Below are 576,716 nucleotides of genomic sequence, written 5' to 3'. Positions count from 1 at the left end.
TCCTTTCTGAGTATGGAGTTACGAATGGGTTGGGAGAGAAAACCTTGAAGGTCATGGTCCTGCAGTGTTATGTTTTGGGGGGCCCAATTTAGGAGGTGGGAAAGGACCGAAGGACAATGGGCAAGTCCAGCAGGTTACCCAGGATCGTCTGACACAGGAGGTCAGGCTGAGGAGGAGGCAGACACCCAGCTGAAGAAAGGTTTTAACATGCCCAAATTCAGTGTTTTTTGAAAGCACCAAGGGAAAGAAAGTTTCTAAGGAAAATACTTGAGCTGTGGTACCTGAGGGGGATTTGCGTAAGTCTGAATAAGTTTGTATAAAGCTGAATTCCCCTGTTTGTCCTGAGCAAACGCTGACAGCGGGTGGAAAACTGTGCTAGCAAGGGCTAGCGGGAATCCAGGAAACAGCTCCGTGTCCTTGAGATGGCACTTGGGGATCTCAGAGCAGTGGAAAGTTTATTTTTGTTCACCAGGCCAGACTATTTTTGGGTAGCAAGGTTTGTATACTATACACGTGTGTTATTGGCGTGCAAGGCAGTACAACCTGTATTGCCAATTTCTGTTCTTCTGGTGGGATGGACAAAGAACGGGGGAAAGAGGTTCTTACACGTATAGGTATTTATTAGCATTTGACAACTATTTCATTGAGTTGTGGCAACCAGCAAAGTCAGCTGATGAAACACTAATGAAAACAGAGTTGAATAATTTGAAGCTATTTCTTCCCGTGTGACGCCAGGGCATTGCGGGACATTTTGTGGCATCATTTTTGAAAGAAAGCCACAGCATTAATTATCTAGAAAAATATTTGGCATCTGCTCAGCAGGGACATATGGGAAACTCAATATAATAAGCTGAGAGTGGGTAACATAGTCTCCCTGCTCCAGGCACAGTTTAAGTCCAATAAGTAAAGGAGAGCAACTTGTGTTTAGCACTACTGGGAACTGAGGTTATTCCTTGATGAGCAGCAGTACAGTGACATTTCTGGATTCACCCAGGATGAGTAAAGGGATTTCAAACCCTTCACTAATTCCTCTCTTGTTGTCTTCATCCTTTCTGTGGCGTTTTTATAATCTTTCAGTGATCCCTTACATACAGGCTCATTCGGATCATTATTTCACCAAGTATTTTTAATCAGGGAGAGAGGAGGGTGGGATAAGAGGAACTAGAAGCATGTTGTCCTTCCGAGCACAGACTGCAAAACATTAGCCTCCATTTTCACCAACTGACAAGAGGAAATACCAGGGAAAAGCAGCTAAAGGTCACAGAATGGCACATTTTTCGTGTAGTTTACCAGAAGTATGTGAAAACAGCTGGAGAGAGAATGGATAAATTATGTTTTAACTTTGGATTGAGCTCAGAATTTTGAACAAAAAAATCTACCTACCCTATTTATAGCTAGCTCTGTCACAATATTGTATGCTATTGCAAATTTATTAGCTGGCAATGGTTTTTAATATATCAGTGTGCAAGGCATCCTTGTAATAAAGAAGTTATAATGAGACACAAAAATGAGACTCAGTTTTTTCTCTTGAGTTCCTTGTCCTTTTTTCCTTGGGACTCTTTATCTCCTGTCCTATTAGGAAATGTCTACATTTATACACCCATATGCTGAGAGAACGAAATACCAACGTGCCAATGGAAAGTTTTTGTTCACATGGACAATGTTACAGTGCTGGCAGCCTCTGCAGAAGATAGGGCCATATTTTTTGACATACAATTGCTCAGCCACCACCAGAACATGAAACAATAAAGAATTTTCACATATTATGTACGGCAAAGCAGCTTTTAGCCAGACACGGACTTAATCACATGAAAATTTAGCTTAGAAGCAGTTTTGCATTCATTCACGTGCCAGTAATACTTGAGAGAAAATGAAAAGTTACTAAGAAGCATTTTAATAGTAAAAGCAATGCATTTGGAATAAAAAGAACTTGGAAATTTACACCCATGCAAATCTGGGTATTCCCTTTTGTGACTATGAATTTCCATTAATATTAAAAGATTTAATAAACATAAACATATGCAGAAAGAAATCACCTTGCTCTTCAATGCAAATATTTGAAGAATGCAAGGCCATGAACAGGCTCATCAGTGAGTTTAACTCCCTTAATTTGAGCTATTTTGCGAAGCCTTACAGCTGCTATTATGAGAATGGGCTCAAAAAAGTGCTCATATTTGAATCCAAAGTCAAATTTCGTTTCATTTTCACATCTATGTATTGCAGTTGCACTTCATTTCTAATAATACGGCCTTCTTTTTTCTCCACTTCTGAATACTATGAAAAATGAGTGTTAAATTTGAACATGCTGCTAGCAAACAAGGGGTACAGACTGTCAGCTAAAATTCATGGTTCAAAAGCCATGCTTTCTTTTGTAGTTTTTGTATCCCTTCTACCAACCTAACTTACATACTTAATTGACATTGACTGTATGTAGAGTTTCACTATCGAATATAGACTATTCATTGTTGGCAAACTACTTATTGAGCAGGCAGCTTCATGAAGAAGTTCAACAAATAATTTCAAATGATGGAAAAAAATTACTCCACCTTTTCACGTAAATCTCTTAGTAGGGAGATATCAATCTTAACAAATGAGTTTTCTCAAATTATTTGCTCAGATACATAGGGGAGATTTCAGATTATTAAAACTGAGTACTATGCTTCCCACTTCAGGTTTCTTATTGCCTTTTTCTGCTTTGATTATCAAGATGACAGAGCTCTCAACCACAAAATATAGAGTGGCTGATGGAGCCCAACAGGACACAGTTGTCTTGTACAAGATGTAAAAGACACCAAGCTTCTCACAGCAGGATCTTGACTTCAGTTCCCAGTCGCTTCAGGAAAAAGGAACTGACTCCAATTCATCAAAGAAATATCAGTATGTTTATTTTATTTCATTTTTTACAGGCTGGCAATTCAACAGAATTTCTCCTGTATATAGAATTGGATCCATTTAACTAGAAATTTATTGCATGCATCAAAGAAAGGCAAGTAACTGAAAGTGCATTAAATTTCAAAGTCATGATTACATGCACTAAGCTCAGATCTTCACCAGCGCAGCTCCACTGATGACAATAGTTGCTTCAGTTTTACAGCCGCCTGGGATCAGAACCAGACCTGGGCTGGTTTAATGCTGCAGCGTGTCATACTGTCCTTAAGTGAGTAACCCTGGGCAAGAGGCGAGTTAGACAGCTAAGGGGGGCCAGGTCAGCTCCTTGGGAAGGTGGGGACGATGAGTGTCTTCAAACGCAATGGTGAAAGGGTTAATGTTTCCCTGCCCGTGTACCATCAACAATTTTATTAAGTTGTTTTCATTCCTTTTTTTTTGGTTTTCATTCCCTTCTAATGCTGTTGTTCATTTTCAGATTCCATTTTTAATATTTTTAATTCAGTTTTAATAACCTCCACAGGAATTTAAAAACAATCTACTCTTTAAAACTTAATTGTAGTGTTTGTTATTCCATAAAAATACATTTTACATTTTCAGATCCAATTTTGTGAAGTAATTGAATAATAAATGAATAATGAGAACAAGACCCTTATTAACTTTTTAGTCATTAAACTGACTTAACATTTTAGAAAGAACAATAACTTTTCCAATAACATTCCAGAATAGTGATTATAATTATAATGCATGAAAACAAATGTATAAAATGATGCTGTCTTTCTTGGATGGTAGGATGGAAATTTGTAATTATTTACATTTTCTCCGAGCAGCATAAATTGCCAGTGTTTTTCTCCAAGAAGGGACTGTGCCCCCTCCCACTGTAAAGAACACAAACAATCATCTAAGCATTAATAAGGACAATCACTCAGCAGTGCTGCCAGTTGCTCCCCCCCACACTGAACCTCCTTCTCCTGACCAAGCAGATCAGGCATCAGTCAGTACTCTGGGTGCCTACTCTGGGTTCAGCCCGGGACACAGCTGGTAAATCCAAATCTCCCACCCATTTCCATGTCTGGGAGAAGGCCCCATAAAAGCTCAGGAGATGCCACCAGCTCATCTGTCAGCAGTGCATCAGCAGCATCCCCATACCAAGTGCAAAAGGCAGCCTTTCCCCAGTTTCCCTGGTGCCAGCCCAGGGCAAGAGGACGATGCTGGAAGTGCTGTTGGGAACCTGCCTTCTCCACCACTCTCCTTCCAATGAAGATCGCGCGTGCAGGTGCTTGGCCTCAGCTGGGGTGAGAGACGTGGCACGGTGCGGCTCCTGGTGCCCAGGGGAGTCCAGCCAGCTGATACTGTGGGACACCTGCGCTCTGTCCCAAACATAGATGTAAGCAGAATGATTCCACACCCTTATGACCTCCCACACCAATTAATACATCTTATCATGATGGGTCCGGTCCTGGCTGGGGCCAGGAGAGCCGCATCTGGTGCAGACCAGAGCAGCCCTGCTCGGGAGTGGCTGACGCCACTTCATGTTCCCACAGAATTATCCACAGGTGGGACCTGGGAACATACTGGTGTGTGATGAATTTTGGCCTTTAATATTGTCCAAAGCACCACTTTGGCACCTCACACCGCTTTACAACTTATTCAAGCCTGTCAGTCCATCATCCCGATCACCTCATGCTCTCTCCTTACATTCAAAAAACCCAGGTGAAACCTGGACGGTGAGAGGCTTCAGCAGCGCAGTGGAGCCCCCCAATTATTTGTAATGCTTTACAACAAAACATAAGTGGGCGCTCTGACGAAGTGTTGACTAAACTTTTCCTGTCGCCTAATCAGCTGGAAATCTATCAGCGCAAAATATCTTCTGGCTGAGTAAGAGCTATTTTTCAGCCCCCTCAAGCAGCCCTAGAGGACTGGGCTTCAGCCTGGTTTCTCATCCCAGTTCTCATCCCTCACGCTGCCAACACAGCTCAAGGAGGAGGCTTTAAATGTGTGCTAACCCCTAATCACGCCAGCAGTCACAGAGGCACTTTGACTATGACTTTGAAGTCACAGAGGACTTCATTTTAAACACTTCTCTCCCACAGTTCTAAAATAGCCACTGATACAATAAACCATGAATGACCACAGGGTTTCTCAAGCAGCACGGCGTACACTGGTTGTGTCTCAGGCAACACAAACTTTGGGGGAGAAGTTTGATTTCAACAGGAGAAAGAGCACAGGACTGACTGCATGGAGCAGGGCTTTGGTTTTTTAACATCAGGAAAATGCAATTTATCTTTTTTTTTTAAAGAAAAAAAAATCAGTTGCCCACAGGCTTTTCTATTCATGCTTAGGTGTAGTAGGTCGAAAACCAAGAGACAAAAAAGGACAGGTGACAACAATCTCGGCCCAGGACTATTGTGTTCGGCCCAGCTCTGCTGCCCCAGCCACAACACTTGGAGGAAGTGCCACACAAACAGAGGAAGCAGGATTCAGGCTGAGAAGGATTTAGTAACCGCATTACTACGCTCTCGGCGCTGATGCCTGCAAAAGATAAAACCTGGGAAAAGACCTCGGGTTCCTACTCTTTATTGTTGCTGCCTGGGATTTAACTTGTATGTCTGAACTATGTACATATTTCACTGATTTAGGTGGGGCGCCATGAACATATTTATACGGGCCGAGACAGTGACAGGGCTGCTGATGTTTACAGTAACAGGTTAGAGAGACTTTGCCAAAGCATTCTTCGTTTTTAAAATGATCGGTCCGACCCAGCCCCCTTCCCCCTCTCCATTGTTATTTTGTCTGCTGGATTTACGGAAGAAGGAAATGGTAAATTACAAGAAAAAAATAGCATTTATCTTGCCAGGACGTGTTGCTTTGAACTTGGATGATATTAACATATCAATCAGATTCAGTGATATGTTACACAAGGCTGTCCCTGGTTTATGGTTCACCGAAGCTGGGAGTTGAACGGCTGGCTTTGTCTGCGTGGTGAGCAGGGAGCTTAACTCCACGAGTTTAAATCCTTCGCGTGGACACAGAGCACCGACACTGAGCGCAGGGTGCCATTTATTTTATCTGAGTTACCTTGACCCAAAATAAAGTCCAGTTTACAATGTAGTTCGGACTGAAAGCTTGCCCAGATGAAGCTATTTCAATACAGTGACGAGGGCTGAAAATCCTTGAAGGAGGAAAGCATAGAACAGGGAATATAAAGACAAACTACAAACACTCTGTTTAGAGTAGTCTTGTAAGAGGAAATATTTTTGGATGACATTTCCAGTTCCCAATCAAAGCTTGGCCAATTAGATGGAAAATTAATTTAGAAAGGAAACATTAATTAGATTTTGATACAGATGCTAATTCCAAACTTCATGAGGCTTCAAAGATTTGCCTGCTCCACTCTGCTATTTCCTGATTATGGAGTATTCATTATTTTACAATAACTCTTCAGGCTGGGGACAGTTTAATTTAACTACATTGCTTCCTTTGGGGACAACTAGGAACTTGTTACTGAAGTGTTAAATGGCAGTACTGAACTGGATAGTGATTTGAACTGGACTGAACTGGATTTACCATACAAGAAGCCCACAATGCACCAACCTACTGGCTATAAGGAAACAAAAAAGAAGAGAGAGAGAGTAAATCGAGTAATTCCCACAGGTAGTAGCTTGGAAAGAAGTCTTACCCTTTTCCTTCTTGACTCTTTTAGGAAATAACACAGAAACCGAAATGAAAAAATGTATAAAAATAATATTTAATCTCACTTGCTTCTGCTTTCAAAATGACACTTTTCCTCCCACGTGTAAGCCAACAGTGAAAAACCAACTAGCTAAATAACTAATATAATAACCAAATAAATAATTTAATAAACAATAGCAATGCCCCAACAGTAAATTAATCCTCAGGGCTTTAAACAAATATAGACAATTTAACTCAAAAGTGTAATTTTTTTTTTCTCAAGGAATTGTAAACGGACAGCTATAGTGAAATCTTGATGTAATCACAACCATAGCATCTACTATAAATAAGTTGCACGTATTATTGTTTGGAAAATCAAATCAGTCCTTGGAAAAGTACTTTTACTTACTATTTTTAAACATAGTGAAACTCTACAGTTAATCATCAGACAGACCTCACAAACACATTTTTAATACTCAGACTTACTATCCACATTTTACGCAATTACATTTTATACTGGTGGGGTATTACAAACTAATAGAAAGGGAGCTACCGTTAAAAAACAAAGATGCTGTAAGTTCAAAGCCCAGGATCACAGCGCAGTAATAATTCTCTGGAAGTGAAGAGAGAGGAAAACCCCAAACATTCTGATTTAAGAAAACAAGTAGCTACAAAAAATGAAGTCCAGTTTCCTGTGGCTTTGTGTCTTGTGGTTGAACTACCCTGTGTCTAATAAGATGCAAACACTGATTTAAACTTTTCCTGTGGTTGAGGCATCTATCAGCTCCTTTTCTCTCCCATGCGGATTTTCCAATGTCCAGTAATAATGTTTTGCTCATACTGAAGTCTTTCCCTCAGCAGAAAAATAAGTCAGGCCCCTCAGCTCTGCTTGGCTACTAATTTTCACTACACACAGAATAAATTAATTTCAAGTTTCCTTCATCAAATAGACTGAAATTAGTCAGCAAATTAAAAAGTTCAGGCACACAGGCAGCATGAGGTTAATATGCATTTCTGGATGAAAGCAGGTTAAAAATGCAAGTATCTTGGGTGCACTTGCTTTTGTCTCAGACCAAGTTTTCCCTCCCTAAAGACCAAGTTTTCCCTCATATGCCAATTTGCATATGAGATGCGTGTAGATAAGGTGTGTGTTCTTTTTATAAGAAAAACTGTAGTAGTAGTGGAGGAAAGGAATCCAGCACAGGCAGGTCAATAGAGGACAGTAAAAGATGTGTGAAACTGCTACGTAGTGCAGGTAATTCTGGTAACGAGGTTAAGCAGACATTTTTTATAAGATATGCTGATGCGCTTTACTGGCAGCAGGAATACAATGCTCTGAGAGGAGCAGAGGCATAGTGGGTTGATGGCTTATGCACAATATGAAAAGCTTTTGTTTTCCCTAAATGAAGACTGAGGCCTATCTCTGAGCCAGGCATCATTACACCAAGTTTCTAGCCTCCTATCCACTGAATATCCTGGGATAACCAACATCAGCAAACATAAGGGCTCGAACAAATAAATCTTAATTCCACACTCTTCAGGGGCTCTCTCGTGCTTTATGGAAAACAAGGTTTCTAGAGCAATGCCAAAAAGGATAAAGGAGGACAGATCCTCTGCTTCTGCCTTTCCTTATGTCTATATTCTAGTAGACAGTCATCACTCCTGCATATCTGTCATGGAAAAAAATTTCTCCTTGCTCAGCCTTTGCCTGAAATGTAGTAACATCCACTATTGAGAAGAGCATGCAAAGAAGACAAACAAACAGCTGTATTTGCTCCTAAAAATGCTTTAATAAAACATCTCTACAGCAGGGGTAAAGGCTGTTCAGCCAAACCTTGCCAGCAGCTCCTCTGCTATTGCAGGGCAGCAGTGGCACTGCCCCTCCTGCTCTCCTCTGCCAGATCACCCCAAGGGTGAATATGAATTTACTGTTGAGTGTGAATGAGGCCTCAAAGACCTTCCAGACAAGACAAAGCAACATCAGGGTCTTATTTGCCTACTCAAGCAATAATTTAGTGGATACTTTAAAAATTAAAGTCATCTGATGAATATAAAGATGTACTTCATCTGGTGAGACAAACTTTTACAATGGGGAAGGATTAGCAAACCTGTAAGAATATCTCTTTGCCACAAGAGTTTCCACAATTAACTGAGTCTAACAGATTTTGGCTATGTTCCCCAGAAAAAGCACTAGACGTCATGCATATTGCAACTATGGTTTACCTCAGCCAGTAAAACCAATTATCCTTCACATACCTCTCTTAATTTTTTCCTAGGGAGACCATTTCTTCTTGAACTGTTGGCTCATGGTATCTGGCTGGGAGCTAGGGATATATTTGAAAGTCCTTAAGATGAATCCTTAAGTCAGAATTATCTTACACAGGGATGCAGAAGTAGCCCAGCAGAAACAAAAAGCTCCCGTTATCAGTTCAACTCCATGGACAACACTTTTCCATGCAGCTTTCTTTGAGAAGAAGGAATCAAATGAGTTACGGAAAGTCTGCCACGACAAGTTTGAAACACAGGGTCCCAAAGCCAAACTCTTTTCCTGAGTATGAGAAGCATTTGCATTTAGGCATGCAAATCCTCTCCCCAGGGAATCTCAGGTGGCACTTGGGTCTCCATTCAGGAATCTCTAAAGACACCCGTTAGGGCATTTGATCCTGTCTGAGGTAACCACGTCTTCTGGTATCTCCAATAGGGAACACCAAATAGGATCTTTTAAACCTACTTAAACCTCCTTGGCCCCACTGGCCCAGAAAGGTCATGAATAAAAATTAAACCTTTCACATAGTTCCCATTGAGGTTTTGAAACCAGTTGTTGGAAATGAGCACCTGAAGGGCTCTGGTCTTCATGTGCTCTCTGCAAAGAACCAGCAAGTACCAGTGACAACCTCCATAGGCTTTGATGGTTCTCATCTGACTGGAAGCCCCTATCTTTTCTCCCCTGCTTGATCCACCTGGACTACCCAGGCCATGAGAGGAATCAGTCAGCACAAATTTTCCATGTAATTTGCCTGAGATTTTAATTACCAGCCAAATCAAACAGCAGAGGGTTCAGGCAACACACTTGGGAATTCACCACCTGCCTGGCTCAAAAAGCATAAGCGAAACCACATTGTTTTATGCATCTCAAAAAGAGAAGGAAGATGAAAAACAGTAAGCACTTGATTGCTTTTGCTTCTAGCATATATTAAGTTTTCTTGTAGCTGGATTTTAACAGAACTACTATAGCAAACTGCAACCTTTCAGTGGCTCAAACTGTAGCTTTGTGTCCATCCTCTGCATTTTCCCAGGGATGAGACTGACAGAAACTTGATTTGTTCCGAGAATACAGCCCATCCTATACAGTTAAGGACCCTGTGGGAAAAAAATAACGTAAATGTCATGGACACAGAAGGAAGAGACAAATTAATGTAACACAGACAACTTATTTATGATATTTTGTTACTTTGTAGTGCTTGACTTGCAACCTAATAATGTAGTTTTTACATATAATTCCGTTAAAGAAAAAAAATGAGGGAAAGAGTGCTGGAAAACTTCATGAGTAGTCATCAGGTCCCAAAAACTTCGATCCACAGCACAGCCTACAATTGCCTTAAACTGCTTGAGCATTTGGTGACACAGTAGAAGACTATTGTCCATGCCCAGCCACAGGAGAGAGATGAGACAGACCTTTACTGAGTACATTTCAAAGCTATTTGTTAGACAGCAAATGAAAGATGAAAGTTGGGAAAGCACAGTTCAATCACAGAAGAAAAATGTATTTTCTTTTTGGAAAACTCTGCTGTTCTTGTTCTCCCTGGCTTCTCTCTCCATCCCCACATCTGTTCCCACTTACTCTGCCCCCATTTTCTCACTGGGAAGCATCAGACAATCTTTACTGCAGGCACAAGTATCCGTTCCAAGTGTTTTCGAGGGAACACATTCTTAGTCATGCTAGTGCTCTACTGGGTGTCCTTGCCTTACATGCAAGTCCGGCTCCACATGTGTCCCAGGCCTCGACACAGCAAAATACTTAAGCGGAGACCTCACTGTATAGAAGTTCTTAAACCCCCAAATCTCTCACATGCATTTAGTTTTGAGAACTCATTCCACTGAAGCTAGCAGAAATGCAATGTTTGACACAACCTTCTCCTAAACTGGGGCCTGAGACCATCATACGGCACTTACCTTTGACATCAACAGTCAAAAAATGTGTATTAACTATAGCAAAAATAGAACCTTTAAAAAAAAAATAAAAAACATAGTGACAAGAAAGACTGTTATTTTCCCCATCTTTTTTCAAGGTGAGCTAATTGGGAATTTTTTTCCTCATTTTGCTATACGCTCAAAATTCAGAGCAAGACATTAGTCAAGCTGGCTTGTGAGAATCCAGCTGGGTCTTTGTGTATCCTTTGAACCAGGGAGAACCAGTGAGCTCCTGGGGCACTCATGTTGCACAGAAAAATCTCTTCCTCACTCCTTCACTGACCTTAACCCCCCCGGGAAGACTCCTTGCCCTCAGCCCTCTAGGTGGCTCAGATGTCCTTTATAGCCAAAGCACACCACAACCACTCTGATGGAGGGGGAAAAAAACACCCCAAAACATGACAATGCCTGTATTTGCCTATTGCTTGTGGGTAAATGATTGTGATCCATGGGAGGAAGAGAGAACTGGCATGGATGGGGGAAAAACATCATAAGACCAACAGGTTGCGACGCAAAATAATGACTTAATATGCAATGCCTGTAAGCATTTGTTGTATTAATTGCAATTAACCTGTTTCAACTACTAGGAAGACTTTCATTCTGTTAGCAATGGCAAGTGTTCAGTGTGCAATGAAGCAGCTAAATGTAGAAAATCATCGCTCAGAAAACCATAGCTCTGCAAGAGAATAGCTCGTCTTTTTCAGGAGAAAAGGAGCTGACATAACAGGACAGGACATTTCCCACTCAGAAAACATGCATGCTCAGGCAAGCTGGAGGAGTGTGTTAAGCAAGCAGCTGTGGAGAGATGAGTAAGTCCCATCCACTCAGAGATAAAACTTTTTTATTTTTTTTTAACATAGGATAGCCTAATGTGGAAACTGCCAGTCCTTGTCCTCTCACTACTTCTTTGATGTTCATTTGCTTTAAAATTTTTCCCCTGTGATGAACAACAGAGATTGCCAGTAAGTATTTGCAAGCTCAGCAGCAAAGATGAAGGAACTGAGCATTTGTTGCTCAAAATGAATGCTTGAAAATGACTGTCTACAGTCATTCCCTTCTATTTGCTTCACTATTATGGGATAAAAGGAAGCAAACAAAGTACAATAGCAATAGCTATAATAATAACTCACTAATGTTTGCAAAACTTCTATTGGAGGTTTGTAAGTGTGCAAAGTATCACTCTGAAACGGATACTGAAGACGACATATTTATTTTCTCCCGGCCAACACCTTTTTCCTTATACTTTTTACTTGAAAGCAATTATTTTTCACAGTAAATTTTAACGCTGTCAAAATTACCATGAGAACAGCCAAAACTGCACCTAAACCAGTCCCCTGTCCGTGAGAGCAGGATGCTTCGAGAGGAGCGCAGGAACAATCAGAATATTACATGACGGTAATATTTCCTCCAGACACACTCCCCATCTCAAGCCAATGCAAATGCTGAGCATGATGAACATAGGCAGCATCACCTGCTCCCTTCAGAAATCAGCCATCCTGGGGGCCCTCCGTGAGTGAGATATTACTTGCCCAAAGTAGGAAGGTGAGTGGCGGCACTAGATGGCACTGGAAGCCCTGCGGTTTAGGCATTTTTATAGTTATTTTGTGCTTTAAGCGCCATCTGGTGGTGTTACCGACTTTTTCTTGAAAAGCCTGGTTACGTGACTGTCACTAGCAACCACATTTTTATCACGTTTTTCAGTAAGTATAGACAACTAGATACCAAAATACAACGCCATCAAGTTTTTCTAAACTAAATAGTATCTACCCTCCTTTCTCATTATACTTTTGTAAAGGAGTTCAATATGCAGTGTATTTACCAATTCAATGTACCAAAACGATTTAATTGGAGAAAGTTTGGCTCAGAGAAAGGCATGCATGTGCTGCCAAATGGAATCCTGCTGCTGGATGTAAGAGCATTTCTCTGTCATTTCCTCCATAGCTCTTCAAGCTTCTCCTTCTTCCTGCCTCCTCCTGAAAACTCAATCGAATAGGTAGGACAAACCAGAGAGACTGCCATGGGAGGCAAGAACACAAAGAAGACAAAGTGAACAAAATCAGGCATCCATATAGTCTTCCAATCTCCCTCTCCCCCTCCCTAAAAAGGACTGGTCCTTTGCAATATTCCCCAGAGTCAGGAAAATACATAATCATCCTTCAAGATGCTGCACAAGAACGCCAACCACTATTATTTGTGTATGTAAAATTCTGGATTCAGCTTTGCCATTTCCTGGACAGCATCCATTGCTGGATTGAAGGCAATGTGTAACAGGTATACACTGAGCTCCCCAAAAGCAGGCATCTGTTTCACATTTTGTAAGACTTTTGCACTAGCGTAAAGGCTGGGGGTGTTTCACGTCTGTCTTGCTCGCATTGAGGCTGACAGACAACATTCCCTTTCACTTCTTTAGGAGCATACGATAGATTTTGTCTTTCGCTTCTGACCTTGTAAACCGATGCTGAAACAAGAAATTGCCAAAGTGGTGTGACAAGGAGGAGCAGCTCTGGCCCTGGGAGCTGGTGGGTAACTGGTGCTGGCGTAGCAGACAGATAAACCACTCCGGATCCTGGCTACAGACTGGTCCACCTTGAAAAGCAGAAAGGCTAACTTGTTCTGCCTGGGATTACAGGCAGTGGCACACAAAAAGCCAAAACTCAGACTACCCTTGTGTAACTTGCCAACAAACCCATCACCTGGGGGCAAGGATGGAGGGGGGTGGCAGGTATACACCAGGACACAGGGTGGGCAGTTCTGCAAACTGCCAGACCAAGTAGGTTAGCCAGGGGAATTCAGAAAGGAGTGCGAAACAGTTGACCTACCTAAAAATGAATCCTCTCGCACATATAATGAAGATAGAATTTGCATTAGAAATCCATACAGCTGTTTGGAAAGGGGAACGTTGCCCTCAGGGACAAATCCACTCCCTAACACCCAGCCTTAGCGTCTCCCTCATGCCTGGCCAAGATCCTCCCCCTCATGAGGAAGAATCCTCCCCCCGAGGCGCCTAAGCAACAGTGGAGCAATCCTGAGGAGGCTGCTTTATTAAATTAAATGTCCTCGTGGGAGGATGCAATTCAGGGGTTTTTTCCTTTTTTTTTTTCTTTTTTTTTTTTTTCCAAATGAAGCTCCCTTCTCAGAGAATAGGAAGGACTGTTGCTTTTGTGTGGCAGAATTCATATTGAACTTCGTCTCTTTGTTCTTTTTTTAAAGTCCAGCATGCATAAAAAGTAACAGATTTCCAAAATCAGGTTGTCTCTTCCTTTCAGATCTGATTACTCACTCCAACTTTTTAGGATACTCATTAGGATAGTGTAACATGGATCCATGTTTTAAGCAGGACTCCCCAGTGAAAACAATGAGTGTCCTGCCTAAATTAATACCACAACATGTCCCTTAGAAAATAAATAAAAGATAAATCAAGCCAAGTCAGTTTCATTTAGGCCAAATGTGGGAGTTTTGCCTTGAAGTAAAAACACAGGAATTTGGTCTTGTTCTGTTCTAAAAGAAATAAATTTAAGAAATATATCCTAAATAATCAAGACAGGCAAATGTTTTTATATAAGTAAGCAGGACTATACCCCTGAAATACAGATGAGGATTCTTCGCAGCTTTAATATCATGTTTTCTATACAAAATCCTCAGCAGAAATTCTCAAATCCGATATTCTTCTTTACTTTTTACAGTCAGCATTTTTTTTACTTTAGTCAGTGTAAGCCCCTTAACAACAGACTCCTTTTGCCTGTACTGTTTTTTGTATGCTGATGATAGCACAACAAATATAAAACATCTTTGTAGAAGCCCCTTAGAAGGTCCGTATTTTTGTAGGCTAAGTGCTTTACTTGGTGGCTCTGCCAATTACTTTAATATTGTTTCTTGGGGGCCTACAAGAAAGCTGGAGAAGGACTTTTTACAAGGGCATAGGATGAGAGGTAATGGCTTCAAACTGTAAGAGGGTAGATTTAGATTACATATCAGGAAGAAATTTTTCACTCTGAGGGTGGCGAGGCAACGGCACAGGTTGCCCAGAGAAGTTGTTGAGGCCCCATCCCTGGAAGCGTTCAAGGTCAGGTCAGATGGGGCCTTTAGCAACCTGGTCTACTGGGAAGTGTCCCTGTCCATGGCAGGAGGTTTGGAACTAGATGATCTTTAAGGTCCCTTCCAACCTAAACCATTCTATGATTCTCTGATTGTTCTGTTTACTGACCAGCTGCAAATGGTATAGTACATTTATGGTCTGAAAAATTACTCTAAAAATAGTAAGATGGGTCTTGGTGTTTATGATCACTTAGTAACTTAATAACAAATATTCTTCATTTAAGCTTCTTTAAAAGCTGTTTTTCTAACCTCCTGTAGTACAAATGCAGGATAGGATATAAAAGCCAGGCTATATTATCACAGTATTTTACTGGTGACACCATAAACAAACAAAAGCAGAGCATTACATCATAATGCCTCTATGTGGCTTCAATAATGGGACTTTGCACTATAGTCTGCATGGGTATGGACACCAGCATGGTTATTTCTAGACTGCATTTCAAGTTTGGGTCCCAGCACATGCTTAAGCTCAAATTCCTTTGATGTCCAAATAATTTGAATACTAACACCCAAAATACAGAAGCTTCAAACAAGCAGGTATTTGGAGCCACACTATTCCTTAGCCCAGATTCAAGCATTTGCCAACCCATAGGCTATGTTCTCATGTCAAATTATTTGCTCTTATCCCGACTGCAGCAAAATTACATGGTTAATACAATGCAGTGAAGTCAGGCTAGGAGCCATCCAGAAATGCTGGTGTCTGCAGCAAGACACAGTAGGACATGTAGGCTGCTGAACTGTACTTTAGGGCCAGAACTGCAGAGACACAAGATGAGAAAGTACCTTTAGTTTCAGGCAGTTTTCTGGCTTATGCTCCACCAAGTAAGGGAGATGCAGCCTATCTGGCCCAGAGTTTCCTGGTTCTTCTTAGAGCAAATGCAATCTCTGCCTCTGTCTTAGGTTACACCTAGAATAAATATACTTCAGTCAGAAAACTGACGAGGAAATGTTCCTGATTGTGGCACTAGGAGCAGATTCTTTAAATAAGTTCCATTTTTACCCAACGGCTAATTCCACCTCCCCATTCTGAGATCATACTTTTTACAAGATAGAAAAGAGAGTCAGGATCTCAGAAGGGTTTTCCAGCCTGCTTTTGTTCATTATTTCTTTGCAGCTCTTGAAGATGCTAAGCAAAATGACAACACTTGTTCTGAGAGAAAGTACATCTACAACAGATAGTGTAAACTCCTCTTCCTACCAATCAGTACTCCCTACCCGTGTTGTACCATCTTGCACTTATATTGTTCAGACATTTCATTGTTACCAAGGGTTTGCAGTTGTTTTCCTCTAATTATCTTCAAGGCTTTCTGTACAGAACAACTTCATATAGAGCAACTTCACGATCCACCCTGTCGGGAGAGGTGTACCGGTAATATTGGCACTGCATGATAGATGGGAAAAATGAATGGAAAGGTTAGAGGTTAGACCTCACCTACTCATACTCTATAGAGCTCTTATTCATGTAGGTTAGGCCACTGATGCAGACTGGGGTTTAAATGACTTGCTAAGATGAAAATTAATATAAGAAATGTAAAAAGAATTACAAAGTTCTTCACTCCCCAGCTTTGCTGAGACTCACAACCTCTTTCTCATGCCCTCCTCCGAACATAAAGGGCACCATAACTTTCTTTGGCATGCCAAAATTCTCATCTGTATGAGACTCCAGTGACTTGCCTCAGTGGCCTTTTAGGGCATAAATACCTTTTCTTAAAAGAAGAAAAAGGTCAGATTCATTAAAGACTTCACAACTCTACTCATGACTACCAGGCTGTTGCAATGTAATGACTCCAGGAGATAGGTCTACAGTCCTAGTGTTAAGGAATGCAATTTGAGCCTTTGCCGGCACAGACATGTCACTGATGCTACTAAAACAAAACTTGAGCTAAAATTTGTTTCAAGTCTTTACTTGCTTGCAATGGAAAGTTTGCTGGCAGCTGTTGTCATCATTAGCCTTGTGGCAATGTTTTTTTCTGAAGTGTCTTGTGTCTTATTGAAGCTTAAAGCTTGTTAAGTTGGGAGGGGACTTTGGGTGATCTGCCAACAGCAGACAATAAAGTGTTCTTTTCTCCTGTTGTAACAGAGTCGTAAGTTTTGGTTTATGGATAATGGCAGCTACACACAGTAAATTAAAACACACACAAAAAAGAGGAAAACATAAGGGCTTTTCTCTAAGTAGTCCATTTAGCCCATTACAGGCTCCCCTAGGGTTTTAAATGCAATTGTAAAAACACCCTAATTTTTCACCATTAACTATTTGATTTTCCTAGTAGGCTAAGAGTGGGCATTTTTATAGCAACATCCCTTTCCAGGGATACCAGCTGTATAAGCTTTGAGCTGGATTCCTACCACCCCACTTTTCTGTGGCTCCCCAGACTAGCAGGGAAAGCTGTGATGTAGAGAACATCCCCTCCTCCCTGCCTGGCTCTCTTGGAAGGAGCTGAAATTCATCACCTGCTTGCACACTGTATTCCGTTTTTTCCTACTCGCTATGGATTGCTGGGATAGATGGTGGTCTAGCTATTAAATAAGCGTCAGATACATCATCTTTATCCTGTAAACTGACAGACAGCTGTATCTCAAAGCATGCCAGGAAGGTCAGAAATGAACCACTGAAGCAAACTGTGCAGCCCAAAGCAGACTCAAGTACACTGGCCCCATGCAATGAATCCTGCACATGTGGCTTGGTGAGCTCTGTCAGGGCAACGGGACCCACCACAGGACAACTGGTAATTCATTGGCATAAAACACCAGAACCACTTAAGTCCACCAACTTCAGTACAGAGGTCCTCTAATGTGTCCTGCAAGCAGATTGGGAGGTACTATATCACCCTACAGAGTCACACAGCAGCCTCAGACTGTTAGGTTTAAGTTTACGTTCATTATCATACAACAGGTCCAATGAAGGTTAATCAGATTAAGATAATTAAAAAGCAACCAGGCACCTTCAGCAGAAAGAAAAAGACGAGAAGTCCAAGCAAGGAGTAGCATGTTTTGCCCTTTGATTGTGGTTTTCCTTGTTTGCTCGAGCTGCCAGAGCCCTTGAAGTTACATGGAGAAAGCACAGCCAGGAACTGGCATTGTTTTAGCAGCACGAGGAAATTAAACTGTAAAAGAAATCTGTAAGTTTTGTGCGATTTAACACAGAGTTCTGTGGGTAGGTCCTGGGATGGAGATGTATATTAAATGGGGGATTCAGTTCCTTACAGTCACTCCAGCTCCTCAGGGCAACCTTGGGCCTGCCACTTCTCTCTGTCTTTTCTCCTCCTCCCTGTAACAGCCATAATGATGATACACCAGTGCCTTACCCTTTTCTGCCTCATCTCCTGGAACGGGAACTCCTCCGGCGGTGAGTTGCTGGCAGCTGCATGTATGTGCACAGCCCAGCACCGCAGGGCTGCCGGCGCAGCTCATCATGGCTCAAACAGCAGCAAGAAGGCGCACGGCACTTCTGTGTCACTGTGCGAGCAAACGCACAGCAAGGTTCACTGCCCCTGCCATGGTGCATGTAGAAAGACAGCAGGCAATAACCACTTTCTGCACGCTTAACAGTTTAAAGGAGATAATTGCCATACATAACTTAAACCCTATGGGTAATTCAGGAAAGTGGAATTAATTAACTATCTTGGCACGTGGCCTTGATTCCACTGCTAGCATGTATTATAAAACATATAAACATCATGGAAGTGTTGTTCTATTTGTCATGCTGTGTAACAGATCAGGGAAAGCACTACAGAATAGGAAGCCAACATCTTCCCTCACGCACGCTCTGCCTTAAGCAATCAGCTCCTCCAGTAGGGATCTGAGGCAACGGCATTTCTGCTTTTAGCTATCTTCCAGTTACAGGGGGACAAGAAGCACAGAAATAAAATTCCACTTGTTGTGCATCTGCCTTTCCTAAGCAGACAGCGCAAGTAACTCGCTCAATTTAACCCTGGAATCTCAGACACAGCCAGAAGCCAGCTCAGCCTCCCCGAGGTCACCCACCTGGTAGTCTTTTGCCAGGTTCTTGGCACTTGCACCTTTTCTTAGCTTTCTTTCATGATGCTTGTATGTCTTTTGATCTTGCTGCATGATTAAACCAGATGACCTAACAAAAGAAAAATAAGAAAAGAAACAGAAAAGACAATTTAGCATTTGGGACAACAATCTTACTGTAGGCTTGTAGTCTGACCTTGCAGAAGCAAACTCCTCAGGCTACCAAAAGAGTCCTTCCACCTGTTATGACACAAACGTTTACATAAAAATGGGCAGGTTTATGTCCCTTTTTTCTCCTAGCATCAAGATTTTTTGAAAAGTATTTCACATATCAATTTGTACTTAGGTATTTAGATGTCTAACCTCCTTGATGGAAGTGCAGAGGACCCAGCTGAGCTGAGTGATCCCTCAAAATAAAGGTAAGGTAAAGTTGCTCAAAATTAGGCAACTGCCATGTTCTCAGGGGCAAAACTTCATAAAAAGACCAGCTTAAATGGCTGTCCCAAGATAGATATTGTGTCCTTTTGCTTTTGAAGTGTCTCTAAAGCTCAGGTTGCTTTCCTCTGGTGCTAGAGCTCTGCAAGCAGCAGTAGTATATGGATTTCAAACATCAGTCACTGCTGAAAGACAATGAACAAAGGGCCATGCAAAAGAGAGGAAAGAACTCGGAGCCAAATTCTCTCGGGTCACATACCAGGTGAGATGACACTAGTTCAGGCTGTTCACTTGTCCGAACGAGGCCCTACTGCCATCTGCCCACATATTTCTGTCTTTCCGGTGTTGTTGTCACAGCAAGTCCTTCATTCTTTTGACAAAAAGCCACCTGAACTATTGTATGTGTATTGATTTGGTTGATTTGCTGCCTGTGTAACTCAGAGCATCATTAATCTGATACAGAGAGCACTGCTTGAAAGGCTTGACTAAGTACAATATCAAGTGTCACCCTGGGCTTTAAAGTACAAAAAGTACAGATAGCACAAACAAAAGGGCCATATTCACCCTGGTTTAACCCTTCCAACCTCCGTAACAATTGCCATAAGGTGATTATTCTGGAGTTGAATCAGAGGAAAATCTGAACCAGAACAGAAACAAGAAAAGCTGCTTGGATAAAGATGTTTTCCTGATTTCTTAGGCATGCTGCTTGATTGATACTACTGAAAACACTGATGACTGGAAACATTCATGTTACAGTCTTTCAGATGTTGGAATTGTCTGGTCTGAGGATTGCAATATGCTTAGTAAAGGTGCTAATCACTTCCTCCACACAAGCAAGATTAATTTCTCTTCAGAAAATCAATATGTAGGTTGCCTCTGACCAGTACTGGTGAACTGCTTCATAAGCAGTTGGGTAACAGTATAAATGCCCCGAGAGTGAGTATATTTAGAGTAAGTAGCAGCAGGCATTTACTTTCAGGAGAAGAAAACTTTGAAACTCAAATACAAATTGTCTGTGTTCTTGTCCAAATTCCTTCCCCCTTCCTGCACCCTGATTCATACTGAAGTTGCTGTGTCAGCTGTCATCACTGCTGTTTCCATGCCCTCCTTCCTATTCACACCCTGAATGTCACCACTGGTGTCAGCTGCTGCTTTCTCCAGCCCTGGCCTCAACTCTTGTCAACAACTACAGCACACGGTGCTGCCGTGCAAGCTGCAGCTCATCAGCCAAGTGCTTTGGAGTGTGCTCTGCGATCCTTCGTGGGATTTTCAGCACTGTCTCTGCGCCCTCTATTCCTACAACACACACATATGCATCCAGAAGTAGAGGTGGACTATTTCGTTAGACCAGCTACAAAAGAGAGGATGCCAAGCCTCCAAGCAGCAGTGCAATAGGGCTGTCATAAGCCTGAAGCAAAAAAAAAAAAAAAAAAAAAAAAAAAAAAAAAGTAGCACCCTGTCCAGCTTTCCTGCCCTTAATCACTCCTGATATCCCTCATCCGCAGGGGCCTTTATGTCATGCCTATGGCAGACAGAAACTCCCACAGTTTCACTGAAGCTAAATATTACTTAAATTCTCAGTTATTCCGGTGTCCCTTAACAGAAACCTTGCAAGGCAATTCAATGCGGTAACTTTTGTCTCACCAATAAACTTCTTTTTATGTTAAAAAGGGTATTTTGATCTAAATGACAGAGGCTGGGCCGGATTCTGCCTAGTTTTTAAGCCAACAAGGTGGTGGGGAGCCAGGGCACACTTGAGCTTTCACTTTCTTTCACTGCCCAATAATGGGACAAACATAGTCTACAAACTTCAAAAAAGGAGAGAGGGGAAAACCAAAGGGACAGTTTTCAGTTTTTAAAACAATTCCAGTACCAGTTGAAATCAACCCAATTGTGCCATGAAATTCACTGAGATCAGAACGTCTTTTTCGCTGTGATTCCTCTGGCCTAGCATTGCAAAATGCAAAAAAGAAAAAAAAAAGATTTTCTGAAGAAAATCCACCTGGTATTGCTGGTTACCCAGCTAGAGTACCTATGACAAAAACCCCACTTCCCTCTGTCGCTGAATTATTGTTTCTCACTGATGTTAAGAAAACAACCTGGAGATTAGCCATTGATAAATGGTTTATATTTCCTCAAAGGTAAGTTTCCCATTTTACGCTGCAATTCAGACAATCGAGTCTATGTCAGATTGTCAGTAACGCGTGACAATAGTTTCCTGTAACAAATAGGCCATGTTCCAGTACGCACATTCCACTTGCATTAATCCTTGTACTGCTTTGTGTTTAAAATATAAGAAGCAGGCACGATTGGAAAAACAACAAAGATATCATCTAAGCAGTAAGTATATAAGTGTGCAGAATTCTTAGAAACCAGCATTGCTGATACTGGGCTGTCCCAGGGTCTTCTCGGCATGTAGGAAAGATTGGATCTTGGCACCCTAAAAAAGAGAATAAAGTAACTCACATGTGCTGACAAAACTCGAGAGCTGAGGATTTAACCCCTCCTGCCTGCAGTGAAGAAAATGGAAGTAGCACATTGCTTCTGCAAGGAGATCTAACCTCTTCCTCCCCCCTGCTCTCACCCCAAAATAGGCAACATACATCTATTTCGTTGGCCTTTTACTGAGGAGCAGCTCGGTACATGGCTGCACAGGGGAAGCAGCAATTTTCTGCGTGGACAACAAGCACTCCCTGTTCCCTCCAGCACAGACATTTAGGCTGCAGGACCCTTGCCAGCCCAGTTTATAAAACAGGGGAACCTATTGCATCCCTTGGTTCTCTGTGCCCCCACGGAATAGGCAGTTCTTTGAAGAATCCTAAAACACAGAACCTAAAGAGCAACAAATCAATGAAAGGAGAAAGCACAACTTGACAAATTCTTCTCTCACCTACACTGAGATCATCCATTTCAGGATAGAAAATAATTTTATGCACTTCGTTAGTCCAATATTTTCACCTTAATATATAATGAGGAAGTCTGCTTAAATGGTAGCAGAGCCTAGATCAATACCTCAGATGTGGTTTAACACCTCATGCTTTTGTTTCGGTACCTTTTAAAGCATAACTCAAATATGAGTCCCTGATATTTGTTCTTAGAACTAATCATATTCCTCTATTTGCTTGAATATGAGCCAGGAATGAACTACAGACATGAGCGTCAGAAAAAAATATGCAACCGGAGGTACATATACACTGTTTGTTCACTATTCCATACATATTTTAAATTGCCTGGAGTGGGGGAAGGTGTTCTCTCAGATTTTCATTTAGCTCACACATCTTCACTTACTGAATTCAAAAGGGATTTGTTAGACAGTACTCTTTGCTGCCTTTCAGTTTCTTATTTGCTGCCATTTTAGAGAGCATACTGTCTGGTCCTGACTGTGTATGAGTCAGCCCAGTTATAAGAAGGTAGGTGGAGAGTCTGTATTTGGGCCAGCTAAGGAGAGTGATGGTTACCTGGTTAGTTTTGGCTAGAAATATGTTGTCAGGTGTGTTTTTTTCCTTATAAATGTGGTTTTGTTAATTCTAGAAGGTGCAGCAGAGTTATTTTTCTCAGTGTTGGGCCAAACAAAGAATGGCTTCACCAGCGTGTTCTGATTTTGCATTTATAGGTGCTTATATAAGAAGAAAACCACATTGTTGATTTGCAAATAGAAACCCTCAAGGCCTCCACACTGTACAAGTAGATCCATTTGTATAACTCTAGATCAAATTCCAATTATTTTACTTTCCAAAAAGCATCTGTTAAAATATGATTTATTTCCTAAAGAAGAAAATACTGGGAGAACTTCCACAAGGGATAGTAGGACAGTCCCTTTTAGATATCTGAATTACATAGCACCCAATTCATTTACACACTTTATCTGTACAAGCATCAGTTTTAGAGGACATGCTCCAGGTCAGGCTTGCTAACGTGGCCAGCAGGAGTAGGGAAGTGATTGTGCCTCTGTACTTGGCACTGGTGAGGCCTCACCTCGAGAGCTGTGTTCAGTTCTGGGCCCCTCTGCACAAGAGGGACATTGAAGTGCTGGAGCGTGTCCAGCTGGAGAGCTGGAGAGCTACCAGGCTGGTGAGGGGTCTGGAGACCAGGTCATATGAGGAGAGGCTGAGGGAGGTGGGCATGTTTAGCTTGGAGAAGAGGAGGCTGAGGGGAGACCTCATTGCCCTCTACAACTACCTGAAAGGAGGTTGTAGAGAGGTGGGTGTTGGCCTCTTCTCCCAGGTGAATAATGACAGGACCAGAGGAAGTGGTCTGAAGTTGCGGCAGGGGAGGTTTAGATTAGATATTAGGAAGAATTACTTTACTGAAAGAGTGATCAGGCACTGGAACAGCCTGCCCAGGGAGGTGGTTGAGTCACCATCCCTAGAGGTGTTTAAGAAACATCTAGATGTGGCACTTCAGGGCATGCTCTAGTGACAGAGATTGTAGGGGGTTTTTTTGTGTGTGTATGGTTGGACTGGATGATCTCGTCCTTTCCAACCATGAAGATTCTATGATTCTATGATTTCTGCCCCCTTTGGGGAGCCATGGAAGAATACAAATGAATCCCACACATGGGATATGAGGAAGTTTCAATAGATTAACTTAGGTCTCATCAATACATGGTAACCACTGCCAAGTGGACTAAGGAATGACATCAGAGCTCACTAGTTAGTCCACTTTGAAAGTATGATATACTTATGCTTATTACAAGCGTTAGTTCAGAAGGGACTAGGGCAAAGTAGCTAGAGCACTGTAATTTCACACCTTAGCTTACTTCTTTCTAACCTTCCTATGTCAGACACACCAATGAAAGGTGAGATTTTAAACTGACTGCACTGAGCAAACCCAAAAAGTTGTCTGGTCACTGAAGTTCACATTCAAACTAGACATCCTGGCTTACTTTAGCTGATTATTGGAAATCAATATAAGTGGTTGCAGATGAATTTGGTCTAGCATAACTGAATGATTTAAAAAGCCCTTCTATGCTGAAATCATAGAATCATAGAATGGTTCAAGTTGGAAGGGACCTTAAAGATCACCTAATTCCAATCCCCCTGCCATGGGCAGGGACACCTCCCACTAGACCAGGTTACTCAAAGCCCCATACAACGTGGCTTTGGACACTTCAAGGAATGGGGCATCCACAACTTCCCTGGGCAACCTGTTCCAGTGTCTCAACACCATCACAGTAAAGAATTTCATACTAATATCTAATCTAGATCTACCCTCTTTCAGTTTAAAACCATTAGCCCTCATCCTATCGCTACACTCCCTGATAAAGAGTCCCTCCCCATCTCTCCTGCAGGTCCCCTTTAGGTACTGGAAGGCTGCTATAAGGTCTCCCTGGATCCTTCTCTTCTCCAGGTGGAGCAACACCAACTCTTTCAGCCTGTCTTCACAGGAGATGTACTCCAGCCCCCTGATCATCTTCCTAGAAATCCTGTAGTATCTGTTTTCTCAGACCGCATGACTCGGCTGGATTCTGGTCTTGTCTTGGGTGGAGGCTCAGATAAAGGCAGCCTGAGCCATCAGTCATGACACAACTGCCTTCTGTCAGGAGCTTATGGAAGCACCAGAAAAAATACATTTTCCTTAAGGCAAATTCCCACTTCCCTCAGAATTTTCAGAAGCTCGTAAGTACTTATGGAAACAACAATACATACATTGTGTCTGTATTGTACTTTCTTTTTTGATCACTAGAGTATTGAAAACACTGTGGTGTTATGCACAGCACAGTAACCACAGTGCAAAAAGAAATTTGACTGGCATCACGTAACGAAAAATCACTTCAAAGTTTAAATCTTTCCTGTACAGGTGAAGAGTTTATGTTTTAGCTATATAGCTTTCCTGAGGGAGGAAAATAAATCTAACACAAAAGACATTGTTAAATCACAATTATCTTTTCTCTGTTTGTTTTTTCAGTTGATCCCGTCTCTTCAGTGATAAACAGGCTGGGAATGAGGAAAATGTATTGTGTCATTTCGAGAATTAGTCCAGTAATGAGCTTACATTGTAGCTGTAAGTCCATTATACAGTTTCCTTATGAAATTAAGGCCTGAACAGCATTCATTATCACTCTTCAGTGATAAACAAGCTGGGAATGAGGAAAATGTATTGTGTCATTTCGAGAATTAGTCCAGTAATGAGCTTACATTGTAGCTGTAAGTCCATTATACAGTTTCCTTATGAAATTAAGGCCTGAACAGCATTCATATCGTATTAAATAAGGTTTTGGTTACTGTGCATGTGCTAATTTCATAAAAGTTTCATCCCTTTCATATATTGAAAACGTCAGATATGCTACCACTGATGGGTTTGTTTTAAAATGAAACATAGGTTTTGTTTAAAAAATAATCCTGTGGGCCCATCACTTTTGCCTCCCCTGCCAAGCTTTGCCAGTACTTCAGCTACCCTAATACAGTGTTTGTGGAATGTGCTGTTATATTAATTTAATAATTTTGGTTTAAAAGTTCCTTTTGATAAAGTACAGAATTTTTTAAGAAGATTATTTCACTGATGCTCTCCACCAAGAAAAACAACAAACACTTTCATTGGCACAACTGTGAGACAACGGCAAACTTGGCTTCTAGGTAAATCAAGAAGGGGTGCGACAGCCTCTTCGCCATTCATGAGAGTCAGGGCTCCAGCTGTGTGTCTCAGAGGAGGGTGGTCAGAAGCTCTGCAGAGAGCTGTGCTGGGCACTACCACACCTTCTCCCATCTCCCGCTGCTCTTCCCCTGCCTCTGCCAGAAGCTACCTCCTCCTAGGATGCTCAGAAGGTAGCTGATCTATATTTTACACAGGATAAGGAAGAAATATTGGATGAGGCATAAAAACAAGCCCCTCTGTTCATCCCATTTCAATAATGCTGCCATAGTAGTGTGAACTTTTTTCTTTTAAAGTCCTGATAGAGCTGGCAACAGGTTAGGCAATGAAGATTTGACTCTGTTGAAGTTGCTGAATATAAACAACCAACCATAGATGACAGAAGCTGAAGAAATGAGAGAGGAAGAGAAGGAGATCAGACAATACAAGTACGACCAATTCATCTCCCCGATAGTTACTTGAATTTTAACAGAAATTAATTTAGTTCAGTGTGATTGAGCCAAGACATAAATAACTGCTCAGACATTTAAGTGGGGACAGTGAATACCTGTTAAGGGGTCACGAAATGGAATTTAATATAAGAAACAATGACAAATAAGACCCAAAAAAAAGGCTTTCAAAAGTTAGCAGTCTTTTTCTCTTCATACAAAGAGCAAATAACAGGAATATGAGAAAAGAACCAGTTTCTTTTTTATTATGGAGATCCATAAGAAACACAGAACATTGTTAAGGAATCAGACATAAGAGCTATATAAACAACAGTTTCCATGGGTTTTCTATAGGTTACTCGATTGTTCTGGGAGTGACTGCTTTTGAAACAACAGCAGTTAACTTCAGATTCAGCATCCCTTCTCATAGCACCTTGTAATTTCAATATGTTGTAGCTTGCAAAGTGGATTAAAAAGCTATTTTGGAGATAGACTGATGAAGCAAGACTGGTCTTATTTCTATGTACTCAAGATACACATTTGTAGCCCTTGACATATTACTGTCATTTAACCTTAGAAGCGCTGTCACTAAGGAAGGGTAAGACCTTAATATGATGAAGTGTGTTTCATTAAAAATGTTCTTATGATTCCTCTTTTCTGACATGCAAGACAGTACCTCAGCCCGTTTCAAGACAAAAGGACATATTTGACACATAGTGTTACTTGACGGGCAAGAGGCATGATGGAAAAACCCTACAATGTAGCTGGGGAATCTGCCAGTTAATGGGTTTAACTAAGCACAAGGCATTACTAAACAGTATGCTTTCCTGCTTATTGCAATGGGATGCTGCTAGACCTCTCCCATAGAATCAAATTCACCAGAGGTAGATGGTCACTGGATTACAGCCCGCTAGCAATCTGCTGGATGATGTGCTGAACTGATACGGGTATACTAACAGTTCAAGTCACAGGCTGAAGGTCAAAGCTGGAGGCTTGATGGGTCTGTGTCTTGATTTGCTGCTTTTATCATGCAAGGCCTGGAAGGGTTTCTCAGGTTACAATAAAGCATGGTCCTGCATTCTGTATACTGACCAGCACCCCAGGGGAAACTCAAGTTTATCTTTTCCCCTTGCTTCAAAAAGCAAGTAGCTCCCTCAACAGCACAAGCCAGACACAGATACTGGAACGGTAATTTTTTCAAAATATTGTTTGATTATTTTATCACACAAGAAAGGTAGCATAAGAGGATTAAAAATCTGGCTTCAGTAAAGTCATTAGCAAAGCTCCTTCTAACTTCCAAAGTCCAGAATTTTACCTGAAAGATATTAATTGCAAAAGTCTGCTTTTCTTTTGGTAAGTTGGAACCTACATTTACTTCCATCTAGTATTTTCCCAATACTCTCCTGCTCTTGCTGTTTCTAAATACAAGAATCATGACAAACCAACAAAGCTTTAAGTATTGGAAGAGAAAATGCTGCGACAAAAAACTGCTGAATGAAGTAACAGAATGTAAAAGTGGTTGGGTTTCTCTTGGTGTTCTGAATTCTGAAGAGGCTTAATAACAAAGTGGTACTTTAAGTTTCTAACAAAAGATGTTTTCTCACTAATATTAAGTTTCAAACCAAAAATATATTTTCTTACTAATACTCAAAGCACCAGAAAGCAACAAATACATACTCTTTTGTTTTAAAAAAATAGACCTAGTGAATAATCTTGGGAAATTTTAGTGAGTCCTTCTTCAGTATTGATTTAAACTATCATTACATTTAGCAACATGAAACACAAAGAGAAATCTAATATGCTAAGGACATTTCAGCAAGCCTCCTGCAATAGAAAACTGTAGCTCCTTACTAAAACTATCTGATATATTAGTAAAACAGCAGATAAATTAGTAGCAGATAATTAACTTGGCTTTTCCAAGGTCTTTGACAAAGGACTGCAGAAGAGGCTGTACGTACAAGCTAAATCGTCATGAGGTGGGAAAGCAGTTCTCATGTTTAAAGAAACTGAAGATGTAGAAGACAAAATGGAGAAATAAAATATCTAATGTCAGCATGTAAAAATATAACTGTGAGGTCCCTGATATCTCATGCTTCCATGTCTTCATATAGGAATCCTGTTGCTTAATACAGTATCATCTGAAAAATAAGACAAATAACAGAAAAATATTTATTATTCAGACCCCCAAACAATTACAGCAATGCCACTTCTGGTTCGTGCTTTATAAGTCTCTTTATAGCAAATACACACTCTTCTGTAAAGATTAATGTCCACAAAAAAGGCAAAGTATTCCTAAATGTCAGTAAGAGGATAAGCTGCAATGCTTCATAATAATAATTCAAATCTGGTCAAATATAGACAATAGACAAGAAGAAAACCCAATGACAAGGGATATTGTTAGTTTAGTCTGTGGCAGTCTTTTCTGAAGTAAGTAATAACCAATCACTCTCTATATAAAAAGAGTGCTGGAAAGGACTATTCATAGGGAGGACTTCCTTGAATTAGACAAAAATGGAGGCTCCAGCCATTCCTGCAATATCATTTCAGAGTAACTCTTCCAGTGTAATGGTCTGAGGTACTTGTGCAACTTTGTATTTTCTTTCTTTCCGTCCTTCTCTCCAAAAGCAGAAGGGAATGTTGGAATTTCCTAGGAATTAATTCTTCTCTTACATTTCCTTACAACATTCCTGTAGCATTACATCCCAATACAAGACCTCTCTACACCCAAAAGTTCACAAAACTGATTTCCCTTCTTGAATTACTGAACTGGACCAACTGTTAAAGACAGTCTTGAGAATTGTGGAGAAAGAGGTAGACTGAAGAATTCAGCGCTTTTCCCTCTCAGAGAAAAATAGCCAAGCTTTTATATCAGGCTTACTCTTGTAGTGAAAATAGTGATAGTTCTCATAATTTTTTTTGATATCTTGCCAGTGCCAAGCCCTGCTGTCTCAGGTGAGGTAAATGAAAAATTGTCGTCATCAGCAAATTAGTTGCAACAAATTATAAACCTGTTCTTGATCAGAAAAACATCAAAAAATGCATTCTTTGGCTCACTTTGAGGCATTTTTCTCTAGCTAGCCTCTAGGTCAGAAACAAACTGTTGCTACCTCTCCAAGGTAGGACTTGGCCTATTTTTCAATATGCCCTTTATGAACCAATAGTCTCCCTGTCCTTACACTGCTACAGAACCAGTCAAGAGGAGAGAGATATTACCTAATGCTGATAGGGGTGTGGGGGCATGTGTGTTATCTGAATTTGTTTGTGAAAGTACTGAGCAGCTTTTGATAGCTACGGGGAGGTATGTTGTAAACTCTCTGTAATGAATACTTGTAGACATGAATGTTTGTGCATACCTTCACTATATGAACAAGTTGAAGCCTGCACCATTTAGATTGTCTTACTTTTCAGAATTGCACCTCTCTGAGCCTCTTCTCCTGAAGAAGATTTTATGTGATCATTGTATAAATTGGAAGAGTTCACAGATGAGCATTATGTGACTCTTCTTGAGCTGGACATGACAACTTATAATTTATTCTCAATTGGAAAAGCATTTAATAATAGGTTTGATTTGAAAGAGCATTCATCTGTAAGATCTCTTTATTGCAAATTCTATTTGAAATAAGAGAGAATTCAGTACTTCAGGTAATTATACTGCCTTCTTTAGGAGGAAAAGCAATGTCTCTCACAGAGAACTCCGAGCAAGTCTGATACTACAATATTTATTTCTGTGTATATGTATTTTTAGAACCGCTATGAGTTACAAGGCTGAGAACAACAGTCAAGTGATGCTTATCCAAGGATGTGTTGGTACATACAATGGGGTTTTTGTTCTATACCTTTGCTTTTTAACTTATGAAAAAATTAATTCCTGTAACTTGTGGAAGTGAATATAAAAGCCCAATTTAAGGTCTCAACCCTGACAGCAACCCTATATGAGAAGTCCCTACTGATGAGAAGCCCCTACTGAATCTGTAAGGTGTGTACATGGTTTTGGTTTGGGGGAGCAAGAGGTTGGAGAGGAGAAAAGGTTTTCAAACTCTTCTTTAAGCTACCAAGTCAAAGGAAGAGATAACAGAAATCCATTTTATCCCTATACTCTTCAGACTCCAGTAAACAGTTAAATGGCAAGCCCAATGTCTTTTAAAGGTCCACCATCAGATTCACTACAAGGATCCAGGCTCAATCTGTAGAAAAGGTTATCAAGAAAGCTGGCATTGATTCTATCTATTTAAAAATGGTCAAAATGTTCTTTCCTCAGCCCTGGTGTTTCCATGATGAGCTCAGGATGGAGGACATAAAATTTCAGAATTTTATGAAATTCTGAATTTTTTCAAATTCAGTACTTTTTATGAAACCAGCTGACATAGCTGGAAAGAGTAGACCAGCTCTGAAGAACACCAGCCCTCCTTAAGTCTATTATGCAAGCAGAACCTTTTCCACATTGTATAGTCTAACAGCTATTTTGGGTGGTAATTTACCTGTGTTAATCAGTTACACAGTTTATCCAATTATGTGACACTCATAAAAACAAATTGTAGGCATTGTTTCCAGCCACAGTACATTCACATTGGACAGGGATTTACAGTTCAAGATGTAGTGCCTGTGGAAAGGGCTTTAGGGTCTTTAAAAACTTCAGTTTTATATGGCACCAAGACTGTGGCACATCCAGGACCAAATGTCTCCATCGCATTTGGCACTAATGCTCAATTATTCAATATAGCCTACTGAATCACCAAAACCACTTCCTGCAGTGGACTTTTTATAAATCTCTTATCCAAGTACTGACCAAGCCCAGCCCTGCTTAACCGTATGAAATCATAGCCTAAGGTGGTGTGACTGCAAGCACAAACAGCATACATCTGTCATTTCAGCTCAGTTAGTAATCCAGTTGCCTTCTTCAGAATTAAGCCTTCCTTTCAAGGCTGTCATAAGATGTAGTCTTACAAGGGTTACTTTCCTGTAGTAAAATAATCTGAGTAGAGTATATTCAAATATGAGCATTTTTTCTTTTAGGTATTCTGGTCAATAATGAGAAAACTGCCCATGTTGCACAACACTGGTTGAATTTAATGGTAACTTCCTGTTGTGGCCACTATTTGTCTAGGAACTATTATTAAAATGGGTAAGTAAGAAAAGAAGATCCAAAAAAGGATAAATGATACCACTGTGGGATCATTTTATGAAAAAACACAGGTTTCTACAGTTACTCAGAGCCTTTGACAACATTCAATAGAAACAATTTTTTCAAGCCTGAGTGTTTAAATTTAGGTGCCTAAATAAAAAATAAAGGAACTTGCCTAAGCATAGGTTTAGCAGACTGATTGTATGTACCCGTGATCACAGTTCCAGAAGCATTAAACTTCTATGACTCCTATTGGTTTTAGTCAACATCTCTGACAATCACAGGAGGAGATCTGAAAATTATGGTCTATATTTGTATTTAAAAAAAAAAATAGTAAGTTTACACAGATGCAGGCTTTTGTTGGGGCATATCCTGATCTCTGCCTACAGCTTGAATAACTATGCTATATGCAGGACTGATGTCTAAGTATTCTTGCCCCCCAGCCATGAACAAGAAGCAGCGCAGCTGCTCCTGCAGCCCATGTGCAATTGTAACAGGGCAGCTGCTGTATCCTTTGGGGAAGGAGGGTGCTGCCTCCCAAGTAGTTCCTCATGGTTATGGAAGCAGGCTCCATACACTCCATGTTCTCTGACCTGTTTCACCTTGAAATATCCTGTGCAGTAATTCAGGGTGAGTTTGCACTGACCTCGGGCTCCACCGAAATAATGAGGTGGATATTACATGTGCAAGCTCCCAGTGTCCTCTCTCCCACATGTAACAAAACTATGCTGAATCCTATACATACAGTATGTATTCTTAAACACTTAAAGCAGGACTGGAAATAAATCTGAATTAGAGCATAATTTGGGGCTTTTTTTAGCTGGTCACACTAAAGATTTGGTGTTATTTGATTATAATAAGTCTGTACAGTTAGTGTTATAAAAAAAAGGTATTTTCTTTCCTGTTTCTCTTTGTACTTATGCTGGGCAAGACCTCTAGCCCAGTGCATCTGCATATAAAATGAAAGAAAATTTATAACAATAAGATCTTGCTACACTTAACAAGGATGTATCACACCCCCACCCCTCAGTAAATTATTTTGCTGGAGGCTACATCATTTTCTCTGAGTAGTATGTTGGGAGTTGACAGAGGCGTGAATAATTCACCGTGTATGAAGCCTCCCGGAGCAGAGCTGAGCTGCAGCATGTTGGGCCAGCCTTTGATGCAGACTGGTTGGGCAGGTTCCTGGGCGCCCCGGGAACCGGTCTGACGGGCCTGTTATGCCAACAAATTCTGGTATGATTCCATGCTCTCCAGAATGCAGAAACCTGCCCAGCCAGTTAAATGAAAGGCATATTAGGTTATCCATTGCACATTGTATATATCTTAGGTGCAGCAGATCTCCTCTCGGCATTCTCTAGTGTGGTCCACAGTGGCTTCCTCATCTTTCTTACACTTGAGGTTTATAGCTGGAGGGGAAGTCAATAGTAAATATTTATCACCCCGATCAAGAACAGAACTTTTCACAATTCAGAAGGGTGAGTTTTGAAAGTCTTTCTTTAAAATTAATTTAAGATAACCTTAAGCAAAAATTTCTCTTATGCTTGAAGTGGTATAATGGCTATCTCCTTAATGTGTCTGAGTACTGACAGTCTCTACGGTGCTTGTTGACAGAATTTTTCTGAGTGCAGCTTTTTGACCCTTCTGTGTGCAGCTCAACATCATCTGCTCTGTCTGCAAGAGTGTTTGCTGGAGAGACAGTTCAATGAACTAAACATGGGAGTGAGAGGTAGAAACTCCACTGCCAATGACTTAGTATTTTGAGCAGGTCACTTAAGTATTGCCTATTGGTCTTCTCTTTTATACAGTGTTTTTATAATTCCTGTCTCATAACAGCACTGTTGTGACAAGGCATATGCCATTACAGTAAGATGTGTGGTTACTAATTCTTGCCAGACTAACTTTTCTAATTGTTCAATTTTATGGATTGAGTTGATTAAACCTAGATTTACATATTCAGAATTGGCTTCACGGTAAGATAAGAAACATACTTGTCATTCTTACTGCTTTCTTTTTATATACTTATTCGAAATGTACCTGTTTAGAACGAGTAACGGTGGTGGCAATGTTAATAAAAAGCAGTCCTAATCTTAAAGGGTAGGCAGACCTGAAAGTTGTACCTGTATCTGCAACTGAATCCATTCACAGGTTCTGTGTCAAATAAGAAAAATTAAACAGTGTGAAAACAAACCTGTGGAATCTGGTAACTGATTAACTACTGGAGCACAGAAGTACTTGCTGAGCTGAATAGAAAGGAATGAAGACAGGTTTTGTCATGCCTGTTAGGACAAAATAACTCTTTAACTTAAGTAAATGTGAATCTTCTTGCCATCTGTGTAACTACATTTTTGAAAACCCTCACATAGCTACTTCCATCTCCCTGGAAATCTTAATTTAGTCTGTCTTTAAGTGAAACAATTACCGTTCTCTTTCATGATGTAAAAATCAGAGTCCCCAGTGGACATAAACCACTAGATAGAAAAATATCTGTACAGGATTATGTAAGACTATAGGGCAGTCACACAACAGGAAGCTTCAATTATGGAGCTGTTTAATGCCAGCTATTTCCAGGTTGATGCAAAAATTAACATTACTATTCTTTTGTAGAGTGCAAATAAAAAGGCCTCCCGAGCAGCTTAAAAACTCAGGGAATAGCAGACTGAAATGACCTTCTCATTAGAGGCATTGTTATCTGCGTGTAAAAATTTTTCTTCAAAGCGTGGGAAAATGGAAAAGAACATAGGGAAAGTTTTGTACTCTCACAGAAGCTAAAAATATTCATCAGGAAAAAACGTTTATAATTTTTATCATCTCTCTTGACTTTGCTATCAAATACAGAAGGAAAACTTGCTAAGGAATAAACCACTTTCAAAAGAAAAAATATAGCTGGCTGAACTGTATGGTTTGCACAGGGACCCTCTGTAGAGCCTATAAAATGCTACATGAGAGCTTTGATTTCTAAAGCCACAGGATTTTAACACAGCACATTTTTTAAATTCAAACCAAATAAATCACTTTTTCAACATACTCCTTGCCATCCTCTCTCTCTCCAGTTTATGTGTGGTTTTATTTGGGTTTTCCTCAGCTGCTTTTTTTTAGGGGGCAGGAGGGGCAGGGGCCATTGTTTGGGGACTTTTTTTCTCGAAAGGTAAGTAAAATATTCTTTCCCATACATTGTTTCTCTTTTGCTTGTTCTCCTCTCCTGAACTCTTGTCATTCACTACAGGAAAAGGTAGGTAGCATGATTTTGTACACAGACCTGTAAACTTTTACTTCAGCTGCCCGAGCCTGAAACAGCCTTCCAATGCTGAGATAAATATGCAATAAACTACTCAGAATATTCATGTTAACCTAGAAACATCAGTAGGAGCAAAACATTTCCGCAAGCAGTTAACACAAATGGGTGCTGCTGCTTAGAGTCGGAGGACCAGGAAGACTGCACTGGGGTCGTGCAACAGCATCCCTAAGGTTGCTTTTTTTTTTCCTCCATCAAAGCTCTCTAAAAGACCTGAGAGTTTCAGTTGAATAAATCCTGTCTGTTTCTGACTATAGATGAGGAGCAGTGAAAGCACTTCAAAGAAGAGGGTTTCTTAAAGTGAACAATGTTACTGGCATCAGGGAATTTGATCTTGGCTCAATCTCAAAAGTGGCTATGCAAGCAGCTTGAGAAGAATCAAATTCAGCTAGTGGGGGTGATGGAGTGGCTCCTCCCTATTTTTCCAGAGAAAGCAACTACCTGTGCCAGACAGTACTGGTGTGCTCTGTGCGCTCTCCCAGCTGTAAGAAATCATACCATTCAGAGGACTGCCAGTTCCTACACTCCCAGTTCAAATCCTGTTTAGGTAGCAGCTGAACTGTGCCACATGTTCTTATTCTCTGCATCTGAAGTTGGGCTCCTTTTATGTCCTTATGGCAACTGCAACATAAAGTTCATTAAATGAACTAGAGTTAAGCAATACATCTATTACACAGATCTGCAAGTCAAGGAGGTTGTGAGCACACTGGCCATGTACGTATATGTGCGATCTATTATATCTCAAGACAATAAATAAGGACTTCACTATGTTATGTATAGATATATATGTGTATATATATATTTATATACACAGGAAAAGATATATTTACCACTGTATTTAAAGCAATTAAAATATTTAAATTGGAGTGTAATTCAAAGTTGGTTTTAATCTTTACATCTAAATTTAAGGTAACAGAAGCAAAAAATGTAAGCTTTCTCCTAACCTCTTTTAACCCTATTCTGTATGCATATGCTAGGTGACCTTCTGCTACCTGAATGGTTAGAAACACTGATGCAGCCTCTGTGCTACTCCCCAAAAAGGGCTGGGGTGGGAATTAAAGGCTATTTTTTATTTTATCTGTGCTGCAACATTGCAGTACTCTTACAAGAGAAATTGAGTCACTAGTTGATTTGCTGGTAAACAGTCCAGTCATCAAGAAGGAAGGCATTACCACTAAAGTGTAATTGAAAATCAACAGCTTCACATACTATTACTAAGATTAAACATTTCAGACCAGCCAGGTCTAAAATGGGCTAGGATTAAATTAGATTCCCTTTTTGCAGAGTTGCTCACGGATAAGTATTCTGTCACCTAGTTTAATGTGCCATATTAAGGGTTATTTTGAAATCTGAACATGAGCCGTGACACCACAGAAAGTTTCGTATCTGTTCAAGTGCAACAATGGTGAAGTATTTTTCCCACAGTTTTATTGTCTAGGTGTGTGTGTTTACTCTTATGGGATGAATGAGATGCAGTTCCAGTTAGACTAGTCAGCTTAACGCATCCAATATAAGTAAATGTGGAACATCAGACTCTTCAGTAGCTTTCTAGTACATTTAATGAGCCAGGGATCTATGCAGTAATTAGTGGCCAAGTATGTGATTATACTGAATACATGAAATCAAATAAATCTGGAAGGGAGATAAAGTTCAACTGTTGGTCTTAATCCGTTATCACTTACTGTTGAGTAGATAACACTGTAGAAGTCAATGGATTTATATTGCTGTAAAGTTCAAAGTGAGAGAATAGGAGAATAAACTGCTCACACAATTTATTGGGAAATAAAATGGATGACAACATCATTATTTTCCAGAGTACTTCCAATAAATAGAAAGAAAGGTCCAGTTTACAGTAAAATACCTGAACAATCAGCGAGAGGGCTATTTTATTGCTACTTATCAGATCTGTGTATATATTTAAGACATCTGTTTCTCTTAACTCCAAGGAAATTGTTACTTTCCAACATCAAAAATTTCTAGATTATATAAGTTTCAAAAGTAGAATAAAAAGCTGCCAACAATTACTTAAAAAGATTGGAGTATCTACTCCAACCTATTATAGCCGTTTTCTTCCATAAGATGTAGCTCATTTTAGTTCTACCATATGCGTACTGATATGATAATGGATCAAGCTTATGATTTAAGTAATCTGCTCCTGAGTTACTGAACATTGGATTAGTTTTATTTTAGTTGAAACACAAGTGGTTATACAATGGTGAGGAATGTGCAGAAAAGTTATCTACAAGATTTTTCACAATACTTCAAAATTCAAGGTACACATTTGATGGGAAACCAAGAGTATTTTCAACAAAGCTGAACAACAGATTTAAAGCCTGCTTAGTCATGAGTCATCTTGTACTCCTGTCTGACAGTATTTCAAAATACTTCAGAAATGTTGAAATAGTATTTCAGATTCAGTTTTATTTACGCTGTAGCTCCATATTTATGATACTTTCTGAAGATCTGAGTAACATAACAAGGATAAGAGGGAGCTGTTACTAACAGTTATTAGAATACCTGAACATCTATCTTTTTTCATACCGCTATTAATAATCTAGAAAGCATGTGGTTTGCAGCACTGGCCCTTGCAAACTTATCACCGTTGTGTCCTCTAATAATGCCACTAAGCTGTCTCTGCAAGCGTTCCTATGCATACCAAAATGGTCCAGCGGAATCATGTCAATGCAGAACGCTGAAAAGCTGTGTTTTGTTTCTCTTTCATTACTAAAGAGAACTACAAACTAAAAATCAAGCGGCTTGTCTCATGGCAGACAGCAGGGTTGGTCCCAATGAATGAAAGAACATTTATCTGCAATTTGGGCAAAAAATTTCCGTTGGTAAAAATCTCAAAAGTGACACAGAAGTTCAGCTACCTTATGCTGTATTAACTATATGAGCCTAGACGTTTTCATACTCACACAAAACATTAAAATACGCTCTAGGCTGTTCTACCGTACGCTAAAATACAAACCCATGGAATCTGTTAAGATCAAGGCGGGGAGGGGATGGAGGGAAGCACTGCAAATACATCTTAACTTCTGTGTGTAAACTCAGCTGTCAGCAGACCACAAATCCTGTGGAAAAGGTAGATTTGGCAGCATAGCCCGAATGCTAGCAAGGCCACAGGAGTTTCAAAGACCCTCTACATCTAAACCAGCAAGACTTTCTTTCAGGTAGGCTCCCCCTCTATGGGCAGCATTTACGTTAATGCACCCTCTTGCACACACCTTGGCTCTTCCATAATGCTTTGCGGCTGCCATGCTTAACCGTGTCACCCAAGGCCAGATTCGCCCATCCCCTCGGCTTTCCTCTGGCTGCTCTCTTTGGAAATCCCAAATGCCAGGCCAGACACACGGCAGAGGACAGGGCTAGGACAACGCCTGACGGAGGCGATGAGGGTTTGAAATGGCGTGGCCCTTGTCACCTGAACGCCGGGCGGAGGAAACCGCCTCAACGGCCGGGTCAGGAGGGCAGCCCCTCACCGCCCCGCTCTCGCGAGAGCCGACAGCAAGCCTCGCGAGAACTACCCGGGCCCCACCTCTCTCCGCAGGGACGGCGCGCGCGGCCGGGGCTTTCCCTTTTCCCGCCGTTTCGCGCGGAGCGGCCGGCAGCCAACCAGGTAACGGCGCGCGCTCGCCTCACCACCGCCGCCGCCGCCGCCTGGGTAACGGCCCCGCCCGCGCGGGGACGGGCCCCGCCGCAGCTCCGCGCCGGCAGCAGGGCCGCCCCCCTCTGTCACCGGCCACACGCGTCCCGTCGCAAACGCTGTCCGTCCGTCCGCCGGGAGTCCCCCGGGGAGGGGGCGGGACGGGAGAGCGATCCGTGTTTGCCCGTTCTCTCGCGTTTCGGATGGTGCGGCCGGTCTTGCTGGGGAGAAGGGGCGGGTGGGAGATGGCCGACCCCTCCTTTGTCGCCCGGGCTGCTGGGCGTGACAGAAGGCTGTCGGGAAGCTGGAGCGGCTGAGGCGGGGGTGGTCGCTCCCCGCCCGGGCATCTCAGGCGATGGCGACGGCGGGATTTCTCAGAGCAGCCCGGCGTGTGTTACGAGTGAGTTTTCTGTATGGTGTTTGGGGAAAGGGAAAGTGAAAGAAAGAAAAAAAAATTAAAAAATCACCGCTGGGAGGTACAGGAGAGCCGAGTTTGTAGGAGCAGCTGGTGCTCAGGTTTTTTGATGTTAGTCAGGGGCTCAGGAAACACAGAGAGGCAACGTGTTCCTGTCAGCGAAATATAAATACAGATAAGCAGTTTCAGTGGTTTATCGGTGGCAGCTGCCAGTGCTGATGGAGGAGTGTGTAGGAAGGCATTCGGCTGTGAAGCTGCGTGAAGTCTTACCGTGCCGGCGGGAGTTGGTGGTTGTAAGAAGAGGAAAATAGAAATGTTTAGGTTGTTCTGTGAAAGGGTCAGTCGGGAGGAGAGGAGCAAAGCCCCGTCCCTGCCTCCATACAGCAGCAGGGCACTGGGGAGAGGGGCTGGCATTGTGCTTCCAGGCTGCTCCTCAGGCAGCTTCCAGTTGTCTCCCTACCTGCAAGTATCTGTACATCCAGCTCTGGCAGTTTTTTTCCCTAAGGACTGGAAAATCCTTTTTTAGGACTGGAGACTTAAGCTAAGAAATTGACATCACTGAGCGTCTTTTTACACCTGTGCAACTGCCCAGACCTGTCAAAGGCACTACTTGAACAGTTGTTGGGGGGCCTCTATTTGAAGGCAGATTGAACACCTGTAGAAAGCAATGTATCATTTTGGGATCTTGAAGCAGATGAAGCTTGGGAAAACCCATTGCTCTTTCTTTCCCCTGTTTGTATTCAGTTGAGGTGCTAATAATTTGCAGAAACTCTGAGCAAGTTTTGTGCATTTTTTTCTTACAGTCATCCTGGGGAGGAGGAGAACCAAAACAAAACCACAGGGGCAGCCTTTACTAATTCTACAGTTAGATGCCCTTTTCTTTAAAATGATTCATCTGACATACTCAACTCTAAGGCAGTAAGGGAGGGCAAGTTTGTTGATTTCAGTGCCCTAGTGCTTGACAGAGAAAAAGATGGTTTCTGAGATATCTGTTGCTGAAGGTAGAAAAGCAAGAGTTTAAAAGACATTCCTAATGTCACTAGGCAATCAGTTCCACAAAGAAGCATTGTAAGATGGCTTAATGTGACTGCACACAAAGTGGAGCATTTCAGCTGCAAAGATGCAACAGATTACTGTTCAACTTCCGCTGAAGAATTGTAGGCATTGCTAATTCGAAAAGGTAATTTTATTTTCTATTAAGGACTTCTCTTAATATCAGAACATTTGCTAACTTGAAACCAGGTACTGAAATGGGCACTGAGTTTTCTATGGACAGAGCATGTTAAAGCAAATATGGAGCTACCTAATGGTTACTGAGGGTTCTGTCAGCTCCATTACTGTAGCGTTTAAGTATCCTTATGCTATAGAAAACATAAAGTTCAAGTGTTCCTGTGTTGTTGAGAATAACGCTTTGTTCCATTTATTCCATTATTTTTATTCCATTTTAAAGAAAGCCAGACTGAAAGAAAAGCGACTTGCTTAAAACTGTGCACAGAGATATGAGAAAGGAGACCGGAACCAAGGCCTCCAGGCCCTACACTAGGTCACTGACCACTGGACTGAACATTTTATCATGTTCAGTCCAGGGGACCTGCTAAACCAGTAGCTACATTCAGATATTCTAAGTTGCTTGAAGGCTCTCAAGATAGGAAATGCAGCTTCTTGACTGATTGTAGACCTCGTGTTGTCTGAACTACAACTATAATTTGTCCCTCCAAAATTTGAAAGCAAATTCCTCCTTTTATTTAGGCAAATTGTGGTTTGTTTGCGTAGGCTGCTGCTTTAGGAACAGTACAAAATATGGTGATATTTTTTTTCATATTGTAATTTATATTACAGGGTAATAGAGATAGCTATGTCCACCTGGTAATGACACAGTCCCTGTTCAAAAGTGTTTGTTTAAAATTGACAACATAAAAATGGGGAGAACTTAGAATGTCCAGTTTCACGTACAGGGAACTGGAGGACAGAGAGTGATTATGTGAGTGTTTCAATATTGGATACCCAGTGCCAGTAGAATTGAGTCTTACCTTGGCTCAGACCCAGATCTGAGTACCATACTTCCCCTGTAGTTTACCCGAGGGCATCATCTGTGCTAAGAAACCCTTCAAAACAAATAAGAATTATGGGTAAGATTGTTCTGCGTTGTGTAGGCAGTCTGGCTTTTAAGACAGAGCTGTCTGACTTTGATAGTTCTCCTCAAATACTAATGTTTTGGGTTATAAATTTCGAGATTGCTCTCTTATTTCCTTTTCATCAGGGAGTGGGAGTCATTTCAATGTTGAATCACCATGACTTCAAGGGGGTATGAGCTTTTCTTTGCAGAAGGATGTCACTTGAATCTATGTTTATACACAAATACATCTCTGATAAAGCTTTTGCTGACAGCCAGATCTTGGAAGCATGGGTTACTTCTGGGAAAATGGGAATTCTGTTTAACTGCAGCTTTACATAGGAAAAAAATAGACTGCTAAGCATCTTAATCTAATTTTAAGTTGATAGCTGTTTAAGGCAGGGGGAAATCTGTCAGTTTATAATTATATGTAGCAAAATACTTAGCATCTTCCGCTTTCAGGGTGAATGTCAGTATGTAAATACAACTCAACAAGGACAGCCAGTAACCTTTGTATTTTACCCATGGCTGCAAGTTATACTCTGATAAATGCAAACTTAAGTGTTGTCGATCTGTCATTACAGGCATACACCTGTCTTCAGAAACAGCTTCATAACTATGTAATTTAAAACTTAAGGTGTGAGAGTGAGCCAGTTCTGCAAATAAGTCAAGTTGGGAGCAGAAAAAAGCAAGATGAATGCATCTGGAGGAAGCTGTGGGAGCCCTAGTTCTGCAGAACCTACAGGAGATTTCTTCAAGGAATTGTGGTCCAAACTGAAAGAATGTCATGATAAAGAAGTACAAGGTAAATTGCTAAAGTTTGTGTCAGCAGAAAGCTGTCTGTTACCACAGAAAAACTTTGAACCAGAGTACCACTCCATCTGCACTGAACTAAATAGATTTTTAATGTCTTATGCAGATAGTTGGACTGGATGATTACAAATGATCCTTACAGGTTGACCTCCTAAGCCTGGTTTAACAGGATTAGATTTAAACTATCAAGTATAAATTATTTGCTAGGTCAGTGAAGAAAAAGTAACACAATGTTACATGGGATCTGTGTGCTTAGGGAATATTGAGATGTAGACATTCAAGGGAATTTTTTGCTTTTTTCTTTTGAATTTGGGTTTAGTTACTTCAGATACATTAAAATGGTTTGCATTGTTTATTTCCCCTAACTTGTGCAAAATACCACTGCAGATTAATATGACTGAAGTGAAAAGTATTTCTTCAGTTTTTAGTGTTCTAATTTTTATCAAGAAAATTTACAGTAAGTTGCTTATTCTTACATTGTATTTTGTGACCTGTGATATCAGTTTTACTATGGATTGACTGTTAGTGTAAGCTCATTCTTCAGTAGTACAGGAAATTAATAACATTCAAAGTAAAGATGAATTATTGCACCTCATATTCTTACTATAATATTGTTTTGCAAGTAGTATTCATAAAATATTTTGCAAAAAATACTTCATAAGAAGTTAAGATTTTGTTCTGCTAATCTTAAATCACACTATCCATTCTTTTGGGTGGAATTAGAACAGTATTTGACTGAATCTTCTAATAGGCATATCCTTATGCATGAAATAGTATTTATATTAGGCTGGAATAAAAGCAGGTGAGTATTTATGACTTAAGAGCTTTAGTCATGCAAGTGGATCTTTGTAGCCAGACCATTCCAGTGGCCTTGGTCATTTCCACCAGCCTCAAAATAGTTCCAGGTCCAGTTATATCATCACTTCTTAATTTCAAGAACAGTGGAGGATTGTTTTATAATCTCTAGATGTTTCATACCTCCCACTGAAAGTCTTGACTCAACAATTTACAGCACTGCACCTTGACGCTTTGTGTTAGTAATTTTTTAAAAAATCAACCAAACAAAAAAACTTCTATCAATTTGGCAACTGAAAGGAAAGATGTACCAGATATTAGCATTTTGTTACATTAAAATAAAGTATGTATAACCATATGAAATACAATTTTATATTGTGTCCCAAAACACACACAAAAAATCTTAATTGTTTTTTATGAGTTCTTTTTTTTTCAATGGTTCTTTTCAGAGTGGGTGTGATGTCAACTGCAGATAAATGCGGAAGTACTGACAGAATGGGATCTGGCAATCTGTGGCATGTCTGAACAACAAAAACTGAACAAACAAAAAACTCTAATGTAGAGGGTAATGTTAAGTGACCCTTTCTCTAGTTTCTTGGGATGTGCAGCACGTGATTCTGAAGTTTTGGTTTTCTTTATGCAAGTGAAGATACTCTTTAGAATGCATGCTGGGTGTGGCCAGATAATTTTGCCACTAGGCAGTCTTTTTCATGCCTAGCCCTTTGTCAGTATGTCCCACACCGTGTTAGGTAAAATTAGGTCTTCTGTGATAACATCAAAGACATGCCTGAAGGATAGTTAATTTTTTCAAAAGGTGGGGATCCTCTTATAGAAAATGGTACTGGAAGATATTTTAGAAACATCAAACACAGGCTTGCCTGGACTTTGCTTGTTGCTGAAGTCTATAAATAAGAATTAAAATTGACTCATGAGTTTCCAATCTAAATGTCAGCAAAAAGTTATTTTAAAGATGGTGGAAGGCTGATTAAGGGAAAGTTAGTTGGAGAAAAAGATTTTTACATGTATAGTGCACGAGGTACTGAACACTGTAATGGTGGAATTCTTATTTATTTATTTATTTTTCTTATTTATTATTACAAATCTATGAAAAGTATGATTTTTGACACGAGCTTGAAATGGTCAGGCATATTATACAAGTTATAATATTTCTATATCTAGAGAATATACATGAGAGAATACTTCAAACTCATAGTTTGAAATTAATTTTATTGAATTTTTATATTGCTGTATTGTAAAAGGTGTGTTTTTCCACCGTGTTAGCTAAACAAACACAGCTTCCTATTCTTCTAAATTGATTGCTTGCAAAAAATTCCCAAATTTGGCCCTCTTCAGACAAAATAGCTATCATTTTCTCTCAAATTCATTATTTAACGACCCAGTTTCCAGAGACATTGGGCATGGTCAATGTCAGTTGACTTCTCATGGAATTCAGAAGTGCTCAGCAACTCAGAATAATGGTCATTAAAACTATACTTACTTTTATTTCCTACCTGTAGAATGTGTGGGATACTTGCACAGTGCTCACAAATTAGAAAGGAATTTAGTAATACTGTTCATAAAGTGAGTAATTTCTGCAGGTATTAATACTTGCAGCTAGCTCAAAATAATTATATGGATGCTTGCTGCATCTGGGTCTTATCAACATGGTTGCAGAGGATGAATTCAGATCTAAACTCTATACTAAAAAGAAACATATTTTGGCATAGAAATGTGAGGAGAGTTTTGTGTAGAAGTAGCCTAGTTTTTTTTCAATTATTCCTTACCTCTGAAAAGCAGAAGATATCAATTGGAAAAAAAACTGTAGTCATAGATGCAGAGAAAATTATGAGGAAAGCAGTCTCCTTGATAGATGGCTGGAAGCTCCTCAAAAGTAAATAATTATAGAAAGCAGAGCTTGAAGGGATCCTAGGAGGTCATCTAGTCCATCTCTATACCCTTAAGGTAGGATTATGTCGGTGTCATTGCTGACAGAAGCTTGTCCAACCTGTTCCAGGAAAACTTTAGCGATAAAGATTCTGCAGTCTTCCCAGGCACTGTCAGTTTTAAGAAAGTGCATTTAATGCATTTGAAAATTCCTCAGAACAGAAATTGTCATAGCCATTAATTGAAATATTACAGATACGTAGTCTAATCAGGTTGCAAGTTTCATAAAAGACTATTGTGCATTTAGCTAATCTGCCTAATAATAGTTTCAAGAAAGTCCCCATCACTTTAACAGGGACAGCGTGTCATTTACTAAAGTACTTAAGAGCTTTAGGTAATGTAGATTTGTACAGTCTACAGCTTGTCTATTCCATAGAAGTGTTGTGTGAAAAATAAAATTGAATCAGGAGTGTTAAATAAGGAAATCTGAAAAAGCAAAGCTCTTTAAATGAGCATGCTTAAAACCTCCCCATGCTCGGTAAAAGCAAAAGGCAGAGATTACACCCGATGTAGAAATTCAATGCTCTTGTATAAATGTAACAAACTATTTTCCTGCCTTCTCATTGCAGTCATTTGAATTAAGAAAAAACGCAGCCTTTAAGTAACTAGTTTGGTTCCTCCTGAATTCAGGTGAGAGGGGAGATAGTGTTACCTGTAGCACAGTACTGGGCCTTTTGAGCGCTGCCTCTTCAATTTGTGGCTCAGGTTGCCAATGTTAGAATCCTAAATACTTGCTGAACAGACTACCTGTTCATACAGGAGATGCATTGTTGTGCAGCTTCATTCCTTCCGATGGGTGTGGAGCAGCATTAAAGCACACTTTATAGGGGTTCTAATTGCAGATGCCTAATTGACTTGATGAATAGCAACTACTTAAAAAAAATAAACCCTCTTTCTGTGCTGATCTGCGTGATAGAACATAACATCTCACAGGTGTTGAAGACTTAGAGATAAAAGAAATCCTGCTATATTTCCTAAGAACTTGGGTTTTTAAGTAGTCTCTGTGCATTTTTATCTCGTTGTCTCACTTCCATCTTGGTAGTCTGTGGCATGGTTTCGCTGAGGCTCTGGCTGGCCTGACTGTTACCTTATAAGTGGCCTGAAGAGTGAACCTTCTCAAGCAAGTAGTTTTCCTCTTTGAGCTGTTCGCAGTTGAGTGTGGCAGGGGAGAGAGGAAAAAAGAAGTCTATTAACTGCCTTGACCTACATTTTCTGGAGTAAGGTGTAGTATTGGGTATTTGACAATTCAAAGTTGTCAGAAGTGTTCTGGTTTCATAAGTTTATCCTGTTATCCTAAATGACTAAGGCTTTTGCAAGAAAACTCACAAGACACCTTGTATTCAGACTGAAGTTGCTCACAACTTTTAATAGTTTGGAGAAAATATGGCGTTAAGAAAAAAGATGTGATGTTACTTTCTGATGTCATACAAAAATCAGTACTGGATTTGTATTTAAGAAAATATTATACCGCTGGAGTCTGATTTCTGACCATTTATTTGGTGTAGGAACGGCCAGCTTGTGTGTGGGTAGTGTCACGTAAATTTCCATGGCACTGCATCCCGCTTGTTAAACTGTGCCCCACTTAAAGCACCTTTATCTGCCTGCCCCTGTGCACATACACACCCCAAAAACCTCGCAAGCTGATTGACTGGACTGCTGGCTAGCCCCTAGGCTGCCAGCTGGCCACTCCTGCCAAGAGCATCAGTTGTATTTGCAAACCTTTTTACGTGTGCACAGAAGAGACGTTTAGGAGCGTGTGGGCCTGACTGGGAGAAGGGTGACATGAAATACTGTTCCTCGGTTCACCTTAAGGTGTTCCAAAGAAGCTTTGGCTGAGAGGGTCTGGTAGCATGCCTCCAATAAAGTATGCTGCTCTTCTGTGCTTTAAAGCTTTGAACTATGTATTTTTAATGTTTCCTTTAGGCGTATACATTGCAATACACTTTTCAGTTCAGTGGTTGGATGCTACATTTCAAGTGTAGTATTACCCATTTATGTGTACACAGTATTTTATGCTACTTACGTAGGCATAGTCAATGAAAATATCTTGACAGTGCTTGGTATTCATGTGTGGTTTTCTACAAAGGTGTTTTTATACCTGTTTAAGTGGGAACCTGCATGTTTATTTAGGAAGTTCCTATTTCCTAGAGATCATAATAGCTATATTTGTTTCCAAGATCTTGTAGAAAATACTCAAGACGTCCAGAAAGAACCATTTTCTTTCCAAATTAGTGACACTTTTTCTCTCTTCTGCGGATGTCATTGGCACAAGGAGAGTTAGTTTATTGTTTTAGTCATTTGTTTGAATCAGAATTCTATAACATGTGTTTTCTTCTTTCTACTTTCAGGCTTACAGCTGAAAATATCTAAGTTGAAAAAGGAAAGATGCTTGTAAGTATTCATCCTAATGGTCTAATTTATTAAAGGAGAGTCTGAGTACCGTTAACGAGCTGCGATTCTTGTAAGATCAGTTGAGGTTTCATGGATTCTTCCTTCAGACGTGTACAAAACTCTGCTCGCTTTAATAATTCAGCTGAAGTCATCTAAAGATATACATAGATCTCTTTATAGGCTGTGTAGCCAGAACAGTAGGTTTGCCTTGCTTGAACAAATAACTTGTAAGGTTTTCTTATCTACGGTATTTCTAGGATGCCTATCAGTATGTTGACATTTCTAATACAAAAGATAATTAGGGAGACATTTTAAAATTGAGGTCAAATCTGTAAAAGAGAAGTAAGTAACAAGACAACAAGCCAAACTGCCTTTAGTATCAGGTGGTGTGCCTTAATTCAGCTTTCAGCTATTCAGTAAAGATTCTGATAATAACTTCATTAATTTTCACTCAGTTCTTATATTTTCAAGACATATGTTAGATCTTTTGCAGTCGTTATTTGCTATTAATTTTTAGTTCCGCTCATAGAAGCAATACGGGGGCAAAATCTGAATTACAAGATTTACATGTGCAGTAGAATCACAATATGTATTTACAGCATAAATCAGCTTTTATTTGCCTTCTGACTAAAACCATATTTAATTAAATGATGAGAGATATTCTAATGTGATTAATATTAATGTAATTAAACCTGAAGTAAAAATTTAAATAATGTTACTATTACATATGACCTGTATTATGAGTTGCACTTTATAAAGTTCTGTGTATGAGGAATAAAAATAAATTACTTGATTTTTTTCACTTTGGAAAACAATATAATTATATTAGATACATTAAAGACACTAAATTTTTCTTAAAATTAGAAAAAATACTCCATATTTGCATTTCCAGTGTTGCCATCTGAAGTCAAAGATATACAATCTTAGGTTTAAAGTGTAGCCGCAGTGCTCTCAAGCATAGTCTGTGCTTTTTCAGAATTAACATTTCTATCATCATCTAGTCAGTCTTCTTCCTCATTCATTCCTGTTAGGTTTTTTAGTTATCTCTTTTTTTGAATTGTATAAGCAGGAAATAATGCTCCTAGAGTCTAGAAAAATGAGGTCATCGCATGCTTTTTTATACAATAGTAACTCAAGCAATTCTCAAGCATTTTTGACAATTATTGTCTAAACTCCCTGCTGTGCCTGTATTTCTGGGTGTGAGGGAAACAAAGGTGTTCTTTCCGTAGAAGTCAATTTTCTCTAGTGCAATCCATCTTTCCTTTTCCTGTAACATGAAGTATGTAAATGCATCTTATAACGATACTGGCTTTTCCAGTATAAAATGATTGTACAACAGTACATACTTAACTTGCTGTCGTCTTTTATTATAATTGTTCTTCTGTAATTATAACTGTCTCACTTCCAGGAAAATTGTTCCTATTTCTTTTCACTAGGCTTTTGGAAGAAATTGCCTTCAGTTATGTTATGCCTGTGTTGCTCTCTTCCCTAGATGTCTTTTTGGATTGTGTTTATCATTTGTAGTGCTCAAACCTGAGCTTTTGTTTTTCTTATTTCAGTTAAATATCCTCTGTCCTCCTGGCATTTTATAATCCACAGTAGCACTTTGAGCCTGTGCAATGTTGCATTTACTAACGCTTCAGCTGCATTCATAACAGATCTCATCTGTGAAAGCTATAGATAATTGCCTATGGTTTTGACTTTTGTCTGCACGGTGTCATTCTAATGCCTGTGAGCAGGTGCAATTCACCAAACCTACAGCAGGGTTTACAATCCCAAGAGTACCTGTGTGGCTAACTCCCTGTTTCCCCACATATGCACCTGCTCCTCGGGATCAAGGATTGTGAGCTTTTGAATGGCATCTTGTTCAATCTCCATCACTAGTAGAACACAGTGTATGCTATTTGCAGCTGCTGTTTAATGGTGCATAAGAGTTCACAAACTATTTTAAAAAAAAAAAAAAAAAAAGTGGCAATAGAGTCCAGTTGCTTATTTGGTCTGTTGGTGAATTTTTAGTCAATTGGCAATATGAATTCATATGAACTTTATCAAGATCGGGTGTTCAGGGTGTCATGGAATGTTGTCAGATCTTTCATTAAAATCCAAACAGCATATGCATTGCTTACATTTTAAAGATAAGCTTTATGAAAATTAAGACTGATATTGCAGTATCACAAGGAATATATTTATGTTAGTAGATGAAATTGTATTAAGTTATTAGATGACTTTCAGTTAGCAAATATTTGGTGTTATGCTTTATACTCAAAGGCTACACTTACTTTCCTGGAAAAAAAAATCAATTAAACATCTTGTTATTTCTTATGTATAATTCATAAATGAAGTAGTTATTTCATTTTTTTATCTAAAAGCGTGAAATTATCTCTTGCTGTTATTGTTAACTTAACCTGGAGTGTTATGAGTTGCTTCCATGTTCTGAAAACTTAAATTGATCAGTTAATTTTCTAGATGATAAATATTAGCAGTGATGTGACTGGACACATACCGAATGGTTTAATTATTTTTTGTTGGAATCTTTCTACAATTACCACATTGTAGATACAATACTCTTACATAGGAGGTCTTGTTCTCCTTGGTGCATCTGAATACCTGAGGTTTAGTATTTCAGACTTGGTAATCATCTGACAATGAGTGCCTTATTTTGTATCCCACTTCACCATTGGAGCTAATGACTTGTAAATGCTAGGTCAGAGATCGTTCATTATGCACAGTGCCTTCATAGCCAAAAACGTCTGTCATGTTTATCAAGTGCATTGGAATTATTGAGGGGAAAAAAAAAAAAGCCTAGTTCTTTCTGTTATTTTACTGTCTTAACATGACATTTTACAGGGTTTAGGTGTAAGGCATGGAGTATTAGTGTATGGGGTTTTTTCTTTTTTTTTTTAAGAATTACATAATGCCCTAGAATGACTTAAAGATAACTTGAGAAAAAATTTTAAAATTTGGTATTGTAGGCCTCCTGTGAGTTGCTTAAACTGAAATAAATGAGATTTTTTTTTTAATGCCATAAACGTCAGAAAAATACGGACTGCTTTTGTCAAACTTCAAATTTTGCCATGGCCTGACTGTACTTAGCTAATGAACTGAGGTAACAGAACTTTAACACTTTGCCATCCCCAAGTAAAAGTACAAGTTTTAAATAGTCCCTCATGCTGTTTGCATGTAGCTGTTTTATATGTTGTATATGCATCTGAAAAGGCTAATATTGGTCTGGATGGTAGTACAGAAAAATAAAATACCTGTTCTTAAATTTCAGAATTAATTTCTTGTATTACTCTTAATACCAGCAATATGAAAATGTGTTTGACTAATGTGTCTTAAAGGGAGAGGGCCAATTTAAAAGTATGTCTCTGTAAAAGAATTGTATCAACAAGTTAGTAAATACGTTTTCAATTTCCTATTGTGTGTGTGCTTAGCAGCCAATGTCATGGCTTCCTCAAATAATCCATCTCGGGGCCACTGAAAGCAAACACCCACTTTTATGGGATACAGAAAGGATTCCACGGTAAAAAGAAGTGCTGGTAATGAATTCTCATGAGTTAGTCATTGTCATTTTATATAGATACAGCTGCTTAGGTTTTACCAAATGTTAATTTCCTTGTAGAAAAAAATTGTGTGCTTGTTGCTCATATGTTGTTTGCATCTTGAAACAGTATTGTGATCTGATAATAAAAGCGAAGGGGAGCTAAAACTGGGAAGTAATGTTACCACTTTTCCTTAGCTCTTTTGAGGAGGAAATGTTCTGTGTTAATTGAATAGTCCTGGCTTTTAGGAAGGTATGTGCCCCAAGATCTTCTATTTCTGAGGTATTGGGGAAGAGAGTTCTCTTCCCCGTATTTGTATTATGGGAATCCATGTTCTGTAGCCTCTGAGAATTACTTCTTAAGGAACTAAACCTCTAATGGATCTAAAGACTTGTCAGAGCCTTTTTACAAAGCCAATGTGGTTTGCCACACTGCAAGAAGCATTCGCTGCTAAGATAAGACCAAAATGACCTGATCATGAAAGCTCCCAGTTAGCTTTCCAACAGCTCAGCAGTTTCCTGGAATTGTTGCTTGAATGCTATTAGCTTTTATGCCCTGACTGTCATCAACTCTAATTTTTGTCCTGAGCAAAAATCAGATTTATCAACAGAAGCTCATCTATAATATGGATTAGAAACTAGCTGCTCCTTTCGTAACTCAGACATTTCTAAATTACCAAAAAACACTTGCTTCATTTATCTTCAACTTAATGTTTGTGCTGATGATAATCATATTTCCCAAGAACATGAAAGAAACATGCCAGAGAGAATTATCTGTTGAAAAACTAATAGCTGTGATGTAAAGCTAGAACTAACTTTTTCTCTGTTTGATTTTAGGGATGCAGAGAGGCTTGAAGAGTTTTACACCAAGAACCAGCAGCTCAGAGAACAGCAAAAAGCACTTCATGACACTATCAAGGTTTTAGAAGACAGGTGAAGTTGTGTCTTTTAGCATTTGGGTTTGTTGTGTTTTGCTCTTACAGAGTAGCTCTGGATACTTTGTTGGTGTTTTTTTGTCAACAAGTCCTTTTCCAGTACAATCCAAATAGTGTGTTTTAAAGAAAAGTGTAGAATTTAGAATCTTGTGATTGAATTAAATTTTTGTTGTTTTCTTATTTTCGAAGTGCTTAGCTTGCTTAGTTCAGTTAAGGTAAATAGAAGTTAAATTGATCAGCTTGGGAGGCAGACAGCCATTTTAAAGCACATTCTTTTCCATCCATTTTTGTAGAGGTAAGGTTGCTATCAGTTGAGATGCAATACTAGTATAAAACCCAAGGGCAAACTATGTAATACACTTTAAAACTCATGAAATAACTCACTAGGAAATCTTTCAGATTTGGGGAGATCTTTTTTACCAGTTGTCTGTTTTACCTAAATTTAATCACAGATTCTGTCTTTTGCCTTCTTTTGGACTTAGACATTATGATCACCTTTTGACCCATCCTGCGTTTCCCTTATTTGTTCCTGTGTAATCCTCTTAATTTAATAATCCTGTATAGCAAAACAAAACCAATAGACATGAAATTACAGTGCATTTTTTTCATCTTTTAAAAACTATACCTGTTTTAGAAAGTGTATGTTAAATTTACCGCTAATAGTCTCTCAGAAGTTTTCTGGGAATAGGAGATCATTACATAGTAAATTATTTTCCCACATTCCTGTGCTAACTCAAATTGTAGAGCTATGATACTCAAGTTTTGCATTCAACTCTGTTCCTCTATGAAAGGCGTTAGGGAGAAACTTGTAACCGTGCAGGTAATAAACTTTCACACCACATAGGTAGAGAGACATCTGCAGAGTGGATTAGAAAAATCCCTTAGCAGATGAAGTTCTCACATTGCAGAAAACAAACAGGCTATTTAAAGTGTTTAATACAAGGAGATGATAATACTGTGTTTATTACACTGTTAGTCAGATATGCTAGTATGAAGAGATGTTCCAGTATTTTACTCTCTTCCTAATTCCACAATTTTAAAATAACCAAGATGGCTTTTGCTTCCGATATTCAACTGTGTAATTGGAAAGTTAGGTGTTTTGTTTTGGGGCTTTTATTTAATGCTTCATGTGCTAGCAGCAGCAATGCAGAACTCTTAACCAATTGGTCTCTTATTTAGCAGGCAAACTAGAGTGTGGTTTTCTACTTTGGTAATACTGTTAGCTTTTAATTGTATACCAGAAGTTAACACACTTCAATTATCACCTGTAAAATGAACACACATTTTATTGGATGAATGAATGTGTCAAGTAAAATGGACTGATCATAAGTCCTCTTCTGATAGCAGATATGCTTTAATCAGTTGATCTAAAACGATAGAGACAGTGGAGGTGATGCTTCACATGGACTTTCAGATCCACTTCTAAGTATTGGTGTCTAGATAAAGGATTTCACATTTGCTTGGTATTTGTTACAGAGCAAACTTAGTATTTGTCCTTTTTATTATATTACTTTGCTTCATTACAGTGATAATAGGAAGGACTTCATCCTTCTTGGATGAAGTAGTAAATGTGTTTACTGAAATTATTTGCTTATTTGTATTTGCTTGAATGAACTTTACTTAAAATTAATGGCAATTTATATCTGACAGTACTCTTAGTAGGACACCTCACAAAGGCTTTCAGTGGCAAGGCATAGCATGCTCCACTTAAATAAAGTAATGCATGTTGCTTTAGAAGTATCCAGTACCTACAGTCATTTATGCAAATGTTAGTACATGTAGTATTGGATTGTTCATAAATCTCAAGATATTGCTGTGTCAATATATAAAACTGCAGTACTCAGTGGTGTTGTGCATAGTTGCCAGAAATTTTCTCATTCTCATTATTCAAAAGGCCAGTTAAGTGTGGATATCTGCTTCATGTTTAGCAATATTTTCTTAACGGAGAGGCTTTTTTCTCTGAATTTCATTGTAGATTAAGAGCAGGATTATGTGATCGCTGTGCTGTAACCGAAGAACATATGAGAAAGAAGCAGCAAGAGTTTGAAAATATCCGGCAGCAGAATCTTAAACTTATCACTGAGCTTAGTGAGTTTTATCTATAGAGTCTGAAGACAAAACATACTATTTTGTAAACTAATTCCTCTTGAATTCCTGTAACTTGATATAATTTATTGTATGGTGTGTTTAGTAAGCCCAATTTCAGTCGCGGGATACTTAATTCTAAGGTCTGAAAAGACGTAACATACCAGTTACTAGTCATTTCACTCACCTTAGATTGAAGTGTTGATACTGACATGGAAAATCTTACAGTGTAAAGTAGCTACTGTAGATAAAATGTGGCTGCTTCTGTTTATTCCTACAGCTAAAGCTGTAGAGTGACTGATTGCCAGTTTTCCAAAGGAAACCATGACTTCAAAAGTCAACTGGTGGTGATCACAAAGTAGCAAGTTCAAACAGAAGTTCCCTGACTCCAGCTTGTGTCCTGTAGTTGGTCTTGGAGTTTGACTGCAGTAACCCATAACCTTCACATAACCCTCTGAAGCCACAAAAGAATTGCTTCATGCCAGGCAGCTTGTAGCCAGCTCATTTTGAACTCAGGAAGTTGTACATATGGGACAGGAAAAAATAAACTGGTCTAGGTGACATGAAGGCAGGACACAACAAAGGTCTTCATAAAGACTGGAAAGATTGGTTGTATGAAGTGCTAAAAAATACAGAACAGGATTTTGAATTGTAATGATATCTTCACCATTATTTAATTATTTTGTGTCATTTAGTTGTTTTGCTTGATTAAGAAAAAGCAGATGTTCAGTGAGATTTTAAATATGGGAAATGCTGGTCACAAAAAGCTACAAAAAGTAGCTTTTGAGTGCTTAAATTATAGAAATATTAGATTCTGTACTAATATAAAATACATCTTTTTTCAAGGACTTTTAATATTTGACATTTATATAAATATATTATGAATTCTTGAGTTTAATGATTAACAACAAACAGGGTACAACCAATCTTTAAATAAATCTCTGAGCCTTAAAAATCAAGGTGGGACCTATTGGGTACAAATCTTCTTGAACACTATCTGACACAAACACTGTCCCTGGGTTTGGGTTGAGACCTATATGACAACTTATGTATTTCCTGCAAGCAGCAAAAAAGTTCAGTCAAGAATAATGCAAAGGTAAAATATACAATGACGAAAATAAGAATAAGATAATAAAAATTGAAGTGAGCAGAAAAGTTGGGAGCTATCACTACATCAGTTTGAGACAGCATGGAAAAAAGGCTGAAGATGACGCAATAAGCTTGTGTGAAGTATGGGCAGAATGAATTTGAAATTAAAAGTAAATAAAAAATTTCTGACAAAATATTTAACTGATTTTTAAGAAATTGGTTTTTTTTTCTGTTCTCTCCAATTAGCCAGTCGCTTCGGTGGCTAAAACCAAATTCTAATTACTTTACACTTCATAGGCTGTCTTCAGCCTAAAGAAGCAATGTTGTCCTTGCAGCTGCGTGAGCAACTCATTCATCTTTACAACAGAATCTCACTTGTATGTACACGGACAAAAGTAGTTAATGGTTGTGTGGGCCTAATATTATGATCCAGTAATTGTGACACCTTTGCCTTTTCTAACACATCATTTACAACTTCTTTAAAGACTAGCTTGAAAATTCATTTTGGTAAGCCATAGAAGGTGTATGATATTACGTTTTAGAATTTGTTGTTTCCTTAAAGGACCTGACAAAATTACATATGATATGATGTTAACATGTGTGCGTTGATTTTCTCGCTTTTTTTTTTTCTATAAATTGCAGTGAATGAAAAAAACAACTTACAGGATGAAAATAAAAAGATAACTGAACAGTTCCAGCAATTACAGAAGGAGTTGGAGTAAGTTTTGAGTTTTTTTGGATATTCTATACACACCCACACACGCACACCCACACACACCTTCCCCACACCCCCCCCACTCCTATTCCTCAGTAGTAATGCCTGGGAATATAAATATCAGCTTTTAAGTCTTTAAAACCTGAGTTTCCTCTTTTATAATAGATTGTGAAAAGATAGTCTACAGCCACTATAACAACATAAAACTAGCATCTTTGTATTGTACAGAATTTTTGCCTTTTTTTAAACTGTGTACATCTTTCTTTTTTAAAACTGAAAGATAAATTTGTCATAGAAATTCTGTTTAACTTCATGATTGTTCACGATTATTCTGGTCACAACACCACATAGCAAGGCCTTACATTTCATTCTTTTATTCGTCTGTTGACTCTTTACCAATTCTTTCCTCCTAGGTTAAGACTTTAGAAAAGTATTTTCTCAGCTAGTCAAAAAGTCCCAGGATCTTGTAGTATTTTTTTTTAAATAAACTTATCATAATTTTACAATTTTAAAAAGGAAAAAAAAAAACATAGTAAATTTCGAAAGAAAACCATAAAAATAATGAGCTACAAATTAACTGTGAAATTGTAATTTGATATGGTAGCAAGAAAGTGCCATATAATGTTGTGGTTAATATGCAAATTTGGTGCACTGTGCAAGGCAGAGGTAGCATTCCTTTCTTGTGTAGTTATGGTCTGACATCATCTGAAACTTATTTCAATTTTCCCTGTCTGTGGACAAGTTGCATATGTGCATGGTGGGAATGGTACAGGATGTGTGAACTTGATACGTAAGGCTTTTTCTGTATGTAATTTTTTTTCCTGTCTTTGTCAGAAAGTAACTTTGGTAGAGGAGTAAAACAACTTAGAATTCCGTTCAAAATGACCGTGGTCCTGTTCCTTTGTATTTCTTGGTTTGTCTCCCATCATTGGCATCTTAATCATCCTTTCTTTCTCTGTATGCATTTCATCTTCTTGGATTAATATATTTCATGACCCTAGGAGTACTCCTTTTTAGTACCAAGTAGGAACAAATTTCTATATGCTTCCCACTGTAGAATGACTTCTCAGCAATGGTTCTCCTATGCAGCTTGACAGCAGTTAGGGAGATAACATTAAAAAAACTGACACCAAACGATTCATCCAGATGTTTTAGTTTGCTCCCAGTCTTGTAATTTAGCTTCCAGTAAAAAATATCTGGCCACTGTAGGAAAGTTGAGAACGAACAATGTAACACTAAGTTACTTGCTTCACATCTTAGGTGGTCATTTAAATGAGTGCAGAGTTGAGTGGATAACCAGGAATTAACAAGGATGGTCCTGCTGTTTCTGATATAGCATTTCGTCATTTTGGTTAAACTATCGTGATGTTACTTTATTTAGAATGAACGATTTAGATCAATATGATGTCATCATGTAGGTGCAAGGTAACATTGTTTCTGGTGCATGACATGAAATTGGATTTTTGCAGTCTTCTGTATTTGTTATCAAGGTTTAATATTTTATGGAAAAAATCTAAGAATCCTTTATAAAGGTGAAATCAGTGAAATTTTAGAACTGTATTATCTGGTCCTTTATCAGATTAGAATTTCATTAGCCATGGATGGAAACAGCAAGGAAATTTCTACAAAAATCTCTTCTGGGGTCTCAGATAAATGTTTCCATGGTTCAGAAATTATTTATTGCGTATTTATGGTATGTAGTATGTATGGCGCCTTCTTCATTTGATAGTTTTTTGTGGTGGTATGTAGGAACTAACCTCTTGGTTTGCATGGAAGTAAGGTACAGAAAAGTATATTTATGGCAGGCTAATTTGTCATAGAAGGCCATGTGTGCCAGTAAATTTAAAGAGTAGTCTAAGACCTAACTTAAATTTGCAAAGTAACTGGATGAATATATTGTTTTACTGTTTGTTTTGATTTGTTTCTTAAGATATTGTTAGTAGATGATATAGTTTTCCAGTTATCCTGCTTTCTTTGTAAATGTGCTAGAAAAGGGGAATTACAAAATCACACAGTAAGATTCATCAAGACTTCAGAGCATCAATGCATCAACGTTTGTCGTTAAGTGTTCAAAGTTGGTCATGGTAAAAAGCCTAACTGCAAGAATGCTTGTTTTCTCAAGCCAGGCAGCTTCCTCCAGTTCTCCATCATGTTATTTACTTATTTTATATTAGATCTTGTGGTTCACTTCAATGCAAGCAGAAATATATCCACATTTCCTCTTTTTCCCTTAGATCAAAACCTTACATCCTTCTCTTTGTAGTTAGGAAATGATCTTTTGGCCCATGTTTTCTCTTGAGAGTCATAAGGAAAAGTGCTACTGCAAAAAGATGACCAAGCAGGCCGAGTTAGATTTCCTTCTGTTTTACGGCCTCTTCCATTTCTCTCTACCACCACCATACGACAGGTAGCAGTGCCCTTATTAAGTACTAAACAAACTATATTTAAGTTAAAGGAACTGTAATTAACACTTTTTTGTTGTTATTTCCTTGCTATGTCTAGATAGAGTTTTTGGAGAGAAAAGACATAGCTATTTGTTACACTAATTTTTATACAGTGACTCAGCAACATGCTGTTAGAGCTGACTAAGAGAGACAATAAACTTCATGCTCATTACTTGTTTTACGTGGTTTACGTTGCTTTTTACACTCCTCTCTGAAGGCCTTCGTGACATGAATAAGAGGTATCATCCAATGGTTTGGAGAGGGACTGTTTTTAATATAGTGCAGTTCATTACCATTTAAAATTGCCCAAAAGCTTTTATTTTGTTTTTAAGACGGTATTCTTGGGGTACGTAGGGACTTCCATAGAGGGAGAGAGACACTAATCCGTCCATTTCGGCATTCTTTCATTCAAGTAGCACATGCTTCAGAGGACAAGCTAGAAACTCCACAGTCCCTATTTTTTTCCAGAGAGAAAGTCTTCCATAGTGCAGTAGTTAAATGTTGACTTCAAATGTGAAGAGCTAGGGTTGTATGCCATTCTTAGGCTTGAAGGAGCAAGAGTGAATTTGTTGTTGGATGTGTCTGAAAACTGGGTTTTAATATTACTTTTTTGCACTGTGATGTTATTGAGATGGCTGTATCTTCTAAATTGTTGCTTTCTTGAACCGCATGATTGTCCTGCTTGTTGAAATGAAAGCACTTCATCTTGCTGACTTGGGGTTTTGTTTGACCACCTAATTTGGTCTTCAGGGAGCGAAAGCAACAAGAAGTAGAGTTAGAAGGAGGAGTCATTCCAGATTCTCCAGTTCTGGCTTCTTCGTTTTCTGTGGTTAATCGTATGAGAAGAAAAAAAGAGAACAGGCATATCCGATACACAGAACATACACACCCAGATGTGGAACTCGCAGAAAGCAACAATGGTAAGAGTAATGTATTATTTTTTTTTTATTATTAATTTTAAAACATCTTTTTAAGGGCTAAAGAAGAAGATTATATATAAATTTGATTGCAAGTGGTGAAAACGAAAAAAAAATGTGTTTTTTCTGGCTTGGCTTTTTTAGACTTACGCTATAATGCATGAGTTGGGGGCAAAATGTATTCAGCAGTAACTGTTATATCAGCGATATGCTGAAAGCTTGTCTCAACCTCCTACTTTTCTTCATCCACATACTCATGAAAATATAACAGTTTTCCAACCCATATCTTTTATGTAACTCCAAACTAATTAAAAAAAATCTGCTAGGGTTTGACTTGTGCATACGGCCACGTCACCACCTAGTGGAGAGTGAAATAAATGTTTTGCCGCATTCAGCAATTATTCTGCAATTAAAGTAATACTGAAACTGGTAAATATGTAATTCTAGCAGCTACATGATCTTTTTTTTTGTGTTAGTGATACACACTGTTTTCATTTGTTTTGTGTCTAAGTCCAGAAATATTGTGAACATTTAATTTCCAAACTTCATTCTGTAATGTCATAGAAATAGCTCTAATGTATTTTAACTGTAAGAAATATTTGGGCTTGTATGTTAATTATACACAGCTTGGGACTTCGGGCTTGTGTTTTAATGATACACAGGAAATACGATAAACAATCGTGCTCTTAATGTGTTAGCTTATCTTGTGGAATAAAAATAATATCTTTAAATAATTTATGATTATATCTAAATATAACTTTTGACTAAAAGCTTCTTTCCAAGAATAAAAATAGCACAACTGTGGGGTGAGGAAGGTGCGTTGGTTATGCACGCCCTTTATTTTGCGTATGCAATTTTAGTGCTGCGAGTAGTTTCTCCTTTCTAAACATACCTACTTCACTCCATTTTCTGAATAAAAAATTGAGCTACTAAATTAAACCAAAGTTAAATATGTAGGAAAAGGTGTAAATACTTGTCGCAGTTAGCAGCTATGAAAAGCTGTTGGTGTCCAGATAGAAAGGACTACATGGCACAAAGTTGGTCATGATTAAAATCTCAGGGTTTTCACCTTTTCATTGCCTTAGCTGATGCAGAAAATTATTCCTTTGGATGGTTTACTCTTAAGTAGTTTTGTTGCCAAATTAACAGGTCAAATATAGATTGAATACATACTTTTTATGTGGTTAGTATAGAAAGTGATGTAATTATGTGTCAGTATTGTTTTGTGGATGAGTGGCTAGGCTCATATTTGTGAGAGAAAGGATTGATATGAAATATTTGTGACTAATTGTCATTGTGGTGCCTCAGAATAAAAATCAGATGGGCTTAGGTTGCTGGATCTACTGACATACCAAAATTCACATTCAAGTGCTTTTAAGATCAGGATCATTGTCTGTATGTAAACAAAAACATCACAACAGGATACCTAATCTCACTGAAATTTTTTCTACATTTTCTCCTAGAGTTTGGAAAAATTCCAATGTATTCCACACAAATGAACAGTCACCACGAAGAAGAGATACTAGTGGCGGATACCTGTGATTCACAACTGTCCCCTGTACCAAGTAAGTGTATTAATAGGTTTAGTTCTAATTCCATTCAAAATAAGGCAAAAATGTTGTAAATTGAGGGTTCTTCAACAACTGAGAGTTCATCTCTTTAAACACAGGAGCCAGAAAAACGGTGTTATGTTGACTCGCAGAATTGCTGCTGAAATGCCCATAGATACATGATCTAGTGGCATAGCATCAGGGCTTACAGTCAAGAAATAAAAAGAAGTTCAGTACAGCTCTTACTGCAGATATCTTATATTTTAGGCAACTTATCCAGTTGTCTTACGTCTGATTTTCCAACTGTACAGGAGGTAGAATATTCTGAGGATTGCATTTGTCTGACATAAGTATGTAACATTTAGAAGTGCTTCTGTTAATTATTCCCTTTTTTGCAATTGTGAATTGGTACAAGTCTTTTAGTCTTGTGTCCTTCTCCATAAACAGTTCTTTGACAAGAACTTTCTGTGTCCGTGACCTTTTTCTGTGAAGTATTTAACTATAAATGAGTACAAGAATCAGCATTTTGGAATTACTTGTGCAGGTTGGAGTTGTAGTGGTTGTAGTTCCTGTACTTTTCCATCATGTTACCTTGCCCCAGTTTAATAACTGAGTAGTGTTAAACCCCTGAAAGAAGGGGAACTCATCTATTTGTTTTCCTAATAAAAACAGGAAAAATAATTCCTACATGACAGTTGTAAATACGCAACACAGGCATTTTACTATAAACATACATTATCACTGTTCTACGTGCTTTTCTCAGACTATTCATGCACTGGACTGGGAGTTTGCAAACAACTTTTACATTGACTTGTTTTTGTATTTTAATTTTGGGGAGCTGTACTCAAGTTGGAAGCATATTTGTCTGTGATGATGCAGCAGTTTCCTCTCATGGAAAACTCTTCTTTTTTTTCCCCCTTCTCCACTTATGACTTCCAGATACTATTTTTATTTGACACAGGTCGAACTATTTCCATAATTACCGATTTTAATTTGTGATATTTTTAGTTCTGTGTTTGTACCATCTGTGTGAGTGGAGTAAGATATTATAATGTCTGTGTAATTTATTGTGAGCTTTTTTCTACTCATAAAGATAAACCAAGGATGGGAGGCTATCCTGTTCCAAAGCCATCTTTTAACTTGGCTGCAGTTGTGGCAGAAACAATTGGACTTTCTGTTCAAGACGAATCTGTAAGTAGTATTCCCAGATTTCTTACATTATGAGCTTTTTATGCCAGCTATTTACAAAAACACTATGTTTCTCTTTTGCATTAAAATTCTGCAAAAGTATTCTGAGTTCCAATAAGCTCACTTTGATTTGCTTTTGCTTACTCATTGCAGAATTGCTCTAGCAAGACGAGATATAACTGTGCTGACCTGTCCAGGCGTGGGGGAGGAGGGTTGGGTTCCTGCTGTGTATACAACTTCTAAGTTTGACTAAAACAGTGGACTAAATCCTTGGGTTTGCCCAACTCCCTTTGTGCAGTAATCGAGTCTAAGGTACTAAAAAAAATGATTTGGTGATGAGACTGTTAGGTGACTCAGGTGAGATTATTTGATGCTTTGGTAACTACGGTGGAAAAGACAGTATGCAGATTCTTTTCTTTTTTTTAATGTACATTGGAATGATGAATTTTTTTTCATTTACATAAGATTTCTTTAAAGTTGTTGGTCAAAATTTCATCTCTCTCATAGTTTTTATTATTCTTCAGAGTTTTGTATGGTTCAATTTGAATGGGTCTTCAAAGTATTTATGTGCAAACCTGGCGTATTTCTGATTTTTAATTCTAGTAGCTTCTCACACTTCCTTTCTTTGTTTTCCTTCACTACTTGCAAGGAGTCCCAGAGTGTACTGAGTCCTCCCTGCACTAATACTGTTATGAGCCAGGCCCCAGAGAGCGTGCAGTCTGAAAACTCAAGAAAACATCCAGCTTCTGAATCAAGAAATGATGACAACAATTTAAGGTGTGTTTCCATTTGGTTATAATAATGTTGTTTTAAATGGGCTTATATGAAGTTCTGGTTTTAGCAGAATTTAAAACCTTACAGCAGCTTGTACTTTAAAGGTACAGACATGGAAATAAATGTTTTCATATTATACGGCTTCTTTCAAGTAAATAACATTAGAAGCAAAGGAACTGATAGAATACAGAACTGTGGACTTCTACTTCATTCTCAAACTTGTTATCTCTTGAGGCCTGTAAACCTGAGGGCAAGTGACCTGGAGCTAGGGTAGGAAAATGATTATGAAACTTTCTGCTGCCTAAATGTCATACCAGTTGACTGTTGCCCTTCCCACTATTCTCAGGATGTTGTGATCTAAACTGAATATTTTTTTTAGCCCCTATTTGTCATCTTAAATGTATATTTTATTGATGACAAGTAAAAAACAGAGTACCTGAAAGAAGCTTGCACGCTTTTCCTTCAGTTGCAGGAGCTTTGTGAATCTGTTATCGTATCTTATAAAAGATCTATACAAGAACCTAGATAAACTGCTATCACAACCTTTCTCACTTTCTTCCGTTTCAGTGCATTGAAAGGTAGGGAGTCCTTTGGTAGAAGAGATTCCTAAGTAGGCCTAATTCTGTCCTTGGTTCTCAGTTGAATGTGGGACAGAACTTCACACTATACTAAAATGAAGGACAAGGTTTGTGTTTTGTTTGCCTTTTGCAGCTCAAAGTGCAACAGTACTTACTCCTATACCAAAAATTTCCCTTTTCTTTTTCCTTCTGTTTTCAGTTAATGCTAGCAGCTCTGACAGCTTTGAAGTAGATCACTGATAGGAAACTTACAATTTTTGTATATCCCTTTTCTCCTCCCAGCTCCCTGTCTACTCCAGAAAAATATCTGATCTCTCATTGTATTCAGTCTTTCAGATCCATCTCAGAATACTCCACCACATGTTGACTGGGATTCTCAGGTAGCCTCTCCTGTTTTTGGAGCTTCTAGCAATATGAAGAACAACTCAAGTACAAGTCATACCTCTTGTATCTTAGATTCAGGATTGAAGCCTCATCTCAAAACCAACCTCTTCAACAATCCTTCCAGTTCCAGGTCTCATAAAAGTAGATCAAAATCTGAAGATGTTGCTTTTGTTGCACCACTGAATCTTGGAACTGAAATCAACTCAGTTATCAGCCAGGCCTCTATGAATAGGCAAATGGTTGTGAAAAAGAATACTAATGAGGCTGTAACCTGTGTTGGAAACACTTGTGCAGCTAAAAATGAGGTGATCAAGAGCGATTTCCTTCTCGTACACCAGAGACAGCTGGAAGGCAGGTGTGCTAAGAGAAAGAAAGCTGAAGATGACCATGCAATAAGCTGTGAAAAAACATCCTTCAACAAAGAGAACTCTATGCCCTTTCAGTCAGACATTCAGCATATTAATGGGGACCATACAGTTGATAAGCCCTTGGATCTGTCTGATCGCTTCTCTGGAGTTCGTTGTCAAGAGAAAAAACAAGGAAGTGAGGAGACCTGTAAAAATAGACTGAAACAGGTGACTCTGCATGACGTTTTTTCACAGCTAGGGAAGCCCATTCCTGAAGGTTCATCATCCATTCAAAAACCCAATAATGAGAGCTGTTTGTTTGGCAGAGATTTACAAGAGGAATCGTATGTACAAGAGGCAATGCTGGGAAAAACATTCCCAGATAAGAAAAGCCAGATCCAAATGAAAGAAGAAGTTCCTCCCTTCAAAATTGTACCACAGCCAAGTTCTGCAGAAACAGAGCAACTTTTTGATGATGTGAAGGTATGCTTTTCTGACTTCTTTTTTTTTTTCTTCTCCTTTGAAATATAATATAGATTTGGGAAATAGTAAAATTGCAATATGTTATTAGGTTGCCAGTGGCCATGTACCAAATAGAAAGAAAACAAGGACAGGACATGGAGAGTCTGAACCAGCATCTGTGCTTCAACCAAATCCTTGTAGACTATCAAAAAATAAAGCACTGCAAAATGAGCAAGGTAATTTGATGAAGATGTTCCTTTTATTGTCCCCTGCTCCTCCAGCCTGTGCTATGGTTGAATAGAATTTTGTGTATCTTATTTTCTCCCACTGTAATCACTTTCTCTGTTCTGCTTCTAACTTAGTCTCATCCCATTCAGGACTTCTGCAGATCACCCCCCACACTTTCAAATTGTGTCTTCCTGGCATTCTTTTGCCACTATATAGTAAATACATCATTGTCATTCAGCTGTAAATTCAACAGGCTAGCAATATTGTTCTTTCTTGTTGATTTAGCATTGTTGTTTAATGCAACATATGAATAACAGATACTGAAATAAAATCTCAGGAACTTTGAGTTTAAACTGTATCAAATGCTTGAAAACTGCACTTAAGTGTAAGGATAAGTCACCTTCTTAACTTTTCATGATTCCTGATGATCTGTTAAAGAAATTTGTATCTTTAATGATACTGAACAGATGCTGCTAAATACTCATCTTGTTGTATCTTCCTTCTTGTTAAGTGGTCCCAGTCTGAAAACTTAGATTTTGAACTGGGATTGTAGAGTCACTGCTTCTGAACTCCTTAGCTGAGCTGTTACACTGCATACTCTATTTAGAAATACTTGCATTTTGAATTTAAAAGAAATGTGTCAGCAGTTGATGTGGCCATGTAGCTTACAATCTAAACCTCTACTTCAAAGATAAATCAAGAGCCATCACTGGAACAATGACCAGACATTTTCGTACTGTTTGTATTCTAAAACTTGACTTTGGTATTCTTATCAATCTTATATCTTCTGTCTGGTGTTAATACTACTGGGTTTACAAAGTACAGAGATTCTACCTGCAAGAGTATTTTATGCATGACATACCTCATACAAGCATAAAGGAGTGGTGTGCTCCCTGAATATGACAAAAAACTTACAGATCTATTTCTTACTCTTCAGACAAAATACAATTTACAAGAAATGTGCATGTTTATTGTTTGAGAAGAAGCAATCCCTAAACCCAAAAATGAATTGATAAAAGGAAAGCTGACATAATTTAGACACTATAGAATGCTGTTGGCAGAATTGGATTCTGATTATTTGTCTTTTTTCTCATATTCTCTGCATCCAGACATGAAAGATAAAGCTTTAGAAAACCTCCAGTGGAGCATAGACCCAGGAGCTGACCTTTCACAGTACAAAATGGACGTTACTGTGATTGATACAAAGGTAAATTTGTGTAACAAGTCTGCGTGTTCTGTGATATCGAAAAAAGCCTACAAAAGTAGAATCATGAACTTTATTCTGGGCAGACCAAATTCAGTTTTTAACAAAAATCTAAGCTCATCTCATTTGATGTTTGTTTGCACTCCTGAAAAGATAATTTATACATAGTACACTACAGTTATCTTAAAATATTTCCACTGTCTAGTTGTATGTGATAAACTCAGCCAGGTGGCTCAGTATGAAACTGATGCATTTGGGGGTGATTTTGGTTTTCTTTTAAGACAAAAAAGTAGTTCAGATCTCATAGTTTTTTCCTGTAAAAATGTTCACTGTGATATCTCTTTATGTTAACTAATAGAAAATGTGCAGATAATGGCTATTATCTTTCTTTGAGTCCTGAAGTCTATTTGTTTTGTCTCATTTAAAGTGTCTCTTAAAAGGTATTAATTTGACCAGTTTTTAATTTCTGTATGTTTCATGGTTACTTTTTATCTTCGTAGAATTTAAATGAAAACTTTTAAGATATTTCTGGCCCATCAAGTAATGTAACCCACCAGATAAATGCTTTATGCATTAATTTCAAAACATGTTACTCTCTTACATAGATTTTACATCTTTATCATACAGACATCACTGCAGAAAAAACATCACAAAGTATCCAAAAAGATGGCAGTAACTGTTGTGAAAGTGTTTCAGATATACAGCAATGACACTGACTATACAATTGCTTCTGAGTGCAATTGTCATGTTTGCTTTTTCTTACTTAGGGTGGTTCTCAGTCAAGAGTCGGAGGGGAAGCTGTTGATATGGATTATACATATGTCAGTCAAAGTGTGCTATCAAAAATTAAAAGCCAAGAGCAAAACCAGGAAAGCAATCCAAGTAAGGCTTTTCTTTTTTTTTCCCCCTCAGGAGAAAAGAGTGAAGGGCATTTTTTCCTCTGTATGAATAGATAGTAGAAAATTGTTTGCAGTAAAACAGCATTGATGTATTTTTGTATGTTACAAAGTTTAGTCTGTTTCCTGGTAGAATCCGTGGTTGTTGTTGAGCTTTTTTTTGACTTAGATGAAGAAAACGATAGGATTTGTGCTGAGATAGAGCTAAATAACCATATAATAATTCTCATCTCACCTGCCCACAATCATTCTTAAAACAAAGCACTTTGAAAGCTTTGAAACTGCTATGTAATCGTATCAGACTTTCTATAGGAAGACTAATTTAATTTTTAATGGCATATAAATAGAACTAGTATACTTAAAATAAATCCAAACGTATTTATATCACATTTAATTTATGGTATGTGGTGAATCATGGCTGCAGGGCAGTGACTTTTAATTGTGTGTGTAATTTTTTTAAGCTGTTGCAACTTGATTGCTTTTCTGTAATTTATCTCCTACACAGAGACGGTATTTCTTTCTGCTTGGATAACTTCATAATTTACAAGAACAAAAACTTCATGTGTCCAGTGTTAAGGTTAAAGTTATATCTAAATGATTTTGTAATTAATCAAATGTTAGAAATTGAATCGAGGTATCTTTATGAAAAATAGATGAGTGTTGTCCGTATTTAAAAGATTGACAGAGAAGTTGCGGAAAGAATAATTGTGTTGCTGGAGTTAAGCAGTGCTGGAGCAGGAAGTAGATGTTAGTTCTTTTGATACACATTCAATTAAAATATGCTTTCTTGACTTAAATTGTTGAGAGACTGATTTGTGTGTTCATTATGCTTTTTATAATAGGAGGAGAAAACAAAAAGAATGATACCTTAACAGAAATGTTTGATCGGACAACCCATGAAGAATATGAATCCTGCCTACCAGAAGATAGTCCTCCTGAACGTGATGAAAAAGAAATTCTTCATGATGAAGAGCAGGATAAGGGAGTAACAGCAGCAAGCAAGAAACTAAAGAGTGGGATATAATTTGTTTTGTCTTTATTAGTCTGGTTGAACTACAAAAGTCGAATTGAAATCGGGCTCTGTTCTCTAGGAGCAAATATTCCAAATAAACCATGAGTTCGTTTTTCATAAATTCATGGGAAAACTTATTCATTGTAAGGACATAACATAAACCAATATGAAAATATTTTTGTAGTTCATTTGTATAGCCATGACACAAATATGGGGTGTGTAATGGAAGTTGGCATAGGAACTGTATAGCAGAGTGACTCTTACAGAAAACACCAGTTTTTTGCTCCAGATTACTTGCTTCCTTTCTTCACCCTATCCTAGGTTCTATCAAAGGCTTCACACTATTTTGTATTTAAGCAACCTTTCCTTTGCTATTCTGTTTATCTTCTTCAATCATCTCGCTGCTGTTTTCCTTCTACTCCAGTAATGCTTTTTGATCACTGGTTCAATCAATTCTATATTATCTTTAGTATTTTGAATCTGTTGTCTCAGACTGAATGTACAGGGCATTTTTGTATTTCTTAATAGCTGGCTGATAATTTCACAGACGTTTCTCCAGGCAGTCTGTTAACCTTATATGACATGTAATTTTTTGCTTTACATGTATATTTACAGAACATGAGGATAAACAAGATAAAACCAAGCAGAAAGCTTTTGTGGAGCCATATTTCAAAAGTGATGAAAGGTAATTTAGTTTGTTCTGTATAGGCATTTTAAGGCTCTTTATATCCTCCCGATAGGGAACTTGTTCTTCCATAAAATATACGTTTGTGTGTAACGTACTAGCAGATAAAGATGCACAGGTAAAAGATCTAGTGAATTACGTAAAAGCCTTAGATAAAAGCTGGGTAGGGGAAAAGAACCAAACACATTGAGATGCCTGTCTGTCACATTTACTGAAGAGAAGGGATTGCCTCTTCAGCTTTCTGTAATTTTTTTTGGAATGCTGTATTTTGTAATCCATGTTGTTTTTTACAGGCACGTGGTCATGCATGAGTTCATGAGCCAAAAGCCTATGAGTTGCTTGTACAAATAAAACCTTTCCTTCTCTGGCATTTTTGCCCCTTCCTCTAGGCAATAAATGAGTAATGTTTAACTGTGCCTCTTAGTGCTTCCTCTATTGCCTTTCTGTATAATCAACATTGGTAGTCTGAATCTTCATTTCATAACGATATCAACCCCTTCAGTTAAATAGTTGTTAGCTTATTTTTTACCCCAGCATATGTTTTCTTTGTAGAGGAAAACTTGTTTAGTGTTCTGTGAGCAGATGAGTTGAATCTGTTAGTTCTTGTACAGAACCCCAACATACGTTCCTTTTGCAGAAAACAATGCAAGCACAACTGTGCCGCAGGCAAAATAAGTATTCTACAGAAGATCTATATTTGAGTCATTTTGATCTAGTAATTACTTTCACACTATGAAAAGCCATAATGAGGAGATGCACATCTCTGGTTATGTGAAAGATCATATTACATTTAAAAAATCCTGAAATGTAGTATAATTGGGTTTTGTAGGCATTTTCTGGTATTTCTTCTTTTCTTGAGACTCTCCTTCATTGTGTTCTAAAGACTGAAAATTTCTAGACATGTAGGAGAAATGAATGTGCTATCGTGTGAAAACATTTTTGTTTTTCAGAAAGAATACTGTGTTAGATTTTCCTCATATTGAGGTTATTCGAAAAAAAGAAGAAAGAAGAAAATTGCCTGGCCATACTTGTAAGGAATGTGAAATAGTAAGTAGTGCTTTAAAATTTGGTCAGTTTTCCATTCTTCTAGCTCTGCTAGTGTCTAAGTGCTAAAGTGCTGTTGAAATTATGAATCTGGTTGCATCACCATCAGTACCTATAGCAGCAGATAAGTAAATGTTTACCAAAGCTGTTTTACCAAGGTCTGGGTTGGTTGGTTTGCTTTTAACTGTAGTAACTGCACATAACTTAGAAAGTATTAACTTCTTGTGTGTATCAGTTTGAGGATAGATTTTTTTTTTTTAATGAAAAATACATTAGCTAGTCAAAGAATGATTACAAGTTTCTAAACTTAGCTCAAAAGCTCTACTGACATTTACAGCTACTGGAATAAGTAAGTTCTATGTCTTGGTGTACCTATATATAGATATATCTCAATTTGGGTTTTTTTTTCCTTGTTTTATGGCATGTCTGTGTCTTCAGATAATTGCACCAGCATAGGTGCGAATGCATATATATATGTGCAAATGCATGCAAAAATGTTTACATTAGCAGATTAAAAAATATGAAATTTTAGAACATACTTTTTTCCTCCTTTTCAAATTACTAAACTGCTTTCAGATACTTGGTATGGAGATAATGTATTGAATTAATTACATGTGTAATAAGGACATACTTCATTTGGTCATTAATAGACTTCCAGGCTGGAGTTAATTAGGTGATGATCTTATACATTATGACTTGCCAGAAGTGTGGATTAATGACTGAATAATGAGGGATTCTCTGGAATCTTTTCACTTAATTTCCACACCTATATAGAACCAATATTTTTCATAGATTCCCCTGCTATTCACTCTGTAGTTGTCACATTTACTTAGCTGAAGAAATTTATTAGAGTATATTTTTCATAAAAAACAAAGTCCTGAAAAAACAGCTTTGGTAAAACTCATTAAATACAAATAATTAAGTTTTACAGTCAACTATAAATACCATTTTCAAAAATAAGTTTGATTTAAAGAATTTGAAAGAAAACAAGATGTTGAGGAAAAAAAAAGAGAAGAAAAAAACCCAAACAACAAAACCCCAAGCTTTCAGTCTATTTCTTGGCCAAGAGACATGTGTTAAATGTTTTCATTTCCTGTCTCTGTAAGTTACAGATCTTCTCCTCTCAGCAAATCCAGTTCTTGTTACTTTCTGGCAAATTAGAGTGGTAACTGCTGTTTGGAAACATTTACAGCTCCAATTTTAAAATAGTAGGTTTCTACATTAAACTTCAGAAGAGTTTGTGTTTTTCTTGTTTTTTGGCATTTTTTTTTAAGTCTACATCATTCAAGGTGAACGTCTTGGAATGTGTGGAATGCCTGGCAGTGTCATTGCACCATAATAAAATTAGCTTTGAATTAAATGCCTATGGAAAAAGGGAGTATTGGACAAAGCATAAATGATGCTTTAAAAAAGTCTTGACTTACTTATCAGTCATAAGGGCTTGAAAAGTCTCCAAAGTCTGAGGAAATACTTAAGGAGGGGGTAGAAATCAGTAAATTGTTTCTGGCCATGTGCTGCATGCAGTATGAGAGTAGGGAAAATTATCTGTCATTTTGAGAAGATGTGAGAGGTTTAATTTCTGCACATGCGTTAGCAGACTGATGTCAAAGTCCTTTATAAGTCCTTATCTTAAAACTTTGTGGAGGCATCTCATTCACTTTACAGTGTAGAGCATTTGATAAGAGGTTTTGGTTTGGTTTGTTATGACTTTGCGATGCGATCAAAGAAAGATTGTATGCAGGAGTTAATGTTTGTTAGTGTGGTTACTAAGCCTTGCCACACTTTAGATAAGGAGAATCAGTCAGATGGCTTTATATATGTTTAGATTACAGAAATTATTCTGTAAGTAACTTAGCGCTAAACTAACGAGAGGAATATTTTAAAGGTTTGTTCTCTTTTTGAGACTGCAAATTGTAGAGTTCTGTAAACAATTCTTTTACAGTGAAGATACTGCAGGATGAGATTTTGCATATCTTTTCGCACGTGGAAAAGCCTAGCTTGAATGTTTTGTGTGAGTTGAAAATCCTGTGGATAGCGAGATCAATCTAGAAAACAGCTGAGAGTTCTTTTTGCTGTTTAGCAGACATATGTTTAACTTTCTCATTCTTTGTCAACGCTGATAGATTTCTAAACAAGCCAAACTAGCAAAAAGTTACTAATTTCTTTTCAATACATACTTAGCTTGATTATTGATAGGTCTCTCTATTTTCTGTTCCTAGAGAGCTGTCCTGCATTTTTCATTGTTTGATCCATAAATATTCCTCACCAATCATAAACATTTTCATTCCAAAAATAAATTCAGCACTGCAAACTTTCAGTAGACTGACTTCTAAAATTCCAGGCTATTTAAAGGACAAACATAAGGTGCACTGCTGATTATCTGTAAATAAGACTCAGCTATTAATCTATTTGATTTACACAAATACTGTAGAATTCTTATAATTAATTTTGTTGATTTAACACCATGTCACTTCTTAAATTTTATCAGCGAAAATTGATGCATACTAGATGATAATTACCTGTTTCTTTTCTTTCATTAGTCTCTAGACCTTTAACTGAGTGACACAGACATTTTTCTAGCGGGGTCTTTGAAGTCTAGCTGCATGAGTGACCCTACGCTATCTGACTCAGTCCCCAACCTACCGATATCCACTTAAGCTCTGGTCTTGGCGTAGGCCTTTTCCTGTTTAAGGGAACATTGTATGAGACAGTGGCAAACATTTTTAAACTGTGTTCGAATTCAGTGATTGAAAGGGGTTTTGCTATCAAGAGTGTGGGAGTATCCTGGGCTTATACATGGTACGTTTTGAAGAACTTTTCACTAGGGGCTTATAACCATTCCTGAATGTTATCTTTGGAACTGGCAGTTTATTCTATCCTGTGTACCAGGACTCTGTAGTAGACAGACCAGTAATCTGAAATTTCAGGTACAACCTGCTAACAACCTGGATCTCTGTTCTTGACCAGGAGACTCACGTGTTGCTAGGTCAGATTCCTGTACAAATAAGGGCTTTGAGAGCAGAACATGTTCTGGTGTCACACTTTGTACAATGGCAAGAAGTCTGAATTGATTTGGGGGTGGAGAAAATATACTTCAGTTTCAGGCACAGTTGTGTTTTTCACAGTCTACAGAATCACAAAATGAAACAAGCCTACTTTTCCTAGTTCATGAAGTTTTGTCGTTGACATTTTCAGAGCTGTGATTACTCTTTTCTATACAATCATCAATATTTAATTTTCATGGGTTTTTTTGGAGGAGGATTTTTATGCCCATTTTATACTTTGTCTGCCATCTACTAGGAGAAAAAAGTTATTAGTGTACTTCATGATTCCAAATACATAGGTTTTCTGAAATCCTACCAGTAGATGGAGACAGGAAGTAATCTCTATTGACAGTGGTATTCTGTTCCTTTCCTTATTTTGCCCAGTCTAGATCACTTTCCAGCTGATTGAATGAGGTTTTATACTTTAGTTTACCTTTTTGAATTATAACGCTGTAACTTCAGTGGAATTGTTCTACCGCTTTTATGAGGGTCAGGTTTCTTGTGCAATCCAGCTGGTGACTGTTGGCTTGCCACTTGAATCAAACAGTGTGTTTGTTTTGAAAATATTTTGGTACTCCATGATATCTAAGTGCCAGATTGGTATTTTTAGGAGATGCCAACTAGAATCACAAACTAAAGTGGTAGAAAACTACTTGAAAAATACTATCTTTCTATGATGCTACTCAGGGGAACACCCAGCAAAAAAGTTTGGAGAGTATATAGTTGTTGCAGCCCCCAGTACAGCTGACAGGGATGAAAGAGTAGCTAGCCAATTTACTATATACTCTAGAGAATGCCCAGCTGGCAGGTATTTTCTGGAGTCCCAGTATCAGTCAGCTAATTAAACTATCTCTTTATTTACTCCTAATTTGAGGGTGTAAGAAGAATCTAAGTATCGTTTTTGCAGAGGAACAACTTGGCCAGTCTGCAATAATGTAGCTAGAGAATGACTAACAACACAAAGGCTGATTAAGAGACGTGCAAGAATACTCATCCCTTAGACAAAGGAGAAACCAGTCTATGCTGGATCGGTAGTTTAATGGGAGCATGAATGTTTAACTGAGACCAGCTACTGTGGGCAATAATACCAAAAAAGGGAGGAAATAAACAGGTGAAGTAAGGGGTTTAGGAGGGGTGGTGATGGGGAGAAGTAAACAGAGGCGGGACAAATGGAAGTAGTTTTAGGTGAATCGGGTAGGCTGTAAACCCTGGAGTACCTAGCAAGTGGGGAAACAGGGGAGGGAAATTTTGGCTGGGGACAGGAAATAAAAAGAAGTTATTTTGGGACCTCAGGTGTGCCTACCTGCTAGGACACTTGTTCTTGCAAGAATGTCTAAATAAAATGTGCTTCGTATCGATCACTGCCTGAGCCGTTGTTATTGGATAAGGAGCATTTCTAACAAGGGTAATAAAGTAGGAAGTATTTTGACTTAAGTTTGCTGTTACTACTGTAAATTTAGACACTGGAAATAATTCTGCAGCATGGATTTTTTTTTTGGTGCGTTTTCACTTTTCTATTTCATTTGTAAAAGTGAGCTGAAACTTAGTATGTTAGAAAATTCCCATCAATTTCAACACCTGGGCTACTTAGCTTTGCAAAATCAGTCAGTAAAACAACATAAGTAATTGTACGCATGCCTAAACCTTGTACCTATGGTATGTTAAAAGATATAAAACTAAGAAACTCGCCACCATACTGTTATACTTAATCTGTAAATTCAGTGAGCTTTTAGGATAATGGCCAAGTGTTTGTCATTTGGATAACAAATCTCTACTCTTGTCTATCCCCACGATTATTTTTAGATAACTGTTAATAAACAGCGATTGACAATATCATTGTGTAAAGCAGTTGCTCTATATGTATGAATTTGTTAACTTAGAATTCTGCTTTCTCCCCTAACACTCAGTATTATGCAGACATTCCAGAAGAAGAGAGAGAAAAGAAACTAGCTGCCTGTTCAAGACACAGATTTCGTTACATTCCTCCAAATACTCCAGAAAATTTCTGGGAGGTTGGATTTCCTTCCACTCAAACTTGTGTGGAAAGAGGTTTGTGCAAAAAAGGCTTACAAAGCATTTTTAAAGCTGTTTGTTTTGGTGTTTTTTTTCTAGAATGGTTCCCTGAAATTATCTCTAGTTCATAAAGCAGCGTTTCTCACCCAGTCTTGTTGAGGTCTGATTACTTATCAGCAGCCATTATTTGGAATATAAGGAAATGTTCTTAGAGCCTAGATAGAGAAGGCAAACAAAATTGGGATCTTCGTACAACTTAAAACCCTGTGTGTCTTTGAACCAAAGCAAGACTTGGGTCAGCATTTTCAAAGGCAAAGGCTGAGAGATTGTACTTACTGAGGAGAGACAGGCAGCACTGTTGATGTCCTTTGCATCTTTAGAGCTCCAGAATACCACGATATTGGAAATGTGGAAGGTAGGGTGTAATTAAATAGTTTTTAATATGCATACCCTGCTTGTTAGTGACACAAAAGCTGTTTTGGTTTCGTTTGTTTTTCTTTTTATTCCTCTTCACACAGAGGATTGTTCTTTCCTAAATAATTCTTCTAACTCCCAGAGCTTGGTATAAAAATGAGTTTTTACTAATAATGTTAAAACATGATGAGTTTGTAGTGTACTGTATGTACATTTCTTCAGAAGTAGTGAAGCTCTGAGGTTAGGAGCCCTGTATGAACTCTCTTTGAGTTACTTATGTCTTTATTTGTGCATATGTTGTTAGCTGTGAAGCATTAATCTTCACTTTTTTTTTTAATCTGTTCTCCTAACAGTTTCTGGTCAGGCATAGGAAAATGTAGCCGGATGTATATGTGTTCTTGTGTGATAGTGTTGCAGTATCATCCTTAATCTTCCAGAACAGGGAACCTTGATTTCTAGGGAATAACATAACTTTTGTACTGCCAATTATAATGCCTAACCAAGATATACTGAGTCGAGTTCATTTAAATTTAAAGCTGTATTTCCAAGAAATATGTATATTTCAAACATGGTGTTCAGAACTTTAAGCCTCCCCCTGTTGTGGGGGACAAGCGTCAAATTTGCTTTTGAAGCCCTATTCAAGTTCCCCCTTCTTAAATATCCACTGCAAAGGCTTAAACTGGTCATAGGATTTGCAGGCTGTTAAGCTTCCTTGGGCTTGGTTAGGCTTCAAGAAAATAGTTCTTTTTTTTTTTTTTTAATCAATTTGTTTCTGGTATAACATAAGGGAAAGTGAATCCCTCAGTCCAGCTAGCCAGTGAGTAGTCTCTTTCCTCTCTTGTGTATCCACTTAGACAGGACTTGTCTGAGGCTAATCCATTCCTCCTTTACCTTAAGTAATGATAGAGGTTGTCTGTTATTACCCATTTGGAATCTGTTTGCAACCTGGTTAAAATTAGCTTCTTGGCTATCTCCTTGTTCTGCTAGAGTAAGAGCTGTTCAGTTGTTAATGGTCCTCGACCTCTCAGAGGCAGACTTTAGATCAGCCCTTTCTTGGTAAAAAGCCGTATTATACAAGAGTGCAGCAAGAAAACCAAATCACCAGAGAGAGTTCCCATGATGAGCAATTGCAGCTGTCACTCAGAAGTACTAGGGTATTTTCTACTTCTTATTGGTGTCTTGAACCAGTTGTGGTCTGTGTTGTTTTTTATAAATTCTGAGTTGCATAGACAACATTTTCCAACTATGAAGTGGGACTCTGCTACTCTCACTTCAGTGGATGTTAGTGCTGATAAACAGTAATCGTTTGACAAAAGCCAGGTGCTGTAACTGATTTGCATAAAATGTCTGCTTACTGTCAGTGTTAGCTAAGTTGAGCATGTTACAGAAATTTTCTATACTCCTCTCTTGTCGGAGAGCTTTCAAGGTGCGTTTTGATCCACAGGTTCATGTTTGGCTTTTTCCAAATGGAGAAGTCTTTAATAAATAAGAATACCCTCAAAACAGAGGGACGTACTGTTTAGACACACGAAGTACACATGCCTGAAGTTTCCTGTGTATGACTAGGAGTTAAATTTATTTTTTTAAAAAGTGATTTTTATTAGTCAACTGGATTTGTAGTATTTGCATACTTTGTTACTCTTACGTAAAATCTTCTGTAGGAAAGACAGTGAAAAGTGCAATTTTGTTTTGAATAGATGACATTCTCTTCTTCAGTATAATCTATCTGCATTGCATTACTATACTGTCATCTACTAGAAGACAGCCGAGTGTTTTCATTAATGATATTGTACCGTGGGATCTCTAACTTTTTGTCAAGTGACAACCAGTTGCCATAAAAGGAAAAAAATGGACAAGTTATTTTTTGAGGGAAAACAAAAAATGAAACTAAAGTTATGCGTGTTTTTATATTGTATTTCTTACCTCAGATTTGTTAATCTTCTTTTAAGGATATATTAAAGAGGATCTTGCTCCCTGTCAACGTCCAAAAAGAAGGCAGCCTTATGCTGTAATGTTTTCTCCAAAAGGCAAAGAGCAGAAGACATAAAGGATGGGGAAATAAGGCACACCACCTTGAAGAGTATCTTTCCTGTTCTTAGATATTTATAGTTAATATAAACTTGAAATAAAGAACTGTGTTTTCCACAATGATAGGTAAATCATTTCATTAAATATGTAAATTTTATAAAATTCATTTGAAAATCTGATGTACCAGGAAACAAAACTATTTAATGTATGTTTGTTTCATATTGTGTTAATACATTTTGTATTAATTTTTGCACCTGTCAGACAATGAGTGACACTTTTTTTTTCTTTGAAGTCAACAGCTAAAATTCCAGCAAATCCTGTCTAACTTTGCCTCAGTGAGTAACTGCTTTGAAGTCACTGAAATCAATTGTTCTTGCAAGGTCTAAATGCCTGTCAATGGGAACAGAAATGCAGATTTTGTAGGGTGCTTTTATTTTGCACTGGATTTTTTTTATATAGCCTTTCTCTTTTGGCAATAATGGTTGTATCTACTTGTAATAAAGCTGTATTAAATATGAAAGGTATCTACTACTAATAGTTCGGAGGTATAAAAACTGTGTAGTCTAAATGCCTGTGTTAAATTTTTCTGTTAAATGTATAGCACCACGTTTTCCTCAGTGTTTAAATTAGAATATGCAAAATTTTTTTTCTTAATTTGGATCTGTTTGTATAGCTATGTCTCATTGATAAGCAGATAAGGATTGTTACTTCTAAATTTTGATGACAGCTGTGCACAGAGTTCTCCTAGGTCATGACCATCGCTGTCCACTAGGTTATGAAGGATTCTCCAGGGGTACTTTAAATTAGTTTTTTTTTTTATAGCAGAGGATACAATTTCATACTTGCATTTGGAGAGTAAAAGCATACAGTATCACAGAGGCAGGGTGATGCTTTTACTTAGGTAGGCAGGCCAAAGATCACTGTAGGATACTTAAGAATAAAATAGCATTCTAGGATAGAATAAAATCTTCAAATAGCATACAATCAGAGTTAGGCTCAACCAGTGAGAATTCTCTTTAAAAAGAGATGATAAAGCAAGCAACGATTTAAATGCCTCAAACCAAAATGAAAGAATAGAAAGTAGAGATGCTTTTATTTTATATGTATATTTACAAAAAAATCTGTACTTTCTGTTGTTGTATTTTATATACGTGTGTGCGTATATATAGTGTGTGTGCATGTGTAAAGATAGGTATTTAAAAACGTGGTGGATAGGACCATTTAATTCCAGGTGTAGTGTTACAGGAGCGGCAGTAGGTTCTGCTGGTACAGAGGCTGGTTAAATTATTCACCGTGTGAGTAGAACTAGAATATAGAACAGAAGGAGGGAATTTGCAAAGCGGAAGGTAAGATTCCAGTTGAAAAGGAGATACAGAGGAAGGGGTGTGATAGATCCCAATAAAGTCATGAAGTGTGGAAATGGTAAGTAGGAGGTGTTGCTCACGAAGGGACATCAGGCAGCAGGTTTAGTTACAAGCAGAAAGGAGCATCTTCCTACATAACCCAGTTGAACCTTGGATTATGCTATGGAACTGCTGCAGAATGTTACGGATACAAAAAGTTTGGGCAGGTTAAAAGGAATGTAAGGTGGACAGAAGTCATCAAGGATGTGTTAAAGATACTACCACTGCCCTTGAAGTTTTTGAAGTCTACATTACAGGAAGCTGGGAGAGTGTCCTAGGGGAAGTATCTGTGTTTCAGTAGTTGTCCCTCAGTCTGGCCATACTTCATGTTTCATACTGCCAAAAGTCCACAGTATATTTACTAGACAGTCTTACTACCTGAGATGATACCATTTTTCCCTTCAAAAGGTGATGTACCTCACCTTTTGGTCTGCCTCTGCCAACTTAGGGATAGCTTAAGTGTTGTGTCACTAAATATATGACGTGTATCCTGTGTCCACAGATCTACAGTTGTAAATGTGCCATTATTTAGACTCTGCCGTTTGATACTAACTTCTGCTTACTTCAGAGTGCATTAGTGTTTCAACTGAAAAATACAAGAGACAATTTGCAGAGATTTTTGGTACAAAAGACTGAACAATGTACAATTGAATATTTTAGCAATACATGCTTTTTTTGAAAGGTGGTTAGTGTCTGTGAGGACAGTACTGCTCCACTAGAGGACAGTAAGGAACTGCTTTTATATGTAAAACAACATAAGAACTACCCTTTTTTCCTCTTTAGTTAGCTGATTTTTTAAGTCTTCAGTTGCCTTTAAAAATTTAGATCTCTTGCCCAGCTGTTCTAATCCCAGGAGAAAATATTTCACTATTGAGAACTAAATTTCATCTTGACAAGTAAGAGATCAATTAAAAAAAAAAAATAAATATAAACAAGAATAGAAACAGAACAGCCAAGAAAGTCTGAGGAAGAGAAATTCCTAAAGAAATAACAAGGCTAAGCAACTTTTGTGTAACAAAAAAAAATGATGGAAATTATGAATTTCAGAAATTCAGTTACAGATTTCTATTTGCAGCAATTCCTAATTGCAATTTCTAATTATGGCGTACCTATATTTTTATCAAACTCTTGCAATAATGTATTTTTTTCCCGGAGAAAATGGAAGGAGAACGAGAGACAGTCAAACCCAGCAACGAAAGTCTGCAAAAAAAATAACCTGAAAGACTGTTACATTCAGTGTTGGCGTTGGCCATCTTTGTACTGACATGTACAACGCATGGCAGCACGCTGCGATTGCGGCCAGCTGTGCTGGCAGGGGAGGGGTCTCTGTTCTTTGAGCTGTTTTTCTCCACATCTGTAAGCCGTGAAGAAGAAAAGGAATTTCAGATAAAAGCCGTAAGCGCCAGTGAGTTAGTGTCTTTGGAGGAGATTAGGAGGAAACTAAAATCAATGTTTATGAGCCAAGTATTTGTATACTTTCTTACTATGAAGCCACTACTTGCAAGTTGAGAGTGGGGGGGGAAATTTCTTCAAGTGTGTTCAGGTGTGAGCATCCAACTGGGAATCTTTCAATAGCGGTGCCTGTTGGGTCGTACCTCCACCATCTGGCGCTCCTGCCAGGACAGTCACAGCTATCTTCTAGTTTCCTTTCCCTGGCTGTGGCAGTGTCTTGGGACTCAGATGTGTCTGCATGCTCCCTCTTCTCATTTTATGAAATAAGGGGAAACGGGGTAATTAACGTTGGGATTTGTGCATCTTTTAATGAATATGTAGATATATGATGCTACCACATTAGCCACGACTAGGAGAATTTGACAGCTTCATGTTCGCATGGCAGCCTGTTTATAAGATTCTGTCATAGTAGCAACCCCCAAAGAGAGTAATATCTACAAGCCCATCCATTTGACATCATCAAAAACGACCCCACCGGAGAGGGTGGAAGTGGTTTCTGAAAGTCAGCTTTTCCTAACTCGCATCCAAGGTAACGCTCAGGAGTTCCAGCAGAGCTTCCTCTGGAGTACCGGGCCACAGAGTCACTCACAGTGATCCCTAGCATATATTCAAGTTTGTGATGTGAAGACACGGGCATGGGACCAGTGACAGTACAGCCTTCAAGTCAGTGGCTTAATGTCATTCCCAAAAACATAAAGATGGCGAGTTGATGGCTTTAGCACATCCAGAGCGCTATCTGTCCAACCCGCAAACAGATCTCGGCCTGAAAAGCAAGCCTTTGATCATAAACCGTTTCTTGGGCTGCTTGGAGCACGGAAGTCAGACAGACTGTTGTTAAAACGTTCACAGGCAGCTGCGTTCCCTGCGCTGCCTGCAAGGCCAGCTTGGTCATTAGTTGCTTTTAATTAGTTGTGCTTTTGAACTTTGCCTTTCTCACGCAGAAAGGATGAATGGCTTGTCCCTAATGAAGCAGGAGGAAGATGATGTCTGCCTGCTGATTAATGGAAACTCCTGTCAAAAAAAAAAAACAAACCAAAAAAAAAAACAACACAAGAGAACACAATTATAGGCAGGGGAAGAGCAGAGGAAGAAGAGGAGGGAGAGGAAGAGAGTGGTGAGGTGCTAGTTGTTGATACATTATGGGGTATATCAGTGGACTCTTTAGACATAACCAACATGAAAATCAGCCTGGCCTTGTTGACCCTGATCCTCAAAGAAAGGGCTTTGCTGTATTTAAATTTAGTTGTGGAAAATTTGGAAGAAAGAAGTAACGATACCTTCGCTTGTGTGTGTTAGTGCAGAAAGACTGCTCGGTCCGAACACATTCACTCTTTGCTTTGTTCCTGCACAGAGTAAGCATAAAATTTCGAGGAGCATTCTGTGTATACAGGTATGAACAGCTACCAGGGGAGGGAGCAAGACAGCGCAGAAATAAGCCCAAAGTTTGACTCAATAGAAGATGGACCAAGCTTGCTTCATGCCCACGTAGAACAGTTTTACTGGATAAAAACTGAAATGGAAAGCGTTTTCCTCAGAATTCCTCTTGCTTCTTTAGTCCATGCTTTGCATGCAGTCTTGGAGGACAATTGGCATTCCTGTCTGCCAGCACATGGACAAATGATGTGCTGTAGACGATATAAACAATGTTGTCATCCGTGAATTATTTTACAGGTTGCAAAGTGGTGGGTCAGCACAGGTTGGGTTGCTGTGTCTTAGAACAAGGACGTGCTATAAAAATACACAATGAGTTTTGACCATCAAGTTTCAAATCATGAGCGGTGCAAATACAGATAAATCTCTTCGCCCCTTGATGGTCACGTTAATATGAGATTTTTTCCTGGATTACAGTTGTGTCTTCTGTCTCCCACTCTTTTTAATCTGCTTCACCTCTTTAGAATGCTTTAAGGATACACGTGGGGCTAGTTAGATATTTGGCATCCCGGGCGCTGCACTTGAGGTGCAGGCACCATCACAGCAGAGCCACATGGCTCCCAGGTGCCTGGGAGTGGGTGTTGCGTCAGGTTCATTGGGAAGAGAGGCACTGGGAGTCTCCAGTCACGGACAGTGGCGTCTGTCTCCCACACTTGGCAGCGGTGGGAGATAACGCTGCCCAGCAGGAACGTCGGTGGAGAAGGACGTTTGAAGACTGCTTGCCCTTAGGTGGTTTTTGTCTGCATTCCAGCTGCAGCCACAAACAAGGCCAGTCAGTCTCATTCATAGCCAAGGCTCCTTTTTAGCAACTTGTTAGGAAAATTAGTTGGAGCTTAAGGTCACCACAGGAGAAAGGTTTTTCATTACAGGCGGGAAAGCTGATTTAAGCTAAAAGCATGTATTTATTGTGAAGGCATCCTCAAACTAGAATATGTTACTGGATCAGAATACTAACATTTAGTACGTGCTTTCTACACCAGTAAGTGGCTACACTTGGAACTAGCCAATGCACGAGCAAAATTTTAAATACAATGTGGTGACGTGTGAGCTATTCAGACAAGAAAAGTGAGGGAAAATATCCCCAGAAATAATGGTAGGAAGAGTCCCATGTCTACCTCTATTCCATACATTTGTTCTCCAAAGATACCACTTGCGTGTGGTGATGACACATATTAATACATTTCAACTACTGTACCAGATTAAATATAATTTTAATGACCATTTGGAAATACAGAAAATCTCCTTTTTTTTTTTTTCTTTTTTTATTTCTGATTAGTTTGCATAGAACATCCTTGATGTTCTTACCTAGGACTTTAAACTGCGGAGTAGAGATCAGTTGGGTCTTTGCTGTTTTGAATTAATTCATTTTTACTTACTTAATACCTTACCTGACGGTGTTTCTATTTAGCCAGCAGTTTCACGTGAAGAAGGCTTTAAAACAACCCTGTCGTGGTAGAAAAGACAAGACCTTTATATGCCCGTACTCCAGAGACAGTAGAACTAGACTGGAGACTGTGCTGTGGATCAGCCACACCTGAAACGAGCGGCAGAGGAGACAAAATTCAGTCATCAGCTCAAATCCATGTGGCGATAAAAGCCACCCAATTCCCTCACAGTCAAAACTGCCAACTAGATGAATCTTTTTAGAACACTTTTAAATAAAGTGAGAATAAAATAAGGCTAGATAAGAAAGAAACGAGGATTTGGGGGCCTTTGGGCATCTGTTACGTGTGCATTACTCGTGCCCTTGGGTAAATCAGTTGTGGGAAAAGATAAAGAGATTAAATACAGTCTTTGAAATGACATTCCTAATGACTCACCATTTCGGAGAGCTTGGGAATTTAAGCTGCAATTGAAAAGAAACATAAAATGAAAAAAGAATGCTAACATGATCTTGGATAATGTGTATCAGATAATGAGTTGATATTCTTCTAACGTTGAACAGATGTCCTAGAATTCTGAGGCAATTATTTTAATTCTGATTTTCTTTTACTTAAGCCAGTTTGCAAAAATACAGGTACTCTATCACACAAGTATAAGCATGAATATAATTAGAACCAAGACACTGATACTTGCAAATCAGAAAAGCTGATTTCCTATTTCTACTCCATGGAAACAGCCAGTGTCTCAAATCGTAGTAGCATTCCACTTTGGAACAAAAAGCCAACATTTTTGACAAAATTAGATCTAAAAGAATCGGGTTTAGACTTCTTGAAGTATTTCACTCTGTCCTAATGCAATTCAGTTTATATCATTACTGTCAAATTAATAGAAGCAGGCAAGAAACTCAAACTCATCATGACAACCCTCTCTGAAAGCACTGTGCTCTTTTATATGCATTTCTTAAGTGTTTTGCTTGCTGGGTATCAACTGAATACTTTTCAGTTTGCTAGCCTGCCAAATACACTCTACTAATTGCTAATGAATTGTTAAATGCATGGCAAATCATTCAGGCAAACCGATGGGACTTTAGAAGTTTAGTCCTAATAATTTGACACCTAAGTGAGGAAGAAGGGAAATATAAAAAGTTATAAAGAATATGTTTTTAGCCATGCTTCCCTCTGCTTCTCTCTTGGTCTATAATAGATAAGCACATCAAATCATTGGAAATATGACTCTGTTCTTCTCTTTCGAGTTAAGTGTTCAAGACGGAGAGGGGTGTCAAAAAGCCCTTCTTATTCCTCAGCCTCTGAGTATTGACACAGAGTATTTTCTTAGTGACTCCTGAAAGCTTTTTTGCATTCCTGAGGAAGGAATTGCGTATATGTCTCATCTGCTCCATCTTCTGCCTTAATTAATGGAGAGCATCGAGCTGAGAGAGAGGGAGAGTCTTGGGTTAGTGGGGCACTTAGTTAACGCTCTTCTCCAAGCTAAGAACGAGCAAAGGAGGCTTTTGTGAAAATTTTGTCAAGACGTTAGATGGCCAAACAGTTCTAACATAGCATTATGGAAATAAAGACTTTGTAAGTCATTAAATGTGATCAATACTTTTTTGAAAAGACAGGTGTGTGCTGTGGAGACTGGTGGTCTTCAGGCTGTGCCAGCTGTTTAAAGTTACTGCATATATGATTTCCTCACAGAAAGGGGTTCCTTTGTAATGGATCTCGTGGGCTTTCTCAGTAGAAAACTTCTGCACAATCTGTTTATCCTGGGACTGAAATGGGAAGGACATGAGAATATGAACACTAAGACTTAAGGCATTCATTACCAAGAGACTACAAATTATTATTCCAAATGGGTATGTAAACTTGACATGCCCTACTCTGGGGACTCTTACCCGTGTCCCCATAACCCGTGGTAGCTCTTTTTACACCAGGCAAAGAAACCCCCAGGCTGTGGTAAGCACCGAGTCATTCTCCTAGAGGGAACTGCCTTCAATGTACACTTACAAGACTCACAGGAGTCTCCCAAAAACAAACACTTCTTCTTTCTGCCACTCTGATTTGCCACCTCGAGGTAGCACCCTGCTTTAATCTGCTCAACTCATCCAAGTCCTAGATGTAGGTACCTTTTCAGGAGGAAAACTGATGCTTGCCTGTCAAAGGCCATCATCTGCATTCCTTGTGGTAAAATATTTTCCTCGGCAATTTCATCTCTCTCTCACAATTCTGGATTCAGGCCTTTGGTTCAGGCTAACTTGAAATGTTTTCCAAAGGGGATCTTGTTTCAAGGGCAAGAGACTCAAGATGCTCTGGAACCCAATGGAGTTCAGCAGTCAGAAAGTGAGGTGCTCTAATTCACATCCCGTTGCAAAGAGCTTGGCTGTAGGTTGGGGCACCGGCAGAGGACAACGCACGTGGAGGGAGTTTTGCGTGAAAATACCCTGTTTCCCCAGGGTTTGAGAAGCATGTTAACATAAAGAGGGCCAAGACCCTTTTCATAAGGATGGCCAAGATCTTGGCCTGTTCTACAGCCACTTAAAAATCACCAGTCTGTATGAACCCCCTACTCTGGTGGCTTTCCGTAAGCCATCATACAATGGCTGTCGAATCAAATATTTAAAATTGATACTTACTGTGTCTTAGTCACCTCTTTTTCTTTATTTTTTTACCACTCAGGCAGAGGGAACTGCATCTTATTATATATGTATTTATGCTATATACTAATCAAGAATAAATCCTGCAAGTGGAAAAATGTCGAGAACAGAGCGTAGAAAAATAAAATAATGTGATTATGTCTGTGGTTGCTGTCCCTGCAGACCTCATGAACAATATCTGCTGCTCTGCACATCTCTCATTCTCTCAAAAGGTACAAAAAACCCTACAACGTACAAGACTCGATGTTCCTTGGCCATGGCTCATGCCAAAGGGGAGAATTTTCCAGGGAGGATTTCCGAACTGCCCACTCACTAACGTATTCAATTTTTTAAAGCTTTGGGATAATAGAGACTCATTTATTGCTCACAAGTGGCCTGCATGTAACTTTATATCAAGGAGGTCTGATGAACTTTCAACACATGAAAATCCACGGTTTTCTTGGCCTACTGACAGTGCTTCTGAGATCTTTCTCTTTTTGCTACTTACGTGTGTGCATTTGCGCATTTCGGTTCTGTTTTCAGACCTTTCCACTTTCCCATTTTCACTGCTGCGATGCTTTTTGAGCGTCGTGATTTCACAGTTGTTGCATTTCTAAAGCCCCAGCCCTTTCAATTTATAAGTATATATGTATAAATTTCTGCTTTTATTTAGGCAAAGCTTTCAAAATAACCTGGCAGGCCGTGAAGTTTTCCATACGTTTATGTTGTTATGTGACAAAAGGCTCACACACACACACCCCGACACACAGAGGAGAGCAGAGGCACAACAGCAGGTGGGAAGACCCCAATAACCTCACTGGGGACACATATCCCTCCCCGTCCCTTGCGGGGCTGTCCCAGGGGAGCCTCAGCCCCACAGGCTGGGGGTGACATCCATCAGGGTGACACAATGGGAGAGGCTCTCCCGCGCACCTCACAAACTGCGGGCGGGAGAGGGAGGCGTATTATGGGACACAGGGGAACAGCATCTTGGGATTGCACAAATTTATAGGATGTTATGGGGAGGAACCAAAAGCAGCAAAAGGGAGGGATCATGGTGGTTTGGGAAATAACGAATGTGGGAAAATAAGGGGATAAAAGAGGCCAGCGCACACCAACAGCGGCTGGTCAGTACGCTTGTCTGTCCATGCCCTCCATCTCATCGCTGCCGTCCATCCTGTCTTCTCATTAAACTCCATTTCTAACTATTTCCCTGGGTAGGGGCGTTCCTGCTCTTGCTGGCAGGCAAGTGGGACAAGTGGCCTGGGAGCCAGTTATCAAAGCGGAGATAAGCCCAGGCCTGCCTGTGAGACCGCTGGAGGAGTTGGCTACTGGCAGGGCCAGGGGTTCCAGCCAATGGTGGGGGACACTGTGGGGTCTGGGGTCCACTCCAAGACCCCTCCGCCGGTTGGGGTGTGTGTCTGTGCAAAGGGAGATGGGAGCATCCAGGGCCAGCCACTGGGTAGGCTGGGTGACCATGACTGGTTACTGGAGGGGTCCATGGGGTGTGTGTGTGTTTTACAAGGGCATGTAGTGACAGGACGAGGGGTAATGGCCTCAAACTGAAAGAGGATTGATTTACATTGGATATCAGGAAGAAATTCTTTACTGTGAGGGTGGTGAGACACTGGAACAGGTTGCCCAGGGAAGCTGCGGATGCCCCATCCCTGGAAGTGTTCAAGGCCAGGCTGGATGGGGCTTTGAGCAGCCTGGTCTAGTGGGAGGTGTCCCTGCCCATGGCAGGGGATTGGAACTAGGTGATCTTTAATGTCCCTTCCAACCCAAACCATTCTATGATTCTGTGTGTACAGGTTTTGTGTGTGTGCCTGTTGGGAATTCGGGGGCAGACTGGCTACAGGCTATCCTCGCCTGTTGGGCTGCTGGATCCAAGAAATAAAGCTTCATGAACCTCAAAACAGAGTCCCCATGTCCAGGGCTCTGCTCTGCCGAAGGCAGTGGGGATGAGTAAGTGACCTAAAGTCTGATATTAAATGCGTTTTAGACTATGGGGGTTTCTAAATGAAGGATTTCCCTTAAACAGGGAAGGCGTACGGACACACGGGGTCCACCCGGTCTCTGTGGGTGGCTGCTCAGACATCTGTACAGGGGGAAGTTCTGCCTGCTGCGCTGGCACCTCTAACTCAGCCCCTGTGCAAAAATATGAGAAAGAACCCACGGAGGGAGAAACTTTGAGCCGCAAGTAGTGCAGAGGCTGTGGCTTCTCCCATCGGATTTCACTAGTGCAGGGCCATGCCTCCAGGGTGCCCGCGCCTGTGGGTTTTGTTCTCTAATGCTGCGAGGGATTACACAGCTTCGAGCACAAGATGATCAGCTACGTGAACTGAGGCTGCAGGTCCCTCCCACTATCCAGTTACTAGGAATTTTCCAGTAAGCGAGACCCCGTAAGGAGGTGTCAGTGATAAAAGCCAACCTAGAGAAGAACCCTCTCAGCGCCAGCGCTGAGCACACTAATAAATCATTTAGCCCAGCGCCTTCTAAATAACAGCCCCAAAGCAGCAATATTTACATAAGTTTCTCCAGCTCGGGCACAGATGGTCTCCTACCGCTTATGCTGCGAGAGCGCTCTCAGCGTGAGCAAGAAGTGCCTGGAATGGGGGAACAGCTCAGGTTATTCCCAGGGACAGTTTGCGTGCTTAGCTTGGGGTACCGAACAGCGCAAAATAAAGCAGGGAGTATTTCCTATGAACCTGGGAATTCTGACCTGTTCCTAAACAAGCATCTTGTTTTCCTCTGAGCATCAAAACCATAAACAAGCACAGGAAAAAACCTTCTTGCCAAAGCAGAGCGACAGAAAGCTTTCGAACCCTTTAAAATTCCCGAGGACCTTTAAAATTCCCTTTAAAATTCCTGAGGCATGGCATCAAGCGGAAACGTCGCCTCAGCGCACGCCAGGATGACTGGCTTGGGTTGGCTGCAACGCTGCTGGGAACAACTGGTCCACTGTCCGACTGAGCAGAGACGGCAAGCTTCACAGGTGATGCCCGTGCCCTCCCACCAGGAAAACAAAAGCCACAGTGGAAGCAGGTCACCCATATTCACTCGTCTGCCTTTTTGGTCCCAAGTGAGCCGGGTTCACTTTGCAAGCATTGCTAAGTGTGAATAGCTGGTCTACGCTTTCCCTTTCTCCAGTGAAGTAGCATTTTTAAGCACCCTTTTTTAAGCCACGCGTTGGTATGAGGCAGTCCTGTCACACAAGATGCACGCACGCCTGGGGCTCCGGCACAGCCCTCTGCTGAAGGCTTCAGTTGCAGCCCTGGGTTGGAAAAAAGGGCGAGAAAAATAAAAAATCCTTCCTGGTTCCTAATGCAGAGGGCTTCTTTGGAGGTGTCCTTGGGGAAAAGCTTGGGTTTACCTTGGTGGTATTTGCAAGCTGGGCAGGCAACATCATTGAGCCTCCTGTTTTACTCTGTACCATGTTTTCCCACTTGCTTCTGTCCAAGTTGTGCTCCTGCAGGTGCTTAGATATGCAGAAAACTCACTCAGCGTCCTGCCTGAGGGATGGGGACATCCTCATCTGCATCACACCATACATCAGCCACCCACGTGCAGGTGTGACCATTGCTACCGCAAAGCAGGAACATGCTCTGCCTCAGAGAGCTGTACCAGCAGCAGTGTGGAGCACACCTCAACGTGACAGTTCCTCAGCAGGGACCACTTTGCAGAGACCACTTTTCAGCCCCCACTGATATTTTCAGCTCCCAGACAGATGCGAGTTAGGATTTAATTCCACCCAACAGCCTCACGATAGGGAAAAGATTAAATCTTGGAGGAGCATACTAATTTAAAAGTCATAACACAAGGATAATGCACCAGCTCCATGGAGTTCAGTACAGAAACATTCCCAGCCCCAAACGATACTGCCAGGTGCCCATACCACCATGTGACTTTCCTTGCAAGTCTTGTGTCCCATTCTGCAGCATGTCACACAGCTTGGCCTGGTCCCCTCTCCCTGCCTTGTGCCTCTGTCCCCACTCTTCTCTTTAAAGCCAGAGCATTTCTACTTTGCATGGTCTCTCTTCTCTGGGAGTGGGGAAAGCAAAAAGACGCATGGTCCCCTGTCTCTCCCCTTGCTAAGACTTGCAGTTCCCTCTCCTCAGGTAAGTTCCTTGACACAGCAGAGCCACCAGGAACATGGGGCCAGTGAGTCTCAGGAGACAGGGGAGGGCAGGGAGTGCTGTACAGAGGCAGACGGGCACATGTGGCTTCCAGGGAGACCAAAGTAGGAGAAAGCACATGAAACCCCTTCTATGCTGCAGCCTCCTCCATCGGGTAAAGTGCAGTGCCCAGCAGGATTAGATTAGTGGGGAAACTAGCGTTAAGAAAGCAGGCACCCCTGTTGCCTAAGAAGCCTTAAAGAAGAGAGGAGACATGAAGGAGCAGCCATTTTTGGTAGTGGTGCAAAAAAATGTACCACTTTGGTAGCGGTGAGCGGGCTCAGAGAGGCATGTAATAAGGATGGCTTAACCCTCAGCCTAAAGGAGGCTGAGCTGGGATTTCAAACTCAATGCTCTAGGAGAAGGAAGACTGATCCCACATCTCAACAGTTCCATGCTCTGTAGAAAAGAAACTCCAAAGTAACTGAAACAGATGGGTGAAGGCAGATGTGCATAGTGTCATCATGCTGAGCTGCAAAACTCTCTGACCGTGCACGTCTTAAGGAAAAGAGCAAGGATGTCTCCAGCCTCCACCGAATATTCAGTCTGCTCACTCAGCAGTTAGACGTTTCTGGAGCAGGGATTTCCAAAGCATGGACCAGGGAAATGAACACCAAAACATGCTGGTCAAAGTGAGCGGTCAATACAGTGACCCAAATGCAAAATAGTCTGGCATGATCTGTTCCACATCAGCGCACCAAGCATTCATGTGTGCTGCATGGACAGTCCTCCTCACTGAGGGCCAGATCCTGATGAAACTCCCCTTTCCCCCATACTGGGATTTTAAAACTGAAAGAAAGCTTCAAGGCTTGGTCCATGTGTCTAAAAGATAGCCATGGAAAGAGCAGCACATCAGCTTGGGGCAGAGGTCCTCTGAACCACAGCTGTGAGTTAAAGAAAGAGTGTAGAAAAAGACATGGGTAAAGTATCGCAAGCTGTCCTTCCCGCGGCACAGCATCCCGGCCTCCAGCAGTTCAGAGATTTCCTGCACCTGAGGTGACATACAGCTTAGTCACACCCTCCATAGAGCAGGGAGGCTTGTTCCCATCTGAAATAAGCAGACATCCCAGTTGAAACAGCAATGAGCAAAACGTCTCTGTGGGAGCGTCCTGCCACACTGCCAAAGTGTCACAGCTCGGAGCCTACTTGCTCATGGCAGGCAAAATCCAGATTTTGGGTGGTATCAAGTCTCTCCTAGGTCTTTCTTTAAGTCCTATCTCCCTCACACAGATCAGCGTGCACAGGAACAGGCTGTACGCCCAGCAGCAACTTGAAGCCAAGGAGAAGCAGCAGGCCAGCAGAAGTTGACGGTGTCCACGTTGACTTGTGACCCACCTGGAGGTCCCAGTATGATCTCAGGAGGTGCAATGGGGTCCAGCAATAGAGAAGAGACGTGCTTTCTCCCTGCAAACTACACTGCCAGCGCTACACTTGGGGCACTGCTGCCTTCCGCTGGCCAAGCTAATGTTAAAAGCATAGACTGTCTCCATGAAAAATCCTCACGGAAAGCGATCTTCTGCCATTTGTGGAGGAGGAGGATGCAATCCCCAGGGAAGCTCTGCTGGCAGCTGAAGTCTGTGCACCAGCCTTTACTGGCCGGGTTAGGCCAGTCAGGGGAGGAAGAGGGCTTCCTACAGCACTTCATCCCCTCAGTTCGGCGTATGCATGGCTTCAGCACAGCCTTGGATCTGTGAAGACTAAGATTTGGTTTTAATCAGGTCTTTAAAAGAATCTAACAAAAAATGTGAGCATATTGGTTTGAGGTATGAATACCTAATGGAGCAAATACCAACCAAAACTGAAAGCTGCTGTAAGTACCCACCATGTAACAGAAATTTTGATTCATCATCACAGTACTTTTTAAGGCAGGGCACTATCTGCATGTATATCATAAGAATATTTTTTAAAAAGGTATTAATCCTAGAACAACTTGATTTGCTTTAGTAACACATTCTGGAAGTCAACTTTCTATTTATTTATCGACACCCAAAATGAAAATATTATGTCTATTTTCATGTGGCAGGCTTCAAAAACAGAAAGCAGTCACAGGAAAAGCATTTGTGATGGAGAGTTACTGTCTGCTCACTGGGACTGCTCAGGCTGTGAGCAGAGAAAGAAAGGGGAAGGCAGGGCTATATATATATATTTGTATGTATGTATGTATGCATTGACAGATCGTGTGTATGTATTTATTTTTTTATATATATATATGTTTATATATAGAAGTAAGAATCATAATCTCAGCAGAAAACAATATGAATATTTTTACTTAACATGAGAAGAAATACTACTGTTTCTTAGGCTAGAAGGGAACAATGTGTGCTCCACCAATGCACACGTCCTGCCGGGAGTTGGAGACCTGGACCTCCAGTTTTAATGAGGGCATGAGTGAAAGACAAATAAATCCAGGCCCTGGCTCCCACCACCGTAGCTCCTAGCCCACATCCCCAGGATGTGGTGGGTGTCTGGGCATGGAGAGGTGTGCGCAGGGGCCCAGGCGCTCCCCTGGCTTTCCCATGGGAAACCTACTGGGGGGCTATGGGCTCTATAGGAGCCTTATACGCTGTGCTCTGCATCTATGAAAAGCAATTATAAGGTCAATTGTAACACTTCTTCTTGCCCTGTAATAATGAGCATCTGTAAGAGAGGGCATCTCATTCAAACTCCTTCACTCTGCTCCTCTTTGCATTTCTCCAGCTTCGGCTGAGCCAGCCCTGGACAAACACAGGTCCTGACCCCCTCCCCTCTCTGTCTGCCCCAGGGTCTCAGCGCCTCTGTAAAAAAAGGTGTCATAGAATCATAGAATGGTTTAGGTTGGAAGGGACCTTTAGATGATCTTTAGATGATCTTTAGATCATCTAGTTCCAAGCCCCCTGCCATGGGCAGGGACACCTCCCACTAGACCAGGCTGCTCAAAGCCCCATCCAGCCTGGCCTTGAACACTTCCAGGGACGGGGCATCCACAACTTCCCTGGGCAACCTGTTCCAGTGTCTCCCCACCCCCACAGTAAAGAATTTCTTCCTAATATCTGATCTAAATCTACATGCTTCCAGTTTGAAGCCATTACCCCTCATCCTATCGCTACATGCCCTTGTAAAAAGTCCCTCCCCATCTTTCCTGTAGGCCCCCTTCAGGTACTGTAAGGCTGTCCTAAGGTCTCCCCGGAGCCTTCTCTTCTCCAGGCTGAACAATCCCAACTCTCTCAGCCTGTCTCCACAGAAGAGGTGCTCCAGCCCTCTGTTCATCTTTGTGGCCCTCTTCTGGATTCGCCCCAACAGGTCCATGTCCTTCTCGTGCTGAGGACTCCAGAGCTGGACGCAGTACTCCAGGTGGGGTCTCACAAGAGCAGAGTAGAGGGGGAGAATCACTTCCCTCAACCTGCTGGCCACACTTGTTTTGATGCAGCCCAGGTTGCGGTTGGCCTTCTGGGCTGCAAGCGCACATTGCTGAATCATGTTGAGCTTCTCATCCACCAACACCCCGTAGCCCTTCTCCTCAGGGCTGCTCTCAACCCACTTTCTGCCCAGCCTGTATTTGTGCTTGGGATTGCCACAACTCAGGTGCAGGACCTTGCATTTGGCCTGGTTGAACTTCATGAGGTTGGCATGGGCCCACCTCTCAAGCCTGTCCAGGTCCCTCTGGATGGCTTCCTTTCTCTCCAGCATGTTGACCATGGCACACAGCTTGGTGTCGTTGTCAAACTTGCTGAGGGTGCACGCAATCCTACGATTGAGTCACCTTGCATAGCAAAAAATCGGCATCTAAAAACATCAGCTGGTGCTTTTATAAATGAAAAGGGAGGTCCATCGGATAAAACCCATCGGAGACCCAGCGGATGCTCAGTGCCTGCGCGTGTGCACGCACACCACGCCGCCCGCCCGGGCGGACGAGCAGCGGGCAGTGAGGCAGACCTCACGTGCAGCGATGCCGGCCGACTTGTGGAGAACAAATCCCTCCACCAACTCTTCCAGAAAAAAAAAAAGCAAAAAAAAAAAAAAGCCTTGAACAAACCAGCCCCAGGCCATTTCAGCCAGCGACAAAGCTAACAAGCAAATCAAACAGAGAAATGTCCCAGCAGACCTCAACTGGCTGAACAAACAAACGGAGAAACTCAGGTTCCAAAGAGCAGGGGAACTGGGTTATGAAACAAGATTTTTGATACAAAAGGAAGCTTACAGCTATCTCTGGTGATTAGACACGGAAGAGAAAGGTCGCTCTGGGTGTCAGACCACACTTCACACACATGGAGGTTATTCAATCAATATTTGTCCTGCAATCACATGCGGCGGAAAAATTTGCAAGAGAATGGTCAGCAGAATTTAATGCTCGTATTCATTCATATTGTGCTCTTGGATGGACATGTGTTTTTAAATCTAGTGCAACCTAAGCTTCAGAATCCAGCAGGTTTTTAACCAAAAATCTTGGAATGAAGCACTATTTGTATACGCCTTTCAATTACATCTTCAGCAGGATGGGGACCCCTCACCTATCATTTTAGAAAGGGATCTGTGGTAGGAGGGAGATTACTTAAAGTTCTGGACTTAATGGGAAAAATAAATTAGTTAAGGCTCCAGGAAGACACCTTTGTCCACAGAAAATCCCCCCCTAAAGCAGAAGGGAGGGATTTATTCCTGCCCTTGCAGTGTTCCCCGATCACGCCATTGCGCCGGCATTAGAGGTTTTATTTAGGGTCACGGCAGTAACAGCAGGAAGATACAATCTTCTGATCAACACACAGCTGTTACCCCCCGCCTTTGTGAAAATGACGATCTCAGGTTGAGGATATTTTTGCCTTGAATCATCATATTTTTTTAATCTCCCCGTGAGTTCACCACAACAGATTGTTTGCTTATGTTCATAAGGTCGTGACTCAGTTTCCCCCCCCCCACTAGCAAGAGTTAAAGGAAATACGACCATAGGGGCCCTAACCATGGACTTTAGAATTTGGCTGCAAATAACGATGACTAAAACACAAACAAAACAAAATAAAAACAGAGAAACGCCAACCCTCTTGCTTAGTGACTTCATGACAAAATATGCGCAGGGCACAGCACAACAGCCAGTTCACTTCAGGTTGCGATATAGCTGATGGGTGGCATTCAGGTAACTATCATCAGAGGAGTCCTTAAAATAGTTGTTTTTGTGTGACTAAAGTGAGGTATTAGCGCGCTCTCAGATTGCGTAGGGGGTAATTTCAGCTGCACAGGGGAAAGCCTGGGAGAGGAGAGCCCCACTCAACTGCACAGAGATTTACAGAAAGAAGGCATACACAGAGGCAGGGTGGCTGCTTCGAGGCAGAAGCTTGTGGGGGGAAGTTTATTTTAATAGCCTAGCTGGAAATTCACTGGAAAAACAGCTCCATCAGCTCTGGTCATGAAGAGTGAGGCCAGAGATTATGTTCCTCTGGCAGTCTGTCCTGCCGAAGCACCCATGCTCCAGCACAAGACAGAGCATTGCCATGCCCTGCGTCAGATGTGCTTTATTCCTCGTGCGGCTAATGTGAAAGAAAAATGCCTCTGAGTCGGTCACGCTGTGTTAAAGATCGCTTTGATGGACTTCAAACAGCTGGCTGAAATCTTCCGCCGTGCACGCAGGGCGGCCCTGCTTCCCAAGGAGATGCTGCAGGAGGGCAGAGGGATGAGCAGGGAGCACCGCCTGGGTCAGGGGCATGTCCATGTCCAAGGGAAAGGCTCTTTGTCCACGTGGCGGGTGGAAAACCAGCAAACCCCACGCCGAGGGGGTTTGCCATGGCGCCATCGTGGCGCATTTACGGGAAAAAAGCAGTCCTGCTTCTCTTGCAAACCATTTCTTTTCAACCTGCAATACCTCCTCCCCTCTAAAACCACCCACCCTCAGGGCCACGCCGACCCACCCCGCTGTTGTTTGGGGGGAAGAAGCTCCCTATTCAAAGCAGGGCACCCTGGCATGAAACAGGGCTTATCTTGCGAAGGATGAAGAACAGGGCTGGCACGTTTCACGCGGGGAGCTGCTCTTTCTAGGTTTCACCCACACAAGGCTATTGCATTCACGTTTCATAACACTTGCAAGGGAATACTCAAAGCGGGGAGAGAAACGAAAGCTCCTCCCTGAACGTGATCTGCCCCTTTCAGAGCTTTGGCCCTGGGTCTGTTTGGCCCCGAGCGCTGCAGCATCCTGCCTCACCGTGCGCTCTCCTCTGGCTCTGAACTGGGGCAAAACTGCGCAGATTCGGGCACAATTAAAATGAGGTTTCATGGGAGTCGCTCTTAATGCTCTGTAATGTATTTCCTTAAATAGCCACATATTTGGCCTAAAATTACTTGGCTTGACACCCTTTAAAAATACCCACTTTGGAAACACTTGCATGCTGAATTTGAGCATTTGAAGTTGTGGGACAAATGACACTATCCACTTTTGTCATCCGCTTGCCTTTATGGGCATCGTCCTCCTGCTTCTCTCTGCAGTCCAGGTGTGCTTCGTACAGAGCAATAAAAGCAACATATCCCTCACCTATCTTGTTCTGGTTGGCAAGCAAGTACTAAAGGCTCAAGACTAGCAGATGGCTAATCAAACAAATTCACGTCTTAATCGAGCCTACAAAGGATTAACACACCCATGTTTTCACCGTGTGGTTCTCCTGTGAGCTATAAGGGTTATTCTAAAGGCAGAAACTGCAAACAGTTGTTTCCAAGGGCACAGAAAGCTTTGTGACATGTTATCAGATATTATATTTGGTCCACTGAAATGCTGATTAGGTGTCAGTCAGTTTAAAATTCCTATACCTTCCTAAGAACAAAAATCAGGAGAGATGACAACATGCCATTGCTGTTCAGAGCAGCACGAAATTTAAACCAGTAAATCTCCTGAGGTAAGAAAGAGGAATTTCAACACTAATTGAAGTTCTGTAATTTTTAAAGCTTTCTCCATAGGCTGTTCCTCTTCACTTCTTTTTCTCACAAACATGCTTTCTCCCCCCAAAAATAAACAGGTGAAACTGTACAGGGAGGTGGGACCTTGTGGCCCCTTGTGAGCTGCTAAGGTGGCCCGTAACACCACTACTGCATAAACCAGCGCAGGCAGCAGATTTCCAAAATGTGCTTCAAGTTTCTCAACATCAAGTATCAATCCTACCATACCACCATCAAGACCTTTTCTTGGAGGTTTTTACCGGTGCCTTAAATCTAAAGGTGTCTTAGGCGCCTTTAGGATTTCTTCTTAGGGCCATCTCACCGTCATCTGCCCTAAGGATGACAGGGGAAATGGCACACACAGATGGTCCCTGTGCCTTTAGCTTGTGGATGTCTCATCCTGGCCACCCTCTGCACCTCAAGCAAGGTGCAAGGGGAATTGTACTGATGTTAGATCATCAGTAAGGGAAGCCACCAGAGACAAGATATAGATGAACCAGCACTGAGAACAGACCTAGTGAAGACATTTGAGCAGTGGTTACAGGAAGGATAAGACCAGGACTGGAAGATACAACTGACATCCCTGTTTCATTTCTTCCCACTAGAAAACTGGTATTTCTGGACTCATAGCACCGGATGGGACATGATGGGACCACACTTGCGGTTTTGTCTACATCTGTGCCCTTGATGTACAGCACGTTTGACTCCATTTGACTGCGTATTTCCCCCAACTTAGCATCTTACCTTGAAATTCGAGTCCCAGCCTCCCCGTAACTTCCAGTCTGTTCATTCGTCAACTGCTGGCAAAGAACTGCAGGTTAAGTTCTGCCTCCTTCATATCACTTACGGGCATAGCGGTTGCTGACAATTTTAACAGCTTGGAGTTAAAAATAAAGCACAGATTCATTTGATCGGTTCAGGGAATGAACACCCAGAATATTGATTGAAAGAAGCATTCAGCTAGCTGCAGCAATTGCTCTGGTCTCCAACCGACTGGTCAAATCAACGCTTTTCTTCCCCAGAATCCCTACTTTTCAAGGCGTATTCGAGAGAGCTTTGAAGTTTCAGGGTTTTCTTCTGTAAGCATTGCTCCTGCTGCAAGTCAGTGTTAAGGCAACATAAAACTCTTACAACATGCAACACAGGACCCTGTTTTTCAGAGGAGATATACATTTGAGGCAAACGTTAATATAAAGCCAGATTTTAATATGCTCCCTTACAAAGAAAAGTGCTTTAATCCAGCAGTGGTCCCATTAAAGTCGGATTACTCCTGTAGTACGGTGCTTTTCAAAAGGGGCATGATTAGGGTGCAGCTCTGGGAAGCAACACCATGGTTGCAAGGAAGGTGCGAACAAGCTTTTACTACTGATCTACTAGTTAGTCCTAATGATGGTTTGAATGTGGCTGATTGCATCTTGCCTCATTGGCAGAGTAGAAAAGAACTCTTCCAATTAGTTTTGAAAATGAGTGAATTTAATCAGACTATTGCCAAATACTTGGTATTTACAGAATATTTAGTTTTGTGCTAAACCCCAAGTTTTTAGCCAGGATTCACCTACTCTCGCTATAGAAGCCTCTGGCTTTGAGGCAGCTTGTTCCCATAGGAACACAGTCACGCTGGCATCATGGAGATGGCTAAAACATTTCCAAAAACAGCCAGCAGAATAATTCTACTGCGTATTTCTTCTACTGCTCTAGTTTGAGCGTAGGTATTATGTCCTATTATATCTAGTTGGAATTACATCCCTGCAGGGCAAAGTGAAATATATACACACACACACACGCACACACACACAGATGTACGCACACACACTCAGACAGAGAGAGAGTGCCAAAATCTTGTTAATTCCCTTTGGTGTTTGAACTATTTCCTTTTTTTTTTTTTTCTCCCGAGGGGCTGGTGTAAAACCCAGCCACCTCCAAAGACATTGCAGTAAATTAGAACTAAACCATTCATTTTTACTTTGGAAGAAGGAATTATCAGTGTGTCAAACTTCCCAACAGAGAGACATGCAGATGCAGCAAATATGTACCAAATGCCACGCTAGGGGAGCCATAGACTCCTGATACATTGCCATTTCTTTCCGTTTGCTTTCTGGCCCCTAACTAAGTTTTATTTTGTAATAAATTTTAGGATGGATCTGACAGATGCTTTCCAGCTTCTTATTTCTTCATAGCTTAATGGATTTATCTTGTCCTTAGGGGTCAAGGAGACTTGAATTTTAGTCTTTTGATTTGAATGCCATCTCTCTTCCCTTAGTTTCTTCTACACTTGAAGGCTTCCTTTATTTAAACAGCCTCATTGATCTCGACATGAAGATTATTACACCAAGGTGCTATTCAGTTTGAGCAGAGACAGCAGAAGACTTTGGATCTGTCTTTACCAGAGGATGGCCTTTCCATTTATGTCATTTCCATTTGCTGCTTACAAAAATTTCTTCAGAGGAGAAATATATCCTGTTTAGACCAATTTTTAGCAGCTTTAATTTCTATCGGATTACGTGAGACGTGTGTGGCAAGTTATGGTTATTTGGGGTAGGGCTGAGCTGCTGGTTCCCCCCCCCAACAATGGCAGAAAGCCAGCCAGCCAGCCAGCCAGCCATCCCTCCACCCATCCGTCCGTCCATCCATCCATCCATCCATCCATCCATCCATCCATCCATCCATCCATCCCCTGCCCTTTAGGCAGCCAGCGCGGAGCTGGGGCACCCCTGGCCATTCCTCTGCCAGTGAATTCACTGTTCCTTGAGCGGGCGGCTGGACTCCCTCCCCTCCCACATGAAGGCAAGCAGGCAGACTTGGGAAGTGCAGGCAGCAGCCCCACCTTAGCACCACAGCGGTGGCCCAGGGCTGCAGTGAAAGACCTTGGGAGGGCTGTGGTGGGAAGCCCATGACCTGATCCAGCTCACGATGAGACCCCCCCCGGCAAGCTGGGCACATGCCAGCATTGGAGGTGTACAGCCTTTGGCAGCTCAGAGGGTTTTGGGGAGAGGAGCTGCCCACCATCCTCCTCCCACACAGTTCGCAGCTGAGGCTGAACCCATATATCCCCCCGCCCCAAGGTCGCCGCCGTTTCATCTTCCTTCTCTGCAGCTCAGTCACTTGTGCCAGTTTTTCGGGCTGCCCAGGGACAGAGGCAGAGCTGACCTGGCTGGCTGTTATTTTGCTGGAAATTTGCCGGTGGCAAATATTTACCCAGGAGTGTTGCTCGGAGGATCCAGGCAGGGCACACGCCCCATCCAGGGAACAAGGAGGAGTGGCTGCAGACCCCCTGGACCCTCATGCAGGTGTCCCGAGGTGACAGGACACAAGGGTGCAGGCGCAGGTTTTATTTCTTCTCTCTGGCTGCCTGCTTTCCACACTGGCCTGTGGTGAGCACTACCCGCTGAGGATCTCCTGAAGTTCAAAGGGCTCTAAAATCTTCCCTGAAATTTTGGAGTGAACCGAGCACATTGCTCACGGGATATCACATTGCATGCAGACCAAAAAATGCCATTGAGCTGAACACAAAACCCCAGCTCCTGCTGCCAAAAAGTTTTCCGTTTGCCTTCTTCATTCCCCTTGGAGTCACACTCCCTGAATTTAATATTTTCAAGAGGAGGAAAAAAAAAAATAAATTCCTTTGAACTTTTTTTTTCTTTTTCTTGGATATTAAACATTTCCAGCCGAGCTGAACTCGTAGGAGCGCCTCTGAAGTGAAACACTCCACCAGCGCGTCCCTTTGGGAACTTCAGATGCTATTTATTTAATATTTTTACTCATTGAAGACTGTGTCTGAGAAGGTGTCAACAGCGTTTTCACTCTCACCCAGCTCCTCGGGTCTGACTGTCCTGTGAACTGGAGTATTTTCCTACCCTAGGCAGCCAGCAAACTGAAGGACTTGATCGCATGAATGTTTCAGAAACCTGCAGCCTGTTTTAAAATTATCCCGAGGCCATTAAAAATTAACAGACACCATGATGAAGGTGGATGTTCTTCCCGGCTTCCCTCTGAAATCTTAATGTCCAGTGAGTCTGTACTTGATTCCAAATTCTCTCAAAATGGTAAAGAATGGGACAAATCACAGCTGTCACTTAATGAAAACCTTAAAAAAGCTCTTTTTAGCAACCAGTCATTCTGTTCTACTGTAGTGAGAAGTTGCTTTTTATTTACGCTGCTGCTTAAGGAGATTTCCAGGCAGACAGGACATTTGCCCGTTCCTTGTTTCAATAAGGACTACTCCATTTTGATCCTCATGCCTATGTTAACTTATTATGATACTGCAAAAAGAAAATAATTCTGATTTCACAGAAGAAAACATCAGCAAGACAAGGTCAAACACAGACAGGGGTTGTTTTCTGTACAAGTCCCCACAGTTTTTGTTTTTCAAGGGAGGGAGGAGCTTTGTGGCCCTGTTCCCATTTAATCACTCCAGTAGGAGCCAGCAGCGAACGGCCACATTCCAGTTGCAGTTGTGACATGGCCACCTTCCTTGTTTTGTCTAGTTGTCCCGCAAACTCACTGAGGCATGGGAGAGCATTTTAGCAGCACCCAGAAAAACAGAGCTCCCGTTTTAGCGTGGGTCTCTAAGGGATCCAATAGCACAGACAGCGAACAAACGACAACAGCAATAAAAAAACCAACAAAACCAACTCAAAGCCAGCTGAAGTTGAACGAGGAACTTTAAAAATTCAAGCGTGCCAAAAAAAAAATAGTAAGGAGGAATTCAGGTTGGGTGTGCAAGCCCTCAGGCCCCCCCCATCGTGTGTACGTGTTTGCACCAGATAGCTGGGGACTGCATGTGCTCAGCCCGTTCCGCAAACACGTAAGGCTGAGGTTTGCTCCGTGAAGATCTATCCTCCCTGGCAGTTTTAGCTGCTAGGTAGGAATAAGTCCCCAGCTAGCATATGCGAACTATGATTCAAAGGCTTAAAATTGGACAGAGGTGGGTGGATTCTGACAGAAAGGGCACCCCCTCCTCCTTCCCTGGCCCCACCGCAGAGACAGAAGCCCACCTCCTGAATTCTTGTCTCGGTACAGGGATGCCGGGGTATTTCAAAGGGAAGGTCACAAGAATTTCTACTGTGGGTGAAGCAATGTGTTTTTCTTGGTCTTGCTCTTAGAGCTGGCATAACCATTTTGACCAAAGTTTTCCAAGAAATGTTTGGCCTGAGTTTGATCTAGCATGGATCTAGCAACGGAAAATGTTAGGTATTCTTAATAAACGGCTGTTGCCACCAGCCCCACCTAAAGGAACTGTAAGTTGGAGTAATGATACCGATTCCAGTTTTGATCACTTAACTGGACTGCCCTAATTTCTCAAAGAGACAAATGACTATCAAAGTGGCCCTACTGCCCACGTGGGTGCTACTAGCCTGCTGAAGAGCCGAGGAACCTTTCAAGGCAAACACAAACACCACGCACGCCGCACCTCTGACATCTAAAATAACTGGCAGGTTGGGTGCCCTGACCACCCACACCTCAGCTGATCCGCAGAGACACCGTTTCACCTTTGCTGAGGGCATCTGCTTCTGCACGTCCTGCCCCGCAGTCACCCACACCGCTCCAGCAACGATGCTCGGCGGTCACAAGTCTCTCTCACTTCCCCACTGCCATATACGAACTTGATTTTACATTAACTGGCTGATGTTGGCACCTACCCTGGAACGATGTAAGCAAACAAAGTTAGGTTCTTCATGAAGAGGCAAGTGCGGGCTCACGCACATTTAAGGAACGATGCTCTTCGAACAAGGTGACACTCACGTTAGTGTCAAGTTTTTTACGTTTCAATTAGCAAAGGCGGCCCTCAACAAGTAAAACACTCAGGATCCTGAAAAATCACCAACGGGAAGCAGAACTACTTAGCATTTCTGAGAATCAGGCTAAATTTACAACAGACTGAAGGTTAGGGCCTGGCACCAAAACAGGCCTTGCTATCCAGATGCAGTATTAGTCTTTTGTAAAGAATTTGTACTGTCTTTATCCAATTTCCATTCTTAACTATGGCTCTCAGTGAAATGTGCTCAAAATCCCTCTAAGTTTTTTTCCTGCCAGACAGTCCTTCTAAGCAGAAGGATTATTAAATTCATATTCCAAGCCTTTTTCCAATGTTACGACTGCTTTCCTCTTTTGAAGTGCAACTCTCTTCTGAAAAGGGACTCTGGGAATGAAAGAAAAAAAGCATTTATAAAGATTGCACATTTCTTGTTTCTCCAAAGTCTTGCACAGCAAGAGTGCTCGCAAGCTAGGGGGAATCTGCCCGACTGTTGGGATCTGATAGCGATGTCCATGACCACCAGTAATAACAATCTCTGTTCTCAACTACGGGAGCGGAGAAGCTCCAGAGCACATCTTTGCTGAGCTTTGCACGACAGCATCACCTGACTCATCCTGACAGTCAGAAAACAAGCCTGTCAAAATTACAAGAGACAATTGCACTTACTTTTTCTTCCCCTAGCTGCCTCGGTCCTGCAGCTCTAACAAGCATCAGTGGCAACAAGAAACTCGGTTTTGTCACTAAAGCAGACGAACACTGGGCTGAGGCCACTCAAGAACTGGCCTGGTGACTCACACTGGTGACTCAGGACCGGTTATTCCTGCAGTTAACCCTCAGTATAATACAAATCTTGCCTCTAACTCAAATTCCAGGTGGGGAAGATATTTTTAAGCTTGACTTGGCAAGCCGCTCAGGAGCCCAGCTTTTAGCTCTGTGGCCCTTCAGAACAGCTGTTCACGTCCTGCTGTCTGCACGCTTGCATTGCAGGAGGACTTCCCTCACACTGGTTAAAGTAAACCCAAGGCAACATGAGGCTTCCACACTTGGATCAACTTTCCTCTGAAGGCAGGTATGCGGAGGCACCATTTCTCCAATCTCACTTCTTGATCTGGACAGGCTGGAGAGTTGGGCAGAGAGGAACTTTATGAAATTCAACAAGGGCAAGTGTAGGGTGCTGCACCTGGGGAGGAATAACCCCATGCACCAGTACAGGTTGGGGGCTGACCTGCTGGAGAGCAGCTCAGCTGAAAGAGACCTGGGAGTCCTGGTGGACAACAGGATGACCATGAGCCAGCAATGTGCCCTTGTGGCCAAAAAGGCCAATGGCATCCTGGGGTGCATCAAGAAGAGTGTAGCCAGCAGGTCGAGGGAGGTCATCCTCCCCCTCTACTCTGCCTTGGTGAGGCTGCATCTGGAGTACTGTGTCCAGTTCTGGGCTCCCCAGTTCAAGAAGGACAGGGAACTGTTGGAGAGGGTGCAGCAAAGGGCTACCAAGATGATTAGGGGACTGGAACACCTCTCTTATGAGGAAAGGCTGAGGGACTTAGGTCTCTTCAGTCTGGAAGAAAGACGGCTGAGGGGGGATCTTATCAACACTTATAAATACTTAAAGGGTGGGTGTCAGGAGGATGGGGCCAGGCTCTTTTCAGTGGTGCCCAGTGACAGGACAAGAGGTAGTGGACACAAACTTGAACATAGGAATTTCCACCTAAACATGAGGAGGAACTTCTTTACTTGGAGGGTGGCAGAGCACTGGAACAGGCTTCCCAGAGCGGTGGTGGAGTCTCCATCTCTGGAGACATTCAAAACCCACCTGGACGCGTTCCTGTGCAACCTGCTCTGGGTGACCCTGCTCTGGCAGGGGGGTTGGACTAGATGATCTCCAGAGGTCCCTTCCAACCTCTACCATTCTGTGAGTCTGTGATTCTCAGAGCAGTAAATTGCTGAGCTTTCATTTTTTGTCCAAACTCCCTCCACCTTCTTCAGCCAGCCTCTCCCCTCACCTGTGTTAATGCCCCTCCCCACCCCCCCAAATTCTATGTTGTCTCCAAACACCCACAACTGATGAATCTCTCTTCCAGCTCTTGGTGCACTGGGTGAAAAAGCCACCATGCTCTACCACTCCTATTACCACTTGTCATCCAACCGCTTACATAAGGCTGTGACCTCTGAAAGAAAAACATTTGCTTGCACTTGGGTAGAGCTGGTTGGTTGGAAGAGAACTCGGAGAGGGAAATGATTGAAAAAACAGTCACAGAAGCGAGCTTCCAGAATATGTCTTTTTTGGTTTTCCTTTCAACTTTGCTATTTCCTCTAGTCAACCACTGCTTCCCCATCAAAGAAAAAAAAGTTTCAACTGGCAAAGTCAATTTGTTTAACATTTTCACATATCCTCCAGCAGACAGGACTACTATAGCACATGTAATCGTCTATAGTTTTGCTAAGTACAGATCAAAAGGACATAAGTAACTGGAAAAAGCCATTAGGTTGTGCACATTCATTTAAATTTGCTACTAAACGTATAAATAGATCCAGAGAACCTGGTATTTCTAACGTGCCAATTATCTCTGTACTGCGGTACCCCACTCGCTATCAAAAATAGCTTCACTTCAGACTGAAAAAGTCATGCTTTTCTTCTTGTCTGTGGCTTTCTCAAACAGGTTTATTCTCACGTGCAGTGGAAGGGATGTTTTAACCCACCTTCAACATGAGTTTTGGAAAAGGCAGTCTGTGCACACACAGTAGCCTCAGAGGCGGCTGTGCACAGTAGATCATGGGCATCAGTTTAGGTCCACTGAGGTAGTTCAGATGGTGAGCGCAGGCATGGACTTTGCAAAGGTTGTGCTGGGTGACAAGGTGAGCTCAGCTGAATGAGCCCTGCCAGGAAAGACTCCTTGTTGTGTTTTTTTGATAGAAGGAGGTTCAATAAGCTCAACCATTCACATGAGCGTTCCCGATCTCAGAGACAGTGTTGTAAAAGTCAGGTGCCAAAATGCATCTGGACACAAGTATGGACAATGGCAGGGGGGAAACGCTTTCCTCTGGGACAGCTGTGGAGGAGCTCTAGAGCAGAGGTCATGGCTCCATTAAAAATAATGCTTACCATAGAGAGTGATTTATCACATCACAAGAGTAATTTTGTGAAAGGAATGCACAATTCTGCACTCATAAAAATTGTCCCAGGTTAGACCAACCTCTGGAACCCCACCTGGTGTTTTGGTGGTGGTTCTCTTTCCCAGACCTATCCCTCGTGAGAAGCTGGATTTGGAAAATACTCTCCAGGACTCAGTTGCCATAGCAAGCTTTTGAGCTCCAGAGAAAAATACACGCTGTGGCTGCTTCCCCTCAGAAATGCAAGAGGAAAAAAAATAAAAATCCCAGTGTATATGTTAGTTACTCTGCTGTAACGTGGGAGGATGGAGTTTCATGACCTAGCTACCATTTAGTAGTAGTCTGTGGACCAGGGCTCAGCATTCAGGGAACATGGTGACCATCAGGCTACAGAACTGACACTTCCCTGTGGCCCAGGAGCCCTCCTCGAAACAGCCCTGAATTCTTTTAAAAGCTGTACTGTCTCAAAAGGAGCACGGAGTTGCCCATGGGAGCCGAGTGCATCGTTGCCCCAACATCAGACAGCCCGCTGGTTCCCATTGAAGAGACAGAGCTGACGGTCAGAAATGGTCGTTGCCTGCCCCATCAATGGAAGGTGGCAGCCCTGCAATTCCTCAGACCTCCTCCCTGAAACAGAAGTTTGAAGGACACTTTGCAACCACAGGGGTACAGAGCATCCTCCCAGCAGGTGGGAGATGCCAGACGGGCTCGTCTCTGGGGAGGTGAGTCTACCACTTAGGCCGATCCACTTCCCATCCAAATGATCCATCCCGGACGTGACACAGGGACAGAAACAGCAGTGCCCTCTCTTAGGAAAGACAAGCATCAGCTTAAACTTCAAGAGAGCAGTCTGAAATGAGAAAGCCCATCTCAAAATAGCACTCACCTCTCTAAGAAGGTGGGATCTGGGAAATATCCCTTTCATCCATCATTTCCCCTTACCTCACTCAGCGCTTCCTGCTCAGGATGCATCACTCTTATGGGAGCCCCCCCCAGGGACTTGGCCCCTGAAAGTTCGAGTTTTGCGGCACTCAGTGTCAGTAAAGGCCAAATTTTCAGAAATCAATCCAAGTCACAGAGCTCGATTCTAAAGTCACTGAATGCTCAAAAGGTCAATTTTGAGAGGAACGTAAACCTGGGTCCATAGCTTCCTCCAACAATAGAATTAGGCTGCCCCTCTCTGACCCAACAATCTTGGTTTTTTTTATCAGATTAGCAAACTTTTGATAAAATCGTAGGGGGCACTACAATATTTGTTACGGTTTGGCATGACTGTAAATCATCCACCAACTATAACTGGAATATAATACTAGTCATTGTAATGCTTTATGAAGAAGGCGCACGTCGCTATCTCGCAACAACCATATGTTCTGCTGTTTGTATGTATCTGTTATCCAACCCTTACATAAGCTGTTGATGAAATTATCATCGCAGGACAAGAACACTTGTAGCACGGTTGAGTTGATCGAAATAAAGTAATGAAGAAACGAAGGAGCTTTATACTGAGGTGGGACTGGCCGTGGGCCCTCCCCAGCTGCAGCTGCAGGAGGAGGGAGCCTGACTGAGCTGTAGCCAGCTGCACAACAGCCATCCCTTCGGAAAAAAGACAGGGAATGCACAAATTCTGGGGCTTGGGCTACGTACGAGAGGGCAAACTAAATACCTGCACTTTCTCTGGTGCAGGGGAAAGGGGGGTTTTGGGGAGGTGGTCGAGGGAAAGGCTGGGGAGGGAGTTGCTTTAGCAGTTCAGGGAACTCGTGAGATGTTAAACACACACACGAAAAGCATCGGGGCAGCCCCCGGGCCGCTTGCCACGGCGTAGCCCGGTGCGGCTCCAGCAGCCGCGGTGACGGTGGGGGGGGGGGGGGGGGGGGGGGACGGGGACAAGCGGGCAGCCCCACGAGGGTCCGGCGCTGCCGGTGCCAGGCTCCGAGGGCCATGTGGCGTGTACTACGGGCGCAGACTCCACCTTTCGCCCGCCCCCACGCATCCAGGAAGGGAAAAAGAGGAGGAGGAGGAGGAGGAGGAGGAGGGAAAGGGGTGAAAGGGGAAAAAAAAAAAAGAGAGAGCGAGAGGTTGAAAGGAGGGAGCTCGCCGAGACCCACCCTTCTCCCTCCTCCTCCTCCTCCTCCGGGCTGCTGGCCGGGCTTTTGTTTTCCTCCAGCTCCCCGTTTCCCACACGTGATTGCCGTGTTATTGCACAGGGCGCTCGGCGGCGCGGCTGCACCTATAAATACGGAGCGGGCGGGCGGCGGGGGCCCGGGGCAGCCGGGCGAAGAGAAGCCCCCCGCCACCCCCATGCACCCCGGTGGACCGACGGCACCCATGCCCCGCCGCCCGCCCGCCTAAGGGGGAGGCAGCCACAGGCAGCGCCCGGCCAGCGGGGAGGGGAGGGGGGAGCCGGCTGACAATGGCGGCGGCCGCCACCGCCGCCAGCCCCGGCAGTCCCGCCGCCGCCGGGCCCCTGCCGCCGCCGGAGCCCTGCCCCAGGAAGGGGCCGCAGTCGCCGCCGCCGGGGCCGCCGCAGCCGCCGCCGGCGCGCAGCGACCCCCGCCGCAGGCAGGCCGCGCTCTCCTTCCTCACCAGCATCTCCCTCGACGGGCGGCCCCCGCCGCCGGGCAACGACGGCCCCGCCGCCAGGCCCCGCCAGGCCCCGCCGCCTCCGCCGCCGCCGCGGCTGGGCAGCCCCCCGGCGGCGCCCGCCGAACCCCCCCGGGCCCCGGAGGAGGAGGAAGAGGAGGAGGAGGAGGACGCCTTCGCCGCGGTGCAGGTGCCGGCCGCCGCCTTCCTGGGCGCCGCGGCGGCGGGCAGCCGCGGCCGCCTCAACTCCTTCACGGCGGGGGTGCTGCCGGCGCCCTTCGGCCGCGCCAGCCCCCAGGGCCCCGCCGGCGGCAGCGGGGAGCTGGGGCAGCCCGGCCCCGCCGCCGCCTTCGAGCTGCAGCGGTCCCGGTAAGCCGCGGCGCGGGGATGATGATGATGATGATGATGGATGCGCGGGATGAGGGATGCGCGGGATGGGGCGGGCGGGCGGTGGGCTCGCCCCCCGGCAAGGGCGGGCACGGCAACCGTGGGGAGGCGGGGGGCAGCCGTGGGGAGCCGCGTTAGCCGCCGGGTGGGAGCGCCGGTGGTGCCGAGCCTCCCTCCCTCCCTCCCTCCGCGGGGCCGGGGCGGTCGGCGGCCGCCCGACCCAGGGGGAGCAGCGGCACGGCGGGGGTGTGGGATCCGCTCCGGTGCCCGTCGTTCTCGCCCCGAGTGGCTGAAAGTTTGGCTCCCTGCTCAGCAGTGCAGGCGTGCGGCTGCTGCGCCCTCACTGCCGCTGTCACCCCCTTTCTCATGGCTGGTGGCCGCTTCAGCCCGCCTTGCTGCCCTTCTTCTAGCCAGCGCTCAGCCAACTAATTCCTCTGGAGCCCACAAAGGGGAAGGAAATCTTTCCATCGATGCCCACGGATTACGGTCTATGCGTATGGTGCAAGCAGCGTCTCGCTACCTCCCTAAATAAGCTCTTTATCTACCAGCACTTCGTGCTCCTCTGGGTTGTTCGTTGCCGCCGGGTACTCTTTTGCCTTTTAACAAGCTCATCTCAAAAGAGTAACCTCACCTGCTTGAAAAGCGGAGACTTTTGGCTAAGAAGGCACAACCATGTCAAAATGTGCAAATGCGTGTGGATTAATTGCTCCACGGGTACAAAATTGTATTCCTTCACCTCTTCAACAACATATTCGGCTATCAAAGGCTGGGGGGGGCGGGGGGGAAGAGCCAGGGAAGAAGCCGGAGGAAATGACTGCGCTCCCCGAGCCCACATCAGTCGCCACTCCCACATTCCCCATTTGCCACACTCCCTTCTTGTTTCTCCCTTGGACAAATAGGTAGACTTTGAGTCACATGCTATTGCAAGGGTTTATAAGGGTAATTGAGCATAGATTGCTGTAGAAAAATCCCCTTCAAAACCAACCAGCTTGGAGAAATTGGAGGTATTCCAGGAGAAAGTTGTCTTAGCTGCGTGCCCCGCTGTCGGTTGTTTTCTTTTCTTCCATCTGGATTGTATTGGTGGCTTTTTTTGAGCCCCTTTTCAGGTGCTGTGCTAGGGAGCCCCACCTTCCCAGGTAAAATGCCTGCTGGTGGGTTACCACCCATCTTCTCCCAGTCATGTGTCTCTCAAAACATTTCCTGCAGTGACAGCTCGCTAATTGCGCCATGGATCACTGGCACAGCAACATGACACACACACCCTTGCGCGTTTTCCTCTGTGGCATGGTTCCGCACACTGCTGTCCGTGGCCTTGTGAGTTAGGAGTGACCTACAGACCATGACTTGGGAATTGCTTTTCTACTCTTGAACGTTTTACTCGTTGGTGATAACGCGCTTGGCAGTACCCTCTTAGTGTTCTAGAGACTTGACTTTCCAGTTAGTGAGTTTACTATTCCTGCAGGATTCCTATGTCATCTTTCTGGATTCCCAAGGATCCTTCTTGGTTTTCCTTGCTTGCACACTTTGATCCTGCTCTCAGTTCTGGGAAGGATGCTCAGATCTCGCCTGTATCATTTCTTCCCTCTGCCCATCATTGTTTCGCCTTGCCCCTGTTTGTCACTCTTACTTTTTCCTTCCACAACTGATTTTTTTTTTTTTCTTACATGAGAGCAGTGTGGAGTTTAAGAGGGAAAGGTAATTACTGTGTTATGTTAAGAACCTAAAAATCCAGCGTTGTGCAAGTTTGGCTGTGCTGCTAGTGTGCAAACGGGCTGAATGGATAGCCCAAGTCCATGGCAAGGGAAATCACCTCAAAAAACCTTCTCTGGGTGCTCCTCCAGTCCTGTAATGGTCCTTCTTTGTGCCGTATGTTTTCTTGTGGTGGAAGATGTAAGGGAAGTGCTGGTCTTCTCATGCTCTTTTGTTTTCTTGAGAGCTAGATTCAGCTGTGGCAGGGACCTAGCATAACTCCAGTGACAAGTGTGCGGCTCTCCATCGTAGCACATGCTTACGGCTGGTGCTCCGCTGGTGCTGGTGCAGGAGAGCTCTGGGTTCTGCCCCCAGCTTTGCTGACTGCTGTCACGCTGCACATGTGCAGCCCGGGGCAGAGTTTGGCCTGCCTTCAACAGATCTGTTTCTGTTCTGGAAAAAGCTCTGTATTTCTAAACATCTGGAATGGACAGCTGCAGACCACGAAGGTTGTATCGAGGGTTTCCTCCTCCATCTCAATGAAAAGACATGGTAGGGGCTCCGATTGCTGGGTTCGCTCTTCACTAAGAGCAGAAGATAAATTGCAGGCGCGCGCAGGGCTGGCACCAGCCCAGGGACGGAGGGTTGGGGCAGACCTTCTGCTGCTCCCTTCCTCTCGAAGGAGCCAAATGCCCAGCACACGGCCTGCCCTCCTCGGAGCGACGGGGTGGGAGTCGCAGCAACTGCCCAGAGACAGGCATCAGCTCACCTGAAGGAGGGTGGGGAGGAGCACAGAGGAAAATCAGAGAGTTGGTGGTGGTTGGTTTGGTTTTTTTTTTGTAGCTCGTGTATGCATGTGCTTTCTCTCGTCCCACCCTTCCGCTCGCCTTGCAGCGGGCTTCAAATTGGGTTTGATGCGCCGTTTGACAGACTAGTCCTCTGTGCTGAGACACGTAAGTTATGTTGTAACGTGAAACCATTTTCTATTACAGTATCAGGCAAGACTGGCTGCCTCATGTTTTTGTTTTTATTTAGTTTTCAGAAACCATTGTGAACATACAATCAGAGTTTCCTGGCGTTTTTGTTTGTGTTAGCAGTTTGGATAATTGTGTAGTAGTTTATATTTAACAAGGTTATCATTAATGTGGTTTGAGTTTGTGCTCTTTGTGTATTCACGAGAAACAAGCAATATAAAAAAAGAACGTGGAGCTTCTAGCTGTTCAGAGGCTAGTATGTAATTACATGTAAATGGAAAAAACCCGCTTGTCCAGAAGTCGGCTTGTTGATGCCAAAGGCTCCTGTCTAGCGCAGAAGGAGTTTGTTTTAGTTTTGCGGTGAATGGGTGGCTGAGGACATGAGGCTGCTGGAAACTAGGGCCGGGTTCTGCCAGGTTTTCCTTCATGTCGAATTATAATTCATTTTACTAGCTTCATCTTAAATAAGCGAGGAGCTCTGTGGAACAAGATTTCAGCAACACGGCTTTAAAATCATTTCAGGTCCTGTAGATTAGATGATGGTCCCAGGTACTTGGTTTTGTGTATACCTAGAATTCTTGTTCTTGTAGTTTTCTTTGGGAAAAATACTGCTGTTTCCATGTGGGAAGTTTCCTTTTCTACATAAGGCCTTTTCCAGTGGGCCGGGTGGTTAGAAACAAGCGCATTCTTTTTTGTGTTGTTGGTTTTGTGGTGGTTTTTTTTTGCTAAGGAAGCAAATCAGTGATTGGATTTGGAGTTTAAACATCGCTTACAGTTGTATTTGGCTGTGTCAGGCTTGAGGCAGATGGGCAGGAGAATTCCTTCTGGGAGCAGCTGGTGCTGGGAAGGAAGCAGAGAGGAGTATCTGCTGAATAATCGCGGCGGGGGGGGAGGTCCACTGGAAAGGCCATTGAAGTTATTGTGGTCCAAATAGATTTATCTTCAGAATTTATTGACCTACAGAACAAATCTCATTTCCTGAGTAATTCTAAAATTAATTTATGATTAGTAAAGCTTGTGAAGATTCAGTTTGTTTCTCCCCATTAGAAAATACAGAACCATGTATGGCCTCGCTATTCGTCATCTGGAGAGATGCAGTGAAGTGGGATGCTGGAATGGTTGACTTGCCTGGCTTTTGTAGGGCTTGCGAAGTGCGATGGGTTGTTAGTACTGGAGGAAGCCTCCAGGATGTTGCTGAGGAGCTGAATCCCACCGTTTAGTTTCATGGTGGAGGGCTGCGAGGTCAGACCCTGGTCCTCCATGGCCTTGGGTGGGCAGGCAGTGCAGGCTCAGCCCACCACAGAAGATGCCTCCAAACACGCTGGAGACAAAAGAAGAGTCTCTCAGAAACAAGTGTTTTACAGGCAGAGTCCTGAAAGAGGTGCAAAACAAAGAGCTGGGGGCACTGTCCACCCTGCAGGGTCATCCCAGCATCAGGAGCGGCCTTGTGAGCCACTGGAAGCACATCAGGCCTTTTGTGTGTGGTGGAGCCTTTGCTATTCACTGAACCTAAAGCCTTTCAGGCAGCCGGAGTTTCAGAATGATGTATACAAGAATAGCGTGAAAACACCAATTTAATGGTCTGAGAAGTGAATGGGAAGTACACACGCTGAACTAAGTCTTTTCATAGGTATGTGACCTTGTATACCACTTATGGTTGCTCTCTCTACAGAAGGGGATGCTTATTGACTTCACCTGTCACTTCAGGAGGCTAAAATGGCATTCCTGTGCTCCCCTGAAGAGGTGATGTTCAACAGCAGGGGTAAGACTCAGGTAATAAGGGCAGTTTCACTAATTGCACCAGCGTCCTGCTGCATCTCTTGGGGCAGGTCCTCATGGCCCATCTTCAGTGCTGCAGGCCCTGCCTAAGTCTTTGACACTGGTCCCAAGGGCTGGCCCCCCAAGAAAGGGCCTGAAGTCCCCATGCACACAGCTTTCAGGCTCCTCCAGAAGTCCCGTGAAGGACACTGAGTGTACCCATGGCCTTTAGCATGAGGACACTGAGAGGCTGGGTGCTCACGGTCACTTTGAGCTGTGCAGGAGCAGTCACTGACTGCCAGTAGGCTTTCTCAGCTGTGCATGGTCCAAGCACGGCCAGCCCCACATCACACTGGCTGTCATCCATCACTGTTGGTCTCTGCCAGCTTTGTTGCTTGTTCAGGGCACAGACTTGCGCCTCCCTCTGTTGCTTCTGTTGAAACTTGTGGAACTGTGGTCATCTTCGAGATGTTAGTTGAAGTTGAGCGGTGGTTCAGAAGTCACTGCAATGCGACGATGCACAGACAGATGGGCAGCATAGATGCATCAGCCTTGTTCCTTTAATACACAAAACTTTTAAGAATAAATCCCACAGAAGTTTGCTCTGCCATATTTTGGGCTCTTACTATACTACTTAGCAAGCATCTCTTGCAGTTATCTGCAAGGTTAATATTCATCAGACAAGGAAAAAACCCCTTTGCTGTCAGTTCTGAAGATGAGCTGGGACAGAATGTAGCTTTCATGACTATGAGGGAATTAATGAGACAGCTTCACAGAAGGACAGACGCTGAGAGGGAGCTGCCTCTGCCGAAACCTTGGGACTCGGCAGGTTTCGAAGTGAGACAGCCTTAGAGCCGAACGGGTGAGAGGGCCCTGCCTGGGTGGGTTCTCATTAATGCCTGTGAGAAAACCTGAGCTGGTAACATGTGAGGAGTCATGTTTGTGTTGGCTGCCTTCACTGGCCACCATTCAAAGCTTTGCAGGTCCAGCTCCACCTCGGGAAGTCCCATGGTCACACCGTGCAGGTGCCTAGCCGGTATGCGGTGACCCCTCCTTAGCTGTCAGGAGGTCGGAGGAGCGAGACGTTTCAGCAAGTTTGCTTATGTGGTCAGTGCATTTCTATTACTCGATCTTTCTTTTCACCCTTTTCTTTACCAACAAAGCTCCTGTGCAGGCAGCCAGACTGGCCCTTTTCCTTAGGAGCCTGCTACACAGTACAATACTGCAAGCAGCTTGAAATGATGAAGATCGGTAGCAACCATGTGAGTTACCAGCCCTCCAGACCATCACAAAAACATAGTTTGATGGTAGATAGATAGGATAATGACAGATCATCATTTGATGACAGCTTTTAGATAGGAAATATGCTTTAATGTGTAGTTATTATGACTTTGAGAACTCTGCTGGTGGAGGATATGGCTTAGCTTGGAATAGTTCAAAACAGCTAAAACACAAATATGAGATTCTCAGGTGTGCTCTCTGGAAGGAAAAAACCCAACCCTCTAGTAATTCTGTGGCTCCCTCGTTTCAAAGAAGCGAATACCAGGTGGGTTGTCCAGAGGCTCTGTAGAGTGTCAAGTGTGATTGGAGGTAAAGGCAAGAAGCAGAACCAAATCCCTATTTTTTTTTTTTTTTTTTTTTTCAAATTCCACCCCCTCCCCCCCAATTTCAGCTGTTCATAGTCTCTCAGGCAAGATCTCCACTACACAAACATAAAGGCTCATCTTCATAATTTAACCTGAAAATGCTGAAGTTTGGGTTTGTATCTTGGGACCTCTGTACATTAAAACTTCGGTAAACACCAAATTATCCCACAATAAACATGGGAAATCAGATTCTACTTGAGCCAGGCAAATATCCACAAAATTCACCTCTGGATATGCACTAATACCTCCGAGGATGTAATCAGTCCTTTCTGACAAATACTGTCTTCTACACCCAGAATTGCTATTGATGGCTGTGGGGCTGCCACCAGATACCAGGCTCAGCAACGCGGTGGGTGCAGCGAGGCACAGAGATGGCTCTTTTCGTTACCCAACTGAGAAACCCCTTGCTGCTTTGCTGCAAGAAGTATTATTCCTAGAAAATGGAAATGACATAATTTGGCATATGGAGAGCATCTCTCTGCCGGCCTGCAGTTTGCAAATAACGCACTTGAGAAATTTACGGAATGGTATTTGATTTCATAAGAAGGGCTTAGCACAAGTTTTATTTGCTGCAAGGGTAAGGTAAAGAGCTTGGCAAATCAGTTAGGAGAAGAAATTTCACTGGTGGTTGGAGAAAACCCGATGTGTCAGTGGGAAACTTTTAGGACTCTCAGGGTTTGCTTTTCAGGCTGCAATATGCAGATTTAGAGGAGTACGTATTTAAGGAATTGTGAGGTTCCTTTACAAGGGCTACCGTGTTATGTTTGTAGCAACTGCTTTCCTGTCATGAATGCTAAATGTATTTTCTGTTCTTGTGATGTATTTCAAAGTCAACACTGCTCTTAGCAGCTACATTTCAGAGTTTTTGCCTAAGGAAGGTTTTCCATTGTGGAAAATTTAGAAGTGAATGAGAAGTGAAGCAAAGGCTACCTTCATTTCTAGAAGAAGTATTTTTTTTTTAAAAGAGCCTTTCACCCTATATGTGAGTATGAAGGACAAGCACATGTTCTTAGCAAGCAGTTGTTACAGATTAGGCAACTGTGTGAAATTGAAGTTTGGGGAAAAAAAGATTCACTCACCACAACTGAAATGTGTTTACCCCTGCTTGTCTTGGATGGCAGAGGAAGGTATGTCCTTTCTGACCCAGGATCCTGCAAAGCTTGAACTGTACATTAACAGATGTATAAAATTACTCAGTTAAATCGAGCACCACTGTATAAAGTTATGCTAGTAAGTAAATCTTAGCAGTAGCAGGGATTTTACTATATAGTATTGGTGTGATTAAAAAATAGAAAGCTAGATAACTTATAATAATTTTTCAGACAACAATGGACTGCATTTTGGTGCTTCTACAGATAAGCATATTACAAAGGTAAATATGATTTAAGTTTTCAAATCTACATGCTGTCAAAGCAAATCAGACATAGGCACATCAGTTTATAGGTAAAGGCATTCAAAAGAAGCATAAATTTTCCTGCAAAGAAAAAAAAAATCCCCTGATTTTGTGTAACAGGAAAAATCTGTAAGGTGACTTTATGCTGACTTCTTTCTGCACTGGAGACTGAGCTGCAGCTGGAACTGAGCCGCATGGAACGAACAGGGATGAAGCTCTTCAGCTTGCTCATCCCTTTCTCTGGGCTTCACGTAGGACGTTGAACACCAAGAAATCAGTAGTGCCAGTTGGTTTGCAGACTCCTTGCAGGTCACTGGTTTGGGGTTTTTTTCAGCTATCTGCGTGCCATCTGCTGTGGGTGGCCTCGCCCATGGCCGTACAGGGCATATCTGCACATATTTTTTGTGTAGACACAAGGGACAGAGAAGTAATAGTGGGATGCAGTGGTGGTGCCAGTGCAGCCTCAGCAGGTACCAACCACTAGGCGCTGTTGCTGTCCTTGGCGTGGAGCTTGTGCCTTCTGCAGCGTGGGAAGGCTGGTGAGGGGTCTCTCTCTGTCCTCTCCCCTCCGTGGGGCATCGTTTCCTTTCCCATTTCAGGATGGAGAAAGACCCACTGCAGGTACAGGGTCGCCAACTCACAGTAAGGAAAGTGGATGGGGAAACGTGTGGCAGGCTCCGGCATTCACAGCATCGTTGTTTCTGGTGGGTCTGCCATGGGGGCAAGTGCTGAGAGAGGTCCCAGCCCTCCAACACAGTGGGATCACACGGAGATTCATATCCCAGAAGGGAAGAGGAGGAGGTGAGACACCCCAAGCTAGGCTGTCTCCCTGTCCAACAGGAGGTGTACGTGCTGGCACAGTGGCATGGATTTTAATTTCATCGCGATGAAAGGATCAGATGCTATTACCATTGGTTTTTACAGAGATAACTCACAGCCCTGGAGCAGCCTGGTCGGCTGGGGCGGCTAGCAGAGGAGCAGATTATAACCCCATGGTGGTAGTGTGCCCTTTGAAGGGTGCAAGCAGCACGGCTCCACCAGCCTACTTCAGAGGGAGATCTGCTGGATTTTAGTTTCCTGGTGCTGGAGGAGGGGAGAGCAGAGCCTCACTGCTGCAAAGACCTAGGATGCCTTCGTCACTCAGGGAGGACCATTGTGTCAGCTGAAGGGATGTCTGGTTTCATCCAATACCCCCAGCACACGTAGGGTTGGAGAAAGGGGAACCAGGAGATGAATGTCACCTAAGGCCCTTTGCCTTCAAGCCTGCTTGGATCACATACATAACATTCGTGTGTACACAAATATGGTCCATACCTACAGTTCGAGAAGCTCTCGTTACTCCTTGTTCACGCTGGCACGGGCTAGGAACCTGCGCTCCCCACACTGCTGTACTCAGCCTGTCTGAAGGATGTGACATAAAGCAGAAGCTAGATGTCAGCTATGGTCTGAAATGTGTCTTGAAAACATTTTTGGTTTTTTTAACTCACCAACTTTGTTCCTTGTGTTTTGTCTGTCATACCCCTCTACAAACAAACCCTTTATTTTCCTGTTGCTTCTGCACTTGAATTAGTACCTACAGATCCAGCAGAAAAGGGGATTAATTTCCTCCTCTTTTGGTCGAGGTTGCAATCAGCTACACCCAGGCAAATGTGCGGTGACAGAAAGATTGCCCACGTGTCCGTGGGGTGCGGTGGACTTGCACAGCAGGGACTGAAGTCCTTGTTAGGTGACAGGGAGCTACATGAAAATGAAGACTCCCATTTTGATACCTTGGATGTGGGCAGAGTTGAGCAGGCTTGGTAAGTTAGGAGCAAACTTTGTAGTTCTGCAGATTTACTTAAGTGAATGATATCGTTTCCGACTGTAAAATACGGAGTGTTTTTTGGGTAATAGGAAGAGAGGAAAACCAGCTTTCAGATGCTGTTTCAGATGCAAAGTATGGTTTAATCGGTTGGGTAGGTGAGTCGCACAGGTGCTGCAGAGGGTATGTGAAAAGGCATGGAAAGCTCACTGTCTGCTATTAGTAGTCTTGGAAGCGTGGTCTTTAAATCACAAAGGCGTCATTACGTTTTCTAGCATGGAGTTCACATAACCTCCCGTCTTTAACCCATTGTGTATCTTAGGAACCCTTTTAATTTTATGAGGCTGTTTTCTTTAATTAAAGCAAAACTGTGTTTGATTTTTAATTGGTGGTGTTTACTGTTTCGTAGGATGCCATCTTATAGCATAACCTAATCTAGAAGAAGTGGCAGCTGAGAGGTGCTTGCTTAAAAAGGCAGAATTATTTACAGCAGAACACAAAGTGCCACTGTCAAGTACCTCCATCATGACCTTTGAGATTTATTTGTAAAATCTGTATTTTTCCCCGTGCATGACTCGCCTCAAGATAAAATGCTTTTCTGTTTTAGAAGCCACTCCAGGTACTGCAGAACTCACGAGCAGCCTCATAGATAGCAAGTGTCTGCACACATTTGTTTTAAGGAACAGACTTTGTTGTCCAAGGTTTTTTGCTTCTGTTTGTTTTAAAGAGATTATTATAAATATTGGTTTCTTGTTTGTCCATTAGTTTCCTTATTGATGTGAGGCTGTTCAAGTCAATGAGAGAGCTAGGGTGTAACAGGGAGCAGAGTTTGAGCAAATGCAAATCGTATGAATTTGCCAGAAACCCTTAAAAAGGCACTTCCCAGACGGTAGTTTCTGTTGCTGTCCTCGTGCAGGTTGAATGGGTGATGTGAACAGAAATGTGTATTTTCTTGCAGTGAGTTTGTGAGCTCGCAAGCTTCCTTCTCCTGGAAGGATGTAACCTTGCAGCAGGAGCGAGGATTTTTTTTTTTTTTTTTTTTTTTGTGGTACCGATGCTGTGCTCAGGGCTGTAGAAAATGCCGTTGCTCCTCCATATCCCTTAGGAGCTGAGCCCCAAGCCCACGAGCTGCTCTGTGCAGGAGGGCACCGCACAAGGCTGTGGGTTGTAACTGGGATTCGCTCCCCTGGGGAGGATGGGGTGGGAGCGAAGAGGCTGGAGCCAAAAAGCCCTCCTGAGCCACTCTGTGCTTGCAGAGGTCGAGGCATCCGAAAACGAACGGCCTCTGAATTAATTGCAGGGTTGCTCAGGTACAAATGAGAACAGGATGAGGCCTGTCTTTTCTATTTTAGGCACGGAGGTAATATTTCCAACCTGTCAAGCAATTGCATATCTCGAATATCTTACTGGATGAATGAATGTGATATTGATGGTTTAGTGTGGCACAGTCTTTCATGTAACTGGCAGTTGTCTTGCAATTGTTGCAGTTCTCACTTTTGTGCGATCTCCAGGAATATTTCAACGTGGCTTTGTCTGAGGTTTTTGTGTGTGTGTGCCATTTACGTATGTTAAAGGAAACGCAGCTTTTGAGAGGCTCTTGACCCTCACATCCACTTTCCCAAGATGTGGGGTTCTGGTAATGAAGACTCGACTTCACTTCTCCAGTGTTTGTTATGAATTAGATGTCTGTCTTGTGTTATTCCAGCTAAAGAAAACAGAGCAGTCAAGCAATTCAAGCTGGGTTTTTTGAAGGAGCCTCTGAACCATGAATTTTGAGGAACTCTCTGAGCTCCTTTGAAAATCTCACTTTGAAAAGACAGCGTGTGCTTTTCCTGTGTGTGTTTTCACAAATTTTGCTTACCACACTGTCCAGACATGCTCCCATTTGTATACTTGTCCTCCCTGGCATTTTTGGGGGAGCGGTTGGCGTTGTTGCAGACTGTAGTAGGGGTTCTGCCTTTATTGAAGTCAGCAGCACAACTCTGATTTAATCAGCGGGTCAGAGAGCTTGCTGTGTGCTGACACATTAATGGAAGTGGACAAAAATTCTCATTATAAAATGTGAAAAGTGGCTTTGGGGGCCACAACACTACTAATCCTTTGCATCTTAGCCCATGGACGGAAGTGGGCCATAAGAAGCAGAAAATTGAGGTGCAGGTGGTGCTTTTCTAACACAATGGGACTGTAGTTTTCTGATTGCTCTTCAAGCTGTTGTTTCCACAAGCTCCAAACGAGAGCAAAATTGGCATAAAAAGACATCTCAAAGGCTTGGTCAGCTCCTCACGTGATGTGCCTGTGCCATTCTGTGGGGCGACAGTCAGTCCCACCAGGCTGCACTCTTGTTTTGTACAAGCTGTTTAAACATCCAGCGCTCTGAAGCAAAGCGAAACAAGAGCCACTGACACTACAAATCATTTAAACCTGGAGCCTTTGCGAGGGAATTGGGCCTTCTCCATCCAGAAGGGCCATGTCTGTGTCAACAAGCAGCATGGCCCAGCAGGAGCAGGTCGGTAGAGCCAGGAGCTTGGTGCTGAGGACCAGATGTCCACGCTACGGACATACAGACCAGGTCTATCCCAGACCTGTGGACCGGACACCCAGCAGTAGTTGGAGGACAAGTGCTGTGTTCCTGCAGTGTGTCACCTGGCTTCCCAACATCAGAGGGAGCATGTCATAAGCAGGCATGGTTGGGAGACTCGCATCAGAAGTGTGCTTCTGAGCCAAAGTCAAACAGGGTGGAGGTAGAGATGGAGTCTCAGTTCCCTGTTTGAGGACAAAGGGATTCATATTGAGCTAATTTAAACTTCTCACACCCTTTCTTCGCCTGGGTTAATACACTTTTTGTTTGACCCTGTGAATTCAGATGCTTTTCCCCTGGTCATTTCCATTGGAAATTATTGACTTCCCTCTTTTCACTGGGGGTTTTAAACAGATTTTATAGGGAAAACTTTTTTTTTTTGCTTGTTGAATCAGCGCACTGGGCATCTGTTTTCTTTTTACTGGTCAGTTGTGGTCTTTCTAAATCTTTGTTTCGTAATGTGGTAAATTCTGTGAAAATGGATTTTTTTTTCTTTTTTTTTTTTATTACGGTTATTCACATTAACAGACATCTTTCCCGTCTGTTTAGTGGAAAAGGTGAAACAGGAAACCCAAAATTTCAAAATTCTGTATCACATGTTGGTGGCAGTTTGTGAGCTTGATTAACAGAGAGGTCTAATGACATACCCAGCACGGTTTTACCCTTGCCCCATGCTGTTTTTAGACACGAACATGCAGCGTCTGAGGAAGTAGTGGTTTCTGTTTGTGAGGTCTGGGGAGGAGGGTTCGGTTGTTTAATTGAAAGAAAGAAAGAAAAAACCCAACACTTCTATACAAAGTTTAGCTAATTTCACTTTTAGTGGAAGTAATAAGGCAAAATTTCGCCTGTGACTTCTATGTAAGTAGCTACCAAAAGAGCCTTTGTGTTGGGTCCCACCCGAGATTTGCAAGGGGGAACCACGCCAGGGTTTCGCACAGAGGTGGTGGGTTGAGCTCCTCCTCCGGCCCCACAGCTCCTCACATCCACCTCTGTGCTTCTCCCCTTGCCCAGCCAGCTGCAGGCAGCGTTTGGCAAGTCCATCTATGCACCTATCTGCCCCGACCCATCCAAGCACAAGGCCATTTCCCTCTCCCCTCTGCATTAGACAGACTCATTACTGTTCAAGTCTGAGGAGGCAAAGGATGACAGAAGCAAAACAATGCAGGTTTTGTATAATTTGGCTTTTTTTTGCTGTTGCGGGGGCCATGCGCCTTGTATAGTGGCATTTAATGTCAAACTTTCTCCTCTGCAGAGACCTGCGGGGAGGAGGGAAGATGCTGCGGGTGCTCGGGCGGTCAGAGAGACAGCAGCAGAAGTGTGGTTTTGGGTTTTTTGCTGTATGGATTCTCTGTAAGGTACTACTGCTTCTAGGGGAAAAATAAAGGCATATAAATCTCCCGTTTTCCAAATACCAGTTAGCAGATCCTGCCCGAGAGAGGAAATCTTCCCAGTTCTCCTTGTAGCTCTGTCACAAGTAACTGCCTGCCGCTGTTAGCGCTTGCATCTCCCATTTGACTTGTTGAACACGTACAGATGGTTTCCCGCTGACGGGATTGAGGATTCGAGCAAGTTTGAGCATCGGCTGCAAAAAACCCTTGGTGCGTTCCCTACCCCATGGCTTCCTTACACCTTCTTGCTCCAGAAGGCTTTGCCGGGACACACGGATTCCTTGGCCATCCCTTCTCTTGGTGACACTGTTCTTGCAGCCTGTTGGAGCATGGGGGGTGGCTGGAGCCATCACTGTGAAGGCTTTAGATGTGCTTCACTTCAAACAATAGCTGTATGTCCACATTATATTTGTCTTTATTAGTACAAGCAAGGATGTTTATTCTGTATTAATAGCTGTATTTATTCTTTGTGAGGTGCAGGGATAAGTTTTTCCAGTTGCTAAAACACAGGGTTTTTTCCAGTCTGCAGCGATTCTATTCCCAAATTTGCTTTTCAGTTTTGGTTTTTTTTTTCCTTAAAAACCTTCAAAGCATGGTATGCTTGTTGTGGTTAGGTGCAAAATTAGTTCAGATATAAAAAAAACCCCAAAAACAAGGGAAGGAATTGGGAAGGGGAAATACTCAGTCCTAGGCCCTCTTTCTCTGTACCCCTTCTGGCTAATGTAAATACAGAGACATTTTAATATGCAAGGAAGTTCAAAAGGATGCTAAACAGTTTGTCTTCATGCATTGTAGTATTGTCGTCAGGATACTATTTCCTGGGTATTGTCATTTGGATACTGTTTTCTGTGTACTACGAACATACCCAGATGCTACTTTTATATATCATTTAAAATCTTTAAGTTACCAAAAATATGCTACAGAAGTGTATGCTTCCTGAGCTCCTACTTAAAGCCAAAAGAAAGAGATGTGTATTTACAGATAATAAAATGTATTGTTTTGGGGAGGAATATTGTTTCTTTAACTGCCTGTCTGATATCTTCCTTGGAAAATTAAGTGGTTTTAGTAGCAGCTTTGTGGTCTATACCCTGTTTGCTTAATATCTGTCATAAAATGATGTAACTGCTACTGGCACAGGTAAAACTTGAGCTTGCGTTCACCTCCCTGGTAGGGTATTGTAAACGGGAAGCTGTTGTGTATACATAATCCCATTAGGCAATATTGTTGTTCAAAATCCTCTTTTTTTTCTCTTTCCCCTCTCACAACAAAGCTCCTAGGTCTGCGGTGAAGTGTTTTGTGACACATTTTTGAATGGGCCTTTTGCCCTGCTTTCAGTTCTTTAATGCAAGAAGCTTTACCAGGAAACAAGAATCTCTTTCTTCTCTGTCCGTGTTTATTCAGCTTGGGGCTGTGATGCTGAATATGCAGACAGACACACAAGTCAGATGATCTAAGATGTGTGATATATTTATAAGGTTAGACTTCTCACATGAAAATTTAAAATCTGTATCAGAGTTGTTACATCTGCATTTCTTGCCTTCTAAATATGTCTTAATTACTGTTTTAAAACATAGGTTTTTGTGTGTTTTCACACCCCCCAAGGCTGCTCTAAAGTAAATATTCTCTTGCGTTGTATTTAATCGCATCTTTTGAGAGAGCCGATTAGTTTGAATCGAGTATTTCTAAATTAGCTTTTGTCATTGGAAAAGGGCTGTATAAAAATAGAGGCTGATCCCGCAAACACTTGGGGACACATTCAGGCTTGCTCTCCCAGGTAACTTGGCCGCCTTCGGCTTGTAAATTCATTGCCTAACACAGTCAAAATGAGCAGTTTTGTAGTTTCATTTTAGCACGAGCCCCATCATCCGAGGCTTCCGCAGAAGTGCATCATTAGTCATGCAGTTAGGACCTTTGTTTAGAGTATTGACCTGCATGAGGTTTTGCAGGACTGGATCAAATTATCGGTATTAGTGACTTTTTTTCCAGTTATTAGTCTGATATATTTTAAAATCTTGGAGAGAATGAGCTTTCAGTGGTCATCTTTGAGATGTTTCTGTAAATTAATGCATGTATTTAGTTCTTGTAATGTTAAAAGCTGAATGTAACTTAGAGCAACCTGGGAGAGTACTGGGCACTGAGGCTTTTTTCAAGGCATTTCACCCTTTATATTCTCCGTTACATGCTTAGTCTTTAAAGGAGATGTGATGAGCTGCTGTCAGAATTTTTTCCAGCTGGTTTTCTCTTTTTTGTTGTGTATCTGATGTTGCTTATAGAGCAAGGACTTCTTTGGCTGGAGGCACCTTTAGGTGATTTGGGGCGATTAAAGGGATTACTGGCCCCAGAGCCGAGGCTGGCCAAAGCAAATGGGCTCACAAGTCCAACATTTTATTCCACAACCCAAAGTATCACCTTAAACTGAATTAGCTGCTGATTTAAGCTAACACACAGGTCTGGCTCTGCTCTTTTACAACCCCACATTTAGGTTTTTCGGCTTTCAGAAATACATAGCTTTTTAGATTGAATGGAGTGGGAGAGCCATATCCACTGCATCTGTTTTCAGAGACTCCAATTTCTTTTCTTTTCTTCCTGCATATGCAAGTGCCTTCAGCAGAACTCAGTGATCATGTTTGAAAGGTAGCATATGCATGCACGTCACACTCCTGGCTTGGGGAAACGGAGGAGCAAATAACAGATAGTGAGACACAGCTTAGCGGTTCTTAAGTTTTTTAGTAGCTGTTTTCAAGATTTTTAGCATGTTTTTTTCACGAGGGTTGGAAGCACTAGCAACATTTCTAAATCACATGATCTGATAAAGGATCCCATGTCTCCTCTCCATCTTTGTTGCAGAGGAACTTACTCCAATATCGCCAACTTCAAAGTTTTGCAATGCATGATAGAGACTTTTTAAAGTTCCTGGACTACTGGCATGAGGTGGAGATGCTCAGCCTAATCTCCTTGTATTCTGTCTTTTTGACAAAGTTACTAACTTTCAAGATCAAAAAAAAGCTTTAAAAAAATGCAGCCTTAAAGACTTACATACCAGAAGGCAAAAATAAGACTCTTTAAGGATTCACAGAAATTCATAAATTTTTAATTTGTTTTAGCTTTGTATTTGTTGTTTAAACAGATAATACAGAGTCACAGGTCTCTCGTGCCTTCTGCTTTCGGAGAATCAGTAATGCGTACTGGAGGCACCATGTGCACATGTGGAGTCCTTGCATATCTTTTTTCAGGGAGATAGGGCTCCCTTAAAAATGCCAAATACCACCATGGAAGCAGTAACAACCATCCCCATCACGACGTTGCTTTTAGGGTCTGCCTTGGAACTGCAGGTCATGGAAAGATGCAACTTCTGAGGCAGATGTGGGTACAGCGCAGATGGCACCTCGGTACCCAGGTGTCCCCCGGGAGTAGGACCGTCTGGTGAATTTCCTCTGCGTTGACATCTCCCATAACAGGAGCCACGGTAAGGTAGATGTGGAAGTGGAAAACCACCTGAAAGGCCGTGATGACCAGCAATGTGGTTCCTGAGTTTACAGGCGGAGGTGTAGAGAAATTCAAGGGGGAACCATGCATCCTTCTGATGGCTGAAGTTTGTTCTCACATCCTCACCCCTCCAGTGGTATTTGTGGGAAGGGTCCCCTTTGTCCTCTTCTCCCAGAAATTTGTGATACTGAACTCAGTCAGGAGGGATTAAAAACTTTAGGGATTTTATTTTTTTTTATTATTAGGGTTTTTTTTTTCTGCAAGGTGATTGCCTCTAGTTTCGAAAATGCCTTTGGCCTGTGGACGTGACCTGGTGGCACCCTTGCCTGTCTCAACAAAACCGGCTGCTCTGGGGCGTTCCAAATCCCTGGCAGGTTGTTAACCTGTCACGAGACGGGGTGTCATCTCCTGCTGGACTGAGATGTTCAAACCCAGCTCGGAGCTTTTCCAAAATTACCTGTTTTGCACAAATAGGGGTTTCGTAATGATGTTTTATGGTCACACTGAGGGCGGTGCCTGCAAGTAGCTCATCGCCGGCTCTTGCCGAAACTAGTCCCAACAGCAGCCACTCTCTTGGGTTACGCTGGCTTTGGGGCCGGCTGCTGCCCGTAATCCTGTCTTTGGGGTATGAAGCCAGCCATGAAATGTCTAATTAAAATACCTGGGTCCAGATGACTTAATGATTTTTGACAATAACAGAATTACTGGCAATAATAAAGGTTCCTTGAAAAACAAGACGTGGCACTGTGAAATTGTCGCAGCGCATAACGTTGGGATGGGACACAGCTGCCCTTTGTATTTGTGACCCTTATTTTTAAGAATTTCTCTCCAGTTGTTGTAGTCTGTCAATTGAAATAACATCACGTCTCCTTCTGAATATTCATGAAATTGGGCAATGCCACGGCCAGCTCCCCAGTCCCTGTGGAACTGGACGGGTTCAGTGGCTGTAGGAGCTCAGGAGGTTGGTATTACTGAGTTTCCTTTCAGTTTGTCGAGGTGTTTTTTTTTATGTATGTATGGTCTGTCAAATCATTTCCCTCTGCAGTCAGAGGTTAGAATGAGCATCTTCCAGAGATCAAGATAAATATTTTCAAAATGAAAGGCCTGGTTCTGTGAAAAGCTTAGTGGGCATTTAGTTACGCTCCGGTGTATTTCACTGGGCATCAAATGGGAATTAAAAATAAGAAACGCTGGGAGTGAAGGTCATCACTGTGCAGGACTCTGCAGCCCAGGGGAAGCTGCTCCTCCGGTGCTCCAGCTTCCCTGTAAACCTGGCAGGGATGGGGTGGGATATTTGCAAGAGTGAAGGAGGGTACGGCTTTTTTGTCTTTCCAGGGCAGAGGAAAAGAAAGTATCTCCTGTTTTTAGTGTATGTGTAAAGGGGAGAGCAAAGCTTTCAGAGGAAGTGCAAGGTTGGGAAGGGAAAGCAGCCGTTGCCTTCTTCCTCCCGCTTTCCTCTTCACTTCCCCGTCCCGCCCCCGTTGCTGGGAGGATCTCCAAAATGCTACGGAGATTTGGGCTCAAGACTTTGTAGTGAGATGCGAATCAGGAGACCGGTTGGACTCCCGGTTGGTTAGGACTTCATGTAATTCTTCTGACGTTGGGGTTAATTACAGAGCTCGAGGCGGCGTTCCCCAGGCCTGCCCTGGCAAGGCAGCCTGTTTGGGGTGTCAGCCTTTGTGTTGCCCCGGGAAACTGCAATTTCGTTGACATAAAAAAGCATCTCTTGACTGTTCTCATTTCAGAATAGGACAGATAAGTTGGCATTCACCATTTCAGAGAGTCGGTGCTCTGAGTTGCTCAGAAAATTGCCATCCTTTAGCATGAAAAGTTGTGGTTTTTGGGGTGTGTGAAGCGATGCGCAGGCTGTCTGCCTGCAAATGAAACCAAGCAGGTTGTTCAAATGCCCGTTAGGTTGGTCTCCTCACTCTTTTTTTCTAATGCTTGCGGCAAATAACCAGGAGAACTAAATTCGAAGCGACTCCTCATGAGAGAGGTAGGACAGCTCAGGAAATACGTGGTAATACGGGATGAATATGTTGTTTTAGTGATGCCTTGGTACAGCATCACACTGTGGCCAGAGGGGCAGGAGGAGAGACACCTCACTGCCTTTAAATGTTTGGACCACTTTGAAAAATACTTCGAAATTAATTTTTTTTCCCTTTTCTGTCCTCCACTGGCTTTCCTAACAGCAGTGGCAGAATACCTCCTGCTCCTCCTGTGGTTACAGCCTGGAAGTAGCTGCTGAGAGAGCTTCTAGAGAATAAAATTGAGGGGTAACAGGGGACAGAGAACAGCATGACCATAATGCCTAACACAGCTTCTTTAATAGAAGAGATTTCTTTTGCTCTGTGCTTGTGTTAGTGGGTCACAAGCCTACAAGCAAAAAAAACCAGGGTAAGTGAATATTAATGAAATCTGTCATTAATTATCACCAGAACAGCCTCTGGGAGAATTGGGTTGCATTTTCAGTGGATTTAAATATAACTTTGGTTATGCAATCCTGTTAAACATTGTTGCAGTATCTCACTGAGAGAGTTCATTATATTTGCTATATAAAGATTACGACTTTGGGGAGGGGGGATTAAGGTTTTAGCGGTGGTTGCCATCTTTCTTGTGGTCACAACAGCGAACTGTTAAATGTGGAGAAGGGGGGAAGCTGTGGGTAAGCCAGATTTTCCGTCTGCCTGGAAACACAACCTTTAATACTGTTAAGCCAACCCAGAGGAAACTCTGTGAGCTTTTTTTTTTGGGGAAGCAAAATTCTTCAGAAAGGGGACATGTTCAAACAGTGGGAAATGTTTTTTTCAGAGTGTGAGTCTTTAAAATCATACATAGAGGTATTATAGAGATTTTTTTATATATATATATGTGTGTGTATATATATAATAAGAAAAAATAATTTCAAGGTGAAGCATTGGCTTCAGGCAAATCAAAATGTTTTGATTTTGCTGAGAATAGTGGCTAAATAGAGAATAGTGGTTTTTTGTAATTGAGTCAAAACCCTGCACCCAATGACTAGCAGTGCCTCTGTCCCCCAGTGTCATAGTCTGTGTTGCTGATTGCTGGAGCTGGTGGGCATTTTCAGCCTGAAAATTTTGCCCTTAGAGCCGTGTCGTGCATTCGTTTTTCTGCTACGAACCCAAGCATGTCCCTTTGGCCTGCTCGTTTCTGTGAGCAAAAGCCTGAGCTCGATGTAAGGGAAGTCAGGTCTGCCTTTGCTCGCAGCGTTGGTGCACCGGGGTATGGCAGAGGGGGTCGACGTTCAGATGCTGTTCTGCAACGTATTTTATTCACACCAAGCAGTGCTGGCTTCAACAAGTCATTTGCTGACCTCAGTTAAAGCAGTGTCTGCAGACTGATAGCTCTAATTGGGCACAAGGCACCTGGTGTATCTGTGATTAAAAAATAAGAAATGTCATGACTAGTTATTGTACAACTGGCTCGAAACCACTGTATAATGATGGTACATTTGCCATCAGATTAGGTCATGAAGCAGCTTTACTGCAGCTTTGAAAATTAGGATCAAAAATAGTCCTCTGATTAAAACTTGAGCTTTTTGAAAGCTCTTCAGAGAAGAAAGATGTGCAAATGCAGATGTATGGGAGAAATTAAGCATTCTGGATGTGCACCGTTCTTGAATTTCAAGAGAATAATTGACTGAACCACAGTGCTAGCTCATTTCTCACAGCCACCCTGTCTTAATAAAATTAAATGAAACATCAGAATGATCTGGGAATAAGTTGCCTAAAATGCAATCCATAGTGGGTCAATGTATTCACGCAGTGAATATAGTAGTTTCTGTGGATGTGCGGTTGTTCTGCATGTACCAGTGTCAGCCTGCAATAGCAGTCATCTCGGGTTAGATTTATGAAGTTTAAAAAAATAATTTCATAGACTTTCATAGACATTTATCAGCAGTAAAATAATTTCTCTCTGAAACAACATTTCCTTTCTGATATCATCGGTAATTGGTCTCCTCCTCCACCACCCTTTGCTGCAGCAACGTGATTCCATCAACCACGGGGAATCCTATGAGTCCCTTGTGTCCTGCCAGACAGTTCTTTAAACACCAGGAGAAAAAAAAAAGAATGTTGGAACCGATAAAGAAAAATGATTAGGTTCTCATTTTGCTGCCGTTGTATTGCTTTCTTTCCTTTGCATCAAGCAGAAAAGCATCAACTGTGCTGGAGTTGTGCTGTCGGATACCTAACGGCTGAATCTGGTTAGTATTGGTCACAGGGCTATTTGGCCTCTGTATCTGTCAAGATTGAAGGAGTGCAGCCTAAACCTGATCCCTGTGGCTGTTTTTGGTGCCCGCTAACTGGCTGAGTTTAAGGTGAGACCTGTAGCTGTGATGGAGAAAGGCTTGGGGGCAGGAGGGAGCTACAGCAGCAGCCGAGAGGGATGCAGGAACAGCAAGTCTGTTGCTGTGCTTTGAGGATTGTTTTGGGCTGATCCTGTTGAGGGCAGCAGGTCTTTTCCTCCCTCACAAAACCCAATAAAAGCTGATCACTAATCGGCCGTTTTTCACTTGTGTGCTTGTTAGCGGGATCGATTCCCGTACTTGGCCAACTGCAGGAGACCTGCTGCTGGCATGATGCAAGAGGTGGGTAGATGGCTGAAGCAACAAGGTGCCTTTTGGTCACAGCATAAACTTATTAGCATAAACGAGGCTGGTTTAAACCAATTATGAAACTGTAGTTTGCAGGAGGTCTATGCGGGGGCTGACCTTTACTTCATTTAATCTTATTTTGGTGTCAGGATGTTCCGTTGGCCTCTGAAGGTTAAGTTGTTCATGACGATGGTTTCTTTGGATATCAAGCCTCCAGCTGTGGACTTTCTGCGTGTAAGGTGTCAGAGTTTGATAAGTCTTAACAGTGTTAACTTGTTAAAACCTCACACCCATCTTAGGCAGAATTCAGTACAGTGTGGGCTGGCATCTGTTTAACTGATGTGTGTTTGCACCTGGCCTGAGCCCATTTTTGTATATTAAAAGTGGTGCCATGTTGAAGTAGGTGTTGCCTGTTGTCTGTGACATGGAGGTGATTTATGGTACTGATAAAGGGTCATGATCACGGTGAATCCGGTTGCCGCCTGCTCCCTCTGCAGCAGCTCCATTAGCCTGGACACCTGCAAGGCACTTGCTCTGTCTGGGAGAGGAGTGAGGAGCAGAGGATTACGGGAGAACATAAAATCAACTAAAGAGACAAACAAGCAGTGTCAAATACGCTGTACCCCAAGCTCAAATACGACATACCCCAAGCTCAGGGGTGAGCATGAGCCTCCTGCCTGTTCAGAAAATTGCCATGGCCTCGGCTGGAAAGCAACAGAACGCTCCTGGCGATGAACACGGTCCCGGCCAGCCGGGGCAATCACATTCCCTTGCCTGTTTATCTGTGTTCCCAAGCTGAAAGGCTGGTAGGAAGTGCTTCCTGATCAGCATGATAAATGGAATTTTGCATGATAATTATGTTTACAGCAGGACAGATGTACTAATAACACATCCCCTAAAGACTTCAAATGAGCAATAAAAGAACCAAATCTCATCTGAAAATGCTGGCAGGAGTAGTATTAATTGTGTAGGTTACAGCTGATAATGGTCTTGTTTCCTTTGAATGAGGCAGTCAGCTATTAATGGGTTGTGCTCCCTCATACCGAAACAGCAGACTGCGCAAAATTTGTCAGTCTGGATAATATAGTTACGTATTAGCAATGCATCCTAATGGACGTACTCCAGTGGCTAGGGAAGGGAAGTGTTACAGTTAATTTCTAATGCTGTTTCATCTTTTATATCAAAATACTTGCTTGTGTGCCTTCAGGAAGAGAACTTATTTTTCTTATCTACAAATTGTTTGATGTAAGACAATGCCTGCGGTAAAAAAACAAGCTCTCTTTGTGGTTATTGAGGATTGAAATGGAGAATGACTAATTAGCTGTCTTGTTCCACTTATCTCTTCCACACTAGTGATATGAATGAAAATCTTACCCCTGTTTTTATGTGTATAAAAGATCCCACTGTTCTGCAAATCTGTTACAGAGAATGCATAAGTGTGCAAGTGCATAGAGATATACATATATGTGATATAGGCGTGACCTGAAAACCTGTTAGAATAAGCTATTAAGCCTAATTTTTAAAATTTTAATTTTTAAAATAGCAATAAAATGAAATCCAAACCGGTGATCATACTAGGTATCGTGCCGGGTTTACAGTTAAATAAGGATCTTGTAGGTAACTAACCAAATGTAAAACCCTGCTGGTCCAAATTGAATTACTTTTTGTGATATCCTAATTCATTTGCATTCCCAAAGCGTGTCTCGTTTCATCTGCCGTAAGTTGAGCTGCAGATAGTCTCCCAGAGGAGCACACTTCTACCAGTCCTAACCCACATCCTTGCTCTGGCTGATTAATCTGTAAATCCTTCAAATTTTCTCTCCCGTGCTGTTACATCAAAGCATCCCCGAGTAAAACATGTGAGCAGAATCTGGAAATGCGTTCCCTTAGCATGAGAAGGACTCTGTGTGTGTTTCATTAGGCAGTACTTTGGGGTGTTTTTATGGGGAAACAAGCAGTTGACTTTCTAAAGAGGGCAAGACGTGTTCATCAGTTAGCAAAAGAGAGCTCATGGCCTGGAAAAACTGCCTGGAGATACTCCATCAAAAATTGTCCTTGGTTCCTTGTAACCTTTCATCAACTTAATTCATTGCTAACAAGCTCCAAGTTCATTGCAATTCATTGCAGAGCTTTAAAATTGCCACGGAGTCAGATGACAAAGTGCCTTGTTTTACGTTATCAAGAAAAATCCCCTCATTGATGGAGGACTAGGCAGTAGTGCAACTCTGAAAAAAGTCTTGGGCCCCTTGTCTCTAAAGGGTGTCGGTGGAAGTGCAGCGATTTTGAGAAGAGGAAGGAAAGGGGAGAGCAGAAAAACAGAAAGTCTTTGTTAGCTTGCATCCGCATAGGTTTTATCCTTATGCCTGCTGCCCCTAGGGAAATGGTAATGTGATTGATTTGTTCCAGGCAGATAGGCAAAGCCTTAAATATCAAATATATCCATTTCTGCTTTGGCTTAGTGGTTTTTTTCTTCCTAAAACTGTCTAAGAAGTGCATGTATGTAAACAAAATGAAACACCAACAAGAAAAACCACCAAATAAATAAGGGTCTCAGCTAAAGAAGAGCTAAATAATTTTTTTTGCATCTATAGTCATGCCATTTGCCATCCAAAGGCCTGTTACTCTGCGTAAGGTTGTAGTTAGCATAGCTGCACTTGTAACCACAACACTACCCCTGACAGACCCTGGAAATCATTCAGACTAGGTCAGGGTACGACACCTCAGCTTTGGGAGGACCGGCCACTGCATCGGCTCAGGTTCCCGTTTTTCAGGTCTGGTGCCATGATTTGCTCCTGTGCTTCCCAAACGTTTGGAGACAGCCACGTTGAGCAGCCAGTTTTGACTGCTGAGAAGATTTGGAAATGTTGAGTGGTGTCTTACACCCTTCTGAATGCTTCGTTAGGAAAGCTTATGGCAATCCCTTTTCACAAGGGAGAGGTCCATCAACAAATGCGGGACTGTGGAAGCCATCCCTGCCTCTTCTGAGCCTTGGAAGCGGAGGAGGGAGATCTGCTACTACAATTCCCCTCATGAGAATTTACTGTCATTTTTATACTTTTTGCTTGCACCTCCTATGTGTATAGGCCCCTCATCTGAAGTAATGTACAGGGTATATAAACTCACCACAGGCAGTGATGAGTGGACCACAGTTAACGTTTGTGTTAACAATTTGTTTGTGATGGGAAGAGCTGGGTAACTCGGATCCTCCAGACTTCCCATAAGGTTAGGGCATGAACCCGTTCTCAGTTAATCATCTCTACCAGAAGATGGGTTGCAACTGTATTATTAACGATTGCTTTATCTATTTGTTTTCTTACACGCACTGTAGATTAGATCGGGTCAAGGGCTCAAGAGACATTTGAAGTGGGTTACTGGGACATTAGGGGTAGATCAGCCAAACCCTTCCCTTTATTGCATAAAATGAATGCAACACATCTTTTGGGTGTGCTGGGGAGAGACTGAACGTCTCGGGAATTACCACTGGAATTACTTGGCACAGCAATCAGTGCGCTTTAAGAGGGCTGCCTGCCCTTGCATCTACCTGAGCTGATGCCTCTGGTTCCTCTGGCACAGCGTGGTTGTGCATGGGGAGTGAATACAGCACTGACATGGGTGAACCAAGGCAGGGGAGCTCGCCAAGTACCTAAATGTGAAATTTGGGTCTTGTGCCACCTTCTAATAATCCTGGTCTTAAAGCAGCCCTCTAAAATTGCACTTTGTTGTCCAGATTTGTCACTATGAGATGCTTTTGATTGCTCTGATAATATAAAATATCAGTGGAGCAGAGTGCTCTGGCAGCTTTCCTCACTTTTGGTGTGCTGATGAATCTGCTTTTAGAATAAAATAAAATACTTCCGTTGGAAAGGACCTGCAACAATTATCTAGTCCAACTGCCTGGCCACTTCAGGGCTGACCAAAAGTTAGAGCATTTATTAATTCATTGGACTTTTTTTTTTTTCTCCCCCCAAACTGGTTGAAAACTGATATCTCAGTATTGGGTATTTTCTGGCCAACCAACTAGTTGGGACACATAAAAAATCAGTCCGCTAATAATTAGGTAATTTACTAGGTAGGAGACTGCTCAGATTACCAGAATAAGCGTTATTTCTGTACATCTGATAACACAGCACTTCGACTGTATGTAGGGAATTTAAGATTATAAAAGGCCATAAATTTGGGACCCTGTCAGGTCTTCACATCCAGCTCTTTCTGGGGTGGTAGTGCAGCGCGTGTTCTTGGTGTCCTTGGAAGAGGCTGCTTGTGGTAGAGAGTAGGGGGAGATGCTTTCTGAGCCTCCAGCCTCTGCTGGTTATGGAGTGTGCTCTCTGGGAAGTATTGATCCTGGGAAAGGCAGTTCCCGTGGATGTAGGCTGCAGTTGCCAAGTCAATGAAAAGTTCATTAGGGTGACAGCGAGGTGCTCCCTGTTGTGAAAACAAGCAGGGAGGCTTCTTGGCAAGCTTCTCTAAATATTGGATGCTACTGTACCACTGTACAGTGGGCAAATGGTACAGCTACACAATCCGCTCTTACCAGTATTATGAGGATCCCCATAATACTTGCTCACTAGGAGTAGGAACAAGTTGAGGGTTCCCCGCAGAGATCCGACCTCTTAAATGTCACCCTCTAAACCATGTATGTATGTGTAAACTTTGTATGCGTACCTGTGGTAAGCTGTTTGGGTCATAGCTGGTCTTTCACTCTGTGGATCATACAAACTAAATGTTCTGAATGGAGTAAACTGGTTTCTGAAAACATCGATATTTTTAATAGAGATCTGTACTAGGCGAGAGGAATCCCAGGCTGGGAATGTGCCAATTACAGTATGCCATGCTGAGCAAGCGACCTCAACAGGGAGAGAAGGAAATGATCTAATCCTCTGCTACCACCTATCAACCCAGCGCCCGGTCACACTGGTAGGGATGGAGGGAAAGCGGAGGTAGTTTTCTTTTCCCAGAGCAATTACGCTGGTTGGTTCCAGGATCTATCCCTAGCGAGAACAGCAGGGAAGAACCGAGCTCTCTCTTCCCCAGGCCCAGAAGCTTGCAGGCATGTTGGAGCGGTTCTGCTGGACAGCAAGGATCTTCCTTTACACTAATAATGGATCTCGTTGTACTGTTTTTGAAACACGTCTTCATTATTGCAAATACGTTTTTAAGTAAAGCGTAAGCAAATGCAGTATTTCAAGCAAAAATGTCTTTTTGTACTCAAACGTCTTTGGCATTAAAGCTGACTGTGCATGAACTAACAGGCAAGACGCCATTAATCCCTGTAATATTTAAAGTTATGTAGTAATATTTATAATTATGGTACTGGCTTGTCTTGCGTTATCACAGCTATCACAAATATCCAAGAGTATACACAGTATTGGATATCTAAGCCATCCAATATTTGACTTCTCTGAACAACAGGTATTGGCTTGGGCCTTAGCAATGCATGGCCAGGGAAAGGAGGGCATTGGCTTCTGGGTATGTAATAGGATGGTGGGAAAAGTGCCTGAACCTGAGGGAATTCATAGTAAATGTGCCCAGAACTAAATCCAAAGTATGCACCAGTAAACACTCTGATCGCCACCACCTATGCCAGCGTTCTTATCTCATGCATGAAATGCTTCATGCTAGCTTTCACTTGTTTGGTTTGGTCTTTATGTCCCGCTGACATAGGTGACTTTCATTTTTCCACCAGAAGAACTTTATCCAGGCAATTCACAGTGTCTAGGATGCATATTTTATTTTTTTTTTAGCAATGAGATTTATTAATGCCTGTTTAGCTCTCCTCTAAGTCTAACATTAAGATGGGGCATTGCAGAATAAGTTTTCCCAGATAGCACGTCTGCATCTGGAGGCAAGACAGGGATATGAGGTAGTGCTGTAGGTAACCTAAGAAATACTGCAAAAGAAATGAAGGAAAACAAACAGGAAAAGGCAGCAGTTTTAATTGCATAGTTATGTATGCAGGCTAGAATTAAAGCCTTTTTTTTTTTCAGATAACTTAGTAGTACATGTATGTTTTTCCATGCGTTATGGTATATACTACATATAGCATTGACTTGCAAATGAGTGTCTTAGTTAATTCCAAAACTTTGGCTGCTCTGAAATACAATATTATGGGATTTGATACTTCAAAAACTGAGTTTGCAGTGTGGCTTACTCAAGTAGTATGCTCAGTTTAAGTGTTGATTCTTCATTTCTTTTCTTAAGAATAGGTATCCTTAGGACGTAACCTTTAAGGAGCAATGTTGCTTGTGGACAGACCTAAATATTCATTGCTTTACAATGTAGAGTTTGTCAGGCAGAAACAATTGACGAAGAATTGGTTAGACTGATGTTGATCAGACAAAAGCTATTATGGTGTGGGTTTTACTGTAGAAAAAAGACATAGAGAATTTGTATGTTCTTTACAGTGCTATAGTATCTGCTTTGGCAAGCATCCTTGTTTTCGTAACGACAGATGATTAATCTTGTTTCCTTCTTTGCTAGTTTTGAGTATCTTTAGTTAAGCTGGTGCCCATTGATGTCTTACCATGATAACGTGTGTTAGGTTATGAGGTAATGGCTGTTCTGAAAAAATATAGCTGTGGCAGTGTTCAGACATATTCAAAATAAATCACTGTGCACAAGCCTTCTGAAAGCTATCACGTTGCTGCCGAGTCAGTAAAGTGAAGACAGTGAATCTGTAAATCATTGGTTACAGATAAGAGAGGATGTAGATTTTAGGCGCTTCAGGATCTGCGAGAGCTCTGCTGTCTATAAATGAGTCTTACTGAATTGCAGCTGTAGCTCCTCATGGCGGCTTGGGTAGAGCCAGCAGTAGGAGGACTGGGTGCAGAGGCAGCTGCCTGCAGAGGGAAGATGGTAGGTTTCAAACAAGATCTGTCTTTGGTGAATTGGGAATCCACCTGGGGAGGGTGAAAATGAAGGGGCCCCTAGAATCGAGAACACGTGGTGATTGCTCTTCCATTCTCCCTAGACTCAACCTTCTTTTCCTTCACTAGAGATTTCATATCAGTGCCTAGTGATGAATGCATTTCCTCCCAGAATGATGCCTTCTAGCAAGACTAATAATTAATACATCAAGTTGAATTGTGCAAGACGCTAAAAAAAAACCCCAAAACCACTTCTACCATACCTTCTGTTTTTCTGCACACATGTATATACACATTCACACTATACAAATGCTTTGTCAGTAAACAGCTTGCTTCTCAGCAGTTCTAGCGTTAAGTCCCCTGTCTCTTCGCAGTGCTGGTACTCCTGATTTTATATTTGATATAACCAAACCCAGGTGATCCCTCTGGGACATCGGGACAATGCCATGCTAGAATTTTATGGGCCATTTGAAGCAACATGTATGTAAAGCTACATAATAATTTGTGAACAGAACGTTATGTTGCATTGCCGCACCATGAACGGTCAGCAGGATACTTCAGTATTGTCATGTTGATTTCCTTCATTCTTTCTTTCTTCTTTCTTTTTGTACTCTTTATTTGACATGAGTATGGTTTGCGCACACGCACACACACGCACACACACACAAAATCCTACCTCTGGGATGGTAACGTATTTATTTTTTATGCTGAGATGTTACGTGCAGACAGGTCAGCAGGCAGCAGTTTGAGTGCCGTGTATTTCAGAACTTCTGTCTTGGGTGTATCGTGGGAGGATGAGGCTTGGAGAAGGATTTGGATGGCAATAGGAGATACTCAGTGCAGGGGGACATCTGGTTTGGGAGGAATATGGCATGGAGGCAAGTTCATGTCATAGCTTTCCCCTTTTCCCCTTCTTTTCTGCCCATCTTCCTGCTTAAGCTGAAAAGTTGATGGAGGCCGAGGAGGCATTTGGCATGGCAGCATCCTCCTAATGATCGCTAGCCTAAGGTTTGAAGGTCTCTCTCTCCTTGCAGTACGTATCCCAAGAGGAGCAGGTTGTTGGGGGTCCTGCGAGCTCAGGATTTCTGAGAAGGGAGACTTTCCCCCACAGCCCTCTGCAGAAGACTGTGGTCTCGAACCGTGTTTGTATCCTGCCTGCGTGTAGGTGACAGCTAAATGGAGGCCTCTTGCTATATTCTGTGTGTGTTTGGGCTGGGCCGCTGAATTAACAAAATAACCCATTTTTAGTCTGCGCCAGATGCTTTTAACTCCCGTTGTGGACAGCCTGGCCAATACACTTAGAAGTCCTAAATGGAGTTTGGTGTTCTTTGCAGACAACGGCTCTGCTGTGTAATTGTGATAGCACACAATTGAATACTGCTTTATATCAATTTGGGTAGCTCCTGGAAACTCTGTTTCCCTTAATAATTTTTAATAGTCTCAGGGTTTGTTTTTCCTGTGTTTTTCTTCCTGTGGTATTGGCAAAAGATAGGAAGAAAATGAGCTGGGACATAGGAATGCCTGTAAAAATTTCAGAGGGGAGGCGAGAGGTGACTCATTAGCAGGTCTTTCATCTGGGTTCGTGCTGGGTCATGGCGTCAGGGGTCAGGAAGTGAATGGGAATTCGTACACAGCTGATGTCTTGTATAATATTTCAGACGACTGTATTAATTGACAGCAGCTTAGCCTGGGAGCTTGGGCAGAGGTATTCAGCAGGCAGGCTGACAGGGAATCAGAGAGAAAATATAAATAGATAATGTATATATTATATATTACAAATATATACATACACACTTATATGTATTTATTTGTAATATATAATATATACATTTACTTTTAATCTTTCTGTTTCCATTCTAGCACTTAGAAGCCTGATCTTAGATCTTGTTGAATACTCTCCTTGTTTCCCTTGTACTGTTCAAGCCATTTTGGTGGTGGAGGGAACAATATGAAGCACAGTGAAAAAACAGCCCTAGGGTTGCTCTTCCCGTAGAGGTCGGATCAAGGCGATGCTCTGCCTGGTTTGACCTATGGGAGCTGCTTGTCTGGAGCATGTTTTGGTAACTCCCCAGGGAGTGTTTGCAAAGGACTAGGTTGGCTTTTGGGCAGCAGTAGGTTGGCTTTTGGGCAAGAGCTCCTCTTTGCATCCAGACCTGGCACCTTTCAGAAGGGTGGATGGATGGCAGAGGTAAACACTCCACTTACAGCTCCAGGCAGGCCCTGGGATATCCTTACAGGTATCCCTGTACATTACGCAGGGATCCCTGAATGAGATTTCAGATCTCATTCCCCATTGCTGCAAGTTTTATAATGGCTTTCCTTCCATTCCCCTTGTGTACATGTCTAGGGTAGTCTTACTGCGCATAGGATACATCTTTTGTGAAGAAGGCACAGTGAAAATAAGGAATTCAACATTTTCATAGAATCATATAATGTGTTGGGTTGGAAAGGACCTTTAAAGGTCATCTAGTCCAACCCCCCTGCAGTAAGCACTTTTCCAAGTGCCAGGCAATTTGGTGCTTTTCTGATGCTTCTAAGCCCCACGGTATTAGAAACACAGTTGTGACTAGAAGGTGATAGCCCTGATGTTTCTGCCCCGTGGCTCTTCACAGAATCACAGAATCGTAAGGGTTGGAAGGGACCTTCGGAGATCATCTAGTCCAACCCCCCTGCCAGAGCAGGGTCACCTAGAGCAGATTGGACAGGAATGCAGCCAGGTGGGTTTTGAATATCTCCAGAGAATGATATGTTCTTGTTCATGCACATTCATTTTTCCTGGCCACCTGAAGGGAGAAGGTGACCCAGCGGGCATGCAGACTACCAACAGTCTTTAGCTGCTGAAACGTCTTTGCTCGCCCAAGTTCTCCCATCAGTGTTAATCCAGTCGGCAGATGTTCAGATGGTTAGCACTCGTGAGTCCTATCATCACTGCATCTCTGAAGGGTTTAGTTGTCCCAGGCAATGTGAAGCTTGTCCTGAGGGATGCTTTTCCTTCTGGGAGCCAGTGGCACCTGCGCTACTGGCTTCAGCATTGTAGGTTTGTAGTCTTAACAGAAGCAGGGGGGATCTACACCCACAACTTTCACAAAAATTAGGCGTATTAAAAATGCAGCTTTTTCTTCCTGGTTTTGTAGCTGTGCTAGAAAGTAATTACACATGGATTTATTTTTCCTTATCTCTTGGATTATCATCGTCTTCCTTCCTTCCTTCCTGGATGAATTTATCCAGTGTTCTGATTGCAGCTCTGTTTTTTTAATCGCCTCCTGTCTATAGGGCTTAAGATTTTGTATGTTTAACATAATTGAGCTGAGTATCCTGCAGCAATTGACAGTGAAGATAACTTTCCACTGATTGATGGGTTGGTTACAGTGAATCTTTTTGCAGTTGACTTAACTTCGGTTATTTGCTGTTTTGGTTACAGGCTGCTTTATTTTATTTGTCTGCTTGCATTTTATTTCATTTTTGCAGCTGAACCACATATTAACGTGACTTTGGAGAGGAGAAATGGAAACAACATTTTATGTTTTAAGAAACTTCCACAGAGATTCAGACAGCTGGTCAAAGATAAATCCAGAATGCAAACAGGGTCATGAATGTCTTAAAGAATGGCCATTTAAAATACCACAGCATCAAATATCTCTTTAGCCTCTTTCTTTGGACAGGGTTTGGAATTTGATTGTAGGGTGTTGGTTATTTCTGGGCTCATGTAACAATTGCACAGAGAACAGGGAGGAAACAGGAAAAAAGAATTTTAGGTAGGTGTTTAAGGGAAAGTGGTATCTCATGATTTTAAAACAAACAAAAAATCCATAAGTTGCATGAGACTGTGTCCTGCAGGGGCTGATCATTAGAACTAGGAGGTCATCATCTTTCCAGAGCTAAACTGCTTTCTTCTGTGTCCATGGGTGTGTGGGGAGAGAGGGGTGAGTCTGGCATACTTAGGATGTGGTAGTTAAACTAGGAGTAATTCTTTTAAGGCTTTCCGTGAAGTAGGAGAAATTAACATTTTTACTGAAATATCTTTAATTTTGTTATTAAGGGCAATTGTATTTTAGTGTGTGAGCTGGCTGACATTTACTCTGCACAAGTTTTAAAGCATTTTATATTGAAAATGTGTCGGCCTAAAGACTTATCCCAAAGCCTGAATCCTGTATGAGTCAGACAGTGCTATTTTGTTTTAGTCTGAGTATAGGTACTCTTTGTTAACAATAGAAGGATTTTCCCCTAATTATTACTGAAACAGGACATTTTTTAATATGAAATAGGTATCAACACAGCTTTACACCAGAATGATGGTGATGTGTGATATAAAACAGTTTGGGTTATTTCAGTGCAAGTGTCTTCAACCAGCCGCTATAGCACATTAATCAATTTTTGAAAAATAGGCCTTTTAGAAGTTGTATAGACAAGCCCTGACTGCTTGCCTGCAGAAAGAAAGATGATAAATTAGTTTAAATATTAAACACCAGTTGAGGTGATTAATTTTTAATGAAGACAATGAAAAACTGGTTTTGCTTGTATTCCCTGGAACACCCTTTCAAAAGCTTTGCTTTTCCAAAATTGTTTTTTTTCCTATGTGTGTGGCACAGGATGTGACTTGGTTCACAGCGGGTGGGTTCATTAGTTGCCATTTCTGGTATAATATCCAGCTGTGGAAAGCTTATAAATATTGGTATTTAGGTCATCTTAATTAGGCCTCGAAATAAAGATTTAAGATAAAGTGGAATAATTGCACATACTTCATTGCGGCTGAGCTTCTTCAGTGAAGAGAAGGTGCGATTCCCGGGCAGCTTGAACTGATTTCAGCAGAGTTGTTGCAAATCCACCTCACCGGTGCTCCTGTGATTGTGCAGGGAGCTGAACCAGTTAAACCCAATGATTTTGGGGAGAGGTGAAAGATGTGGCAGTTCTCAGCGGGGTCGGGTGCTGGAGTCTGGGTGTCCTCGCTCTCACTGCTGCTGATGCCAGCACAGAGGGAGGGATTGGGCTGGGCAGCCCCCATTTATATCACTGGAGGCTTCTGAGTGACCCGTGCTTCTTCATTGCTGGTGATTTAGGGGAGGGGTTTCGTCTGCTTGCTTCCTTCCTTGATGAATTTATCCAGAGTCACGCTTATATTCGCACCAGTTGAGAGGGAGCTCAGGTATCAGTGCACCTCTCCCAAGCTTGGGTGAGCAAAGAGCTTCCCCCCCTGCTTCTTTGTGAAGACTCACTTGCTGTGTTAGGTTCCCAAAACAGTGCAAAATCACTGCCAGCAAAAATCAGTGTGAAATCTTTTGTGCCAAGAGGGGTGGCAGCGATTCCCATCCAGCCTGCGTTGCATTCGAGGTTAGCAAGAAAAAACCAGGAGGCAGCATCCCTGGCGCTGGGTTTAAGAAGCTGCGACCAGCAAGGGGATGCCAGAGGAATTTGAACAGTCTGCTGGCAACTGGATGGCCAGTGTTTAAAGCTGCCCTGGAGCTGATGAAGTGTACATGCGTGTAGTTCTGCCAGCCAATGCATCTGCCTTAATAACAGATGGAAACGTAGGACGTGCAATCTTCAGACCCATCTCTGCCAAGCCATTGGCAATGAGGTGTAGGGTGGTGGGTAACTTCAGCCAAGGAGAGGCTTGGGGGAGGTTGCGGTGGTGGCTCAAATGTGCATTGAGTGTTGTACAAGCACCTTACGGCATCTAACAGGCATCTAGGGGAAATCCTGTGTTACTAGTTTGATAAATTTAATACGAAGAAGGTGTCAAGATTGTACTGTTGTTTTGCTCTCTTGGACTAACAACACGCGAAATATGCTTTTGGTGTTGTAACACCACAAGATGGGAGGGTACCATCATTTAAGTGTGTTATTAAGCTAATGACACATAAAGAGGTATTAAAAAGCAGCAGCTGTCATCTGCTATATCGGTGGTGCTTGTAGTTGAAACTTCCAACTTTTGCTTATGGACCAACGTAACTCAAAATGGAGGGGGAGCTCCTCCTGATCTGGATTTCTCCCTCTGAGAACATGTCTGTGTCCTCTGACTGTGGATGGAGCTGAGGGAGCGCCCATGGGCGCAGAAGGCAGATATTTGGTCTCTTCTTCCTTGGCCGCGCCAGCAAGTTCAGCACACCCTAAAACGCAGACTTCTTTATTTTTTCTTAGCGTTTTAAAGGTGTATCCTATCTCGTACCAGATCTTCTTAAATTCTAGTTTAGACAAAGCCTGAGGGGATTTAGGTTTACATATTTTCCTAAGAGGATTACGCTTCTCACTTAGTTGCTCTATAAATTGTTTGAGGTTTTTTTTATGATTTTCTAACTACACGAAAAGCCGCGTACGTATTCAAACTGTCCTGAAATGTGTTGTCTGGGGGTTAGCGATAGAAATCTGGTGTTTGGACTAGTAGTGAACTGAATCACTGAACCTCAGGATTGTTTTGAACTGAAAAACATTTTGGTAATCAGATTTGCAGCGCGGCTGCAGGAACAGTTGTAGCAGCACAACTGGAGGGGCTAGCAAATTGCAAGAAGGATTAGAAACTGCTTACGCTGGCATCAGAGGAAACAATTTATTGTGAAAATACAGCCCAGGAATAAATTAATGAGCACCCTTCCAAGCGCGGGGGGGTGCTCATAACATACCGAGATTCTGTAAACTCTTTACTTGCAGATCAAGGGGGTAAGGCGGCTCAGTGGGAAGGATATTAAGGTAATTGGGGAAAAAATAGTGGTAGTCTATGCGGACTTTTATCATTTAAGTTCAGACCATAGACGTCAGCAACAGCCCCAAGGAGCAATGGGTGCTGACATTCCCCGGGCTAGCCGCGTGCTGTGGCACAGCACCTTCGCTCAACTGGCTGTCGCAGCTGCTAAACACCCACCGACGGGGTCGTTCTGATGATTGCCAGCTTAGTTTTTCATTATGTGCCTGTGGGTGGGCTGTATCTTTCTTATATACTTATCTTTTGTATTTACAGTGCTTTTTGGAGGGCTGGGTGCAGCTCCTGGTTTTGTGCTGCCATTGGGGTGTTTGGAGGTTGTGCAGCAGCAGCTGCTGCGAAAACCAAGCCCGTGCTGGGGGTTCTTCCCTGCTCACTAGGACAATCAGAAAACTTGAAATGCTAAAGTTTCCTTACTTTATTTCACTGAAGGTGGAGGAGGGATCCGACTCAACCGTAGAAAACAGGTTTAAAACAGGAGTAAACTCATCTGGGCTGAGCTCCCTTTTAAACTGCTGGTTTGTACCTGGGGCTGCTGTCTCCGTCATCCTTCATCTCTCTTCAGTCACTCCTCAGAGGACTGATGAGATGGACATCACTGAGAAACGAGTGGCATTTATTTGATGAAAAGGGCAAGGGGCAGAGAGAAGTGTCCCCTGCAGCAGTGTGAAAGACGGGCAGTCTCTGTAGATCTACGTCTGCATTATTTTAGCAAAGAACTCTACTTGTAGCATCGCAAGCGCCACCACAGCAGATGTGGGGCTGGTGTTAGGTGAGTGTTAAACCCTTGAAGGAAGGAAAACCTGAAAGCACAAACCAAGGAGGAGCTGTTGGGAAGTTTCAGCTTGTGCTTTGCTATAGAATCTTGTACCGAGTATGCTTTGCTTCTGGTTGGGATCAAATTGACTTAGTAAAATAAGCAGAACAGGACAAAATGGAGTAATATCCAAAGTTACAGCTCAGTTAGTGAAAGGCACTTCGTGAGCTTTACTAAATAACATCTCTGAGGACTTTCTTGTGCCTTCTAACCCCCGGTGATCTTTTGTGTTCTGTTTTCTCTGCAGACGTCGTCTGATCTCTCAGCGATCTTCTCTGGAGACTCTGGAGGACATCGAGGAAAATGCCCCACTGCGGAGGTCATTTTATTTACTCTCTCTCTGGTTACTTGTCTGTACGGCATGTGCACGGACAGACTTGCTGTCCCTGCGCCTGTTGGAAAGTAGCTGGGTGTTCACCTTAAGATGTTCTTCACAGTGGGTAGAGTGAAACCTCACGCACCACTGCAAGGTGGTAGGTGACATGAACTACACGTTCCCTGGCTTTAGGTTCTTAAATAAAAAAGTCAGTATTTAAATAAAATCTCAGGAAATAAAAAGTCAGATTTGATTAATAGAGCAGTTTAGTTGTCACTAACAGGAATGACTAGCCTCTGACATAGTACCTTTATAAAGTAAGTACATCTGGCTTAAAGAAGTAAGCGTTTGAAGGCTAGTATTTGTAGTATTCTCATTTTTTATGGATTTTCATAATTTATTCTCTCAGCACAAGCAGTCTTATTTTGGTAACCAGTGTTACTGTCTTTCTGCGTTGGCTGGTAGGTTTGTGACTGCTACCTCACTAATAAATCTGCCCCCATCCTTTTTATATTGTCAGCTTCAGTGTGGTTTTATTTCTGCGTCCAGGAGACCACAGCTTCTCTGGGGACCGCGGTAATTAGTCACTAGGCAATCCTCTGGGGTGATGGAAAATGGAGCAACTGCTTAACAGTTCAGAAAGGAGCTTCTCGGTAATCTGACCGGTGTGCGGTATGCTTCCAGGTCAGCTGTTCAGCAAGGCAGCAGCTTAATTTTGGGCGTCTCTTTATCTTGGGACCTATAATTCAGCTGGTTTATATTGATATTTAGCCTATAGCCTTGTTTATCCACGTGCAGATCGGCTGTCTCTCCCCACCTCGAAGCAAAGACTTAATAGCAGAGGCTGTACCAACTGGCCTATTACCAAGGCTTGATTATTTTTACCAAGCTTATTCTTGAACGCTTACTGGCAGGTTATGAGGCGTTCTTATAAATGATTCAAACGTATAATTGGCAAAAGATATAAACAAAGTATAGTTTGCGAGGCAGTATTTTTACTTGCTGATTTGCACAGTTATTGGTAGAACCTCTCTCTTGGTGGTATTTTCCCGTGAAGAAGCTAACAAGGCTAATTGCAACCACGGGGTGAGAGAATCTCGAGGATTTTACAAACAGGAGTAGGCAGAAATGGCAAAGTGATGGGGTTCCCCCCTGCTCCGCGGTGTGCCCCTGCAGGGTGGTGGCATTTGGGTACAGGCAGTCTCTGGTGGCTTGGGACCAGTGGTCTGTGGTTTCAGTCCAAAAAGAAGGACCTCTTGGGTTTGGGAAGCTGCTGAACTCTGCCTATGGATAAGAAAGGATGGGGAAAATAAGTTATGGAGGCTCAGCACAGAGGGACTGTGCTGATCCTGTGTGCGCCGGCAGAGGATGCTTATCCCTTAGAGCTCCCACAGAGGATGCAGCATCTGTGGTCCAGCAGCCCTGGCCACGCAGCGAGCGCAGGGGTTCTCTGCGGTGCCTGCGCGCCGTGCCTTGCAGGAGAACAGCACTGAGATGAAACAGAGAAAGCTTTCACAGGGGTTGTGGTTTCAGCTGATTAAAAAGAGCAAGGCTGGAAGGGCGGGGATGTTGCTGTTTGTCTCATCTCTCCTCCCTCTGGCAATTTCTTTCTCTAACCGCAATTTAAAAAGTGCGTTCAGATATAAAATAGATTTAAGAATTAATGTTTTGAAGAATGATTTAATTTTTTTTTTCCTGAGGTAATTTATTTTATTTTCGGTTGTTTTGTATGCTGTCGGGAACATGAAAAGTAATATTTAGAGTTGAAAGCAAGTAGGAATTATCCTTGCAAATGAGAGATTTTAAATCTTTCTAAAATTAAAACAAAAAAGAACTTTCCCCAATAGCTCCTTTTCAATAGCTGAGGAGGATATAAAAGTGTGGGTGTTGGTGTGAGGGGGGAAATCACATATTTACCAGGTTTTGTTTTAGTTTAATGTTTTTTTTTTTTCCTCTGAAAGCTTGGGCTAAGCTGTCACGGTAGATTACAGGAAGTTTTATTTTGCTGAGATTTTTTTATGATGTGTTTTTTTGCATGAAGGGAGGGGTGGTGGTGCCTTTTCTTCTTATTATTTTAAATATTTTTTTTTATTTGAGCTGTCGCATTTCCAGACTTATTGTCTTTATTGTTCTTGCTGATTCCTAACACAGGGTGACTTGAATCATTTGTCTTGTCTTTCCTTCCTGCCTTTGTGTAGACTTCTTGGCCATACAGCAGGGAACTGAGTACTTTTATTTTTTTTTTTCTCCCCCCACCCCGCAACTGATTTATTTTTCAGATGTCGGACACTCTCAGGATCACCCAGACCAAAGAACTTTAAGAAGGTTCATTTTATCAAGAACATGCGGCAACACGATACCAGAAACGGCAGGTACTGTGCATCCAAAGGCTGCTTCTGCAAAGGCAATCCGTGGGGCGTGAGGGAAGGGGCAGGGTCAGCATCACCATGCAAGAACACAGCATGCCATTGCCACTTACCACATACATAGTCATGGCCTTTAAAATAGTCTGTGAAGGTGCGGGCTGCACTGCACGCTCCTTCCTCGAGTGAAGTACGAGTCAATGGAAGTGCTAGCCCGTAGATTTTTAAGACCTGAGTCTGAGTCTCCTTAATACAAATAACCTGCGTAAAAGGGAAATCCGTGGTGCTGTCGGAGTAAACTAGGCATAATCGGGTTGCGTTTTCGTCGAGGGTAGTGCCAGGCGCTAAGTGTGAGAGGGGCAGATGGCAGAACCTGCCTGGAAACAAGTTTAGCAACGTCTGAATGCGATTTCAACGTCTGTTAGTGGGCACAAAGTGCTGGTTGGTAAAGGCGCAGCTGGGGGTGGCTGTGGCAAGGTGAGGAGTGGGATGCTTGTTTTCAGGGCAGAGGCAGGCAGAGGGGCTCTCGGCGGTGTGTGAGGGGCGCACACCCCGAGCTGGGATGCACACTGCCCAGAGGGCAGCCACAGGCACCGATGGCACCTGTACAGCAGAGGTCGGATGGGCCTTCCCTTACTGCAAAGGCACGGTGCTGTCGTCGTGTTCCCATCAGCAGAATAGGTTCTTCATTGCAGTATCATCCAGCTCAGAAGTGAAACTAGCTCCTGCCTGCTTATGAAAAAGACACCTGCCCTCTCTGGGTTTTTTTCCCAAGACAATTTCCCCATGATGTTATTTCCAAACCTGAATAGGTTTGAAATAGGACTACCTGAACAGGTTGCATATAGACTAAACCGTCCCACTGAGAGTTGACCCTTGCCCATGCCTGTTCTCATACAACTGCCGTGGGTGAGAACCACGTGTGTCCCTGTGGACCGATTTGTGCACGTATCCTGTGGTTTCCATCAACCATGGGACCAGATCAATAGAATTTCTGACATTGCATTGAACCACAGGTTTTATGAATTGAATTCTGGTAGGTGTTACTTGGCTCAAGCAAAATTTTCCTGGCATTAATCTCACACGTACAATTAAATGCAGTGAAAGGTAGTAATCAACATAAATATTGCAGAAGGTGGCTCTGAGAGACAACGGCTTTTTAGAAACAGCTTTTGTAGCAAACAGCTGCATGCAGAACTGTTGACTTGCCTATTGTCTGACTAGCAGCTGATTATTGTCTTTACAACAAATACATGTGGAATCAAGCGCTGAAAAGCAGCCCTCTAATTTTAGTCTGTTTTGTGCATAAATAGATGTATGCTCTGGGAATTTCTTACAGCAAAAAATACTTATTCATAAGGTATTATGCAAATTCCACAGAGTAATTTCTGAGATCTGTGCATAAAATACATGCATAAACTTGATAGTAACATTACCTGTGAAAAAGGAAATAAATATTTGATTTGTAAACTCTTTTGTTCTTCAAAGAAGTATTTGTAGGATATATGCAGCATTTTATCTTAATTCATAGATCAGTCATTACATCTGATAATATAACTGAATATTTTTCTCGCTAAGAAAACAGTGAGTAAGCTTCTGCTATTCAACTGGCTTCTTATCTTTATCAGCAGACATGGTTTTCCAGAATATTTCCATTATCATAATAGAGATCTCTTTATCTAGAATACAGAGACAATAAGAATAAGATACAGAGTTTTGGAAATGCTTTTCATCCTATGGACAAAGAGCCACAGCGATATTAGCTAAAAATAAAATGCAAAGTCAACAGTTCGTGTCACCCCTAAGGCTGGCTAAGTCTAGCAGTAAGTAATCTGAGCACATACCCTGGTTTTTCAAGGGGTCTGGGTGTTTTTGCAGTCACTGAAGTGAATAGGCATTCTGGATTAAAAGGACCTCGGGAAAGTCAGGTGGATCTGCTTTATGTGCTCATCCTAAAATAATAGTGTTTCTGAGTACCTTAAGACCTTTAAAGCAGGTGTCCTCCCTGGTTCCCTGTGACATGGAGGAGCACGGGTATTGCAATGCATAGAAAACCTTCCTGGGGCTCCTTTCTGTGCCCAGGACCTCATCCCATGTGGCTCATGCCGGGTTGTGCAGGACACAGGCACTGAGCCAGGCTGGAGTCGGGCTCCCTGAGCTCTCTCCAAAACCCCTGACCCTTCTGTCACAGAACGTCAGCCTTCTGCTTAACTTGAGGAACCCATCTTTGAAAACATCTACAGAGAATGTGTTTTTGAGTGGTGAATTAATAGCTGGGCTTTAAATAGGTAATTTCAGCTTTCGGTAATTGTTTCAGTGGTGTGTGACTGTGAGCGTCACAGCAAAGAAAACTGCGGTGTGGATGATAGCTCGGGGCTCCTTTCTCTGGTACCCGCCTTTATTTGTGGCTCTCAACTTGTGAAGTGAGGTGTCCTTGTCCTGCGGCACTGCGAGCCCTTCCCCTCTCAGCCCCGGGGGTGGCACACGCTGAGCAGCAATGCTCTGAGTCCAGCCTTTGGCCGTCCAGTGGCAAGGCAGGACCGGCTGTGGTTAAAGTAAGAGTTCAGCTATCTCAGCCCAGAGAAAAAACAGACCGCAGCTTATCAGCCAGTCCTTGTAAAGCTTCCTGTCGATGGTTCTGTGCACTGGTTAAACCGGTTTCTTCGGATTTGTAGGACGTGGCTTATTAAAGGAGCTGGAAAATTAAGTTTCCTAGGCTTTATTATCCAAGCAGGCTTGTAAAACAGCACAAAACAAATTTTCCCGTTAAAAGACAAAGACAAGTCAACCCTAACATAAAATTAGCACAGGGTGCCACCAGCATGTGGTTTCACCCACTTTACTCAGCAGGTTTATTGGTTCCATAAACCGTGAAGCATAAGATTTCCTATCTGGCAGAAACAGGCCACCAAAACAGCAACCTGAGCCAGCTGAACAAACAATTCGTGGTGAGAATGGGACAGGAACGTTTCTAGAGTCAACCTATATAGCAGATAGAAAAGCAGTGAAACAATGCTGCTCTGCTACCCCCATGCCATTGCTTTCTCAATTTTTTTAGCAGTATACAGATCTAAGGCAAGGCCAAACACCACCCATAGGCTGTGAAAGGTCTCTTTTGCTGCCCTTTTAATTGTGGAAACGCACACACGCACTCCAAGAGGCTGACTATTCGCAGCGTCCTCCCAGTTCATAATTACCCTCGACCACCTTCCAATAGCCTCAGCTTGAACCTGGGAGACTCCAGAATGATGGGTGCTACCCAGACAGCATCCGTGGTTTTGTCTGTTCACCTTTGCGTGCAGGACAGCACAGCCCTGGTAGTCAAACATCACCAGTCAGGTAGGAGAAAAGAGGCTACAGTATTCCGCGTGTATATGGGACATGTGATGTATATCATATTCCCTGACCGCAGCCTTTTTTGGTGCAACACAATCAAACCTAGACAGACACTAAAGAAAACAAACATTCTTCTTCTTCAAGTCAAGCGAATTACTGATTCTGTTGAGAGCCACGTGCTCAGTAAGTTTTTGTAGTTTCATAGCATACACCTCGTTAAAGAAATTGGAAGATTAGCTTTTACAGTCTCAGACAGTTGCGCATTGTCAGAGCTCTCTTGCCAAATAATGGTTGCTCTGAACCATAGTAATTAGTACAACTTCTTGGTGAAATGTGAGAATTAGAGAGTGAAAACCTTTTCATGAAGTAATTTTAAACATGTCTAGGTGGCACAATGGCAATCAGGGCACGTAAACCCACTCTGACTCAAGCTGCTTCTGATGTTGGAAATAGCTCATTCAGAGCTGCGCAGGATCATAGACGCCCTTTGTTGAAGAGTTGAAATCCAGGGAAATCCTTTTCTCCCATAAACAGCAATTCAATTTTCTTGAAGAGCAATGGGCTTCCACCACACCTTCTTCTCCAAAGCATACTTTGTGAGAGGTATCTGGACTTTCTGCTCCAGCAAACCATTGCAGGCCCTCAGAATTTTTTTGTTTTCCATGCATATCGTCAGACCTCTAAAATAAATGACATTTTATCCCTCCATGATGACCTTCTGACCGCTGCCCTCCCTGCTTCTCTTTCATTCCTAAGCTCCTAAGGCTGTTTTGCACCAGCCCCCTCCAGCAGCTCTGCAGATGAGGTTTTGTGGCATCCTGGCAGTGGAGGCCGTGGCTCCTGTCCTGCTCTGCGTGGGAGATCTTTATGTAAAGAGGGTCCCCTGGTTTATGGAAGGAGAGGCAATACTTGGGTCCCAAGGGAAAGAAATCTGAAAAAAAACCCTAGAGACTGGGCTGGTGCTTTTTATTTCCTTTCTGGTCTGATTTTCTTCTGATACACACAGCAAGATTTCTGTGGTAACTTCCCACTGTTGTCTTGGCTTGTGAACATGGAAGCACCAGTTTGTTTTTCTTTCAATATTAAGAATTGGGGTGGTTTTTTAGGGAGGTGTAGGGCGTTGGTAAAAGAGCTGTGTTTCCAGAAGCAACCAGAGGGAGTGGGGGGCATGCGCTTAGTGGGTACCATGGTTCTCCGAATTCAAAGATGCTTTCTGATGTCAGCCTCGAAATCTGTGCCAAGTTTCATACATCAGCAAACAAGGCTTCCAGTGAACAAGCAAGCTGTTGTGAGTAGCAACCATTCAGCAATAAGCAGTGGCAAGCACAAAATTAATCATATGCCAGGTTTTTTTGCTTGCGGATTGCCTTTCTTACATGTGAAAAATGATTCCCCCGTGCTCTGTAACGTACTGCTGCACTATGAGACCATCTTCTAGGATCTGAGATACTTACCGTAGGCAAAGGGTGCTATAGCATTCAGACAAACAATGAGATCATACTTTATCTGCTGCAGGAGAACTTCCTAATGCTGTGTGCATGTTTATTATTAGAAGCCCTCCTTTATTAAAGGTTAAATACTACTTTGCTTTTAAAATGCTTTTAAGGAAGAAAAAAAGGATTGCTGTAACAGAATGATCCAGGAGAACGAAAATTGATCATTCTGCATTTTTCCAAGCATTGCATGCAGGAGCTCTCTTGGGGATCTAAACCTTTTCCAAGAATGATGACTAAGCTTAAGTCCCTTAAGGAAATAGTATTTTAAAAACAGTGTAACTGGTACGAGATTTATAGGTGCATATGGTGTTTTTTTGGACAGTAAAGAGCAAAACAGCTTGCTAGGGTTTGTTGTCCAACTTTGACCAGCGTAGGACAAAAGATGAGAAATTCAGGTGGATCTGTGGCAAGCAATGTCAGAAAAATCAATGTTGGAGAGCACACCAAGGAAGTACAATAGCCCTGAGAACCAACCTAGCAGTAGGTCCTAGCATTTGGACCACGGCTGGAGATTTTTAAAAAGGTAAAAGATCAGTAAATTCTAACACTAATCAGATTAGAAGATGGCACAAATTGCCATCACCATGTCTTAGAGGAATTTGAAGGGATGCAGCCTGTTGGCCAACTTTAGAGGGAAGAAGGGTTTTCGTAGTGTACATTGTACATTTGTACAATTGTCGGTGTCCTGAAGGTAATAAGGAAAGAGGGTATATTTATAAACAGTTATTTATTGGCATTTGATCTTGATCAAGCTTCTTTTGGCTTCTTGCCAATCTGCATCTCCCAAAACTATAATAACGTAGGTGTTGGCAGTCCATGCAGTTTTATGGAAAGTGGGTCTTGACCTCAAGGTGGTTTTGATGTTGCTTAATGCTATGTCAGAGCTTGATGGCTAAAGGTAATAGTGTGGCTGTATAACAGATGGGTTGCTCTAAAGTATTTGGTTTAATGCCACACAGTGACTTTGCAGATGATGCAGAGATTTGGAGACTGGTTAAAAATAAAAGGCTCTTGCTGTAAGAGTGGCCTGGATTCTGAGATAAGCTCTGTGCAGGCAGATAATGTGTGCTTTCATGTAGCCAAATTTTGAGCTTCCTGCCTGTAAGGAATGAAGGCAAGCCATGCTTACAGGAGGGATTCATCCGCGACAATTAGTGACTGAGATAGACATGTCACTGGAGGAGAAGGAGTGAGGAGCTGTGGGGTCAGTCACACCAGAGCGTCAACGCAACATCATAACCAAGAGGGCTGATGTGATTTCTGAGCACAGAGGATGGCGGGTCATCAGGGCTAGACACTGATCTTAAAGGTAAAACTTAAAGATGTGACGTGTATATCTGCCACCTGTGCAAGTCCCGAGGACAGTGATTCTGCCCAGAGACCAAGAAGGGTGATGGGGAAAAACTGGAGAAGACTCAAGGAGGAACCTGGAAAGCAGTGAAAGGACCTGAAAGCTTATGATAATAGCAAACTTTGACTTCATCCATGAATCAGGCTATTTCAGGAACAGAAAGCTGAAAATGAAAGGAGTCCTTTGGTTTAGCAGAGAAAGGTCACGCTGGAAATTCTTGTCCGATAAATGCAGACTCCAGGTCAGCCACAGAGTTGTGGTGTGCTTCACAGGTGGTTGCTGGTGTCTGTCACCTGGTTTGCTGCTGGATTTGTCTGTTTAGTTTCAGCCATAGTGGTGAGTTGCCAGGGTGGCTCCTTCCCTCTCTGGGTGGACTCCTTTCACTAGGACTCCTTTCTCTAGAAAAACATCTATCCTGGATTCCAAGTAACGTATTCAAGATAGTCTTCCTAGAAAGTCTGTAGAGGGGATGGGACTGCACTACTCATTTGCTGTGTAATGTATGGCACAGGCTTCAGCACTTCTGTAAAGACTCAGTAGCGCGATACCCTACCTGTGAGATAAAAAAGAGGAGGGAAAAATCATCCGTGATGGAAGTTTTATGATTACGAATTCCTCAACGGTAACATCTCTTGCTTTGCTTATTGTGGTGGGATTTTTAAATTTTAGTCTTTGATTTCTTTTATTTTCTTTTATATTTTAGAATAGTGCTTATCAGCAGCAGAAGATCCTTCTGTAGCATATTTTCAGTGCTGCCATATCGAGACTGTACCCAAGTCGGGTATGTATATTTATACATGTACTACATAGTCTTTCTGGACCTGCATGTAGACCTGATAACGCACAACAGCATGATGGAGGCTAATGCTTTTACATATCTGCTCTGAGAAGAGATAAATGCACTTAGATATATTTGCCTTGTGGAACATTACCAGGTTAAAACTACAGCTCTCAGTCCCCAGCTTATTTATATGTGTTGTGGTATCTTTGATTATTAAACTGGAGAAGACCACCCCCCTGAAATCAATGTTCTTGAAAAATGCTCTGTTTTTATTGTTTCTTCTGACTTCACTCATCTTTGACAAAACAAGTACTTTAGACAGGACAACTTTTATTTCATAAGCAGTGTTAGCTTTCTCATTCTCCCACGCGAACACGGTGCTACTGTATCTAGATTTCCAGAACTATAGAGAAATATTTGGATTTAAACATAATACCTTTTCATTGTATGTTTATCCATTAGTCAGATCATTCAGTCAGTGAAAACAGATTATTTTGGCCATCATACCATACAGGTTCTTAGCTGATGTAAGCAATGTCCGTGGAGCTGCCTTGCGTCTCGTGACATGCTGAGACACTAGAGCCCTGATAGAAAAGTTTATTCAGATTGAAGCAGTTTGCCAAAGACTGAGAACGCTTCTTGCTCTTCCACCAAAACTGCAGAAGTGGAAGAAACTGGATTTGGCTAGGAGATGTTGGCTGGCGCGCTCTGGGCACAGCTTGCTGGGTGCCTTCAGAGGTGCAGTGCAAGGGTGGGAAGGGCAGGGCTGATCAGCAGAAGGAGCAAAGGGTGGCCACTGTGGCCACTCACTAGAGAGCTGAGAGTTGCCTGTAGTTGGGGTCAGCTCAGCACCTGCAGGGCACAAAATCTGTGGGAAATATTCAGCTGATACACTGAGGTGGGTTTGAAAGACCCAGAAATCGTCCAGAGTCAACTTTATCCAGTGCATAAAGGATGAATTTGGCTCCTGTTTTTCAGCCATCTCTTTCATTCTGGAGAATGATTTGCCACAAACCGCTTGTGCATCAGGAATTCAAAACAAAAGGAGATTATTTTTAATGCACAAAGGAAAGGAGGCACCTTTGTAGGAGAGCTGACTTGCTCTCCTGTCTCTTACAGTAATTTTTTTCCCTTAATTAAACTGGGATGACACATCAGGCAAATTCTTGACAGACTGGCAGCTTTGTTCGTTCTTCTTGGGTACACTGTCATTCATTCATGGTCATTCACTGTGGAAATTGCCTCTTTATTGAAAATTGAATGTATTTTGAAATAGTGATGACTGGTTATACCTTCTAAATTACAGCAGTAATGAGCCCAGCTGCAAACCTAAATATTATTTCAGCATGTAATGTCTTGTACCATGCTTGCGCAGCAAGAAGAGCATGGGATGAGAAGGTAGCAAGTGCCAGTACAAAACAATCCAGCCCTGTTCCTTCCGCTAAAGAGCTGAGATTTTAAAAAAATGCCCTCTGTCTTTCTTCCAGAGCATCAGAGGAAGAGACAAACAATTCAGTGGCACCTCCTTCCAGGAACAGCTGGTGCAAAGAACAGATGAGGCAGTATAGCATAAACTGTAGGCACTCTGTTCAGGCTGCACAGTGCTTGCTTACTTCGTTGCACATTTTGGATGTGTGGTGGGAGCGGGGAGAGACACTGGTGCTCTCTTGAAGTACTGTAGTGACAGCATCCTTTAGCTTTGCTATCTCTGAATCTCTGGATTGCTGATGTTTGTCCCTGGGCAAGATGTCCTACCTGATTTATGTTCTGCAAACATTGCTGAATAGCTTAGGAAAAGAAAGGAATCATTGCAGGGAACCTTGGGTGCATCTGCCATGAGACTGGAGTAAACCCTGGCAGGAGTGGGGTGAACATGGATGCAGGGGGCACTATTCCATGTGAGAGGAGCACGTGGTGGAGCTGCTGCTGCTTCTCCACCTCTGCTCCGGCTCGCGGGCGCTGTGGCCAGTGAGGACACAGCTGTGTTTTGGGGAGGCTGCCAGGCCTCAGTATGTTGTGGGCAGCACAGAAGAGCTCTACTGTATCGATGCTGGCAGCTAAACTGTGCTAACGGAGCCACTTAAAAAAAAATCTGAAAGGCAGTTCCTGCAGATGCAGCTAGGTTCTGCATACTTGGTCAGGGTGGATGGGGCAGCATCGCCCCTTACCAATGGCGTGCAAGCAGTGTACTCTAGGCTGTGGCCCTTGGTTGCCCACCTTCCATACCGAGGTCAGCTACAACAGCAAGAACCCTCCTCAAGCCCCCAAACTGTGTTTTCAAGTGGTTGTACAAATAGAAACGGAGGTGTAGGGGGTGTGGGGAGGAGTGCCATGGAAGTACATGAGAGGGTGAAGTTTGAGCTGTCCCCTGGAATATGTTTCCCAAATCCCCCGTTCCCAGCAGCTGCCAGCTCACCAGAGTGCAGCTGGCAGCAGGCTTTTGGAGGGAAGGGTACTCCAGAGCGGTGCAGAGGCTGCCGGGGATGATGGTAGGTTTTGCTGCCTGCAGTTTCAGAAGGCCGATCTGGTGGTACTTGCTAGGGCTGAGAAGGAAGGACACCATGTGCTGGGAAGATTACTTTCTCTAGTTTTCTCTATTACACTGAAGAGAAGCAAAAACTACAAAGCAGAGTGTGACATGATGGGGAGAAAAAAGTCGTGAAAAGAAGTAATCACTAGAATTTTCTGTCCTCAAAATTTTGTCCATTCCTTGTATTTGATGGAAACCTAATGCTTTAGCTTATAGTGCTTTTGTGCAAGGGAAGAGGGGAGAATTAAAACTAAATTGACAAAGGTTTTGACGTGTGTTTTCTCCTCTTGGAGTCACTCAGAGGCAGGTACTTTTGTGGGTCTGGACCATAAATTCTCTTCTCTGGGTCTGGCTACATTAAGGTTGCCGGCATCTTTGCTGGTGGCGTGAAGATAGGCACGGCTTCACCTGTTTCCATGGCCAAGAGTAGGGTAATGGGCAGGACTGGAGCTTGCTTTTCTTCCCCCATCTAGACCAGCGGAGCATCTGTGAGAGCAGACATAGCCAGGTGAAAGCCATGTAAGGATGGCTATACCGCAAGTCAGGAGCTGAAAGGCACGCTGAGCACCTCTCCTGCTGGCTTCCCTTGGCCCCCAGCATCCTACGATGCCACAGCCCAAAGTCATCAGACCCCATTCAGGGTTTAGTGGTGGCCAAGGGCAGTGATGAGAGGGTTGCCCTGTCCTGAGAGCACTGTAACAGTGTTATTGCCTCTGTTATTAAATTAACAGACACACACGCAAACTCTCGTCATCATTGCAGGCTGATCTGCAGATCTGCAGCACCAACATCATCCAGCAACACTGATAATGTTGTGAAGTACAAAGTCATTGGGTGATACCAAGGTTAGAGGTGAGACAATTCAAGTGCTAGTGCTGGTACTAGAGGATCGGTTGTGCGGTTGTTACTCCTTTTTTCAATGTATTGGAAATCTTCATGGCTAAAGGGTATTCATGATCTGAATTTTTCTGCTGAACAAAATCTTGCTCACCTGTGAAACATGCATGCTGTTACCACATAGAGATTTTGCAGTAAGGTTTACAAACAAAACACATACATGAGGAGATGCAGCAGTGACTACTGAACCTTTTTTACCGTTGTGGAGAGATACCTGTGCTTTATAAAAATTGTTTCTCTCTCCTTTCTCACCACTCACTGATGTTATACTATGGATCACATTGACACCCCAGTATTCTTCAATAATACCTACAAATTTGAAGCATCATATGTAATGTTATGCTAATACTATTCTTCAAGTTCCTGTTCCTCTTTCTTATTTAAATATAATACTCCAAGAGATGGAAGAGCTACTTTGTGAAGGATATCGAGACTGGATTTCTCGCTCAGCATCCACTTTGTATCTTTCTTGCAGGAGATGAGAATCAATCCCCATCTATCTCTGCAGATGGGCAGAAAACGGGAGGTAGTGACGGTGGTGAGAGGTGTGCCTGGTGCAGCCCCTGAGCTGCTGTGGCGCACACCTCCTTTGTCAAAGGTTGTCACAGTGGAAGCTCGCGGCAAGTGGAGTTGGGCCTTGGTGCCGTTCCTCTTCCAGGACAGGAGATGCCTCGAATCACTAGCAAATAGCTGCCCCATCACACACACACTCAGCACGTGCAGGTACACATGCACGCTGCGCTGCTCAGAGAGCCTCAGAGGGGATTCGTGTCATGACAGACCGAAGAGTGGAGGAGACGTTTGCAGATGGATTAGACAAGACTTGAAGGAATTAACTCCATTTGGAGGTGGGCTCCAGACAGTTTGAGATGGATTGGATTTCAGCCCCTTGAGACAGGAGCTGGGGATCAGACACAGCAGATTTAGCCATTAGGCAGGTCATGCTCCGGGTGCTAGGGTCACTGCGCATGTCCCCAGAGAGGAACTGTTATGGCCAGGCTCTCCCTTGCAGTCAGCAGAGGGAACGTGCCGGCAGGTTTCTCCCACCCAGCTCCCCAGCACGGTCAGTGCAAGGACGCTCTGTGTGACCCCACCTGGGATAGAGAAGGACCAGGTTCAGCTCTGCCTCCAGGTACCTACCCTGGAAAAGGCAGATTTCCTGGGCAGGGGAAGAAGGGAACCCATTCTGCATTGCTGACCTGCTCTTGGAGCTTCCCTGCGCACCACTTCTTCTTCAACTTCCAAGGGGACAGTGCAACACTGACAATACTCATGGATGTTGTCGGAGTCACTCCATGTGGTTTGCAGGACATGGTGGCCTGCAGAAAGGCTCTAAGTATGCTTGCAGCCATCTGAGAGCAATCCAGTTCTCGTTGGTATTTTAAGGTGCCAAAGCATTTTCAAAATAGGCGATGGCAATGTATGTATGCCTGTCACTGTTAGAGGTGTCATAAAGGAGGAGGAGGAGGAAGAGGAAGGTACCATATTGTCTTTCCCTCCAGCAAAGTGCAGTCAGCTGGGTTTATAGTTGTGTTGTGTTTTGTTTTTTTTTACTTCAGCATGCATCATTATGATTCATAATTTAAAAACATGTTTTTGAAAAGGGACTTTTTAGGCTTGTTTTTGTTAATGGCAAAAACACTCACAGATTGAAGTCATACCTATTCTGATGATAACTTTATTTTGTGATGTTGTAAGAACCTTTTAAGAGCTCCCAAGTTCCTGCGAAGTCCTGCCCAGAAGACAAATCTAGAGGACACGGGTGAGGAGGAGAGCTGGCGGTGTCGCGTGGATGTAGCACTGCGACACAGCTGGTCTTACATTCGACTCTCAGCCGCTGGGCTGGCAGTGACCGACTGCCACTGGGGCTGGAGGTGATCAGCTACGGGACAGGAAACCCAGAGCATCAGATAGTGCATGGCCTTATAAAACCGGCCGATTCACCTCGTCTTTTATTCTTCATGGCATTGAATTCATTAAGTGCTTAGAAACTTACCTGCAGCAGGCAGGGCTGCTGCATATTGCTGTCTTGACAAGAATATAGGTATTCATCTGACTAAACTTGCCTCCAGTTAAGGGAAATAATGCAATATGGATAATCAAATGGATTGAAGCCCAGGAAACGGACCGTTCTTCTGAAATAAAGCAGGAAGTCGTTAGATAAAATGAATTTGCGTCCTTCTCAGAAAAGCTACAAACCAGCTTCATCCGGTTTCTAAAGATAAATCACTGCTGAATTTAACTTTGAATTTAACTAAATGCTCAATGTTCAGTGATGCTGAGAGCAAGAGGTTTCCAATACAATACCATCACCCCAAATAATATGTAGCCACAACGATCGATGAGTCCATAGAGCAGGCGTTACGAAGGGCCTTCGTTACCGAAACTCTGAAATCTTTGTTCGTCTTCGGTGTTTAAACTTGGTAAGAAAGTCGTTTTCAAAATGAGGCAAAAAGAAGCATTTAGGTGAGGTTGTCTTGCACACCGCACCCCCGCTGTCAGTTATTTGGCAGGTCGAGTAACGAGCATTGCAGTGAGTGTGGAAAACGGGAATATTTGCAGAAATGAGAGCATCTAAATTGGCATAAGGATAGTAGCAGTAAGCACGCAGCAAAGCAGGGTACTCTGTTACATCCCTCGGGTTTGTCACCAGCTTCCTCGCTATTCTTTCCCAACAGATTTTTGTGCACAAGGCAGTTTTGATTAAGTCATCAATCTCGAGTGCTTTTCCTGAGCACTTATCATTCTGTAGGCCTGGGGAATAATAACTATCTGGTTTTAGTCGATAATAGGGAAACTGAAGTATTCCTGCTTTTCTTTACCATTGCCCATTTTCCCTGCTTCTCTCAAATTGAACAGAAAACCAAAAGCAAGCGCGTATTAGCTTTACAGAAAGACACATAAATCTGGGGGCTTTTTTTCCCCACAACAGGACGTTTCAAAACTAAGCATCTCATGTGTGAAATTTCTAGAGCCACCGTTGCTCATTTTTGTGAGTTGCCCTGTTCCCTTAGATTGAAATTAAGTAATGAATCTCCAAAAGCTAATAGGTTTAAATTTTGAACGTTTATTTGGTGTTGGGCAAAACATCAGGACAAGAGCTGACGTGCTCACACCTAAATATGTTTGGAGAGAAAAAAAGGATACTGGCCCATTAGAGTCATCTTTCCAGGAGTTTTTCCACCTTCTCTCCCTGCAAATTGCCTCTGGAGTTGTTGTTCTAGCAACACTAATGGCAATTAGGATCTGAAAGCTCACAATCAATTAAAGCAAGCAGTCTCAGGCAGCGGGAGATCTGCTGGTGGACTGGCTGGCAGCACGTCTTTTCCAAAGTTGTCATTGTTCTTGTCCCTATAAACAGAGACGACGAGTAGAAATTATTTACAGTGATGGATAAGAACAGTATCTTTTCTTGATGCCTCATGAGCCGCCTTTGCTTTTAGAATAAATTTTAACAGTCAGGAATCGCTAAGCGTAAAATATAGACACAAAAGGCTTACATCTCTAAATAACAATTATCAGATTCCTTTTTGCAATAAGCAGAAGGCTTTTTCATGTATCTAGAAATCTATTTAATATTTAATGGACTCCTAAATTATTCACAGGTTAAAGTGTTCAACTGTTGCTGTCATTTAAAGAGCAAGTGCCCAGCAGGAGTCTTGCATGGGGCTTTGTAGATCACGTCAAAGCGTAACATTTGATTCATTAAAGAAATGTTACATCTTCCAGAGGTAATAACATCCAATTTATATTCTGTTAATCCTGGCCTGACTAATAAAAGATAGGGTGAGATTTCCTGTTTTGATTCTTATCTACCTGCTCAGTAAAACTTTTCACTGTCCCACAACAAATTTAGGATCCCAAGTCACCTGGTACTGTTCCAAGAAAATCTGTCAACTCTTTTTAAGTGGAAAAACTGTCGATTTTTTTTTTTCTGCAGTGTTGGATAACTAAAACAATATGCTTAGTTTTGTGTGTAGTTTGTAACACTGCTCAGCTTTGTGGAAATGGCATGCACAAATAGAATATCTAGAGCTTGACATTAGTGTAAATCAGGGTAACTTACCAAACTTCGTCAAAAACTGGGATCTGGTTTTTTGCCTCCTAAAGAAATATTGTCCCTGATCTTCACATTTCCTCAAGCTTTCCCTGCTCAAATAAAGTAAAGGTAGTAAGATTAAGCTCACGTGATTTATTTTTGCTTTTCGCTGTCTGCTCAAATCCCTTGAAAACTTTTTGAAAAAGCACTTTTGGAAAATAAAACAGGAAAATCAAAAATGAGGAAGAGGAGGAAGGAAGTTTTCTTCACTTAAAAGCCTCTTTGGCGAGGACCATGTTTCCTCCTCTGCATTTTGTAAGCACCTTTACTATGGGACATTGGTTTGTGCAGTTCCTCGGTCCCATTGGTAATCTAAATAACTTAAACACAGCGAAGGCTTGATTTATTTCTTTTTATATAAAGTGCCTGTCCTCCATATGCTTCTGCCTGGTGTAGCCCATTGACCGTCGTGCCACAAGAGGACGTGTGTCCTGAAGAACTTGGTGGCAGTGGTTGGTAGCACTGGTGCGGTGGCTGTACCCAGACAACCATCCTGACTGTTCCCCAGGCATGATTTGTTTGCGGAGGGCAAAGCGCAGGCATCCCCCAGGTCTTTCCTAATTGCACTTGGGATTTTAGGGGTGTGGGGAGGAAGAAGCTGTGCTGGGGCTCTCCCAGCAGCAAGGTGGCAGCCCTTGGGCTTGCTGGGGCATTTGTGAACTTATTTGTCTGTAATAGGAGGGAGGGAGGGAAAAATGAAGGATTGTCCTACAAAGACATGACTAGCTTGATGTTGGTTTTAGTAAGAAGAAACTCAAGAAGGATAAGGTAGAGTCACTTAGGGGCTCTAATTTCCTATTAAGTGTTCACTGAGATCTTTTACCAGTGAGAGGAGGATGTGCGTAAGCTAGGATGAGCCTTTCCATTTATACATTAATAAGAAACTGCACGTTGTTTAGTTCAGATTATTTCCCTCTAGAGAGGAAGTTTAGTTCTCTGTTTTGTGAACACATTTCTCTCCAAACAGTAATATTTTATTACTCTCTTTTACAACACAAGCAATCGTGTACTACCTAGAAACACAGAGCATATGTAGAGGAGCAGGAGGCCCTAAGTAACCCTTGCTACTCAGGATGAGGGGTAGTAACTGCGGTGTTTTTCACAGGGTCCTGACGGTAGAGCAGTCTTTAGAAAGATCAGGAAGATGGGGAAAATGGAGACATCAGTGCCCATCGATCTTCAGCTCATGTCCAGGGATCATTCCTGTGTGTGCTCACGCTTGCCAGCTGACTCCGATCCCTGCATCCAGAGCACTGATTTCTTCTCAGTCCCCAGAGCTGCTCTTGTTTTTAAAAGCTGGTGTGCTGACTGTTCAAAGAGTGCCAGATTTTCATTTTATGAATTACAGAGTTGTCTATCCTTGTCTGTTAATTGCATGGAGAAATTTCTCCATGGCTTGTTTTCAAAGTCATCATGGCATTATTCCTTCCTCTGTGTCTGCAAGGTTTTGAGTGGAAGGGAACTAAACTGCTCTTATATTATTTCAGGTAATTCAGATTTTTGTTCTCATTTTTGGGGTTGGGGGCTTCCTGAAATTGTTTGCTTGTTTCTTAGATAAGACCTGCTGAAATGGTTACTATTTGGCATTTATCTCTATGAGAAATAGTTCCTTTAAGCACGTTGTGCACAAGAGCAGAGAGGCTAATCCCATGCTTCTGACAGAGGGTTATTTTTACATAATTATTTGTCCAGCCCCTCAGTAACACGATATCAGGAAACAAGAATAACGATGTGACACTGTGCTAAATGAACCCCAGTCAAGAAACTAAGAGGGCTTTGTTGGGATTAGAAACTTGATACAGTCTTTTCCTTTGTCACAGAAGTATGTTTTCCAGCAGATAGACGTGTTGGATTTTTCCAGCAGTAGGGCACATGATTTATTGGGGACTTGCTGATTGCCATGTTTCAGAGAAGTAACATGAGTGACAGGTTGGAAAGGGAAGACGAGGAAACAGGGTGTGCAGAGACAAAGTCCAGCCCTGCAGTCGGGTGAAGAGCCTGCAGGGCTTCCCCCTGCCTCAGTGTCAGTGTCTCTCCCACACAGATGTTTAAGAACGTACTTGGACCTCAGTGGAAATAATTTTCAACTAGGAAAATATTGTGAGATAAGTGCTCCGGAGTTGTATACAGCTGTTATTTGCGGCGCATAAATTTGCTCTTTTTTTTCTTTTATTTTCACTCATATTTTGATTGTGAGGCTAAAGCATGGGATACAGCCTGCTTCTCTCGGGCATCTCATTTACCTCCAAGTGTAAGATGGCAAACAGGTCAGTCCTCCTAAAGTAGATCCCCGAATTTCCATCCCAAGGCAATGGACAGCTGGGTTTCTCCTGCTCACGTCCAGCAGGAGGGTCGCTGGGCTTTGGACACTCTCCTGCACTTGGAGGAGCAGGAATCCCTCCTGAATTCAGCAGTTTCTGTCCGACGGCGTAGGGGGACGTGCGTATGTTCTGTAGGAGCATTCGTCTGCTGGATACATGGCACTTAAGTGCTCAAGCTACATTGTTGGATCTCACCTGAAGTGTATATGACTTCCAGTTCCTTCCCACTGCCAGGTTCTGTCAGAGGCACCCCATGACGGGGAACCTTGCTCTACACCATAGGTGGGGTATGAGGTGCAACCTGCATTTTAATGTATTTTAGACAACACAAGTGCTGCCCGTAGAAGAAGTTCTCTGATCTGTGCTGTGCATTGGCATGTTTGGATTAATGCTGCTATACCTTATTTCAGCATTGGGTGGTGGAAGGTAAACCAGGTATGTATATTAAGAGCTGTTTCTGCTCTGGTTTCTGTTCCCCAGGGATATGAAGCTGGAAGGTGGACGCCAGTGCCATTCTACCGGAGTGTGTCTCAAAGAGATAATTGGTCTTGAAGGTGTGGAGCTCGGAGCGGATGGGAAGGTGGGGATGCTTCAGTTACTACTACGTTAGATTTTTGTAATAAGGGGAAAAAAATGTGTAACTAGTAACAAGCACAGATAGAAAAATAAATTAAAACGTGCACTGTAACACTATAGTTAAAGCACAGTATGTGCAAACTGGAATTCAGACCAAGCTGTCAATGCAAACAACTCTGTTTCCTTGAAGAAATTTGCCTGCGGCAACATCTGAGTCTGTAAAGAATTGCTGAATCGCGCAGCCTTCCCCTGGCTCTAACAGGAGGTATCACTGCAGAGTATATTGTCAGAGGCCTGAAAATAATTTCTGTTGAGAGTTGTAAGCTGTAATTCTGCTTGCTCTCAATTTTATTTAATAAAATATTTTTTTCTTAACGGTATATTTTCCAAAGAGCAGGAAGACAGAAGTACAAATCTGATGAGTATTTCAAAATCCAGGAGTGTATTCACTTGAATAGAATAAGCAATTACGAATCTGTAGGGAAAGTGATCCGTTTTAAACAAGTATATAGAGGAGAGACAATTTTAATCATAAACTAAAACATTTTTTTCTGAAAGCTTGATTTACTTTTTACAGTTCAGTTTACCCAGTCTGCCGCCATTTATGGATTGAAAGGCGTTAGGTCAATGCTGCTACACATGGTGCGCTCACCTAACCAGGTGTCAGGCCAGACCACAGGCTGTAAATTCCTGAAGACAATCTGTCTGCTTATAAATAAATGAAAGCTCACATGATTTATTTGATACCTGTTCTGACCTCCTCCTAGTAAACCAGTCTGGAGTCTGAGACTCTTTAGACTCTTTTTTTTTTTCTTCAATATAATGTTATTTTTGGAAAATAAACCTGCGAGAAGCAAGGCCAAGGATGAAAGTGGAGAATTGGTACGCTCTAAAAATAATTTTGTCACAAGTTGTTCATTCACACTCAGTCCGTGTTAGGAGGTAGTAAATGATCTCCCACAACCATTGCTGTAAACTGGTAGCTCACTTACAACACCAGTAAGACTCTGCCAGACAAAATCCTAAAGGACAAAAATACCGGAAAAAGTGCTCAAGTTTAGCAACGTTCAAGTGATTTGCCTCTGGCTGCTCTGTGCTGAGGGACCCGTAGGGATGATGCTGTTTCAGTAAAGAAGCACCTGAAACCTGCTACAGAGAAGGCCCACTGAAAAAAAAAAAAAACCAACCCGACCAAATTTACATATTTTTAAATCTGACCCTTGAGTAGGATTTTGTAAATCCAGCATATTAGAGCTTGCGTTTGTGGGTTTGTTTTGTTGAAGAATTAATGCCTTTGCAGAAGTTTTTTTTTCGCATGGATAAAGTGACTGCAGTGAAGCAAATGTGGGTGACTGGTGTTTATTCATCTGTGCCTAACTATTAAATCCAGAAAATCCTCCGCTAATTTGGCTTCTCTTGCTTACAATCAGGATGCGCCAAAGGCATCCCGCTGCGGCTGAGCTGGGCTGATAGTAACTGTCTGTCCGTTCTGACTTTCTTTTTAGACGGTTTCTTATACACAGTTCCTATTTCCCACCAACGCTCTGGGAACTCGGAGGAACACAATAGACTCCACCTCATCCTTCTCCCAATTTCGCAATGCAAGCCATCGTAGCCTTTCTTTGGCAAGAGCTAACAGCACCCAGGGGAGCATTGATGCAGGTAACTTCTCAAGAAGCTTGTTCTAATATCCTTGGGTACCCTGGCGATAGGTAGTTATTGTGAAGGATGGACGGATGTCATGTTTTAGTCCCCCTTTTTGCTTAAATTAAGCAAAATACAGTCTCATGTCATGGGTGAAACAGCTCATTCCATGTTTATTTAGCATAGCTGGCTTGCGGATGATGGGAAGTTAAGTAAACAAGGCTGCTGGTCCTCTCCCCTGCCCCTGATGGCACTCGGCGTGCCTCCTCCTGTCACCAGCATTGTTTGTTCCTCCTGCATCAGGCTCATCGTTACCTTCCTTTGCTATGGAAAATTTACAGTGGCAACACAGTAGTCATACGCTGAAGGTGTAAATCATCCTTGTGACCTTTATTCAGCTGGAAAGGGCTGTGTTTACAAAACCAGGCACAAAACATAAGCCAAAGCACTATATGCTTAAGATAGTTTGGCATGTTTAATGAAACAAATCAAAACATCCACATAAACAGATGAAAACTTGTTGCCGGGAATAAAAGTCATTGTGGCGCTTCATATAATTTTACAGTTCTGTAAGCCCTATATTCCCATTTACCAGGTAATTCATAAGCTGTAGGTCCTCTGTGTCTTTGCAAATTTTATTAGTATTGAAATACTTAGAGTTTTCAAGATTTAGAAAAATCTTTCGACTCTTTCAAAAACCTTGCATGAAGATTGTTTTGTGCGTTGTCTGTGAACTCATTTGCCACTTCTGTTAAGTCCAGAGATTTCTTGATGTAATGAATTCTTTTCTTAAATTTACCATTGTTTTGTAGGTAGTGACCTTGGAGACTTTGTTGAATACGACCCAAATCTTTTAGATGATCCCCAATGGCCGTGTGGAAAACATAAGCGGGTTTTAATATTTCCTTCATATATGGTAAGTGATACGCAAAATTAGGTGTAGCACAGATAAGTTTCGGTAACAGTATTTTGAAGGTTGAGGTTACATTTGGCCATATTTTAGAAAGATTATTTTTTTTTTAAATCTACTAATAACAGCTGTTTGGAAAGCTTTGTTCTACGTGACAGTTACTTACTGGGACCTGTAAAAACAAACTCGTGGAGGTATTAAAAAAGTAAACACGTTTATTACCGCTGTATTTCATAAACGCTTTAGATGAAAGGCTTGTTGGAACAATGCACTCATTCTCTCGCATTCAGAGGAAAATTTATACTTCCTCTAATTGGCATGTATTACAAAATAGGAGGATGCCCATTAGGGTTTTTCCGAAGTCATGAAGCTGCATTGTGTTTTGATGCTTATCATTCACTCCTTAGAACAGCTCTTCGGTGTCTAGTAGAGCCTTTGTTTCCCAGGTATTTATTTCACCATGGGATAGTCCTTCCTTTAATTGCAGCAATTATGAGGAGAGCCAGTGTATTTTTCACTATATCCAAGCCCGTAACAATCCAGACGCATAACTCTTCCTTGATCTGTGCTCTAACTCCGTGTTTTCTCTGCTGAGAGACTCCTGTAGCCTTTTCTCAGTTGCACCAAGTCTGTAGCCTGGTGTGCTATTTTGGCAGGACTCCTGCAAGATGCAGTGCTGTCGTATGTGTGTGAGCACCTATCTGTCTGAATTACACATCCAAAGTAGTAGTAGGCAGCAGGAAAAAGCTGCTTTTTTTTTTTTTTTTTTTGAAGTGGTGTCCTAGTACTCTTACCTATATAGAAATAGGATAGGATTTGAAACCCTGAGGTCTAAAGTGTCGTCCATGCCCTCACTTAACTTGGAACAGAGGTATGATTTAATAAACTACGAACGTGTGTAAATACACCGTCTTTGTAGGTTCTTTTCTGCCCCTTACGCTGGTCTTTATTTCATAACAGGGCTCTTGGGTGCTCCTTCTTCAAAAGAAATGGATTTTACATGTTCCATGTAGACTGAAGCTTAACTCCTTGCTGGCAAGAGTGTTCTGCCTGTTGCACAGAAAGGCTTAATCGAGCTCTGCGTTTGTGCTAAATTTTCAAGTGGGAAGTCCAGTATGTCCTCTGCTTACTTTCAGCCAGTTTTACTTTTAGGGTTGGCAAGTTATTTTTTGGCTGCCAACCCACAAAGTGTCAACCCCTCACGGCAGCTACAACTGGGTGGGAAAAATATTCGTTAGGTTTTGATACGGTTACTGTCACGGATGGGGAACTGTCATCCCTCAAACGGAAAGACGTTGTTAACTGGCGTCCAAAGTGAACATAGCTTTCGCAGCTGCCAATGTGCGCCAGGCCATCTGAGTCCTCTGGGATCACCTGAGGTCTTTGATCCCTTTTCGACTTGGTGTTGAGATGGATGTGGTCAGAAGAGCCAAACTAGGTCAGGGGAGGTCTCCACCCACAGGGACCGGGTGTTCGATGCCCTTCTTTTCCACGTGCTGGTCAACCACAGCATTTTGAGGTGCTTTTATTGCAGTAAGGAGCTGGCTGGGGATTTCCACTGTCACAGAGGTATGATTAGATGCTTTAAAAGTGAAAAATGGACTTCAAGGGCAATTGTTAAAATCAATGTCATTATTTGTCTAGAATATATCTGCGCTGGCTGGGGTCTCCCTGCTTTTTCATTTTCTCTAGGAGTTAATTACTGTTGTGTCTGGAAAAATGCCTTATTTCACATTTTGGGGGTTATTTTTTGCCTGAATTTGCCTTCCAGCCATCACTTCTTCAGCACTGCCCAAGGGTCTGCAGCACTTGCGTCTCCCGCTGTGAAGGCAGCACTAACCTAAGAAAAGGCTGAAGGACATAAAGTGCCGTGTTTCTTTTCTTGGTGGGAATAACCGGCACGTGCCAAGAGCTCTCTTGTCCGAGGTCCGAGGGTTTTGCCGGCCCCCGGTCGAGGCGGCATAGCTGTGATGCCACGCGGGAGCTGCACAGCTTTGCAAGAAACCCAAGAGAGTGGGTGGCTGTTCTTCAGGGCTCGGCCGAGAGATTTCACAAGGGGCTGGTGTTTCCTTCAGGGAGGAAAGATAGTGTCAGAGTGTCCCGGGAACTTGCAGGTTAAATAGGATTTTGCAACACGGGCTGCGGGTAGGGAGGGCTTGTGTGTCGAGCTGGTGAAAATAGGGCCATATTGTCTCCGTAGGAGACTTTACTCGCATCCATATTAGACTTTCCAGACTCAGCTGGCGTTCCCCCTCCCTGCAGTTCGCATCAGCGTGAACAGGAGCATAATAGGCTGTAATTTCGAGTCATTTTCTTCCCCAAATATAAAAAAATCGGCGTATGCTGCAATTAAAGCAAATTGCAGTCTGAGGCCAGCGAGAAACCTGCGTTGTTTTTTTTTTTTCCTGACCGTGCACAGCCATCGCGGTATCGACAGACCTCCGCCAAGTGACCGTGGAGCTGTAGAGCTGCTGCACGCAGATTGAAACCAGTCTCTGGTCCTGAGCGGAATATAGCAGTAATTAAATGCCTCTCGCAAGTGCCGGAGCAGCTGAGAGCCGCTCTGATGTCAGCGCCCAACATTGAGCTGTGTGCGGAGCGCTGCAGCTTGTAATTAAAGTTTTGTTACTTGGCCAGCATTTAGCATTAATGCTTGGCAGCTGCGAGCTTGTAGATATTTCCCCCCACCTCCCCTCATCCCCCCCAGCCCCTTACGGATGTCAGAGCAATTAATGTGGGGAAGGTGTGCGGGAGGAAGGGGAACACATGGCGGTGCGGATGAGCGAGGCTGAGTGCTGGGCTGCGGCGCTGGCTGCGGAACAGGGCTACGCGCGCCCGTATTACTCCTGGGAGCCCAGCTCGTGCTTCGCAGGCCAGGATTTCTCCGATGGTGAAACTCCGTCTGTGTGAGTGCTGCATCAGTAAACACTGCAGGCTTTATCCTGAGGCATGAGGCAGGAAAAACATGTGGTCCTGCTCGGATTTTCCTCTGAAATACGTGCAGTCAGCACTCCAGCCTACGCGACATGTCGTTCCCTCTGTTTTTGCGGAGCCTGAGTTTATCATCACTGACATCGATTTTAACAGTCTTGTAACTTTACCGGGCTGAATTAGTCCTGACCTGCAGAGGATTTTTAGCTGCAAGTCCTCAGCTGTTTTCAAGGAGTAGCTGAGCTTCCTCCTCGAAGATAGCTGTGGGGAAGGAGAAGTGCTTTCGGTTTGGTCTTTCTTTACGTCCACGTTCCTAGCTTGAAAGGGTATGCACGTCCCTGTCACATTTCTAAAAGTAATACCCACAAACAGCCTGTCAGGGGGTGATTCTGAAAAAGCAGCTTCAATACTTTCCCAACACAAACTCTACAGCTTCTGTTAATTGTGTTAGTCGTATCTAAATTCTGGTCTACCCTGGAGAAATTATTTTTGTTTTATGGTGGCTTCGTAGGAGAGTCTACAATCTCTACCGCAATATAAACAGTAAGAGGTAGAAGAATTTCGTGCTTGGGGGTGGGGGGGAGGAGGGAAACATCATGTCACGGTTAACAGATGTCTTCCTGGCTGATACCGCTAAACCAGGAATTCTTGCAGATTCTTAAATCTCTCTAGAATGGGAACCTTTATCTACCAGACAGAGCAGTAATTTCTGTGGTGACCAGGGTACATCCAAACTCGTCGGTGCCTCCCTGGCCTCCCTGCGTTCTTGCCACAGCAGAAACAAACTCCTTCCCTGCAGAAGGAGAAAACTCACCCCACACCGGGCATGCGGCTGGCCCCCGCTGTCCTGCTTTTGTTGGTAACACACAAACACAGGAGCATCTTCAGCGCACTGCCAGAACGTGCAGCAAAAGAAGAAAAGCCCATATTGGCAGCGTCTTGACTTTGAGTGACCCTTCTGTAACAACATCCCTGCCATACTCCATCTATCCGCGCCCAAGGGATGCGCTTGGCAATTGGTTTGGGTACTTAACGACGATTTCAGGGTATTGGTTTAATTATGTCCAAATAAATTGGCATCTCCGCGCCGCTCATAAAAAAAGCGCGTCGCAAAAGCCCGCAGTGCTCTTACAGCGGGGCTGGCCGTCAGCCCGCGTTTGCCAGGTACTGCTGCACTGGTGTCTAGCGCTGCCAGGCTGCGTTATTAAATATTAGTCCGCCGATGGGATTTTAAAATTAGAACTGCTTGCTGCCCTGGCCGTTCAGTCTAACAAAAAGCCCTGCAGGATGATGTAGCGCCTTCGGTCTCTCGCTCCCTGGTTCTGTCTTTCACAAGGAGCGTCAAGGTCAGGAGTACTCCCCTGCAGCCAGCGTCCTTCGGTGCCGTCACCCTCTGCTTCGAGGCGCTTCCGTAGCTGTAAATTAAGCATCTCCAGACTGTTTTTTAATCAGCTTCTGACCTTGTTCCCAAAAGTCTCAGGGAGGAGAGGATCACAGGGGTGGTATATATATTCCTATTTAAGCCCTGTGCTCTATGCATTTGATGCTGTATTTGGCTGAGACTCCAATAAACAACTGTTTTGTAACAATGACACGCTGCATTAATTGAGAATGATTTCAGTGTGTTAACCGTATAAAATAAACTGGCGTCCTTCCATGTACTTCAATTCCAAGAGGCAGTTTTGAGATTATTTGCTTTGTGAAATTTGAAATCTTTCAGCTTAAGACCCTTGAACGTTAGTAACTTTCTAACAACAGAAACATCTTCTTTTAGTCTTCCTTTTCCTTTTTTGTTGTTGTTTGGGTTATTTTCCTTATTTAATTATAGATAAGGAATCACTCCCATTTTCCATCATCAGTTTAAGCCTCTGCTCTATCAGGATTTCCCATATGCATCTTCAGCCGTAAGTGTATGAATTGGGTTACTGACAGTTAATAGCTACATAGCTGGTGACCTACGGTATGCGTTAAGGTAGCCAAGCAGTGCAGTCATTGAGTTCTTTTCAGTTCTTCTGCGGTTGAGAACTTACCGTCAGCCTGCCAAAATTCTGTTAAAGGTATCAGTCTTCTCTCTGCTGTCTGTGAAGTAGATTTATCAGGGGTACACAGTAGTGACAGCTGAAGAGAGCCTATATATATATCTTTCATGTTATTCACCTATTTTATTCTGATTTTATCCTTCTTAAGCGGGAGATAGAGGCATCCAAGGCTAGATCATCTTTTATTGGTAGCGTGCCAAAGTAGGATTTATTTTCAACAATATTTCATCTTGCCCGTCTTTCCAGCCATTTCAGGCATCCTCCCTCCTCCCGTATTTGTGAAACTATATATACAGCTTTCCTATCAGAAAGCAGCTGCTTGAAAACGCGTGTGAATAACACACAAGGCAACCTCCAAGTTCAAAACTGCCAGCCATGCAAAAAGTGTGCAGAGTACAGATTTCGGCCGAAGCATTTATCCTGTTGTCCAGGCATGTGTCAGCGACCATATATCAAGGCTTTCATTCGTCTTGCGCAACTTCCATCGCCAAACTAAAATATACATACACAGCTTTGTATACAGAGAACGTGAACAGGGCTCACGAAGGAGCATTGCTGAAGGCTGAAGTGAAATGTGTTTTGTGCAAATAAGCTGTGAGAAACAAGACAGACGTTTCTGGATGACAGAAGTTACAAACATTCGCGATTAGAGTATGAGAGAGACAGTTTGGTAGTTCCCAGTGCCCTGCTCGTGTGTCTGACAGCTCTGGGAGTGCAGAGAGCCTGCCTGCTAGGGAATGGCATTATGTATGAGAAAGCAGGTTTGGAAAGAAAAAAGCTGTGCTCCTTTTAGCGAAATATTTGCAAACCCTTCATAAAATTTGGGGCATCGGTATTGAACGGTGCGCCTACATGGGCAATACCAGAGTTGTTCCAGGCAGACAAAAATCCACACTGTTTACAGATAGCTGGCTGAATATGAGCCAGCAGTGTGCCCAGGTGGCCAAGAAGGCCAATAGCATCCTGGTGTGTATCTGAAATAGTGTGGACAGCAGGAGTAGGGAAGTGATCGTCCCCCTGTACTGGGCACTGGTGAGGCTGCACCTTGAGTATTGTGTTCAGTTTTGGGCCCCTCAGTACAAAAAAGACATTGAGATTCTGGAGCGTGTCCAGAGAGGGGCAATGAAGCTGGTGAGGGGTCTGGAGCGCAGGTCTTAGGAGGAGCAGCTGAGGGAGCTGGGGTTGTTTATCCTGGAGAAAGGGAGGCTGAGGGGAGACCTTATCGCTCTCTACAACTACCTGAAAGGAGGCTGTAGCGAGGTGGGGGTCGGTCTCTTCTCACAAGTAAGAGGGGATAGGACAAGAGGAAACGGCCTCAAGTTGCGCCAGCGGAGGTTTAGATTGGACGTCAGGAAAAATTTCTTCATTGAAAGGGTTTTCAAGCATTGGAACAGGCTGCCCAGGGAGGTGTTTGAGTCACCATCCCTGGAGGTGATGTGTAGATGCATGGGACCATGCACAGGACATGTTTTAGTGGTGGACTTGGCAATGTTAGGTTGATGGTTGGACTTGATGATCTTAAAGGTCTTTTCCAGGAAAAACAATTCTATGATTCTATGTCTTCTCCTCAATGTGGCAGCTTTGTTTGGGACTTGCAGACAGCTCAAGCGCAATGAAATGGCCTAAAACAGAGAAGAGAAGCGTACACGCTGAGCAGAGAGCAGGCAGCGAAAGATGACGTTAGGTCTGGGCCCTCATGCATCAGATCCCAGCTGGTCCGTGGGGGTCACTGGGCCACCCCAGAGGTTTCCTCCACTCTATCCCTCGTGGGCAGGAGCAGCAGCGGGGGGTGTCTGCTCAGTGCCAAGCCGTTCGTGGGGTACAGGAGGTACCCCAGGCAGGACTGGGATTTCTCTGTAGCTTCGTGGGTGCTGCGCCCCAGCCACAGGGTGAGAGCAAGAGGGGATCCTGGTCAGAAACAGTTAGAAGGGGGTAACTGATCTGATCGCTCAACAGACACTAATTTAGCATTGCTTTTAAATTACCTATCAACGGATGTTCCTTTTCTTTTTTTTTTTTGCTGCCCCTGTGGTGGGCAGGGTCCCACATGGACACATTTCTGTAGGCACCAGCTGGGCAAACAGCATCCCACTGCTCACACAAAGTTGGGCTTCTGCAGCAGCGACAAAAAAAAAAAAAAAAAGAGAAGGGGAAAAAAATAAAGTTGCCCAGTTCCTTTCTTTGAGAATAAGGGCAGTTAGCTGAGCTCTCCGGCATGGCACTGACAAGATGAGACAGCTGCCTTAGAGCCAGTGTGTTCAAACATGCTGCCGTTATCCTGTTACATGAATCAAAACCAGCACACACCAGCTTTCATCTGGATTTCATTATTGTGATTTATATCATAGAGACTGTTGTCTTGCAGGAAGCAGCGGTATACGGAGTTGGGGGTGGGGGGGAGATTCTTATCATCAGGACAAAATTGACAAATCTCTCTGTTTAAAAATAGCCGTACCTCCTTACCATTTTCAGTTTTAAGCAGCCTGCTTATTCTCAAACCTTTTGAGTGCTTTGCTTTAAATAATTTTTTTTTTTTTTTAAAAAGAGCTTTTCTCCTTCTAAAGAGAATTTAGCTGAATTCTGGCAAGTCTCCCGCGGGCTGGAGGAGTCCCAGGTAAAACAGAGGGTGCCTGTGGAGCAGCCGTGGGGAAAGGTGCACCCCAGGAGGGGGCTGCTGCTGCGTGGCAGAGCCTGGGGCTCGCTCCCCCTCTGCACAGTCGCCCCCCGAGCTGGGGTCACGCCAGCACCTACTTGTTAGAGATGAAAGCAACTGGAACTTGCTGTCCAGCATAATTCCTGGGGAGCTGAGGCCGGAGGATGGCCGGGCCCTCCCGCCGCTGCCGTGTGCCCTTTCTGCTGATGAGTGGTCTCTGTCGGGTGGGAGATGTTCGTGCGTGATTGCATCCTCCTCTGGGTGAGTGAAGACGATTACCTGGAGAGAGTCAAATGGCAGGCCTGCCGGAAAAAAACCGTGATCACTTTGAGGGAGATAATTAAGATAAAACTAAGCAGCTCCGTGGTGATGGATAGCAAACAACAGGCAGTTAGGTTCGCAGCGAAGCATGAAATAAGGTGTCGTGTAGGTTCACACAGTAGAACTGAGCTCACTCTTTCTAGGATTGCCTAAGACAACCAAAAAAATGCTGTTAGTGACTAAAATAATCTTTGGATTTAATAGCGGGTAACCTTTATGTGCTCAGTGTCTCTTGACTCTGTAAGTAAGAGCAGCATGGACTGGTGCTTCTGTACTTTGAGTAGCAGATGGCGCTGGTCTGAATTATGTCATGTGGCTTGTTTCAATAGTCCTCTTATAACAGTAATAAGAGGAACCCTCTTAATTACACATAGAACTCCCCGTGTATCTGTATGTTAGAAGCACCCAGCTTGCTGATAATCCTCTGGCAAAAAAACCAAGGAGCAGGCAGGCAGCGACATCCCAGGGAAAGAAAGGAGAGGAGTGATTGGTAAGATCTTCATTCCTCTGCTTCGGAGGGCTGAGCCCTGCCAGGTGAGAAGCAGCACAGGAGAAGCTGTCTGTGGTGAAGAGCCACGGCCGCACGGGTGCGTGCGTACATCCTTCCAACCTCAGCACAATTAAAACCAGGCAGACCCACACATTCAGTTGAAGCCTTTTCCCTCCAAGAAACCTTCCCAAGGTTTCTTCTCCCTGTCTTTTCCTCTCTTCCTTTTATTCAGGGGTGATAGTGCATTGCCTGCTTCAGTGTCAAGACAGAGTATGAATTTTTAACCTTGATGGCAGTGCAGTGTCTCGAGCTCATCCATACGCATGCAGGGCAGCAGGGGTGGCTGAAGAGGGCTGATGTGGCTTTCTATGCTAGGACTGAGTTTCCTTAATAAATTATCCCCTTTACTGAGTAAAGTTTGGACTGGTGCCTAACACGTAACTGTGTTGGAGGGGGCTCACAAGCATTTAGGAAAATGGGCAGGCAACTGTTCTGCGTGACGTTCCCAGCAGAGTTACCTGCCAGGACATAGAGGGGAACAGTTTATCGGGACAGATAAAGCTTCTCACACTGCGAATCAGATAGCAGAATGGCCCACATTTTAAAATGAGTGTATGACTGTAACAACACCCTGTGGCAAGTTGTTGTTATATTCCTATTACAGTAGTTTACCTCAAATACTGCTGTGTGCTATTCAGGGAAACATATGCTCTGTTTTCTTTTAAATTCCTATAATTATCCATTATTTCAGTACCATATCTCCTAAATAAAGTGCAGGAAAAGTTAGGTGTGCGTTACTTCCCTTCATGCTCATTTTGGCTCCAGACTAGAACATGATCGGGTAACAAGAGTTGTCCGATTGCTCTCTAGAGCCATTACACTCTCTCCTCCCCAAGCCCTTCCATATACTGTTTTAATTATTCAAAAAAAATTGCAAGCATATGCAGTCGGTCTTTTTGGGCTGATTTGCATTCCCCTGAGGATATAATACAGCCAGGCTCCATTTTCCATAAAGGCATAACATGCGGCAGGTGTTTTGCCTGTCTCTTTCAACATCTTGTTGTTTAGCATTAACAGCCCTTTGCCATAGCATAGGTTAATCAGAAACAGAAATTAGGAGGGAAAAATGCTTTTGCTGGAAGGAGAATGCACTGCGCTGCAGACTGCTGCTCTCCCACCGCCCGTGCTTGAAGCTGGCCGGGAGCTGCTTGCCTGGGGACCAGGTTGTCCCTTGGCTTGCCCAGGCTGGGGCTCTTTTCTGCTTCTGCCCGAGAGGCCGAACAGCCAAAGTCAGGAAAGGAATTGGCGCATCCCCAAAATGAAGGTTGGTTTGTTGTTCTGCTGATAGATTTTTGGCCAGGTGAGTGGTGACAAAGGATTTGGGTAAAATGCTTCCTGCATGGAGACTGAAGGAACCAGAGAAGTGCTGCACGCCCCTCGGTGCGAGTGCTGGCATTGCAGGAGTGGCCGGGAGGACCCTCTGCTACTTGAGGAAATCCTTTAGGTTGTGGCAAAAGGGAATAGCAAGCTCAGTGTAAAGGAGGTAGACTGTACACTTTGAACGTTGTCCTAACTCGATATTTTTGTCCACTTACTGCCTAACTTCTGACAGCATTACTATCTTGCACTCTACTGAATGACCAGCCATGCAGGTTAATTACCTGTATTTTCAGAAACGTATGCTATGGCAGTCAAGAATTTGTACCAGCAGTTCCTTTGAGGAATCGATTTGAGAGAAACTCACAATGTGTCTCAGAACCGCATGGAGATACGCACACGAAATCTGGGCATCAAATCAGTTCCTGTGATGATTCTTTTTTTTTGTTTAACAAGATTTCTCAGCTAGGTTTTATCCGCCCACATTTAGCTTAAACTTACTTTTAGCGATACTTGGAGGATCCTAATAAGGTCTGCGTTGTTCAGGGCATGTGCTGAACAGTCGTCTCGGATTTCAGGTGACTTGCTCTGACAGAGCAGTCACAGACAAATTGTTGCCTTAATTCAGACTGAATTTTCCCCTCTCCTGAAAGCGTTGGGATTGACTGGCATTTGTTTGGTATTCCTTGCTTTTGGAAATTGAGTGATCTTGTTTGTTACAAACTAAAAGAGCAATTCTCGCTTGACCGTGTGTTACAGACCACAGTCATAGACTACGTGAAGCCATCAGATCTCAAGAAGGACATGAACGAGACCTTTAAGGAGAAGTTCCCTCACATCAAGTTAACGCTCAGTAAAATAAGAAGGTACGTTGCGAAGTGTGGTAAGGCTGCAACGTGATGCAGCTGTCTCCTGTGTCAGCACAACTGCTGCTGCACGCGAGGGGAAGGACAGCACTGATTGATCTTCCAGGAGCAGTGACCGGCAGAGGTGCAGAATAAGTCAGACCATTGCTTTGATTAGTGGGCTGAGTAAACAAGATAGGGGAATGTACAAACACACACCACTCAGGTGTCAAATGTGGCATCTAATGGGATGAGGATGCGAGCTGGGCATGCGCTATGCGAAAATAGCCAGAAAAATAACACAACAGAGTCTCTAAGCTCATGGCACTTAGCTTAAAAAGAGACTGAGAAAAGAAAAATGCTGACTTCTGTGCCTTGTCCAGAGAGAGTGGCCAGAAGGGAAACAAGTGGGCAGCTTCACAGCAAAGTTGTAGTATTTCACCACTCCTTACAGTGTGGCAGGCTAGACATATTGCTTCACTGAAGTACTGATCATTTCATTTGACTGAACTGGCCGGAAGGATACCGAGTCGCGTTGCTCCGTAACCAGACAATACTGCAGTATGTGGAAAGACTGTCAGTTTGGATTTGGCCAACCATAACCGGCAGCAGAGCTGCACATAGAGCACAAGCAATCAAGCTGGTGTTACTAAATAAAGTGTATGCACCTTAAGACCTCTGATGAAATATTGTTACTAAAAATGTCAACGCTTTTCAGTTGCTTTTATAGTTTGATGCAACTATCTGTTGGGGGCAGTGAGGGGGAAGGGTGAGGTCAAAATGTGCCATGAAATGTCCCCAAAACAGAGCAATTAACATAATGTAATTAACGTAAATTACATTTTCTTTTTGCCCTCCATTTGACTAAGCGGGAATCTCTGAAAGGATGGCTCTTAGGGTGAAATGAGAAATGCTTGAAAACGCAGTTCACAGCATACTTGTCTGGTCTCTTTACTCAGCTTGAAGAGAGAAATGCGCAAGCTTGCTCAAGAAGAATGTGGTTTTGAAGAGCCTACAGTGGCCATGGCCTTTGTCTACTTTGAGAAGCTCGCTCTCAAGGGGAAGCTGAACAAGCAGAATAGAAAGCTTTGTGCTGGAGCCTGTGTTCTTTTAGCAGCCAAAATTGGCAGTGACCTCAGAAAACATGAAGTCAAGCATCTTATAGATGTACGTATCCATAGGTTTCCAGTGTTCCTTCTACATGAAGTGCCAGCACGTGGTCTATGCAAGCCTGCTTGTCAGTAGTCACCCTCTCGTCTAGGTTTCCAGCTGTACAGCCAGCTAAATGCCTTTTTTTTTTTGTTATACATTTATGTGGAAGTAGTAGTACTCAATGTCAAGCTCGCTTGATGTGATTGAAGACCCTGGTGTCAGATACTGTGAGGTTTGAGAGGTATCTGACCACCATTCTCTCAATACAAGTCAAAAATTAAACCTCAGGAAATTCATTTTGCTTTTAATTATGTTTTCAAGAGTCACTAAAGACTCTCCTTTGAGAGCTAATTGCAGATACTAATTTCAGAGGGAGTCTAGTAGACTACAGAGTTTGTACTTCTTTCATCAAGTTCAGCTTTTGGTCAAGAAAACCTGAAGAAGTGTTCCCATTAGAACACCTCAGCCCAGCTGTTTTGGTTTTTTTTTGTAGAGTAGAGTGTTTGGGTTTCCACCTACTCCTTATGAAAGAGTTAACAGAAAGGGGTGTTATTCCGTAGTCCATTTGCAAGCACCAAGATACCAATCTGGTTTAACAGCTGCAGAAAGTTAGGGCAGGTAACTGGGTACTTTGGTTACAACCAGCTCACTTAGTTCAAGAGACATGGAAATTTGGTTGGGGGGCAGAACTGCGGAATCATGCCCTTCTGCCACAGCCACAGAGCTGGGTGGACAGTCAGTTTGTTAGAAGGCCCTCCAAATAACCAGGAAAAAAATCAGCCTGGTGGGAGTTGGAAAATCTGGCCTCCCATGCTATTCTGAAACATCGGTCCATCCTTAAGACCTACTGAATTTTTTAGTAGACCCAGTTAGCCGAGGAGTGGACGGGGAGATCATAAGAGGATGGGGGGAGAATATCCCTGAACAGCTGGTTGCCTACTTGTAGCGTCCAAATCCAGTGACAACAGCAGAGCAGATGGGAGGGTTAGTACATTACAGCAGAAAGCAAACTATGAAACCCATCTCATCCCCCTTGAGGACAGGAGTTTCTATTACTCACTATTCTTATGGTTGTTGGAGATTACACCTTCTGCCTCTGAGGTATTAAGATCAAACGTATCTAATTGTAGCAGAAATAATTTCCCCAATAGGGTGTTGTAACACAGTCTAATGCTGAGAGGAAAATTAGCGATTTCAAGCAGCGCAGGAAGTTTGTGCGGAGTTACGAGCCGCATGTGTCCCATTACACCAGCGACTTTGGTGTTTGCTTGAAGCCAGGATTTTCCTCTTCCTGCAGTGGTAATCTCTGTGATCGTTAGAAGATGTATCTGCTGGAGCTGGAATGAGCGACATGACAAACATGTCAGAAATAGCCTGGCTGGCTGAGCTGGCTGAGTTCACCTTCACAGCAAGGAATGGGTACATCCAGTTCATGCTGCTCTTCTTCTCTAAACCTAGAGAGACCCAAGCCAGTCCAGCAGGGCAGAGGTTTAAGGACAGCAGCACGCGTGTTTTGAATAATGTCATCTGTAAGAAAGCACTAGAAAATCAAACCCTCATTCACAAAGACTTTATTTATTTATTTATTTATTTATTTATTTATTTATTTACCCGCCCCCTCGGCTGTCGTTGCAGAAACTGGAAGAGAAGTTCCGGCTGAACAGGCGTGAGCTGATCGCCTTCGAGTTCCCAGTGCTGGTGGCCTTGGAGTTTGCTCTCCACCTTCCCGAGCACGAAGTGATGCCGCACTACAGACGCTTGGTGCAGAACTCCTAGCACTGGCTGCCCTGCGGGGAAGGGGCTCCCGACTGTTCCCACTTCGCTCTCGTGAGCCGCAGTTACTACTGGAAATGCAAAATCAGACTCCTAACACTTCACTCTCTCTCTCTCTCCCCAAAACAGTTTTTCCGGCAACGTATAGGAAACACCGCATCGACGTAAAGACTCTCAGCTTTGACAAATTTACCTATCGTTACTTTCTCAAAGCAGGTGAGGACCGAGCTGTTGGTAAATGGTTAACGTGCTGAAACTGGGTGGCGACTGACCCTACCTGTGGGGACTACAGCTATAAAAGTAGGCAAAAATTTGAAGGGCAGCCTCGTGACCACCCCTCCCTCCATCACACAAACCCTGGAAGCCCACGCGAGTGCATTCTCATAGCGCTTTTTCTACAGACCTGCTGCAACTTCCGAGAGGACTTCTTACCGTGAAAAAGCTTTTAAAGAGGATATCTTCACTGTGTCAAAAACAAAACAAAAAAAAAGAATGTGCCAATCTATTTTTGTATCAGCAATTGAAAGTGCACTTTTTTCCTGTGGGGTGTTTGTGTGTGTAGCCGTGTGTGTGTGCGTGTGCGACACCGAACTGATCTCAGTGCAGGTGGTTGGCTTAGCTGTTTCCGAGCGTATCAGTTACCGATGGCGAAGATCAAGGTGACCTTACGTGTTTACTTCTTGACAAACATAACTACTGGAAAAGTGGTAAACGGGATCATTTTTGGACACTTGGTTTGTTTTTTTTTTTATTCTCTGATCTTTCCAACATTGTACTTTTGAAAGGATTACACTACTACTACTACTACTACTACTACGAGAGAAGGATCAGCAACTGACCTTGAGTTTTCAGTCATGTTTGTGATAAAGATGAAAGCATTCGTATGAGATTTCCATGTCATGTTTTTTAAAAATATCTTGTGTTAAGCCACATGCATATTTTTAACCTTCGCACTTTTCCCACTGTGGAGATGGTTAGACTTGCACTCTGTAGTGTTGTATTTCTGTGCTCTATGTTAGAGTGCGTAATAAGCACATTGATTGTGCTGTATCTTAAAACAGTGTTTTATTAAAAAAAAAAACAAAAACAAAAAAAGAGTAGGGCTCAGCAGTGTAACAGGTGTCTTAAGGCTCCAACGGCAGGGGCATCAGCTATCGTTAAAGTTTTTTGGTCTTTAACTAGAATTGACTGTGCAAAACCTAAAATCAGTGCCCACTGAAGTTAAAGGTCCAGTTCCTTCAGACATTTCAGTACTGGAGTTTTACAGTAAAACTTCTCGCAGCTTCCCTGGTTCTGACTGGACACCCAGAAAGCCAGAGGGTTTCGACCCAAGCTCCCTGATGCTCCATGCACACTACGCTAGCGCCATGCTTACGGACGTCGTCCAGTTGTTGAGATTACACCCCTGTCCAATCTTCTCCTGTGCTGGCTCACTTAACAAGCCTTGCCCTCGACAGGCCCCACACGGATCCAGCAAACTCAAATACTCACAGTTACGGTATTTACTTAAAAAAAAAATAATTAAAATCTCAAGCATGAGATTTTAGCTGAAGCCTTACCTTTCTTAAGTTTGGGAGTGCTTGCTCAGAGCATGGAAAGGGCTTGCGAGCAGAACGTAGAGAAGTGGGACATACCAGAGGATGTAAACACACTAACGCTTATTTTCTTTCGCTCTTACTTTAATCAGTTTTATTATTTCCTTCAGTTAGGCCAGGAAACATCCAGTTTCTTTACCAGCTTCGACTCCTTTAAATTCTAGTATGAAAAACGCCTGCGTATGATTGCTCTGTAGGATCTGGAAAGGTTACACGTGTCAGGACAAAGGGGAACTTGTTTGATGCTGTTGCGCTCCCTCCATTTTAAGAGGGAGGGCGACTGTGCTAGCTTACAGTTGTTATTATTAATACTTATCTAATTACTGATTAGATACATTCCAACGGGATTGGGGAGGAGGGGGTAAAGAGAAAAGCGTGCACTTACCTCCCCGGTGCAACACTCCGTGTCTCTGCAACCCACATGTCACCCGTCCGGCTGCGGGGCGAGGGGAGGGGGGGCCCTCGCCGGCGCTTCTGCTCCCTCCTCCTCCTCCTCCTCCCAGCCCCCACGAAGCCAAGGAACAGAGGAGCCAAGAGCCTGGAGCGCACCTAAGCCTAAGGCTGCCCTCCCGGTTTATTTAACCCCAAACGGCAGCGTGGTGTTGACCTACAAGCCAAAACGGTCTGCAGGTCTGCCAGGTGGGCTTCCATCCTCGGCTGCATCCCTTCCCACCGAAATCTTGTATATACGTTCAAGATTTGCTTCTGATTGCAGAGATCTGTTTCTAATAGCGACCACTCAAGGCTAAGCAGAAGCTTTACCTTTCCGTAAAGGCTTCTACCTTTTGCTTTCGAGTCTGATTTTTTGGGGGTTTTTTTTAGTTTTTTTTAAAGTTGCTTTATAGTATTGCAGGGAAAAAGCAAATTGTGATTGCAAGATGCAGACTAAAGAATGACAGTCTTACAGTAGTCTTTACAGACGCTATTGAATCACGCTGTCACATCTTTTGTCTTCTGTGCTGCTACCCAACCCTGATCTACAGTTTACACAGATTTCTGGGATGAAATCTGATCGCTGGAGACTTTCTGCTTTTCGTTGTTGTTCTCATCATTGTTTTGGGGACGGGAAAGGGTTCCGGGCTGATGTTCAGTTACAGTTTGAATGTGGAATAAACACTTAAGATGGTGATGATGTTGCACTGTTCACTTAGGAACGTATATAAAGCCATATGATGCTAGATCTCAGAGCACAAAGCTTGGTCAGTACAATTATGGTTAGGACAACGGGCAGGATTTGCCCCCCTTTTTCTCCCCAGCCCTGGGAAAATTCAGGCTGAAGTGGTAGAGGAAAATCTGTACCAAACAAAAAAACCATGTTGATTGTTTGCCTTTGTCTTACATGGTAATGAGTGTTGATTTACAAATGATTTTAGCTTCAACTTTGAATAGTTTGGGAAAATAATCCATTCCATATCACTTGTTCTGTTTTGAAATGATATACCGTACACTCTACCATGCAGAGTTTATTCCTTTTCTAAAAAAATAAATAAAAGTTAAAAAAAATTTTGAAAAACCCAGACTCTTTTCCACCAGTGACAGTATGTAAAAATATTCCGTTCTCTCATCTGTTTGTGTCAAACGGTTTTGGTTTTGTCGTCCTCTGGGACATAAAGCTGCTTATTAAGAAGCCAGTGGTGGGATTGCCCGAGAGCCCTCACCATCTCCCAGCATTCATCTCCTTGCAGAGCCCTTGCTTCCAGGATCTTTCCTCCAGCCCAGATCTTTATCTTCTTTTTCCCAGACCATTATTTTGTGTTTGTTTGGTGTTTTTTAAAGCCCTTCACCATCTCCTCCTGGAGCTGCCAGGCCCTGGTTCTCCCAGTCCAAGCCGTCGGTGTGAAGGATGAGGCACTAGCGGGCACCTCAGCATTGCTCTGGAGAATTTGGGGTACGCCACTTTGGTTTAATCCAGGTTGGAGTAAAACTTACAACTGGCCCCCAGACCAGCTGTAGATCACAAGCAGCCGCTTCCACGTGGGAGGCTGAAAGTTCACTTTGGGACATGGATGCACGCACGCACCCAATTATCCACCACCTAGTGACATTCAAGCTGTTTTTTTCCACCTATGACCCCCCACCCCTAAATCCAACACCTATCTAGGTGGTCTCACCAAACAACAGCCATTTATTGTGCATTTTCATTCCACATTACTAAAGTTACGCGAAAGGTTTGGCTCCCTACCTCCATCCACCACCGTCTGGGTTCTCCAGAGACCTGCGGCTGTAGATCATATTTGCGGCTTACGCAAACAGCTGGATTTACACAGACCCCAGAACATACACATGCACAGAAATAGGCTTTGCTAATCATTTTCTAGAACTACTCACTGGCTTCTTTGGGATAGTCTGCGATATCTTTAAGTGATACAACTTCAGCTAATTGCTCCAGCCTCCTAAAATACGGAGCCCACAGCATTAAGCCTTCCCTGGGAGCAGTGAGGAGTAGTTTGTGAGGAGATGGTAACACCTTCCCACGATGCTAAAGGATTTTGGCACCAGGCCCCACATTAAACATTTAAAAAAAAAAAAAAGGTAAAAGTAGTTTAGGGAGGTGAGAGACTGAGCCATCGCAGCAACAATGCCAACATCTCAAGCTGAGACTGAAATCTGTCCCAGGTTGAACCTTTGGGAAGGGAGGGAAGGAGTGTGGGAGGCAGATTGCAGCTTAATTTGTTCGTCTTCCATTTTAAACTTTGTAGTGAAGAGTGGGGGGGGAGGGGGGGAAGAGGAAAAGGAAAACTTCAGGTGCATCCCTTCAAAGGAAGTTGCAGACAAGCAAAAAGGCCTTTCTGAAATCCTGAACCTTGTTCCTTCCCACCAACTTCAGCGTGAGCCCAAACAGCCAGAGACTCCCTGCCACAGCCTGGTCGGGATGAGCTCGGAGGAGGGATTTCAAGTCTCTATAAACAAAAAAGAAAAAAAAAAACAACCCTTGCCCAGAACCCCAACAGCAAATTCCAGGACCGACAGTGAGAGGAGAAGCAATGGTTATCGTGTGCTGCTGGGAAAGAGCAGGAACTGTGATCCTGGAAAAGGGCCTGTATGCCTTCGAAGCAAGGCGGGAGGGACCAAGAAGTTGCTGAAGTTGCTGCTGACTTGAACAGCAAACGCTTCCTTCCCTTAGCGAGAGCTAAATACTGGCTACCATCATAGGTTCATTTGCCCTTTCTAGGCATTCTTCTAGCCTGTCACCCCTTTCCATAATGTTGCTGAGCATCATCTCAAACCAGCTAGGATTCTTGCCTCGGCTACGCCGCTTAGACAGATTCTCCAGGACTTAATTCCTCAAACCAGCAGAAGTTTCTCAGTTTGCCATCAGATTTCACTGGTGACTAATTTATAACATTTTGAACTCGTGTCAGCATTGCATCTAACTTGAAACTGAAATCTTTTCCCTGTGGGAACTCTGGGACGGGGGATCCTCAGCAGCAGTGGATATTTTTAGCAGCATTTAGTTAGACAAGACACTAAAAGGAGAAAGGAGAGGCATGAAAATAATCCTTTTCCAAGAGCTTCCAAGCGCAGTGAAGCGTTGCCTTGGCTAACGTCAGTGGGTATGTCCATCGAGGAAGGAGCTGTGTAAGCCAGGTTTTCAGAACCACTGACACGAGGCCTAAACTTCCCTATTTTTTTTTTATTGGTGGTTTTATTTTTAATTCATCAGCACCCAGAGCTAGCCTTTATATTTGGCTCTCTTTTCCTTCCCAGCACATACAGACACAAGGGGCAAGTTTCCCTCTTCTCCGTTGCTTCCCTCCACCAACAGCTGGAGGGTTTTTACTTCAAGCGTTGACTGGGAGACCAAAAGGATGAAGAGGCAGAAGGGTTTTTTTACAAACCAGTATTAAATCCCCTGCGTTCACTAACAGAGACTGGTTTACCAGGAATGGATTCTGTTCATTGATTTAGAAGAGAGAATATTGGGATTTTTTCTTTCAGTTTTGAGACTAAGCTTTAGACAATCTTTTCTTCAGCACCTGTAGAGGCTGGAGCCTTACAGCAAGGAAAGGTTTGGAGACATCTGGACCACCTCAAGCCACCTGCTTCTCCTCTTTGCCACACCAATAATTTACGTTGCCCGCATGGCTGCGCTGTGCTGTGTTTTTACAAAGGACACAGGCATCGTGTCGCAGCACGAGAATGGCAGTGGCAGCAGCCACTTTCAGTCACTCACACAAGAAGACAAAAGGGTCCCCATACTGGTCCCTGAATTTCTGCCCCATCCGTTCGCCCATCAGGAACCCCTGGGAGTGCACAGGTCTCAGCTCTTTCTCCTTCTCTCACACTCAGCCAGCCATCACACACACAGAAATTAAGATAGAAAAGCAGGTAAGATGGCAAACCTCAACATATTTATAGAAAAAGTAAAAAAAAGAAAAGCAAGTTTAGCAAATGGTAAGCACAAGAGGCGCATTACGTGCCGGTCTGCTCTCCCCTCGCAAGGAGCTCAGGTGGCTGTCCCCGCCTGGTAAAGCCACACACTCGTGATGGCCTCCTCCACCCTTCCACGTTTTGATATTGCCTTGACTAAGCAGCCGCTCTGGATGGGGAGGGGAGGTAACGCACCGGGAATAGACTCAGAAGAATTGCAGAGCTGAACGGCCCGACACGCTGCACGAGGGAGGGGGGAACCGTTCACGAAGTTGTAAATATGCCGAAAGCAATGGGAATCTGTGATTTCCGGTGGTATTTTCTGATGGCAACCGAAGCAGCCCAACTGTATTTCTTTTTTTTTGTTAAAAAAGATAAAAACCTAATGTAGAAACAGAGTAGCTGTAAAAGTTTAAAAAGATGGATAAAAGGCTTTTATTTCTAAGCTGCTGTCATCCCACTCAGGGCAAAAATGCCTGAATTGTTACCATCTGAGCTGGATTAATGGTCTAGATCATGCTATTTTCCATGTCCCTCCCACTTGCTGGCAGCTGGATGTCCCTGCGGAATGATGCACGTATGAACACCCCTAACCAGAGGCCTGAACCCCAGACACCTTCCTCGTGTCCTCCCGCTTCTGTGGGTGGGAGCACAGCCTGCGAGGCAACCGGCTCCTGTTGATTAAACTGCTATGTGCAGTCCTTTTTAATTGGGAAAGTTATTAGCTCTGTCTTCAGCACAGGGCAGGAGCACACAGTGGGCCAGGTACATTGGCTACCTCTTGGTTGCATGTTGTGGTAAGAGCTGGCTGTGCACCCACCCACCACCCACTCGGCTTTCCTTGGAAAGGAAACCTACAGCGCCGGCAAGAAGGGATGCAAGGAGCCAACACCACATTTGTCCACGTGAGCATCCCTAGAGGAAAAGGGGAGACCTCGGGCATGTTAAAGACATACCCACCTAAAGAAAGAATTGAAGCAATGACTACACGCTCATCTTCAACTCTTAAGAAAAAGATCTCTGGAGACATTCAAAACCTGCCTGGACGCATTCCTGTGCAACCTGCTCTGGGTGACCCTGCTCTGGCAGGGGGGTTGGACTAGATGATCTCCAGAGCTCCCTTCCAACCCCTACCATTCTGTGATTCTGTGATCTCTCTTCTGCCACCACCTGTGGGAGGACTAAAAGGATGCTGAACAGCATGGCTGAAACACAATCATTAGCAACCTTCTTTCGGCCTTCAAGGCCAAAAGTGAGATGTTCAAGGAGCACTAGGTCTGTGCTCTGACCTCCCATGATGCAACCCATGAACTAACTGCACTGTAGCTCTTCATGGAGCACAAGCATTTTAATGAAACATCTAAGCATGGATTTAGACATTTCAGAGGGACAAAGTCCAACACATTTCCAAACATCACTAGGTTGTTCCAACCCCAGTCTCTTCTAGTTGTAAGCACTTTCTCTAGACAAAACTAGATCAGCTCAAGCTTATAAGCAATTCCAGGGCATTTAACTATCTTTCAAAAGCACTCTGAGCACTCCCAAAAGCTCAATATTTAATGCCTTCTTCCAGAGCGACATCCTCCCAGCTATCTTGTAACATCCTCCAGTGAGCAGCAGAGACTGGACGCTAGTCAGTATCTCGGGTATTTCCATGGGGCAAAGATTACAACACACAGGCAGCCAACACCAGAACTGCAAAGTGCTCATCTCCCGTGACAGCCCGAGAGGTTCATTAATGTTTTCTGAATCCAAGACTCCACAAGCTGCCATCTGCCCTCCAGGGTGCCCTGTATCTCATTTTGTGTCTGTGCAGATTGGAGTTGAATTAAGACAACGACCTACACAGAAGAAAAAAAAAAATACTTTTTTTTGTCCGGTACCCAGTCATAGAATCATAGAATTGCCTAGGTTGGAAGGGACCTTTCAGATCACCTAGTCCAACCATCGACCTAACACTGACAAAAACCAGCACTAAACCATATCTCTAGGCACTGTGTCTACCCATCTTTTAAATACCTCCAGGGATGGTGCCTCAACCCCTTCCCCAGGCAGCCTGTTCCAATGATTAATAACCCTCTCAGTGTAAAAATTTTTCCTAATATCCAGTCTGAACCTCCCTTGGTGCAACTTGAGGCCATTTCCTCTTGTCCTATTGCCTGTTACTTGGGAGAAGAGACCGACCCCCACCTCTCTACAGCCTCCTTTCAGGTAGTTGTCGAGAGCGATAAGGTCTTTCATTTCCTCTAACCTGAGAAATACCAGGCTGAGTTAGACCTCTCCCAGTCAGTGGAAGACACAAGGCATTCCATTCAGATGCGCTCTCTAAGGAACATTTCAGGTATCACAGTTTACATTATGGATCACATAGATGGATTAAGAACTGTGAGATCCTGTTTCCTCTTTTATTCCTCGTTAGGTGCTTTTCGCTTAACTGCTGCTGTTCAGGTGTTTTGCTGTTGAAGGGTTTTTTTTTGCTTTTGGTTCACCTTTTATTATTTCAATAAAGGCAAAGATGAGCCGAAAGAAGCTGGTGCGGGACTGGGAGTTGGGTCTGGCTGACTCTTTCACACGGCGCATCCGGAGCTGCAGACTCCACCCTCCGTCCGATTTATTTTAAAAGCCTGCTGTGTCCATTAATGGAAAATTGGACTCTGTTCAGGCTGTGATAGTGTCCATGGACAGGAAAATGGAAAATTTCAGATTAAAGCTGCAGGAGATCAGGAAGAAAAATATCTGGTGAATTTAATTGATGGTGGCAGCACAATTATTATGGACAAATATTAAAGAAATGCCAGTCTGTGACCCAAAGCAGTTCGTTAGTTAGAAACATAAAGGAGAGCAGCATGAAAGTCTTCAAGGCCACAGGGCTGAGAAATTGAAATATTCCTCACCAGGAGGAAGTTCAGACACTTGGCAAAATTGATCTTTTGAATGTATAGGAGAGGACATCTATTACTGTGACATTAAATTTGCCAACCATCCAAGTTATTGTCTCCTTAATTTCTTAGAGGTCTGAGACATATCTGATGACACTTGGGCCTCCCCTGCTCACTTTTGTACTCATCACTAGGTTTGAGAAAGTGCTGGGAGTCTCAGGGACATCATTCTGTAGTTTCCTTAAAATAAGCAGCTGAGTAGAGGGAAGAAGTCATGGTAGAAGCCTTCACTGAAGACCTGAACAGACATTGGAGAAGCACATCAGGGCACATGGAGACCCATCTACACCTGGGTTGCTGCTGTCTACAGAGCAGAAGCCAGTAAATCAGTGAATGGCCTTTTCCAAGTGCAACTGAGCTTAGATTCTAGCAATGGCATTCCTATGGGGAAAAAATTATAAATAAAAAGCTGTAAAAACAAGCAGAATTGCTGCTCTTAAACATACTGATTGATTTAATAACAATATTGTTCTCAGATGCTTTTTTTTTTTGCAGTTAACAGTGCAGCAATGAAGTAAAAGAAAAACTTATTTTTAGCATAACTGTAACTATAGTTATGTATATACAACTACTATAGAATGTAGGAGGAGATGAAATCAGTATGATGACATGGAAACTTAATGGATTCTACATCAAAAAAACCCTTCCAAAATGCCAAAACCTTAAAGAATGCTCCAGCTGAAATTTCATGCCATGGGCTTGCTTTATTGTTTGTTTTTAAACTATCACATGGAAAATGATGATATAATTCTATAGCAGGAATATATTTTTGGAGTGGTCAAAAATATTTCAGAATACTTTGTACCTTCCTATTAAGGCAAGATAGCTGAATCTCCAGCCCATGGAAGAATTTGTCAGGAAGTGAGCTCATGGAGTCTCTCAGAGAGACCAACGTGAAAGACATCAGCTCTTTAAGAGTATGGTCACTTCTCTCCTTTCCCTAAAAAACATAAACACTTGCAAAACCCTTCCAGTCTTTACCTTTGGATGAAATGATTGAGTGAACCAGGAGCTGGTGCAACATAATATTCCATTATTTTTCTCCTAGCTCAAGTCATAGAACCATAGAATGGTTCGGGTTGGAAGGGATCTGAAAGATCATCCAGTTCCAAGCCCCCTGCCATGGGCAGGGACACCTCCCACTAGACCAAGTTGCTCAAAGCCCCATCCAGCCTGGCCTTGAACACTTCCAGGGATGGGGCGTCCACAACTTCCCTGGGCAACCTGTTCCAGTGCCTCACCACCCTCACAGTAAAGAATTTCTTCCTGATATCTAACCTAAATCTCCCCTCTTTCAGTTTAAAATCGTTACCCCTTGTCCTATTGCTACACTCCCTGACAAAGAGTCCCTCCCCTTCTTTCCTGTAGAAAACATGGGAGTCACAGCCTAAGACATTCCCATCAGCACAACCATCTGTTCAAGGGAGCTGTATCTAGCCTGAAGCCCATACAAAGTGAATAGAGTATCACGATTTATTGATAAGCAGATTTAATTTGCATCAGGTTAAAAGAAGGTGTGGTTTATTAACCCATAGTGCAGAACACGGTAACAGACCCAAGTTTCTGCTAGAAAACTAGCCTAGAAAACTTTTCCCGTGAGCTGCCGAAGCCCCAGATGCTGGCAGCCGGAGCTTATACCATCATCTCGGCTGTTTTCCACTGCATTTACTCCTTTAAAACTGACTTTCCGTGGTTTCAAAGAGGAGTTTGAACCAGAATGATGCCCTTGGGTCACATTTTCAGAAACAAGAAGAGTAAAAAACACGAGACAGATTTGGAAGGGAAAGGGGAAGTTATTTTCTAGCTTTTACAACAATTTCTTCAGCAGGAGGTTACGGGTTCCTCTGTCAAAATTTTCAGTGGCGCTGCCTTCACAATTCAGCATTTGCTCCGGTGAACTACACTGCTTTTCTCCAAAGATTTCTGAATGACAAAGGGTTTGTTTTATGGGTTTGTTTGTTTGTTTTAAACCAAAAGAAAACAATATAGTTGAGGTTTTTTTCCATCTGAGAGGCTGCGGTAAGCAACTTACCCGCACAACACGGCTATTCACAACAGGAGCCATTCAATTCTTTGCTCAGCAATTTTAATATTCCGCTTTGAGTACAGCTGAGCCACATGAAATTCTGTTGTGTAAGGCTCGCCTTGAAAGTAGAGATTTATTTCCTTTGGTTACAGCTCATGAAGTCTTGAGGCTACAACCATCTGTGTTAATCTCCACACAGTCTGTTCTTATTCATCATCAATAATAAGCCCAAGGAGCACCCATGCTGAAGACAGTATGAGCAGACAAGTATAATAAAGAAATAAAAGCTGCCTCGCTGAAATTTTTAGCTTCTGTGTCGATCCTACATCCTAATTCTCCGAATATAACTGGAGACATTAAATGAGAGAAAACAATTAACTTCGCCACTGAAAGAAAGTTCAGCTCCATTTTCTGAGCCGCCATCGCTGGAGTGATTTGCAGATCTCCGTCTTTGGCCATGGGACAGCCAGAAGCAGGACGGCGAAGAGAAGAACTTGGATGCTGTTTTCTTCTGCCTGCTAAAATGTATTGTGTCTCTTACGCTACAGCTTTTGGGGGGTTCTCCACTAACTGCTGAAGTTTGCTACACAAGCAGACCGGGTCATTCCACTGCTGGCAAGTGAGATCCAGGGCTGTGCCTGCAGAGCCACACACAACTTTACCTCTGGCTTCATCTCCAGTGGCACCGAAATGATGTTTGCACTCCTGTCATTCAGCTTACATGAAGAAACTGGCTGTAAGGCTGATCACCCTGAGAGCTGCTGAGCACCCCTGGGCAACGTGGTGAGGGTCTCAATTAAAAATTTCTTCTGACTGCTCTAATGTGAATGAACTTCACTTGTGAACTTGTGAACCTGTGCAGGTAACTGGCACGGAGGCACAGGGAGCCCTCCCCCTGAGAAGGCAAAGAACAGACTGATTTCCAGTGAGGGAGAGGTGACTCCTTGAGAGAAGTTCTCCGTGCCTTGTTTGAAGCCAGAGCTCGTCTCTCAGTGTTCCAGAAGGTGTCTGACAGATAAACAGCAAAAATCCTTTTTGGTTTCCATCTCCAGCCAGGGCTAGAGGGGACGATTAGCCAGACTGGCTTAGCCTCCGCAGCTTTTAAAGGAAGGTCTGAGAAATATTTGCCTTGTGGTGTTTCCCACCCCAGTCAACCAATGCTTTCTGCTCATGCGATGTGACTGCTAATTGCAGCAGCGTAGTTCTGACAGTGGGCATTCGCAAATCTCCAAAGCATTTCAGCTCAACAACTTCATGCCGGAACCATTAGTCCTCTTAGCAGAAACTTTAACCCTTTTGTTACTCTGTCTGGCGTTAGTGATACTCCTGTGCTTAGGCATGGCAAATGGCGCTCACAGCTCTCCAGCTTTCCTTCCCATCTTTGTTGCCTAATGGTTTAAGGAGCGTAACTCCAAACTAGCGGTTTCTCAATCCGAATATCCATTTCCTCCCAACAGCATCAACCCTTCCCCTTATCAGTTTCCAAGGGGTTGTGCTGGAGGCCTGTTCTATTCAGCCAGCTTGCCGCAGGCAGGCGTTGTTCTTACAAGGTACAGGAAGGCAGCTGGGCACCGGCAACGCCAGCATAAACAAACTTGTTGGTGCACCAGCTTTCCTCATCGGCAAGGGGTGCACAAATCAGAAGTTCCAAGTGTAAACATGGATCAAACTCCTGCAGGAAAATGGGCCTTTCATCTGCTTCCCAAGGTGCGCTGACCCTCAGGTACTTGAACCAAGTCTTAGGGTAGAGCCACCACCTCTTCACCAGCCTCATCTGTAGAAGTGCAAGTTTGCCTCCCTCTTGAGATGACGTTTGTAGGGACTCATGAAAGGTACGGGACCGCTGATGGCCCACGGCAGGAAGAAAAGCTCAAGCATTCTCAGCTCCTGACGTTACGCAGCGTCTCCTACAGTCTGGTCTGCAAGTGCACTTACAGGGTTTCACCCATTGCCAGGCAGGAGCGTTCAGGGAGGCTCGCACCCATTTTACTATATTCTTCTATATACAGGCTTCTCTATCCAGGCAACAAGCTGGCAACTGAACAAGTTCTGAGCCGTATGTTTTCAAATCTTAATGACAAAGTATACTAAGCATGCTCGCAGTCTGGTTTTCAAAGAGATTTTATGTACCATCAAATCAAGAACTTAACACACCAAGTGGCTACCTCTATGTATTCTGGAAGCCAAGACACTTTTTAATAAGTAGAAGAACACTGATTGCTTCCCATCCCAGAGAGTAAGGAGGAGGTACATTCCCCACCTCGGTGATGAAGAAGAGAGAGCACAATTTTTTTAACCACATTCTTTCAAAAAATGGTCAATTTCCTAGCAGAAATCAAGGCTCACACAATGTCACTGTCAAAGCATAGTTAAAAAAGGGTTAAGCTTCTCAAACCAGGCAATTAATATGGAAATGGTTACACAACCTTCATGGGCTCCTCTAATTCCTTTTTGTGACTAAACAGACATGTATTTGTAATAGAACCTAATAATAAAAAAAACCCCAAACCCTATGAATAAGCAACACATTTTTTCAGAAGCAAATCTCTTCCCATTTTACCTCTTGGTACAAAAGTAATTTGGCCTCAATTTTTTTCAGTCCTGCCCCCAATCTCCTTCTCCTCACCCAACGCCTTCTTTTCAAACAAAATGAGCCTGTCCCTGTGTCTATTGTCTGGAACTGGATTAAAGTTTCACACTGAGCCTGTTGCCTGGTTCACAGCAGCAGATGATCTGTTTGAAAGCTGTTCCTTCAGCTTCTGCTCTGGGCAAGACAAACTCACTACGGAGTTTTTCTTCAACCCACCATCTCCTTTAGCTTAGAGGTAAAACAAAGCTGGAAGAAACCTTTCCTCAGCACTCAGCACAGCTCCCAGCAACTAACTTTTCCACAATACTTAATAAAAGCATCTTTTTCAAAACACGTCCTATGTTGACATCGCCTTTCTTGAATTCTTTGGATCTTGTTTGAGGATGAGAAACAAGAACATGAATATGTATACTCTCATCCACCAACTCCGACATAGGTGTTAAAAAGAGTAATAGTAAATCAGAATTCTATCCCTTAGCGCGCGTTTTAATAGGTCCATTGCTTTTCATAGAATCATAGAATCATAGAACCATAGGGTTGGAAGGGCCCTCTGTAGATCATCTAGTCCAACCCCCCTGCCAGAGCAGGGTCACCCAGAGCAGGTTGCACAGGAACGCATCCAGGCGGGTTTTGAATGTCTCCAGGGTTGGAGACTCTCCACCACCTCTCTGGGCAGCCTGTTCCAGTGCTCTGCCACCCTCAAAGTAAAGAAGTTCCTCCTCATGTTTAGATGGAACTTCCCATGCTCAAGTTTGTGCCCGTTACCTCTTGTCCTGTCCCTGGGCACCACTGAAAAGAGCCTGGCCCCATCCTCCTGACACCCACCCATTAAGTATTTATAAGTGTTGATAAGATCCCCCCTCAGCCGTCTTTTTTCCAGACTGAAGAGACCCAAATCCCTCAGTCTTTCTTCATAAGAGAGATGTTCCAGTTCCCTAATCATCTTGGTAGCCCTTTGCTGCACCCTCTCCAGCAGTTCCCTGTCCTTCTTGAACCGGGGAGCCCAGAACTGGACACAGTAAATTTTAAAAAAATAATAATAATAAAAAAAAGCTTTTCCTATCGCTTTTTGCTAAGATCATTTGCTCTCCGAATTTTCAGCTTCGGTATTAAACTGGTACTGAAGGATTGGCATAGGTTCTCTTCCAACACAAAGCCACCAACAGCCACACGGCAATAACCAACAACAGAATCACTTCAGTGGTAAGCATCAGGCTCATTTAATTCCTTTAATAACATTTTCTGCTGAAAGCTAAGTCACAGCCGCCAGATCCAGATTATTTTGAATCGGCATCACGGCTGCCTGCATTTTAGTAACCCACTTGTAGTCAACATCCATCAGTTTTATACAATTTCAGCCGTCTTTCCGTGGCACTTGGCTTTAAGTAGAGCTCTTTATCATGCAGGCCAGCCACACGCGTGAGTCACGTCTCTGCAGCAGATAATACAAGCCTTGCCTCAAACCAATTACTTCAGCAAGAAAGAAATAAAAAAGACAGACATTTGGAAAATAGAAGTGTAAGCAAAATAAGATCAAGAATGTGTTACAGGATTCAGGAAAACCACTCTCAGAGTGGTTTGATCAAAACCAGTAGATGTGAAAACAGGGTGATGGGACAGTGTCTGGGGACCTGCTGTCCCTCAGAAAGACCAGCACACTCCAAATTCTCTCTCTAGTCCCACATGCTGATGGCCCAAGAATTGGGGAACCTTCAGACAGTGAGTTCCTTAAATGATGGATACTGATAAAACCAGAGGTTCTTCCACCAGCTGAGCTAGAGACCATTGCTTCACATTCACGTGTTAATTAGTGTCTTTCCCTCTTCAAACTGCAAAGGAACTCCTCCTTCCTCAGAGCCGTGTGTTTGTCACTCTGTATCTTTGACCAACTGGAAAAAAGGTCAATTAGACATGAATAAATATAAATAAATAAATCCTTTGCATATTTGCTCTCTAAATTACTGAACATAACTGTTCACTAGTCTTGCAAGAGCCATCTTAAGCTTGACCTTCTGAGGCTTCCTGCTTCAAAGACCATTATAACAACGCTGAAGGGTGTTTTTTACCATGCAGTATCCCTCCTTCCCAGGCAGGACTGAATTAAAGATCAGGACGCCGCTTCCCCAAGAAATCACGAGGTTTGCTCTGCCCCATCGCCTCCAGTCACCGGCCTCCGCAATCGCCCAGCACGTGCCTGTCCTCCCCACCTTTCCCCTCTGCTGTGAGGGCCTCCCTGCCTGGGGCTGTTTGCTGCCGGGACCAGGGAGCCCAAACGGCGCCTCTCTGTGTCTCTTCTCCCCTGGGTGCCGCTGGTGGGAATGCACCCCTTCCCAAGAGCAGCGTGGGACAGGAGCCGGGGTCTTCCATACGTGCCCTTCCATGGCTCACCTGTAGATCCGTATCACACGCCTGCTCTGAACTGCCAGCTGAGATGTCATCTTAGGGCTGCAGCTCACCATTTCCAGGTGGACATCCCCACCCCGGCACTCACGCCTCCACAAAGGCACCGCTTGTTCCAACAGCCAGAAGGCCTCCAAAGGGCTCTCTCTCCACAACCTCTTCCCTCCTCCAGCAGGGCCGACCCTCCGACGGCTCGCTGCTGGCAGTGCTTGAGCAGCCCTTTGCTCACAGGCACTGCCACACTGGACCCTGGCTCTGCTGTCACCTCTGCCACGGCCTGAAGAAGAAGGAAGCCAACCCATGCCTTTAGCACCTTGAGACAACACCGAATATGCGAAAGATGGATTTTGAAGGCCCTGGAGCTCCACTTCCACCCAACTTCGAGTCTTCAGCACCACTGATGAGCCTTGTGCTGGTCCACGGGAGTCATCCTCAACTGAAGCAGGTCAAGTCGGTTCAGAGGGAGCCTTTTCTTCCCAGCCGTGTTCGACAGAGGAGCCCAGTTTCCCTGTTAACTCTGCTTCCTTGATTTGCTGATGTGGCAATCAATTTAAACCTGCAGTATTTTACTTAAATCTAGCAGAGTCTTAGAAATGCAAGAACATCGCGCTAAGGCACAAAAATGAAAGCAGAAGCAAACAGCTGAGCATTGCATGAAGTTAGATAAAATATATATACAGGCACAAAGTTATATAAAAAGGTAGTGGACTTACTATGCAGGGAAGTACTAATTCAGCAACTGCCGAGACTGAATTCCCCCAGACAATGTAATGCCTGTTGCAGCCCAACAACCTTCCCACAGCTGCCCCAAATATGCCCTCTGCAACCGAAGTGCTACAGCAACTCCGGCTGCTGATTTGGCCACTGGCTTTCTCCTGAGACCACCGGCAAGAAAGCAAATGGGTGCTGTGGGTTTTGGTATATTGCTATGAACAGCACAGACAACAGAGAGGAAAGGAAAAAAAAAACCGAACCAGACTGCAGCCTACCCTTGAAAGTTATGCAAGCAGTGAGGTACACGATGAGCTTTTCCCACAGCAAAGGTTCCAGCTACGATTGCAAAACCTCAGCTATCACACAGGGACTCTTTCATGAGGTCTCCCAGGGTCACCAGCCACTTCAAAATCAGCAGAAAGCTGGCACAGCAAGGATCCTGCCATCTTGCCACGACTAGCTGGCAGAGCCAGTTGCCCGGGGAAAGCCAGCATGCTGCAGCCATCACGCCCAGCATTGTCTGAATTCACAGACGGGAGGGCCACGACAGTCCATGGCCGGCTTGTGCCTTGGCTCATTGGGCATGAGCATGGGCTCAACGCCCCATGCCATGTGGCTCATGTTGGTTGCAGGACTACGGCTCGTGTTCAAGCACATGTTTCTTTCATGCTTGTCCCTCTCCCTTTCTTCCCAAGCCTGAGTTTTTACCACCTGGCAAGAAAACAGCTCACTCCAAACTCAAGCCAGAGCACATCCCAACATACATGGACAACATGCCAGTACAAACAGACCCTCTGCGATTAATTGAGATAAGCTTAGGTACAATACAGGCCAGAGTACTTCTCTGAATGCTCTTTTTTTTCAACTACAGCATTTTTTTCTGAAAGTCAACTGATCTTTACCCAAAACTCTCCAGCCATAGAAATTGACTGCAGTCCTTTGTAAAATTTACCTTCTTGTTAAACAATGGTGTTTTATTTGAAGTTAAAATGTAGCTATATTTTAAAACCCAGCTAGTAGAATTTGTTAGATTGAAGCAGATATGCCTCCGCTAACTGTAGCCTTCTAAAAGCCATGTGTCTTGTCTAGACTAGTCACCTAGTTTCCATCTACAAAGAGACGAACACTTCCAGAGGGTCTTTCAGCCATATTAGCACAGCAATCTACTCAAGAAGAATCATCTCTCTGAGGGCACCCCTCTCCTTCCGTTGACTATGAAGGAAACTTTGTCAACTTAGATTAAGGGACTACACTTTAGATATCTACTGTCATGTGAGACAAGTCCCTCTCCGCATTGAAGGTTTGTTACCAAGCTCCTTTTACCACGTAGATCTTCCCCACAATATTATCAACTCATCATTTAATATTACTTTCACAAAGATTACTTTCCCAGGCACTAATACATCAAGACTAATTTCTAACAGCCATTAAGCAACGAGAAATGAAATTATTTTAAGAACTCTTCAGATGAATTGCCTTACACTCTTTACGACATTCATTCAAGGTTCATAATCTTTGTTGCCTCTTGCAGTAATTTAAGAGACAAACCACTGCTGGGAACAGTATGTGTCCCTCTACCCCCTCCAGCTGCCAAAAATTTGCAGAGTTCAACAGAAATCTCAGAGAATGGGAGAGGAAAAAAACACACAAAGAGCAATCACTACAGATACTGAGATTTATTGCTGATTTCCCCATTCTGCAAAGCTGTCAACCCACCACAGTTCCAGAAGGGAATTATCTCCAGAAGGCCCATGGCCTCGGTCACCGTGCCAGTTCAGTCGACATGACTACAGACCTGCGTGCAGCAGCTTGCTGCTCACTGAACAGTTGGAGACAAAAATCCATCCTTCCTGATCCTGAATTCGTGGCAGGATCTGGGCTCTCCCATTGTTTGGCGCAACCTGCTGTCAGCTTCCAACAAAAGAACTGGGGGCATCCAGTGGGGAATGCTGCTTTTCCTGAGTTCAGTTCCCTGTGCAAGAAGCTGCTACTGAGAGGTTCTCACACAGAGCCACCAGCGTGAGACAGTGCAGTTTTTCCTTTACCACATCAATCAGAAATAGTTTGTCTTGTGCTTTGAGGCAAAGGCTCCGAACCACCCTGCCAACTATGCTGCGCTCTTACTAGCACTATTAATAGCATAGTTTTTCTTTCTCAATAGAAAAACAATAGGTCTCTTTCCTTGTGTTTGGTTGCACTTCTTCATTTCTGCTGCTGCATTTTATTCATGATAGGGTCTGTAGGCTGCAAGTCAGCTCTTTTCCAGCTGGTGAGATCTGGTTCCTCTTTATGTGCCTGTCCTTTCAGTGTAAACAAGCAAAGCTTCTCCAACTCCACCGATCACAAGGCTGCAAACAAAGTATACCACAAATTTAGCATCAGGCAAGTCCCTCCACTTGATACAATGCCAAACAGCACAACACTAGGAGAAAGGTATTATTTTGTCTAAACACATTTCAACCTAGAGACAGTAACCCAGGTGATTTTTTCATTTGTCTTGCTGAGAAAAGGCTGAAACCAGAAATGTCTTATTTAACTGATCTTATCAGAAACTACCTTTCCTATATTTTAGGGCTGGTGGTATTCACGTGGAAATACACAGACAGAAATCTAGATAAACGAAGGTTGCACTTAGTTACAAGAATAGCTGCACACCCATACACCAGCAAGAATAGGAAAGGAAGGCAAGAGAGTCTGAACCTCCTAAGGTTAATGATTCCCCTTTGCAATTTCTGTTTGTGTTCTGTCACAAAAACTTGCCACTTGACAAAGTCAGGAGGAGATGTAAAGCCTAGGTTTTGGGGACTGAGGAAATCAGTAAAAATGATTTTGCTCTGAGGAAATCCCACTGGCGTAGTGAGGCCGGTAGAAATTCCTGTATTTGCTCCTCTTTGTGAGGAACCTGGTGAAAGCACCTGCCCCAGCCGCAATGGCACACGTGCCCAAGCGCTTCCTTCCTGCGCTGCTCACAGCACAGTGGTGGCACTAACGCTTCTCTCCAAGTCTCGGGCTAGAAGCTGAGTTCCAAATCAGGATGAACGGTTTTACAAACAAAACCATTCACTGAAAGAAGCTATCAACCCACTCAAGCCGTGTAATAGTTAATAATCGCCAAATCTCCTCTGCTATCTATCATAGCTGACTGCAAAATGGTAGGACACCAACTCATCTCCTCTTTTATAACAGTGCAAAGCTAAGTGTACTGACCTTTCATCTTAGCCTCATAGCTTAGTTAGCTTATGAAACAGAAAAGCTCCTTAATGAACTTTATAAACAAAACAAACTTCTGTTAAGTTCATTTGTAAGAGGGCTTTTTTTTTCCTTGGGGAAAGAAAAAAAAAGGCATGTAAAGCTGAAGGCTCTCTGGTCTTTAATAGCATTACAATCGTTTAAATCTTAGCTTTGGTGAGCTGTTTTAAAAATCACATAATTGCCCTTCTTCCCGAGAGGAACAAACATTGTATAACAACAGGACAATATCTTACAATTACCCAGGAAACAGCCCTGGAAAGTAGGTGCTACAGACAGTCTGTGGACAGTCTACTGTGGAGACAAAATACCTTTGGGTGTGGAATTACCAACATGGAGCAAAGGGCTGCGAGGGCTACAAGCCTTTCAGAAAGGTCTAAACCATGTGATTCTGTTCCACTGTAATCACTAACAACCTCCAAGCACTTATCTCTGGAGAGGGTTAACCCTCCTGTCTTGTCTGGATTTCAGCTCCAGTTATAAACATACCCTCTGCATTAATTCCTTCAGAAGCTAAGGTTGGATAATGTATTCTTCCTCTTTACCCTAAGGAAAAAAACCGCACTGAATATAGGAAGAACTAATTCTAACAGAGTCTTAGAAATTACTCAGGTTTTGGTTTTTTTTTTTTCATTCTATAGATGCGTTGTTTTCTACAACATTTTAAATGGAGACTTTCAAAAAGAAACCTCTCTCTGCTGTAGCATTCTAAAAATTAGACTGGCAATTCAGTACAAGAATTAGCAAACTGTACAGCCCTGTTCTGTAAAAAGGTGCCTGTGTCTATAAACTGTTCTTTAATATCTTACGCCCTACATCAGTGAAAAATAATTCCTTTCTGAAGGATTTGAAATCTCAGGTACCCGTGTGCCCATGCAATCTATACTCACCACATTACTAGGCCCATAGAAACCATCATTATAACTTCAAGATGAAGCAGAGCAAAAAACATGGCTAAATGCCAACCCCTGATTTACCTTCAATTTACCATCTGGCAAATCCTCTGACTTCTGTTTATTGTGGGGTGACAGCTAACTGCATTTGCCCATCACTCAGAAATTAACATATGATATTGTCCATGACAACACTGGAGCAACATTAAAAAACTCCGTGATTAATGATCTCACGAGTGCTTTGCAGCTGCTATCATCTAACAAACTATTTCCAGAGCTTTGCTGATAGCCAAGGCACTGCTGGTGCACAAGCAATAACAGAACTCGGATAAATAAATAAATAAATACAATTGTTATATTTTTGTGTTATGATAAATGAAGCTAACAGTGGCCCTAGGGCTAAAGCAAAGTTTCTTTTAAAGATACCGATGTGCTCATCGTTCATATTACTTTCAGTGCATACAGGACACGTAGTATGTGTGCAACTATATGGGCCCATGTGCTCACATTAACAAAGGTACACATGAATTTTTAGTAGACATGTCAGTGAATACATACATATTATAAAAGCCTACCTCTAGCACGCACATGATAGACCTGCACAAACACATGTAAAACATGGTGAGGAATGGCAAGTTAATGGTCTAGACTAGGAGTGGTTTAGGTGCATTGATATTAGTTCAGCCTCTTACACACATAGGCCACATGAATGTATTCCAAGAGCTAAAAAAAATAAATTACACGTTACTTATTTTAGTATTTGAGATTACAAATGCCTAACATACATATGGGGATGCATATTCACACATATGTATATGGGGCCAGTTTAAACTGAGATTCTCCTTCCTGTAACTTCTTTATCACACCTGAAAAAAGAATATGCTAATTCCATTCAGTGCAGAGCTGAATCTTTAAGATGGCAGTCAAACTGTGGGGGGGAAAAAGGAAACTTAAAGCTTTTCAAAAGCAAGCAGATTTTTATTTCCAACAACAAATCTATCTTCACAGACACATGCCTAACCCCGCATTTAGTCATTATTTGCTTGGCTGAAGCATTTAGGAGCATCAGCCATGGGCTGGGATTTCCTTTCCCTGGGTGCTGTACAAACGCAGACCGAAAACATTGTCTTTGACCAAATAAGTTTGCACCCCAATCCTTTATATTTCTACCTAAAAAGTTCAGGTTAGGCAACTCGTAATGTGTGTCTACACATTACAAAATCCAGTTGCAGCTTTGGAAAAAGTTTATTATCATTATTTTTCTACTGTTTTCATTTTATGCATTCATAGTACACACCATGTTAGGGAAACGTGAATGCACTCTGTTGGTTAAAAAGACGCTGTCACCAAACCATGACTCCTGTGTTTTATTTCCAATTCCGCCACTAATTTATAGTGTGACTTTGAATGGGTCATTTATTTGCCTATTGCATCCATTTGTCTAGCTGTAAAACATGCTGAGTGAATTGTGGTGAGGCTTAATGTCCAAAATGTCCATGTTCTCCCACAGAGGCAGAAAACACTCTTCTACTTGTATTACTGTACTGCATCCATCATTGCACACCTGGTTCTCCTTACATGCAAAATATTACTGGCACTAACAGAACTTGACATGTAGAAAGTATTTCCACATGAAGCACTGTGTGGAAATTCGTTTTTACTGTTAAGAAAAAAGCGCATGTAGGCACTTACCAAGAAATTGTTAGTACATTGGCAGTCATGACAAAGAAGAACGGTGATAAGCTAGCAGTGATAACCTGTTAAATTGAAAGGAAAAAAAAAACCACTTTGTGAACTTGCGATATAACAAATGAAAACTGAAATACTTTTCCTGAAATTCAATTTCTGCATGTGCAGTCACATTTTTTTTTCTTTTTCTTTGTTTTGTTAACCATTAGATGCACTACCTAAATTAGGTAGTCAATGGACAGGAGAAACCCAATGAGTCTATGCTACACAGTGAGACATTGCTAAATGTGGATCTTCCACTCCAGCCCAACCTCCCTCCCCTGTGCAAGTACAGAGACTAAATACAGACACCTTTTTCCCTCTCTGGACAGTGGAAGGCAGGCCAGAAACAGCAGAAAAAGACCCAACAGACCGGGACACAAGACCTGTGCAGGCAGCTTGGAGCAAGAACCTGATTGTGGGGTATTCCTGGGAAAGCACATGCAAAATACACTGCTCATTAGGCTGGGAAACCAATGGAGAAAATAGTACAATGGTCATGCATCGCAGTTGAATTTTAACTCTTACAGAAGCTGGAACACAGCAGAGGCAGGGCAGGGAACCAGAGCAGAGGGTCCCTTATCACACATCCCAGCTGGCCTGGCCTGGAAACCTGCTAGCTTTTATTTGCCGACAGCAGACTGGGGAGACCAGTCGGGTCCCAGGCTTGAAAAGCCTTATATTTCTGAGGAGAATGAGAGCTTGAAATGTGTTTGTGGGTGTAGAAAAGCCAAAAAAAAAAAAGAAGGATTAATGTGTGGTGTAAACAAAAACAATACAACTTCAGTAGGTTAATATTACAAATCTCTCATTACACCAAGGTGTCCTGGGCAGAGAAGCTGGGGGCAAATGGCTTTATATTTTCACGGTACTGATCCCAGAAACAGCTAGATCCCGACATACAATGGTTTGTAACGGATCCCTGCCCCAACAGCTACGGAGCTACCACATCTGCAGCCTGCGCGCAGTTTTTGTCATTTTGTTGCCAGATGGATAATGTAAAATGGAAAGAGTTCAGAGAACAGTGACAGAGTCATTAGATGGAGGGATTGATTTTCAGTCAACAGTTAGGATAAGCAATGCCTGTGGGAAAGGAAGACTTGGTAGTGATTTACAAATACTTGGGAAACACAAGCACTGAGGAATGAAAGCACAAAATTGCCCAAGGAAAAAGATGAAATTAAGAAACAAAACATTTAAACAATTATCAGCTAAGATTTCCTAATAGTTGTTTGTCTGGTTGACTCCCAGGGGAGACAGCAGAAACTTCATTCCATGATCTATTACGTGTTAAAACACTACTACACGTGCGGTAGGGAAGCAAATGCCGTTTTAGAGTAGACTCTGTGCACCAGACCTTGTGCTAAGTCTGTTAATCAATACCCACTACATTTGTTACGGCTGCATGGTAAAAGGCAGGGTTCTGAATCTGCCTGGAGCGTAATCGGTGCAGGATCACAAGCAGCAGAGATGAGATGGTTGTACATCACTTCTCCAGCTCCACTCCAAGAGGTAGCCGGAGAGGGGATGATAGATGATCTCTAGAGGTCCCTTCCATTCTGTATCCCTAATCTAAAGCTGGCAGTGAGACCACACAATGGCAGTGAGCACCACAGCAGTGATGCTCGACAGGGACTGTATAGTGAGTGCCTCCTCTGGACTATTTGGGGATGTTCTCTACTTCAGGGAGATACAGGCATGCAGAAGATGTCTTTTTTTTTCCCTAGACATTACCATAAATCACACCCTGACTGTTCTCTATTTGCCTATAGCATAGGCACCTTGCAGCAGGAATGAGGCAGGAGAATGGACTTGATCCATGAAGGATACCATGAGACTGCAGATCCACTCCATTCCTGCACAGTAATCAAATCACTGGTATCCATACAACCACAGACATACAGAACCACAGAATCACAGAAAGACAGGGGTTGGAAGGGACCTCTGGAGATCATCTAGTCCAACCCCCCTGCCAGAGCAGGGTCACCCAGAGCAGGCGGCACAGGAACGCATCCAGGCAGGTTTTGAACGTCTCCAGAGTTGGAGACTCCACCACCTCTCTGGGCAGCCTGTTCCAGTGCTCTGCCACCCTCAAAGTAAAGAAGTTCCTCCTCATGTTGAGATGGAACTTCCTATGCTCAAGTTTGTGCCCACTACCTCTTGTCCTGTCACTGGGCACCACTGAAAAGAGCCTGGCCCCATCCTCCTGACACCCACCCTTTAAGTATTTATAAGCATATACCTCTTGACACGAACTATTCATTCGACTTAAGTTATTTGCACACTGCCTACAACAGTGGCGTATAACATGGGCAATACTCTAAAGCCCAAAGCTAACATAAAAAATGAGCTCCCAGCCCAGGGGAAAATCAAAGATACATAATAGCTCTGCCCCTAGAGCCTTGTCTGTATACATACAAGCAAACATATGACTAAACAGATGCACCCAAAAGAGACTGACAGAGGAGAAGGACAAGTCACAAACTGAGAGTTATTCTTCAAAACTGAAGAAGATGATATTGCAACTGTCTACATTCAGGTCACACGTTCAGGTCTCATAGTCATTTGCTGCCAGAGGGAGCTGACACCTACTCCAAGCAGCGGAAGTTAATCATTCAGCAGCTGAATCTTTCATGCACTTTACCTAAATGCAGCTCCTGGGCTGGATATCCGTCAGTTCAAATGCAGCTCTCTGAAATACATCCATATCTTGTTCTAGCAGACTGGATTCTCCCCTTACACACCTTGCAGCAGCTGCACTGACCTACAAGGAACTATTTCTGATTCACATCAGCATGAATGATTGCAGAATTAACTGCACTGAGCTTATTTTAGGCTAATACTAGTTTTACATAAAAATATACTATATTCATTACCAAGCATGTTAAACAGGAACTACTGAAGGATGGTAGCTGTGGTATCTACAGACCATTCTTTTCTTTAAGCTGTTCTCCTGAAAGAAACTGAAGTGCTGTATTTGAGAAGTGACACAAGTTAAAGTTGTGTCACCCAGTCCCTTGTACAGTCCTGTTTATTAGAAACTTGAGAAGAGGCCAACAGCAGAGAAAAAGGCATTTAAGAACCCTCCAAAAACAAGCCTTATCAAAAACAATACACCATTCTACTGCCATCATCCCAAACCTCTGCAAAAATGCAGGCCGTAGCCTTTTGGACTATTACAGCGGAACACTGCTGTATTTTTGAAAAAATTATGTAAGAGTCTGTCAGTGCCAAACAGAAACAAAATGTGGGTTGGAAGAGCACATGAAGTAAGCGTGTGTAAGGAAAAAAAACGCAAAACAAAACAAAAGGAAAACACATTGCTAAAATGTCCACCTTTGATTGTTTATCTAAAAGAGGAACACATTCAAAAATGAAAAAAACAAGTTTTCAGCGAAGCTAACCATATAATTTGTTCCAAGGGAAGAATCTAAAGTCTAGGGACATAGTTCAGAAGGTAATTTTCCTTCAAGTATATTTCAGCATTTAAAAACCCACCTACACTGATGTTCTGAATGTCCTTTAAAAAAACAAAACCACAATGCACTAAATGCAGTAATCTCTCTTTCTTCTCTTTAAAGGTCACAGTTGTCCTCCTAGGCATTCAGATGCCTTACGAAAAAGAATGAGCTTGCAAGACAAAATAAAGCAATTAAAAGGGCAATCTAAAGTAAATTATTTCCAAATACATTTCGGTGCTGAATCTTTAAAACTAGGAGGTGGAAAAGAAAGTTTTAATTAGCTATAACTAGTGTATTTTGAACAAAGGTCCCCAAGATTCTGACACATGATCACTAATTCCACCGAAAGATGGAGACTGGATGGTTGAACCCCAACAATTTTAGAAACGGGAATAGCTCCATGGACTCTGCCTACTTACTTGCTTAAAGGAACCGTGACTAGGCAGTACTGCAAAAGCTATTTTAAAAAACATTCATACCGTGAACATTTCTACAGAATTCTGACACAGCTTTCAGTGATTAGGAAAAAAATCCAAGTGTAGCATCGTTTAACAAAACATTTCCATGTGAGCTGAAATCATTCCTGAGAAATTATTTCAAATGCTTCCATGCACACACAAAAAAAAATGGGGGGGAAAAAAGATTGTTTCTTAAAATAATCACTCTAAATTTAATGTGTCACTCCATTTTACTGTGGAAACAAGACCCATTTAAAGGAATACTTTATTAACACCTATTTGCCTTGATGTCAACTATTTCTATAGTTCCAGTCACTGAGTTATTTACAAGTACTTTTATAAATAAACAAAAATCTTGGCATTTCAGACTGTGTTTGTTATCTCAATCAAAAACAGTGCTAGCTCTTCACAATATGTATCAGCATTCAAGGAAATAAGTGTATCCTTGAGATGGATACTTACCTGGGATGAGGTCTGTGCATAAGAGGAGAGACAGCTGACCTCCTCCACTTATGCCCACAAGGACACAACTTGCAGAAATTCATCAGCCTGGCCCAACTTGCCCTCGATGAAATGGCTTGTGTGGTATTGCAGATGATAGCCTGTGAGAGCTAGGACTGCAGATCCCATCGGGAAGGAGAAGAAAGAAGATTAAAGCAGCATCACCTCAAGCACAGGGAGAATGCTGCAGGATTGCTGGAACAAAGATTGGGCCTGAATAGTCAGACAATGAAACAGAACAAATGGGACTTCTTTACACAGCTACTCTAGTAGAGGGAATGAACGAGAACCAGGAAAGAAAACAGAGGACAACCCAGCCCCAGTGCCTGGATTGTGCCACAGAGAAGGGTCTTAAAACAGCAGCCCTTTTACAAGTTTGTACCAGAAGTGGGGTTGGACCCACCTAGAAAGCGTGGGACAGCAGAGAAATACAGACTCATTCGTCAGCTTACAACCTGGTCCCTAAAGAGGGAAACAGAGCTTGTGAGATCCCTGTTCCAGTTTCTAAATAGGAGTAACGTATTTCAAGAAGATTTAGTGATAGGAAAGACTTGCTCTTTGTAAACACTGCAAGACAAAGAGCTGAGGCTGAACTCATTGTACCTAATGACCACGGACATGTGAAAGCTCCAGGGTTTGTGCATCAGAGAAAACATGGCCATCAAAGATAACTCATCAGAAGTTGGTAAATCATCAACTATGGTGAAGTTTTAAGGAAGGATCATGAGGAATCACTTAGGAGGAAAAAGGTCTGTGTCTCTTTAGTGGTGAAATACCTGTCTGAAAGGCTGAGCTTGGGGTAGGGCTCCAGAGTATTAATCCACAAGAAGTGGGACAGTCAGAGGCTTCCCAGATTCGGTTCGCCACAAAAAAAAAGGGTGAAAATCTCAGGCATTTCCATTATTCTGGGAACCAAAGACAGGCCCGGATGCCATGCAGCATCCTGCACACTGCTTACATCGTCATTTACATTTAACAAGCTGCTCTGAAGGACAACACAGTGTCCAACTTCAGGATCCAAAGAGAAGAAGGGAGTCGATTCCACGGGTCCAGAGTTTGCTCATTATCAGGCTGAATTACCAGCAACAAGATCAACGATGACATCATTGAAATGCTTGGTAGCAGACTAAGATTCATAAAGCAGAAATATCCTAATGTGCGGAAGAACAAAACAGTAGGAACAAATCCAGCACGTAAAATCATCCTTGCACAGGCAAAAAGGAGGAATAGGAAAGAATGTGCTCTCATGCATCTGCATTTGTAAATCTGCTTTAGTGATTCACAAGTGGAGGGAGGCACCATTACCACTAGTTTTAAAGAGTTCCCAAGGACCTTAGGTAGACAGACTGTTACACAACTCATGACATGAATGATCCCCTCCTTTCTCCTAATCACATTATGGTCAGACAAGAAAAAATGCTCAGAAGAGAAGGCAAAATTTGTTTCATAAAAGTTGTTTTTAAAAAATCAGACAAAAAATAGAAATTAATTTAGAATTAGAAATTAGTTTTATAGATAATGAAGTAAAAAATAAAGACTGGAGAATTCTTTGCTGGAGGACCTTAAGAACAGGCAAGATCACTGCTGAGCCTGCTTCCCTATTAGATCTATTTCTTGACCACATAACATCAGAAAATTCTAGTAAGTCTGACATGTGGCGTGAAGACGGGAGATGGCAGTAGCATTCCTAAGGGTTCCCGGTCCTTGACAAAGCAGAAACTTGGATCCTGGGAGATACAGAAATGTGGGACTCTGCATTCTTTGCAGCCTTGCCTTCTCCCCTGACCAGCTGTGGTTTTGCCGTAGCCTCTGCTGTGCCAGTTCTCGATCACTTCAAACCAGCCAGCACTGGCTGGATAAATGTGTCATTCTTGACCAAGCTATCACTGGTCCCTTCCACCTCTGACTTTGCAATTACTTTAGAGAAACATTTTCAAGCTGCAAGAGCCAGCTGTATATTTTAAGTATCAAGCATTTCTGAGGTGTTCAGGAACATGTTGTTTATACAGCCAAGAACAAGGATGAGGACATTTTCAAAATTTAGATTCCAGTTTAATCTTCCTATCTGGAATGGAAAGATATGGGGGATTTAGTCCAGACATGACCATGATTTGTTAATATTACAATTATACTTGTACATACCATATAAAAAGTATGTTTCCTCCGATTCACTGTTAAACTGCTAGAAAGTTAAATGTCATAGTTCTTGCTGTAAGTGAACACAGAATACTTTACAAAAGTTTTCCTTCGTTTGTGTACACAGAGCCAATCCTTGTAAACTCACTTCCCCAAACTGCCGAAACCTCTGTCCTTACAAAAACGCGTATTTTTTCCAAAGACAGTGTTTTGAAATGGCTCATCAAGTTCACTCACTGTGCAAAATAAATCATTCTATTTATCATCAGGTCATCTTCTCAAAACATCAGGAAAAAGCTTCTGATATACATAACCTTTGTTTTCATTCTGCTGGTGGAATTAAAGCAATGTCAAGCTTTTTATAGACATAATATTTGTTTTGTCCCTCTTCTGCATGTTTTAACCAGCTGCTAAGATAATAATCAAAAATCGTCAGGGAAATGGATCACTGTTGGTGCCACCAAAAGCTGAAATCCAGTACTACCAAAAAGGCAAAAATTACATCAGGCAAACATCAGCAACAACATACACTCTTCTGTTTCTTGAGGGAGAGCCACTGAAATACCTTCCCAAATTTCAGAGTTACATCTCGTTTGTATGTACATCTATTTGACAGTAAGTGTATGTACATGCGTGCACACAAATATAAAATGCTATGTCAGGTATAGAGATCTAGCAAAAATGAAACAAAAAAGCTTAAGAACAGGTTAAAAGGAACAGTTAATATTTTAATGCCATCTTCTGTGTTCATTAATTCACATGAATTTGCTGAGCTGTTAACACTCTCCCTCCTTGTTTACATACGCTTTTCATCTCAGTTGGACTACAAGCCATTTCCATCTAGCTTTCCTCTGCTTTGCTGCATCCAAAGTTAAGGCAACCAAACACTGCCAGATGGGCAACTTCTCTGCACCTTCGCAAGAATACTTTGATTCAGAGAGATCCAGCAGCTACTGAAACAGATGAACAAGGCATTGACTGGGACAGCCAAATACACAGAAGAACACCGAGGGATCTGGATCGCCCCTGTCTAAACCTTGACTGAAGTGGTGCAGCGTGTACTGACAAGCCTTTTTGAAATAACCCAGACTTGAGATCTTCCTACAGCAGGTGCTGACTGTGAAGTTTCACAAAGTCAGCAATGAGCAAGGAGAAGCACCAATGACCACCAGTACGCACACCAATTGTGGAAGGCTGGTACAGGCACTGGAAACCTGCCACAAGTGGGCAGCAAAAATCCCAGCTGAAGATGGCAAACATGGTACACCATCCTTCCTCGCAAGAAAGAGGACTTCGAACTAAAGTCAAGTACAACCGGACTGCTTGTGAATAGGGCAGGAGAAAATGCCCTACTCGAGAAAACATGGAAAAAAATGAATATACTGCTTTCTTTCCACGGTCATCAGTCAAAATAAAGCACCATTAACAGCTGCAGACACTGTGTACAGAAGATATTCCCAGTCCTGCACAGTACCTGAATTAATAGTGCATGCAGAACCAGACCAAAATCAAACAAGCATTAACTGTTTAATTTCAGGTCAGCTTTGGGGATGATCTATCACAGAAATAAAAACTTCCCTGGAAGCTTACAAACATATTGCCTATTGCAATGAAAAGGCTTTCCATGCAATCTGGATCATTTCTAGAAGTTTGAAGGCTCATTTAAACCAACTTTAAAGCGTCAAAGCCAATCTCTGGTTAAAAGAGGTAGAGCAAATGGGGGCAAAAATCCTCCAACTAACCCTCCTGTAGAGCCTCCTTCCCCTAGATATTGATTCAGACGTATTAATCAATACATTAAAAGGACCTGTGAGAGTTTTCAACTTTGTTCTGAGGGTCTGTTGTTACCAATTAAAAGGAAATGCAAAACATACTGCTTAACCTAACAGCTCCAGGTGATAACACAGGCCCCTGAAGGAGCAGACAGAGAAGGATTTTAAGCAGAGACACAGCTTTTTCCGAAGAAAAATAATGAAGCTTTAGGCTTAAACCAACAAAATAATGGCTACTCCCAATGGAAACAGCAATGCTGTGATCCTGCCTGAAAAGCTGAGCAGCCCAAACAAGGGAAAGAAACAATCCAAAGTGAAATACATTGGAGAAAGGGGTAAAGCAAAACAGGGTTTGCTCTCAATTCCGCTCATCAGTTTAAAGCTAACTTGAGCATGTCCACTGCCATCACCCTCACAGCCTGACCAAAGTGCAGACGTGCCCTAAGGGTTTTTGTTTCCTGACAGACTTAACTGGAGACTGTCAGGCTATGAATTCAGTAGACAGCGCAATGAGTTTGTGCTTTACAGCATACTTAGGTGCGCACTGCTCTCAGGTGGACTCTGCTCAGCTCTCCTGAAGGAAGAAAACCCTTTAATCCTCCCCGACACACACCCTTGATCAAGAGGTGCATGGGCCTGGGCAGCGTTGATGCTTAAACAGTAAGTGATGCTGGCACCATGGCAACAGTGGCACCATGGCAACGGTGACAGTCAGTAACTTCATGACCCACACAGCTTTGATCCAGCCACACAGAAGTTTTTACCAGCTGTTGTAAAATTCTTTGAGATCCTTTATTTCTATTTGCCTAAATGCCTGCACAGATCTCCAGCTTCGCTAAAGCACATTTTTCTTGAAGGAGGTTTGGGTCACTTTCTTCTGCCCTTCCCTTATGTTTTATTTCTCTTTACTTTTTTGACGATTATTAAAACAATAATGGTAAATTCCAGGGGGTTCTTTAAGAACACATTTAGTTCTGTGTATTGTGACTCAATAGCAGCCAGTGCTTAAACTTGCCCTGACAGTCAAATGGCTAATGATAACGGTAAAACTTAGTTCTAGTTCAAATGAATCTATCTGGTTTTCATAGCAATTAACTTCTGAGCCAGCTTAAAATCAGCTACTCGCTGGATTTAAAACATAAAACATACTTAAAAAGAGGGGGAGGGTAGACCAAATGACACACACAGTCAACAATCTGCCCTCTAAAATGTTTTCAGAACAGAAGCAGTATAAATGTTTACCTCTAGCAAAATCATCAGGTTTTTTAAATTTTTTGGTTTTGTTTTTGTTTTTTTACCTTAACAATAACCCAAACTATAATCTCTGCATCACAGAGGAGTATTTCTATGTATCAGCTTTTCAGTTGCTATAAGAAAGCAGACTTCTTAATTATCCCTAGTATGCTTTTAAAGGGCAGACAATCCTCTGCATTTCTATGCCTGGATAGTAATATACAGTTCCAGTATTTAGAGAGTTAGGTATCCATCCTCTACTTTCTATTGCATTTAGGAAGATTCTTCTCAGTGCTGTTGTTTGTACATTCTTTTTGTTTCCAGGATGTGATGACCAATGCAACCAAGACACTGATCCTGCAAGTGCAAGATTGAAGCAATAGGTGGTTGTATCAGCTTCCTTGAAGTCATTCAGCACCCTGTTTTATCAGATTAATACATTGTCAAGGACTGATGTATAATCCTTTCAGATTAATGTGCTACAGTAACTATCTTTTAATACTGAGCATCATGTGAATGCCAAAAAGAACTGCTGAATTGTTGTCTAACTTCATTATTCTCTTATTCCTCATAAGACAAAGGGGTGACCAAACTATTGTTCTTGCACCGTATGCGTCTCATTAGCAGTTTGGCTGCAGGAGAAAACGAGCCATTAGGGGATACTGAAGCTGCGGTTACTAGGTCATTCTGGAACCAGCTGTATGCCCAGCCCTGTCCTACAATGCAGAAAGGGTTCAAAAAAGCCCTTCTGGCTCCTGCCTCTGAAACACTTCTAGAGAACCGTCTGCCTTCACCTCTTTAGGGTACACGGTACCTGTCTCACGGCTCTCAGCCATACAAAGATTTAATGTATAGCTACTGGGTAGTCTTTCTGATTCTTGGCAATACCTTAATTTCCTTGGTTCTGCACTGTCTGTTTCTTTCTTTTAAGCCTTACAAGAACCACCTCAGAGAAAGACACAGCAATTCTTCTATGTTGCAGAGACACCTTACAATAGTTAAGTACAGAAAGTAAAGAAGGATATGTGGGTTACTGAGCGTAATTAATAGAATTCATGTAAGAAAATCATGGTCATATTTACAACGATCAGACATGAACAAGACAAGATCTTTCCTTTCAGAAAGGTCTACATCTATCAATGTAAACACATATATCTACATATGCATTCATATATATAAACACATACTGTATATAGCATAGAAATATATAAACATACATCATTGATGAGATAGGACTGACCTATTACAAGCACATCATAACTCATTTTGCTTTCCTACAAAAAGTGAAAGATATTCTGAGACTTTTAAAGAAAATCACAACTCTTTGCCCCTTGTAAAATACTAGGTTGGCTTGAAAATTACACTAGCTATTTCTTTTTGAACATCAGGTAGCCACTCCACCCTGCCTTCACTCAAACACAAACATCAGATTTTCTGTCGTAATAAAGAGAAAGCAAAAACATGAAGCATTTGCCCTCCACTACTGGAGATAACGGACAAAACATACGTTTCCCCTTCTTATGACGAATGAGAGGTAAAGTGCTACCAATCTTCAGCCTATAAAGTGTAGAGTGGTTACAGTACAGAGCTCAATTTTAACAGTGCCTCTGTTCATATTTAAATATTTCTCTTAAACGTGGCCACTGAAAATGTAATCCAGATACCGTAATTACTCTCAGTGTTCCAGTTCCGTTTTAAGGACGCAAAGGGAAAACCCTGCACAATTCATGTACATTCTCCCTGAAGCATGCTTTGCTGATATGGAAACACTATCAATCATGATTCAAACAGGTGTGCATACATGCACCACACTCATAGCATCTGTTCAGGTCAGTTCTGCAAATGAGAGGCACAATCCAGGCAGCTAAAGCTTTGTCAAGCAAGAACAGCAAAAGTCATTTAATGAGGGATACGAGAAGGCTTCTTTAGGCCAAATAACTTTGACTTTATTTGACTCTGGCAAAAAGTGCGTTGTCCATTCTTGCTGTTACAAGATTGACTGTTGATGCACATATAACTGAACAAAAGCTGAATTATATTTGTATTTCCAGGTTATACCAAATGCCCCCTGTTCCCTGTAAATGCTTCATGCATTATAATGCTTAATTGTACTTTTCCTCTGTCATTTCAGCCTGTTGAGGAGTCTCTTTTCCTGATGTGCTGCCCCAATACTGCAAAGGCCTTAAGCTGCTCCTGCCATTTAGTCTCTCCCCTGGAACCTCTGAGCTCAGAAGCTGACAGGGCAATGTGAGTCATCATCTTGTTCTTATTTTATGAATTGTTAAATATTCGTGTAATGGAGTTAAGTATTGGAACAGCAACAACAGCAGTGTTCAACCTATTATGATCATGGGCACCAGTCACTGAAACCTTTTGAGCAGATGTGAACCTGTAAAAAATCTACACCTCTCTATGCTTTTACTCAGTCAGTTCTCTCAGTATTATCTTCTGTTTGATGCCCTGAATTTTACTGGTCAGTAATATGGTATACTGTGTTAAAGAATTATTTTTTCTATTTGATTTGAAAAGCATTGCTTTTCAATTTGGGGAGCAGCCAGCTGTTTTAACACTCTGCTGCTGTAAAATACCACAATAAAATGCACTTCGTCTTATGTTACGTTCAGCAAGAGCTAGCCTTTTGGCATTCCAAGTTATTCTTCACCTCATCTAGCCCTTGTGAGATCATGAAATAGAGATTACCATAAAGAGACACAGAAGGCTGATAACCCGGACAGGATGATGATGCTTTTCATTGTCACACTTAAGCGGTGAATTTAACAGGCAAACTGACAGTTTGCTACATATATCTGGCACAAAAGGAGCTGGCTCCTTGGGAAGGACTGAGCTCAGCATCTGCCTATGTCTATCTTCCTCCAGAGGGCTAGATGCCAGTGGGTGGGCCAGCAGCCAGGTCAGGCAGGGACCGATACTATAACTGCCTTGCAGTATCAGGACCTCTGACGAAAGGTGGGAGAGGAGGCAATTCCAAACTCCACACGGTGGACCATGACCTCCCACAGCAGTGGCTCCGTGCTGGCTCAGCTGGCATCAAGGAGGAAAAAAAAGCTGGTTCCAGCAGGCAGAGTGTAAAGTTCCTGGCAGTTGGGGTCCATGAAGAAAAGGAAAATTGACTTGAGTTTCCTGGAGGCAGAATACACTGGCACTGTGGTGGAAGACAATATTTTTAAGCATAGACCGCTTAGTGGCTGTGATAATTCTGGAGCATTTAGCTACTTTATGTGCACCATTTCATAATTCTCAAAGTCCAAATTAACCAGGCTGATATTTTTAGCCCCTGTCAGTTTTTTCTCTCTCAAAGTGCAAGAGAATATGGTTCAAGGGACCATGACTTCTGGAAGAGAACTTCAACAGTGAGGAGAGTAAGGCAAAAAAAATGGGGCCAAAGGCAGATATGTTATGGGCTACATCAATGTGTTTCCATGCAACACAAGAACTGAATGTCTTTTCCAAAGTCAGCTGGACACTCAGTCCAAAGCCATGTGCTTGGCTGTTGCCCTATACCAGATAATACCTTCACAAAGCAGACCAGAAGACTGACAGAAGAAAATATCCCTTGAGCAACCTGGGAAGCCAACAGCGAACTTTTCCACATAGACATCAGTTAGGCGAACACCTACCCAGCTGTGCATTCCGACGCCACTTCCACAACTGGCTCAAATGACCCAGATGGGGACTGGCCCATTGTGCCAAGACTGATCATATCTGAAGTACCTTACTGTAGAGGGGGGTGCTGGGTAGGGTGCTTCACGCATTCTCAGCGACTGCTCTTTCCATGCTAGATTGCCCGAAGGTCTCAGGCTGAACGCTGCAGGCTGAGGCCATTGTCAGTTCAAGACCTGTGTGGTTTTGTGCTTCTTCAAACCTCTTCTTGCCCACAGTATATCTGCTACAAAAGAACAGATCCTATGCATGCTGCTTTACTTATACATTGAAAGCACAAATGCTGCTGAAAGCATTCAAGGATATTGTCAGAACCAATGAGGACAACTAGCTTAAGGGCAATATTTTAGTGAAAAGTAACATAATGTATTTTTCAACTGTTAAAATCTATAGAAACACCGGAAGTGCTTATATTCCTTGTCAACATTATCAGATGTAAAACATTTTTCTGTCATGACTAACTCAGAACTCAGATATCACTAGTATCAAAAATAGCATAGGAAACTTCGGGATGCGTAATTGAGTATTTTTTAAAAATCCATTAGCAGAAATAGCAAGTTTCCATCGATCTCTCTCCCGCATGACACTTACAGTTTTGGTATTTCTGTGCATGTATAAAGTCCATTTCCTATTGTATTTCCCATCTCACAACTCCTTTGGGAAAACCTAATTCATAAACAAATAATTCCCAGACCAGATAGCTAAATCTCCCTGCTGACCCCTTTCTGTACAACCCAACAATAACAACAGAGACACAGTCTCTGCATTGCCATTCTCTGGTGTGTTTATGCTGTTTTAGTAATGATGTAATGGAAAGAAATCAACATGCTATTATTATTATTATGCTAAGGACTGCAAGGAAGAATTGGTATTCTTTAAGGTTTTATTTTTCCATTCAAAAACAAAAGCCTTTCCAGGGCTTTCTAACCATTCACTGTCACAAAAGGTCAAAATATTCCATCAGAAACCTTAAGAAACGTGATACATGAAAAAATGTTTTTTAAAACATCAACACAGCTAATCCACTTTGAGCAACGCCTTTTATGAGCAATGTCACAAAGTTACACGCTTAGCCCTGTGGGCTCCAGCGGTCCATGTGTGTCCCATGCATGGGAAGACAGTGACAGAAGTGACTATAGCCTTTGGCCTCCCATTCCGTCAGAAAGGGTGGGGAAGACTCTGCAAGAAGACCCATTCCCCTCTGCCCCCTTAGGACAACCATCCATAACAACATGCATGGAGAGAGCTGGACTCTTCCTCTCCATGCTAGCCGTGGATATGATGAGAACAGCTCACTGTCATCTCCCAAAATTGTTTGAAGGCTATGCGATTTCCCTGAGCACCACACACTTCAGGGACGGGACATAAGCCATTCAGTCTGCCTCCCCCAGAGCCCTATGGTTGTTTGCTGACTTTTATCGAAAGTCAAAATCTAATCCTTAAACAGGTGTACAGATGGGATTGAGAAATAAATGCACTTAAGACTTTGCAAAGATTGGTTCTAAGTTGGGAAGGGAGAGGAAGAGAAAGACAGGGAGCCCCATTTCAGACAGCAGCAGCTCACTAACATGGGCAGTTTCTGAAGAAAGCAACCTGGAGTGCGACACCAAGTGCCTATCAGAGAGGTCAATGATCAGGCTCAAGATTTGTGAGGCAGTCATGGGTGACGTGGAAGTTTTTAAGAATCAAAAAAGCAGATAACAATCCTCAAAAGAACAGGGAAGCAGCAAGGGAGGAGAATGTGGCTACATTTGCTCATTTTTGGAAGCCTAGCATTAGCTAACTTTGAAACCTTCCATGTTCGTATGTTATATAGCGCATGGTTCTCCCATATAATTTTGGCATTTACATCAGCACATTAGCAACGGAAACGATTTCCAGAACAGTCCTCATTCTTTTGTTTTCTCTCTGTCACACTTATGATTCATCTCCCAGCCTGAGCTCTACAAATGTAAGTAACTCTGGGAGACCAAATAAAAACATGGAAGACTGCATATCTGTTATGCAGAGGAACCAATGAAGCTGCATCCTCTGCAATTCAACATTCTGTTAGATTTGACACAATCTACTTTTAAATTGTCATTTTCTACTGTCAAGTATATAGAGACGGTTTGTCAAAGTACCTTCCAAAGACACAATCCAAGCCAGCAGTTCTGCAGTTAGCTTTACGTTCAAGAGAATGACAATATCAAATGTAAGTGATGCGCATCATGATGGATAAAAAGAAACAAACTGATTCAGAGCATCTCTTAGGGTTCAATCTATCAATTAATGTCTGCTGAGACTGGATTTATTATATCGAGCACAGATGAAAATTGCGCTGCGATACTACCCCCAAGTTGCAACACAACTTTATGTACTTATTTGTTTGACCATGTTCTGCCCAAACGCTGTGTAGCTGCCATTTTCAGTGGATACAACGCCTCTTAATGTACATATGAAAATTTTCCATTACCTGGAGATTCAAAACCTCCAACAAGTCTCAGCTATTCTTACGAGACAGCTTCCTTAAATTGCATTAGTGCTCCTGGGAGCCTGTGACACTTTGCTTAGTGGTCATGTAGCACACAAAGGAGCTGTTATGGAGACTGATGTCTTCCCAACAATTATATGGTGTAATTAGTGTTGGACGCTACAACGTAACTATCAAGCTGTCGCCATGGAAACTACCCGAAAACCTATACTTTTAAGGTTTCAGCAACTGGACTTTTTTATAGACCCTTAAAATGCAGTTAAGAGCACACTGATTGCCTTATCTGCTTGTTAAGCTCAACAAAGAAACACATTTTCTTTTCCAAGGTATTTGCTTGGTCCCCGTAGTGACTCACAGGAATCAAATAGATGTGTCAAGAATAAATATACATATTTCATACAGTGAGGACCAACCACAAATCAATAAGGATTTTCACCATTTTTAATTATTTTTATGCATATGTGCATGCGAATCCACGTGCATAAGAGTACACAAGGTGCATAGATGGAAGAAGCTGACTTCTACTTTTATGAACTCCTTCTTGGCATACTTGAAAGCTTCAGGATCATGGAATCTCCCTCTCTTAGAGATGCACTTCAAACCACACTGGTGCCATGGAGAGAACATACCAGCAGAGTCTGGCCCGGTCCAGCACACAATTCTCCCTCTCTCCCAGGGCTTTGGCTTGCAGCTGCACAGTTTTTCCAGGTTGGGCAGATCTTGAGACAGCCTTGCAAGCAGTGCAGGATCTTTGCCGAATGAAAATGCACCGCGTTTATGGAACTCTAGTGGGAGTTTATGACATTTTTGCATAAAGCTTTATGAAGTCCAAGCCAAGAAAGCAATGTGATTTTCAGCCAAGAATCTCACTGTCGCTTTTGCCTGAGCACTGCAGCATGCAAAGAAGAGACTAGTTCAGTCTACAATATAACCAAGTGGGCAAGTGCCGGAAAACCAGAAACATTCTTGTTCTAGTTATGATATACATACAAATTTTTTAAACAGATTTTTTAATCCAGAACTCTCTCCCATTAGGGCAGAGATGAACAAGGAGAGCTATTTGCTTCAGAAGGTGCCAGTGGCAGGACTCTCTTTAAGTGGCACCTATTTCTGCCAGTAAACAGCCCTCAGCAGAAGCAAGGAACTGACATTCTGGACCAGAATATTTTATAGCACTTGCATGCTAAGCAGCAGTGAGAGAGGAATTAAGAGTTATACAAATAGAAGCACATGCTTTAGCAAAGGCTTTAAGACTGCAAAAATGTGGAAAAAACATGAATTTATTTTATTTCTCCTGGTTAGTTTGCCCCTGGAATTAAAGCAGATCAAATTCTCACGTGAAACACTATCTGTGAAGAGAGGTGCAGTGAGCATAACCAGGCTAGGAGCCCCAGAAGACTTGCAGTTGTGGCCTTTCCATTTTATGAGAAGGAGGAAAAAGAGAATTTCTGCTTTAATAAAAAACTTCAGTACTTTTCCAGTCTTTAAGAGGGATATCATCCATTTTGTCGCACTGACATGAAGATGGATCTAGTCTATCCATTCTCTTCACGACACCATGGGGACCAAAGCAGCAGATACACAGACACAAAATATAAAACCAAAGACTACAGGAGGCATTCTGAATAGTTGTTATATATTTTGGGTGAGGATTAAAACTGCTGGGGTATAAGTACAGTGGGCTACAGTTAGGTAAATAAGACCTACGGGTAAGATACTCTTTCAGACGTCCCTGCAAAAAGTACTTTCACAACGTCTGGCAGCCAGCATTAAACATAGGGTGACCTCGGGCAAACCCTTCTGAAGTTAACAAACAAGGAACCAAAGCAGCTGTCAGGTGATGCTTTTCTGTATCAGGGAGCCTTCAATGCTATTCAGATATCCTAGAGACTACATAATGGCGCATGGGATGGCCACATAGAAAAGAGCCGCATGCTCCTGACCAGATTAATCTAAATTTTCTTCGAATCAATAAATAAGAAAACCATCATAAAACTCAATGCAACTTGATTTCAGTTATCCAACTTCATTTCTTCAGAGGGGGGAGGAAGAAACAGAGAATCCCAAATCCACTTTCCACTGACCTTCCCATTTATTCTTCCTCTTTATTACAAGCTGCCTCAATAGGTTCCTGTCAGAAACAAGCTGAATTCCCTACTACAAGTTTATTGGGATAACACTAAACATGACACAGGAGTATGAATTCATGAGTAACCAGTATCTTGCTGAAGACATGTTCTGAAATACCATTTTCCCCTTCTATTCATGATTTGAATTATTTCTGCTGCTTAGCTTTTAGAGACAATACCAGGTTTCATCACCAGATATAGATTGGCAGCCTTAATCTAAACAAACTCACTGACAGCACTGTTAGAGTTCATTAGCGTTCTCACCAGATGCTTCTGTCTGTATATATGAGCATCTCCAGTTTTTCTTTCCAGTACATGACCCGTGATACTAGCACAGCTTTCAAATTAAAACAAGAAATCTCAGTATAGCTTCAAATCCTTGCTCTTCTGGGGATCAAATCTGTGCAAGGCTATGAAAAAGCATTGCATATTTCTTAGGCTTCTTAAAAGCATTTTTAGTTGTTTTACAGATCACTTTAGCAATTTTTTGGCATTTCTCACAAATCTACACAGATATGACTAACACACACACCATTTGTTTTCACAGCAAAAGTGCAGAGAGCATTTGTCACTATAAATATCACACAGGGCTATATATACAGATGAAACCTGTGCTTCGTCTGTCTCAGCACAAAGCGACGCTTTGACACGAAAGCTGTCAGAAATCATTACAGGGAAGAATTTAAAAACCTCATACAATGATTAAGTCGCCATAGCCAAAGTAAGTATCATAAAAACAAGTTATAACACAGCGCCAGTTTTTAAGTGAATGAAAAATTAGAGGCCAGGGAGGCCAAATATGTGGGCTTCACAAAGAATGTCTCTTTGAATCTGCAAAGCAGGCCCGATCAGATCTCACGGTTAGTTTATTGGTCTATCGGCACTTAACAAGAAATGAAGTGGTGGCAACAATCTCAGCCCCAGCTCATCAGTCACATAGGTACAAAGCATCCAAACGGAAAACAGATTTTCTGATTCTCTGCACCTCCCTAGAGGCCGGCGCTGCTGTCTGAGGACTACAGCATTCTCCTTTCTTGGCTCATTTGCAAGATAAACATACTCTGGCCTCAAATGCTGCTCCTTTCCAACTGCTGGTGAAAACTCCAGTCAGTCTGAGAGATTAAGAGGATGATCTAGGGCACTACTCCATCCAAGAAAAATGCTCATGTGGGAACGCAAAGCCGCTGTTGTTTTTTTTCCACTGTATCTCATTCTGCAAGTCCAGATTCAAACAGTTTCTATCTTTATTCTTTATCCACATTAACTTCCTTCCTTTTTTTTTTTTTTTTAAAGGGAGTCACACATTTGGATTTAAACAGATTTTTACAGTACTTAGTTAAATAGTGCTTTTCTGCATCTCTGATGACTTGAGATGCGATCGAGACAGTTCTCATACCAGGAAATATTGGGCTGGATCGGTAGGGATCAGTATGCAGCTTTAACGCTTCCAAACACCTGCAGGAAGCAGCATTAGTGATCAGATAGATAACACTCTTCTTAATTACCCCATATGTGAATTTATGGTTCCTAAATTTATAGCTACAAGATACCTTGTGAAATATTTGTAAGAGCTGGTAGATCAGCCCCTACCCTTGTAGGCAAGCTCCAGTTCACGTCCTTGCTTTCTTCCTATCCGTGTCTGTCTCTGCAGTCTCTTTTGATCCCTATTCTAAAACTGATGTATAATGTTTCCAAATTTTGCAAGCATTCACTGACTTTTAACCCCAAATCAGCTGCATTTTACCACTTGGAGCAGCAGTTCCTCCATGCTTCTCATGCTGCCTCAGATGGGTATTACAGAGCCCTAAAAGCATTCTTATATTAAAACACCAGTGAAAGAAATTAGGGAAGCTGCTAGTTTTGATAAAATTATTAGTGCTACAGACGGATCTCATGTCCTTATATACTTATTGCCCTCTTTGAACTCAAGAAAAGACATATAATTTGAGCACTGGATTAGAAGCTACAACAGGAAAAGGACTAATTTGCTCTGTTACAAAAACCTTCCTAAGCAAGTTAGTTAAAACATGCATATTAACAAACACAGACTTTTAAGGCTGAGGAATGGATTAAATTATCATAGTTACACAGGGACAAATCTTTAGTTGCTACAAAGGCACATAATTTCATTGACAACAGTGGCTAGAATAAACTTTGTCTAATTTATGTGTAGAGTTGGCCAAAACCCCACAAATCTAGAAATTCTTGAACTTCAGGAAAGCTTTGATCCGGTCCAGACTTTGTGGCTCTGATCCACTTCAGCTGGGAAGGACCCAAATCCGCTTAAAATATATTTCACAACACATCTTTGCCTGCATTTTTTTCAGATAGGTCATACATACCACATGTAGAACCATTTCTCCTTATTCGCAATACCTACTAGCAGAGCCAGCTATTCCCATCTCCAACCCAGAATGTTAAAAAAGAAGGAAAAAAAAGGGATGCAAGAGCAAGCTTTAGATCAGTTGACTTGCTACCAAGGAGCAGGAAGAAAGCTAAGGTACTGAAATCTGCACAGTCAGAATGTTTGGAAGAAATTCAAACTGGTGAGAAACTCTACGTGACTTGTACAGTGTGGAACAGCTTGCAAAGCACAAAACAAGCCATATCACTCTCTTCTTGTTATCCCCACAAAAACCAAAGACTCATTTGACTACAGTTTCTAAACAAGCATGTTATGCAAGTTTACCTTTTTTTTTTTTAAGGTAACAGCTTCATTCACTGTAGTAGGAAAGCTGTGATCACAAACCACATAGAAAGGTTGTGGTTTTCAGATGACCTAGTTGAGTGTGATGAAACAAAGTAAAATCTAACCAGGGTAAAAAAAGAGTCTGACACGCTCTTCTGACTGCATTTACCACTGATAATTTAACAAATGAGCTGTTAGTAATTTAAATCAAGTACAGCCAGATCCTAGATCTCCAGATTGTAGGATAATTCCATTAGAAATGGACCTCGGGAGGTCAGACTAGGTTGTTTAGCGCTTTGTCCAGTTGAGTCTTGAAAACCTTGGAAGACAGAGACTGCACAGCCCCCCTGGGCAACCTGTGCCCCTGCCTGACTTGCCCTCAGAGTGAAAAAGTTTTTCCTTATACCCAATCTGAACCTCTTATTTCATCTTACGCTTGTTATCTTTCACACACACACCCCATCCCTCCCCATGCACCAGTGTGAAGAGGCTGGATCTGTCTTGAGAATTTCTCCATAGCTACTGGGTGGCTGCTGTTTGTTAGGTGCTCCCAAAGCTGTCGCTCTTACAGGCTGAAGAAGCCTGGTCCAGCAGCCGTTCCTCACAAGGCAAGTGCTCCAGCCCCCCGACTTTCTTGGCAGCCCTCTGCTGAACTCACTCCATTTTATCCAATGTCTTCCTTGTATTGAGGTGCCTAAAACAAGGCTCCCTATTCCAGCTGAGGTCCACCAAGTGCTGAGTAGAGGGGCATGATCACTTCCACGAATTTACCGCCTGTGCTACTGTTAGTACAACCCAGGATACTTTTGGCCTTCCTACCTGCCAGGGCACACTGCTGGCTCATGTTCAGCTTGCCGTCTACCAATATCCTCAGATCCTTTTTATGCAGAGCTGCTTCTAAGCCATCCAGTCCCCCCTGTATTATTGTGAGGGGCTCTTCCTTCCCACCTGCAGGGCATCACATCTCTCCTTGCTGAATTTTCTAAGATTTCTATCAGCCCATTCCTGCAGCCTGTCCAGGTCCCTCTGGAAGGCAACCCTGTCCTTTAGCGTTATGTGAGTGCGCTCCATCACCTCTGATTCTTCAATAAGGATGTTAAACAGGGTGGGTCCCAGGACAGACCCCTGTGCTACTCCAGTTGCCCCAAGCCTCCAGTTAGAGTAGGAATCACTAACCTCTACCTTCTGAGCTTGATCATCCCACCATTTTTCTACCCATCTAATTGTCTGCCCATCTAGACTGTAATAGTCTAATTTGGGTTTAAGAACACTGTTGGAGATACTGTCAAAAGCCTTGTTAATGTCAAGGCAAATGACATCCACCACTCTCCCCTGCAGATAGCAGTGGGAGTTCTGGTACTGAACCTCAGGGAGCTAGTTTTAACTCTTGGCTCTGGGAAGACACACTGGAAACAATGTCTGGTGCACAGACTCTCAGAAGGAGTATTCTCCAAAACACCTTTGGAAAGTATAGATTTGTATTACTGGGATTTAGCAGGCCAAATTCTTAGCTGCAATAATCAGCCCAGCTCCAATAAACTCAGTCTATATACGGTAATTATTAATCTCTGCTAACAATCCTGGCATATTATACACCTGGTATTTGTTGCCTCAACTCTACATGCAGGTTGCACAGACAGGCCCTAGAAGCATCAGTTAGGGAAACCAGAGAGATGCAGAAATTCCTCAGTTCTCCTGGGACAGTCCTGTGTTCCTGTGACAGTATTTCTCTTACCTTTGCAAGGAAACTCCATGCTGCATATTGCCCTGAGGTTGTGCTGCTTTTTAGCTTCACTGTGTGCAACATCAGAAAGAACCCCAACAGTCCACTGCAAGGGATGGGGAAAGTTTGTTAATAAAGTCTCTTAATTTCAACTAAGCAATCTCTTACAGGCATCTTGGTTTTCCTAATGGCAGAACTGAACAGTCACCCTTCAAGCAGCGTTAATCCCATTTGGAGAAAGCAAGCTGTGGACAAAGAGCCTACATTATGTCCAGTACATCTTGGGTTTTGTTCAGTCAGTGACTAGAGTCTGAGTAAGACTTACTTACTCTTATGCCTGGTCTCTAATGCACTTGCATAATTGGAAAAGTAGAGATTATTGGAAACATGAGGTGAAATATTAACTTCAGGCATTGAAATGGCTCCAACTAAAGGCAATGCTAATTTCAACAGGAGCCACACATGTTTGGCAACTAACTCACTTCAACCTCCACAGAGCCTTGAACTGAAAAAATAACCACTGGAAAGTTTCTGCCTGAAGCTTTCAAGCTGTTTAAACTTCACGAAGCCTAAATTCCAATTAGGAAGTCAAATACATCTCTACTGTATAACAAATAGACAGATGACTCAGTAGTGCTGGGAACAGAATACTCCAAAGCTCTCCGCTGACAATTAAGTGAATTTTGATTCTCAAGTCATATAGGACAGTAGTCCCCAGTGCTCCTGTAGCCAAGACTACTCATAAGGAAACTCTGTTCCCCATCTCACTGGACCTCAAAGAGCTTATAAGATTTGGTTCTGGATTTTGTTGCACTTGTGACATAATTACAACCAACTGGTTGTGAACCAGTGAAATAGTGTAAACCAGCAACCAGGGAATAGAAAAGGACTTCAAAATATATAAGGCAAAAAATTACTGTGTGGATGGTTGAGAAGCATGAGAGATTACGAAGTATTGTGGGAAGCTGCGTGGGAAAGGAGACAGGACCAACACAGCACGCAGGCGGTGAGGCAAAAAGTGCCTCGGTGTTCAAAGAAGGTATGCTCTTCTGGATACTGATGCAACGCAGTTGGTGCCCTCTCTGCAATAGCAGGAAGCATGGAAGATTGTGGCTCCCCAGGTCAGGAGTTCCATGCTGGGCTCCAGCACCTCAGCTAAGTGCTGTTCCCTGCTCAGTACATGTGGCAAAGTTGCATCTCAGCCACATGTCAGTACAGGTTGTTTTGACACACCGAACAGTAGGGTAAGATAACTGCCCAGGAGGGTTTCTTACACCGAGCCATAACACGAGAGCCCCAAAGGACTATTTGCTGTGCCTGGAGCCAAGAAAGCAGATGCTGCTTTGATGATAAAAGATAGGCCCAAGCTCAGCTCCCCGTTGCAGAGGATGAAGCGCTGAACAGTAGAGCATTCCGCTCTCAGAAATCAGTGAGTTCATGAAGCAGCATTGCCCAAACTTTTGAAAGTCCAGCAGCTGGCTTAAGTTTGTTCCACATCTTCTGCCTTGCTGCGAAGGGCTTTTAATCAAAGTGATTTGAAGCTGTTTAGTATAATTCAGAGACAAAAACTGAAACAGCTAATTATAATACCTGAAATATCGATGTCACAACTAACACCGATTTATTTCACTAAATAAATGGAGCACTTTGCACCTTACTACCAATGCTTCAGACATTCTGCACAGGTGGTAGATTTAGCTGCATCAATTACCCTTACTTTACATTGTATAGGTTTTCCAAATCCTTCATGTCTACAAAGACACTAGATCACAAGATGTAGGAGAGCAACCGAGATGCTTGTTTCTCCATCTAAACTATTCCTTTCCACTTGCTGTAGTGTACAGTGCTATCTACTATACATGTACCGAAGCTGGGGCAATGGAAACAGAAGTGGGAGGCTACGACAGTGGTAAAATTCGAATGAAGTGAAAGAGAAGAATATCTGGGCTACACAGATATCCACTAGTGCCTGCAGATAGACCTCACCTTCAAGAAGAAATAGATTGCACCTACCTACCGTGAAACAACTTATTCATTAATACCTAATTGCAAGTTACTTGTAGTGTGGATAGTCTACCCTTGAAAAAAGCCACTTTTGTACCAAAAAGCTATATACATAGGGAAATAATTTAACAATCATTTTTAATATCCCCTTTTAATGGAAATTATGGATACAATTAAGAAAATCCATAACAATCAGGAAATATTTTTGCCATCAGTTAGCATGAAAACATTTTTTACCCTCTAAAATGAAAATACTTCCATTTGGCAAAAGACTGGAGGAGAAAGACAGGAATAAAATTTTTTGAGATAATTAAGACCTATAGAAAACATACTTACATTGTCCTGTGAGCATTACAGTATTGGGCAGTGAACTTTTGCTACTCAAAATAAAGGAATGCTTGTTAAAGCTTTTCCCTTTTACCCAAAAAAAGCATTCTGCCAAATAACAGGATGTACAGGCAAATAAATCCATGTACATCCATATACTGCTGAAGACTAATACTTTGTAATCACTGCAAACAGCAAGTTTTACAAGGGCTAATCCGACTTGAGAAGCATTTGAGAGATGCTATTTATCAAAGCTTTGCTACATTAGGTAAAAATTATTTTACTGGTGACTGGGAACTCTCCTGATCAGAACACACTCACTCAAATAAACACATGCACTTCCAGTGTATTTGAATCTCAGGCCTTCAAATGCATATCCACAGATACGTATTCTGTGCAGTTTTGCTGGCTTATGGCAGCAGAAACTAGTATAACTAAGGTTCTGCATGGTCCAAAATTTTTAACTGAGAGTCAAGGTTGGAAGTCAACGGGATCTCTTATTTTGAAAACATTCACATGTCCTATTATAGAGAGGTTACCTGGCGCAGCAGCTGCTATGAAACCTGTAGAAGTACAGAAATGGAAAGTCCAAGGCACTGAAGAGATCACCTGAGGGACAAAGCAATATACTCAGTGGAACACAGGGAAAGAAAATTACCCACTGTTACAAGCAGGGGAACAGCAATTATATGAACATTACTAGTTTAACATCCCTTTGAGCCTTTACAGCTGGCTGACTTTTCATTTATGACGCTTTCCACATTTTTAGTGTGTTTAATGATTTCTCTCTGACCTTGCTTCTAGCCAGTTCCTGCCTTTCATTGAAAAAGGGATACGCAAGAGTATTCTTTGCTAGTATACAGAAGATCCTGCTTAAGCAACAGTTGCCAGTGGATAGACATGCACGTATCCACTTCTTTTATTACAGAGCTCGTGATAGTTCCTACTGAAGCAACAGGAAACACAGACATATGTTGGCTGCTTCCCCCTCTGGCATTTGAACTCTGTCACACAGAGCAAGTTGACAGGTTTAACAAAGTTCTCCCAAATCCAAGCAGAGCTCTCGAGTACTTGCATTTCCAGGAACCTGGGCCCTGGTTGTTCTTGGTAGCAACAATTCCCAGGAGTTCTCTGGCCTTCAGGCTCTACAGATTTGGAGGAAGCTCCATCTTTCACTTTTTGAAATGCAGGACTATTTTGCTTAACATGTCTCTCTATCCTGGTAGGGGAATGCTATATAGACAATATGCACCACCAGGCAAAAGGGGGAATTTATGTTTATTTAAATGCTTCTTCCTTTCTTCTTGTGACTGAGCAAATGTCTAGTGAAAGCAACAGACGATCATTTTTATCCTTCTAACTATTTAAACACCAGTGTGATAGGAATATTAACCACCATCAAATATTAAATTTCTCTATTTTTAGCCTTTGAATTTTTGCTACTTCAAATCCTGCCATCATCTCAAGTGATGGGATACATCTTATGAAAGTAACAAAATGAAATCTCTGCATAGCATTGAGGGCAATGCAGAGAATGAAACAGTTCTATATGGATCGCTGGGACACTGCTCTGAAGGGGATATTCTCCTAGGAAATCCTTATTCTTTACTATGCACCACCTCAAAAGCCGTTCTCTGTTGTCTGTCCTATGCTGCTTCTTTGCAAAGGGCAGGTAAGAAAGGTATTAGTAAATATCATGCAAATTACACAGTGTTATATACCCTCCTCTCTTCTTCCTACATGATATCATATTATTGGTCATATTCCTGTTGAATTCCAGGGCTAAAATCCTACAGGGTTTGGCCTCTAAAAACACGCATGGAAAGGAAAGGCAATATGGAAACCTAAAAAAGGAACAACTCAATCCACTTTACCTGCTGGATGGGATGCAGAGGCCAACAGCACCACACTAAAATATAAAAAAAAAGATTAATTGTATACTACAGAATTTATGACATGGCCTGAACATTATAAATTGACAGCTTTGTCTTTGTTTTTTCATGATTAAACTTATTCCAGTTAAGTAGAATAACTGAGACATAACTATCAATTTAAAAAAAAAAAAAAAGTTGGTTGGGAAGGAATCTCCAGGGTCACCTCATACAAGCTCTTACCTGAAGCAGGACTATCACCAATATTTGAACATGTCCTCTGTGGGTCTGTCTCAAAAAGCCGGGTCCCAAAAACCTCCCAGCATGGAGATTCCACACCTCTCAGAGTAACTTGTCCCACGGCCACCCTACCCTCCAAGTGAAGATTTTCCTGATGTCCTGTCTTTAAACCACCAAAGCTGCAATTTACGGTCGTTGTTCAGCATTATACCATCTGCCGCTCCTTAGAAGAGTTTGGCTCTGTCACCTCTGCAACTCCCTTTCAAGAAGGTGTAGGCAGTTGTTAGGCTGCACCTTGGTCTCCATTTTGCCAATCTCAACAAGATTAGCTCCTTCAAACTCTCCAATGTCTGTAGCCCTCTGCTAGATCTTCAGATTCTCAGTATCTTCCTTGAACTGAAAGGCCCAAAACTGCATAAATATTCCAGCTGCTGCCTCAGCAATGCTCATAATAACTTCTCTCAATCTGACACCCACAATCCTTCTAATGTAGCCCAATACATGGTTTGCCTTAATTTGCCATGAGCACGCACTACTGCCCCATATAGATCTCAGAATTCACTCTTACCCCCAAGTCCTTTTCAACAGACCCGGTGTTGAGCCGGCCGGTGACACCACTGAGACAGAATTTATAGAGAACTGTACTTGTCTCTAGACTTGAGTGTCTCTCTGCCCGAGGACTAATTTAAGCTGTGTGCGTACCATTGTCTGCTTTATAGGGATGTGCATATATTGCATATAAGAGTCAAAATATAGCGTCTTATGCACGTGATTGTGCATGCACTGCACACTCATGCCCAAATTGTGAATCAGAGAAAGGACAAATGCTGCAGTTAAACAAGTTCAAAAAAAATGCATGAAAATAAAACCAAGTACCAGCCCGAATGATGCATGCTTTTCAGAAAGATACAAGGTGAATAAGAAAATCAGCTATGACCAGTTTTTTCCCTGAAGCATCACTTAAGATTTCTGAGGTCCTACAAAGGCTTCTTCCTCTGAGTTTGCGGTATAGCCTGTACAGTATACCTTTTTCAGTGCTATTGAGTCTTCTGGTAAATTTCTGATTTTTTTCCAAATTTTTTCATTTCATGTTGTTTCCAAAGGTTAGAAGGCTACAGAAACATACTCTGGGGCACTGTAAGATGGGAGAAGCATGCATATCTCCAAGGCAGAGCTACAGCTTCCTCCAATTACCAACAACGTATGTCCATGACAAACACAAAGGACAAGACGGAGAAGGAGAAAAGAGCATCTGGAGAAGTTGCTTCTTGATAAGCAGCAAGCGCTGCACTTACACAAGTTAAAAAGACATTCATTAATGTTATGAATGCTAAAGGTAGGCTATTTTCCCTGGCTAATTACCAGCAATTCTTACAGTTCCCAGCGGAGGAATGGAAGCCTACACAATGAAAAGTTATGGTAGAGAAAGAACACACAAGGTTATGGCTAGAAAACTGAACACGCTGTACATGAGCTACCTCCAGTACCTGTAGCAGTACAGCGTCATCAGCGTGGTGCTTATATCAGGCCAACTCCCATTTCCAGGGTTAACACAGCTATCGTGTCCAAGCCTGCTTGCTCTCAGCTGGTCCCAGTTCTCCACGTCAGCCACCAGGCTACTGTACTCGGTGGCCTGCCTGCAGCATGCTTTGGTGAATCCCAGTGTCATTCGCTGGTATTCACTGGTATGTGGAGACACCGGTAGTGAAAGGAACTGCAAAGAGCATGGAAATCCTGTGGACAGGGAAGCCTCGGGGGGAAGCTTATCACTGAAATCAGCCGTGGAAGACAACGGGCTGAAGAAGGATCCATGAGTGACAGGCAGTTGGGTATTTTAGGCTTAACATTTTATACAATGCCTTTGAAAGGCATCAGCTGGTACAGTATGTTCACATTGTCAATATTTATACATGTTTTTTAAAGATGGGGTTGTCACAAAGATATTAAACAAGGCAAAGCAGATCACTTACGGTAGGCAATTCCCCCCCACACCCCTCCTCCACACACACGCGTGCTCTCCCCACATGGGACGCCAAGAGGAATTGACAATAAACAGGCCCAATTCCTCAGTTTCCTGGTAAAGAGAGAAAAGGAAGTGAAGGCCTATTGCTTTTGACTGAATAACAGAGAAAACAGGAGACTGGCAGGGCAAGTGAAACTGTATCAACAGTGATGAGAATTATGACTAAGCCATGTTCCTCCACTTTTGATTTTGCATTATTAATTTTTAAACAAAAAAACAGTGAGATTGGGAAATGCTCAGAAAGAAACTTCCTTCTGCAACCAAGAGGAATTGATAACCCTACCAGACATCCCAGGCCTCAATCCAAAGAAAACACAGAAGGAAAACAAAACCTTGTTTGTGAAGTGTGAGGCAGGTTAAGGCACATGGGTTAGATGGCATTAAAGCTGTACCATAACTCTGCTCTGAACAGAACATCAGTAGAAAAGACACGGTGATGCTATAAAACCAGATTAGGGATTCAGGGGTTTCCAGCAGGACAGCCTGGACATCAGGCTACAGCAAAAACAAAATCCCTGTGCCGGTTTTCTGTGCTCCTCTCTTTTTCTCCTGTACTCAATACTGAGAGCTGGGTCGCCCGTGGTCTTCTTTCTGGCTAAAAAGAGTTTTTTTCAGCAAGAACAGCAATTTATGCCTGCAAAGCTGCCCTACTGTGGAAAATCTACTGCAGCTTTTTTAATTCACAGAAGTGACAGATTAGCAGCTCTTCCTGAAGCTGGATGTAGCTGCATAGACTAGAGCCTTTACCTCACACCTTTGTCAGTGCCATTCATTCACCGTTTGAAACTCTCCCACTACAAGTCTTTGTTTTCTCCTCACCAGTGACTGCTAGGCTATCTGGCATGCCTTTGTGAATGAATATCAGACCGTGACAGATATTGGGATGTGCTGAAACTTTCTTCCAGGCTCTCCACAAGAAGTAACATATGTCTACCTGCCTCAACACAGGAGAAAACCCAAGATGAGCCGTGACCCATTATGTGTAAGACACATTATGTATTATCCCTCAACATGCCGGCTAGACACTACTACCACCACCCCCCTTGCCAGCTAGCTGTGGGGGGAGAAATCTGGCTCCCTCCTTGATGAAAAGTGGGGGACTGGAAAGGAATAAAAAAAAATGTAAGATTACTGGAAAAACCACCATGAAATAGAACACTAACGCCAAAGTCAGAGTGCAGGGAAACACAAGACTGCAGTAAAAAAGGGCGGTGGGAAAAAGACTGAAGGACTAGAGGGACGTTCTTGGAAGTACATTTCCCCTCTTCTCTTCCTCCCCCTCCCTGCCCCACATGCTTAAACACAAGGGAGATGGATGAACAGGATGGGGTTGGGCACTGAGAAGCAACATCACCCCTCCCTGCTCTGCATAGCACGGCTCTGCTTTCCCTCCTACACTTGTTCCTGCTCTGGCTCCTTTTTTAAAAGCCATTGAATAATCATGCTGTAAGTGATGAAGTGAGAAGAACACCACACTTTCAACATCAGCAAATATTTCTTCAGACCTGTTTGGTGTTGGAAAGTTCCTGTTCATGTACATTTGCTTAAGACGTTCTTCCCTCCCAAACTGTTCCAGATTTTAAAACAAGAAACAGTGCATGGCATGTAGGGACAGCATATGTTAGGAGACTTTGCTAATTTCAGTTGCATCTCTGGAAGTGTCCAACAGAGCCAATACAGTTAATGTTTCTTTATAATATAAATATATATTTTTTTAATCTAACATATTGGTACATTCTAACATCCAGTAGCTTGGGGCAGAACTTTTAATCTGTTTTAATCTGTTTTAAACTTTTAATCTCTATCCAGGCAGTCTCTATACTCAGTACAACTGTGCTTTCATACCAAACAGAAACACTTTGAACAGCCTCTGTTGTAACAAACCTACATATTTTCCTGTATTTTCCTATATATTAGGAAAAATTTCTTCACCAAAAACTTATCAAGCACCGGAACAGGCTGCCCAGGGAAGTGGTTGACTTACCACCCCAGGAGGTATTTAAAAAACATGTAAACATGGTACTTAGGGACATGGTTCAGTGGTGGACTTGGCAGTGTTAGGTTTACGGTCAGACTCGATGATCTTAAGGGTCTTTTCCACCCTAATTGATTCTATGATTCTAAACACTATCTAGCTGTGCCCACATAGCTGCTTTCTTTTCCCTGCACAGCCGCATGCCAGCTGTCTGATCTAGGTTAATAATAAGAAGCTATAAAGGCCTATTGATAATAGTGCTAAGAGGAGAAAGTTGCACTCATACCACACTAGCGAGTTCCTTCATAAAGCATAGAATCATGCTTGTAGAGACAAGACCACCGGTACATGTTATACTGTCCTGCTCTGGAGGTGGAAATGGGATCCTGTCACGGCTGACACAGTCCTCAAGAAGCCCAGAGTAGAGGAAGCAGCATATACTTTAATGCCTGCCAAATCACAAACTTTAGTGCTGGGCACTCTCTGACAGAGATAAGCACAGGTTTACAGTAATTCTGACCCAGAACTGCCTGTGAGGAGCTAAGAGTCCATTCAGAGAATGTGCAGAGTAAAATGCCCTCTACTCAGTGCAATTTTAGAATACTTTTGATGGTTTTCTACAGGAATTAAGCTTGTGCAATAAAGCTGTGTGTACATATACATACATAGCTATACATAGCTCTCAAACACGCTGACCCGCTTCATCCAAATTCGGGAAGTGGCAGTCATCTCCAAGATAACTACATGCACAGTGTTCTCACAAAGAGACAGACCTCACCAGCGCCTTCTGCAGCAGAAAGATTTCAGCCCCATTAGGCACTGGAGGACTTCCATGGCAGTGGCACGTCATGGAGGTCACAAGCAAGGAGAGAGCTTCTGCCAAATTTCACAACCTTTCAAACATCATGCACTATTATGACAAAACAAAAATCAGATGTCACTTATCCCATTGCCTATGGCACTGTTTGTTTTCCCTAAACAAGATGAGGTCCAAATGCTATGGACTGCAAGCTTCTCTAACACATAAAACATACATATGTAGATAAATATACATACATACATATATAGATAAACAGACATATAGATATCCACAGACCCAAGCCAACAAATAAGCATGCAGGCTTCTACCTCCTCTAAGCCACCTGTTTTCCAGCAATTGCTTTGCACCATCATCTCACAAGCTACGCTGACCTTTAAGCCCCTTAATGGTGAAAATCCTCACAAGCTTTGATAACACATTTTCGCTTTTAAGCAGATGCTAAAATAGCCATCTTCCAATTTGCACAATTCCATTGTTGTTTTGTTGGGTTTTTTTAAGAAAAAAGAACAGTTTTAAAATATATACCACTGTACCTCACAGTTTCTTAGCGAGAGTTTCTTCCTTTCAAAAGCCTATAAATCAATAATCATACTTTCCATGTAATGTGGAACTCCTGCTCTCTGCTGGACACAGCTTCACAGACTTCAAAGGGTATCATCAACTAATGCAGAAGGAAGCCAGCCCTGACTTTTCAATCAAAGCTGCAAAATTAAGACCTTCAGCCAAAATCTGAATTTAAAGGCTCAGGCCCAGATGCAGATTTCAACTAAAATGACAACTGAGAGTCATAGCGAGGCAGGTGCCAAATGAAAAATCAATTGATTTTACTGCTTGTTACTCCCTTCAACACAGACAAATAGCTACAGCTTAAGACTTCATGGGTTATTTCTGCACAGAGCAGCACATTTGCAAGTTCCACAACTAATTCAAAACACTTTCAATAAACACAACTACCTTCTTTGAGTAAAACTGATTTGCTTTGCACTTCACAGTAGATGGAAAACAGCAACTGACTTAAACAAGAGCCTACTTCAAGCAAACTGATATTCAGATATTGTCAACGCATGGGACTCTGGTGAGCAGACACTACAATCATACAAACGCAAAACCAGAGGCCTGCATTACTTATTTATGGAAATAGGAGATTTGATTGAACTAAGATAGAAGGAGATACACAGTATCACCATATTGATGATGCTCACAAGATAAATGGGAATCTGTGCTACAGTGGCGTCCCCGATGTGTTCCTACCAAGGATCTTTAACGTGGTCAGACAAGAGTACACATCCATCTAATCAAATGGAGAAGCACAACTTCATTTTTGTTATGCTTATTCCTAACTTCTGCTCTCTCTTTCATTCCTTTTAACCATCCTTTCTTAGAACTTTGTATTCGTACTCCGTAGTGTTCCCATACAACATTAGGTACCATTCCAAGAAAAGAGGTCAACATATACAAGATGTGATTATGGATGGAGGAGAATCTAGTAAAGTCTCTATATGACTTCAAATAAAGCCTCACAAAAATCTAGTGGAAGCCATGCACACCGAATGTTCTCACTTTCTTTGAGGAAAGGATTGACTTTTTTTTTTTTTTTTTTAAATAAAAAAATGCAGGGGAGCCTGATCAGTGACTTAGGCTCTTTCACTAACTACAAAATAACAAGCCACTTTTATATCTCCAAATCAGACAGACAATTGAAAGTTTGAATTACTCAATCCCACTAACAGCACTCTGAACAATCAGTTACTGCTCATGTTCTTTGCACACTGTACTTTTGTAATCACTACCTCCCCTTCTGGCAATTTTGTACAATTTTTATTTTCTGAAGTGGGGTATTGCCAAGGAGTTACTCTGTAAATATTATTTCTGGAAATGATAGATCACTTGTGCACATGGTGATTAAAAAATTCATAATTAACACCTCGTTACCTCCCCAGATGTATATTGGCACGTCCATCTATAGCCAGAGCCAAAAAAATTCAGCTGCTAAGCAATTCAGATTAGCACTGTTCTTTCAGTGAACGTCCTGCTAAAGAAATATACATTTAAGTAGTGGTAGCTATAAACTTCCTAAACAAGCCACGGTTGAAAATGAAAACATATACCACATAAAACCAGCTACGGTGTATCAAAGGCTTATTTATTTTACCTGAATACATAGTTGATGTACTGTTGCTCCAGATCACTGGGAGAGGAGGGAAAGAAAAAAAGGTGTTCTTTTAGTAATGGAGTTAATTTGGTATAACAGATCAGTGTATTAAGTAGTGTTATAACACTGTAATATTACATTATATTAATATTATATAATATAGGACACAATGTTATAACTAGGTAACACTAACATTCTATTACAATTATATACTTTATAACCATAATCTATTAATATTATAATATTATCAATATATTAACCAGCATACTAATTTACACATCATTTGCACATTATTTCTGTTGTTACTATGTCAGCGGGAGCCTCATTTAAAGTGATAATAAAGTGAGACTGACTAAAACCCTTTAAACCGAGATGGAAAAAGGTTTTGAAGTAAATAAGCTTATGCATATTCTACACAGGCATGTATATATAATTAAATACATAATATGCAGTGGCAACATATCCATCTCCATCCATACAGACAACTGCAGATTATAGACACTGCGAACACGTCATGCCACCTGCTTTCAAAACAACTATTGTCTGGCTGAAGTTCTAAAATGCACATGGGATTAGTGCAAGGTTTCAAGGTTTTTAAGGTCCTCAGCCATTCCAGTCCTATGGCAAGTCACCAGCTGCTAAACACTTAGGAGACTGTGTCGCAAAAGGAGATACTGATAGATTCAAACCATGCAGCTTTCAAGGCTCACACAAACTAACATTTCCTCTTAATACCTGTGCCATTAATTAGGGGTTCTTCTTCCAGGACTGAGTCATCATCCTTTCATAACACACTATTTAAAACTACTTCAGTGTTCGAGTTCACAGTATAACTACCAATAACTCCATGCAGTTGTTATCAACAGTAAATAAGGCTCCTCTTGCAAGAGAAGCCATTAATGATTAAACAAGTGGCCCCGCTCACACTGATAATGCAGAGCTCCCTACAGTTTACCTGACTGCTACACAGACGTGTCTCTAACCCTCTTTGATAGCAATCTCTTTCTTTTTAAAAGAGTATGAAAACATACCTTAAAGAGCTAGGTTTCCATAACTTGTGAAATACTTTGTAAGCCCCTGTAATTGAAATGACATGTGTAATCGCCATAACATGCAATCATTCTGACAAACAACAGCTTGTTTGGCTGTGCTACCGGCAGACGCAGAACCCCTCTGAATTACAGTTTAGCAACACAGCACAAAGGATGCCTACACCATGAATAAAATGAACCTTTCGCTTCAAATTAATGCTTTTCAAAGTGGTGTCATCTCAGAGTACTATCAAGCTATGTGTTTCTGCTAGTCCTTCTGAAGAAGAGACAATGCCAAGCTCACCGCAACTACAAAGGAGTGTGTGTGTGTGTGTACATGCGTGTGTAAATACATACAGAAAAGTGTCGCAGAATGGGTTCTTCAGTCCACCCCATTTTTTGAGTAACTTCTATGATGTGTTCATCTATGTAGACCCCTACAGCTGTTGGCTCCGAGCCATCTTTCCTGTTTAGAATTCTCTCAGCTGTAGGGTCTCCAGGTTCTTTACGTTCTTGACCTGCCCACCTCTTGGTTAGCTCTCATTTCTATTCTCGGAAAAGCTTTAAGCACTGAAGGAATGAAAAATACAGCTTCAGGCTCTGTTGTTTCAGACCCTTTCTTCAAGGCTTTGTTGTTTGGGTTTTTTTGATTCACAAAGAAAACCAGAACATTAAAAGCAAATCCAGGAGAACACTATGTAATAGATGTCCTCAATTCTGCCTCCATTAGACAAGCTGAAGGGTAGAACACATGTCCTTTCTTTAATGCTCTGTCTTGATTAACTGTGCGATAAGTTAGTTCATCTGTTTGCTCTTCCTCGTAGCATCTTTATTCTGTGTCAGTTGATAGCAAATCTTATTACACAAAAAGACCGCAACAGTCATATCAACAACTTCCTCTCAAAAACAAGAGAAATGGAAAGAAGCTATATTCTGAGCATAAACATTATGTTGGCAATTCCTACACGTTTCGAGCACACAGAAGAGGCTCCTAAAGACTCTCTAAGCAGTTTTCCACCTCCGTGGCAAAGCACTGCTTTACAAATAAGACCTCTTGGCTTTGAGAAAGCAGTAACATCAGTTACAGCAAACAAGTATTTGAAGTGAAAAATCCTTAGCTTTTTGTTTTATCTAAATGAGCATATGTTTACCATATAACATTTCGTAATGGAAAAAAAAATATACTATTTCTTATTTGTATGTTAACAACATTTTAGAATGGGATCTCTAGATCTCCCTAGACACAAATACATATAAACACATTACCTCTGCCCTGAAACTTTTACAGTATGAATAGACAAAATAAAGAAGGAATCATCCCTAATTTGCAGTCAAGACTTAACATATGAATGAGTCACGCACTAAGTCTATAGGACAGCTAAGAAATAAATACAAGTCCCTTATTATCCAGCCTAATGCACCAAAAGACACAAATCTCCTAGTTAAAAATTACTACTCTTCTTTTCTTCAGGTTTTCTGGGTCTGACTGTTTCTAACTTTTCAAGGAAGATTTATGATCTATCCAAATCATTGTTTAGTTTGAAAAAGACAAAAGAAAACCTGACAGGTTATGCAACTCATTGTTAATTTTTTTTTTCTTTTAAATGCATACGATTGCATAAAAACCCGCAACATTTCAACATCCTTCCTTTGGGAGCATATTCCATGATATTTTAGAATACTTTTGTCAGTTTTTTAAGTAAAATCACTGTGTGCAATAAAACTCCAACTACAAGTTATTGCTTGTTTTTTTCATGTTTCTTCTCCCCTCAGAAAGAAGTGTCTCTTAGTAGGCAACCATCAAAAACTCCCAGAAAAGCTTAGTGCTGATTAAAACTGTATGTGCATTTTCTCATCCACTGTTAACAGACTGCAATACCCAGTTTATTCTGTTGTTTTCAATGTAGAAGCTGGAAGAGGAATGCACTTTCTTATATTTACTGAGCTGCTTCATTCTTTCCAAGTGTTTCTTACATCAAGAATGTTAAATATCTGTAATTTCATAACAAAGCTGATTTCTCCACCATATTTGCTCTTCCCAATTATTTTTTTCCAAAAGAAAATTACTTACCAACACAGATCAAGTGAATTACAGCCCATAAATAACCATTTGGATCAAACTGCAATAAAGCACATTTACATAAATAAAAGCACATTCATGTAAACATAGGTACTGTTATTTCCTTGCAGTTAGCTTCACAAAGCAAGTAGAGTGAGTGGGAGCTATGCTACAAAGAAAGAGAAGATGACTAAAGAAGACTAGGAAGACTAAAGTTTTTCCTGTCCTGCTTAGAGACCTGGCATATGCCAGTTTCCCAGGCTCTCGGCTAGTCTTGGCGAGAATAGCTCTGTTTCTTTCAGATATACACACCATTTGAAACAATCTGAGCATATGGATGCCAGTCTGTTTAGTCTTGTATTGACAGTCAGGGAGGGCAAGAGGATCAGAGGAACATCACTAGGGTTTTTGTCTTGTCTCCTTTCCCCTCTCAGCCACTGCAGCAGCTAAGCAGTCTCTCTCCCCAAGGCTCCAATTAACCAGAGAGTATCCAAGAGAGTGCTTTAAACAAACACCTGTCTTTTGGCAAGGTAGGCTCTCTTCACAATCAATGCGCAAAAATAAGCATTTTTGAGAGGAATTCACCTGGAATATTTTAGATGTCTGCTTTCCAGGGAGATCAATCATACACCAGAAGTTCCAGCTGGGCACCACGGACTATGAAGGGAGCTAGCGCAAGTGCTAGCTGTAGCTTCTGATGGCTACATTTGCTCAGATGCACCCGGTCAAGTTCCCAGATTCATCTCCCCTGACTTCAGATGTTAACTAAGGTATCTAAAACAAGGAAGCAGCCTTCCTAAGTCTCCAAAAGAGAAAAGCACCTTCAAAGAAACAGATCTTTGCTGGACTGAGCACTCTCTGGAGGTACCTCATTTCTTTCTCCAGTAGCTACAGAAAGCGTGTAGAGGGATTACAAAGCTAATTCAGGAACCTCCTGAAAGTATGTGCAATTAACACAAACCTAAGTGATTTGCCCTAAGCCCTATGAGAAGTTAAACAGTGGTTTCCTCAGCCATCACCTTCACCGAAGCGTTGCCCGTCCACATTGCGCAGAGGTTTTACCACAATGCAAACACATTAAAACCAGCAAGACTACAACATAGCAATAGGCACCATTTTACAATTCCTTCGCAGGAATCCCACCCTAGCTTACAAGTAAAAGCTGCATCCCTCATATAGGTAACAAGATGTCAAACATCAAGGTCTAACTAAAACTGCTTTACAAAGCAGAGCTCACCTGTGCGTCACATAAAGGAAGGCACACGGCTGCTACCAGGAGGAACAGCACACTGTGGAGAAGAGAAGAAAATACAAGCAAGACCAAAAGCTTGTAACCTGGATTTGTACTCTCAGTGAAGTATACGCAATTCCACTCAATTTCACACTGACATTTCATTTGTTTAATTTTTATTCCATATTTAAGAAGTCATTTCTGCCACCAAAATTAAGCTTAACATCATGCATCCTTCATAACTCTTACACAGCAAAGTTGTACGAGAAGAGAAGTAGCACAAAACATCTCAGCAGTGGTGAAAACAAGCTTTTTGATAGGGAATATTATTCTTCACTTGCCACGTGGCTTCCCTAGGCTGCTTCAGAAAGCCAAAATCAACCAGTTTCTGGATGTGAATGCCTCCCAAAAAGTTCCTTCATTAAAGTGAATGGCCTATTACAACAATTCCGGCAGAGAGGAGACCATTAAAAGTTATGGTGTAACTCCAGAGCACAGAGCAAAAGTGTGAGTCAGTGGTATTACAGCAGAAATGGCTTAAGGACAGCACAAGTCATACCCTAGTCGACTGATTAGAACTAAATAAATTTTTAACCTGTGGCTAAATCAGTATTTATACAGGCTACACTGAATACACTGATGTGTAATTTCTGTGGATTGTTGCTATTAATAATAACAAACATTTGCTTTTGCAGCTTATTTTCCTGCTCTCTAAGGGCATAGGAAAAGACAGAATAAAGATGATAAAAAAGCTGGTATCCCTGACAATAATTCAGTGGTGAATACAAGGCCACAGTAAGTCAGATGATAATGGAAACAACAGGAAGAAATAAGGAAGATGGTGCCTATAAATACACTAAATAATAACCCAACATTATCCACTCTAAGTACAGCTACAAGATTACAGAATGTGGAGAACAGCAAATATGTGTTCTTCAAGGAGATGGGGGGAAAAATAAAACTTTTAACTCGTGACTGGCTGACTTCTGTTTGTCCCTTTCTGTCTGCTTTTTGAAGCCTCAACAACTCGGGCCAATGAGGGTTGGTGGGTTGTGCAGTTTAATAGGAATGATTCTAGCAGAACTGGATATCACTCACCTCTTCTTTCTTAGGAAAGGCATTTTTAGCTATTTTCTATCACATTAATTATCTTTCTCTTACCATTTAAGATTACCCACTGGAACTTCAAACCTGATTTCTGTCTCCTTTCCAAAAAACATACTTACAAGCACTGTTTTGTTGTTCAGGAAGACTGGCCTTCTAGCTTTTTTTATTTTTACAAGGAGAAAAATGTATCTATTTAGGCAATCGTTAAAAAAAACCCCAACATTTAAAAAATATTTAATTACTCCTGTGTTGCAATTCAGGCTCACCGCCCACGGGAATGTGCCTTACATTCTTCATTGTTTTGGTGTGCCATTATCTGAAGCAAATACAGAAGCTGGAGCCAAAACAAGTCCCAATCTGAATCTGAGCAGTTTGAAAAGCTTACCTACAGACTTTCAGATGAGAGGTCTGCTGTGAAAAAGAAAGTATGATTAAAAGAATTAAAATTTAAAAATAAAAATGGTGAAATAGTTCTTTCTCCTTCCAAAAACAGGAAAGTGATGACAGCTGGTCTTACTGCACCAAACACATTAAAAATCCAGTAAGCAACATTCAACAGCCCATTATGTTTGAGCTCTGCTTAGCAAATTTAATTTGTAAAAAAGAATTAGGACTACAGATTAGCCTATTTCAACTTGATTTATATTTTCACATTACTTACCAGCAGTTAAATCTAAAACCACACATGAACTTTATACCTGGTCCTCAAACTTAACTTGAACTATACCAAAACTATGTATTGTATGTACTCAAATATTGAGTATTCTTAACTAATGAGGTACTACCCCAGCCAAATCAGTCTTGGCCTAAACTCATAAGAGTTTCCCAATCCTTTAGTCCAAAATAACTCTCCAGAAGCTTCCCAGCAAGACCCGTGTTTGCATTATCCGTGTCCATAGTGCTTTCGTCCTCCAAGAGAGGAGACACAAACATGTGAGCTAGAAGGAAAATACAAAACACTTCGACAGGGACACTAATCAGAGGACAATGTCACAGGGACATGCCATGGTACGCACTGCTGTGTTGTCCCTTAATCATAACTGTAGTGACCTCTTCAGTTTGTTAGGAGTGGCAAACATGGGCCGTTTATTTGTCTTCTATATACACAACAGAGGTAATGAATGGAAGATCCCTTCCACAGCTAGCCAGAGGCCACCATAGAAACGACTCTGTGATGAATGATTTCCCACTGTTACCTCCCACAGGAGCTCTCTGGTCAATTAGAAAAGCATTTCATGGCCTAAAAAGAAAGATCCCCAATGCAGTTTGTGAGAAACAAACCCAGGTCTTACTAAAGGGAACAGGAATTACTCTCCTGACTTCAGTAGGTCTTGGGAGAGATTCTCAAGCATTCAAAACAAATCCAAGAATGCACTGTTTTTCCTGCATTTCATGTGGCGATGTAATCCATCTATAATCATACAAAACATCAAATACTAATATATTATACTGTTTAGGTCTAAGGACCCAGTCCTCCTCCCTCTCAGCTCAAACGATGAGATTCTTATGTGGGACATGAGAGAGAGGCAATATTAATTTTCAAAAGGAAAAAGCAAGCAGGACCAAGCCGGTCTTAAAAATGCAGATCAAACTGTCAATACACATTTGCAGTGTTTCGTCAACTAAAGGGGAAAAGAAAACATCAATATAGGTACTTGTCAACAGCAAAGCTCTCTCCAGGTCTCATTAATGACTAGCTATCACAGAGAGATGAGAAAAGCACATGGCACTAATGCCTGTATTAAAAGAAATTAGGTGTCTTTTTATAGAGCGATTATATCACAGGAGGTACATCGCATGGATCAATTATTAGACGGATTACCTCTTTCTGCACAAACTTCTGGAACCCACAGGTTATAACTTCTGCCGCGTTGTGCACAGTGAGGAACACCGGGATTGGCTGCCATTGGGAGAGAACAAAAATGCCCAAATCAACCCACAACAGTCACACACATAGAAAGGGGTACTCCTCTTAGGGACAGCTGTACCACATGTTTGTAGTATTGGGGTTTGTTCTGTTTTTTAAACTGTAAACCCACGCCATATCTCCTAAAAGGGATTTAGACCTATTCCAATCGCTATTACATGGCACGGGCCATCTTTAAATGCAGACCCTGCTCGCTGCTTCTCCCACTTTCAAGTGCTCAGTCGATTTGTTTGTACACAACTACCTCAGTAAGATTTGGTCCAGGTTTATGTCTCTAGCTTTGCCTCTCTGTTCAAGTATCTGCAGCTCCACAGTAAACAGTTCTCATTAGTTTTCCCATCTCTGTCTACTGGTACTAAGAATAAAGTGTGACTCCTAGCAACAGAATTATGGGCAAGATGATTTTAGGTGATTGCGTTCAGTTACTGCTAGGAAGAGCTGCCCAAAATTAGGGTAGAAATGTAATAGTTCATACACAAGTGATGTTGAAATTATACCCACTGAGGTATCTGGACACCATCCCAACATGAAATCATTAAGAAACAAATGATAACAATAATGAATCAAACTCATTGCCGCAGGCAAACCCAACCAGAATTAGTGGTTCATAATACTTCCTCCAAATCAGATCCATGGTCTCTCCAACAGCTGAAACAGAAGCAATTCTCTGCTCCAATTAAGATAATCTAAAGACTAAGGCAATGTTAGGAAGCAGTATTTCCCCACTTGTGTATAGTATTTAAATCACACAAGTAGAGATTGAGTTAATTTCTCAGTGATGTCCATGCCTTTTAAGTATCAGGTGATATAAGCAGCAAATATCTCTCAAATTTGACTTTGTATTCAGAACTCTGTATTTTATGGATTTTTCTTTTCATTCCCATAAAGCTAGATAAACATCGCTAATTAAACATTTTAAGTCATAATGATAACTAGGGTAGATTCATAAACATAACAGTGACACCATGGTAACTTTTAACACCTCTAAATTAGCAAGGAATGAAAAACACACAAACACAGCTGGCATGAAGTTGTCAGCCTCAGCTTCACCAATTTTGAAAACCAATTCTCAACCTTGTTGCTGGACAACTGAGAACAAAAAAACAGAAGTATCTAACACAAGCATCCTGAGTCTGACACAGTAATAGGAAATACAAGGAATAACCATACACAAGGAAAGTTGACAGCAGAATTCACATTCTTGCTTTTGGGAAGCCAATTTATTGGGTTTTTCTTTCCTCCCCCCCCTGTTTTTGGCTCTTCCAAATATGTTTTGGAGCCAACAATGGCTCCAGTTTGCCTAGCCCAGTTAACCTTCTCCATATGTCTGCTGTCTTTGATGTGAGTATTTCTTAAATTTGTGAGTGGGCCTAATGCTTATGAAAAGAAAGGTTTACTGGTTGGGCAGGCAGGGTGAATAGACTCTGTACAAACCTCCCCTCGCAGCTCTGCATACTTCTGTTAATGCACCACAGTCCAGAGCTAAGCAGCCCTCCTCCAGTTCCAGCCCTGAACTCCTGGGCAGGGGGGAGTGACAGCACCTCTAGGGAGAGGCACAAACAGAGATTAAGATTGTAGCCCTGCCAGTGCACAGGAGTGTTTGAAAATGGGTCTCCTTGGCTTTGATCAAAAAAGTGCATGTAATTTCTGCTTTAGGAATAAACCCACTCCATTCAAATGCGCTGCTGAGGTGAGCCAATTCAGGTATGAGTTTGGGATAGTCCATTTTCCCTCTCACTGTGTCATAAAATTGTTGCATGCCAAGTTATTTTAAGTAAAGCTTCTATGAAGGACTGAATTTAGCCACAGAATTAGGCTTCTAAATCCCCATCCAAGTACAACAAAAAGCCATTCAGAAATGGGAGATGCTTCTTAAGAAAGGTTTGGGATACAAATCAAAACCATTCACAGCCCCCCTGCCACTCCAGTGCATCTCACTCTTGAATGACCAGAGCCGGGACAGGAGGGAAACAAGGTAATTTACGTGATGACTAGGAAGTAAGAAGAAATAGCAACGAGGATGTGACTCATACCTCCTCCACCTTCCAGGTGAGCAGACAGAAAAGATGATGCTGACAAGGCTTTATTGCTATTTCCAGACAGGGCTCTCCTTGGGGATCTTTGCTCAGTTTACACCAGGGAAGCCCAATGGAACTTGCTTTGACAAGGAACCAAGAGGAAATAAATGCAATCACCCCGAGACAGAGCTAATCTGGAGGCATGGGGCTTCAGAGCACATGCCTGTGCTTTACAAAGATCACTTGGGCGCGAGATGAGGCCCCCAGCCTTGTGGTGAGGACAGAGACCTCCTGTCCTTTTCTGCCCTACCTCTCCACCAGGACATTCAAGGGATCACTACAAGCAGAATCTTGTCAAAAAATCCCTTTTGAGTCTTCTTGGGGTTTAGGAGCTGGCAGGAGCAAGCTGGCTTTGGAGTTAGATAAAGATGCATTGACAGAATGCAGAAGGGAACTAGTGCAGAATCTGGCCTTGCAGACTGCATAACAGCAGTAAAACATTGCTATTTTTAAAAAATTCATGTTATTGCCTTCCTTTTTTTTTGTTAAGAAAGACTATATCATTTAAGTAAAAAGCATTCAACTTTAATGAAAGCAGATTTGAGATCCTCTAAATAGGTTATTGTGATTCAAATGGATCACAAAACTGATTAATCTAACCCTTCCCATAATCTCTTTCCAACTTTCAATTTATTTTTTTCAAATCCTGCACAGCATCAAAAGCCTCTCACTGAAATGGTCTTCAGCCTTTTCCTGGAAGGATTTCACACAGATCCCACAGCCCCGTTCCCCCTTTTGCAAAGTTACAGCTAGTAACTTCTTCAGCTTCTTCCCTACTTGCACAATTCAGACCACTGAGGATCTGTTCGGCAAAATACCGAGTACTCTGGAGAGATGCTGAGTGCTTTGCACTGTCATAGAAGTGCTTTTTGATGCTGCTCTGCAGTTTGTAGGTTTGGATTGCTGCTCTAGCACCATCAACAATGTATGTATTATCTGAACCCCTCCTCCCTTCTTTCTCCCCGACGCAGGAACAGCGTTAAGCACCTTGTATGAAGAGAATGTTCTTTGCTCGTAGAGGTAATAAAGAACTGACTTCTACTTGTGTGTTTCTTACCAATCTAGACAGTGCCCTAGAGCCAGCATAAATAATGCCAACAAACAGTACCGAAGCAGGAAGCCATGACAGGATTTCAGACCTGTGAAAACAATTAAAATCCCATTACTTCACCACATTCTGTTTACATACAATCCACAACAATTGCTTGCAAGGAATATAATAATAACGTATATATGTACGTATTTTCAAAGGTGTGCATATTAAATTCATTGTCCGATTGTTCAATAAAGGAGTCTGAGACAGAAATTAATGACTTCATCTAATCCCAGATAGAAGCTATCTCCAGATACATTTTCTTTCTTTTACTCTTTCCCTGGCTCCTCTCCCTGCAAAAGTGTTTGTTTCATGGCAATTACTCCTATTGCTTTTAAGGGAGAGAAATTTCAACTAATTTCCTTGATGCGTTGTAAAAGGAAGAAAAACTGACAAATGAAGGCATAAAATGGTGTACTTGCACCGACAGCACACATTTTCACTATGTACAAATACACTTGCCCACCCACACATTCATTTCTCAGCCAGATTTACAAAGAGATTCTTCCTAAAGATCAGATTGTCTCTGTGGGAGCCTGTCTCTTGAGATTTCCTAATGATACTCCTTTGACTAAGCCAAACTCCTAGAGGCAGTTTGACAACTAATGGAGGAATGAAGTCATCACAGATTGAGCTGATATTTTTTTTAGCCATGGTTATTGCAGTAGGGTTAGGTTTCAGTTCTGAGAAGGGGCTTCAGAATTTGCACTTTTCCTTTTTTGATCTTGGTACTTAAGGGGAAAAGGGATCAGGTAGCTGGTAAATTTCAGAGAGAATAATGTAAGATTTTCAGCAAGGGAGGAAAAGACCTAAAGTGATCTAAAGGCCTGATCCAAATGCTTCTCAGGACTGAAGACACTGCTGCCTCCATTCACTCTTCCCAAGCTTTGAACTGAAGTCAAGAAAATGTTAGTGAATAATGCTGGTTCTCAAAAGGAAACCAAATTGCTTGTAGTTCCTTATTTTGGATTACACTACCCACTAGCATGTAAGAATCAAAACATAATTATAGCTACCGCTACACTACCATACTTCATGGATCACAAGAAAATAGACCACTAAACATTGACATCAGAACAGTCTGAATGAAGATAAAACATGCCTGAAGATTCATGTAAACACAGACAAGGAAAAAAACCTAAACATCATGTTCCCTTTTTTTTTTTTAATACATAATTTTCTAAAATACTTGACCAAAACCCCAGGGTAACGAAAACAGAGTAATCATTAGATCCTTTCACTGGCATAAATATTTGCTCTGGTTTTGGGAGTATTCACTATCATTTTGTATAAAAACACTGTTCTTTTTAAGGTTATTGACTTCAACCGGAATTTCACCAAGACCAGAATCTAAAACTGTCATACCTCATTACCATCGAGTTCACATCAGACAAGAACAAAAATACCCCCACCCTATTGGAACTGCAACAAATAGAAGAAAGGGGGAGGGAAGAAAAGAAAGGAGGGCTGGGAAGATGAAAGGAAGACACAATGAAAACTGAATGTTCATTTAGAACATAACACTCTTTCATGTTCCCCACCACTAAATTCCAGGAATCCCAAATATATCTTCATGTCCACAGCAATACTGTGAAGTGCAATGGAAAAGGGCTTCAGATGCTTTTTCCATGATGTAAGGGTAAAATTTTATGCTGCCAAGTGGGAATTTCAGGACTGAAAAAGAATGCATGGATGTTTGATGTAACGTGTCAGCACCAACAATCTGTCTTGTATGTAAACCAATTAGTAGCTTCTTATGTTGTCAATACAGTGATGTACACGCAGAACAGGAAAGCTCAGTGGTGAGCTTGCGGTTGTAGGGTTAATTCCAAAGCCCACTAAAGTCAGTGGGTAGCTTCCCCTAAACCACACTTAGAAGCTTTGGCTTAAGCAAGGCTCTGAGCTGCTGCTTAGCTGTGGGGAAAATTCAGCCCTACAAGAAATGCCAACCCGAACACATAGGATTTCTGAGCCTACAAGGGTTAGGCAGGTGCTGGGTGGCAGATCACAGTGCTGGAAGCATTATGCAGATGCTACACATATTCCTGTGCGCTCCACAGAGCCCTCGCCTTGGCTACAAGTTTTGCAGACAGACACCATTCACCCTTTAGAAGCAACAATGATGGTGACAAAGTCCCTTACAGCTGGGAGTACTGGGGCGGGGGGGGAGAAGCAGATGAAAAGCAGGACATTCCCAAAACCTAAGAGAAATTACTCTAAGTAATATGTTTTTATTTGGTCTTTATTGTGAAGCTAGCGTTCCTGACTTAAGACAAAGGGTGATGATCTCTATGCAATAAAATAATTCCGCCGAGCCACTTTGGGATAACCTGAACTGTCTCAGAAAGCATATGAGATCAGTCCACATGACAGAAATACCGAGACTTTGTGGAACTAAACAAACAAATAGGTAGCAGTTTATTATTTGAAGCGTGACAAGACTGGGGACTGGATATGGTTTTCTTAAGTATCCTACACATGCACTAAAAAAATAAAAACCAGGTAGATTCAGAGACCTATATACTGTAAGACAAGGGGGAAATGACCTCACCTTTGGAGGGGGAAGGAGCTTAAGAGGAAGTGGTAGAAGCTTTGAGACATTATGTTTGGTTTTGGGTGAATTTTGGGGGGTTTTGGGGTTTTTTGGGGTTTTTTTGGGTTTTGCTTGTTTGTTTGTTTTGTTTGTTGTTGTTTGGTTGGGTTTTTTATATACAGGAGATATATGCTACAGGTCCAGTCAGGCAAAACATTAAAGCATGTGCATAATTCTTCTGAAGAAAGACAGAATTAAACTCACGCTGAAGTAGTTGGCTGAAGTATAGCCAAAACATTTCAATTAATTCTGGTAATTTCATTGGGTCTATTCTAGAACAGGCATTCTGCTGTATTAGCTAAACTAATGAAGAGGTTTCTCCTCAACAGGTATTTTAATCACTTTTCCTATAGTGTGCTGACATCTAGTGGCCTCAACTCTCCATCGTCAAAACACGAACCAAGTTTTCACCAAAACTTTTCTTCGATAAAAACAACCTCTTCAACAGTAGAAAATGTTTTTTGTCCAGTATTTTCTTTAATGTCTTCCAAGTTTTGAAAAAATGAAAATACCTTTTCCAAGCTGGAAAAAAGATTCAATTTCTTTAATTTCACAATTTAAAGCAAAAGTAACCATCTAGTCACAAAAAGTTGAACTAAAAAGGACTGACGGCTGTATTCCTTTGTCCTTTAGACTGTTCTGTGAAGGAAAAATGTGCATAAGCAATATACATTTTATAATAATATATGGATCAGTAACTGCCACTAAAGCAAGGTTCGGACCTTAGTCCTGCCTCTACCTCTATCACTGACAGCTTTTACACCAATATCCCTGTTTTGCCTATGCTGCAGATAAAAGATAGGAAGTTAAATTCTATTTCCATTCACAACTTCACTTAAGTTTCAGTGGTGATGTAGTCACTTGCATAGACATGAAAACAGAATTTAGATAGTTCTTCTGACATACACGCAGGATTTCATTCCAAATTAGGAGATTCAGTTTTGCAAGCCAGCTGTTTGAAATCCAGTCAGAAAATTCATCAGTTGTCACTTGCTAATACAGAATGACTGAAAAAAAGGTACATTAGAAAGGAACTCTGGCAATCATCTAGTCCAATCTCCCCCAGCTTCAGAGTCAAGTCACATTACTCAGGTCATCGTTCAGTAAAGTTCTGAATATCTCCAGAGATGGAGATTCGCCGGTTGCTGTGGACACACGTCTTCTAAATCATAACATCTTGCAAAATAAAAAAAGATATGGCACATTCCATACCACAGAATGGATCCACCTAAGCAGAGTACAGTATGCTGGATAACTCTACTGAGTCGCCATCATGCTCAGTTCAAGCAGATGATTTTTGTCTACACAGGACCTTTTAATTTGGAGTTGGATTATTATATCAATCCTGTACTGCAATGGCTGCTTTTGCTGAGGGGGGTGAGTGATTCCCATTTATGGGACACACTTAAGAGAAAAAGGCAGATCACATTTGTGGGCTTCGCTGCACTGAGGTTTTGGGAAAGCACGTGTCAATGATCTTAACTAACATTACTAAGGTTTTTCTTATAATACTATAAAATAATCCAGGGAAGAGATGTGAACAGATGGGTTTTAATTTAAGGATAAGTTATCCTTATAGTTTTCACTAATGGCTATGCTTTTTTGATTGTCTTACCAAGGTTGAATTGAATCCACTTCATATTAGTAACCAGTTGAAGTGTGTGTCATTGAACATTCATTAGCCTAAACCACAAGATCTGCCCTACAACTGTGAAGCAGAACAAATACACAGACATACACACTGACTTCTATTTTAGCAAGTTAGTAACTTCCACAACCAACAATGTTGTAACCCAGCTACAGAAAGTAAGTATTCAGCAGATACTGAAAAACCCACAGTACCTTGAACACAAGTTTATCTCCACCCAGCCCAGCTTCCAGGAGACGTGAAGCAGAAGTCCACCCACTAATGTCTGCCACCTAAAATAGAAACAAAACAGCACCTCTGAATTGTTTGTCCTTTTTAACCATGTGGACCATGACCTTAGAATCCACAGAATTTCTCACAGCTTACCCATGACTCTAGTTATCTACTGTTTCTCCAGGTTACCAAGGATGCCACTATTCCCCTTTGAATATAGCATTTTTGTGAGTCTTCATTTCCTCCAAATTTTCTAATACTCTAGTTCTTCCAGCTCCTGTTTCAAATGTTTTGTAAATTACCGTCTACTACAATTACCTTAGTCATGTTACTTAATCCCCATTGTATTATCTCTTCCCACACAAGGTTTACAATAATAATAGAGATGTTACAGCTGTGATGATCTGAAGACGCAAGTGAGGCAAGGTTTGTGACAAGGGGTGAATATCTTTTCATACATAAACTGTTATTTTTAGAACAAATAAACGTGATTTCTGGATTTAAAAACTCACTTCAGCTGAAGTAATAAGCCCTCAGGATGATGTGTGTAGTCCTAGTTGTTTCAGACATTAGCTCTATGACTTCCCGTGGTTATTCATGCTGGGCTTAGATTACAAACTCCCTCGAATTCAGACTCCTTTACCCCCCCCGCCCTTCCCACATCTTGTGTAGCAAGCACCAAGTTAACTGCCATCAACAATAACATCATTATGCTGCATGAGCCTCTGATTCAGAGCCTCTAGAGAAAACATCTTTACAGCCAGATAACCTCGCATATAAAGCACAATACTGCGGTTTTCTCATTGAAAAGGTATATAACAATTACATATATTCTGCATTGACTTATCTATCTAATGACTTACCCTACTATAAAGGTCTTCCTTAGTCTATTATGGAAATAGTATGCGAGACCATAGAAATGCTTGCAGATAACTTAAAATTAGTAGTGATGCACACTGATTTTTTTAAGATTTAAAATAAGTTACTAGCTTCCTTCTTCCTTAAGCTAGTGGTTTTCAGAGACGTGTTTGGATGAAAATCCTTGAACATCTAGCAGAATTCAGAGAGAGAAACTGTACTACAGTGTTAAATCACATTAACATCTGTAATAGGTATAGAGGTGATTTTATTTATTATTCCCATTCATTGCAATGCATTTAAGCAGTTATTTAAAATCTCTCACACATACACAAATAAACAAATATTCACTTTATGTAGTATTAAATACAGTTGGACAGTGTCAGAAAAGAGCAAGTTCACTGTCTACATGGGTATGATGAATACTCAATGCCACTATCACAGCTCATTTCACTTTTTTTAAGTGAGGAGCGTATGAGAGATTAAAAGCCAGGTATCCATGATGTTTGCTGCAGGCTTGACCGTGCTCTGTTCCAAGCCAGTGATGAATTGCCATCAACTTTATTGTGAAGAATTTCCTCTTGTCTCAGGTTTTAAGGACAGAAGTTGAAGTTAGTTAACAGTTCCCAACAAATGATAACAGCACCAACTGAGAATAACACTCTCTTCCTCCTTTGCTCATCCATCATAGCTCTAAAGGAAAGTGCATCTGAACCACTTCGGAATTTTCAAGAAAAGGTCACCTTTAAAAGACAGAACTTACGGAAAAATATTAAGATGCCGAGATGCATTTCCAAATCATAGAAAAAGGAAATAACTGTGATAACACAGATACCATAAGGCAGTTGCTTGACACTGAGATATGCTTTTTTACTATTGATTTACCACACTTTTATTTTACATACATTACCCAAAACCCTTTCCCCATATGATAAAATTCTTGTCCAAGAGACAATCTGTGTGTGTGTGTGAGTCAGAACCGAAGAAAGCATTTGTTGCATATTTAATAGAGCTGAGTACACTCAAAGAAAATAGAGATTCCCAAGGCAATTAGTTGATTGCAGGCCTGGGGCTGCACAGCATGGCTTATATTTTTGTCTGATGTGCAGCAGTAAAGCAGTTAAAGATATCCAGTGTCTGCAGACTTTACTATTCTCTCAAAAGAACAAATGGGGGAAATCTTGACTTTAAGAGGCCAGATTTTCACTAAATGTCTCACAAATTATTAACAGCACTGATGGTATATATGGCTATTTGACAAAACATTGTTTCTCATTACAATCATTAAGATATTATAGTGACTTGTGATGCAGAGTTACAACAATGGCTAAGCATGAAAATAAGCAACATGGTATGCCTAAACATGGGTTTAAGGTTGGTTTTCATTAGCATAGCAAAAGAATACACCACAACTGCACATTATCCATGAGTGCCATTTCCAAAGAAGACAGACTGTACTATAATTGCTACTTTTCTATGATGAAGCATAAGACTTTCAGGAAAATGAGAAATGATGGAGTCTGTATATCTTAATTACATCATCATCATGATGTTTAAAAATTAACCAAGACACATTAATGAATGCTTTACTAAGGCTTCATGAAGTATGTTCTCTAGACAGCAAAAGCCAGTAATGACAAGAGGTACTAAAGTTAGCTTCAGCATGGAACTGCAAGACATTTACTGATTTAAGTAATTTTTCAAACAGTTGTATTCTTAAAACAGTACTTACCCTTGAAAAAGGGTAGGGTAGGTAAATTTCAGGACAGACAGGACATACTGGAAAACAAATACCAAATTAATGGACATCAAACACCTACAGCATTCCAACATTAACAAGCAATCGTGAGAGAAACAAAACACAAAAAGTTTCTACCAAAGTAAAGAAAAATAAAAAGACAAAAAAAAGTTTTCAGTAATTTCTCTTCCCAAGTCAGAACTGATGGATGCTGCCCCAGTCACTGTGGAAGGTAGCAGACACTAAAGTACATGAGGTGTGGAGTGGACACACTGAACAAGGGAGAGAAGGCTACCTTCTCAATTGCTCTTTCACTTTCTGAGCACACTCCATGCATCACACTGAATGGGAAAAGGATTAACAGGAACTAAAAGACATAAGCACTTGTCAATTAAAATCATATCATATCACAGAGGCAATCTTTAGCAGAGTCAAGACCAATAATCTCAACCTAATTGTCTCCTGATGATTAATTCGTCTTACAGACCTAACATTCTGTTCACACACTGTTTTGGGTAAAATATTAAGCAGTCTGTAAAGCCTTTTGTAGGTTTAATACATGGGAGATAAAAGGAAAGCCTCTGTGTCGTTGCTTTAGTATGCTTTGTCAGGGTCTGCGTGTATGGATGCTCGTGTCTTTTCACACTATATACGTATATAAGCAAATATGAGCCAGAAATACATATGCTTTTTTTGATGTGTATATCAGGATCTAACAACGTCCCCTAATGAGGCATATAAATACTATTTCTGCAAAGGAGAAGAATGACTGAAGCTTCCTCAGAGGCAAGGAAAGGTACCTGCCATTCCTTCCAAGTTGTCAATGGCAAAAGGAGAAACTGAAAGCTTTCACGAGAGAGGAAACTGTGCTGAGCACATTGCAAGGTCCAGATTTAGGTGTGGGGGGGTGTTGCTAAGAAGCATCAATACACAGAGACAAAAAGAAGCTGGCATCATGACAAAGCATGTTGATTCACAAAGGGTCGTGTCATACATACATTTGTCTGAACCACCACATGGGTTTTAAATCAGGACAATATACCTGCAGGTGTCCATACCCCCAACTTGCGTTTACATACCACCTGCAACAACTAAAAGGTCTATACTCTGGTTATTTATACACTAAAAACTACATTCAGGTTTGCAAATGGAGGCCCTATGTCAAAGTCCTTCCAACTTCCTCTCCAGTATAGTTAAGCACTTTTTCCAATACTTGACGCAATCTGGCAGCTCTCCTAGCCCCTTTCTGTTTAACTAATCACTGCTCCCAGCAGCCTGTCAAATAAAGTGTATTATCTCTCCCTACAAACTTTGCTTCACATCTCGACTTCAGTCTACTTCTGAGCATTCTTAACGGCAACTGTACCTTGGAGCCAGTGGCCAATGCTAGAAGAGATTCCATTTTCACCTCCAAAATGCTGCTTTACTCTTACTCTCCCTCTGGAAATCCCTACTGCCCTAGTTGCTTCAAAAACATCTTTTCTTTCAGAGATCTGCACCAGAAACACAGACACACTCTCTAATAAATAGGACACCGAGTAGTTACTCTAGTTCCTCCTCGAGGGTGAACAAGCTACTTCAAACTGTGTTTAAACTATACAATTTTATTCACAACATAGACATTTTCAGCCTACTTATCCTTCTGCATAGATATTTCAGCATTATCAACAGGCAATTAAGCTGCACAGTGGAAAACAGACTTCTCGTCCTTAATTTGCCGGTTAATCAAACTGCCAAAGGGTCTGTGGAAGATAATATTTGTTTCACCAGTGCTTTGAATATTTCAGATTTTTCCCTTGGATACTTGGTAATATTGCTCCAGTTCACAGATCTTTTGGAAATGTCTGTGCGTTCAGTGGTTGCTAGATACTCAATAATCAAATACATTCAGCATCTCTGATGCTTTCAAAGTGGCGTAATTTCTGGCTCTACAACTAACATTTTATTCGTTTGAATAATAATGATGTCACCCCTTTAATGTCTTAAATATGCCATTATTGAAACACACACGTCATGGGAAGGCGAAGACATGGCACACTGAGAGACGCCAGACCGGCGGGAGAAGACAGCGATCTCCTCAGTGAGGAGGGCACAGGGGGACGGGCACCGGCGTGATTTTGGGCTGAAATACTTGCGTTTTTTTTCCACTGGTGGGGTAGCCCGGGAGGGGCTGACCCGCCGGCTATCCCTGAGCAGGCCAGGGCAAGGGGAGGCCACCGTCCCTCCTCCTCCTCCTCCTGCTGGGTGCCTGCACGCACCTCGCCCCCTCAGGCGCGTCTCCCCCCCGGCTCCTGCTACGGCGGATCAACCGCCCAACGCCCCCCCCCCCCCCCCCCCCCCCGCCTCTCCCACTGCGGGGCTGGGGTGGCCCCGCGGCCGCCCTCACCTTGTTGGTGAAGCAGGAGGCCAGGTAGAAGAGGCAGAAGGCGAGGCCGCCCGCCGGCCTCTTCAGATACATCTGTCACCGCCGCCTCCCGCCTGCGCGGGCCCGGCCGGCCGCCGCCATGGCAGCGAGACGTGGCGCCGCGGCCGCGCCAATGGGCACCGGGCCCCGCCGCCGGGCGCCGCCTCCTTAAAGGGCCGTGACAGGGCCGTCACCGGGGGGCGACAAGCCGGGAATGGAGCCGGCAACGTGGGCTCGCAGCCCAGAAAGGCAACCGCGTCCTGGGCCGCATCAGAAGAAGCGTGGCCAGCGGGTCGAGGGAGGTGATTCTGCCCCTCTGCTCCGGTCTGGTGAGACCCCACCTGAGTGCTGCATCCAGCTGTGGAGCCCTCAGCACAGGAAGGACATGGACCTGTTGGAGCGGGTCCAGAGGAGGGACACAAAAATGATCAGAGGGCTGGAGCCCCGCTCGTATGAGGAAAGGCTGAGAGAGTTGGGGTTGTTCAGCCTGGAGAAGAGAAGGCTCCAGGGAGACCTTAGAGCAGCCTTCCAGTACCTGAAGGGGGCCTACAGGAAAGATGGGGACAGACTTTTTAGCAGGGCCTGTTGCGACAGGACAAGGGGTAATGGCTTTAAACTAAAAGAGGGTAGATTCAGACTAGATAGGAGGAAGAAATTTTTTACACTGAGGGTGGTGGAACACTGGAACAGGTTGCCCAGGGCGGTGGCAGATGCCCCATCGCTGGAAACATTCAAGGTCAGGTTGGACAGGGCTCTGAGCAACCTGATCTAGTTGAAGATGTCCCTGCTCACTGCAGGGGATTTTGGACTAGATGACCTTTAAAGGTCCCTTCCAACCCAAACCATTCTATGATTCTGTGATTCTGTGATTCATCAGTGATGTGTAAACTATAAATATCCCAGGGAGGTAGAAAAGCAGTGAAAGACGTGCCCCACCTAGTCACGATTACCGGGCATTCTTTTATTATGGCCTAGGTAAGCCTTGTTCTTCCCAGATCTGGTATTAGCAAGGCCCTACCTCTGCAATTCTCACCTTGACTTTGCTTGGGTAATGCAAAGTACAGGGCTGTCTCTGCACACAAACACCCTGTTTTTAGAGGACAGAGCAAAACAGCATAAATAAGGAACTGAATGTGGCCTAAACTGGCGGGAGAGGGGGGCACTAACTGGTAGACCAGAGGCCAAATCCAGCCCACAGTATGAGCCTGTCTAACCTGCTACATTTATCCTCAAAAGACAAAGTCAGCAGACAGAGTGCAACAGCTGAATGGTCTCCACAGCACCAAGACAAATTCAAGCATCCTATCTGGTTTGTAAGGAGGTGGCCCAAAACAGACATTGAATTTCCAGTGCTGAAAGGTTTGGTCCATCCAGGCCTACAGAGACCTCTGACATGCCACAATAACGGACGTGATGGAAATGGCAGGGTAGGTGATAACAGCATTACCATTTTGCAGACCATGTGTTAAAAAGCTCTGAAAATCTGTATGCATGTCAAATATGTCCTTTGCAGACAAAAGTATACTTTACATTACACCACAAATTCAGCATGTAAAGCTTTGAAATAGTGTAAGAAAAAATTTACCAAAGAGCAATGTAAGCATGTAATACGAATACTTTTTACTTTTTACTTTAGTGCAGTATCATTTTCATGCAAAACATTACAGTGATAGATCTCTGTGTTTCTTGCAGTATTTCTCAGTAAAGTGGAAGACTCAGGCAAAGATGATATATCCTCCTACAGCAAAATGCAGAAGCAAATTTGAATTCTTATAAGTTACTTACAGTGAGGGATTAAGAATGAAGATATACATTTCTGACAGTGTTGTTTATCATGAATAACTTGAATTACATATTAAGTAACTGCTATGCAGCTTTGGAATTATTTTGAGTTATATGAAGGGAAGTTTGCTCTATCTATATTTTTAACTATTTTTATTAGGAGATGTGAATGTGTGGCAAATTATTTTGTTTACATGTAATTTTATAGAACATTTCTTCTTAATATAATTCAGTTCAAAGCTTGATCCATTCATATAAGAGGTCGTGGGGTCAAGGCCCAACCAGGTAATATTTAAGAGACTAATACAAAAGACTTATTTCTGAAAATTAAAAACGGAATAAAAAGACATAGGAATATTAAGTCATTGTTAATGTCTTTTTGAATCAAAAACTACCAAAACCAGTTTTCTTAGTTAGTGCTTCTACAGTTGTGCTAAAGTAATGGTTTTCTTGGGGCAGCAGGACATTGCTTTGACATTCTGCTCGTTTATAAAACTGATAAATTTAGCCAAAGAAGATTGAAGCAGGCATGGCAGCAATCTTCATGCCCCAAAAAGTGTCTGTAAAGGGAAAGAAATAATCTCTTTCTGCGAGGGCTAAAGATAAGAACCACACTGGTACCGCATCACCAGATTCGGCTACCCTAATGACTCCGTGGCACAGGCCTGTGTTGTGCCTGTGCTACGTTGTGCACAACACAGGTTGTGTGTTAGGACCTGGGTCCCCACCCTCCTCCAAACATCTGCCCTTTAGCTGGGGACTTTCTGCAGTTATGAATGCTGGAACAGATTGTCTTGGGAGATTGTAATGTCTTACGTCATTGCAGGTTGTTAAGGACAAATTACATGAAATTTGGCTGACAAAGCTGATTCTTTCATGCCTGAGAGTCGATGAAAGCTGCTTTTGCTGGGCCTACCTTGGCAGCGTGGGCTTTGCTAGATGTGTAACTGTTATGGTTTGAGGAACCCACAACAATTTATTGTCGTTTAGACAATTATTCTATCATCTGATGACCCCCTCCCCATCCAGGAAGGGGAATCAGGAAAAATAAAGGAAACCTGGGGGTTGAAATATAAACAGATTTAATAGAATAAGACTAAATAATTAACATTAATAATACTAAAGAACCAATATGGATACTGATACCAACATAAAATATACAAGGATTATACTCATCCAGTTCTATCAGTAGGAAGCTCTGCACTCCCAGCAGTGGACAGCAAATGTCACTGTGAGCGCTGTGGCTGCAGGGGGAAGGGAAGGGCTCAGGGGTCCGGCACCAGGGCAAGAAGTTCTCAGGATTGCAGCCATCAATGGAGAGAAAGCACTATACAGCAAACTTTCTAGTTTATATTGAATGTGACATTCATGGTATGAAATAATCCTGTTGGCCAGCTTGGGTCAAGTGCCCGAGTCTTGCTCTTCCTCATCACTGCACCTGTCAAGGCTCAAAACCACTGAGACCTTGAAACCCACATACCATAGCTGGCTATGAAGTAAATACTTTCACAAATTTCTACACCAGAGTCTTCTAAAAGTGCAGTTTTCCCAAGCATTAGATGGCAACCACCTGAGGAGGTTTCTAGGCTTCCTTCCTGTTGGGAAACTTGCTTGAGCAGATGTTAGATAACGACTGTATTGTAGCAAAACACCATCCAGTTGCCCCTGTCCTGGAAAAAGGGCATTTTAATCACAATACTATTTTCCAGATAAACATTACATGTAAAATTGAGGTGTAACAGGTGTCAGATTGCTGTCTAAAGAACAAAGTTAAAAGTTTATCAAGAAGTTTTCGTTGGGATATGGTTGAGGCATCAAGACGTATACCTAACCTTGAATAGGATGTGGAATGAAACAGTGTGTCTTATGTATTCTTTTGCAGTTACCAACTTAGACATAAGATAGCAAAAAATATAACTTCTGGACCAAATTCAAGCCAAGAGTGTATCCCAAACTAACCTTGGATAACTGTAATGCTAAAATACACACTCCTTTGTGAATAATGAGCATGTTAATCAGGTAGCCTCCCTAAATGTTTTAAACATGAGCTTAGATCTGTGTAGAATCATAGAATCGTCAAGGTTGGAAGGGACCTTTAAGATCATTCAGTCCAATCGTTAACCTAGCACTGCCAAGTCCACCACTAAAACACGTCCATAAGCACCACATCTGCGTATCTTTTAAACACCTCCAGGGATGGTGACTCAAACACTTCCCTGGGAAGCCTGTTCCAATGCTTGACAACCCTTTCAATGAAGAAAATTTTCCTAATATCCAACCTAAACCTCCCCTGGTGCAACTTGAGGCCGTTTCCTCTTGTCCTACGGCCTGTTACTTGGGAGAAGAGACCGACCCCCACCTCTCTACAGCCTCCTTTCAGGTAGCTGTAGAGAGCGATAAGATCTCCCCTGAACCTCCTTTTTCTCCAGGCTAAACAACCCCAGCTCCCTCAGCCGCTCCTCATAAGACTTTGTTCTCCAGACCCCTCACCAGCTTCATTGCCCTTCTCTGGACATGCTCCAGGACCTCAATGTCTTTTTTGTACTGAGGGGCCCAAAACTGTACATAGTACTTGAGGTGGGGCCTCACCAGTGACGAGTACAGGGGGACGATCATTTCCCTGGCCTTGCTGGCCACACTATTCCTGATACAAGCCAGAATGCTATTGGCCTTCTTGGCCACCTGGGCACACTGCTGGCTCATATTCAGCCGGCTGTCGACCAACACCCCCAGGTCCTTTCCTGCTGGCCAGCCCTCCAGCCACTCTTCCCCAAGCCTGTAGCGCTGCATGGGGTTGTTGTGACCCAAGTGCAGGACCCGGCACTTGGCCTTGTTGAACCTCATACCATTGGCCTCGGCCCATATGTATAGTTAGGAGTATAGCATGTGTAGTTAATGAATGAATCATTACTGACCCATCAGCTATATTTTGTCATCAATATCGGGCGGTTTGAAAGGTGAGGTGTGCTACCTGTTGTTAAATGCCCGGGACCTGATTCCACAGAACTGAAATAAAAATACGTATTTCGACTCCGTGTGTTGATTGGCTCCCGCACACGGGGTGAAGAACCCTCATTTAGGGACAAGATGATCACATACGAAGTATTTAATTTTGTATTTACAGTGAGTTATGGGATGGGGATCAAATTCATTTGTTCACTTATGGGGTGGGTTACTCCTCCTCCCCGCCCCCTGCCTTCTCTTGGTTACGTCCTTAGATAAAAGCAAACGTCACCTATCCGACGTCATCCTCTTTGGTTTGCTATCAACACCGCTCCGCGGGCGGGCTGCCATCGCCCTCCCACCAGGCGCTAGCCATTAGCCATGGCGGCGGCTGCGCCTCCTCCCCCAGCGACGCTTCATCCTCCGCCCTACTGACATCACCGGAAAAGGCGGGCGATTCCCCCGGCCGCTAGCCAATGGGGGAGCCTGCCGGCAGGTGACGGTGAGAGAGGGGACGACGGAGGGAGAACCCGGAAGACTCGGCATTCGGAGCGTCGCTGCCCTGAGGGAGAGTCCCCCGTCGCCGCCGCTGTCGCCGCTATCGCCCGCCCTTACATGCGCAGATGGACCCTGTAGGAGTTGCCGCCGCCCCCCCCGAGGCCGGGCCGGGCCCCGCCTGGCGGAGCAAGGTGAGGGCGGGCTGGGCGAGGGGCGTTGGGCCCAGCCGCCGCCGTTAAGGCCCGGCCCGGCGGGCCCGCCGCACCGGGCCGGGCCTTAACGGCGGCGGCTTGGCCTTGCTGCCCTTCTTCCCTCCTTCTGAGGCGGGGGGGCCGGGGGGTGGATGCTGAGGCCGTCGAGCGGTGCCAGCAAAACCAGGGTCACGGTTATTTGGCGAACCGAGCGCTTTTGGCTCTGCTGCCAAGAGCTGGAACGGGGCATTGGCATGGTTCCCAGCTCCCGGAGGTTATCTTCGTGGTAGAGAGAGCTGCTGTTGGAGCCTGATAAATGAGTGGCTTTGCTCCACGCTCTGTTTGTTGGTGAGCAAGGAGTTGGATCTCAGTGAGTTTGGTTATTGGGAGAGTGGGTCACGACTTGGTTGGGATTCATCGTTCCCCAACCTCCGCCCCCCCAGCCAAAGTTGTGTGCCTGCTTCTGCATTTTTGAAGTGGTATTTATGATGGCTGTCCTCTCGGGGCTCTAGAAACCGGGGAGGAAGCTGTGCCTAAGCCATTAATATTGTGTTATTCCAAGAGAAGTTTTACATGGTCTCTGTGTACACTTGTAAGCAAACTTTCTGGGAAGGCTTTGTCTCTGTCTTCAGGAGGTACTGACAAACTGACTCTTCCCCCCTCCCATTAGTAAGTAACCATCAACATCCTTTCAATCACAGTTCTCCCTACTGAGTTTATGGAACTGCTCCTTGAGGTATCTTCTGTGCTTTAGTTCATCATACTTCTCTAAGTATCCATAGAAGACAAGCTCTTATAAGATTACATGAGCTTATTTTAGAGATAGTGATTGCTAATTATCCTGATTATTATGTTGCCACTGCATTTCTCGTTGACATGAATAAAATGCTTATTTACAGTGTCCGTGGGGAGCCCCTAATACAACATCAATATCATGTTCCCTTGCTGATGTAATGAGTGAACAGCTGGCAAAAGAGCTGCAATTGGAAGAAGAAAATGCTGCTTTTCCTGAAGTTGTTGCGTAAGTTTAAATCCTGGATTAGTGACCTTCGTAGTTGTGAAGCCATCTTTTATCTCTTTTGCATTTTCTTACTGTGCGCTTAAGGTGTAGTGGTGTAGGAAGTGCTTTGCCTATTGCCTCTTAACTTTTGCTTCTTCAGGTCTTTTTCCATGAAGATGGCTTCCCCAGTTAAAACTCTTCCTTAGACTTTCTTCTCAGTCACCTTTCCCTCTTTCTTGATATTTTCTTCACATTGTTTTGGGTGCTTAAGCCAGTCTGTAAGCTGTGTTTTGAGAAGCGTTGTCAGAATTTTTTTTTTTCTTTCCTTTTGGAAACTGTTACTAACAATGTTATTTCTAGAACTGTCAGGTGTATCACCTGTATCCTCCTAATACCTGGGAGCTCTAAACGTAGGCCAAGAGCTTACTAGTGCTAAGCTCATACGAACTTTGCCTGTGGTCTTTCCTGTGAAGCAGAGCAAAGCAATGCTGTTTTGTTGGTTTCTGGGGTTTTAAAATGGTTTTTATTTATTTATAAATATGTATATACACACACATACACCTGTATATCTTCTTTTCACTTTCATGAAGGGCATCTTAAAAATAGAGCCTAATGCTTCTTGCAGAATGGTAAACAAGTAAAAGTTTTAATAATGTTTGCATTGTAAAGGAGTAGAAAAGAGAAATTAAGTCATGCTCTATTAATATTTAGTGTTGTCTTGGAGGTGGGGGGCAGACAGTTGAGATCCACTAGTTTCTATGCAGGTGTACGTGAGTTTTTTGTACAGAGTGATGAAATGGTATAAATCTGTTTCAATTACTGTGTTTAATTTTTTACATTTCTGTTTTCATTTTACCTAGTGTTGCTGAAGGACCGTTTATTACAGGAGAAAATGTTGACACTTCTAGTGACCTAATGCTAGCTCAGATGCTGCAGATGGAATTTGACAGGGAGTACGATGCACAGCTTCGGCGTGAAGAGAAGAAGATCAATGGAGATAGCAAAGGTACACTCAGAAGAAATATGGAGATATTCTTGGCGCTCTGCTTAAGTTGACAGAGCTGTGAGGAAGTAGGAAATCCCTGATAATCACAGACCTGCTTATTTGTTTTGTTTCTCAAGTCTCTATATCCTTTGAAAATTATCGGAAGGTGCATCCCTATGACAGTGACAGCTCAGAGGATGAGGTTGATTGGCAAGATACCCGTCATGATCCTTATAGAGCAGGTATGTGGCAGTTTTAAACAATGCAATTTCTTAAGTTAATAGACCTAAGAACGTGACATAGTTAAATCAGGTTTTTTGAATGTCAGGAGACATACCAGTTGTATGCAAAATCAGGTCACCTAAACGGGAGGTGTTATGCAGGAAGTTGGGTGGGTAACTTCAGGCTTCTGTCTGCCAGTATGTTGGCTTTGGTGGCTGAATCTAGTAAAATAACTATTGTACATGGAAAGTATTGTGGGATATGCATATCTGTCATCTACATTTGGTTAGGGGCATCTGCACATAATATTGAATATCCCTGTCTTTAACACACCAAAGTGTGTCTGACACCCCAGAGAAGTAAGTCATAACACAGCAAAAGAAGCTGTCATGTTTAGGGTAAGATCATACAATGAAAATATTTTATTCTGTTTAATAAATAAAATTATGTTAGTCTTGTGGGCATTGTGGAGTCTTTATAAGCATTAGTTATGTCTGCGTAGGTGTAAAGTTAGATTTATTTTTCTCACTACTGGCAGATAAACCTACTACAACACCAAGAAAGGGCTTTATAGGAAAAGGAAAAGATATTACTACTAAACATGATGAAGTGGTATGTGGAAGAAAGAACACTGCTCGCATGGAAAATGTAAGTGAAAACTTACTTATAAAACTGGAATGCTGTAATTCAACCAAAGAACTAATGCTTGTCCATCTGTGCAATGCAGTGTCTGGATTAGTTATTCAAATTGGTAGTCTGAGTTGTGCAGGTTTCTTGTTTAATAATAGCTTGTTAAAGATCATGATTCAAGAATTTACATAGAACTGTTTTGGCAGAACAAAACTATCAGCAAGTTTCATACACAGGCAAATAAAACACCAAGGCTGTTTTTGAAAAGCACAGCTGTCGTGTAACCTACTTCTTTTTTTTTTTTAACTAATTTTGGCTGTTGATCCAAGTAACTCATTTTCAGTCAGTTTTTTGACTTACAGCTTTTCCGTCTGTTTATCCATAGTAGATACCTTCTGTTTTCTTTAATATAGCTGGTACAACTTCTGCAAATAAGGAAATGCTGCAAGTGTTATTTTGACAGGATGTTAGGTAATTTCATATCAATTTGGGCAGAACTTTGAGTTCTGAGTTTAGAGCAATATGTTTTTTAACATAGTGACAACATTATGCAAAGTGGGTTTCACATAGGTCATAATCTACCCTAGGTTTTTTGCAAATCAGAAAAATTCCTGCTTGTGCCAACTCTTGGTGTCTGCTAGTAACAATGCTTAAACTTCAGTTATTTCTACTTGCAGTTTGCACCTGAATTCCAAGTTGGGGATGGAATCGGGATGGACTTAAAGCTGTCAAATCAAGTCTTCAATGCCTTAAAGCAACACGCGTACTCTGAGGAACGTCGAAGTGCAAGGCTCCATGAAAAGAAGGAGCACTCCACTGCTGTATGTTTTTAATAAAATCTCTCTGTATACTTTTTATCTTGTGTAACAGCTGAACACTGTTTTGGTAATGCCTTGAAACATTCTGTTTTTAGTAAAACAGTTAAGCAATATTGTGTTAACATTGCTGAAGGAGATGGTATCAGCCAGCTCCTACTAGAAAAAAGCCTGTCTTTATTTGAGCTGCATTACTGTGAGAGCCATATCAAAATAAGAGCAAGCAGCTTCCATTTTTTTCCTCTTTGTCTTTCTAAACTTGTCTCTTAATCAGCTACAATGAATAAACTGCCTAGAAATTATTTATAGAAACCATCCAGAGGACTAATCCTCTGCAGTTGAACCATGTGGCTCCAAATATCTGTTGTCTGATCAAGTTTCAGGAAGATAATGTGACCAAGTAAAATCTGACTTAATAATTTAGGAAGTCAGTTCATGTGTTTTATGGGTGAGTTTAGAGCAGGAAAATCCTGGTAAATCTGGTAAATCTTGCTGTGGACTTCTTCAGCTTTGTGTGTTTTGCTTTATTGTTACTGATATAAAAGGAGCATAATATTTGGGACATTGTGATTTACGGTTTGTAAAGACTTCTTGAAAACACTATAGAAAGTGCTCTCGGGACACAGTCTGTACTTTATGTGTAATTGATAAAATACTGTGTATGCTATGCAGCTGACAAAGTACCTGAGAGTATTAAATCTTAGTATGACAGTGCTGGAGCAGTTTTGTTTTGATTCATGTGTTTGTTTGGTTTGTGTTGCATTTTTTTTTTCTCTCTACCAGTTGAGAGAATGCTCTTAATACATTATTCTTTCCACCTAGCTGAATGAATACTTGTGGTATATAAATACTCTAAGCTCACTGTAAAGCAAAGAATTATTTTAATGATTCATTTCTTGCCTGTAGGAGAAAGCAGTGGATCCTAAAACGCGTTTACTTCTGTACAAGATGGTCAATTCTGGAATGCTGGAGACCATTACAGGCTGTATCAGCACAGGAAAAGAATCTGTTGTTTTTCATGCGTATGGAGGAAAGTAAGTATATTGTTTGTTACCGACAGTAGCTTTAAGTACCAGAGATTGTTTAAATATTTTTGTGGTTTCTGCTTTTTAAAACCATCTGCACTTTTTTAATTCCCAAGACTTAAAGTTTGTGTTCATACACATGGAGATAATAATAAAATCTGAAAACCAGATGGTACCAATTGTAAAGTAACAAAAAAATCCCCAGTTTCCTCCTTGGAGAGCATTTAATGAACGGGGGGAAATCCACTATAGCTTTCTGTGGAAAAACGTATACTCCTTTTATAAAAAAAGTCTTGAGATTCGGAGGAACTCTTTCCACTGACCTGCCGCGGACTACAGAGCTGTCATGATGAGCTTAGGCTACCTGAAGATTGTCTCTCCATATGGATTGCTATATTATCAGCTCCATCTGTGCAGTTCGGTGGAGGTGCTGTTTATTACTTTTGGTTTACCTTGAGAATAGTGTTGGGATGCTGTTTACTTTGCAAGTCGTGCAAGAGTCCAGTTTTAAAGACTACTGCGCTGTGGAATGACTGTAGTACATTAGTAGTGATTGTAGTGCACTGAAACACCACTAGCTTAAAGTGAGGTAAGAAAGAACTAATAAAGCCCAAATACAGGTAGCCCATTTAGAGATGTCAAGAGAGAGGTAATTTGGGGGTGGGGAGAAAAGATGCTTTTGTTTGTTTTTTTTAATTTACCTTTGCTTGAATGATGTTCAGGAGTGTTCTTTTGCTTAGTATTACTCAGTAGGCAATATCTTTGTGGTGCTTAACAAAACATTGTGATACTACCGTTATTGTTCTACTGCAAGACTTTTCTCACTTGTAATTTCTTGAAGCAAGTACATCCATTAATAGGGCTCTTATTAGCTATGATATTTAAGTAAAATAGTAACAAATTGGGACATGGAACCTATTCGGTAAGCAACATACAATCAAAATGCTAAAACCTGAACTTTCATATATAAGCTTAATCATAGAACTCTTATAAATTTAACTTGAATTGGCTTCCAAATTTGATAGAAAATCAGATCTTTTCCTCCCTTATATTAAAAATTGCTATCTCTTGCAATGTTAACCCCTCCCCAACTAAAACCATGCATTTGCTTGTAAAAATGTGAATAGTTAACTTTGTTATATATTTGACTTTTTCCACGAGAAGTGCAACTGAAGATAAAGTTATACCTCCAGAATGTGCCATCAAAGTGTTTAAAACAACTCTTAATGAATTCAAGAACCGTGACAAATATATTAAGGATGACTACAGATTTAAAGACCGCTTCAGTAAATTGAATCCACGAAAGATTATTCGTATGTGGGCTGAGAAGGAAATGCATAACTTAACAAGGTAAAGGGAAAAAAAAAGGGTAGTTGCCAAATGTCTCTCGGTTTCTTATTCTTCTGTTTAAGAAAGATACACTGTGTCTGGGTAGAAGTTTAGATTTGATTTTTTTAGGCTAAATAATATATAACCTGGCACAGGTTGAGTAAGCATCTGGTTTCGTACAGTTTAATGAATTGTCAGCATCTTCAGGGATTTGGCAGCCGAATTTACAAGCCCATAAAGTTAACAGGGTCTACCTGTAAAAGTAATTGGTTTTCAGTGAGTGTTTTCAGACCTAATTATGACTTTAAGATCTGAATTTTCCTATGTGAAATATGTATTTTCATTCAGTTTTCAATTTAGTCTATTTCAAAGACTTTTTGACTCTAGATCAAGTTTCTCGCACAGCTCTCTAAGACTGGAAATGAGCAAGCAGGAACTGGAGCTGCAGGGTTTTGGGGGTTTTATTTTGTTTTTCTTAATCAGTATCTGTTTTCTGATCCACAGAATGCAAAATGCAGGAATTCCTTGTCCTCAAGTGGTTATCCTTAAGAAACACGTCTTGGTTATGTCTTTCATTGGCCAGGACCAAGTCCCAGCTCCTAAACTAAAGGATGTAACGCTTAGTAGTGAAGATATGAAAAAGGCCTACTATCAGGTTCTTAATGTAAGACAATGTTGATTTCCCCTCTAATTCTGGGTTGTGTTTTCTTTTAGGGGAATAACTTAAAGGAGAAATCAGCATTTATTTACTTTTCAGGGTGCTTGCATCACTTTCAAGATACAGAGTCCAAAGGCTTATTTTGCTGCTGTTTAATGTGTGACTTAAAATAAATAAGAAATTATGCACTAAAAAAAATTAATAAATTTAGTCTGAGTAGAAAATGTGCTGAAACTTGGTGACAAACAGATACTTGGCAGCAGAGGAATTATGAGCAAGTAGTCCTCTTTTTAGAGAAGCAGTATGTGGTTTAGGAAGTTCTCTGAAGTCTTTCTGGGCTTACCAAACAACTTAATTTACGATGCTTAAGCACTCTCCAATGATAAACCCCTCTCCACCCCCCTTTTTAATAAATCTAGAAATCGGAGAATGAATTAGAAGATTGCATGGTGGATACTTTACTTCCGTATTATCAGCTGTAATTGGTTCAAACATGTACCTGCTAACTGTCCACTTGCTATTAGCTTCCTGTAGACATTAAAAAAAACCAACCAACCAACCCAGCAGCTTGATAATATGAATGGTCTGGGCCTGAAATTTTGAGACCAGTAGAGCAACACAACCATGTTTTAAGTGAATATGCATACCAGTTAGGATTCAGTACCTAAAACTGTGAGACTTCTTTCCTGTGTGATAGGAATGACAGGTATATTTAGAGAACGTGTTTACAGATAGTCTCGTGCACTTGGACTGGTTGGCAGAGCTGACATGAGTTTACCAGACTGATTCTTCTGACTTGCCAAAGCTAAGCTCAGTAATAAAAGCTTAGCTTGATGGCAGTTTACCAAAACTGCAATTCCCTGTGTGAAACTTGGTTGACGACTTGGAAAAAATGATGTAAATTGGGTGGGTGACTGGGGAGAGCTTTTTTTGGTGTTATAGTCGTGAAAACGGTATTTATTTGAAGTACAGCATACTTCATTCATTAATTTGGTTCCTTGCAGATGATGCAACAGTTGTATAAGGAGTGCAACCTGGTGCATGCAGATCTGAGTGAATACAACATGCTTTGGCATGATGGGAAGGTGAGCTGCTTATTCATGTGGGGAGAAAAGGTTTCATCTGATGTGAAATGTTAATGCAAAGTGAATTGCTATCTCCCTGTGGATACAGGTCTGGCTTATTGATGTCAGTCAGTCTGTGGAGCCAACCCATCCTCATGGACTTGAATTTTTGTTCAGAGACTGTAGGAATGTGTCACAGGTAGGTCCTCTTCATCTGACAATCCTCTGTTATGCTGAATGTTTTCCAAGATAAAAATAAATTCAGAAGTAACTAAAAATCAACGAATACAACTCTGTTTTTAAAAAAAAAAAAAAAAAGATCACCACCACCTACATATAAGATTACTCTTGTATATTGTCCGTACTGATGGTGTTCTTCTCTGAAAGGGAAAAAAGTCTTGAAGAATAAAATGGTACCGCTAGAACTTAAAACTTCTTTCAGTTATTTTCATTGGTAGGTCAACAAAAGCAAAAATGTCATTTTGACTAAATATTGTAATTGTAACTTGGGGAAGGAAAAGGAGTGTTTTGTTTTGTGTAGAAAAGTGTTTAATGTGTGCTTTTTTTTATTGACTAGTTCTTCCAGAAAGGAGGTGTGGCAGAAGCACTTAATGAGCGTGAACTCTTCAATGCTGTCTCAGGTTTTAATATTACAGCTGACAATGAAGTAGACTTCCAAGAAGAGGTACAGCTTCATCTGTGTCTAACATTTGAATTTGTTAGCTAGGAGCTATTCTATTACCTTAATTTTCTAACTTTAGTTTGTATGACTAGTGTGTGAGTGCAATTTCAGCAATCATTCTGCATCTTTTTTTCTTTTCTTTATGCTCGATAATTTCAACATAGTAAAAATGTTTTCTGAAACTCAGATTGACAGACCTCTCCACCACTTTTCCTGATCTCCCTGCTTTCAAGTATAAAAGGCTTCATGTTGCATATGATTGCTTCTTTCAGTGTTAAGGAAAATATAGTTATCTGTTTTAGTTTAAAAGCTAGCTTTGTTTTCTTTGCTTACATGTATTAAAGGTTGTGCAGAGGAAGGAAGGCTGGGTTAAAAATAATAATTGTTCTACTGCTTATTTATAATTTTTTAGATTTTAACTTAACTTGAATTTAAAGTTTAGTCTAGCGTTACCAATTTTCAAGCCTAAAATAATGCTAATAGAAATATGGACTAGGATTCTTCGATCACCTTTGGTTTTTAATTTTCAAATTTTAGCTGTAACTCCTCAAAGTGTGCATCCTGATACCAGACATTTATAAAAATAAGTTGTCAAATGTCCCATATTTCCCATATTCACTAATTAAAGTAAGGTCTACATGTCAGTTCTAATCAATTCCTAATGACAGCGTAGGCTTATGTTAGCCCAGCATGTAGTAGGTGGGAGCTTGAAATTAGTTAACTCCTGGGACAGCTGCTCAGAGGGAGAGGCATAAAGGGAACACAGTGTCACTGTTCCAAGATCCTTCTGTATCAGTGAAGCAAAAACTAATTCCCTCACTGGCTGTGTTGTTAGTATTGGTGTGGGGGGTCAGTTTTGTTGTTGGTTTACATCATCTTTCTTGCTTAGAAGTTTTATGGGAAAGACTTATGTTGCTGTTTACATCTAGGTGAATTTGAGCAGCCCATCCCTAAACTTCAGATTTTGACTTTAGTCACTGGTAACTAAACCTGTCTCCTCTGGAGTACAATAGGAAGTAATCCAAATATAACAATCTGAAGATAATAAGCTACCTTAGTTGTTACGTTGATTGCACAAAACATTTAAGTATAACTGTCTTCAGCGTATACCATTAAAAGCAATTGCAGTGGATTTGTAATTGTAATATTACTTGGAATTTCTCCAATGCTGATGGATTTGCTGAGTTACAGTAGAGGTGTTCAGAGTTGGAGAAAGGGGTGCTTTTGTACTTCGGGGAATACGGCTGGAGTCATAAGAATCATCCAGTCCTCCTGGCAACTCATGCATTTCAGTTATATAGCATGAAACTACAAAGGAGTGCTACTCCTTTTACTAATTTTCTGAGAACAGAGGTTTCAAACTATATTTCCAAAGTATATTGCCCCATACATGTGACTGAATCATTGAAATAGAAATGATCGGTCATCTGAAGTTACCTTTTAACACTGTTCAGAAACATTCTGGTGTAGTCATGGTTTTATGATTTCAGCATGGATTTATTTTTGGCTTTCTAGATTGAAGCTTTGGAGAAGATGAATGAAGATCACGTGCAGAATCATGGAAAGAAACTCTCAATGTTTTCAAGCGATGGAGACCCACCTATATATGATGAATAGCACTGAGTGCATAGCTGCTAACGAAATGAAACACAAACGTACTGCTTCTGACTATGTTGGTGCAGTGGTAAATGTCAGCTACCAATGTCAAGGGAGAGTGGTTGACTGGGAATACCAAAATGGAAAACACAGTGAGCATACGGTGATGCCTCGGTGGTTTTATTTTTTAACTTAGCCCACACTTCAGGCTGGCACTGTGAGAATGGACTGTCACTACCTCTTCAGATAGTCTGGCAACTTCACCAATTGCCCAGTTACGTTAGACTAATGTAGCTGAGGTGGTCATATTTTGCATGATTCAGAGCTTATTTGTTTTAGTTTTTTAAAAAAATTATTTAAAAATCATTTAGATCATCTAAAGTATTTAGTGGGAAAGCAAACAAGGGGAATCCCTCTCTTTTTCCTATTGCTGCTTGAAAAACTAATTAAAAATTGTATGTGGACGTGATGTCAGCAAACCTTTAATCCTTCTCCACCAAGGGCAAAATGGAAAGCCAAACTATGTGCTGCCATAACATGAAAATGTTAATTTAACAAACCAATGTCTTTATACATGCAAAAGTCTGGACCTTTTCGTTTGAAGTACACAGAATGTGGCTCTACCTCTGTAAATACAATTGGGTTTTACATGAGAAACAGATTTGAATCCAACCAGCAGAGGCCGTCTTTGGTGATGGGCCAGGAACATCTGAGAGCTGCATCCAAGTTGTGTAACAAAGAGTAAGTTCAGTTAGTTTCACTTTTAATACATAAATTGTTCCAAGAACTCAGTGGAAAAAAAAATCTCTATAATAATCCTGTCTCTAACTGGAAATTCTGGGTAAAACATCAAACATTCTTACTGACCCCAAAGATGCTTATAGACTATGAAAGCTAAATATTGGTCATCATTATTTTTCAATGAGCCTTTTTGCATACAAGTGCAAAAAGAATACTCAAATTGGTCTTTTTCTCATGCTTTTATTCTTAATCTCAGTCTCTTTATTTTAGCAAGTTCTAAAAATCTAGGCATGTTTCTCTCCAAAACAACACATTTAAAAATGAACTGATGTATTGGGATGGTTCAGAATTAAGAAATTCTGATCAACTTCTTTTTAATGGATTGCTGTTTCTGATGCTGCTCTTTATCAAGCAGAATATAGTGTTGCTACACATGACATTCTCACAGTGTGCTGTGAAAGTGCTTTTTTTTATTTTTTTTTTTTTGTTGTTGTTGGAAAACTGGTGGTAAAGTAAAAACTCGAGATCTTGTTGTGGTGCTTTTGCGTGGTTCTTCGCATCATACAAGCCTTCATTGATCCTCAGTGCTGCACTAAAGCAGTGCTACGGTAGGACTACGCTAATTCATTAAAACAATAGAAAAATTACAATTTTGGTGGGTACTACATAAACAGTAAACAACCTCAATGTTTTTGCCAGTTTCATCCCAGTACTTGGATCCTCTTCCCTTTTCTAAATTAGACAGTTGTCTTGCATTTACCCCTTACTTTTGAAATAAAGGAACTTAGGTATTTGGGAGACTTAAGTCTATTCCTAATTGCTCAGTGAAATAGTTCCCCAATAATGATATTGGGGAAAGAACAGAGGTACTGAGAGGGAGGCGCTATGGTTACCTAACCCCTTCAGGAAGACTGAAAGCTACATTGTCAAATACAACTGAATCTTCCTCAAAGCATTCAGAGAAGGCTTTTAAAATAAAAGCATAGTCCTGTTCTAGGCTTATTAGAAGTTTCAGTACTCATTTCTTAGAGAAAAAATTAAGGCAGTTGCTAACGCCTTACAAGGTGCTCGTCTAGGAAAGATGTTGATTGTTGTGGATATTTGCATCAAGTGAGGGGAAGAGAGAGCAGAAAAAAGGGGAAGTGAGGGGAGGGTGTTTTTTGAGCTGTCATTGGAAACAGAGTTACCTGCTTGTATCGTGCTTGAATGGAGGCCTCAGTTACTGTCATTTTTAATACCTTTCTAAAAATATATCTAGCACAGATTAAAAAAAACCCACAAACAAGGAAATGAAGCGGTGGTCATCAAGTCCGTGATTTAAAGCTACTAGCCCCAGTTATATTGGCTGAACATCTTTTTCTTTACAGCAGTGAAATTGGTTCAGGAATTTGCTTTGAGATTTTTGACGTCTGGGCGTGTTGTCAAGTAGTTGAAAATAAGAAGTTGCTAAAATAAGCATTTTTCTGGATTCCTTTGAAATAAAAGGTTCTAGGATTATTATTAAGCAAACAGAATCTTAGAAGTAAATCTAGACCTTTCATTGTTAAGCCACTAACTTTCCTGACATTATGGCTATTCTAATGGCTGTTTCTAAAACTATCACAATAGTTTCAAGTTGTGTTATGTACTTGTCTGCTGATTCCCCCCCTTGGTTTCCACTATCTTAATATTCCTATTGCAATTGTAGAAAAGTGCTTGCTCTCCTGTAGGGAAGTAGAAGGTTTCTTAAGTTTTGACCTAGGATTAACCAAACTTTTGGCTAACGTGCAATAAATTTTTTATTTTGTAAAAAAAGATAAACTTTAAGGTAGTTTAAACGCTCTGGAAATACTTGTGCGCCCTCTCTAGTCAACGTGGAATTGCTTGATGAGGCAGGAGGGTTCTGCAGAACGAATAAACTTGCTGTCATTCCTAGCCGTGACTTCAGTTTCTCGAGTCTGATGTGAAATTGCCACAATCGGACTAAGGGGGTCACAAGTCAGCGAGCAGCTGTTTGCATGATACCGTGTTAATATCCCGTGCTTAAATTCGTATTTCTCCTGTACTAAGTTGCGCCACTCCCATCTAATCTGGAAACTTTTAAATTGGTGTGATCTCAGTTTTTTGGTTTTTTGTTTTTTTTTTTTCTTTCCTCCCCCTCTGTTTTTTATTTCTCTTACTACACCAATAAGCAAATATGTAATTGATGTTCTCACACCATTTCTAAATTATACTGTAGGTTTTGCAACTGGGGAACTAAGGTGCATCAAGCAGAAAAACCCACTGCTGGTTTATTGTCCAAACTAAAATACAAACAAGCGTAAATGCTGAGAAACAATCTGGACTTTAACTTCGATAATGCTTTATTAATATTGTTCCTGAAATAGGGACTGTTTTCAGAGGATAATTTCCCTTTCTCATCTATTTTACACCTAGCCACTGAAGAGCAGTTTCATGCCCAAAACCAGTATAAATCGCGACAATGCAGCAAAGCGTGGGCAAATACTGAAGCACTTGGTTCCTTCTTCCTCCCACCTAAAAGTTTTGGTTTTTTGTTTTTTTTTTTTTGAAAAAGCTCTATAAAAGGTTGGGCGAAGTGTTTTTACCTGCTGCGCGACACGTGCCGGCTCTGGCCGTTCCCACCTGTGCGTCCTGCGCCTTTAAGGCGGGCCGGTCCCGCGTCACGTGTGAGGGGAGTGTAAACAGGAAGCGCCCGGCCGGCCGGGAGGGGGAGTTCGTTGAAGGGACCGTTTTTGCGGCGGGTGACTTCGCGAGCCGCCGCCGCCATGAGCCGCGAGCCGCCGCCGCCAGGGGAGGAAGAGGCGCCGGGAGGAGGAGGAGAAGAAGAAGGAGGAGAAGAAGAAGGGAGAGCGGGAGCTGGGGATGGCGGCTGCTACCTGGCGCTGTGCGCGCGGCCCGTGCACTTCGAGAAGGCCAACCCCGTCAACTGCGTCTTCTTCGACGAGGCCAACAAGCAGGTGGGGGTGGCGGCGAGGGGCCCTCCTCGCGGGGGCGGCGGGGAGATGCGTTCCCCCCGGCTCCTTGCCACCCCGTCCGTCCTGACAGGCCGCCGGGCGGTGTCTGTCGGATGGTCGCCTCAGGAGCTGGGCCCGCTTGCCGGCTGCGGGAGGGAGAGCCGCCGCCTTGCGTCGGTGCCCAGCTCCCAGCCTGCCGCGGCGGGCAGATGGAGCGGCCGGCGGGTGCTGGGCACCCCCACCGTGCCTCACACGGGTGGGGTGGTGGCGGCTTCGGGCCTGTTACCTCAGCCTGCCCCGCCGGCTCCCCGAGAAGAGGGGTCTGGAGGCTCTCACGCCCGTCTTTGGTCTCCTCCCCATCCCCTTCTGTGGAACCGCTGCGGTGCGAGGTCTCGCTGCTGGGTGGCTGGCTCGGAACCTGTCATCTTGCTAGAGGCGGTAGAAATCTGTTTTTTCAAACGTACCAACGTAAATTTATTAGGTTGAATTTCACCTGCCTTTACTCTCACTGCCCGAAGGTCCTTCTGGGATTCTTCAGAGTCAGCACTTTTTCCTTTCTGTTCCAGACCTCCCAACATTACTGGCAAACTTTGTCACTTCACTGCTAACTGCATTTCTCTGATTTCCCCCCCCCCCCGCCTTTTCAATTGGTAAAGTTCAGTATATTCGTAAAAATTAATTTGTAGCTTTACTTGTGGCTCGGACCTGACTTGACACTTTGCTTTTAATTTCTTGACTTTGGTTCTTTTAAGCGTGTTTTCCTTAATATCCTTATGAGCTTCTGAGTATTCAGTTCAGTATAGCTAAAAGTTCCACAGTCTGTCGTGAGACTTATATAGATATGGATACAGTCTGCTGTCTAATTCCTGTAACTGTTCTGTGACCTCAGCATTCACAGAATTGAAACGTTCAAGCTTTCTTCTCCATATAAATGGCATGGTTTGCCGTGTGTGGTGTGGACATGATCGGTGGCATGTTTGGAGAGGGAGGAGCATTTCTGGGATGTGCTTCTTGCAGTTACACTCTGCTCAGAATTATTGGTGTCCTTTCTAAGTCATAATCCTTTACTCACATTTTGAGGGCCAATTGAAATAAGATTACAGGCCTGTTGTGAGACACTATATCATAGCGTGGATGTGATATAACTGCACAGAAACTGGTTGTTAAGAGCTCACTTGAAAGAAACTTGTTTTCAACTGTAAATTTAATTCTCTGTGTTTTCTTGCTATTCTAAAATTGTTTAATTTCCAGAGTGTCTCCAAATCATTTATAACCAGCATTTCAATGACAGTTTCCCATGTGAATGGCCTTCCGAGAGATCTTTCCTTGCTATCTTTTGATCTCACAAAGATTAAGAGAGTATTGTCTTCGTTTTCTATTACATCAATATTAAAAGTAGTTAAACTAATTATTTGTCATTATAGTAAGGCTTGCTTGCAGTTTATCGTCTTGACACCTGTATTCCTGCATGAGCATACTACACCAGTAGCATGGCTAGTTTCACAAACAATATATCTGTTATTCTGAGACCTGATCTGTTTGTCTAGTGCTTCTGCACATAAAACAAGTACAAATAAGGCATCTGCCTGATTTTCTTTTTCTAAGCCAGTTAAAGTTTTTAACGGCATGACTTTTTTTAATGTTCTCTTATTCCAGCTCAATAAGTGGTATAGCTGTAGCAGGTTTTATACGTATATATGTGCAGTTGTGCTAAAGGAATTCTTTAAGTTCTTAGTTCAAGTTGGCTGAAGCTTCTCAGGTACATGCAAAACAGCAGATTACTATTAAACTATTCCTATCTAATAACATGTTCTGACAAGATCAAGAGTCTGGGTCATTGTGTTGTATCTCTTCGTGATCCCCAAGGGTTTTTTTTGTTTTAAACAATGCCCTGATGTCTCAGATACTTCTACTAGTACCTGGCTTAGGAAAATATGAATATTAAAAAAAAAAAAAGAGAGAGAAAACCTTACACAGAGTTTTACTGTTTTAACTTGCTCAGTAGTTCAGCATATGCCTACAAGACTGTTACAGTACCACTGGAAACCTGTACAGTACCATTGGAACTCCAGAGGAAAGAATTAATTATTTACTGAATCTCAGTGTGAACTGGCAGATCTGTGTAAGAACAAAAATTGCGTCTAGTAAAAAAAATTAAAAGTATGGCTTATAGAAAAGGCAGCATGTTAAGTTTATGATTTTGAATAAGCTACAAATGTTTTTCAAAACTTTTTTTATAGGTTTTTGCTGTTCGATCTGGTGGAGCTACAGGAGTTGTTGTTAAAGGTTTAGAGGACAGAAATCCCATTTCCTTCAGGTAAGGCACCTTCATCTTTATTGTCTTGGGGTAGAATTCTGCATACTTAAAATTATGTGGTATTTAGCCGTGATCTACTGTAGTTCAGGCATAAGACTTAGAAATAGTTATGATCATCTTTTAATTTTGTTCTTATGTATAATCTTGCAATTAAGATGGTATGCTTTGACCTCATGAATTTATAGTTTTCTGGGGGGCAAAAAAAGGTATTAGTCTGTGGCTTTTTTTTTTTTTTTTTTAATTAAAGCATTTTATAAGGAATATGTGGAATCATAGAATGGTTTGGGTTGGAGGGCACCTTTAAAGTTCATCTAGTCCAAAATCCCCTGCAGTGACCAGGGACATCTTCAACTAGATCAGGTTGCTCAGAGCCATGTCCAGCCTGACCTTGAATGTTTCCAGGGATGAGGCATCTGCCACTTCTCTGGGCAACCTGAGCCAGGGTTTCACCACCTTCATTGTAAAAAAAAAAAAAAAAAAAATTCTTCCTTCTATCTAGTCTGAATCTACCCTCTTTTAGTTTAAAGCCATTGCCCCTTGTCCTATCACAACAGGCCCTGCTAAAAAGTCTGTCCCCATCTTTCCTGTAGGCCCCCTTCAGGTACTGGAAGGCTGCTCTAAGGTCTCCCCGAAGCCTTCTCTTCTCCATGCTGAACAATCCCAGCTCTCTCAGCCTGTCCTCATAGGAGAGATGTTCCATCCCTCTAGTCATTTTTGTGTCCCTCCTCTGGACTTGCTCCAGTAGGTCTATGTCTTTCTCTTGCTGAGGGCTCCAGAGCTCTCCAGGTGAGGTCTCATAAGAGTGGAGACTGGTCCCAATACAGACTGCTGAGGGATGCCACAGATCACTGATCTCCATTTGGACGTTGAGCTGTCGATCACTACCCTCTGTATGTAACCATCCAACCAATTCCTTATCTACCAAACAGTCTACCCACCAAATCCATATTTCCCCAGTTTAGAGAGAAAGGGGTTGTGGGGGCACCATGTCAAAAGCCTTACAGAAGTCTAGATAGACAACATCTGTATTTCTTACCTTGTCCACTGATGTAGTCACTCCATCATAGAAGGCCACTAGGTCGGTCAGGCAGGACTTGCCCTTGGTGAAGCCATGCTGGCTGTTTTGAATCACCTCCCTGTCCTTCATGTGCCTTAGCTTATTAGCATAGCTTCTAGGAATATATATATCTTTATGTATAATATGTATTCTATAAGCAACTGTGAGAAGTGTCACAATAGCTAGCCCTTGTTCTCTTGGGGGACTTCAACTTACTAGATGTCTGCTGGAAATGCAATACAGCAGGGAGGAAACAGTCTAGGAAGTTCCTGGAGTGTGTGGAAGATAACTTCCTGACACAGCTGGTGAGGGAGCCATCTAGGGAAGGCACCCCGCTGGACCTGTTGTTTGTGAACAGAGAGGGACGGGTGGGTAATGTGATGGTTGGAGGCTGTCTTGGGCATAGCAGTCACAAAATGATACGAGTTTTCAGTTCTCAGAGAAGTAAGGAGGGGAGTCAGCAGAACTGCTACCTTGGACTTCTGGAGGGCAGACTTTGGCCTGTTTAGGAGACTGGTTGAGAGAGTCCCTTGGGAGGCAGTCCTGAAGGGCAAGGTAGTTCAGGAAGGCCGGACATTTTTTAGGAAGGAAATCTTAAAGGCGCAGGACCAGCCTGTCCCCGTAAGCCGAAAGACGAGCCAGCAGGAAAGAACACCGGCCTGGCTAAACAGCGAGCTTTGGCTGAAACTCGAGTTTGTGACCTTTTGAAGAAGGGGCAGGCAAATCAGGAAGGCTATAAAGATGTGGTGAGGTTATGCAGGGAGGAAACTAGAAGGGCCAAAGCCCAACTAGAAATTAATCTGGCTACTGCCATAAAAGACAATAAAAAATGTTTCTGTAAATACATTAGCAACAAAAGGAGGGCTAAGGAGAATCTCCATCCTTTATTGAATGCGAGAGGAAATGTGGTGACAAAGGATGAGGAAAAGGCCGAGGTACTTAATGCCTTCTTTGCCTCGGTCTTTAATATTAAGGCCAGTTGTTCTCAGGGTACCCAGCCCCCTGAGCTGGAAGACAGGGAGCAAAATGAAGCTCTCATAACCCAAGGGGAAATTCTTAGAGACCTGCTATACCACTCTGACACGCACAAGTCTATGGTGTAGGATAGGATCCACCCAACACTACTGAGGGAGCTGGCGGTAGTGCTCACCAAGCCACTTTCCATCATTTATCAGCTGTTATGGAAAACGGGAGAGGTCACACTTGACTGGAAGTTAGTAAATGTGGCGCCCATCTACAAGAACGGCTGGAAGAAGCATCTGGGGAACTACAGGCCTGTCAGTCTGACCTTGGTGCCAGGGAAGGTTATGGAGCAGATCGTTTTGGGTGCCATCACGTGGAATGTACAGGACAACCAGGTGATCAGGCACAGTCAGCATGGGTTTATGAATGGCAGGTCCTGCTTGACTAACCTGATCTCCTTCTATGACAAGGTGACCTGCCTAGTGGATGAGGGAAAGGCTATGGATGTTGTCTGCCTAGACTTTAATAAAGTCTTTGATGCCATTTCCTACAGCATTCTCCTGGAGAAACTGGCAGCTTATGGCTTGGATGGGCGTACTGTTCGCTAAGGGGAAAAACTGTCTGGATGGCCGGGCCCAAAGAGTGGTGGTGAATGGAGTTAAATCCAGTTGGTGTCCAGTCACAAGTGGTGTTCCCCAGGGCTCGGTATTAAGACCAGTTCTCTTTAATATCTTTATCAATGATCTGGATGAGGATATCAAGTGCACCCTCAGTATGTTTGCAGATGATGCCAAGTTGGGTGGGAGTGTTGATCTGTTTGAAGGTAGGAAGGCTTTACAGAGGGATCTGGACATGCTGGATTGATGGTCTGAGGTCAATGGTATGAGGTTCAACAAGGCCAAGTGCCGGGTCCTGCACTTGGGTCACAACAACCCCATGCAGCGCTACAGGCTTGGGGAAGAGTGGCTGGAGAGCTGCCTGGCAGAAAAGGACCTGGGGGTGTTGGTTGACAGCCGGCTGAATATGAGCCAGCAGTGTGCCCAGGTGGCCAGTAGCATCCTGGCCTGTATCAGGAATAGTGTGGACAGCAGTGATCATCCCCCTGTACTCAGCACTGGTGAAGCCACACCTTGAACGGTGTTCAGTTTTGGGCCCCTCAGTACAAAAAAGACATTGAGGTCCTGGAGCGTGTCCAGAGAAGGGCAACGAAGCTGGTGAAGGGTCTGGAGAACAAGTCTTATGAGGAGCGGCTGAGGGAGCTGGGGTTGTTTATCCTGGAGAAAAGGAGGCTGAGGGGAGACCTTATCGCTCTCTACAACTACCTGAAAGGAGGTTGTAGAGAGGTGGGGGTCAGTCTCTTTTCCCGAGTAAGAGGGAATAGGACAAGAGGAAATGGCCTCAAGTTGCACCAGGGGAGGTTTAGATCGGATGTTAGCAAAAATTTCTTCATTGAAAGGGTTGTCAAGCATTGGAACAGGCTGCCCAGGGAAGTGTTTGAGTTGCCATCCCTGGAGGTGTTTAAAAGATACGCAGATGTGGTGCTTATGGACGTGTTTTAGTGGTGGACTTGGCAGTGCTAGGTTAACGATTGGACTTGATGATATTAAATGTCTAACTGAAGCGATTCTGTGATTCTGTATGTGAGAGAGTGTGGGGATTCAAACTTGTGATTGCTACAGCAGCAGTGACTTATTCTAGGATGCAGTTTAGCAAGTTAAACAAAATGAAATAAACATAAATTAGTAGAGAACCATAATTTCTGAATTTCATGCCTGTGATTCAAACAGTGTTTCCTACATGTAGATTTCTTGCATTCTGTTTCTTGTTTAGTCTAAATTAGCTTCTTCTATGGCTTCCATTTCTTGTGGAAATATTTTTTTCAGAATCAGAGAACGGTACTTTCAATGAAACTACTTTGTCTTTAAAAAATTATTTTATATATGCCTCTGTTAAGAGTGATGGCTTTTTGAATTCTGCTGTCTGTATGTAAGAAGTATTCTTTTACTTGAAGTTTGCTTTGATCCATCTATGGATGAACCAGTTTGTAGTCAAGTTGTGTTTACTGTGACCTGTCAGGTATTGCCTGTCCTGAAAGTTGCTATTTTCATTTGACTTTTTTATTTGACTACCTTTGTCACAAATCCTGAGGGAGCTGAAAATACACAGTGAACTTCAGGAGGTTCCACAATTTTCCTGCTTGACTATCTATCTAGTGCTCTGTTTTTCTGGAGTTAATAACGCATACTGGAAGTAGAACTACCTTATTCATGCCAGTTGTACTGATGCTTCTTTGTTAAGAATACAGTTTTGTTGTTTTGGGTTTTTTTTAAATGGTATGAAAACAGCCTCACTCTCCCTTTAACATCAGAAATTCTTCTAGAGGATGTGTCCTAATGGGGAAGCGAGTCAGCTTGTGTCAAGTAGCAGTAGTTGTGGTAAAGGAGCTGACTGCAGGATGTTGTTGGGTGTCACAGAACTCCAGACTCACTGGGGCATAACTGAGAATGCAGGTTTGGATACTCCCACTGTCTTCCAATTCCACATCATAGGCCAACAGAGCTGAATATTTGGAGTAACTTCATGTGCTAATTTGTCTGACCTTAGCCATGTTTCTCTAACAGATGTGTTCTGGACGTCTGAAGAGTGAACTGCCATTATCTTCCAGTCTGAATTTTGAATCCTGTACTTGTTAGGCAACATTCATAAGTTGTATTCAGAAGCATTTGCATTACACTTTTTTTTTCTTATTTAATTGTCTTTTTGAGGGTATATTACAGAGTTCTGTAAGAAACTTTTAGATATTTCCATAACTTCTTTTTCTTTCTGTATAGGATGGAAGACAAAGGAGAAGTGAAGTGCATCAAGTTTTCCTTAGGCAACAAGATACTGGCTGTGCAGAGAACTTTGAAGAGTGTGGTAAGAAACCTACACCCTGCAGATAGGAATTGTATCTGGAAATCTTCTACTTACAGTACCAGAGTAGAAGCCCCTGAGACAAATGTTCAAGAGGTCTGGTGGCTAACAACAGCTGTAGTGAAAATTTCTCTATCATCCTGAGAGGCTGAACAGGCAACGTGGTTGTCCTGCTAGTGTCATCATTTAAGAAAAAGTGTGGGGGGAGCCAACTTCTATAAAGAATTCCCTGGCAGGGGTGAAGTGGAATATAGTAAGTCAGCTTTTCTTCTTTATATCTCATCCAAAATAATTTGATAAACTAATATCTCTTCTCTTGTATCTAGATATTTATCTTGTCTGTTCTTCATAATTGCTAATACACTTCATGGGCGTTTTTGCAGGATTTTTTGAATTTTATTCCAGATAGTCCTCAGCTAGAATATACGCAGGAATGTAAGGTAAGTTAAATCTCCCAAGCTTATATGCTTAAGTGAAACTCTAATGTTAGCTGATGCTGGTGGCCTCTACTCTACAAGAGAACTAATTGAGATACCTTCCAAAACACTAACATGAAGTAAATAAGGTATGTAGTCACTACTGCCTGCCTGAATTGAGGTAAATGAGCAGGTGTTAACAATACCATAAAGAACTTCCTGGTCCAGTCACCTTAATCCTTTCCTAGAAAGGACTGGAAATGCTGTTGAGGCAACAAATGTCAGGGTTTGGGAAGCACAAGAGACAAAGTGCTGATCATACAGAAGCAGTAGATGGTAATTATGCTAATGTCAGATATGTTAATGTGGATGTTTTACCCTAATTTCACTGATGAGTGATAGTTAGCTATTACTAGTTTGCATACTATGTTTGGTATTTTTAAACAACCCTTCTAATTATTTTTTAATTATTATTTTACCAGGAAAAAAGTACCATTGTCATTATTTGGTACTTTCCAACTTTTTAACTAAGATAAATTAAATTTTGGGGTAATAGAATGCTGAAGTAAATTTTTAAACATCTGATTTGTGTGGATCTCTTTATTCCTGTAGACTTTAAAGCTGAAGCACTTTTCTGCTTTATTATTTAGGATTATGTATTTGAGTAAACCATTCTAGCAAACCACCTATGATAGTGTTCTGAGTGAAGTCATGGCAAATACTTCCACGTAGTTCTCAATTCCTGTCAGCAGAAGAACCTGCTTTTCATGTCAGGAATTGGTTGAATTGGCAGTATGATTTGAACTAGAACAACTTGGTTGTATTTAGGGCAAAAAGAAAATTTGACTGTGTAATAAACTTGTAAATCTTACATTCTACCAAAAATTCAGGTCGTACAGTAGTTGTGTTCGTACATAGTTTTGGAAGTCTTTACAGAAGTAGCTGATGTGTGCTGGGTGTCTAGTTGGCAAAAAGTATTAACTCCAGTGACTGGATAACTAAATTGCCTTTGGTTTTGAGTTCTTCATTTAGTAATATTAGCTTATCTGAATAGTTAATTTTTCCAAGTAAAAAAGTGTTTGTTTGCTTGTTTGTTAAAAGACAAAGAATGCCAATATTCTAGGATTCTGCTGGACAAGTTCTACAGAAATCGTGTTCATCACAGATCAAGGAATTGAATTCTATCAGGTAATACAAATAACTCCTGTAGGATAGAGGTTTGAAAATGTAAATTTGTGTCTGTATCTTTGAATTCCTTTCTTTTAGTTCTGTGAGAAAGCACTGCTCAAAAAAGAAATTCTGCTGTTTGGTTTGCAGACTATGAGTATTTTTCTTTGAGGGGAATACTTTTTGGGGCAGGGGGAACTTAACACTAACAGGTTATTTAGCACAGCTAACAAAGGCTCTGTATAAAGGAGGACTGAATTAATGCTTAGAGAACTCTAGATTAATGCTCTTGGCTTTTATATAAATGAGTATCTAAATCTAATGTGAAATACTACTTCGTGCAAAAAGAAAATAATCAGCATTTGGGAAGATATGTGCATGCTTAAAATGCAGCACAGAACAAATAATTGACTAAGACAGTGATATCTTTCTGCAAATTGGCAGCTTCCTCCTATGTTGATCTCATTGTCTGAGTTCTTCTGTGTTTAGGTATAATTACCTTTGCATATGTTTTTGGAGAAATCTAATGAATAAATAGCCCTCTGTGACATCCATCACAAGGAATATTATAAACTTTCTCTGAAGTTGTGCACTTCCCAATAGTTCCAGTCCTGGAGCTAAGAGACGGTGTTTCACATAATTACTAGTACTAGTAATTGGTACTAAGCTAGTACTAAAGAAAGTAACTGAAAAAGCAGCATTATTTCCTGCTGATTCAGGGAGAAAAAAATATTTGGCACCTAAAAGGATTATGAATGTCAACCCTGCAGGTAAAAGGACCAAATGAAGTGTGTTTTTTGAAGAGAAGTTATTTAAGCCCTTAAAATAAAGAGAATCAATTTATATACTGTCTTAGTTCTTAAAGACTAAGGAAGCTGGGGAATGAAAGCAGCAAAGATATTGTAATAACTTCTTAATAAAACTTCACTAGTTATGTCAATGTTTTCTCCATTATGGACAGAACTTATACCTAGACTTGGATGAGGGGAAGAGCCAGCACCTTTCAGCTCATTAGAATTTGATGAGTATTTGATGTGCATTTCCTTAGCTACAGTAAATTGGGGCCTAAGCTGTAATTGTCAGGTTTCTGATTTTTTTTTTTTTTTAAATTCTAGCACTTAACACTTAAATGCTTCTCACTTAACGTTTCTAGCTACTGTGTAGTACCACCTATGCTTTTGGAATCCTGATGGTAATATAATACTAATATCCTGTGTTTCCAGGTATTACCAGAGAAACGAAGTTTAAAACTTCTGAAGAATCAGAGTATTAATGTCAACTGGTACATGTATTGTCCAGAGAGCTCTGTTATTCTTCTGTCAACTACTGTCCTTGGCAACGTCCTGCAGCCATTCTATTTCAAGGTAAAGGAATATGTTCCAAACTTTTCATTTTTGTGTGCTTCCGTTTTTTTTCTTTTTAAGCTGCTTTTCCTGGATTTCTTCCAAGAGGCACATGTGTTCGCATCCTTATATGACAATAAGCAAAGGGCAAAGCAAAAATCTGTAAGGTAGTTCTTAGGTGATGGCTTAAAATTAACTAATTTGCTCTTTATTATGTCCTCTTTGGAAAGAGGTGTATCCTGCTAATGTTAGACAGTCGACCTTGAGAAAGGGGGGGGGTGTGTGTAAAAAATCAGTGACCCAATATTTGACAACAATCTTTCAAGAATTTTTTTTTCACTTAAGTAAGTGTAGGTAGTATTTAATTTTACTATGGGCATTTGCACTCTGTAGCACAGTAATAAAGAAAAATTAAGGGCCTTTCACTTGTAATTATAACTACAACCTTCCAAAGGTGAGTGGATGAATTTGAAAAATAAATAAAAAAGGTAGTGCTTAAGAAACAACTATTGTCCCAAGCATGAGAGAGTTTTGTTTACAGTATTTATTTCTTTTAGTGTTCTTCCCTGCGGACAACACTTAAGGTTAATGGGAAAATATTTTTCCTTTGAGCTTGGAAAAAGTGTGTAGCAAAAACTAGAACCTGTTTTAAGTTAATCATGCAGTAAGACGATTTAAAAAATGAGAAAAAGAACTGAAGAGTTCATTTTGCTTCTTTCAAAGGATTAGGAGGATTTCTCTGATAGTCTAAGGGAAGAGATTAAAAAGAAGCTTATTCAAATGGGTTTCCTGGTTTGATCTGGTGTAGGATCTGTACTGGATCCTGACATTACATTCTCTTAGGTGGCTAGGCAGAACTTACTAGCCTCTCACAGCTTTCTTTTTAAGGACTTAGGTCATGCTTCCCCCTCCTTAACATTTTGTGTCAAGTTGTAGCTTGAAGCTAAATATTTTTTATTTTGTCTTCAGAAGGTAATCTTTAAAGATTTCCTGAGAAAGGTACTGTACTAAAATAGTCTTTGAAAATAGAGCTCTAGCAAAGGATATATTTCTGTCATGTTCACACTTCACGGAATCACGGAATCACGGAATCTTCAGAGTTGGAAGGGACCTCTAGAGATCATCTAGTCCAACTCCCCTGCTAGAGCAGGGTTGCCTAAAGCACATCCCTCAGGGCTGCATCCAGGCGGGTCTTGAAAATCTCCAGAGAAGGGGACTCCACCACCTGCCTGGGCAGCCTGTTCCAGTGCTCTGTCACCCTCACTGTAAAGAAGTTTTTCCGTGTATTTGAACGGAACTTCCTATGTTCTAGCTTGTGCCCATTGCCCCTTGTCCTGTCGCTGGGAACCATTGAAAAGAGCCTGGCTCCGTCCTCCTTAAACCCACCCTTTAGATACTTGTAAACATTAATCAGGTCCCCCCTCAACCTTCTCTTCTCCAGGCTAAAGAGTCCCAGCTCTTTCAGCCTTTCCTCATAAGGGAGGTGCTCCAGTCCCACAATCATCTTGGTTGCCCTTCGCTGGACTCGCTCCAGTAGTTCCCTGTCCCTCTTGAACTGGGGAGCCCAGAACTGGACACAGTACTCCAGTTGTGGCCTCACCAGTGCAGAGTAGAGGGGGAGAATGACCTCCCTCGACCTACTGGCCACAGTCTTCCCTATGCAGCCCAGGATGCCATTGGCCTTCTTGGCGACAAGGGCACACTGCTGGCTCATGGACACTTCACACTCAGGAATGAGTTAATGAGAATGGGAAGTGAATTTCAGTAGAAGCTTTGGAAACTCTGAAAACTTGCTTAAATATAAATTAGTTAGGAAAAGAGGAAGAGGAGAGAGGAAACCGTGGGCAGGAGCAGGAGTATGCTCTCATCATAAGGCAGATTCTGGAGTTAGCAGGAACAAAAGGAGACAGTGACTGGTAGGAGGTACTGATATTTTCCCCTTCCCAGTATTTAAAAGTCGGAGCGTGTGACTTGCTGGAAGAGAGAAAAGGTTAAGAGAACTGCTGTTTGAGATCTCCAGACCAATTGTAAATGGGATCTGCATACGAATTTGTATTAATTAAAATTGAAACGTTTTGCTAGCTGAAGCTAATGTTATAAAATCAACATGATAAAGCTGCAAAAATTATAGTACCAGAAGTATTTTATATATTTTTTTAAATATATATATATTTATATCTCACCAGAAGTGTTTAGGAACACAGTAGGGGGGGAATAAAAAGTGTCAAACCTTTTTCCTTTTTGGCTATCACCATTCTTCACCTCATGGGGGTGCTATTGGTGCAGCGTTTGATTAAAGGTTACTTATGACCTTTCCGTTTCAAGTCTTTAACAATGGATTTCTTTGGGGTTTTTTTCTGTTTAACAGAGTGGAACAATGTCAAAACTATCAAAATTTGAAATCGAGTTACCTGCAGCACCCAAGTCCTCCAAGCTCAGCCTTTCTGAAAGAGATATTGCTATGGCTACAATGTATGTATCTAACTAATCAAGCCTTTCCTGGGAAAGTATGATAGTTTGGGGATGCTGAGAAAAGACAACGTTAACGTGGTTGCACTTGTTTTAGCAGTGCTACTGCTTTAAAGTGCTTCAGTTACTGCCTTGAAAAAAGCATCTAAACAACTCTCTTGGGGCAAGGCAGGAAGGGGAAGCAACTGCAAAGTCTTGCATGAAATTACTCTTGATTGGTACAGAAATGTTGAGAATTCTTCACTTTTTGAACTGATGTGTTGGTGGAGTTGTTCTTAGATGCCTAACTTGCATGAATATAGGCTGTGCATTGTGATTTATCAAGTGCTGTTTTAGTCTTTTAATTAATTGATTGCTTAATTTAGGTAATCTCACATCTGTTCTTCTAGGGTAAAATGCATGGCTTTAACAGACTGGTAGACCTCTTATTTGAAAGTAATGCTTTAATCCTGTTGTCTCATTAGATATGGGCAGCTTTATGTTCTCTATTTGAGGCATCACTCAAGGACTTCCAATAGTACAGGAGCAGAGGTAGTCCTCTATCACTTACCAAGGTAAGAGCAGAATGAAGAACGTTAGTGGCAATTAACATGTGTGTAAGAGACATCTGCTTTTCTAGTTTCAACAGGCTTATTGACCAGCTCTTCTCATCCCTGTTTCTGTAGAGAGGGCTCCTGTAAGAAGACGCACATTTTAAAGCTGAACAGAACTGGAAAGTTTGCACTGAATGTTGTGGATAACTTGGTGGTAGTACATCATCAGGATACTGAGGTGCAATTTATTTATATTATGTCGTGCCTTTTAAAAGTTATGGGCAGATTTTAATAATGATGCCTATTAGCTCTGGCAAATATTTTTGCATGTGCTTAGCTTTTCCAAAAGCCAGAGTGTGCAAACACAAAACCATAAGGGTATGAGAGATTCAAAATTATCCTTTCACCTTGTTGTGCTAACATTTAATCAGGGCTGTTGTTAATACCTGTTTTTCATACTTTTTTTTTTTTCTTCTTGTTAGTTTCCTATGATACTTTGCTGCTGCACTGTATAGGCTTTTAAGGCATTATACAAAGAGGCAGAGTTAAATTGTGTACTAAATTATGAATCCTGGGGACTTCTCATATTGCATACATTTGAATGATACCTGTGAACATAAATGATCTTATGTGTATGGTAGCGTAGGTAAAACTTGCTTGTCTGTAGTCTCAGTAGCAAGGCTTGATCGGTGGTAAAGCTAAAGTGGTACTTTGCTCTTAACTTGTGGAAAGGCTTTAGCTGCTTGTGTTATCTTCTCTCGAGCAGCTTCAAGAACTGGAGCATGTTATCTCATTAGGATGATTAGATGATCTTTCAGTTATAATTCATGTTAATTCTACACACTAGCATTTAACCCAGAGCACTTACTCTCCAGCATTTTGGTCAAGCTATAAACATGACTATATAAACACACAAAACAAAACCAGACTGAATAGAGTAGATATCAATAATTGAAGTCATGTTTCATTAGCACTGAAAGCAAAGCTAATTTCCACTGTTGTCCATAGTGGGTAGAAGCATTAGTGACCTGAGTTGACAGAACTATGAGGATATCATAGGAAGATGCAGAATTTTCCTCACAGTTTCTAGCATCCATAATTAAGCAGTGAATTTGACATAAGACTCTTATAAGGGGGTGTATAAGACAGACTGAGAGGGACTTTTTACCAGGCGCTGTAGCAACAGTTCAAAGGGCAGTGGTTTTAAACTGAAAGAGGGTACATTTAGATTGCATATAAGAGAAATTTTTTTACAGTGAGGGTGGTGAGACCCTGGAACAGGTTGCCCAGAGAAGTTGTGGATGCCCCATCAGTGGAAGTGTTCAAGGTCAGGTTGGACGGGGCTTTGAGCAACCTGGTCTAGTGAAAGATGTCCCTGCCCCCAGCACATCCCTTCCAACCCAAATCATTCTATGATTCTAACGGAGAACACAAGATGGAAATGTGAAAAGCAGCCTGAGTACATGTAAATGGGTGGTAAATTACATTTCATGAATACTAACGTCCTCTTCTCAATTGCAGACTTCTGTTATATTTGACATCAAGCTAAAAGCAGAATTTGATGGGTCTACTACCATCCATCAATTTGTACTTCCACCTCGATCAATACAACCCTACCAGATACCTGTAGCAGGTAGAACTACTCTATAATAAATATCCTATCACTGTTACCAAGATTATCTAAATGTACAAGAGTGTTTCAGTTTTTAGGATGCTAGTTACTAACACTGTTATTATACATACTTAGGAGAGGTGAGGGAGGAAAGAAGGTAAGAAGGAATTGAGCATAAAATTGTGTTCCAAACTTGTGCCTACTAGAGAAAAGTAAGAGTTACTGTTTAAGGTACATATTTCCCATAGTCCTTTGCTTTTACACTCCAAAGTTGTGGTTATCGTTATTTTTCTGGCTGCAGCTATAAAAGCTTATGTGTGTATGCAAAAGCACTTCATGTTTTTCTGGCTTAAGTGATGACTATTTAACTTTGTAAGTAAGATACATAAAGAGGTGAAAGACAATCCAAGCTTAGAATTAAGTTTCAGACCAGTTTAGAAGCACCGCTAAGATCAGTGTTAGGACTTCAACAAAAGTTGTCGTTTTGGATTATCTTTCTGTTCTCCTGTCCTAGAAGTGTAGCAGATAATTACCCTCAAGCTGGAAGTAGCTAGAAATAGCCTGAGCATATGGTGAAGCAGCATCGGTCTCTTTATAGAAGAGAAAGATGCTTCTATAGGAATGATTGCTCCTTAAAACCTCTTTAACATCTGAATTTTGAGGTCACTAATAGCAAGTACAACTGATGAATCTGAAGGTGGAGGTTTGTATTAAACAAAGGTTAGGATCAGAAACCAGTCTTGCTTTTTAAGAAACTGAAGTGATCACACATAAATACAGAAAATGGAGTCTATGTATTTAGAATTGTAGTCTTAGAGATGGAATATTTCTGCGTGCATGATTGTTTTGGTTTTTCAGCCAAGTGAAATCATGCTTTGAAGAATCTGTTTGCCTTCTCACAGTGTCAGATTTTCTTTGATCTGGCTACACAAAGGGCATATCTTTTTTGCCTGTGTCATGTTACAATCCATACTTGCCTTTTCAGTGTAAGATTGTAGTTTGTATCTTGTTGGTGTAGGAGAGCTGCCAGAGTACTACTATTCTTCACCTTATTTTAATTTTTCTGCAGGTCCAGCCTCTGTGACGAGTCAGTCTCCTGTTCCATGTAAACTCTGTATCCTTTAAATACTGTAAAAGTGCAAAGAGTATTACTAAAGCCTCATTCTATGTACAAAGCATGGAAGAAGCTTGCATTTGTTACATCGACCCATTAAGTCCAGCTTTAGCAGATTATATGTACTTACTTCAAGAGAAAATAGTATGCTTTGTAAGAGACTGTAATGCTTTCATGGTTGTAAATATGGAAATCTGTCAATCTGTAGAAGTCACAATACCACACTTTGTGGTCATTTGAGAGCATGGATGAACTACTGAATAGTACACCATGAAATTGAAGATAAAATTCCAAGAATGTGGTTCAAGACCTTACAAGAAGGGATGATAGTAAATGAAAGTATGTTAATGGGATCTGCTTCAGTACAGTAGCATGAACTTAGTAGCAACAGTTTAGAATCAGTGTTAATATGGATGTTAGAACTTTAACATTTAGATTCTTCATCTTGGATTGTCTTTCAACCTGATATTATCATCAGTGCAAGTGAAGGTAAGTGCTGAGCTGTTTGACTCTACTATATGTGGGGTCAAAGGGGGCTAGTTTATACCTTCAGTGCACAAAGCAACTTAAAGTGACTAAGCAGATGTACGTACTAAGATGACTACTCTTGGTAGTGATAACTGAGGATGACCGTATCTTTACTACAACGTTTCAGGGGTAATGCTGCTCTAAAATATAATGTAATCTATACTCAAACAATTGATGTGTTCTCATTTAAGGTGGAAAAGTGGGATGTCTAGGCTATACTATATAAGGCAATTCACTTTTTATTTTACTCCTTCAAATCAAGGTTACCTCTGGAGTCTTCAAGTGAAACTTGAACCTGTAGTTAACCTCTTGCTAGATAAAGGAAAACTAATGGATTTCCTTCTCCAAAGGAAAGAATGCAAAATGGTTATTCTGTCTGTGTGCTCTCAAAGTAAGTTCATGTGCTTTGTCTGTATCTTGAAAGTACAATACTGCTTATTTATAAATGCTCACACAAGTCAACTGGACTGTTCTTAAACTTGAGACCACTTCTGAAGCTAGCTTAGTCCCGTGAAATGTCATTTGCCTAGACTACCCTCAGGAATGACTTAACAACATGAAAGAATCCAGCTCCCCCCATGTAGTTAAAATACGTCTGACATAACTGAAAGTGCTTCTTTGAAGTTTAGAGATAACCTTTAAAAAAAAAAGGCAACATTAAGCCCCTGGTTATTCCTCCTCACAGTTCTTTTTTCTTCTTATCTTTTCAGTGCTCAGTGAGCCAGAAAGGGGATCACTATCTGTGATTGCAACTGTTTTTGACAAACTGAATCATGAATATAAGAAGTACTTGGAAGCTGAGCAAAGCTATACTCTGGTAAACCACCTTAGCTACAGCAGCTTAAAAAGACAGGATGATGCTGTTTGCATTTCAGGTTGCATCATGATGAAGGCAGAATACTTGCTCTCTTCTGCCTAAGAAATTCAGGCCTACCCCAAGGTCCTGGCTGTCTCAGGCTCACAGCAGAAGGTCTACTGGGCAAGCTGCTCTAAGACCCCCACTTAACACTGTTGTGGCAGATGCTGCATGGCTCATTCTCCAGCATGACAAGTAACATAACCCAGTGCTTGAAAGCAGAAAGAGGGCAGAAGCTCAAAAAGCAACTTGGAATCCATAACTATCAAGAGAGTTTCCAAACCACTGATTTTATGGCACACATTACTACTGCACACTATATGCAGCCCTGATGCATCTGTTAAAATACCCAGTTCAAGCACTAACTCACATATTACAGCCAAATATGAAAAACCCTTCTAAAGCTGAGTGCCTGTATCATCATAGTAAGTTTGATTCATCTCCTGACTTTGAGGCATATAGTAGCATCTATATTTATTTAACTTCATATAAATATATAACTATAAAAGCAGTTTTAAATTTAATACTAAAGCTCACACTGAACAGAATACATCTAGTATATAATATGACCACAAATGTTAATTTGCTCAGTAACAAAACACATTTATAATTATGTTCCCAGTGGAAAACAGTCTCTGTACAGATGAGACTGACTAGAACTGTACCACAACGCTACAGTTCTCTTTTTAAAAGGCTTTCTTCTTGTAGGTGGTAGAAGCAGGCCTGAGTAGAAGTAATCCACTCTTGAAACGTCCGGTCCGCACTCAAGCAGTTATTGACCAGTCTGACATGTACACACATGTTTTATCTGTATTTACAGAGAAGAAGGTAAGTTAATTTTAAGTGCTAGTTTGGCAGCAGTCTCAGAGCAGCAAACTTGACTGCTTGAAGGAGCCTGCCCATTCTTACAGGGTTGCCATTAACTTTTTTGTCATCCAGGAGGCACCTCATAAGTTCACTATAGCGGTCTTGATGGAATACATTCGCTCTCTCAACCAGTTCCAGATTGCAGTTCAGGTGAAGTACTTGCATGCCAAGTATATTACCTCATTCCATGAAATTACATGGAGTTTCAGACCAGCCTTGGTCATGTGTTTAAGTCCTCTACAATACTACCTTCTAGTTTGTAAAAACTGGTACTGAGACGTACCTTTGATGTTTTTCCTGCATTCACAGCACTACTTGTATGAGCTGGTCATCAAAACCCTTGTTCAACACAACTTGTTCTACATGCTCCATCAGTTTCTGCAGTACCATGTGCTCAGTGATTCAAAGCCTTTGGTATGTAAGACAAGTCGCTTCAATAAGCAAGCGATGGAGGTGGGAAGTCTTCAGAATTTTAAAGTTATTTTTACTTTTGCCCTAGGCTTGTCTGTTACTGTCCCTGGAAAGCATTTACCCTCCCGCACATCAGCTCTCTCTGGACATGTTAAAAGTAAGCATTTCAGACTATAGTAACTCCATGTCACACGAGTTAGACTTGTCAAACAGCTTACCTGACCAAGGTTGAAGTGACTAGCTAGCATCTCAGTCATTTGTTAGAAGCATAGTCTTACAGCTGTGATTGACTTCACAGAGACTTTCCACAGCAAATGATGAAATAGTGGAAGTTCTGTTGTCCAAACACCAAGTTTTGGCTGCCTTGAGATTCATCAGGGGTATTGGAGGACATGACAGCATTTCGGCCCGCAAATTCCTTGACGCAGCAAAACAAGCAGAAGATGATATGCTTTTCTATACTATATTCAGATTCTTTGAACAAAGAAATCAGCGGTTACGAGGAAACCCTAGTTTCACACCAGGTAAGCAATAAGGAGTTAGACCAAGATACCCAGCTGTGCAAACAGAACTAAGACTTGTTTTGCTTCCACTCCAGCTAAGTCTATATTACAAGCTAAAACTCTCAGTTCATTCTAGCCTGTATTTTAGACTTACCTTTAGTCATAGTTCCAAAGTTAACTTGCCTTGCTCCTTTGTATACTGCACCCATGAGTAAACAGACTGAACCAAACAGGAACTTGCCCATTAAGGTAACCTGTTTGGCTTGCAGTTGCTTGCACTGCTTATTTTAGTAAAGCCATTGTCTCCAATTAGTGCTTTCTCCTGAAGCCAGGAACTGGGTCAAGAAACCTTTGAGTTCAGTTGCCTGTTTCCACAGATTTTAAAGATTCAAGGCCTGTTCTATACTACACTTACTCTCACTTTAAAAACCATGCTGAACTGCTTGCTCTAGCAACATGTTCTTATCACCAAATAGTCTACAGGCAGAGAATATCACTCCAAGATCTTACATCTTGACAGTGAAGAACTCTCATGGATACAAATCTGCTGGTTAGATAGAGGAACTAGATCAGACGTCTGCTTCACCACAAGAATACTTGTCACAGGACTGACGATACCTCACTATCCCATTGCTTTAAAATCATTAAACTCTTTTACTCAAAGGCATTAAAGATAAGAATTAATATTTAATTGGGGTTAAGTGAAACTACACAACCTTGCTTCTCAGTTTCCAAGTTTTAAAGTTAACATGAACTTTTATTTTGCCCCCCCTTAGGTGAGCACTGTGAAGAACACGTCACCTTCTTCAAACAAGTTTTTGGAGAACAAGCTCTCATGAAGCCCACAACATTCTGAAAGACACTTCCACTGAAATGTATAAACTTAATTTATTGCATTTAAGTAGATTTTTGAACTACAAAATGGCTATTTTATAATAAAGTATATACAAGACATTTTGGCAAATAGTACTAAAAATATTACAACTTGTGATGGCTTCCCCCTAAAAATAGAGACAAAAGTTGCATTGACCTGCATTTAAAATAAGTGTCAGTGGTTTAGCAGTCCATTCTCATACCCATGTCACCTCAGTTTCATTGACAAAAAAACAAAACACTATTCAACTCATGATACAGCTGGTTTAGGTTTCTAGAAGAAAAAGATGCAACCTCTTGAAAACAGAAGTGTTCTAGTAATCCTGTTAACACACCTAGTTTTAGTAATACTGTTACATGAGCCACACAGAGCATTTCCTGAGTTTAAAGCTACGTCCAAAGCTGCAGCTGATATCTTCTAGTTGAACCTGTGCAGGAGTCAAGTCAGTGGTGGTTACAGTGTGATAGTCATAGAATGTTGCTGCGCTTCAGTTCTTAAGAGCTGGGCCTAAGCCACAGTTCATGGAGTCCACTGAACACTGTTAAAAACTAGAAGTAGAGGAGTCTCTCCCGTTCTGTACCTCTGGTCCTCTCTTGTGCAGCACGAGTTTTAGCTTTATTTACCGATGGCCCTGCGTGAGAGAAAAAACACAGTTATTCAAAAGTCTCAACATTACAGCAGATCATTCAGTCATAGAGAAGCACGATCTTAGTTGCCTAGGTCCAGCTTAACATTGACGAGACTTCAGAAACATGCTTCTGGCTCAGCTGTTAATAGCTGAATTCAGCAGTAGGGGAATCACCATCAGTCTTAACCCTCGTAAGTAAAAAGCAGACTTTAACTGAGCCTAAGAACTACACCACAGGCATCAATTTCCAGATTCGAGAGGACAGCGTTTGGATCATCCTTACTGCAAAAAAATGCAGTAACACTGTCCCCCAACAGATTTAATGCTTTCACCCACCATCCTCTCCCCAAGTTTAGAGACATTAATCATGCTGAGCCACACAGGCCTAGGCAGCCCCCTCCATGAAGAGCAGCACAGTGCAACCACACAGGGCAGGCCACAGTTGCTTCAGCTCAGCATGCCCACAACGGTGAGCTTGCACTGCCACCAGTCAATCCTTGCTTTCCAACAGACCAGCTAATTGAATGACAGAGGCACATTCAGGTACTGTTTTTTATCCTTGCAACCCTTCCTATTTAATGGAGAGAAAGTGTCCACAGACAAGACAGCTAACTATTTTTGTTTGAAGTGCATTTTAGAGCAGACCATCACATCTTACCTATGTAACTAAGCAGTACCGGAAGAAATATTAGTCCATGTGTTGCTCCCAGCAGAACCATAGCTAGATACATCCTGAAGTAGAATATCTTGAAGATTTGAGATTTGGAAAAAGCCAGTACTACAATTCCTCCAAATTTGGTCAGTGTGATACCACTGAAAACCTGTCAATAAAAAAGTGGGTTTAAGTGATAAGTAGGGCTTTATGTAACTCATTTGCTTCAAGTATTTAACATTTGCTAAAATTCTTATGTAATTTGAGGCTCTTATAAAAAGGTATACTGCATATCTTAGGTTAGTCCTTAGAACCAAAATCCAAGACCTACTCAGGAGAAGAGTTCCAACTTCTTGGTCACACTAGAACCTGACACCACAGGCCACACTCACCATGATTAAAAATCCACTCTAATCTCACAGCCACCTAGTTTTATTTTTACTTCAGGCAGACACAGATGAAAGCTGTTACTGAAGTAGCTCACATTCCAGTGAAGTTCCTTACCTGGGTCCAGGACATGTATCACCAGAACTGCGTATTCCAACCCCATCCAGCTTGCTTATCTTAGTCTAAATGACACTACAGTACTGCCTAAATGCTGAGCCCTACTTGTATTCCCAAAGTTTCAATTGCATCCCATATTCAGAACAACCTTTCCTACACACCTCTGAGTATTTGGAAAAAAGAAGCACTTAAACTTTAATGGGACAATTCAAGGTTAATCCAAAGTACTAGTTCAGCAGAGGCTTTTAGCTCTGTTCTCTACTATTAGGTAGTAGTAACATCAGACTAAAAACTGATCACCCCTATTACTATAGAAGCCTAGGTTGACCTCTAAGAGTTTTAATCAAGTATTCAAAAAAAATGGCAAGGCTGTCCTTATGGCTCAAGGAAATTGGCATAGTCTGTGAAGTTGTAAGTTGGCTACTCATTCCACCCCCCCATACAGACAGGACTTACTGAACTGCCCATGTGAGACAGAGCTTCTTCTGCACGCTCTACTCTGCTGCCCTTAGTACTAATAGTGAACGCTCTTGTCACATGACTGCAGAATTCCACAGCAATACCACAACTCTAGAGAGAGAAAAAGAAACACACAGAAAAATACCATTACCATCAAAGCAAAATACTGCTTTGATGGTAAAGTGTCTAGTCAGAGCTCTAGACAGGCTAGAAGTTCTAGCATTGTGTTCGGTTCCCAGGGCTAAAGCATCCCTGGAAATTAGAAGCTCAGCATGACTTGGTTACTAGAGACTGTTGCAGGCACTGTGCGGCATTTTAACACCAGACATGACTAATGGACAATTAATCTGATTAAATAGGAATCAGAATATTAGATTGTTTTGGATGACAAAAGTTTCTTCATGTTAAAGAAAGCTGGCTTCAGTACAATGCATGTAGTGAACACTGAACACTAAAATCAGTTTAAGGATATTAGCTGCAATAACATTGCTTTAGAGTAACACTGAATATATGTGCTTACCTGATACCATAAAGATTCAGTTGGGGTTAACGCTTCAGTTTAATCTTAAAACCAAGCTGTTTAAATAGTCATTTATAACACTGACTGAACAGTTGGCAAATCTTATAACTAGGCACATGTTCATGCAAGTCTACCTGCTAGATAAGCCTAACTGGGGCAGCCACTTACTCTCTCACAACTTTCTCAGATCTGCAATAAATCTCTAGAGAGCAAGGTAAGGCAGAGCTCTAGCGCTCAGCTATTAGTTACTAAGTTCTGGAGTGTTTCACCAAGGCACTCTCTGCTCAAGCGGTTTCATCCATTTATGCAGGAACAACACTGGTGCCAGCACATCACAGATCTACTTCATAGAACATAAGTACAGCAGAAGCCTTAGCACTAACCTATGTGTCCTTACCTTGGGCCTGAACATCCTCCGTTGATGTGCAACAGCACCTGGCCTATACCGTAGCAATACAACTGTTGCTGCAGAAGAGTGTACCAGCACCAGATGCAATACAGCAATTGAACTGTAAGCTGTATCTTATCAGTTCTAGCACTACTTGTCAGACCTATTTTCTACACACCATCTAGACATATTAAGATAGTTCCACTACTGTTCAAATGCCTGTCAAAGTTTAGTAGAAAATACTATTTGGCATCATGAATATACACGTAAGACATGCAGAACTGTTCAAGACTTGGAAACAGCAGCAGAGGGATGGCTTGTTAACTTACCATGACAAGATTTACTAATGAAACCGCATTCAAGCTGATGCCCCAGAGCCACATCACTCCGAACATGTTGATGATTATCATAGCAATAGTTATTGAAACTACAACAGCAGCCCATACTTCAAACCCAAGCAGCACAGTTGTCACCAAAAATATTGATCCCAAGGAGATACAGAGGTTAAAGATAGCATCGTGCACAATTGTCAAGTATTGTTCGTAGAAGACATAAAACACACTGCGGAAAGAAGAGAAGTTGCAGTTACCCATCTTCCTTGTTATATACTAATATTAGATTAGCTTCTGTGCTAAGGATAAAGTAGTTCCTTCCTCATAGAAGTCAGCAACAGGACCTGGATTCCCACCATCAGTGGAATGACTCCTATGGAACACTGGCTGTTGTATGACAATTCTCCACTAACACTTCAAATAAAGGTTGTATTTGGAGGTCAGGGCAATTCCCACTCTTCAATATAAGCAGCTGCAGTAATTGCCAGAAGGCTGTGGTATCTGCAGGAACTATCACAGAGGGTCTGAACTGATTCATCATGCAGTGAGACCATAAGGATGGCCAGGATTCTTTGCAGCAGAGATTAGTATTTCTGCTGTACAGATACCAATTCCAACTCAACTTCATTGCGGTACTCTTATACAGAGTCTTTAGTTAATCATACAAGGATTAGACACGTAGTACTTGACATCACTGCTGCCTTTGCTTTAAGTTTAAATAACTTAAGTTTGAAGTCAATACCTTCACATTACAGCTTGCAATGACCCAAGCTGACATATCTGCTTCAGTTAGAACTATTAAACCCTGCTATGAAAGCCAGGAAGTGCCCAAGCTGAAGCCAGAGCTACCTTTGTAGTGAAGGACAGGTTTCTTGAGTTAAGTTGTGGTTTTGTAGTTTTACTAGACATTCCAGAGTCCCTGTATTACCTCCTGTTAGACAAAACTCAAGTCTCTAACATCTTATTAACCAGCACCTTTTCTCAGTTCCTCAAGTTGAATATTTGTCACTAAGGCAAGAAAGATCTAAGCATACCTGTAAGGAAACACCCGGTAGTTCTTCTCTTTGATGCCCATGGTTTCAGTAATGTTATCTGCTATAATCCGAGCTTTCTTCATAGCATCAATAAAATCAGATGATGTTTTCAGTACAGTATGGTAAGTCATAAAATAGGTAGCTCCAACATCAGATTTGTTGTTTATAAAGTTGACAGCAGAGTTATATGCAGCATGTCCTCTATATAAACATAGTAATGTTTTAGATGTCAGTGTGCACCACTCAAAGTTATTAGCTTTTATAACTTATAATCTTGTTTCTAACAGTTTCCCAAAACTGACAAAAGCTTCAGAGCACAATACATTTCAAGATTACACTGGATATACTAGAACAGACTGACTATAGAAATTGTTCCTCTTTGTACAGAGGAAAGTTGCTGTTCCACTTAGTTGACGATGGATTTTTTTTCCAGTTTTGTTTCAGAAAATACTATAGAACAGGTGAGATGTCAATGTTTGTATGCCTTTTAGAAGGACATTAGATATCAGACCTTGTAGACATAAGTCACACTTCCACAGCAAGTATCTTTTACACACTGGTCTAAAAACAAGATATACAGAATATGGCTCTTACCCTTTGCCACATTTAGGATTAGGGTTATCCGATAGGAACATTGGCAAAAATGTCATGAAGTCTTTGCCCTGTGGCCTCTGCTTGCCTTCTTGAGTCAGTGGTCGACAACGAGTGCAGGATGGATCAGTGACTGAAGAAATACAGGAAGAAGGTCAGCTACAAGTTCAAGTATTCTTTGTTGTAACACTAATAACTTCTGACTTGCAATACAATTCCATAAGCTATCTACATTAGGCCCAATAAGAATTATATTAAACTGAAGGATCCAAACAAAAACAGAGCACTAAAGTTTGTGCACACTAGTGAAACTAGCGGAAGGATCAAAAATTTTATAGCAAGTTTTTTTTTTTTAATATTCTAGCATTGGCTGTCTAGGTAGGCTGTCTTCAGCCTCCAGCATTCCAGTAGAATATTGAAGTTCTCTCAGGCAGCAGTTCAAACAAATTAAGAGGGCAACTCAAGAGGTGCCTGCTCACAGTAAGAGCTATTCGCCTGACTCATACCATGATAAAATGTTTTGGCTGTGAAACTTATAAACCAAGCTAATCCCCTAGCAACAAGATGGATGCTAATACCTGAAGCATTGCAAAACTGTCCAGTGGTATTGTAGACTCTGCAACAGGATGACTGTGGCTTCACCCAGTCAAAGTAGTCATCAATCCAGGATGATGGGGCATAGCCTATCCTTGTGCTAATAAAACAACGTAACATATCCATCATCAGTAATGTGTCATTCCACAACACATCCCTTGGTCTCTCCAGTGCTGACTTACACCATGTCAACTCATTCTGGTCCAAGCTACTGAGCTCTTCATATAGTCCTACCTGTGCCCCAGTACCCCATCGAGGAGCCAGTCTTGCTTGTAACACCGCAGCTAGCAAACAGCAAGCAGGAGCTTCTTCCCTGCATTCAAGTTCCACTGCCAAGCTCATCTTTCCATTCCCCTGTCCACTCCATGCCCCATCTTATTCCAGATATTGTTTCCTCAGTTTTCAAGCAAGGCTCCTCCTTCAGTTAGGCTGAAGTAAAACCACTCAACTACAGTGGAAAGCATCAGGAAGAGACTTTCTTCAGATGTTTACTACTGAACTCCAGATATAATTCTTGCTTAGGCTTGCTAGGCTACACAAGTTTAGAAGCTGAGCACGCAAGTCTTTTCTAGGAGAGCTTAACCATACTGAGATATTTTCGTGAGTTTTTCTTCCCAGATGCCTTGAAGGATCAAGCCCCTTTTCCAAACCCAAGAAAATCAATATATCCCACCAGTCCAGACAGGTTTTATCCTCATTCTAGGAGATTCCCACAGCTTTTTCCCTTCCCCTCCCACCCCCAACACAATATAAAGCCAGTACTAGAGTGTCAGCTGTACCATCAACAGCTAAGCCTGAACTAAATTAAAAGGACATACCCGTCAGCTACATCTCTTCCATGTGATTATGCAGAGAAAAGCATGAAAGACTTACTAGCTACCAATTTCTGCAGCATTGAAGACTTGCTGGACAAGTGAATCATTATTACATCCCATTCCACCACACACCATGTTCTGCCCTTCCAAAGAGGTGTAGTTGTGCCCTTCCTCTAGGACAAAGTAGACAGGAGGACCTGCATGCAGGTACTTGCTGAGCTGGATGAAGTAATCCATTACATAGGAGTCCTTAAAGGCAAAGTTTTGAGTTACTATTACATAACATTGAGGTAGCACAACAAGGTATCAAGGTTTCAATTCAGCCACAAATTGCTGAAGAGCGACACACTCTTAAGACTTACATCTGGCATTGAGAGAGACTGATCCAGTCCGATCTCTACATTGTGCATAACTGCTGTACTGAATGACAAGAGACCCACAAACACTGCTATCTGAAAAAAAAAAAAAAAAACAAAAACAACCACCAAAGTCATGGAAGTGAGGACTGGGCAGAAACAACAAACAATAGAAGTAACTTACTAAGTTAATAGGAACCACGCAAAGAGGCTCTAGTTTAAATATGCTACCCAGGCTTAGTACAAACCTAAAGCCTACTTACACAAAGCTCCCTTTGGAGTCATAAGGGAAAATTTATACTTAGAAGGCAGCAGTGAAAGATATGCCAAACACCTTGGGTAAATACGCACAGTAGCCTCAAACCAAATCACAGATTCAGCAACAACAGTCTAGATTAATGCAGCATGGGAGCCAACGTGTGATGATTTCTGACATACACCTAAAGCGATTTGATTGTCAGTAATGCAACTCTTAAATCTGGGCTTCGGACAATCCAAGGTCAAGCCTCTATTTACTAGAAATACTCTTGCAGTTACAAAAGTATTCCAATACTAATGCTGAAAGCAAAAATACCAGAAGCTTCATTTGTTTCACTGTGGTGAAGATTTTTCTTCAGTATTTAGACCTTCAGGCTCACTATACTTTTGCTCAAGTTTAGATGACTGCTTACTTTAGACAGAGTATACATACTACTATTGGTCTCATCCAGTCCTTAAGCAGATACGGAGAATACAGATTTTTGAAGAACAGAAACAAGATACTCTCCGAACGCTGTACTCCACTCATTTCTTCATTGCTTTTGATGCAACACAGAATATCCAGTCTATTCCTCTGAAAATGGATTAAATGCAGATTTAGTATGGTTCTGCAGAAGATGCCATCCCTATTACACTGCAGTTACACATGCATTTACACTCACCTCTTGACGCTTAATATCCAAGCCCAGGAGACTTACAAAGCAAGTGACTTGAAGAATAAAGTCTATGAGCACAGCCATTCCAGCAAAAAGGGAGAATGTGCGAACCGCTGGCATCGTAGACAGTGTCCCTGAAGGAAGTGACCCAGTTTGTTAAGCAAGCTCCCTTCTCTTCAAAACGCACGAGCATTTTCTAGACAGATACCCAATTTAAGTGCTAGCCTTGTAGCATGACAAAGAGTATCTCTCTTCAGAGTAAAGAAAACAGCTGATATAAGCCTGGCTATGACTGATGTCTTTGACCTGTTTGACAGCATTAAGGCTGTGCAAAGCCACAAGATTCAAGACATTTCTTAATTCCAAAGTTACCAGTCTTGTGCAGGCTGCGTAAGAGGGTAGTTAAGGAGTGCTGTCAAGCAAGACCTTGCTTCAATATTAAGCCACTCAATGCCAGTTGAGCCAATGGCAAATTACACTCTGAGCAAATAAGTTCATTATGAAAGAAGGCCAATTTATACTTTAAGGGTAACAACATAAGATATGCCTCCAACACATACTTGTTCTTCACACATAAGAGTGAACCTCAAACAATCTGTCATAGGGGCATTTTTCCAAGTAGCGGGAAGATGACTGAATGCAATACAGGAGTTAGTACACCCTGACACTGGATACTTACTAAGGTCAAATTTAGTCTTGTTAGTCACGACAAATCAGTAAAAAAGCCCAGCCTTTCAAGCTGAAGAGTTACATCTTTTTAACCATGCCAGTTTATATTTTAGTTTTGCATTTATTCTTGCAACATGCAGATATGATAAGGCCCTTATCTTCAAATATTAAAAAGTCTTACCAAGAAAAAATGCCACAGTCTCCGAAAGAGATGAGAGAAACATACTGGGTGCCACATCTCCCAAGACTCTGCCAATCTGTTTATCCAGAGTTTCACCCTGGAGGCGCTCATCTCTCTGTTTTAAGGTAATAATTTATTATAATTAGGAATCGTGCACTTTAAAAAGTGCTTTCACATATAGCTTAAAGAAGCCACCGAATTTTAAGAATTTAAACCTATCTTTTAGCATTTTCACTGCCTTAACATGAGTTAGATAAAAAAGCAGAGATTCTCTAATACAAGAGCAACATGAGCATCCCCTGTTGCCTTGCTTAAAACGTAACTTAAAATACAGTAATAAGTTCAGTGCTTCAGACAAAACCACACACTTGCCAGAGGCAGTGCCAGTTTCAGTGGGTTATTGAACCTGTCAAATTAAAGAGACGATTACCAACTAAAACTTAATGTCAGAAGTCCATAGTCTGAAGCATGTAGTTTATTCCATGATTACTGCTCACAATACACTAAGATTACAAGTGATCAAAATACTGAAGTTCTACAACTACCAGAGAAGGATGTTCAAAGTATTATTCACTAGTATGCGGACTAGAAACTATGTTAAATGAGCCTGATATCAGCCAGCGGTAAGAAAAAGCAGCTGTTTATTTTTTTTGTGGGGGATCAGTGTACATATAATCTTGTCTGTCTTCAAGGTCACTACATATCTTGTGAGAGAGTCCAGAGCTGCTCAGACTGGGCTGAATACTGGAATGCAGAAAACCTTCTGCTTCAAGTTAACAGCCTTCAAAGATAACAGGCACATTTAGGAGAGTCTGTATGAAAGAATACATACCTGAAGTGTCTGGACTATAATGAAAATGTTGTCCACCCCAATAGCCAGCACCAAGAAGGGAATTACTTCTATCACAATTAGTGTCAGTGGGATTCCAAAGTAGCTGAAAATGCCTATAGAACATGCTACCGAGCTCAGTACAATCAGGATTCCTGCAATGCCCAGGGAGATCTTTGAATCCACCTAAAAAAAAGTTGTAATGACTGTCAACCAAACCAGCATCACCACCCAGGACAGCTTATAGCAAAGGTAAAAAAACACCCTTACATTTAGCAAAGCTAGTAGAAAGCTTACTTTTCCAGTTCTTTTGAAGATCCAGATATTGAAAAAAAACCAACTTAAGTCTACAAGTCTTAAAGCTTAAGTTAACGGCACGTTAAGTGAAAATAGACTTAGTTGAGGCTATGAAGCACACAAATTCTCAAGTACGACAAGAAGGACAATGCTTGTCCTAGCTCCTGCTAGGATGAGGGCTCAATGCTTTAAGACAAGATTGAATGTAAGCAGTCTGCAAAAAATACTTCAGTCACTTAAAGCTAAGAAAAACTAGTCAGCAACCTGTAGCAATGAGAACTATACACATACCAGCAGTCTTCTACAGCTCTGGATATGTCCCAAAGCCATGGAGATGTATACAAACATTACAATATAGCTTATCAACACAGTGCCAATATCACTGTCGCTTTCACGATTGATTTCGTCTTCAATACTCCGTTCCGCAGAAAATGATATAGTTAAGTTTGAATTGTTGTAGTTCTTCAAAAAGTTAATAAACCTAAAAGAAAAAAAAAGATCCCATCACACTTTAAAGGATAAAACATCTTGTATTAGCAATACTTGGAAGTCAACTGAAGGTAAATTTAAATCATCTGTGTGGTACAAGAGTGCAATGTGGCCAAGCAGTAGTTTCAGGGACATTCCTCATTTTTAAAAGCAGGATGCTGACTACGCATACCTAGAACTCTACTCCAAGCACTAGAAATACACTGTGCTGAAATACCTTCCATGTTCTCTCCAGAGTTTGAGGACAGCAAGATATCTTGCATAAGCATAAACTATTTCAAAGCACAAGTGCAGTTTTCCCTCAAAGTTAAGCCTCAAAGTGCACACATGAAATATGACTGCAGCTTGCTTACAGTACTCGAACAATTTATTAGCCCTTATTTCAGTTCCCCTAACTGAAGGGAGGTGCTTGTGACACAAGTAGACACTAGTTATACTTGTACTTAGTCTCAGACTTTCTAGTAGTTTTTATCTGAACTGTTAGCCAGAGCAGTTGGCCTGTGTAAGCCAACGTCAGCTCTTCAATATGGTGAAGGGACTGAAAGCTTTAGATCCTCATCTTGAAGGCTTTTGTAAAAATTACAGTTTAAGAGTTACATGTAAATGCTAGACCTTTCCACTGGTGGTAATGGTCCAGTGGATTGGACAGTCTACTTGTGTAATTCTAGCCAAAGTGAAATATATAAAATCCTTTCCAAAGTTACTTATCAGCAAGTGCTACTGGACTAGATGGCCACGAAGAAGACTAGGACCTATCTCCTCAAAGCAAGTGAACTATGTCAGACAAAGTGAAAGTCTTATGACCAGCATAGTCTACCATTAACAAGTTTTGCTGCTTCTCAAAACATCCCTGCAGTTACACTGAGAAACTGTCAGTGCAGCACAGGTGTTTTTCATGTATCTACATTCAAAGGTTGCTCTAAGTAACATATGCATTTCAAAACACAGGAATCCTACTTACTCTTTTTCCCATGCCAAGGCTTTCATTAGCTTTCTTGAGTCATTGTAGTAGTTGTTGACAGGAAGAGTAATAACAAGAGCTGTAGCATTATTATAGTTATCATCTATAAAGTAGGAAAAAAATTATTAACATTCCAGTATAGACAGGTACAATTAAGTTTAAAATTAGCATTGTCCAAAGCAAACCCATCCCCACAACTCCATAAAATGCATTCTGTTTAAGAACACTGAGTCCTCAAAAAAACCTACTGAAATAGTAGACACTACTGAAATAAGAATGGAAGTTGATAAGCATTCCAGATTGCATTCAAAAGTAAACATTCGTTATTTAACACCTTTGTGGCACCCCAACATTAAACTGTTGCACAGTTAGACAACAAGCTACTATATAACCAGTGCTTATGACTTTCCATTTAGTGAGATAACAGGATGTGGTTTCTTAAACACAGTGCTTTTTGCATACTTCGGTTTTACTCAAAGCGAGTATAAAAATCTACAGTTTAATCAAGTGCTTGCATTCAAAGCCAGTACAAAAATCTACAGTTTAATCAAGTGCTTGCCTTCAAAGCCTGTTTTAGTACATTTATGTTTGTTGTATCTATCAAATTATGTTTAATGTGATAAATTGCTTCAACAAAATTCTGTCATCAGAATTATGAAATGGTTTCCCTTGTCAACATTTTAATCTACTCTTAACTGCTTTGTCAGATCAGTAACAAAACTTAATTCTAACTCAAAAGCAAAACATATACATATCCCAACATGTCAACTTGAGATACTTCATATCTTTACCTAGTGTCCAAAAACTAAAGATCCTTTAGCAGGCCTTAAGTAGACTGAACACGTGCATACTTCTCAGTAAGACAAGTATGTTCCAGTAACAGACTACTCTGGAAGCATCAAATACAAGCAGTCTACCTCCAATCTCAGCACTGATCTACTGAAGTCTTTAAAATACCCTTACTTACTAAAAAAGTTTAACAAAACTCCAGTTTCTCTGAAATGCATTTAAATGTGTTGAATGAGAATGCACCTTTGGTGCCTAAGGCAGTACACAAGTACATACTTTCAAGACTCAAACCGCAACACTGTTTTGCCACCTACCATCATATCCTCCCAACACCAGCCATGGAAATACAGGTCCACCAAACGTTCCTAAGCAGGGATCATGAAGCAAGCTTGTGTCATTCAGTGATGCTGGAGCCCTGAAGAGATCACCAGCAATTATTGTTAGCTTCTGCTTGACAACTAAGGGACAGCACCACCGGACAGAAAAGTAAAGCTGTTATGTTATAACTGACTATCAAGAGAGAAATGAGATAAGACTGCCAGCCAGACATTGCCCTTGTGCTATGTTTGCTTTGAATTTAAATACAGTTTTAAAGGTGTCTTTCTTATACCTTCCAAGACAAGGAGTGGCTTCTACCCAACTGAACTATAAACTGAAGTGAAAGCTTAGAAACTGTCTTCTGTTTCAGAATTCTCAGAAGCATCTGAAACATGGTTAAGGTAAACGGAACCAGTGTCTGCACCAAACCATGCTTAACCTGAAAACTGATTAAGATGCAACTCCTGCTGTTCTGCAATTCCACAGCAATCTGCGGTTCCACACAGTATTGAGACTATAAAAAGGAGTAAGAAAAGGTTCAAGGGGGCAGCCAGAACTAGCTAGTTTTGTTTGCCAGCAAGACAAAGACCTAGCTGGCCTAGAGAAACATGTAATCATACTGCTTACCGAACACAGTATAAGAAGTGAGTGTGGTAGTCAGCATAGACAAAGAACTCATCCCCAATAGTGTGATCTAGTACAGAATGACTGTTCTGAAAGTAGTTCAGTACACTTAGTATAGTGCAGTTGTTGTTGTAGGGAGCAAGAGGAGCCAGGCAGATGTCTTTCAGCATTACAGTCTCATTGTCAAAAGAGGCGGTTACGTTGACAATAGCATCCTGCAAATCCAGAACCTTGAAAAAAACATAAATAAATCATAGTTTAAGAGCAGCACAAGAAAGCATTTCCCTTACAAGACACAACTTAAGTGCATGCTATATTCCCGTAAATTTCCAACAGCAGTGGCACATATGAATAGAAGCACATGACTAAATCTCATTATTTCTGTCTTCACACTAAGAATACTTAACTGGGACTTATCTTGCAAGTTTACCTCTAATAGAAGAGGTCAAAAGTTTTCAGCAAAAAGCTTTTATAGTAAGACTAGTATTTTTAATATGTGAATATCTAGCAATTGTTTTGATGGACACATGGCATTACAGATGGAAGCCAACTCCATATGGTTATACCTGTTAGGTATGTTTAGGTCTTTCCTCTTGGGAAGTCCCAATTACCTGATGGAGAATGTCTTTCCTAAGTGGAGGCCCAAAAGGTACATCTGCTCCGGATGGATAGGGTGAATAGGTGTCTGGATGACTGTTTGGCGCTTGAATAATAAGTTGTTCAGTACGAAAGAAAGGCCCAAAGTGTGTGTCAAAGTACTCCTTCTCCTTACGAGCTTGGCTGCTTGGGGCTGACCAGAGATCTACAGGGTTTGTAGTTGCTTTAATGTACACGAAGCCTGAGCAGCACATTGCAATGAAGACCACGGAGAAAAGGATAACAGGACGTGGATTTCTGACACAGAAAGCTCCCCATGATGTGAATGTCATCCTTAGGCCATTCTCAAACCTTTCACCAAGCCTTTCACCACAGGTAACTTTTCCTGTAACAGCAAGAAGTAAACAGTAAGTGTTTGAGAAGTCAGTTAAGCAGCATTCTCCTGAAGTCCATTAGGAAAGATTAAATTTTATTCTAGCTGTGTTTGTAGTAAGCACCAGAAACAACGTCTACACTGACAAGTCAGACCCAGGGACACAATCCCTGATTGAGATCAAGGGGGCAGAAACCAGCTTGTACCTAACACTGCCCCTTCTAATGCAAAATTATCGTTGACAGCAGTGGGCACAGCAAATACAGGCAGGAAGCAGCTAAAAGATACATAAGCATTATAATGAGCTACCTCAGCTGCTACACAAATTAAACTACAGTTCTTTCAGAGCATGCTTTGAATGGATATGTGGATGGCTCAGTAAGTGATCAAATTGATTTTAGCATCATGTTGCCACCTTCATCCCCAGCTACAAAGCACTTCAGAACTTCCTATTAGCATAGATAGGCCCCATAGACTGCGCAACCAGGGCTTTCAGCATCCAGCAGAATATGGTTAAGTACTGCTCTAAGAGAAGAGAGATACCAGCCAAAAAAACTGAAATAAAGCCCTGTAAAAATGGATTACGTGGCCTAACAAAGCTAAAATTCCAGAGCCCATCCACAGGAAGGAGATGCACTTAAGCTGAGTTTCTAATAAATCTATTACTCTTAGCCAAGACATACCATTGTCACGATGGGAATTCACAGAAAAGGCTACATTGCTGTCAATTGGTGTGTACTCTGAGACAAAGTGCCGCCTCCTGCAAGACAAAAAGATATGTTACCCTGCTCCCCTAAAAAGATATCTTTTGGGGTTTGTTCAGTAAGAATACAGTCCAATGCTAGCAATAAATTTGATATCCCCCTACACCTATCCACTCAAGAACAGCAATCTCCAGCTTTATGATTCTTTGGAACAACTTAGAGTCTTGTTGGCTGTCTTAATAAACTTTTCCAGCTTGGATCAAGCAAACATTCTTTACACATATTTAGAAGATCAGTAGCATTAAGAGCCCAGAGAAACTCTTTAAATTGGTCATAACTTAAGTAATAAACATTTGCAAGAGATTTCTATATTAGAAATACTTTACTTCACTAGTCAAACTGCTTAAGTTACACCTACTTAGCCTGAAGAAAGGGTGAAGCCAGAATAAGGAATGTAAGGTACTTTGTTCCTGTCCTGAAGACAAGGAAGTTACAGCACAGAACACTTATGACAGACTTATATTGCTTATACTCATTTCTGATACCTGGAGCAGAAGATAAATTCAGTAGCCTCCTCATGGTAATCTAATCAGACCTCCAATTATGGCAGGATGTTTTGGGCTATGAACCAGACAGATCAAACAACCTCACCAGTTCGTGTAGTTTACTATAAACATTGCCCAGCAAAATAAGGCTGCTGAGCACATTGTAAGTTTGTTGTACCCACTACCCTTTTGAACACAGATTTAATTCTTATTATACAGCAATTTCAGATTCCTGGTCATAATTGAACAATATTAAAGTTGCACTGAAAGGTACCACCATGCTTAAGGATATTAGATAGTGGAAGCCTCTGGAAAATGTTATTAAGAATTACTAATAGGTTTCCACTGCTCCAGATTGCTAGCACACCCACACCAAAGCATTTACAGCTACTTCTGCACTTTACTAGTGAGTATCACATAGCACTGGCTGCCCCTTGCTTTACAAAATGCTATAATTACTAGAAGCTCAGCCTCTGTTTATTTTTTTCAAAATCAGAGACTAAGGAAAAGTATTCATGATTTAATTTGCAATAGGGCAGTGATTGTTTTGTTAGAAGTATTAGTCTGCAGAAAAGCTATGTTACAATTCCACATTGCTGCCAATACTAGATCTTGCTCTCTCCCACTGATGCTGAATTGAGTTCCTACAATCCCACCATCTTTAAGTCAAACTTTTACTGATTCTTTCCCCCTCAGCCACATCTCCTAACGTAAGTATGGTGTGTTATCCATGCAGCAGTGTTTAACAACAGAAGTAACGGAGACTTTGACGAAACACTGCCTGCAGTAAACAGGACTCTCCATCACTGGAATTTTCCAGCGCATTCCAGTTACAACTTAAGGAACAAGTGATTTGAGGAAGAGAACAGGACTGCATTTTTACTTAGTCATATGGGTTCTCCAAGATACTAGTTTGTTAGTGTACTGACCTAGTCTTAAGCATTGTAAGACGCCACAGCTTCCAGAGAAGACTGACATTTGAACATGAAGGTAGTTCATTGGTCCTGGAAGACAGTGCTCTGGTATCTTTATATATACCATCCAGGAACAGACACAGCTAAACTGAGACTTTACTCTTTACCACAGAGGCTTAATGTCAATCAGATGAAGCAGATATATGCATTTCCCCAGACTTTTGTGTACTTTCAAGTCCTTGCTTATGAAAGTTGTAGATTTGCATATTTGATCCTGTAGCTACAGACAATATTAGAGTTGCGCATCAACTAAACCAACTTCTGCACTCAACTTTGTACCATACGGTTTTAAGTGTTAGAACACTCCCTGTAAGTATAAGCATCTGCCCAGAATATGACTTTTGGCTGTGTGAAAGAGTAGAGACATAAGCATTCTGCCCTGGGAAAACAAGTTTTCACAGAAAAGACAACTGACTTTCAGAGCTGAGCATTTTTGAATGCTTTACCTGTAACACCAGACTCCAAAAACTAGTGCAAAAAATATGAGTAGAAATCCCATGTAGGAGATCCACATGATGACATACACAGCATCCAAACCAAACAAAAGCCAAGGAGCAGGTGATGGTGGGGGTTGAGGTTTTGGACCACAAACAATTGAACAGTCCTGACAGCTGCATGGTCCTGTCGAATCATCCATAGACTCATTACAGCCTTTGGTAGCATTGTTCATAGGATTCATTCCATGGACAGGAACATCTATGACAAATCACAAGTTGCAGAGCCAGTTTACTACTGGTAAAAATTCAGGACCTCACAACACAAGCTTTCCATTTAAATGGGTTTACCCTTTCTATGGAAGCCCCTAGCCTCTATGGAGTAACTTTGCTTGGTCTTACAGCTGAAGAAGCCACTGCCTTTTCTACAGCAGGTAACAACTACTTATAGTTGTCTACTAACTAAATGACTGGTCATGTTTCAGAACACTTCAGTCTGTAAAACTAATAAGCACATACTTCTGTCATCCCAGCAATGATGTGTCACCCCCCTCATCTGTTCAGATTGTGAAACATGTAACAATTTCCTTACAAAGAAATCCTCAAGGATCAGAGTACTGCCAAGGAATATAAGGTAACCAGTTGCCTAAGCTCAGTCCATCCCTTAAGGAGTTTTAGATATCTATATAGCAAGAAGCTGCATACAAAGCAAGTGCAAAGTATGACTTCCAAGCAGAAATCCAAAGAGATCATCAGTTTATCCTACCTTGCTTTGAAAGCCTCTGGATGCAGACATTCCTTGCTAGGCAGCTGTTTAACAGCTCAGTATACTAGCTATAGTACACAGCCTTCGACAGAGGCTTCAGAGGCAAGAACTACACAGTTTCTTACCTGAAAAGATAGGAATAATGCTGAAAGGAGTTTGTCCATTGTCTTTACTAAACATGTACTCAATCCAGTTGGTCGCATTGCAGTCCTTGACATCCTTCCCACACAGCAGCCCCAGCGCTTTAACATTACTTGATGGAGCCTCCACATCTTTACAGGCATTATACATTGCTAGGGAGAGTCCATGAAGACAGAAGAGTCATTAAATCAATGTTATTATTTGAGTAAGCATTCCAAGTATTTCCAATAATTAAAGACTCACCAAGTTCAAAGAACGTGCTTATAGCTTTCAAGAAGAAACACTAAGATAGTGAAATAATGCTTTCAGTTGTATTTACAGTATTCAAGGTTGCAATGCTTTGTTACAGCTATCTTATTCTGCATAGGCCACCTTTATTCGCATTATGCAAAAACTACTTTACTGTTTGAGAGGGAAAAATACTTAATATAAAGCTCCTTTCAGGGAAAGTTATGACAAATATTTAAGGTACTTGTGACCTGTAGGCCACATATGACTTTCAAGTGTCTCAATTTGATTAACGGTTGCCACACAAAGTGTACAAAGATTGAATTAATGCTTCAAGCTTGCTATATAACCAAAATACAACCCAAATTTGTTTGTTCTTCAAAAAAACTTTGGATTTGGCAAAGGACTAGAACAGTCCATTTCAAGAGAAGCAAGTGCCTCTTAGAAAGCCACTCTAGTGCACCGTGTACAAACTTTACTACCACACTTGCCAGACAGTTTCAATATTGGGTAGGTTTTAGACATTCAGTATTTGGTAACAACTTAATTTTTCTGAAGTTCAAGTCAGAGGTATCAACTATTAACCACTTGTATAGATGTCCAGTCTCAGCTGAGTCTTCAAAAACACTTGTTAGTAACGGTGTCGGTGCAACATCTCCCACCCAGGCAGAAGTTAGTATTCCAGCAGTTTCCAGGGGGACCTATGGTACCTATTCGATGCCTCAAACTTCAAAAGACAGTCAGAGAGATGTTTCCAGCTCCCAATTCTTCCTGCAAAAGCATTAGTCTTGTTACCTTGACAAAATCCCAGGCAAATTAACACACTGTTCACTCACCATTTGAAAAGCGTTCTCCAATAAAGTACTGCAGCTCTGTAATGCTACTTTTGTTCTCTTTTAAAACTGGATCAGAATACGGTATGGTGCTTGTAACATTCAAAAAGTCAGACTGATAGGGACTGCAAGTCAGTTCACAGAAAAGGTTTATCAAGTTGTAAAAACACGACGGACATCTGGAATAGGAAAGTCAACAACAATCAGATTAAGAGGTAAAGATGCAAGGCATATTTTATCTGACCTACACAGCAAGCATAAACATTCTGCTCAGAGTTACAGAACAAAATATTTAAATTCTGCAAGTTTTCAATTAGCAATACAACATTAGTTGGTGCTTAAAATTGCTTAATATTCATCAGTAGCATCAACATAATTCACTAGCAAAATTGCCTACCTCAAATAGCAGATACAAACAGTTTTACCAGAATTTGAAGGAAAACTTAACTGCTGTCAGCAGGAAGACTTCTGTTAGAACAAGATGACTGAACTATATGTCACTCTCTTCTGAAGGCTTCATTACAAATTACAGTAGCTTGAGACAAATAAAGGTAACGTTTATTCTACCAACTAACTCAGTCTAGACCACAAGTATTGTTTCATGAAATTACAGCCTCCTGATATGGATGAGGAAGTCTCCGAGAGCTTGCTTCAATAAGCTTTTAAATAAGACTAACACCTTTTCTACAGTCTACTTGAACAGCAGAGTCTTAATGTGCTTTCCTATTACGTTACAAAGCTCTAGTTGTTTTGCCATTCATTAGCATACCTGGAGAGAAACTGCAGAGGCAGCTGCAAGTTGTTTTTCAAAGTCTGAAGCTGATGAACATCACAGCAAGTGCTAACATTGCCGAAGAATAAACCTGGACAGAGTTCCTTAAATAAACACAGTATTGAGATCAGGGGGGAGGAAGGAAAAGCATGTTTAAGACTTCAGAACTCATATCATAGGTTCTGCTTCAGCATATTTCAGAAGACAGTGGCTGTTGATGTGGGAGATGCATAGAAAAAAAAATAATCAGTCTAGCCAATAAGATTCTTTAGAGAATGGGAAGAAGAATCACTTCTTTTATTCAAGGCATCACTTCCTTTTAAAAAGCTCCTTCAGATGATCTTTAGTCACCAGGGTCTATATATAGAATGATAACAGTATTCAAGAGTCTACTAGTAAAAGGACAACACATGTTTATCCAAGTTGAAAGTATTCCTGCAGCTTATCCTCTACTATACCTTCTGTATAGTATCAGATCCTAAAGTCTCAGAAAGCAAGACACTAACCACAAAATCATCAATTACCTGGATGAGCTATTTCATGATCAGTTTACAGAAGAGACAAATGCATTTAATACAAGTATAACTGATAGTAACATACAAGAACTGTACATTAAGTCTTCAGAAACAGTACAACACAGTACGTAGCTCTGCTACATATTTAAGTCACTCCTGCCACCAGACAACCATTGTTTAACTCTATAGCTATTTCACACTTTAAAGCTTTGAACTATCATCTGCAAGAAGGCCAGTCTGGCAATATCATCCTATATGGTGCATCAAATTCACAAACTCTATTTGTTGTTTTGTTCACTTTGACAGCTAAAGCCCAGATATGGAAATAAGGCCTCACACCAGGCACAGTTAAGGAGAACTTTGTGCAAATTTGCTCCACTTGAATGAGTGTCAGTTACTGCCTTCCTATTTAAGGAAGATATCAGGAATGATCAGTTGATGGAAAACATAGTTTAGTCTTGACCTTTAGAAATCAGAAGTGCATAACTGCAGAATGTATCACGGTTTGGAATAGTCCAAAAAAAGTCTGACTAAAGAGTGGTTAAACCAGTGAGGGAAATATGCAGGAAAGTGAACCAATCTTATATTTAAGGTTATGTTTGTGAAAGCCTGTAATCACATCTGTCGGAGACGGGGCTACAAGCTATACCTCAAACATCAGAGATAGTCTGTTCACTTTCTCATTGAGAAAGCTTAAGATCATAGTGCAGGTCCCACAGAACTCAGGACAGATTTCTAAAGTGTAGGAGAATTATATTTTAGCAGCAGACTTCCAAAAGAAGCTCACCTGCATTAAGTCATAGCCATCCTCTGGCAGTGGTAGTGGTGGTCCATCATATGCACAGTTGTATCTCTTGTCTCCAGAAGCAACTCCACATTCCCCATACCAGACACACAATTGTGGAAGTACCTAACCAACACGAGATAATTGATTAACTGAAAGGAAGAGGTGCCAAATTCCTCAGCTATTGTAGAGTTTATGTGCTACCATTCCAAAAGTCATTTACAATCCAGATAACTTCCTGCTAATTTAAACATCAGCACATACTGCATAAAACTCCCATTAACAAAAGCACGTGTTTTTGACACACTGCACATCACCACTGATCTCCAGTTCAGTTCCCCACCCTTCCTTGCCTAGTCTAGAAACAGGAAGTGCACTGACTATAGTTAAGGCCAAGTATAAGTGTTACTTAAGAAAAATCTAAATACTTGAAAAGCATCTCCAAATATAAGGCAGTGTACAAAACAATTTGTTCATGCAAGACAAAGCATATGATTAGTGGGTTAAACTGTCACTTTAGAGCACATGAGTCAGTGTACATGGAAAGAAGTGTATTGCTTATATGCAATATTTCAGTTCCTCCTGCCACTTTTTAATCCTTCTTGCAAACTCAGTCACCTACAGTGGCAGACTGAGGAAGTGGCAGCATAAACAGGATTCTGAAGAACATCACAGCTCTGCACTCGCCACAGAATACCATGTATTGTCAATATCAAAGGATTCTCTCCATCACCACTTTCGGGCCTAAGCATGCAACATTCAAATAGACTTACAGTGCTAAGTAAAAAGAAAAAAGCTTCAAGTCTCATTTTAAAGAGGTTTTGACTTAAGGGACTATTGAAAAATTCAGAAATCAGTTCTTTATTACATGCATAAAATAAAGAAAGGAAATTGAAAGAGGACAATGGCACTTTGCCAGCCTTGTACTTTTGTTCAGTGATATTGACACCGAGACATCTGAAGCACTAAAACAGAATATTTATTCTGAAAATTAAGACTTGCAATAGCAAAAGTTATTTTCAGCAAAAGCTTTAAGACAGCTCCAAGGCTTTCCCATGCACCTGGGCTGCAAGTGCAAAGCAGACTGCATAAACATTTTGTACACTTCTACCAGCTCTGATCAGAAGTTTGCATGGTACATTTTGAGAGATAACTGACCTATTTTCATCTCCTGAACAGCCTTGACCTAGCATTTTTAGGAACACCATATGCTTACACTGCAAGGACAGACTGCTGTGCTTTGTGCTTGACCATGAACAATATTGTTTACTGACCAGAGAGGCCCCTGAAAGGCTGTATTCATACTACCCAACAGCTATCCAGAATTACAATGCCTCCGCAACATCCATTTTTGTGCTGAACAACACTGACAGTACTTCTCAAAGTATTATCAGTAATTGGTTTGGTTTTTTTTTTTTTTAAATCAGGGACAATAATCATCACCAATGTATGTGACCCTGTTAAAATTGTTTTTCCTTTAACTTAACTTAGGCAACATAGCCCAATTCAAAGTTACTCACTATAAGCCAGGTCCAAAAGTCACTGTAAATACCACTTACCTAGTTCACTAAGTATCACCATACTCTTACATCCAAGTTGGAAAGCATCCCTTAAGATTGCACATGTGAACATTGGATGTTTATCACCAGCATAAGCCAGAAAGTTAAAATCCTATAACTTGGAGACTGTTTACAGAAACTACATTGTAAATTTGTTCAATGCAACAAATTGATCTGAGAAGTCGATGCTTCTTTGGTGCAAATTTATAAGTCAGTATCTTCACCTCTGCTTTCTCACACCTGTATACCCCAGTTTTAATAGCAAACAATCTACTAGTGAGGAAAGAAGATGGTTTAGTGTTTGTATGTACCAGCATTAGAAGTGAATTAATCATCTCTTCATGAAGAGGCACAGATACATTGCTATTCTTGCAAAAGGGCAAAGAATTTTAAGCTGCTTACTACAGCCCATGAGAACAGGATTAGGTATTCCTTCAGTATCAGGCTGGCTTCCATGTTTAGTCTAGAACGGTTTGTAATCATACTTTCTATGAATGCTTTCTAAGAAAACATTTCCTATGCTTCATTGAGTCTTGCTATCTAACACTTCTTAATTTTTAAACCCCCACAAAATTATCAACCTACTATTTTCAGAAAGACACAGTTTCTTCCAGAGTGGAAAGTGTGGTAAAACTAGTAGTGCAGTTACTAGTTATGAAAAATCCCACCACTTACCAGGGTACTTCTCACATAGAAAATCTTAAAGTAAATTTCAGTTACATCAGGCTGACTGATAGTTCTATTGTTTTAAAAATGCTATCTGTATTTCAAGGTAACACTTCCTTGCTTATAACTACACAAATACAAAATAAAATACAGGCTGTATTATGTCTATAAATTTACCTACAAGGCTTTTTGACATTGTTTTTGAGACAGAAAATAAAGCAACTTACTTGCACATGACACTTGGTCATGCACCAAAAATTATTCAGCTAAACACAAAAGAAAAAGCAAGATGAGGTGTTTCAGACTAGTGTTAGTTTACACTTGTAATTTGAATAAAGAATTTAGAAACATATTGCTTAAGTTCCACATCAATAAAAGCTACAATGGAAAAACCAACATGTTTATTACTCAAACTTTCAGCCTGTTTAGAAGAGCTGAACCAATCAATTACTTTTAACTACTGAAAGAGCACTTAGACCTACAACTGAGAGTTTGAATACTCTATTTCAATATTAACACCAAGAATCCGATTTCAGAGGCAATCTAAGATTAAATATTTATGCCATGACTTAGCAGGATCTCACTAATAGTCTGAATTTGTTTCCTGAATCAGTAAGCTTTGGTGATCCTTGATTCACAATGATTGAACCTTTGTTCAACCCCTGTAAATCAAGGATCACCAAATCACTTGAAGTCAGTGGCCTAAAGTCACCAACACAGCTCTCAGACATTAACAAGTCAGTAGCATGCTCATCGCAGAGTCAGCCACAAAATATGTGAGAGGGCTTGTGTCCTAGGGTTCAGACAGTACTCAGGGATACTACTAGTAACTAAGTAACTACTCTATAACCACTGATAAGATCTAGGTTGAAGTTCTTCCCCCTAGTTCTTCTCTAGTAAAAGCTAGAGTAAGTTGCAAAAAAAGACAAGTACTTTGCTCTTTCCATTCTTTCAGAAGAACATTCCTACACTAGTAGGAAGAGATAGGGATGAGTCAGTGTGGTTGTAAATAAGTCACAGTTAACAAAGCTACTGCTTGCAGAGTCAGACTTTCAAGTCACTTAAGATTTGGGCAAACAATCATCTTTCTTAAATGGGTGAAAGCCCTCCAAGTCCCAAAATTAACAGAGAAATGCTGTATTGAACCCAACTGCCTTCTAAACAAGGTGAGATACTCCATAAGACTAACACAGGGTTGGGCTTTGGTTTTGTTTTTTGTTTGTTTTGTTGTTTTTGTTGATTGTTGGGGCTTTTTTAAATCACATTGCTAAGTGTTCTGTATTTTAAAATGGGACTTTCCCAAGTGCTTTACAAAGCAATAGCAACATAACCTTAGATTAAGGCTGTTCCCTCCTGCCCCCAGCACAGCATAGAAACCACCTAGCAGTATACAAACATTAGCCTTCAGTATGTCCCCCGAGTTCAGAAGAGTGTATTCTGACTTCTCGTAGACATGTTCTATTTGAAGAGAAATCTCACCTCAGGTCAGAGCTCCAGGAACCCTAATAAAGAACTTGCACACAAGCAAGTATGGACATTTCATGACTATTTGCATTCTACAAAGGTTCTGTTACAGTTCTCTGGTTCCCAGGCATTATTGTTTATTTGCAATAAAATTAATGTTCCAACAGATCATAAACACATTTACTTCAGCTGAAGTTCCTTCAACTGCATGTTGAAACAGATCAATAACCTTCAATGCTTCCAGCAACATTAGCCATCACCAACAATGAATATGTAGCTGTTAAGCAAAGAACAATGATGATATTGTACACAGAAACAGCAACTATTTGTAGTCTTGCAAATACCAGATGACAAGTGAACATTGTTTGGCTCTCCAAATTAAGATTACTAATGTATGGAAAAGGCAATAGCATCAGACACAGCTGTTTCCCCTTCCTTCATCTAGGATGGTACATCTGGGATCTTGCAGGGCAAGAAGAAAGATTCCAGGAAACAGCATACTCTTCCCCCTGCCTCCACCTTAATATCTAGTCCACATCACACTGAACAGCTGATATTGCCCACTAGGTCAAGAAACTGAGTTCTAGGGAAAAACAATACCATTTTACCCCTAATAAATGGCAAGACTGGTTTATGGAAATAGGTCGAGTTTGCAGATCTGCCCCAGAAGTTGCACATAACCTCACTGCCCTCCCTATGAGAGGGGGAGGTCCAAGGACTAAAGGAAACTTTACAGGCTTAATTCCTAGTCTTACTTTGTCTCTTTCAGTAACTTGTTCAGAGACAGCCAAATTCAGAGACAACCTTTGTCTGCCAAGCTCCTCTTGCTTCTTTGCTCATAGGTAAGGGACTGTTCCCTTTCAGACAGAAAAATCATTAGCTACTCCTGATCAGGCAAAGCAAGCCCTGGTTCTGGAGCTATCCAAGCACACTTCACAAGTCACAGGGAAGCCTGGGTCAAGTAGGAGGAGAAAGTTGCAATAATGATAATAGCCATCAGTATCTGTGGGAACAAGCTGGTGTTAGCTGACAATGATTAATTGGGAAAATACACACTTACTGCACACATGATCAGAAACCACAGGGCCCCAAACTAGCAGCTGTCTGCAACTAAGGCCATCTGCACCAAAATACCTCTGACACCCTGCAGGGGAATAGCAATAATGCTGCAAAACACTTAGATTGTTTTGTCTACTATCCAGCAAAATACTATTCAGTTCTACCAACCATTCCCTTCAGTCACCTCTCCCCTTCTAAGAAGGCATCCTCACTTTCCACCCAGAAAGACTATGAACAAGTCACTCCTGATTTTCCAGGAAGTAACTTAAGTAAAGTGGTTCCTGTCTTTTTCTGAAGCCATATTGTCATCCCTGCCAAGCAAGTTGCTCCACACAGGCTTTTCAGAACTTCATGCCCAAGGTCAGGTAACATTGCATTGCAGGCCACTTGGCAAGTCTGAAACAGAGCAGCATCCCAGCTGCTACTAGGAAACCTGTGTCTAACCTTGCTTAGCCACTAATTTGACAGCCTGTGCTTTAGTATAATTATATAAGGATAAACTGAAACAGCTGCCATTAAGCACACAAGATGCCACCCAGTACATTGGGATGCTCATAAAAGAACAAGAACAATTTCAAGACTTCATCCTCCTCTAAGTTCACATTCAGAAACGGAACTAAAGGAGCCAAGATTTTCAATGTAGTTCTCAGGTTGTATTAATGGGTAGTTCACTATCAACTAGTAACAGGTTAGCTGGCAAAAGTCATGTATCTTGCACTGTTCAGAGTGAAAGATGCATCCTATACAGGCTGAACACTTCAAGTTCATTGTGAAATTGTATGTAACGGAAGGATTGCAAACTGAAATGCCACTCTAGTCCACCGAATTCTTTAAAAAGAAGAAACATGACACTTTGGTTTATACACACTACAACCAAAAGCACGAGAACGTCACACAAGTATACTTGAGAGAGAGAACAGGTTCACCTTCACAATGCTTCTCTTCTGCAACCATCTAACACTATATAAGCTCAGTTTAACTGAAGGACCAGCTTCTCTTTGAAAGATATCCAGGTCCCCTTTGTGGAGTGTTAGGCTATAAGTAAGAATTAATGGCAAAAAAATTGAATTTTGCCTTCTTACAAAACTGAAGCCTGTACGGTTAAAGTCATTTCACAGCGTTTACTTTTTATGGACCACAAAGCCACATCCTCTGCAAGGATCCCCTAAATCTTAGGGGAACTTGTTTCAAGCTCCTCTAGCCCAGTATCCTTATGTCACCTAAAGGAAAACATCTTGTCATTTTCTTACCAGCCTAGGACACACCTCATTGCTACACAATTGTACCTCCCTCCAAGAACATTACATAAAGGAGTATTGATAAGGTGTGAAGTCCATTACCTACCCACCTGGAGATCATGAGTCATTACTAAACAATCAGCTTCTCCAGTGGTAACAGAAGAATAAATTCCTAGTGTTCTTTAGAGATTGTTTAAAGAGGACAGGATAACCTCAGCACACACACAGAATGACAAACTTGTGAGTTTAAAAAGGATTAAGCATAAAACTGGACCTAGAATGTGTGTTTCCAAATGGGTTAGAGAGGAGGAAAAAAAAAACAAAAACAAAACCAAAACACAAGCCACAAAGGTTTACAACACACTCCCTGTTCCACCGGAGGAACGTAGAGTATCTCACACTTATCTTGGACTACAGTATAAGCAAAAGGTGACTGAGAAAAGAGGAGTGAAGGTTTTGCACTATTTTTTTTTTACTAAAGTATAAGTCCAACTTACTCTAGTCCTTAATTTTATGGAAACACATAGTCTTAGTATTGGCACATCGACAAACAGCAGATCTTGCTACACACAGCCTATTACTCCCAGAAAGCTGTCACCTAGCACAAGAAACGCTCGGAGCAAACCGAACCAGACCGTGAGGACACATGCAAGCCTCCGCACGAGCATGTGACTGGATGGCTACTCACATGCCCAGGCCATTGCATAACCAGGGCACGCCACAGGAACGCGGCACCCCGGCCAGCCGCCGTGCGCCGTAATAGCAGGGGACAGGCACTGGGCACAAGCTGAAGTTTGCTAAAGCCCGAGCACGCCCGCTGTGGCGCCTCAGGTGCTGGCAGGCGGGCCTGCTGTGTCACCGCGCTGTCCCGCCCGGCACCCGCTCACGGAGCGGGGGAGAAGGGAAGGGAGAGCCGCACCGGGGACGAGGAGGGGACGGACAGCCCGGTACCACCCTTCAGCTGCGTGCCGCCCCGAGCCCACCGGCTTAACCCGGGACAGCCGCCTCCCTCAGCCCGCTTCCCCGCCCGGGAGACCCTCCGGCTTCAGGCACCCACCGCAGCTCCCCCCCTCCCCACGAAGCAACACCCGGGGGTGGGGGATGCCGTCGCTCCCTCTCCTCCGACAGTGCCAGAAAGCCCGGCCTCCCCCGGGAGGGACTCACCCGCACAGGCGACAGAAGCAGAAGGAAGAGCACAAGCAGGCCGAGGCCGCCCCGCCCGAGGCTGCCTTGCGGGCTCCCCATGGCGGCGCGGTCAGAGGCGCGGGGGGCCGGCGGGGCTCTCGGCCGCAACACCGAGAGGCGGTGAAGATGAGCCGGGAGGAGGAGGGGGCGGAGGCAGAGGAGAAGGAGGCGGGCGGCCCCGGCCGCGCACGTCCGGAAGGGCCGCTCTCTCCAGGCCCGGCGGTGCTGCCGGCCCCGCCACGGCCGGGCCCTTGGAGAAGCGGCGGGGCGGGAGCAGCGGGGGGAGCCGCGCCCACGCACCGCCCCCAACCGCCAACCGCAGCCAACCGCCAACCGCCGCCGGGCGCCACCTCCCACCGGCGGCGGGCGGGGCCGCGCCTCACGCCACGGGCGGGACGCCCCTCAGGGGGCGGTGGCGGCGGGAGCCGCAGCCGCAGCAGGGGGTTGCCCGGCCGGGGGCGCGGGGGTTCGGCCCGGTGTCAGAGTGAAGCTGTGCCTCTCCCGGTCAGCGGTTGGGTGCGGGCGCGGGAGTGTTGATCCCGTAGTTTAAAAATGCCGAAGTCGCGTTAAAAATCCCGGTTTTGGCGAAAGCGGCTTAATTTTGCTTCGGAGTTACTAATTCATGACTTCCAAGCGTTGGTCTCACAGTGCCGTGTGGCTGCCCTAAATATGAGGGCCCAGCACCGGCCGCCGGCTAGAAAATGGCTGTCCCGGGCCTTTGGGTGCCGGTGGATGCAGCTGGCACCCGGGTGGCCTGTCCGGTGTTGCAATCAGCAGGTTTGGGACGCTGTTTGCACTCTGCCCATCTGTTTGTTTGGGACCTGTTTTCTTGTTTGGGATCTGCTTGTTTGTTTGGGACCAGTTCGTTTGGGACTGGCTTGGGATGTGTCTGGCAGGAGGCACACTGAAACCCGGGGTGCGAGGCATTCCCACTGAAAGCCAGGGTGCGAGGCATTCCCACGCGGCCGCTCTGTGATTTCACTACCACTTTATTGCCTTCGTGGCCAGGAACGTTGTGCCGCCAGAATAAAATATGTAATTTAGCTGATATTGCCATCTGCTGACAAAGATGCAGACTAGTCGAGATGTCATAGCTTTACGGGCTAAAGTGTTGGCCCGGGACCTCTGGAGGGTCAGGCAGTCCAACTTTCCGATCCAGTCAGATAAGGTGGCACGGGGAATTGTCTGGTTGTGCTTTGAATGGATTTCACAGGCTCTTTGGACAAACTGTTCCACTCTTTGACCACATTTACAGTAACATGTTTTTTTTCCTGTATCTAAATTTTCCCATGTTCCAGCTTGAGTCCGCCGCCTCTTGTGCTGTCAGTGTGCCTGCCTGAGAAGAGCGTGGCTCCCCCTTCTCTGCATCCTCCCATTTGTTAGCTGCCAACAGCAGTAAGGTGTCCCCAGAGCCAGCTTTCTGCTAAACAAACACATCTCTCATGCTTCAGCAGACCCAGCTGTCGTGGTGGCAGTAAACTGGACTTGTGCCAGTATGTCAGTGTCTTTTTTTTTTATTATTTTATTTATTCTGGGGAGCCCAAACCTGGGCACAGTACTCCAGATGCGGTCTTACAAGTCTCAAAGACAGAGGAATAACCTTAACGCTTGACCTACTGTCTACCCCCTTGCTGATACAGCCCGCTGACTCATACTCAGCATCTCGCCCAGCCCAAACACCCTGTTCTTGTCTGCAAAATTGCTTCCATCCAGTCACTTCCCACCTTGTACTTTTCCGTGGAGCTATCCCATCCCAGGCATTTGGCAAGTGCTAAACAAAGCTAGAGTAGCTGAAGTTATATTGGGTTTTAATTTTTGAGGTCATAAATAAATAAAGTTATTCAGCACTATACAGTGTGATGCTAAAAGCAGGGGACCAAATTGCCACATTTTCTAGGCATTCTACATAAGCAGAGGATGCAGTGGGCATAGCTTGCATAGCTACAAGTTAAAAAAATGCAAGAACCTTGTTTCAGGGCTTGTGGAAAAGGTGAAGGATAGCAAAACTGACTAAACAGAAATGGCTTTTGCTTTCTGAATGAATTACATGGAGAAGTGATTTAGGAATCACAGGTGAGAGAGAACCAATTTATCATGTTGCAAAACAAGCAAAAGGGAATCTATTGCAGCGACAACTTCCACCATAAACTAATTAAGTCCATAACATCACACTTGTCTACCACGTACAGTATAAACAGAGAGATGAGGTAGTGTTTTAATATTTATCTAAATCTCTGATGGATGTCTGTTTGAGATGGCTGTCTAAATTCATGCTGTTACTCCAGCATGCTGCTGGAATTGCACGCTGCAGTCCCTCAGAGAGTGCTGCCTTTTTTGCACTCACAAGCTGAAGTGATATAGGGGTGCAGACTGACCAACAAACACTAATCAGACTAAGCCTATCTTTGGTGATAGAATCTTTTGAAATTTTGCATAAATGGCAGATGCGGAAACCCAAACGTGTATCTGTTTTTATGTCACCTCTGTACACCGGCAGCCAGCAGACCAGAGCAGGATATTATTCCTTCAGTCCTTCTGCAGCCTTCATTCTTCATCGTGGCTGCGTGACATATTTGGGGGGTGAGGATGCTGAGCTATCCCTAGCAGCTCCCGGGCATTTAAGGGTAGTTGCATGAGTGTTATCAATTATAAAGTTGGCACCGTTGACTGTGTCATCTTAAAGTTACCTCTTTCCTTCCGGGCAGGGAAAAAAGTAGCCCTGAATAGTTAATCCAGATCAATGCTGCCAGCAGCTCATTGCCTTGTCTGTTGTACACATGGCCCAAAAGAGACCATCCCCACTCCCAGCTGCTCTCGTTGAAGGATATTTATCAAGTTATGTCTTACAAGGTTCCCTTTTAAACCCAGGATTATGCATACCTGTTAGGGACTGCCTGCTTGGAAGGCTAATGGGGAATACTTATTCTGGTTCTCGGCAGCATATACAAAACTAAATTTTGCTGCCTGGAAGAGGAGGCTAGTGTTAATTCACAGTGTAAGGTGTCACTTGATGCCTACATCATATCAAAGAAGTCCTTTAATCGTTCATTAGGATCAAATAAGCTCTTTCCCTCACTGGATACCCTGAATGGTGTAAAGGTGCCTGCCGGGAAGCTCGTGTAAAATATCTGCCTGCTTTGTTCTGTTCTGCGTCTGACGGAAAGCCCTGAGCGTTGCTTTCAGAGGTGTGGGCCTCACTCTGTTTCCATCGCTTTGCTCAATGCAGAAATGAAACCTGTGTTGCAGCTTTCACTAGAAACTCAAGCGCCTAGTGCCTTGCAATTTCTAGATGGCAATCTGTCTGAAGAATTACTTGCCGTACAAATGGAAACACAGTACGTGATGGCTTTGCAGCAAAATCAATTAAAATGTCCATCGCTGTTTATTCTCTATAATTTATTATGAGCCTTTATTATTTCTATTGCGATAGCACCCAGAGGCACTTGCAAGAAGTGGGAGCTACGTTAAGCAACACCCTGCACAAGCACATGGGAAAGCGGGATATTTTGCTTGGACATCTTGCAATCTGTGTGAAGACAAGCTGCAACAGCTGGGTGTGGAGTTTCTCCCAGTTTCTCACGCCTCCCTTTTTTTGGTAGAGCCAGCTCAAACCACTATAGCTTGTTCCAAGCCTGTTTTTCCAGCTAAACCAGAATAATACATGTACTAAACAAAGATGGTGTTTCCTATTTGGTGTTGTAAGCAAATCATGTTCTTTTCATCAGCTGTCATTTGTCAGCCTTCCTTACCCATGGCAGCCTGCTCTCCTTTTAATTATACCTGCCTCAATTCACCTGTTACTTTGGTCAGATGCTCTTGGCTTCAGACTTCCCATGTGGGATCAAATCAGACTGAGGGAGCTGACAGCAATCTGCCTGATGCTGCCAGTGTTCGCTTAAAATACGTGTAGTATGTCAGGTGATGCTTAATCAAGTCTTTTTATCTTTTCATCTTTGTATCTGCCCTACTGTATTTTGATGGCTGCTCTACTAACCTGTGCCAATGTGTCCCTTTCTAACCTTAGAAAGTCCTATAGTTACCCTTTAAGATCCCATCCTTTCTGCATTTATCATTGAAGTCATTGAAACTTGTTCATTTTTATTACAATTAGGCGAAGTTATTTATTGCCTAGTAGCAAAAAGCTTGGCACTTGAATTCAAACCATTCAAAGTTTGTTCAATTTTTGCGACAAACTTCCTGTATGATCTGGGCAGGTCCCAACCTCTCCAGTGCAATTTCCTCTTCTGTAAAGTGGTGCCAATGGTATGGTAACATGTGGTCTAAGAACTCCAAAAGCAGGTGTCAGCCAGTGAGCTACAGGAAAATACTGTAGAAATGCAGCCTATTATTGCAGCGGAGTCTGGAGACATGCTGCGCTTGTTGCTGTGAGCAAATAGGTGCGGTGTGTACTTAATGCCAGATACTGTGCATAAGCACTTATTTGATAACAAATTCAAGATTTGACCTATTAATGGCTGCGTATGGCTCCTGGTTTGCATTAACATTGGTTTACTGAGTCCCTGTGAGCACCATGCTGCCACTTGCTGTGTTACTCAGGATTTGCTGTTGAAGTGGAGAATATGGGCAGAATTGTCAGAGGGGAGTCCCTGAGGGCAATGCCCAAATCAGGCTCGGCAGGAGGAGCGGGAGACAGGTTTATGAGCCACAATTCATGTGAGGAACAGGCTGTTTATGGCTGGACCAGAAGACATTTTGTCAAATTTGATAACAGTTTGTCCCAGTGGGTAGGGTCCTATGCAGTAGCGTGGCCAAGGGAGCGCCTGCAGAGACCGTTCTCGGAGTCTTCAGAAAGTGGAATAGTTCTTCTGCCTCTTCATGCAACGTAATCGGGACAAGCAGACCACAAGGTTCTGGTATCCCTTTTCCAAGGTGATTATAGGAACCTATACCCATATGCTGGATACAAAGTCTGTATGCATACATGCATGTGTGTATACCATGCAAGAACACATCTGTGCAGTATATATAAAATTGCAGTCTGCTTCAGGTCTGTGTTGTAGGTTAGTGTCATGCTCCATCTGTGCATCCAAGCCAGCAAAACATTTGCCACAGCAAAAATCCCTTGTTCCTTCCTGACTTAGCTGTGTTCCCCACCGGCGCATCCCAGATTACCCTGCTGATCCCTGCTCCCTGGCAGGACGCAGCACTACACAGCCCTTGTGCCAGCTCTGAACGAACTGACTCAACGCTAAAACCAGAACATTAAAGCATTAGTCCAGTTAAAATGCCTTGTCAACATTGTGAGAGCGAAATGGATTATTTAGAGACATCTTAGGTATGTGTCTCATATTTCATTTTGCCATGTGGCTACAGCTACAGTTGCTAGGCGTATGGTCTAGTTATTGATCTCATGAGAGTTAGCATCTCTTTAAATCAGTGAGGAGATAAACCAAAAATTGTATTGATTCATATATTTTAAGATCAAGGAGACTATTATGATCACATAATGTTCGTTCCTGCATATCACATAATTTCATCCAGTAATTCCTGAATCAAAACCAAAATGTTTCAGGTGAAACATACCTTTCAGAATGAAAAGTAACTGTTTTGTTCTGTTTTTTTTTTCTTTTACTCAAATGATGAAGGAATCATCTCAGCAATTTTTTTTTCAATAGATAATTATCCTCACTTTTGAAAATCCACAGCTTAAAGTTCGAATTTTTCTAGTTTCAGCCTCTTGACACTGTTTTGTTATGCTTTCATGTGCAAAATTAAGGAGCCTTCCATTACCAGAAATCATCCTTTGTACTGATTTAGGCCATGAATAAGTCACAGCACTTTCTGTTGATATTCTCTGAATAGATGGAGGTGCTTTACTGAGTTGTGGCTGTAGGAATTTTTTATGATGATTTAAAATGTAGCTCACTACAATAGGAAAATGTAGGAATGAGGCAAAAAAGCCTGGGATGTCAAACACAAGGTCAAAACCATGGTTTTCAGTGTAGACTCTTTTCCTCTCTTATAATGTTCATAATCCACTGCATACCATAATAAGCATGTCAGGAGGGTATAGACTTCTTTTTAAGGTAGGTCAGATCAGTGTAAGGACCAGTTTTACATTTAGGAATAGTAAAAGAACAACCAAGACATGTTTGACTAACTGAATAAAAGCAAAGTCTTATTCCTTTGGTTCCTAAATTGCTTTTTATAATCTTCCCTTCAGATCTGATCTAATGGATGTTAATGTCAAGAGGAGTCTGTCAGTGATGTCTGGATCTTTGAAACAAACCTTGTTATGTCAAGCTAAATTAAGTTTTCCTGTTTCTCAAGCCAGGGCATTGGCTTTATTTGTTTTGTGAATGCTATCTCATCTGAAAAGACCTGGAAAATAATAAAAGTCTAATCAATCAAGTGGAATAGAACAAAGTGGTCTTTACATAAATAGGAAATTAATTCTGATATTCTACAAAGAGAAAGAGTAGAATACAGAAGCAAGGAAAGAAATACTGAAGCACACAGACAAGATAATCCCAGTAGTATATTAATTTTTATTGAAATGATGGTATGGAAAAATGTGTTCTGGCAAAGCAACATTCCTGTTGCAGACTATTAGTCTTACACGGAGTTATATAAATTTATATAGGTTTTATCAAATGCCTAAAAGGGCGGGTCAAACCAAACTGTGGAATTCAGAAAAGTATGAAACTATTGTGACATTTCCAAGGACCAAATGCAGAGCTGCTGTGAGAAGGCACAACTCCATTTAGTCCCGTGTGTGCAGTACAATATTCTGTTGCTGGAAAAAAGAGCCTCGTGTATAAACTTTGTTTGGACTCATAGCAAACGTTAACATTTTAACGCTGCTGACTCAAGGGTTCCAGACAAAGGCAGTATTTTGTGTCTGTTCAGTGTTCATATTAAGCGAAGCACAAATGGGCTGGGCTTTGTGCTACCTCATTTTCTGTACAATTCTGAAATTTCTGAGACAACACGAGATTTGGTTTACTTATGGATTTCCCAATGGTCACCATGACTGGCTGAATAAAGAGTGTGAATTATTCTTGCAATTAGGCTCTGACTCTGAGGCAAATAACCATCATTGTTAAAGTGCATTAAATATGACCTGCAGGTGTTTGATCTGGTGCTCTTATCCTCTCAGCTCTTCTAAACTAAACAAAGGTGAGTGGATCAATCGTGAGATGGTTTTGCTCCAAGGGAAGAACAGCATGTGCAAGTCAGGAGGTACAACATTGCCTCTTGTATCATTACTGAACAGATGTCCCTGCACACTGCACGGCAGTGATCATCTTAAATGAATTGCTCCATGTAATTGGGACATCTGAGGCTACAACCGCTATCATGTCACTGATGGGATGCCGCTTCTCTCTCTGCCCTGCAGGCCTTTCCTTAAGCCATGCCCATCTTACACTGGCTTGATACTAGTGAAATAAAAGAAAGATGTCGTATACTTTTTCTTGACTCATTAGTGTAGCCTGTTCTCGGTTGCACATCCTTTGTACTCACTTGCAGCTGATGGGAAGTCACCAGGCTGCAGCACCTCCATAAATCCCAGGTGGAGACAACAGCAAGCTGGGCCCCTGGATATGAATGTGCAGAGGCAAAGCTAAAAGCAGTGTACTAGTGCAGCTATTTTTTTGGGGGGTGTAAGATGGATATATATATATATGGCATTCTTGGGGGACAAGAATCCCCAAAACTCAACCCAAAAAGCAATTTGGCCTGTTATCCTGTCCCAGTTCTATTTCATGTCATTGTATGGTACCTACCTTCATCCTGCCGTCTATGAAATGGATTTGGTGCCCCTTAATTTCTAGTCTAAATTTACCCATGTCTGTTGACATGAACTGATGAACAGCTGCTGCATGAAATCATCTATTGTCCTGCCTCCCCCAGCAATGCATTTTGGAACTTACAAAGGTAATAGCATCCACAGAGCACTTTGAAAGCCTTGCACAAAAGGCACAACAACTATGCAAAGAACTACTGTCAATATTAGTGAATCACTTCAGCCAGGAAGGGAAAGCAGGTTTCCCTTTTAGAACAACAAACAAACCACAGCAGTATTTACTGAGCACTTTAAAGATAACAGTAGCTACATAAATACTAAGAATTATTAAGGTTTCTTTGTGAAAAGGTTAATTGCATGGTGAGAAACAGTATTGCAACTTCAGAGCCCATCTACAGGCAGAATAAGCACCGTTTGTTTACAGGGAACGAAAAACTAAAACCAGCTCTCTCTCCGAAGGCTCCGAGATGAAACATGCTCCTAACAGGAAGGCTTCCATGCCTAAATGTCCTGTGTTGGCTGAAGTGTCTTTGCTGAAGCTAGGTTCAACCCTGCCTGAACAGGGCAGAGAAAGACATCACTGCCCGTTCTCCACCATGGAGCTGCGCACACAGAGCCTGTGTGCTCTATCAGCCAGCCCTAATGAGAGCGAGGAGGGAGCTACAAGCCTCTTCCTTCAACCTGTCCTAGCCCCACATTTCAGATTTTGTTTAGAAATAAGAAAAGCCAGTTATAGCCCAATATCGCTCAAAAAAAGAGGACCTGGTAACTGCATCCTCTCAGAAGGTGGTCAGCAGATCTTCTGTACAGGATGCAGCATCCCAGGTGTTCTTTGCTTGTTGCACGAGAGCCCGGGCTGTGGTGGCCAGGAACGGAGGCAGCTGGACACACGACTTGGAAAGTCCTACTCTAAATGGTGGTGGGCAGACATGCGTCTTCCCATGGGCAGGCATAGTTCAAGAAGAAGCTCTTTGCTGAGTAGCTGCCCACTTTGGGGTGAGACCACTCTCACAAGAAAATACACCTGGCAGAAAGGAGAGGCCACCTGCAGATACTGGACACCTGCATGTTGTCTCAGCTTGCTTACTTCAGCTGTCACGGGACCACTGTCGACTTGCTCTGTCCTTTCTCCTATGCTCTGCTATCAGGAAAAAAATAGGAGACCCTCACCACTGCTGGTGAAGGTCCACATTTTTTAGGAAGACTGCTTGATCACTACAGCCTGTCTGATTTCAAGAGTATTTATTGCTCACCCAGCATGACTACTGAAGACCTTCTAATGATTATCCCCTTCCTTTACAACTGTGAAAGGGCTTTTCATCTTAAGAGTGTGGCTGTTCCCAGCTGTTGACCTGAAGAAACTTTAGGGAGAAAGATCAATATTGAGGCCAGGCTGCCTAGAGTCCCTTTAGCGTTCTCCAATACAATATGTTAATCTTCAACCCACTGGGGGCTCCAGATAAACCTGTCCTCTCCAGTGCTGCTTGTTAAAGAAGTTAGAGTCCAGTCCCATGCAATGCTATGCAACTTAAGTTCCCAGTAAGGCTCTTGAGATTTCTGCATGCTCAGTATTTTTTAGTCTTTTGCAGAACTTAACCCTGGATACAATCATCCTCAAAGCATCTTGCATAATTCTTTGGTTCTGTACCAGTTTGTCTGCAAGTTTCTATTAGGCACAACATTATTTTCATTTAAAAATACAGCAGCATGAATTACCTAAACAAATATTTTCCTGGTGTCTTCTTATATTGTTGGCAAACTTAAAGCTTTCCTTTCTAATGCTGAATAGAAAATGAATAACAATTCCGGCTCGCAAGCAAAGGTATGCCCACTTCTGTTCTCTTCACCAGAACCCTGACATCTTACCTAACTTACTCATAAAAAGAATAACCTAACAATTTGGTAACATATATGTCTAATTTGCACTACGTAAACTACATTCATTTGTGCTAGCTTGCTAAAAGATATTTTTTTAACTCACTGAAGCAAAAGTGCAACAATTCAGTTGAATTCTGGGCAGACATTTTTTAAGCAGGGAACATTTTGTTTCCTTACAATCTTCTCTGTCCTCAACTTTTTATGCAATTTTACAGTAATTCATCAAAGTTTGAAGGCAAGTGAAGTGCCTGGATTTATGTACTGAATTAACGCTATACCTCAACTCGCTATAAAATAATTTCTAAAGTCTTTGTGGCTAGCAGGACTTAATATATAGTGTTTATACAGCAAAAATGACTGGGTTTTAATGGGGTGTCTTCCAGCAACATGGCTAAAGCATAGCTCTTCACAAATCATCTACAATCTGCACTGCCCTCCCCACATAGGCACTAGTAGCGTGTCTAAGCATCTCAACCACAACAAAGGTCAAAACTGCTGCTGAGCATTCCTTTTCCATGCCTGCATTAATTAGTGGACCTGTTTGAGTGTGCCTATGTGTAACCCTCTTGCCAGCTGTTGAAACATCTGGACATGTGCCCTTCTCCCTTAACTCCCATCACAGACCTGGGGAACGGGTGCATTGCATAGTAGCTGTGGGTACGAAACCATAGTGTCACATATATGCGTGTGCAGGACATACGTGTATCACTTGTATAGCATCTGTGCCGTTGCGCCCGGCAGCTAAATTTCTCATGAACTTGTGCCAGTGAATGACATGCCCTGCTTGGTTTGCTCAGTAACCGGTCCTCCCCTACCCACAAAAATGCACATACGTAGGCTGTAGGGTTGGGGATGGATCCCCATAGCACTGCATACACATCACAAAATGCTCTGCTGTGTTTCTGCTGCTGGATGGATTGTCGGATGAAGATGCTACAACTGAGGAGGACATATCCTTGCTTATTGTTTGGTCGGTAGCTTTTGGCATAATTTGTAATGCTCTGGATCATTTTTATGGAGCTTCATGTAGCAGAAAAAATGTTACCAAAGCCCTGGGCTGGCAGGAGATGTTGGGATGTTGCAGGTGGGATCTCACCTCTAGCCCCATGCGGCACTTGAAGGTAGAGAGGAATGGTCTGAGCTAGCTCTGCCAGCAAAGGGAGAGCAGCAGCACCATGGAGCTGCTCCAGGACTGACTGCATCCAAACAGCTAGATCTGAGCATCGTTTTGGCACGAGGGCTGGCTGCTCCGAGGCACCCGTTACAGCTCTGCGGCCATGCCAGTATGGGAACGCGTGTCTGAAACGGCGGGAGCACTTGCTTGTGTGGGGATGCGTACGCTGCAGGCACAGAGGAGCAAACACTGGTGCTGGGACCGGTGGGATCCTGGAGTGCAGGCAGGGCTGCAGTGCAAACGCAGCTCCCAGGCCAAATCCTGCTCTCGTCACAGTCCTTCTGCGCTCAGCAATGCCAGGCAGAGGCCCCAGCCCATGGCGATCCCGTGTCAAGGGCCTCATGCGTTCAGGGAGCGTGTACCGGAGAGGCTAATCAGTTCTGCAGACTGTTCCAACAAGCCCTTCTCGGGCAACCTAGGGTTACTGTCATGCTACTGTGGTCAGGGCACATCTCTGTCAAACCCGCATTTACTGCAGGGCTGCATTAGCTTTTCCTTTGCTTTTCCTTCGTGCGGAGGAGTCGGAGAATGCGTTCATTTTTTGTTAGTTCTGACGGCAGTTCGTTTGCCTGGAACAAAAAACCTTCAGGTTAGCAAAAATGAATGAGTGTTTCCAAACTATGGCTTAAAAGCATTATGCTCTACAGAAGATGGTACTAGGCATTATAATGACATGCTTATTCGAGTGTTGTCTCCACCACTGTTGGAAATATCTGAAGAAGTCACCTTTCCACACAGTGTGCAAATCTCACTTAAGTCTTCAAAATAATCCTAGCATGGAATTTGAGCGGCCAGCTCATTTTGTGCTGATTTCCAAGCTGAATGGTATCCCTTGGGATCCCCTCCCTATGCTACTGCCACACAATTAAAAGAGAACATAGCTGCTGATTTTTTGGGGGATATGAGGCAGGTCTTTAAGTACCAAAATCCATAAAAGTCCAAGGAAAGACTTTAATTGCTATGAAATAGTCAGTGCTTTTCTGTAGGATTGATAATAGAACGTCAGTTTGGTGTTCTGTATTTACTGTATACAATTGCAGGGCCTGTTGTGATAGGAGAAGGGGTAGTGTCTTTAAACTAAAAGAGGGAAGATTTAGACTAGATATAAGGAAGGAATTTTTTACACTGAGGGTGGTGAAACAGTGGAACAGGTTGCCCAGGGCGGTGGTAGATGCCTCATCCCTGGAAACATTCAAGGTCAGGCTGGACAGGGCTCTGAGCAACCTGATCTAGTTGAAGATGTCCCTGCTCATTGCAGCTGGTGTTTGGACTAGATGACCTGTAAAGGTCCCTTCCAACCCAAACTATTCCATGAGTCTTTGATTCTATGAATTTTGGTAACATAAAGTATTTATAATGAAGCTACTTGTGCAAATCTGTACTTCTGTCCTGTATAATGTGCTCTCTCGTGCCAAATTGCACGTTGTTTAAGAAAAAGAAAAATAATCGGTAGGAGAGGTTACAGCCACATACTTTTTTATACTGCACACCCTTCTGCTGCAAATGACCATGAGTAGCAGAAAAATCTTGCACATTATTTGGATGATAGCATCAAAACAAAATGCCTATTAACACAAACTACAGTATGTGAGGCATTAACTCTGCTGCCATCAAGTGGAATGATACAGAAATAACAGGCACAGATTTTATAGTACATGACAAACATTTTGAAGGGACATGGTAGATTACTTGTATTACAAACTTTCATTCGCCCAACCATAAACCAGAGGCAAATACCAGACCACCCATTCAGAGCTTAACAAACCCAGCGAGATATCAACTACAAGCAGCAAATAGTTCATAAACAGCTCTGCAGAAGACATTTTCATGGAAATTATCAAACATGTAATGTTAAAACACTTTACAGAATGAAAACAAGACAAGTTTTCTGCAGAAAAGTTGCTGCCGTGAAATTAATATGAAACTATTTCAATAAACTAACAGATTTATAGTAAGATATGGAAAAGAGGCGTGGGATATTTTTTGCATTAGCAATGTGCTGAATCCTAACGAAGTTTTCTTACCCAAAGCACACAGATATATATTTCTCTTGCTACTGAAATATCTTTCTTGCATATTTCTCACAAGACATGAATATAACTTACAACTTATCAAAAGCAGTAACAGACTAATGTTTCCCTAAAATGCAACCTAGCTAGCCCATGACTAGCTATAGTTAATTTAAGCTGTGCTGCGTGGTTTGGTTATTCTCAGATTGATGTAACTTCACAACTACCAGCACCACCCGTGGTACTGCCTAGCACCCTGATAGATGCTTATATACAGAAACAAATGGACTGAACGGTGGTGCTTCAGGAGAGGATCGAGAGGCAACCACGGACCAACAGAGAAACGTGGACTGTCACCACCCACGGGGCACGCACGGCTCCACTGCTTGGTGCTCCCCACCTGCTCTTCACCAAGGACAGCATGGCAGGACATACCTTGTTCCTCAAGCATGGGTCCGCTCCAGCTTCGAGGAGCAGCGCCACTGTCCTCGCGTTGCCACTCAGGACAGCCGCGTGGAGAGCAGAGGTCCCATTCTAGAAAATACCAATGGAAACGTTTGTACTGTGCGTGGGAAGAAATCAAAAGGCAGTGAAACACAAATGTTTGCAAAGAACAAGCCTATGAACAAGAAAGAAATAACATGGAAGAGGGTGGGTCATCAAAGGTATGGGTCTGATTTAGACAGAGCGCTGGCAGGCTAGTGGGCTATGAAGGAGGTGATTTTAAATGCTTTAATAAAAATGGGAGTCAAGTTCACTTTACCACAGCAGTATTTCCTTTTAAAAAGTGTCCTTGTCATTAGATTAGAGGTGAAAGGAACATAGCACTCGCTTCTGCCTGGCAAAAATCAGCCATTAGCAAGTGAAACAGAAGCAGAAGAAGTAACGGAAACCATCTGTGCATTTTATCTTCTTTCTCTCATGATTAATGGTCTCAATGTCAAACAGCTGAATGATGATTTTTTTTATGGCTGGCTTTTCGTTTGTGGCTGCAAACTGACAGTTCAAATAAGCGTGGAAGCTATTTCATACTTGTAATTAACAACAAAGTTAATGTGACCTGGATTTTCAAGTACATCAATATTGCCAATTAGTTGCACGCACAGAGGCTATCAAAGTATGTGATTTAGAGGCACAAAATTAGATAAGCTATTAAACAGCAGTTTCCAAATATCTGTTATTTTTCAAGTCGTTTTTTGAATTCAGAGGAAAACAAAATGAAGTAGAGAATCTGGTCACAACAGGTCTCTTAGGATAATATTTTGCTGACTAAATGCAATAGAAGGCAGGGGATAATGCTACAAACTGCACCGTCGAGAGCAATCCATTTATAGTAGAAATAAAATCAGATGACAAAAAGCGGGAGAATTCTATCCATGACACAATGTGCTTCCTCATTCCAAAAATCAAAGTCACAATTTAATTTGAAAAGATTCATTTGTGTTTAGCGTTAGAGGCTAAATAAGATAAGATAATTTCATTTTTCTCTTGACTTTTTTGGGTTTAAGCTCCATATCGTCTTCCACTGGCAAGCCATAAACATAAGGTCTTTCATCAGACCCTTTGCCTTCTTGAGTTTCTGCCTAAAAATCTATGTGTTTCACTACTAACCTTCAGCAGGCCAAGCGTGGGAGAGAATTTCAGCAACTCTTCAATCACATTGTTGTACCCTTTAATGGCAGCCTTCAGTAAAGCAGTCGTACCGTCCTGTAAAGAGAGAGGAAGGTCAGTTCAGTTGTCACCAATGATGCTTTACCTGCATTCCCCTCGTCTGGAGGGAAACGCCATCTCTCCTCGACATCTCTGAGAGGAGGGTCTCTTCCGCTCATCATCTTTGAGGAGGCACCCCCACATGTGCTGCTGGTTTTAGGACAGCTGGAGGATTGTCTTCTGGCAGGTGAAAACTTCAGTGTAAAATGAATTCATGACACCATATATCGTCTGTGTCTCTCATTTGTATGGACATTTCCATTCCCTTATTCTAGAAGGTCCCTCCAGGAAGCTGTCCCAGACACAATGGGAAAAAGGGAGCCCACAGTGGGAATTTACAACCTGGCAAACAAGACAGCTTCTGGGGACGCCGGGCCTCCATTCAGACAGCCTTGCAGCCTCAAAAAAAGCTCAGAGGCGTTAAGCCGCAGACGGAGTGCAGGAAGAAGTGCTACTCACGTCCCGTGCGGCGTCTCGCTCAGCTCCCCGGAGCAGCATTACTCGCACCACTTCGCTATGACCCATCTGCGATGCAATCCACAAGGGAGCCGTCCCATCCTGCAAACAAAATCAGACTGCTAAAGGTTTCACTTCGAGATTCTGTGCTCCCTGGTATTTTACTGCCCAAGTCTGCCTACTGGACTGGATGTACTTAAACTTCTCAATTAAATCCTGCATCACAGATAGACATATGCAGAGTCGCTCCCAAAGGCACATGGGAGCTTGGTTAGAACCATTCCGGTTATGGAGTAGAGCCACCCTTAGCTGCTTTCTCTTGCATAGATGGCCTGAAACGTGCTTTGCTGTGCTAACAGTTAAAGCCCTCTTTGGCTTACCAGTCGTGCCTAAAATACATCGGGAAGTTTGAAATGTAAAGGCCAAAGGTATCATGTGTGCTTTGAACTCTAGGTGACGTGACAGAAGATACAGGTAAATCTCAGCACGCGTGGACAGATTCCGCACCTGGGTCTCTCCACATACAGAGTGGATGTTGTTTAGAGAAGCTGAGGAGCAATGCAAGATGATCCCCAACTTCCAATGTTAAGTTACGTTATCCACCCTCAGGGAATCTGGTAAAAACATCTTGCCTTACAGTGATGGTAAGCATTTCACAAATTTTATCATCAAGAACTCAGCTAGAAAACAAGGCAATTATCAAGGAATTCAGCATGAAACAATCTGATTTGGTAAAAATTCTCCTATCCAATCATAATTTGAGCAGAAAACCTCAGAAAATAAAATGCACTATAATTCAGTATAATCTAAACTATAATTTCCATCCCAAAGGCAAAGGTGAATTGAAGCACTAGAAGTATTTCTCGCCGCAATGAGAATTTAGTTTTGTGTCTTTTCCTCCTTTTGCTTCTAAATGGCCTGATTCTCCAGACTACAGGAGGACTCCAGCGGTCATGTGGTGCCAAACTGATTCTCGTGGGCCTTTCACAAAAGGCTTTGCCTGTATGGGCTTTAACGTAAAAGTGAGCCCTTACATAGCAGGGTGTCTGCTTCGCCTTAAGTGCTTGCCAGTTCCCCTCGCCACCCTCAGCAGCCTGAAGACTTGGCAGGAAAAAAGAAGACAAAATATACTGGGGCTTCCAAAAGAGCCTTAATGAGAAGTTTCAGAAGAAAACAACTTTTTACTTTAAATAAGATGTTTCCACCTTGATCAAAGAAGCAATCTCTCTGCTCCGTGCCAACTGAAGATTCATATGACTTGCTCATGCAATCCAAACACCTATTGTTGAACCAGTTCTCTGCTTTCTATGGGCTAGTGACTTAATCCTTTGGAAGAAACAGAAAAGTTATTTCTTCCTTTGATATAATATTCTGGGCTTCCCTTTTTTCTGATTCTGAGAAAGAGCACATACACATCGTGAAATCTTCAGTCTTCTCAAATGGTGAGGAACAAGAGCTTTACTCACTCTTGTACTATTTCTCTATAAATTAACTCATTGACATTAGTGACTGACCTCATTCAGTGACTGAACTCATATATCCTGTTAATACAATGAGTGTTCTTTGTGATTCAAAAATAACAAAGGCTGTCTCGTATACAGCCTATGTAATCTTAGCGTGATGGCAAAAACTGTTCCTCTCCAATTTCTAGTGTTTTCCCTACCAGTAAGCTGACACTTCTTTTTTTTTTTTTTTTTCTAATCTCCCCCCACCAGAGGGCTCTAGAAAATAGCAATAGGGGCACTGAAAAAGTCTATAAAACTTGGAAAATACCTGAGAGCAACCTACACAATTTAATCTGCATGAAGTATCAATGCTATACAAATCCACGCTTCTATTTACACAAGAAATGCAAGCACTATCACCACACAGGGAATACAGCAGCTTTCTTTTTTTCACAGTGAAGTTTGTAAGAACAACTCTTATTTTCAGGTATAAATGCAAAGGAGCAGAAAGAAATACAAGTGTTGGGTAACACCGCTGTTACCGTTAACTGTCCTTAATAGTATTGCTGTTAGACTCAGTATCTCAGTTACAGGCTAGAGGCAAAAATACATGGTGAGAAAGTGCGATTGCCCTGGAGGACTTAGCCTGAAGAGAAGAAAGGTGATGAAGTTGATGGTGGGCTCACATTGACTATTATCAACTTCTCTCTCTCAAGCAAACAGCATCTAACATGCAGGTTTATGCAAACCCATATAATATTTATATGGAGTAGATGAGATTTCTGTCCATTTTCTTGTTGGTGTATGGTGCAAAAGAGATATTACATCATACTAACGGGCCACATAAGAATTCCCATGTTAACAGATATTAAAGCTTGGAGGTGTGGCAGGATGAGTGAGAAAAGGAATGGATGCAGTTCAAAAGCTACTTTCCTTTCCTTGTCTCAGCAGACTGGAGACCATTAGATTCCTAGAACAATATTAAATACACCATGTTTTTAAGCTGTGCTTATTTCCGTATTTGATTACAAATATATACAGTATATTTGATTACAAGTACATACAGGCTACCTCTCGTTTTAGCCAGCAGTTGCAATCATACTCTGACTGAAATTTCTGGTGCTCTTTCTCTTACCCATTAACTAATGACTTTGCTTTGCAGCTTTGAATCTCAGTGTTTGCTGGTGGCTTGGAGTTTTAGAAAGGGACAGATTAGGGTGGGAGGTGAAATACCCCTTGAATTCCCAGTAAGGACTTCCAGGGAGAGAGAGCGCCTGCTCTCAGGCTACTCGGTGTCATCTTCGCTGTTCTGCCCATCAGTCCACTCACACCACTACACCAGCTGAATTCTTGCTAATAACTAATTGCTTGCTTGTCTGAAGTCTACACTCTATATAGCTTTACTGGCGTACATGTACGTGTAATTGCATATCATGTGTTAAGAAAAAAACATTAATTTTCAACGTATTTTGAATCTGCTTAGCCAGTCAGACTAAAGCCTGCTGGGACACAGGCTGCCAAAACAGACTGTAAAATTCATTGGCAAATAATCTTCTCTTTTTGTTCTTGAGTTGGAGAAGAAAAGAAACACCTCCCACACCAGGCTTCAGACACTGCCCCCAGCTCTGTCTAGACAAAAAGATGACAAAAGAATTCCTGCCCAGCTCAGAAATATCAGAAAGAAAAGAAGGCGGCTAAAATCCAAGAGAAATGTCATTGCCAGGGAAGAAACTCGCCAGGAATCTTCACTATTCGGTCTTGCGAGAGCTGAGCTGGAAGGCCTGCCCACGGACAGGCAGCACCATCCGAGATGCTCTACAGTGTTAGGAGCATCCCCGTGGGACTGGGAGATGGGGCATGAGACCAAAGGGGAACTGGTATCCACTACAGCAGCAGGAAGAGACATATGAGGCACACGCTCAGCCTCATGAATTAAGCACCCAAATTCACAAGGTAGAGAGGAAAACCTAGACACCATGAGAAAGAAGCATGAACTCACACCCGGCACTCTGCAGCTCTGTATTCAATATTACATTGCTTAGAAAAGTTTCCTATGGCAGTGAGCAACATGTACTTTGTGACTGACAGTTGGAGTCATCTGACATCGCAACTGCCCCATCTAGAGCTACATTCCTCATGACTAACATGCCACCTTCGAACAAAGTACAAATTTGTTTGTTAGTAAGAAAGAGACTGAAGTCCATCCAACCATTACTTTACTAATTAAACAGTAAAAATGTTCCATTTGTTAAGGAAATGTTTCAGATTACAGTGGGCCCAAATACAAATGCCACGGATTTATCCAGGCATAATCTTAGCAGGGATCGGAGGTACCCTGAAGCAAAGCCTGTCCTGCCGGAGATGAGACAGAGCCAGGAGGAACATTCACACAGAGTCAAGTCTTTGCCTCAACTAAGATTTAAAAATGCCTCACGAAACATTGTGTTGTAGAAATTGGATTAGAGAGCTAAAAAAATATTGTCAGAAAGAATTAGCTGGGGCATTATAATTACGGTTAGCAGAATGCAGCTTTTATGGCAAGATGGTGGAGCTAAATCTAAGGCTCCTCAACTTTATTTTGGCCCACTCAAAAGGCATTAATGCATACCTTGGTCTATCCTTCTACACTGATCTTTTAGTCTGCCTTAACTAACAGCTTTTAACAACATTTCTTAATCTTGACCTTGAGACACAGCATGGACGTAGCCTTGGAGCAACTAAAGAATCAGTCCATGCAGTAGCTGCCAGCACAGCTCTGGTGCTGGGGAGGTGGAGGAAGAGGCAGCAGGGAAATTACTTTAGTTTCAGCACATAAAATGCTAATCCAGTTTCCTTACACTACAGGAGTAGCAGGGAGGCTATGCAGACCTACAGATGCAGCAGCAGAAGTCATATAGATCAATCTCTGCTGCCGGGCTATGACTTGTCAGGCTTTTTGGCGTAGATGAAAGGAAATACTACGTCACATGCTACGTTGTCACATGCTACGTTGTCCACTGTTATTAGAGTTTTCACATTCATTTGCTCCTGCCTGCTGACTTTTTTAACTTGCTGCAGTCAGTGATCACAGCCACCTGGCAGCCATACATGACTGATTGCAAGGACGAGACCTTATCCCATCAATTTACGTGAAAACCCAGGACAGATACCGTGCCTGCAGGGTTTCAGCAGACCACAGGGGAGGCTCTCTCAAAGCAGGGATCTCAAAGATTCCTGGGAAGCCCTGTCTCTAAGCAGGCATTTCTAAGGGCCGGGAGTAAAGCTAGCTTCACAACTCCCATATCTGGCTACTCAAAGCAGCATCTAAATGTGCTGTTTAAGCCCTGATCTGAGAACCAAGAAAGAGCTATGCAATAAAGAAATCCTTTTTAGGAAACCAAGAGAGCTTTTATATATATCTGTGTGCATCACTTATTCTTATGTATCCCTCAGTTAGTTTAACACCTAGGAAATCTCTCTAACCCAGTGTTAATTTTTCGTAACTGTAAAATCTAGTAATTAGACCCCAGCTCTTCCTTGAAGTGTCGAGCTTACCTGCCGTGGCTGGTTAACCTTTGCTCCTGAAGAAAGCAGCAGTCGGATGACATCCAGATAGCCTCCTTGTGCTGCCAGGAAAATTGCAGAAGCTCCATCCTAAGAACAAACGCATGCAGCTTACACCGTGTTGAGATTATGCCACTTTTTTCCATACAAAACCAAACCAAACCGAATCAAGTTCTTCTTAAGCCATTATGCAGTGTAAGAGCATCTATGTAGCCAAGCTCAAGAAATAATTACCAAAATCCAAAGTCTAGTTCATGACAAACTATGCTAACATTTTTCATTCAGTATGCACAAGTACTGCTTCCCACCATATACCAAACTGAGCATTAAATCCCAGGTCTGGAATACTAAGTTCAAAGCATTGAACCACATAACAGGAAACCCATTCCTATACAGCAAATTATATTTATTTAGATTCATTTAGCTTTTGTATGTTCATGCAGAAGCGTTCTGCTATGTGGAAACACACGGTGAAAACATGTTCAAGTACTTTGCAGAACTGGAGGCCCCAGCACTGAAGTCTGCCCTTTAGGCTGAAGGAATAAGTACAGTGCCATACTACTGCACCACCCCACCAACAACCGTGGCACTACTCTGGCACATCTCGCAGAAAAGACTTGACCTGTAATAGAGTCATGTAAAGTAGTCCATGCAAGACAGAGTGTCTCATAGCCCTAGCAGAAACCAGCATTTTCCTGCAAAAAGCTTGTGAAAGAAATAAACAAATATGTGATTTTTTTTTTTCCTCAACGTGTCTTTCCTGTGCAGATGTTTTTCAGTGTTTGGCTTTATAGAAGCTTTTCCTTAGGAAAAGAATTTAGAAGTCATATTTCATTAATTTTTATTTGATGAAAAATTTTCAAACAGCATCAGAATCCAGCCAGACAGCTGGAAGTGGAAATCTGCACTGAGGGTGGGAAAGGTGTTTACCCATCCTACATCCACAGCACTCAGCACAGGACATGCTAGGGCAAGTTCTCCTAGGAGGTAAAAGTCTTTTAGTTTAAATAGAGACATGAATGAACCCCCCCACTACATCCCAGATGTACAAGTACACATCTAACCAATTTATGCATATGCTTATCACAAAATACAGTGCATTTTAGTTGAAGCCTGTTGTTGACCTTGGTGGCATATCACTATGTTGGGATGGAATGCTGTTGTCTGCAAAGAGATAACTGGTTAGCTACTCCTCTTCCCGCAAAACTCAGCACCGGCCTAGTGAAGCATGAGCTGAATATAGTGCCCCAGGGACCTGAATTTAAAATGTTTGACCTTGATTTCAAGACAAGTGTCCTGGTAAACAAGAGAGGTGTCTGCTGGCACTACAAAATGCACACCTCTGGGCCCTCTGAGGGCCGGTTTTCTTTGGTTGCTCTGCGAGTACATGAAATAGGGCAATGGTATCAGCTCCTCTGCGGGCTTCCTCCAGAGACAGGTATAGTGAGAACACTTCCATTTAGAAAGTAAACAAGGTTGTGTAATAGTAAAAGAGCTCTTTATTGTAACATCAATCAAGACAGAGAATCTTGGTTTCCCTGTCATCCAACAATTTTAAAAATTAACTATTAGTTTTTTGTACTTGATTTGAATTGATGCTATAATGAGAAAACTGTTTTAAGGCTATAAAGTATTTCTGCAAGAAATACTGTTTAGTCAGGGTGTTCTCTTTTCTTCTCCTCTTTCCCTCGTGGGAGTCAATTTAAGATTAAAACACCTTTTGTTGGTTTCGGGAGGACTACCTAAATGCACGCTTGAAATCCCTCTCATTTGGCTGCCAGCCGGTTACCCCTTTGCAAACGCCGCTTGGCAGTGTCCCACAAAAGGAGCCAGTCTAATGCTCTTTTTCAAGAGGTTGTGTTCTTATTTTATTAAGCAGCTATTTCTGACTGGTTTGGCCCAATGGCTGTGAGCAATAAAAATACACTTCTAAATCCAATTGCAAATATTGCTCATTCCCAGGAGAGACAAGAAGGAAGTGATTTTACTGCCTTCACTTGTAGGTATGTGCCTGCAGGTGTGGCAGCATGGCTATTTTTAAACCCAGTGGTAACCCCTGGGATTACCGTGCAGAGGCGTGAATCACTGCCCTCAGATTAGAAAGGCAATGGCTATTTGCGCAGCAGGGAGGGTGGGACGCCCTTCTTTATAAATGCGGAGTGAGGGAGCCCCTGTGTGACCCATGCACAGCCCCCTAAGCAGGCTGGTGGCTTCTGTAGTCACCAGCCCTTGGTTCCCACCCACGCTTACAGGAGCTGAGTGTGACAGCATCCTGCAGATCCAAACCCCATGGAAATGGCTGAAAAAAAACAATCGCATATCCCTGGGGGACAACTTCCTTTTTGTCAGTCTTGTGTGCCCTGGGGTAGGAAAGAGTGATGGGAATTGGAGGGAAAACCTGCCAGTTATTTCTGTTGAATTCTGAAAAGCTCAACTTATTTGTGTCTCTGTTGAAGTAAATTAAATCCAGTGCTTCACTGTCTCGATCCAGCTTTCTGAAAAGTCAATTCAGTTTAGTCATTTTAACCATTCTTTGCCCAAAGCGCTGACAAGGTAGAGATGCGCAAATACCAGATGACATCATTTTAACTGATATTTTTAAAAAGACAACACAACTTTTACTACTCTTTCTGGCAGAAAACTAACGAACTGATTCTCTAGTACATCAGTGGCTTTATAGCTGTTCACCTGTCTGTCTGCAACGCGAATCATGGTAGAACGTGATTTCATTACCTTCTTCAAAGGTAATGGATAGCACAAATCTGATCCAGGTTTGGTACATATCCTTCATGCAGGTAAAAGACCAAAAGGCAGCCAAATCATCTTTTCTGCTTTTGTGTTACTTCTTCCAGGATCATGAAGAGCAGACAGGTAACAAAATTCACATCTTAGAAGAGTAGAGTACTATAAAACCACAACGTTTGGCAAATACTTCTGTGTGCTGGAGCCAAAGTATCTGCTGTTGTCCAACCAACAGCACATTTGTTCCACCACCAGTGCTGTCAATATAATCTACGTCAAATAACTCACATAAAGTTGATCGTGAATGTTGGCGCCGTGCTTTAACAGAGTGTCCACTACTTTTGCATGCCCGTACTGACAAGCAGCTAGAAGAGCAGTACCTCCATCCTGTGAAAAAGCAAAGAATGGGTACAGTCAGGTGAGAGGGCAGGTGCTGGACTGAACATCGCCATAAAACATAAGCAAATTTTAAGGCTCTTCAGACTTTGGCTCACAGCAGTTCTGTAGTGAATAGCTACTGAATCTTTCATAATTTTAGTAGAGTCTTGCCCCACAAATCTTTAAACTTGGATCTGTCACTATAAACATTTTCTCCTGTGACATTTTTAGCGAGGGACAGGAACGAAGAAAATTCTGCTTTTTGTTCCTCATCTTCTGCCTTCCCACTAGAAGCTTTGTTCACTTCACAACTCCAAGCTCCTCCAAGTCTCTTCCCTTTACAACCAAATCCACCACCCCTGCGAAGTCCTTACACCTACCGAAGGACAGCACACCTTTCCCCTGCCCTAAAGCGTACTGATCATTTACTCTTCTTTGGCCAGAACCTCATGCCCTATCACGTCTTGCCTCTCACCTGTTGATTGTTGGCCTGAAGTAGAGCAGGGAGGATGCATTTTAAAGCATGCTAGCGAACTGCGGAAGCGTGCATCAGACCAAAACCAAGACCACCAGTACTTCTGCTGAAGAAGTGATCCCTGGAGGTAGTAGCAATCCCAGGTGGTTATAGTGACTGCATATCACCACTAAAGGGAGACCTAGACACATGCATCAAGTCCTGCGTGTGGAGACACTCCCTTGGAAGCTGTCTGAGAAAGTAAAAACCTCTGTGTCACTGGCAATCGACTCCACACCAGCTGAAACAACTAAGATAGCAAATGCGGGTCTTGCCAGCTTGGTAAATGCACTGTGCCTCACTCAAAAATTACCGTTATTTCTGACACGGACACAGAGAGGAAGTTTTTATCTTCTCTCTGGGACGGCACCATGCCATCGTGCAAGGATGAGACATACCCCAAGTCACCCACACCAGAGGTCTTCTCTCTCCTTCCCTGCCTTCTCCCAGTCTCAAGCCCCTCCTCCACAAGATAAGCTATCTAAAGTATTTCAGATAAATGGTTTCTAGAACTGTTATTAATGCGGGCAGAAGATTGTGTTTTCCCTCAGCCTTGTCCTCTGAAACAGCTCCAAAGTTTTGTCTGAAATTTTCCACAGGCAGATATCCACAGGAGAAGTTACAGCTCGAATAGCCAAATGGATGTTTTACAATGGGAAGTGCCAATCAAATTTATTAATCTGTGGTGCTATTTCATGCCTATAATAACCTCATGAAAACTCAAGCTCTGACATGACCGAACTAACCCACAGGGACTGTCTATAACTACTCTCAAAACCTCATATTGACTCTTCCTCCCTACGACACTGAAAAGCAAACAAGGTTTGAGTGTCTGCAAAGTCACAGATGTGGAGCTGTTACGTGACAATCTAAGAATTGCATATTAATTCTGGATTATTTGAGTAAATATATTCTGTAATCAGGTCAGTGGAATTAAGTTACTCTATAGCTACAATGAGTCATTAGACTTTCCTGTCAAATTAAGCTACCCAAATGTAATAGGAACTGCTGTAACAAAACACAAAAGCAACCACAATGCTTCCAAGATTAAAAAATACCTTATACACACTTAAAAGACAATGGCAAAAGCTAATAGCTGCGTGAAACCTATTTCCTGTCTCCAACCAGCTGAAAGCCATTTGCTCGATTACTGAGTTATCAGATCAAAGGGCTACAAACAAAAAACAGAGACATTTTTAAAGACTCTTTCCCCGAAGGAAATGGGGAGAGAAAAATTAGTGAAACTGTGCTATCCAGATTGGAGTTACTCTGTGGAGAGACAGCGAAGGATGAGTTTTAGGAAGCTTAAAACTATTGAGGTTCCCTGTATGGTGGGTAATAGACGTACTCAGCTGTATATGAGAATAGTTTATTGCTTTATGGTCTGTTTTTTGTTTTCTAAAATTCTCGTGTTCTTAACAAACTCTGGCTATTTTAAGAAGATTGTTTGGCTATTAACATAAGTTCTGGAGGGAACCAAATGACAGGTCCCAGATCAAAGTCAGGGCCTCAAAGCTACCTGCAGTTAGCACAGTGGAACTGATGCTCAACGTTTGGAGTACAACTGCGTGATCCCACCTTGGGAGATGTCACAGCTTGAGTTTAAGAAGGGAGACACTTCTCATGGGTTATCTCCAAGTGTCTCAAAATGGGGATCCTGATCAAGTGTTTGGTTGAATCCAACGAACAAGTTTAGACAGATATGTTTTTGGAATGAATAGCACATTTCCAAAATACGTGATTTAAATCTTTCAGACTAGAGTGACCAAGTTTCCTAGATCACCCTGGTCCAAGTCTAGGGGTCAGAAAAAAAAACATTTGGTGTTCCCCAGTTCCAGCTGCCCACCCTAAATCAAATATTTACTGGGCCAGAGAGAACTGGAGATTTGGACCCTGATCAGGAAGACAACTGGGCTCTAAGACCTGCTCTACTGTGTCTCCTATGAAGTTGAATATATTCAAAAGAAGACACTGAGATTCATTTGAATGCTCTGATGGAGACAGGTCTTGCTGTAAGAAAAGGGGAGTTGGGACCAGAAATCTTTTTAACTGAAAAGGCCATGCGGTAAGACAGCACTCAATTAAACTGAGGAATTGTCAAACAGTGTGAAGGTCCATGGTTTCTTAGGAAGAGAAAAACTCAGCCATTGAGCTTCCATTTTGCTTTCTCTTACACTTTCTTCCCTTTTTGCCAGCCCAAGAGCCTTTCCTCCAGCATGCTTTCGCTGGAGCCCCCAGTGTTTTACAGGCCATTGAGAAGGCAGGTGAGTTATTAAAAAAAAAAATAAAGAAAAAAGTAAATGACAGAGTTTTAAAATCCCTTTCAGCCATGTGATTCCCTCTTTCCTTTTTGGCGTCAGGTGAGATGAGTGAAAAGTTGAAGCAGCATCTTTGGTACTGGCAAACCTCTTGGAAACTCTGAGGAGGGCAGCAAGTGGGAGCAGGGACGCGTGAGCAACCACAGAGGCCCTTCCAGGGCCATGGCAGTACAGCCCAGAGAGGCACGCTGCCTTGGGTTGATTTCTTGCTCATATCCTGTTTTCCTGACATAATGTAGCTCCTATTAATCCTTGAATGCAAACCCTTCCAGATCAGATAGGAGCCAGTTCTCTCAGCTACCTCTACAATTCTTCCTCTGAAACCATTTTTCTTACCCCTCCGCAGTCTGTCCTCCCTACTGGCGGTACATACAGTAGCTCCAATCTCCCATGGAAGCACTTGGATCAGCAGCATCCAATAAGACGACGCTATCTGGTGTAGACTTCCCTGTCTATTCACCTACCTGTTCCTGCACCTCTGCCATCATGACCAGAAAGTAGCTTAGAATTATATGGTGTTTTATGATCTCTGAAATAATGCTACAAGGTAGAAGTGATCTTCCGCAGTCACTACTTGCTGAAAAATAGCCTGTGACACACGGTTTGACCTGCAGTATTGCTCAGAAAACATGCCCCCATGAAAAGCCTTTTAAGAACCCATATGCTTATAACATGTCTCAGAGTAAGAAAAGAGAACATGTTTCAATTTATGATGCATGCTTCTAGGGATGTCAGACAATGCAGAATAATATTATTGAATAATATGTATTTTATAGTATATATATAAAATAACCTTCAATAGTACTATTTGTTCTCTTTACAACAGCAGAAATTATTGCTAATTACTTCATTACTCTGTTTTGGAACATGTTTGCTTTGCTTGCTGCAGAGAATATCAACTCTAATGATACCAGGTGTGACAAGAATTGAATGCCTATATTAACATAGTTCTCCATCACTCACATCTATGAGTAACAAATGTACACTCACATATATGAGTAACAAATGCAGTAATTACAATTTACAGAGAGGGACATGAAAAAGAACATGTTGGGCTTTGCATTTCCTTGCTTTAAAGTCTCTGTTTCCTAGGATACATTCAATTTGGTTTTTTTATTTCAATCCCACGTCTTCATTTATACTAGAAAGTTCTTTGTAAATTGATTAATTTTGCAGTGCCCTTTAAAAAAAGCCAGGATCAGCCATATCTTTTCCAGTGCCGCCATCGTTTCTGGGGCTTGGGAGGGATGGAGGAGCCTGTTATCTTAGTCGCCTGCTAACGGAACGATGGTTTGATGGAAAAATTCCAAGCTATAGAAGCTATATTATTAAATGAGAGAATGGAGCAGATACAAAAACACACTGGAAGGCCAATGGAAGATGCATACTGTCAATGCAGTGTGCTCTCAATGGTGCCTTCTGCTCAGGTACACACTGCTGCACAAAGTACAAGGTGGTTTCCCATCCAGACTCAGTCTAAAAGTGGGTTACCAAAGCCCAGTCTCAAAGCTGTAAGCATTTGGATCCCTGCACCAGACTCAGGCTCCGCCGTCTGGGCTTTTGGCTATTCCAAGAAGATTTGGAAAAAGGATCCACCTGAACAAAGAAATAGAAGCTCCGAGATGCATTTCATCTTCTTGTCACAGATGAGTAAATGGGAATTTAGGGAGGACTGCGGCTGATATATTCTTACATATCCTATGGTGGATGCAGAGACATCCCAATGTAGACAAAATTTCGGTCTATGCAAGTGAAGGACATACACACCTAAAAATGGATTCTACCTAACATTTACAAAAAGACCCTCTGTTCTTGTATTAGAGGATGACTTAAGGAAAGACTGATATCGCTATCAAGGGACTGATCTTTGATCAACTTATGCCATTAAGTCTAGACAGTAAAAGCTAGTAACCAGCTAGTCTAGACAGTAAAAGCTAGTAACAAGCTAATATTTTCACAATATGTTGCATTACCCATATTAGTCAGAAAACATTCAAGTGAGGAATTCCTTTTATCATCTTCCTGCTGCCATGTCATGTGAGCAGGAAAAACCAGCCTTGATTTTCAGAATGTATCAGCATGCAAAAATAGACCCATCATCTTACTTTATTCTTAAATTCAGTGGAGGCACCAAATTCAAAGAGAAACTTCACTACATCATTGTGGCCTTGCTGTGCAGCAAAGAACAGGGAAGTTGCACCTGACTGTAAGGAAACAAAATGGATTAAAAAAACCCCAAACACGTAACATACTTGACTGAAGTATATACATTTCAAATTGAAAAGTATTGAGCACAATCAGTTGGATATCAGCTGAAAAGACATGGTGATTTTGAGGACTCCAGAGGACACCAGGTATCTTAGGTCAGTTTTCTTCCCATTGCACTGAGAAATCTGTCCAGCATCACACATTTGAGTCAATTCTGAGTTTCACAAGGGGCTTCTTCACAGAGTTTCTAATATAGACCTCGGATTTGCTCACTTCTACCTAGTCACCAGATAGGGAAAGCAATCCCAGAGTGAGGAAAGAACAGTCTTGCACAACAGAGGAACAGCCAATTTGAAACCAGCTCCTATTCCACCTGCCGCTACAACCCGAGACAAATAGGAGCATGGAATGGATTTGGATCATTGTGTGGAAAGACCAGGGAGGCAGTTATTTGGTAAAGCAGAGCTCCACCTGCCGCGACTCTCCACCGACAAAATGGGACTGCTCTTGGTATAAGTCACCCTTGTCTCTTGCAGCAGTAGCTCCCCATCCAGCCAAGCAGCCTTCAAGCAACTATCACCAGCCCTGCAACTCCTGCTTTCCCTTAACCTCACTGAAGAACCGAACCCCCATATTTTACACTAGTTGTATAAAATACTGTCATTAACATGTGAGTAAATCAGGACCAAAAAATGAAGATGTAAGATTTCAGTGAGTGGACAGAAAGAAAGAGGAAGAGAAGGAAAGAGGAAGAGATGGAAGGGAGAAAGGTAGAGAAAGAGAGAAAAAGAGGGAAAGGGAAAGAGAGGGAGGGAGAAAGGAAGGAAGGAAGGAAGGAAGGAAGGAAGGAAGGAAGGAAGGAAGGAAGGAAGGAAGGAAGGAAGGAAGGAAGGAAGGAAGGAAGGAAGGAAGGAAGGAAGGAAGGAAGGAAAAGACAAGCAGGCTTTCCTGACTTGGGCCTCTCTCATCCCATGTAGAAGGTGCAGGAAAGGGGAGCTGCACATGAAATTCACTCCAGTGCCCAAAGCCTTTACCGTGGCACATGACCCCTTGAGACCATTGGAGAGCCCCCTCCTCCAGATGCATTTATGGGCCTCTCACTTCCCCAAGCTTCACAACAACTTCAGAAATACAAGGGCACTGATTTGAGTACGTGGATTTCGTTTCAGAACACTGCTGTTGGTCTTTAGGGCTTAAACGACATCTATTTTGCTTCCTCTCTGCAACAGAGTGATTTTGGAAGATTTCGGTGTTTCTCTTTTTGTTGGCTTGCTGAATCAGTATGGCCTGAGCGATGCTCAAGAGCAGCTCCATAAAACTGTTCTCAACTTTTCCTTTTGTTGCTGCTTTTCAAGCAATGTTTACCTAAGGGAAGGGACATGTTAAATACATGTTTTGCTGGAACAGGACCCCAGTGAAAGACACTGACAATCATGGTTAGAGCAAGTTTAGGCCAGTAAGTGCAACAACACTTATATCATTGAATACGGCATTAACTGACTCAGTAACTTGCAGATGTCAGCATGAGATTAATGCTCTAGTTCCAGGTAACCAAGGAAAGTGAGAAACATTGGCTTGTATTGTTAAAGCAACGAGCACGCTGCTGTCCTGCACTGCCTGCCATCATCCCATGTTACTGCATGCCCTCCCTAAATTGTTTTTCTCTTAGGACCAGTAAAACTGTTGTTGTCCCAGAACAATTCTGCTCTCTGTGTACAGCGCACAGACCAAAGGGGCTGCAGGTACCCCTTACAACCACTTGCGTGGAGTACGAGGGGAAGGCACTTTCCCAAAACTAGCTGCTGACGTCCCTTCCACAAGCAAGCGTGTCATGGTGTGAGAGGTGCCTTGAATGCAAAGCAGAGACGTAGGGATGGGTATGGGTGATTAAGCTCTGTGATTGTTAGAGATGAGTTGGCTCAGACTAAGAGGCAGAAGCTCCAAATCATACAGAGTCAAAGTAATCCCCGGGCTAGCAACAGCATCCACTCTATTTTAATGACCAGAGTTTAAAAATCAAAAGGTAAAGGACTTGTCCTTATCAGTTATCTCATCCAGAAAGCTGTAAACTACTGTGCCAATAAGTAAAATTGCAGATGCATTTATGGTGTAATCCTGGAGGGGTTACATCTCAGATGTAACTGACCCTCACCAACCAGACGTGCTGGAAATGTTTGATGAATTATTTATAAATGTATCCCCGGCATCTCATTTTCCATTATGAACTCCAGACACCTTATTCCTTGATGTTCTCAGTAGAACAGGCCCTGTTTATACATGCAAGCGACAAATAAGCAGTTGGCAAGAAGCAACAGACAACACTTTTATTATTTCTAATAAACCAACAGTCACTTAATCAATCCCTGTTTGAACGCAGAACTTCTCCTACCTCTCTCTGCAGATTGATATCTGCTCCTTGCAACACCAATTCCCGCACGCAATCTATGTGTCCGTAGTAAGATGCTACCATCAGAGCTGTTGTGCCAAGCTGGGAGTAAGGAAAAACAAGTCAGTACCTTTAACAGACACCTCCAGCTGTCTGGAAGAGACAGCACCTCTTCTGAAAGCTGAAGGAAGATTATGATCATTGCAAAACCTGCTACCAGGTTTAAAATTTACTATCAAGAATACTTTGGAAATAAGCAATTAGCAGGTGTTAAAGCAAAAACATTACAGACTTGCCTGCAGTGTTAGGGCCTGACCATTCAAAACCATGCAACATTTGTGTGCAATGACTTCTCCTTGTTGTCCCAAAATAAGTGCAACAAGAAAATAGCAACAATATTTTTGATTTATGCACAGCATTTTATCGGAGAACCTCAAAGATCTTAATAACCTTAGGCAACCTTAGACTCAGGAGCCGAGTGACTTAGCTGAGTCACTTAATTGTGAGTCATAGTCAGGAGTAAGGTCCGGGTGATTTAATTCCCTCTCCAAACAATGACAGCAAACTCACCCTGTGACTCTTCACATTACATGAGAGAACTTTCCATACCAGAGCTGTGTTTTCGGGTTCTCTCAGTACCCCACAAGGTCACCGCTCCAGTGGCCCAAATAAGATTTAGGTTATATTTATGTGGTATACGGACAATATACATGAACCACATGCATAAGGATAAAATTCATCCTTCTAAAACATTCGCACACACTACTTTAATCTAAAGCAGGAATGTGTGACTTTACAAAAAAGTCGCATGCAGCCTTAATCATAGAAAAATGTTTTAGTCTAGAAAATGTGCATGCCTGATATAATTAATAAGTCAGGGTATTTTACAACATATTGTAAAAATTCTTGATCAAGGTTAGCCTTATTTTGAGGAAAAATGAGCATTAGCGGACCTTATTCTTTACACTGATCTGTATCCTGCTTACTTCATGCCCTCATCTGAACACCCTTCCCTCCCTGTCAGACACTCACACCATCAGGTCCAGAAGTACTGCAGGACAAATAGTTGCCCAGAGGGCAAAAATGATATGAAAATTAAAAGTTACGTTAAAGTCAGTGGGCTTGGAAAATCTCTTGCACTTTGAAGGTATTCAAAGTGAGAGGAGCTGCAGCAGGTTCATGTTTCGGGCTGGAAGTGGCACTAATCCTGTACCACACAGGCATGACTCTCGGTAAATCAGTCCCAGCACCAAAGAAACCTGGGAACTTCTCAGCCTTGGTTTTCCCCTGCTCTTTGCCATAGCTTAGTACAATCAAGTATCTCTACATATGTTGTAGGCAGAATAGCAAGACTTGCCCACCATCTGCATTTTCAACCCATTTCTAATCTCAAAACTTATTTCAACCCATGCCAATTACAGTAAGGAAATCCCCCTGAAATCTTTCTGTCACGTGTCTGGGCTCCTCTTTGCTTGGAAATTGTACCGTGCCTTCATGTTGGTGCCAAGTCCAGGAGATACTGGGGCTGGGGGGAGGAAGAAGTCAGGAGGCCAGCAGTTCTTCTGACGGCACCGCCGGCTGTAGGACGCTGTGTGCCACACAGGGTGGGAACGGCTGCACATCAAATGCAAACTTTTACATTGTCTAAATGAAAACTGTGGTCCAGGGTTGGGTTTTTTTTTTTTGAAAACTAATTATGAGGAGCTCTGCTAGCTGACAGAATCATTGCTGCTTGGGCTCGGTTGAGTCGACTCTTCACTGTGATCTATCACTACAATGACATTTCCTTGCAAAGAGAAGCCCGAGGTGCTAGGATCTGTGTTTTTAATGTCAGCGCCACAAATAACTGTGTAAGACACATTTTTGAGCGCTGGCAAATTCCTAACCCCTTGCCACTGATGTAAATCATCACCCTTATTTTATCTTGAGTTTCAAACTTGCTTCCTGACAAGGGAAGGTTTTAAATCATCCCTAAGTGCCATAAGACTCTCAAATGACTCGTGTTAGATCCCTGCCGCGCCCTGGGTGCAGGGGGCTATGGGAAGCGATGTAAAATCAGTGCCGTGGCTGTAGGGGCACTGTGCGCATACGCTGTCTTTGCAGTCCACATCTACTCGCCCACTGTTGAGCAGCAGCTGGAGGAGAGCCAGGTTTCCTTTTCTTGCAGCCCAAAACGCAGCATTGGCGAGTGGTGTTTCTTTCTGGTGGAAAAAAAAAGAAAAAAAAAAGAAAGAAAAAGGAAAAAAGAAAGAAAAAGGAAAAAAAAAGAAAAAAGAAAAAAGGGAAAAAAAGAAGAAAAAAGAAGAAAAAAGAAAAAAAAAGACAAAAGCAGAAATAAGACACTTTGGAAGATGCAAAGATGCATTGGACTAACACACACATGCAAATTCTGCATTCAAGCCAGGCAACTTTCAGCCTAGTGTGCTGTTCTGTCAAAACCAGAGCATGGAAGGAAAAGCTAATTTAATTTCTTTGTGCAATTAAAGACATCAGTCTCCCTGTGCTACCTCGTGTTGTTTCAGGTCCTCCCTGTGTCCATGGCAGCCTATGACTCTTAGCTTGCTCTGTAATGAGAGACAACGGTGCTAGTCCAGATCCACAGGGAAACGTCACACAAAACAACGTGCCAACTGGTACCTGTATTGTCTGCTTCTGTGGTGGGGCTGGGCACAGTCAGAGAGGCTGAATCATCCTGCTGGCATGTCCTGCTACAGGACATCTTCCTGGGTTTCAGGTTAGCTCTCTGGCATCGCCTTCTTTTCTGCACATAAAGTCCCAATACAGGAAAAATATTGTTCATGCACCTCCCATACTGTTTGGTCTGCCTCCTCCCTCAATTAACACCCTGTAACTGTGGGCACATGAGATATCTCCTGGGTGATGCTAGGAAAAAAAAAAAAAGAAAAGGCTAAAATCTTACTGTCTATAGGCTTATAGATCCATTTACTAAGTATGCAAGGCGATACATAAGGCAAAATTAGGAAACTCTGAAATCTAGATAACACAGGCCACTGTTAAACAAATTGGTAGTAATATAATACTCTTTTGAGGCTTTCTTAGTCCTAGAAACAAGGACCACGGTGTGACTTCTCCTGCGTAGGAGCAAATTATCGCTGCCCCAGCATAGGAGGAGGACAGCAGAACGGGTAAGCGCTGTGACGGGTGAAGTGTGGAGGGGAAACACCACTGTGATGGCAACGCTACGTATCCTAGAGCAGGCTCACGCCGCTGGTTTTTTAATAAGGCCCAAAACCACCAACAGTTCAGTAAAACATTGTTTCACTGATGGTCATCTTAGACCGAAACAGCGTCAAAATTACCCGGGGGGCCTTGCTTTCCCGTGAATCCTGCCTTCAGGGCAACTCCAAGAGAGTGCAGAGTGGATGGAAAAGTCAATCATTCTGCTTCAGAAGATCTGATACGCACTTCTCCGTCTCTAAATGTCAATGGGCGCGTGTAATGTGGTAGAGAATCAGGATTGAATGGTTTTATGGTTGATATTTAAAATGCACATATAGAGCAGAGTTTAAATTGCTTCTTTCACTGACACGCAGGTAATAAACCTCCCAGAAACCAGCAGACACAAGACCAATCCTGTGTGAATCTATCCCAGATCCGTCGCCCTGAGCACTTTCCATGGGTTGCATTTTTAATATTCATAGGTTGGAAAATTGGCAGCTGTTTGAGTCGAGAGGAGTTTCAACCATTCAATAAATTATAAGACACTTCCTATAAACTGATAGTGATATTTCTTGTACCAGCACACACAGGGGCAGGAGTCTGGAACATTTAGCAAGCACATTAGTCTAATTTTTGATCTTCCTTTTACAGCTAATACATTTCTCCCGGTGAATCTGTAGATAATGTCGATCAAAGTAGAGCTGGCAGTTTATACCCTCCTTGCTGGCAATGCAGTAGCGTCTTCCTATCTTTACCCTTACAACCACTCAAAATGTTATGTAAAAGCAAACAATTGACCTAAACATTCAGTAGCCCATGATGCCCTTTTTGCTCTGATTTATTAGGCAGATATTTATTTACTTATAGAGCTGGTATGTAGGAATATTGTCTGATTGCCTTTATTATTATGATATTCAGTGGAAAGCTACTGCAAAAGAATGATATTTGGACCTCACAGAATGGGAAATCAAATTCCTTACCTTTTATTTTCTTGCTCTATTCCTTAAAGTTTTAGAAAGCTTTGGGGTATGGCAATATATCCGTATATATATGGCAATATATCCATATATTCAAGATTTATTTCCCCCAGCCCAGTTTTCACTACGAGGGCACAGTAGCAATGTGACTGCATTTTATGGTGCCTACCGTACGACAACGCCTTTATCGATCAGGTAGGCAGGATCCAGAATCAATACTCAGGAACTCTTTACTTGCTTTCATCAGTTTACATGAGGAGAGAAGAGAACTAAGTTGCCAGCGTTACCCTCATCTGCAAGTAAAAGTCCAAAGTCTTTAGCCTTATGAGTCATAAATTCCTACCTCTTTTTTTTTCCCCCTGTAATTCCTACACTAGCTCTCCAGAAAAGTTGTCCTCGTATTTTGGATCAGACCCAAGGAATGGAAGAATTCTCCAGTGCTCCAGGACACAAAATGAGGTTTTTCCCAGTGGTGTTTTTTGACCCAGTTAGGAATGACTGCTGTCAATACTCGCGCCTCCCCTTGTGCCCCCACCTTGCTGGGGATTCCTTGTATAAGAGCAGACAGAACAGTCACACCATCAACCATGGAGTGGTTAGATAAAAAAAAGCAAACACAAATCTGAGCTATTTTACCTGCTAAAATGAATGGAAATTTGCAAAATCATTCAGATGATCTGGGCACCCTACAAGGACAGCCTCAAGGACTACCATCTGGCAATTTCTCTTCTGCTTTCAAACCAAGGATTTATACACCTGTGCTCTTCATTTTCATGTGGTATCAGCAATAGTGACATCACTAGCAGGCAAAATGTAAAATGCTGCTTCGGGATTAATAATCTGATTAATTGAACGATTTTTGGGCAATAAATGGGTTTTAAACTGCAGGATATGACATAAACCTTGACCGTTGCTGTTCAGTTATGAATTCAATTCTGTCTCATCTGATAATTCTTAGGGAGAGGTAATGTGGAATTTCAAGAGCTTACCTGGATGCAATTTTCATGTAATTCTTATTACAAAGCTAGTCTGGTTCTAAAAACTCCTTAAAGCAAACAACTGACCCTCAGCATTGACAGTCTGGGAACAGAATGTAATAAACACTTGAAAATGTGATTAGCTAATAGCTTTGGTGAAAATTACATGTTTCATTATGCCACTTGCTGCAGCATCAGCAACTTTTGGGATACAATTTCCTCCACTTAATCAAGATCTCTAAAGCATTATTTCAAACTCTGGCTGTGCTATTCATTTCGGTTGTTTATATGCTTTTACAAGAGCCCGAAGATGAAAAGCTGGCATTATATTCACGCTGTATTGGCATCAAGCAAAAATGCTTATTCAAAAATGGCCTAGAGGAAAATATATGTTATACATCTGACAAGACCACTTCTGTGCAGGAATATGGAAAAAATTAAATGCGATAATGTATCTGTATGTGTCATCTTAGGAATATTAAGGGGAAAACTATCATTTAAATGCTGCGATGAGCAGCTCCTGCTCCCTGCCCTACCTTTGACTTGGTGTTTGCAGAGAAGAGGCAACTCACAGTGGGGTAACAGCTGAGGAGGAAAAGTGCAGTTCTTGAACTGTGATCTTGAAGATGAAAGAAAAGAGGCAATAGGCAAAGAGAAAAAAAAAAAAAAAAGACAGGAGAAAGAGAACACCAGCCCAGCAGCTTGTGCCTTGTACTGTCAAAAACCAAGAAAATTCCCTTTTCTTTCTCGGTTTCCAAACCAGTCCTAATGGAAAGCAGGAACTGAGTAAAATGTTTTAAGAAGAAGAACTGGAAATCAGGATCAAGCATGATGCATTGAAAAATGTTAGTAGGACTTAGGAGGAAAGAGAGAGGACTTTATTAGATACCAATACATCCTACGTAGAATCATAGAATGGTTTAGGTTGGAAGGGGCCTTAAAGATCATCTTAGTTCCAACCCCCCTGCCATGGGCAGGGACATCAAGGATCCTGATAAAGAAGAAACAAGATACAAATGTAAGTTTAGACAGGCAAAAGCTGGTATAAGAAGAGAGGATATTCACGTGTACATACAGTGAGAAAGAAAGAGAAATGCTACCTCATGGATAAGTAGGCTGATATGATGGGAAACACGAGCAGAGAGCAGCAAACAGAGACAGCAGGAATCCAAAGTAAGTACAGAGTCTTCTGAGAGGAAGAGAAAATGCCAAGTAAAACGACACAGAAAAGAGAGAGAAAGCAGAGGGAGGCAGGGGCTGCAATTCTCCAGAGGGAGAGGGAGCAGGCAGTGAGCTACCTTGAACGGGAGTACTCGTGGGAAGAGCAAGTGAGAAATAGCGCACAGAAAAGGAGCGGAGAGGGATGGAACAGAAAAGAAGACCTGAAGGACAAGGTGAAAAACCAAGGAGGCCAAAAATGCAGAAGGCGGCAAGAAGAAGGGGCAAAGGTACTCTGCTCCCTGCCACACCAGGGCTTTAACTGCAGGTGGAAACCACCTGCTGCACCACCACCATCCAACCGACCCGGTGCCACCGCAGCACCAGCACCCCCTGGGGCGGGGGGAACGCCTTGACAGGAGTGAGAGGCAAGTACGGGGAATAATCCATCAGATAAAGCAATGCAACACGAGCAACATGGCAAAGGACTGGCACAGAGCTGGTGATCAATAAGAGGAGGGCAAGCACACCATCCAGAAAGTGCACAGCTAAGATGCACATCTAGCATAAATATTATCTGTTAGCATCAGCAAATTGCTACTTGCTTCCGTCTTTGGCAATTGACTTTATTAATCCTGTTCTCAGACTAAAAAAAATATTTTAGGTGGTCTTTTGAAAATTACTGCTCTTGCATAGTTTTAGATGGAGGAAGGACAAAAAGTGACAGGAATCATGGACAGAAAAGGGAAGGAACCAGCCTGGCTTCAGCGGCCACCACAGCCTGAAAAGAAAAGCAGGGATGGATGCTGCCTCCGAACTAATCACATCACGAGCAGCACTAGCAGAGATGGTCGGAAAAGTGGAGAGGAGGCTCCTGACTGCACCAAATCCCACAGCGCGGAGCCCGGCCACCCTAAAAAGCTTCATGGAGGCTCGCGGTTTATGTAACGCCAACCACGCAGCCTTCTGGGGATGTCGGCTGCGGGAGAAGCATCCTCTCCATCAGCTGCCACCGCGGCACTCCCGGGGCACCCCGTAGCCCGGGAAAGGCGCTGCTGTTTTCTTTCCTTCCCCCCTAAACCACCCCCGTATTTCCATTAAGAAAAAACATATAAATAAAATAAATCAATCCCCAAATCCAAGAATATGACGGAGCATTTCGCGGGATGCCGGCAGGGCGAGCACCAAACGGGCATTTCCACCACCCACCCCCCCCCCCCCGCCCCCCTCTCCCCGGCGCCCGGGCTCACCTTGAACGACATCCTGCACATCGCAGCGCTCCGCCTCCGCGCCGCTCCGCGCCGAACCGCGCCGATCCGCGCCCCGGGGCTGCGCGGGGCCGGGGCGGGGCGCGGGGCCGGCGCCTCCCTCCCCCGTGGCTTTATGCTCATGAGTTTCTGGCTATTATTGCCCTTTAAAGGCTTGTAGGGCGAGAAGGGGAGGGGGAGGGAGGGATTGCTTATTTTTTTAATTAATAACACTTTATTAAATTATTCTTGCTATTATTCTTGCTATTATTCTTGTTATTGTTATTATTCTTGCTATTCTTCTTCTTATTATTATTATTATTGTTATTATTGTTGTTTATCATTATTATTATCATTATTATTGTTGTTGTTATTATTGTTATTAATCATTGGGCACGGCTGCCCCGCAGCCACCCACATCCCCCAGCTCCAGCAGTAGCATCCCTACAGTGAAGCAAGACCCCACGGGGGGAGCCACATCGCTCGGGATGGTGGTCCCGACCTATAGATCAGACCTCTGCTGCTCAAAAATAGCACTGAAGCGATCTGAAAGCCAGGCACCCCCACCCCAGCCCAGGTGTCCTCATGGAGATAATGCCACCTCCACGGCACTTCTTTTGCGTTTCACTGCCTTTTCCCTTCATATCCAGGAAAAAAAATGTCAAAAGGTGTCGTCGTGAGTACACCCATGCTGCAGCCCCACAAGCACGTGGGGGTGAGCATCCCTCATCTTGCACGTATCCATCTATCACCAACACTATCTCCCATGGGTGATGCCCTCTCTTTAGGAAGACAGTAAGTTCTTAAGGGCTTAATTTTAAGCCTTTAAAAATGAGCAGCCATAAAGCCACTGCATGTCCTGTTTTGCCTGGCTGCCGCAGATTTCATTCAAAGTCTGCGTGATATAAAGTAGGCAAAACAGGGCATGCTCTGGTGAGAGATTCCTGAATTTCTTTGCTATTGTTGGTTTAAGCCGAGCCCTTAGGGATTTTCTTCTTTTGATGTGCACACATAAATCCCGTTCACGAGAAAATTACGCGTGTGCATTGAGAGAAAATACTTGCACTGAGATCCAAATAGTTTATTCTACAAATCTGCAAGTGGAAGATTTTCTGCAGATTTTTTTCCCGAGGCAATATTCATCTGTGCATACAGTAAAACAAACTGTAGGCAAGCAGATGAAAGCTGCTAATAGCAGAAGCTCATCTCAGAATGTACGGCCTGGTGTGAACCTCGCCATAATTACTGAGAAGATCATACGAACATGAATGATCATTCCAATTTTTTCTTAAACTTAAATATCCTGAATAAACTCAGTAGATTGCATAGTTAAGAGTCATCCTTGCTCTGATCCAGTTGCACAGTGATGCTTGCCCACTGATAGAGGAAAATATTACTAATCTGTACACACTCCCTGCCTCACCCCTGGCAAATCCCTGTATTTTTTCAATCTTTTATGAATAACATGCCAACCTGTTCACATTCATCAGCCAAAATGTCAAATTTTCTGACAAAGAAAAAACAAAGAATTCCCTGGACGAACAACAAAAAAAGAGACTAACGAAGTACAGGGTTTTTTTTGGTTTGTACTTATGTTAGGTGTCAAGGGACAAATTTTGAAGTGCCTTTCTTAATTTGCCCACAAAATCTGAAACTGCACCTATTTTCAATTTTACATGGTCTCCTGTGATTTTGCTGTTTTTGTATTCAGGTGCAATAGTTTGTCGGAACTGGTGAATACAGAAATGCATATATAAGGTGTGTCCTTTTTTGGCGACCCTTTGAAGGTTTATCCTGGAAAGCATTTAGAAGCTATCTTTTTTTGATGTATATCTCCGTCAGTTGTTACACTCAAAATCCTGTTTATGGGCAAGCTTGTGTCCCACCTCTTATCATCCCGTGCCCACGCTCAGGTACCCTGCGACGCTTCTCAGTCACACCAGGTCTGCATTTGTCTACACCATGTCGTTATTTTAGAGTCATAAAGCCACAGTGGTAGCACACAAAGGTAAACAAAAGTCGCACGATTACTCGCAGACACTTGGTCAATTAGAAAAGCTGCTGTTGCAGATAAGCCATGTAAAACCAGGTTGAGGGGGAGGTCAAGAAAAGTTTAAAACGAGCAAGTCTGACAAGCTCAGTCCTGAGGCCTTGCAAACTCAGTGCCTGCTACTGGCAGTGGGAATACGGTATTTTAGGGCTCCGTGGTTACACATCTCCCCCATTCTTGATTCTTGGCAGGATACTTTAGATTGCGAGATGTTTGAACTGGTTGGGATTTGTTACCTGGTTGGCACGATTCACCTGCAGGGCAGCAGGCTGCATTCCCACCACCTCGTATTTCATCACCGTGATTATTTCAAATATCCTTAGTCATGTTGTTTTGTACAAATCTGAAGGCTATCTAAAATGAATGGCTGGAACAAATGAAACTATTGCCTTTAAAAGCTGATCCAACCATTCTGTCTAAGTCACAGACAAGCCTCACTTAAGGCAGAACAGTTCAGGCACAGTTACATATGGAGAATTAAAAGAAGCGGCACAAATTCTGGGTTAGCCAAAACATTCATTTGGAGATCTTCAAGTTTTTATGCAAACGCATGCATTCATTTCTATTTGCTTTAAAAAATAGGGGTCAACGAGCAAATACACATTTGGAAATGTCAGTGAAGAGCGATATAAGCTTGCTTGCTGTGTCTGTAAATGGACAAATGTCTTTCAGCAAAGTACGATGGTCAGTGTACGATTTGTAACTTCACTGAGCTCTAACAGGGAATTCTGCCCCCATCTCGAGAACCTATGGCCAAATTTGGCTGCCATCTTCTAGACTCCAGAGCCCTTTACTGCGGGGCTGTTTCTGCGGTAACTTTTCTCATTCCCCACATGGCTGTATGTCCATAGTATGGATGCATTTGCTTCCAATATCACCTGTATAAAGACCACCGATGGGAGCCTGTGACATTTATTCCCTGACTGTAACTTATTTTTTCTAAAATTTTACAGAAGGTGGAGATCTTACTAGAATGTTGTTGATTTCAGCTGTATCTGCATTGTCTGCTTTCCTGGGTCACTTTCTTCCATAAACATTTAAGTATTTAAATATTCAAAAAATGTAAACAGGTTTGTATTCTTTTCCAGAAACAAACTACTTTATCCAGAGATTAAAAAGAAAAGGTAATTTAAAACGTAAATTGGAGCAATCTTCAGCAGTTTCAGTTAAAAAATTTGAAGCCTAATTTTACCCAGACAACAATAGTAATATCCCTGGCTTCTGTGAAGAACAAATTGTATTTCTATTTTACTGAAGGTATAAATCCTCTTTACGACTCTAGTTCTCTCTGCGTAATTTCAAAATCCTGGATTATTGCCTCTTAGAGGACTGTTGTGTGTTTCTGCCTGTGACCTCCTGTGTGGACTTGGAGAAGCCTTTTGTGCCAAAGTCTCCAAAAATGGCCTCTCACTTTGGCTTGCTTACATTCTCTTGCTTTGTAACTCAAAACGCAGACACCCAGGACAAAGCCTACTTTTGAGAGCATCAACCTAAGGTTTTTGCACGTCAGTTTTTGTCAGCAAGATTCGCTATCAGCACGTAATAAGACAGCAGCTCTAAAACTTCTTTCTCTTTCCCTGATCTTTGGACTCTCTATGTTTCTAAAATCACCCTTGTTGTTGGCTCAAGCCTGCCCTGCGCTGGGGAATGAACTGAGTTGGCCAGCTTGGACACCACCAGCAGTTCTGCTGGGCCAGCACGGACGCCTGAGTAGACCAACAAATCCAACTGCTGGGTTAGCTAAATCAGTTCGTGCTGATCTCTCTAGGGATGCCTATATTAATGTTCCAGTCTGGCTATCTAAAATGAATGGCTGGAACAACTGAAACTATTGCCTTTAAAAGCTGATCCAAAGCAAATCTCCCGGTTGTCTCCCTGTGCTGTGCTGTTCTCACTGTGGAGGAATCTTGTGCTATGCAAACTGGACCAATTTTTGAACTAAACTTGAAGAATTTCTCCAGGAGCAGACTTAGCGCACCGCAGCTGCAAATGGTTGTTCATGTCCTGGGACTGAACCACAGCCAGTTTGAATGAAAAAAACCCACACAAACCCAACATGAAATGGGTACAATGTAGAATTCTGGTCCTCAGCACCAACTGTTTGCTCTTCAGATCCACTCTTGCTAGTCTGTACTACTTGCAAATGCAGACAGCCTGAGTTGTCCACAGTAGCTTGCTACTGCTACCATAAGTAGCGTAGATATCTCTACACTAAAATGCAGTCTTTGGTGTAGGAAAAAATACCTTACAATAAGATGGCTGTTTACAGCCATGTTGGCCCACTCTCCTGCCTGAAAAGTAGCCAAAGCCTTGTGCCGCTGATCCTTCCCCTTACCCTGTGTGTGTTCTTTCATCCAGTGAGAATTTGGGAAGTCTCATTATTTGCTCAGGACTTATAGATGTCCTGCAGTACCTACAAATGGGACACAAACCATTTGGAAATCCTAAGCCTGCCCACTGTGATTTACTGTAGACCTCATGTATGTGTGCTCCATCAATCCTCTACACGGACACAGCAAAGTCCACCTTTTCAGTGTGCACTATGCATAGGCAAATTACAGAATCACAGAATGGTTAGAGTTGGAAGGGACCTTAAAGACCATCTAGTTCCAACCCCCCTGCCCTGGGCAGGGACATCTCCCACTAGACCAGGTTGCTCAAAGCCCCATCCAAATTCATGGTACAGAGCATGCACAATAAACGTGATGCTTTCCAAGCATGCTGTATCTGCTAAGCACAGCTCGTGTCACCAGCTCGTACCTGTGCAACAAGAGCGATACACCCTGGAGTGCCTGGGCATGCCCATCCTCTGCCTGGGAGTATTCATCATTCCTAAACCAGCACGCTCTACCACCTGGGAGCATTCTTCTGCCCAAAGGGAATCCTCAGCTGCCTCTCGGTTGCAGTTTTCAATGCCCTTTGGCTCCTTCACAAGCACTTAGGGTGCTTCCTTCTTTAAATGAGAATAGCGCTGCTCATCTCGTGTGAAAGACTTGAACAACCACAGATAAAACCAGCTTCGTGTCCCAAATGGATTATTGCTTAGGTAATTAGCTAACTTTTGTTTGCAAAATGCTGGGACATTATAAGGTGAATGTTAATTTGAGTGCAATATATTATTGCTATTCCAACTGTCTTTCAATATATTTTTAGACAACTACTCTTAAAATAGTGACAGATATGAGACGGGTTTCTAAATTACTTCAAGGAACTGATATTTTTCTTCCAGCATTCACTTTTGTGTGCAAGGAGCCTTAAATCATAAAACCACCATTACGCATCCATCAGCGTGTCCCTGTGAAAATGCACAGGCGCACACACACACATACTGGGTGCCTCACAGTCCTGTTACTGAGGTGGTACGTAATCCCCTGACTTCATCTATTTATGAAGAAAAAAGATGCTGTTCATTTCAAGCCAAAATGTTATTCTTGCTAGCACTCGATGGACAAAGACTTCAAGAACATAACTTCAGGAAGATCTCATACTTGAGATACTGAAATCGGAAAGTCCTACCATACAATGACAAAAAAGGACAGAAATCATAAATGTCCTGCAAATAAATTTTCTTACAACTATGCACTGTTAGTTAATTTAAATTTTTCTTGTTCAAGAAAAATGTATTTGAATCATCAGCAATAACTTTGACAAAGCAGTCTACAAATCAAAGCATTTTCCATCTGGCCTATTATTTACATTAATCTTTCCCTTGCTAAACTGTAGCATAACCAGCTACATGGGTTGTTGCTGGTTTCTACAATATTTACAGAAAGACAGGCCTATTTTACTAAAACTAGTGTATAAAGACTGTACTTCGAGTTGCTCTTTATTTCGGGAGATACTCTTAGGAATGAATAGTGATAATAAGAGAAATAATAAAAATTACTTTAGAAACAAATCCTGCAGACTTCTCGGGAAAACTGTACCAAATATTTATGTATCCCATAAACCTTTGAAAAAATAGAACAGAGAATTTACAAAACCGGACCTGAAAAAGGAAAAGTTTATCTAATAATAGAAATAGTTTACCCAACATGTTCATAACTGTATGCATTCATCCTTCTAGGGAGCTGTTACCTTGAATCTTTCTTTTCACTGCATGGTCCTTTTGCTGAGGCCTCCTATGATACTAAATTTCACATCAAATTTGCTGGTATAAGTTGGTGTAAGGACACTGAGCTGCGAGAGACCACACGAGTGTTACTACCTTCCTTCCCGTGGGCCTTCAAACTGATGCCGGGTCTTGTGACCTCGGAATCAGAGAGAAGTTAGCCTTGTACTTGAGTAAGATGTACAGAACAATGTCCACAGATTGTCATTTTAGTGTTTCAAGAAATTTGCTCTTTTGTTTCCTCTTTTCCATTTGTTCCCAGCAAATTAATGCTTTTAGCCACAGAGATTAAGTGACACGTCAGGAAAGTCATCGAAAGGACTACAATGGCCATCTAAGACCGATTTCCAGTCCAGTATAAACACCAGCATAGCATCTTCACTTAAGTGCAAATGTCTTTCAGCTTTCAAACAGCTGAACTTAAACACCTGTATGTTCGCATCTGTACAGGTACATCATGCTTTAAAATTTTCTATCCTTCCCCTTCCAGTCTTGGAATTTTGCTCTCCTGAAGCTTTATTGCTTTAAGGCAGCGTGTACAGATTGTGACTGTATGTTTTCTTTGTCTATCATTTCCTTTTCCTTTCCCTGCTTATCCTCTGCATATGTTGATTTTTATGACTCAGTCTGAAGTTAGCTGTTTACCTGTTTTCCATCTGCTCAGCCAGGGAGAAGCCGGTGAGCCTCCCTTCAGGTACATCCCACGCATGGCACTTAACTACAGACTGGTACTGCTGCAGACAATGAAAACTGCTGTCTGGGTCCACGGAGAATCTAAACTTGGTGGGCGGTGAAGCTCTCAAAATATACAGGCATATTCAGACAAAATCACATTGCGGTCATTTTCCCCAGGCATTGCTTGTATGTTATAGTATATAACTCCACTGTAGGAGGTGATGTGGGACTGAGAACATACGTATTGCTTGAGTGTGAGAACAACGCATGATGTATCCCATATGCTACGATGGGTAGGGAAAACAACAGATTATCTAGGGTTTGCTATTTTTTTTCCACAGAACAGAATTGACTACTATTCTTGTAAGTGGAAGTTTTGCGTATGTTCGCTAACAAATACAGAAAAAACCCTCAATATAAGAAACTGGGCCAAATTCTAGTTATCCGCCTAAGCCTAGGTAAACAGACTTGTTACAGGGGGACACACCTCATCAGCGCTGCACAAAACCCACAAAACTACTCTATATTTAGCACAGAAGTGTAAGATTCTCGCCGTCTTGTTCACGTGAGACATTCTGAATGGCAGAACCATATGGGTTTGGGTATTTCTTCTCTGTCCCAAAGGCCCTGCTTGAGGACAACAGAAGCCGTGGCAGGGCACAACGATGAAGGTCCAGACACTCTGAGATGGCTCCCTAGGAGTTTACCTGACTCAGTAAAACTCACCTGGTGGGTTGGTTTTATCCTCCCTTGGAGAGTGGAAGCCCTCAAAGGAAGGGGTTGAGGACCTTGGGCTGAGGGTAAGGGTGACGGGACATAAGCAAGTTTGATAGGAGTCATCTCTATACACGCGGGACGGAAACTCCTTATGTAAACAAAATTTATTTGAGTTACTGGCTACAGCTCAGTCCGTTCAATTTCTCTGTCTTCTTATGCTCTGCTGGTCAAAAAATCAGTCAACTAAGTGAAAAGAAAGAACTTGGGTAAGAAACGGAGGGTACAATTGTATGATAAAATTCCCAAACGACAAATAATGTTGCAGCAGTGCTGAGAAGCTAGAACTATCATATCTCCTAATGAAGCATCCAATAATTAACACGGGTGAAACTAATTGTTATTTTAAAAAAATAGAAATTTGTAAGAGTTATAGCTCTTATAAATATAAATCTCTCTTCTATAGAGAATTTTGATAGTGTATTATATCTGTGTTATGGAAATCTATAATTGTGCTTAAGAAAAACACAGCAAAGGTATTCTCTATTGCATTTTCTGCACTTTCACAAGGGATTTGTTCTAAATTTGCTGTCTTTTCCAAGTTCCAAAAAGAAAAATAGGTAAATCTTAATGTTCTTGAACCGCATCTGTTTGAATTCTTGGTTACATTTGTCGCCTGATCCCCAGCTGGAATAAACCGATGTAACACTGGAGTCCCCTCAATTTATGCTGCTGAAGGTGTGGCTTCCTACCACGTTTAAACATAAGGGTCTATTTAAAACTTAAGAACTTGATGAGGCTGTGGTCAGGCTGGAGCTGAGGTTCAAGTAAACCTGAGGCAACGTCTAAGTACCTAAAAATACAAAACCCTTGCTGGAAACAGATCCCAGGAAAAGCACTGCCTTATTGATAGAGATCAGATCATAGAAAATTCTTGCAGAGAAAACTATGAAATTTAGATTCCAATCTAACCTAACCAATGGTTTGAAAGTCTGTTAAGAAGAGCAATTTACGAAGAAGTGGTTTCCCTGAGGAGCTGCTCAGCGTATTGCAGCAGGGGGGCTGTGCATAGATGTTTTCCTCAATTACGGTGGCAAAAGCAGCAATAATAGCACTGATGTCAGGAAATAAAAAAATACAATGTGAAAAATATGAGAAAAGATATTTCATTTTTCCCCATACGTTTGACTGACAAGTCATCAGGTACTGACCAAAAGGAGCACATGCTTCTGCACAAAGAATCAGGCATTATATGACCGACACTCGTTTTCTTATTTTTGAACTTTAAGTCCCTGAGCAACTCTACAAAAAAGTACAGAAAGCTAAGAATAAAAAAGAAATCCATTAAGAAGCAAAACAATAAAGTGGATGGTTTTCACTGTTGTCCATTAGGAAGTTTCTTCAGGTAAAAAAAAAAAAAAAAAAAAAGAAGAAATATCAGGATCTGTAGTCAACATAGTGGAGAATGGTCAAGTGTAGTTTACTTAGACTTGACATCTGTCAAGTAGCAAAGTCTACTGCTTGCAGACAGGAAGAAACAAGGAAAGCAAACCTTATAAAAGCTGAAGGAAAAAGGAGGAAAGGACTCTTACTTTACTGGGAGGAAGAAAGGGCAGGTAGTTAGAGAAGACTCTTTTCTGCAGAGGCCCACTGTCTTATAAATGCTGATTCCTGAGACCTGCCAGCTAATAAATTCTTATCTGTGTTTCCAGAACCTGTAATTACAACAAAAGATGACAAGAGGGGAAGATAAAGGATCATACAATAAATTATTGATACTGACCTTTTTTACAGGATGAAGTTCTACGTTAGATAGGATGGGCTGAAGCTCAATGAAGTCAGTAAGTGGTTTCCTGTGGGTTTCTGCTGGCTTCGAAGAGATTTAAAAAAAAGAGATACAAAGTTTATAAATTTGGAGAGTTGCATTAAAAAAAATAAAATTTCTCACTCCTCTATTCTCCTTACTCTACCCTTCCTTCCTGTGGCCCTAAAGCCCTGCAGGAGCCAGGCTAGACTTGAACACGCACGCGATCATACTGCAGCCTGCACAATGCTGTCGGAACAGGAGGACCAACCTGCTGGACAATTTCCATCTGTCAGTGACAGGCCACCCTGTCATCTCCACATCTACACCCACGGTCACGCTCCTGTCTCCTTCCTCACACATACGATTCACCCCGGCTTTGCATAGATCCAGGGTCTCTGCATAAAATTTGTGGTCACTTAGACTTTTTATAGGAATCAAGATGTTGAGTACTCGTTTTGGGAATGCTGCTAAAAACATTTTTCTTCAAACTGCTTTAAGTCAAAGCCAAAGTTGTCATAAGGTTTTTCCTAAAATCCTCTCTAGGTATCTCTAGAGATTTTTCAAGAAAACTTAAAAGGTGGCATTTTAGTCTCCATTTCTAGAAAACACACTGAATAAAGAAAGCTTGTTTGGCACAAGTGTTTAACAACAGGACAGAAAAATCACCCAGAAGGCCAACAAAATCTTTTTACATCTAGCTATACATTAAGCAAAATGCATATAATTTTATGAGGGAGGGAACAGGAGGCTTTCTTCTTCTCTTTTTCTACCTGATATGCTAATTTTCTGAGTGTTTGCAAAGTCTCATCCCTGTTTTTAACTTTTAGGAAACCAGATCCAAGACCATGTCATTATTTTACTGAAGTATTAGGTTCTTGCTCACGTAAGCTGTGTTTTCTCATGTGATGCTTCCCAATAAATTCACCGATACTCCCTGTTTGAGAAAGGACGGCTCTTGTGAGCAAGGGCTGCCTTTTGTGCTGTGCAACCTACCAGACAACTCACAAGAATCTTCTCCTCAAAGTGAGATTTTAAAGGATCTCCTGAAGGATTCCTTACCTGAACTATCTGTAAAACTGTGCCAGAAAAATGTGTTAGGTATTACTCTACACAAGTGCAGTCAAAGAAAATTCAGAGCGGATTCTAGTAGACACAGGATTTAGCTCTCCATCTCAAGTTCTTACTTTAGACGCTTATTTTCTATGCTTCCACAGTACATTCTGTGATTTTTTTGAAGGTTCATCAAATGTATTTCAATCACCTGATTTATGTTCTGCTTAATCTTATTCTAGGCTTGTGCTTTTCAGAAAACCTTTCCCAAGTGTTTATTGTGGAGACCAGGGACAGAAGTGCAGAAGAAGAGTTCAAACCTCAAAAAGCAGAAGTGCTGCGTACACATGCACAGGCCGGGCTCTGTGCAAGAAGCGTGTTCAAACTAACTAAAGGGTATTTCTTTTGCAGGTATGTGAATTTGGAGCACTCATAGCAAAAGATGCCTTGTCATTAAAATCAGCAATCCCACCACTGGAGTCCAATCTGTAGAAATGCACAGGGTTATTGGAGTAAAATAATTTCCGCAAGTGTTGTGCAAGACAAGAAGTTTCTTTTTGGTTGGGGAGGAGAAAATCTTCCACAGCTTGTTGGGTATATATAGAAGCAACATCTGTCAGAGACTGCAAACTGAATGCCCAGCCTGGAGATAATCTGACTATTCAGGAAGAGATTGTGATGATTTTGTAATCTTCATAATTGTAATCTTCATTGTTTCCTCTTAGTATTGTACTTTATAATGCATTTCTCTTAAAGTACCCAAATGTTTCTTCTCTACCAGGCACATGCTCTGCTCAGCTTTTATTCAATTTTATTTAATTCCTCTAACAACAAAGAGGACAAGGATGCTCAGCAAGTTAATGGATGGCAGGCCCTTGTAAGAGCTTGCTTACTCTGGCCTTAAAGGCCACTTGCATCAGATACTTCCAGATCTCCACTTGTAAAAACTGATATACTCCGAGTGTTTTAGGATTTAACAGGTTTTCAAGAAATATGTTGAAGAGACCAGTGGATATCTTACCTGATAAGGGGCATTTTCTTTAATGGAATGTTTGAAGATGGTGTTGCTTGTTTGTATTCAAACCTCTCATAGTTTTTATGAAGTACAAACTATTGTAGGAAGTGACATGATGGACGCATGCAATAAGGTATTTTCCTTGCACAATGTCACGGCGGGAAAAGGAGAATATTTTTAAGTTGCTCTAGAAATTGAAAGCATTTACGGGTAGAAAAGCCAAATCTGATATATTTGAATTGGCAGCAGGCTACACTCATGAAAGCCAGCTTTTACTATGGAGGACACAGAAATTGTCTCCTACAGATATGCCTCTATGGTGTGCTAAAGCCCTAGTGGCACAAAAACAAGGGTGGTGATATTTTCTTGCAGACAAAATCAATAGCTTGCGGCTGGTGCTTCTTGAAACAGTATACCAGGGATCTCCCTTGCTAGTGCTGTGTGGCATTTAGCAAAGCCCTCATGAAGTTGTGAAATACTTTGCTACTCACATGAATCACTATTAAAATATTAGAGGTATGTGTATCTAGCCATATCTTTGTGCCTGAATCAGGCAAATTTTGTTAAGAGAACTGAGCGCTGGATGTGTGGGTGCGTGTGGGGTTGAAAATGTGAATGAGTATGAAACTTAAGATAGCAATACCATTAAGCAGTGCAATGCCTGATACAGACGACACGGTCCTTAGGCCTCCCCCTCCCTCCCCAACCTCTCCCCACCGCCAGCTTCTGTGTTATCCAAAGCCTGTGCCAAATACCTTAAAAAAGACAGGAGATTCATTGTCTGCCCTGGATGAGCTCGAACACCTACTTCACAAGGAGCTGAGAGCACGAGCTGTGCATTGCAGTGGGGTGGCCTGGGCTGCACGGTTTCAAGCGGCTTCAGAGCACTGAAAATAGCAAAAGGAGTTGTGATTTCTGCAGCACAACTGTGGAGGGTGCCTTCCCAAGGACCTGCAGAGCAACCAGGTCTAGTGGGAGGTGTCCCTGCCCATGGCAGGAGGGTTGGAACTAGATGATCTTTAAGGTCCCTTCTGACCTAAAGCATTCTATCATTCTATGATTCTATACCTTGTGTGGAGATAGCCCTGAGTGAGGAAAAAGCTGGGAAACCTTGATTTTCCTGCCTGTATGTGACATGACAGGTCACAGCTTTCGAGGATGGATGCTCTGAGATTTCTTCACGGTCCGTTAAAAACATTAACCCGCACGCTACGCAAGGGGGGAGGATCAGACAGCTCCAGCTGAGCCGGGGGGTGGCCGTGTGTATGTGTGTCACCTCTCGGCACGCCCGCGGACCTGGGCGTCAGGGCACACACCTGGGGCAACCCCCACCGGCCCGGAGACCCTTCCCCATCCCCATCCCCATCCCTATCCCCATCCCCGTCCCGCTCCGCCCGCCGCCCCGCACCGGGGCTGCCTCTCGCCTCGCCCCGCCCCAGCTGGCGCAGGGCGAGCAGGGAGGTGCGGGCAGGACGCGGGCAGCCCCCCTGCCGCCCCCTTGCCTCTTGCCACCGCCCCCCCCAGCCCGGCCCGCCCGCCCACCGCAGCTATAGGGCCGCCCCGGCGGGGGGGGCGGCGAGGGTAGAGCCCGGCGCAGGATGGCGGCGGCGCCGGGCTCCCCGCTCCTCTGGGCGCTTCTCCCGCCTCTCCTCACCCTCTGCCCGGCGCAGCCCCCCGGCTCCCGGGGGATGGGGCTCAGCCTCCACCCGCCCTACTTCAACCTGGCCGCGGCAGCCAGCATCTCGGCCACGGCCACCTGCGGGGAGGCGGTGGCGAGCGGCGGCGGCGGGCGGCCGGAGCTGTACTGCAAGCTGGTGGGGGGGCCGGCCGCCGCCCCCTTGGGCCGCGCCATCCAGGTAACCGGGGCGCCCTGTGGGGTCGCAGAGGGGTCGGGCGGCGCCGGGACCCCCTTCCCCTGGCAGCCCGCTCCCCGTCCCGCGCCGTCTCCCGGCGCTGCGGAGCGGCGGGGTGGTGTGTGTCTGTGTGTGTGTCTTTTTGGGGCGTCCTGGCCCCTCCGGGGGTGCTGGCGTTACCCTGGGGTGCGTGGTCTCATTACATTGAGGGGTCTCTCCTGGCTGGGCTGCGTGTACCGCAGCGCGTGGACCAGCGGGACCCCACGCAGGGAAGCGCTGGGAGAAGTGGAGGTGGGCAGCGGGGCTTCTGCCCACAGGTGTCTCGGCACCCTCTGGAGGGGGTCCCCTGACACGGGGAGCAGCTGTCCTCCCCCCCTACTCCGTCCCCGGTCACCCCCTTCCACCTCCGTCCCCGCCGTCCCCAGTCGCTCCCGGTGCCCACGGTGCTGCGGCCGCTGCCGGGGATGCGAGACCCGCTGGTGCCGCCGGGCGCCGGGAGGTGGCTTTGGGAGTGGTACCCACCCCGTGGTTTTGTGGCCTCGGCGCTTGGCCCCGTGGTCCGCGGAGAGCAGCCTGATGCTTCTGGGAGTAAAGCAAGTGAGCTTGAGGGGGGTGGATGGGGTCGTACTGTGCTGGTAACCTCCTCACTGGAGAGCGGGCAGCTTTCCAGGGGCGGTGGGACAAGAGGTCTGGTTTTAGTTGTGTGGCTTTGTGGCATTTTACAAGCGCTGAATGTGAGGGTTATCGTCTGTGCCTTGCATGGCTTGTGGGGGGAAACCAGAGATTCCTTGAGGCCCTGACAGGGAGCATAAGCACACAGGGCAGTGAGGAGGATGATGTTCTCTCCTAGCATAGCATGAGGTTATTACACACATTTTGTGCCAGTCACAAGAAATACAACAATAAACGGTAAGGCTCCTGGCAAAGGGTTAATGGAAATGTATTTTTCCTTTGGTGGAAACTTGTATGAACATGTCTGTTAGAGAATAAGGAAGGAGTAACAGATGCACCGAACTCTATGATGTCCTGTGATGGATGTTCAGTATCGGTTTGATCAGAACTTTGTTTGAGGGGGGACTTTCCTAAAGCCTCAGACCTTCCAAACTTATTTTATTTGTATTCTGGCTTGGTGGGAGGAGAAGAGAGCCAGAATGAAACTGCAATTTGAAAGGGATTTCGAAAGCTTTAAGGTCCACTTTCTGACTCCAGGCAATAGAGAAAGAATGCGAGTCAATTTTTAGCATCTTGGAAGAAGGGTTGGTGTTTTGAAGTCTTATGAGGTGTTTGTGTGTTTGAATAGTGAAATAACTCTTAATATCTGGTTTCATAATAGGTTGCAATGGCTAAGAGAATTTTTCTTCTCATTTTTTTGATGGGGACAGATGCTTGAGAGAGGGGGAGAGGACTAAGAGGGTGCAGCGTATACACTCTGTTGTGTGTCAGAAGGGAGCATGCACCATCACGCAGCCTGCCCTCACAGTTCATTGAGCAGCCACGAGCCAGCAGTGTGCTTTGCCCTGAACTTCTCTCTGCCTTACCTGCCTCACCATGGAACCTCAGTTTACCTTACATCTGTGTTGTGCCTTCTGTCACAAAAAGCTCAAAGTGCTTTGGAGATTACAGGCTGAGTAATACACAGTTTTACTAATAGGAAAACCGGATCACGGGTGTAACATGCTTAAACTAAGGTTACAAAAACAGGTTGTCATGATCAGGAAACTGCTTGGTCCTCCGTTTCTAATGTAGCTCTGAAGTTTAGGCATCCATCCCTCCATACTGGACGCAACACCCATGTTTAAAGTTGCCTGAAACCATCAAGCCACCAGGTGAATAGCAAGACCAATAATCTCTCAGCAACATGCTATAGCCTGCTGCTGCAGTGAAATCTCATGCTAACATGCCTTGGAATATAGGAAATCACAGTATAACAAAAATCAGCCAAGGCAAACATCAGATAAACACATCAAGCAAGTGGAACGAAGCCTGTTGTGTGATGCACATTGTCACTGATGGGTTTTGTAATTGTTCCCTTTATATACTAACACTGGAAATGAGGGTTTGCTGCGCGTAGGAAGAGGTTAGAAATGGGGGAGTTCCTCTTGTTAAATGTTTGCCTTACAGGTCCTAGGTTAGAGGGCAGTTATGGTTCACGCCTGATGCAAGTTCCCAGAAGGACTACTGCTAGCTCAGCCCTGGCACAAGGAAGCATGCTGTGCCTCTTACGGCGTTTGTGTAAGCACGGATACAGCAGCATCTCTCTCCAGTTTTAACAAAGCCCCATTGAGATACATAACATGAATGCTTCTGTGGTTTACCAGTAGCTGTTGTGGTTCAAGAAGGGTTGGAAAGTCTTTCAAAAGGCCAGGGAAATCCAGCCACGGAGAGCGCGATAACAGCACAATGTACGTATTATCAAGCCACTCCACCTCGCAAGTTCAGAGACACTGTAAATGAGAGAATCGCTTCTTTCATGGAGAACTTACAGAAGCTGAGCTTACATAGAAGGATTTTAAATCAGCGTAAGCATTCACGTGTTGTTTCTTAAGATTCTGAGGGAAGGTCATGTGGCTTTTACATAAAGTGATAGGTGTAATAGCCACCGTGTCAGGTCAGTTCAAGTTAAAGCAGCGCCGTATGCTTGAGTCACTCACTTCTGGGGTCTCTGCAAGGCTGGATTGCAGCTGTTCCTCTATGAGAATAGGGAAATTGGAACGAAGGTGTGAAGGGTCCCTTCCAACTCTAACCATTCTATGATTCTATGGCCTTCGTTCAGACAAAGGGAGCAGGCAGCTCTGTTGGCAGTGCTATCCCAAGCACTGAAAATAAGGCGAAGAGAAGAGTAACCCCAGCTTCATTTCCTCTGCTCTTCCATTGGCCTCTCTTGTTCAGCTTGTCATTTGGTGATGTGTCTTTTAATGAAGCCTGTAGGACTCAGGAAATCCAGAAAGAGCATCTGGAGATCATTTAAATCCCTTTGGAGAGCTGATCGATGGGGTGGACGGTCCCTTCATGGGCAGCTCAACCGAGGCTTGTAAGGCAGCACTGGACATACACTGTGGAAAGCAGTATGTTTCCTTTAGTTAGCACATTGGCAAGCGGGACAATGACTTAATAAGAACAGTGTTGAGTGAAGAGATGCACTGCGGTGTAATATATTTCAGCGACTGATGGATAAATGGCATGCCTGGCTTTGTCTGCCAGTCTGTTCGCAGTGGTGTGCGGGTGTGAATTAAAGTTTAACTGCATACCTGTCCTGCCCTGGCACTGGGTGCAGAACTGCTAGGCATGAAATAGCGAACAAATCCTTCGTTGTTGTTGCTTTCTATAGCTTACAGGCAAGACATTTTCATCCCTGGGTGTCTCTCTGCTCCACGCTGGCGTATTTCAGCAAACTCCCTCATGCAGTTCCAGTTTCCCCCTTCACTTGGGGGAGCCAGGGGAAAGGAGGGTACCAAGGTCACCAGCAAATGCACACCTGCCTGCCTGGTGAACGGCAGCCAAAATCGAACAAAGTCTTGAGGCCCAGACTCCTGGAATGGAGACAAGTCCTGTGGCAGACAGGCTGAGCGCGGCGTGCCTGAGACACTGCCAGTGGGAAGCAGGGAACGCTGTTCTGTCCAATAATTTATTTTCTTTCTTTCTTTTTTTTTTTTTTTTGTTTTGCTGCCTTGTTGGCAGGGTTGCTGGAATGTACTTTAAATAACTGAAACTCCAGCTGTTGCAATGAAATTCTTTGAATTACGTGCCCCAAAAGAAGAAAAGATGGTATCTTGAGTTCAGATCAAGTGCTCTGGTATACTGAAATCACATAGGTGTGTACAAATGTAACGCTTGCATTTCATACTCCTCATTGTTTTCTATTCATTCAGCTTTTCTTCGAGGCTGGTTCCAGTTCAGAGATGAAACTGCTGTAGCGGCAACTGTTTCCTGTGTATTTCCAGCCTGATCATTGTGAACGTGTATTTAGATCTAACGACAATGTTTCATGCACGTTGTAAAACTATTTAGCGAAGCTTGTACTGTTGTAATGTGTATGTCAGAACTCCAAGTATGCATTTGTCAGGAAAAATCTTAACCGGGAAGATGCTCTGATGTGGTGGTAACTGTAGTCGTCGGGGCACAGATTGATTTCTCAGTGTATTGATTTTGCAGATAGTGACACGATGTTCTTTGTCATCACTGCGGAAACTGGCAACGTTGTCTGTAGCCAGCATGGGCTGATGTGGTGTCTGCTCCAGCAAACTGTCACTAAATCCAGCCGTGTCCTGGCATATTGTAGTTTGTATGAAAAATCAGCCAAATCACCTTCTCTAAAAGAGCTGGAGGAGAATCGTGTTATAACATGACCCCAGACGTAGTTAGCCATCCTGTGTACGTGAGGATTTAGTAAGTCTCAACAACTCTTTGAATTCTCGAGAGTTAACCCTCAGCCAGGTCGATACCTGCAGTGATGAATCAGAACAGCTAAGAGTAGCCATGTCTTCTGTAAACAACATCATATTCTGGGCTTTCTGGAAGAGAAGGATGAGGATGGAACCATTACTAGATGCAGATCATAGACTCATAGCATCTTCATGGTTGGAAAGGACCTTTGAGATCATCGAGTCCAACCATACACACACAAAAAAAACCCCTACAATCTCTGTCACTAGAGCATGCCCTGAAGTGCCACATCTAGATGTTTCTTAAATACCTTTAGGGATGGTGACTCAACCACCTCCCTGGGCAGGCTGTTCCAGTGCCTGACCACTCTTTCAGTAAAGTAATTCTTCCTAATATCTAATCTAAACCTCCCCTGCCGCAACTTCAGACCACTTCCTCTGGTCCTGTCATTATTCACCTGGGAGAAGAGGCTGAAATTATTACTACTGATGCAGAAATACTCAGTGGAGTGGAGTACAAGTCTGTGTCTTGTATTTGAAAGACACAAGATGGTGTATTTGTATCACATGAGAATGATGTAGTAGTTTCCAATCCATTAGTAACTATGGCAGATGTTAAACAAATTCTGCTAGAGATAAACATCTTAAAATCACCAAGCTTGCAAGACTGTACCCAGCAAGAATGTGAGAGCCCTAATGTTATTCCTCTATTAAAAGTGGACAAGTATGATGGCTCCAGTTACTTTACAGTCTGACAGCAGCGACGAACAAAATAATGGCAGTTATATGGGATTCTGTTAATAATTAAAAGGTAGGAATACACTTCGTGCCAGGCAACATGGGTTGTGGAAACAACAAAAGATTTGTCACATCTTTTTGATGAAAATAGGCTTAGTTGATAAAGAGAATGGTGCACGTATTACCTTATTTAAAACATGGGTCCAACACAGTGTCAGGACCTCACCGGCTGAATGGATTAAGCAACTGTCTGACTGAAGTAACCATTAAGTGCTGCCATTCAATGAAAATGTCATTTTTCTTTTGGGGTTCTACAAAGATCTGTGTCTGGCACAAGACACTAAAAAGATCCCTTAAATAACTAATTACAGTGCTTCAGCACTGATCTTAGTAGACTATAAAACGAAGATTCTTGAAGATAAAAATACTGCTGGTGGGGCAAGCCAAGATGCCAAATTAAAAACCAAGTATGTTTCCTGAAGTTTTTTCATCGTTATTGTACAGAAGAATACAAAGAGCTTTAGAGACTATCAAAGACAGATTATCAGGGCATCTACGGAGTGTGGCTTTAATTGTGGCTTTAATTGTGGACTGGAAATTGGGCGGTAACTTCTGCAAATGAAGATACAATGGTATTCTTTAAAGGGAAGCTTAAAAGGAACAGTCCATAGGATCCATTGCATTTTCCATGAGTATGTATCGTTGAGAAGTCTCTGATTCAGAATGTGTTATAATGGCATGAAAAAAATGAAAGCAGTATTATAAAATTGTAACACCAAACTTATAGGCAAGTAACAGAGTATTTTTTATGGATTTATTAATACCAGGCTATGTACATATGTGGATAATTCACGGTCTTTTAGGAGAATTGAGGATAATTTGTGTGTTGGTCTTAATCCAGTTTTCAGAATCTTTGTGTCATTAATGTCCTGCAGATGTAATATAGGTAACTTCACCAAAGTATCAATAAATTAATTAATAAAGAAAGACTTATTGTAGTTTCCTTAAAGATATTTCTGAATGTTTAGTTTGCAACATAGAATTTAGTGTGTTTCAGGGTATAAATGTGTAATTTAATCGCCAGGGGCATCCCTTATACATTAAAAATTACACTATATAAACAAAATTCAACCCCATCTTTAGTCAACACTCTAGTTCAGAGTCTCAGTTAACAACAGCATGTGTCTGCAGTGCATAAGGCTTCAACTGAGACCATCTTTTTCATTTATTGTGTTTCAGGGACAGTTTTGTGATTATTGCAATGCTGCTGATCCCAGTAAAGCTCACCCAATCACCAATGCCATTGATGGCACGGAGCGCTGGTGGCAAAGTCCTCCTCTTTCCATGGGCTTGAAGTACAACGAAGTCAATGTTACTTTAGATCTGGGACAGGTAAGTGGATGAGCCATTGGGTGAGGTTTGATCATTTCTTGCATTTATATATGAGCTTTGCAATTGGGAGGATTTCACCATCCAGCACCATACCTTTTTTTGTCTGGCTTATGTTCTGTATTTTTTTTACCAAGTTAACTTTTATGAAAGTGATTATCTTCCTCAGGAATTTTAATAATGTTTTTTTCCACCAGCATCACAGAGATTGAATGACTTTTTGTTTTCTTGCACAGGTACTGTAACTTGCTAACTTGAGGTTACGAGGCATATTGGTCAGTTGCAACTGGGGCTCTGCCTTCCATTTCATATTCCCCTTTTCCATGGGCCCACAGAGAGAGATATTTCGTGCTCTCTTACCATATGCACATTCTGAGAATAATGTTTGGAGTCTGCTTTTGCCTCGGGGCTCCTTCTGGTTTCTCTGTCATCCAGCAAGATCTTCAAGATAGGCAGTTTCTTAGAACAGAAAAATAATGATAACATGGTCTAAAAGGGAAGGGACAGCAAAACCAGTGTAATATGAATTAGTAATATGACAGTAACATGAACACCTGTATTTCCTCTGCAGGCGATAGGCAAGTAGCTAACAGTAAAGCCTCTCTATCTGTATTTTAAGTTACAGGGATGGATTCTCAGCTGCCATAATTGGGCACTGATCCAGTGAAGTTAGTTACGCTCTGCAAGTTCACACCAGCTGAAAATATATGGCTAACAATCCACGTTGGAGACTGCAAAATACAGATATGCATATATATTTTGGACAGTAGTAACTGTTTATTGACTGATTATATAGGACAGGATTTTTTTAATAGTCTTCCAGTTTAGTTAACAGCAAGAGGAGAAATAACTAAGGAAAAAAGTTTCTCTGTGAGACTTCGCTGCCATCGTGTTGGGGATCCAGGTGCAAACTATTTTACCTTTTCTGTTACATGGCATTTTAATGCTCCTGTCCTTCACATGACCAGAATGGTTCTCATTTTGAGGGTATCTTAATTCAGTGGTTTTGGATCCAGTATGCCAGCAGTGCGGAAATGCTAGACAACTTAAAATGGAGAATATCAATAGCTAAAGTAAACTACTGTGATTTTTGAATTTGCATGTCTATTACTTAAATTAATAACATGCCTGTTTTCTGTTGCGTTTCTCTACTGTACCATGAAAAAAGGGAGAGCTATGTAGAAGCTGATGAATTTTTAGGCCACAGCATCCACATTAGCCTAGCACACAGTGGTCGGACCTGCCTCTGAGTTGTGTTGCTCTTTCTGTTACACTTCACACGTGAGGGGTGTTGCATCCCCTGGTGGCTTGCTTTCCTGTGAAGGGAGTTGCTCAGTCATTCTTTCCCAGCAAACTGTAGGGAAGGGTGTCTTTCAGGCTGGGCATACAGAGCAGGGGCCCTGAATGCAGAGCAGGGTGTTGGGAATAGTCATGGGAAGGTAGTCGCCTCCCAGTTAAAGCAGACCTTACCTTCTGAGCTGCTTGCATCCGCTGTGGTCTCTGCAAGAGGCAGGATTAGGTTGCAGGCTGTAATTTGTCGTGTGGTGTAGTCCAGCATATTTGTGGCCAACGCTTGTGCATCATCATCATCTACTTCCGTAGCACATTGCTCCATCCAAAACTTCCATTCCCACTGTGCATTTGTTAGCTTCCTTGGAGGACCTACTGGCAGACACCTTATCTTCTATGTGTTGAGTAAACTTTTGAGAAACCTCCTTCCTTTAGAGGAAGGATGTGAACTGCGTGCCCTCTTCTTATGGGACTCCTTGGAGACCAACCTCTATATGCTAAAATTCTGGTAGTTACTAAAGGATTTTTCAGCGGGAGGCTGTTTGTTTCTCTTTACTCTGGTACCGCTTGGAAAGGTGACCCTGAACTGGCCTGACTTGGAAACCAGGGAAACCCAAGACAAAGGTCAGAATGACTTCAGGTCTTGTGATCAGGAAGGGATAATTTTAGTCGGTGGATGGATGAGGGTTTAGTAGGATTCATGTGATCTTTTTTATTTTTTTTTTCTTCACTTCACGGCCATTATCTCATATCTGCGTTCAGTCAGTTAAACCTTAATCTCAGGATTTGTTTGAACTTGAGATTCACTTTTGACATTTTGCCTAGTATTCTCACCCCCAAAATTCTTATGCTAGTGCACAATACTAATAACGAAGAAGAAAATTAAATGCCGTGACAGAGTAAGTCTACTTAACCAAACAGGTAAACACTGGGACCGCAATTCACCTTACCTTATTTCAGGGTCCTAAAAATTAAGAGCTTAGTGTATGTGAGTCATGCAGGCTTTCTCAGTAGTTGAGAGAGACGGAAATTTTCGGAGTGCAATTCCCCCTCAAGTGAGCTGAAATTAATGTTTTAGTTTTTAAGGGAAAAAAGTGTTCTTAAAGTAAGATGTGTGCCTAAATACTTGCAAAACCACAGGCTTTAATAATGAAAAGATAGGGATGTGGTTTTCCTCACTGAGTGGTTGCTCTGTTCTTTATTTTGACACGAGGCACCTTTTTCTGCAAACAAAGTATGGAAAGGTTTTTGCGTGTGCAGAACGTGACAAAGAGTAAGGTACATACGCGTGCAGGGCCGCAATGGCTGAGCTGTAAGTTGGTCGTAAAATATTCACAATCAGAGGAAGCAGAACTTAGCACAATGTCAAAAGCTTTTAATTTGCTGCATTCCTGCCATTATATCTTTAAGACTGAGAGCAGAGTCCCAGTGGAGGCTTTTGCCATGGTCTGACGGCAATATTTGGTTGAATAATTGCACCATGGTAGAAGTTTGAGCGCTCACTACTGTGGAGTTGGAACAGAACACCCACCTGCTGCTGTTTCTGTTGCACAAGGGCTGGGGGTAATTTTGAAAGTCAAAATCCCTTCGGGATCTTAAATCTTTCTGCTAGTAAAATGCTCTTTTTGCTGCACTTTGTAATATGAGAAAAAGCAAAAACCTTAAAGCAAAAGCCCTGCTTTACTTCCCTTTCTGACTTTCTGTACTACAGTTACATTTCTAATCAATCACGGTCCTTCTGAATAATAATTATAATGTTGATCCCTGAGGCAGTCTCTGCATCTTGTTACCATACCTGCTTATACGGTGGCTATTCCTGACTTGTTTAAAATATTTGGATCAAATGAAATCTCATTTATTCCTTTAATCGGTCCTGATTTTCCCAATGTAAGTTTTCAACGTATTTTAAACTTCTGAATCCAGCATGTCTGACTGAAGTTCATTGCCCTTCCCCTGACTCTTTGGATTGCCTAATTTTAGCAGGTGTGCCCTCATCCTTGGCTTTCTTAGTGCTCGGCAGGTATTACAGTAATAGTCCCCCAGGTATTTTTCTGAACTCTGTCTTCAGAAGTAGAAGATGAAGGTTCGGGATAACATGATCACATGTGGTGAAAAATAAATGTTACACTTCAAAAAGTCCAGTCCACAAATTTTATTGTGGCTTTTAGTTATGTGTCATTTCTTCACCGTACTTTTGTGGCAATAATACAGTGTTGAAAGACTCAGGCTTGTGCACTATTATGTTGAGTAGTTTTTGTGTAGTGATATTATTAGTCGCTGTTGTAAATTAAAGGCACACAGTGGAATGTAATGTCCAAATTAGTACTTTTATTAGGGAGGGAGGGAAACTCAACCATAAATTTAAGATAAGTGGTATGGCCTGTGGAGGACTCTCTACTTTTATGTTATCTGCCAATGAAGACATGTAAACATTTTGTGAAAGAGCCTCGCAGTTTGGCAAGTCTTCCGAGTTGCTTTTATATGGTAGGTATTTCTCATGGGTTTAATTTTTATGTTTGATAGCAATCATTTATGTCCATAGCTTTACAAACAATATTTGTTGTTGGAAATATTAATCAGCTCTGGCTAATTATTGTGATTAAAACCCGTTGTTGTTAACTTACGAAAGATTGACATAATTTCTTATACTGTGACTGAAGTTAACAGTTAATTTAACTGTCATTCTGTAAAATGTAGTGTCCTGTAGGCCTTTCTTCTGTAGGGAGAAACTGTCAAGGTGGTGGGAGATTTATCATAAGCTGAATTGAACTGGGCTTCCAAAAATAGTCATTGCATTCATTGTGCTTGACTGTTGAAGACTTTATATTACCGCTGATCCTGAAATTAGACCGAGCTCTGGTGTGGAACTGTGTGACCTCTATAATAACACTGAGAAGTCGTACAAATTGAGGCACGAGAACCCCTGCATAAAGCTTCTGCCGTCCTAGAGAGCTGCCCCAGTGAGACAAAGCCTTTCCCCTGGAAGCCCTGCAGAGCTCTGCCTCCACAGCACCACTGACCCCTGCTCTGCTGGTTTACGTCACGCTGGGGAGAAAGGTGGCTTTTAGGTCTGGGGTAGGTACAATATTGTCCCTGCAATATCAAAAAATGGGGATGCTATTGTCACAGAGAATCCTGCATTACTTCGTGTTAGAGAGCTATGGTTCTGAGTTTTTCAGTTCGTGCAGGAAGCCGATTTGGGATCCTGCCACAAAAGACTATGCTTTGAAGTTAGTTGGTTTGGGCTCATAGCACAGTAAGGTGAATCTACTTGTGAACTCTAGATTAACACAACTTCAGCTGGTCAAGTAGCAGCTGTCTGATAAAAGTTTCTGAAGGTTGTATCAGGTAATGGAAGCTCCATTTATTCCTCAGTCAAGCTACAGGCAGCTCATTCTGACCTGAGCTGCCAGCCCTCATCAGGGAAATACCCTAACTAAATCCTTTCTTGCTCATATGCTATCCTTTAAGATCTAGTCAATGTGTTGTGTTTTCATAAAGCTTTAATTAAAGACCTTTTGAATGGCCCAGTAATTTTTTTCTTATGTTTGCAGTAATAGATCTGTGTCATTGGCTTTAAAATGTGATTTGGTATTAATTTGGTATTATTCTCAAACCATAGAGAAAAAACTTTTCAAGTCTTCCTCTCCTTGACTTTCCTGACACTGTCTTCTTCCAGTTCTTCACCATCCCTTTAGGAAGGTTTCTGTTCCCACTCTGATCTGACTTTCCTCGATGCCTGTACTTCCGCTTCTCCCACCTCCCTTCCTATGCCCATTCCTACACGCTACTTCCATTTTGTGATGCGCTGTCCTAAATACCTCACTTTCAACTCAATATAGTAAAAGTAGAACCTCTGCTGATAGCCTCCAGCCCTCCACACTTCCCTGTGTTTCCTTCCAGCACTGACAGTATTACTGTGTTCCTTTTACTTTGGACTGCAGCCCTCATAAGGGGATGTTTATCTCCTGGACAAGTGAAGTCTGAATCGTTCAAATCCTTTCCCATATGAATAGCTTCACTGTTCTGTGAAGAAACAGGCCATATATAAGAAATAATTATGAACATTGAGTTGGTCTTTGTCCAAATCCCAATGGAAAAGTGGCTGCATGAGAAATTTCAGGATAATAACTGACAATCATTGATGTATTTGCCTGCAGCCTTGGCAAAAAGACCAAGGACTGATTGAACCTGGACAATGGACTACCCTTTCATTTCTGGAAGCGTTCCTTCCTTCCAGAATAGTGCCTGTGGAGCATGGAGAGCTTCTCCATTCTGGCCCTGCCCATTGACTGTGAGAGAGAAAAGACTTAGCATCTCCAGACGTGTTCGTGGGGCATATGCACAGGCACTGACTTAAGTAACTAAATATGCTTTATGTGACTAGTTAAATGAAAAAGTGATATGAATACAACATGGACAGCGCTAACTGAACCGTGTTGGAAGTCCTGCACTTATTCCTGGCTTCTGCACCCAAGACTGTGAAGCTGGTGTGCAAGGAGTGACTTCGGCTACAATGAGGGCCTCTCCAGTCACTGTCACTGTTTACACACGGTTAGCATTGCTGTATATATGTGTATGCAGTTGAACTGGATGGAACACATTCAGTGGATCTAATGCTTCTTGGATATTACCCACACGGGATTTTCTCTGCACCTCTGCTATAGCTACTTTTCCAGATACCCAAAAGAGTAGCTGGCAACTGCCAGAAGGGCTGGGTCAACTCTCTCTAGTTGGCCTTTTTTAATATTACAGTTTCATCTGCAAAATATGTTGTTGGGGATTACCAAATACTGACTGTCAGGAGTGTTTTATTAAGTGTCTGGACTTGCAAAGGTGCCTCATTTCCTACTGAGAGGTTAATGAAGAAAGGGGGCGCTGACCTCTTTGCAATCACAAAGAAACCACAAGAAATCAAAGTACACGGGATTTTTATTTCTTTAAATAGGTTGTTGTTTTTATGTCTTGATCTTTGAGAAAAATCAATGCTCAAGACCTTAAGGCTTCATTACATTAATAAACTAATGGACATGCACACACCGACCGTGTGAAATCAGTGGCACTAAGGTGTGTTCTGGAGCGGGTGCTAAGCACAGCCCCCACTTCCTTAGATCCCACTCCTGCATTGGTCTGTGTCTGAGCAGTTTAGTTTAGGTAATGAACAATCAGCAGATTTCTGCCTCTTTCTCACTTTCTTTATTAAAGTATCCAGCAATTAGAGAAAGGTTGCATGTCTGCTAATGTAGGGCATCTTTCGCAGAGGTCCTTCAGTGCAGGGACCTCACTATCTTCTGCGTAATCTGCAACGTCAGCCCCAGTGACTTTATTCGAGGTAATGCCTGAAGCCTAGAAGAACAGTCATATTATGTCCAGGGAAGTTTTGGTGGTGTAGATATAGCTGCTAATACAGTCTGAGGAAATGCTGTCGTGCTGGAAACAGCTGTTCTCCGTACTTATACAATTCAGATTACATGAAGAGAGATTGTTGTTGATATCTCTTTGAAGACATCTCAAGGTACGTAGAATGCCTCAGATAGATGATCTACCTGGCTCTAGTTGTGTTCTTGTTATTACCGCACTCCAGGAATTTTTATTCTTCGTGAGCCAAAAAGGCAGGACAATCCTTTGCTACACGTGGAGCACACAGGTGCGCATTTGTTCAGAACATAGTTTTTTTTTCTTTTGTACTACTTTATGTCCAGCATTTAACTAACAAGTCATTCCAGTATTTTAATATTCTGTACTGAGTCTATGGTGGTAGGAATGGAGGCAAATATACTATACTTTTGTATATGCACATCTTTCTTCCATTTGCGTATGTATTTCAGGATTCAAACAAATCTTGGAAATTCCTCTATTTAAAGAGTTGTTTAAACTTTTAAAGACAAAATAGAGAAAAGATTTTTAATGACTATTTTTGTAATTTTTAGAATTCTCATGAGAATGCAATGGGTTGTAGGAAGTTTTCTCTCTGTTGGGTTAAAATAAGTAGTATGCATGCTTTTAGAGATCATAATATTTTATCATCAGCAATAATGGTACAGTGTGATTCTCATTCAATTTAAATGAGCTCTTTTAAGACAGTCTTAAATTCAACTGTAAGGCTTTCTATAGAATTGTTTCTGTCTTTATAATGTAATATTGGTAATTCCTAACATTGAATTATAATTTCCGTTCTTGGATGAGCAAGACATTTTGATCATTCTACTGGGTGATTTTTTAAAATTCTGTCTGTGTTTCTATAAATCTCCGAGGCCACCGCCTCCAAGAACATTTCAAATCTGAACAAACTTGAGTGAACAGGAAAAGGTCACATCAATATGGAACTGGTTAAATTCCAGCTGTTGACAATCCATCATGTTTGACCCGTGCTGCTAGATTACAGCAGGATATGGTGTTGGGACATTTACAGGAATACATCCTCTTTCGAGCATGCATTTCCAGAGTGGATGGTTTCCATTACTGGAAACAAAATACTGTTTCTACTTTTAAACTCAATTCCTATTCATATAGGAAAACTGTCAGAATTTTGATTAAACTGTATTTCAGATTTTGGGGGAATTTTTTTTTTTTTTACTATTATATAATTGCACCGAAAGAGCAGTTATTTTTAATGCTTATTTACATTTTTAACACTCCTTTTGAAAAATGGTTGTTTCTTTTAAAGAAAGAAAATTTACTTTAAAGCAAGCAAATAAACATTTTTTCAGAAGTGAAGAAACTCACTTCCTTTTTTTCCCAAAACTGAACGACTGAAGACAAGCACTGCTTTGAGTTTATTATGCCATTATTTCAGGGTAGATCTTATTTCTGTCTGTGCAATGGGATCAAGATTTAAATTACTGAAATGCCAGTTTAGAATATGTGATTGAAATTGTTTTTAATGGTTGCTTTTCTATGTCTTTTGTCAGCAAGGTTACTCCTCTATCTTTAGCTAGGATTTATTTGCTAAGCCAAGGAATATTTTTCTTCCGTTGTTGCTTCATCAGATCAGGAGAGAGACCATTTATGAACTTGGTCAGTATTCAACTGTAGTGGCAATTCAGACTTTCAGGTGCTATTCTTCATCCTTGATCCAGATCAGGACCAAATCGTTGGCACATGTATGAAGCCATAAGCAGGACAGATGATAGGGTTGGTGGCTAAGTTTTGGTGATACGTTGTCGTGAAATAACCAACTCTAATTTTTATCAAGACCTATCCCCTTCCTCTTTCCAAATGTGACTGTACAAACCCAAGCAGTATTTCAGACTATGAGATGGAAGGTGAACTGCACGCGAATTGAAGGTCTTCCTATGAGGGAGTTGGGATTGTTCAGTCTGGAGAAAAGGAGGCTCTGAGGAGACCTTATTGTGGCCTACCAGTATCTTAAGGGGGCCTACAAGAAAGCTGGTGAGGGACTTTTTAGGATGTCGGGTAATGGTAGGGCTAGAGGGAATGGATTAAAACTAGAGATGGGTAGATTCAGATTGGACGTTAGGAAGAAGTTCTTCACCATGAGGGTGGTGAGACACTGGAACAGGTTGCCCAGAGAGGTGGTGGAAGCCCCATCCCTAGAAGTTTTTAAGGCCAGGCTGGATGGGGCTCTGAGCAACCTGATCTAGTGGGAGGTGTCCCTGCCCATGGCAGCGGGGTTGGAACTAGATGATCTTTAAGGTCCCTTCCAACCCTGACAATTCTATGATTCTATGATATATGCAACAGTAGGTTGAAGTTGCCATACATTTTTTCTTCCATTTTGTGGTTTGCATGGAAGTTTGCAAAATGAGGCGCTGGGAGGCAGTTCTTGCAATGGCAGACTTGGTAGAGGAGCCTGCTGCGTGATTCCTGATATAGTACACATATTGGACAGTACTTCAACTTCACATGTAATGAGTAGTCATAGGCTTAAGCTAATTCCACAGCTGCATATCGAATGTGGCATACAGGCGTTTGACAGGTGCCACATGCTGATTCAGCTGTTTTACTGGTGTGTGCCTTCATTTTGGCCACTTTATCCTTTAGATGCTTATGAAAGCAGATGCTTATAGCCCATATACTGATGTATAAGTGAGCATGTCTCATATTTCTTCAGCAGAGTGGAAGCACTGTGGAAATGGAATTCACTGCTACTATTTTGCTCACACTTATGAGAAGGTATGATCTGTTACGAGCGATGAGATGAGACTGGCTGTGGCAGCACTTTGAGCAGGATCTGAGTAAAAGAATATAATAACTGTATGACAAGCTGAAGCAGATGTCATCTGCTTTCTTGGAGAGTAGGTAGAAGGTCATTGTTGTAATGATTCCACAACGTGACTACAAGCCATGGGGTCCTGGAGAAGGCAGGGACCTTTTCCGTATACTTCTTTCATTTCCTCTTGTGCTTTCTAAACCATTTGTCTGGGTTAAATCTGTATTGATGAACACACAGAGTATTATCCACATATTTTAACATGCACGTAAGGATGGGACTCCCAAAGACCTTAAAATATAGCGGAAGCAAGAATTTTAATGGATAGGCAGTTGCTTGCCCAGTGCAAAACTGGTTTGAACAGGGCAATGCCCCTTGAGAGATTCAGCTGGCCAAAAGAAAGCACATGAAGCATTTTTTTTTCTTTTTCTTTTTAATTTCAGAGCTATTATGCTTTCCTGGGAGGATACCAGTCTTGGTGCTCAATGACCATACTGGATGACATGTAGCATCCGTATGGCCAATATCCCTACTCTGAAACTTGCCAGTCAAGCAGTGGAAGTTACTTAGGCAAAGAGTATCAGAAACTCACTAAAAGCAAATCTTGCCACAGTCCCCAAAATATTCACTTATTTGTGACAATCGGTGTAGAGGCTGTCCATCGGTAAGTTAAGGGCATCACGCCACCTGTGCAGTCGCTGTGCATAGTTCTGGGGTCTGTCATGGTTCTGTCAACAGAATGGCTGCCACTTACTTTGCTCAATATTGCTGTCTAGGAAGTAATTTTCCATATGTAGATACTGTCTGGTACCCAGTTCAGTATCACAGAAGGTGAAGTTGGTGCTTGTCAGGCTGTGTTAAGTAGGCAGGCTAAATTCCAACACTAACATGAAAGGTGGTGGGTTTTTTTCCCGCAGTTATCTCTCCACTGACCTAGGTCAGCAACATTCAGCAAATCAACAGTTTCTGAAATAGGTTTCAAGGTACGACACCTGCTGCAGCGATGCCTTGGTGTGTGTGTAGAACAGGCAGTTTCCCTGGATAGTTGTTGTACATGCTGCATTAAATGAATGCACAGCAAAAAAGCTTCAGTTTTTTCTTCCGCCATGTGAGGTATTACCATGAGAACATGCTCCATGAAGTCCCTGAATTCCTCCCATTTCCCCAAGTGAAGGTTTTACTTTCTCCCGTGAATGCTTTTGATGTTCAGAAGCTGATGTCTGAAACAGATGTGTGAAGATTGAGGCTGCACGTCGCCATGTGACTGCAATGTGTGTGTCGCCACGGGGTCGGCATGCGCAGTACTGGTTAGGGACAAATATGGGACAAATAGGGACAGATGCTGTTGCCAGTTTGTGGTTGGGAGCTTTTATGCGCTTGGGGCTTGGAGTCTAATAACCTGTGCAGAGTACTAGCTTCAGGGTTGTGACATGTGTGGTGACCGAGCAAAGATAAACTGCATGGGTGTACTTGATGTGAGGGCTCTGGCAGCAGTTACTTGACAGACCGCTGACTGTAACTCCCTGCCTCCCCCAATGAAGTAAGAATCTCCTGCAAGCAGATGATTCGGAATTGAGGTTGTTGAGTGGGAAATGCTGGTGCAGCTTCACTTGAATATTGACTGTACCTCAGTATCGGATCACTTTTATTGACAGCTCATATCCATGTTGTGGTTGTTTAAATTCTAAATGACCCTCGGAATCAATCTATCTTCAGCCTTTTGTGTAGAGGTAATTTTACTGATGTTCTGATTTTTTTGACTGTGGGCTATCTCAAGAAGCTTACAGTAAGATCTCCTTTCTTGTCAAATCCATTTTTGCTCTAGTGTTTGGGAGCTTTCTGTCTCTGGTCTATTGCTGTGCTACACAATGACCACCTAAAGAAGCCAGATGTGACTCTTGGCTTTGGGAACCTTGAGCTGATGAGGCTCTTTGAGCTGTTTCAGACAATGAATGAGCTGCCAGTCATAAGAATCTCTCCTGTGTTATTTGATACTCACAAAACTCTGGGGTGGCTTGCTTCTATTACTTGGAAAAACTGTCAAGTGGCAAAATTATCTAGAAATATTCTTAAAGTGAGGGAACAGGTGGCTTAGATTACTATCAAATGCAACCAAAGGAGGCCCGGTGTAAAGGATGTGTGCAATTTCTCTTACGTCATTGTGATTTTTCCTGACTACAAGCACAATTACACGATTGGAATGCAACGCAGATGTACCAAGATGCTGCAAAAGTGTCTTAGTTCGATGATGTGTTGAGATGCTAACTTTTCAAGATTAAGTATTATACCCTTAACACACCCAAGCAATCAGCCATGTACAAAACAGACCTGTTCCAAAATGTAAGTGGTGGCATTTAACACAGTCCTATGGCAGCTTTCTTAATGTGTTGGAGCACGTTGCCAGGTGAGGTAGCAGCTGAGAATCTGGCCTATTATTTTAATGGGAGTGAAACTGCAGAGGATAACCTTCTCACTGTACACTAAAGAAAAGGTGTTTGTTTATTGGCATTAGTGTTAGTATTGTGGTACTGAGTTCAAAAAGCTCATGATATAATCTATATTCTGTTACCAGCTCTTCCATGTTGCCTATATCCTTATCAAGTTTGCAAATTCTCCTCGTCCAGATCTCTGGATCTTAGAAAGATCAGTGGACTTTGGAAGAACTTACACCCCCTGGCAATATTTTGCTCGTGAGTATCAATCCTTGTGTTACTGCTCTTTTGTGGACAGGTTTCTTTAATCATTCGCCCAGTAGCAGGAAAATCAGACCATGGGGCTCACTGAAGATTTCAGCTGCAGTGAAGACCGTGAACGTCAAATACATTTCTCTTGTCTTAGTTAGCCACAATAAATTAGTGACGAGACCGTAATTAAAAATGAGCCTGATATTTTGAAAGTGTAGCTCAGTACATCAACAGTTTTCGGTCTGTTGGGAATTTTTGTTTGGTTTTGTTTGTCTTGGTTTTTTGGTACATCAGAACTAAAGTGTCCATCATGGGACCATGGTGTTCCTTGCAAAAACCAAAGTGAAATACAAATGCAAAGTCTTGTAGTGTATATATAGCTCTTTTTGTGATGATATGAGAAATATTGTGCCATATCTTGTAAGGCACTGCTGAACTGCTTAGGACGAGAAATTATTTTTTTTAGGAATTTCCATTTTTCTGTGCTGAGCAAAGCAATCACCGTTATTCAATTACAGGGGAGAATTTACCTGAAAGCACAGGGGATACTTCTTCGTTAATTCAAATTAGAACAAGAGCGTTTATTTTCACGTATAAAAATAACTTTGTTTTCACTTGACTAGACTCCAAAGCAGATTGCTTGGAGCGGTTCGGAAAGGAAGCTAATCTTCCCCTGAGGAGGGACAGCGATGTCCTTTGCACCACGGAGTACTCTCGCATTCTGCCTCTTGAAAACGGAGAGGTAAGTGCTTTTCGAAGAGTAATGTGTGTGGCACTGAAAGCAAACAGCATCGGTTTCGGAAGTTTGCTGTTCCAATAAAACCTAGAGCTGGAAGTAATTTTTCAGCTATGACTGCTTGAATCTACATTAATAAGCCCATAACCAAGCACTTAAATACTGGTGAGATTTTTTGGAAGGTGAGCTGGGTCCTCCTAACTTTCACTGGCACCTGTGGGGGTAGGGGCTGCTCAGAGCCACTTCTGTTGATTTTTATTATGATTTAGATGCCTCACTTTAGCCACATGCTAAAGAAGATGTTGACCGCATTTTCTGAATAGTTCCAATGCATGTAGCAGAACTTACTGCCTCAGAATTGCTCATGGGAGTAAAGGCTGTAGAAACAGGTATTTACCATTCAAGAATAAGTGAAAAATATATAAAATGCTACATGTTTATAATATAATACATGCGTTTGGAAAAGTGTTGCTCTGATTTTAGCCATTGTTCCTCATTAGGCAGAACTGTGGCTTGTGTTATTTGAGTGAGTGTTAAAACTCCTGGCTGTGCTGATGGCTCCTGCTGACATTCTCCTTTTACGCCTGGTGTGGTTAGAATCCAGATCTGAACTCCTCCAGAGTTTTGAGCATATGGATCTGGGGTTGTACTTTCATATTAAACTAGAATTTGTTTATTAACATATCTGCAAAATTTCCCTGATAAAATATTGTAGAGAATAATTTCCATAGAAGAACACTGCTGGTGCCATCCCCTGTTACGTGCTGTGTGACTTTTCCTAAAGGAATTGTGCTGCAATCAGAACTGTCCCCATTTCCTTGTTAGATACTTTGGAGTATAGGAGCCGTTTGAAAATAGAAATCTGTTAGCTGGTCAGTTATAAATAAATGAAATTCTCTTACTTGGTTGTGTATGTGCACATCGGATTGTTAATTTAACAGAGATTTGAGATTGCTAGGCTGCTGGCATCTGTTTCTTTAAAAAATAAAAATGTACCGGAGCCCTTGTTTTGAAAGTCAGATAAACCTCCTTTCATGTGAGGGGATTTTCTAAAGCAACACTGTGTACTTTCTTCCAAAAGACCATTAATATGCTCCCAGGCACTGGACCTGGTAACAATAATATTTTCCAGGAACGTTTGTGCCTTAACCCAAAAATAAATGTGCTTTGGGAAAGAGCCAAAACCTGATGGTTTTTACTCAGGCAAAACTCCCATTGACACTATCAACCGTTAACGTAACTATTTGCAACTATTCCTAGTATTTTTTCCTGTTAAGACGTGTACTTTTTGTGTGTTGTACCCACTGTTTTCAAAACGGATAGAGGCACTTTCTTGTTTTTCAATGTGCCGCATAGGTAATGAGAATTCAGGGGGGTCCAAGACTAACACTATTTTCCCCAGTGTCCTGGCCTCAGTATGAAATGTGTAGTTGCTACTGCAAATATGCTCAGAAACATTAGCAAGTTTTTGGATTCTTTTATTAATTTTGCTGTATGCTGCTACTGACACTTGCAGTTGATATGTTTTAACAAAAATGCGCTTACTTCTTTGTTAGATTGTAGTATCTTTGGTAAATGGCCGCCCAGGAGCAAAAAACTTCACTTATTCCCCTAGTCTTCGAGAATTCACAAAAGCAACAAACATCCGCCTTCATTTTCTTAGAACTAATACGCTGCTTGGACACTTGATATCGAAAGCTCAACGAGACCCCACTGTAACCCGTAGAGTAAGTACTGTTTTCACCGAGATATACTCAACAATTGTATTTAGCATGTTAGAGATCAAAAAATGATCTGAATGTTATAAGTTTGCAACACCCCAACAATCTAAATTTATTGTGACCCACCTTTAAATCCTCGTATTTTCTCCAGGTTTGTTTGAGACAAAAAGGTAACTGGGTCAGCACAGATTTATGGAGGAGAAGTAATAATTAATGATTTTGTAACAGACTGTCTTCTTTCCCTGTTTGTGAATATGGAAGGAAGTTGGGTGCATCAAGGGAGCTATAAGGAGCCAAAGCACAAGTCTTCTAAACTGTCTTACACAGAGCTGAGGAACTAAATAACTTCAGCTTTATTTGACACTACTTTCCCTTATTGATTCATAGAAAGATTTTCAGGAAACAGTACCTGAGTTTCTGAAGGAGCAGGAATTGAAGGACGTGCTCAAAAGTTACTATCTTTCCACGAATTGTTTGAGATAGATACCTAGGTGTTTTCAGTGGATTTCGGGCTGTCCAAGAGCTGGAAAGCTGAAGTCCCACTCCCATTCAGTGGGGAGATGTGAGGAAATGCAGCTCCCTCAAGGGAACACTGCATAGAAATTCATATACTTAGAGAGATTGCAAACTTCATATTCTATTGTTATTTTTAACCTTTCAATTTAAAATGAAGATTCGGTAACAATTGGAGGAAACCCTGGGGTGAGGCACTGCACAAATGTGTGTGAGGGTTTCTGCACTGAAAAATATAAAACTATTCCAGTTACTTGATAGCACTCCCGTTAAGTACTTTTATTGTCTTAAGTAAATTTTAAGATGTTGCTTACAGGCAGATGTAAACGCAATATTTAGTTTACTTGGCAAGCAGCACAGCTTTAGCGTAAGAAACTTCTGATGTTATCATAGCCATGGGATGTAAAACAGATGAATAAAATATCGAGTGTTTTATTAAATTGTTAAAAGAGAGCACAAGTTTTCATTGCAGGGACCTTCCAAGTCTAGAAAAGAGTTAATATTATTAAGGAAAATCTTTGTGTTAAACTTATTATAGAAACAGATGAAAACCAGACCAGTTCTGTTCTCCTGTCCAAGTAACTGCCTGGCTTCCCCGGTTAATGGTTTGAGTTCATGACATGTTGAATGATATAGAGTATGTTTTGTGTCTAAAGCGTGGCAGTTCGACCTATTAATTGTGTTGGCCTATTACTAATTTGACTTATTACTAACTAGTGACAGTACAATTACTGTTAGTAGTAAAGTGTAGCTCTGCAAAGCTGTATGAAACTATAGACTGGGTTGTCAAGACTCTTATACCAAAAAACACTACCAAATATGTTGGCAAATCACAGTGATCATTTCTAGCTGTGCTGAAAATACTGAAAGTTTTACTTGGAAGTTTTTACTAGAAAGTTTTACTTACAGTATGAAAATGGTATGCACAATTAGAAATGAATGTGTATATTTCAATAGAGGTGGTTCAGAAGGCAAAAAGTATTTCCTAGTCTGTATATCCCACCTACTGTTCCTCACTTGCCTAGAGCAAAGAGAGCTAGTTGGAAAAGCCCTCTGCCTTGGGGAAGCATCTTGTCTGTGCCCAGCCAGCTCCCCCTACATAAAAGCAGAGAGTGTATATCAACCAAAATGAATCACAGAATCACACAATGGTTGAGGCTGGAAGTGATCTCTGGAGGTCATCTGCTCCAACCCTTCCTGCTCAAGCAGGGCCGCCTAGAGCCAGTTGGCCAGGACCGTGTCCAGTCAGCTTTTGAGTATTTCCAAGGATGGAGACTCCACAACCTCTCTGGGCAATGTGTGCCAGTGCTCGGTCACCCTCACAGTGAAAAAGAGTTTCCTGGTGTTCAGAGGGAACCTCTTGTGTTTCAGTTTGTGCCCACTGTCACTGGTTGTGTTGCTGGGCACCACTGACAAGAGCCTGGCTCTGTCTTCCTCGTGCGCTCTCTTCAGGTATTTACATACATTCCTAAGTTCCCTGCTGAGCCCTTTCTTCTCCAGGTTGAGCAGTCCCAGCTCTCTCAGCCTTTCCTCATAGGAGAGATGCTCCAGTCCCTCATCATCTTCGGTGCCCTTCGTTGGACTCTCTCCAGCATGTCCATTTCTCTGTTGTACTGGGGAGCTCAGAACTGGACACAGCACTCCAGATGTGGCCTCACCAGTGCTGAGCAAAGGGAAAGGATCACCACTGAGAGAGGCTATATACACCACTTACCGGGGCTGTATTGTGAATAGAGTGACCACAGGAGGCATAGCTGTGTAATGCTCTGACCCTTTTTCTCTTCATCCTCCAGTGGCTTTAAATCTGCCCCGTTAACTTTTTCTGGGGGTACATAGAGACCAAGATTTACAACCAGCTCTCTGATCTGCCTGGTGCTCTAAGGAGACAAGGAAATAATTTCTGAGCTACAAAAATGTATGCAGAAGTTGCTATTGATCTGTATGCAGTAATGATATTTTCACTGAGTTGAACCAATTACATTTTTATCTTCTATTGCCTGATACCTGCAAGGCATGAGGATGAGATATAAAGTGTTTCAACTTCAGATCACAATTTCAAATCCAGCTTGAGTCATGAGTGATTTTGACCAAGCTGGTGGTTTCAGTCTGTTTCAATCTCATGTTTAGTGATCGTGTCTGACTGAATGGGGAAACCGCATTGCCCGCACCAGCGTGTCTGCTTTGTTGACCAGACCAAAGTCTCACAAATTAATGCTTTGACAGTACATTACATCTCCATCCTCAAGCTGGCTTTGAACAGGCTTTGGGCTTGGGTACTGGTAGCTGTGTAGCTGCTGGGGAACGGAGAGCTACAGCAATATCCATTTGGTGTCAGCTGCAGAAGCCTGTTGCTATCAGGCACCCCATGGGTATTGACTTTGGTTTGCTGGTACTTGTACTGAGACATAGACGTCAACAGAGGTTTAACCGTCGGCTGCCTGACTTTCGCCTTTTGTAAGGGCATGGCTTTACAATTCTGATAAGATTTAACAATCTGATGTTGATATTTCTGACATAATACAAGTAAGGAAAGATCTATATGTACTTCTTGTGCTTATTCCCTAGTATTACTACAGTATAAAGGACATCAGTATTGGTGGTCGATGTGTTTGCCATGGCCATGCTGAAGTGTGTAATGCAAAGAGCGCTGAAAACCAATACCAGTAAGTAAACTGAGCATAGCATTAACTTAATATGAGAAAAACAAATATGAATGTTATCAAATGACCTTTTTTATTATAGAAGGATATAGTCTTACAGGGATTTTTCATTATATTAAAAAACCTAGAATCTGCTAATGATTGTCAGGAAAACATATCAAGAGCTATTGTATGTGAAATACAATAATAAAAATTCTTCACTTAGATTTTTCTTATTAATTGAAATGAGAGTTTGGCAGATTGAAGCATTTTTTAGAAGTCCTTAGTCCTTTCTGGAAAACATAGGTTGATGTTGCCTTCCAATAGCAGGAATTAGAAAGCCAATTCGAGAACAAAGTTAGTGAACTTCCTGGAAATACTGAACATTATAACTGAGCTCAGCCAAGATCCAATGGCTTTCGGTCATTACTAGAAAAAAATAAAACCAGAAACTGAATGAACTGTTCCCTTTCCCTGTGAAGTTTACATTCTCCATCTTGATTTTACAAGGAATTAGACCAGGCTCCTCATCTCATCTTCTGTTGGGAAATAACTGAATAATCAGGCTATCTAAAACATATTTTAAAAGCTTGGTTTAAACCATGCTCTTACCCATAATGGTATTGAAACAAATTTTTATCAGGACAATGCAATGTTTTCAGTTGTGTTTTAATAAAGAGTAAGTGGGCGGGTGGGTGCCTCTTTTCCAGATGTCTATGCTGGAGAAATTTAAGTACAGAAGGTGTGAAATCTGGAAGATGTGAAATTTACAGGAATAAGATGGTTATATTCGAAAACTACTTTGCCCCTTGGTTATTATACTACACAGATAAAAGATGAACATTGGAAAAGACCTCTCCAGTCTCAAGTCTCTTTGTTCATCCTGGGATTCACTTACTATGCATGATAATAAGACCTAGCCCATAATGAGACCCTGCCCTTTAAGTAGACTACTCAGCTAAATCAAAATAAATATGAACTACATTTCTTGATGAATAGTGTGCACTATTTTAAAAATAGCAAGATGAAGTTATGATCTTGGTTTATTAAAAACACCGATAAAATTATTGTAAACAAAACATAATGAAAAAATGATGAAGGCGTGCATATAAAGGTGATAAATATTTTGATTTACTATAGGTCAACAAGCTTGAGCCTTGGAATGAAGCTAAAATAGCATACATCCTAAACTGTTATATATCATCTTGGTTTAATATTCTAGAATAAAGTTTCATAATCCAGTCTGTTGAATCCAATTATAAATGTTCTCTGTAAGTAATTTATGCTAATAAACTCATAATCCCATGATTAAAATAATCAATCAGGAAGAGTTTCAGGAAAGTTCCAAAATGTTCTAGTATTACTGTTTGACCTCTTTACATGTAAGCTTATGTCCTGTCCTTTTCAGGCTATGCCTAAGTCTTGGACTGCAATAAAATTAAGAAAAAAGAATTTAAATCCAGCTTCAGTAGAATAAGAGGCTTTCATTTCTGTAGGTTTCAGTGTGAATGTCAGCATAACACCTGTGGGGAAACCTGTGATCGCTGCTGCCCTGGATATAATCAGAAACAGTGGCAACCTGCAACAGCTGGGAGCACAAATCCATGTGAACGTGAGTAGCCTAGAAGATGCTAGGTTAAAAGGGACATTGACAAGTGGGTGGGAATTAGCCATAGCACACGTGTTTGTGAAGCATAACTAGCACACACACCTTTTTTCTTCACTGAGAAAATTCTTTCCATACAGTAAGAAGCAACAGATGATGCAGTGAATATTATTTATGTTCTTCTCTCTTATTAAACAATGAAAATTGTCATTTGTGTGAGAATATTACATGAGAAAAGTGGAAGCCTTCTTGTAGTAGATTGAGACAGCATCTCTCCCTGGTCAAACTGTCTGCTGACAGATTGTGGATCCCCACTAGCACAGCAGAGACTATGGGCGTCTTGTACAACTCCAAAATTTGCCTCCCTGTCATCCAGCCTTTTAGTGTTCAGATTGTAGAGAGGTTGCTCAAGGCTGCCACTGCTTACAGGCACTTGAGCTGCCCTGCGTTCTCCTGCTGATGGTCCCCCCTCCCTGACTGTACATAAGTGGGCACAAAGGCATTCCTGGTGGGGAGTCCTGCCAGTTCCACACTTGCACCTCATCCCACGCTTGTTTGGAGTGCGTTAGCCCCACAGACTGCGTAGTCAAGCTGGAGAAGCCCATTGACTTTTCTCCCACCTCCCCTGTGTTTCATTCTTTTGTTAAAGAAAACAACCACACAGACAAGACCCCCTTTTGGTGGAGAGGTACGTACTGTCACATGGGGGTGTTTTGCATCCTTCCGGCCAGAAACCAGTGAGTGTGGCCCAGGCAGGGTTCCCATCTCTGTGCACATCCTATTCTGAGCAAATGTGTTGGCACCCTGGAGTTTCCTTTGTGTTTGGCCTAATTTATTTTCCTCGCCTGCTATTCCTGAGTGTAGCATAGCCAGTGGGTACAAACCGTTAACAGGGGAACCATCTTTGAAAGCCAAAGAGATTTACCTATATAATTAGTTTGAGGAATAAAGAGATGGCTTGTTTAATCAAAACTGCAGTACTAAGACTGAACGTTGGGTCGGGGGGAAGAAGATTAAAGTGTTTGATAGGAGATAGGCATGTTGGGACACAATTTTTGGACAATATTTGAAACCTCATTTAAATTCCCCTCTTTGAAAGGAAAACATATTCTGCCAGGACAGAGGTAGACAAAGAGCATAAATAATGTCATGCTTTTTTAAAGAATGACTTTATAGAAGATCATCTACAAGATTCCGAGCCAAAACAACTTTGTCTCTAACTACCTCTGAAAAAAATACCCTTTTTAGTATGGATTGCTCCTAGCAGTTTGAGGTGATTTGTTGAGAGCATTTGCCAGGTGCAGACCTCTTTTCCTGGCAGCAAGTAGTGAAGGAATTAAAGCAACCTCGTCAAGCTTCCCAGAAGCCTGAGGTCTCTGGAGAGAAACTGACTGAAAGAGGTTGGTGGGAGCTTGTAGGGATAAGCCTAACCTTTTGCTATGAGTTTCCCAGTAGCGTGTGGGTCAGCAAATGGCCCAAAGTGGTAAGAAGATGCTTGGTGAGGTACAATGGGTTTCTACTCCCCCGTGAGAGAAAATGCTATTAGTATAATCAGAGCAAATAATTTCCCATTGCTATTAGAAGACATACTTGTGAGCTGTAGCTTGCAGACCGTCTGGCCCTAGAGGCAAGGAGCTTTTATTTACTTTGTAAATTTTTAAATTTTTTTTTGCATGTTCTCTTCTTTCCTTTTCTGACTTAGTATCTTGAACCAGCATCTCATTTGTGCAATGTTTTATTTTCTGGAAGAATTATATAAATAAAATCCTCAAAGACCTTCACAGGCTATCACAACCTGGCCAGGGAACCCTGTCTCGGCCTGTCTGGTTCCTGTCAGCAGACCGTAAGGGAACTTGATGGTAGGCCGCCACCTCAGCTGTGTTGTTGGTAGTTTCTAGGAAGAGGCTTCCTGGTCCAAAGCTCTTCAGATCTAAAGACACAGCAGAAATATCAAGACACAGTCTTGTCTGTATGATCATGCAATAAGACATGGAGAATCAGTTGTCTCTGAGTTGTGCTCCCAGTTGTGCCAGCTACTTGGAATAGAGTTTGGAAGGATTACTCATCGTGAAGAAAGTAAGTCCAGGGCCTTTAACTTCTGTTTTGAGGTGCTTTCAGGAACTCATTACCTTCCAGAGTATCTTATCCCCTGGTCCAGATGAAGGGAGAATTTCCCTAAACATGAAGTCATAGCTTTATAAAGTCTAAATTTCAGGAATTTCCTGGGAAGGCTTCCCTTAATTGCTGGAAAATCTGTAATGAAAAGCTCACCTAGCACCCAGATGCTGAGGGAACCCCTTTTTGTTTCCTGCATTCCTTCAAAAAATTCCTGTTGTTCCGCTCCAGCAAGGAAAGAAGATCAGATCAGGAAAAAAAGGACATAAGATAAGTTTATGGCAAAACCATGGTCCTACTTTTTGATTTATGCTGTTTGCTTGCTACTATGGTTGGTTCCTACTCAGATTTATATTATAGTTCTGGAAGATGTCAGTGGAGGCAGTCAGAGCTTTACATGATCAACAGGAAGAGATTTATTTTAACTTAGATGGAAAGATTACGAGATACGCATAACTGATCTCTAGGAAATTAGATAAATTATTTTCTGGGTAAATCCATCACCCTTTACTCAAACTTTATTCGCAGTAACTATTCAAAGTGTGGAGTTATTTTTTTCAGGTTAATTCTCTTCTGCAAGCAAGGCACAAACATTGGGCTGATTCTGGGATTTATGTTGCTAGGCCTTTTTGCTAAAGGTAAAACAGCAAAGGCTTTTCAGGATTTAGGTCTCCCACCTTGATGTAAGGAGATCAGTGAAGCCAGCTGGTGGGTGTACAAGGCCACAAGGGGGTATATCGGTGGATGTATCTCAGATATTATCAATATGTGAACTTCCTAGACGGAGGCATGTGTGAGGCTTTTGTGCCTGCAAGCAAAACCCTGCAGGTATCTCTCTCTCAGTCTCTTCTGATCACTGCATTATTAACATCTGTTAGATGGAGTTAAAAGTATAGCAGAATATGTATGTAGATTTTTTTCTACATGGATTCAGAGCCACTGTGGGTTTGGCTGTTACCTTTCTTTGGCTTAACAGAAGGGGAAAATAAAGGAAAAGGGCTAACCACACACCACCCAAAGTAAAGCTTATCACAGCTGAGACTGTAAACAACCATAAACCGGGGAAATGAGTTATCTCAGTCACCTAATTCTATCCTTTTCTAGATAATAATAATACATTATTATTATTGTTGTTAGTATTGTTCTCCATACCATATTTCTTCAAACCGTACTTCTTTTTGAATCCACAATTCTCAGGATTGTGATTCTCTAGAATGAACTTCTAGAATTCTCTAGAATTCTCTAGAATGAACCTCTACTTAAAACATCCATTCAGAAGACAGCAGCTGAGTAAAGGTACAGCTAAATTTGTTGGTATATCTGTACCTATGGCTGAGTATGAGAGTTCCTTGGTGTAGGTCTTTTTATTTTGATGTGTATATCTTATCTATAATTGTTTGTTTTAAATAAAGATTTAGTGTACACAGCTTCAGCCCAGATGTATTTTTAGACATGGAAAAATACAAAAAACATTTGGACATGTTCTTGGTAATTTTTAAAAACTGCTGAGACCATTATTCTGGAGCTTCCTAGTTCTGCAATTTGTGCATAAATATATTGTTTTGAGATAGTACAACTGTTGCCTCCTCTGATAAGCCTAACAGTTCCATGTTTTCCTCACAGCTAGATGATCTTATCATGCTTCTCGTATGAAAATCCAGTTTTTGATAGGTAAATACATGTATTTGAGCATACTTCAACATACCTGACTGTATGTGTACATAAAAAATTCTGAGCTTCTTTTTCACCTCTGCTACATTACTGAATTCCAGCATGATAAAGCAAGCTGATTTGGAATATTACTTTTTCAGCCTGCAATTGCCATGGACATGCCACTGATTGCTACTACGATGCTGATGTTGATCAGCGTCAAGAAAGCTTGAACATCCATGGGCGTTACGAAGGCGGAGGAGTCTGCATTAACTGCCAGGTAAAAAGGTCCTTTTGGTCAGTTTAAAGAAATGACATTTGAAGAAGGGCTACTGAAGTGGGACTGTATCCACACCAATAGTTTGGAGGCTGAGCAGTCTAGATAGCTCCATTTCTCTGGTGGTGTTACTTGTACTCAAAGCAGGGAAAAAGGTATCTGAAAATAATTTACATTGTACAACATTGCTTGTATAAAAGACATACATAAATTGTTATTTATGCTCGGTCCTGTGTGATGCAGCCACACAATGTAACAATTAAATCAACTGCAAAAAATTCCCTTTCCTGTTATTACAAACTGACATTTCCCTGCTTAGCAGAAGGAAGTAAAATTAACCAAATAAAATTCGAGCTCAGGCCAGCTGGTTCCTTACTGCAGCAAAACACAGAGGGCTTTCCCTCATCAGCAGGAGTAAAGGAGGGCATAGGCTTTAACAAGAAAGAAGCTTGTAGGTGTTGAAAAAAGCACAGAATCGTAGAAGGGACCTCTGGAAGTCATCTAGACTGATGCTCCACTCAAACCAAGGCTGGATGCGAAGTTACATCAGGTTGCACCGAGAAACGTCCAGTTGAGTTCTGAAAATTTCTGAGGATGGAGATTGCACAGACTCTGGGTCATCTTTTACGGCACTTCATCACTGTCATAGTAAAGAGATTTTTGTTACTGTTCAGTAGGAATTTCCCCAATTGCAACTTGTGACTGTTGGCTTTTCTCCTTTTACTGTGCATGTCTGAGAAGAGTTGGCTCTGTCTTCTGTGTAAACCCCTCTTAGGCAGTGGAAAACTGCTATTAGATACCCTTACCCACCTTGAACATCTCTTCTCCAAGCCGACCAAAGCCATTCCCTCAGTTTCTCCTTACATGCCACGTGCTCCAGCCCCTTAACCGTCTTAGAGGCTTGGTTGGATTCAGTCAACAAATGTAAACTTGGAGGTCAGAGACTTTACACTGTATCTGTCATTAATGAATAATACATTCTTGGAAAGATAAAGAATGTCTCTCATCCTGAGTAACTTTTGTTCTGCTCTGGCTAATCAGGAAAGATCATACAAGGCTCTGATCAACTTGATCTAGTCTTGGACTTATCTCCGCTTTGAGCGGGATTGAACAAAGAAAGGACAAAATTATTCTAAATGTATGAGTCCTGGTTATATGACTGATATTAATTGTTTGTAATCTGATTTTGGCAAGTTATGGTGGATTAAATGAGTTTACCATAAATCTAATTATAGCTTTTTTCTTTTTTTTTTTTTTCATGGACAAAACACATGGATTTTAATATACTTTTTCTGTTTGTGTCAGGGAAAAAAGTATTAGGAATGGATGCCTGAAGTGACAGAATTGAAATGTTGCATACAAAGATAGATTCCGTTTCTTTAGAGTCTGATAATGAGGGAGCTCTGGAAATCACATAGTCTAACCCTCTGCTCAGAGCAGGTCTAATTAGATCAGGTTGCTCAGGGACTTGTTCAGTCGAACCTTGAACACCTCCGAGGATGGCGATGCCACAACCACTCATGGCAACCTGTTTCAGTGTTTGACCATCTTCATGATAATTTTTTTTTTTTTTCTAATATCTAATTGGAATTTTCCACGTTCCAATCTGTGCCTGTTGCCTATCATCCTGTTGCCGCGCACCTCTGAGAAGAGTCTGGCTCCATCCCCTTTGTATCCTCTGATCAGGTGGTTGTAGATAGCAGTAAGTTGTCCCGTCTCTTCTTCATGATGAAGAGACCCAGCTGTCCCTCACCGTCTTGGTGGCTCTGACAGCATCAGTCATCTTAGCACAGAGAGCAGTGAGGCTGATCAGGCATACTTTGCCCTAAATAAATTTATGTTGAATGCATCCAGTCGCCTTCCTGCCCTTCATATGTTTAGAAATGGCTTCTAAGATGATTCACTGGATCTCCTTCCTCACTGAGCAATGGGCCCATACTCCCATTAGCTTTTCTTTTGCTGCTGATATACTCCTAGAAACCTTTCTTTTTGCACTTCACCTCCCTTGCTAGTTTTAACTCCAGCTAAGTTTTGGCTTTCCTAACTCCACTCCTACATGTGCGGGCAATGTCTTTGTATTGCCACCAAGTAGGCTGTTCCTGGTTCGGCCTTCCGTGTACTCTCCTTTTGAGTTTGAGATCAATCAGGAGCTCTGTACTTATCTGTGTATGGCCTTCTGCCATACTTACTCGACTTTCTGCACATCTGCATAATCAACTAGCTCTCCTGGTCCACTTTCCCCTCCAGGGCAGCTTCACACAGAACCTTGCCAAGCAGATACTTGAACAAGCCAAAATCTGCTTTTCTGAAGCCCAGGACTGTAATCCTGCTATTTGTCTTGCTTACTTGTTTCAGGATCTTAAAATCCACAGTCTCAGGGTCACTAGCCAAAGCTGCCCTCAACCTTCACATGTTCTTCCTTGTTAGAGGGTGTCAGTTTGAACTGAGCATCTCCTCTAACTGGTTCATAAACCTCTACCTCCAGAAATTCTTTGGTACATTTGAAATAACTTCTGGATTATTTGTGTCCAGCTGCGTTGTCTTTCGGCAGATATCGAGGTGGTTAAAGTCATCCACAAGTACCAAGGCTTTCTCTAGCTGCCTGAAGAAGGCGTCATCTGCCTTCTTGTTCAGGTGGTTTGTAACAGACACCTACTACAATATCAGCGGTGCTGCTCTGTCCTCTTACCCACAAGCCCTGCACAGGTTCATCGCCTGCCCCAGCCCCATGGAGAAGCCCCGGCACGCTCTGCAGCCCCAGACCTGGACAGTGGCATCCATCTCCAGGAGCTCTGTCTGGGGTGAGACCTCTGATGTGCCACAGGCGTTAGCACCAGTAGTCTCCAAAGAATGTGCCGTGTGATGTGTTAAGACCATCACTGCACAATCTCCAAGTAGCCCTACACATTTTTGAGATGCTGGGCTCCTCTGTGGTCCTGCCATGCTAAGTGCTGCAATGGACCACTGCGTCTCCATCTGCTGTATGACGTGAACATCGCACTCCCTGATCTAGCACCAGCCTTTCCCAGCAGTAGCTCAGATGTGAAGGTGCTAGAGGAGGCTCCTGTCAAGAGTTGGAAGCAGAACCCAAAACTACTGTGCAAACTGAGAGCGCCAATGGCGAGCAGCAGCCCCAGCAGTGTCCTGGGTGCCCTGCTCATGAACCACCCCACCAGTCCCTCTGTTAAATGCTGGGTCCCTGCTCAGCCCTGAATTGCAACGCTCCCTAAGGAGGAACTAAACAGTGAGCGGGAGCTGGAGGCTCCTGCTTTGATTGCTCCAAGGCAAAGCTTTTCTCCCATCTCCAGTTCCCCATTCACAAGACCCACCAGAACACCTCATCATTGTGATTTACTCAACTGGTGAATGTCGCCCCCACCAGAGGGGTGCTTTGCTGCACGAGTTGAAATACATTCAGGACTCTATTCACAGGAGTTTTATGTATTTTTCCTGCAGTTCAAGTTACTTACAGATTTTTTTCAGTGTGCCTAAACCACATGTTTATAGAGAAGTATGCTTTTCTGATGGAAGATCTGTTTCGTGATGACCTGACTGATCAGGTTTTGGTTTATTTTGATGTTGCTGATGTTGCTGTTATATAGGGTATTAAAAAAAGTAATGTATAGTATGAAGAAAAATTAACGATGCAGTTGCCTGAACAATGTATACGTTATGATAAGAAAGTAGTATAAAAAGAGATAAATATCATGTGATAGTTAAAACAGAAATTTTTTTCCTAGATTTACTTCTTTTTGGTTAAAATAGCTCTTTTTTATCATGCTTTAAAGATAAAATTCAGCTGCTTTATGGAGAATACAGTGATTCAGAAATCTGTAGAGAACAGGTGGTTAAAGAACAGCAAATGATGAATGCAATCTTTATTGCAGTCATATTCCCTTCTTTTCCTGTGCTGATCCTTTTTCAGTTGTACATAGAAACAGTGTAAAGGATGTTATTGTTTCTTAATTCTTCCAAGTTCCCCTTTTTTCTCATATTCTTCTTGTGTTCTATTTTGTATAGCATAACACAGCTGGTATTAACTGTGAGAAGTGTGCAAAAGGTTACTATCGTCCTTATGGTATCCCAGTGAGAGCTCCTGATGGCTGTATACGTGAGTCCTTTTCTATTAAGTATCTTCTCATGGTAGTGGCTTGGGGTTTTTTTGCTATAATGAGGTCATGGGATGCATCTTTTGGGGAAGAAAAATCAAAGAGTGGCCAAAAGATGTTGGAGAACAATTGCAAATGTCTTTCTGTTTTGCTTTAGACCCTTTTAGACCCTTTCTTCTCAACTTATGTGTCATAGGAGCCTAAACTTTCAGTCCATCAGTAGGATAATAGGAGGAAGTACGTCAAAAAAGGCTGCTGAGGAGACAGGATCATGTAAGCCAGGGGTGCTGCTACACACCCCACAGTGAGGTGCCATAGAATCATAGAATTGCCTAGATTGGAAGGGACCTTCCAGATCATCTCGTCCGACCATCAACCTAACTCTGACAAAAACCATCACTAAAGCATATCGCTAAGTACTACGTCTATTCGTCTTTTAAATATCTCCAGGGATGATGATTCCACCACTTCCCTGGGCAGCCTGTTCCAAGACCTCTAGGAAGCCACTCTCATCTCCTACCCTCATGACCTTGCTTCTCTTAGCTCTCTGATGTATATATGAGGTATCCCTTGGCTCTTGATCACTTGAAAATTTTATTCTATAGCTCAAGAGGTCACGAGGATCTCTACTCCTACTTTATGCAGTGCTGAACCTAACATCTAATAAATAATGCAATAGGATAATTACTAATATAACATTTTAAAAAGAACTGAGTATAGGTAAGAGCTGAATTACAAACAGCCTGAAGGAGCGTTGTGACAGGCAGGCAGAAGCTACGGTTTGTTGTATTTGGGTATTGAAATGAATGGGAAGTCAACAGAGCCGTGGGGTGCTGCCAGAATGTTGCACGTGGTGTGTAAGGGAAGGTGGATGGAGCATGGTGCTTACTCTAGGTCATGGAGAGAGATGAACAGAAGCCAAGGAAAAGACAGCTGCTACAGTGCTGTGGAGTAACACGCAGCTCTCTGAATTAAAAAAAAAAATTAAATGCTCTAAGAAAATAATATAAGTCTTACCTCTAAGGGACAGCATAAATATTAATTGGAGATGCAGAATACTTGGAAAATATGGAATTGTATGCAAATGTTAATTCTTTAAATAATGAGTCACTCACAACTTCAAATGAAACACTATTCTAATGCCATTGTGCTCTGCTGTAAAAGGCAAATTAATTCTTTTCCGAAAAGCTGCTAATTGTTGATATTTACTTAGTCTGCAGCTGTAACTCGGAGCATGCAGAGGGCTGTGAGGAAGGGTCTGGCCGCTGCTTCTGCAAGCGGAATTTCCAGGGAGAAAACTGCGAACACTGTGCTGATGGATTCTATGATTATCCATTTTGTGTCCGTAAGTATAAAAATAGCAATGCCTCTTTTCCAGTATTTTAAAAGTGCATTAAAGAATTAGCCGTTTTTATGACGCTTGACTTGGTTAAAACATCTGGCATTTCAGCTTCGCATGTTCACACGTTCTGATAAATCAATTGTCGTAATACTGAAGAGAGTCTGGTTTATTTTACAAAACTATGGCTACTTGACAATCAAAGAGATTGTGCTGCATTCTCACAATTCTGAGTTCATTTAAAACATCTTCATCAAGGCTACAGCCTGGCTCTCGGTAAGTCATGAACTCCAGTCCTAAAGCTCTGCAGAAATTGTCTAAACATGTCTCAGGCTCTGTAGGTATAAAGATGCCTTGGACTGGGAAGTGGAACACAACTTTAGTGAGGGAGAGGGGAGACAATGGTTATGTGCTCTCCTTGACATCCCCTAGGACTTGGAACTTGTATACCTGATAAACAAAGCGTGTGGGCTGTCAGTGGATTAAAAAATAATTAAAAATGATTCTAAAATAGCACCTGGGTAATGCTGGAAAGATCCTCCTGGCAGAGCAGAAGACTCTTAGCCGTGCTCTCTTATTTTTGCTGGACTGTGGGTAGATGCAGATATGTGGGCGAAGGAGTATGTTCCAGTTTGTTTCAGATTTTTGAAGAAGTGGTTGAAGGAAAAGTGTTTGTAAATCCAGAGAAAATAAACATATTAGAAAAAATTACCTGGCACAAATGCTGAGTGCTTCACATTATTGAAAATGGTAACAGAATGCTATCTAATGCTATTGATTAATTGGAAATTAGGTTTTTACATTAAAATAAAGAGATTAAAATTAGGTGTTGGGAATTCAGCAACTTAAATGCTTTTCCCATAAACAGATTAAATATAAAATAACAGAGAAAAAAAATAACATGAGGATTGTGTTTGCTGCATAAAAGCTTGTGATTCCATGATCAGATTCTAAAAACGCATCCCTGCGAGAGGTTGTGCCCTCAGGAGAAGTGTTTCTGACAGCTGATAAAATAGGTTTTGTCCTGGGGCAAGGTGTGAGGTCTGACTAAAACAGAGGTACCATGATAAAAATGGAAAAAGAGGGAAATCAATACAAAACAAAGGAAAAAAAGGCTGTAAACAAATTGCATGGTTTTTGTATTCAATGGCTGGAATAGAATAAATCCTCTCTGTACAGTGGAGTCTAGATTATCACATCTCATTTATCTTCTTGTTTGTAATCCAACATTTTTAAGTAAGTTCAGCTCAGGTGGGCCTTGATCTAAGTCACACTGATGTTTGTAGCACGTCAACTTTGGGTTCCATCTTACTGGAGGAAAGTTTGTTGGGTTGTCTTTCCCATTCCTAAACTGGAGGATTCTCAAATAAAAAGCTCCCAAGATGTAATGTACATGTCATGGATTCTGGCCGTTCAGGTAGCGAGTGGTGATGGCACATGGCAGGAGATGGACCTTCAGCTGGAAGCAGGGAATGTGAAATAAATATGGAGCTCCCTGGGTAGCTCTCATAACACCGTCTAGCATGGGAAAGCTTTCTGTATGAAAGGGTGGGGAGCAGGGGAGCAACCTGGTAGCATTTCCAAATGGTGTCTGGCCTTTCCTGCTTGTTCTTTTGAGAAGGGGTGTTTGTACCTGAATTGGAGAACAAAACTAAAATGTTTCTTTTCCTGTTCCTAACTGAAAGGAAACTGAGCTGAAGTTGGTCACTTGCTAGAGTCATGTCAATATCGCGGTCCCTGTGTTGACAGGAGATGACTTCATGGTTTGTCGTGGTTTTTAGTGAAATAACTGTGTCTGTTTCAAATACGCTTCGTTGTTTCTTTTGTTTTAAAGGTATGCCTGTACATCCTTTTACTTCTCCAAATCCAAGAGATGAAATGGCTGGTGACATAATTGGCAAGTTATTGGTGGTTCTTCTCCCCAAACCCCCCTGCCCCCATTTCACTGTTTCTCCCTGTGTCTGTTTTTCACTGTTTTGGTGGTGCCTGCTCTTTCATGGAGATTTATGTAGTAATTTTGCCACCGTTGGTATTTATCTTTTGGAGAGCCTTTGTTCTTGCCAGAAGTTCATCATATTGTCATGTTCGTATTGAACAGTTTAGTAGGCTAGTTTCAGAAAGAGTTATGGATCGAAATAAGTTTGACCACCCTCCGGCAAACATCTGCAGAAGAGGGTGACCATCTTGTCTGGTGCTCTTATGAACAGATCCATCAAGACTTTCTGACATGTACAACTTGTCAGCTGCTTTGCGCTGTAAATCTCTTTGCGCTAACTGGCCTCTGCTTCTCGACTGTCCTCTTGCACCTGGCAAATTGTACATCGCCCTCGGCAGTGAAGGACTTTGATTTCGAAGAGAGCTACATATTTCTTGTTTAGCCCACTGCAAGGCTGCCTGAAATCCATACAATGATTCCCTCAGTGGCCTTATGTTTTATAGTATATATTATCATACTGCAGAAGGGAGGCATCATCACAACTAGTGCTTAATCACATACATATATGTAATGCACTTTGAGATTAATAGCTTTAAAAAAACTCAAAACCTTCTTCATATCCTATAATCAACATTCTTCCCCTTTATTTCTATCAGCTTTAATAGAACTGGAGTTTATGTTGGCAAATGAAAAAGTGTTTTCTTCTGTGAATGTAACAGGCATTTAGATGTAAGCAGACAGTACAAATCCATATATGTATTTACAAACAAATCCATATATGTATTTAAAAGTCCCAATTGTTTTCTTGAAAATGTCTGCAGTTGCCATTACAGCCCACAAAGCCTCAGTCTCCTGTATCATTTATCTCCTTTGTACAGCATCCAAAATAATCGCGCTGGTGGGCGTCTGGGTATGCTGTGTTGCATATCCCCTTCCCTTCCATATTTTTAAAAGGAAGAAGAAAGAAAACTCCAAAGATAAAATGAAAAATTATAAACAGAGGAAAACAGATCTTGAGCTGTTTACATTTTCAATGAGTAGCATCTGACTCTGAAGGCATACGAAAGGCAACTGCCTCTAAGTGGAAGCTTCTGTGTCTGTAGAAGTTTTAAATTTGTGCTGGCAGACTAAGCGCGATTGAATTTTATTTTTTTTAAAATGATATTTGTGTGTAAGCGTCATGCGAATAGTTTTTTCGGTTCAAGAGTAATAAATGCTAAGCACTGCTCTGTTTTTCTCTGCAAAAGTATGAGGAGCTGCGTGATTTTATGCACTAACTTTGTTCCTTTCTTTCTTTTCCTTTCCTCCTGTAACTAGACGGTGGCTGCAAACCAGGGTATTTTGGCCCCCAGTGTCTGCGTAAGTGCCATAGTTTCTTTGATGCCTGGAGCCTGCGCTCCGGTGTAAATGCCAGCGTTTGGCTTCCAAGTGAAATAGGAACTTTAAGGCCATAACACCGCAAATGTTTTCTTTACAAATGTGCTCTTCAGCGTGCCAGTGCCACGGCGCAGGAGTGCTGGGCGGTGACTGCGATGGAAACACCGGACAGTGCAGATGTCGAACTGGATTTCAGGGGTTTTCCTGTGACACCTGTGCAGCTGGGTATTTTCACTACCCCTTCTGCCAGGGTGAGACAAACACTCCCTTTCGGCAAGCGTATCCAAAATACAGACCCAAGTTTTATACTGAAGGATGAAGTTTGTTTGTCACTGAAATGTGTTCATATGGGGCTCTCCCAAAACTCACAGAAGTCAAAGAAGAAAAAAAAATGTGATGAGGAGAGATTTCTATCTAAAAATGCCCTTATTTCCTTGGTTGCTGCCTACTGTGTGATGCAGCTGTCAGACTCCAGCTTGGGGTTGGATTTAGTAACGTTGATGAAACTTAGAATACCTTTGGGAACATTTCTGTTACTTATCCTTGTTGGTTTTTTTAAAAAAAAATGTGTTTAATTTGAGTTTGCAACCTCACTTTTATGGACCAAGCTGCCCTTTCTAATCAATACTAGAAAACTGACTGTTTTTAAACTTCATTAACCGTACTGTCTTTTTAGGCATTTTATTAACCCCTCCAACCCGAGATCGTAAATCAAAACCATAAATTGTTTCATTTTAGTCTTAAAAAAGGATGGAACTACTTTCAGTAGTTGGCATACCACTTGGCATCGATAAATCCCACTCTGAGTGGGGACAAGCTGCGTGTAGTGCTGCAACCCTGGTACTGAACCCAGTAGTTACTTTGAGCCAGATTCTTTTACTCTTTCTCCCTCTATGCTGATTTATTGCGGATGTGGGCAATGAATAAAAGCTATTATGAATCAAAATAACTCTGATGGGAAGATTTTGGTCCTGTTGAGCACCAGGGAGTTGCTCTTTTTTTAAGTTAAAGACAGATAAAAGAATAGAGCCTGTGCAGAGGCTGCCTCTGAAATGTCTTTTGTGGTTTGCAGTGTGCGAATGTAATTTGGCGGGTACCCAGCCCCAAGTCTGCGATTTTCTCGGGAGGTGTCTTTGTCGCTCCGGCGTAGCTGGACGTCAGTGTGACAGCTGCCAGCCTGGCCACCACTCGTTCCCTGCCTGTCAAGGTAAGGCTGCCGATCACGTGCACAGCATCGAAGAGGCCCCCAAAGAGGCAGACTGGAGGGCTTTTCGGGTAGTGTTTCTGCAGTGGCAGAAGCAATGTTCACAGCAGTAAATGGGCAAGGGACTCTTGCTCTCTGCAGTGAAATCCTCGTACGTTCTCATTCTCCAAGCACTAATTCCAGGCGTGTTTCCATAGTAGGGAAGAATTATATAGTCTGTTTTCTCACAGGCATTTTTTTTTGGCACGGTCAGATGGTTTGATACAGCCTCAGTCAGCACAGCTGTCTTGCTAATAACCAAAGGACCTGAAAGCTGTTTTCACATGGAGACCTGCAGCACCAGAGTATGCTTGATTGCTAAGGAACTGGTGTAGCAGAGCTGTGAAGCATGAATCTACTTCAGCAGAGGGTCTTCGTTTGGTACCTTGTGAAATGTGTGTTCTGTAAATCTCAAAATGGGAAGCTCCCATTTTGCCCTTCACAGGGATTTCTCACTCGTTTTAAGTTCACACGATGGGCACAGAGCCAACCTCTGTTCATGTAATCATGAAACATGAATGATGTCCATCGGGTTTCACCAGTGTACCTGCCACCAAGGACTAGCCTGCCTTTTACAAGAGAGGAAAACTGATCAACGCTGATGAAGTGTAACCGTGAATATCATTATGGTTTTGTGTGTGTATGAGGAATCCATCAAGTCCTACCTGGCCCCTAGGTTTCGTCTGCCTTTGCAATGAGTGAAGGAGAGACCCTTAACCCTGACTGAATTTTACAGTGAGAAAGAATATAGGATATTGATGAATTCTGGTATGTACTGTCCTATACAGCTTAACAAGATTTATGTAGAACGTTACGATTCACTTTCTTCTCTCTCATTATTTTTGGTTGTTTGCAATAGCAGTCCTCTTCCTTTTGGGCTTACGTACTTGTTTATGTCCTATAAATAGACAGCAGAATCCTTTATGCCCTTGCAAAGTTATATTATGTTGTGTTACCAAACACAATGGGTGGAATAGAGAAATACCACATGACTGTGTTTTATGGTCTGGAGTAGATTAACATTTTTTAATGAAAAACATAAAATCAGGATTCTGCGTTGGTACACGCTGTTCAGTGGTTTCAAAAAACTCTAACCATTTTATTTTTCTTCGAACTGAATCAGGTAGCAATCTTAAAGCAAATCAAGCCCATACTGAGTAAGTTTGAACTTTTAACACCAAAAACTGAAAAGAGACATAAAAGCTTAGAAGAGCATGCAAAAACAAGTTGTAAAAGACGGATAAAAATAGTTGAAAACCCCGTCAGTGGGATTACTCAGAACTGCTGCAGTTCACAGCTTGTTCTGATAAAATAAGCTGCCATGGGTTTAACCTCGAACTAATGCAGCATACTGCAAACTGTGGTGGAAAGTGAGCAGCCCAGCCTGCTACTCCTGTTTGGAGCTGTCATCTTCAGAAAGGACGTAGATCTACAACTTTTTGGCTGCTGCAGGTAGAACTGATCTCTCTGGTCTTGCCTTGTTGAACTCAACAGAAGCTCTATTCGATAGGATTGATATCAAAATAAAGCCTTTAAACAAGTCAGTGTTATTAAAATGAGAAGAGAATGTAATATAATGTTTAGCTGGGGCTGGAGTCTAGTGTAAGTGATGTTTTTGGAAGTTTCAGTATTTGTATTTCACTTATACTGACTTCCTACCAAGCCCTGCGCCTTTCCAGGCATCTTTGAAGTAAACACAGCAAAGTCAGATGTCCTTGGCTGCAGCAGAAAGAGGAACTGAAAGGGGGAACCAGGAACACGAACCTGGAACAGAAATACAGTGTTTGTTTTATATTTCTGTCAGTCAGCCATTTCTGTCAGTCATAAAATGCAAGTGATTAACTGCAACACTTTGGCTTGTACCTGGGGCAGCTGGGATTCCCTGGTGGGCTCCCATTCATGTACCCTGTGTAACATCCAGCATTGTTTCAGTAAAATGGCACATCTTATCTGTGATAGAGCTGTTAGCCTAAAATAGTGGTAACTCCAAAAGAAGTTTGTTGGTATAGTCTGACCATAGTTTTTGTTATAGTCTGACAGCGTGCCTTGTGTATTACATGCAGATTCCTGCAATGCACCGCATGCCAGCTTGTAGGATTGAAGATGTCAGCAGTTTTTACCTTGTGCATCATTTATTTGTGCATCGTGAACTTTTGCTTCTGGATCATTACTCATAAGCTTCTTGTTAGCCCTTAGACCTAGGCTAGCTTTGTGGATGCTCTTCCTCGGAGGTTATTTTTTAAAGATTTAAAGTTAAGTACTTCTGTCATGTGACGTTCTTTCCATTGTAAGATGGATTTCTGTCCCTTACGCATGTATTTTGCAAGGCATCGAACTAAATCTCTAAAGTGCACATTATAGAATTGCAGTAAGAACCTGATTATCAATGGTTGAGGAGGCAATTACAGTATAAGCATCTATTTCAGGACATTTATTGTTGGTGGCAAAATTATGGTTAGTCTGGTTTCCTGATGATTGCTTTACATTCAAAGGTAACTTTTTTGGCAAATTCTGGTTCAAATAACTGCTGGTTTAGACATGAATCTGTCAGGATAGTGATTTTTTTGGTTTTTTTTCTCGGTGCAGAATGTAACTGTGATGCTGTTGGCTCAGTGGAGAACACATGTGGTCCTCGGGGTCAGTGTCTGTGCCATAGTAACTACGCTGGACATAGATGTGACCAGTGCGCTCCGGGTTATTACAGCTATCCCAACTGTTTGCGTGAGTAAAAGCCTTTCTTCCTTTTCCTGGAGTTAGCTGTGTCACTATGATAGTTTTGTTCCATCCAAAGCTGGCAGCAACACCACTGAAGATCCAGCCAGTGGCCAGGTGTCCTGGCAGGCACTCACTCTGGTAGCCCTCCCTGGCACATCGTCACTGATCCTGTGCTGGTGGGATTAATGTGACCACGGCAGTGTTTGGCCTTGGCACAGTTGTATCTCTCTTTTAAAATACATAATCTAAAGTTTAGGCTGGGCAGTGGGTATGTACCTTTATGAGTTCTGGCTCAACTTAAAGAAAATAATCTGTGTTTCAACTGGTTTGGGATTCTAATATTTGACACACTGTCCTGTAAATTTTTAAGTGCGTGCATTGGCATGTGCTATTGACCTGTGCCAACATTGCACCCTAAATCCTAGTCTAGAACGGCTTGACTCTGCAGATCTTCCATCTTATCAACAATTTTTCCTGCCCATGTTGGATCAGTTGATCGGGCCCAGAATGTGTGTATAGGTTTTTCACATCAAGCAGAGGGAAGCCTGCAGGCGCTCTCATTAAAATCAGCAAGCTACTTGATCATCGTGAACAAGACTGCTCTTTCCTAGAAATCAAAAGATTATTAGTGCTAAAGAAGGAATGTATCCTCAGAATACTGCTATTACTAATCACGACAGCCAAAGCAAAAAAAAATCTTACAGGTTTGTTCTCTCTCTTTAGGAGACTGGCTACTACTTTAGTAAGATAATTGTCATTAGCCATTTCACCCTGAGACTCTATCTGGGCAAAAATTAGTCCCCTGGGCTGTAGCAGCATTGTTCTTTTTAGTGGCATTATTCTTATTTGTCCTGTGTGTGTAAATCGTTGCACAGCTGAGACCTTATGTGGGAATCTGAAACAATAAGACTGTTGCATGGTCATATTTCAAAGCTTCTGGCCTCCTCTGCCCTCAGATCTAAAGGTGTAATGGGCATACCATTTTATAGTCTATATTTCACCATCATATTTTTAAGTGCAGGTCTAATTACAGAATTTGCACTGTGCTTTCTGTGCCATTAGAAGATCAAGAAAGTGGAAAGCCAAAACAAAGCCTGCTCTGAGGATGGGACAAAAAGGTTGAGGAAGAGGGATTTATTGCGGTTCCAGATAATCCTACTTGTTTCTGTCAAGACCAAAGAAATGTCAAGACAGCAAAGGTCACCTCAAACTCATAGGTTCCAAGTAGGGGTGAGAAACCTGTGAGTTATAGGAGCTATTTATTGGAAAGAAAAATGAAGAACACTCTAGACAAATAGTATTCAAAACCTCTACAGTATTAAAGTTTTGGAAAGTTGTTGCTTGATCCCTACAGAGTGAACCCTCCCAGCCCCTGTCTGTGTTTGTTGTTACGTAGCTTGTCGGTGCTCTCCTGACGGTTCCCGGCACGGCACCTGTGAGCCCGTGTCGGGGCAGTGCCAGTGTCAAACGGGCGTCACGGGGCGACGGTGCGACAGATGCCTTTCTGCAGCCGACAGTTTCCCCTACTGCGAAGGTAACACTTCCGAGGGAAAACCCTCCGTGCTCATTGGGGTTGCCCCCGTTTTTATTGCAGGGTTCTCCAGGGCAGTCTGCTGCCTGCGAAGTTTTATAGAAACCCCCTGAAGCGTAGGGAGGGAGGGATGTGCCAGGAGCACATATTAGATGAGCTTATTTGTCATTCTGTAGGTTATTTCGCGAAGTGAACTATAACATTAAAACCTTTTTGAAATGGTGGCACAGGAACTTTAAGAAAACGTCTCTCAGTTCTCTAGGTTAGTGCTATATTTTTTCCAGGTGACTTACATTGCATACCAAACCAAATAGTCTAATCCAGGCTAAATACACATTTGAAAAATCATTATTAAAGGCTTCTGCTGGTCTTGAAGTTTAAAGTGTTTGAGTTCCTACAAGGTGACCATATTAAAAAGCCCTTTCAACCTCACACCTGCTACATTGTACTTCTGCACTACTACATTCCACAGCTCTTTTTTCAAAAGATCTTTCAATGTGTTTGTTTTTTAATTTCATAAAGGTGTCAACAGTGAATGCGACCCTTTGGGTAGCGTTGATTCTCATTCTGTAAGTATTCTACCATCATAGCTAACAATACCTGTTAATAATTCATGTGCCCTTGCTGAACACATTCCCTTCATTGCTCAAGCCCTGAAGCCTGCTCTTAGACTGTGAAAGAATTGCACGAGTTTATTTGCAGAGTAAGAGTGGAAATGAACTTTGTGTTTTGTTCTTTGATCATACCAGTGCGGTTACCTGTTAAGTATTCTTTTAAAAATCTTTTATATATGGAATATGTATACTGTTATGTCATCTTGGTATGCTAGAACACGAATATATACGTGCAGATGTGCTTATGTACCTATGCATGTCTGGTTCTGGGTTGCAACTGGCTATTTCAGCATCAAATTGTTCTTGAAAAAATTATTACCTCTTTGTAACTGTTGCTATTCCACTATTATTGTTATTAATACACTGATGGTTATTATTAGTAGCATATTACCAGAAATCACAGTCATTGCTAAATGTGTAGCAAAGAAGACCTAGAGGATAAGTCTGACAGATGAAAGAAGTATCTACGTAGGCTCATGTATACAATTATGTGTGTCTTCCACCAATAAAGGAAGGAGTAAATATGAAAATCAATGTTTTTTTTAAAGGTAATTTCGTTTTTAAACTTTTTGCAAAATGGTTAGTACTTTAGAGCAGTTCTAATAAGGCTATAAAAGAACTGGAAAGTACATTTGTTGGGACATTTAGAATAAATTAGATAAGGAAAAAGTACGCAGGGTGGAACAATCCCGTGCTGATAGTATGAGACAGAAAAACGTAAGAAGTCTGAATCAGCCACAGTTTCCATGCATCTATAAATGTCAATAAACTGCCTTAGCTGTTAATAACATTAGGTTTTTCTTAATACTAAAGACCAGTATGTTTTTTATGAAGCAGATGAACCCATATTAGCTCCTTTCTGTCATTAGGGCTATTGTCAATGTCTTCAGCACGTTGAAGGTCCCACCTGTAGTAAATGCAAACCATTGTACTGGAACTTGGCCAAAGAAAACCCTGAGGGATGTACAGGTATGGTGGCTTCATGGCATATTCCTTTGGCTTATGGAATGTGTTAAATTCTTCTGAAAGTCATCTTTATTCGCTGTCTCCATCTTTGGTGCTCGGTGACTTTCACAGCTCTTGTTAGCAGCCTGTTTTTTCATGCTACTTAATTTTAACATCAAATTACCAGTGATACCAGCAGTTACTTTTAGAAATTAGAGCATAATTTCATGAGTGTTTGCTAGTGCTGGAGCAAGATGTGCTCTGACTTAAAATGATGTGTACTCCATACAGCCCTATGGCAGTTTTACTGGAGTGAGACAGGATTTCTGCCTCAACGCTGAAACCAGAATTTGTCTCATTGTTTTGAGAAAAAGGTGCTTTTTCATTTATTATCGTCTCCTAGCTTGTAGAGGAGTGAAAAGCCTTCTTGTGGCCTCAGGGCATGACAAATCTGTTATGGTTTATGTCTATTTAATACATTTGCAATTTTCAATCTTTGCTAACAGCAAGTGTGTGTTTTTCAGGCAAAGAATAATAATTTTAAAGATGAAAAAGGGTAAAGATAAAAAATCTCTAAATTTATTTTTTCCCCAACTATTTCCTTTCCAATAGGTTCCACCACAACAGCCACCTACATAGAATGAGTAGCCTTAGAGCTGATACCAATATCGTTACATCTTTGACTCTAAATCTCTAAGTACTATGCAGTCTAAACATCTCCTCAATGATTAATTACTGCACCTTTCACGTAATTCATCTTCTCTGCCTTCAGTCACAGAGTCAATACTGGGTTTCACCAAACCTCTAGGTCAGCATAGCTCCTTCCTGCAATATTTGCTTCATTTATATTTCATACGGAGAGTTGAACCGGTCCCGAAGTGGCACTGCAGAATAGAAGGGGACAGTCAGGCTGGAAGACACTGTCTGACACAGGCTGCAAAACTGGCTGTTTTGCATCAATTGTCTGAATGTTTCTAAGAAAGAAAACAATTGTAAATCCAGGTTGAAGACTTGTTGTTAAACACAAGTTAGAACCCTTTAAAACACAAGTAAACCCACGTACACGGACGTCCTTATTCTTTCTCCTTTGCTTTTTCTTCTCACCTTGCGTCAGTATCTGTCTGCTATTCTGCACCTTCCTGAGTTAATATTCACCTTGTGGCACTATCACTCAAAATTGCAGATTCAGGGTGGTGGGGTTTTTTTTCCCTGCAAAGTATCTTGGAAAGACAAAATGCAGATTGTCTTTTTTTCATCTGTGCAGCATGCCAGTGTGATGTGAGTGGAACACTAAGTGGAGTCGGAGAATGTCAGCAGGTAAAGTGAAGTTAAAAGAATGACATTAATTACATTGATTTTTATAAAGACAGATTGTTGTAACACTTGGTAAGGTAGACATCTTAGTACTGATTAATGCTTTTGCACATAAAGTGGCTGGTTTTATATAGCAAAGAAGCAATTTTATACCGAAGATTTATACATCCTAGGGATGTGTATATTTTGTACATCCTAGGGATGCATAAAACTGCAAATTTTTCATTGTCTTGAGTTTATGTATTTTCTAGTCTGCTCATTGACAATGATATGTGACAGAAGTTATGTCCAGAAAATATTTTTTGTTGATTAGGATGTTTTTCCTCTTTAGAATTAGGAGGAATTCAAAGTACCAAAAGATTTAAGTTCTGAAAAAAATGCTGAAACATTTTTGATGAAATTGTTTTCTTCACAGGAAAATGGGCATTGTTACTGCAAATCTAATGTTTGTGGAGATTCCTGTGACACTTGTGAAGCTGGTTATTATGCTCTCGAAAACAAGAATTATTTTGGCTGCCGAGGTAAAATGATTAAAGGACATCACTAGGAGCACATTTGCACATCGCATGCAAGTCTTTAGAGTTCCCTAGGTTGTATTTTGAAAATGTGGATGTATTTGTTGAATCACTCATGTGCACAGCATTTTGCCCTACTGCTTGTAATTGCCTTTAACCCAAGTAAATCCTCCTCTGCCTTCCAAAGGGAGAAAGAGCAAGGCAGATGTTATTACTGTGGTTCCCAGCTGTTTGTGACTCCCTCACTTGAGGAAAGGTGTTCCTCTTGGAGTTCCTTGTGCTTCACCTTGTCTTCCCTGGTGCCCCATTTACCACCATTTGCTTGAGGCTTCTCTGTCAAAGCCCACGGTGAGATTGCACGAGGGGATGCTAAAGCTGTTATCTTACCAAATAAGATAACCGAGAATCATTCCTCCTCTCGCTCCTTCTCACAAGTTGTGGGGCGAGGGATGGTTGGTTTTCCTGCAAGCACTACCTGTAAGAGTGGTAACTCTCTGTTCCACTTAGCAGTTTTCTAAGGTCTGCTGCTGCAACGGGAACTTAAAATACTACAACAGATACTATCTTGATTTTTTATTTTTTTTTTGCAGGTATATGCATGCATTGCTTTAGCCCAGGGCTCGATGTGTTTTGAGGCAGAGCCAGATGTATCTGTGATGTGGAGAAAGTGGTCCTTCTTCTGAAGGAGACTTGCTTTGCCCCGTACTTTGAGGGATGTAGGGCTACTTCAACAGTTCCCTTCCCTCCCAGTCCCCCCGCTGTAGATTTAGGTTTGTTAAAATTACTGAAAGCACTTTCACAGACTTCAGTGTGCTTTACACCTGTCCAGGGTTGATGCGAGAGATTTATTTTTAAAGCATCAAAGTTCTTCTTACAATCATTTAATGTGTGCAAAGTTAAAAAAAATGGCTACAGTATCAAACAAAGCTTTCATGCCTAATGTGCAAACCAAGGAGCTAATGAATCATAGAATCACAGAATGATAGGGGTTGGAAGGGCCCTCTGGAGATCATCTAGTCCAACCCCCCTGCCAGAGCAGGGTCACCCAGAGCAGGTTGCACAGGAACGCTTCCAGGCGGGTTTTGAATGTCTCCGGAGTTGGAGACTCCACCACCGCTCTGGGCAGCCTGTGCCAGTGCTCTGCCACCCTCCAAGTAAAGAAGTTCCTCCTCATGTTTAGGTGGAATATGTTTAGGAAAGCGATCTGTTTTCACAAAGCTGTCAAATACTTTAATTATCCTTGATTTTGAGATTACAGGTGCTTAACATGCCTCAGAAAACAGGACACTTTTACACTATGATGTAAATACATGTTTAGGAACTTTCAACCTTTCAAGTCAGCTTGAAATTTTTAGCCTAGACATACTTGTTCTTAGTATGATATATTACACCTTATTACTAGAAGTGTCATTTAGTTTGTGCCACAAGTCCTATCTCCTGTAGAAAGTCATTCAATATTGTCATCCAATATTGGTTAAAAATATGCATATGCTATTGCATAAACACGTCTTCTTGCTGTGTGCAATTTTTATAAGATAAATTAAATGTCGTGGTACCAGATGCTGAAAAATTAACATCTTACACTTTTTTAAGTTAGGTCTTCTTTTTTTTGTTTGTTTCTAAAAAAGTAATTACTCATCCTGATATTGCTGTAGAAATTCTGACTTTGGATTTGAAAACACTTGAATGGCTGTTCTGCAAAACTGTAGTCCAGCATTTAGTAAAGTGGCATGGCTTATTACTTTTGATTTTTTTTATAAAGTGGCTTTTGTCACATTCCAAGGAGAAATAAAGAAAACAACCACAAACGCGGGAAGCCAGAAATAGTTGCAGCTTATGCATGTGTGTTAACATGTGTTTGAAAGAGCCTGAGGGGTGGGGAGTCTGACAGCCTCCGGAAGGAGGAAACGAGTCATTAATGGTGTTTAATTAGCGGAAGCGAGGTGTGTTTTCTGGTAACTTTTATCACTTTTTTTTTTTTTTTTTTTTCTGATGGGATATTTGGCTTCTGCTCTTTGCCTGCCAGGCTGCCAGTGTGATGTTGGAGGATCCCGCAGCCCGATGTGTGCCGAGCCCTCGGGTGGCTGCCAGTGCAGGGCGCACGTCGTGGGGACGACCTGTCGGGAGTGAGTCTGCCTGGAGCTACTGGTAGCTCGTGCTTCAACGTAGTTCTTTCAAAACTGCCCATCAATCCCTTCCTATCCTTTCACAGGCGGTTCTGGATTTGTTGATAAATAAGCTGGTAAAATGTATTAGGTACTGGTATTCATTTTGCTGGGCAGTTTTCTTCTGTTATTTCAATAAGATTTTTTAACTTGTTTCTTTAAATAACGAATACCTTTTTTGCAATAGTATTGCATAAGTATCTATATATCTATCAAGAGTTATATAGGAAAACATACAGCTGTAAAAGCTTCTGGAAGGAGAATTCTCATTACATCCATCTTAGCAGCTGTCTTGTAATTTATTAGCTGCTATCAGGATTCCTCAGTCATCAGTAGGTCACCTCCCATCCACTGCTTTATGCTCTTCTTCGCGGCTTTATGCTCTTAGATGTAGGCCATACAGCAACTGATAATTCTTTGGTTTGCCTTTTTTTTTTCTCCTTGAAAGGCCTGAAAAAAACTATTTTTTCCCTGATCTGCACCACATGAAGTTTGAGATTGAAGACGGTACTACTGTCAAGGGAAGGGAAGTTCGGTTTGGCTATGATCCTCAGGAATTTCCTAGCTTCAGTTGGAGAGGATATGCCCGGATGTCCTCTATACAAGTAAGCCGGTATTTCGCTCAAGGCTTTTGGGTGAAAACATAGGTGTATGGTATGTGTGTCTCTATAGTACTGCTGTGCGTGTGCAAGGTCATGGAGAAACCATAAGAAAGGACAGGATCTCACTGATCCAAACTTTGGCACTGTATTACTGTTTGGGTTAGCGAGTGTTGATATTATTGTAAGCTGGTCGTTGCTACTGCAAATATGTGTTCTTCGGAGATGTTCTTTGAGGTTTTTTTTTGTCAAGAAATATGTGTTTTGCAATAGGTTTAAAGAAAAGAACTAACAGATTTAAAGTCTATAATACTAAGTGCAGAAATTCTTGTCAGGCCAAGGACAGCAAAAACAGAAGACGACTGATACTTGGCTAAATAATGATTCGAATTACGGAATTCAGCAGCAGTCTGTGTCCATAAGATTTTCAGGTACCATCACAGCGCTGTCACTGAAGCCTTGTTACACTTGCAACTTGTATTGAGGGAGGAAGAGAAAGGTGCCGACTTCATTAGGAATGATAGCTTTAGATTTACAGCAAACAGGAAAATGTGTGATTCAGTGAAACAAGCCGTGAGTGGGAGCATATTGGCAGCATTTATTTTATTCTCATGAAAGTCTATAAAGAAACTAAACAACAGCAGAGGGAATAAATAAACCACAAGAAAAAAGTCACCACAATTTAATTGTGCGAGAAGGAAGTGAACCAGGATTTTACAACAGTAGATTCGAGCAATAAATGCTCACTCTTCTTAAAAGTAGTACTCTCTTATCTGTAGTACTCTGGTGCTCATTAGAAATTTTTAGTCCCCAGGTATAGCTGTGTCCAGCCTCTGTAAGTTGTCCAAGGACTAATGGATCACTGTAGACTGAGACATAAGCACGTAACCATTGCACAAGCAGAGCGATTTCCTTTCTGTTCTTCATTTTTCACTCTTTCACCTTTGTTCTTTTGGGTTTTTTTTAACCCAGAGCTCATATTGTTGGATCTTCAGAATTACTCCACATTCACAAATGAAGGCAACTCTCCAGCAGCAGTGATTTCTTTACTTTCTAGCTGCTTTTTGCATTTCATATCCAGTGGCATTTTGTAAAGAGGTAGTGAAAGGGCTTAGTCTCTAATCTTGCTAAAATCGTGCATTATTTTGCTTACCTGGATGAAGCTTTTCACTCCTGTAAGTAATTGCCAGCTCCAGGCCCTCCTTAATTAGATCCTTGCATGGCTGAGATAGGCTCATGTTCTTCATTTTAAGGAACTTTCCTAAATCTGACATAGCGTTTCTGTGTCTTGCAAGACCCTGAAATAATCGTCCTGACGTTTATTTTGTAGAAGACAAATAGTGTTACCATCTCTACCACACAAAAGGCTAATGTAACAATTTTTTTGTGAAAAGAAACTATTTCAATACAATTAAAATTTTTTGAGGTGAAATAAGTAAGCTGTGTGTGACCTCAGTGGAGGTGGTGACTGGTGTCCTGTCAAGCTGCCAACACGGATGTTTCATTACAGATAGAGGAGCTCACAGCTGGGCTCGGATTTTAAAGCACTGGCCAGAGTTGCCCAAGTTTGTGACAGAGCTCAAAGAACAATTTGTCCCCAGTCCCTGCCTTTGCTTGAAGCCAGGGACCGACGTCTCTTCCTCTCTCATTCCTCACATGTCATCTTTCTCACTCTTCAATGTGTCTTCTAGATTTTCCATTAAAGCTGAGAAACCATTTTGATAAATCTCCTGAAGCATGTTTCTTTTGCCTTTTATTTTTTGTTCATATCTATTTTTCAAGTGTTCCTTCAGTGCCTGTCTTATCCATGTAGTATCCTTCAGTAGTCATCCTTCTCCGTTTACTTGGAAATACTTGTAAAACCTTCCCCTACTTGTCTGTATTTTCAGTCCTGGTCCACTGTGCTTCTCCAATCACCTAGATTTTAGCTATCTAGTCTCTGTAGATCTCTCAGCCCTGCCATCTGTTGTGTGTCTATCTTTGCATTCTGCTTTGCACTTCTGGTAAGGAAGTGGAGGTCTCTGGGATGATGATGACAACAGAACTGAGGAATATACATTCAGAGCAGCATATGGGAGCTGCCAATCTTGCATTTATTGTAGCTTTTAGCAATAAGAGAAAATGAGATTCGGTGCTCTGTTCTCAAATGTATGGACCTGAGAAAACCTGTGTGTTTTGGGGGAAGCAGAATGGACCATAGTGGTGGGGAGGTCACCGTACCACAAGCATCTTGGAAGGGGACGTTGCGTGGACTGTGATGGGTGAACTGGGAGTTGGATAACGAGGGGAGCTTTAGGATTTAGGATGGAAAGAAACAAGCCACACCCTTGCAGTTGCACCAATCCTAGTTTTTCCTAATCCACCACCAACCCTTGAACATGTCTCTGCCGATTCTGTTGCTCTGCAAACTGAGTAGTGGGGGCCGTGTGAATGCAGCCTCCTGCGGGCTCGCTGCCCATCCAGGGCCGACAAGTGGCTCCGGAGGTGTCAGTTCAGCCCCAGGGCAAAGAGCGCCATGGCATCACATCTCTAAGAAACTGCGGGATCTGGTGGAGGAGCAGCAGTTTCAGTGACGGTCCGAGATGTCTGCGTGCTGTGGAGCGTTGTGGGTGATCTCAGACTAGGATCAATGGTTCCGGCCTGCTCCTCAGGAAGCCAGGGATATGGACAGCCCTTGACAACATATGTCTCATTTATGGCACAGGAGGGGAGAGTAATGGTAATATACTGTACATGTTTCAAGGTGCAACGTCAACACATATTAGTTCAGCCTTTCTGTGTCTTTCTGAATAAGCTGTTCCTCAACAAGAGTTTTATTTCACAGGAGGTTTTGTTCCGTATTCTTTTGTAAGCTGCCTGAGCCTTTCTTTTCTGTTATGGAGTTTGTCTTTGCCAAATGGTTTTTCTTTCTCTGGGTGCTAGTAACAAATAATATACTTTCCTTTCCTCCTTTTTCCCTTTCTTTTTATTTTTCCCAGCCAGAGGTGGTTGTGCCTGTCACTGTGGCTTCCCCTAAGCTCTTCCACCTAGTCCTCCGCTATGTCAGCCTGGGCTCAAAAAGCTCTAAAGGGAAGATCTCAATTGCTGAGGGAAAACATTTTGGCACTAATTATACTTGTAAGTGAATTAATTTTCTCACTAGGCTTGCCTGTCTTCCTCTGTCATACACCAGCATTGCCATTCCAGAATATACTTGTCTGCATGTGTGTTTTTCTTGTAGGACTTTAGTACGGTGCTTGCATGGCTTCTAACTGTTCCACTGTTCAGCACTTTACGGCTGGTTTTGTTTTATTAACTTCCATTTTTCAGAACGAAGTGAGGATAACTTTGAATGTGGAAAAATCAAACCTCTCCTTATTTCGCATTATCCTGAGATATATTAACCCTGGAGGTGAAACATTATCTGGCCGCATATCTGCTTGTCAATCTCAGCCTGCAACAGGTAGGTGCAACTCAACGGCACAACCCATCAGATGAAGGTTAGATCAGAGGAGCCTTTTCAGGGTGCACCTAAATGAAATTTGTAATGTCGCTTAAAATGCATCACTTTTAACAGTGTCGGTGCTTTTGTGCTTTTCCTAATATGTTTTGCCATGTAATTGATGTGGCTGTGTTTGCATGAAACCCCTGCTTACAGTAGTAATCAACATTTGTTTTTGGAAATGTTTGCCAACCTCAGTGCTTTCAGTTCTTCACTTGGAAGCTGTGAACTGTGTGTTCTATGAAGCTTTTAAAGAAGGGATAACGGCACTTTTTTTGGTTTAGTTGCCTTAAATATTTCAGTTTAAAGGTGACTTCTGCCTTCATTCCATGAATAACATTTATTTAATGATGAATCCAATCTACCAAGTTAGCTCTGATTACAGACCTCAACAGCATGTGATGCCTTTTGGACCCTGGTAAAAGATAAGTACTCCGTGTCCTCTGAATGGTAGAGGCATACCAAGCCTATACACAGAATTATCTCTTATTATGCCTAACCTGAGCATATTGATGGGAGCTAATGGAGTTTAGTCATAGATCCTTTCAGTAATTTGGAAGAAACAAAACTGAAGACTTGGCAGATACCACTCAGCAGTGACAGCAGTTTGTGGTCGGATCTGGCTTGTATCACCTGGGAGGCAGGGAGCCAGCTTTTGTCTGTGTCGAGGGGCTTCAAAGAGGAAACCTTTAATATTCATAACAGTTGATCCTCACGACTTCTTTTGGATAAAGCATACTGCAGCTACGTTTCTGTTGTATATCACCACTGCCCAGAAGTTACCTTCAGTTACTATCCGTAACGAAACATTTTAGATGCTACTGAGACCCTCCAGTATCTAAAATACTTGGCTGAAAGTCACATGAGAACAGGCCTTGTGTCAGCTGAACGTACTGTGAGTCAGTGCCGAGACAGGCGGAATGGAAAATAACAGAAGAGGAAAGTGAAGACGTGAGCAAATCCCAAAACTGGCCATTACAGGGGCAGAGCTCTGCTTTTCTGAACCAATTTGTTCAAGACTAATAAGAACAAAGACAACAACCACTGCAGAGCTCTGTAGCTGCCTGCGCGTGGTTGAATACACTGTTAATACATATTGACAGAAAAGCATTGATGAAATCACCAGTCCAGTGCACTAAGCAAGTACAGACATTTTACACAGTCCCCTATTTTTTTACTTGATTTTTTTTTTCTTTTTTTTTTTTGCTGGCAGGGGCTGCTCAGAGCATAGAGTTTGTCTTCCCACCCAGCAAGGAGCCAGCTTTTGTCACAATCCCAGGAAAAAGCGCCACAGAGCCTTTCTCTCTGGTTCCAGGCACGTGGACTGTCAGTATAATGGCAGAGGAAGTCCTCTTGGTAAGAAAACAATTGAGGAAAACAAGTGCTTGAAGGCTGTCATGATTGTATTGCTCTGGAGTTATTTGCAGGGAAGAACCCCGCAAGCAATTGAAATACAGCACTAGTGAGAAGAGTACCGCAGCAGAATATCATTACGAAAATTTACAGTTCTGCCTCTTATTTAATTTTTCTTCTCTGACTTTCACTTGCTCTAGTTTTTCTTGTGCTTACAGACTTTAAGTCTATCTGGAATCTATACTTTCAAAGGATAAATTAATATTAACATACAGCGCAATTGGTTGAGCATAAATGCTCACAGAAATTCATAATTCTTACGTATCAGATGTTGTATCTAAAGCTTGGCTCAGCCACAGATGGCCATGGCTTTAGTTTCTTGACAAAGATTCTTCAGATAAGTATTGTGAGATGGGCTGCATGACTAGCAGCTCATTTTCTAAATGTTTTTATCCTCCCATCATTACTCTTCTTTCACTCACTGAAAAACTGAAAGAATTTCTGACAGCAGTTCTGAGAAATTGCTATAAAAAGTCAAATTGTTTGAGGTGATCATTTATGAAAAACCTTGAACTTGTATGATCCCAAAGACAGCATACTGAAATTCATATGTATATTGTAGAGGGTTAACGAGTAGCCAGTGTCTTTATTCATTAAGCCTGGGGCTCTGTTAAATTTATGGAATACCACAAAAACTGGTACTAAAGAGCTTGCAAACATATTTCTTGCTGAAAGTGACAGTACTTATTGTGCTTAGGTTTTTTTTTTGCTAATAACTTTGAAAAGGAATTTATTAGTGACCTTAGCCCAGCATGTTCTCACAATTCTAAGTAAGCTCTAATATGTTAAGTAGGCAAGGCAGAGCAGAAAATATACCAGATTTTGAAGCACAGCTTAATGGATTACGTGGGATATTTTTATAAAGTCACCTGGGATACGTGAATCTGCCTCGTGGAGTCACGCATAGTTGAGTTGTGTGCGTGTGGGTTGCACCCATGGGTGAAACCTGCACCCAGCTGGCTGTGTGGTTACAGAGCCTTGCACCTATTCAGTGCTTCAACAGAGCAGTCAGTATATATGCCACGGAATGAACCAGCCTTGAATGATTTTATTATTCTCCTGCTGCACTTGGAAACAATGTTAAGCCGTAGGGAGGCTCCTTCATGAGCACCATCTTGTACAACACATGATAGGAGAGTGGCTTGACACTTTCCCTGCTCACAGGGCAGCTGCCTTCATCCCATCTCTATGAAGGTATAAATAGAGTTAGGGAGACACATTCTGATGTTATTGGCCCATGTACCAACAAAAAAAATCCACGTCTTGCAGATGCCCTCTATAAAACTTGTTTATGTGGTTGGTTTTGTTCGTTGCTACGTTGTGAAAGCCTAGAGATGTTCCTTTTGTAATTTTCTGCGTGGCCTTGCATTTGTTATATTTTTTGCTCATAGGATTATATGGTGCTGTTACCTAGTGATTACTACGAAGCATCCATCTTGCAGATACAAGTTACGGAGCCTTGCACCTATTCGGGACGCGCTTCAACAGAGCAGTCAGTATATAAGATACAGAATAAACCAGCCTTGGATTATTTTATTATTATCCTGCTGCACTTGAAAACAATAATAATCCTGTGTTTTGTTTGGGGTTTTTTTGTGTGTGTAAGCTGCTTGCTCTATCAGCATCTGCCACTGGGCAGATTTTCCTGTGTCCTTGGTTCAGAGGCAGCGTATTTCAGCCATGGGGGCGAATACAGAAGAATACCTGTGCGACAGCCAACTCCTGATCAACCAGTGATGTCCCACATCAGTGGAAGAGAGGTCAGATTCCTGCCTGCTAATTGCACTCCCATCTGCACTGTTGGCTCTAAACCTACCGGACTAAAACGGTTGCAGATTTATAGCTCAGGATCCCTAAAACAGACTCTGTGTTAAGTTCTACATTTTATACAGAACTGTGTAAATGGATCAATGTAGGCAGGTTTATAACTGTGACAAGAGTGGACCTTTAAATCTGACAAAAGTATTTTAGTAAATAAAAATCCCTCTGCTTTCGGCCTTCTGGCTTGTTCAGCACAGTGTTTAATTACAGCAGAAATGGCATAATGGCTTGTCAGCAGAAATGGTGTACATAACGTCATTCTATCTTTTGTTTGTTTGTTTGTTTGTTTCTTAAATAGCTATACTTATGTAAAATATTTGCTTTACTAAAATACAAGCAGAAGCAATTATGCCACTGCTGTAGGTCCATTGAAAGAGGAACACGCTTTGTGAAATTAAAAATTATACTAGAAGAGTGTTTGGTAAAAATAAAGTATTTTATCAAGCACATGATAATTACATTTAAAATGACTATGCCCTCTGTTTCCGTGTTTGGTTATTGCTTTGAAAAGTACCAAGTGCAACAAGAATACTTACATGCCACAGGCCCTGATGCATGTGCAAAACTTACTGGTATGAGTAATTGCAGTGAAGTCAAGAGGGCCGTTGACAGAATTATTTACATGTTTAAGTGTTCGTAGCCTCAGGAAATCTTGAGAAAATTAGTTTAAATTTGAAAAGAATGATATAGCTAACTGTAGCAAAAACCTCTGTAACCACAGTACTGTCCATGCAACTGCTTCAGAGTATTTTCCATCAAATATTATTTTAACCAACTCATGCAGGAAAACTAAAAGAAAAACTTGATGCTTCAGAGAGTGGCATTGCCTATTTGCTGGAGAAGATTAACTTTTTGTAGGGAATCAATATACAGCACTGCTATGGTAGGAATTGTGTTCCTGGAAATGACTTTTTCAGTGGAGCAATAGAGTAAATTTGTATTTGTTATTAAAGATAGCATAGAGATGAAGGTGACAATGTTTTAGTATCATTAAAGTTTCCTCACTGATACTTTCTACTGGGGATGATGATGATAATAATAATAATAATATACTAATTTTGCAGGCTTATCTTACAGCCTTCCTAGAACTATTATAATGGCAGCTGCTTATTGAACTCGGTTGACTATTATGAGTGGACAAAGTGGTATTTATAAGCATTGCTTCTATTCTGCTGAATGTCTCTTGCTGAGACAGTACAGGACTGGCCCTGGACTAATGCAGACCAGTTGTCTTACAGGGCAGGAAAGGGAGTTTCCTGCAAGAAAGGGAGTGAAAAATCTAATGGCTTTTTTCTTTTTCAATGAACTTGACCTAGGTCAATTTGCAGATGACCATAAATGTTCCCCAAGTTGGTCGCTATGTTCTGATTTTTGAATATGCCAATGAAGAGGATCGGTTATACACAGCCGAGGTAATAATACATAGCCCTGGACCTGTCACTGAAGGCAGAGTGAGAATATACAGTTGTAAATACAGGTAAGAAATTCTAAAAGTAATCACTACATGTTTAAATAAGCATTTGGGATTAATTATTTTTTTAATACATAATTTACCATGTAGATTGTTCGAATTTTAGGGTGATTTAAAAGCAAGTACATGATTCTGTGGGTATTGTACAGTTTTTTAATTCTCTCTGTGCAGTCAGCTCATTACATATTGCTACTGCTTCAGTGTACTGTTTTCCTATACAAAGGGTTACTTTTTTGTATGCGTTCATAAATCCTTATAAACTATTAACCTCCATGTCCAGTGGCAGAGCATCACTGTTGGCTGCAGATGCCTGTACTGTTTTTATTTAGTTAAAAGCTTTTATGTCCAAGGGTTTTGGCTATAAAAAATGTAGCGGCCAGTTTTACAAGAGTATTCCGACCGATCCTAACAAGAGCTGCTGAAGCAGAAACATGAAGTGTAGCCACCCTCTGGCTGTGAGGCTGTAGGCAAGATCTTCAGCCGAATGCTTCTTTATCCTTGTTGACTGCTGAGGTTACTGCAGATGTTTCTGCGCAAGAGATTTTTGTCTGTCCTGAGCGAGATTGTCTTTAACACTTGAGCATTTCAGCTTATGACTCAAACTGGGATTGTGGTCCTGCAGATATTTGCACCCTTGAGAGAGCTTACCTGGTGCCAGGGGACTACAGACACGCATCCGTTTTTCCCATGAACCAAGTGTTTGGCAGATTGGAGGCTTAGGGATATTTGGGACGAAATTGCCCAGTAAGACAAATCATTTTCATCAGCATGTTTGTGATACAGAGCAGAGCTTTATGGAGCAGTGACCTTGTCAGGTTATTGCTGGGGAAAGCTCTTATTTTAGCCTGTTACCTAACGCTTTAACCCCCAAACTACTTGCTATAAATCTTCCATTTTATTGCTTTTTTTCCCCAAACACATTTTATAGGCTAATTTTGAACATACGTATTTGTTCATATTATACACTGAGAACTTGCTAGTGAAAATACAAAGAAAGCCTTTGCTACTTTAATGTAACAATGCAGTAAGTCCCTTCTGCGGCCATTCTGCATGAAGCTAATGGTCACGTAGCAAGTAAGTTGCTGTGTCATCTTGCCTAAGCGGGAAGCTGCAAGTCTCTTCTGTTAAAAAATAAATCAAGAAATGACATAATGAGGTACATGCAAATAAGAGTAACTTGTAGAATCGGGAATATATAGTGCCAGGCCTTCTTACAGCTCTGTGAGCTTGATTATTCCCAATAAAACATCGTAAGAGAATAAACACATTGCAAGCTTACAGTGAATCACAAATAAGGGACCTATATTTCTCCAGTCTTAAGTGTCCTTAGCCCTGAGCTGACCTTATTTCTGAGCTGTGCTCTAAACAAGAGTGAAACTTCCACATTCTCTGGTTCGTAGAGGAGAAATAGAGAAGCAGTTGTATGGTGGTCACAGCTCCTCACCCACAACACACTGACTGGCGTAGCTGAGCAGAAGTGTGGAAGAAAGAAAAGAAATTAGAGCCTTAAATGACTTCTCTTTAGCAGAAGGGAACTGCTACGACTTTTGGCAAGTTGCAGAGGTCATGCTACCTGAATGAGGCAGAGTTCAACGGCTTTAGCAAGGCTTTTCTTCTTAGTGTGTATTTGTCTTTACCAAAGATGTGCAGCCAATTGAAGGTAGTCAGTAAGAGGCAAACCATTTTTTCACTTGTTTTGAGGACTATCTCAGCGTACAGAATAGCTTCCTCAAATCAAGACTTGCCCACCTGCCACCGTGTGGGTGAGAGCTGCTGATCCACACCATCAGTGGCGCGTGTCAGTAGTGCAAAGCAGCAGCTGGTGCATGCTGGCACCTCAAGGACCATGGCCCAGGCACCCAGTATTAGTTACACACCATGTTATACAGCTTGGAAACCTCTGCAGGTAGCATGTACGCGTATCTGGCTGTCCACATCCTACTTAAATCAGTACCTCAAATGGAGATCTGAGCTGAAGTCTGGAGGTTTGGCCTCTGGGTTGGTCAACCCAGAAGGGACGAGCAGTATTGTGTACCTGGTACATCCTTTGCCTCACTGGAGAGGGTACTGCATGTTCACCAGTGGCCAAAGGTAGCTGTTACTTATGAGCCAGCCCGACGGCTAGGCACCAGTGGTGAGGCTAGCCAAAAGCTAGGCAGCTGAGCTAGGCCATAGCCTAAACAACATGGCAATGCCAGGCTCAATTTTAATCCCACTTTCTGTCTCAGTTTCCTTTGTCGCAGCGTTGTAGTTGACGACAGGAATCGCATTGCAGCCTATGACCTTCTAGCAGACACGAAGATACATCTTAAGGCATCATCCATTAATTTTCTTCTGGTAAGTTTCCATTTTCTTTTCCCTTTTGTAATACTTGTTCTCTGAGTGGGTAAAGAGAGATACTTTTCTCCCTATGTTCACATGCTGTATGGTCATAATGTGAAAAGATGTATATTAGATGCTTGAGGAAGTTTCTTTATAGATACTCAGAGAATACTGAAGCAAACTTGATCAGTTTCAAAGATAAACAGAAATTTGCCTTTCTTGGCAAGTTGGTTTTTCCAACTCTCTTGTGCTTTATTTCAGTTCCTCTCTCTCCTCTATATGCAAACATGAAAAATCTTCTGGTAGCTTTTATACTTAGTCTTTCTTTTTTTTTTCCCCCTTATCTTTCACTTTGTTTAAATCCTCAAAACCCATGTGGGAGTTTCCTGGGTCTCTTACAAAATTCAGGTAATAAATGCATTCATTTCAGATAATAAATGCATTCATTAATCATATAACTTTTAAATACTTTGAATAAAAAGCCTTCACTGCCCTCTTTTGGCCACACCAGGAATACATTTTTCTGGACACTGAATTTTCTTGTGTCGATTCTGTTTTCCGTTTCAGAAGCACAAGGTGAGTTACACGGTTAAAATGTAGAGTCGAAACACAGCTATAAACATAGATTAGTTTCATGGAACTACTAGGATTAACAACTGCTACATGCTTTCTTCATTTCATGATGCAGTGTTCAGTGTGAACAAATACCTTTTAAATTGTCTGTTAGCTCCCTGCAGCAATTGCTGTGCTAACAAGATCCATATCCAAAAGACGTTGACATTATTAATCATAGAATCATAGAATGTGTTGGGTTGGAAGGGACCTTTAAAGGTCATCTAGTCCAACCCCCCTGCAGTAAGCGGGGACATCTTCAACTAGATCAGGTTGCTCAGAGCCTCATCAAGCCTGGCCTTGAATGTCTCCAGGGATGGGGCCTCCACCACCTCTCTGGGCAACCTGTGCCAGTGTCTCACCACCCTCATTGTAAAGAACTTCTTCCTAATGTGTAATCTAAACCTCCCCTGCTCTAGTTTAAAACCATTGCCATTAGTCTGTATCTCCACGCATGGAAGTCTCTTGTGTTAAGAATCTCTGTATTTTTATTTCGGAATTCTAGTTTTCATTCCCTGAACAGCTTGCTGCAAGATAAATTTCAATGTTCTCCTGAGATACAGGAAGTATTTCCCTGTGTTAAATGTAAAGACTGCACTTAGCAAAAGATAGGAAGAAGGGGGAAAAGAAGAGCTTCTGGTGTATGGCAGCAGCTCTGGAGTTAAAAATCCTTGTGTGACCCCCTGTCATGTAGACCAGAGGGACAAAGGGGAACTGCCCCCAATGCTGGAGTTCAGAAATCTCATCTAAATAAAGGGGAATTGGGGTCCTTGAGGTTGACTTTCAAGAGCGGCTCTTAGAACTTGATAGTCTTTATCTCACGTTGAGGCACACGAGCTGTCTAAACCCAGACCATGTTCTGCACTGACTTTTGAGCCGCTGATAAAGTGCAGTTCAAAGCTTCAGAGTCTACCCTTGTTCTGCCACAATGGGCTGGAGCCCTGTAGGTCATTACATGCGGGACAGGCACAATGTTTGCTTGCCCAGGAAAAGAGACTTGTAGCACTCTGCTTCCTAGCTTATAAAGGGTTTCTAGTCCCTGCTCACTACTGCTGAACCACAAGCCTTAGGACCTGCTTCTAAACTGAATCACTTTGTACATTAATGAATTCTCCCTTTGGAATTTTTATTTATGTTAATACATGATCCTAGTTAGCTTATGCTTATCAGGCATTTTTACCTCCTTTTCAAGCAGTTCACGTACAAGTTCTGTAACCTGCACTTATGTATTTTGTAAGTGCAGGTAATGTACTCTATTAGTGCAAACTTGTGCCTACCCACAAGCTTTCCCTTATGTCCTTACCACCATGGCTACAGAAGGACAACTACAGCTTCATTTGCTCATGTCTAGTTTTACTTAAAAAAACCAAACATATGAGGTCTCGTTGGCTGTTAAAATGAGTTCTTAATCTATTGGGAGAAATCCTGGTGTCACTGAAACTCACTCCTATGGACTTTGCGCGAGCAAGTGTTTGTGCCTGCATTTCAGAAGGTTTCCCAGGGTCCAAAAGTCTCTAACACCACAGATGAGAGCTTTTCCCTCCACCTCTGTACGCTCCTTGCCTAGCTTCTGACCCCATGAGCTGGTCTTCTGTCATTCCCATGGCCATACATATACTTAACGTTTTAATTTATTTTAACTTCTCAACAGCCAACATTCCCCTGAGAAGGACAGAAAAATGCTATTCAACACTCAGGCATTCAGGTGCAAGCAGGTAAAGAGATCCAAAGTCTTGTGGGAAGTCCACAACAGAACATGCTTTGGGTTCAGGTTTCTTCGTGCTGAAATTAGACTTCATCCTTCCCGTTCAGGCCTGGCCCTGTTATTTACGATATTAATTGTTAATTGTGCCTTGTGCTTATTTTTCAGCACAAGGTTTGTATTATATCAGCTGAAGAATTTTCTCCAGAATATGTGGATCCTAAAGTACAGTGCATAGCTGCTTACAGGAGTACCCATGATGGAAGGTAACTTTCTTGGGTTTATCCTTCGTATTTTCTGAAGACCTTGAAAGGCAGACTAAGTGGCATTTTAATTCTTTTGAATAAATCTTTGCTCAGTGACTCACAGGTGATTTGTAGGTCACTTCTGCAAAGTAGTATTTGTAAAAAAAACCTGAAGTATTAATGTTAATCTAGCCAGTTTTTGCACAGGATTTTGTTAATATTAGCCTCTTCCTGGCTTGTCTCAACTACTGACTGCTGATGCATTAGACAACACGCATCTTTCACACATCCTCGAGTATGATAGGTGTCAAAGCTGGAGAAACATTACTACTTTGTTGGCCTGAAATGCTTACCACTCCCTCTGGAGTTTCATTCTGCACATTACTGCTTCAGCTGTTCCAAAATGTCTTCAACTTGTCATTAGGTAGGGGATGTGACTGCCTTTTCAGGCCACCAGCTCAGCTTGGCAGCATCAAACTACTCAACATGTAAACCCCAGCTTCACAAACACACCATTCCCTTGTCCATCTCATGCTGGGGCCTGTATGGTAGGTGTGCCCTCAGCATTCACCCCACACAGCAACACCAGGTGATCCTTCTCCTCCATTACACTTGTATAGGACGAGTAATTAGAGCACTCATATACAGTTTGGTTGACCCAGGTTGATGGCTCTTCTCTTGCTGCAAAGATCTGAACCTGAACTTTGACTTCCCAAGTGGTCAGTTTGGGGTTCTGCAGAGGAATTTCTCCATCCTGTTGAAGGTCTTTCCCTCTCCATATGTTTTATTCTTTGGGACAGAGAGGAACTATCACTGCAGCTTCCAAACTAGGGAGCCCCACAGTTCACTGCACTCCCCAGGATGTCGCTCGTGATGCTACTCCTAAAGCCTTCTTCCTACTGATCTGGTGATGGGAAGGGCCTCAAAGTAAACGTAAATGTCATTTGCAAGACTTCAGAGGCAGAAAGTGTTGGTAATTAGGTCTAATAGGTTTCCAGACAGTAGCTTCTAATATAATGGTTGAATTGAAATAGCAAGCAGAAAAACCTGGATGATAAATTGGATAAAGTCATGTGACTGTACTTGGCTTCCAAGCATGCATAGCATTGAATCACAGCTTTAATTCTCCTGCTCAGAGTATTACAATTGAGAGTAGCTTTCTAAGACTGAAGATACTTGTCCTCGCATCAAAGGTATTTTGCATTACTGCACATTTATATTCTGAGTAAAATGAGGGAAGGAGGCTGGGTGAAAGGCATGATTTAAAATAAAGTTAATGTAGAAATTTGTACCTTTCACTTTGGTTTTGTGCTTTGCTGAAAGCACTTAGTGTTCACCAAGTTTAAAGATACAGAGTCTTGGCTCAGTTTAACGGTATTGTGCAGGATGCTGCATGTGACTTCCCACACAGACCGGGCGAATGGGTCTCAATCCCGGCCCTGAAACACACTTGCCATTCCAGTTCTGGGCCTGTCTAGAGCAAGGATTAATCATTGTCTGTTGAGTACATACAAGAAGTGAACAAATGCTAGCAGGAAACCCCCCAAAACATTTTCTTCTGCAGTCTTGGAAAATACTTCTCTCAATCGAGCTCTTCAGAATTAAATATACCAAGGAAGAAATAATTAAACACAGCAGTAAATGAATCAGGATGCTTTCAAGGAGCACTGTTATTTATTTTGACTCCAATTCTACAAATATTTGAGTATATACTTAACTTCTAAGTACTTAAGTAGTCCCCTTGACTTCAGTGGGAAAACTTGCATGTGTAAAGGATACACCTATATAAATATTTGTAGAACTGAGAATTCAATATTAGTACAGATTCTGGTGAATGTAACTAACTGGATTCACTGAAATCTATTTAACTGGGTTTTTTTTGAACGCTTTTGGTTCCCTTAGGTTTCATCTTCTTTAGTAAACTCTTTCTGTTGACACTCATTATGTTATTGAAATTTTGAGTGAATAAAATCAGTTAATGTACATTTTCCCCCTTTGTAAGTTAAATCCGCACCTCTTGTTTTCATTTACTTTCTGATCATTTACATAGAATACAAAGAGTAACAGTGGTTACCATTGCATTATTAATTGTAGTACATTCTAATATATTAACTTTTGTGAGATGTTTGCTTTTTCTTTGATGATGCCTAAGGGATTCTCCTGGCCCCAAGAGTAATTAATATAATTCTGTGTTTAGTGCAACATGCATTCCCTCAGTGTATGAAACTCCACCGGCGGCTTTGGTTTTGGATGCGTTCAAGGATGGGAAAATTTCTGAAGTACGGAGAAACGTACTTTATGATCCAATCAGTGCCCCTTTACCTTCTGACTCAGTTCATGGAGTCACCTTGACACCATTACAGGTATCTCATATTTTGAAAATATTGTTTCCTTAGTCACAAAGTATGTTCTTAGTAAAGTTGAGTAGATGAAGCACTTTAAGAGAATCAAAACTGAATGATGTGATATGATCAAAAATGTTGCAGACTGAGTAAGCCACCCAGATAATAGACAGAAAGAGAAACAAAAATGCCAGCGTCTTAATAAACTAGGCAATAGTCTCACAGCCTGCAGAAGAGCATTAGATATGCTTGGCATGCAAACAGCCAGGAGCATGCCCTTGTGATGCCATACTCTTTGAAGAGATTGCTAACTTCCCGAGAGATGCTAAGCCCCTTGCAGGTAGGTGGCACAGAGCACAGCTCATAAACCCAAGAATATCTCACGAAACAAATGTAGTATCAGAGCTGTTCTTGTTTCTGCAGAACCAGATTACCTTGAGTGGCAGAGTGCCCCACTTGGGCAGATACGTATTTGTGGTACATTTTTATCAGCCAGCACACCCAGTGTTCACCGTCCAAGTGCGTGTGGATGCGGGACGTGTCTGGTCAGGTAAGCGTCTGAATTTGATCTAACCCCTTTTCTTTCTCAGTGTTTTGGCACACGGAGCACTTTTTGGCACAATTATGTTTTTAATTCTAGGTTCCTTCAATGCTTCATTCTGCCCTCATACCTCTGGCTGTCGGGATCAGGTGATTGCAGAAAACCAAATTGAGCTTGACGTTTCTGAACCTGAGGTCTCTGTTACAGTGGTGATACCTGATGGAAGAATGCTGGTTCTGGTATGTTTATTACATAAATGTACTTGGAAATGCTAGTCTCACTTTCACCATTCATTTAGAGATAGATGCAAAGACAAAAGCCAAAAAGAAAGAATTTGTCTTTTAATTTTGTGTTTCAGATGGTTAGGATTTTGTGCCCTGCTTCTGTTTTATTTTAAATCTTTAAAATACTATCCACTGTTTTTATTGTACACTGCTTGTAGCATCACAACTCTGGGGGGAAGATAAGTCAATTTTTCTATTTTTGTCAGTTAAAATGTTACGGGTTTTGAGAAAATCCAGAATGCATAATGAAGCAACATTTAAGTATATAAATGCCTTAGCTTGTGTTTTTTGCCTTTCTCTGAAATATACAATTTAGCTTTCTTGTTGTTTTAAGGAAAATGTCTTAGCTGTTCCAGCAGACACCTACAGTTACAAAATTCTTGACAAAAAGACAGTGGACAAGTCATTTGATTTTATCAGCCAATGTGGAGGAAACAGTTTTTATATTGAGTAAGCATCACTTTCTAAAAAACTGAATGTTGACAGCAAGCTGGGAATTAATATTACTTTTACTCCATATTAAAGGCATATGTATAAAATCCCCATCATTGTGCTACATTAAAACGCTTTTCATGGCTTAGGCTGGCCCATTAAATTTCCATGAGTCATTTTCCCATGACTTTCTTTTGTAAATTAAATGTAAAGGTAGAGCTTTATTGCTCACAGTACAAAAGAGGGAAATCTACGTCATCTTTCTGTCTTTGGTATTTCCATCTTTGGTATTTGGTATTTTGCTTGGCATGTCTGAACTGATATGACTAATATGCGCACTTTCCTTGAAAAAAATCTCTTACCTGCATGTTCAAAGCTGTTCACCACTAATTTAATTGCATGTGTACTGATGCCATCCTTACGTCAGAGAACAGTTTGAAAGACAGGACCCTAATTGACTGAAGCAAAAAGCACGCTTGTAGCAATTCCCAAGTGCCAGCACTTACATCATTTATATTTCAATTTAAATAGCCCAGAAGCATCACCGGCCTTCTGTAAGGACTCTGTAAGGTCACTAGTGGCTTTCTACAACAACGGAGCCCTGCCATGTAATTGCCATAGCAGTGGTGCCACGAGCCCTACTTGCAGCCCCCTGGGAGGACAGTGTGTTTGCAGACCCCATGTCATCGGTCGTCAGTGCAGTCGATGCCAAACTGGCTACTATGGATTCCCATTCTGCAAGTGTAAGTACATGCTCGGACTTACTCAGCGCCTGACCCAACCTTTTGTTTAGTTCTCTGATTGTACTGCACAGGTACCACAGCCTCGCTTTTTTTTACAGGGCTTGATCCTGTGAGAGGCTGGTTGACCCATCTTAGATTTGGTTTAAGGCAGAAGTAACTCCATTCCCTTAAAGCATACTTAGTTCATGGTGAAGTGTGCCGTCGCATGTGTTGTCTGATCAGGTGTAGTAGGCTTACAGTTAAACTGGTTAAAATCCATATTGCCGCTCTTTCAGTCAAATGGATTTTTCTGCACTGCCTGCTAAATTGTTTCCAAGTGCTTATTGTTGTATCCCAGTTTACACCCTCAAGATTTTCCATAGATAATTGGAGACATGGCATTCTTAATTCCTCATATTCTGAGTTATCTTTAATAACATCAACAGATTTATAGATTACACCAACAGTCCTCAGCTGCCTCCCAGATTTTGTACCTGATGTTTATAAATTTGCTTCGTAAAAGTAGTGCCCTTAATACCAAAACTATTCATCGTTTAATCCTTGGTAGTTTTGGGAAGTGGTTAATAATGCCCATGGTGAAGTTAAGCAGCCAAACTGTGGAAAAGAGAAGGCACCAAAACGACTCTTTGAAGCTATTATTACAGTCACATAGTTGGTTTCCATGACCCTGGGCTTAAAACTAGTGAAAGAGAGAAAATTTTCATGTCCTTTATATATAAAGGTTGTGTGTGTTTGTTTCATACGCAACTTCAATAGGAGTTGGTCACGGTAAGTTGAGATGTGACTGATTCATAGAACATTTTCTTTGACCTAGTATGCAACTGCGGGCAGCGGCTTTGTGATGACATGAGCGGTAAATGCATTTGCCCTCCGCGAACTGTGAAGCCGAAGTGTGAAGTGTGCGAGAAACATCACTTCAGCTACCACCCTCTTGCCGGCTGCGAGAGCTGCAACTGTTCAGAAAGAGGAGTCGTTAATGTGGCAAGCCCAGAATGTGAAAAAAACAACGGGCAATGCAAGTAAGTTTGGGTTACATGCGTTACAAGCAATGCGCGAGTGGTTCGCTTCACCATTCTTTTCAGGTATTTGGAAGGGATGTGGGAAACTTTGATGATGGTGAGTAGGGATTTAAGCAGCGCTTCGCGATGGTGAGGACTCAGCTGTTTCAGGGACACCTGCAATGTTTTAGTGCAGGTAAGTAATCGTGGGTTTTGGGATTCCTGGGTTTGCATTGTTTGACGGTGGTGTGCCATGGCCACTCATGGTAAGTCACCAAATCTCTGTCCAGCTCATATGACATATCCAACGTCAGCAGCAGACCTCAGATTGGAGCTCCTGACTTCTGGACGCGTACATCATTTGTAGTGGCATATGTTATTTCCCAAACTCTTAAAACTTTGCAGTTGACCTTCCACAGTCTGTTGTCTGGTTTTAAGTCTAATGATGTTTCTTGAGTTCTGTAAAGCTTGAATTTCTGCAATGAATTTTGAGAGACTTTGATGATAGGTGCTGTGTGTATGGAAAATATGGTTCAGTTAGAGTCATAGGTGATAATTGACCTTAAAATTATGCCTTCTGGGTGACATATGCATATTTTTCTGTAACTCAGCATGCTGAGATGAGAATAAATGCTTTAGGTTTATTCTGTTATTTACATCCTCTAAAATAGGTGTAGCATACAGCCACAACCGTAGGGAACGATCTTAAATTCAGATGCTGTCATATTAGTATAGTTGAACATTTCTGTTATTTCCTTGGGGAGATCGAGTCCTTAAATAGCAAGTTCAAACACTTGATAACCAGTAGATTGTGTAAGGCCAGGATTGGTCCAGTTTGATTAGTTTGGCTATGTTGGAGTCCTAACAAAGAGAAATGTGTCCTTCCTGCCTTGCCATTAAGTCTGTAAATATGATAAAGAATGCTAATTTTCAGAGAATACTCATATTATTTCCCAAATTTAAATTATTTTCCTAAGTTTGTCCTTTTCATATGAAGTGAATAATTGTCTTATCCCAAAATCAAAACAGGAATCTGTTTTTGTGTTTAGAAGTTGGGGTTCAAGGTTAAAATGTAGCATGTTCTGTATCTCCTGGTGCATTCTCAGTCTGATTAGTCGCTGCTTTTTCCCAATACAATACAAAATAAAATAAAAATAAATACTATGCAAAAATAAATAAAGTAAATAATTCAGTCAAATAGAATCTAATGCTTCAAAGAAAGGGCTTAACACATTTCTACTCAAGTAAAATTGAGGATAATTTTTGCAGAAATAGCCACGTTTTTCTGTTTCAGTGAAAAGCTGCGTTGCCTGATTATAATGGTGATATTTTTCATGTGAAGCCTAATTGGAGATATCAAGGAAATGACAGATTATTGGTAAAAAATTATGATCAAAATTTGACATTTAGCAAATGCTTTTGGACTGACCACTGAAGTATATAGCAAACTAACTACTACATTTGGGTTAATACTTTTCCTTCTGTGGATTACATGAAGTTCAAAGTCCCCATCCAGCTCCAGTTATCTCTGTGTGGGGGTGATGTGTTTAGAGAGACTCTGAGAGACCTCGCCCATTGTTTGGTGAATTGAGTAATTGCTTTCATACATTACATAAAGTGCAGTCTACCTTGTCCGCACACTTTAACTGTTTATTTCCATTAAATTTATAGTGATAGTTCACATATTACTTTGTTGCTGAGAGCCACAGGAGACTCCACCAACTTGCTGAGACTTTTAAAAATTATCTTATCACAACTGAAATGTAAAGATGTGGTTGGTGGTGATGGCAGACATTCTTTACCAGTGGATCCTTACTCTCTTGAAACCTGCTTTGGGCTGGTACGGGCAGTTTACCAGGATAGACAGGAGGAAGAGGGATCATCGGACCTACATTTTCACTAGTTTTATCAGACTGTGCAAGTTTGTTGTGAAGGTAGGATGAAGTAGCTGCTGCCACAGAAAGATGTTCTTATCTCAAGCCTTGTTCATAGTTTGATGTTGGTTTTTGCATTTGCTGTACTTCACCTAAACAAATTCAAGGCATTCAAGCCTTCACTGTGAGCAAAGTGGATTTTATCCTTTGGGAGCAGTTGTAAACTAACCCAAGCCTTATGGCAGGCTCAAGTCCCCATAATTATTCAAATGTCTGGGATTCTCCACCTTTTTGTTAGTGAGTGCCTTGGGTAATGCCCAGTCACATCCTCCAGCTGTAAAACTTCTTCCAGCTCCTCTTACCTGAGTGCAACATCCATGTTTCACACCTTGGTGTACAGAGAGAGTAGTTCTGCACTGCAAGCACTCAATAGCTGCAGAAGTCTAATTCTACCATAAGCATTTATATCCTTCAAAATCAAATCCATTCCTAATCAGTTCCGTGACCATGTAAAACATCTCACCATCCAAATGTGAGAACAATACCAACCTGCTGCTGTTTCTCTGTGGAAGTCATAATGTCGTGTCATTGCCATGCAATCACTTCAAAGATCCACCTGCCTTTTGTTTTGATCTTCCCTTCCTCGCTCCATTCCTGCCTCCCCGGTTGACTCCCTCCTCTGTGTTTGTTTGTTGATAAAGATGCAAACCAGGAATAAAAGGACGGCAGTGTGATCGGTGTGCTCCCGGAACTTACGGTTTCCCAAACTGTGTGCCGTGTAACTGTAACAGAGATGGAACAGAACCAGATGTGTGCGATCCCCAGACAGGAATTTGTCTCTGCAAGGTCAGATAAATCAAATTACTTCTGCATTCACAAGCATCATTTGCACATCACTGCCTATTTCATATTTAATGGGGTGAATGAAATGAGTTTATCATTAGGTTTTCAGTAAGAATTAAACGCAGCTGTACAAAACCACCACACCTTGCAGTATGTGCACAGATGGTCATGGTAGCAGTTAAATGTCATTTTTTACTGAGTTCAATATCTGTCAGTTTTACAGGTGGTTTTAGGCTTTGCAGGATGTTACAGAGCTGCAGAGTAGACGTCTGTTGATTCACTGGAGCAGTCCGTACCCTGCACAGGTCCACTTTATGCATCTGCATCTCAACTTTTGGATGTTAACCAGGTCCCATGACTTTTTTAGCCATATTATGTCAGTTGACGTTACACCAACAGCATTATACCCAGGAAATCTTTTGTTCTGATCTGCATAATTAAATGTGGTAAATGTGAACTTTCACAAGTGACCTTTTATATTGTAGGTTTGGAAAAGCCAGCGGGAGGGTTTTGGCAGGGAAGTTACCAGCTGTCTCTGACTAATATTTATTACTCAGTGGTTCACTTTGTAAACTGTAAAGGCAGCTTGTAACTAAGATAGTCTCCAAGAAGTCAGTTTTATTTGCATGTGGAATATGGTGTATCCAGACATTCACACATTTTCATTCATGTTTCCGTACTTTTAAATAAATATTCTTTCAGAAGATTTGTTTTATGTGCAGGAGGTTTTGGGGGCCTCACCAAGACCAAAAGGAAAGCACTGAGATTTCTTTCAACTATGCCTTAACAGGAGAATGTTGGAGGTGCAGAATGTGATACTTGCCGACCAGGATCCTTTTATCTGGACCCTTCTAATCCCAAGGGATGCACCTCTTGCTTTTGTTTTGGGGCAACCAGCAACTGTCGCAGCACAAATCGTCGTAGAACCAAGGTGTATCCAATAGTTTGTTGTTTTTTTTTTCTTTGCCATCGTGAACCTACATTTATTCCATTAAGGAAATGCCATATTTCTTCCAAAATTGAAAATATATTTTATTAGTTTCTAAAGATGAGAAGTATTCCGTAAGTAATAGTGCAGATTTAGTGCAGCCTTGTTAAGACTTAGGTGTAGTCTGAAAGTGCCTTTCAGCAGAAATGTGCAACAGGTTCTACAGAGATTGTAAAAATTGTCTTTCTTCCCTCCCTGTAAAAAGGACATGACACAAAGTGTGAGAAAAAAGAAGACAGACTTTTAGTAGCATAAACGAGTGGTAAGATGACTAAAGACTGAAAAAAAGCAACAACTGCCTGAAACAACGCAAGAGAAAGAAAAGAGAGAAGCAGCATCCTAGAATGATGGATGAAGAGCTAAGTTTAGGTTTAGGCAATCCAGATTGTGGCACTTTACTGTTTACCAGCAAAGGGTGAAAATCTGGCTTCAGTAAAGTCAGTAGCAAACTTACATTTGCTTTAGGAAAATTTCCTCTAGTGATTACTTGTCCTCACCAAAGACTGTTTTTGAAAACATGTCTATCTTTTAGTTTTATTGGTCTGGCCAGCCAAGGGCAACCCACCACAGAACTGTTTTCATAGAATAGAATCATAGAATCATTTAGGTTGGAAAAGACCCTTGGGATCATCGAGTCCAACCATCAACTCCACTGTACAAAGTTCTCCCTTACACCATATCCCTTAACACCACATCTAAATGAATCTTAAACACATTCAGGGATGGTGACTCCACCACCTCCCTGGGCAGCCTATTCCAGTGTCTAACCACTCTTTCTGTGAAGAATTTTTTCCTAATGTCCAGCCTAAACCTACCCTGCAGCAGCTTGAACCCATTCCCTCTTGTTCTATCGCTAATTACCTGTGAGAAGAGACCAGCACCAACCTCTCTACAATGTCCTTTCAAGTAGTTGTAGAGAGTGATGAGGTCTCCCCTCAGCCTCCTCTTCCTCAAACTAAACAGTCCCAGCTCCTTCAATCGCTCCTCATAAGATTTATTCTCCAGGCCCTTCACCAGCTTCGTTGCCCTCCTCTGCACTCACTCCAGCACCTCGATATCTCTCTTGTATTGAGGTGCCCAGAACTGGACACAATACTCAAGGTGTGGCCTCACCAGTGCTGAGTACAGGGGGACAATCACCTCCCTACCTCTGCTGGTCACACTATTTCTAATACAAGCCAGGATGCCATTGGCCCTCTTGGCCACCTGGGCATACTGCTGGCTCATGTTCAGCCGCTTGTCAATTAGAACCCCCAGGTCCTTTTCTGCCAGGCAGCTCTCCAGCCACACTTCCCCAAGCCTGTAGTGCTGCATGGGGTTGTTGTGGCCCAAGTGCAGGACCCGACACTTGGCCTTGTTGAAGCACATTCCATTAGCATTGGCCCATCGGTCCAATCTATCCAAGTCTCTCTGTAGAGCCTTCCTATCCTCATGTAGATCAACACTCCCGCTTAGCTTCGTGTCATCTGCGAACTTGCTGATGATACACTCTATGTCCTTATCAAGGTCATCAATAGAGATGTTAAACAGAAATGGTCCCAACACTGAGCCCTGCAGAACACCACTTGTGACCGGCCACCACCTGGATTTAACTCCATTGACCACCACTCTTTGGGACCGCCCATCCAGCCAGTGCTTGATCCAGCAGATAGTATGCTCATCCACGCCATGAGCTGCCAGTTTTTCCATGAGAATTCTATGGGGGACAGCGTCAAATGCTTTTCAAAAGTCTAGGTAGACAATGTTCACAGCCTTTCCCTCATCCAATAATCGGGTCATCTTGTCATAGGAGGAGATCAGGTTCGTCAGGTAGGATCTGCCTTTCATAAACCCATGCTGACTAGGCCTGATCCCCTGCTTGTCCATTATATGGCTTGTAATAGCACTCAAGATGATCTGCTCCATGACCTTCCCTGGTACCGAGGTCAGACTGACAGGCCTATAGTTTCCCAGATCCTCCTTTCTGCCTTTTTTGTAGATGGGCACTACATTTGCTACCCTCCAGTCCATTGGGACCTCCCCAGTTAGCCATGACTTCAGATAGATAACGGAAAGTGGCTTGGCGAGCACGTCTGCCAACTCTTTCAGTACTCCTGGATGTAACCCATCCAGTCCCATAGACTTGTGTGCATCCAAGCAGCGTAGCAGGTCACTGATCACTTCCTCTTTAATTGTGATGACCTCATTCAGCTTCCCCTCCCTGTCTCCTAGCTCATGAGGCTGGGTGACCAGGGAACAGCTAGTTCCACTGCTAAAGACTGAGGCAAAGTAGGCGTTGAGCACCTCAACCTTTTCCTCATCCTTTGTGACTATGTTTCCCTCTGCATCCAGTAAGGGAGGGAGATTTTCCCTAATCCTCCTTTTGTTGTTAATGAATTTATAGAAACATTTTTTGTTATCCTTAACAGCTGTAGCTAGGTTGAGCTCTAGCTGTGCTTTGGCTCTCCTAATTTTCTCCCTGCATAGCTTCACTATATCCTTATACTCTTCATGAGAGACCTGCCCCCTCTTCCAGAGGTCATAGACTCTCCTTTTGTTCTTGAGGTCCAGCCAAAGGTCCGTATTTAGCCAGGCCAGTCTCCTTCCCCGCCTACTTGTTTTTCGGCACATGGGGACAGCCTCCTCCTGTGCCTTTAAGACTTCTCTCTTGAAGTATGTCCAGCCTTCCTGGGCTCCTATATCCTTCAGGGCAGCCTCCCAAGGGATTTTGTCAAGCAGTCTTCTGAACAGGTCAAAATTTGCCCTCCGGAAGTCTTAAGGTGACAGTTTTACTAACCCCTCTCCTTGTTTCCCCAAGAATCAGAAATTCAATCAATCATCTCATGATCACTGTGCCCTAGACGGCCTCCAACCTTTACTTCCCCGACAAGTTCTTCCCTCCTCACAAGAAGGAGGTCCAGGAGGGCACCTTCCCTGGTCGGCTTACTTACCAGCTGTGTGAGGAAGTTATCTTCCACACATTCCAGGAACCTCCTGGATTGTTCCCTCTCTGCTGTGTTGTATTCCCAGCAGATACCCAGGAGGTTAAAGTCCCCCACAAGAACAATGGCAAGTGACCGTGAGATTTCCCCCAGCTGCTTATAGAAAGCTTCATCCGCCTAACTGCTTTGGTTGGGAGGTCTATAGCAGACTCTCACAGCGATATCGGCTTTATCGGCCCTTAACCTAATCCAAACACTCTCCACCCCATCATCAGTATACTTGATTTCCGAGCTCTCATAGCATTCTCTAATATACAGGGCCACTCCTCCGCCTCTCCTTTCCTGTCTGTCCCTCCTGAAGAGCTTGTAGCCATCGATTGTGGCACTCCAGTCATGTGAGGCATCCCACCACGTTTCTGTGATAGCCCCTATGCCATAGTTTACCTGGTGCATCATGGCTACAAGCTCCCCCTGTTTGTTGCACATACTGCATGCATTGGTATAGATGCATTTCAGATGTGCCAGTGACTCCAGCACCTTTTTGTGAGTGTGGGCCCCATTTCCCACCAGACCCCTCTCAGGTGCTTCCGTGATTTCTAAACGTCTGTCCCTTCTCTCAAATGAAATGGCAGAGTGAGAGTCCTCGCTAGTCAACCATCCTTCAAGCCCTGGCATGCCTCCCTTGGGTTTATTCCTGACAGGCCCAGTTATCTCCCCTTCCCCCCTCATATCTAGTTTAAAGCCCTGTCAATGAGCCTTGCTAACTCCTGCCCCCAAATTCTTTTCCCCTTCTGGGACAGGTGCGTCCCACCTGCCACCAGCAGGTCAGGTGACTCATATAGCAACCTGTGATCAAAAAACCCAAAGCCCTGCCGATAACACCAGTCCCGGAGCCACGAGTTGACCTGTTGCCTCTTCCTGTTAATTTCCTCATTCATGATTGCCACTGAAGGGATAGAGGAGAATACAACTTGTGTTCCTGATCCCTTAAGCCGCCGCCCCAAGGCTCTAAAATCTCTTTTAATCGATTTTGGGCTCCTTCTACCCACTTCATCACTACCCACCTGAAATACTAAGAGAGGGTAATAGTCAGTGGAGTTTACTAGGGCCGGAAGTTTGTCCAACACATCCCTGACCTGTGCCCCAGGGGCACGGGTACCATTTTGGTACATACACATTATGATTTATTTTCCCCAGCATAATAACAAATAACAGGATGTACGGTCTTTCAGGAAACAACAGCCATGAACATAAAATGTGCGTTAAAGAGCCAAAATATTAGGCTACATTGTCTGCCTCTGCAAAATGTCGTGCTGTGTCCCCTCCCTCCCAGTTAACCTACCACAGCAGGTCCCCACTGTCTTTTAGGTTTGTGTCCTTGGTTTGATTTTGCAATGGACTTAGAAAATGGACTTAAAAAAAGAACCTCCAAATTATATCCTTGGGTTTGTGTACCCAATTCCTAGTCACCTCCAGAAGGATGATGTCTTCACGTGACTGAAAATAGAATTCAGTTTGCGGGTGACAAACCAAATGCCTGCATCCCAAGTCCCGCTTACACTCTCTTTTGAGGTCCTTGCAACATCCATGGCACAAAGACTTCAGGCTGACTCTGGAGGGGTTGAATTTCATGCTAAGGGAATTATAGAGGCTTAACAATTTCTCCTCATGACTTGGTGCTGGTAGTTTAATAAAGGACAAGCTTTTATTTCCTTTATGTATTTTCATTAGTTTGTGGACATGAGGAACTGGCGCTTGGAGGCAGTGGATGAAAATATTGACATTCCAGTCACTTTCAATCCAGTCAGTAATAGCGTAGTGGCTGATGTTCAAGAATTGCCTGCTTCAGTGCATAGTTTGTACTGGAAAGCACCACCATCTTACCTGGGAGAGAAGGTAAATGACATCTAACTCATCTGTTTTAATAACGTATTCATTTTTTGACAGCATCGTTGCTAGAGAGTCTTATTGGTTCTTTTAAATACGTTTCTCTTCTTCCCTCACAAGATTCTTATCTCTCTTGACTGTCATGCCAGGAATCACAACATTCTACTTCTGAGTACAGTGCTAAAATTATAACCAATAACACAGAATTAATCACCTTGCTTGGTGACAGGGAGGTCTTTATGTGAGCAGCATGGTCAGGAGCTATGGTTCAGGTAGCTGCTACCTTCAGATGCTTTTCTGTCACCCAGAACATGTAGAGCCCAAGTATCCTTTAGTACTTGTGCCCAAGTATCCTTTAGACTCCCTAGAGTATCTCCTGGGCAGATTTCCAAAAGAATAAAAGGTGATTACGTGCTTAGTGGCACGCAAAAAAACCCCAAGCTTTTGCTTTCGGTATGTTGCTTGGGAAGAGCAGCACCTGCTTTTCTAACCATTGTGTTCTTTGAACTGCTTGCTGCTCGTTCTACTGATGCACGGGGAGCAGTCTTTTGCTCGCAGTTGATACCTATCAGCATTTCAGAGCAGGGGGACTTGGCTAGTGATGGCTTGCAGGCCCAGAGCCCCAGGTTCTCCCTGTTTGGAACTCCATAGGTATTGATAGTTGCTAGCCCGTTGTAGGACACACAGGCTTTTTAGGCGCAATCCTGCTGTCACCCAAGTGAAAGACAAATGGGCTAGACACATTAAAGATGGTACAATTTTTCAAGTTCCTCTTAATCCTCATTTTAAAGACTAGAGCAGTATTTTTCATCCTGCTCTCCTGTGCTCAGAGGTAAATACCTTTCAGTTGAACAGCATGCTTAGTTATGGTGCTTTTTGTTAATGTTATAGACGTTCTTGTTTCAATGTCTACAAATTATTTTCCAAAGAAGATCATGTTAAAGCGTACGTTGTCTACTATAGTGTTAAACCAAAAGGACTTTTGTTGTTGCCATAACAAAATAACCCTTTTTAAACACAGCTATTAAGAACAGTGCTATGAGCTTTATGTTGCATGTCACAGTATCTAACGAGGCATGCCAGGACTTGCTTTTATTTACAGTGACAACACTGTAAATAAAATAGTTCTATTTTTGGACCTGCTTTTACTGTACACTGTGTGCAAAGTGTATATTTTAGCACAGGCAATACTGCAGTAGTGAAAGTTCCCCCCCAAAATGCTATCTTGCTGCCAGTTTTAAAAGCTCCTAAATTTACCAGTTATTCACGTTATTGTAATCTGAAAATGTCAGGTTTTGGTCTACTTCCAGTGATAGCACCTGTTTCAGAAAATGTGGACAAGATCACTCCAGACATTTTTCAGTATGATGAGGGTATAGATACCGTTTTCCATTATCTTAAACCTTTTAAGTAGTTTCACTGGAACATTAATACTTAGCAGAGTATATTTTCTTTCCTCTCTCCCTTTTGTGTACAAAATTGAAAGGGAATCAAGTGTAAAATCTGTAGCAGTGCAGAAACTAACAGTCATTAAGAAATTCAGATCACATCATCCCCTTTTTCTGCTCTTTTGTACGTTAACATTCTATTTAATAGACCACTCTTAATGTTAGAAAATAAATGTTGTACATATAGAATACAGAGGGTAGTTTATAACACCAATATTTTTCCATTTTAAAAAAAATCCATTTAAAAAGCAGTAACATAACAGCCTGTCATATGGTGCAGTCCTAAAATGTGTGTTAAACAGGAAATAAGCTCTAATTTGAATTTTCTTATCTTTTTGAAAAAAATAAATTATTTATACAGGGGTGTTTTGATTGTGTTGGCAAAATATAGCCAATATTCCAAACGATGCTTTTGAAAATGCAGTTGGCTAAAGATAATAGCATGAATTACAGCCCTGTGATCCAAGGAGCAAATTTAGTACTGAGATGTCTGTGTTTTGTTTGTAATTCATCAAGGGGTAGATCGAAGGCGGGTGCTTTCCTGCAGAACACCAAAACCTGACAAAGCAGTTTTTCCTCTTATGTTAAAACCAAGCATAAACTATTAGGGCAAACAGAAAAGGGTGCAAAAGAAAGTGGTACATCTGTGGCAAAACACCTGATTTCACCTAGTACCCACAAACATTCCTTGTAGGCTCTTCTTGGAACAAAAACTGTCTAGGCTGTGCCTGGAGCTTCCTTTACGCTCAATATGTTTTGAACTGAGTCAGCAGGGAAGCTGTTTGTCAGATGATTCAAACTTACTTGCCCAAGTCTTTGTTCTGGGCAGCAGCGTATGTATTTGGTTGGGTTTGAGGCGGCCTGTGGTCACCCGTAGCTGAGCCAGAAGAAGTGTGGTTTCAGCTCAGCCTACAGCAACAGTCTGCTGAAAACAGAGCTGATACCAGCAGAAGTCCTGTCCTCCAGAAAGTGGAGCAAAGATTTCCTGATTAGATTCGTGTTTGTAGTAAGTTTAGAAAAGGCTGGCCTATGAAAGCCACCTTTAAAGATGCTTAGCCTGACTTCTCCTTTTTATCCATGGCTGTTCACGGGGTTCGTTACCACTTTCGTTGTCAGCCTGACATCTGCTCTTGATGAGCCAAATCTGTTTTGTAGGGCCAGGGGAAGAACATTTTCATGTGAACATGTGATTTCTCCATGACACAGATAGCATGACCCTGGGTATGAAAAAACCCAGCCCAATGCAGGAAACCTTCCAGAGCACAGTAACTGCTCAAAAAGTGATGCCAGATACACAAAGTAAACAAAATAGAAAGTAATTTCTTCCAAGCAACACATATTTTCATATTTTGTCTAGAGAACAAAGAGTAAGTATATTATTCACAGTGCTGGGAGATGGGGTAGACTTGAATACAAAGTTATATTAATATCAGGGAATAGTGCGGTAAAGTATCTCTGGGCTTGTGCATTTCGTTACAGCTTTCTTCGTATGGTGGCTTCCTAAGTTACCAAGTGAAATCTTTCGGCTTACCTAGCGAGGGCATGGTTCTTCTGGATAAGAGACCTGATATACAACTAACAGTAAGTTCTAAAATATTATTTTTTCTTTCAAGCAATACCAATACCATGACTTTTTCTGTTACCTGACAGCTATGGCAAATTTTGCTCCTATAATGTGCTTAACTTTTATAGCAACTTGCTACATTTCTATGTGATTTTACTGCATTTTGCTCAAAGCCATCAACATGCCTATCTCTGTTGCCAAAGTAACATATTATTAAGCATAACTGACTTGAGAGCAAATAAAAAGATAAAACGTGATTTTCTCTGTAAAAGGCACCTGTGGAAAAAATATTAATGAATGCCTTGCACACTTGTCAACAAGTATGGCCTCGACTCTGTAAAATATGCCCTGGATGCCATGCGTAATTAATCTCATTTTCTGTGAGAATTTTCTTCACCATAAAATTAAGTGTAATTGTAAGGCTTCAAGGGACTGAAGTAAAAATGCATTTTAGGTTAACAGTTTTTAATTTAAGCACTTTAGGGCCAAAATTGAAATCTTTTACTGTTTGTTGAAATTCCCGAGGGTGTGGTTTTGTTTCTTCAGACCATCAGAAATACTAATTCAGGATTCTAGGATTCTTACTGGGAAACATGCCTCATAAAGTATCTAGAGTTATTTGTGCACCAGGATGCAAAGGAGAGTGTTTGAAAACGCAAACACATTTTTACTCAAAAGTAATAACTAATTCCTGTGGAAATTGGTCAGGATTAATTAAATTTTCCTGGTGTTTTATTTGACAGCAAGGTTTTTAATAGGCAAAAGCAGTGAAAATCGTGCTGACACTAGAACACAGTGCTTGCTGTGTATTTTTCCTAGTATTACTTAGTTTTTATCCCCCAAAGAACAGGACTGATGTGCTTCACCAAATTTTACTGCATCTGAACACTTTACCATCAAAAGTAATGGAATGGCAATGTTATATCCTCATTCTTACCTAGGGTCAGCAAATGAAAGTTGTTTATATGGATCCCAACAACCCACTGCCTGACCGTCAATATTATGGCCGCGTGCAGCTTGTTGAGGTAAGAAATGAAGATGGAATGGCCTTCCCTTTTCTTCCCCATGGCACACAAAAATTACACAGGTAATATCTGCAGAAATACCAAATACTTGATAATGTTAATGAATATAAGCTTAAATACTGTAGGCTTCAAATATAAACTACTTTTTCTCTCTTTACTGCCACATTGAACCTAGGTTCTCATCCATGACACCTAATTTTAGCAACCTTTAAGTTAGGCATCTTGTCCAATTTAGCCCTTAGCACTCCCTCCAGGGCTGGTGGAGTAATACTGAATCAGGCATCAATGGAAAATGATTCATCACAGGCCCAGACTCTACTTAATAGGGATGGAACGAACTGTTATCTGTTTTCCTTGGTGTCTAGCTACCTAGTTGAGAATGGTTGTCCAACATTCAGGCAGGTGAATTTAGCAGGGATTATTCCTACCTTAAATCTGTCCTCAGAAGGTCAAACTAGGTAAATTACTTTTTTCTCATATATAGGCAAAAAAGATGTTTCTTCAAGTCAGATTCCATTTTCAGTAGTGCTGTGTCTATTAGCAGTAAGAAAGCATGTGAGTGCAGCCCTCAAAGGTTGGATTTCTAGGACTTCGCTTACTCTTAAACATAAAAGCATTTTCCTCCACCCTCTTGTGGTTTGGTGGGTGATATACTCAAAGCAACTTGGATGACTGAAGAAGAATCTATATGCTTCATCACTTTTCGATACCTCAAAGCTGTATGTACCTTGCAAAGTAAAGGGTACATCCCTTTTTATGCTTATTATTCCTTTTTCCACCTATCCTGTGTTTCCATTCATTAAATTTATTTTCCTGACCTCTATTTTGCCCCACAGCAATTGGCACCAGAGGAGTCTGTTCCATGGGGTTTTTCCTCCCTTTTTCTGTCATCCTGTCTTCTTTGCAGACACTCTTTCTTAAGAAGCTGGAGGGCTGCGCTCATTTTGTACCCTCCACGTGCAGGGAAACTTCAGGCATGCCAGCAGCAACGACCCTGTATCCAGGGAAGAACTGATGATGATCCTGTCTAGACTGGAGGGTTTACACATCAGAGGCCTCTACTTCACGGAGACTCAGCGATTAACCCTTGGAGAGGTTGGGCTGGAGGAAGCCACCAGTGCAGGCAGCGGCAGCGTTGCACACAGTGTGGAGACCTGCTCCTGCCCTCCGGAGTACGCGGGTGACTCATGTCAGGTAGGAAGCGATTGCCTCCATGCTGTGCCATTATCTTCTGTCTTGCCTACAGCGATACATACTAGTTTAGTCAGAGGAACAGAGGCTGGTTATTAAAGTAATTAAACGTGCTTCTTGTAAGCATGTGCGCTTTCAGTGCCTCAAATGCTTTCACTGTCTAAGAAGCACCGTAGGGTTATTCGACTCATGATTGCTTTGTCGGAACTGTAAATGTCATTTTACATTTGTATGGCACTATAGTCAGGGATTCTTCTGTGATGCCCTATGAGAGGCTGAATGATCTCGGTTGATACTTACTTTAATGGAGAGAAGGTCAGAGTTGACTTGATCACAGTCTGTGAGACCCTACACGTGGACTAGTTTCCTTATTTTATCAGGGAAATGTGTGATAAGGTCCAAGAGAAGTAACCTGAACCTAGATAATTCTGGTTACTTTCCTATCTTCGTGGAGTGACTAACACTTTTCCTGTTTTTATAGGAAAATATTTGAAAGCCGAAGTTAAAATATTTGAAAAAAAATGCTTGGAGGTATTATTATGAAAGATAATAGAAGCATTGCAAAGTATTACTTTTACCTGAAGAATGGCAAAATCCTAGCCAGGGCTGTGTATCCTGTCCCTGCTGCTGTTCCTGTGGCTGTACTACTTTTGGTTGTCACTTTGCTTAGCTTAGAGCTTGACCGTTCCCATGTGTATGCACCCAAGGCAGCAGTAAGGTGCTGGAGTACTGGAGTATAAAGTGGTGTGGTACTGGAGTATATATATATATATACTGGAGTATATATATAAATAAAGTACTGGAGAGGTAAGTGGTGTGCAAAGTGCACAAAATATGAGGAATTATTCTCTCAGGAAAAGGTCAAGGACTACCATAAAGCAGCAACTGCTGTACTAACCTTGCAAATGTTTTTGAAATGAGAATGAAAGAATAATATCTAGACCAGAGGAGCTGCAGAGAAACTGAATAAAACAACACTTTCGGTTGGCTTATGTCTCATGTGCACATCGACTGCTAAGGGCAGCTCTTCATCATCTGTCAAATGCCATTTTGGAAATATTTCTAGAAACGTATTTTTTCACACATTTGATGTTCTGTGCCACAGGCAGATTGATGAGTGTTGACGGAAATTCCTACCGCCATCCCGTTGCTTTTCACTGTACAGCCTTTATAAACGAAGGTGCTGGGTTTTTTGCTTTTTTTCATATAACCTGGTGGAAATACATAGCCAGAGGAAGTGATCAAGACACTCGCCTGGGTAATTCGTAAGCCCTGTATGTTTATGCAGCATTACTCAGGCAGTGATTTACTGCGCTAATCACCTAGCCCTGTCTGGCTGCCTTAGGTGGGGAGGAGGTGATGCCTGCCACACCCCAACTTAGGTATATATTGAGCTACAGGAACCACGGGGTTACTTGTTAACCTCAGGAGCGGTAATGTGTGCTGTACAACTTGACTCACGTATAAAGTTTAAAGGTGGGGCCCATCACAGCACAGAGCCTCATTAATCTGAGTCAGAAGCCGGAGAAGAAGGGAAGAGTATAAGAGAGCGGGCGAGCGCCAAAAGGATAGCAGCGTATGTTGGCGGTGGAGCTGAAGTGAAATGATGGCCCAAGCGCAGAGGCCGAGGAATGTAGGATGGCTGGTTGTCACGTTAGTAGCCCTGGGGCGTTGTTTAGCGCAAGACATGCAACAGAGGCTATCATATCCTCGCCTTCATGGGGGGAGTCAGCAGCAGCAGCAAGTTCAAAGGGATTTTTACCAGAGACAGGTAATTTGTTCGTTTTCCCTTCCTCGCTTGCTTCCTTCTTTCTCTTTGTTTCCATATGCACTAATTTGATAACGAATTCTACATTACTTAACAGGAAAGTAATAAGGTGGCTAATCTTACGTCTCAAAGTACTTTGCTAACAAAAGCGTACGTGAGAAGTTTTTTTTAAATTGCTGTTTACTTGAAAACAATCAGCCTGAACTCCTGAGCGTTTGGAAGTGCCTGGAGCTTTATCTTCTCATGAAATCAGTTTCTCAGTATCACGAACGCTGCTTTGAAAACAAAGTTCCCACATACTCCAAATGTGCTGTTTTAAAGACCGGATAAATAGAAAAACAAAAAGCTCTATAGATTTTTGCTGAATGCTTTTGGATGTATTTTTGAAATGAGTGATTCATTTTGCTCTTCGAAAAGAGACTCTCAGTAAATAAAATTTATATGCATTAAAGCCTATATTTTACTTAGCCATGCTGTTTAGTGTATTTCAGGCCCTGGTTTATTCAGAAGCTGTGTATATTGGCTCCCTGTTGTTCAGGGAACATATTTACCCTTTTAAAAATGTATCTGAAAGGTTTCAAGTGCCTATTCTAAATTCAGTCCTTGCTCACACTGAAGTCAGTATTAAAAGCTGTTGGTGATATTAGTATTCCGAGTACCTTTTGTATTTTTTTTTTTACATTTATCCAACATGTAAAGAAGGCAAAGGTGCCACTAGCAACTGTTGTTTAAACAGCAATAACTCAATATGCCTTCTGGGATCTGCTTTGGGAGAGGTGAATATTTTTTTTCTCTGGTAGTTACATCGTTGATAAACGATGGTTAATCCTGCCCTTGCATAAATACTTACGCCTCAAAGCACTGGAACATGATTTGAGACATCATCCTGCAAACCCTTTGCTCTTCAGATTAGTCCCATCAGTCTTAGTGGCGCAACTGTCATGAGAAAAGATTTATGGCTTTAAAGTTCAACTGTCGCTTGTTTTCTGAGTGTCATTGGGGTCAGCTTCTAACTGTGAGGTACAGGTGAGGTATAGGCACAGCGCAGAAGTACATTGCTGGAGGCAGGAACCTGGGAGGTGTTGGTTTCGTGGGGAGCACAGCTTTCTCCACACTTCCATCCAGCCTCTGGTCTTCCTTGCACCACAGTAGCTTAGTTACTTGTGAAAAGGAGCTAGGGAATAGAAGGGATAGACTTATGTCCGGTCATTTTTGGTGTGGGTGGTGTGCCAGGAGGATGCTAAGCAGAGAATGTGGGCATGAATATTTGAATTGGTCTGTATACAGAAAGGCTCCATCCCCAGGAAGAATTCCTTGTGCTTTCCCTACCTGTGTCCTTTCCCTTCCCACGCCGAGCAAGAACCTGGTTTTAACATACTAGTTTACTACCTTCTTGGTGTAGGCTAACAAACTTCATGTCTCTTGCTTCGTTCATAATCTTCCTCTGGTTCAGCTCCCTATTTAAACCTGACTTTGATCTGACAGGCCGTGCTTCAGTCCTGTGCCCTCCATAGTGGAACATTCTTCTCATGCTTCCCGGGTCTCTGGGACAAGCCTGTGCTTAGAAATAAGAGTGCTGTGTGTTTTGTAAGATCACCTCGCTCTAAGCGTGGCTTCGTATAGCTCCTGGTAGACTTGGAAGTCATGATGAATTCATGTAAAAGATATCTCATTAGAAGTACTTCCAAGGAATACACTGTAGTTAAATTAATATCAAGATTTCATATAACCACTAGTTAATATGTGAGATTTTCATATGTTGTTCTTTGAGGAGACTGTAGTATGAATCTGTATTGAAATCTTTTTCTGTGGTTTAAAAGTCATATTGTACACCTCTGTACATAGCCACAGGAAATGCGTTTTGCTCAGAGGTTAGAGTCAAAATGATGAAATCCCCACTACCACAAAGTGTAGAGCACAGGGTTCAGATGCTTAGAATGAAACTTCTTCATCTCCATTCTTCAGTGCCATTCACTGCATCAAAACACTTATTATTTAAACAATAATATGGGCTTAGAAGAGCTTGCCAGGAAATGTACACCTCTGCTACAAAATGGCAAACAATTTCAAAATACCCTTCTCATGACCTGTAGAACTTTATTTCCACCAGAATTCACTTTTTTTTTTTTTCTCTGTGCTTACTGTCTAGGAATGTGGCCTTGGATTTTATCGTGAGCATAAAGGATTATTTAGTGGACGCTGTGTCCCCTGCAATTGCAATGGCAATTCCAATAGGTGTCAAGATGGTGATGGAAAATGTATCGTAAGTAAATACTAATGTTCAAGAAATGAATTGGAAAAAAAAAAAACATTTACCTTACTGCAGTATGGAATATACAGTATTGTTAAATTCCAAACAACTAGAAATAATCCTTGCCTGCCTCATTCTTTATATCTTGCATATCTGTTAATGAGTGTAAATTGCAGACACTTACACGTACATTTAACATAACCCTGGGTGATAAAGAATAATTTGTGTCCTTGGTTTTGTTTTCTTCTTTACCCTGTAATTTTTGTTAGCACATGGTACAAAAAGTCACCAAATTAGTGCATATGTAAGTGTTTGCAGTTGTCTATAATAAATATGGGGTCTTATCTTGGTATGTGGAGTCCTTAGTTTTTTACATATATACTGGGGTTTGCCAGTGCTGACAAGCAGCGCATTCAGGCATAGCACAGCCTTTGCAGAATCGCTTGTTTAATCAGCATCAGTAAATGTCCACTAAACTTAATTTACAACTAGATGGATTAAAAAATACCACAGTAAAGAAGATGAGATAAAGGGGGTAGAAGTTAGGAAAATTAGAAAGTTAGAAAATCAGAAAAATTAGACAATTTCAGCTGATACAGCAGATACAGTGGGGCAGATTCTGCTCCCTGGCACACCACAATAGACCCAAAGCAGCCTCCCAGGGGTGGATCAGCCCTCGTAGCAACGCAAGCGTGACATTTGGCCGACTGCACTTCTCCAGCTTATATCCCTGACGCTTCTTTGAACAGTTCGTTCTGAAATATTCCCGCTTAAGAACTTTTCACTAATTTTTCACTTACTGTGTAAACAAGAACCTTGCCAACCTCTTTCACGGTCTGTCTTCTCTGCTATTTCTTCCTTGTTCGTGCTGCATCCGTTCTGCCTGCGGTGCATTCCTGCGTGTTATGTCATTCCCCCACACACACAACCCCGACTTCGTCTCAACCAACCCTCCTGCTTTAATGGAAACTATAAACCAATTCGGCATATTCTGGGGGATGACTTACAGGCTGCTGCTTTGGAGAGGCAGGGCAGGCCATGACAGGAAAGCGCTGCAGCAGAGCTATAAAGATGAGGAAGTTTTACTTTGGATGAAAATTATAAAGGAAAAAAAATTATGCAAAATTCACTTTTACCTCATGAAGGTATGTGATTAGGTTTCCCTTTGTCCCCTCCTTCTCACAGATGGATTAACTTTCAGATAGACAGAGCTAAATCAACACTTGGCCCTGGGACAAAATTTAGGGCAAGCGAAGTCATCCAGGATAATGCAGTGAAAAATGGAAGCCCAGAGGGCCTGTATTTCCATCATGAGCCTCCACCTAATAAGGAGTGAGTTTGTCTCTCTGTAGAGGAGCCGTGGGACAAAGACCTGCAGAGGTGCAGAGAAGGCAAGGAGGCTTCCCAGTGTGGAGTCGTCAAGTTTCATATCCAAAGTGCAAAGATTAGATGCAAGTGCACTTGGCCTCCTTCTTCCTGCTCCTCACCTGGAGCACTGGACCCCAGTGCCTTCACATAACATCATAGTATTGTCTAGGTTGGAAGAGACCTTTAAGATCATTGAGTCCAACCATCAACCTAACGCTGCCAAAACCATGTCCTTAAGCACCACATCTACCCGTCTTTTAAATACCTCTAGGGATGGTGATTCAACCACTTCCCTGGGCAGCCTATTCCAATGCTTGATAACCCTTTTGGTGAAGAATTTTTTTCTAATATCCACCCTAAACCTCTCCTGGTACAACTTGAATCCATTTCCTCTTGTCCTATCACTTGTTACTTGGGAGAAGAGACCAGTGATAGCCTCCAGAGAAGGCTTTGTGAGGATGATCCCAGGCTGACTCTCTCCTCTGTGGCAGCAGTGCAATCCTCCCCAGCTCAGGCAGTAGCTATCCTGCTGCCTGCTGGTGGAAGGAGAGGAGTGCAGTGCTGTGCTGCTGAAACTGGAGAAGAATGGAGTGCAGGAGGAGATGGAGAAGACACAAGAACTGGTTCTCATGTGTAGGGAAAAGCCGTCCCTCTGCCACTAATCAGACTTTGTGTCGTCACGGTCCCTGCCCTTCCTCCTGAAAGGCACATACCCTCAGCAGCAGCATGGTGCTGAGAGTTGCTCATCCCATGACATGTTGTTTCACGTCACATAACGCCACATACCTGGCTGTTTCTGTTGAGGCCGTGACACATTCTACTCTGGCTTCCTTGTACCATGTGTGTGCGAGTTTTCCTTTCAGAGTTTGCATCATCCAGACCTTGGTGGTTTGGAGATGCTCTGACTCCAGGGGTGTGTCTGGCCCTGTGAAACTTGAAGGAAGACCCATGAAGGACTTGCTGCTCTGGCTTCATCCCACCATGCCTTGAGAGGATTACATTCTCTAGTCCTTCTATGCCATGTAGCTAGAGGAACAGCATGGCACATTCATATGTAAAATATCTTAAACTTGCTTCAGCAATTACGGAATTGCTTCATTTTCTATAGACAGAATGAGCAAAATAAAAGCCAGGAGATAAACCTTGGGAGAGAGGGGGGAGGTTGGTCCAAGATGAAACCAATACAAATATTTTTAAATACCTCTCTCTTACACTTTTTGCAGTTCAATTTATTCTTCAGGACTCTTAAAATTTACAATAATTATTCAGAAACAGTCTGAATTTTCTATGAGCTTTTTGCAGGAGTATATGCACCAGCTTTTATAGAGGCTGCTTTTTAAAATGCTTCCTTTTACAAACATAGTGTCTTCATATTACTTTAGCTTCTGCTAGTTAAATGGCCCTGAAGTGAACTGGAGTTTTTCCCGTTCTTTCCCAGAAGCTTTCTCAAGTGAGCTGCAAATTTGGTTCTTTTACCAAAACGAAAACAAAGTAGGGGTTACTACATGCAGAGGCTGAGGGAAGGGCTGTCGATGTGATTGAGGGAATCTGTGTGGGAAGAAATGTGGAGGAGAATGGAATGTAAGAGGAGGTGGGAGTTCCTCATTTGTAGGGATAGGAGAGACAGAACTGTTTCTCATTTGTAGGGAAAAATGCCCCTCTGCTGCAAGACTTGGTAGTAGGGCCTTCAAACATAGCCCTAAGCCATCAAAGTCCATGAAATGGGAGTGCAATCTGCTCAGTGACTGCTTGCAGCCAATTTCCCACTTTCTTTTTCCACCTTTATTATTTAGTACGCCCTCAGCCCTGTGGGACACGGGATCAGTCTGTTGCACATTGAAGAGAACAGTTTTAGAACTTGGGAGCTTTAATGCCTCTTGAGTGTTGGTCACTTGGAATTTTTATGGCTGCTCAAAAATGTATTTGAACAACTTCTATTTTAAATTAGCATCTCTTTAGGTAACGCAAAAGCAACTTGCTCTTCCTCTCCCCATAATGTATAAGTGTAGAATCAAAGAATCACTTGGCTTAGAAAAAGCCTTTCAGATCATCAAGTCCAACCAAACGTGTGTGCCAATTAGACAGCACCAGGAATATGTTTCTAAAATAAGATCTAGTTCCTGACAATTTTATCATGGAAAAAGTGTCTCATTTGTATCAGTTTCAATTGTTTTCCTAGCCTTTGCTTTTCATTATTTATTCCAGTTACCCTAGGTAAATGCAAATTACACATACACTGGAGAAAGTACATGAAATTAAATTCTGATCTGAATCTACTATGAGAAATACTTTTTATATTAATTTCATGGGATTTTTTAAAGAATGTACTTGGGCTCATTTAATTGCATGCTTTTAAATGATATCTGCCTTCTAATTAGTGTTAAAATGCAAAATCTAAAGTTCCATTTAAACATAGTGGTTTTTAATTGAAATATCAAGACAGAGAGAGTGCATTAATAGAATGTTCCTTAACAAACTATGCATCTGATTGAATGACTTTAAAAATATGTTTAATGCTGCCTATTTACCCGTTGCTTTTCCACAATGGTGAGCAAATTGTACTTTCTACAATTAGAGAATGACTGGAATCGACCTATCCTGGTTGTGAGGGTAGTTTGGCAATAAATACTTGATGAAGTGGAAGGGAAAGAACGTGTCCTCTGAGTAAATTAGCTATATTTGTTTTGTAAAGCCATATTGAGTGGCAAAGCACTGTTAACTGTCTTGCTTGTTTCCTTTTGAAGAACTGTCAGTATAATACTGCGGGGGAGAAATGTGAGCGCTGTAAAGATGGTTATTTTGGAGATGCCACTAAAGGTTCCTGCCGGCTGTGTCCTTGCCCCTATACCAACAGGTACAGTAGAAGACCGTAAGAAGTCAAGCAAGGGTGGAGAAAAAGGAAAAAAAAAAAAGAGACAAAACCCCCAAACCCTGCTAGCATAGGAAGATAATGATCTTTTTTTTGTATTCTTATATTGCCCACCATAGTGGGGCATCAAACCCATTTGATGCATATTAGACCAGCAGTAACTCGTTGCTTTGTCTCACGGCATTGCCTTTTTTAATAATCTGAGTATTCCAATTCTCACTCAGTTCCTGAACCACAAAGGCTCGCTGCTCATCACCTGGGGGGGAGCCCCAGGCAGCTGTAATGGGTTTACGTACAAAACCACCAGTAACTCCTTTGTAGTGAGAAATACAGGATGGAGGTCTTTTCCTTTACTGGGCATATCCAGAATCTTTCTTGTTTACTGAAATGCAAGGTGTACATTACCTTTAGTCTGACATTTAACACCATTACTCTGGCTAGGAGATAGGTGAGAACAACGAAACAAGGCTTTTAGATGAATTCAGAAAGTTTATTATGATACAAAAATAATATAAAACCATTAAAGCTCTTAAGCACGTATCAAGATTTCTGAAGAGTATGGTCGCTCATCAGGTGGAAGCTTCATTTGAAGTGCAAATATACTGAGCTAGAAAAAATTAAATTTCCTTGGATTTAATAAGGTTGCCAGGCTTTTAAAATTGGGCGTATATTGCATTTTAAATGCATAGTATGTTTAGCCACATTGTCATCATTGGTCAGTTCTGAAAGGTGAAATGCATTAAATAAAAACAAATATTTTTTAAGAAAAACTAAGCTATAAATTGCTAAAGGCACCACACAGTATTTGCCAGGTGCATTAGCAAATACCAAGTAGCCTTAAGAGGTTCACACTTGCAGACTATAGACAGGTTTTTCATTTATCAGAGAACTCTCTGATAGATCTGTTTTTGACAGCGTTGGCCTCTTCTGCAGGTGCTTGCCTGAGGCTGTCTGAACATATTTTTAGTCTTCTTTTGCTTTAAGAGTGCTGAAATACTGCGGGAGACCATAAACCTGTGCAGTTTCATAGTTGCACATTAGGGTGGTAAATACCATTCCTGACATAGGAAATTCACCCCACCTGGCATTATTGGAGTTGACAATTTTCCACCCAGTCAAATTATACGTTAATTCTTAGTGCAGACATCTGTCTTTGATACACAGACTTGCTTTATCCCACTGTTCATAGATTAAAAAATGGAAATAACAAACATTGCCTACTCCTGCTTCACCTCCTGCCTTCTCCTTCTCAAACATCAGCCAAAATATGTTTTTTTCTCCCAGAGAAATTTGAATCTAGATGAGTCTGCTAGAAAGAGCAGATGAAAATGTTCATTGTGTTAACCAGATACGCTCTAGAGCTCCCCCAAATGGTGCACAACTCTATTCTGCCTTGCTTAAAAAAACCCCAACCAAACAATATTAGTTACATAAAAATATTCTCTTATGTTTCCATCTATAGAAATGAAAAAAAAAAAGCTATCCAAACAGGAGGAAATGTTGTCTAGCACAGGCTATTGATTCTTGCCTAGTAAGATAAAATAGCTACCCAGACTTGGTTTATTTTACATCATCATTATTAAGGTTTATTTTAGGCATTCCTTTGGGTAGTGAACAATTATACTCAGTCCAGAGGGTCAGGAAATGATTATTTTTTTAGTCTAAGGAAAGAATTTAGATGAAAAACATGAAACTTCAAAGAATTAGTCACAGCAATTTATCTAGAGGCAATTAAATTATCTGAGAAGTAATTTGGTGGTATAAAAGCTTTTTAATCTGAAATTCATTTAATTGAGCTTAGCCTCTAGAGTGTAAAACCTATTTGATGATGTGCTCACAATAATATTTTTGCTTCTTCCCAAAGATTTGCAACTGGCTGTGTGGCAAATGGTGAAGAAATTCAGTGTCTCTGCAAAGAAGGCTATACCGGAGTTCGTTGTGAACGGTAAGTGACTTGTTTCTCAAGACCAAGGGTTTTGAGAGACACCATAAAAGGAGGTATGTCTGTATTGGGTAATATATGGACGTATGCGTATGCATCGTATGCACATGCTTAAAGAGAATCTATTTATATGAACAGCTGCTATGGTGTGGTGCTAGAGTGGAATTCTAGACTTAAACCCAGCACTCCCTAAAGAAATGTAAACAGTTCTCCACAGACTATTCAGTGACTACACAGTTTTTACCAAAAAGAGAAGTGTCAGCCTCTTTGCCTGTGCGCCCTGTGCCTTGCCTTGTCCCACACTCTTTCTGGTAACAATGACTCCCACTTCCTTCGTCCCTTTTTGAGTTTAAAACATTTTCCTGTTTCCTACAATGTACCTGATATTGCTTCAGTGTTCTTAGTTACCCAACAGCAACCAGGTAAGGTTTAACACCATTCCCTTCATCCCAAATCATTCTGATGTGCTCCAGCGTACGAATGCAAGGCTGAAGCCATCTCTTTTGCTGGAACATAGCAGCAGTTTGTCAAAGTGCAAAAGGAACATCATGGCATGTTCAGGCAGGCAGAGGAAGCGATTTCACTGAGTTTCAAATCCAGGGAGGATTTAAGCGTAATGGAGTGGTGTTTTCTGGTTGGAAACGTGAGGCCCATAAGTCATGATATCTCACCTGAAGACAGTGCCTCCAGGAGCATATTGTCTTATGCTTCAAGACTGTTACATCTAAACTGTGGGTTATAGACAGATTTTCTCTTCCAGACCTGGCCATACCTCAGCTGCTCATCATGGCCCTTTGATCACGCATTACCACCCCTATAGATCTTACAACAGAGTGACTTCTAGGAATATTAGGTAGCCAGTCTGGACAATATATTTTACCTATAAAATATTTAGAGGTCAGTCACAGAGACTGCTTTGCTGACACATGGCAAGAGAAGGCACCACCGAGCACAAGGGTGATAATGTCATTCAGTGCCGTCATTGTTTGAAATCTCGACATGTGCTTACAGTATGATCCTCCTTAATATGTTTTCTGGTGGGATCACAGACCAGAATGGTGTGGTTTGCTGGGTTAAGCCTTGTCAAATTCTCTATATATGTATGGATCTGTGTGCATTGTATTTTTTCAGATTAAGTGAATTATTCCTATACGAGCATTGTGGGAGTTCTTTTATTTTTAGAAAAAAATTCTGCAGTGCTTGGAAAGATATTTTTAGCATAGTGCAGAGGATACTGTAAACCAAAAATATACCCTTTTTGTCTGTCAAGACATGAAATCAAAAGTTCTTGAAAGTTTCTTTAGGAGAATAACTGTGGGATGTTTTTCAAGGGAAAGTATATTTCACAAAAGTAGCTTCAAATATTTAATAAAAATTTTTTGCATCTCTCTATCTAGCTGTGCTCCAGGATATTTTGGAAATCCACAAAAATATGGAGGCTACTGTCAGAAATGTAATTGTAATAATAATGGACAGCTGGCTAGCTGTGACCGCCTAACTGGAGGTACGTGAGGGCCTATGAACATGGAAGGGAGCGTTGTTTTCTCTCTGGGAAGCAGAGAAGGGAGGTACTTAGATCAATTGAACTGAAGGAAAGGCATAATAATTGAACTGAAGGAAAGAGCAGTCTCAATGTGCCTTTTTAAGATGTATTTGGGACAGTTCAGTGGCATCTTCAAAGTCTGCATCAGGCGCCGCCATCTTAGGTATCCAAGCTGACTGCGTTTACAGGGGAAGTTAGGGCCTGACTCGTGAGGCTGTTTTATAAATCTTGCTGCACACCATTCTGCCATTTAAGACTTTCGTGGTTTTCCCAGTATCAGTCACACAAGTACTGCACAATTAGTGAACTCTTATAAGAATGTTATGCCACCGGGATATGTTTGCTTTATCTGTTATAATTCTGAAGTAAAGGGCCCGAGCCTACATTCCTCAGATTGTCTTTACCTCAATTCACTTCAGTCCCTTGGGATACTCATTTCTTTTCAGAAACACATAGGCCACTGCTCCTGAAAAGGACCTTGATTCTCCCATATTTTCATTCCCCAATAAAATTACGCTTTTCTTTCCCTGTAGGCAGCTTTTCCTCCTCAGATGTTAGTGAAGCGTCAAACTAATAACTCCTAATATTTCCATGCTGTTCATTCCACTGCACTGCATTCAAATGACTGCCAAGGATCACCTTACCTTTCCTTGGTCACAGAAATTAAAAAAATGGCAAGTGAAGTGAACTGCTCTTGGCAGCTGATGCAATTTTTCAATAGCTAGTTCTCATTTCATATTTCATCATTGAAGTAATACATCTTTATTATATTTCTACCTTGTGTGGAACAGATCCAAGCAGCGTTTGATGTTTTGTCATTCCTTTCTTTTTGAAACAAGAGTTTGCTAGGACAAACTAATCCGTAGGGCAAAATTCAACAAGCCAGTTTGTTTTCAGTTTGTCTCCAACTATATATTCTGATCAGCCATTTCTTTCTCCACATTAGGAATAAAACCCTCTGTGCTCATCAGCACAGCATGTTCTAGCAGGTTTCTTGTGCATGATGTTCGGCACTTGGCCAGACTTTTTCATTTCACCATTTCTTGGCTGAAGTTGTTTGTGCACAAGCTGTAATAATAGTTTTATTTAATTGGTACTTCACAGCTGAAATGTGTCTGGTGTTAGCTGAATTACACAACTGCACAACAGCATGGGTATTTGAATTCAGAATAATTTCCTTCATTCTCTTACAAATATATTCTTTGTGACTTGTCTCCTTTTGGCAGCAGCGCTCGCTACCAATACCATTTAACTTCCTGATGACTTAATGTGCAAGTGCCAAAGGAAATGGCACAGCTAGGCAGTTTGTTCTGGGCTGTTGCATGCTGCTGTTAAAGTTCCAGGTCCAATTTTATCACTGTAACCTTTCACAGTTGTAAGCTGTTGTTGACTCTTGACAGCAGCAGCCTGTGCCCTGAGTGCATCCTTTTCCTTCGGAGTCAAAGGCATGCACAGCACTTTTCATTTTCAGGAGGAGATGAGAATTTGGCAGTAGGACCAAGCCTGTGAAAGGGACATCAAGATGGGGAAATTCCTGTCCTACATAATGGCATTTGTAGGAGCCAGTTCCTCTCTTGCCTCCTGAAGTTAGGATCCCAGGATGTTACAATCCCACATGCACCTGGAGAATGTTAAGCTTCTTATAAAGGGGTTTGTAAAACAAACAAACACAACAAAACAACACACTGAACAGGCAGTTACTTGTGCTAGCTTGTTAGAAAGTCTGAGGGCAATGTTTGTTGCATACCACCTGTATCTGTGGCCCACCCTCCGTGCCTTGGGTTACGTGCCGTGTCTGCTTCCATGCATACACCGTGGATTTTTCTCAAACTTGATTAATCCCTTAATCGTGCAAGCTGTGACAGGTGTGAAGGAAGGCTATAAACATTTTTCAGTTCCTTTAAGACATCCTTTGAGGAATCAGAACCTGTAGTTTCAACGTGGATACTAAAGTGGATAAAGGGGTTTGAACCTATGTCCTGGGTAAAATGCTTTAACAATATCGTCTCAGCTCCCATCCCCGTGGTGTTATTCTAGGCAAACTCTAGTGATACCTTCAGCACACTTGATGTGAGAGATCCTCCTGCTGCTACCCAAGTAGCATGTATTGGGGCAGGTTACAGTCCCTTTCCTTTGAGGGATGAAAAAGGTGTTGATCTCAGCAAGGCATAAGTGGGAGCTGAATGTTTTGGCATGTTCAAGCCTTCTGGGTATTTCGGCTCATTCACAGTGGGTATGGGTTTATGAAAAGGCAGCACTGTGTTTTAATGGCTGCCCACCATGAAAAGTGAGAGCAAAAAGGCAATAGCAGTATTTCCATAAGAAAACTTTGGTTACTAATGGCAGTCTTGTGATTTCAGAATGTTTCAATAACGAGCCAAAAGACGTAGATCCCAATGAAGACTGCAACCGTAAGTAATAAAATAGAACTGCACTTAGATTGCTTTCTGCTGCTTCGGATACATCCTTATGACTCTTTTAAGGGTGGCAGAGTTTAAAAAGGACTGGAGGTGTCCTTAGTTAATCTTTTAAAAGCAAATATTCAAACAAACACTTGGAAAAATGATAAAAGAGATGGTCAGTTAGCCAGATTTAAATGGGGCCTCCTCCTTATTTCTAGCTTTGGTCACTCTCCTTAATACTGTGGGCTTTGTTGTTGCCTTTGCTCTTCAGGTGACACCAGCTGACAAGCGTCAAAGTCTTTCCATTGCATCTCATTTATTAATGTGCTCGGCGAAATGCCCTCTGCACCAAATATCAATAATATGTATTGTTTTCCTTTGCTCATGCTCCCTCCAGCTTGCGATAGCTGCGTAATTACACTGCTGAAGGATCTGAGCACAATAGGTGACGAGCTTCAGCTGATTAAGTCTCAGCTGCAAAACGTCCATGCGAATACCCACACACTGGAGCAGATGAGGCGGCTGGAAACACGCATCAAGGACTTAAAGGTAGGCACACATAAACAGAAAAGTGGATTTCAGATGAAGTGGTTAAGAGCTGAACCTAGGAACTTAGGCCATCTTTTTCTCAGCTTGCAAGGAAACATACACCAACTTCTGATTTCAAATACCAGACGCTGACAGCACGTGGCTTCACCTGTTAGAAGACAGCTATTGTTTCCATGTCATGCTCTGAAAGAGGATCAGTATCTCTGCTTTTTCTGGGGCTTGCTCACCTTGAAAGCTATATCTCTGAGGTTTCCCTATAGCTCTGTCTTTTTCCAGCAATTCATGTCTCCATTACTGAAAAACCCCAACGTTCCAATTGCCAATACCCAAATTCATCCTAAAAAAATGTTCTTTAGTTGGAATAGCAGTTGTTATACTCACAGATAAAAAAGCCCAGGTTTTAGGCAGCAGTGGGTCAGCCTTCATGGCAGGAATGCTGCTTTTATTTACCTTGGGTAAAGATGTAAGCCGGTGAATTTTTGCTTTTCGTCTCCTGTGTGTGGGTGATTTATTGGATTTTTTTATTTCTTTCTTTTCAGGTCTTATTGAAAAATTACCGTTCTGTCGTTCATAACCAGGGTTCAAAGGTAGATGAGTTGGAGACAGAATTCATTAATCTAAATCATGATGTAAATGCTCTCCAGGAAAAGGTGACTTATCAAATCAATTTAAAAATACACATCTCTTGCCTACATATTAGCATACTGTATCCAGATATTTTCAATCTAATCAGTTTTTTCCCTTGCTAGGCTGAAATGAACTACAAAGCAGCTGAGATATTATTTAATAATTTTGGCCAAACTCATCAGAAAGGAAAGGATTTGGTTTCACGAATACAAATAGTTGTCAACAATATACAAGGTAAAAATAGTTTCTAAATCCATAACATGTTCTGTTTTATGGAATCATTTCAGTTTATTTGCAATATTCTTAATTAAGCATGAGAGGTTTTCCTAGAAAATGATTTCATAAATGAGAATTCAGACAACGATGTGCAACTCACTCTTCCTATTAGAAATCTAATATATAATGTTAATTTAGGAGCTTGCTTTCCCTATGGAGTGAATAGGGACAGGGAAGCTTTACCACAGGGACATTTAGAGCAACAAATTGACTATCCTGACTTTAGTCTGACCTCAGTCTGGGTTGCTATCATAGGCTCTTTTAAGTTAGAAGCTTAAGATTATTGCTGTGAACTTGATCATTTGGGACAAATTTCAAGCCCGATGCCATCTTACTAGCTCTGTGTGACATAGCGTACTTTTCAACTTAATGAAATTAACACAAAATGGATCTGCGTCATTAAGGAATTCAGGAATAGGCATGCCTTTTCCAGAAAAGAGACCAGCCCTGTCCTTTGCGTCTTTTGCATAGGCTTAAGTGCATCCTCACTTTGAAGACAATTTTTTTCAGTGCTCTTGGAACAAATAGCTGGTACAAATGCAGAAGGCAACAACTTGCCCTTGGGAGATGCTGCCAAAGAACTGGCCGAAGCTCAACGCATGATGACGGAGATGCGAAACCGCAACTTTGGCCAACTTCAAGCAGAGGCGGAGAAGGAGCGAACAGAAGCTCAGCTGCGTAAGGGCTTGTTCTCTCAACTTCTTACTCTCTAGAAAGATCAACCCTAAATCTGAAGCATTATTGATTGTTTGGGATGGAGTGCAGGGAGGGGCATTTTGCAACGTATCCCTGGGATCTGTAGCGGTCGTTAGTCAACAGGAAAGTGGTAGTTCTGGAAGGGATTTACAGGCGTTTTTAGTTTGTTATGGAAGAAACTGAGTTGAGCTGGAGAAGAAACCCAGTAGATCCTTCTTTAATAACTCAATGAATCTCAGTAAAATAAAGACATAGCCATTCATAATATACTTATGCAGTGCTTTGGTGTATGATAATATATAGGCTATGGCACATGCAGCTGTTTTAGAGGAATTACACATGTAATTTAACAACAGATTTTAATAAGTTGCTGGAGTAACCCAAGGGCTAGATCATACAAGGATAAGGAAGTTCAGAAGTTCTAGTTGCACTAGTTGTACTCCCTTTTATGTTCTCTGCATGGGTTGACTGGGACATTCAGAAACCCAATTCCGGACATCAGAGACAGCAAGAACAGCAAAGTCACAGGCTTATCTTCTAACCAGGGGCATAGTTGAGAAATGTGAAAGACCTTACGAGTAACGGTAATTTCGCCTACCTTTGGACTTTGATACCTACCTCTGAGTAATTCTTCTGTATCCTATCTTGTAGGCAGGGCACTCTAAAGAATGATTCATTTGACCTCGTTTATATTTCTAATTTCTTTGAGATGAAATGTGCCTGTATGTCTCCATTGATTACAGAGGAAGCTTTGATGACTAGCGCAGATGTAGATGTCTACATTGTAGATGAAGTTGTGTTAGTTCCATTAAAAAAAAAAGAAAATGATTCATTAATTGCAGATTATCTTCATCCTTACTTAAATTAGAAATAGCCAAGTAAATGTTTATCTCTGCTCTGTGTCTGCAGCAGCAAACTCGGGAGCTGATTTGATCCAGTGACATGCTGAATAGCATCTCTGCTATAGTAACACTGAAATTAGTGCTGCAAAGGACACTCAGTATTTCACACAACCACAGCTTTCTGATCCTAAATGTCAAGCCCTTTTGAAGGAAGTTTGTTCTGGTTCCCTTCTTCTCTGAACAAAACTTTTCTTTCTATTCTTGATACTGCAGTACTGACACGTATTAAGAATGAACTACAAAAGTACCACCAAGAAAATCATGGGCTTATTAAAATTGTGAGAGATTCATTGAATGACTATGAATCCAAAATCACTGACCTTCGTGAAGCTCTGAATGAAGCGACAGGACAAATCAAGCAGGCTGAAAACTTAAACAGAGATAATGGAGTTCTGTTGGAAGACATAAAGGTAATGTCAGGGTTTGGGAGAAAAAAGTTAAACCTCAGGAGATGAGAAGTGCTTTTGATTGCTGCTTTTGACCTTGCAAAGCCAAATAGCACTAATCCTTTAGACTTTCTCCAAGGTGTCTTTCCCTCTTTTGATGTATGTATGGACAGGTATAAATAGAGTCTGTTCCCACTTGTCACCTCTTTATGTGGACAGGACAGTGTGACCAAGACATAGCTCTGATGAGAGAGGGGAAGGAGATTCTCTGCCTAACCCTTCTTTTCAGCTGCCACTAGCCTTTTTCTTTCCTATTCTAGATCAAATTCCTGATGCTGATGTAGTTTTCATAGTAAGTTCCTTCAGATATTTGTCTTTAACAGCCATAAAAGATGGGAGCAATAACGTGTGCAATACTGTTAAATTATTTGGCATTAATATTCTACAGAACCACTTCTGAGTTCTCAACAGAAAGGTGACAAGAAACATCTGTCATTCCTTAGCAGTGCTTGATTTTTAGAACCGGGAAATAGTACAAGAAATAAGGGTGTGCTGCAGGATCCATTAAATTAATGTGGTTTTGCTGAAATATATCACTGTTTTGGCACACTCGTGTCCATCCAGTTTGCTAGCACTGTTTGAACAAAAGAATTTCTACATTCAACTGTCCCTTTCAATATTTAATTGTACCTTTATGTGCATGGACTGTACAATAGGTGTGCCACATAAGTATGCACAGTTGTGTTAAAAGATGGATGCATCTGTACAAGTCATAAATCTCCTGATACACCTCTCTGGTAGAGAGAGAGATTTGACATGTTACAATGATGGAAACCCAGCTGAAGAGAGCTGGTGTGCCATTACCCTGGAGCTGTGCTGTGGATTGTCACAGGGCTGCTCTAGAGCAAGGAGCTTCATTCATTTTCCCCTCAGAGCTTTCAAGAGGAAGAGGTGGGGAGGTTTCACACCTCCTTTCTGATGTCCTCCCCAAATGAAGGGATAGTGTAATCATTTTATTTCTGCCTTTGAGAGAACAGAAAAGATCAGGGTAGTCACCAAGGAGCTGTTTTTAAAGTTTTCAGGTTTGAAGCTTCCAGGTTTGAGAGTCAGACGCTTAGGTGGTCTGTCCTGACAGTTCATCTCAGCTGACCTGTACTGTTTTTACTTTGAGTTCTAACGACTGAGCTGCCCAGCTATGTGCTCTACTACTGCAGACTCCTGAGTTTTCTCACTCTTCTAATGAGTAGGATAGCATCAGTCCCTAAACACTATAGGCATCTGATTGACACAGTGATAGTACCTTTGGTAAATCCTGTTGCAAGCTATGGTTTTCCCTGCCTCTCTTTTTTACCCCAATCACATGTTTTTCAACCTCTTTTTTTTTTTTTCCTCAGAAACAGATTGAGGAGACAAATGTCCAACAGAACAGTGTCTTGGATATTCTGAGCTCTGCCCGATCTTCCCTGACGCAAGCTAACAGTGTACTGGGATTATTGCAGAAGAGTAAAGAGGTATAGTTAACCTTCTTAAGTTAAGGTGAAAAACCCCAATATCTTGCTGTCACTGTAACGGGTAGCGTAGCTTGGTGGCTAGGACACAAGGCTTATCTGAGCCTCCCAAAAAGGGAGGTGTCTCATATCCGATGATGGGTGCAAGAGGAGGCTGCCTGCACAGGTTTCTGTAAGAGAAGCTTGTTGAGGGTTGTGATGCATCTGAGGAAGACACTGAACTGCAGATATCTGAATTTGGGAGAATATCTGTGAGAAATACCATAAATGATTGTATATTCTTGTATTTCTTTCTAGGCAATTGCTTTTAGCCACTGTCAGAGACTGGGCTAGAAGGGCCTTTGGTTTGACTCAGTACAGCAGGATTTGTTTTTACATAATGGGTCTAGAAGCATAACGTAATGACTAGCGGTTGTTTGCAGTAACCTGTAGTGTAAGTTGGAAGGGAACTTGTTTCCTGTTGGTCTCCTCAGGTGCAAGGTGTATGTAACGCTGAAGGAGACGAGGACAAAATCAAACATGTATGAACATAAATAAAATTTCATCTTTATAAACCCGTAGGAATATGAAAGCCTGGCTGCTCAGCTGGATGGAGCAAGGAAGGATATGAATGAAAAGCTGACAAATCACTCCTTATCAGCAAGCAAAGAACCGTTGGTGGTGAGGGCTGAGGAACATGCCAAATCTTTGCAAGACTTGGCAAAACAACTGGAAGAGTATGTTGCTATTCCTGTAAATGAGCAATTTTTGTACATAACATCCATGGTTGCAGTGCTCTGTCTGTAACTTTACTTGCTTTAATGGCCATTTGCAAAGTTAGAAAGAAATTCAGTTTGTCTTTTTCTGCTTCTTCATGATGTACGGATGTTTTCTTTTTACCCCACAAACCAGGTCTTCCTGTGTTTTCCCTGATTTTATTTTTCCCCAGAAGTGGGGACTCCCGTAATATGGCTTTATATTACTGCATTAACACTTCATTAGCTTCTTACTAACAAGAGAAAATCCTCACGTACAGAGTGAGAAGATGTTTAGAATATCCTTTTTGTAGAGCTATTTCCTGTACTCATAGTCAGGGATACCATTATGATATCAGCGAATTGGGACAAATAATTGGAAGAAATATTGTCTTGGCAGAGTCTTCAGACATGCCCGTTTATTATTAGTGAGGAAAAGAATTACTATAGTTTTCTCATCCTTCAAGGAATCTTCTAGACAAGCAAAACCATGAGAAACTTGATATGAATCAAGTGTTTCTCTCTCCATTACTTGTACTTTACCTTGGAATTTTGAGTGAGGTTCTGGAGGCCCTCTATGGTACACCAGAACAAAATGAGAAAAGTGAAACCCTGATTATTTTTTTTCCTGTGCAAATTGTTTGCATTTTGTCATTACACCAACTAGAAACTCTCAAAAATTTTAATTCCAAAATACCTAATTCAGCTGGAAAGCTCTTGATGAAAAAAAAAATTCCTTAAATTTTATTAGTTTTCAGTATGATTTTTTTCAATTAAGAAGATACTGTTCTTACAAATATAAATCTTACAGCTAATATTGGGCAGTTGCATAGTTCATGTGGAGTGAGTACAAGAGATTTTGTCTGTTGTTTCTGATGCCAGAGCTGCTGCGATGGTTCTTGGGGAAGAGCCAAAAGGTCGTGTAGTACCTCCATCTTGTGCTCCATCTGCTGCTCCTGTAGGATGCTGGAGCAGCCAGAGATTATGTGGAAGCTGCAGTTCTCTGAACTGAAATGTATTTGGGGGGCCGTGATGGAGGTGGCTTATTGACCTTGTACCTTAGTGAATTCTCATGGTCTTAATTATTTAAAGACTGCTTTGAAGGCCCACAGTTGTGCTTATCCAAGCATGTGAACTTATCCCATCTTCTGAAGAATCTTTTCATATTGGTCTGCATCTAAGTTTGATATTTTTGCAGAATGAAATTACAGATCTAACCAAAAAACATTTTCTGTATTGGCATTAATTAGAAAATACTGAGTTCAGGTGGATTCAGAATACTTCTCAAAGCCCATAGTCTTTGCAGAAGGCTGCATTTTTCACCCTTTCCCCACAGAATAAAGAACAGTGCCAGGAAGGACGAGTTGGTAGGCTGTGCTGTGGAAGCTTCTACTGCCTATGACAATATTATTAACGCCATCAAAGCGGCAGAGGAAGCAGCCAACAAAGCTGGGAATGCAGCTGACTCAGCTTTATCGGTAAGTACCCGTAAGTGGCCAAATGACAGTAAACTTGTTACAACTAGGTATTTTGTTTTTACTATCAGAGAGGTACCAAAAAAAGACCCATGTGCGTTCGCATGCCTTATTTGTCTATGGTCATTACACGAGCCGCTATTCTGCATGTTCATGCATTAGTCTTGGTTCAACACTGAACAGGCTAGTTATGCCCTTTCTGATGAGTCTGTCCACATGAATGCTAACTGTTCCTTTCAGTGCAAAATAGAGAGATCTGCATAAGGCAAGCCTGGTAATCACTGAAGGTGATTTCAGGTATTCTCTTTTATTTTGCATTAGTAATACCCACAAGCTCTTCAGCAGAGGAGTAGTATCTCACAGCTGTGGGCTAGTCATTTCTTCTGAATGCCCCAAAATCTGTCAGAAGTTTGCTGAAGACCAAGGTTGTGTTATGCTTCAACTAATATTGATAATGGTTATATAAGGTGGTGTTCTTCACATGAAATCTCTGCCCTTGTATGGTTGTTTTTTTAAACTGGATTGGGCTATCTCTTTTACTCTTTAAATTTTAGTATAATTATTAAAGCAGTGTTACTGTACTGTGCTTCTATTACCAGACTGTGAAGAGAGAAGACCTATCAGGAAAAGCTGCAAAGTTAAAAACCGAGAGCACTACACTCTTGAATCAAGCACAGAAGACTGAAAAGACATTGCAAGGTACTGAGAAAGAAAGTGATAGTAGCAATGTTGGCACAGCATGACCAACTTTCACTGAACCATGAATTTTCACAGTTCAGCAAAGCTCTGCAGCACATACTTAACTAGAAGAGGCTAGTTCTATTACAATGGGACGTTTTGTGATCATTATTTCCAATGGCAAAAAGGCAAGAAAGTGAATTTCCTACCTCTCCTATGCTATACGCCTTTACGGTACTCCTGTCCAGCAAATACTTAGCCTTGTGCTTGCTTTGCAGTGCAAATACTCTTTTAATGCTCGCCAGTGACATGAGCTGTGTAAGAGTGTAGACTGGTGCTGCCACACCACCTGCCCAACAGAGAGGTGGTGTTTCTGTTTAAAGTTCATACAGGGCATTCACTGTTTTGCAGCTATTGGTCCAACCCTTGAAGACATAAAGAAAAGACTTGATGTTGCTGATGGGAAGAAGAATACACTGCAAATTGATCTCGTCACTCTTCAAAATAATCTCAATGGGATAAACAGAGGTTAGTTACTTACTAATCATTTCTGTTTTGCCTCTTTCATCTATTAGTATAAGAATCTGCACATGCATTTGTGTGTGTTTCAGATGACATCAACGGCATCATCACCGATGCAAAGAACATGGTAAAAAGTGCTGAGGATGTCACAACTAATGTATTGGATGAACTGCTCCCAATTCAAGTAGATGTGGAAAAAATGAAGAGTACCTATGGTAGCACACAGAGTGCTGGCTTCAGTAAAGCATTGATGGAGGCAAACAATTCAGGTATTGCAGGTGCTCTCTGAGTCCTGCCAAGTCACTTTTAGGTGAACACGGACAGTTTTGCAGCAGAAATTTTAGTCATCCAATAGTTAGGCACCTAGCCTACGCTAGGATTCTGAGCTTCCTTTATTGCAGTGGAAAGGGACAGGTACTGCAGAAGGTGATTCAGGCCATCCTGTGGTGTGTGTTAAAAGCTGATACCATGACTGGTCTCTAAAGACTTGGAGGCCAGTGACTAGCAGGGTACCTCAGCGTTCAGTACTGGGTTCGATCCTGTTTAACATCTTCATTAATGACCTGGATGATGGGGCAAAGTGCACCCTCAGCAAGTTTGCTGATGACACAAAACTGGGAGGAGGAGGGGCTGATACACCAGAAGGTCATGCTGCCATCCAGGCGGACCTCAACAGGCTGCAGAAATGGGCTGACAGGAACCTGATGAAGTTCAACAAGGGGAAGTCCTGCACCTGGGGAGAAACAACCCCATGCACCAGTATATGCTGGTGGGTGGCCAAGCTGGAAAGCAGCTTTGCAGAAAAGGACCTGGGTGTCCTGGTGGGCACCAAATTGAACATGACCCAGCAGTGCGCCCTTGTGGCAAAGGCTTCATGAAACACAGGAGGTTCCACCTGAACATCAGGAAAACACTTTTTTACTGCGAGAGTGACTGAGCACTGGCACAGGTTGCCCAGAGAGGTTGTGGAGTCTCCATCCTTGGAGATACTCAGAAGCTGTCCAGGCACAATTCTGGGCAGCTGGTTCTAGGTGGCCGTGCTTGTGCACAGGAGTTAGACAAGATGACCTCCAGAGGTCCCTTCCAACCCCAGCCACTCTGTGATTCTGTGATTTTCTACTACACTGACTAGAGAATAAGCTTGGGCTGTTAGCTAGATGTCTGTTAGCTGAAATTAAGTGAAATGGGTTGCATAGAGCCTGTGTTGAATACAAAATAAGGGGCAATCGCAATCCCAAACAGCGTCGTTTTTCATCTTTTCAGCAACTTTTTCTGATAAAGTCAAGTGAGAGAAAACCTTTTAAATAAGATAAATACAAGAGCTAGCCCTGCATGTTATTGCAGAGTCGTAAATCATCCCTGCAGTTACAAGACCGGCTTAGAAGTCACATTTAGAAAAATAATAGGTCTGGATTTCTTTTTATTTGTCTTCTGCATCATAAGATTGCAGTCTGCTAATACTTTCAGGCTTTTTTGTTTGGTTTGTTGTTTTTTTTTGCAATGACAGGAGATGAAGAATTGTTTCCTATTTTAATCAAAGTTGAAATTCTCATAGTATCTCCTTTTCTCCTGAAATCAACCTGCCCAGATACTGTAAGGCTCACTAATGAATTGTGACGACTAGCAGCCCTGGCACAAAACATGCCCTACTCGGTCAGGCCAGCAGTCTGCCTACCCCAGTGTTTACTCTCTAACGGCGGCAGCAGGAGATGGTACTCTGGGAATGCACATAAGCCTGGACCCTGTCTGCTGTGCGTTATCCTCATCTTCCCCTAGCATCCACAGTCGCTGGATAATAATGTTAGAGAGCACATCCCTGTCTGTTCTATTTAGTTTTTTTTTCTGGACCTGAATTACAGAATCACAGAATGGTTTGGGTTGGAAAGGACCTTAAAGATCATCTAGTTCCAACCCCCCTGCCATGGGTAGGGACATCTCCCACTAGACCAGGCTGCTCAAAGCCCCATCCAGCCTGGCCTTGAACACTTCCAGGGATGGGGCGTCCACAACTTCCCTGGGCAACCTGTTCCAGTGCCTCACCACCCTCACAGTAAAGAATTTCTTCCTGATATCTAATGTAAATCTACCTTCTTTCAGTTTGAATTAAAGAATTTCTTCCTGATATCTAATCTAAATCTACTCTCTTTCAGTTTGAATTAATCTAATATGGTTTTAGAAGTGCTGATTCTGTCTGCTTCCACAAATACCTTTGGCCACAAATTTCAGGAGTACAATAACTTCTGTATAAGCTGCTAGTTTCAGTGAGGGCTTCCTAATATTGCAGGACTAATGGAAACAGTTCTGTCGTCACCCTACTGACTGCTTTTCTGATAATTGTGTAGTCATATCTTATTTTTGCATCTGTTTTCCACCCCCTTTCTATCATCAATGATTATTTTTTTCTTTCATTGCAGTAAAAAAATTGACAAACAAACTTCCAGATCTGTTCAGCAAGATTGAGAGTATCAACCAACAGCTGATGCCAATAAGCAACATCTCTGAAAACGTAAATCGCATAAGAGAGCTGATTCAGCAGGCAAGAGATGCTGCAAATAAGGTCTGTCCTGAACATTGCAATCATGCTTAACCTCAGTGGTTTGGACACAGCAGTACTTTTGTTCGTTTTTCACTTTCTAAATCATTTTGTTAAAATGGGCGTGAAAAACCAGACATAAATTTAATTCAACAGCACCACCCAGCACTTAAAGTAACTGTGATGATGGGAAGCATAATAATTTGTACATAAAAAAGAATGGATGCAGTGGCATCCTGCTCCATCCTCCTCCTGTTGGGTTTTTCCAGGTCATGTCTAATATTTATTTGTACAATAGCCTCTTTCCTTCCAAGGTACGTTGTGTTGGCTTTCACAGCACGGAGGAGTCGGCACTGCAGCTTAGAGACAGGGCTCTCCACCCACACATGGCCAGTGGAACACTGGCACTTCCAATAAAGTCGTGTAGCCCATACCTTCTAACATACCTTCTATGTTAGAAGTCATCTACTAGCATCTTACTTGACTGCCCTTTCTCCGTTTAAGCAACTGCTGTGGTTGCTCAAGGGATAGCCTAGTCTCAGGTCCCAGAGAAGCATCCCTGAGGTCATCACAAATAACCTGCAATTACAATGAATAAGAGGCATCTGTGACACGGTGTAAATGGCTGTAATAGGACACGTCTTTCTTAATATCAGAGACATGTTATAATTTCCAACGGACAGTCATGTCCAGCTAAGTGAAGCATCAGGATAGGTACGTAGTCATCTAAATAATTCATAGGCTTGCTCTTTAGAGCTGCAGGGCACATCCTTCCCTGTCTGTGTATTGAAGGTAACAGTTACTTGTCAGAATTGCGGTAAGGGTTGATTAATTGATGTCTGGGGTAAAAAAGTGCTGTGTGAAGTGGTAAGTATTGATAATACAGAATACTGTATTATCCAGTCTGCTTCCTAATTACATTGTTTGGTAGAATCAGGGTCCAAATCTGTAGTAATTGATGGCCACAACATGACTAGGATATGTAATAGGTTACTTTGTAATTAAACACAGCAGTGAAATAAGTGGGAGTAGTAGCAATAGATAATTATAACATACTGAACTTTGTTTTTCTTAATAGGTTGCTATTCCTATGAGGTTCAATGGCAGCTCTGGTGTAGAGGTTCGACCTCCAAGCAACCTTGAAGATCTGAAAGGCTATACTTCGCTCTCTTTCTTTCTCCAAAGACCTCAGACAACATTAGACACCCCCCAGAGGGCATCAAATAAGTTTGTACTGTACCTGGGTAATAAAGATGTAGGTGTATTTTGAGATTTAATCTGATTTTTAGAACAGACAGCACGCTTTGAGAAACAGATGGGAGATGTTTTATTTTGACTGAAGTCAATTTCTTTATAATTGCCATTATTTGGTGGCAGAACTGTTTTGTGAAGAATAGTTCATTCCTCCCTCGGCAAAGTAACTTGTTGGGTGACTGACTGCTTTGCCCTTTGGTGCTTTGCTGTTTTGCTCCTTTGGAAATTACTTCTCAGTCATGGATACCATCACGCAGTCTTGTCAGAAGTGTCAGGTTCTGCAGCAGTCAGCACAAACTCAGCCCAGCCGCTGCCTCAGAGCTTTGACTCTTTTCACAGTATAAGTCACAGTGAGTTTCTCTGTTGGTTAAAAAAAAAAGCGATGATTTCAGTTTTAAAATTCAGTCCCTCAGCTCTTAATTTTTTTCTCTTCCGAATATGTGGAATAGTACAGACCTGCTTGTGCATTCAGGCTTGCTTAAGCACCATCAAACATCTTAAAAATTTCCTGCATGCAGTTTCTAACTATGAATTTTTGAATCTTATTATCTGACAGCAGCTGTATCTGTAGTGGGTCTTGTGCATACACAGAAAGCTGTTTAAGGGTAGTTGTTCTACACTGGATTTCACCTTTTTATCCCCTGATATCTGGCCAGGATATCTGTTGACAGTATTTTAATTGTTATTTGTGAAATATGGTATGTTGGAGAAATAAAATGTCAATTGTTTGGGAAAATCACTGTTTCCAGTCACCTCAGTAGGAACCGTTGTCCTTGACTGAGTGTTATTCCAAATATCTTTTTTATTTCACAGCCGTTGAGTCTAATTTTTAGTAAAGGTGTCATGGTTTCATGGTTTTAGCTGGGAGATATTACAAATGTGAAAATTATTTTAGCTACTATTGTTATAAAAATAAAAAGCCACACATGACTCTCTATGACTATATTCACTGAATCAGTGCAACACATTATTCATTGAATCAGTGCAACATATATGATTACAACTTTTTTTTGACAGAACTGATAAACTTAACAATTCTCATCATTAGGTGGGTGGATTTCTTATGACTCATGCACAGTATGATGAGGTCTCTGAGGAAGTCCTGCTGTATTTTACCTTCATTAACATTAATCATTTATTAATGATTATTTGCTTTGCTCTTCTTAGGCTTCCAAGGACTACATCGGTATGGCTGTGAAAGATGGTCACCTCACTTGTGTCTATAACTTGGGAGACGGGGATGTAGAAATAGATGTGCAGCCATTTGTGACTCAAAGCAAAACTGAGGAAGCCGTTATGGATCAAGTTAAGTTTGAAAGGTATGAGATCCACAGTGCACAACAGTCTTTTCCAAAACCTGTTAAGAACATCTTTTATTAGTGTGATGTGACATTTTGCCTGTCTGTTTTGGTTTTAGGATTTACCAGTATGCAAAGCTGAATTACAGCAAGGCAGCGATGCCAACGTCTCTGGAGTATGAAAGCCCTTTGACTGCAGGCAGTGGAGGCAGCGACACTCTCCTAAATCTTGATCCCAGCACTGTTGTCTTTTATGTTGGAGGATACCCACCAGATTTTAGGGTACAAAGAGTTGCTTAGTCTTTCAAAGAGATTTCCATGTTAATCATTCTGTTGTTCTTACAAGTAAAGATTGAAACTACCAGTCTTTCAAAGGCTGTGTAAAAGTTTATCCACGTCAGTAGGAACAGATGGGATGCAAAGAGAGGCTACTACCTACAGAAGGTGCCTGGCTTTTAGTATGCTAGAACTCAAAGAAGGGAGCATGGTGGTATTTCATCTGCCGTGGACAGCATGAAACCTGTCCAGTCCTGCTAAGAACTATTCCCAATTCATCCAGATGACTCTGCTTTAAATTGTGCTGCAGTACTCCTGGGGTGGTATCAGATGGTTTGCATTTTTTATACAAAGATATATTAATTTCATGATATTTAGCATGTCATATTCTGTGTCTTACTAATATTTCAGTAAGTCTTAGCAGTTACATGTCAATGTAAAATCTTGTTAGCTGCTGTTGATGGAATGTTTTTGATGACACTATTTTGCAGCCTCCACGTAAGCTGGACTATCCTCATTATGAAGGCTGCATTGAACTAGACAACCTAAATGAGCATATTATCAGCCTTTACAACTTCAAGAGGACATTTAATCTCAATACCACTGAAGTGCAACCCTGCAGAAGGTATGATATAAACACAGAAGTGTTTCATAGTTCTGTGATTTTGTCATTATGAATCCTTGTCTTTTCACATCCAGAAGAATGGCCACCGTGACTAAACTGGTGATTGTTTTCTAAGTCTTGGTCATGTCTACATTTCTTAGAGAAAATCCTCAGCGTTGGCAAAATTCACATCTGTGTCAATCTCAGTCCACTGGCCAACAATTTACATGTTATAATACCCAGACACAATTCATGGTCTAATGTATTCAACTCCTTTATAAAGTAAATATTACATTAAGTGCAAAAAAGTCAGTCACTAATGATTTCCTCTCTAAAGACCATATGCAAATCCAATAGAAGCCAGTGGAAGGTTTTCTCTTTACTTGTGTTAGATCCGAATTTGTCCCTATTAGTGGCCCTGTACCAAATGCTTTAACTTCAGCTTTTTCAAAATTATGACAGTAAGTCCATGTGGTAATAGTTTTTGCTCTCATTTATTCACATCTGTGACACTGAATTATTACAGGTATAAAGAAGAGACTGACCAAAGCTATTTTGAAGGCACTGGTTATGCCAGTGTCACGCTGAAAGAACCAATTATCCACAGCCAAGTACGCTACGAGCAGACAATTGAGACTACTGCAGATGAAGGCATTGTGTTTTTTGCAGCAAATGAGGTAATTTGTGGAATGCTTCTGTCTGTTTTGTGGTCCAAGAACATTTTTAAAAACTTCGCTTACTCGAGAACGTGTTAGATTTTGTAATAACTGTAAGGAAATTTCTTAAAAGTGTTTGTTCTTTTTGTCTGTGTGGCAGACTTTCAGTACTTAAAGGGGGCCTATAGGAGAGATAGGGAGGGACTCCTTATCAGGGAGTGGAGCAATAGGACGAGGGGTAACGGTTTTAGACTGAAAGAGGGGAAATTTAGATTAGATATTAGGAAGAAACTCTTTACTGTGAGGGTGGTGAGGCACTGGAACAGGTTGCCCAGGGAAGTTGTGGACGCCCCATCCCTGGAAGTGTTCAAGGCCAGGCTGGATGGGGCTTTGAGCAGCCTGGTCTAGTGGGAGATGTCCCTGCCCATGGCAGGGGGGTTGGAACGAGGTGGTCTTTAAGGTCCCTTCCAACCCGAACCATTCTATGATTCTATGGTTAGTAGATTCTGCTAATGTTTAATGTCTTATGGTTTAGTTTTAGGTAGTCTTGCAAGAAGCAGGGAGTTGGACTCGATGATCTTTATGGGTCAACTTGAGATATTCTATGATTCTATAATGGCTGCTGAACACTCACTTTGTCAAGGCTGAGAAAAAATATTATTCCAAGTAGCTCCTCCATTAGACCATGCAGAGAATTCAGAACTGGGGGCAGGCAGGGAGGATGTAAGTTGAATCAAACCAATTTTGAAATACCGAGATCTTCCAAAAGTGGAAGTGCAGTCTACCCAAATCTGGATATGGGTGTCAACAGAGTAAGGAAGAATGTAGAAAGTGATGTGGTGACTTATACCTGTAAAGGTGCTCAAAACAGCAGGGATACTACTTATCTAATAATATTACAGGCATGTTTGCAATCACTGTGACATGTTTTGGGTCTCATTGCTGTAAAAAGTCAGTAGACATCTTGAAATGACAAAAAGTCCTCTAGAGATTTGGAGAATACATCTGGAGCTGATACCAGCTGATACCAGATCTGTTTATAACAGTTTAAAGTAGTTATGGTTGAGTATTATAAGCTTTAGTCCAGTTTGTGTTATCTTCTCCTCCAAAAGCTTTATTGAAGCAACTAGATAGCTTCATTAAAATTATTCACATGACAGTGAAATATATATGAAATGTTGGTAGTTTAATTGTGTTGGTATTTTCTTTTATTGCAGGATCAGTTCATCAGTGTGCTCATTAAAGATGGTCATGCAGTTTTCAGATACAAAGTTGGCTCTGAGCCTCCAAAAGAAATAGAAACCAATGCAACCGTGAATGATGGAACATACAAACAAGTATGTCATTTTAAACAATCAAGGGATTATTATTTGTAAAAATGCACATTAGCTGGCACTAAACATCCTGTTGTAGAGTTTAGTTGTGAAGTTTTCCTTTTGTGTCGAGGAGATCAGGCTGCTGGGGCTTAGTTTGGATACGTGAAAATTAATCTTTCTACTGTCATGCTTTCCTGTGAATATGGATAAGTTCAGTTTTAACAGAAAAACCACCAAAGAAAAAAAACTTTGACAGAGCAATGCTTCATTTAGAGAGAGCTGTGTACATTGCAATTACGATCATTAGCTTAATACTTAGATTAGTGTTTTTACCACCTAAGGATTTATTTCTTCAGGCCAGGCCGATCTTTACAGAGGTTACTCTGTTGTAGTCTTTTTGTTGTTGCTTGTCTACTTAGCTTCAGTCTGGCTGTTTTGTAGCGCTACCAGAGTGAAACTGGAAAGACATTGTTAAAAACCTTTGACTGCCATGTTGAGTCATTCTCCCTTTTCCCCTTATTACATCTTCATCTAAATAGTGTAGGTTGCAGGGTCTGCTGGAAGGAATCTTTATGCCCTACTGGGTCAAGTTACCTCCAGCCAGCTGACTGACCTAGTCTTTGTATCAGGCAGCAGCTCCTGAATCTTCAACTGCAAATAGAAAGCAATATCTGAATGTTAGGTGAGGTGTTTTTTTAGGGCAGTCTTCCTGAGGAAAATAAAACCTTCACCTTGTATTTGGATAGATGTCCTTAGGCCTTTGCTTTGGCTAAATGCCCGAATTTTTCAAATTACCCTTGAACTACGGCAGTTATTCTGGATTTAAGTCCCTAGTAAAAAAGAGAAGGGAAACCCACTCTCCCTCCCCAATATGTCCTGTTCTGTGCTTTCAATCTGCTAAATGATTTTTGTTTCTGCTGAGTGAAGTAATTCTCATTATTCACCTATTTCAGATTCATTTGGTGCTTGCCCGAAATAGGAATACTGTTCACGTCAGTTTTGGTATTGAAGCCAACATAAATGTCTTCCTTTTCACCAAGTACTATCTAGGTGGAATTCCACTTTCTCTACGGGAACGGTGAGTAACTATAAAAAGACTGTAATACACAGGCTTTGTGTGCAAACTCCATCTAAACTCTTTCCTTAGGCAATTTCTTTCACACTCTGCATTGGGTACCTTATGTGATAAGAAAATAACCAGTGTATAATACATTATCGTAATCTGTGACTTTTGGCTAATGGTGGGATCTTTGTTGGAGTGTATCCTGAAGATTGGGTTTGATCAGCATGAAGTATGTGCGTGCAAGAAAGATCGGTCTTGTTCTGTTTTTCTATTTCTTACATTGTCAGCATTTACAGGCTACTGTACTGGTGTGTGCTTTGAAATACCAGGCTACTGAACCCTTTTTCCTTCCACTCCCTGAAACCAGCTTTAATATATCCACACCTCCATTCCGGGGCTGCATGAAGAATGTGAAAAACCCTAACACTGCGTCTGTTATTTTTGACGAGACTGTTGGTGTCAGCAAGAAATGTTCAGGTGACTGGAAGGTAACTAACAAAGTTCCGTAAAAATTTCTGATGGAGTTCACAGAGTCTGGTTTGTTTATAAATCCTGGACTATTATGTTTTACTTAGGTTAAGAATTATTTTTGGTTACCATGTGATGATAATAAAAGAACCTGGGCTTAGTATGAAAATATGGAATAGAAGAGATTCCACCCCTACTGTGATAGCTTGCTCCAGCACATAATCCACCCTCTTAATTAATACTGCGTACAATTAAGAATACATATTTACCATGTAAACTTGGCTTCCAGTTGCTGTTATTGATTAGGCCGGAATACTACTCATGATCTTTCCTCTCACCAAGGTGCTTATGCTTCCTAATTAAATGATCTCTCACCACTTTTTTTGGAAAGAACTAAGCAGACTCTACTTACACCAAAGTCTCTGATTGTAAGGCTATTGATCCACTCATCTGATCGTTTTATGATTATTTTCTGTGCACCCTTGAGTTTTGCCACTTCTTTTTAAAATGGGACAATGTGACATTCCAGTGTTGGCTTAACCAATGGTGCATGGAGAGATGAAAACCACCCTTCTGCTTCTACTTGCTTCTACTTACCTGGTGCATGATCCCATTTGCCCTTTTTACTATGGCACTGTACTGAAACTTTGTGCTCATTTGCTTTCCCTTTGTGGCACCCAAACCTTTCACAGAGCAATTTCTTTGCAGGCCATTTCCCTATGCAGAGGATCTGACCTTCGTTCTCTGTCTGTATCTGTATAACTTCTCATGTATTAAGGCGTGTTTTGTTCAAAAAGGCACAGGTATATTGTGTCCTATGACTCACACGGTTTCAGTTATGTAGCTCAACTGCACAGCTCCGTACTTACGAACCATTCCTCCAGGTGGTCACTTTTGTGTCCCCAAATGTGAAAAGTTTCAAAGCCATCACGTCAACGCAAAGAATAGCTAGAGACGGAACAGCTTGTTATACCAGCAAGCCTCATCTCCCTTTAGAATTTCTCAGATCATAGTTACTGCTGGTGGAACCAGTTCAGTCGGTCTGTTCCATACTGAAATAATTGTACTTGCAGTTTGCCTTGTGCGACTGGAGTCGGTCGCAATTGTGTTGAGTAGGGCAGTTGTTGTCCCATGTTGCCATTTCTTCTGATTAAAAGGAAAATCACTGAAAGCATTATTATCTCTCTTTCAGCTCATCAGATCTGCAGCTTTCTCCAAGAAGGGAACACTGAGCCTGAGTGCGGCGGGTTTCCCATTTCCCAAGGATTTCCAAGTTGGCTTTGGCTTTCAGACCATGGCATCGACTGGAACACTTTTAAATTACAATCTATGGGTATGAAACATGTTCAACTTAGAATATGTGATTGGTTTTGTTTCTGGATCAGCCATGTCTCTTTGTGACTGTCAGTTCGGCGTCAGTTTGTGTCATAAATCTCATGTAAATTCCTGTATTTTAAGGCAAGAAATGGCTATTATAATCATCTTTTGAGCATGGCATCTTGCATGTCATAGGCCAGAGAAACTCATCCTGGCAATTTCCTCACTCAGCCAATAAGTAGTTTGACAAGTAACTGAGCTTTGAACTTGAGCCTTCTGCAGAGTAGCTCATGCATGGGAACACCACCATCCCAGTAAGGTAACTGTTGCCTAATACAGTTGTCTGGAAATTTTCTCAGGAAAAACTGGCATTCTGCCCACACGTAAATGTTACCATGATCAAATATGCAGAGAAAAGGGGTTGATTTTGGCTGTGTTCCCTCGGGAAGCAGGGAGGTTCAAGCAGAACCCCATTCTTGCTGGCTGGAGGAGTTAAGATGTGAGTGCGCACCAGGCATTTGAGATGCGGAGAACTGAATCCTTTGCTTTTTTTGTAAAAATAATTTAAACCAGTATTTTAAATGACTGTTTGGTATTCAGAGTGAAGAGGTATTTAAAAACAGGAACTTATGCTAATTGTGCAGAACTGGGTGTAATATCTGGTACTAGATGACTGAGAAATGCACTTTTAGTGTAAGAAAATTTCTTTCCCACAAGAGACCACTGAGAACTGTATTAATGGCAATATCAAGGAGAACTAAAGGCACTTGCATTTACATGACCATTTTGTGGGATTCTTTTATAGCCTAATATTCTTACCATCTTTCTGAGACCTGGCTTTGTAAGTGCAAAGATGGGAGAGACGGAAATCGAACTGAAAAAGAAATATGAAGATGGGTCAATACATTATGTGACTGTAATAAAAACAGACAACACGTGAGTCCAGTTCTTTATCTGATTCTTTTATGTTGTGGTTGGAGAAAGAAGATTAAAATTTTGTTTGACTTGTTCTTTGTGTACACAGCTAAAAATGGCCTCTGCTAGCAAAGCGTGCTGAAATAATGAAGCAAAAGATTTTTGGTCTATAAACGTGCACATTGGTACCTGTGGTGTGTCAGCTGTACATCACTATGCGTGTCTTTAATAGATTGTGTGAGTTTTGATTGCTTGTCAAGCTGGAGCCTTGGAGCTCTTCCCTGTCCCATAGCCTTTATATATGTCACTGCAAGTTATAAATTGTATCTAACACAGGTGGTTAAAGGCACAGGGAAGAAGCTAATATTGTGTCTGTTTTTTCAGTAATGATCTGTTATGTAGATATCAGAAGAGAAAATTTACTGAAAAGCTCCTAAATCATATTGGTTTGTGTGGAACGCATAAAATGACATAAGTGTTAGTTAAAGTGGAAAGTTTTGAATGATTGGCTGTAGCTTTGGGTAATTATAACTTAATATTATCTGTACTAGCTGTGGCTAACATGTCAAGTGCCCCATTTTGACACAAAGGTTGAAATCCTGTCCCATAGTTGTCAATGAGAGTTTTTTCATTAATTTCAGTTGGACCAGGATTTCGCTGTAGGACTGAAGTACTAGCTTCAACTCGTGCTCAATATCTACTATGGAAAAGCAGAGCAGTTTCATAGCAGTCAATGAGCACATACTGAAAAAATCACAGAAGTAAGCTAATTAAGCTCTAGCATAATTACAATGTAACAAGAAAACACATCTGTCAAAGGGTTCTTTTTTAATATATATATATTTAATTTAGGTTCATAACTAACTCTTTCTTTAGATTTTGTGCTTTTATTCACTTTGTTTCAGACTACATCTGCTGGTTGATGATGACTCAACATCAAACTCAGTTGAGCCTCTAACCGCACGGGCATTAATCGAACCTATAACATTTGGTGGAGATGATTTTGAAGGTTGCATCTCAAACATCTTTATAAAAAGGTATCTGGCTTAGAAAGAATTTTGTTTCATGCATTTTGGCCTGTTTTCCTTCTTTAATCATATTAAAATCACTTTTTGCTAAATTGCTTTTCTTCTACATGTGTGAAGCCTTCACAAATGCATAACTTTGCTGCCCCCAAATATTTTTTCATTCAGGCACGTTATACATGGTATCAAGTTGTAATTAAATCTGCTGTTCAGATGCAATAGAATTTCACTCTTAATCATACCTTTTTAGCATGTTCAGTAGCCTTTTAATCAAAGGATGAACTCAACATAGTGAATTGAAAGTGTCCCAACAGGGCATCCAAAAAGATCTGCTAGGTTGTATCATTATAGCTACACAGGGAGCCAGGTAATGAAATGAGCAAAGCACATTCTGACAGAACCAAAACAGTTACACAAACAAATGAGAGCATATGTATAGAAATCAGGTGCCTGATTTATGTTGTCTCTTTTTTCACATGTGTTTGTCTGGTTATTAGAGACGTCTTACAGGCAAAATTTAGGAGAAAAATTATGCATAAATATGTTGTTTAAAGAAAAGCATTCCTTGAGTCACAAGTGATGTCCCAGTGGGGCTTTGTTTTAGCTAACTTTTGATGATACATGTCTAGAGTTTAAGAAAATAGTGTATTTTGATTTGATTATCATCGAATCACAGAATGGTTTAGGTTGGAAGGACCTTTAAGGATCATCTAGTCCAACCCCCTAGACATATTTACTAGATCAGATTGCTGAAATTATATCTTCATTTAAAGCACTGCAAGACAATGAGGTAACCTGTACATTAACCTCCTGCTTTTAGTACAAAAATAGATGGAGAATTAACATTGTAGCTAGTTCGATCAAGTGAATGGAGAACTGGACCAGATTTGAAGAAGGACAGGTTCTGCTCCCAACTCTACCACTCTCCTCCTAAAAAAAACCCAAAAAACATGGGCGAGGAGCTTCATTACTTTTTCTATCTGTAAAGTGTTTTGTAATTTACTGATTAGCAATGTTGTGTACAACTTACAAAATGATAGTATTACTTTATATGATTCTGTACGCACATAAGAAATTGGTTTTGACAGCCTTTCTGATAATTTCTCTGTAACACTAAAGATAAATATTAAGTTGTGATGGGCTTTACTGCTTGACAAGTCTCATTAGAACATCTTATTTAAGGAGAGAGTGAATCCTTGAGTTAGCAGGACTTGATGTTGCCATTTTTTCTTGATCTGCCACTGGTTATGCATAATTAACCAGCAAAGCCTTGTAGTCTGATCCAGAAATCTTACTCAATCAAGGCTGCTCTCATTTTTTCTCCTTTTTTCAATGGAAATATTTGTTTGGGTTTTTTTTAAATAGATAGCTTTTAGCAAAAAACCACTTTGCTTAGAAGAGATGAGAACAACACATCCCAGGTTTTTCCATAGCCAAAAACAAATAGTCAGGACCACCACAAGTATGAATACTTTTTACGGCATTTTGAACCTACATTTTTCATTGAAAAATAAAAATTGGTACTTTCAACATCAGGTCACTGGGAAATCTATTTTGTACAGAACAGTTTTACAATATGTTGCTGATTACGCTAAAGGAAAGGAATGCTGTGTCACAGCACTTACTGCTTTCATCACTCTAGGGCAGGTCAGCTCCCTGAGGTTCAAAATCTCGTTAATTATACTTCAAAGAATGGTGTGTCCCTTGGAGCTTGCCGCAAATACGAGAACCTTGAACCACTGCTGCTGAAAGAATTTAAAAACCCTCTCAAGTTTAAGATGCTTAAGGTATGCTTGTTTTTACTGTTGTCTTCGCTCCATATTGACGCCAAGGGTTTGTCTGCACAGCCATGGCTTCTAGAACTGAGATTCAGATGTTATTATTTTCCTTCCATCTCATATCTGAAGCAAGTTCTTTCTGTGTTGAACCTCCACACTAAACCCATACCTGTCCAGAACGACAACAGCTTCTCTGTCAGTTGGAGAAGGCTGTTGACTGCCCCAGATGGGAACTCTTAAATGTGTAGATTGAAGTGTTGTTTTTTCATGTTCACGCATAGTAAATGTTTCAATTCGATCTTACAGGTACAGAACGAAAAATACCCTGATTATTTGAAAGCCACTAATGTGCAAAACACAAAAAAACACACTTTGCCAACTCAGTTATATGTCAGCAGTGAAGCATATCTTCTTGGAAACACCCCCAAGAGTTTCATATCTTACACATTTTCTCCACCGTCATCTACAGACAGGTAATACAGATATTTTCTGTTCTCCTCCTAATACTCGAATTGTCAAAACTGCTTGAATCTTTGGGTGCTAAGAGTTAGGATTTTCTTCTTGCTTATGTCTTGGGGCGTAAGACGAGAGTGGTTCTAAAGGTTCATGCATTTTTTTTTCATTGCTAACATTTACCCAAACTGAGTAGGTTGACTTGGATGTAGTGGACAATTACAGTGCATATCATTGCCAAATCCTAAGCCTGAATATGTTGACTTTCATTCACTTTCAGAAATGCAGGCAATGTAGAACACTGCAATTCCACCCAAAAGCTATTCTGCATTTCACAAATGGAGTTTCACTGGCATTTTTCTGGAGAACAGAAAGAATACAACAACTAAGGAAACAGGCCTATATTTCAATATGCTTACTTTCCACTACAGGTTACATTTCTCTGTAGATGTACGGACTCGATCATCAAGAGGATTAATAGTTTTCATGGAGGAAAGGTCTGAGGCTTCTTATATGGCTCTTCATATTTCAAAAGGACGTTTTGTCTTTTCACTTGGCTCTGGAGGAAAACGAACCAAAATCAAAACCAGCACTAAATACAATGATGGGCAATGGCACACTGTAAGTACTATTGGAACAACAACCATGGTGACACCACAGCTAGCATTCAGCAGGCCCAGCCTATTGAATTTTTAATTTATTAGAAATCTGATTTTGGTCATCTGAAGTTAATTCCTATGCCTGAAAGTTCATGTGGTTGACACGCCTCTCTTGTAGGGACTGATGGTCCTAGCATGTTATTTTCAGTTTCAATATTTCAACAATACGGTGTTTAAGTTAAAGAAAAAAAAAATCTCCAGTGGCTTTCCTTGGCTTTGGGATTTCTCATTCTGTTATGTTTGCACCCTGCAAAGGTGGTCTTCAGCACAGATGGGAAGAACGTCCTCCTTGTTGTTGATGGTCTAAGGGCCCAGCATGGAAGATTAACAACAAATTCCGCCATCAGCATTAAGCCACCAATCTACGTAGGAGGGCTGCCATCACTGAAAAGAGAGGTAAATAATTGACGCATCCACCCCCCCACACTCCCCATGCTGCACTAATTACACGTGAAAGTGTTAATATGCAGGATTTCCGTGTTGAAAAGCTTTGGGGGTTTTTCCAAGCACTGACTGAGCACCATCTGTGGTGTTTGCAGTTGTTCATTAAAGACCTTTTTCCTCACCTGTTCACACAGCTCTCAGCTGGGCACATATTTTCAACGTTTGTTGCTGGGACACTGATGACAACCATGTACTGTTTTCCTCTCTATTCTTTAAAAAATAGAAAAGCCCAAAGTCACATTTATAATTCCAGGAATACCCTCTTCCCACAGAATATTTACCTCAGTGGACTAAGCGATAATCTATAGAGAAGCAAAGAAATCCTTCTCATTAAGGAATTATGAATGTAGAAGTGGATTTAATCTGAAATATGTGTGGTTCCTCTTACTTCAAAAATTGGACAATTAATGATGCAGGGCCTTTTATAAAATCAGATTTAAATAAAGAGCCTCTTAGAAGAGAAGGGTGTATTTGAGACTTCACAACTCCTGTTGCATTGTCTTTTTGACACATCATTGGGAAGTTTCTGTTCTGCAAGCAGGAGTTATGTTAACTCAAAATCAACTGTTACTTTCATGTTTTAAGCTCTTTTTTAAAATTCTGGAATACCTTTTCACTGCATCAGAGATGGGTTTTAGGTGACTTTAGTGCCAGTTGGCTTTCTACAGTCCAACAATACAAAAGAACTAATGGGTATTCTTACTAAAAATTGCCATCATGCTTGAGTATTCATATTTTGAAATATGCTTTCAGAATATACCAATGAAAAGTTTCAAGGGTTGCCTGAGGAATTTTAAGATGAATGGAAAAGTCATGAATGCACCTCAGCAAAAAAATGGTGTACTTCCATGTCTGGATGTTCCCATGGAGACGGGGATTTATTTCTTTAACGAAGGAGGATATATCACCATAGGTAAGCTGTGTAGAGATTATAGTATATGGAATTACGTCTTAAATGTGTTTGCGTCTATGTGTAAGGTTTTATTTACTTGATTTACTAAATTAATTATGTGGTTTTCCAATTTTCTCCTCCTTTGATCATTCCTCAACCCACTGTTTAATTCTCCACAGGTAATTTGCTGATGGGCTTGGATTTCTGGATTGTATTTAGCATCCGACCGAGGAGTTCAAGTGGTATACTGCTCCATGCTGGAAGCAAGCAAGACAACTACTTGACTATTTACATGGAAGGAGGAAAGGTAAGTACAGGCTGTGTTTCCATTTCAGCTGCGTTGCCCTCGTACAGCAGGGGGAATTCTGACCTTGAACTCTGGACTTATGTGTTGCAACATTTGTCTACAGGTTAAACAACTTCCTCAGAGTTGTTTAAAACCATCGCATGGAAATTTGAGCATTTAATCTGTCTCTATGCCTACATTAGCAGCTTCCATTGTGTGCACACTAGCTTGCACATGCTTTTTTCACAGTGGTCAGCAGTGGGGCACAGTCTAAATTTTCTCAAGCTTTTGAGCCTTTGCAAAAACCCACTGGGGTTTTGTCCAGAGGCTACAGAACTCCATGGCTTATTCCCGCTCTTAGGTCAGTCATCACGTGGCTGTACTGATGCAGTTCCGTAACCACGTCCGTTACAGAACTTGAGCAGTCTTGCTTTGTGTTAGTTAGCATCTTCTCCTCTAGTTGATGGTGTGTCATGGTGGTGATTATTATCACTGTTGCTTTTTCATAACGTAACAGCTTCAGAACTTGAGTCTTGGACTTTCTACTTCATTTAGAAAGATGTCAGTGGTCCGCAGAACCTGCTGTCTGATGGCACAGTTTAAACCAGCATGAGTCTACCTAACTTCAGAAAGCTCAGCTTTGCTCTTCTCTTCCCAGATTAGGGAACTTGGTTTTATTATTTATCTTTTTGTCGTCAGTTAGATTTCCAGATCACTGATCTGGCTCAAGACACAACTAGCACATGGAAGCAGGGGCCTCAACAGCTGGGGACCCCTTAAGGGCAAGACTGACCACTTCTTTCAGCAGTAACTTAGATTAATGATGGCTGTCAGTGTGGACAGGGTGCCACAGGAAGGAATAAAAGGTGAATGGGACACCATCAATCCACCTGATAGGAAGTGTATCAGCATATCAGTTACCTGACCATTACCAAGTCTGTTGTAACCATCACACCAAAAGAGTTTGAAAGGAAGATGTTGAAAAAAATTAATGCACTCACAAGGAATGAGAAGCAAGATGTGAGAAAGGACAAGCAGGTGCTTGTTCAAAATGTCATTATAAATAATCAGGCTCCAAGCTTCATGAGTGAATTATGAGTAGTCCAAAATTGTGCAAAAGGCCAGAAAAATATATTGCAGAGGTTCTCTCCAGAGATGCCAAGCATGTAGATGACTGCTTTGGGAAAGGAAAGGAAGGCCTAGTAGGAAAGACCTTGTCTCAGAGAGATTACGTCAAAAGAATTAAAATAATTTTGTAAGATTGTGAGGGAGAGACAAAGGTATGTATTTATGCTTGTAAAATCTATTAGGGAAATTTACTTTCCTCTTGGAGAGGGTAATTTCTGAAATATGTATACAATGACTGTGACTCTTAAAACTAGGTGAAACCCAGCCATCACAAGATGAGTAAATTACTTAAAGTACTGTATTTTTCTGTTGGTCTTTTCTTTGCCACAGTAACTTAAAAGATAACTTTTTTACAGGTCATTGCTGCTGGAAATAGTGGTGCTGGAGAATTCCAGACATCAGTCACACCTGAGCAACCTCTGTCTGATGGACAGTGGCACACTATTGCAGGTACGCTGTATCATACCAGTTCTTCTCAAACTCTGAAAGGACAGAGCACTGCAGCTCCAGATTTTTATTAATCATTTCACTTCTGCTTATTCTGAGAATACTCTTTAGAACAATGTAAGTGTCTTGTGTTAATTCAAGGTTTTACATAAGAAGGATTTTGGGGCTCTATTAGCCACAGAGTACTTAGATGTGTCAATCTGACTTTGAATTAAAATAAAATCTATTTTTCCTATGAGTTAAATTTCAAGACAGATGCTATTTAAAAATAGTGCCATATCTAGTTGATTCTTTAATAGGGTTGAGAAGGAGTACTTATTTACCTGCTTCTTCGCAGTCTCTCAGAAGGACAACACGGTGCAGCTAGAGGTGGGCACACAGAGTAACTATACCACTGGACTTCCGCCCTCTCCTCCCAGACAGGTGCATCAGCCACTCTACTTTGGCAAAATTCCAGGTAATATTATTGCTGCTTATTTTTTCATATATCTACGTGGCTTTTTTTCCTTTCCAAAACAAAAGTCCTATTCATGCATGTAGTTTTATATCATTTCCCCTCTTTTGAAAGCCTTGCAGTAATTAATGGTCTTTAAAATCATTCTCTTTTTATTAATTTGATCTTTCTACCTCGTTTTTTTGTAGCAAATTTGGACACACAGTGGCATCCAGTTAAAGACCCATTTTTTGGCTGTCTTCGGAATATTAGCATCAATGACAAACATGTCTCCACCAGGAGAATTTCAGAGGTTCACGGTGTAGTGAGTTTGCACGGGTGCCCGACAAAGTAACTTTGCTGTTACGGTACTTGTACACACAGCAGGTTGGGTCTGCTGAAGTACTGTGTGAATTCATGCAACCTGGGCTCCCCTTTTGCTGATCCCCGTGTCCCTGACATCAGGCTGGTTATTCAGAACAGCTGGCGAGCAGATGCATCCCCTGGGTGTGGACTGCGCCAAAGCAAATTAAAAGTATTCGCTTTGAGAAACCCCCTTTTAAATGTTATTGATTTCCAAGGTAATCCATTGTGCCTTTTGAAATATATGCAGAAAATATAATTGTATATACCTTGCTGGGCCAAATTCTGCTCTCACCCACAACAGCAAAGACTTGAGTAACTCCAGTGTCTTAATTTTGGAAATTTGCCTTAATGCTGGTCATCTTGAGAGCAAATTTGATCCACTAATATAAAGAATTTTATAAAAATATAAATCTCTTTGGACTGATGTTTATACAGAAATGTACATTAATGTTAAAAGTAATAATAATAATATAAATGGAGTTTGAAGCACTTTAAGGAGTGAAACTTTGGGAGTTTGTTACAATGCTAGGAATTCTGGGGCCAAATAAATGCAGTATGTTCTTAAAACCATCCATTTTCTTGTTTGGTTATTTTAACCTGGTGTTTCTTTTATGTGCTTTTTACAGGCTGCTGAATCCTCCTTGCTTTATGCAAATATTTCTGTAGCTTTAAGAAGCTGATTTGCCCGAATAAGCAGGAGTCCATCATCTCTGCTTATTAGAATTTGGTTATATAAAAACCTCAGAAAGAGAGTAATTTTTCTTGTAATCTTCAGAGACAGAAAGTCTCCTCCATAGGCTTTTTTTTTTTCCTTTTTTTGGGGGGGATGAAATTAAGACAAGTTATATTAGGAACAGCAGTTGCACCTGCTACAGTTATGTAGCATGAATTGCAGGACTAAAACAGCAGAACTGTTTTCTTTGACATTCAAGTCTTTACCTGACCATGAGCCACGGTGGAGGTCAGGGGACCTGATTTGCTTTATTCTGCTGAGTACAGGGCGGGACTGAATAGCCCTGGCATGGCTGCTTCTTACACTACCATTCAGAGGCAGCATTTTCTCTTTTTTTTTTTCTTTTTTTTTCAGTTCCCTGATGCCAACCCTCTTTTGCAGAATTAAAACATTTTCTAAGGCTGGTCCTAGGCAGGAGTAGACAGTGGTACAAACAAACCCTCCTTCCCACTTAATGCAATGTTTGCTCCCACCTTCCGCCGCCTTCTTGCTCAAGGTGCAGCAGCGTGTCCTCAGTGTGTTTGGAATGAGGTGCTAGCTGGATTAATAGAAGAAGATGCCAGACCAATAGCCCTTTTGGCTTTGGTCATTAATCCCTTACCAAAATTTTGCAGCTTTGCAGGTCCTTTGCAGCTTTCCAGAGTGGCAGAAGCTGTTCACACCAAATCTTGTGTTGCTTTTTCTTTTATGGCAACTTTGTTCCAGGCAAATGTATGCACATGCAGAGGTTTCTCTGCTATAGAGCTAGTTTTAGAGGGAATGGGATGTGGTAAAAGCATGAGGGGGTTGAGGCTTCTGAAGGAGCGGAGGGTTGGCATGTAGTGGCAGAGCCCTCTCTGGAGATGCTCTGCAGAAACAGCTTCTCCTGCGTGGCTGCCTGCCATGTGGGACAGAAACACCCATCAGCCTAGAGGTGATGGCGTTCCAAAATCATCTTTTCAGACAGCAACAACTGAGCCCTTTCTACGCGTAAAGCCCCCCTGCCTTTGAAGTAGATTGTCAAATATTCAGGTGACCAAAACTGTGGAAATACTCAATTGATTTACTGGCCTTGGTTGGCATTGAAAATTTCCAGAAGGAGAAATGAAGAACAATTAAACTTTATCAAGTAACATTTCATATCTCATGCCCACCAGACTGCTCCCTGAAGCAGATTTTCCCTAGTCACAAAAAACTCTTTTCCTTCTTCCCTTCCCCCCTCAGAAAAAGCAATTATGGCAAAGATTTTTGCATCACAACCTGGAGCCGGTCCTGGATTTCAATTCCCTTCCATCTGATTTTACTTATCAGAAATAGTTTTAATGCTGACAAGAAGAAATGAAAAATGTATAAAGACTTGTGTAAATGTAAGTTATAATGACTAGCAAGTATTAATTCCAGTGCAATCCCAATGCATAACAAAAAAGTAGAAAAGTCTCTCTGGTTTTAAGGTTCTTGGTAGTTGTTTTTTACCCCTCAATTTCTTCAGTTGTATTGCTTCCACGGAGTCAGGATGTCACACATTGTTGGGACAATCAATAATAGCCAACTAGGGTTTCAGGTTTTGTTCTTTAACATAGATAAATCTATACCAGGTTGATGAACAATTAGTAAAAAGTTTTTTGCTCTTGAGGAGCCAGTGGATAATCTTTACATAAAGAAATAAGTTGTCCTGTTTAGATTAGTCTGATGAAGAATTCTTATTATTGAAGAAATCCACATAGTCACTGAACTGTATTTCATGCATTGTTTGTTCTGTGCTTAGAATATTCTGAATTTTCTCACCTGGGAAACAACTTCTGGAAAGCAAGAGCCTGAATTTTCAAGTATTTCAAGTCATGAATGGTAGACACAATTTCAATTGTAAAGATTCCTTCTCTTCAGGTTCACCGGGAAAGATCTTTGTTAAAGTCAAAATAAACAATTCCCCCCAATACATTTTATAGCAGACCAGAAGTGACTAAATCTCGTAGTAAGATGAAATGTTATGAGAATAAATAGCAATGTAAGCCTTGGGTAAACACTGTGTCGTGGGGTTTTTTTTATTCTTATAAGTAGTAGTTCCAAGTCTTTCATCATCTGAGTGTTGCCATTTGACAGTAACTTCCATGGATTATTTACCTTCTTTGGCTATAGCATTTCATGTGGACCCCCAAATCTATCAATTCCTGTGTTAGAAGTAAATAATTCCCACAGGAAAGGGATAATGTAATTTTTTTATTGTCTAGTCATCTTTACTATTTGCTATTTAAGCCTTTAAGTAATACTAATATTTTCAATTATAAAAAACTCTCAATTCCAGTCATCCTTTCGGAGCCTGCATTATTACTTATTGCTCGTGTTGAAGGGTGCAAAGGTATTACAGCTTGCATTTTCCTTCATTGACCTTAAAATTTGAAGTAATAACCAAAGAAATGCATATGTTAATGTCTGCTGGCAAGATTTAGCTATATGGTTTGTACCTCTTAAAATTGAAGCTCCTAAGGAAAGTTTTGGAAAGTTTAATGAAAAAGGATCAAATATAGTGTTCAATACACTGAGAGTGCATGTCTAAAACAACCACGCTCTTTAACAGCATGTTTAGATTGCCATAACAGCTCATTTGAATCCCAAATCAATTACATAAGGAGAGCAGATTTGCTCTCCAGACTAAACCACAAATCTCTCTCTTTGAGTATCCATATAAGTATCAAGGGCAGAAGGTTCTCCTCCAGTTAATTTGGATTAGATTTAATAGGATCATCTTATCTGAGGTGGACGATACCAAGGTCTGTAAGTTCCCATTTATTATAACTACAAAACACAGCCCGATTAATGGGAGATGAAAGACAGTTAGGAAGCTTAACACTGAGAATTGCAGGCAAATAAAATGAAATAGATCACAGGGCACCGCAGAAGGAAATATATATTCACAGTAGAAAAAAGCATATCTATACAAGGAAAACATTATTCCTTCTCACTGCTTATAAATGATACTGTAACTTAAGTTTCTAATAACAAAAGCTTCCAATTAAAACTTCTTAACGGTCTTCTCGTATCTAAGCTTGAAGGTCTGTGCTTTTGTTACGGTGGAGCTTTCACGTAAAACACGGAGCCATTGACCTTTTGCTCCATTGGCAGCAAAATGAATTGGGCGAGTTAACTTTCTCCAGGTTTGTAACCACTTCTTTGGAGTCACCTGTGAGCCATCTCATTTTAGCTCTCCTTTCTGCAAGTAGCTTTGCCTCTTCTGGAGTCCTCTGTGAATTATTTGGGGTTTTTTCTCCCCTCTGCTTCCTTTCTGCCCCTCGTAAAATAGCCTGGAAAATGTGGTCTTACTGAAATGCTACAAATGCATTATGGCTTTGTAACGAACTCTTGCCATGCTTTTTGCCTCTTACCATTCTCTTTGTGGTTTCCTCATTTAAAAAACCTCCTGCATCTTTCTCTAATGATGTAAAAAAATTTAGGGCACAATGGCCCAGTCTTCTGTAAATCTGTCTGTATTTTCTAAAAATACATTAAATGGATGTCCCTGGCAAAAGGAACTACTTTACATTAAAGGGGATAGTGCCATAATACAATGTTATAGCTTCCTGAGGGCATTAAGACTGCAAAGCATAAGCATAAACTTCCTTTGTGCAGCTGGCCCAGACATCTCAAAACTGTAAGAGGCTGGTCATTGCCAGAGCTGCAATGAAGCATTCTCTGAGTATAAAGAATTGCACGCAAAATAACCAATGAGTCTTTATGTTCTCTCTGTCAATTTTGGGGATCCTCTGTAGCAATGAAACCAAACTATGACCTGTTGTTCATACCGTACTGTGTCTCCCGGTTGGCAGCTGATAGCATTCAAAATATATAAGATTTTTTTTAAACACGGTTCTATCATTACTTTGCACCTCAGCCAGTTACTCTGTTTCCTACAGGTTGTTCTGAATGTAAAGCATATGTGAAATGTTCCATGAGATGCATTTGCATTGTTAAGATGTCACCCGCTCATTGATAAAGATTGAGCGCTGCTGCGTTATTACACAGAATAAAAAGACAGATAGTTAACATCATGATCTTTTGTCTCTGTTCAGTTATATTTAAACTGGGAACAGCAACAGATTTCTCTGTTGTGCGGGAGCTCGTGTCTAAGATTCCTGTCACAGGAGGACTATGCACTGGTAAGAATGAATAATCACATTCATAGGAATGTCAGTAATGTATAAATTAATATGGAAAAGACTGTTAGAATTTCAATCCAGAAAGGATCGGTCAGACGTTTTTTGAAGCCTGAAGACATAACAAAGCAAATAATTTTAAAGGATACAGAAATAAATGGCTATGTGTCCAGCTCTTGCAGACACAGTTTTAATTAACAATGTGTTAATAACATAACAAGCTAAAATCTGTCAGCGTGAGATATTACTTAATAGAGGATTTATATTGTTAGGTAACAGCACCTGCCATAAACCTTACTTCTAGATCCTTCTTATTACTTTCTGATTAGAATTACTTTCTGGATGCTACAAACCTGGAGAATCAGTAATACACCCGGATATCAATTCCTCTGGCTAAGGCAAGGGTTTCAACTCATAAAATTTACCTGAGAACAAAGTGTCAAATCAGTAATAAAGTTCTAACTTTCCCTTTGCTGTACTGCGTTAAATCAAAGGTAAATGCCTACCCCTGGGGACAATAACCAAAGTAGCGAAGAAGCTAAAGGTACTCTGGGCAATTCTCCAAGGAAACGCATAGGCGTGATCCAAAGTTCAGTAGCTTAGTGGAAAGATCTAACCACTTCACAGGGCTGGCTCACACACCTTATTAAAACATGCAGAAAATCTTACCTACAGTTTATAAAAAATGCATTCTAAGATATTGCCAAGGTTAATAGCGAATTGTTATTGCAGATTAAATCTGTTTGTTATGTAATACCCTTTTCATACAAATACACATCAATGGAAACTTTACGCAAATGCAAAGGGTATTTGCATCAGCAATAGGGGTGGAAGCAGAGAGACCACGCAGATAAACCGTTCTGCCTGACGAGCGTCAGCAGTGAAGGCAGCGCCGGGGGAGTGGTCTCAGACCACCACCCATGAGCCAGCCAGCCTGAACATCCAACGCGCCCGGCCAGGCTCGGCCCTTGCCCACACTGCTTGAAATCGGAAGTAACTGCAGTCATCCCACTTAAAAAGAAAAAAAAAAAAAAAAGAAAGAAAAGAAAAACCCTTCTGGGAATTTCATCATCCCTGCACGCAGAAAAGTAGGACCAAATTTTGAACTGATAAGTTGTATTTAGTCAGATTCTTGTAACTTGATATTGCCATGCTAAAGGAAGGACATGTTCCCGCTGCTGAGCCACTTAAAGAGGACATGTGATCACTCAATCTATGTATATTGCATTTATCACAAAAGATAAAACGAATCAACATGATGTATATACTCAGAACAAATTTAATTCAAAACAGACACCACAAAGCCACTAATGATCATCAGTGTTATTGAGTTAAAATGGAATGAATAGGTTAAATCTTCCAAAGAGACACTGAATGCCATCAAACAGACTAGAGGCCAGGTGCATGATCGGTATAAACCAACATAGCTCCATTGTTCCTGGATTTGGGCTGACAGGAGAAAAGGATCTAGTTGTGTTTGTGTATCTTAATGTTTTTAAATGTTGGGAACACAATGTATATAGATCTTATGAAAAGGACTTTGCTACAAAGAGTTAAAATGAATGTTTCAATTCACTTCCTGTGAAAAAATACTGGGTTTTTTTATCAGTACAAAAAATTACCTCAAGGACAGATGTGAGCCTAGAAGATGGAGAGAAAGAACAAGACTTTATAGTTGAAGAAGGAAAGGTACCTAAGGAAAAGAAAGCCATAAGACTGCACTGAGAGGATTTACCCCTGCCAAGGGAAATGTCTGCGGGAGAGAAGCTGGTTAGCTTGACTGAACAATTTCAGGCTACGTGGTGGTGTCAAGGAGCCCAGCCACTGCTCCCTTCCGACCCCAGACTCAGAGCTTCTGGGCAGCTCCTGCCTCCTGGCATGGCACGGCATGGCATGGCATCCCGGGCATCCAAACTCTGCCAGCTGCCTGCACCCCTTCCCCGTCATTGCCCCGGGAGGGGAGCTGGGGGAACAGCTTCTGGCTGACCAGATTCTCAGCCTGTGAACTCACAAATCTCTCTCTGCATTGGGGAGTTCAGGAAAATGGTAGGCCAGGCCTAGCATATGACGGAAAGGAAAATAGCACGAAGCTGCCACTCCTGGCCCCTCTTCTTTTGCTCTCCGACCCTTTTCCTTTTGTTTGTTGTACTTAGTATAATGGAAGGGAACATCTGGACTCTAGTGACAGCAAACCAAATTTGCATGCATATAGCAGATAATTAAGCACGTGTCTATCTGCAGCTGCAAACAGCAATTAGTCATGAGACAGCTTTCCACGCCCCTTCCTGCCTATTCTTCTGTTCCCCTCAGAGGGCCCTCTCACACACGCATCTCTGAGAGGCACCGAGCGCTGGCCTCCTTTTTATTTGGGAAGAACAGTTGTACAGCTGAACTTAAACCCTTCCATACAACTTTGACTAGGATGAACATCCTCTGACACATCGATTTCTAGTAGAAACAGCTTTCTGCATAAGACATGATGCAAGTGACCCAAATCCGAACAGCCATGGCTCCATCCCAGCTTAGCTGGGGGCTATAAGCAGGTTTTGTTCTTAGTTCCTCCTCTCAGATGTGAGGAAACTGAGCTCTGGAGATTTGTTTCTGACTGATGATATTTTCTATGGCTGACCCTTGCCTCTCTGAAGTTGCCCAAGGCAAATACTGGCTTCTCTACTCCCTGCAGCCATAAAGAAGTTTACATTTGCCCTACAGTTTCCAACCCAGGCCTATGAAGGGCATATTATAAAACCTTATCATATCAAGTAAAGACATATATCCTATGCCTGCCTTTTCAGTTGTAGAGAGTTCCCTGGCAATGAAGCCATAGGTAGCATTTTGTCACCTAGGATAGGTGTCCTCATTTCTCCTGTAACAGAGTCAAATTTTGTAGACCGGTAAAACAGAAGTTGCTCAGGGCTGCAACCAAGAGACACAGTTTAGAGTTATTTACAAAGCACAACAAATTTCTAGTTTGGTGAAAACCAAAGACTGCGTTGCCTATTCCTAAATTTCAGCCTCTAGCATCGCATCTTTTAATTTATCTGTGTGCTGAAACGGAGTGCAGTAATAGGGCGGGCTTCAGCAAGGGCAGGTGCAAGTTGGAGAAGAAAGGGCTGGAGTGTGATCAAAGGGCCCACCATGCCTCGAGCAGGGATTAGACTCAATGGAACGGCTTCACAATCTGCACAGCAGTGATTACTGCATGTGGCCCTTTGCATTTGCTCATTGTAACCGAGCCGCCTGATCGAGGCTTCTGTTGAGGTAAAAGTTTCATATCTACATAATGATCTCTGCTGGAGAATTCCTGTGCGTGTTTGAAATAGGGTTCTTGGGTATAATGTGCAAAATTTTCATTGGATTTACTTGTATGTGTTAATAGTATGTAGGCATTCCCAGCAATAACAAATTCAAACAAATTGCAGAAAGCCTTTGCATCAAGTAGCTGCTTGCAAATATGACTGCAGCTTTCAGAAACTTACTAAGGCCCAGAGACCTGCTTGGAAACACAAGCTGGCTTTCCATATAGGTAAAATGAAGTCTCCTGTGTTTCAGTGGGGAATACTAATGCAGGTTTTTTGTGAATGTCCTGTAGCAGCAATGCACAAAACAACCCTGGCTGGCACCAACAAGCACTGTAACACCGTCACATGCACCTGCATTTGAGGCATAGCTGTGCTTATGGGAGCACATTCCAGCACCAAATTCTGACAAAAATGTTAAAGCTTTTACTATTAGGGAAGGTGAACTCATTATTTTTCATTTGGGACCCACAGAAAGTTAAAAAATATGTGGACCTACTTGATTTTAAGCAAACAGAATGGCTATACAGGCTTGTGTGCACATGGAACCAGCCAGTAGCACTGGTACTTGCTAGATAACACCTACCTGACTTTAGTAAAACCCACAGCATTTGTGGAGCTGTGTGGTTACTCATCTCACAGCTTCAGTTGTATAAAAACTGGGTGTCTACTCTAGGGTCTCCTTCTATAATCAATGGAGGGGGGTTAGTTATCCCCAAACAAAAACACACCCATACATCATCTTAAACATATGCCATAAGAGGATATGGCAGCAGCCAACTTAGCTTCAGGCTCCAAGCAAGAAACCTAATTCCCTGAAGATGGATGCAGCGCTTGATTACACTTTAGTCCTCTGGAATAATTAGATCGCCTTACAACCTAGCTATAGAAATACCATCGTGCAGTGTTGTCAGCAGGACTCAGCGAAGAAAGGAACAAGCCACAGGGAATTATCTCCTGCCGCCAATTACAGGGAAAAATTGCCATTATAAATGCTTTTGCCACTCGTCCTTTTCAGTATTGAGCTACCCAAACACAGCGTGGTTAGCTCCTGGCATCTCCATGTTACGATGCTGTGACTCATCATGATAATAAGACTCTGCTTGGATCCGTGACGCTGGATTCGCTGGCATTGCTTCACCTTCTTGTTTTTCAGTGTCTTGGTGCCACCACCGGAAGAAATCTCTGTTGAACTCATTGCCAGACACATTGGTGGGCTCACATATTTCTTCTTAGTTTCTGCCTTACACCAAGGAAACTAACATCTATGAACTATTTTGTGGATGCTTTGTATGATTTGAAGGTTGAGAAACAAAGAAGAAAACATAGGCTGAACCCCAAGTGAAAGGCAAATAAAATAAAGAGATGTGAAATAGAATGTGTATTTACATGTGCTTGTGTACTTATAAACCCCCTAAAAATAGGTAAGTGCAAGAGCTATTGAAATGAAAGGAATGGAAGGAAAAAGAGGGGAATGCTTGCTGGATGAATTGCCATAGAAAACAGCATTTGACAAAAATGCTAATGCGATGAAAAATGGGAAAGTGCATTGAGAAAATAAAAGATAGTTTCTCCTTGTGCTCCTTGTGCTACGTCTGGAAGAGGAACTCTGAAAAAATGGCCCGCAGTAAAAGCATAGCTTTTCTCACTGTATTATTCTGGTTATTGCCGTGTGTAACTCATAATGGCTAAAATTACGCAACTCAATTTAAGATGCTTGCCTGGTACATAGCTCTCAGCCTCCCAAAACGCTGTTGGTAGAACAATAAATAGTGAGTCAGTACAGAATAAGTCACCCGATATGTGGTTTTAAAAGGCACTGCGCTGTTTAAGGGCAGGAGTACTTTCAGAATACAAATACACTTTAAAAAAAGAGGAGGGTTATTAGATTTGTTATTCTGCTGTTACTTTAATAAAAATCTTGTTGCATGGTAAGATTTGTAAGTCACCTCTGTAGCTACCATTACATGCACACAGATTCTTTACTTTGCCATCTTCCTTTATCTGCAATGCAGCATTTCACTTGCACAGCAAACGCTGCCACTTCCCATAGTGGGAACTGATTCTGGTAATAACTGCTTGGAGGAATCTTTAATTCTCAAGAGTGTTCCCCAATTCACGTACCTCGATTAACAAGTGCCCAAATAGGAACAGTTTATAAACGACTTTGGACAGAGCATGCCATTTATTCCAAATAAATGGCCTACGTTTCCATAAGTGAGTGGAAGAATGGGAAAACTTAATGATAAGCAAAAAGAGAAATCATTTAATAGTTTAGAGAACAGGAACCTCAGTCAACTACATGCTGCTTATTTCATGAAGTACCAGGAGATAGCACATACATTCCTGGTTTTCCTTAATTTCATTATGTAACTGTCAGCTCAAAATCTAGTTGGTTAAGCACCAGCTTCCAGTCTCTTAAATTCTCTTTTAAATTGCCAGATACAGAAAATAATCTCACCAAATGGCAAACGTATATTTTTCATGTCCGCTTTATAGTTTTACACAACAAAATGCAAAGAATCTTCCATTCATATGAACTGACAGTCCATTCACATAAACTAATGTTTATGACTGTTGAACAAACTAAGGCAAAGAATAGAATGAAGATTACTTAAACACGTGGTTCTATTTAGCTGTTACCTCTAAATAATGCTGTAACCTGAGTGTATACAAATATACATCCTGTCTCAATACACCCTTAATAGAAGATGATCCCTTCACTTTAGTTTTATACAAACAGACACAATGACTTTTCTCACAAATTAAATGGTTGTCTAAATTAAATGGTACAATTATTTTCTTGAGTGAGCAGCAAAAGCGTTCAGACCAAAGCACAAGTTTCACAGATGAAAAGCTAGTATCCAGAAATAAAAACTTTGATATCTGGGGTAGCATCTGTCTCTCAATATGGTTTTTAGGCTTTTTTCTGTCTTATGATATGTGCTGCAGATCACACTGCTTCTTTTAAAAGCCAGTTGCCACGTCTGTGTGTGCAAGCCTCAGAGAAGAGTTTAGTAAAGAACAGAGCACTATGTTCCTGAAGACATGCTTAAACTCCCAAAACATAAGGAACTGAAATAATCAGGGACAAGGATATCAGTAGCTAACACGGTGTGTATGCAAGGGAAGCAGCTCACCATCTTTGTAGGCATATACACTGTTGACAGAGCTGCTCAAATGAACATATTCTGTGGGGTCTATTCCAGTTACACAAAGTCAAGATGCTTTAGTTTGAGGCAGTCGTAGACTACTGCATGCCTTGATGTAGCATAGCCACCAATGTTAATGCACAGAGTTATCGTGCGTTGCAACCCCATCGATAGGTAAGAGAACCAATGCATGGACAATTTAAGTGGCTTGTTGAAAGACACAGGTGAGACAACCTTTGCTCATCTATGAGTGACATACGGCTATCAGGTGGTAATGCTTTCTTAGACCTTGAAGTGGTACTCCCATCTACAGGCCTACACCAACAAGAAAATGTGAAAACAGGACAAAAGGGATATCCGCACAAGAATCCGCTCTTTGCAGTTTTGCTAATATCAGGAAAGGGAAATTCAGAGTTCTGCCACGGCTGCTTCATAACCTCCCTCTGCCTCTCAAGCTGAGCTCTTGGTGGCCCAACCATAAGCCCAACAAGTCTTTCTTTCATGCCTTCCTTTCTGTTTACCTCAACCACTGGTCTTTGCAGTTGTGAATATCTTTCAAAGAGAAGAATGTAAAGCTGGGTCACACAGCCTTGCCCAGTCTCCTCTAGATGATTACCCAGACAATCTGTCTACATAAACTTGTGGCTTGTGTCACAAAACACCTGCTGTCAATGGGGTCTATTGACTTTCTTGTCCCTAGAATTTTTAACAAAATATTCCCTACTATCAGGCTAGGAAAAATAAGGGGACAAGAGGTGCAGATTTCAAAACTGAAAAACAAACATGACGTCTAACATGGCCAAAATAAAACCTCTGTAGCCCAAGAGAGGCCATTCTATTTTTGCAGTGGACTGAGGAATAAGCTAGTGAGAAACGTTAAGATGCTAAATATAAAACATATATAATGCCAAAAGTCCCAAATGGAAGTAGAAAAGTACAAATGTTGCTGACAAGTAATCTTTAAATAATCTCATTTCAAATCGCATTATGCATCAAGCTGCTTGACACCTGTGAGAAAATATTTACTGCTAAATTAGTAAAAGGAAAATAAGCCTTAGCCAGATACTATGTTTGTTACATTCCAAACATTTCAAAATACGTCCTGCAAGGATTTTTGGTTACTTTAAATTACAAGGATTGGGGTGGAGCACTAACACAAAGGGTGTTTATTAAGGCTGATATATTTGCCACAGGTTATCTATGGCCTTGCTGACTACTCAGTTTTCATCATAAGCTTTAAAGTACAAATGCGTATCCCCAGCAACCGGGTAAATAATTTGTTGGTGAATGCTATGCATACAGTTATATATATGTACATGTATATAGAGGACTACATAGAGGAAAATCCTCCACAAATGCATCTGGTCTGTGACATGGCTTCATGCACAATTGAAAACTGCAGGAAAACTGGATGGACCCTCCAAAGCAGATCAGCAAAAATGATGATAGTCTTAAAATTTATGGTCTGCTTGTGAAAGGTCAAAGTGAATAGGTTCTTATTCGTTCTAAAAAGTGAAAACTAATAGGGCACCAATCAAGATCCCATAATGTAGAAACAAGGGTATGGCGTGGAACAAATGTTTATATTTTCCAGGTGAGGCAAGACAGACTACCTCACTCTCCATACACAAAACCATTAAGCTTACCTATTTGAATTTGCTATTACCCCCCTGCTTCTGTAATAAAGGTGCAATCAATTGTTTTCATTGGTGACTGGAGCAAGAAGAGGGAAAATTAATTTGCAGACTCTCCATACTAAAAAGATTTTAAGGACATTTAGACAAAGATGAATTTGTTCTGACTCCCCAGAATGGACTGGGCTAGAACTAGTGGATTTCTGACAGTCACTTTGGGCTCTACATTTCACCCTCTCTAGCAATACAGAGCAGGTATTTTTACAACCAAATGTAGATCTTAACTCTGTAGGAAGTCATTCCTCTGAAAGTAAAACATTTTAAATTGGCTCTTAAAAATTCAAGGAGGATAATTATTTTGTGTGGAAGTTTTTCCAATTAATTTTCATAAAACAGGCTAGCATGTGGCTGCCGCCTGAACAGAGCAGCTGTTAGTATTTAATACTTGTGTATTCCTTTGTTTTCTCTGGAAGTGTGTGCATATGTTTGGCCATTAGCACATTCTGTGAAAAAAAAACCCCAACACTAAAAAGCTCTGTCATTTAGCATTCTTTATATAGCAAAAATTATACACCTTCATATGCTTCAGCAAAAATAACTCTGTGTGCACATGAATTTATACCATTATACGACTATGTATTGGGTCCAGAGCAACAGTAAGTGTGGGTAAAAATAAACATTATAAAATATAATCATAATATGAAAAAACATATTAAATTGCTCTTACTTGCCCTGTCTCATCTTTCACTTTCCTTTTTGCCTTTCCAATAAATTTACCTGCCCTGACTGAGAGAGACTGAGAGATCAATCGCTTTCCATCTGGTATCTCTCCATACATGAAAGGCTTCCTGCGAAAAACAGGCAGGGAAAACAGAAAGCTTGCGAGAGGAAGGAGTAGTTAATTCTGGAGTAAAGTCCACTGCAACAAACGGAGGTTATTCTTCTAATTTTTATTACACTAATGCTCTTTAATCAGAGGAAAGGGTCAAAAGACTCAATGTCAGTATCCTTGGAATACTTTTGATGAAGAGGCTCATTGAGCCTGTTTTGTTTTACCAGGATATGTATGCCTTCTCCTTGTCTATTGACAGAACAAACAAGTAATTTCAGTAGTCGTTTCATGTGTGTCCTGAGGCAGGGTTTAGCCCTTAAAATGACAACGTAGATTAATAGGAAAATGTGGAGAGCCAGCTCTGAAAATTAGCTTGGCTTTGTAGTATTGCTTAGTTGCTGTGCTGGATGGAAAATGCATGATGATAACAGATGTAAAGCTCACCACTCATAAATATTTAAGTGGTAAGACACAATAGGCAGGCACCTTCGTTGCTGCAAAACTCAGAGGCACAGTGTGAGGCACAAAGCCCAAGAACAAGGGCCTTTAGCTACTTAAAAAGTACATTTCCTTAGAAATGTACTTGTGAACTTAATAATTTTTTTTCTTAACAAATACAATATATTCAAAAAGGGAAGATACTCACATTTCTGTATTCACTAGCTGTTACTGGCAGTGACTGACACCCATTAAGACCCCTCTGACAGCTGGTGTGGAAAAGATGGCAGTACCCTGGATTGTAACACCTCTTCATAACCAACAGTGGGACCACACCTGGCATTTAACTAGAATAGCAAATCCTCAAAAGGAATTCAAAACTACAGGAGGATTCTGCAGGTTTGCGTCTGAGATTGAAAAAGTGTGGGAGATGTCTTTATGATTTTAACTAGTATTTTCAACACTTTATACACACACAGAGTCACATTTTCTGCAAGAGAGAGGAAAAAAGTTAATTCCATGCTGAAGGATTTTACTTCTTTCTACTTAAACGAGCAGTGATTTTAACTTAATTGCTGATGATCAAATATTCTAAATCTACTGCTGAAATTTCATCTCCATCTTAAAAACTGTAAATTGTACCAGGCATATTGAGGTGTTCCAGGACAGAGGTTGAGTTTTGGAACAAGACAGGTAAAAAGAAACCCAACAAAATCAGATTTAGGGCACTCTGAGACAGAAGCAAGGGGTTAGACTGCCTCATCCAGACACAGTGGAGAAGGGCCCTGGGACAAGTAGGACCTAATTTACAGAGTATGAAAATGATATTAAAGAAAATATGACTAGACGTCTGTTCTTGTTTTTAACTCTTTTCTCTCTGATGCTTTAGATAAATCAATATACTTTTCTGTAATTTTTTATTCCCTGCTACTTCAACTTTTGCCATCCTCTCCAGCTCATGGAGTTCATAGTAGGGCTAAATTCCAATTAGACTAACAGATGAAAAACAATGAAAAACAGTATTTGACTCAGGGACCAGTATGTGAAGATGATGACTTGCAGGACTTCTCCCTGTCAAAGGGCAGAGCAATTGAATATTCAAAGGTACAGGCCATCCTGTAGTACACCACCAGTGTCCTGCAAAGGGGCTGTAAAGCCACCACAAATCTGTATCTCTTACAGGATGTGGATATTGTAGCCACTTTGCCTTTTATCTAGCTAACAACTTCTGGGAATCCAGAGTAAAGGTCTTGGAAATTTTAGGCCAGTTAATTTATTAAAAATACAATTCTTGCGCACTATCAGTAACTTTATTGTCCTTAAGTAATTCCAAACTAGCTGCCTCAACCTCTTGTCATAAGAGAGAGGCAACGGAGGCCATAGTAGCATGGGTTATTCAATACTGCACTGCAGCCAGCTGTGGGGGCAAGGGGAAAGCTGGCCACTGACTGGCCCCTCTGCTGAAATTACTGTCTGATGACTGCCTATCATGCTAGTAAGCTACCAAGAATTAAAAACCAAAAAAACCCAAAAAAACCCAACAAACAAACAAGAAAGGCGTTTAGAGTGTTGGCAGACTGGGAAGTAAATACAAGCTTTGATTAGCAAGTACAAGTCATCCATGTAGCTCTGTTTGCCATAGTTTCCTCACTCCCCTGGCCGTTTTTAGCAAGCTGAATCAGCAGTACCGTATCCTCCGTGTGAATCAAACTAACTGCAACCCACCACAAGACCTCATCTGCCGCTACACAGCGGCCAGGGAGAATTTTCAAATCCAGTTCTGCAGAAAAATGCGGTTCCAGCGCAGTTGACAACAGCACAGGCGCTATAAAACTGCTGCTGCTCAGCTGTTGAAGTCAAACTGCAGATGTCATGCGGCTTCATTACTGGTGTTCAAATGCATTACTTCTCTCCTCGAGTAGCTGAAATGCAGTTTAATTCTGACATTTTTTTCCATAGGTTTATAGCCCTGTTTCTGGAGAGTTGATTTAGCTATTCACATCTTGAGTTTCAAAATTAATAGCCATATACCAGATAGTTATAAAAGCATTTGTTACAGAGAACAGATTATCAGTTCCTGTCCTAAGCAAGGTCTGGAGCAACCGGGTGCTAAAAAGATCTCAAAAGAATTCTACCTCCATGCACATGGGACCAAAAACCTGCAGAGAGCACGTAGTCCTGCTCTGCTATTATTCAAACCCAGAGGCCAGGAAAGAAGAGTCTAGCTTTGGAGAAATGGCGTAGGTGTTTCACAAAGGACTTGTGTCTTTGCTGCTCCTTGGAAATGGTACTTGGAGGTAGGAGTTAGCCTCCTCTATGATGAGTTCTCAGGGAATCCATAAGACGACTCAGGGCTTCTTGATCCAATTGATTACATATGACTAAGGGAAAGGACATTATAAACCACTCCACCATGAATCCCTACCTACAGAATCCTACATGGGAAATAACCTTAAAAAAGTAATTTTTTTTTTTTAAATCTGGAATGCAGTGTCTATCTTTGCGAGAATAAAGGCAGTGAAACTGCAACCTACAGCTCCCTTTTAGCAAGACTGCTTGAATTTCTGGAGTCCAAATTTCACAGATAACCTGCAAATACATGGGAAAACACGTCATTCCTGATTCATGCTGTGCTGACTTCCTAGAAGCCCTCGAGGATTTCTAGGCTGCGTAGAGCATGCTGTTTTGGAGACGTGCGTTGTAACAGAAGGCATGTTCTCTTTAAACACCCCTCTGAGTACCCAGCTCTGCTCACTAAGACGGAGGGACCGGGAATCAGCCAAAGGGCCCAACTCACACCTGACAGATTTCAGAAGCCTCCCGGCATTAGATAATCCTTGCTTTTCAAAAAGCGTTGTCTCGAGAAGGTTTTGGTACACGCTATTTCCCGAGGCGGTGGTAGAGATTCCCACAAGACACGTACAGAAATATTGCTACTTGATTCACAGGAAGACGGATGTTTTTCTTGACAGGGAAGAGGTGTTGCTAATAAAAGTAGAGCGTGGTCCCATTCTTTTGTATACTGGAGCAGAGTGGGGGGAAGTTTGATCCTTAAATTTTCACAAGAGCAGCTGTAGCACCATCCGAGCTGGCAGGAAGCAAGACCAGGCTGTAGGTAACAGCCTTTGTCTTCACCTAAATTTAAGTGCAGCAAAGAAAACCTCTTCCTGCAAAGGGGATTGAAAACAATGCGAGTGTGTTTTTGGTATCCAGGTACCTGGCCATTTTGGGTTGGAATAGATACATTTATGTAAGTGTACTTCCTCACCCATCCTGTGCTCAGCAACACCTGCCAGACTCACCTGTATTCGAGCCAAACTTGCAAAACACCAATTTTTGCTGTCAGCTTCATGGGCAAGTTCACATTGCTGCTCACAGAGGCAGGTATTGAGTTAAGGAATAAATTCCTTTAAACCCTAGCTCCCCAGACTTGCACGGGGGAGGTCACAAAGTCACCACTGTACAAAAGAGGAACTTAAACCTCTGTGCTAGTGACCTTGGCCACTGACAAAAACACTTCAAAAAAAACCCAAAACAAACAAACAACAAAACACCACCACCAAAAAAAAAAACAAAACCCAAACCCACAAAAACCCAACACTTCTCCGAAAAGGGAAAGCCGCGTTATCAAAGGAGGACTTCATTACTTCACACCTGCCGCCCCAGGTCCCACATCCCACCCGTGAAAATCCCCGAGTGGGTTTTGCGAGAAGCCTCAAGGCTGTGGAAAGCCGAGGCCACCCACCCGTGGCCGTGCGGGGGCAGAGACGCCACACCGAGGGGGAAAAAAAACCTGAAGGGGGAAAAAAAAACCTGAACCGGGGAAAAAAATGAAGCAAGCTCCGCACACCGATTCCCTCCTAACCCGGCCATCGGCACCCGCCTCCCTCCCGCGGGGGCCCGCCGGGCCCTTCCCCGGTGCCAGGGGGATGGCGTCCCCGAGCAGAGGTCGCTCAAGGGCGGCTCAGGGCGGCCGCCTCCTCCTCGGGGAAGGAAACCCAGCGCCACCCCCACACCCCACGGCCACAGAAGCCGCCCCGATACACGCGGCCGTTAACCGCCTCGCCGCCCGCCCCCCCGGCGCATGCGCGGCCCCCTCAGCGCCTGCGCCCTGAGGAGCGAGGCGGGCGCCGCCGCTTTTGGAGGGTTTGCGGGCGGGAGGCGGCTGCCGCGTCGCCGCAGCGCTGGGCGGGCGGGCAAGCGGGGGGAATACGGCCCGGCGGGCGGGTCACCGGGCGCCCGCGGCTCCTCACTGCGGGCACGCCGAGGCAGCACCGGGTAAGGGGCGGCGGGCGGGTAGATTAGATAGACAGATCGATAGATAGGTGGGTAGGGGCGAGCCGGCGGGGTCTTGCTGCCCTCCTCAGCGTTATGGCCGGCTCTGAGCAGCCGCCACCGCGGCGGGAGGACGGGGAAGCGCCGCTGCCCATCGAAGACGCGGAGCTGGCGCTGGCCGGCATCAACATGCTGCTGAACAACGGCTTCCGCGAGTCCGACCAGCTCTTCAAGAAATACAGGTAGCCCACCCACTCCCCGCTCCGCTCCCCGGCCGCCCCTCCGCCGCCGACCGCCTTACCCTAGCCTGGCCCGGCCTCCGCGCACCTGCCCCTGTCACATACCTGCGCGGCCGCGCCGGCACCGCTCTCCCCTCGGGCGGCCCCCCCCGGGGTGGCGGCGGCGCAGGGCCCGGCGCCCTGGGCATGGCGGGGCTTAGGGTGGGTAGCCCGGCCCTGCGCGGCTGCTCGGGGCCGGGAGGATAGGCGCCCCCCGCTTGCCGCCTCAGCCTGCGCTCTGGCGGGGAGGGGGAACGCGTGATTCGCCCTCCTGGCCCTGGGTGTGGATCCTGCGGGGTCTCCGCGGGGCTGGGCCCTGGGGAAGGCGTGGGGAAGGGCCGGGGGGGTGGGGGTCGGCGGGTCCCTCGTAGCGTGGGCTGCGTGTCGCGAACGTGGGTGAGTAAAGACGCGCGTGTGCCCCAAGGCGTTTCCTGGCGGGGGGGTGGTGGATGGGTGGGGGGGTGGGTTTGCTCCGGTGGTCGGATGTGGTCTTGATGCTGGTTTCAGCCTACAAAGGGGATGGCGACGGAAGGTCTTTGAACGTTGCTGCTGTGATTATCTTCAGGCTGAAAGATTATGTTCATAATCCCTGCGTACATCATGTCTGGGTTTGTGCGTTAAGTAGTCATCCGGTAGGAATGGCATTAACACAACTGTGTAAGTCAGTCTTAAAGAAAAGGTTGCCCATACCTGTCCTTGCTTTTTGTCTGAGGAGTAATGCGTTCCACACAAGCTCGAGCTGCTGTAATTGCGCATACGTTCTAAATAATTAATATGCACTATACTGCTGTTGCCTGTATGATGAAAAATAGACTTTGATTGACTTAAAATAGTGCTTTGTAGTGATGGTGTACTTATGTACTTAAATCTTATTTACAGAAAGGATGTTCAGAAGTAGAGTGGGGGGAGTGAGACAAATGAGAAAAACTCCCCTTAGTAATAATGGAATAATAACTTCACTATGTACTTGCCACAGTCTAATATTAAACATGTCGTTCTGTCCTTAGCACATACTGCTCTGTTACATACACAATAGTGTTGTGCAGAACTAACTGGAGTATGGCAGGTGGCAAGTAAGGTCCCAGTTTGCATTCCTCACATGCATTACGTGCAGCTCACGTTCATAAGAATTTGCACCCTATGAGTTACTTATTTCTTGAGTTTGTTGGAGTTGTCAATTGTTCAAGGTATCTAAGGAACTTGTTGGTTTTGGTTGTTTGGTTTTGTGTTGTGTATTTTTTTTTTATGGCGCCAGTTAAGGAACACTTGATGAGGTTTCCTCTCCACTTTTTGTTGTGTTGTGCCATTGGCTTTCTCTCAGTAGTGCAAATCTGGAAGTAGTCTAGGAATTCTAAATGTGGGATGCTTCTTGTATAGTAGTGTTAGGGAGTAAAATTGTTAAGATTCCTATTTTCAAAATGCAGTTTAATTCTCCCTTGAAAAGGGTGAATAATGATACCTTCTTCAAATTGGTCTCTTGATTATCTAGAAGGTTTATCACTAAGGATTTCTTAAATGCAGAAACTTATCTTTTTTTCGAGGTGCGGGCGTTTCTCTGTGTGTTTGATTTTTATCAAGAAGTGCCTTTAAGTTCAGTGTATTGTTTGATCTTGGCCTTTAAACATTACCTGCAAGGAATAAATAGGAATTCCTTCATTAGATTTAGTGGTTTTATGATTCATAAATTGATAATCGGTGTCTTAGTTTTCAAATGACTGTTAAAATCTCCAGCCTCATCTACCTCATCCCAAAATTTGTAGCATGGTTCCTCTTGCTGTGAACTAATAGACCGTTATTGAATTGCAGATCAGCTGTGTGTTGAAACTTTGCATTAGACATAGGAGAGAAGATACAACAAAGTATGCTCAACTTCCTATAAATTTGGATTTTGGAGAAACATACAGTGAGGTCCACTTTTTTCTCCCAACAGTTTTTTGTTCTATACTTGTGTTGGATGTGTTCTTCCTACAAGGACTTAAGTAATGCTATTATATGTTTTTTTGCATACAGCCTTAAATATTTTTGTTGGTGCATGCTTGAAATTATGAAATAGAACTCATCCTAAATGGTAAGCCAAGTGAGCAGCTTTTGGGACCTCTCCATAATTTAATATGGATGTTTGTAATTTGCGGTATTAGAGCTCAAAGACATCTGATGAAATGCAGCTTTTTGAACATGATGCAAGTATGAGTTGTCTGTATTTCAAGTGATGTTTCTTATAGAAAGTATTAATTCTAGGCTTCTGCCTATGCAGGTAGTTTAGCTCTGTTTCAGAAGCTTAGCATGAATCCTAGAAGTGAAGGGAGGAATGGAAATGTTTTTCTTGTGGAGACTGTTTAAGAACCTACAAGACTATTTGAAAACTCAATTGTTCAGTAAAACTTCAGTTGCATTAGCCACATCATTTAAACTAGTTAGACCTGTTTCTTAGAAACTACTGGTTTTGCTTCTACTTTTTATTATTCTAATTTTTTCTTCATTCGCCACCTGAAGGACCTTGTGAAAAATAAATTAATGCTGCTATCTTTATGGGTCAGTAGGCAGCCTTGGTGAGCCTAAAGACAGCTGTCATTCCAAAGCAATCTGGGTCTGTTTCTTTCTTGGCTGTTGCATTTCCGCATCTTCCAGAAAGCAGGCTGGTGATCCCTTAATGAGTTATATTTGAAAGCTGGTCATAATGCAGTTCTTCAGGAAACCAAGGTAGAAATGGCAGCTATGTTTCAGGTGTATAATCGCAACAGTAAAGTCTTCCCTTTGAAAGAGCAGTGGTACTTTGAGGTCATTGGCTATAAAACCATTATTTCTGTGCTGGGAATGGGAGAATATTATTTTGTCTGTTGGTGTTTAGAGCTCATATGTATCTATGACCCAAAGAAGTCAAATTAATGTGTGTGTTGTGTGTCAGATACAACGTGTCATTGGAACTGCATTGACTATCACTGTAAAGCAGTTGACGATTTGTCAGGTGTAGTTTGTGACTCGTTTTAAATTATATTTTAGGGTAGATACCAGGGTTTGAAATACCATCTACAAGTAGCATTGACATCTGCATATGCTTTTTCGTGAGTTGTTTTTTTTTTTTAAGCAGTCCAGGTCCTCCACCTGCTAGCGGTGACAGTGGTCTGAACATGAATCAAATACCAATGGATATAATATTTTCATAAATCTCCAACAGACAGCACCACTGTCTTTAATGCTTGTAGCTGTGTCACGTCCCCACAGTGCTAACTCATATTTGAAACTGCCAGGTATCAATCTTTCTATTCAGCTTGAACAGTGCTGACACCATCCCAGTTCTCATCAGTTTTGAGTACCTGTGAAAACTGCAAGAGACATGGAGGTTAACCAAGGACGTAGGCATTGGAGATGGAGCCCACAGTCAGCCTGTGGCATAGTGTCGTTTTAGTGAACCACCTTGATAATAGCAAGAAAGCCGGAATTGGGATGTTCTTTTTCTCCTTCTAGCTTTGTGGATTCCTAAACATTTAAGAAAAGAAGAAACTGTCAAAAGACCGCTTTTTTTGCTGATTCTTCACTTCTTAAGAGCATTTGCAATTCAAAAATTATTTTAAAACTTCCTTCAGCTAAGAGGAGAGAAGATGGTGTCAAATAAAATCAGGAGCTTTTTAGGTGAATGTTGACTCACAGCATAAACCATAAGACCAGGGATATTATCTTACAAAAAATCCAACAATCTTCCATTTCCTATGAGGGAAACGTTTGACTGTTTGCGTCAATGACTCTTAACTTCTGAGAATGCTCGATAAAGTTTTCAACTTGCATCTGAATGAAAAGAGAAATAATACAAGATGTATAAGTAAAATGTATATAATAAGGTCATCTCCAAAGAAGAAAATGAAGACGATGTAGAGGAAATGTGATTCTAAGACAAAATGTGTGGCGCTGCTTAACATCTTTGCCGGTGACATGGACAGTGGGATTGCCGATGACAGCAAGTTATGTGGCATGGTCAACATTATGGAGGGAAGAGATGCCATCCAGAGGGACCTTGACAGGCTTGAGAGGTGGGCCCATGCCAACCTCATGAGGTTCAACAAGGCCAAGTGCAAGCTCCTGCACCTGGGTTGGGGAAATCCCAATCACAAATACAGGCTGGATGGAGAATGGATTGAGAGCAGCCTTGAGGAGAGGGACTTGTGGGCGTTGGCTGATGAGCAGCTCAACATGACCCAGTACTCACAGCCCAGAAAGCCAACCATATCCTGGGCTGCATCAAAAGAAGCATGGCCAGCAGGTCAAGGGAGGTGATTCTGTCCCCTTACTTTGCTCTGGTGAGACCGCACCTGGAGTACTGTGTCCAACTCTGGGGTCCCCAACAAAAGAAGGACATGGACCTGTTGGAGCGAATCCAGAGCACCTCTCCTATGAAGACAGGCTGAGAGAGCTGGAGTTGTTCAGCGTGGAGAAGAGAAGGCTTGGGGGAGACCTTATTGTGGCCTTCCAGTACTTAAAGGGGGCCTACAGGAAAGATAGGGGGGGACTTTTTATCAGGGAGTGGAGTGATAGGCTTGAGGGGTAATGGCTTCCAACCAAAAGAGGGTAGATTTAGATTAGATATTAGGAAAAAATTATTTACTGTGAGGGTGGTGAGACCCTGGTTGCCCAGAGAAGTTGTGGATGCCCCATCCCTGGAAGTGTTCAAGGCCAGGTTGGATGGAGCTTTGAGCAACAGCTTTGGTCTAGTGGGAGGTGTCCCTGCCCATGGCAGGGGGCTTGGAGCTAGGTGATCTTTAAGGTCCCTTCCAGCTCTAACCATTCTGTGATTTAAAGAACGGGGTCAGTGCAGGAAAACATGCTGTACAACCTGATAGGGGAAAGCAGAACATGGAGAAGAATGGAAAGTTGGCACAAATGGGAAAGTGAGGAAAAAAAGCTTAGTATGGTTACTTTAAAAACTTAAAAGTTTTAAAGTCATGACATGTTACAATATATGTATTAACAGACATACAAACTTCAGCAATGGACTGGAAGTTACATTGTGGGTGGGTGTTTGAATCTAATATCACCGATTTAAAATGGTTTCTGTGGCTCAAAATACTTTTGTCCTACGTACAAGTTGAGACAAGGTGACTTTATGCCAACATTGATCAACAGATAGATTATGGGCAGTCTGAGTGCTGTTGAAATTCTTGTTTATGGAGCTCAGCAAAGGAACCTTAAGAACAAAAATTAAGTGATTTAGTAGATACTTCTGTAGCTTCTGTAAAGATAAGGACAGCAGGGTGGGAACTGACGTAAGTCAGTTGGGAGAAGGATGATGGCATCTTGATTGGCAGTGTGAGAGTAAGTCTTGAGTGCCCCGGTAGCGACCCTGTGTGCTTTAGTTTATTGCAGCACTAGGCAGGCAAGCAACTGCTAGATGGGTGTATAGAAAGGAGAGTGGTGTACAAGGGAAGTGATTTTTAGCAGCAATATTCTAAAAGTGCAATAAATGTGTACCTTAGTGAGGTAAGATTTCATTGTTCAAGGCTAGGCAGAGCAAGTTATAGTAATAGCAATGCATATAAAACCAGCATAAGTTTCCAGTTACATGGGTAGATTAGAAAAATCTTAAGTGTTCTGCAGTTTAAATCTTCAAGATCTGGGTACATAGAGATGATCACGTTGAGTGTGACACATAGTTTTGTGGCCTTCATGACAGAGACAGGTGTTGTTGCCAAAAGAAGGGTAAAAAGGGTAGAAAGAGGTTGAGAGAGCCATTTGTCATACAGAGCAAAATCTGGTGGCTAGAAGTCCAAGGTAAAATGACAGAAAGCTCAACAAAAATCTGAGTTTATAACTCAGAAGTCAGATTTGGTGGAGGTGGCAGAAGAGGTGTGACAGTAAGCAGATATTATTTTAACACTGAAGAAATTAACTCTCTGAAAGTTACAGATATTCTGAAGACTTCTCATGCTTGCTAGTACACCCATTCTTTCTTTGATCCACTATGTATAAATATATTTTTGTTTTGATAGACTTCAGGAGCTCAGAAATGTTAAGTTAAACGGTATCAGTTAAGTTGTCCTGGAAAGTAATCTTGGTCAGGTTAGTTGAACCTACAGTGGAAAAAGATTTTGAAAAAGTCCATAATTCTTGTGTATTAAGAGTGTGCAATTGGTCAGTTAGTACAAATCAGTTGATACAACTAGCTTGTCTCTCAGCTTTGTAACTACTTTTCAAAGTAAAGGTGCAACTTAAAACACTTATTGTAATTCCCAATGTTTTGATATTCTTGTGCATCTAAACTGAACAGCCTGAAGTTAGAACAAAACAATCCCCTCTTAATTTGCGGAAGGACAAAACAGATTGGGCAAAACCTGTATGGGACAGGGACACAGAATTATTCTTTTTATATTCTTGAATTTCTCTTTTTGGTTGTGTATTTCTAGTGACAATAGAAGTGTACGCTAAGAGCTCATTTAACAATTAAAACAAATTTGGGCTGATTATGAAATGTAAACTGAACCTAGATAAGACATTTGCAGTTTTCAATATGCCTTAATACTGTAATGCTTTCATGACACTTATATTGCCTTACCTATTGGATGAGATGTGTACTTGTGTAAAGATCTGTCTTATGTTTGTAGTCTCACAAATAATTTTTAGAATATATTCTAGAATGATCTGTGATGGAATAATGACCAAAGGATTTGTATGTTGTTGCAGTAAATTCCTTACCTTTATATATAGGTTATTCATGTTTCTGCCTGTTTTAAAATATTCAGTAGCTGCTTCTATATTTACCTGTGAACTTACATTAATTCTTAATTTTTCATTGTGCTTTACTTTCACACTTTGGAAGAAAATAATTTGTTTTGTTTCAACTGGAGCATCACTGTCAGTATGATGATTGTAATTCTTAGTGGACTGTAGTTAAAGAAGCAGCGCCTAGAAAAGCGAGAGGAAATATTGGTGGGTTAATTATGTTACTTAAATTTAAACCTGAGCTAGGCTGTAGTAGCTTTAGAAGCTGATATACTATTGTGGAAATGGCTGTAGAAAAAAGAAAATACTGAGGAGTAATTGATTTTTCTTTTGATGTGCTTCAGTTGTGATTTATTTTATTTTTTTTAATAGTAAAATTGGGTGCTATTATTAAACCAAGGCTTAAAACTCCTGCATGTTATCATCATCTGTGAAAATGGGGCATGGTGAACGCCTTTCTTCTGAAAGTGAATTAACATCTTAAAGACATGCTATGAAATGAGATTAATCAGTCAGGGTTCATTGGAAGAAGCAATGTTTCATATAACGCCAGTTTATGTACCTGGAAGAAAGGTCTACTTCAGTGCTCTTAAGTTTAGTTATACATACTATTTTTATTGATATGTACAACCTTTTACTGTGGTATCTTGTAGAAATGGTGTTAATAGCACGGTTTCTTATAATAAAGGTATCTTCTGAGTCCTAGTTTGATAGGTGAGGAGCAAACGGTATTTTAGAAAATATGTCTGGAGACTGAATTTTTCTTCATCTTTGACCTAATTAAAAGTCTTGAGACTAGTAGTGAGGACAATATGGGTAGTGCAGCGTCCCAGTGTTCATTTGTATTCAGTTTCATAACTCCTGTCAACATCAATATGGCCATTGGTTTCCTGTTAGTATTTTCTCAAGTGCTGCCTCATTTTTTTGTGTCTTAACAACTTTTTGGAATCTGTCAAAAGCTGTAAAATGATGTTTGATGCTGAAGGTCACTTAAAAGGAGTTTGAGGCAAGGGTTATTTTCATAGAATTGTGCTCTTCTCAGAAACTTAATGTCATTATTAGTCATGCCTTAGCATTTACTGGGACAGTAGTACTGCACCATTGCAAGCTTTTCTCCTAGGCCTCGAGGAAAAGAACCCTAAACTGCTGAAGAATTTATCAGTCAATGTAGTATTTCACAAAGATTGAGTGCTAAACACGGTTGTTGTTTAAAATGGATTTTAAACACTGAAATTACTGTAACAAACGATCTTCCATAAAGCTGCAACTATACTCTCTACCCAGTGACTATGTAGGAATGTGGTAGAAGTGTTCCTTATTTTGTTTAGTGATGACACAAACTCTGTGTGAGGAGCTCCTGCAGTAAAGTTTTCATGTTTTGATTGCCAAACCCCATGGTATCACCAGAAGTATCTCCCAGACGTAGTATAATATTATGCATCATGTTTTCTTGCTTCAGGGTCCTTATGTGCTACAGCCCATATGTGCTGTAATGACAATGCTTTTTATAGCCTGAGTGACTGGAACTTAAAAAGGACCAATCTGCAACATTTTAACTCGTGTATTACAGCTAGTGATCATCTTGGAGTAGAATGATATGGTTCTTGAGTTTTTGTCTCGTCTTTAATCATGGTGGAAGAATTGTAAACAGTGAGCTGTGAGTGTCAGAGTACAAGTGGGGAAGCAGTTTTGAAAGATGAATATTTATTTGGGGGAAAAAACCTCTCAGTTTTACTTGTACAAATATATGTTAAAATACTTACAGATTTTCATTGCTTGTAGTAAGCGTTTCAATATCTTTGTGATCTTCAAGAGCGGTTGGCTCTCAACTGGAACTAGCTGCTTCATTTTTTAACATAGTATTAAAATTTACCAAAAAGAAATACAAAAGCTTTTAAAATGTATATTTAAATGTCGATACCTTCATGCATATACATGTACACTCTTAAGAACAGGTTCTTAGTCCTGAAGAGAAAAGAAACCCAAATTTTACAAAATGTTCAAATAGTATGCCCAAATTAGTGTATATATTGAACTGCGGAAAGAGCATATATATGCTGTTTGATTCTCAGCTGTGTTCCTGTTTATTCAGTTTTAGTGGTTTCACTCCCAAACATGGCCATTATTCAAGTTGCTCTATGTGAAAATATTGTTAACCATAGACAGGGAATCAGTTTGCCTCAAAAGCTGATGTATTTCTCTTCCTTTTTTTTTTTTTTTTTTAAATCTTCAGTAGCTGTTTCTGCAACATGAGGATCTTTTTTATAAATTCATAGAAAATTTAAAATAGTCTAGAACTTAAAATGTTTTCATATGCAATGCTTTTACTATTTATTCTAAAATTCCACAGTATTTAATTCGTCTTTATGTTTTGCTGATAAAACTCGTATCTTTCCTGGCAATTTGTAAGGAATGCCTGGATCCTACTGAGAGCTAAATGCATAGGTTACTAAGCTTATTTGATTTGCTTATGCATGTTTCAGAGGGGAAAAAAACACTTCAGAATCTTGGTCGTCTTGTGCAAAGTTTCAGTAAGAGTGTAATACTTAATCAGTTTTACAAGTAAATTTTTTACAGCGGTTCAGGTGGTCAAATTTTAGTTATTTCATTGAAATAATTTCTTTGGATCCATTCCTGGTAGTGAAGTAAAATTTTCAGTGTGGATGGAAACTTAATATTCAGGAAGTGTGTTTCAAGAATCTTATTGAAAAATGCAAACCTAATTGACTATATCTTATGTCATGCGTTTCTTTTTTTCTGGTTATATTCAAAGACTGTTGTGGTTGACTTTTTTTAATTCAGTCTGATAAACAATCTTTCTCTGACAATTCTGTGTTCTGAATGTACTTCAGTATGCAAGACTGATTATCTAAAAATGCCTGCCTGCCTTGCCTCCCCAGAACTGCTTTCTCTCTGTGTAGGTAGAGCTAAGAAACCTCAAAAACGAAACATTTGATTTATTTTTCAGCTTTCTTGGAAGTATGATGCAAGTGCAACTTCGTACATAAGGGCATAAATGTAAAAATTCCTTGTGCTGATTTGTTCTGCAGTTTTTGATGCGTTGGGTGTTGATAATGCAGTACGTGTGACCTTGAAACGTATGGTGGAGGTTATGTGCTGTGGAGCAGGGTGATAAGACTGGCTGCCGAATGGGTCCCGCGCGCCTTGGGGGTTGAAAAGTGGATTATGAGAGAGCCATGTGCCCTCTGCAGCAAGAGTTAATGCTGCAAGTGCCAGCTGCAGCAAGTACAGCCCATGTAGCTGATTTCTGCTGCTCTGTGTAAAGCAGCTGTTGGTAGAGAACAGTCCAGGTACCCAATAGCAGAGGCATTTACTGTCAGCTGTTCTTGCTGGCCTGCCAACAAAGGGGAAAATACCTAACCTATTTTTCCTTTTAAAAAAATAGTGATAAAATGTGATAAGTTATGCTGATCTTATGTTTCTGTGTGTATCGAGAGTTGAGAGACATATATAAAACGTGAAGGTTTTTCTGTTCAAACTTGCTTTGCATATCTTCCTTGCTTTTCTTTCTTTTTCTTCTGGTTCATGTCCTTGCTTTTAGATATTTATGCTAAATCAAAAATTGAAAAGGGAGAGGGGGGAATATTGATGACTACCTTTTAAAAAAAAAATATATCTTGTACCATCATACAGTTTTACTATTGGAAATTTGTGTTGTAATAAACAATATACTATTTTCTCCATGTTTTTCAAGTTCTTGTCCTATTTTAAAACTCTACTTTATTATGATGATTGCCGAATTAAGTAGGAAACAGCATAAGTACTGTACTGTAGCAATACACGTACCTATAGCATAAATGTTAACTTCTTTTTAAGTCCGGAAAGTCAGTGTCTCTATATAGTTTTTTCTTCTGGAGTGCTATATATATTTTTATCCTTACTCCAGTAGTGATATTTTTACATGGATTGCTGAACAATGTGGATCAGTGGTATTGCTGAGATCTTGAAATTGTTTTTTTAATTATTATTTTTTTAAATGCTCTGTGTGTGATATTACTGGAGCCTCGTGGTCTGCGTGACTGCAATAGTCCTGAAGCTTGAAACCTGTCCCATACATTACCAAGATTTTGGCTGCCTACTTTTTTTGATCTAGCAATTGATTTCACCCTCTCGGAATATCCCTGTAAACAGAATAGGTGAAACATCTTCAAACTATTCCACATAGTGCAGTAAGATATGTATTCTGATCTTGGAACAAAGCAGCTGTAAAATCATAAACCTTGTAAGAACTTTGTATTTCCAACACCTTATGTTATGCGGCACATGCATTTTTCTGAAATCTGGGTAGATTAACTTAAATTCATAGGAACAAGGAGAAGTGGGAATCTCTTAATAGAATCGGTTAACACTTGTCTGCTAAGTCAAAATTGTAGTGATGGATCATAAAGAGTACAATTACTGGATTTTTAATTTTCTGAAGCTCTTAATTGTTTTTTTTACCTGCACTGAAAGCGTTTTGATGGCAGTGGTTTCTCTTAAAAAATATCTGCAGCTTAATGCTTGAATAAAAAATTTTTAAAAGATATATTCAAGTCCTAGTAAAAATGATGAAGTTTTTGGCTTTCCATTTCTGTTATATCTTGCAGAATGATAGAACGTTTGTTTGTAACTTGATACAAAGCCCCCAAGATTTATTTACAGATGCATAAGTTAAAATCAAGAAATGCAATATTGATTTGCACACAGGAAATATGTGCAAATATAGTAACTACATTTTGTTTTCTTTACAGAAACCATAGCCCACTAATGAGCTTTGGAGCCAGTTTTGTCAGTTTTTTGGTGAGTAGATGGGAGTAGAGAGTATACATCTCTTCTCTCGTGGTTAATATTTGTATGTGCACATGTGTGTTCATAACAGTGGATGCTCTAATTTGTTTCTTTTTATGAGACTTAATTTTTTCAAAGTTTTAGATTAAATGTAGCTAGAAAACAAGTCATGTTATATAAAACTTGTTTACTCATGTGGTTTAAATAGAAAGTAAAGGTTCTGTGATTCAGCTTCTCAAATGTATGAAATATTTACATGTTCCATTAAAAGAGCCATAATAAAACCCTCTCTTAAATGAGCAGTAGAGGTATTATAAAATAATACTCATAAATGCCATTTTCCTAATAGTTTTTGCTCTTAAAAATTTCTTCATACTTCCGGGTGAAAGTTGTTAATTCAATGCGTTCACATTGCTTCCGTTCTGAATATATGAGAACTGAGAATATTGACAGACGAAAGAGTCGTAATGAGAAAGTTAGGTCTGTTAAATGTTTTTCTTCTTCTTTTTTTTTTTTAATGTATTAAAAATGATAATATCCTATATAAAAATTGAGCAGGTGTATTAGAAAATGTTTGGATCTTGTTTTTTAGACTGTCCTTATTGTGACTTTGCTGCTTGATCTTAGATTGCACCAGAATTTATCTATGGTAATACTCTTTTTAAAGACAGTTTATTACAATATGCCAGAAATAGCTAAGTTGTAAATGAAATTAATTTGAATTCTCTCTAGGGTCTGTAGACTATGCAATATGGAAAAATATATTGGTTAGGAAACTTCCTGGGGCATATGCTTGCTTTTAAGTCAATGGAGAGGAGAAAGAAAAGAGGGAGAATCTCTCAGGCTGGCTATTTGAATTGATGCACTGAACCAGTGTAACATCACAGTGCAGCATCAGTGGATCTTGAAAATATCTTGCTTAGCTACTGTTCTAAACATAGCAGCAGCACTTTGTGTGCCTGTGTCATTCAGAGCTTTCGTTTAATAAAGCATCAAGAAGTTACTTGTCCTGAAATTCTTTCTAAATTGGTTCAGCAGTAGTTGGAGGTGGATGCATTTTTTTTCCTCTTCCTACATATGTAGGAATTGTAGTTATTATTTTGAAAAAATCAGTGCTGTTACTTGTTACTGACTTTAGTGGCCTGTTATTTATATGGCTGAATTATACAAAAAGCAGCATCTGCACAGATGCAAATAATGCCTTACATAACAATAATTGAAAATTAATTTATATAAATTTTTCTTCTGCTAATGTAATGTGACAGTGCATTCAGTTTGACTGCCTATGAAGCTTTGTTAAGACGAGGAGATAAGACTTAGTATGTTCCAATTTGATGGTAAAGCACTCTCAAATCTCTAGTTTGATGTTTTGGTGTAGTATGTGTGCTGATCCGTGTGTGTATTGATACAGAATACGATGAAAAAAAGTAAGTTTTATTGTCAAGTTTTTATGAAAACTTTTACTCTCCTGTAGCTTTTGTAGAAATAAAAATATTTGTGATTTTTTTTAATCATTCAAATCTGTTTGTTTTTTGGTAGAATGCCATGATGACATTTGAAGAAGAGAAAATGCAGCTGGCATGTGATGACTTAAAGGCTACAGAAAAACTTTGTGAAAGTGAAGAAGCTGGAGTTATAGAAACGATCAAGAATAAAATTAAAAAGAATGTAAGAACATTATTTATAAAATGTGGAATTGCATATTGAATAAATATTTCTGGAAACTTCCTTTCTGTCCTCTTTGTATTTTGAAAACATTATTTTTGATACGTGAAAAGCAGTTGAAATTAATAATAAATTTAGAAAGTAAGTCAAATATTTTCTTGGTTTTCCTAAGTACCATAAAATTCTCAGAGTCAGGTAATTCATATTCTAAAGCAGCGGGTTGTGCTCATGTTAGTAATTATTTTCTTAGCACCTCAAATCAGTGACCTACTAAAATAATTTCATGGAGCTTGTAGCCTGTCTAATTGAGGCTAACTTAAATTCATACGTGCTCTAGTAATGTTCAAAAGCTGAGAGATCGAGGCTGTGTGGTGCTGTGTGCCAGGCATGTTCCTAGGGAATTTTTCTTCCGTTTTTAGATTTTCTCATTCTAAATAATGAAGGAAGAATAAAGCATGCAGATTGAGAACTAGTTAAAGTAGTAGTATAGAAACATCGAGTGGCCTGCCTAGTGTGATATAGCAGATCTACAGCAGAAAAAGAAGCCATTTCTCTTCAATATTTAGTTTTCTTTATAGAAAGGATTGAACCAGACATTCTTAACTCTCTGCTCTTGAGGCCCTGTATTTTCCTTGCCACTTGTCATATACCTCTTTCTGTGCTCTTCCATCTAACATTTTTTAGTTGCATGTCTGATATATTTAGTAATAATTAAATGAAATTTAACTCTGTTCTGAGCATTTGTAGAATTTTAAGGAAAATAGTCGATGGCATATAGGTAAGGTTTTCCTGTTTACTAAGTAGGAGCTTGCTTGATGAACTGTCAAAGCACTTTTAGCATAGTTTTGCACTTCAAATGCTGAGTTGATTTAGTAGCAATACTACCACCTGTAGTTAATTTTGGATTTTTTATTTGTCGTGTCTAGACCAGTGTTCTGTATTATCTTTGTTAATGTTTTTCTATGCTCTGTGTTTGTATATTCCACACAGGTTGATGGACGAAAATCTACTCTCTCCATGATAGATCGTCTACAAAGACAAATAATTGTAGCAGACTGTCAAGTCTACTTGGCTGTGCTCTCATTTGTAAAGCAAGAGTTATCAGGTGTGCTGTGGCGTTAATATTTAGATATATTTTTGAATGATATCTTTTTAATAAAGCTTGGTCATAAAGCAGCAATATGACCATCAGTAAAGATTATTGTTTTGTAGGAAGGAGCACAGTTCACTTGAAACATTCCAAGATTGGTACGCTTGCAGAGGCATTGTTCTACGTCTGTGTAGGTTGTAGTATCATAAAATTGGATTGCTACAGATTACAGCTTTCTGCTTTTTTCACACCAATAATCATATTGAACTGGTTCTCCTTAGATAGGTTGGAATCCTTTGCATGTTCCCGCAGAGGCATTTGAGGAATTGGTATGAAGATGGTTAGTATCTGTGTGCTTTTTGTGGCCTGAAAGATAAAAGAGGCTATAAATCCAGGCCACTGGGAAAATCCTAGTGTCCCATATGCATATTATGTTCATGACAATTCAGGGAGATGACAAACTGCCAGTGAAAGTAGTTTGAAGTGAAGTGTGTTGAAGATGGAACTGCTGAATCAGTTCTTATTTCCTGGTCACCAAAGTGTGTCCTTGCATGCCAAAGAGGTTATTATCCTGTCATGTTGAATACAGACCTCGTTGTCTCATCTGCAAAGCTGTTTCTAAAGTTCGCTTGCATTCCTGGATCTGTTGCGTAATCTCAAAAAATGCCTTCAACCATGAGTTTATAGAAAATGGTCAAGGTCATATACAAAGTGAGCACATTCCCAGGTTCTTACCAAATCAATGAAGACCAAGAAATGACAGTCACACCAGATTGTCAGTGAAAACCCTGCTGGTCAGCTGAAAGGAATTGGGGAAATAACATTCAGATTATTTAAAATAACACTAAGATCTTCAGTCAAGGACATAATTTTTTCTGTGATATGCAGACTTGTTTGCTTCCAAGCCATGACATCAAGAATGTGTTTGGTTCTAGCTAGCAGAAGTTTAGGGGGTATTTCTGTCTACGTGTGTAATGCTGCAGAAAAGTTTTCTTACTATTTTTGATGCAGTTCTGCATTTTCATTTGTGAGGGTTTTTTTTTCCTCCTTCCGAAGCTTTTTTTCTTATTTCAGTATGTATTCTGCAGCTGCATAACTGGGTTGGATGCTGTAGCTGAGGGTGGTGGTGTCTGTTCCCTTTCCCTCTTGTCTGCTGCTCAGAGAACTGAAGTGGGTAGCAGAGTACTGCAGAACATGCAGTATATTTGGGTTACTCTATTGAGTAAAAAATATACCTAAAATCTTTAGTTAAAATTTCAAGCAGTTAAATGCCACCTCAGTGATTCCTAGTTACTGCCGTTGCTGAACTGTTGGATCCATTATTTCGTTTTTTTTGAGTATGTTATCTTTCTGATTATGAATAAATGTCTTGTTTTTATCATGCTTCTGTACAGAAGTAGCAACCAGATTATTGAAATGAGTGCAACTGAAAAAAGAAAAAAAAGCTTTCTTCAGAGGCAGACAAATATTTCTGATCAGTGGATGGGTGAAAAATTTCTTCTGTTTTCCTTCCTGAGGCAGTTTGACAAGAAGCATATGATGACATGCAAGCTGCTTTCTCAAATGCCTAGCACATTTTAGATTTTCTCTTCCACCCTTGTGGATGTATTACAAATAGTTGCATCATAAAAGTTAGTAACACAGCAACTTACATTAGCTTCCCACAGCAATATTGAACTAACTTTTCTTGATATTTACCACTGCTGTCATGGGTCTGGCTACTTTCAGAAGTTCATGGTGGGAAATCAGCTCAGTGATTGGGCTTGATTTAATTTTTATGTTTAAAAAGTCATAAATTCGTTATTTTAATATGCGAGATTGTTACATCGTAGTATATCAACTCTATTAGGATTGTGCTGAGATTGTGCTGTGTGTCTATTAACAGTAAGTGAACTGTTAATGACAGCACACTGATGGAAGTAAAACCTAAAACTACTTTTTTTTCCACATCATACCCTTTCTATTTGGTGCATGCATCAGAATACAGTAGTTACCTATTAGCAGAAACATTATCTGTAGGACAAGTAAAATGTGGGTTTTTCCTTATTATTTGTCTGCTGCATTGCTATGCGTAGTTCTATGAGCACCCATCTTGTGGTGAACCACATAACTTTCAAAATATACTGTGCAGCCAAAAAGTGACCTAATTGCTTAGAATTGAAGTAATGTTGGTCTTGTAAGGCAGCTGAGTCATGGCAGGGGCTTACATTTTTTATTATAGCACTTTAATATGGAAATCAAGATAGAGGATTAATTTTTTTAATACTTTAAGCGCATTTTGACAGAATGCTTCTGTCACAACTGAGAATACAAATTTTGCAGTCTTTCTCAGTGAGATTTCTTATGACTATCAAATTAGCTTCATCCCTTCTTGGTGGTTTGGTATGAATAGTGTTTTCATTTTCTTTGACACACCCCACCTGTTATGATCTAATTCTGGCATCAGTTAGAACACCAATCTCTGCAAATTTGGTGATGTCTGTTTAGAACACTGTTGCTATAACCATGCTTTTATTTTCTCTCATTTTTAGTTAAATCCTTTGTCACTGCAGTTCCTAACTCTCAGGGCTCCATCACAGACAAAATGCTGATGTCTGCCTTTACAATTAACATGTACAAGTATATTCTGTGCGTTTTGTTTTTTTTTTTCTGTTTACCACTTATCATTATCCAAAGACGTACTGTAACCAAGACAAATGCTGTGTAAGTAGGCAGCAAATTGGACATCTTCATCTTTTGGTGTCATGCATTTCTTTACCCTTCTGTAAAGAGTGTAATGAGACTGAGAATTCTCTCAACTGAGAATGCTCAAGACCAGATTTTTAAGGGAAATTTAGGTACTCAGCTTGCATTTGAAATTGAGAAAGTTAGGCAGCTGAAAAATATTTTGGAACCATAGAACTTATGCTTTTTTTTCTTCCCCCTAGGATTTTTTTTCCCTAATTATAAGGTGCTGTGCTCATATGAGGGGCAGGGAAATGATGGTGTGAAAAATCTTATTCTCTAACCCAAAGGAAGGGGTTTTCTTCGTATTTTCCCATCAGCTGTATTTTAAGATCATTTGGACTTAAGAGGGGTAATCTCTTCTTTGAGTTTTGATTCTCTCTTTTTGCGAGGCAGCCTTTTCAGCTCTTCCACTCTATAGTGGAGCAGAATCCAGCACTGAGTTCTGCAATTTCTCTGTTTCTTTCTGACAGTTGTGTTGCTACATAGCTGAAGGGAAGTCCCTTTGTATTGCATGCTCTTTTAAAAGTCTCTGGTTGAAAAGCACTGAAGTTTTTAGTGCCCAGTGTGAAAGACTTCTTTGAGAGGACAACAGCTATTACAAAATCCTTTATACGAGAAGTTAATGCAGATAGAGAGAGCATCCTAGGATTTGTGAAAATACATTCTCTGCTTACTGTGTTTCACTTCTGAAATATGTCCTTGAAATATGTTTTTCCTTGATTTTTAGCATACATAAAAGGTGGGTGGATACTCCGAAAAGCCTGGAAAATTTACAATAAGTGCTATACGGACATTAATACACTTCAGGAAATATATCAGAAGAAAACAACTCAGGAATCCTTGACTTCTGATGCTGCAAATGATAATCATATTGCTGCAGAAGGTGTAACGGAGGATTCGCTAAACAGACTGAAAGGTGCTGTTAGCTTTGGATATGGACTTTTTCATCTTTGCATATCCATGGTGCCCCCAAACCTGCTCAAAATCATCAACCTGCTGGGTTTTCCTGGAGACCGCCTACAGGGGCTTTCTTCACTGATGTATGCAAGTGAAAGTAAGGACATGAAGGCCCCTTTAGCTACGTGAGTAGCTATATTGAAATGCTTTGGTAGATAACTTAGTACTAAAAGTAAGTAACTGGAAAAAAGTCAAAAGCAAAAAGTCATGTTGCTTTAAAGGAAACAACAGCAGGTAAAATAAACTTGTAGTTTGTTGTTTAACATGCCATGGTTTAGTAAATCATCACTTACTAGTGTATGAGATCTCTCTGCTGTTAGGTATTTACATGTATTTGGGGTTTGTGTCAGTATTTTGCTGTATTCTTCAGTAGCTGCTATTCAAATGTCTAGTAATTTATACGCCATCAGAGTAAATAAAAGCACCCCCTGAAGGCTGAGTAAATTTACCTGAGTTATATTCTCCCCTGTGGAGAGTATACTATTTGCTATGAGTCACTGATCTCACTTAGCTATTTATCTTACTATTAGCCAAAGATCTTTTCCAGTTTATTTTTGATTTTAGCATCTGAGTAAAATGGGATGTTCCCTTACAGTCTTTTTAGAGGAGTATTTTTTGTGTACTCTTTTTTTCCCTAGCCTTCATACTGCATTCAGGTCTTTTTATCGGGTGAAGTGTTAGCCAGACCTAATTTAAACTGCCCTCGTAAATGGGTTTGTTATTCCATTATCTCCAAATTAATACTTCTGTTATTGGACCTACTGCAGGTACTATCAGATGTCACTTTTGAAACATTGGCAGCAGAGCTAAAGTGTCTTCTGCTTGAGGAGAATAATTGTATTTTTGATTGGTTAAGAGAGTTTAAGATTAGATGTTCCTGTTTATTCTTTCTCCTTTCTGGGGAAGAAAAGTGGTATTTTGGGGATGTTTCCTCCTTCAGATGGTCTTCGAAATCTTTGTGCTCTGCCCTTGTTTCTAACAGCGATGTAGGTCATGTACATGTCTGCCCTTCCGAACACCGGATGTATTTGACATTGATTTCAAGTGTGTCTGCTGATGTATGTTTAGTTTTGTTGTTGGTTTTGTTTGTTTTTTCCCCTGTAAAAAACATTTTGTTTTCAAAGTTTTCCTGTGGGTTTTTTCTTTTTTAAAATCTACAGAGTTCTAAAGGCTCAACTGCTTTGATGCTATGAGCTTGATTTGTTACTTTGCCTCTGGGTAGTGTGTATGGAATTGTATGCTCAGGTGCAGTTTAGGAGTACATTCATGTATGGCAGTAGTATTGTGTTAGTTTCAAAGCCAGGTTGTATAAGAAAAGATTCATATCTTTCTTTGTCTTTCAGAATCGTATTAAAAATTTGCCTGTGTAGAACCTTATCCTTAAATTTCTGTTTACGAGCTGTAATCCTTTGTACTCTTATGTTTCTTTCAGATTAGCTCTGTTGTGGTACCACACAGTTGTTCGTCCCTTTTTTGCCCTTGATGGCAGTGATAACAAGGCAGGGTTGAAAGAGGCAAAAGAAATTCTTGCAAAAAAAGAATCTGCCTATCCGAATTCCTCTCTGTTCATGTTCTTCAAGGGAAGGATACAGCGATTAGAGGTACTGCATGTTTTCTTCCTTTTGACTGATTTCTCCCCAACCCCCCCTCCTTCCTTATTTTATGTTTTTCTGATGTGAATGAACTGTGTGAGCTTCAGCAAATTGTGCCTAAAGATATAGGTACATGGAAAGATAAGTAAGAATAAAGGATTAACTCCTTCCTAGTTTCCAGTTCACGTGCCAAACCTGCTCTTCCACTACTTCTATCTGAATTAATGGCACTTTGAAATTCTTTTTCAGCTACTTGATACATTTGGAGCTCTATGCTAAAAGGAAGTGCTTTTGGTCACTCATGAGTTTCTTGTGGTATAAATAGCTATTTCAGTTTTGCTTGTCAAGCTAAAATCTGAGTATTATCTGCTGAGTACATAGCATTTATCTTCCCCTTTTCATTTAATGCATTGTTCACATACAGCTAATTCTCTGCAATAATTTTCCTGAAATAACTGCTTTTGCTTTTAAGAGGTCAGACCAGGATGTTTTCTGTTACCAAGAGTGAGCTGTGACCCAAGCAGAAATGTATTCACCAAAAATGTGTTTGTGAATGCTATTGCAGAGTATTACTCAAACACTGCAGCAGCCTCATGTTTTTTGGCTGAGCTACTCTTCAAGAATCTGTGATAATACAGGATGGTGATGAGTACTTCAAACTGCTCAGCTCTTGGCTGCTGCTCTTATCAGACCAGAGTATTTCCAGAGCAGTTACATTAACAAGAAAACTCAACGCAAAAGCACAAAACCAGAATGTTTAAATCCTTCATCTCAACATGGCAATTACAAGAGCTAATCCAGATCTTAACATTGATGGTCATTTCTTTGCTAGGGTTTCTGCAGTTAACTCTCTCAAATACAACTTAATATTTTGAGGGAGGTAGCAACAGTAGCAGAACAGCGGGGGGCACGCTTCTGTGGCCTGTCAGATTTTACAGACATATTCTTGCATGGGCTTTGAATATTGTTTTTCTTCTTTTGCCGTCTTTCTGAAAATGAAGGTGCATTTGGGGAATTGCACTTTGGCAGTCAAGGTTGGGAAGTCTTTGGGAAGTATTGCTGTTCTCTGAGTGGGAAAGATTTTATTGGTCTTTGTTCAATTATATGAGTCTTCCATTCATGTGGTAAAAACCAAATTTGTTAGGAATAGCTACTAAATGAACACAAGTGCAGTTAAAGAATGTATATATGTTGATTGCCGGAATATGACTGGTATTTGGAACTTTTTTCATGTTTAATGTCATGAGGAAAAAATTCAACTATTACATGAGTATTCTGACTTTCAGGACAAGCTAGGGCAAAATTGGAAACATAGCTGTCAATAAATTGAGTATATGTTTCTATGTGGAAATACAGAGGACAGATTTGGGATGAGTGTCAAATTTTGTATAGTCAGTCTATTCCTGGAGTACTGTTATGTTTCAAAGCGGAGTTCTTTAGCTGTTATCTTGGAGTATTTGTGCATTAAATGATGCTGTATATAGACATTGAAGTTTAGCTCCAAGCAAAATAGTTTGTGCCAGAGACTATGTGGCCTTACTCATGAAGCTAGTTAGCCGAGGCTGGCAGAATGCCGTGCATTAGGCTATGTAGCCATACTCTGATTCAGCAGAAAGCTTATTGGTTGCTAACAGGAATGAAATGTCCCTATTCACGTATTTGCATGAGAGCTTTTCCATTCTGGAACCCCTTTTTTTTGTTTGGTTTGTTTTGTTGGTTGGGGGTTTTTTTTGGGGTTGGTGGGGGGTTTTTTTGGTTGTCGTTTGTTTTTTGTTTTTTTTGTTCCCCTGTCATTCCTTTGTTCTAAGTGGTACTGTAACATTGAGGCTTTGCTGTGGCTAAATGTTTTGGTTAAACGGCTCATGCTCTTTTGTAGACTATGTTAGGAATTTGCAAGTTTAATTTGCTCAAATGTTGTTGACATAATAGTGGAGGTAGATGTGTGACTGGTGGCAATGGCATGGGGAGCTGCGCTGGGTTTCTGCACAATACACTTGTAGTTACACATGTCCCAAATCTGGGCATTGGCCTTATTGAACATTCTGAACCAGAAGTGCACGTACACTCTTAGATTACAAACTAATATGCTGACTAATAATTTCCACCTCATCTCTGAGAGGCCTGAGTCGAGCTCCTGCAAAACCTATGAAGTGCTTGTATGGCCTTCCTTGAAATTGTTAATACGCAGGTAGGTTTAAATTTTTTCTGCCAGGCATGGGAGTATTACTTTGAAATGGCTTACTGAGATTGGTCAGTCTCTGCTTTAACCTGTAAGCACTTAAAGTATACCTTGAGCTGAAGGTTGTATATTTTATAGTCTTTAATATCTGTAATTTTTTATTTAAAATTTTATCGGTGATAAAATTTAATTGTACACAGATGAAAGGCAGCTTATATGTTGTTACACAGAAGGATTTTTTTGTGTTCTGGAACTAAGAATCAATAATGGTCACTGTAGGCTTTGTATTAGAGCCTACTAGCACTCAGTCCATCGGGGGTTTTTTTTATAGCTTTTGATCCTACAGACACATATATTTTGTGTAACTTTCAGCTGATGGTATATTCAGCTTCTATTAGTAAGTGTGTGTATGTATGCAACATATATACACACACATGCAGCTATATCTGCACATGTGTATGTGTGTTTTTTCTTTTCTATGGAAAAAAGAAACAGTAAAGAGCACAATTCAGCCACAGGCACCTGGAAGCGTGGAAGCCGATCTAAAGGCAGAAGCAGTAGTGCAAGACTGGACAGTGAGACACAAATCTGACAAAGGAGAAAACTGCCAAGGAAGGTAGTTGAGGAGGAAGGAAGATTTCACAGGGACAGGGCTGAAGAGCATGTCACTGAATAATGCTTCGTGCTCCAGAAAGCATGTAGGAATACTAGTCAGTAAAAGCCTTAACAGACTTTGGTTTTCTATGAAGTAGCCTTATAGGTACTATAAAGGTGGACCAAATTATCTTTCAACTTTTTTTCCCAGATTCATGTTTTTGAGAAATGAAGTCTGAAAGCGTTTGGAGGCTACTGAAATGAATGAGTTGAGGGAAAGGAGAGGAGGATGATCTGGGAAGGCTGGAATGAAAGTGCACCAGAAAATTAAAGGTTGCGCTGGTAGGCTGTCTCTTTTTCAAAGAGTAGGTTAAGAGTCTGTGTATTAGAAGTAGCATTTTTCCCGACTTTTACATAACTCACATAGGCTGTTTTTATGGGCATAACTATTGTTGTGCTTGACATATGATTGTATGGTATGTATTCCAGCCTCACAAGTATTTCTTTGTGAATGTTCAACTGTGTCTATCTTTGAAATACTTTCCACTAAAGCTGATAATGATGTTTCATGTAAGCTTAAGCTACTAAAACCAAGTGAGAATAACGTTTTATACTTGTGCCTAAAGGGTACTTAAAAATCTAATGAGTATATTAGCTGCTGAAACCCACTAGTCTGAAATACAGAATTTCTGTCTGTACCCTTGGGCCTTTCTTATTACTGTGAAAATAAAAATATTGCCATCCATTTGCTAAATGTCTCTTGTCTAATATTATAATTATGTCAATAAATACCAATTTACTTTTAAAACTGTGACTTAGACTATTCAAGTGTGGTATTGTGGCCAGTAGTGAAAGATGGGCATGGTGGTAGCATGGGAGAGGGCGGAGTAAGAGGTTGTGTTCTGAATCTTAAGTATTTCTGCTTTTTAGCTTTCAATTTTGCTTTCTGGTTGTTTTTTTTCTTTGCCTAATTTGCAACACTTTTCTAAAATCTCCATATGCTTTTTTAAATAGTACAAGTCACCCCACTCAGAAATAGTTAAATAGATCGATAGCTTCATGTGGAGAGCAGTAAGGGAATAAAAGCAAAATTTAGGTGTTTGACAAAATTGTGAACTGGGCAAGGTTGCTTCTCTCGGATTGGGAACAGACTCCTGCTGTGTATATATAAACAACAAGAAATCTCTGGGGCCGGGACAAAAAAACCCTCAGGTTCTGAGGTTCGATCTATAGAGTTCAGTTGGCATAGGTGCATGTTAAAAGTCTGAAAGAAAAAGTACCAAATACTCCGGCTGACAGGAAAAACAGCAGCGGTACCTTCAGGTGTGCTACATTGTGTTTGATGTGCAGGCTAGTGAAAATGTGCAGTGGTATTGTGGGCTTAAATATATTGCTGGCAAGCACTCTTGCTTTTTTAGTTACCTTCTGCAGACATGTCGGTATCAGTGGTATCATTCTTACTTATGGGTGGGAGGCTGTGGCACAGAAAAGTAGACTGAGGGCAAGAGTAATAATAAGCATTGAAAAGTCTTAAATTAATTGTCTGAAATAAAGTCACAATGATGTCTTAAGTAGAGAAATTTTCAGAGCTTGTGTAATATCAATGTTTAGTTTCAGGAATTATGCTGGCCTCTCTGCTTATTTGTTCTGGATTATAAAATACAGAATCCCAGTTTTACTCTATTTTGATTTTGTGGCATGTCTAGGGAAAAATGGGGAGGTGTGAAGGAATAGAAAATACAGGCTTTGAAATTTCCATGTAGTGTCCCCCAGTGTAAGTTGTCCCCTTCAGATATTGTTTGCCGGTTTCCCCTTAATTATGAGCATGACTTCTTAAAAGCTTTACAAATTCATAGTGCTCATCGAGAATAGAGAGGGAAAGTGTATTGAGATTTCAGAACAACTGTTGGGGGAAACGTATCAGCTTGGGAAGCTGCCTTGGCCCAGTAAGCTCTGTAGATTCTTATTGGTGGTTTGGGGTGTTTTTTGTTTTAATCTAAAGTCAAGAAACATAAGTTTATGGTTTTCACATTAGCTTTAATAATCCTCTTTATGGCTATGTATTTCTGCATGTTATATATTTTATGGATTAATCTTTTTTTCTCTTTCTTTGTATTACGTCCAAGAGAAGTATGAGTGATGCCTGTTGAAGGAATTCCAAGTGTGTGTATATAAATATATTAAGTCTCAAGAATATCAATTTCAGGTGTCAGCCATGATGTTATGCTTGCAGACCCTTGGGACTTTATAATTCTTTCTGTTTATTCTCTGAAACAATAAATGGATAGTAATTCATTTATTTTAAGAATTAACACCAAGAGTAGAAATTCATATTCCAGCGTGTTGTCACAATCCCTGGAGATGACTGAAACTTTTAATAATTAAGGAGTGTCTCTGAAACATACTTACTGAGCTTGATGCTTAAGGAAAACTTAGGCAGATGTCAAAACACTTGAGAGATCAGGACAGTTAGAGAAATGGATTATAGAGGATTGAATATTCAACTAACTGGACTTGTGTATTACCAGGTGGTCAGTATTTTGTGTGCTGCCCCTGGCTGGTGTATGGCATTGCAGACAGTAATGTAATTGCCATTGGTCATTGTGTGAAATAACATGCCCTGCAAATAAGTGATTTATATTTTCAAATGTTTAGGTTTTTTACGTTTTTAGAAGATGAAATATCTTCACAGAGGACTAAATATTTAGTTGTGGGTTTTTTTGCATTTTCCTTAGAAGCATTCAAAACATAGATTTACTGAACTTCTAAACTTCTTAGCACAAAAATAAAGTTTTAAGCCTATTTTATTTTTTTTATTTTATTGTATTTTTTCTGTGAGACTACGTGCCTAATACTTATTTTCCAGGAAGTCATGTTGGAGAGATGCAGCATCACTGGAGTAATGTGTAGTGGAGAGAATGTGTTGCTACAAAAGTAAACAAGGGTGTACATTGCTCCGGCTCCCTGGAAACTTTAAGGGCAAATATAACTCACCTGTCTTTCTGTGTAGCGCATTCTTCTGTCATGCCAACGAGCATCTTAGTCTAATCACTGTTTTATTTTCTAGGTGTATGGTGTTTATGTTGGTACAGCTGTGGATCCCTTTGCTGGCAGTTAGTTGTACTGCCTTGATACGATATATATGGCTTACGGTTAGATTGTTCTTTAGCAACTAAAACAGTTTTCCCTGATGAGACAAAAAAGAAAATCTAATAAAATCACTTTAGAGCTCTGTGTATGTGTGTGGTCTTACGATACAACGCTGCAGATTTTTGCAGAAGTTTTTGAATTCTGTTAATGCTTGCGTAGATGACAGGCTTGCTTTTTCAAGGGTTTCTTTCACTTACGTGGTTAGCCAGCAGAGAGTAGCTTAGAGATTCTTCTGTATAAATTACTATAATTGTATGTGAGAATAAATGTAGGAACACTATTAAAGCAGGTATAGGCTATAATGGGATATATAGTGTGTCTGTGTATAAAACTAATAAAATGTTGATTTGCATCCCCCCCTTTATGATTGTTATGGAGAATTCCCATTCTAGATTGGGAAAACTAGAAATTATGGTATTCAGAACTATCGTTCTGGTTCTTACAAAACTGTCAGCCTCTTCTTGCTAAGCAGTTAGTAACTAATGATTTTATCAAAATTTTTTTTTTTTTTTATCTCATAGGCCTCCATGTCATGCAGCATTTACGAATTCTCTATTAACTGTTGCTTGAAGTGGTTACTGAGGGATGTGGAAAAAGGTGAAATAGTTCGAAATAAATAAACATTAAAGATACCCTTATTGTGCAGAAAGCTAAACTTCATGGGCAGTTGCTAAAAATAAATGATTTTTAAAGGTGGAATGACTAATAAGAGTAGAAACGAGATTATTCAAAAACTTAATGCATAAAACCAAGGGATTTCGGACTTAATAGCAAATAGAAGGAATACAGCCACTGATTGTTAAGGTTGAGAGATGATCTGAACTGGCTCTAAGTTACTGGTGATTGTTATTACATTATTAAACTCCTCCTACTATCCCCCTCCATCCTTTTTTAACTCTTCAGTGTCCTACATTTCTCTTTTTATAGACTTTTGGAGTGCAAGTTCCGTACTGTATGTTTTAATATTCACTGTTGCACATGGTGGAACTGATTGTTAGTACCTTGCAAGCAAAATGCTTTGCGTTCTTGTCTAAAGTTTCATTTAAATCTAAATCTTGAGTTGCTCTGTATTAGTGATTCTTACTTGTCTCTTATAACTTGGCTTTTGTATTATGTTTCATATCATGAATATGAAGAAGATGGAAAAATCTGTTCACTATGGAACCTCTTTAAGATGCTCGATTGTCATTGTAAATAAGGGCTTTGTCATAATTTGTCCATACTTCCGTTCAAAAGTGATCAGGTTGATCACTTTGAGAGAGCTGGGAGGAGGGAAGCTGACCAAAGGAATTGCATTGTGGAGCTGGTATATTGAATTAATATTAGCCCTTCTTCAAACTCTTAGGTCTGTAGTAGGTTTTAGCTCATTTAAAATAATCTAGAGTCTGAAATGAATTTTGAGGTTTTCCTGTCAATGGGATATTGTGCCTCTCTCATCTAATCAAACCAGTCAGCAATTTCTAGGACACTTAATTTTGGGTTTTTTTTTGACCATATAGCTATTTTTAAATACCTGTTAACAGAAATCTGAAAGTTTTCTCTATCAAAATCAAATTATCTAACAAATTTTAAATTTCAGACATCTGAATTTTTTCTTCTTCTTTCACTTTTGTTAGTGTCAAATCAATAGTGCCTTGACCTCATTTCATACTGCTTTGGAACTTGCAACAGACCAAAGGGAGATTCAACATGTCTGCTTATACGAAATAGGTAAGTTGGATATGTTTATACTATAAATAGCTCACTTTCAAGTTTAGAATAGTAACTTCAATAAACAAACTGGATTATTTTTATTAGGATTTTAAAAAGGTTTTAGAATACTGGCCTTTGTCTTGGATGGATAATGGTAATAAACCTGTCGTCTTGTTTGGGCAAGTAGAATTCAACGACTTTTCATAATTTTAAAGTTTTGTCCAATTACAAGATGATCCAAATCAGAGAGTAGAATCAAGGGGCAAACTGTTCACCTACAGAATATTATTTTAAGAGAAATGAATTCATTTTGATTTGTCAGTGGAATCACCATTTCTGTGCCAAAACCTAATTGTCCACTGAAGCTTCACAGTTTGCAGGACCTATATTTCATGTTCATTTCCTTCTCTCAGTAGCAATATATGCTATATGTTCTTAATGTGCATACAAGTCTTTAGAGTGGAGAAGATATGTTGCTTCAAGCTTTAAATGTGTCTCGTTAAGGCATCTTGTCACAGTGGGGAAGAATAAGGGAGCAAGTGGCAGCTCTGTAAGTTTCGGCATCTTACAAATTATAGCATTTAAATTTAAAAAAAAAGAGCTTTTGCTGTCTGTGTAGATTTGTTGTTACTCTGAAGTGGATTCATTGTTTTATATGGAACCTTATAATTCAACATTTCCCAGTAAATTTAAACCAGGCTTGGCTTTAAGTGTCTGTCATTGATTCGTTTAGATTTTAACTTTTCCAGTTATTGGTATAATTGTTAAACTAGCTCCAGCTGTCATAACAGACTGTGTGTTTCGGTGACGTTGACACCAAATCGGAATTACTGTGCTTTCTGTGAAGTTAAATTAGTCTTGTTTTTAGGTTGGTGCAGCATGATAGAGATGAATTTCAAAGATGCGTTTGAGTCCTTTGAAAGGCTTAAAAATGAATCCAGGTGGTCGCAGTGCTACTATGCTTATTTAACAGCAGGTGAGTATATTCAGTGTGTTGGATAAGTGATAAATCAGTGATATGATAAGGTTTTGGCACTGTTTTGTTTTGGGAAACTTACTGGTGCACATAGTGCCTTCCACACTGCCCTGCTGCTTACACAGCTTTATGCCAGGCTTGACTTGCATGATTTTCTTTGTTTATATAATGTACACTTGCATGCACGCACATTGCATGAGTACTTTCTCTGCACTCCCCCTTTCCCTCTCCTTCTAGATGTAGATGTTATGATTGTCAGTGAAGTGACAGGTCATATAACAGTGTATTGCAGAGATTTAATAAATAAATCCTTAGAGGTATGAAAAAGAAGTACTGATTTGTTAATGATCACAGAGAGTACTTGGGAGTGTTGGGATATGCATGTTTGTCAAATATCCCCAGTCTAGATCCTTTCAGGAAGTGAGTGTGTTTTCCTATGACTGTATGATATCTAATCTTAATTTTTCCAGTTTTATGTCAATGTAGTAGTGTGAACCCATTTTTGTTTCTGTGTTCTTACAGTGTGTCAAGGAGCCACTGGTGATGTCAATGGTGCTCAGAATGTGTTCAAGGAAGTTCAGAAGCTTTTCAAAAGAAAAAACAATCAGATTGAACAATTTTCAGTGAAAAAGGTTTGGTTTAGCATAGGCTGACTTGTTTCAGTACATTAATTACACTTTGTAATTCTGTTGGATTCGTTACAAGTATTTATTTTTGAAGGATGTATCTGTTTTCTCCTGCGTTGCTTCTGTAGAATTAGTGGGAAGGATTCAGGTGGAAAAACAATAGTGTCACGCATTTTAAGGACCTAGCAAAAGAAACGTGAATTAGCTATTCACTTTACAACGAAAGTAATTATTAAAGATAAAAATACATGATACTGTAGTTGCTTTGGTAATTTTCCTTCTAGCTTTGCTTTTCTTATTCCTTTTTATCTTGTCTTGTTTGTCAAATCCTTAGTTGTTTTTGAAACCTAGGAGTTGTCTAGGAAATACCTCTCAACTGATGATCTTGCAGATGTTACCATTTTAGCATCCAGTCAGTGTGTACTTGGGGATTGTGAAATACAGTAAAACAAATCTGGGCTGCATACAAGGAAGCTTTAATCTTGTTCAATATGTAAGCCCTTAAATTTATTGAAAGATTTTGCTTCTTAGTCTTAAAGTCTTTAAGCTAAGTTACCACCGACTTTAATTTCCATAAAATTGTTGGATGCTTTCATGAAACAGAATTACTGTTTGTGATATATTGTTCGTGAATATTGTGTTTCCTGTAAAAGGCTGGATGGCAGATCTCCCTTTCTTCTTTCTCCCCACTTTGCAGGCAGATAGATTTAGAAAACAAATGCCGACCAGAGAGCTCTGTGTCCTGGCATCCATTGAAGTATTGTACTTATGGAAAGCCCTTCCAAACTGTTCCCTCTCGAACTTACAGCATATGAGCCAAGGTATAATATGTTTCCTTGATTTATTTATTTACTTTTTTCAAATGAGGTGTATAATTTTCTTCTGTTGTATGGAGTAAGCTATTGCTGTATCGTGAAAATTTAAAGGTGTGTGTGTGTGATAGCAAAACAGTTTGAGTAACAATGGATTAATGACCCATTACGATTCAGGTTAATGCTTCATTTTTACAATTTTTTAGGTTTTTGGGAAAGGTTTAACTGCCTTGCTGCATATAGTTTTGTGTTTTTTTAATAAGTTTTATTTGCCCATTGTTTAAAATGAAACAATAGTGTGATAGCTATTCTTCGAAGTCACTAAGAAGAATTTAACTCATTTAAACCTAGCTACAAAATAAAAAAAAATAAAACTACCAATTAATTTCTGCATGTGAGTTTTCTTTTAAGAGGAAATATGTAGCTTCTGAGGTCATCTGTGACACGGTAAGGGTTCTGTTTATTTTGACTGCTGGGGCCATCTTAGGGGTGAAAGGGGCATTTTATGGTTGCCTCTTTCTTAGTCTCCAGATGTCTTTGGACATCTGTCACATGGAGCTTACAGTAACAGTGTTTATCGTGAAGTTTTTAGTACTTCTCCCTCCATCCAGCCATCAGTCTTGTTTGCATTCTGCAAACAGTTTCAAGTTATTACCTGCTCATTTCGAAAATAAAACAAAAAACGTCTGCCACAGAGATACTTCCTTTTTTCTGCAATTGTGACCTTTTGGGGATTGTACATGATTTTTATGTTAAGCGAGAAAACTACCAGTCTTTTAGGTCGAGAGTCAGGACTAGTTTTGGGGTTTTGTTCTGTTTTTGGTTTAAGATAACTTGTCCATTTAAATTGTGTGAAGGCATTGGGTTACATTCAGATCCCAAGTTTTCTAGTCTCAAAGAATAATGACGAAGGCTTTAAAATTAGATTTACTTACATAAAAAATAAATTTCAGGATTTTTTTGTCTGTCATTGGCCTTCAGAACAATCAGCTTTAGAGGTTGTAAAGAGTATATGCTTCTCTCCCGCGCGCTCAGAAGCAGTGTACATCTTCCTCGTATAAGCTTCAAGCTGATGGTGCACGTTTTAATGTGAAACAGCAGTATCAATTAAAACTCTTCTACGCTTCTTGTAAAGTATGACGCTGACAGATGTGTCTGCGTCAGCAATACCTGGTTGAAGCTTTTCTGCATGGTGACAATGTTATTGCTGCGCTTTGTCTCAGAATGATGAGATGATAGGTGATTTATTTTTTATGTGCTTCCTCTTCTCTTGAATAATTGGAGTGTAATTTGCTGGAGTGAGTTTGCAGGCTTTTCCTCAGGGCTAGAAATGGACTTAAAAATAAAGGAATTAATTTGTATTCATTTGTGTCTCTGTAAGTAAAGTGCCAAAGTAACTTGAGACTTGCAATACAGGGGAGAGTTGACAGCCTTGTGTATTGTGTAGTGTCCAAATACTTCACGCAGCCGACTCCTAGTTATTCATAGGTGGATTGTTTGGGTTGTGGATTAACTGTGTCGTGAATGCAGAACTAGTTAAAATCTGTCAGGGTTTATGAGATGAGGCAGAATGTGAAGTTAAAGGAGCTCTACTGCTCCAGGCACAGCAGTTCAGCTCCTTCTGAAGGAATGAAAAGCCTTGCAGGTCTCCCCGTACCTTGGCCTTTCTGGAGGCAACGGTGCAGACAAGTGCAAATGGCTCCTTATGGAACCAGCCCTGATTTAAGAGAGCTGTTGCTAATAAGCCTGATCAAAATGGACCCTGATTCATCTAGAGACATTTATGTGCATCATGATTCAGTTCTTTCTGGGAGGAGAGCACTACTCAGCCGAGGCACGGTCTGTCCCTGGATTGTGGACCAGCTAAGGTCTGGCAAATAAACCTTATTCTCTCATCAGCATTGAGAATTGTGATGCCAAAATACCCTAGTCTGGGTTTTAAGTCCAGTACAGATTTTTCTGCGTCTGTCGCTTCGCTTCAGTTCAGAACAAACCAGCTTTGTCTGAACTGCTTGCCCTGTGCTCTTGTAACTTGGACTATGTATTTTTCTTTCAGTATCTGGGACAACCCAGTTTCTCAGAAAACCAGGAGGGGGTGATTGTTTCTTAACTTTACCTTTTAGTGGATATTCCAAAGACCAGTAGAGAAATGGATTCTCCTCCTCTTCTGAGAAGAATCACCAACTGCCTTTGGCGTCAGCCCACTCATTCCTGTTAGGAATTGTTCTCATGAGTGACAGATTGCTTGATGAGGTTTATACAAAATGGGCTGTATTTAAAAGAAACCAAATTAACTTTGATTTATATTCATGTTACTACTATCTCCTTTTTCTGGTTAAATTTAATCATCAGACTAAAAGTCACCATAGACCACAACTGTTGTCTAAGGAAGGATTTCAATCCATCTTGTTTGTTTACTGGAATTTTTTCATTAAGCTTGTCAGGATGTTGATGATTCATCGGCTGTTGGTTTGAGGAATTTGCTTCTTGGTGCCATACACAAATGCTTAGGAAATTCTGAAGATGCTGTTCAGGTAAGTTGTTAAACGATAATTTACACCATTAATCCTATTTTATCAGCTGTTCCATTACACAGTAAATATTGTTGGGTAAGAGTGTTAAGCAAGCCATTAGTTTTAAGTGCTGTGGATCATACTTGTTAATTCCAATAGAGTGTGCTAGGTTCTTTTCAAATCTTCTGTTCAGCATGTCTTGATTATATTTTGTGTTGTAAAAGTAATAAGCTATGTTGAATGAATGTGGTAGCTAAAGTGGCTTGTAGAAGCAAGAGTTAAGGGGAAGCTGTAAAGAAGAATGAAAACCTTCTTGGCTCCACTGGATTTAACTTTCTTAAAAAAATAACTTGGAAATTGACCTTTCAAAAGCATGGGTTTGCTGCTTTTCCTCCACACCTATTAGACACTGAGAGGTTTGATTATTAGCACATACCAAATAATTTTGCCACTGCTCCAGGCTTTGATGTGTAGGCACAATGTTTTTTTATAGAACGCAGTTCACATAAGCAACAAGGGAGCTCATGCTGGCTTTATATCTTTTTTCTTTTTTTTTCGGCTTCTCTCAAGCGTATCTTAAATAATCCGGGTACTTAATCTCTGATGTTAAAGTTCCTCGTTAGATCTAGTATTTTTTCAATATGAAGTTGGAAAACTCGTGAAACAGTCAATATATTGGTAAAAATCCAAACAAATAGTTTTGTCTTGATACAGTAGTGTCAGTGAAAATCTCTGCATATTTGCTTAAAGAATCTCTGCCAGTGGAAATTTTTAATATATTCTCATTTTATCTTTGAGCTAATTTCTAGTGTTTAAAGTTGAACAGTATCAAATAGTCAATGTCAATGTGTATTGACATCTTTCTTATTTTTTTTTCCTTAATTTTTATAGTTCTTTCAGCGAGCTGCTAAAGATGAATTGTGCCGTCAAAACAACTTATACGTCCAGCCATATGCTTGCTATGAACTTGGCTGTCTTCTGCTAGACAATCCAGAGGTAATAGCGTAACCTATTTTTAATCTCTTAAAATTAGGATGGGGAATCAACATACCACTATACAAACAACGAAACAAAATTTATAGGTGATAATGTAGGTTAAGTTATTAAAATATGTTTTATACCTACTGTATAGAAGAAACTTACTGCTTTGGTTTATTGCAAACCAAGAAATGCAGTGTGTTTTAGGTAACATCATCTTAATTTTTCAATACTGAGAGCTATAAGGACATTTTGAGGAGCTAAATTATCTGCTGATAAAAATGCAATGACTTGCTTTGTTACTGGGTTTTATTTTTACATAAAAAAAACAGAGCCTATGACTCTTTGGTATTATTCTTCTTGTTACATTTCTGACCATTGGTGGTGTCTTTCTCCAGCAGTAAAATGAACATGTCTGTAAACCTACAGTAAGCAGTAAAGCAAGAATTTCAATGAGTGTAGCACCACAGTGTTTTGATTATTATTCGGTACTTTACCTCAAAAAGCACTGCAAGGACTTCACTTTTCACCTCTCTGATCATGCCAGGATGCCCTTTTTTTTTCTTTTTTTTTTTTATTTTCTCTCTCTTCGTATGTGCCTCACAGAAAGAGTATATATCAATACTGGGGTATGGAAATACTTCTGTCACCCCTCAAGACGCAAAGACCTCTCTGCCTCTTCACTTGCCTTAGTGTTCTGGCTGGTGGCAGCAGGGGCCTGGCAAGAATGCCTTGGGTAGGCAGAAACTTACTGTCTGCAGGTAGTATTTAGTGTGGCGAGCGCCTAGGATCCTTTGCTTACATATTTAATTTCCTGTTGGATACTGTTCAAGCTCAAAGATCACCTGTAGTTATCCTCTCTAAATAAGTTTGGTGCCTTCCTAAAATAACTCCATGTTTTTAGGATCAAACTTATATTTGGAACAACATGGGTTTTGTCAAAAGTCTTTTTACTTTGGGATTATTTATGCCCAGTCTTAGGACAGATATCTTCCTTGTCTCACACATTGATTCCTCTTGGAAACCTATGTGGACTGAGGGCACTCAGACTATCGTACTATTTCACTGCAGGGGATGTATAATTAAAGTGATTTCAGTCATTAAATTCTGTTAAAGCTGTATGTGTTGGTATTTTGGAGTGGTGAGGTTTTAGTCTTGTCAGATTTAAACATCTGAGCTGAACCTTCCCCTTAAAGAGGGAAAGAAAGGAAGATCTTTCAGTAAAAGTGATTGTCATGACAAAGGACAAAATTAGGAAATGCTTTTGAAAATAATTGTTCTTTTTTGAGAACCCTGATGTGCTATGAACTGTGCCCTGAAGCCCTGTAGGTAGGCCTGGGTCCAGTAATGTTCCTACTGCCTTTTTTTTCCACATTCATATTTAAATTTGGTCGTGTCAAATGTCTCTTAAAAAAAAAAAAAAAAAAGGTGTGATCAGTAGTGAAGTTATCCAAAGATTTTGCAAATGTGGGAGCAGTCTGTCCTTCCTCCCTGCTTTACATATAGTATGTGCACACAGTAACTGAACGTGCTTCATGTTGAGTGTTTGAGAACTGAAAAAGCCTCAGCTTGTAGCTGTACTGAGAAGCTATGGTAGCGCTTAGTATGTGAAGGACGTGCAGGAAACTCCCTCTCGTGGCACTCAGACAATGAGGAGGTAAATGATGCTCGACTTGAATAAAGTGGGATGAGGTGGGAAAAAGCAAGAGGCAGAATTAGAGGCGAGTGGATGCTACTTATAGAAAATTCCACTTACTACATGAGGTGTCATGTGAGAGAGCTCTGTAATTGTTAAGAAAGAGAAGGGAACAGGATTTTATAAATCATGTTTACCTGAGAGGCTGAGCATATTAAAGACCTGAGCAACAGATGCAGATATGAATATGCATTTTAGTATAAAAAGCATATTAAATTTACTTTGCTTTGAAATTACTCATAATTACGTGTTTGATTTACCATGTCATCTGAATCATCTTTGTTATTTTAAACTTAGTTGTAATCAAGTTCTTTAATATTCTGATATGGTTACGTCAAGAAGTTTACAGATTTTCTTATAGATATCTTAGACACTGAAGGTAATTCAACCATTATGAGTACATATGTTCATATTCAGATGTATTTTGAATAAGAAAACTTAATTTTTCTGTCTCTTATTAGGCAGTTGATTATTTATAAGGCTTAAAATAAAATGTGTGATAAGAAATAAAACATGAGATTTTCAGTAGTAAATACTAATCTGCAAATACATATATTTTTCTGAAGAGCATGAAATTGAGATTTCTGAAACATCTTTTAATGCTAAAAGTCCAGTAACTTGTTTTGTAAACACATGGCTTAAACTTTGGTTAAGAAACAAAAATTACTCTATTGATCAATTAGTCATCTGTCTGTAGCCTCATTTGTTTCCCTGTGCATTGTTGTAGCTCACCGTCATCAGTAGCAATTTGCATTTAAAACTCTAATTTCTCTTTTTCTCTAGAAGACTAGAAATACGTAATACTGCATTTCTTGGGTGCCTCATTAGTATTTCTAATTTCCTAATTTTAGAGGGTTTTGTTTGCTTGGTACCTTGTTTTCAAGATAGAGATGCTATTCCAGACTGTCCAGGCCGTACACTTCAGATATTTTCTGTGACATTTGCAATGCATTTCTAATGCAATGTTTGTCTTTTTGTAGACTGTGCCAAGAGGCAAAACCTTACTTCTCCAAGCCAAGGTAAAAACTAAGACACTTCCAAATTTATCTTTCTGAGATGCGGGCATTTGAGAAGTTGTGGTTTTGGGGGGGTTGGGGCAGAGGGTGTGGATGGTAGGTGTTGGTATCCCTCACCTATAACCTACAGCACTATTATGTAGATATTCATTATCGTATATGGTGCACATTTATGTATGTTATGTAGATACTCATTTCTAGGTCAGTCATAGCACAGAGCCCACATTAGTGACCTCTCCTGGAGTGTTAGGACCTTGCCAAGTTTTTCAACTAAGATTTGGCTACAGAAAGCTTGAAAGTGACAACTCTCTACTGCTTGTCTGTTCGAACTGGTTCCTGCTTTGGACATGTTGGGATTTTCTGGAGCTTTTGGACTTTCAGAACTTTGCACGTGCTGTTCAACTACGTGGGATCTGAACAACGTGTTGGAAATGGAAGCTTTCTGGTCTCTTTACCCAACTTGGAATTTCTGTAATTTTGTTGCTTTGGGTAACGTGGGGATATTGCAACATGGAGTCTCCAGTTCTCCTGACCACCTTTTCTGTGGTCCGTTTTGTAATGTGACTTCTTAAGCGTTAGGAGTAAAATTATCTTCATATCATAAAGTGAAGGAGGCTGATAGTTACATGCTTTTTTTTACTTTTTCCCCCAGGAGGAATTTACTGGCTACGACTTCGAGAACAGATTGCACGTCCGCATACACGCAGCCTTAGCCTCTCTAAGGGAAGTAGTTCCACAGTGACGGACAGGAAGTCATGTTATCCTTTCCCACAGTTTCTGCACTTTAAGATGAAGCAGAAGAAAAAGCTGTTGGGAAGACCAGCTTTTCTTCTGAAAACCACTTGTGCCAGACACATTTTCCTAGTATGGTCAGAGTTGGGATGGCTTAATAAATTATTACAATTTGAACTAAAAGTAAATCAACCAGGAAGAAGGTTAAGTGACCTTGTGTTTTTAACTCTTCAGTTTTTAATTTGTTTAGACCAAGCTGAACATAATTGCTTGTAACTTTGTGGGTGAGCCTAAATAAGCACACATGATTTACTTCAACAATATTACCTTTTAAAATAGATCTAGATCTAAAATGTGTCAAGGGGAGGACTTCTGTTTTGATTAGAAAAATACAATAAAAGTAATTGGTGTAAAAGTTCACGTTGGGAATGGTCACAACACTTTTTCCTTCTTCAGGCAGTAGCCAATACACAGGAGGAAGAAAACTGTTTGGCCACAAAAAGCGGATCGTACTAAATTTTAGTGGCTTATGTCAATGACTTCATGATGACTAATGTGTGAATTTTAAACCTTGCATCCCCTTCCTCTTCTTCATTCCTTCCCTCCCAACCCAGCTCATACTTGTGATGTAAATTATGTCAATATTTAGGATCTCTGCTTCTGGTACATTCCAGCCACATACTTTTTTTGACACGCCGTTACAGTGTGGGCAGTTCTCATTTCTGCTCTTAATGTTCTGCATATTATGTTAGAGTACTTAGGCCAGATACAGTAGTTTTACGTATTTTTCATTCAAGCTGTTGAGTCTTTATAGCAGTGACCTTTAAAGGTATTAAAAAAATTAACCAACCAAAACACAAAACCAAAAACCCATTTCAGTAGTTATACCAATACCACGATATCCTAAGTCTCTGTATGGTATTCCAAACCTGTGATGTTAAGATATTGAAATACCTCAGAGAGATTAAAACTTTTATCATGACCATATAATTTTTAATACTTGGCCATCTGTGTGCTTATCTATAGCTTTTTTTACCATTGTCTGTAATATGTAGTATCTCCTTATGTTTTATATTCAGTTAATATCATGTTCCAGGAAGGTAATTTTTTTTTAATAGAAGTTTATGAATGGAAATCTGACCAGAAAGTTAGTTGAATTATGTTACTTTGCAAAGCTAAGAAAACTGGATATCCTTGGAAATAGTTATCCAAAAGCCTTATCTTTACTTTGGTCAGGTTGCCTTAAACAGTTCCTTAGCTTAAACTTTTTCTTTTTCTTACTTTTTTTGTAGAATACGTTGCCAAAGCTTTAGACCTTGCCCACACCTAACCTTCATTGATTTGCTTTTGAGGTTGTATCTAAAGCAAGACTGATATGGAGGAAAAAGTAAAATCCTATTTGGTAGGTCAAATGAAACGGTTGAGACACTTTTATTTCTCTCTAGAAATACACAGTTCCTGCTATGAAAGGCATTCCTAGAGCAGTTAAACGCTTCTGTTGCAGTTCCTGAAGAAGATGAGAGACTCTTAACTCTTAAAAAAGCAGTTTTATTTTTCTATAATCTAGGTGTGTTACATATTGTACACTGTGGGGTTTTTTTTATTCCACTTTGACAGTAATATTGAGTCATAAACGAGTGTTCAACCTTATTTGGTCAATCCAAATAAGTATTGACTAAAAAAATAATATATTGTATATATAGTGACTACTTAGAATTCAAATAATGATTTTAAAAATGGGCTTTAATGTACTTGAAATCTTATTTTGTCCTATCTGACTTTTAATGTTTTGCAATCAGCAACACAGTCCATTCAGGGTAAATAGCTAGAAACGGTACAGTTACTGACAAAATTTCATTTAAGTACACTGCTTAAATATAATGTGAGACTAGGCTGTTCAGGACACAAAGCACCTGCATGCGATTTGTGTTGGGATATCTAGGGTCTACATACTTGGAGGTAGCTAGCAAATTGTAGTAAATTTACTAAAAGGCCTGTTGTTCTCACCAGGCCAGGAGTGGGTATGGAAAGACACTATATATTCGTATAACAGTTTAACTCTGTGCAAATTGCAGCTTTTCTGTGAATTTAGCGAATCATCACTGAAATAGAACTATCTGTTTCTATATTAATGATTTTTTTTTTTCCTCCCCTCGTAGGAGAGTCTCCTACATTGTAAATGTCAAAATTCTTTTTTATGTTAGATCATGCCTGTGATGAGAAAAATTTCAACTGTATTTTGTGTAAACTGATCAGTTTTTATACTTTGGAACTCGGAGGCATGGTCTAATAGCAATAATGGAATATGCATCTTGCTAGTTAATATGTTAAGACTATCTTTACCGGGTCAGGTATTTTTGTTGATGTTGATGCAGTTTTTATCTCAATATGACTCATTTCAAATAAATAACTAGAATTTTTAGATGTCACAAGGTGGCATATTTATTGTGACGTACTGTAAATGTTGTCAATTTACAGAACTTGCACTTTTATATTTCTGAGTAAAATTAAAAGAAGCGCAAACATGAGTTTTGTTCCCTTGCTCCTCGAATTTGTCTTTTAATTGGTGGCCTCCTGAACAAGATGATAGCAAGTATTGGGAAAACTTCTGGCATGTCAAGTGATTCTGTAACAGAGTTTCCTAGTCAGCAATTACCTCAGCCTTTGTTCTTCCAGTATAATTACGGTCTCCTGGTTTAGAAACCGAGTTACGTGTGTCATGTGATATCAACCGTAGAGTGAACGAGGTTTAAGATGCATTTTTAAGACATCAAATTTACTTGTTCTTCATTAAAGAAAAAGAAACACACACAATTGTATTTGCTGTATTCCTACACCTTTGAAAAAATGTTTCTGATTTACTCTAAAGCAAGCACTTTAATTTCTTCTCTCTCTGACTTTGAATGCTTGTTTCATATTCTAGTTATGCTTTATTCTTAAATAAAATTCCCCAAATGTTGTATTGAATTGCTTTTCAGTTTACAACAATCTGATTGTCTTTCCAACAATTGATCGTACTCGTGTTTAAAAAAATTGCTCTGTAACTGTTTGCAGTTTGAACAGGAGCAAGCGTTAGGTTGGCGTAGGGCTGTATACAAGGGTGCTAATTGAACCTAGCGGTGGCGTGAAAGCAGGGTGGCCTATAAACAACACCCAAATTCCCTTTCCGGTCATCGCTACAAAATACTAACAGTGGTAGCAATCATGAAAATCTCTCTCGTGAAAAATTACGCAGTCCCAAACAAGTGTTTATTAAAGCTTAATGTTAAGAAATAAATTTATACTTAGCTGTCCTTTAAGGCAACGGGGCAGCCAGTGGCATCGGGGCAGCCAGCACTCCTCTGCTTGGATCCGCTGGGGCTCTGCAGGCAGCCTGGAGCACAAACGGCAGGCTCCACTGAAGTTTAGGAGTAAGAAGTACGGGTATATTGACTCTGATCCTTCATCCTGAAGGAACTGTAGGACAAATTGTTTTATATAAATTAGGAATTTAGGAAAAAAAAGACAGGAGAGGGAATTGTTTCTCTGCTAATTACGGTTTGAATAGATGCTTATGCAATATTGTCTTGCATTCGAATATTTTGAGGTGAGCTCGTAAATACTGCTTCAAAAACTGCTTTCATCTGGAAAACTGGACTTTACAAAAGAAGGGAATATACAGACAAGTTCCAGTTCTAGTTCATTTTGACTAAAGAACGATTAAAATATGGTATTCTAGACAGACATTCACAAAGCAAGAGAGCTTGCTGTTTCTACACTGAGTTATCTGTAGCCATATACGATGCCAAAGCAAATTCTTTTATGAAATTAACTAGTGTACAAGATCCACTGTAAAAAAGAAATTGAGTTCTTTTACAAAAGGCCTAACTTTGTCACGATGTTGCAAATCTGTACTTTCCCTGAACTTCAAAACTTTTTCAATTAGACAGTTATAGAAGTGTCCCATTGTTAGTAAATGCCAAAAAGTGATATTCCCACTCCCCAGCCCCACTCCACTTTCTTACAAGAGTAAGAAATTGAGCTTGAGGCAAGCTTTCCAGAGCTAAATACTGAATTATTTCTATTTTTGACCACTTTTTTTTAATGTACATTTGGACCCTAGAACTGGACCCGGCATAGGTTACTGGGGTAGGTGCACGTTAAAGTTGCAGATTGCCTCCCTGCTTCTGCTCAGAATCTCTCTGCTCAATTACCCGAGATTTTCATGACCTATTTAGCCCCTGTGTTTTAACCATGGGGAGTTCGTGTTCAGTTTTCTTACTGTTACCCCTAATTTTTTCATTGCTGCTTTTTCCAAAATGCTGTTTATCTTTTGATGTGACTTTCTTCCAAGATGGTATTCTAAGTAGTCTGCTAAGCGCAGCCTAGGACAGGACGGTCCTCAGTGGTTTTCAGTCATTTTTTGGCAAGCTGTGCTTATCTATAGGAGATGCACAGAAGGGCTCCCAGGGGAAGAGGTTTAGAGAGGAAAAAAACCAAACCAACCAACCTTGTTTGAGCTGAATATTTGAGAGGTGAAGGGAGGGAGAGAGAGATTGTCAGACATTGCCAAGCAAAACCATTTATGTAACAGATGCCTCCCAGCCTTTCACTAAAAGCAGTATGTTTACTGTACTGAAAGAAGATAATTGTGCTGCTGGGACAGATACTTCTCGCTTGTTAGCAAAGGCCCCAACAAAGTGGAAGACAAAGAGAGTCAGAGATGCGCACAAAGATATCTTAAGTAAAAACAGTATTTTATGCCTTTGGTAGGAAAAGCAGGAAGGTTTTCGTGGAGATTTTTGTGTATGAATGCAAACCCCCACTTAGAATTCGACTGCAGTCGCTGGCAGGTAGAAACACAAAGATGGTGCTTGCAAAAAACGCAAGTCCTCCTGCCTGTTCAGCTAAAGCTTTGAAAGAGAATGCAAGTTTAAAAACAAACAAACAAAAAAAAAAACCCCCAAACAGTGTCATTCATTAACCTGTTGTGAACTATCTAGTGAATGACCTGATCCTTTTTTTGATCAAAAAATACAGCTTATAGAATCATAGGATTGCCTAGGTTGGAAGGGACCTTTCCGATCACCGAGACCAACCGTCAGCCTAACTCTGACAAAAACCGTCACTAAACCATGTTGCCAAGCACCACGTCTACCTGTCTTTTAAATACCTCCAGGGATGACGATTCCACCGCTTCCCTGGGCAGCCTGTTCCAATGCTAATAACCCTTTCAGTGTAAAAATTTTTCCTAATATCTAAACCTTATCTGGGACCTTCATTTGCTGAACTTCTGTCCAGTCTCTGTCTTCTAAGACCTTAACATTGTCTGGAAGCTATGACTTCTGCAGATGGGGCAACCTTCAGTTGGGCAAACTGCTCTTAGGCTGACGGGCTCTTCAGTCTGGGGCCAAAGGGCGACAGGTTTTAGCAGAGTAGCTGGTACACTTTGTATGATGGATTTACTCTAAATGGCTTCCAAGAACAGCATTCAAGTTCCAACACGGTGAATTAGTTTCCAGACATGCTTCTTCCTGTCTTAAGTCTCAGACAGACATGCTTTTATGTTAGGGCCTGAAGCCTTTCTAAATATTTAAGGAGGTTTGTGCCTATGTTCTGTTATCTCTGATAATAAATTTTTCTGTGGTTTATGATGTCTGCACTTGTACATATTTGAAACATTTGCTGTGCAGAGCTTTGCAGACCTAGAATTTTGAAAGTTTTCAAAAGAAACAAATTTCCAAGTTACCTTCTGATCTGTATTCATTGAGGATGGCTTCAAAGTAACCACGTGCCCGTCTTTGCACCCAGGTATGTTTAATGCCTCTCTGAAGTCCTGTTGCTTCCGTATGCTCTCCATAAAGAAATCTAGACTTCAGATTACTATTCTGACTCCAGAAATTATGTTTTATAGTCCTTATGTATATTCTTGAAGTATATCCTATTCTTTCTATAGGAAAGCTGTTCTTCCTAATTTCATAAGTCTTAGTATATTCGTATTTTAACTTTTTTAATATTCTAGTCTGTGTTGTCGCTCTCCAGGACTGATGAGCTATTGTGAGAAGTTTTCTTAATGAGAAATTACTTTCTAAGGATTCTTTTATGGCAGAAGCGTTTTGTGGTGAGTTTACCTTTAACACACTTTCCAGTATGTTTCAACAAACTTGGAAGTGGTATAATATTCTGTTAATTTTGAATGACCTATTAAGACTATGTTACTTATTAAGGGAAGCTATTGTAGGTAGTCTAAATGCTTTAGCAGCAATGACACTTGAGTCTTAAATCTTCAGTGCTGCTGGAATTCCCCTCGGGATTTTGTAGAGATGCAGACATCTAGGAATGCAAGAGCGGGTAGGTAGATGATGGTTTTCCAACTTTGATGAAGACTGAGCTGTAGCATTATTGATGGATAAAGGTTTTTATCCCACAGCAGACTCTTGATCATGGCTTGCCCCCATGATCTTCCTGCCTTCGTGATCCTCAGAAACACAGGTAGCGGTAGCCTTGAAAAGACGGCACTGTACAGTTACCTTTTTTGTGCCTGTTTTATTTGAACAGAAAATGATCTTGCATGTACCCACTGAAAACGTGTACTGGAAAGCAAATGCTCTCCCTGGGGCTGCTGAGGTTTGTTTCAAGTTTTGCCCTCGCAGCCATAAGGTTCTGCCGTATGAACAGAGCCATATTAAGGAATATCCTCGTTCCTTTTTGGGTGTAACTGCTGCGGCTGAAGAGGTTACGGTCCCCAGTCGTTTGCTCTGAGCTCCTGCCAGAGGTCACCACAGAACATCGCTTCTCAGGTGCTGTATTTTGCAGTCTGTTGTGTGGATTTAAGTCCCTTGGGTGTTGTATGTCACCTCTCTTAAAAGGCCAGGCAGTGACCCCGGGGGTGGTCAGGGGGCTGGGAGGGATGTGGCTGCCACCGTTCTGCTCTCTGCAGGTTGCAGCCTCAGATCGTGGGAAGTCACCATAGCCCGAGACTGAGCACAAAGTTACACTCTGCCAGGAAGAAACCTCTCTGGTTCGGCTGCCTGCTGCCGGTGAGGAAAACGGGTGTTTTTGGCAAGGGTGAAACACGTCCTCAGAGGGGTTCTGCCTGTGCTGTGGGTTCTGCTGGTTGAAGGCAAGTCAGCGGCGGCAGAAGATGGGAACGGGTTTCACAGCAGCGTTGGGAAGGGAGGACATGCAGCAGCTCATGGGGCGCGGGTGCTGGGCCTTGCCCTCACAGCCCTTGTGCCGCTTGTCCCGAGCAGCGGCAGCCACGACACCGTGCTTGGGTCTCAAAGTATGTTATTAAAAGGATTACAGAGTTGTGCTCAAACGGTCCCGTCCATTAAATGGACTGGTTCTTGTGTGATAATGAGAAGGTGTTCGTTGCAGGAGAAAAGCCCTCCCTGATGGGGCTCTGAGCAGCCTGGCCTAGCAGGAGGTGTCCCAGCCCAGGGCAGGGGCTTGGAACTGGGTGATCTTTAAGGTCCCTTCCAACCCGAACCGTTCTGGGGGTGGCGGCGTCACCCGGCCGCAGACGGCGCTCTGCCGGCTGTCGATTTTAATCGTGTAATTTCGCCTCCCGCTCCTTGCGTTAATGCTTCCCCGCGACGAGCGGTAACGCCGGAGCGCAGCCGCTGCCGGCTCCCAACCTGGGCGCTGCCCTTGCGCGGGCACTGTGACGTCACGCCGCCCCCCCCCCCCCCCCCGCTGGGCGCGGCAGCCCCCGGGTGGCGCGTGGGGGCAGCGGGAGCCGCAGGGGGAGGCCGGGAGCGGGCAGGTGGCGGAGGGGATGGAGGAAGACGGAGGAAGACGTGTCCTGTGAACTCTCTGCTTGAACACGAACGGCTTTTCTGGCGCATCGCGGGGCGCTTTGGTGGGTTTTATCTTTAAAAACGGGGAATTCAGGGCGTGGGTTTGAGTTCACGTGGCGGTTCCACAGTTGGCTGCTCCCCCCCCCACGGCCGTGCCTCCTGCTGCCTAAAGGTGCAGAAGCGGGAATAAAGGATTTGGTCATGGCAAGCGGTAAATAGCCCCCTCTAAGTTACAGGAGCGATCGGAGGCCGGGGGGGGTGTGGGGCGGAGGAGGGTTGGTGGTGGCACGGCAAGGGATGAGCAGTGGCCATCACGCTGCCGGCGATGGACACCTCACACCGGGGCAGGGTAGACACTCACCCGAGGGGTTCTGTTCCTACAGATGAGAAACTGTAAGCCGGCTTGAGTGGGCAAGGATGGAGTCTTCAATGATCAAGCACGTTCCATATGGCCTCCAGATCCTGCTCGAGGGAGTGAGCTGGGCTGTCATGGAAGACAAACCGGATGACATTGCCGACTTTTTTGCTCTCTATTTCCAAGATCTTGTCATCTTTCGAAAAGGTTTGTTCCTGCCGGTGCTTCATCTGAAGAGCTGAGCTATTTGAGAGTGCTGTCCTGCTCAGGCTTGATTTCTGCTTCTGTTTTCAGGGCATCCAGATCTGGATATAACAGAACTGGTTCATAAGTTTGAGGTTGCTCGCGGTAAGATAGTTGCTCTTTGTTCTTTTGACAAATTTTGAGACAATGTTCCAACCCAAATAGTTGTGAGTAGTTTTCACTTTTTATGGGATGCATCCCGTCCATATCTGGTCACGTGGAAGAGGCATGTTGGTGCTAGGCTATTGAAAAGCCAGGCCTCTTCAGAAAGCACTTGCTTCTATTTAACTAGTGATGTGCTTAACGTAAAAGGTTTAGTCTTTTAAACCGTAAGTGTGACAATGTGCGTGGGCAGTAGATAAGAATGTAGCCGTCACTGCAGGATCAGGATCACTGCAGGATCACCACCATCACCTGCTCCTAACTTAATGATTCCTAGGTTTTGAAGTGCTACCAGTGCTCTCGGATTTTCCCAGCCCCTTATTGATAGGCAAGCAGCAACCCCCCCTTAAACCATTCCATCTCTGCAACCCGGGAAGCCTCATAGATGTCCTGTAGAGCCTCTAATTGAGTTGGTGCTGAAATCGCTCTTCATTTTATTTCAACGGAAACAGTTGCTCTTGTATTGCCATTATGTGCCTTTTACCTTGCAGAAAACATGAAGGAGGGACTGGAAGCGAAGACCTCCGAGCCCACAGATCCTTCGTTTTCTGGGGAGCCCAAGCAAAAGGACAAGTGTACGGACACCGAGGAAGACCAGCTCCTTAAAGAACCTGAAATTCAATATAGCTCCAAAGCAACTCAACACCCATCAATTGCCAGTTCCGTGGCAGAAAGCAAATCCCCCCCTGGATCTGCTAGACCTCCATCCCCCGAGGGACCTGAAGTGGTGTACGTCCCCGCTGAGTCTACACAGCTTGCTGCCCATGCGCTAGGTAACACTGACTCTTTTTGTTCTGTGAGGGATGTGGCAACCAGCGTGCAGACTCTTTACGAAGACTCTCAGACCTCAGAGAATGAACTTACACCAGTAGAAGGTGCTGCTGAAGATGTTGCTGCTGTCCCAGCAGCCGAGCCTATCGTAGAGGCCGTTAGGTCACAACCAGCAGTGCAGAGCCCGTCCTCCATAGCTGGAGAACTAGAGCCCTCAGACAGCCAGGCTGATGTTTCAACAGATGATGATGTAAATCAAGCTTCCTCGGCCACCCTGGGGGAAGACCCATCACCATCACCTCTTTCACCACCACCACCACCCCCATCACCTGCTCCTCAAGGTCCATTGCAGGCTGTGCCTTCCTGCAACGACACTGAGGTTACCTCAACCACTGAGGCTGTAACACTGTGGTGGGATGGTGAGCCAGTTATGGGCGCAGAGGTTGCACCTTATGAGGGTGCGGAGGTGGCACCTTATGTAGAGCAGTTTCCACGGAAAATAATCATTCCCTTTGTAGACCAAACAGCTTGTCTGGTAGAGACTGAGCAGCCTCTAAATGCAGGCCAGGGCTCGAGTGCTACAACCTTAGGTCCACGTGCTGATGATTTGCTTCTGTTTAACGTGGGAAGAAGTAGTCCCCTGGGATGCTGTACTTTCTCCTTGAGCAGAGAGGAGAGCCCGGATGCCTCGGGTCATTTTCAGACATTGCAGTGCGATCTACCACCCCCTCAGCGGAATAGTGACTTCCCACTTAGCTGTTCTTTGCAAAGAGCCATTGTATCCCTTTATAGAAAGATGATTTAGTTCTGCGGGATGCCGATTCCCTTGGGAAGTGCTGGGAGCTCTCAGCTGCTCCCCAGGTTTGGCTGTAAGGGCTGGAATACATGATGCCACCTGAAGGTTGTGTGGGAGCAGTGATAAGGGCGCGTTGTCTAGCCCACAGCCTCTTTGTCTCTGCGTCACTGGTTTGGGTCTCCATCATCCGGTTACCGTAAGCATCAGCAGCTTCAAATAGCCCCTTTCTTGAGAAAGGCCACCAAGCTGGGTGCCAAGGAAGCCTGGAACCAGCCAGCGCTTGAGACAGCCTTGGTCTGTAGATTGAGAACTGGACACTAAGGGAGTTACAGCCATGAAGAGAAGCCCCAGCTATGAACAGAAAGTGCTACTGTCTTGTTCCTAGCTTAGGATCTCCTCTAAAATAGTTAACCCCCACTGATTTCAGCACTTAAACAGTTTTCTTGTAAAAATGACTGGTGGACGTTGCAGTGCAACTTAAAGTATCACCGAAGGCTGAATTTTGGTGCGTTCGCAAATGCTGCCTTAACAATACCACACAGCAATTTTTTTGCATCATCATGGAATCACAGAATGATTTGAGTTGGAAGGGACCTTGAAGATTGTGTAGTCCAACCCCCCTGCCCTTGGCAGGAACATCTTTCACTAGACCAGGTTGCTCAAAGCCCCATTCAAGCTGGCCTTGAACAATTCCGGTCATGGGGCCTCAACAGCTACTTTGGGCAACATCTTCCAGGGTCTCACCAGCCTCATTGTAAAAAAACCATTCCTGGTATCTAATCTAGATTTACCCTCTTTCAGTTTAAAACTGTTGCCCCGTGTCCTGTCAATGCAGGCCTCGGTAAAAAGTCTTTCTCTGTCTTTCTTATAAGCCCCCTTTAGGTACTGAAAGGCCGCAATAAGGTCTCCCTGGAGCCTTCTGTTCTCGGGGCTGAACAGCGCTGACTCTCTCAGCCTGTCTTCATAGGAGAGGTGCTCCGGCCCTCAGATCACTTCTGTGGACCCGCTCCAACGAGTCCATGTCTTTCCTGCGCTGAGGGCTCTGGAGCTGGACACAGTACTCCAGGCGGGATCTCACCAGAGCAGAGGGGCAGAATCACCTCCCTCAACCTGCTGGCCACGCTTCTTTTGCTGCAGCCCAGGATGCAGTTGGCCGCCTGGGCTTTGAGCACACATTGCTGTCTCATGTCCAGTTTTTCATCCACCAGTACCTGAAGTCCTTTTCCACAGGGCTGCTCTCAGTCTGCTCTTCCTACAGTCTATACTGGTATTGGGCATTGCCCCAGTCCAGGTGCAAGACCTTGCGTTTAGCCTGGTTGAACTTCCTGAGGTTCACGTGGGCCCACTCCTCAAGCCTGTCAAGGTGCCTCTGGCTGGCATCCCGTCCCTCTAGCGAATCAACCGCACCACTCAGCGTGGTGTCACCCGCAAACTTGCTGAGAGTGCACTCAATTCAACTCTCTGTCATTGATGAAGCTATTAAATAGTATTGGTCCCAGCACAGACCCTTGAGGGATACCACTCATTACTGGTTTCCACTTGCACATTGAGCTGTTGACTGTAAGTCTTTGGATGCAGCCATCCATCCAATTCCTGATCCATCAGATAGTCCATACATTAAACCCATCTCTCTCCAATTCAGGAAGCAGAATGTTGTGGTGGAGTGTATCAAAGGCCTTACAGAAGTCCAGGTAGATGGTATCTGTAGCTCTTCTTGTGTCCACTGATGCTGTCGCTCCATTGTAGAAGGCCACTAGATTAGTCAGGCACAATTTGCCCTTGCTGAAGCCGTGCTGGCAGTCTTTAATCACCTCTCTGTCTTCCGTCTGTTTTGACGTATCTTCCAGGAGGATCTGTACCATGATCTTACCAGGCACAGAGGTGAGGCTGACTGGTGGGTAGTTCCCAGAGTCCTCCTTATTATCTTTGTTAAAAATGGGCGCGATATTCCCTTTTCTCCAGTCACTGGGGACTTTGCTTGACTGCCATGACTTTCAAATACGATGGAGAGTGGCTGCATAATGCGGAAACTTTCTGCCTGAGTGCCCATCGGTGGTCTGCTTACGTGATTGTGAACTGACCCCTGCGTGTTCACCAAGCTCCAGTGCAGGTCCCTCTTGTAGCCCTCTCCTTCTGTGTCATCCATCCCCTACTATGTGGTCACATAACTGTCTTATGAAAGGGGATGATCAGAGAGGAATTCCTTAGCAAGCCTGAGCAAGGTTTCCTCTGGAGTCTCCCGCCCACAGTGCCAGCATGGGTTTTGGGACCGGTTGTGCACCAGTAGGTAGGCAGCTGGCTTGTGTGGCTGCAAGGGAGCCTTTCTTTTCCGTGGCGTTGCCTGATACTGACACTGGATTATAAATGGGTCGGTGTGGGATGGCGTCCCACCCCATGGGCTTGGGATGGCAGTCAGAATAATGTTTTTTCAGAGAGGATTTAGCTCTGTTATCCTTCGAGTGGTGTTTCTCTCGTAATTTCTGATCTCATCTGTTCATGACTTCAGAAAACAGCTCAGTGCTCAGCTGTGATGGTCTGTTAAACACTCACCTTCTCTTCTGCTGCTGTGCTGGTTTTACAATATTGGCCAACGCTTGCTAATCATGACAGAGACCAGACCTCTTGGTTTGTTGGGTTTTTTTCCAATGCTGAGGGATTTGTTAACCATGTGGTGGAACACTGTTTTAATCCCATGAGTACTCTTTTGTGTTCCTCCCTTTATAACTAATCTAGAAGCCATTTTTCGCTCTGTATCTAAAACTTATTCATGTCTTACCCTGTGCTTCGCTTCGATACCTGTTAGTTCCACTAATCAAGATTCTTGAGGAAGCTAAAATGTCACCATCTATGCACCTAAAACACCTTGTATGGATCCAAAGAGCTCTGATGTGCTGCAAAGAAGATCCGTGGTCTTCTAACTAGTGATGTGCTTAATGTAAAAGGTTTAATCTTTTAACCCGTCAGTGTGCGTGGGCAGTAGATAAGAATGTAGCCGTCACTGCAGGATCAGGAATACAGTTAAGGCTTCCGAGGTTTTGAAGTGCTACCAGTGCTCTCGGAATTTCCCAGCCCCTTATTGATAGGCAAGCAGCAACCCCCCCTTAAACCATTCCATCTCTGCAACCCGGGAAGCCTCATAGATGCCCTGTAGAGCCTCTAATCGAGTTGGTGCTGAAATCGCTCTTCATTTTATTTCAACGGAAACAGTTGCTCTTGTATTGCCATTATGTGCCTTTTACCTTGCAGAAAACATGAAGGAGGGACTGGAAGCGAAGACCTCCGAGCCCACAGATCCTTCGTTTTCTGGGGAGCCCAAGCAAAAGGACAAGTGTACGGACACCGAGGAAGACCAGCTCCTTAAAGAACCTGAAATTCAATATAGCTCCAAAGCAACTCAACACCCATCAATTGCCAGTTCCGTGGCAGAAAGCAAATCCCCCCCTGGATCTGCTAGACCTCCATCCCCTGAGGGACCTGAAGTGGTGTACGTCCCCGCTGAGTCTACACAGCTTGCTGCCCATGCGCTAGGTAACACTGACTCTTTTTGTTCTGTGAGGGATGTGGCAACCAGCGTGCAGACTCTTTACGAAGACTCTCAGACCTCAGAGAATGAACTTACACCAGTAGAAGGTGCTGCTGAAGATGTTGCTGCTGTCCCAGCAGCCGAGCCTATCGTAGAGGCCGTTAGGTCACAACCAGCAGTGCAGAGCCCGTCCTCCATAGCTGGAGAACTAGGGCCCTCAGACAGCCAGGCTGATGTTTCAACAGATGATGATGTAAATCAAGCTTCCTCGGCCACCCTGGGGGAAGACCCATCACCTCTTTCACCACCACCACCCCCATCACCTGCTCCTCAAGGTCCATTGCAGGCTGTGCCTTCCTGCAACGACGCTGAGGTTACCTCAACCACTGAGGCTGTAACACTGTGGTGGGATGGTGAGCCAGTTATGGGCGCAGAGGTTGCACCTTATGAGGGTGCGGAGGTGGCACCTTATGTAGAGCAGTTTCCACGGAAAATAATCATTCCCTTTGTAGACCAAACAGCTTGTCTGGTAGAGACTGAGCAGCCTCTAAATGCAGGCCAGGGCTCGAGTGCTACAACCTTAGGTCCACGTGCTGATGATTTGCTTCTGTTTAACGTGGGAAGAAGTAGTCCCCTGGGATGCTGTACTTTCTCCTTGAGCAGAGAGGAGAGCCCGGATGCCTCGGGTCATTTTCAGACATTGCAGTGCGATCTACCACCCCCTCAGCGGAATAGTGACTTCCCACTTAGCTGTTCTTTGCAAAGAGCCATTGTATCCCTTTATAGAAAGATGATTTAGTTCTGCGGGATGCCGATTCCCTTGGGAAGTGCTGGGAGCTCTCAGCTGCTCCCCAGGTTTGGCTGTAAGGGCTGGAATACATGATGCCACCTGAAGGTTGTGTGGGAGCAGTGATAAGGGCGCGTTGTCTAGCCCACAGCCTCTTTGTCTCTGCGTCACTGGTTTGGGTCTCCATCATCCGGTTACCGTAAGCATCAGCAGCTTCAAATAGCCCCTTTCTTGAGAAAGGCCACCAAGCTGGGTGCCAAGGAAGCCTGGAACCAGCCAGCGCTTGAGACAGCCTTGGTCTGTAGATTGAGAACTGGACACTAAGGGAGTTACAGCCATGAAGAGAAGCCCCAGCTATGAACAGAAAGTGCTACTGTCTTGTTCCTAGCTTAGGATCTCCTCTAAAATAGTTAACCCCCACTGATTTCAGCACTTAAACAGTTTTCTTGTAAAAATGACTGGTGGACGTTGCAGTGCAACTTAAAGTATCACCGAAGGCTGAATTTTGGTGCGTTCGCAAATGCTGCCTTAACAATACCACACAGCAATTTTTTTGCATCATCATGGAATCACAGAATGATTTGAGTTGGAAGGGACCTTGAAGATTGTGTAGTCCAACCCCCCTGCCCTTGGCAGGAACATCTTTCACTAGACCAGGTTGCTCAAAGCCCCATTCAAGCTGGCCTTGAACAATTCCGGTCATGGGGCCTCAACAGCTACTTTGGGCAACATCTTCCAGGGTCTCACCAGCCTCATTGTAAAAAAACCATTCCTGGTATCTAATCTAGATTTACCCTCTTTCAGTTTAAAACTGTTGCCCCGTGTCCTGTCAATGCAGGCCTCGGTAAAAAGTCTTTCTCTGTCTTTCTTATAAGCCCCCTTTAGGTACTGAAAGGCCGCAATAAGGTCTCCCTGGAGCCTTCTGTTCTCGGGGCTGAACAGCGCTGACTCTCTCAGCCTGTCTTCATAGGAGAGGTGCTCCGGCCCTCAGATCACTTCTGTGGACCCGCTCCAACGAGTCCATGTCTTTCCTGCGCTGAGGGCTCTGGAGCTGGACACAGTACTCCAGGCGGGATCTCACCAGAGCAGAGGGGCAGAATCACCTCCCTCAACCTGCTGGCCACGCTTCTTTTGCTGCAGCCCAGGATGCAGTTGGCCGCCTGGGCTTTGAGCACACATTGCTGTCTCATGTCCAGTTTTTCATCCACCAGTACCTGAAGTCCTTTTCCACAGGGCTGCTCTCAGTCTGCTCTTCCTACAGTCTATACTGGTATTGGGCATTGCCCCAGTCCAGGTGCAAGACCTTGCGTTTAGCCTGGTTGAACTTCCTGAGGTTCACGTGGGCCCACTCCTCAAGCCTGTCAAGGTGCCTCTGGCTGGCATCCCGTCCCTCTAGCGAATCAACCGCACCACTCAGCGTGGTGTCACCCGCAAACTTGCTGAGAGTGCACTCAATTCAACTCTCTGTCATTGATGAAGCTATTAAATAGTATTGGTCCCAGCACAGACCCTTGAGGGATACCACTCATTACTGGTTTCCACTTGCACATTGAGCTGTTGACTGTAAGTCTTTGGATGCAGCCATCCATCCAATTCCTGATCCATCAGATAGTCCATACATTAAACCCATCTCTCTCCAATTCAGGAAGCAGAATGTTGTGGTGGAGTGTATCAAAGGCCTTACAGAAGTCCAGGTAGATGGTATCTGTAGCTCTTCTTGTGTCCACTGATGCTGTCGCTCCATTGTAGAAGGCCACTAGATTAGTCAGGCACAATTTGCCCTTGCTGAAGCCGTGCTGGCAGTCTTTAATCACCTCTCTGTCTTCCGTCTGTTTTGACGTATCTTCCAGGAGGATCTGTACCATGATCTTACCAGGCACAGAGGTGAGGCTGACTGGTGGGTAGTTCCCAGAGTCCTCCTTATTATCTTTGTTAAAAATGGGCGCGATATTCCCTTTTCTCCAGTCACTGGGGACTTTGCTTGACTGCCATGACTTTCAAATACGATGGAGAGTGGCTGCATAATGCGGAAACTTTCTGCCTGAGTGCCCATCGGTGGTCTGCTTACGTGATTGTGAACTGACCCCTGCGTGTTCACCAAGCTCCAGTGCAGGTCCCTCTTGTAGCCCTCTCCTTCTGTGTCATCCATCCCCTACTATGTGGTCACATAACTGTCTTATGAAAGGGGATGATCAGAGAGGAATTCCTTAGCAAGCCTGAGCAAGGTTTCCTCTGGAGTCTCCCGCCCACAGTGCCAGCATGGGTTTTGGGACCGGTTGTGCACCAGTAGGTAGGCAGCTGGCTTGTGTGGCTGCAAGGGAGCCTTTCTTTTCCGTGGCGTTGCCTGATACTGACACTGGATTATAAATGGGTCGGTGTGGGATGGCGTCCCACCCCATGGGCTTGGGATGGCAGTCAGAATAATGTTTTTTCAGAGAGGATTTAGCTCTGTTATCCTTCGAGTGGTGTTTCTCTCGTAATTTCTGATCTCATCTGTTCATGACTTCAGAAAACAGCTCAGTGCTCAGCTGTGATGGTCTGTTAAACACTCACCTTCTCTTCTGCTGCTGTGCTGGTTTTACAATATTGGCCAACGCTTGCTAATCATGACAGAGACCAGACCTCTTGGTTTGTTGGGTTTTTTTCCAATGCTGAGGGATTTGTTAACCATGTGGTGGAACACTGTTTTAATCCCATGAGTACTCTTTTGTGTTCCTCCCTTTATAACTAATCTAGAAGCCATTTTTCGCTCTGTATCTAAAACTTATTCATGTCTTACCCTGTGCTTCGCTTCGATACCTGTTAGTTCCACTAATCAAGATTCTTGAGGAAGCTAAAATGTCACCATCTATGCACCTAAAACACCTTGTATGGATCCAAAGAGCTCTGATGTGCTGCAAAGAAGATCCGTGGTCTTCTAACTAGTGATGTGCTTAATGTAAAAGGTTTAATCTTTTAACCCGTCAGTGTGCGTGGGCAGTAGATAAGAATGTAGCCGTCACTGCAGGATCAGGAATACAGTTAAGGCTTCCGAGGTTTTGAAGTGCTACCAGTGCTCTCGGAATTTCCCAGCCCCTTATTGATAGGCAAGCAGCAACCCCCCCTTAAACCATTCCATCTCTGCAACCCGGGAAGCCTCATAGATGCCCTGTAGAGCCTCTAATCGAGTTGGTGCTGAAATCGCTCTTCATTTTATTTCAACGGAAACAGTTGCTCTTGTATTGCCATTATGTGCCTTTTACCTTGCAGAAAACATGAAGGAGGGACTGGAAGCGAAGACCTCCGAGCACACAGATCCTTCGTTTTCTGGGGAGCCCAAGCAAAAGGACAAGTGTACGGACACCGAGGAAGACCAGCTCCTTAAAGAACCTGAAATTCAATATAGCTCCAAAGCAACTCAACACCCATCAATTGCCAGTTCCGTGGCAGAAAGCAAATCCCCCCCTGGATCTGCTAGACCTCCATCCCCCGAGGGACCTGAAGTGGTGTACGTCCCCACTGAGTCTACACAGCTTGCTGCCCATGCGCTAGGTAACACTGACTCTTTTTGTTCTGTGAGGGATGTGGCAACCAGCGTGCAGACTCTTTACGAAGACTCTCAGACCTCAGAGAATGAACTTACACCAGTAGAAGGTGCTGCTGAAGATGTTGCTGCTGTCCCAGCAGCCGAGCCTACCGTAGAGGCCGTTAGGTCACAACCAGCAGTGCAGAGCCCGTCCTCCATAGCTGGAGAACTAGGGCCCTCAGACAGCCAGGCTGATGTTTCAACAGATGATGATGTAAATCAAGCTTCCTCGGCCACCCTGGGGGAAGACCCATCACCATCACCTCTTTCACCACCACCACCCCCATCACCTGCTCCTCAAGGTCCATTGCAGGCTGTGCCTTCCTGCAACGACGCTGAGGTTACCTCAACCACTGAGGCTGTAACACTGTGGTGGGATGGTGAGCCAGTTATGGGCGCAGAGGTTGCACCTTATGAGGGTGTGGAGGTGGCACCTTATGTAGAGCAGTTTCCACGGAAAATAATCATTCCCTTTGTAGACCAAACAGCTTGTCTGGTAGAGACTGAGCAGCCTCTAAATGCAGGCCAGGGCTCGAGTGCTACAACCTTAGGTCCACGTGCTGATGATTTGCTTCTGTTTAACGTGGGAAGAAGTAGTCCCCTGGGATGCTGTACTTTCTCCTTGAGCAGAGAGGAGAGCCCGGATGCCTCGGGTCATTTTCAGACATTGCAGTGCGATCTACCACCCCCTCAGCGGAATAGTGACTTCCCACTTAGCTGTTCTTTGCAAAGAGCCATTGTATCCCTTTATAGAAAGATGATTTAGTTCTGCGGGATGCCGATTCCCTTGGGAAGTGCTGGGAGCTCTCAGCTGCTCCCCAGGTTTGGCTGTAAGGGCTGGAATACATGATGCCCCCTGAAGGTTGTGTGGGAGCAGTGATAAGGGCGCGTTGTCTAGCCCACAGCCTCTTTGTCTCTGCGTCACTGGTTTGGGTCTCCATCATCCGGTTACCGTAAGCATCAGCAGCTTCAAATAGCCCCTTTCTTGAGAAAGGCCACCAAGCTGGGTGCCAAGGAAGCCTGGAACCAGCCAGCGCTTGAGACAGCCTTGGTCTGTAGATTGAGAGCTGCACACTAAGGGAGTTACAGCCATGAAGAGAAGCCCCAGCAGCCCCTGCAGGATCAGGAATACAGTTAAGGCTTCCGAGGTTTTGAAGTGCTACCAGTGCTCTCGGAATTTCCCAGCCCCTTATTGATAGGCAACCAGCAACCCCCCCTTAAACCATTCCATCTCTGCAACCCAGGAAGCCTCATAGATGCCCTGTAGAGCCTCTAATTGAGTTGGTGCTGAAATCGCTCTTCATTTTATTTCAACGGAAACAGTTGCTCTTGTATTGCCATTATGTGCCTTTTACCTTGCAGAAAACATGAAGGAGGGACTGGAAGCGAAGACCTCAGAGCACACAGATCCTTCATTTTCTGGGGAGCCCAAGGAAAAGGACAAGTGTATGGACACCGAGGAAGACCAGCTCCTTAAAGAACCTGAAATTCAATATAGCTCCGAAGTAACTCAACACCCATCAGTTGCCAGTTCCGTGGCAGAAAGCAAATCCCCCCCTGGATCTGCTAGACCTCCATCCCCCGAGGGACCTGAACTGGTGTACGTCCCCACTGAGTCTACACAGCTTGCTGCCCATGCGCTAGGTAACACTGACTCTTTTTGTTCTGTGAGGGATGTGGCAACCAGCGTGCAGACTCTTTACGAAGACTCTCAGACCTCAGAGAATGAACTTACACCAGTAGAAGGTGCTGCTGAAGATGTTGCTGCTGTCCCAGCAGCCGAGCCTATCGTAGAGGCCGTTAGGTCACAACCAGCAGTGCAGAGCCCGTCCTCCATAGCTGGAGAACTAGGGCCCTCAGACAGCCAGGCTGATGTTTCAACAGATGATGATGTAAATCAAGCTTCCTCGGCCACCCTGGGGGAAGACCCATCACCATCACCTCTTTCACCACCACCACCCCCATCACCTGCTCCTCAAGGTCCATTGCAGGCTGTGCCTTCCTGCAACGATGCTGAGGTTACCTCAACCACTGAGGCTGTAACACTGTGGTGGGATGGTGAGCCAGTTATGGGTGCAGAGGTTGCACCTTATGAGGGTGTGGAGGTGGCACCTTATGTAGAGCAGTTTCCACGGAAAATAATCATTCCCTTTGTAGACCAAACAGCTTGTCTGGTAGAGACTGAGCAGCCTCTAAATGCAGGCCAGGGCTCGAGTGCTACAACCTTAGGTCCACGTGCTGATGATTTAGCATACCATCCTGAGAGAACAGAATCTACAGCACAAGTGGAATCAGCTGAGCAAGTTTATGTCTTGTCAGGTAAGAAAGTCTGGGTCTGTGTGTCATCTTCCTGTTTCAGTTTCCAGCTCTACAGCTTCATCGGTGGTCATTAAATGGAAAAGCACCTATGTCAGTGCAACACAGGGACAGAGATGATTTCTAAGCAACTACTGTAGCAACACCATCTGCTTGGCCCCAGTGCACACGTGTTAGATCTCCCTGCCGTCTGTTCCAAGAGATGTGGCTGGCTTTGGGCAAGACTGCCGTGGGCAAATATGCAGCCAAGAGCGCATATTGCATCTGTGGGAAGGTGCCCATTGATGCCAAATGGTCTTGCTCAAAACAAGCCATATTTTCTGAAGCAGGTGTTAGGGACCTAAGATGTCACACACGTGCCCTGTGGCTGAAGAGAGGTGACCAGTTGGAGCCCTAGTTTTGACTCTCCTTCTCTGAAAGATCTTATATTCCAGCACTGACCTAGGAGATTTTCCAAATAGGAAAAAGAAAAATAAATGGTGGTGGTTGCCTGTGCTGTCTTGAGCTTGGCGAGTTTCTGCAGCTGGGCTGAGTGGGCTAAGCACTGGTCATCAGTTTGACAAGCAGTAAGAGAGCTGGCGTTCCGTCTTTCTTGCCCACCAGCACCTCGTCCCTGTGGTGACATGCGCCCAGCTCCTCCCAGGCCCAGCTGGACAAACCCTCCAGGGTGGCGGTCCCTGCCACTGCAGCATCTGTTCAAGCCCTGTCCCAGGCCCCAGAAGTAGTACAGCTGTGAGGTCTCAGCAAAGCATTTTGTAGAGGAGAGCTGAGCGTAGGCAGACTTGTAAATTAAGATTGGCTCTTTAAAAAAAAAACAACCATCCTTCAGAAATACCAGGCAAATGGTTACCTAGAAAAGCCTGGCCACAAATAGAGCCAGAGCTCTGACCATAAACAGTTTAACTTTTTCTAGGCTGCACGTGTTTGTCAGCCACATACCAAACAGTGTTTGCTATCCCAGCTCCCTTCTCTAACATGCTTGCTTTCTCCAAGTGTAGCTACCTTTGGTTTAGACATAAGGATTTACAATGTGACTGGAATGCACTGCTCCTGATACCAGCACTCTCACTTTTATCTTTGTAGCCATGGCATCAAGTGAAGCAGGACAGCCACCACCACCTTCTAATGTGTGGACCCTCTATTGCCTAACTGACTTGAGACAAGGTCAAAAACCACCACCATCCCTTCCTGCTGGAACTGCTATTTCTTATTCCCAGGCAACCCTCCGGCTTTCCAGGGGGGAAAATCAACAATGCAGTCAGCCGTCACAAGCATCTGCTCCCATTTATGTGATGCAAGAAGACAGCAAGAGGGGAAACGCTCCACCTTTCATTTTAGTGGGCTCTAATGTTCAGAAGGCACAGGACTGGAAACCTATTCCTGGCCATGCTGCCTTTGAACAGCAAGACGTAGGGGCTGGGAGATTTGTTACGGTGCCAGTCCCAGCAGCCAGGCCAGCTGATGAGGAAACAGATACGGCAGGCCCCAATTTTAATTCTGCAGGGAAAACAGGGCTGAGCCCCCCCCTACCCAGTGTTTGCTTGGTTGCCATCCCTCTGGATGATGTGATGTCCGCCAAGACAAAGCTCACCAGCTGGTGATAAGCACACAGGTATAAATGCTCTTGCAGAAAGTTCGGGTACTGCGGGATAGATAACCATTATGTCAGGGCCCATTCCTAAAGCAGGGTCATGAAGAACTTTGCTTCTTGCATGGGTCTTGCGTAGGGAGATGCTACTAAAAGCTTAATTTAAGCCTTTTCAAAATAAAACAAGGTTTAAGACCAGTGGTTAAACTATTTGTCATATGTAAGAGAGCCAATGTCTTCCTCTGCTCGTTTACACTTTGCAATTGGTAGTACTAGTCTTCCTCTGGTTTTAGTCTAAAGTAACCAAGTTTTTAATCTCACATTTATACGCATCTTTTAGCATTTGTGTAATATTCAGAATGTGGCAAAATACCCTCACCTTAGAGTGCCTGTAGGTAGCAATTAAAGCAGTTCTCACTGCACGCTTTCTATTAAGTTCATGTTATTTTTTTTGAACAGGTTGAGAAGCGAGGCTGTGTGGACTTCAGGAAGAGTTCAGGAGGAACAGAGCTGACATTGCAATAAATTCAACAACTTAATGCAAATGGTCCAACAAAGCCAGTAATTAGCACTGCATTCCCCTGTGTTTTATACTTTCCCAGCACAGCACAACATCTGGAATGTTAACTTTGTGTGAATTATGACCACTGAGACACATCTACTGCAGCTGTTTCACTGAAGAGTGGCCCAGCTTCTTCAGTGTGCTGACACGGTGTATGCATAAGCCCCAGCCGTACCGACAGCTTACATCCAGAGCCAAAGTTACTTCCGTGTAACCAGGCGTAGTCGATGCTGCTGGCGTTACACACTCTAGGAAGGAACTGTGCACAGATGTTGTGCGCAAGAGCTCAGTCAAACATTCAACTAGAGGAATGAGTTGTCCTCACCCACGGGCGATTCACTCAAACCACAGGGGTTTATCGAGGAGGACAGCTGAGGATATGCATCAAGGAAGGGGTTAAGAAAAAGTACCTTTACTTTGCTTTAGAGGTTTCACAACTACAGGTATGGTCACATAAATATGCCAGGCTCGTGAAGTATAGGTCTAGAAAAAAAACAAATCTGTTCTTATGAAACAGAAGTCGCTCAAAACAAAAGAAGAAAAGTTAATGTTGTATAGACTTTCCCCCTTCTTGAACCGGGGCGGGCAAGCAGGAACTAAATGCTTTGTTCTCCCTAGC

At 41.7% G+C, this 576,716-nt stretch overlaps 9 protein-coding genes across 26 annotated transcripts; 6 read left to right on the top strand and 3 right to left on the bottom strand.

The window, feature by feature from the left end:
• Positions 1–32,753: 32,753 nt before the first annotated feature.
• RBBP8 (RB binding protein 8, endonuclease) lies at positions 32,754–79,015 on the top strand. 4 transcript variants are annotated; one of them, XM_054192811.1, is made up of 20 exons: positions 38,487–38,736; positions 39,795–39,931; positions 41,449–41,669; positions 46,765–46,807; positions 51,186–51,281; positions 53,259–53,371; positions 55,100–55,175; positions 58,367–58,536; positions 59,997–60,098; positions 61,177–61,274; positions 61,921–62,048; positions 62,952–63,837; positions 63,926–64,052; positions 65,154–65,251; positions 66,016–66,130; positions 66,987–67,157; positions 67,772–67,841; positions 68,792–68,888; positions 73,837–73,978; positions 76,306–79,015. In XM_054192811.1, the coding sequence occupies exons 3-20, from the start codon at positions 41,558–41,560 to the stop codon at positions 76,401–76,403; spliced, it is 2,742 nt and encodes a 913-aa protein (XP_054048786.1). In that variant the 5' UTR covers positions 38,487–38,736; positions 39,795–39,931; positions 41,449–41,557; the 3' UTR covers positions 76,404–79,015. The 4 variants fall into 4 exon arrangements, with proteins under 4 accessions (XP_054048788.1, XP_054048787.1, XP_054048786.1 ...); XM_054192813.1 differs by lacking the exons at positions 38,487–38,736; positions 39,795–39,931 and adding an exon at positions 32,754–32,877; XM_054192812.1 differs by lacking the exons at positions 38,487–38,736; positions 39,795–39,931 and adding an exon at positions 38,203–38,309.
• A 27,630-nt stretch (positions 79,016–106,645) lies between these two features.
• CABLES1 (Cdk5 and Abl enzyme substrate 1) lies at positions 106,646–183,429 on the top strand. Of its 2 annotated transcripts, XM_054190755.1 has the most exons (10): positions 106,647–107,563; positions 143,531–143,602; positions 145,879–145,971; positions 152,849–152,926; positions 163,254–163,353; positions 164,855–165,011; positions 165,806–165,909; positions 176,474–176,580; positions 177,519–177,726; positions 179,347–183,428. In XM_054190755.1, the coding sequence occupies exons 1-10, from the start codon at positions 107,025–107,027 to the stop codon at positions 179,485–179,487; spliced, it is 1,599 nt and encodes a 532-aa protein (XP_054046730.1). In that variant the 5' UTR covers positions 106,647–107,024; the 3' UTR covers positions 179,488–183,428. The 2 variants fall into 2 exon arrangements, with proteins under 2 accessions (XP_054046731.1, XP_054046730.1); XM_054190756.1 differs by lacking the exon at positions 152,849–152,926 and having other exon boundaries at positions 106,646–107,563; positions 179,347–183,429.
• Positions 183,430–197,766: 14,337 nt separating this feature from the next.
• On the bottom strand, positions 197,767–255,764 carry TMEM241 (transmembrane protein 241). Of its 4 annotated transcripts, none has more exons than XM_054190763.1 (15): positions 255,620–255,764; positions 253,228–253,274; positions 250,619–250,696; positions 246,148–246,229; positions 242,908–242,985; positions 241,471–241,493; positions 239,985–240,036; positions 238,760–238,808; positions 236,689–236,734; positions 235,658–235,693; positions 228,451–228,485; positions 227,116–227,185; positions 224,258–224,351; positions 201,954–202,018; positions 197,767–198,467 (listed from the first exon to the last, which is right to left on the bottom strand). In XM_054190763.1, the coding sequence occupies exons 1-15, from the start codon at positions 255,689–255,691 to the stop codon at positions 198,407–198,409; spliced, it is 888 nt and encodes a 295-aa protein (XP_054046738.1). In that variant the 5' UTR covers positions 255,692–255,764; the 3' UTR covers positions 197,767–198,406. The 4 variants fall into 4 exon arrangements, with proteins under 4 accessions (XP_054046738.1, XP_054046737.1, XP_054046734.1 ...); XM_054190762.1 differs by having other exon boundaries at positions 197,768–198,467; positions 241,471–241,496; XM_054190759.1 differs by lacking the exons at positions 197,767–198,467; positions 201,954–202,018 and adding an exon at positions 215,294–218,453 and having other exon boundaries at positions 241,471–241,496.
• Positions 255,765–260,808: 5,044 nt separating this feature from the next.
• Positions 260,809–272,327, top strand: RIOK3 (RIO kinase 3). 2 transcript variants are annotated; one of them, XM_054190757.1, is made up of 13 exons: positions 260,809–261,051; positions 261,951–262,072; positions 262,912–263,057; positions 263,174–263,278; positions 263,797–263,906; positions 264,566–264,709; positions 265,610–265,737; positions 266,890–267,078; positions 267,562–267,721; positions 268,720–268,800; positions 268,889–268,978; positions 269,357–269,464; positions 270,977–272,327. In XM_054190757.1, the coding sequence occupies exons 1-13, from the start codon at positions 260,986–260,988 to the stop codon at positions 271,076–271,078; spliced, it is 1,551 nt and encodes a 516-aa protein (XP_054046732.1). In that variant the 5' UTR covers positions 260,809–260,985; the 3' UTR covers positions 271,079–272,327. The 2 variants fall into 2 exon arrangements, with proteins under 2 accessions (XP_054046732.1, XP_054046733.1); XM_054190758.1 differs by having other exon boundaries at positions 260,812–261,051; positions 266,893–267,078.
• A 2,052-nt stretch (positions 272,328–274,379) lies between these two features.
• RMC1 (regulator of MON1-CCZ1) lies at positions 274,380–294,775 on the top strand. Of its 7 annotated transcripts, none has more exons than XM_054190750.1 (20): positions 274,380–274,755; positions 276,993–277,069; positions 281,921–282,005; positions 282,386–282,442; positions 283,520–283,606; positions 284,809–284,949; positions 287,297–287,400; positions 287,862–287,951; positions 288,063–288,168; positions 289,452–289,563; positions 290,612–290,656; positions 291,092–291,145; positions 291,447–291,575; positions 291,895–292,001; positions 292,749–292,868; positions 292,980–293,057; positions 293,217–293,321; positions 293,407–293,475; positions 293,617–293,842; positions 294,598–294,775. In XM_054190750.1, exons 1-20 carry the CDS (start codon positions 274,564–274,566, stop codon positions 294,675–294,677), a joined length of 2,064 nt encoding a protein of 687 aa, XP_054046725.1. In that variant the 5' UTR covers positions 274,380–274,563; the 3' UTR covers positions 294,678–294,775. The 7 variants fall into 7 exon arrangements, with proteins under 7 accessions (XP_054046725.1, XP_054046724.1, XP_054046723.1 ...); XM_054190747.1 differs by lacking the exon at positions 274,380–274,755 and adding an exon at positions 274,915–275,190; XM_054190749.1 differs by lacking the exons at positions 274,380–274,755; positions 287,862–287,951 and adding an exon at positions 274,907–275,190.
• Positions 294,691–322,696, bottom strand: NPC1 (NPC intracellular cholesterol transporter 1). Its single transcript, XM_054190746.1, has 25 exons — positions 322,456–322,696; positions 315,309–315,431; positions 314,004–314,110; positions 313,238–313,413; positions 312,158–312,325; positions 311,279–311,528; positions 309,293–309,369; positions 308,251–308,621; positions 307,643–307,869; positions 307,012–307,112; positions 305,909–306,011; positions 304,750–304,939; positions 304,165–304,347; positions 303,333–303,447; positions 302,489–302,616; positions 302,260–302,400; positions 301,575–301,664; positions 301,271–301,461; positions 300,382–300,497; positions 299,807–299,936; positions 299,213–299,413; positions 298,176–298,407; positions 296,936–297,049; positions 295,982–296,144; positions 294,691–295,326 (listed from the first exon to the last, which is right to left on the bottom strand). Exons 1-25 carry the CDS (start codon positions 322,534–322,536, stop codon positions 295,244–295,246), a joined length of 3,861 nt encoding a protein of 1,286 aa, XP_054046721.1. The 5' UTR covers positions 322,537–322,696; the 3' UTR covers positions 294,691–295,243.
• Positions 322,697–333,741: 11,045 nt separating this feature from the next.
• On the bottom strand, positions 333,742–360,568 carry ANKRD29 (ankyrin repeat domain 29). 2 transcript variants are annotated; one of them, XM_054192368.1, is made up of 10 exons: positions 360,548–360,568; positions 355,096–355,206; positions 353,009–353,107; positions 350,517–350,615; positions 345,490–345,588; positions 342,451–342,549; positions 337,475–337,573; positions 336,917–337,012; positions 335,741–335,839; positions 333,742–333,865 (listed from the first exon to the last, which is right to left on the bottom strand). In XM_054192368.1, exons 1-10 carry the CDS (start codon positions 360,566–360,568, stop codon positions 333,782–333,784), a joined length of 906 nt encoding a protein of 301 aa, XP_054048343.1. In that variant the 3' UTR covers positions 333,742–333,781. The 2 variants fall into 2 exon arrangements, with proteins under 2 accessions (XP_054048343.1, XP_054048344.1); XM_054192369.1 differs by lacking the exon at positions 335,741–335,839 and having other exon boundaries at positions 333,782–333,865.
• Positions 360,569–373,558: 12,990 nt separating this feature from the next.
• LAMA3 (laminin subunit alpha 3) lies at positions 373,559–499,375 on the top strand. Of its 3 annotated transcripts, none has more exons than XM_054190468.1 (78): positions 373,559–373,822; positions 380,179–380,331; positions 392,364–392,481; positions 393,099–393,217; positions 394,768–394,938; positions 398,011–398,108; positions 399,581–399,696; positions 403,617–403,735; positions 407,753–407,843; positions 409,055–409,186; positions 411,015–411,077; positions 412,434–412,475; positions 412,607–412,744; positions 413,566–413,700; positions 416,323–416,457; positions 417,848–417,985; positions 418,505–418,551; positions 419,466–419,565; positions 420,806–420,858; positions 421,271–421,376; positions 423,397–423,496; positions 423,984–424,140; positions 427,444–427,576; positions 428,829–428,971; positions 430,420–430,520; positions 430,635–430,788; positions 432,166–432,326; positions 434,549–434,657; positions 437,125–437,222; positions 439,399–439,564; positions 439,967–440,093; positions 440,184–440,323; positions 440,703–440,818; positions 441,332–441,543; positions 442,358–442,562; positions 445,117–445,261; positions 446,049–446,189; positions 450,899–451,063; positions 453,982–454,083; positions 455,008–455,091; positions 456,055–456,285; positions 460,200–460,313; positions 464,414–464,523; positions 466,403–466,483; positions 467,878–467,984; positions 470,384–470,434; positions 470,823–470,974; positions 471,514–471,624; positions 471,724–471,835; positions 472,388–472,555; positions 473,689–473,885; positions 475,256–475,372; positions 475,931–476,085; positions 477,440–477,581; positions 478,178–478,277; positions 478,668–478,784; positions 478,868–479,047; positions 481,193–481,335; positions 482,390–482,566; positions 483,733–483,884; positions 483,983–484,145; positions 484,631–484,764; positions 485,270–485,420; positions 486,617–486,736; positions 487,669–487,793; positions 488,146–488,266; positions 489,439–489,579; positions 490,369–490,499; positions 491,384–491,515; positions 493,146–493,290; positions 493,588–493,754; positions 494,166–494,355; positions 494,649–494,789; positions 495,591–495,750; positions 495,909–496,036; positions 497,500–497,593; positions 497,928–498,047; positions 498,233–499,375. In XM_054190468.1, the coding sequence occupies exons 1-78, from the start codon at positions 373,565–373,567 to the stop codon at positions 498,376–498,378; spliced, it is 10,317 nt and encodes a 3,438-aa protein (XP_054046443.1). In that variant the 5' UTR covers positions 373,559–373,564; the 3' UTR covers positions 498,379–499,375. The 3 variants fall into 3 exon arrangements, with proteins under 3 accessions (XP_054046443.1, XP_054046442.1, XP_054046444.1); XM_054190467.1 differs by lacking the exon at positions 427,444–427,576 and adding an exon at positions 427,113–427,251; XM_054190469.1 differs by lacking the exons at positions 417,848–417,985; positions 427,444–427,576 and adding an exon at positions 427,113–427,251.
• Positions 499,376–516,801: 17,426 nt separating this feature from the next.
• TTC39C (tetratricopeptide repeat domain 39C) lies at positions 516,802–557,599 on the top strand. The gene is made up of 14 exons (XM_054190470.1): positions 516,802–517,121; positions 528,617–528,665; positions 530,193–530,321; positions 531,309–531,423; positions 534,863–535,217; positions 536,525–536,693; positions 544,224–544,317; positions 545,168–545,275; positions 545,798–545,907; positions 546,599–546,722; positions 549,150–549,247; positions 550,118–550,222; positions 552,881–552,919; positions 553,569–557,599. The coding sequence occupies exons 1-14, from the start codon at positions 516,976–516,978 to the stop codon at positions 553,656–553,658; spliced, it is 1,731 nt and encodes a 576-aa protein (XP_054046445.1). The 5' UTR covers positions 516,802–516,975; the 3' UTR covers positions 553,659–557,599.
• The last annotated feature ends 19,117 nt before the right edge of the window (positions 557,600–576,716 follow it).

The sequence above is a fragment of the Rissa tridactyla genome, chromosome 2, assembly GCF_028500815.1.
Source record: "Rissa tridactyla isolate bRisTri1 chromosome 2, bRisTri1.patW.cur.20221130, whole genome shotgun sequence".
NCBI classification, from domain to species: domain Eukaryota; kingdom Metazoa; phylum Chordata; class Aves; order Charadriiformes; family Laridae; genus Rissa; species Rissa tridactyla.
The sequence above is the reverse complement of the archived record's forward strand: the minus strand, read 5'-3'. Positions and strand labels throughout refer to the sequence as shown.

Coding starts and splice junctions, on each gene's coding strand:
- RIOK3 (XM_054190757.1), top strand. CDS start 260,986: ATGGACCCTGTAGGAGTTGCCGCCGCCCCCCCCGAGGCCGGGCCGGGC. Junction 263,907..264,565: donor ACACTGCTCGCATGGAAAAT/GTAAGTGAAAAC, acceptor TTCTACTTGCAG/TTTGCACCTGAATTCCAAGT. Junction 269,465..270,976: donor AAGTAGACTTCCAAGAAGAG/GTACAGCTTCAT, acceptor TTGGCTTTCTAG/ATTGAAGCTTTGGAGAAGAT.
- TTC39C (XM_054190470.1), top strand. CDS start 516,976: ATGGCCGGCTCTGAGCAGCCGCCACCGCGGCGGGAGGACGGGGAAGCG. Junction 517,122..528,616: donor CAGCTCTTCAAGAAATACAG/GTAGCCCACCCA, acceptor TTTTCTTTACAG/AAACCATAGCCCACTAATGA. Junction 536,694..544,223: donor GAAGGATACAGCGATTAGAG/GTACTGCATGTT, acceptor CACTTTTGTTAG/TGTCAAATCAATAGTGCCTT.
- RBBP8 (XM_054192813.1), top strand. CDS start 41,558: ATGAATGCATCTGGAGGAAGCTGTGGGAGCCCTAGTTCTGCAGAACCT. Junction 53,372..55,099: donor TAAACTTATCACTGAGCTTA/GTGAGTTTTATC, acceptor TATAAATTGCAG/TGAATGAAAAAAACAACTTA. Junction 55,176..58,366: donor CAATTACAGAAGGAGTTGGA/GTAAGTTTTGAG, acceptor TTTGGTCTTCAG/GGAGCGAAAGCAACAAGAAG.
- LAMA3 (XM_054190467.1), top strand. CDS start 373,565: ATGGCGGCGGCGCCGGGCTCCCCGCTCCTCTGGGCGCTTCTCCCGCCT. Junction 441,544..442,357: donor TGGATTCCCATTCTGCAAGT/GTAAGTACATGC, acceptor TCTTTGACCTAG/TATGCAACTGCGGGCAGCGG. Junction 484,765..485,269: donor GAAGTGCAACCCTGCAGAAG/GTATGATATAAA, acceptor GAATTATTACAG/GTATAAAGAAGAGACTGACC.
- TMEM241 (XM_054190759.1), bottom strand. CDS start 255,691: ATGTATCTGAAGAGGCCGGCGGGCGGCCTCGCCTTCTGCCTCTTCTAC. Junction 246,230..250,618: donor GAGATAAACTTGTGTTCAAG/GTACTGTGGGTT, acceptor TTGTTTTCACAG/GTCTGAAATCCTGTCATGGC. Junction 238,809..239,984: donor TTCCTTTATGTGACGCACAG/GTGAGCTCTGCT, acceptor GCTTTATTGCAG/TTTGATCCAAATGGTTATTT.
- ANKRD29 (XM_054192368.1), bottom strand. CDS start 360,568: ATGTGCAGGATGTCGTTCAAG. Junction 353,108..355,095: donor ATGTGGACTGCAAAGACAGC/GTATGCGCACAG, acceptor CCTTACTCCCAG/CTTGGCACAACAGCTCTGAT. Junction 337,574..342,450: donor AGGTTAACCAGCCACGGCAG/GTAAGCTCGACA, acceptor TTTTGTTTGCAG/GATGGGACGGCTCCCTTGTG.
- RMC1 (XM_054190750.1), top strand. CDS start 274,564: ATGAGCCGCGAGCCGCCGCCGCCAGGGGAGGAAGAGGCGCCGGGAGGA. Junction 274,756..276,992: donor TCGACGAGGCCAACAAGCAG/GTGGGGGTGGCG, acceptor CTTTTTTTATAG/GTTTTTGCTGTTCGATCTGG. Junction 291,146..291,446: donor TATCATCAGTGCAAGTGAAG/GTAAGTGCTGAG, acceptor CTTCAAATCAAG/GTTACCTCTGGAGTCTTCAA.
- NPC1 (XM_054190746.1), bottom strand. CDS start 322,536: ATGGGGAGCCCGCAAGGCAGCCTCGGGCGGGGCGGCCTCGGCCTGCTT. Junction 314,111..315,308: donor ATGGCTATGACTTAATGCAG/GTGAGCTTCTTT, acceptor TGTTTATTTAAG/GAACTCTGTCCAGGTTTATT. Junction 303,448..304,164: donor TTATAGTCCAGACACTTCAG/GTATGTATTCTT, acceptor ACCTTAAAACAG/AGAGATGAGCGCCTCCAGGG.
- CABLES1 (XM_054190755.1), top strand. CDS start 107,025: ATGGCGGCGGCCGCCACCGCCGCCAGCCCCGGCAGTCCCGCCGCCGCC. Junction 165,012..165,805: donor CCAGGGGAGCATTGATGCAG/GTAACTTCTCAA, acceptor ATTGTTTTGTAG/GTAGTGACCTTGGAGACTTT. Junction 176,581..177,518: donor ACGCTCAGTAAAATAAGAAG/GTACGTTGCGAA, acceptor CTCTTTACTCAG/CTTGAAGAGAGAAATGCGCA.